At 36.7% G+C, this 506,473-nt stretch overlaps 2 protein-coding genes across 51 annotated transcripts; both read left to right on the top strand.

Annotated features, from left to right (window-relative positions):
• Positions 1 to 30,985: 30,985 nt before the first annotated feature.
• Positions 30,986 to 33,590, top strand: LOC131749853 (gamma-crystallin F-like). Its single transcript, XM_059051756.1, has 3 exons — positions 30,986 to 30,994; positions 31,075 to 31,317; positions 33,318 to 33,590. Exons 1-3 carry the CDS (start codon positions 30,986 to 30,988, stop codon positions 33,588 to 33,590), a joined length of 525 nt encoding a protein of 174 aa, XP_058907739.1.
• A 170,380-nt stretch (positions 33,591 to 203,970) lies between these two features.
• On the top strand, positions 203,971 to 487,175 carry MAP2 (microtubule associated protein 2). Of its 50 annotated transcripts, none has more exons than XM_067026724.1 (17): positions 204,018 to 204,240; positions 215,113 to 215,193; positions 338,678 to 338,746; positions 382,723 to 382,800; positions 411,052 to 411,336; positions 432,953 to 433,066; positions 435,941 to 436,018; positions 446,144 to 446,389; positions 448,102 to 451,860; positions 452,058 to 452,264; positions 452,437 to 452,571; positions 455,445 to 455,506; positions 460,016 to 460,163; positions 465,289 to 465,629; positions 479,128 to 479,209; positions 482,764 to 482,876; positions 483,314 to 487,175. In XM_067026724.1, the coding sequence occupies exons 5-17, from the start codon at positions 411,075 to 411,077 to the stop codon at positions 483,527 to 483,529; spliced, it is 5,763 nt and encodes a 1,920-aa protein (XP_066882825.1). In that variant the 5' UTR covers positions 204,018 to 204,240; positions 215,113 to 215,193; positions 338,678 to 338,746; positions 382,723 to 382,800; positions 411,052 to 411,074; the 3' UTR covers positions 483,530 to 487,175. The 50 variants fall into 50 exon arrangements, with proteins under 50 accessions (XP_066882837.1, XP_066882848.1, XP_066882847.1 ...); XM_067026772.1 differs by lacking the exons at positions 204,018 to 204,240; positions 215,113 to 215,193 and adding exons at positions 337,986 to 338,405; positions 477,072 to 477,164 and having other exon boundaries at positions 483,314 to 487,173; XM_067026736.1 differs by lacking the exon at positions 215,113 to 215,193 and having other exon boundaries at positions 203,971 to 204,240; positions 435,944 to 436,018.
• The last annotated feature ends 19,298 nt before the right edge of the window (positions 487,176 to 506,473 follow it).

Consider the following 506,473-nt stretch of genomic DNA (forward strand, 5'->3'; position numbering starts at 1 on the left):
ACAAATACCGTATGGTAGGTAACACATATGTATGGAATATAAGAAAAAAAATTTCATGAAGAGACTAGGGGTAGGACGGGAATAAAACACAGACCTACTACGGCATGGACTTGAGGATATTGGGAGGGGGAAGGGTAAGCTCTGACGAAGTGAGAGAGTGGCATGGACATATATACACTACCAAACGTAGGGTTGATAGCTAGTGGGAAGAAGCCACATGGCACAGGGATATCAGCTAGGTGCTTTGTGACCACCTAGAGGGGTGGGATAGGGAGGGTGGGAGGGAGGGAGACGCAAGAGGGAAGAGATATGGGAACATATATATATGTGTAACTGATTCACTTCGTTGTAAAGCAGAAACTAACACACCATTGTAAAGCTATTGTACTCCAATAAAGATGTTTAAAAAAAAAAAGAAATGAAATTAAAACCTAAAAGTAAAAAAGAGGTTTTAATTCAATATAAGTGAAGTCTTTCTCAATTATATTAAAATATTGAATTAAAGACTTTTTTTCATTTTATAAAATATAATTGATAATTATCAATTATTTGAACATGGTATTAAACCAAGTTAAATTATTTCTGAATGTTAGCACAAAAGCACTATGAGTTTTGGATAGAGAGAAATTTAAATTAAGCATCAAACCTGAAAAGAATATTGTTTGAAATGTTCCATCTACATTTTCCACTCCACTATTGTGAATCCCATCTCTGCTTTTGAGGAGATATCTTTTCTTATTCTTGCCCTTGAACATATGTATTCTATTTCCAAATAAATAAATAGCCATCCTTTTGAGCTAATAGAAAAAAGGAAATGCTTCTCTTGCCTCCTGTCAAATTTGTTACAGTTCAGAAAGTTTCCAATAGTAATTTAACATTTTTGAAGCAGTTTTGAAAGATGACTTCCAAATGTCATACATTTCATTTAGTTAACTTTATGAAAATTTTAATTAGTAGAAAACCTTTGAAATATGAGTTTGTTAGCAGTCCATTAGGTCATCCATATTTACACAAACCCGTGTCTATTTTCTTTCCACTAAAATTAGTTTCTTTCATCTAATTGCCTGACAATTTAGCTAATGGAAGTTCTCATAAATTATGTCAAATTACTTCCTGAAAGATAAATCGTTATTCTATTAAACTTCAGAGATTTTGTGCAAATGCTCTAGATTTGTTGATGACTTTAAACTTATGTTTTTGCCTGATTAGTGATTATTTTTTAAAGTCTCTTGAGAAGTTTACTTACTTTTATATCTGCATTCATTTGGCCATTTTATAAGGCATTTACTTGAAATAAATGTTTAAAAATTTTACCTTTCTTATTAAAATAATTCATAATCCCAAATCATCTGTAGTGGCACAAAAAAATATATAAAATTCATGACTATAAAGAAATAAACATGTTTAATATGTGCCTAGTACTATAATCCTCTGCTAAGCACTTTATGTGATTTATCTATTTGAAACTCATAATCCTTTGATCACTGATAAAGACAACTAAAATATTATATGCTATTAACATATACATGTTAATATATGCCCTTATGTGTATGTATATATATCTTCTAAATATATGTGTACATGCACATATATATATATACACGTATATTGATACATATATATTTATTGATATATACATATCTTTAATTTACATATTTATAAATGACAAGCATTTGACTATTGCTTTACTGCCTCTACAATAGAATGGCAAATACTAGCATGCATACATTTAGATATGTATGTTCTTTTTTTGTTTGTTTTGTTTTTGACAGCTTTATTGAGGTAAAATCAGCACACAATGAAATACAAATATTTAAAGTCTACGATTTGTTAAGTTTGGGCACATATATGCACCTGTAAAACCATCACCACAATCAAGATAATGAACACATCCAATAACCCCCAAATTTCTTCATGTCATTTGTGATCCTCCCACTCATCTTCACCCTCTGCTTGGTTCCACGTGACCACTGGATCTGCTGTGGTCATTGTAGATCACTTGCATTTTCTGTAATTTTATATACATGGAATCATACAGTATGTACTTTTTAAAAAAACATCTTTATTGGAGTATAATTGCTTTACAATGGTGTGTTAGTTTCTGCTTTATAACAAAATGAATCAGTTATACATATACATATGTTCCCATATCTCTTCCCTCTTGTGTCTCCCTCCCTCCCACCCCGCTTTTCCCACCCCTTTAGGTGGTCACAAAACACTGAGCTGATCTCCCTGTGCTATGCGGCTGCTTCCCACTAGTGATCCATTTTAAGTTTGGTAATGTATATATGTCCATGCCACTCTCTCACTTTGTCACAGCTTACCCTTCCCCTCCCCATATGCTCAAGTTCATTCTCTAGTAGGTCTGTGTCTTTATTCCTATCTTGCCCCTAGGTTCTTCATGACCTTTTTCTTATTTTTCTTAGACTCCATATATATGTGTTAGCATATGGTATCTGTTTTTGTCTCTGACTTATTTCACTCTGTATGACAGACTCTAGGTCCATCCACCTCACTACAAATAACTCAGTTTCATTTCTTTTTATGGCTAATATTCCATTGTATATATGTGCCACATCTTCTTTATCCATTCATCTGTTGATAGACACTTAGATTGCTTCCATGTCCTGGCTATTGTAAATAGTGCTGCAATGAACATTTTGGTACATGACTCTTTTTTGTGTGTGTGTGGTACGCGGGCCTCTCACTGTTGTGGCCTCTCCCATTGTGGAGCACAGGCTCCGGACGTGCAGTCTCAGCGGCCATGGCTCACGGGTCTGGCCGCTTTGCAGCATGTGGGATCTTCCTGGACCAGGGCACGAACCCGTGTCCCCTGCATCGGCAGGCAGACTCTCAACCACTGCACCACCAGGGAAGCCCAACTCTTTTTGAATTATGGTTTTCTCAGGGTATATGCCCAGTAGTGGTATTGCTGGCTCGTATGGTAGTTCTATTTTTAGTTTTTTAAGGAACCTCCATACTGTTCTCCATAGTGGCTGTATCAATTTACATTCCCAGCAACAGTGCAAGAGTGTTCCCTTTTCTCCACACCCTCTCCAGCATTTATGGTTTCTAGAGTTTTTGATGATGGCCATTCTGACCGGTGTGAGATATCTCATTGTAGTTTTGATTTGCATTTCTCTAATGACTAATGATGTTGAGCATTCTTTCACGTGTTTGTTGGCAATCTGTATATCTTCTTTAGAGAAATGTCTATTTAGGTCTTCTGACCATTTTTTGATTGGGTTGTTTGTTTTTTTTTGATATTGACCTGCATGAGCTGCTTGTAAATGGAGATTAACCCTTTGTCAGTTGCTTCATTTGCAAATATTTTCTCCTATTCTGAGGGTTGTCTATTGTACTGTTTATGGTTTCCTTTGCTGTACAAAAGCTTTTAAGTTTCATTAGGTCCCATTTGTTTATTTTTGTTTTTACTTCCATTTCTCTAGGAGGTGGGTCAAAAAGGATCTTGCTGTGATTTATGTCATAGAGTGTTCCACCTATGTTTTCCTCTAAGAGTTTTATGGTGTCTGGCCTTACATTTAGGTCTTTAATCCATTTTGAGTTTATTTTTGTGTATGGTGTTAGGGAATGTTCTAATTTCATTCTTTTACATGTAGCTGTCCAGTTTTCCCAGCACCACTTATTGAAGAGGCTGTCTTTTCTCCATTTTATATTCTTGCCTCCTTTATCGAAAATAAGGCGACCATAGGTGCATGGGTTTATATCTGGGCTTTCTATCCTGTTCCATTAATATATATTTCTGTTTTTGTGCCAGTACCATACTGTCTTCATTACTGTACCTTTGTAGTATAGTCTGAAGTCAGGGAGCCTGATTCCTCCAACTCCATTTTTCTTTCTCAAGATTGCTTTGGCTATTCGGGGTCTTTTGTGTTTCCATACAAATTGTGAAATTTTTTGTTCTAGTTCTGTGAAAAATGCCATTGGTAGTTTGATAGGGATTGCACTGAATCTGTAGATTGCTTTGGTAAGTATAGTAATTTTCAAAATGTTGTTTCTTCCAATCCAAGAACATGGTATATCTCTCCATCTGTTTGTATCATCTTTACCTTCTTTCATCAGTGTCTTATAGTTTTCTGCATACAGGTCTTTCGTCTCCTTAGGTAGGTTTATTTTGAGGTATTTATTCTTTTCATTGCAGTGGTAAATGGGAGTGTTTCCTTAATTTCTCTTTCAGATTTTTCATCATTAGTGTAAAAGAATGCAAGAGATTTCTGTGCATTAATTTTGTATCCTGCTACTTTACCAAATTCCTTGATTAGCTCTAGTAGTTTTCTGGTAGCATCTTTAGGATTCTCTATGTATAGTATCATGTCATCTGCAAGCAGTGACAGCTTTAGTTTTTCTTTTCTGATTTGTATTCCTTTTATTTATTTTCTTCTCTGATTGCTGTGGCTAAAACTTCCAGAACTATGTTGAATATTAGCGGTGAGAGTGGGCAAACTTGTCTTGTTCCTGATCTTAGTGGAAATGGTTTCAGTTTTCACCACTGAGAATGATGTTGGCTGTGGGTTTATCATATATAGCCTTTATTATGTTGAAAAGAGTTCCCTGTGTGCCTACATTCTGGAGGGTATTTATCATAAATGGGTGTTAAATTTTGTCGAAAGCTCTTTCTGCATCTATTAAGATGATCACATGGTTTTTATCCTTCAATTTGTTAATATGGTATATCATACTGATTGATTTGCATATATTGAAGAATCCTTGCATTCCTGGGATAAACCCCACTTCATCATGGTGTATGATCCTTTTAATGTGTTGTTGGATTCTGTCTGCTAGTATTTTGTTGAGGATTTTTGCATCTGTGTTCATCAGTGATATTGGCCTGTAGTTTTCTTTGTTTGTGACATTTTTGTCTGGTTTTGGTAGCAGGGTGATGGTGGCCTCGTAGAATGAGTTTGGGAGTGTTCCTCCCTCTGCTATATTTTGGAAGAGTTTGAGAAGGATAGGTGTTAGCTCTTCTCTAAATGTTTGATAGAATTCGCCTGTGAAGCCATCTGGTCCTGGCCTTTTGTTTGTTGGAAGATTTTTAATCACAGTTTCAATTTCAGTGCTTGTGATTGGTCTGTTCATATTTTCTATTTTTTTCTGGTTCAGTCTTGGAAGGTTATGCTTTTCCAAGAATTTGTCCATTTCTTCCAGGTTGTCCATTTTCTTGGCATAGAGTTGCTTGTAGCAATCTCTCATGATCCTTTGTATTTCTGCAGTGTCAGTTTTTACTTCTCCTTTTTCATTTCTAATTCTGTTGATTTGAGTCTTCTCCCTTTTTTCTTGAAGAGTCTAGCTAATGGTTTATCAATTTTGTTCATCTTCTCAAAGATCCTGCTTTTAGTTTTATTGATCTTTGCTATCGTTTCCTTCATTTCTTTTTCATTCATTGCTGATCTGATCTTTATGATTTCTTTCCTTCTGCTAACTTTGGGTTTTTTTTTGTTCTTCTTTCTCTAATTGCTTTAGGTGTAAGGTTAGGTTGTTTATTTGAAATATTTCTTGTATCTTGAGGTAGGATTGTGTTGCTATAAACTTCCCTCTTAGAACTGCTTTTGCTGCATCCCATAGGTTTTGTGTCATTGTGTTTTCATTGTCATTTGTTTCTAGGTATTTTCTGATTTCCTCTTTAATTACTTCAGTGATCTCTTGGTTATTTAGTAATGTATTTTTTAGTCTCCATGTGTTTGTATTTTTTACATTTTTTTCCTGTAATTGATATCTAGTCTCATAGCATTGTGGTCAGAAAAGATACTTGATATGATTTCAATTTTCTTAAATTTACCAAGGCTTGATTTGTGACCCAAATATGATCTATCCTGGAAAATATTCCATGAGCACTTGAGAAGAAAGTGTATTCTGTGGTTTTTGGATGGAGTGTCCTTCAAATATCACTTAAGTCCATCTTGTTTAATGTGTCATTTTAAGCTTTTTTTTTTTTTTTTTTTTTCATTTTCGATAATCTGTCCATTGGTGAAAGTGAGATGTTAAACACCCCTACTATTATTGTGTTACTGTCAATATCCCCTTTTATGGCTATTAGTGTTTGCTTTATGTATTGAGGTGCTCCTATGTTGGGTGCTTAAATATTAACAATTGTTATACTTCTTCTTGGATTGATCCCTGATCATTATGTAGTGTCCTTCTTTGTCACTTGTAATAGTCTTTATTTTAAAGTCTATTTTGTCTGATATGAGAATTGCTCTTCCATCTTTCCTTTGATTTCCATTTGCATGGTATATCTCCTTCTATCCCCTCATTTTCAGTCTGTTTGTGTCCCTAGGTCTGAAGTGGGTCTCTTGTAGACAGCATATATACAGGTGTTGTTTTCATATCCATTCAGCCAATCTGTCTTTTGGTTGGAGCATTTAAACCATTTATGTTGAAGATAATTATCAATATGTATGTTCCTATTACCATTTTCTTAATTGTTTTGGGTTTGTTTTTGTAGGTGTTTTCCTTCTCTTGTGTTTCCTGCCTAGAGAAGTTCCTTTAGCATTTGTTGTAAAGCTGGTTTGGTGGTGCTGAATTCTCTTAGCTTTTGCTTATCTGTACAGTTTTTAATTTTCCCATCAAATCTGAATGAGATCCTTGCTGGGTAGAGTCATCTTGGTTGTAGGTTTTTCCCTTTCATCACTTTAAATATGTCCTGCCACTCCCTTCTGGCTTGCAGAGTTTCTGCTGAAAGATCAGCTGTTAACCTTATGGGGATTCCCTTGTATGTTGTTGTTGCTTTTCCCTTGGTGCTTTTAATATTTTTTTCTTTGTATTTAATTTTTGATAGTTTGATTAATATATGTCTTGGTCTTTTTCTCCTTGGATTTTTCCTGTATGGGACTCTGTGCCCTTCCTGGACTTGATTGACTACTTCCTTTCCCATATTAGGGAAGTTTTCAACTATAATCACTTCAAATATTTTCTCAGTCCCCCCCACCTTTTTTTCCTTTGGGATCCGTATAATTCGAATGTTGGTGCGTTTAATATTGTCCCAGAGGTCTCTGAGAGTGTCCTCAATTCTTTTCATTCTTTTTTCTTTATTCTGCTCTGCAGTAGTTATTTCCACTGTTTTATCTTCCAGCTCTCTCATCCGTTCTTCTGCCTCAGTTATTCTGCTATTGATTCCTCTAGAGAATTTTTAATTTCATTTATTGTGTTGTTCATCATTGTTTGTTTGCTCTTTAGTTTTTCTAGGTCCTTGTTAAATGTTTCTTGTATTTTCTCCATTCTAGTTCCAAGATTTTGGATCATCTTTAGTATCATTACTCTGAATTCTTTTTCAGGTAGATTGCCTATTTCCTCATCATTTGTTTGTTCTGGTGGGTTTTTACTTTGCTCCTTCATCTGCTGCATATTTCTCTGTCTTATTTTGCTTAACTTACTGTGTTTGGGGTCTCCTTTTTGCAAGCTACAGGTTTGTAGTTCCCACTGTTTTTAGTGTCTGCCCCCAGTGGGTAAGGTTGGTTCAGTGGGTTGTGTACGCTTCCTAATGGAGGGGACTGGTGCCTGTGTTCTGGTGGATGAAGCTGGATCTTGTCTTTCTGGTGGGCAGGACCACGTCCGGTGGTTTGTTTTGGTTTGTCTGTTAACTTATCATGACTTAAGGCAGCTTCTCTGCTAATGGGCAGGGTTGTGTTCATGTCTTGCTAGTTGTTTGGCATGGGGTGTCCAGCACTGGAGCTTGCTGATCATTGAGTGGAGCTGGATCTTAGCATTTAGACAGAGATCTCTGCGAGAGCTCTCACTGATTGATATTACTTGAGGTGGGAGTCCTCTGGTGGTCCAATGTGTTGGACTCAGTTCTCCCACCTCAGGCCTGACACCTAGCCACCCAGCACAAAGACCCTGTCAGCCACACATCTCAGAAGGAAAGAGAGAAAGCAAAGAAAGAAATAAAAATCATAACTAATATAAAATAAAATAAAGTTATTAAAATAAAAAAATTATTAAAATAAAAAAATTAAAACACTAAAAAAAAGAGAGCAACCAAATTAATAAACAAATCCACTAATGATAACAAGTGCTAAAAACTATAGTAAGATAAACATAAAAATCAGAAACCAGTCAGTTTTAGACAGCAAACCCCAAGTCTAGAGTTGCTCCCAAAGTCCATGGCCTCAAATTTGGGATGATTTGTTGTCTCTTCAGGTATTCCATAGATGCAGGTACATCAAGTTGATTGTGGAAATTTAACCTGCTGCTCCTGAGGCCACTGGGAGAGATTTCTCTTTCTCTTCTTTTTTCACACAGCTCCTGGGGTTCAGCTTTGGATTTGGCCTTGCCTCTGCATGTAGGGCACCCACTGCTGTCTTTTCTTCACTCAGACAGGACGGGGTTAAAGGAGCAGCTGATTCAGGGGCTCTGACTCACTCAGGCCGGGGGCAGGAAGGGGTACGGATGCGGGGCGAGCCTGCAGCGGCAGAGGCCAGCGTGACATTGCAGCAGCCTGAGGCACATCGTGCGTTCTCCGGGGAAAGATGTCCCTGGATCCCGGGACCCTGGCAGTGGCGGGCTGCACAAGACTCCCTGGAGGGGCGGTGTGGATAGTGACCTGTGCTCGCACACAGGCTTCTTGGAGGTGACAGCAGCAGCATTAGCATCTCATGCCCGTCTCTGGGCTCTGCGCTGACAGCCATGGCTTGTGCCCGTTTCTGGAGCTCCTTTAGGCAGTGCTCTGAATCCCCTCTCCTCATGAACCCGAAACAATGGTCTCTTGTCTCTTTGGCAGCTCCAGACTTTTTCCTGGACTCCCTCCCGGCTAGCCGTGGTGCCCTAGCCCCCTTCAGACTGTGATCACACAGCCAACCCCAGTCCTCTCCCTGGGATCCGACCAAAGCCCGAGCCTCAGCTCCCAGCCCCCGCCCGACGGCGGGTGAGCAGACAGGCCTCTCAGGCTAGTTAGTGCCAGTCGGCACCCATCCTCTGTGCGGGAATCTCTCCGCTTTGCCCTCCGCACCCCTGTTGCTGTGCTCTCCTCCGAGGCTCCCAAGCTTGCCCCTCCGCCACCCGCAGTCTCTGTCCGCGAAGGGGCTTCTAGTGTGTGGAAACCTTTCCTCCTTCACAGCTCCCTCCCACTGGTGCAGGTCCCATCCCTATTTTGTTGTCTCTGTTATTTCTTTCTCTTTTGCCCTACCCAGGTATGTGGGGAGTTTCTTGCATTTGGGGAGGTCTGAGGTCTTCTGCCAGCGTTCAGTAGGTTTTCTGTAGGAGTTGTTCCACATGTAGATGTATTTCTGATGTATTTGTGGGGAGGAAGGTGATCTCCACGTCTTACTCCTCCGCCATCTTGAAGGTCACTCCATAATTAAGTTTTTTATAGACTTCCTAGACAACACTGAGCCCAGTGTTTTTTGTAATGAAGTTCAATAAATCCCTATTGAATGGGTGAATGGATGGGGGCATGAATGAAAGATGAAAGGGAAAAAAATTAAAATTTAAAGGAGACTACAATGAAGTACTAGGAAAGGGGGCTGATCTGAAAGGTCAGGGGGATTCATTAATTCTGATAATTCTTGTGGAAGTATCCTGCAGTAATTTGGAAATAGAGAACTGAAGTTGAAAGTTGAACTGAAGTTGAAGTTGAAGTTTCACCACAGTTGAAAAAATAGGACTAGAGTGTTTTTCACAGTCATGGTTTTTCCAGTTATAAAATTTACATACATTTATTGTAAAATATTCAAAAAATACATGAAAATGTAATGAAGCATAAAAATCCCTACTGCCTTACCTAGAGATAAAGATTATTAACATTTTCTATATCTATAATTGAAAACAAATTTTTGTAAGTCAGAGAAAAATTCGTTTTTTAAACCAAACTTGATTGTGACTCCTTTTATATTCTAAAGGATATCCCATGATTTGTATTAATGGATAATATCAGTCTGTTTCTTACAGGCACTGGTGTGACAATATGAAAATTTCAAAGCATCTTCCAGTTTATTTATTTTTTGCTGTTGCTGTTTTCCTGTGGCAGGGCATAGCAGAATCTTTTAGTATGCAATCTTGGCTTTGTAGCTGAGAAGAGATTTCAGAGCTAAATAGCCCAGTAAAATAAAGTGGGAAAGATGGTATTTGGATGAAGCCAAAGGAAGGAGGCTCTCAAAAGAGATAAGTGAAAGTCTTTAGAAAACAATGAAACATGATTATAGGATGGGCCAAAAGATATATAATGATATATTTTATCTAACATTCTCTTTACAATTGTTTCTATTGGGCATTGCCAAACACACCCATCTCCCCTAATTTTCAGCAGAGCATATATTCTGGAGTCTATGTCCATGGAAATCAAATAAAGAGATGATTTTTCCTATCTCTGGTAACATGGCATACTAGAGGGACCCTGCTCATTGGATGATGATCTAATCCATTTACTGAACTAAAATAATGAATGCTGTGGCTTGTACATGGGAAGGACCTTTAAAACAGGAACTGTTGCCTCCCCCAGAAGCTCTTTCTCCCTATGCCCTACTGCTTGTTATAATAGGTGATTACACTGTAAATTATCTAATGACCTTTTCCCTTAACAATAAAATTTATGGGAGTTCCCTACTGGCGCAGTAGTTAAGAATCCTCCTGTCAATGCAGGGGACACAGGTTTGTGCCCTGGTCTGGGAAGATCCCACATGCCACGGAGCAACTAAGCCCATGCGCCACAAGTACTGAGCCTGCACTCTAGAACCCGCAAGCCACAGCTACTGAGCCCGCCTGCCACAGCTACTGAAGCCTGTGCGCCTAGAGCCTGTGCTCTGCAACACGAGAAGCCACTGCAATGAGAAGCCTGCACACCGCAACGAAGAGTAGCCCCCGCTCACTGCAACGAGAGAAAGCCTGTGTGCAGCAATGAAGACCCAGCACAGTTAAAAATAAATAAATAAATTTATTTTTTTTAAAAAATAAATAAATTTATTTATTTTTAAAAATAGATAAATTTATTTATTTTATAAAATAAATAAATAAATTTATCTATTTTTAAAAATAAATAAATTTATTTATTTTATAAAATAAATAAAATTATCTATTTTTAAAAATAAATAAATTTATTTATTTTATAAAATAAATAAAATTATCTATTTTTAAAAATAAATAAATTTATTTATTTTATAAGATAAGTAAAATTTATTTTAAATTTCAAGAAGTAGACCTCTGTCAGTGTTTCTCAACTCTGCCTGTACATTCCAATCACCTGGGTAGATTTTAAAATATATGATGCTCAGTCCTTACCCAAAGTTCCTCGTTTATTTGCTTTGTAACTGATTTAGTCACACCTTATGGAGATGTAGATTTTGGGAAGACCAAGTCAGAACATGAAGAGAAAGCGAAACTATAGAGAGAAATACCCAGAACAAAGGAGAGAGCATTTGAAAACACCTACAGTGAGAAAACAGAAAAGGAAACAAAAATTAAAATTAGAAAAGTAAGAAACAAATCTAGGAGAGGATAGCTTATGATATAACTTCCAGATCAAGAATCAAGTAATGAGAAGGGCAAAGTTTCAGATGCTGTTGGGAGTTAACTCAAGGACAAATCCCCTGGATTTGGTTAGCAGAAGGTCACAGGTGGTTTCAGACAGAAGAAGCTATTTAGGTGTGGATGGGGAGATTCAGGGATGGCATAGGCAGGGTCTGTTAAGAAAGAGATGGCGTAGGGGGAGGGTTGACATATCAGGTAAAGAGAACATCTTCACCGAGTTATACACTTGAAGGAAAGAGGGTAGTACAGACCAGCCCAAATATAGGTGGTGGATTCAAATGAATATTTTTTTAGAAGTGAAGAGAACAGAGTATTTCAGAGCAGATGGGAAGCAGCCCTTGGAAAGAGAGCTTGAGAAATAATGTAGAGCAAAGGGCTATTTTGAGAAGTGCCAGTGCTGAGAAAGCATGAACTTTAGGGTCCCAGAGGAAAGAGTGCAAGATTCAGAATCAGATTGTTCAGTTTGACTACATTTTGTGAATGCCACATAGGATGTGATTTTCTGTGATCAAAATGTGTGATTATGATTAAATTCCCTCACTTCCCTATGTGTCAATTTTGCTTCTATAAAATGGGCATAAGAATAATATCTTAAAGGGTCATTGTGAAGAATACAAGTGTAAATACAAATAAATACTTTAAAGCAGTGTGCTGCTGTATGTTGTTATTATTACTTATATCTTTGACCCATACTAGCTTTTACCTCCATAGAAAATCACACCTAAAAAATATCCACACTATTTCTAAGAAGATTTTTCTGAAAAGGAAACTGGTGTAGCTGGAGCTCCCATAAATTGAACCTGGTTAATGAGTAAATGAGAGTCGAAGCCAGGCCAGTGGAAAATCCAAGTGCCTGTGAAAAGGGAAGAATGTCCTTCCCTTCACTGTAAAGTTGAATAGATTTTGGAATTGATGACTGCATGGAATCATTTCCTTCCTTTCATAACTACTTTGCTTCTTTTAATTCAGATTCAGTAATTATCCTATGGCTTTAATGATCTTTAAAATGCAGAGCATCTCACACGAAAGGCAGTGCAAAGGGACCTGATTTCATTAATGTTTTCAGTATAAGACAGAAAGCTGGAATTACAGAGGCCATTTCCCCTATGCTTTGATAGCAGGCTGTTAACATTATTCACCTCCCTTAATCTCACAGACGAGCCTTTCATTTTCCCTTTTTCCAAGTAATAACTTAGGGCATTAGATGTGAGTGCTATTATTTTCCCACTGTGGTGGTTCTGATATTTCACAGTCTGCTCATTACTTCTCACTTCTATTTTTTTGCTGGACCCCAGTGATGTTATTTCCCCGGTGGTCCCTCTAGTGGCCATCTCGGGGTAGCCGCCCAGGGGGCCCTAATTGTAATACATTTCTTACTCTTAGAGACTCATTCTTATTCCTGTTATTCAGTAAATAATAGACCTTTGTATTCATACAATATTTGTGATGCTTCTGAGCTCTGTACACTGTACTCTGCTTGCGTATTATTTGACTTTAAAGATTTTTATTATAATTTCGAATCCAAAAGGTCTATGGAGATGGATCTGTTTAAAGCTCCTATTTATCAAATGGTGTTGCTTTTCTAAATTATGGCTAAAGATAACTGCTACTTTAGAACAGACTAAAAGTATTTCCTTCTGCTGCCATTAAAAGCCTTCTAGGGCTTCCCTGGTGGCGCAGTGGTTGGGAGTCCGCCTGCCGATGCAGGAGACACGGGTTCGTGCCCTGGTCCGGGAGGATCCCACATGCCGCGGAGCGACTAAGCCCGTGAGCCATGGCCGCTAGGCCTGCGCGTCCGGAGCCTGTGCTCCGCAACGGGAGAGGCCACGGCAGTGAGAGGCCCGCATACCGCAAAAAAAAAAAAAAAAAAAAAAAAAAAAAAAAAAAAAAAAAAGCCTTCTAATGCTATCCTGGAGGCAGATGGATAGCCTACGGAGCCCCACGAGGTAAACAGATTTGTGTAGTAAAATTGAAATCTAATGGTGTATATATTGCAGAGGTATGTTCGATGTGGACAGGATGGCTATTGGACTGAAGCCAATGGGACAGAAGTTGCTATCTGGTCAACAGATGTAAAAAAGTAGAAAGAAGAATAACTAAGAGGTTGAACAACAGCAATGGGTTGAATAGCCTTTTTCTGGCAACCCTGGAGAGGATTCTTAAACTCTCCAGCCCAGAGAGTTATACGTGTAAAGATTTTACTGGAGGAAATTCCTATGGGAAAGAAGATAGAGAAGGTGCTGAGAAAGGACTGGGAGAGCTGTCAGACTGTGAGCAAATGTAAACCTGAGTGAAAAAAATGAAGAGGGCAGAATGGGAGGAAGTACCCCACACTAGCATGTAGCCCTCTACACGGTGCTGAAATCTAAGGAAGGTTCAACAAGGCCATCGGGGAGTCCATAAGCCAAATGCAGTCATCAGATGAGTCCCATGTCTCTATCAATGGGCCTGCTTGAGTACCCCTGCTGCTGTCAGTCATCAGAAGGTAATGATGAATTTCAGTGTAGCAGCTGGGCCCATGGTCAATGACTGTTTCAGTAGTTGGTGGTCTGCAAGGCATATTCTCATGACAGCCATAGGATTCCTATGAAGTTTACACATTGGATATTTAAGATATGTATTTTTTTGAGAATTATGCCTCATATACTTTATGGCAACAACATATTTCCTGCATTTCTGATGTTTTTCAGGAGGGAAGGAAAAGAGGAATAAGTCCCTGGCAATACTGCACTGAAGAAACTATAATAATAAAAAATTGTGTAGGGCATGTGACTAAATAATATGTCTGACTAAATAATATATCTAAATAATATATCTGCAGAGTGGCTACTCTTGTTTTCTTTTCTTTTTTTTTTTTTTTTTTTTTTTTTTTTTTTGCGGGCCTCTCACTGTTGTGGCCTCTCCCGTTGCGGAGCACAGGCTCCGGACGCGCAGGCCCAGCGGCCACGGCTCACGGGCCCAGCCGCTCCGCGGCACGTGGGATCTTCCCAGACCGGGGCACGAACCCGTGTCCCCTGCATCGGCAGGCGGATTCTCAACCACTGCGCCACCAGGGAAGCCCTTCTTTTCTTAATAGTGATATCCAAAAGGGCAGGGTTCATGCCTGAGTCTGCACAATTTGTCACAAACCAACCAAAGAGAGAATGAAATAATGTTGATCAGTATTCCTGGTTCTGTCACACATTAGCGGTGAGACAATGGAAAAGTTACATCACCTGGCCTTTGGGTTTCTCCTTAATGAAATGCTGGGGCTGGATTAGATTATCTTTGAGATATCTTTCAGCTCAAAAATGTTGAATTTTGAATGCTCTCCATTTGAATATCAAACAATAGCTCAACAGAGTAACATATGGATTAATTTTACTTATAATTTGGAGAGGCACCAAACATTTTGTTAAAATATGTGGAGGAAATTAAGCATGTTGCTTTGGTGATCCATGAAACCCACATGATTGTGTAGAGTCTGGAGAGGAAAGCAGACATAGAGATTACCTCAAATAGCTCAAATATATTCCGCTGAGTTAAGGCTGTCCCAGCCCTGAGCCACACAGCAAGGAACCACAGATTCACACCTACTGAACATCTTGCTGAATGTGTGTAGGCCACACTGTGGCCTTCAATCTCTGATTTGCTAGTTTTATTCCTAAAAATTATCTGTCTCAGCACAAGAAATATGGCCATTGACCGCATCACTAATAGAAACAGTGTTTTGTTGTTTTTAATAGAACAAATTTTTTAAATATCCCCCCACATTTGAGGATTTTTCTCTGATACATTTTGAATCGAATATGGGTAGTTGTTTCTGAGGCTATTCTGGCTTCTTCCATGGAATAACTGGCTGGGGATAGAAGAATTTCGGGTGCCAAGAAGTTTTTTGGGGTAAAGACATTTTTATAAAATCATCCTGAATCCACATTTGAAGATCTATAGCTATTTTAATTCAACAAATTTGATCAAAATGCTGTAGGCCTTGATTAACTCAAAACACATTTACAATTCTGGTTTTACATGTTAGAAATAAGCATAATGTAAATTCTCAGAGAATTAAATTCTGCAGAGGAGAACTAATGCATGAACGGTGGCAACCAGAAATAACAGACCTAAATAATGGCTAAAGCTGTACTCTTAGAAACTTTACATGCTTTGAGATCTTAGTACCTAAAAGTTTCAGGCACAAATCTCATAATATAACTTACTGATATATAGTATGGGAAATCTAGACTATATTCATGACACTAAAACACACCTTCATTATGAATTAGAGGAAGAATTAGCTCAATTAAATGGGGACAGTAAGTCATAAAGTATTTTTGATGTATCTTGCAATTCTGCAACTAATAAAGAAAATAAAGAATAACATTTAGTTAAGTCAGTTTCTGTGATAAAACGTTATTCATTAAGGCAACAAAGATAATGGGGAACATGCCTGAGATAAATTTAATACTGCTAAAAATCTTAACAGGAATTAGATTGAATAGAATTTGACTAAAAGACCACAGAAGGCTCTGAAGGCATCGCCAGAGGTCTCCTGTAACTGGCTGAAATGTCAGTGGTATGATATTTCTCTAATGAATCCAAAGCAATTACGAAAATGTTAGAACAAAACAAAAGGATATCTACCTGTTTTTCGGCATTTGCCAAAATTGTCACCTGTTTCTTATCTGTCCTGGTCCTGTTATTGATAGACCTAATATAGTTCTAATTCCAAGCAACTGGCCAGTAAGGAAGAAGGTGACCAAAAAGGAGAAGACCCAAGCCAATGACTGATTATCATAGACACTCACCGAAAGTGAGATTCTTCTTCATAGAAACAAAAGGAAGAGCAAATTTATATTCCAGTCTCTAATATCAAATAATAAACTACTCTGAGACACACGGTAACTGGGTTCTAGACCTGGTTCTCCTGGCACATGTCACTTAAGCTCTTTGGGTTCCAGCAGCGTCTATAAAAGTGAGAACCTCATGTGTGGAGCTCTCCCTTCTACCGATCACCCTATCCCTTCAGCTGCAACACTTCAAGACCATCACCATACAGTCTAGAGTACATGACCATGAACTGGTGGAACAGCTAACTGGGAAAAGCAACACTAGCTCATTTAACCTTTTAATTCTCACCATTTTTGTTGAGGAGTTTTTGCTACTCGTCCACCTTTGTGAGCCTTAGCCATTTTCTCTTGCTAGGCAGTTCCTCATTTTATTTCTAAGAAGAACTAAACATTAGAAACCTTTTTGTTGCAAACCAATGACTCTTAGGTCAACCAGCCTTCTGAGGTGTTTTATTTGGTCCTACAGACCTGCACACTGATTGAAAGGCAACGTCACTAGGCAGGTGCTTTTAGTGCAGGCAGCTGCCCACTTGATGTTTCATGCTTGACCACTGTAGACCTGAGTTTTCATCCCTTGCAGTGAGATAAGCTTTGCTTTTACAGAAGTCAGGAAAAGTAGACTGATGCACAGAATATTCTAAAAATTATTTTTAAATAATTAGTATTTTTCCTTTCTCCCACAAAACCTCAAGGAATCATAAGTGCTTAGGGAAGCCACTAAGAAGGGACACACACACACACAGACACACACACACACACGCAAGAATAATTCAACTTTGATGAAGTTATAGAGTTTTACGATTAGAAAAATCTAAAAATGAATCTCAACTTTTAGCACATATGTACGTTTTTGTTCTTTTGATGAACAAAATCGTATTTTACCTTTACATGCAAAGATGGGAATCATGGGATGGAGACTGTTAATTGGGGGAGAACAAAATCTTTCTGAAGCTTCAGAGTCACCAAAGTCACTTTCTGGCCTGGAATCGTGACATTACAGTCTTCATGGAGCAGACGTGTAGTTATGGTCCTTTTAATTGTTTCTCCCTAATTTACAACCTTCACTCCCACTTCATAATTCTCAGAGTATCCTGCTCACAGAGAACCTTATTTTATGAATTGAATTACTCCAAATTCTGTACACAAAAGAACTGCCTTAGTTCCTTTACTTGATTCCAGTTGTTCATTATAAGCTTGTATCTGTGCAGATTTCTGGATTTAGATATCTTTAGGGGTTAATTCCCTCCTCCCTGAGGAACCATTACAGAGCAGTTCAAAGGTTTCCTTGGGTTAATTAACTATTTTTGGAATCCTAGCATCTCAGAGTAGAAAGAGTTCTTAAAGGTCATGTAGTCTAACCATTCATCAGACACTTAAATCCCATCTATCCTCTCATGCTGATTGTTAAAATATAGCATGTTGATTTATCTCTACTGAAAAATAACTCACTCCCTCATAAAGTATGCCACACTGGCTCTGGGCAGGCTTGTTAAAAGTTCTACTATGAGCTAACATCACTCTCTTTGTTTTCTACTCATGTTGTCAGTTCTACACTTCAGAACATGCCTAACAGGGACATTTCTTAACACATTTCAACACAACTATGATGTCCCTGCATTGCTGTCTTTTTCTGCATCATAGAAGTTTCTAAGCCCTTCAACCATTGCTTTACCAGCCTGATGGTTCTTTAGTAAATTTGGTCCGATCAAGTTTTGCTGAAGGGTAATGCCCAGCTCAGAACAGAAGACTTTCTACAGCTTCTTTAGTTCCTGGACAGAAATTCCAGCTCAGTCCTGGGTGTACTAGTATCTAAATCAGCTTTCTGGGCAATGACCCATCCTTAACCGTTCTGTGAAACAGAAAAGTTGGCTTCATTGGGGGGATTAATGAAGCAGGACACAGCTGCTAAAAGTTTCCTTCCTGGAGAAACTTACCTGAGATTTATATCTCTTTCCCAACTCTTAAAAACTGAGCATAACTATTAACAAAAAGAAGATGAAAATTTGGTTCATTTGTGTCCCAGGTTAAGAAATGGTATCTAATGAAACTTAAAAGCTTTTGCACAGCAAAGGATACCATAAACAAGACGAAAAGACAACCCTCAGAATGGGAGAAAATATTTGCAAATGAAGCAACTGACAAAGGATTAATATCCAAAATTTATAAGCAACTCATGCAGCTCAATAACAAAAAAACAAACAACCCAATCCAAAAATGGGCAGAAGAACTAAATAGACATTTTTCCAAAGAAGATATACAGATTGCCAACAAACACATGAAAGAATGCTCAACATCATTAATCATTAGAGAAATGCAAATCAAAACTACAATGAGATATCACCTCACACCAGTCAGATTGGCCATCATCAAAAACTCTAGAAACAATAAATGCTGGAGAGGGTGTGGAGAAAAGGGAACACTCTTGCACTGCTGGTGGGAGTGTAAATTGATACAGCCACTATGGAGAACAGTATGGAGGTTCCTTAAAAAACTACAAATAGAACTACCATATGACCCCGCAATCCCATTACTAGGCATATACCCTGAGAAAACCATAATTCTAAAAGAGTCATGTACCAAAATGTTTATTGCAGCTCTATTTACGATAGCCAGGACATGGAAGCAACCTGAGTGTTCATTGACAGATGAATGGATAAAGAAGATGTGACACATATATACAATGGAATATTACTCAGCCATAAAAAGAAATGAAACTGAGTTATTTGTAATGAGGTGGATAGACCTGGAGTCTGTCATACAGAGTGAAGTAAGTCAGAAGGAGAAAAACAAACACCGTATGCTAACACATATATATGGAATCTAAGAAAAAAAAATTTCATGAAGAGAGTAGTGGTAGGACGGGAATAAAACACAGACCTACTAGAGCATGGACTTGAGGATATGGGGAGGGGGAAGGGTAAGCTGTGCCGATGTGAGAGAGTGACAGGGACATATACACACTACCAAATGTAAATTAGATAGCTAGTGGGAAGCTGCAGCATAGCACAGGGAGTTCATCTCTGTGCTTTGTGACCCCCTAGAGGGGTGGGATAGGGAAGGTGGGAGGGAGGGTGACGCAAGAGGGAAGAGATATGGGAACATATGTATAACTGATTCACTTTGTTGTAAAGGAGAAACGAACACACTATTGTAAAACAGTTATACTCAAATAAAGATGTTTAAAAAAAAAATAAATCATAAAAAAATATTTTAATTCAATTTTTTATATCTGCAATTTCTTTGTCAATATTTAATTTAGATTTGAGTAATATATTCAGTTTTCTTTGTGTGTGTTGTTGCAGATATTTATGTCTGCAGAAATGTTTTGATTATCATCATCTATTCTATTCTAGTATTTTATATGAATGTCATCTCCATTTTCTGCTCATTTTAATTCCATCCTCCAAGACTAGCCCACAGCAATTGTATGCAGAGACAGCTGACTAGGTTTTTCTAGGCTAACTTGGGTTCTTGTTCAGAGCAAAGTCTTCTGGTTCATGTCCACAGCCAGGTTGCAGTCACAACCATAAGTGTGAAGCTGGTGGAGTGCAGGGTGGGCTGCACCATGGAGATGTGGGAGAGTTCATGCTCTGCAGGTTCACACTAGGTTCACACTAGGTTCACACCACTCTAGTTAACAGATGTTAACTAGACAGTGTGGTGATCATTTGCCAATAGTATATACAAAATATACTCCTTAATTAAAAAAAACCCAGGAAACCCAGAATCCTCAGGAAGCAAAGAGAAAGCAGAGAAATCCACCCCCATATGACCTCAAACTCATCACCTTATTAATCAGGTTAGGCCCTGAAGAAATGACTTTTCCCCCCTCCCCCACCCTGCCCCCATTTCCCCCCCCCCAAACATTTCCAGAAATGCTAGTACTCCCCTTCCCCCACCAGCTCATTAGGGCCTGCCAGTCATGCTATGGGAAAGGATCTTCATCTCTGTGTCACCAATGTTGCCTTAGAAATTGCAAAAATTTAGAAATTCACACACACACACACAAAAGCCTGTGCCATCAAAAACCAAGAATTTGTCAGATTTGGATTCTGGGGGCCTTTGGTGCATCTGGAACAGGTGAGGGGGGATTAACATGTGTTCACTCCCCACAAGGCTTCTTCTATCCTGTTCACAGATTATCTCATTTCATCTTCACAAAAGACCTGCAAAGCAGTTATTGTTAGTCTCATTTTATAGATCAGGTAACTGAAGTTCAGAGAGACTAAAAAAATTACTCAGAATATTACAGCTACTAAGGTTATTAAGAATGGTGCTCTCATGGGGTGATGTTCCACCTACCTGGAAAGCTATGCTTTTTTAAAAAATTGCACTAAATTACCATGAATCCTGTTTTTCTAAGAACATGTCCTTTATATAATGAAAAATGAAGCATTATGGCATGCCCCAAGGGAAAACAAAACCAAACAAACAAACCAACAAAACACTCAGTGAAATTTCTCACCCCAGATCAGGAGTCTTCAAACTTTTTCTTTAAAGGGCCAACCCAATATTTTAGGCTTTGTGGCCACATGATCTCTGTTGCAACTATGCAACTATGCCATAGTGGGATGAAAGCAGCCAAAGGCAATATGGAAACAAATGAAAGTACCTGTAAATTTTAGTCACAAAAGCATCTTTACAAAACTTTATTTACAAAAGCAGGTCCGAAATTGACCCTATCCTGGGGGATCCATACAACCTTGAAGTACTGGGCTACCCACGAAGACCTCTCTCCTCCCAGCCTCTGTGCTACGAGGTCATGCACATTACCAGGAAGATCACCTTTTTAGGTGGGTCACGATAACTGAGAGGTCTGACCTACTTTGCACAAGTCAAGGGAAGCAAAACAGAATTAACTTCTTAAGCTATTCAATATGTGCTTTTCATAGGTGGCAGACATATTTTCCAAACTTACATGAATAATATTTTTGACAGTTTTTCAAGGAAAACAACTAAATCAAGAATGAGCATAATGTTTTCTAATCGATTTCAGCAGTACCCTACCCTAATCAGAAATTATGTGCATAACTGCAGGTAATCTGAAGGTTTACCTTCATAGTATTTTGTCCCTGTCTTTTAGTTAACTTTATTTTCCCTTATTCTTATTAGATTTTCAATTAAGCTTGACAAGGAGAAGCAACTTTGGAAGAAAACAAAAATCATGAATTCTACTTTCATACTTTCAATTTAAAAATTATAGGTTATGATCTGTATGTTTTCACCCAGAACAAATAAATTTTAAAAATAATTAATAATGGGTGAAAAGACAATGGAACAATAAGTAACTGTCATTGTGTGGGAGGTTGACATTTAAACGATTTAAGTGTAAAATTATATTTTTGAAAGGATAATATTTCTTTAATATGTTAATTGAACTACTGCCAAGGAACAGCTCAAGGAAGAGTCAAATTAAATTTATCAATATTTTCTAAAATATCCATGAATGTTATTAACTCTCTTTCCTTGTAATGGGCATAACCACACTTAGACATAAACCAGCAACTATTCAATCTTGCTCTCTCTTAACAGATCAACAATGGAGTTTAGATATCCACCCAGAAAATAAACATAGGATGACAAGTGTATATTGATTTGATAACCCACAGAAGGAGACAATTGCATAAAATCTATTTGGAGATGCTCAAATTCTACAGTAGGACATCATTCTATTACCAACCACAGTTAAAGTTCTTCCAAAATTATGTAAGTTAGAAATGCAGAATGGATTGCCATATTCTCTGTTTTCCTAGAAAACTTTTAGTGTTTGATAGCCCAGTCAAAGGAGATATTTCATGGAGGATTTTGGCAAGTGTCTATTTGAGCTTACCTGGGGCCATCTGTTGACTGTTCTGTTTTTTCTCAATCTTATCATCATAAACTTTATAAACTGATTGCTCCCACTGTTATTTTGTGATATTTTGTGCACTTACAAAGGAAATAATAATCTTTCCATGGATTTGTCTTCCAGTTTTACAAACGTTTTAATTAACCAGCATATTTAGCTTTTGATCTACTAAAGAATTTCCTGTAGCTCTTAAAGTAACTTTTTAAATTCATGAATTTGTTATTTACTTTTTAAAGAGTCAACAGAGTTAGAAATAAAAAGCTCATTGATTCCTTAGCATTCCAAAGTCATGAACTACTCCAAAATCATACTAGCTATCAGTGTATATGTTTAGTCTTACTATTTAACACATTAACATGCTTTGTAGAGTGACACACGTTTGGCCAAATTAAACAAAATATGCTTTTCATAAAGAATTGGATACTAAAAGAAAGTCTAGAATAGTTATTGTATATTAACTCTTATTGCTTTTTTTTTCATTTTCATGATAGGTCCTGTCATAAACAATATTAATTTAGAATTTGGTAAAGGAAGATTCAAAAGATACGTTTTGTGAATGGACATATATTGAAAAAACACGACATGACATGACATTCTTCTTCACTGGCTAAGGTTAGTAAGGAAGGAGGGTTGATTGTTACACTAGTAAATAGTTATTTGAAAAGGAAAAAGTAAGACTATTTCATAATGCTGAATCAAACATAGAGAAATAAATGCCAGAAAGAAGCAGGTTAAATGATTCTAGGAGCTCCCATAGGGCCAATATTAGTTCATGATCTCACCATCCAGTGTGGGAAAACCTTCTTTTTCTAGCTTTCACATGACTTATTACATTAAAATTAGAATTTAGTTATTTTGTCTACTTTTAACATCCATCTTCACTGGCTACAAGAGGGTGGGGATCTCCACCTATTTTGTGCAAGAATTACTCCAAACACCTAGGACAGTAGTACAAATGTTCAGTAAGAATAAACTTTTCTTTCCAAATCATAATAGTAAAAGGATAAAGTTTAGCTCCTCTTTTGAGGAGGGTTTTATAATCATGGCGATTTCATTCAGGTTTGGATAGATGAGGTATACTTTGTTCTGATGGAAACAATTTAATAGGAAGAAGACTGAGAAGAATTTCAGAAATTAAATATTAACTAGGGTGGGACTGTCAGAAGACTCATTCAATTATTTTAGCTGCTGCTTTATGTTCTTGTTCTCTGAGATAAGGTAATTTGATTGTCTGAGCACTAAGATGATAGGAGTCTGAAATAAATTTCTCCAAGATGCAGTAGTTCTCTGTTAAGGTAATTTGCATATGAGGGAAGAGTTAATTTATCTGTTAAACTAAATAATAATTTGACAGAGCAACAGAAAGTATAATGTACTCTTTTTTCATATCCTAATTTTCAGTTTAAAAAAAAGTATCATAAAACCTGTCTGGCTATTTTTGTACTAGCTGACACTTGTTTCCCCTTTTTTAGTGATGAATAGAATTTTATGTGATAAAGATAACCTTTAAAGCTTCTGATATCTCTAAACTGAACACCCTCATTTTGTAGAAAAAGTAAACCAGAGAGGTTTTGTGAGTTATTTACTAATGTAGAGCTAATTATAATACTAAATGTATTTTCATCATACATCATATTATTATATATCACAACTCAAATGTTTTAAAATATATTATCATATATTCTGTTTCAGTGTTTTAGTAAGCAATATTGTTTAATGTTAGAATTCAGTATTATTCTTTTCTGTTGTAGCAGCCAATTTAAAAAAAATTTTCCTATTATAAATGAAAAACTTCTGCTATTTTTTGATATCCAGGCCAATTATATTAGTATTTTTTCATTTTCTTTCTCAGAAAAAATGTAGATTTCATTTTGTCGAGGTTGATTTACATAACTATTTATTTAATAATGACATACAAAAATCTCTTAGAGAAAAAAATAAACAATTGACAAAAATTTTCTCTAGGCTATAATATGATTAGACTTTCTTATTTATATTTTGTCAAAAGGATGATGCTTTTTAGGACATGAGTGAAAACAGCACAAAGAAATGAAAGGTGAAATATGAATCATGATTTCTTTGCAATGTTTCTTGGCTTATGTTTTATTTTGCTTAGGACTTAATATTTTAAGATGACTTCTTTTTCAGAAGTCTGCTATAATTCCTGGCTTAACTGTTTGTGACTGTTTGGTAAAGAAAGATAATGGCTAAAATTTTCCAATTAAAAAATTCACCAATTTTGCTCCCTATTTTTAGTATCTTTTTGCTTGGTTTTATTAAATTATTTGACATAGGATATTTAAAATATATTCTGCTTTAATCCTTTTGGAAAAAAATAATTTAGCAATTTAACATAGAAAAAAATAATCTTACACTTTTATTTATTTTGTTTTTTTAAGGTCAGATGAATGACTTTTATTATTTTATTTTATTTTTTAACATCTTTATTGGAGTATTGTTGCTTTACAATGCTGTGTTAGTTTCTGCTTTTTAACAAAGTGAATAAGTTATACATACACATATCTCCATATCTCTTCCCTCTTGAGGCTCCCTCCCTCCCACCCCTATAGGTGGGCACAAAGCACTGAGCTGATTTCCCTGTGCCATGCAGCTGCTTCCCACTAGCTATCTATTTTACATTTGGTAGTATATATATGTCCATGCCACTCTCTCACTTTGTCCCAGCTTACTCTTCCCCCTCCCCATGTCCTCAAGCCCATTCTCTAGTAGGTCTGTGTCTTTATTCCCATCCTGCCCCTAGGATCTTCATGACTTTTTTTTTTTTTTTTTAGATTCCATATATATGTGTTAGCATACGGTATTTGTTTTTCTCTTTCAGACTTACTTCCTATGTATGACAGACTCTAGGTCCCTCCACCTCACAACAAATAACTCAATTTCATTTCTTTTTATGGCTGAGTAATATTCCATTGTATACATGAGTCACATCTTCTTTATCCATTCATCTGTCAGTGGACACTTAGGTTGCTTCCATGTCCTGGCTATCGTAAATAGAGCTGCAATAAACATTTTGGTACATGACTCTTTTAGAATTATGGTTTTCTCAGGGTATATGCCCAGTAGTGGGATTGCTGGGTTGTATGATAGTTCTATTTTTAGTTTTTTAAGGAAGCTCCATACTGTTCCAGAGTGAGTGTATGAATTTACATTCCCACCAACAGTGCAAGAGGGTTCCCTTTTCTCCACACCCTCTCCAGCAATTATTGTTTCTAGATTTTTTGATGATGGCCATTCTGACTGGTGTGAGATGATATCTCATTGTAGTTTTGATTTGCATTTCTCTAATGATTAATGATGTTGAGCATTCTTTCATGTGTTTGTTGGTAATCTGCATATCTTCTTTGGAGAAATGGTCTTCTGCCCATTTTTGAACTGGGTTGTTTGTTTTTTTGATATTGAGCTGCATGAGCTGCTTGTAAATTTTGGAGATTAATCCTTTGTCACTTGCTTCATTTGCAAATACTTTCTCCCATTCTGAGGGTTGCCTTTTCATTTTGTTTATGGTCTCCTTTGCTGTGCAAAAGCTTTTAAGTTTCATTAGGTCCCATTTGTTTATTTTTGTTTTTATTTCCATTTTTCTAGGAGGTGGGTCAAAAAGGATCTTGCTGTGATTTATGTCGTAGAGTGTTCTGCCTATGTTTTCCTCTAAGAGTCTGATAGTGTCTGGCCTAACGTTTAGGTCTTTAATCCATTTTGACTTTATTTTTGTGTATGGTGTTAGGGAGTTTTCTAATATCATTCTTTTATATGTAGCTGTCCAGTTTTCTCAGCACCACTTATTGAAGAGGCTGTCTTTCCTCCATTGTATATTCTTGTCTCCTTTATCAAAAATAAGGTGACCATATGTGCTTGGGTTTAACTCTGGGTTTTCTATCCTGTTCCATTAATGTATATTTCTGTTTTTGTGCCAGTACCATACTGTCTTGATTACTGTAGCTTTGTAGTATAGTCTGAAGTCAGGGTGCCTGATTCCTCCTGCTCCGTTTTTATTTCTCAAGATTGCTTTGGCTATTCGGGGTCTTTTGTGTTTCCATACAAATTGTGAAATTTTTTGTTCTAGTTCTGTGAAAAATGTCAGTGGCAGTCTGATAGGAATTGCATTGAGCCTGTAGATGGCTTTGGGTAGTAGAGTCATTTTCACAATGTTGATTCTTCCAATCCAAGAACATGGTATACCTCGCCATCGATTTGTATCATCTTTTATTTCTTTCATCAGTGTCTTATAGTTTTCTGCATACAGGTATTTTGTCTCCCTAGGTAGGTTTATTCCTAAATATTTTATTCTTTTTGTTGCAGTGGTAAATGGGAGTGTTTCCTTAATTTCACTTTCAGATATTTCATCATTATTGTAGAGGAATGCAAGAAATTCCTGTGCATTAATTTTGTATCCTGCTACTTTACCAAATTCCTTGATTAGCTCTAGTAGTGTTCTGGTAGCTTCTTTAGGATTCTCTATGTATAGTATCATGTCATCTGCAAACAGTGACAGCTTTACTTCTTTTCCAGTTTGGATTCCTTTTATTTCTTTTTCTTCTCTTAATCTTACACTTTAAATTTAACTTTATTTTCTCCTCTGCCATTTCGGGGTAGAATTCTTTTCCAGTATATATATATATATATATATATATCATATGAGGGAAGAGTAAATGTATCTGTTAAACTTAATAATAATATATACTATTATATATATATTTACATATATATATATATATATATATATATATATATATATATATATATATATGTAAAATTTTTGGTCAGCACCATGCAGCATGTGGGGTCTTAGTTCCCTGATCAGGGATTGAACCCATGCCCCCTACATTGGTATGTAGAGTCTTAACCACTGGACCATGGGGGAAGTTGCTCTAGTAAATATATTTTTTTTATCACAGATATATGTAGAATTTGAATAACTTAAAATCCATATGATGCAATGTACTTCTTCTTTCCTCTTCTTATTGCCTTGACATTGGAAACTTTATTTCATTTTTAGCATCTATCTTAGCATGCTGACATAAGGGCAGATATTTTATACATGTTTTTTACAGTCTGCATTTCACACCTGCTCTCACAAATTGATGAAGCATGAATTGCCTTCAATTTATTTTCTGCTCTTAGCATGAATACTATAAATTTATTCAAAGCAAATATTCTAAATGCTGGAGAGGGTGTGGAGAAAAGGGAACCCTCCTGCACTGCTCGTGGGAATGTAAATTGATACAGCCACTATGGAGAACAGTATGGAGGTTCCTTAAAAAACTAAAAATAGAACTACCATATGACCCAGCAATCCCACTACTTGGCATATACCCTGAGAAAACCATAATTCCAAAAGAATCATGTACCAAATTGTTCATTGCAGCTCTATTTAAAATAGCCAGGACATGGAAGCAACCTGAGTGTTCATTGACAGATGAATGGATAAAGAAGATGTGGCACATATATACAATGGAATATAACTCAGCCATAAAAAGAAATGGAATTGAGTTATTTGTAGTGAGGTAGATGGACCTATAGTCTGTCATACAGAGTGAAATAAGTCAGAAACAGAAAAACAAATACTGTATACTAACACATATATATGGAATCTATAAAAAATATAAAAACAGGTTCTGAAGAACCTAGGGGCAGGACAGGAATAACAACAGAGATGTAGAGAATGGACTTGAGGACACGGGGAAGTTGAAGGTTAAGCTGGGACGAAGTGAGAGAGTGGCATGCACTTATAAATACTACCAAATGTAAAGTGGATAGCTAGTGGGAAGCAGCTGCATAGCACAGGGAGATCAGGTGCTTTGTGACCACCTAGAGGGCTGGGATAGGGAGGGTAGGGGGGAGACGCAAGAGGGAGGAGATATGAGGATATATGTATAGCTTATTCACTTTGTAATAAAGCAGAAACTAACACACCATTGTAAAGCAATTATACTCCAATAAAGATTTTTTTTCAAAAGCAAATATTCTCATACTAAATATGCACCTGGTTTGTAAGGCCTTGATAGAAGACAATTGTGATGGAAAGAGTTTCCTTTGCTTCAATTGATTAATATCTCAGGCTAATAATACTTTGTATGTATATACTTAGCTCCCTTGAGAACCTTGGTACCTTTGTGTGACCATTGTTAGGGAATTGCAGCTGCTTTTGATTGAAACAAACTCAACTGCAGAACTTCATGGTATAGTATATGATTTAGAGTAAAAATATAATTTGTTGGCTTTAAGTAATAATATTTTATTCTCAGGATGCCTTAAAAATACTTCAAGAAAGAATACAATTACTAGGAAATTCATTATTTGATACAGGTATCTTGGGAAAATAAACATTGATCAAAAGGTTCAAATAATAAGTCAACTGGAAGAAAGTTTGCCACATCATTTTGGGAAAACCTTTAGAGGACAGACTCTGGTGATTCAAGTTTTTCACATTTTCTTGCCAACATACTTAGTATTATATGCTTTATTTGACAGTCCTTCAATTCCCCACTTTACCCTGCATTATTTTCTAAAAGACTGTTGTTCTTTTTCCCAAAGAGCTTTGATGAAAATCTTAAATGCCTTGGTAGCACATTTGGAGTACACAGGATAAGAACAGACTATATTCTAGCTAACCTTTGTGCCCAGTGTCTCTACACTACTTGTCTTTTTCTGTTCATACAGTACTAAAATCTTTCCCCATGATTTCCTAACTAATATAAATTGATGCTATCCATTTTCAGTCTCCCGAAAAGTTTTACTTAAGAAGAAATCTACTCAGCACTAAACTCAGCAGGTTAGAAGATTGAGGGTAATGGTGAAATTAAAAAAGGATCATGAATAACTGTACTAATCCTCAACGATCTAAAAAACAAACAAACCAATAAAACACTACGTTAATCTTCAGATGAAGATTAGAGCCCCAAACTGCAGCTTCTAGACCAGATTGTGAATTTGTTAATTTGTCAAAGCCCAGTTTTAGTGCATTTTCTTTGCCGGCTCTTCATAGCCCCGCTCCCCCAGTGCCTGTTTACAGGCTAATCTCTGGTCGTCCAGAACCTTCCATGTGATATCCATCTCATTCTTTTTCTCTTTGGCCTAGTGCCATGATCCAATGTTTCCAGACTCTATCACATCAGGATTTATCAGGGCTGTGTTTTGTTCTCTCAAGATCTTTTCACAAGAAATTAGCAAGCTGTACTGGGAAACTCATCTACACTGATCTGTAAAGGGAAACCAATTTCATTATGTACTGTGGTTAGTAGGTAAAATATCTGTATTTTGAAGGGCATTATGAGAATCACAATACCTTAAACCAATGGTCTTCAAATTTATTTTTTTAAATTATCATCATCTAGTGATAAAACCCTGTTTTCAAACAAGGTTTTATATAAAACAGGTACAAGTGAAAACGCTCTGGTTAAAGTAGGGGATAAGATAGGCACACTCCCTTTTTCCCTCCTCCTTGCTCTTTGAGTGGCCTCAGAGCATCTGTGAGGAATTTCTGCAGTTCCACAAACACAGCCTGCAAATGATCTCATTAATGCAGTGGGGTAACTGCTGGTGAGAATGCCAGGTATAGAGCCAGCACTTTTAGATCAGTGGTTTTCAACAGGGATTGATTTTGTCCCCAGTGGAGGCTTTTGGAAATATCTGAACACACTTTTGGTTGTCATAACTTGGGGAGGAAGGAAGCGGGTGCTGCTGGCATCTAGTGGGTAGTGGACAGGATGTTGTTAAATATCCTACAATGTACAGAACAGCCCCCCACAAGAGAGAGTTTTTCAGCCTGAAATGTCACAGTAGAACTGAGGTTGAGAAAGCCTGCTATAAAGAGAGGAGGGCACCAGGAGCTGCTGGGGGTGAGGGGAGGAAAGGGGGACTTTGAGGGGAGGGAGGAAGCCTGCAGCCCCTGGAGTCAGAGCCTTAACTAGTGAGTTCTCAGGGTTTTCCCAGGGCTGGGGAAGGTAGAGAAGGCAGAAGATTTGCAAAATGGTGGCATTTAAAAGTTTGTTACACCTTCAGGTTAACTTGCATTTGTCAGTAGCTAGATGCAAACAAATAAGCTTAGCACTGAGCAAAAATATTAAATAGAAATTTACCTGTGACTAACAACCACTCATGAGTCCCCTCGTGAACTCCAAAGTTGCGGTGGGCCGGAGGCAGTAGCTGAGTCTGGAGGCGGCCCTGGTCCCGTCTCCAGGGAGCAGAGCCGAGCCAGGTGCTTAAACAGGGCTGCCTCGGGGTCCAACCCCTATCACCTTTCCTCCGGTGTGTTGTCTGCTGCACCCGCTCATCAGCGGGGAGGCTGGGAGGAGGTTGTCTTAGGGGAGAGTCCCATCCTCCTTCAGACGTCCTGCGGAGAAGGCAGGTGCATCCCATGTGCCACAGCCTCACACCAAGGAAATGCTCTCCCATCTAAACGCCTCCCGCTGGAGCCCATCCTGACCTCTGACCCGCTCACTACCCGGTGTTCTTCCTCACAAAGAGATCATTTCGAAATTCAAAAAGGTTAAAAAATATTTCATTACAAGCATTAACGCGGTTAGGCGCTTTTGCTCGCTTCCAATCTCCTGAACAGGCTTCATTTAAAGGCCCCAGAGGCCCCAAGTGACAGTTTTACGCGGGTCATCAGTTGGAAAGCTCTGGAGAGTCTAAGAGAAAACACACAATAAGTCCCCCGCCCACCCCCGCCGTCATTATATAGAAGAGAGAGAGGAAATCCTCCTCACCCGGTGGCCCCTTTTGTGTCGTTCCTGCCAACGCAGCAGCCCTCCTGCTATATAGACCCGCGCGCCCGCCCCACCGCACTGAACTCGCATCCCCGCATCCAGCAGCCATGGGGAAGGTGAGCCCCGCGCCGGCGGGAGGGGCCCGCAGCCGGGCTGGAGGCCAGGCCTCTGAGCCCTGTCCTTCCCTTCCCTGCAGATCACCTTCTACGAGGACCGGGGCTTCCAGGGCCGCCACTACGAGTGCAGCAGCGACCACTCCAACCTGCAGCCCTGCTTCAGCCGCTGCAACTCCATCCGGGTGGACAGCGGCTGCTGGATGCTCTATGAGCACCCCAACTACTCGGGCTGCCAGTACTTCCTGCGGCGCGGCGACTACCCCGACTACCAGCAGTGGATGGGCCTCAACGACTCCGTCCGCTCCTGCCGCCTCATCCCCCACGTGAGTCCCGTTCCCCTGGGCCTGCCGTGCCCTCGGGTCACACCAGTGCTCCAGCAGTGGTCAGGCTGCAGGACGGTGGCCTTCTCTTGCTGGCTCTAACCGGCTTCTCTTTCCCTTTATTAATTAATATCTTTAAGGTTTCTTTCCACCGAAAAATTGAGTGATGCAATGCTCTTAATCGAAATTGTATTCTCCTTTGCTAAAATTAAACGCACCTCTACTGGGCAAAAGTGGTGCACGGTATTAGTTTAGAGCGTCTGTGCCGCCGCTGAGGGATAAGCAACAGGTGAGCTCCTCACACCCAGGTGCCCTTAGGCGAGTCACTGGGCTACCTCTCTCCTTCCTCGTCTGTAAAGCGGGGTTAATAAGGGCGCTTGGTTCATCGAGCTGCGGTGAGGTCACAAGGAGATTGCCCAGCACCTGGCAAACTACCCCCTCCTCCAAATATTAACCATTATGAATATCAAGGCTCCCTCAAGTTCTACCTTTTGATTAGGCAAAACAAATAACCCAGAATGTGATTCCAGTAGCACCTGCAAAGCCCACTGCTGCCCAAGTAAAGCCCGAGCAGCCTGGAATTCCACAGTTAGGGAGGCTTTACTTTGCCTATGACAGAGTCCAGTGGAAAATGTACCACTCTGGGGAAGTTTGAAACCCCCTCAGAGGGTTGAAAGCCTTGATAGGACCCAAACTGGCATTAGGAGCCTGGAAATCTGGGCTTTCACTTTCCAGCCCTGACTCTTCTGATTACAGTCTGAAAGCTCTAGTCATTAGTTTCTCTTAAAAGAAGAAAAGGGCTTCCCTGGTGGCACAGTGGTTGAGAGTCTTCCTGCCGATGCAGGGGACACGGGTTCGTGCCCAGGTCCGGGAAGATCCCACATGCGGCGGAGCGGCTGGGCCCGTGAGCCATGGCCACTGAGCCTGCACGTCCGAAGCCTGTGCTCCGCAACGGGAGAGGCCACAACAGTGAGAGGCCCGCACACCGCAAAAAAAAAAAAAAGAGAGAAGACTTAGAATGGTTGCTCCACATGTGTCAGGCTGTTGTGAAGATCAAATTAGATAACGCACCTGTGAGTCTTTTGCAAACCATGGAAGATACCTGATTAGCAGTTTTTTATACCTCAGAATGAACTGCTTATGAGAACCTTTCCTAAGGAGGATTTAATGGTGGAAGAAGGAAGAAGGAATTGAGTGGGTACCTGCTGGGAAGGAACAAGCAGATAAAAGAACAAGTGCTCAGGAAGAGACAGACAGGATTTGCCCAGCACTGACAGCCTGCCCTTACATTTTTCTAAAGGTTTTATAATCTATTGATCTAGACAGGCCTCCTTCATGATCTTGAGCTTCTATTTTTATTAATTACCTAAAAGTGTTTTGCTGGACCATATATTAGATGTGAGAACTGAGACCTAATCATTAATGATGACTCTTGCTTTTCAGGATTTTAGAATAGCAGGACTCAAAGCAGAAAGGAAGGGATTAAGGAGTTGCCTGGGCTGGACTGCCACCAATCTGTGCTTCACTTTGGGGAAAGCAGTTCGACTTCCTCTCTCCCCAGCCTCTTCTAATGCTATGGAGTTCCAAAATAATGCCTTTTGCCAGGGATAGATTTGCCTTTTTATTTTAATATCTAATTATTTTTATATCTGCCAAGGGGAGTTCCACTGTAAGTCTATAAAGGAGAGAGCACAAATTATATATATAAATTGTTACTTAAGAATGGTACTAAGTACTAAATATGATTCATGGAGGTTGTGGCCCTAGAAAACTATGGAGCACCATATGCATATCTTGATCTATGTGAATGGCCCCCTCTTCGGTTTTGCAGTGTGCAACCTACCCAACCATACCCAGTGGCCCTGGTGTTGGTTGTCTTTTTAATTTGTCATCTTTGATATAGAAAAGATTTTTTAAAATGCCCATTCCCCCAGCGGTGTGAGTGATTGGTTGCTAAAGGCTAGGTTTTCTGACTCTTCCCATCTGCTGATTGCTGAACCCAGACCAGCTCCCACCGGCTGAGGATCTACGAGCGAGAGGACTACCGAGGCCAGATGCTGGAGCTCACGGAAGACTGCTCCTCGCTCCGCGACCGCTTCCACTTCAATGAGATCCGCTCCCTCCACGTGCTGGAGGGCTGGTGGGTCCTCTATGAGATGCCCAACTACCGGGGGCGGCAGTACCTACTGAGGCCGGGGGACTACAGGCACTACCACGACTGGGGGGCCCTGGATGCCAGAGTGGGCTCCCTGAGGAGGGCCGTGGATTTCTACTGACGTAATTTTACTCCATCCTTTTTTCCATCTGAAAGCTAATAAAATATTTCCTGTGCGTTTGATGCAGTCACGTGGTCCTCTTTTCCTTTCAGACTCCTTGGAAGGGCTCAGCGAAAATACAACTGGGAATAATGTGGATTTTCTTACAAGTGTCAGTGGAAAGGGTGGTGTGGGGTAGCAGTTGAGAGGACAGGCTCTGGAGCCAGAATGCCTGGGTCCACATCCACTTACTAGCTTTAGGTGGTCGGCAAGTTACTTAGCATTTCTGTGCCTCAGTTTCCTAATTTGTAAAACTCGGTGTGGTAGTACTCTTCATTTCATAAGTTTGTAGTGTGGATTAAATGAGTTATTATTTTAAAGTCACTTACACATTTTAGCTTGCATATCATATAATAGTTTCTAGGCAACTGTTCTGTAAGCTTGCTGGTGAAACAGCTGGTCACCTTTTTAGTACCCTTTTCTTAGGAGAATTCCCTTTTGGAGTTTGCATTCAGTAAGATGGCTAAGTGAAATTGCAGAGGGAGACAGAGTTAGATAGAGACAGATGTGTCTGACACATCTTCAGTGTGAATACATGTGACTGCCTGAATAGATTTACTAATATATGCGTATCCAGAGCACAAGTATAAGAATCAAGTGCCACCTTAATGAACAGCCCAACGGACTCTTCCAAACATTTTTCTACTTAAGGGATGTACAAAGCATTCAGGTAGTGTGCACTTATAAAAATGAGCACGGTGCGACAGAAGTAAAGACATAAGGTACGTGATCAGGAAAATAACATACAATCATGCAAAGTTCTTAAATCTACTATTGGCTATGCTGATACTGTCACCAGACTTGGATCAATTTTTATTACCTCTCGCTCATGAATCAACATTTGATAGTAATCATAGCACCAAGAAAGAAAAAGGTAACGTGGGAACTAATCATTTAATTGAATTCAAAATTTCTTTGCAGGAAGATGAAGTTTATCAAATGAAATCTAAGTAGGTATTCTATTACCCTACTAGATTTTCTTTAATTGAAAATACTAGACTTCTCGATTTCAGATGTTTACACATAATTGAGAAAAAACAAATTACTTCCAAGCTTAGGAGTTTGACTTAATTGTGAAAATGGCAGCCTCTTGCTGAAATAAGTTCTTGGTGAGCTGAATGGCCATGATTAGGAAAGAACCACTGCAAATTATTTTCTACTTGAAAATATATACATATGTAGCAGCTAAGAAATAAGTTGTTCCTGAAATCCCAAATATTAAAGGAATAAAGTAGTCAGATTATTTAACATATTACTTCCCTAACACACATGCACATTACAAAATATTTGAAGAAGCTCTAAGGACATTTAGATTTGTGCTAATACAGTAGTCACTATCACATGATCTATTTGGCTAGACTTCGTTTGGCTAAGTCCAAATGAAGATGTGTCATAAGTGTAAAATACACACCAGATTTCAAAGACTTAGTATGAAAAGTAGAAAGCAAAATATCTGAACATTTTTCAAATTAATTTAATGTTGAACTGATAATATACTGGATATATTAGGTTTAATAAAATCTGTTATTAAAGTGGATTTTACTTGTTTCTTTTAACTATTTTAATTTGGTTACTAGAAAAATTAAGATTACATTTATGCCTCTTTTTATAATTCTATTGATCGGATCCCCAGGCTAAAAAGGTGAGTTGGAATTTGTATGCAGATACAGCTCAGTCTGAAACTTGAGTTATATGAAATCCTAAAAATTAGGAGATGGCAGAGAACGTGTTTAAGTGTTACATAGTCATTGAATATCCATTGCTTTATGAGGAGATACTCAGTGAAATTATAATTTCACCTATCACTGACTGAGGCAGTGGGGGAGTGGGTCCCCATCTTGTCTCACCATATGGGTGTTCCATTAACTACACAGAATCTGAAGTTTCAACAACACATATGAGTTACCCACCCTTCTACAGATACAAGTTCCTTCTTTCCTCAGCGAATTTTCCCTCCTCTCCCTCTCCCTTTCCAGGGATGGCCCTTCATTTATAGCATTTTCATTCTGGAAGCTGCCATGTTTCCCTCTCCAAACTTTTCAAACACTGTTGTCATTGTTATAGATTTTATGAAGAGCTTGAAAAATAACTGGCTAAAAATATTCATCTTTGACTCTTTAACTACTCTGGCCAAATCAGTACATTAACCACTGTTGAGCAAGATCACATGCTAGTATTTAGAACAACCAGATTTTTTAAGAGATGTAATGATGAGAAAAAGACAGGAAACTGCTGAAGAGATAAAAAAATGATAAATACAATGGAAAGTGAGAAAGAATAGTTGAATGTTCTGGAAGCCACTGTCATCCAATGCTGGAATGTCAAGAGGAATTACAGCTGAATACAGGCTGTACAATTCTTTTTAAAATAGGTTATGTAGGGTATTGTGTATAGAGTTCAAATTGTAAATGTTCAACAAGAGGACACCAGGTCTCATTCATACACAGGGGTTTTCTTTTCCATCTATGTGTTTACTCTACTTTTTCAACTATTGAAAAAAATCAGGTAAGATGGAGTTCAATTTGATAATCCCTGAAATTTAAAGGATGTATATATGGTCCTGGAGAAAGGATAATAAAATAAGAGGGATGCTTCCTGCCTTATTAATGGTCCTGACACATCCATGGGCTTTTGCTAGGTACAAAGAATAAATTCTTGCTCCAAATATAGGATGACAGTAAAGTCCCGAATTTCAGTTATAAAGTAATTCAAAGGGAGAGATTTTCCCTTCAGGATGCAAGCCTTGATATTTTGCAGAAACACTTGAAAATATTTGTCAAATAGCTCGATGAGAGTAGCGTTTTGTGGAATTTGAAAAATAAAGCCTAGAGAATTTGGATAATCCATGAACTATTTATTAACATGTGCAGCAGACACCTAGAGGGATGGGACAGGGAGGGGGGGAGGGAGGGTGACACAAGAGGGAAGAGATATGGGAACATATGTATATGTATAACTGATTCACTTTGTTGTAAAGCAGAAACTAACACACCATTGTAAAACAGTTATACTCCAATAAAGATGTTAAAAAAATAAAAAAATAAAAAAAACATGTGCAGCAGAAAACCTGAATATTGTATTCTGTTCTTTGTGAACAAAATGCTAATAGATTAAAGGCAAAGAAAAAGACATATCAAAAAGGGAAACTTTTTTTCTGTTTTAAATCAGGTGCTGGTTTTCAACACTCAGTTCAAGTACTTTTTTTTTTTTAACAAGATGAGGCCAATGGAAAGCTTCCAGGATGTTTGTTCTGACATGCAATTATTTTTACCCTGCCACATTTGTAGCCATAGAGAAAGATGCTGTCAGGCTGACTGACCGAAGGAGTTCTCCACAGTCAAGGAAACTAGAATTTTGATAAAAGACTAAATAATGAGGTGATAAATTGTCTATGGCACTTCAGAGGTAAAGAGTTACTTTCTCAAGAGTTACGTGTACTGATTGATTTCATGAAAAACCCTTTACCCTAGACAATAGAGGAGATGAATGTCATCCTTAATAATTAACTGGAAAAAGAGAAACTGAAATATATGATTCCTAACAAATATACATTAATAATAGCTCAACGTGACAAGCAGTGTACATTTCACACAAGAGGCTCACTTGTGATACATATGTATGGATTATGTTCACTCACAAGTTTATGTCAGACATTAGCCAAATCGATTATAATATCAAATTAGAGAGGGAAAAAGGAGCATGCAGAACTAGTAGATTTGTCAGCAAGATTCAGAGTTTATTTACTATTTTGTAGTTTATATTTCAACTTTGTGAAAAAGGAAGGCAGTGAAGCATTTTCAAAACTCCCTTTTCAGAAACTCTCAGACTACAGACATGCTGTCCTCAGAATAGCCATTAGTGGAGGAGAGGACGTCACACATCCCTCAACTGATGTGAAAAGCTATGCCTTTCCCATGTCTCTGTCTTTAATTGTGCCTATGTGTTTTATATCTGTAGGATTTTATATTTGATCCTCTAGCAGCAAAGTTGATAAAAAGATAATGTTTTCGAACAAGTGGATGTGCATAAGGTATAAGTGGCTTCCACAATGTCCTACACAGTCAGCAACAGATGTGTGAAGAGAATCCTCGTCTTTCAACCTAAGACTCGGTCTCTTAGCAACAGAATTCTTTAAGTTTCTGGTTCCAAATACTCAAGTCCAGAAAATAAAATTGTATTAAAAAACAAGGTAATGTAGTCACAGGGATGTGCTATTAAAATAAAAATGTATGGAATTTGACCCCAGACAGTACAAACAAGTCAGAGCTCATTCAAGCCAAAGTTAAATGGAAACATTTCTTACCTCAAATTGTGATTTTTAAAAGAGACTATTTTTGCTGTTGTTGTTCTTCCTTGCAAGAGTGGTTTCTCAGGGAAAAGACACAATCTGTTGGTTGACAGTCAGTTTTTTTTTTCCCTGACCTCTCACTCATTTATTTTAAAATTATAGTTAGAGCTCAGCATATTATTGGTATGAAGAAATACTGATGGAAAATAGGACAGAAAGAACAGAGTGCTCTAAAAAAGGCTAGGAGGAGTGGAAGGTTGAAGAGAGTTTTTTGGCAACGCAAACCCTCATGTCAATCAGCTCTGCCCTTTTTAATAGCTCAAACCAAATGAAGTCTTTACTGTCATCTCTGTTCCCCAGAGGAAATACAATGCTCTCCAGTTGAAAGGGACAAAGAAAGGCAAATACAATCCTAAAAGGTTTCTCTGTTTGGTCTCTCAAACCTTTAACTTTTCATTTTTTTTGTGTTCCTGTTAACATTTCTGTTATCTTCCGTAAAGGCTCTGAGCTATGTTTCAGACGTTTGGTCTCTCTGATATCTAAAGGAGTTCCCTCTTACCGAGTAGGGGCTCAAAAATGTCGCTGAGAGTGTTGGTCTTTGTTTCAGTGGGTAGTGGGTTTTATTCCCCCACTTTTACACTGTCAGCACCTAAACATCCCAACTTTCTGAGACCTACACTTTTGTCTTCCTCCTATCTCTTCACAAAATGAATTACATTTCTAGGAATGAGGATCTATGTCTAGTTTGGGACCATGGTTTGGTTTTTCTTAAAATCAACTTTAAAAGTGTAGAGGTTGCTTTGTAGCTGTTGACCTCACATGCTGACAGGAAGGAACAAAGAGATCAGCTGGGTAACCAACAGAAAGGGCAGTCACTAAGGCTTCAGAAGAAAATGCCAAACTTCCAACTCTGTTTGTCTATACGTTGTTTCAATTGGCTGTGCCTTTGTTGGGCACTCCCTTTACAACTGGGCTGATTAACAATGTCCAGGGAAGTACTGCTGGCCTCTGGTGGTGACTGGAATTAAAAGGAAGCCTTGTCCAGCCTCTTCCTAACCCCATGTCTACCATGTGGAAAGGACATAAAATCTGGCTAAACATAAAGGTTTATTAGCAAGCAGGCAAAACAAAGGAGGGGCCAATAATTGAGCTAGAGAAAGCACGTGGCAAAACTGCTCACAGCAGCAGTCTTGGGACAATTTAAGTATTTGTGGCAGAAAATTTGGTCATTACCTCCATTATTGACTATTCTTTTAAAAAACTTGATTCCTGTCTTTTCGTTGTTTTCATAGTGTCTGCTTTTTGGGTATTCACAGTTTTACTTCAATTTTAGAAGTAGAGTATAAATAAATTTAAAACCGGGTGTAGTGTGAGTTGCCATGCAGTGACAAATTGGTCCTTTAAAAAAACTGTTGTGTCCACTTAAGCTTCACCTAATGATCAATGATTTGAGCTATTTCACTTGTTGTTAACTACCTGAAATATCTTTCCCCTTTTAGGCTGCCAAATCATACTTCTCTCTCCTTCAAAATCTGGTTCTCAATTTATATCCCTCATCCTTCCTGTTACTCAAAATTTAAAAGAAATCAAAACCAACAACTCTTGGGTTATGTTTGACTATTCTTCTTTTACTATTCTATATGTAAGTCATCTTTCAGCTTTTTTTTTCAATGTATATCAAATAATCACATCATTTCTCCTTAGCTCTGATACTTGCACACAGGACTGAGCCTACCGTTGCTTCTTGTCTGGATCACTACAATAGTTTCATAATTAGGTTCTCTGCTTCTACCTTTTCCTTCTCCAGTCTATTTTCTACACAGCAGCCAGTGTGATCCTTTTTAACGTAAGTCATATGATGTTACTTTTCTGCTAAAACTCTGGCAACGTATTTCCATTCAATCAAAGTAAAAGCTTAAGTCCTTAATATGGCTTACAAGTCCCTACATAACCTGACTCTCTGTTATCTTTCTAGCCTCCTTGTCTACTATTCTCCCATTATTTTACTCTGAAACAGTTACATGGAGGAAGCCAGCACACTCTTACTTTAGAGCTTTTTCTTTAGCTGTAACTCTGGTAAGTTCTTCTCCAGATTTCTTGACTGGCAATTTTGTAACCTTCAAATCTACTCAAATATCACTTTCTGAACATCCCATTTGATACTGCAATCTGCATTTCTTACTCCAACTCACCTCCTGCCCCAGCATGACTGGTCACCATTACTTCTTTTTTTTTAACCCATAGAAATTGTCTCCCTCTAACGTATTCTAAACTGTTTATTTATTAAAGCCTGTCTTCACCCACTAAAATTAAGCTCCGTAAGGACATACACCTTGTTTTGTTCATTGATGATTCCCTTTTCTGTTGAACAGTTCCTGGTACATGAAAAATGAATCAAGGAGTCTATTTATGTTAAGATACTCAGCCACTGAAATGGAGACTTGAGTTGTACTAGTTTGGTAGAGTCAGTTTTGTTAGAATATGGGTCCTTCATGGAACCATATGGTTAGCAGGATGTTGGGTGTTGACACATATATTTACCATCCTCATTATCTTAAATAGAATGTCTAATAGAAGTTCATTTATGGACCAATGGATTTTTAAATAAAAATACCTAACTCATGACAACTGTTTGTTGTCATGTTATCTGCTAATACCTTTCTTTCACTTTCTATTCCCTGAGTCATTTCACTTTTTATAGTTTCCCCATTTCTCTCCCTTCTTTTTTCCTATAAGCCAACTATAATAAAAATGATAAAGACATTGCAAGTAAAATGAAGATATAAATAAAACAAATCAAATCAAAACGTAACAAAAGCTCTTAATGCTGTGGGTTGAATTTTATATGAAATTTTTTTTTTCACACCATTCTTTTTTGTACATATCTACAACCTAGGGATCTTTGATATTTGGACTAGAACTTATGTGTTGGTTTTATGTATGTATATATGTGTGTGTGTGTGTGTGTGTGTGTGTGTGTGTTTGAGGGTAACATTTCATTTTAATACATAGGCATTTTGATTTCAAATATCATATGTCTATTATGGAAATAGGGATAAACAAAGGGAAACATAAATAAAATATCAAAATTACAAAATCCCACCAAGAGTTAATCACTGCTTATATTTTGTTAGAGATAATCACTGTTTACATATCTGTGTCTTCAAAAATGTGTTAGTTATATCCTCCTTAATTTTTTCAAAAAATAAAATTATAGTTTTAACTAGAGTTGTTTAAGGTTTTTGAGTTTAAACTTTTTAAAATATATGATACACATATTATATAAGACTGTATAACATCAAATAATATAGAAAAGAGCAGAAGAAAAAGTCTGAAATCCTTCAATTATGAGTAATCATTTTTTAAATCATTTGTACTGTTTTCAAACAAGTATCTTTACTCTGAAAATAGGGTAGATTAATAGAAATGTTTTCTATTTGTAGTCATTTTTTTCATTCTATTTTTGTTAAAAATAAAAAATGAAAGAAAATGTTCTTGAATTTTGAATGTGGAAAAAAAAGGAACTTTTGTGCACTGTTGGTGGGAATGTAAATTGGTGAAGCCACCATGGAAAACACTACAGAGGTTCCTCAAAAAACTAAAAATAGAACTAATATACAATCCAGCAATTCCACTTCTGCATATTTATCTGAAGAAAACAAAAACACTAACTTGAAATAATATAAACACTCCTATGTTCATTGCAGCATTATTTATAATAGTCAAGATATGGAAACAACCTAAGTGTCCATCAATGGATGAATGGATATAGAAATTGTGATATATAGATATACAATGGAATATTATTCAGCCACAACAAAGAATGAAATCTTGTCATTTGTGACAACATGGGTGGACCTTGAGAACATTATGCTAAGTGAAGTAAGTCAGAGAGAGAAACACGAATACTGTATGATTTCACTTGTATATGGAATGTAAACAAAACAGAAGAAAAACAAAAGCAAAACAAAAAAACCAAGCTCATAGATACAGAGAACAAACTGGTAGTTTCCAGAGGAGGGAGATGGGGAGGTGGGAAAAATGGGTGAAAGGGGTCAAAGGTACAAACTTCCAGTTATAAAATGAATAGGTCATGGAGATGTAATGTACAGCATGGTGAATGTAGTTAATTATACTATATTGCATATTTGAAAGTTACTAAGAGAATAGATCTTAAAAGTTCTCATCCCAAGATAAAATTTTATAACTACGTAAGCTGACTGATGTTTACTAGACTTACTGTAGTGATCATTTCACAATGCATATAAATATCAAATCATTATGTTGTACATCTTTAGTGAGATTTTTCTAGATGGTTGATATGGTCAATATCTCATTTGGGACTATGGAGAATTATTTGTCCGATGCCTTCCGCTTTATCTCCAGTAATTCTTGTGATACTTTTTCTTCACTAGCCTTTGCTTCAGTTTCTTCAGAGATGTTCTTAGAGATTCCACATATTTCTTTTGACTATTTCTTTTCTTTGAATGGGAAGATTTATTTGTGAGGTGTGAGCTTGAGCAGTTGATAGTGTGGGTTTGGGTCTTAATTTTTAAAACACTTTCTTTCATCTGAGGAGCATGCTTTCTTTCAGTTTTCAGTGCTCAGGGATTTAAATGGGTCACAGAAAAAACTCTGAGGCCTCAGAGGGTCCATCAGTTGATCATTACCTCCCCTCTTCTCCACCAGATTTACCCTGCCAACTTCTCCCTCAGTCAGTTATCTAAGTAGGATGCATTAAATGCTGTGGGTCAGTATAGTTTCCCCTTCAAATCCACATTTTCTACAATATAGATGTTTCTCAAAGAACATTGCTCACTCCTCTAGTCAAATTACACCCTTAATCTTTTCACTACGTTATCTAAAATTATCTCTTTTTTAAAATTCTAGTGTTATTTACCTCACCAGAACGTAAACACCTTGAATTTTGCCAGTCTTGCTTACTGGTATTCTACAGTGTCTAAAACAGTGTCTGGCACCTAATAAATGCACAAAATTTAATAAATAATGTGTCATTAATTGACAAATTTTTGTCTCTTTTCAACGTTTAACTAATCAAAGACAAAAATAGCTTTAGTTGTTTAAAATACAAAATATTTTAAGATCAGTGGGTTTTATTTTATATATTATATTAAGGCAAATACCATATGCAAATACAGGTGTGCATAGTATAAGCACTGGAATGTGGGAGAGGATTTTAAATATCGGCCCAAGGGTAAGAAACTATTTCTCACTAACCCCATCCCTGGATTAGATGTAAAATATGCCTATGCCTATGCCTAAGCAACTTTTAATTCTACATTAAAAGCATTTTACACCTTGTTACTATAAAAAAACTTAATGAAATTAACGTAGGTCATTGGAGATGAGCTTGTTATTCAGCTCCAATACTGATCAGCAGATACTAATTGGGACTTATTGGGTTTTCTGATATTATTAGGTTCCAGAGATACATCCAGCCAGCAAATATTTATTTTACATTTACTATATGCCAGGCACTCTTGTGAGCAGTTTGGATGCATCAGCCAACAAATGGAAAAAAAATCCCTGCCTTCACCAGAGCAAGGCTGGGGCTCCAGTGAGCCTACACTGTATGAGAAGAATAATGTTGTCATTAAATGATAGAAGACTGCTCGGTTTGGGAGATGTTAGATTCAAGATGTGTATTAAACATCTAAATGGAGATGTTAAACAGTCAGTTCCTTCTCAGCATCTAGAGTTCAGGAGGGAAGTTCAGGTGAATATGAAAGAGAAGATATCTTGGACTACCTCCTTGTCTTCTCCAAGGTATAGAGGAAAGGAGATGAGAGGAAGCTGGCAAAGGAAACTGGGAAAGAGTGGAGAGAAGGGTGGGGGGAAAAGATGGAAGAAAACCATCTGGGGGTGTTGTCTTGAAAGCCAGATGAAGGAAGCATTTCAAGACTGTGTCAAATATTATTGTTATGTTGGATATGCCCAAATCATATGAAGATACCATGAACCCTATTAAAACCCAATCCCGGGACTTCCCTGGTGGCGCAGTGGTTAAGAATCTGCCTGCCAATGCAGGGGACATGGGTTCGAGCCCTGGTCCGGGAAGATCCTACATGCCGTGGAGCCACTAAGCCCGCGTGCCACAACTATTGAGCCCAAGTGCCACAGCTACTGAAGCCCGCGTGCCTAGAGTCCACGCTCCACAACAAGAGGAGCCACCGCAAAGAGAAGCTGCACACCACAACGAAGACTAGTCCCCGCTCGCCGCAACTACAGAAAGCCCCTGCACAGCAACGAAGACCCAATGCAGCCAAAAGTAAATAAATAAATAAATTTATATTTAAAAAACAAAACCCAATCCCTTTGGAAAGATGAAGAACATTGCTAAATATTACACTGTTTGCCTTAGCACTTCTTGTACTTCTTGGATTTTTAAAAGCATTTTATTTAGTACTTTATTGATACAAATATAATGATGCATGGTCCCTGATGAGATCTGCAGTCTGATGAACATCTTATGGTCTTTTACTTTCTCCATCCTACTACTTTGTAATTTGTGTGAGACCAGAGTGAGGCAGAAGGAGAGAAAACAGCGTTCATGGCAGGGCTACCGTGCTGTAAGTGTTCTAATCTTAACCAGAGAACATTCAGTGAATTATTATTGACCAATTGACTCAACAGAATTCCATTAGAGCTCAATAACACAGTAAAGTTCTAGGGATGAAATGTCAGATATTTCCAGCATTCTAGTTTTGAAAAAGGCAAGCATCCATTATAGTTGAAAATCAAATTTGTGACACAAGGATTAGAAAGAGACTCAAATACTAAATTCTAATATTGCAAAGAGTTATTTTCTGAAAAAACTGGGATTCAACATCAGGTGATTTTTTTTTTTTTTAGCTTTTAATTAAACCTTAATTTGGTCATGACATTTTGATAGATTTAAACAAGTTTCAGCCTTCCCACAGAGATTCGTCATCCTCCCCTTCTGTCAGTGAGTTCTTCCCACACAGAGAAACTCAGGTTTAAGGGGCCTCAGTTGAACAAATATAATTAATACCACACAGCCTTCAATTTCATGTTTAAATACATTTAGAAGAATTATTAATGACTTTGAAATAATGAAAGAAGTGGAAAGAAATTACTTTTCATTATGAAGAAAAAAGATCAAAATATTTCAGTCAAGTCTTCGGGAAAAGTGAAACAAGGAGAAAAGACGTAGGGGAGGAAGGAGAAGGGAGAAGAGGAAAAAAGAAGAAACTTATCCAGACAATGTTTCATGACTTTTATAGGCATCTGTTATGGGGTCCCACTTCCACACTACTCCTCTTTTTCAACCAAAGAAATAGGGAAATTTCTGATACTCTGCACATTTCTCAAAAAGCCATTTCCCTAGCCATCAGGTTTTAAGCTACTCCTAAATTATAGGCATGGTGATATGTGCAGTCTCAAAAGTGATAAATGAAATGCATAGAAGGGCAGATTAATAGATCAATTTTCACATTGTAGAATTTAAAAACAAGTCAAAGCAACAACAAAGGCATAACTATTTTTATTTTATTATTTCTCTTAAGTAGTTGTAAATAATGAGTGAAATTTCAACAGAGGACATTATTTTATTATTTTTTAAATATATTTTTATTGAAGTATAGTTGATTTACAATGTTAATTTCTGCTACAGCAAAGTGACTCAGTTATACACATATATACATTCTTTTTTATATTCTTTTCCATTATGGTTTATCCTAGGATATTGAATATAATTCCCTGTGCTATGCAGTAGGACTTTGTTGTTTATCCATTCTAAATGTAATCTTTTGCATCTACTAACCCCAAACTCCTAGTCCATCCCTCCCCCATCCCCCTCCCCCCTGGCAACCACAAGTCTGTTCTCTCCATAGAGAATATTATTTTAAATTAAGCTTGGATTAATTTACTTATTTACTCTAACAAATGATGAAAAAAACAAATGCAGGAGATAGGTTGTCATATGAAATGTTTTTATGTCAAAAACAAGCTTAAAAATTTGAGGTGGGTTATCTGTTTCAGAAACACATGTTTCTTGATGGTTAATTTTATTGCAAAAATGTATGGTGTAATTTCCAATTTTTGCTTGGGAATTTAGAGAACTAGAAAGAATATTGCTCCTTATCCTCACAACAAAGATAAATTCAGACTAATTACAAGTGCGAGTATACTTAAACCCAGCAGTGAGCTGAGGAAGCATAATACCTAACTAGCTAGAGACAGGGGCCTGCAGGGAAACACTGGACAGGCTGGGACCACCTGCTCACGTGAGGCCCAGCCAGCCAAACACGGTAAACATTCAGATAGAACTGTTGATGAATTAGTGGGGGCTGAATGCAGGCTGGGAAGAAAATGTGAAACCCTGGAGGCTCTAGATAGGGGGAGGGATTCCATCACTATTGCCAGCTTTGTCTTCTGCACTCTTCACCAGCAGTGGCACAGTTCTGGAGGAGCAGGTGCTACAGAACGATAGGAAACACTCAGAATCCTCACCTTAGTTGCTTTTATGGGCCAAAAGCATTAATCTAAGGTGGGGGGCAAGATTAGAAGAAAAAACAAACAAACCACGATAATAAAACTATAGCCCTTAAGGAACTGGTGAAAACCCATTGCTGCTGGGGGAAAGGAGCAGAAATAAACAAACATAAAAGTCCCTCTACCCCCAGGGCAGTTCCTCAGTTTTGACATTAGTGATATTTTGAGGTAGATTAACCTTTGTTGTGGTGGCTGTACTCAGTACCGAAGGATAGTTAACAGCATCTCTGACCATTGCTCACTAGATACCAGGAGCACTGCCCAGCTGTGATCAACAAAAATGTCTCCAGATACTGCCAAATGTCCCCTGCACTGAGAATAAGAGTAGTGAAAAGAAATGTCAATCACAGTGCAACTAGATTCATGTAATCTCACTCTAAATGCCTAGCAGAAAGAAAGATATGCCCATTTCCAAGCAAAACATTTACCTCACTCCACTATTCTACATGACATAGGAAAAATGCAAGAAAACTAGTTCTTTGCCAAGAGAAAATTAATCAGCAGACAAGGCACAGATGTTGGAATTATCTGAAGAATTGAAATAATTATTACGTATATGGTAAAGGTTCCAACAGAAAGGGTAGATAACATGCCAGATCAGATGGGTAATTTCAGCAAAGAGATGGAACAAAAAGAATGAATTTCTTAAAAAACTAAAAATAGAAGTTACCATATAACTCAACAATCCCACTCCTGGGCATATATCTGGAGGAAACTCTAATTAGAAAAGATACATGCACCCCAATGTTCACAGTGGCACTACTTACAATAGTTAAGACATGGTAGCAACCTGAAAGTCCATTGACAGATGAATGGATAAAGAAGATGTGGTGTATATATATATATATATATATATATATATATATATATATATACACACAATGGAATATTACTCAGCCATAAAAAGAAAGAAATAATGCCATTTGCAGCAACATGGATGGACATAGAGATTATTATACTAAGCGAAGTAAGACAGAGAAAGTTAAATACTATACAATGTCACTTTTATGTGGAATCTAAAAAAAAAAAATGATACAAATGAACTTATCTACAAAATAGAAACAGGTTCACAGACATAGAAAACAAATTTATGGTCACAAAAGAGGAAAGGGGGGGAGGGATAAATTAGGAGTTTGGGATTAACAGATACACACTACTATATATAAAATAATAAGGGAACTTATTATTTTATATATAATATATAAATATATATAAAGTATATAAATATAAACAATAAGGGAACTATAGACAATATCTTGTAATAACCTATAATGGAAAGGAATCTGAAAAAAAAATATATATGTATATAATTGAATCACTTTGCTGTATACCAAAAACTAACACAACATTATAAATCAACTATACTTCAATAAAAAGGAAAAAAAAGAATAAATCAAGTGAAGATGCTATCCATAAAACAAAAACTTAAAACAGTAAGAGAGATGAAAGATGCCTGAAATGGGCTCATCAGTAGAATCAGCAAAGCCAAGGAAAGAGTGAACTTGAAGACAGGTCAAAAGAAATAGCTCATACTCAGATACAAAGATTAAAAAAGACTGACCAAAACAGAATGAAACAATCAAGAGCTGTAGGAAAATATCAAATGTTTTAACATACATATAATTGAATTCTCAGGAGATGAGAGATAATACAGGACATATGAAATATTTGAAGAAATAATAGGTGTGAGTTGTCTGTAAATAACAACAGTCATTGAACCACACATGTAAGAAACTCAGAGAACAAAAAGTAGAGTAAATGCAAACACACACACACACACACGGGTATGTCACATTCAAGTTGCTGAAAACAAAAGACAAAAAGAAAATCCTTAATAGTTAGGCAAAAGTAGGAAATACTCTTTTTGGTATTTGAGTGTTACTGCTATTAAAGAAGAAAGTATGTTAACAAACACCTTAAAACTCCCCAAATCAATATGAAACATAAAGATCAATGTATATAAAGATCTACTGTGACCCTATCAACTAGAAATGGACAGTCAGAAATTGAAATTTTGAAAAAGCAAAATCACTCATAGGAACACCAAAAACATAAAATGCTTGGAGATAAATCTGAAAGAATATGTTCAAGGCCTGTATTATGTCTGAACACTTAAAATTGGAAACAATTGCTGAGAGAAATTAAAGAAGACCTAAATAAATGGAGAGATATACCTTGATCAGGATTGTGCCATTAAATACTTTTAAGATGTCTACTTTACTTAAATTGATCTGTAGACTCAATGCAATCTGGATCACAACCCCAGGAAGCTTTTTTGTGGAAATTAACAAACTGATTCTAAAATTCATACGCAAACTCAAAGAACCTAAATGAGCCAAAATAACTTTGAAAAAGAACTAAGTTGGAGGACTAAAACACCTAATTTCAAAAGCTACTGTAATCAAGACAGGAATGGTATTGGCATGAAGGTAGCTCAATAGAACAGATTAGAGAGTCAAAAAATAAACCCTAGTCTACAAAAAGAAAAATATTTGAGGCCTTGGGTTAGACCAAGATTTCTTAGATGCAGCACCAAAAGCAGGGTCCATAAAAGGAAAAACATTGGTAAATTGTACTTAAAATTTTAAACTAACATTTCAAAATAAAAAGTTAAACATTGCTAGCTTACTTGACTGCGGGAAGGAAAGAGAAGAAAAATCAGAAAAGAGAGCAGTGAGGCCAAGAGGGAGCATCCATTTCCAGTGAACACTAGGAACTAAACCATTTTTTACCAACTTGTGTCCTAATACCCTCCAAGGCAATTTAAACTCACATAGCATTTCTTGGTGAGGAGGTCATTTTTGCTACCTATCCCTAGAGGGATAGCAGATCTTTCTGTCTATGAGGTTTTGTTTGTTTGATTGTTTGTTTGTTTCTGGCAGCTGTCATCCACAGAATAAAGTCATTATTGAAGGTCAAAAGGCTCAATCTATGAAGGATATATTCAAGAAGTAGTACAGATCCTAATAGCAAGCTCAAGACAGATGGCTTTTATTTGATTTAGGTAGGAAGATATCAGAAATGGCTTTCAATATGTTTCCTGGAAAGAGCCTCAGATTAATATTTTCCTATTTATATACTGAATAAGGCCAGAAAAATGTCTTGTGAAAAAAATCTATAGCATATACTAGGAAAGATTCCATTACACTGAACCAAGCTCATATAGGATAATTCTTTGAAAAGCAGTGATAAAGCAACTTGATATTGCATGGTTTTGGTTTAAATCACAATCAAGTCATACTTTTCTATTCCTGATGATTTTCTTATTTGTCTAATGTTTTATTAATGCTATTTTTTCTTGGGAAAAACACAAATAGAAAACATCATGCTTTTGCTGCATATTTTGAGATCTGTATTATCATTTCATTCATGCTAAAAGCAAAGAAAAAAAAACAAGCCACGTGTAAGAATTTCTGCATTCAATTCAATTCGATGACAATAATATTGTGAAATTCATTCCAATTTGTTTTGACTTTGTTTTCCCATTAAAATAGTTTTAACATTAGAAAGAATGTTATAGTTATAGGGGAAATAGTTGAAAAATAAACCCAAAACATTAGCCTACTATTACACCAGAGTATTTAAACACATGAAGACCCTGAATATTTGTGCCTCAATTCCAGGTGGTTTAAAGATCTAAATGAGAAGGGAAAAGCTGTAAAGCTTTTAGATAATAACGTAGGTGAAAACTCTCCATGATATCCCTCTTCTCTTGAGGGAAGGAAAGAATTTATTAAACAAAACACATACAAAAAAACAATTGTAAAGAGTCTAAAATTCATATTTATAAACTTCTTTTCATCAAGACTTAAGAGTTTATTTAACAGTTAAACACACATTCACTATATGACCCAGAAATTCTAATTGTTTATCCTAGAGAATTGAATACATGTTCACACAACCTGTGCATGAATACAGGATCGTTATTTGCAATCGCCAGTAATCAGAAACAACCTAAATGTCCTTCAACTAGTGACTAGGTCAACACACTGTGATATGTCCGTACAATGGAATACTACTCAGCAATTTAAAAAAAGGAATGAACTACTGATATACACAACACTGATGAGCCTTAAATGTATTATGCCAAATAAAAAAAGTCTCAAAAAAGTGGCATATAGGATGATTCCATTTATATGACATTCTGGAAAAGCTAAAAATATAAGTACAGAAAACAGATCAGTTGTTATCAAGGGTCAGAGATGGGAGAAGAATCTGAATACAAAAGGGCAGCAAATGGGAATTCATTGGGATGTTAGAATTGTTCTGTATTGTGGTGGTAGTTATGAAAATCTACACATATTTAAAACTCATAGAACTGTATGCATAAAAAAGTGAATTCTGTTGACAACAAATTTTTAAAAAATTAAAAATAAATAAATTGAAAAGATAGTATAAGGAAATTGTACAAAAGATAGTATAAGGGCCTATCTAAAAATCGAGAAAATATAAATAAGCTTACAAATGAGGGGAAAATCTCAATAGAGAAATGGGTTATATTTGAAAAGGTTCATCACAAAATTAAAAACAAAGAAACAGGGACTTCCCTGGTGGCGCAGTGGTTAAGAATCCGCCTGCCAATGCAGGGGACACGGGTTTGAGCCCTGGTCCGCAAAGATCCCACATGCCATGGAGCAACTAAGCCCGTGCGCGACAACTACTGAGCCTGTGCTCTAGAGCCTGAGCTCCGCAAAATGAGAAGCCACCGCAATGAGAAGCCGTGCACCGCAACGAAAAGTAGTCCTTGCTCACCACAACTAGAGAAAGCCTGTACGCAGCAACGAAGACCCAACGCAGCCAAAAATAAAAATTAAAAAAAGAAACAAATGGCCATAAAGGAAATGATATGCTTGTACTCATTACTAACCAGGAAAATAAAATCATAGTAAGACAGCACCACTCACAAAACAAATAAGATAAAATGTCTTGCCTTTTATTTTCTGAAAAGGAAATTTTAACATTTTTAAATTAAAAAAATTTATATAAATAACCCAGGTTTTACTAAAGAAAAAATTACAAATTATATACAATCAAAAAACTATCCAGATATAACCACTCTTTGCATTTTGTTTTATATACTTCCTAAAATTTTAAGAACCCATAAACACAGGTTTTTACAAAAACAGGACTAAATAATGCACATTGATCTGAAATATCCTTTTTAAGTTCACCATTATATTAGGAGACTTTTTCCAACCACGCTATAATTTATCCATCTGATTTATCTGGAACTATGTCAAACATGTCTTTGGATAATTTTAAGGAGTATTCATTGTAGAAAAAGTAAATTACTGACACAGAAACATTTTCAAGTTCTCTTCATTCATACGAGGCACCTCAAAAATCAGTGCTGAAGAAGTCTTGAATTAGAACAGGAGACTATTGGTTAGACAATCTTTCAAGAAAATAATTCTGGAAATATCATCCATTATTCAAACCAGAAATCATGAGACGTGCTCTGATTTTTACCTTTACAATTCATCTAAAACATGTGTTATGTTTATGCTTTTCTCTTTAATCCTGTCAGTTCTTGGCCAGGAGGCACAAAAAGATCATCATTTTTCTTATGCATGTTATAATGATATTAGTTTTGCCTTTATTCTTTTCTCTCCCATGAAATAGCAAAAACCTACTTACTGAGCTCTGCCATTAAGTACTGCCAAAAAGTTCCAGTAATTTCACTGTCTTGACATCAGATCTATAAAAATTAATCTGTTTGGAGTGTAACTATGGAGACAGGCAGATACTGCCTTACAAAAAGACCATCTAAACAGTGTTCTCACTTATATATTTGGAGAAGCCCTAGAGCTTAGTGGGCTAAGAAGAGACCTGTTGAATCCCAGGGAACGGAAAATATCCACATATATTGGAGTGGTTTGGAGTCAGTGCAGTCTGTTTGCCTGGAAAGTTACTGCACCGTATGTCACAGAACTGACTGTGTTTACATTGCTCTCAAATTCTCTCTCACTGGAAAGTTTATACCGGTGCTCAGTTCACGGCCCACTACTTTCATCAGTCTGCATAGTCCCCTTATTTTACTGACTTGTTCACTTCTATTTCTATTTCTCAATCCTATCCAACTCTACCTACCTACCTTAAGTAGCTAGGAATAAGCCATTTGTTTTAAGATATAATTATTCTTAATGTGACTAATGCTGCCACACAGCTCTGCAGGTGGGCTGCACAGTTCATATTTCCACCAGAACTGAGTCTCTTCCAGTATCCAACGTTCAAATGCTATGTATTTTTTGATTATACATGTGCTTGACTATATATATGTCTGATTAATAATCTTTTAATTACTACCATAGACTGCCTCTGAAAATATACTGTTTTCTGTGACTTCCCCTTTCATTTGTTCTGATTCTGCATTACTCATCCTGCAGATACGCTGTGTCCTTCTGTTACCCCAGGGCCCTGTAAAGCAGTGGACTTTTAAAGCTTTTCGTCTCTGAGCATCATTGCCATGGCCTACATTTTCTCTGCCCCTTCTCTGCGACACAAATGTGACTCTTTCTGTAGCCCTTTTTCCCTTCCAGAGAAGTGGCAAAATAATGTAATGCATTAGTTCATGCTGGCAATCTTAGAGACCTTCAGTCGCTCTGGTGATCCTCTTGGCTGCCTGCAAGAGATGAGCGCTATTATCTCAGATTGGCTGTTGGTCAGTACAAATTAACTACCTATGTATTCATAGGAAGCTCTTTGGCTTTTTTGTTTGGTTTTCTTGGGTACAAATTCCATTGTTTCTTTTCTTGGTTCTCCAATTATTTTTGATGAGTATTTATTCTCTAGGACATTTAATTTGTCAAGCCTACATTTTTTTTTGTTTTGTTTTGGTTGCTGTTGTTGGTTTTTTGCTTTTTTTTTTCTTTTTCCTTCTCCACATAGTCTCTAACCAGCAAGCATTGTATCTCAAATTGCCTATAGATCACTTTTGTCCATTTTTTAACCAACACCAACAATTTGTAATAAGTCCCCAAGGCAAGCAACTTATACGTCACATATATTCTATATATATTCTTGTGTTTTGGAGGACGCTTATTATTTTTCTCACCTCCTAAACCCAACATGTGCTGGTTATTTTGTCAGTTTTACTCTTTATCTAATACACTGCTAAATACGGATTCCTCTTTCTTACTGCATTTCTCAAATATCTCCCTTACTCTTGGAATCACTGAAGTCCTGATAACCTGGGTTTCTCAACTGGGATGATTTCAATATCTTTCCCTCTAGCCTTTTCTCCAACAGTTTCTTATTTTCTTCTTTTTCAAAACAAGAAATGTGAGTGAGAAGAAAACACATTGGATTGAGAATAAGAAGTGAATTCAGCTTCCCATTTTACATTATTCGTCTGGCAAGTCTAGAGAACACCTCTTGACTTGGTTTATTTATCCCTGCATATGAAAATTGCATGCAAAAAAAAGCAAGTCTATAAGAATTACACTTCCACAATAAGTTTCTATTAGGAACATATCCTCCATTTTCCTGATCACATCACTATCTTGTAATCCTACAGAAGCTCAAGAGGAGCACAGAATCACTGGCAAGGGTCCAGTTTGGACCCACCTCTTTCTTCTTGGCCACTGAAGTGAGGCTCCTACCTTCCCACAGAGACTGGGAGATAGGGGCGCTATTGTCCTTGATCATGTTTCAAAGAGAAGGCTTCCAGGTCTTTGAGAAAGGAAGTCCTGGGTTGTAAAACTGACAAGAGGTTTTTTTTAAAAAAGATTTATATCTCAAAAGGGCAAAGAAAGAATTATGAGTTTCTTAAAGTAAATGCTCTAAGGAAAGGAAGGTCAGGACCTACAGGCAGGAAGAAGTCCATCTAAACTTTGGTCAAGCTGAGGCGAATTTTAAGGCAGTCCTGATAGGTCCATTTCATTTGTGGCAGCATCCATGAATAAGTACCCATGCAGTGAAAGGCATGTTCTCAATGGACATAACCTTAGCTTTAATTGTAATATTCTCTCAATTCATTTGCCATTATTCCCTGGGATGAGCTCATTTTCCTCCTGAATCATAACTACTTGGGTGCCTCCTGTAACACCACCTGGGCTAGGCTGGATACTCACTGCATTAAAATTCAATTCAATTCAGTCAAAGGAAAACAGCATTAACTGTACTTGCAAAACACTTCAAGTCCTGCTCAACATTATCCTAAATAGAAAACTGTAGACTCTCCTCTTTTATGAATTTCTAAATACCTCTCCAAATAAAACTTGACTTTGCTTGTTCCTACTGCCTGATACTAGTACCTAAAAACTAGGTTAAAATGGAACATCGGGACTTATGGTGTGAAAGGCTCACAGATGTACAAGTATAGGGCCAGTCTGGATCAATGTAGGGAAATAGTGAATACAGTAACTTGTTGTGTCAGGCTTTAAATATATGCATTGGTCATCGCTTGTCTACTCATTCATTGAGACAGACCTTTCTGCTGACATCACCATCCAGCTCTGGGGAACTGACTTGGTTGGCATGCATCTGGTCCCCTCTCCACACTATTTGCACACCCACCCGCATCTTGGCAACCTAGTTCTCTGAAAAGGCATGGCTGCCTGCTGAAATAACTCAGGAGTGTACTGACTGAAAACAGCCTTCTGGCTTCAGCTGGCAGGTGGCTCTGTGTTCAAGGACAAAGCCAAGAAAGCAAAGGACTCAAAAAATTTTATGCCCAGGTTTTGTTAAGAAAAGTGGTACCTCAGTACTAACTACTCCCCAAACATATGACATAGTCTCCTGACATTGTGTCTTTCCAGATTAACACCTGTTTGACCAGTAATGCAATGAATCTCTCTTGTTGTTCCGCTGAGATTTTTCCACCTGGGAAATTTCGACAGTCAATTTTGCTCAGGAATCATCACTCCTATAAAACCTCTTTGACTTCTCATGAGGTTGAATCAAACTTCACTTCCAAATTCCCATAGCACTTTGTACACACATCTCTCCTGGCCCTTACCTCATTTACTCTAATGCTCTGATTGGTGAAAGATGAATAAGGCATGTCCCACTCTCTGAAAGAACTCACAATCTAGCAGAAGAGACAGAAAACCAATCACCGTCATCAATCTGTACCTATATGCCTGATCATCATCCCAGGTGTTTCATGGTCAGGTTCCTTATAATCTTTGCTTTTCAGCTTTTTATATTCCTCCAAACTGGGGTAAACTATTTCTGAATTGCTGTAATTATTTATAAAATAATTTTATTTTTCAAAATAGTCAGAATTTTAATCCTAGAGCCACAGAGCAAATTATAAGACTTTTCTAAGCATAATGCAAACAGAAAGTTACCTTTGTTGTCATTAAAATGAAGTACAGCAGCCAAATTTTGGTGATAGAGGAAGCCCTCTCACACTCAGGACTTACCTGTGACTCACTTGTGACTTACCTAGATAAAAGATGGAATTTATAATAAATAATTTCCACACTTTCAGCCTAAAACCACAACAATTATTGTCCCAAGAATTTATAGAAATATCCCTTTTAGGACAGAAGACTCATTCCCCTAACTTTGGGGGGTACTGATGGCTAACAGCTCACAGCTGTTAGCCACGAATAGCCGGAGACGTGCTATCAGGTTTTCTTTTCCATTTATATAGAACAGCCGGATCTTACCAATTAGTGATTCCCTGACCAACTCCTAATATTTATCTAGAACTTGAAGTTTACAAAATGCTTGCAGAGATGGAGTGTTACCTGGCAACATGCAGACTCACAACCTTAGTTACAAGATAAGGATATTATCCTCATTATACTCTAACTCAGCCCGAGAAGGTACCACAGCTAATAAATGCAAGAGAAATCAGGTCTCCTAATCATTCTCAGCTTGTATTAACTTACAGTTTAAAACTGATCAATAAACAGTATTAATCTAAAACTATAGCCAAACCGATCACTATGAATCAATCAATAAACATTTCAGAGCCTACTACTACTGAACATAGTGTTTTTGACACAAACAGTTTTCCATTGAAACACACATTTTACTACTGCCCACATGGAACTCCTGGTTTTGTTGACAAGATGTTTTCATGCTCAATGATTCAGAAGAGACAGGTTTTATATACAAAAATTGGATAATACAATATAGAGATTTAATGTTAAAGTAATTTAATAGGAAAAAAGATTATGTACTAGAATATTAGATTTCAGATATATTTTAGATGCTAGAGCACTTAAAAGTCAGTTTTCCTTTCTGAACACCACAAAATTCAGATATTTCACATGTAATTTTAACTCATGAACAAGGAAAAATTTTGCTAGCAGATAATTCCATATGTATAATAGACGCACAAACATAAACTCACGTCTTAACAAAAATATGAATTGTTAAAGGCATGATGGGAAATAAAGTATGTTTTGCTTTAGAAAGTGAATGAGGACCAAGTAGTAGAGATCGAAAGGATAGAAGTGGTAATGAGGAGACTTCCAATTAACATAAGAAAAACTCTCCAATGTACAATGGGAATAATATAGATGTGCATTTCTGATCCCTGAATGTGTTAAAATAGCTAAAAGGTGAGGGTCTGTCCGTGCTATTACAAAGTCAGTGATATTATATATTTTCTACCTGGATGATTGCACTGTCAGAATCTGTCTGATATAACTCTTTTGGAACTATTTTGAAGGCTTGCAACTTCTAAAGGACAGCTCAACAGCAATGAGTAGGCATGATGTCCAGTTCTTGGTTTAAAAACATCATTATATATTTAAAAACAAACATGGATCCTTGAAAAAATAGATGACTCTACATCTTTACCAGAAAAACAACAAAATGAGCCCAGAATATTTTTTTTTTTCACCAGAAAGCAAGAACGTGCTCAAAGAAAGATGAAAACACATTAAAAGGACCGAGAAGTCAGCTTGAAAGGATCCCCACTGGCCAAACTGGGGACAGTTTGATCATCAAATGTTAGTAATACATTATAACAACTTGAATAAAATAGTACTGAATTCAAAACAAAATTACCTAACCAAACCTCAAACCCTGTAAGTCTTTTCTGACATTCTCTTTCTGAGATGCCCTATGGCTCTCTATGGTTTGTAGTCTATCTCACTGCAATTAGGCTAAAAGACATTGACAGTAAACACTAGGAATAAATAGTAGCACATAAAAAGCATAGGTGGAAGGAATCTTTAGTTCATTTAGCAGATTTATAATTTTATGATTTTATTGCATCAAAAAGTTAAGTATAATTTTAGCTATTAACTGTTCTGTAAACAATAGACCCTACAAATTCAAAATTGCTGTTATGACACAAATCATCAGGAAGGAAAACACAAGATAAAGAAAAAAATGAAACTGCTTATCTTTTTGAGGGCAGGGTCCTCAACATAAATACTTATATTTCCCATAATATTTATTTACTTAAGATAGAAATTGGGGTTTTTCTGATAGGTAATAAACTGGAATCCTTGGGCCTTCTGGTTTCTGACAAAATACGCATTATGAAAATATTCTAGTTTAATATTCTAGTTTGATGCTTGGCAATAAAGTAGTGACTGCATGATATTCTCAGGATGAATACTTTCATGTGATAGCATGCACATTGGTGTCTCTTCTAACAGCAGGGAAATTGGGTTGGTTATTACAGAGAGATTAAAATAAAAAGTAACTAAAATGAAATACACAGAGTTAACTTTCTTTAGCGTCCCTTACTACACGCTTTCTTTACACTCATTGAAAAAACTGAGTGCAAATCTTAAATTTTATTTGGTTCAACAGATGAATGGTTATTTTCATATCGGAGAGGTACCGTTGTGAAATAATCCCACACATTGTCTAAACTGATATATGTATTATATATATATATATATATATATATATATATATATATATATATATATATATATATATATATATATATATATATACTTTTTCCCTCTTACTTTACGAAACCAGCACTCTCCGCTACCATCACTAACAATTCTCCCTCTCTCCCTCCCTCCTTTCCTCTGCGTGTGTTAGTGCGTGGATATGTTAGCGAGAGCGCGCCGGCGCCAAGTCCCGGCCGGAGACTCAGAGAAACTGTGGGCCATGGTCTAGTACCTGGATTCCAGCTAAGCCTGGACCAGCCCAAGGGAGGGGCAGGGACGCTCTTCACGGAGCCCCACGGAAGCTCCACATTTGTAACTTGGCCAATGCGAAGCAAGTTTGTGAACGGGAGCGCGGTGCAGCTGGAAGGTCGGGTTTGGGGTCGTTGGCCGGGGATGCCCGGGGCCAGGCTGCCGGCGCCCCGCGCGTCTCGGGTCTCCGTCCTGCTGCGCGGCCGCTCGCGGCTTGGTCCGTACTTCCGGGGAAAGCTGTTGGCGTCCCGGCCCTGACTCGCGCCCCGCGCGGCTGCAGGAGCGGCTGGGACGCGCTCGTATTCCTCCTCCGAGTCGTTCTTCTGTAGCTCAGGGGACCCAAGAACGGCGCTTTCAGGGCACTATTGACGCCACCCCCTGCTCTCACAGTGTGTGCCTCCCTCCACTCTGTCCGAGGTTCCAACGCCCTGTCTCTAGGGGCGCCCTGGGTCTTCGGGGAGTATCCGAAAGTTCCCTCCTGTCCAGACGCGCACTGACCACTAGCCACCAAGATCTGGACAGTGTGGTTAAAGGTTTCCGAGGCCAGGCGCATTCTCCATCCAGGGCTCTGGGCTCAGCAGTCTCTACAGAGCTAAAGTTTTCTAAGTGCCTCCTTCTCAAAACAGATCAGGACTTCAGTATTTACAGAGAATGTTGTCAATTTGAGGCCTAAAATACTGAACTTGGGTGCAGATAATTTTTAATCTCATATCTATTAAAGAAGTACTTTAGCTAGATATGAAAAGTTTTTATTATGATGGTTGATGCTCCAGATATTTAATGAAATCTAAGAACAAGACGCTGATGTTTCCCTTATTGCAACATTTCACTGTGTGATCCATACTCAAATTTTATTTATTCTTCTTTTCTGAAGCAAGCTGTGCAAAATATGTTAGCAACAGTTATTAAAATTGTATAGTGTATATATGCAAATCATATGAATTATCCCCAGCTTATGAAACTACTAAAAGAAATAGATTATTTAATGATCTATTTTTTGCCAGTGCTCATTGGTTAAGTATTAGGATAGTTTTACAAAATTGTTTGAAACAAAAGAAATGCTTGGCAGATATTCAATATTCAAAGTACAGGGCTTCCCTGGTGGCGCAGTCGTTGAGAGTCTGCCTGCCTATGCAGGGGACACGGATTCGTGCCCCGGTCCGGGAGGATCCCACATGCCGCGGAGCGGCTGGGCCCGTGAGCCAGGGCCGCTGAGCCTGCGCGTCCGGAGCCTGTGCTCTGCAACGGGAGAGGCCACAACAGTGAGAGGCCCGCGTACAGCACACACACACACACAAACCAACAAAAACAAAGTACAAAAAATGTGGTGATGTAATTTATGTTTTCTCACTGCTACCACACTGCCTATGAACAAGCTAAATTCAAAGCTCCAAGGAAAGGAAAAGCTTATTTCTGACTTGGGAGATAGGTACAGGTATTTATGTTGACATTAAAACTTTCGACAATACAAATCAGTAAAAATAATTTTAAACATTTTCTAACTTGAATATGCAGAAGGTTTTAATTTTAATGAACAGCATTATGAAAATTTGCTGCAAAATCTACAAGACGAATTTGAGGAATGCTTTGTTATACATGTATAAATTTAGAGTTGTTTTTCAATTTATGCAATACTACTTTGAATTCAATATTAATAATACCACATTGACACAAGAGTTAGGAGATTGACTTAATTTGCAGGGATGAAAATGCATTTCTGATACAAATGTAATATCTAAATTGAGATGTACTATAAAAATAAATTACTGACTTTCAAAGACAGTATGAAAGTAGGAAGAATATACACTATCTCATTAATATATTTTATATCATTATTATTTGGATACATTGGGTTAAATTAAATATATTCTTAAAATTAACATTACCTACTATTCTTACTTTTTAAATTATACGTAAGGGTCATATAATATTTCTTTTGGACAGAACTGTTCTAGAGTAAACTTAAGTTATCCCACACCTTCCTCAAAGGATGTCCCTTCTCACCACTCCTTTTCTGTTTTGTACTGGAAGTCCCAGCTAATGCAATAAGACCAAAAATGGAAATAATAAGTACACAGATTGGGAAGAAAAAACTAAGTGCCTCCTTTGTTTGCACGTCATGATTGTCTACATAGAAAATCAGAAGGGAAAAAACCTTCCTGGAACTAGTAAGTAATTATAGCAGGGTTCCAGAATATAAGGTTAATACACAAAAGTCTATTGCTTTCCTATATAACATGTTTCCAATGAACATGTGGAATGTGAAATTAAAAACACACTACCATCTACATTAGTATCTAAAAAAATGAAATGCTTAGGTATAAATCTATCAAAAAATTTCTAAGATCTATATGAGGAAAACTACAACACACTGATGAAGAAATCAAAGAAGTGAATAAATGGAGAGATATTTCATGCTCATGGATAGGAAGACTCAATATTGTCATGATGTCAGTTCTTTTCAACTTAATCTCTAGATTCAATGCAATCTTAATAAAAATTTCAGCAACTTATTTTGTGGATATTGACAAACTGATTCTAGAGTTTATATGGAGAGGCAAAAGACCCAGAATAGCCAACACAGTATTGAAGGAGAAGAACAAAGTTGGAGGACCCATATTACCTGACCTCAAGGCATACTATAAAGCTATAGTAATCAAGAGTGTACAAGATGGCATTGGAGAAAGTATAGACAAATATATCAGTAGAATAGAATAGAAAGCCCAGAAATAGACCCTCATATATTTAGTCAACTGATTTTTGAAAAAGGAGCAAAGGTAATACAATGGAGCAAAGATAGTCTTTTCAATAGTGCTAGAATAACTAGGCATCCACATGCAAAAAAGGAAAAATGAATCTAGACACCTACTTTACACTCCTCATAAAAATTTATTCAAAGTGGATCACTAACTTAAATGTAAAGCCCAACACTATAAAACTCATAGAAGATAACACTAGAGAAAATCTAGATGATGTTGGCTTTGGCAATGACTTTGTAGGTGTAATATCAAAGATACAATCTGTGAAAGAAAGAATTGATAAATCGGACTTCATTAAAATTAAAAATTTTTGTTCTGTGGAAGACAAAGTCAAGAGAATGAAAAGACAAGTCACTGACTTGGAGAAAACTTTTGTAATAGATACAGACACACCTGATAGAGTATTGTTATCCAAAATATACAAAACCTCTTAAAACTCAACAATAAGAAAACAAACAACCCAACTAAGAAAATGAGCCAAAGAACTTAACATATCCCCACCAAAGAAGATATACAGATAGGCAAATAAGCATATAAGAAGATACTTTGCTTCATATGTCATCAAGGAAATACAAATTAAAACAACGAGATACCAATACACACCTAATAGAGTGGCCAAAATCCAAAACATTGACAACACCAAAAACTGGTGATGACAGAGCAACAGAAATTCTCATTCAGTGCTAGTATGGCCACTTTGGAAGACAAGTAAGCAGTTTCTTACAAAACTAAACATACTTTTATCATGCGCTCCATCAGTCACACTCCTTAGTATTTACCCAAATGAGCTGAAAATTTATGTTCACACAAAAACTTGCACACAAATGTTTACAGCAACTTTATTCATAATGCTGAAACTTGGAAGCAACAAAGATGTCCTTCAGTAGGTGAACGGACAAACTGTCGTACATTCAAATAATAGAATATTATTCAGTGCTAAAAAGAAATGAGCTATCAAGCCATGAAAAGACAAGGAGGAAACAAACATGCATATTATTAAATGAAAGAAGCCAATCTGAAAAGGTTACGTATTGTATGATTCAAACATATAACATGTTGGAAAAGGTAAAACTGTGAAGACAATAAAAATATCAGTGATTGCCAGGGGTCAGGGAGTGGGTGTGTGGATAAATAGGTGGAGTACAGAGGATTTTTTAGGGCAGAGAAATTCCTCTGTATGATACTATAATAGTGGATATATGTCATTATAAATTTATCCAAACCCATAGAATATACAACATCAAGAGTGAACCATAATGTAAGCTTTGGATTTGGGGTGATAATTATGTGTTAGTGTAGTTTCATCAATTGTAAAAAATGTACCACTCTGGTGGGGGATGGTGATAATGGCAGAGGCTGTGCATGTCTGGGGTAGAGGGATACTTCTGTACCTTTCACTCAATTTTACTCTGAACCTAAAAATTCTCTAAAAAATAAAGTCTATTTTAAAAAGATATTTCATCAAGAGTAACATATATCAAAGACCCTAGGATTGGTGTACCTGTTGATTTATTTTCTTTTGAGAAATATATTTATTTTCCTTAGAGAAAATATTTTTTTAAATTTTGCTATAGGAAAAGACAACTGTTTTTCAAATGTCACTAAAAATAAAGGTTTAATGGGTGAATCCAATTTTCCATTACTAAAGTCCACATACATAATGTACATTTATACATTTAGAGATTGATGGATAATGCAGACTTCTCGCAACCCTTTAACTGGAGTTCTTGTTAATTTATGCAGGTTTATAGACGAAGTCAGGGCAGCACATTTGGACAGTGATTTAAGAAGAATGAATTAGAAGGTAAAGGCTATGACAGACATACGACAGATATGGTCTACTTGGAAGAGTCAGATATTATAAACTGGAGTCAGTTTCCCATGAATCTATGTGTTTTGATCTTCAAAAAGTTATACCTTCCAGTTATTGGCTAATTCTGAATTACAGACTGTCAAAATATTATTTGAATATAAGGAACAATGCCCCCCTCAGAAAAAGAATTGAAGGCTTCCACTAGGTCATTATAGGTACTACCAAGATTTATTTTGCCTAGGAGATTAACAATCAAAAATTCTCAGCATTTGTTTGACATGCAATGTATTTATGATAAATAAAATGAACCCAATTTTAGATTTGTATGGGTAATACAGAAAATAGCATGTGACCTCTTTTCAGGTAAGTTCCTCTTCGTTGAAAGTGTGGTACTTCAGAACTTCAGTTTGCTGTTTATCTTGTAAAGTGAAAATACATTGATTCACTACTGAAAGCAATTTTATTTTTCTGGTTACTGAGACCAGAAAAAAATTTTTTTCCTTTATTCCTTTAGCAGAATTATTGGTTCCATCATCATATGTCATTAAATATTCAAGGCAATTACTTCATGGAAGGATATATAAGTATCACAGAAAAACAGCCACAAAGCCAAACATATTTCAAGTTTAAAGAGATGTAAACAGTTTATGCATCAACAAAACTACTTCAAAAGGTAAAATTTTATTCTGTTAATCCTTTGGCCAATTTCCTATGATGGATTTTCTTATTGATCACTGTTATGGATTCAAACATACCTAGATATAAAAGTGCTTATCTTAAGAAGGAAAAGATAAATACCAAGGAGAAAAAGGAATTGTGGACATCAATCCTGGGACATGATACCATTTCAATAAAACTTAAATATTTTTCTTATTATTTGTATTTATCTAGTGATTTTTTCTTTGATGTAAAAACAATGAGGAATGGAATATTTACAAGAATGATAGGCCACTTTTTCTTTACATTTATTCAATATTTCAGCAAAAATATATAATAACATGAGATACTTTGAAAAAACTACTTATATTATGCTTATAGTGCTTCTGAATTCTCATGAACTAGCTCTAGAGAGTAAATCTCTGTCATTCCACAACTTTGTCATCTCAAGATGCGGAAGGCTCTTAGGTTTCCTCTTGTTCTGCTCCATTGTGAACATCTCAACAATGATGTAAGGCAATGACATGATTATTTATACTTTACTTCTTTTAAAAATGAACTGAGGTAGCTTATCTGATGGTAGTAAGTAAGAATTGAACTCTGGCTTAGCACCCAAGGATAAGCACTTTACTCAAAGTCAAATGACCTACAGTTTAAACTAATAAGTACATGTCATAAGAGCAAAAATGAATACATAGCCACTATTGCACATAAAATACATTAAACATGATGTTTACTTTGGAGAATGTTTATGAAAGTTAATTTTTCACTTAACTAGGTAGGATAACTTTCTGGAGGCTCCAGCAAACATACCCTTAACCATATCTCCAGTTTATGAAGATCTTTTTCTCCCTAATCATAATCTGGATATCATAAATATCCAGAAAAAGTAGATGATTTGATTCTGATAGAAGGCCAGTATTTTTATCTCTGATTGAAGATGGAATATACTTCACATCTTGAGAGCTGACAGCACTTCAGAATAAATACCTTGAATGTTCTAAAGGATTTTTAAAAAATCTTATACGTGTAGAATTTCAGTAGACAAAATAGCAATCTGTCAGGGCAATAAGGCAATATTTTCTGTTTGATGTCAAGTTCCAACTTTCAATAACCGCTGGACAGAATCCAAAAGAGCATAGCTGAGGACATATATTTCAAAATGCATTGCAGCCTTTGCAAATATTTAAAAGTAGAAACATTTTTAATATTATTGGAGCAAATAAAAATTTCCCTTGGTAAATGTTCTTTATATATGAGACATTATTTTTTACTGAGTAAATATTTGAAAACTACTTGAGTCAAGAAAAAGAAATCTACAAACAGTGAAGCAGTCAGGATTATGGTTATGCAAAGTATTTCCATGATTTTAACCTAGCTAAATATACTAGTCCATATATTCAGGAGTTAAAAGAAAGAAGGATGAGCTTAAACATTTTTTGGCAGTAATACTTTATTGACTGTCTTCTCACTTTCCTGCATTTTAAAATTTTCTCATTGTTTTTATGAAATTCTTGAATTTAGAGTACTCCCCACTCTATAGTGAAAATGCCAGCATATTTCTAACCTTTATATATTTGTAGTGTTTTTCTTGTTTGTTTGTTTTGTTTTTGCCCAATAAAACATATGTGTAACAGAGGTAGGTGTGTGAATTAAAGTCATATTTGCAAAATGCTTTGAAATCCAGAGTGGTAGAAGGTAGGGAAAGTATACATATTGTCATAATCCCTGTATTAACCAGTTCTGTCTAAAAACAATAGAGTTCTATATCCCCTAAGTTGAATTTATAAACAAACTAAATCAAATTAAAACATCTTTCTGGCATCTTTTATAAAAAATAGATCTAGATTCTTCTAGAGCTCAAGTCAATCTTAGTTACTGAAGAAAGGTATCGGTTTTGTCTAGGAGACAAAATGTATCTGCATAATTGAATGGTTCATCTATTTTATTTTGAATTTTTGCTTCTATGTGCACAGAGATAGTACTTTTCTCAAGCCCCTGGGGTACCCTCAGGGCACTAAAAACAGTAAGTGATCATATTCTACATTCAATACATTAAAGGCATTTTCCAGGAAAGGGGATGAGAACAGGAGTATATGGTGTAGGGAAGATGGAAAAGGGAATACAATGCAGACAAAAGAACCCATATTTATTAAACTTGAATACAGTTAAGGCATTCTACTAACGTGAGCTACAGAAACTGCACACTGGATCACTGAGAATATCCACAATATATACAGATGGTTCAGATGAGGATTGTCTTTTATTACTTCTATTACTTAATTGCCTGGATGCGTTGGAATGTCAGTCCTAAAACAACTAAAACTCGGAGGCACTTTCAAAACCACTTTGCATATTCTATACGTGTTTCTGCTCAGCAATGCTTGTGGTGACATGAACTTTTAACTGCAAATAGGCTGAAGGTTTGCAAAAGCATTTGATCTTAAATTAGGCAGAGTCCATGGAAAAAATGACATATTTGTCTGCCTTAAGTTTATTCAAATTTCCAAAAAAGAATTTTTTAAAATTATACTTTAATTCAAATAATAACTATTCTAATATAATTGAGATCCTAAAATCCCTTCTTGAGATTTCCTAGTTGGTTTTCTTTGTAACAATTTTTTTAAAAAGGTCTGCTGTCACAAAGAAACCTGATATTTCAATCAATAGCATTCAACACTACTCATATGATTTTGGCAAAAACATACAATCATTGGTGACTGTACACCATTAGAAACAACATAAAGTTAAATGTTAAGAGTATGATGTGAGATTGGCTTACTGTTAGAGTGTGTGCTATAGTAGTAGCATTAATTTATTGATTTCATTTTTGTCATCGCATAAACTTTAAGATTTTTCGTCTAACAAGGAGCAGGGTATACCAGGGTCACCTGATAGAGATTTGTTACCTGAATGCCAGAAAGTAAGGAAACCCAGGAAATGTTCTGAATCTTTGAAGAATTGGAAGTCTGTAACCATTCAAGATACAATCGCATGTTAGATGAACCAAAAGAAGTGCTGGAGTTATGGGCCTCTCATCATCCCCTCAGAAGCTAGCTCTCCCTTGCTCCCCACTCTAGGCACTCCACCCTACTTACAAACTAGTTCCTTGTCAGCTTCTCCCTCAATATGCTGTGCTTATATTTACAGTTCTTACTTCTACGGCCCTCTCGATAACTCAAAATGTCCCAAGAAACAGGATCGAAATAGATTCTTTATTTTTTTATTTTTATTTTTTCAAATAGCAAATGTTTTATTATTTGCCCTTGGCATAAGAGAATCAAGAGTGAAACATGAAAAAAGTAATACGAAAACTTGTTATCCTGAGGTTAAAAAGTGTTTGCCTAATACGTCATGTTGGATTGTTCAAAATAGAATCACTTTATCAAAGTATAACTCTACCAATTTGTCATAATAAACTGTTTATACTTAGCAATTTAAAATGTATTCAGTAATTAAATTTTATAAAAATAAAACAATTCTTTCATGAAAGATGTTGACAATCTCTTTAAAATATTAATATATTCCTGTTCTTCCTGGCATAAATAATTATTTCTAAAGGATAGGTTTTGGCGGACAAAAAATGCAAATGCTAGTTTACTGACTATAATTTTAAAATAAAACCTCAAATATGCATGGAAAAGAGTTTTTTATACTTTAAATTAATGAACATTAATTACATTAGGAGGAAGAAAATGTATTCATAAAATCTCCAGAAAACTAAGCCATTTTAAGCATTTTTTTCCTGCCTCCTTCCTAGGATTAGTTCTAAACACCAAGGTTTATCAAGTCAGTGGCATCATTGGAGGCATCATTATTCCTATGTCTTGATATGTCCTGAAGTGGCTGCTAATAGGATCTTAAAGACCCCCTGTCTTTCTCAGGTATCACCATATCTCCATGTTGATAACTGTCTAAGGCCCTACTATAAGAATGGATGTCTGACTAAATGGTCAAAACAATGAAATAGATTCTTTAATCACTATGCAACACAGAACATTCTTACTGGATAAGAGTCATCTCCTAGGTTGCAGGGCTGTGGTACATCCAGCCATGCAGCTATTAATGAAAGAGTCATTCATTGTTGAACAAGTTGGAAGTTACAAGCATATATTCATGAGCACATCCACTAAGTTGAGAGTCTGGTAGGCAAAGATGGTGGCAACTCCAGGAGTGTGGTTCAGGGTGGCTTGCTCCCAGGAATGTGGTCTGTCCTGAAGATGGTGCTGCATCTGAGTATATGTGTCACTACAGCTGGTGGCCCTACAGAACATGGAACCTCATCGCCTATTCTTGCAGGCTGAATTAACTAACATGGCTAGGTCTATCCTAATTATAGTATCTATTCTGATTTGTAGCAATTCAAGGATTGATAACTTCAGTTTTAAGGAGGAAGTTGTGGTTGGATTTTTGAAAATCATTTGAAGTAATAATAGATGAAGAAATACTTTTTAGTTCCATTGGGAAAACTTGTTTCAAAAATCCAACATAAGTGCTTAACCTAGTTACAACTCTAATCCTCTAAGTGATATCTTTGGTTTGACTTTATTTTCTCTATAAACAGAACAACAAATTAATTCATTGTGTTTTGCTACTATTTGGAAAAATATATTTCTTTATTCGGTCAAAGGGCTTGCTTATTTTCACAAAGATAGATATCATTTGTTACCACAGTGGAAAACAGTGAAATTACAACTAAATTTGAAACTCTTATTTACTAGTATTCCATTCATTTTTAAATAGAATTTATTTTTTAGAGCGGTTTTAGGTTCACAGCAAAATTGAGCAGAAAGTACAGAGATTTCCCATATATACCTGCTCCCTCACATCATATTCTCCTCCATTATCAGTATCGCCCAATGGAGAGGTAAATTTTTTTATAACTGATGAACCTACATTGAAACATCAGTATCATCCATAATCCATAATTTACATTAGGGTTCACTACTGGTATTGTACAGCCTATGGGTTTGAACAAGTGTATAATGACATATATCCACCATTATAGCCTCACACAAAGTATTTTCACTGCCCTAAAGATCCTCTGTGCTCTATTTATCCCTCCTTTCTACCATCCCCTAATTTTTTTTTTTACTGTCTCCATACTTTTGCTTTTTCCAAAATGTCATATAGTTGGAATCATACAGTATATAGTCTTTTCAGATTGACTTCTTTCACTTAGTATTGTTATACATTTAAATTTATTTCAGTCATTTTTATTTGATGCTATTGATGAAGATGATGATAATGGCAATTCAACAGCAGGATGCTGCGCAATGTTATATAAGGAATACTGAGAAACAGACATTTTTGTGTTGTTAATATAAAATTTTTCACACAAGTTCTAAATAATGTCATAAATGATATCCAAGCAGGACACAATGTGGACACAAGAGAACTCTCACTGTCTTCTATAGACACAGAAAAACTTATTTGTTCAATGCTTTCAAAAATATGGAAAGTCTATCATGCAACCTAACATTATGTCACATAGTGGCTTTGATACTAATTGCTAGAAATATAATATTTTAATGATATTTATGCAAACTGACCAACCAAAAATGTATGCTATCCATGTGATTAAAAACCACAATCAATTTACTTTCTTTACATCGTTGTTTTGTAACTACAAAAGGAAAAATTAATACCCTCATGCTATAATGACAATCACCAGAACATTTTCCTACTAATGTAGATTGCTTTAGGTTTATGCTTCAATCTGCTTACATTTCCTTCTTTCCCATAATAATGATTTATGTTTATAGAGGAATAAGACCCACCACTTATAGAAATCCTATGTGAAAAAATTAAGTGATATATATGAAGGGTCTTAGAACTTAGAATAAAATAGGACATTAGTTATGAGGTGAATGGATGGTAAGTGCTATTATCTGTGACAAGTTAGTTCTGTGAAGCTTGAACTCTCCCAATTTTCATTACCAGAAGTCATAAGAACAATGTCTAAATGTCTTTCCTTCAGCTACTATAAAACGACTTGACAAGATAAAACTCTAAAACCTCACATTCCTTTCTATTTGTATGCCAAGGCAATAATACCATATAAAGTTCCTCACCATGCGAGACATCCTGATGACAAGGACTTAAGACAAAAGGAAACAAAGTATTACAGACATCCTCTATTGTGGATCTGGGAATCTGATGCTGAAAAGTAGGCTTAACTTAAGAATGTTTAATTTTTACTAACAATAGAAATTGCTGTCGTGATGTGGGATTCTTGGACTTTTTGTTTCAAACACTGGAGTAATTGAAGCAGAATGATATATACAGTCAGTCACTTTGTGACAAATGTGAAGCAGTGAGAATACTTCAACACTTCTTTAAATCATGTGGAGTTAATGTGATCTCCATATGTACAAAATAAATCTTGCTCCCTCTACTTCATTCTCTACGCAATGATTCTCAGATCTGACTGGGAAGTTTTTACAAAATAAAGATTCCTGGACCTCTATCCCAAATGAAATTCAAATTTTGGGATGTGAAGTATAGAAATAACTATATATGTATTTTTACTTTCTGTGTCATATTTTCATGAAGTTGGCACATTAGTAAGAAGAATGAATGGACTTTAGAGACAAATTTATTTTAGCACCTAGAAATTAAATCTACCTCTCACATTAATTTGAAGTAGCTATGTGTTATCTCGCTCATTTCTCTTCTCTTCTGAGCTTTCTCTTTGTTTCTGTGTGGCCATTTCTAGCCTGGAAATTCTTCTTAATAGAAAAGATGGAAAGATTGATCAATTCATTTTTTCTTCTTTTGTCTATTCAAAAGTGCCTATTGAGCAACTCCTGTGTTCCAGGCACTCATGTCCTGGGGTAAATGGGCACAGGTCTGTGAATGTTAAACAAGTACATTCTCAAATCCACAAACCACAACTGTATTACATGCTATATGGGAAAATGCAGCAAGCACTATCCTTGTTAAAGCGGTCAGAGAATGTTTCCTCTACCATTCACAGCAAACCCTCTCCATTAAGGCATGAGATAGATACGTGTCATACTTGTTGATTTTTATTTGAATTAAACAATTCCAATTAGCCTGGGTTTATTCTAAGATTAGACTTCCTGAAAATGGCAAGTTTTACTTGTTAATCTGCAGTTAAACTAAACACTAATGATTTTAAGACTTACGGGTACATGGTTTCATTATCTTAGCCTGTATTATGAAAGGTAGCTTTGGTCTTATTTATTAGTCCTTTGGAATTTGTTATTAAATTTTATGATGTTAGTGGTTAAAATACAAAAGCAAAGCATGAATATAAATCTGCAGGAATGAATCTGCAATTAATTACTTTTAGAACTTATAGTATTGAGTGTCAAATTTGGAGACCAGGGCTTTCCTAGTTTTTCTTAAACAATTCTGTAAACTTCTTGCTTCACCTATAGGTACAAAATCTTGCTAGAATATAAAGATTGCCTTAATGGTTAATTTAAAAGATATTAGAAGTACAAATATGTGTTTTCATGTAACATTTATAATTTAAACTACTGACAGCAGATCTAATCTCTCAAACAAATGTTAAGAATTGTTTTCCCCCAAATTTTAACCTGGAAGAAAATACCACTTAACATGCCATACTCTTACTTAATAAAATGCCACCAAAGAAAGGGCAATAATGCAAAGGCAAAGAATAAATTTTGAGTGAATTTGGGAAAAAGAGTGACAGTTTAATTAGATATCCTAGAATATCCCACATTCAAACCCCTGCTATTTAGTTGCTTAGAATAACTTGAAAAGGGAAATCAAGGTTTAAAATGTTGATATTTATTTCTCATTACATTTACTGTAGCATAAAAAGTAATAATATAGAAACTGAAGCCTAAATGTCTGGGTTTAAATTCTGGCTCCATCTACTCTAGCTGTGTGACTTTGGGCACGTTACTTCACCTCTGTGCCTCAGTTTCCTCATCTGTACAATGGGAACTTGACAGTACCTACCCTCATATGCTTGTTGGGAGAATTAACTGAGTGCATACATATAATAGGGTTAATTAGCATCCAGTCTGTACATAGTTAGCATCCAATAAATGTTACCTATAATTATTATTGTCCCTAGTATTATTTTCTCTAGTTCAGAAAATGGTTGGGAAGATTTTGCTTGTTTGCAAAAACAAAGTTTTTAGCTGTCATTTAATGGACTGAGGGCATTTTTTAAAATTTTGATATTATATACTGCTTATGTAACTTTTCTTTGTTATCCTGTGGTACTTTATGAACATAATCATATATGTTCATTACCTAACTTCCATTTTAAAGTAACCGCAGAAATTCATTTCTCAAAGTGACTTAATTTCTCAAAGTACTTTGGAACTAATTCTCTTAAAGTTCCTTAAAATTGTCCAGAAAAAAACAAATCAGAGTAGACTAAATCCAAACATTTCAAAAATGTCACTGTACAAGTGTATCCATGGTTTGAAGTTTAAGGCATACAAAGTCCACACTGTGAGTATACTTGCCATGTCTCACATTAGCGCTCCTGTCACAGTGAAAGCAAGACTTCTGCCTTCAACCAGAAATTTCACCAGGATATGGATTATCATAAAATGTAAGCAAGGGCCAGATATTTCAGTTTAGCTATCAACCCACTAAAGATACTATACAAATGCATGTTCCATGAGTCCATGGAACTAAACATACTTCTTTACCAAAGTACAGCAAATTAATTGAATTTAAAGAGGATATTTAAATAATCATATTTTAAATTTTAAAATCTTTTTGCAATTTAGTTATTCATTTAATTATTAAGAACATTTAAAAATGCATATACAAATGGAAGAAGAGCAAAAATCATCTGCACTCTCACAACCCAGAGATAAAAGCCAACACACACTCCCCCGCCTCACCAAGCCCAGGCATATGTTCACACAATATGAACCCACTCCCTGGCTACCAGTAATTAAATCAGGAGTCAATTAACCTGATCTTGCTTAATCACAGTCCCTTCAGCAGGAATTTGTATGGGAAGATAAGAAATTTCAGAGCATGTGTTATATCCATCTTATTTTTTTCTTTTAGTAAAATAATTTTTAATGTTTGAAATGTTTCCATCTTTTACTAAAAATTCTTATTTCTTATGTATTGAGTCATATATATTTATTATTCATAGATAATCGTGTTCTCCGTAAGAATAGTCACATTTCTGTAGTTGTTGATTTTGCCACATCTCCTAATTTGAGCTCATGATTAAAAAATGACTTTCTAGATAAATTTTTCATGTGTTATGCATTAGTTTAATTGTAGTAGAACATTTTTCTCAAATCAGTGTGAAACATAGCTTCAGTGTCATATGCCATAGAGTTCAAGTATCCAAGAATCCCCCACCCCATTTGTTAAGTGATCTCCACCAAAATACCTAGCTAGCTATTCAGTTTTTCCATTAAAAAGATGATATGATGTTCATTAATATCCAAAATTATAGATGAGTATCTAAACACTCTGGCTAAAATAAAAATCTAGATATTTACAAATATTTGATAGAATACACAAAATTTCAAAGTGTTATACAAAGAGACCGCTGTCCTTCTTCTCCCATCACCCAACCTATTTCTCTTTAGAGGATTAAAATTCTCCTTGACTTATTTAGTGAAGCTGGGAAAAGAAAGTGAGTTTTGCCTGGCTCAGATCCTTTGGTAGTTATCTGTTCCAAGAGCATGTGGGCTCTGCCCTGCTCCAACTTCTATCCAGCAATTTGAGCTGGAGAGGACCCAAGTGTTTCTTCATCAGCAAATCTGAATTCCTGTCGTTCTCTGTATGGGCTAATAGGACTAGTAGGTATGAGGTAACGCAGTAATTCCTGTCATGATTTTCCGGTAAATCTGTTCTGCAATTGAGTTTTGGATGGGATTTCTCAAAGGACACCTGTGAAGGAAGGATTAGGGGCCGGAGGGTGGCCCCAGACCCATGCCAAATTTACTTGTCTAAATAGCTCTTGGTTGATCTCAAACACAAAGAAGAAATAATACCATTATCACATCTACAAACTCCAACATAAATATTTGTAGCTAAGCAGTCTTGTCTCATATAACTACTTTTTAAAAGAATGCACTGTACTGCTCAAAATATTTACTTTAAAAACTTCAGTATCTCTTGTATAATGCCATTACACTTGAGAGTAGGACAGACTGTCAAGACATAGTTCACTGACAACTTTCATGTCATTTAATGTTGACTAACATTTCCAAGGATATGTGATTCTTAGAATTTTCTGTCCTGGTGACAATTGTGTAGATTTAAAATGCACAAAAATAAAAGGTTCACATTAGCAATATGAAACATCTTAAGAATTTGAGAGAGGAGCATATTCTAAGGCATTTGTGATGAAAGGTACAGAAATAGATACAGATATAGTTTTCCCACTCCTGGGATTCATAATACAGCTAATTGACTTCATTTAATTCATTGTTTCTTAAACTTATTTGACCATTAAACATACCAGCTCTCAATGTTTATAAACAAAAAATTAAAAGCCCTTTGAACTTTTATTTCACTAACTATCTCTGGAAAATATTTGCTGAATTGAGCCTGTATAAGAATAGTCTACTTGTTTACAGAATTTCTGTATAGATTGAAAGATCTGAAGTAGCTTTGTAGAAGTAAAAGAACTATTTAAAGCTATAAGCCCTATGGTTTCCTTTGTTCACTTTAAGGAAACATACCACTTTGACAGAGGCTTAAAGAACTTTTACACAATTATGAATCTAACTTTTCCCCACAATAATTTTATGTTCACTTTTTCTAACAGTAATTGTTCACCTTCCTGGGGAGGTGGTGAAGCAAGCTAGCAAGAAGCAGCATAGCATGCCACTCCACACTGGGCTGAGTCATGTCTTGGTTAAATGGATTTTGGGGGGAGTTATTACCTGTTAACATTTTTTCTCCTTTACTCACCAAAACCTTATCATTATAAAACATGGTATTTTATTCAAATCACAAGTCATTCTTTCTGAACAAGATGTTGCATATGATTGAAGGACAGGGAAAAAAGCACAGTACTAAAAAACATGAAAAATGTTCACCTTTGGTGAAATCAACTTGCTTTTAAAGACTGTTGGTTGAAGACGCAATCGCAAATTATTTTTGAATGACTTTTGGTGAGCACTTTTGTAACTACAAATAGAAATTATATTCAACTTTCTATCATAGCTTTGATCTTTGATCCACAATGGATTATTTAAAAAATCCTAATGATTAATCAATGTCCATTGCAAAGATGACACAATAGGGGTGAATATTTTATTTAAAGTAAAACAAAATTTAAAACATTCATGCTATAGTAATATTATTTTACCTTGAGTCTAAAATAACACATAAATATAAAACTGTTACATATGATGAACTGTATATATCTTTCAGACTACTTCAAGTTTCAGACTTCATAGTTGTGTCCAAGAAGTAATATACCTATTAAGAGTGATTTTTAATTTTATATGAATTACGTGGTCATTTATTCTTTATACTAGATATAAAATATGAATAGCATGATAAGGTAAGGAACACATATTTGTAAATCATATGAAAAAATGTATAGCACACTGCTGAATATAGAAGATGGAAATTAGAAACAGTAAGAACAGCATATGTCAAGACATGATATGTGTGTGCATGTAACTAAAATACTGATATATATTTTTAGGAAGTCTAAATGTGGATATTGAAAATCACAAACTCTACACAAGATTATTATGTTTAGTGAGCATGATTTTGGAATGTAAAATAAGAGACTTAACAGTAATTGCGGATTTAAAAAAAAAAATTATTTATTTATTTTATTTTTGGCTGCATTGGGTCTTTGCTGCGCGCGGGCTTTCTTTAGTTGCAGCGAGCGGGGGCTACTCTTCATTACAGTACGCGGGCTTCTCATTGCCGTGGCTTCTCTTGTTGCAGAGCACCGGCTCTAGGTGCGCAGGCTTCAGTAGTTGTGGCACGCGGGCTCAGTAGTTGTGGCTCATGGGCTCTAGAGCGCAGGCTCAATAGTTGTGGCAAACGGGCTTAGTTGCTCCACGGCATGTGGGATCTTCCCGGGCCAGGGCTCAAACCTGTGTCCCCTGCCTTGGCAGGTGGACTCTTAACCACTGTGCCACCAGGGAAGCCCTAATTGCGGATTTTTTAATCTCACTACATTAATATTAATGACAACGGTGTTTAAGCCCCTTTATTTGATCTTGAAATCTGTACATTTTCTGTATCAAATTTTTCATTTCTTTTCTGTTTTGAAATCAGAGTAAAAACTCTGATTTCAGGGTGATTGCCTAGAATTTCTCCTCTACACAATTGATTTGGTTGTGTCAAATCAATTCTACTTTTAATGTGGATTTTAAATATGGCATTTTATTTATTTATTTTCTTGAGTTATCCTTCATCTAACTCTTTTACATATGACTTTAAAACTGTTATTTTTAGGTAATGCATTTGTATCTTAATGAATATTTTTCCCAATCCCTCAAAACTGAAAGAAAAAGCTTAACCTTAACCATCAAAGTGCTCAGAGAAATCCCACCTTTTTATAGGATTGTGGTAAGTAGAATAATGACTCCCTCACCAAAAATAAAAATAAAAAGTTTTGTCCATGTCCTAATTCCCCAGACCTGTGAATATGTCATCTCAGGTGGCAAAGGGGACTTAGGCTGATGTGATGAAGTTGAAGATCTTGATTTATTTGCAGTTGACGACATTTTTCAATATTTTAATTTTTGTATTTTAAATCTTTGAGTATAACTATAGTACTTTTACTCTATAATAATAATATTCTAATTAAGATCTAGATAAATAAGGTAGTATGTGAGGCAACATTTAATTCAGATTTAGACACATTTCATGAACATCAAGATCATGAATACTATGCCAAACTTAGAAGTAAAAAACACATTTTGAGTAAATATGTGAATGAAATAAATGAATGAAATTTATTTCGTATGCAGAAGATAATCTTCCATTTGATACAGCTGTGAGGAAAAAAGGAAACTTTTTTCTCCATAAAATAATCAGGACCTTCTCATATGTATTCATAATAACACAGAGTGATTTCTGATCATGAGGTTAGATATATCCATATCATGAGAAAGTAGAATTCTATGTTCATAAGAATATATAGAACAATTAGATAGAAAAAATAGTGTGTGTGTTTTTAAAAATCTAAAAGAGTCTACTTTGTTACCCCAGTTTTTCTAACTTTGGCATTTGGAAGCTCTATATAGAAAAATTATGAGCAAAATATTTAATAAGGAAAAGTGCTTAATCTGAAATGTTGAAGTTTATGTAGTAAGACATTTTATCCTGACAGTTTGACAGTTATTAGATTTACTGCCATACAACTGAGTGAGACTGTTTTAAAAGAAACTAGTCCTTTCTGAGACTTTTTCCCCCCAGAGAATATGAACTGTGATCAAACTTACTTCAAATAAAAATAAAAATCCCATCTCAGGTTGACTTCCTTCATACAACAAGTATAATGTAGGAAGAAGGTGTTAATTTTAAGCATTTATGCTGAAGAATGGGGGAAAACCTAGTGAAGAAAAATAGGAAGTACTTCAGCTATCAGTTGATATATAAGAGAAAACAAATACAAGCAATTCCATGACAAGGGGATGAGAAATAAGACAAATTTAACAATTTTAGTCCCTTTGATGCTTGTCTATTTACCTTGATGAGGCTGGGTTTAATCTTCCTATTGGTTGGATTTTTTTTGTAAGGTCTTTACAAAATGACAATATTTTTAGTAGATGGAAGAATAAGGGAGTTATTTCTTTAATAATAGATAACTGGATATGAAGGAATAGCAAAAAGATTATGTTTAAGCAGTATCAGTAGGGAATTATAAAATTCAAAAAGAATTGTGTAGGATAACCTAAAGGTTACATTTATAAAATTCAGCATATCCAATTTTTTGTTTTAAATAAAAATAAAATGAGAAGATTAAAGAAGGAAGGACTTTAGATGAGTTATTTTATGTTTTGTTTGCCTTGCAGTCTTGAGAAAGGCAGAAATCACTAAAAGCAAAGAAAATTTGCCCTTAGAGCAAAGTCCAAATAATCTCTTTGGCAAAGGCTATAGTTTCATTAAATATAAGAAAACATCATGTTGGATGGTATCAAATAAGGTCTTAGGGTTGAATTAACATTTGAACTAAGGTGAGATTGATTTTGTTCCCACACATTTGTTGAAGGGATTGTTGCAATATTTTAAATGGAAAAAATAAAATAAAAGGTGTAGGGTAGCCTTAGAAGGTTTGGGAAGACAAAAATATGACTGTGGAGTAATAAAAATGAGAAATATTTTCTGAGTTTGATTTAAGAATAGCAAGACATGAGGTAAAGTTCATGTTGTATAATACCAATAATATTTGAATGGTGCTTTCCAATTCACAAAGTGCATCTTATTTAATGCTAATTGATTTTAATATTCTGAGGCACATATTAATATTACTCTTTTAAACATGAGGAAACAGAGACACAGTGCAAAAGTATTCATAATTTACAAATTTCAGGATAGATAGTATGATATGTGTTTCATTGGCTTGCAGAATAAGTCATACACATGGTATACCTGATTGCTAATAAATATTTACTGAATTAATCCTTGTAAGTATAGCAAAATTTGGACTGAACTTTCATTATTACTTCTTAGAGAGTTGGCAGTGTTGGGGAGGGAGGTTAACTAAGTACCACTCAGTTTAAACTTTTTGGCAGGTTTTTTTTCTAATACAATAGGGGAAAATGATTAAATACAAACAAACAACAGACAAACTAAATATTGAGCATGACCAAATTGGGGTAGGTTAAGGCACAATGCAGAGAATTGCAAGTGACATTTATGAGAACACACAGTGAGAGGAAGAGTTGGGATCCAAAGCCAGGATTCACCCTTGTAGTTCAACTGGATGTATCGTATCATGCCCTTTCCCAGATGCTACTGATGTAGGCTATGTCCTTTCTTATTTCCTTTCAATTGAATCATTGGTATACGGTGGAAAGACACTGCATATGAAGGAAGTTGTGTTTGAAGTTTCAGTTCTTTCATTTCACTGTAATTTTGGGAAATTCAATTATGCTTTTTGAATTTCCAGTTGTCCCATCTAATCTCTCTCTCTCCTTCACCTCTTCCTTCTTCCACATCTCCCTCCCTACTTCCTTCCCTCCCTTCTTCTCCTCCTTCCTCCCTTTCTTCCTTTACTTTTTATTAAATTGAAAGTGTTACCTTTAAGCCCACAAGAGACCAATTTTATGTATCAGTCTACAACTTTCATGTTTCACATCATATTATAAGAATTTAGCTAAGTATTTTTAACTGCTTCATAGTATTTCATAGTGTGAGTGGACTATAATTTATTCACCAATTTCACTAGCAATAGCATTTTTTCTGAAATTTTCTATACTTCTAAGGATATTGACTCTCCAACTTATTTTTCTAGGAAAGACACAAAAAATCCACTTGCTGACTCAAACAATATGTAGATTTTTAATTTCAGTAGTCATTATCGGGACTTCCCTGGTGGTCCAGTGGTTAAGACTCTGCACTTCCACTGCAGGGGCACGGGTTCAATCCTTGGTAGGGGAACTAAGATCCTGCATGCTGCTTGGCATGGCCAAAAAATAGTAATAGTCATTATCAAAAAAGGACTTGGGTTGATTTATAATCCCACTGACAGGGTATGATAGTAACTTTCCTCATGATGTCATAATAAGATGTTTATCAGCATTTGAAAATATTTAGTCTCTAAGGAAAATAGAATGTTTTGTATTTATTTGTATTATTGATTTAATATATATGTCTAAATGGCAACGAAAATCTTTATAAGCTTATTGGCTATTTATGTTTCTTCTATTTAGAAGACCCTACATTCAAATGTGATTTTGTGTTGATATTTTTTATAGTATAGTTGATTTACAATGTTGCATTCGCTTCAGGTATACAGCAAAGTGATTCAGTTATACATATACACACACATATATATATTCTTTTTCAGATTCTTTTCCATTATAGGTCATTAAAAGATATTGAATGTAGTTCCCTGTGCTTTACAGTTGGTCCTTATTGTTTATTTATTTTATATATAGTAGTGTATACATGTTAATCCCAAACTTGTAATTTCTCTGTCTGTAAATCAGACAGAAAAAGACAAATATTATATGACATCACTTATATGTGGAATCTTAAAAAAATGATATAATTTCTGTTTATTTACAAAACAGAAATAGACTCACCGACAGAAAACAAACACCTTTACCAAAGGGGGAAGGGTGGGGAGGGATAAATTAAGAGTTTGAGATTTTGTGTTTATATTAAAATTACTATGTATTCAGAATATTAATCATTTGTCTATTACATACTATGTAACTAATTTCATTTACTCTAATAATTGTCTTTTAACTTTGACCTTGGATTCTATGTGAACCAAGATTTTAATTATTTGTCATCTACGTCCATTTGAGTTCCTACTTTCTTTGTTTGTTTAACAAATATATTTTCCCACACTCATTTCTAATCAGCTTTTTCATATTTAATGCTCAAATCTATCTGAGATTTGTTTATTGAATAGTCTAACTTATTACCACTGATTGCTATGTATTACATTTCCATATGTGCATAAGTCAGCTTTTTTGTTCTTTTATTTTTTAATTCTTCATTGTTTTTCCTTTTTTCTGCATTCATAAAACAATGTCATACTTATGTAGACCTATGGAATATTTAGATATAAGTAAGCATCGTAAACTTAAAAAAATTTTATGACTATTATTGCCTTTTTCATTTGATGCATTTTAAAATAAACATCAAATTTTATAAAAATTATCTAAACATCATAAATTTAATAAAAATGCTGTTAAGTTACTCATTAGGATTGCATATTATAGACTAGTTTGAGGAAAAACAATACTCCAGTAATATCATAAATCTCAATTCATTTATTTTCTTTCATGCCTTTGAATAAAGTTTTTTTTTTTTTTTTTTTTTTGTGGTACGCGGGCCCCTTACTGTTGTGGCCTCTCCCGTTGCAGAGCACAGGCTCCGGACGCGCAGGCTCAGCAGCCATGGCTCACGGGCCCAGCCGCTCTGCGGCATGTGGGATCTTCCCGGACCGGCGCACGAACCCGTGTCCCCTGCATCGGCAGGCGGACTCCCAACCACTGCGCCACCACGGAAGCCCCTGAATAAAGTTCTTAGAAATTTCTTGTTATGCATTTTACTAAGTATTTTGTAGCCTTGCGATTTTTTTGGTTTTTCTTTTCTTTTCTTTTGTTATCGTGTGTCTCTTCCCCTTAAATTTCTAAACTGGATTTTGCAAATGTTATAAAAGCAGACTATTTTATATGTCAATATTCTATTTTATCATCTTGATGAATTTTAACATTGGTTTGAATTTTCAAGTTTTTTATTTTCTAGGGAAATGATTTTTTGGCCTGTAAAATATGGTAGTATTTTTCTTTTCAATATTTATGTCTCATATTTAATTCCCTTTGCTTATTGCATTAGTTAGGACCTCCTAACTAATTATTAGTAATAATATTGTTGATAGAATTTTTGACTTATTTTTGAATTTAACTAAACTACTTCTAAATGTTCATTTTTTTTTTTTTGTCATACATTTTTCTCAAATGCTATGGTGGATTAAAGACTGCCTCACATTCCTACATTCTCTTCCCATTAAGGGATAGGTTCTAAACCCCCTCCTGTTTAATTTGGATGGGATTTGTGAAACTTTGAATGGTAGAAAACATCAGGTTCCTTGGCCTGGACACTTATAGATTAGCAGCTTCTACCTCTTGTCTCTCGGAACTTTCACTCTTAGACCACTGAGCAGCCATGTAAGAATTGCAACTACCCGGGGATGGCCGTACTGTGAGAAACTCAAGCAAGATGAAGAGGTCATGTGTAGGCTCTCTGGGTAAAAGGCCCGGGTACCTCTCAGCCAGTCAGCATCAACTGCCAGCCTGTGAGTGAGCCATCTTGCATGACTATGAAGTTCAGTCCTTCAGCCACAAAACTCCAAGTGATAACTTTCCAACTGGTCCCAGTCAACCCAAAGTAACATGAGAGATAATAATAAATTGTTTTTAAAGCCACTAGTTTTGAGGTGGTTTGTTTAAACAAAAGTTGATTATGGAAACAGATATCCTGTATTAATTTAAGCAAGTTTTTCTTCCATTTCTAGTTTGCTAAGTTTTGGGGAAAAATACTTCTTTTAAGGTATAAATCATATGACTACATGGATGAATCTAATAAATATGTTAAAATAGCTTAATAAATGGCTATAGTGAAGACCGAAGAAAAAGACCAAGTGAACTTCTCAAGAATTTTTATGACTATAAGATAAACTATTTTATATGAATATTTTAATTTATCTGTATTTATTTTTATTCACTTCGGGCAAAAACATAAGTTAAAACTATCAACATACATAGAGCTTTTTCAAAATAGCTCCTTGTAGTTGAACATGTCAAAAGATTTTTGTGGCTTTTTAGGGGGTAAGTAGGTGAGAGAACAGATTGATTAACAGAATCTTAAGTGGAAAGTAGATGTGATTATTGGAGAAAGTCCATTAAATATGAATGACCTAATGGATCCTTATAAATTTACATGCCAATACTAAAGATTTTCTACTAATTAGAAAATGAATGAAGTTAACCCAATAAAATACGTAACATTTGAAAATAATCGTTCAAAATTGTTATGAAAATGTTAAATTGCTAGAGGGATTGTATGGAGAGGCAGGTTGAAGAATTGGCTTCAATGGTCTCATAAAAATAGGCTGCAAAAATACCTTGATTCATTTGAGATAGTCTAGATAATGGAGTAAAGATAAGAGTTCTTATTTGAACAGAAGTCATATCATCTAGGACAGGAATACAATGAATATGAAATCTATAAAAGCAGAGTGGAAGTTCTTAATAATGGGATAGCACATTTTGATGGAGGAATGGTATGGGAGATCCCACCAAACTAACACAATTTCAAAAGCTATCTTTTCTATTTGCTGTCAACCTGCAATGTGTCTCCATTGTCCAAAAAAAAAAAAAAAAAAAAAAAACCTGTAGAGCTTGTGCATTGACACTTGAGCAGAATTTCATTTGGTTTAACATCTTGCTCAAACAATCCAATAATCACATCTTTGACACAGATGAAAAACTGCTTCTGGCTTTAATGTAATCTTTCTACTGTGGTTAAGAGAAACTTCAGTGACTTTGAAGTTGTATTTCAGTTTTAGGTTTTTTTTTCTTCTCAACAGGAATGGACGATAATAAATTGATCTCAGTCAAAATACTTCATCCTTGTCAAATTATTATAATAAGGAGAAGTTTATAAAAGGTAACAGAATGACAACCTTGAAAGAGTAAGGTTTTTACTCAATAGATGTGGACAAGGGTGTTTGCTTTGCTTTGTATTTTATGTTTCAAGTTTTCTTATGCCCTTTGGAGCTGTTGTCTCATTGAAAGCTCAGAAAGTCGAGAGAATATGAATGCCGCTTTGTTGAATAAAACATCTTTTATTCCTAACGAAGGACAAGATTTTATTTACTCATCTCCCAGCTTTGACCACAGGACTCAACATTACTGGTTCAGATTCATGGACTTGGATGAACCAATCAAAGTCACACTGGACAGTCTCTAGAGTACCTCATTCAAATCACTCTTTCCATCAGCTTGGCTTAAATCTTACCATCCAGCATTTTAAAAAGAGAAAAAAGAAAACAGTGAGGAACTGGGTGAGATTTTGTGGACAAGGAAATCATACGAGTGGCACCAGGTGCGCTTTCCCCTTTTTTCACCCCCAGCCGAGGGCACTTGCCTGGCTCAGAGATCTCACTCAAGAAGAATATGGCTGCTGACTTTTGTGATATTTCTGACCCTTCCTGAATTGTGGAATAGTTGTTTTAGAGAATCACATAGGGGTCTTGTTTAGTCTCAAATTATAATTTGCATAAGCAGGATTTGCACCACAGCAGCCTCCATCCCCAGGTCAGGGCTGAGTCTTAACTCTGTTCTCTTGCCCTTCCCACCACAGTCCTGTCTGCCAGAAACATGCCTCTGAATGCTCCTACTCCCACTGTTACAGTGAAAGTGGGAGCTTGCCGTTTAAACCTCCTTTTCTCTTAATATCCAGTCAGAAAAGGACTAATGACCCAATCACTTACCTAACATGGGAAATCATATTCCTTAGCCTGGCCTCCTTATTTAAAACAAAACACACTCAACACCTAACTCTGAACATATTTGGTAAAATCATGCCCTGGAGGTATTGCAGGTTCGGTTCCAGACCACCACAATAAAGCATATATCACAATAAAGCGAGTGACACAAATATTTTAGTTTCCCAGTGCATATAAAAACTATGTTTACACTATACATTATACATTACACTATACATTAGTCTATTAAATGTACAATAGCATCCTGTCTAAGAAAATACATACCTTAACTTAAAAATACTTCATTGCTAAAAAAGGCTCACTATCATCTGAGCCTTCAGCGAGTTGTCATCTTTCTGCTGGTGGAGATGATCACAGGTAGAACTTTAAGAGATGTTCTGTGAAATACATCTTCAGAACTAATGAATTTGGAAACATACTGCACTCAGGATTAACTAGATTTCCTACATTCTGCAAAATGTTATCTGAAAATTCCTGCCATTTTCTTTTTGTGGGAAGGAAGAGAGGGTCAATCTTGTAAGTTTTTTTTTTAATTAAACTATTTCATAAAATGGTGAATAGCTAATACACACCATAATCTCTTTGGTTTGTAGATGGCCATATGTTTAGCCACGGACTATATCTGGAGATAGCATTTTTAAATAGGTAATTTAGTTAAAATGAGATCATTAGGTGAGCCCCAATCTAATTCCATATGACTGCTGTCCTTATAAAAAGAGGAAATTTGGACACAAACATACATTAAGGAGAGAAAATGTGAAGACACAGGGAGAAGATGACCATCTTCAAATCAAAGAGAGAGGCTTCAGAAGGAACCAACCCTGCTGACACCTTGAACTCAGACATTTAGCCTCCAAGACTGTGAGAAAATAAACTTCTATTGTTTAAGCCAGTCAGTTTGTGGTACTTATTTTTATGGCAGTCTTAGCAAGTTAATACATTGGTAATTTTAACAAAAGTAGCTTTGGTAAAGTGATGGAAGCAGAAAACAAATTTGATTGAGAGGAAGAACTAATAGGAAGTGAGAAAATAAGAAAAACAAGTACCTAGATCTTTTAAGTCATATTTATCCTATGAAGAACCTAAAAAGAACAGTATATTTCTTGAATCATCTCTTACACATCTAAGAACTCTATTTTAAAATGGAATATTAAATATATTATCGCCTACAAAATGCTACAGAAGATAAAAAGTACTTAATCTTGCCTTTGAAAGCTGTTTTATATCTACAGATACTCAAATATGAGAGTCTTTAGAACACAAATATTTAACGTTTCCATAAGACACTCTAATTTGGAATACATGATCATTCAGACTGAGGCTAATATGACATTCCTTTCACTTCCTATGAGGTATCTAGCAGTAGGATATGACCAAACTTAGACACTGTTTTCTAAATCAAAAGTGGGCAAACATTTTCTGCCACCTGGACTGATAACAGGACATATAGTGTAAATCAAATGATTCTGGAAAGTCTGTGCCATGTGGTTATTTCAGTCACGGTTTAGACAGAGTCATGAAGATTACAAATAGGTGAGGGCAAGAGGAAAGTAAAACATACAGGCCAATGTGAAAGCTACTGATTATGATAAAAGGGATAATTCTTTTAGAAATAGAATATGTCACCATTACCCAAAGTCAAAGTTAAGATCCAGATGTCAGACAAATGTAAAGACATAGGCAAGTTCAGACTATACCAGGGAAGCAAAAGAAAGGACATGCATAATAGCCCTAATGCATTCAATTTCCTGGGCCAATCAGGAGGGGTCCAAGGAAGCTAAAGTCTAAGTACATGGTTTAAGCTAATGATATGTGTAAAAAATATGAATGTAATTTGAACCACACTCTGGCCTCATCCTTTAATACTTGGGACATGCATCTCAAGATTCAGTATATGTGCAACTGGCCCAAGCGTTTCAATTTCAGAGAAGAAGACAGCTAAATGTGCTTTAGCAATTTTCCTGGGAGGGTAAATGGCAGTTGGCTGATGGTGATGCCTCCAAGACTACAACAGCCTTCTAAAGGCAAGAGAGGGCTGAGAAGCTGGGATTAACTAGTTAGGTGAGCAAAGAGTAATGTCTGTGGATGTATGTTCCCTCTATGCCCACTTTCTGGAGAGTTTTTTATCATAAATCATTGTTGAATTTTGTCAAAAGCTTTTTCTGCATTTACTGAAATTATCATTTGGTTTTTATTCTTCAGTTTGTTGATGTGGTATATCACACTGATTGATTTGTGGATATTGAAAAATCCTTGCATCCCTAGGATAAATCCCATTTGATCATGGTGTATGATCCTTTTAATGTGTTGTTGGATTCGGATTGCTAGTATTTTGTTGAGGATTTTTGCATCTATGTTCATCGGTGATATTGACCTTTAATTTTCTTTTTTTTTTTGTGGTATCTTTGTCTGGTTTGGGTATCAGGGTGACGGTGGCCTCATGAATGAGTGTGGGAGTATTCCTTCCCCTGCAATTTTTTGGAATAGTTTCAGAAGGATAGGTGTTAGCTCTTCTCTAAATGTTTGATAGAATTTGTCTTTGAAGTCATCAGGTCTTGGACTTTTGTTTGTTGGGAGTTTTTAAATCACAGTTTCAATTTCAGTATTATGATTGGTCTGTTCATATTTTCTATTTCTGCCTGGTTCAGTCTTGGGAGACTGTACCTTTCTAAGAATTTGTCCATTTCTTCTGGGTTGTCCATTTAATTGGCATATAGTTGCTTGTAGTAGTCTCTTATGATCCTTTGTATTTCTGTGGTGTCCATTGTAACTTCAACTTTTTCATTTATAATTTTATTGATTTGAACCCTCTCCCTTTTTTTTCTTGATGAGTCTGGTTAAAGGTTTATCAATTTTGTTTATCTTTTCAAAGAATCAGCTATTAGTTTCATTGATCTTTTCTATTGTTTTTTTGGTTTCTATATCATTTCTGCTCTGATTTATGATTATTTTCCTTCTCCTAACATTGAGTTTTGTTTGTTCTTCTTTCTCTAGTTGCTTTAGGTGTAAGGTTAGGTTGTTTATTTGTGATTTTTATTATTTCCTGAGGTAAGATTGTATTGCTATAAACTTCCATCTTAAAACTGCTTTTGCCATGTCCCATAGGCTTTGAATTGTCATGCTTTCATTTTCATTTGTCTCTAGGCATTTTTTTATTTCCTCTTTGATTTCTTCAGTGATCCATTGGTTGTTTAGTAGCATGTTGTTTAGCCTCCACGTGTTTGTGTTTTTTACAGTTTTTTTCTTGTAGTTTATTTCTATTCTCATAGTGTTGTGGTCAGAAAAAATGCTTGATATGATTTCAATTTTCTTAAATTTATGGAAGCTCACTTTGTAGCCTAGCATGTGATCAATCTCCAAACAGCCAAAGCAATCTTGAGGAAAAAAAACAGTGCTGGAGGAATCAGACTCCCTGACTTCAGACTCTGCTACAAAGCTACAGTCATCAAAACTGTATGGTACTGGCACAAAAACAGAAATATAGGTCAATGGAACAGGATAGGAAGCCCAGAAATAAACCCACATACCTATGGTCAATTAATCTGTAACAAAGGAGGTAAGACTCTACAATGGAGAAAAAGTGTCTTCAATAAATGGTGCTGGGAAAACTGGACAGTTACATGTAGAAAAATGAAATTGTAACATTCTTTAACACCATACACAAAAATAAACTCAAATGGATTAAAGACCTAAATGTAAGACCAGATACTATAAAACTCTTAGAGGAAAACATGTGCAGAACACTCTGACATAAATTGCAGCAATGTCTTTTTCGAGCCATCTCCTAGAGTAATAAAAATAAAAACAAAAATATACAAATGGGACCTAATTAAACTCAAAAGCTTTTGCACAACAAAGGAAACCATAAACAAAATGAAAAGACAACCCATAGAATGGGAAAAAAAATTTGCAAACAGACAAGGGATTAGTCTCCAAAATTTACAAACTGCTCATGCAACTGAATATCATAAAAACAACTAACCCAGCCAAAAAATGGGCAGAAGACCTAAACAGACATTTCTCCAGAGAAGACATACAGATGGCCAAGAGGCACATGAAAAGATGCTCAACACTGCTAATTATTAGAGAAATGCAAATCAAAACTACAATGAGATATCATCTCACACCAGTCATAATGGCCATCATCAAAAAGTCTACAAATGATAAATGCTGGAGAGGGTGTGGAGAAAAGGGAACCCTACTACACTGTTGGTGGGAATGTAAATTGGTACAGCCACTATGAAGAAGAGTATGGAGGTCCCTTAAAAAACTAAGAATAGAGCTACCATATGATCCAGCCACCCCACTCCTGGGCATATAACTGGAGAAAAACATGGTTTGAAAGGATACATGCAACCCAATGTTCATTGCAGTGCTGTTTAAAATAGCCAAGACATGAAAACAACCTAAATGTCCATTGACAGATGAATGGATAAAGAAGATATGGTACATATACACAGTGGAATATTAGCCATTAAAAAGAATGAAATAATGCCATTTGCAGTGACATGGATGGACCTGGAGATGATCATACTAAGTGAAGTAAATCAGACAGAGAAAGACAAATGTCATATGATATCACTTATATGTGGAATCTAAAAAAAAAATGATACAAATGAACTCATTTTCAAAACAGAAACAGACTCACAGACTTAGAGAACAAACTTATGGTTACCAGGGGTGAAGGATTGGGGGAGGGATAGATTGGGAGTTTGGGATTGACATGTACATACTGCTATATTTAAAATAGATAACCAAAATAGATATAGCACAGGGAACTCTGTATAGCCCAGGGAACTCTGCTCAATATTCTGTAATAACCTAAATGGGAAAATAATTTGAAAAAGAACAGATACATGTATATGTATAACTGATTCACTTTGCTGTACACCTGAAACTAACACAACATTGTTCATCAGCTGTACTCCAATATAAAATTTTTTTTAAAAAAGAATTATGTCTGTGTCCAAAATTACCATCCTCTAGAAGCCAACTCCTATGCACTTCATAAAGGCAGGAGAATGACAGAAGAATTTAGAAGGATCATGAACAGGAGTACAAATTCCCTGTAAATTTCCAACTTCTATCTGCAAATTTTTAAGGCAAATATGAAAAAGGAAAGAGTAATTGTAACTGGTTACAGGAACTAGAATTCTCGCAGAGAAATGTCTCATTGTTGCTAAGTGTCTCAAGTCAGTTTCATAAGAGTGATAATGACAGATGGCCAGCTCCCCCAATGAGTTCATGATGTCACTAAGTTTTAAACAAGAATAAGTAAAAAAATGATTTGTTTTAAGAAGTTATATCTAATAGGTTAGCATTTTGTTAAGCCTTAGCATATATCAGTTCAATATAACATTGAAAAAATAAGCTCACATATTTCATACATCCTTTCAGTGAACTGAATACACCCAAAATAACATCTTATGTTTTCTCAAATACTGTAGTTAAACAATGATGAAAATAATTAAATGGTTATCTAAAGATGGAGCCTTTTTTAAAGTTCCCAGTACCTGGGTAAATTTAATACTTACTTACAGTAAGATAAATTGTTGTGATATAATGCTACTTAATCTGCTAAGGCTAGTTTAAAATTTTCTTTTGAAGGGCAGTCAGGTAAATTAACTTTGCATTGTCCTCTGATGTTAAATCGTCAGTTTGTGTCTTTAGAATCTATAGCTCATTTCTTCTCATATGGTAAAATTACTTGATTGAACAAAAGAATACACCTCAAAATTCAGCACCTTTCTTTTCTTTGCAGTTTTGGCTGAACAAGCAATTATATTTTTTTTTTTTTTTTTTTTTTTTTTCTGTGGTATGCGGGCCTCACTGTTGTGGCCTCTCCCGTTGCGGAGCACAGGCTCCGGACGCGCAGGCTCAGCGGCCATGGCTCACGGGCCCAGCCGCTCCGCGGCATGTGGGATCTTCCCGGACCGGGGCATGAACTCGCGTCCCCTGCATCGGCAGGCGGACTCCCAACCACTGCGCCACCAGGGAAGCCCTGCAATTATATTTTTAAAACGTCAGTTAAATCCTTTCCTTTAAATGAGACTCTTTTCACTTGAATACGAGAATAAGAGAATACGAGAATAAGTTCCCTGTGCTATATCTATTTTGGTTATCTATTTAAAATATAGCAGTATGTACATGTCAATCCCAATAATAATAATAATAAGAGAAGAACTATCAAATTCTTCTTTTTCTCTGAAAAGACTAAATAACCTGGATTTTATCATGTACTCCCAAATCACTAATGCATTAAAAGATTTAAAAGGGCAAATTTCAGTGTGATTAGACAGAGAAAGTAGCATACTCTGCTTGTGACATGAAGTGGTTCAGAAGTGTGTGATGACTCATGTGGAGTTACAGCAAACATGTCCAGACATAGCACCTCATGAGCACTGGAATGTCAGTGCCATTTGTTCCATACTTGTCCCAGTGATTTATTCACAGGTCACTGGAACATATATCAATGTCTAAAAATATGTAAATATATTTCTTCAGTGAAGTTTCTTTCCAATATGTGCTGTATTAACCATCTGTCTCCTAATATCACCCAAACCCACACTTCTCTTTGTAAAGGACCATGATGCCATATAAATACATACTGGGTTGCAGCCATAACGGTAAACAGAACCTCCAGAAACACTCGCTCTCACCATCAGCAGCACATCAATCCCTTATAAGAATCTGTTAGCAGCTTACTGACTTGTAAGAGAATGGACAGTTCTTTCTTATGAGTAAGTTCACAAATATGAGTTTTCCTTAAGAAAAGTCTGACATAGAACTACTAGACTTCTTCAACTTTCACAGTTGCCAAAAATAAAATTTTAAGTATATCGATTAGCTTAATTCTGAGGCTTCCTAAAGTATTAGCATGAGGCCTTGCATCACTCCATCTCCTGTCAGCTGATGGCCTCAACAGTCCATCTCCGGTTACCTGTGCAGGGACACAGTTTCCATGTAATATTTTTAACTCTTTCCAATTTTCACTGTTGCATATTGTAATTATTTAATGTGGAACTAGTTGAAGGATATCTGTCATAAAAAAGGATTGTTGCAGAAAAACTACTGTCTTTTGCCACCTTCAGTTTACTGCTATTCAGTATCAAACAACACTTAAATTTTCCATAGAAAGGAGTAAGTAATAGTTTATGTCAACCAGAATAACTCAAACTTCTGAGAGGAACAGAAATTGGGATGATTTTTGACAAAGCATGAAAACCAGGTGGGAGCAAGAGGGAATTAGAAATTCCTAAGAAAAAAGTTTAGAAAAGTTTATAAAGAGATAGGAAAGTGGGAAAATGATACTGCATACTGTGGTTTTAAAAATGTTTTAAAACACAACCTAATTTTAGTTCACTGAAAAACAGTATTTTGATTCAATTAGATAGCTCAGTAAACCGGGAAAACCTGTATCTGCAGGTCCTCCAGATAATTCTAAAAATTGTTCAGTGTACATGAGACATTCATGTGCCCAAACAACAAAGCCAAATTTTTGTTTTCTATGTCAACTTAATATCAAATAAACTAGAAGTAAAAAATATTAACTGTTTTAATACTAATATATGTGGTTAAGAAAAGATTTTCAATTAAGATGTGTAATTTAGTTTCCCAATGTTAAGAGTAAAAGAAGGGAAAAACTAGATTCTGTTCTTAGTTCTCTGTCTGAGATTATCCTTTAATTCTACAGATATATTTTGGGTATCAACGAAGTTCCCAACATTATATTAGTATGAGTCATGCTCTCTGCCCTCAAAGAGTTCACTATCTAAGGGAAAGAGTAACACAGAGCCAATTAATAAACAGTAGAGTAGCTAACAGGAAGGGAAGCAGAGTGGCAAAGCATTTACGTCTGTGTGGGACTGTTAGAGGTTTCACAAAAATAATTATGCTACTTCTTATGAGAAGATTTACCTGATGAAGATCTTGAGGTGTGGTTCAGAGTGTGTTCCTCCAAAGAGAACAACCGAGCCTGGGTTAAGTAGAGGAGAATAAAGCATTCACAAGTCATCTCACTGTTTTCAGTTTAGAGCAAACCAATTTAGAGTGGTTTTTATCTCTTTCTCTCATTCAGTCCCACTTAGGATTACTTGCTTTACTGGCCCTATGAGTAAATATTGAGTTGCTTTAGGACAACCAAAGGATTATCAAAGTCAGACTATGTGTAGAGACTGAGGGACACTGAGGTATCCTAAAGATCTGAGAAAATAACATTTCAATGTGATGAGCTTATAAATAGGAATCTGCATGTGTCTTGAAAAAAGAATTAGGTCTCAAATTCTAAGATTCAAAAAATTACCTAGCCAACACTTTAACATTGTGGTCTTGCTCTTATTATTTAGAATTCAATTTTTTGTGTGTACTGAAACCACCCCATGGTAGCAAATTAGCTATGTTCTAATGATTCTTGTGGTTATTATAATACTATTTCTCAGCAGATAATGCACTGAACTGTTCATTTTAAGGATCAAAAATACTTAAGGTGCAATAGTGTGTGCCATGAGTTTCAGATTATTGTACTGTTATAAAATAAATTCTAAGAATATACCTGCTTGGAAAATTCTAATTAGTGTGATTACTATGGAACTGGAAATTATTCTTTTAAAAAAATATAAGGACTTATTTTGGAAAATAATCAATGGTAGGATAAGAAACTGCCAAATGAGTCATTCAGTACGATAAAATACCTTTCCCTTGTATTCTGCTGAATATATTACTTGTCAGGTTCAAAGACATTACACTGAAAATTACTTTGCAGAGCTTTTCTAAGAAAAACATGATGTAGGTAAGTCCAAATCAAAAGAAGAGAGAAAAAAGTCTAAGAAATACAGACAAGTGAACCAATTTAGAACCAATAAGAATTGATTTGGAATTTACTTAGAATTATATTTGCCCTAAGTCTCTGTCCTGAAGTTGTGAATACTAATAAAGAATAAAGAAAGAATGAAGGAAGAGTTACCTTATTATCAGTTATTTTAAAACCAGTAAATACTAACAAATTATTTATAGACGTGTATCAGTAAGCAGTTTCCACAAAATTGTGCATATCAAACAACCCCAAAACTCAGCAGTGTATAACAGGAAGTATTTATTTTTCATTCACAAGTTCTGAGAGCTTAGCTGCTTTCAGAGAAGATCAAGAGGGCTTGCATTCAGACTGCAGATGTCTACTCCATGTACCTTTCATTCTTCAGAGACCCACGAGTCACGCACAATATGTTTTTCTCTTGGCAATGACAGAAATGCAAGAGACCAAGCACTTTTCAATGCTCTGCTTGTATCATACCCCCTGACATCCCACTGGCCAAAAAGAAGTCATGTGAACAAGATCTACATTAATGGAATGGGAAAGGTCTACCTCATGTTTGCCATGAGGCTATGGCAAAGGTGAAGATGCCATATATGGCTATTGAGAAATAAAGAATGAAGACAGATAACTAAACCTTAACTTTCTCTTATCTCTGAGAAGGAAAAGTTTATATATATTGCTAAGAGTCTGGATTTTGAAAACAATGTTCCTAAGAATTAATATATATGGGTAGCAGTAAAATATCCAAAATTAAAAACAGAAATGCTTGGTAATCCATCCATCCATCCATATAGTATTATTATTGTCAAAGGCGTGTACAATTTGTCATCTACAGAGAAAAGGAGAAAACAATATGTCATCTTAGATGAGTTGACAAAATACAGAATTGAAAAATATTAAAATGCTTAAAACAGGAAAAAGGGATGAGATGAAATAGGACAAAACTGAGATAAGTGAGGATTATTAAAAACTAACACCAATAAAATTAACATAGGTAGTGCAAAATATCAAACCTTTGGAGCACAAAATGGAGTAGAATGTCAAGAAAAGGGGCAAATATTTTTAAAATGCCAAGTGTTAGAAATGAAGTTTAGATAGTAAAAACAAATACTAATGACTGAAACATATGAAAGTTCAGAGAAAAATAAAAAGAGGCAATAATTAAAGCTGATTGAAATATTTTCCTGGGTTGAAGAATAAAAAATATGTTTCACAACTTCATAAAGATATTTTATAAATAATTATTGCATAATTTAAACTGTCCTAATTACAAAATGGGATGCAACCTATTTCATTTTAATCAGTATAATACTGCTTTATTACTGGAAAAAAAACTGACAAAAAATGGCACCAATATTAAAATTAAAGCCAAGCTCACATTTATAGATTTAATATAGCAAAAATAAAAAAGGATAATACTGACCTTGAGGAAATTGAAGCATGTCTCAATATTTTAAAAATAGGTATTTATTTCAGATAATGACAGAATAGCTTATTTAAGTTCTGCCATCACAGAAAAAAACAATTAGAAAATATGAACAAAACATTCTTTATAAAATTATATGACACTGCTATCTTTATACTCAAAACATTTGCTGTTTCAAAAGCATGAGCTAAGAAGGCAAGCAGAGCCTTTAGAAACCTCCTGGGTATGTTTAGGACCCCTGGAGGAGGAGGATCTCTGGAAACACCTCAGGTTCTGGTGGCATCCCTGGGCCTACCATAGTTAGTTAATTGCCAGAAATAATTATAAACCTTCTCCGTAAAGAGATAACATCATCACCAGCCTCAAATTACCTCTAAAATTTTCACACATAATACCAATCATTCAATCAAAAATCTCCAGGCAAGAAAAATGACAAGAATTTAAATTGAGCAAAACCTGAGATAAAAACAGACAAGCAAAACAGACCCATGTGACATCTAGATATTGGGGTTATTACACATGGACCCAATACTAACTTTGACTAGTATTTTCAAGAATTTAAATGACAAAATGGTGAATGTGAGCACAGAGCGAGAAACTATAAAATCAAATTATAAACCACAAATCAAAACTAGAATGAGGGGCTTCCCTGGTGGCGCAGTGGTTGAGAGTCCGCCTGCCGATGCAGGGGACACGGGTTTGTGCCCCGGTCCGGGAAGATCCCACATGCCGCAGAGCGGCTGGGCCCGTGAGCCATGGCCACTGAGCCTGCGCGTCCGGAGCCTGTGCTCCGCAACGGGAGAGGCCACAGCAGTGAGAGGCCCGCGTACTGCAAGAAAAAAACAAAAACAAAAACAAAACTACAATGAGATATCACCTCACACCTGTCAGAATGGCTATCATCAAAAAGAACACAAATAACAAATGTTGGTGAGGATGTGGAGAAAAGGGAACCCTCCTACACTGTTGGTGGGGATGTAAATTGGTGCAGCCACTGTGGAAAACAGCATGAAGGTTTTCAAAAAACTAAAAATAGAACTACCATATGACCCAGTAATTCCACTCCTGGGTATATATCTGAAAGTAACAAAAACACTACTCAAAAAGATACATGCACCCCAATGTTCATAGCAGCTATTTACAATAGCCAAGGTATGGAAGCAACCTAAGTGTGCATCAACAGATGAATGGAAAAAGGAGATGTGGATATATGTATAATGGGATACTACTGAGCCATAAAAAAGAACAAAATTTTGCCATTTGTAGCAACATGGATGGACTTGGAAGGCATTATGCTAAGTGAAATAAGTCAGAGAAGGACAAATACTGTATGATATCACTTATAAGTGGAATCTAAAAAATACAACAAACTGATGAATATATCAAAAAAAGAAGCAGACTCAGATACAGAGAACAAACTAGTGGTTTCCCGTCAGGGGGTGGGGAGGGGCAATATAGGGATGAAGGAGTGGGAGGTACAAACTAGGCTACAAGGATGTATTGTACAACATGGGGGATATAGTCAATATTTTGTAATAACTATAAATGGAGTATAACATTTTAAAATTTATTAAATTTTTTTAAAATTAATTAAAAATAAAAAATAAGAAAAACAAGACAAAACAAAATCACCTTTACTGTGGTATAATTTACATACAATAAAGTCACTAATTTAAAAAATTAAGTGAAATGTCTAGAGCTAAAAGCTACAACTAATTAAAATTAAGAACTTAACACATATATTTAACAGTACATTACTTGAACTGGAAGAGAGAAAATATACAGAGTGAAGTATAGAAAGTAAAAGGTATGGAAAACACACCAAAGATCATAAGAGCATTGTAGGAAATGGTGAATAGGACTAATAGGGAAGAGAAAAAAATGAGGTAAAAGCAATATTTCATATTTCAAAGGAGGAAAGTCACAGATTCAAGAAGCACACTGAACTCCAAGCATGACAAATGCAAAGCAAGTCACATCTAAGAATATCATAGTAAAAATAAGTAAAACTACTGTAAACCAAATACAAAAGAAAATCTTTCACATTAGTTCCAAAGATGCAACAATGAGACCAAAAGATAATATCTCACTGGCATCAATGGAAGCCAAAAAATTAAATACGTAAAATAAAATGACATCTTTAAAATGCAACTAAAATAAAATAACATTCAGTTTAGAATTAGATACAGAGGAAAAAATATGCTTCAACGCAAAATAAAGATACTGTCAGAGAAACAAGATAATAGAAATCAGAAGCAGCAGGTTTTACTAAAAAGAGTTCTTCAGCCATAAAGAAAATGAATTTAGATGCTCAGATGGAAGCATAGGGATTCAGGAAAAGATGAAGAGCCAAAAAGAGTAAATGTATAATAAATACAAAGGAAATATTGCCTGTACAAAGCAACAATAATAATATTTTGACGGTTTGAAATATATGTAAAAATGTCAAAATGGTTTTCAAAAGGCAAGAGAGAGGCAAGTTAAGTTAAACTATTTTAAAGCTCTTTAATTTTGAGGGCAGCGGTAAATGGTAAATTTAATTTATATTAAATTTTAACAAGGCTAGAATGCATATTATAATATCCAAGGTAATCACTAAAAGAAGAATCAGGATGTAAAACTAAGAAGTTCATGGAGTGGAAATAACAACAAAAAAGCTAATCATAAAGAGGTGGAAGAAGGGAGAAAGAAATGTACATAGAGTGGGGGTAACAGATAGAAAACGAACAATAAGATGTAGATATAAGCTCATTATACTAGCTATAAATAGACTAAACATTTCAATTGAGAAGAAATATTTCAGGCTGGATTGAAAAGCAAACAAAGACACTGCATAAAAGAGACACACCTTACATATAAGGTTACAGAAAATTCAAAGTTAAAAAGGAGAAAGATTTATCATGATTTATTGTGTTTATAGGCCATTTAGTGTTTTTTCACATAAAATGCTATCTAAGTCAGTGTGTCTAGATGTTCATATGCAAACCCCTACCCACACACATGCCTATACATAAAGTTTCTTGATTATTCATAAGAATAATAAATGTTTGTTTTAGATAACATAGTCTGTGTTTAACCCATCTGTCAGCATTTAAGCACTTGTTCTAGTCCCTTTATAAGGCCCTTCTTAGGCGGTAACAGCTCCATCAAAGTATAACGGCAAAAATCATTTCCTCACATATGGATAAGCTGCTCTGTGAAGTGTACAATGCTGAGCTTCCTGGAAAATGATGGAAGTTGATTTCATTAATACTTCTCAGCTAAGAACTTGAAATCCCATCTAGTATTAAGTGACACAGTCCCAACATATTTGGGCCCCTTGTTGATTTCATATGTGGGGACAGAAGACAAGGAAGTATTATTGGTATTCATACAGCACTAGCATGTGATACATAAGGCCTGCAATTTTACCACCTATGGGAGGAACTTACATTTTTATCTTCTCTATGCATATCACATACAGCATACATAATAAGTTGAAAATTCTATTTCCAATTAAATATACATAACATAGTATATTTAATGCTCCTTCCTCAAATACTTCCTGATATTACTCTCACTATTATTTATTAAGAGGAAAAAATAGAATTAAAATTGAAGTAAATTGAATCTTTCAATTTTCCACTGACTTCAAGAATTCCTTCAAGAACTGACTTCAAGAGAATTCCTTCATTACTATTTCTATTCTTACCCTGCAATTATTTGAACTAAGTTGCATTCAAAGAGTATCACAAATCAATGTTTAACATTCTACTCAGTGAGGGATACATTATTCTCTGGATCAACTATTTACTATGACCTAGTTCTGGACTTGGAAATTAGTGCAAAAATCTGCATCCTTTGTATCACACACCTCTCTCTGGGTTTGGAAAGAGATTCTGGAGTGTTTCATTTACAAGGGATCTTGAGAAGCTATTGTGGGCTGATGGTCAATGGGTTTAACTCTGTAGTGTGTCAGAAGACACACTTCACCCTGGTGGTTAAGAGCACACACTCTGACTCTGGCTAGGTTCAAATCCCAATTTCCTACTTACTCTATGGCCTTGGCAAGAAACTCTTCAAAAGCAGATAACTTAATAAAATGTAGGTACATTCCTCCCATGCTTTAAGTAACTATATATGTATTTGGATCACTTTGCCACTACTACTATATTCTTGGAGTAGATTTTGTAGGAGTCTCCAGAACCTCACACCTCACTCCCTAAGTCCCACAGGTTGTAAGCTCTTTGGGTAATGGTTTCTTCTTTCCTTCCCTGTGGTTACAGAAAAAGAGATGGTTGACCGGTTGACCAATAGCATTAGGAGGAATAAAGAGCAGCTAGAAGATGACAGTAAACCTGTGGCAACTTTGAAGTTGATGAGATCTCTGTGAAAGCCTGCCTCCTTCTCTAAGTCAGTATTGACCGAAAAGTCATACTCACAACTTGAAGGATAGCACAACTTCTGAGATTCTACGGCCCCACAGTGTCTGTAGTATTAATTTGTGTTACTTTAGCACCTTAGGAGTCACGATCACACAGGAAATGCATTATGGATAGTTGTAACAATTTTAGGACTGATGAGGGTTAATTTGAGTGTAAACTCTGACTGAATTATTGAACCTCTCATTATTTTGCATAAATCCCATCACTTGTGAGATAAACTGAATCACTTGACTCATATTTAATGGAAACAAATTCTGAAACTGATTGCTCTTTGCACTTCTATTTTCCTTGAAACAATCCAGCTTAGTGATTCAATGTGAATAGATGCTACTGCTTTTGAAAAAAAATCTCCACATTCCAATTATCCAATTATGTGTAGTCATCTTTTACAGATAGTAACAGCATGATATCAAATTAACATTGCCTGATGCAGATAATGCCAGTGACTTTCTAAATTTCCATCTATGAACAGAAAAAAAAAACCAGAATAAGAAAAAATACATATATGTATGCATACCGCATTTTTGCTAGTTCGTCTATCTAGGCAATGAGTGACAAAGTTTCAGATGCTATTATTACCACAATTTAATGGAGAAGTAGCGTTTCATCATCCACTTCCATTTCCCTTACACAGGAGGTTATTATAATGCTGTTTTCTGAGGAAAAGGAAATTTGTCAATGTAGAAAGCTTGGGCCAAGGTACTACAATGTGAAGACAGCCATGGCTCTACAATGATCCACTGACGGCCATCCACTCTATCACACAGAGCTATAAAGAGCCTACCAGCTCTACGAGGAGGAAAATAAATCTCACCTCTCTTAAATGTCCTTGTCTAGAATTTGGCATTTTCTAAAACAGCTACCTTTTACTCTACTTCAAGTTTACCAAAGAAGAAAATGAAAACCAAAAGCAAAGAGCAAAAAATATATGCACAGAGTAATTGTACAATATTGGTAATGTCTTGATTCCACAGCACAAAAGAATAAGTATTTTCTTTAAATGGATGACATTGGTCAAAAACTCAAATGCCTAATATAAATCTTTCATAACTTCTGTTAAATCCAAAGAAAACACATTTCTCACTGACTCTCTGTGAGTAATAGCAGCTTAGAGATAAAAATCAGCATTTGAATTATACCCATAAGTGTGGATGTGATTTTTACAATAATGCATCAGAGTAGTTAGTATTTGCTATAAATCAGGGATTATGAAACATTTTTGCTTCTAACAGCAAAAGAATTATGGTTGCTCAAATACTGATAAAAATATATGATGGACTTTTGGAAACCACAAAGAACTATAATATGTGTAGCTTATTTTTAAAGACAAGGATAATTCTTTTTTTGAAATTCTTCAAGTAAAAAGCATCCACATTGTTTTTCTAGATAGAACATTACAGTATAAATTAGGAAACATTCTCAAATGATCATGCCAAAGATGTCAGAAAAAATTTTGTGAAGATGAGAGAATTTCCATTCTGTTCATACTTTCTATGGGGAGTGTGTAGTCACTACTTAAAGTAAGCAGCATCTGTGGCCTCAGAGCACCAGGAAATAACTCTCATTTTTAAAGGAAACATTAGGATAGATATATATACTTGACTCCTTTTTATCTATTTCCTTGTTTTGGAAGTTTTTTATTCATTGGTTTTACATGACACTGAAGTCCAGACTCCTCTGTTCTCTTATTTTTCATTTCCGAACAGTCACTAAAATTCCCAGTTTGCTCAACCAGTAGCAGTACTCTTGGAATTAGGTTAAAAATAAAACTCCTGTGACACAGTGGGCTTCACCCAGCACCGATTTCAATAACCTTTAAAAATGGTTATAGAAAGACATCAACACTACCCGCATGGCAACAACACAGCAGAAATCTCATGACTCTAAAGCACAGCTTTCCGAGTCCCAGAAAATGACACTCTGTACTTGTATGGTCATGAGAGAAGAGGTTAAATGGGTATTGATGTCTCAGGGAAGCAAATCAGCTGTGGGATCACTTCAGTTTTCAAATCTTGTGGTTTTTTTTTTTTGTTTGTTTGTTTGTTTACTCCCCTAAATTCAGCATGAGGATTAGAGAACAGAATCCTTTACCTTAATATGCATCAACATTTATACTTGCACTGCTTTCCCTGAGACCTCTTCTGTCTCTCAAAGAAGGCAACTCATTTTGAGCTAGATGCGATATTTTACTGACAATGCTTCCTTCCTTCCTTTCTACATTCCTTTTTTTGGTTTCGTTTGTTTTTGTTTTCCTTTTTTGTCTGCGTCATGGGATTCAAACTCAAAGGCTTTCAGGCATATAATAACAATGCAAAGATGCCAGTTGGATAGCACTCAAATTCTTTGAGAACATTTCACCAACGTAAAATGACAGGAACGAGATTTGGGCTATGACCTACCAAATATTGACCACTGGTTTTTTCCATGAGTCTTTTCTGTTCTCCTAAGAGTAGAGACTTTTAAAACTATAATTCTGTTTTTAAAAATCCTGTCTTCTCTGGTTTTGTTCTTTTGTCTTATGACTTCTTTAAAGCAATGCAAAAACCACAGTCAAACCAAATGAATTTTGCAAGTAGGGCAGAGATGTAAAGAAATATTTAAATATAATACATATAGATAAATATGTATATGTATAGATAAATTGGTATATGTCAAACCAAATGAATTTTGCATGTAGGGCAGAGATGTAAAGAAATATTTAAATATAAATATAATACATATAAATAAGTATGTATAGAGGTCTAGCCATCCATAGTTTTGAAAACTACGGTAGATTAGTCTTCTACAGCTGCATAACTAATAGCAAATTACAACAACACATATTATTTATCTCATAGTTTTGTGGGTCCGGAGTCTAGGCACAGCCTAAATGAGTCCTCTGCAAGACTGCAATTAAAGTGTCAGCCGTGGCTGAATTCTCCCCTAGAAGTTTGACTGGGGAAGGGTTCAATTTCAAGCTCATTTGTCCGCAGAACTCATTTTCTGTGGCTGTAGGACTAAGGGATGCAGTTTCTTACTGACTATCTGCTGGAGGTGACCCTCGGCTTCTCTCTAAGTAGACTTCCCCAATACAGCCATTTATTTATTACACCAGCAAAGAGAGTCTCTAGAGCAAGTCTACTAGCAAGATGGAGTCTTATGTAATAAAACATAAATACAGGAGTGATATCGCATCACCTTTGCAATATTCTATGGGTTAAAAGGAAGTCCCATCTTCTGCCCTCACTCAAGGGGAGGGAATCATCAAAAAGCATAAACACCAGAGGATCAGGGAGGAGCCACCCTGGAGTCTGTCCACCTCTAGAAGTACCAATTTTGTCTCAGTAAACATGGTCACTAATAAATTGTTGGGGAGCTCATCTAGAGGACATGACTGATTGTTCACCTGAGAGCTGGACCTGGGCAATCAGAGGCTCCTCACCCTCTCCCCTGTCTTTGGGATGTATATATTCTGCCCACCGTTCCCACAGTGGGAACTATTCCATGGACATAGCCTTAAGAAAGTAAGGTGCTGTTGAAACCATATGGACTGAACGCATGACTGAACCCAGTTATGCTCTCTCCATAAGACTCTGGTAGGCAGGTGAGGAGATCTGTTCATCTTGCAGCCACCCAAGACAAGCAGCCTATGTACGTTCCTTTGCTTATTAAACCTGCCACCTACCAATCTGGAGTGGTCTGCCTCTTTTTTCAGTCTCCTTGCCTTCCATATATGGGAGCCAGTTTGCTAAGCAACAAAAAAGGCGGCTCAATTTCAACTGTGATTTATATCAGGAGTTATCAAACTCCTGGTCCGTGAGCCAGCCACTTGCTTTTGTAAATAAAGTTTTTTTGGCACAGAGCCGCACACATTTGTTCATGAATTGTCTCTGGCTGCTTTTGTGCTACAATGGCATATTTGAGTAATTGCAATAGAGGCTACAATATAACCCATCCTAATATATTTATTAGCTGGCCCTTTCTGAAAGTTTGCCCACCTCTGATTTAAATAGTGGATTTTAGCATAAGTTAAGTTCTTTGTTAATTAGATTGATTATTATGTTTATTTTCTCCGATAGTTTTTGAAAAAATAGATGCAACCTAACAGATGAAATATAGGGATGATTAGCGACAAGCTTTATGAAACTGGAAATTTGAATGTTTTCTTTCTTTTTTTTTTTTTTTTTCTGTACGCGGGCCTCTCACTGTTGTGGCCTCTCCCGTTGCGGAGCACAGGCTCCGGACGCGCAGGCTCAGCGGCCATGGCTCACGGGCCCAGCCGCTCCGCGGCATGTGGGATCTTCCGAGACCGGGGCACGAACCCGTGTCCCCTGCATCGGCAGGCGGATTCTCAACCACTGCGCCACCAGGGAAGCCCTTCCTTCTGTTTTTGATGAGGCTCTGCACCAAGCTGCCCCTCAAGGCAGACAGCCTCGTATTCTTCAGTCTCTCTCTCCCTCTGTCTCTGTCTCTCTCTTTCCTTCCCCCCTCCCTACATTTCTCTGCCCTACCTAAAGCTTTAGGACTAAATTGCTCTGGAAAAATATTTAGGAATGAAAGGAAATGGAAGAAGAAAAGAAAGCACACAATTGGTTTGTTTCCACAATTCTCACAGCAACAATAACAGAGACTCAAGTGGAAGTGAAGTGTTGTAGAGGCACATGTTTATATGTAAAGGTTACTTATGTACAAATTGAGTATTTGTAAATTGGAGGACAATTAAATATGTTCCACTGAAAACCCTCCCAAAATAACTAGGACAATGCTGTCAGAAAGAATAATGTATCACAGTATTCTGAGTCCACAGGTTTCTGCAAAACCTTATCAGTCAAATCTTAAAATCAACTTTTAGCATATAAATGGTATGCACTCTCCAAAGCAAAATGTTATACTTTTTCCTAATGTGAGAAACTACGTATTTTGAGTAAAATATAAAAAGAGTATTCAATAAAGTATTTATCTTTGAAGTTTTTAAGCTGATGAAAGTTTACATATGACTTATTTCTCAATCCCATTCTTATTTCCTTTCAGTGGTAAAACATGTTCAATTCCCATCATTAGCATATGTCCAACTCTCATCTTTAGCAGTCAGTTGACTACTTACCCTTCGTCAAAACTCTAGGCAACACCGTTTTCTATTTCTACAATTGAATTGCTTCTATTATACTAAAACTCACATGTTCCATTAGATAACTATATTGGAGAAAGTTGTTTTCAGTGCTCCATCCACTTTCCTGACATCACTCACCTGAAAATCAATTCAAGAAAGGTATTGTGAGTGATGTTTAGTATTACCCATCAATTTTACTTTATTTTTTTATACTGAGGAACTTAGAATTAAGAACTAACGATGGCTGTCAGAACGTGTACTTGTCTGAAAACTTCACTGTTTTGCATTTTTTATTGCTCTTCGAAAGTGTGCCTAGTTTATCAAATGTGACTTAAATTTTACGTATTTTTGTAAACTGATTAAATATAAGTTGTATTCTGTAACTTTTTAAAGGTATATATCAGTTAAATAACGAGAAATAAAAATATTGCTAAGCTGTCTGGAAAAAATTAAAATATAAGGCAAATAGCACCATCTACTGAGAAATCCATTTATTTATAAGACAGCTTAATTTTATTTCATTGAAAATTAAAATGAAAATTACAAGAAATATGATTCTATTTATTTTGTGGCTATTCCAAAGATTTTAATTCCTAATCTATTTGTTATTGATGGTTGTTATTGATACAATGCAATAGAGAAAATAAGATCTATTTTAATACAAGTTAGCAAGAGTTATGTTTTAAGTGTGCCAGTTATCAAGTTATTGCCTCTCAGCTCCAAATCCATTCTTGATCGTCTTGCTTGTGATACTGGAGCTGAATCTTATAAATATTTCTCTCTTTCCAGCTGGCAAGATGGTAAACTTTGCCAGTAGAGGGACCCTCATGGACACAGCAGAAGGAGGAAGGGCCTTCTCTTTCTGGTTCTGGTGTGCATTATTTTTTTTCCTTCTTGCTTCTACAGTGTTCAGCTGGCAAGTGGGACACCCAGCTGAGCTCACTCCCAGTGAGTTTCCATGACACACCCATGGACATCTTCCCAGAAAGTTCTGCATGCTGCACAGCAGCTTCTCAGCAAGATCAGCAACTCCTCAGTGGGTGACTTCCAACAAGAGCAAAAAATGTGCTCTCTTGGGCTTCCCTCGTGGCGCAGTGGTTGGGAGTCCGCCTGCCGATTCAGGGGACATGGGTTCGTGTCCCGGTCCAGGAAGATCCCACGTGCGTCGGAGTGGCTGGGCCTGTGAGCCATGGCCGCTGGGCCTGTGCGTCCGGAGCCTGTGCTCAGCAATGGGAGAGGCCACAACAGTGAGAGGCCCGTGTACCACAAAAAAAAAAAAAAAAAAAAAAAAAAAGGTGCTCTCTTGAAGTGTACAAAAACTCTTACTAAAATAGATTATATTCTGTGCCATAAATAAACTCTCAGTATATTGGAAGGAAATGAAATCATGCAAAGTATTTTCTCTGACCAAAGTGGAATTAAATCACAAACCAACAAAGATATCTGCAAAATTCCCAAATGTTTACAAATTAAATAATATTTCTAAATAAACAGATGTCAAACAAGTTATAAGAAAAATTTTAAATATTTTGACCTGAATGAAAATGAAACTACAACATATTAAAAATTTGCTAAATATCACCAAGGCTGCCAGTAATTAGCTGTGCACCTATTTGAGGAAGGCATTTAAACTCTCAATGCCTTCATTTACCTGATTGTAGTTTGTTGGTTGAGTTTGGGTCTCCTCCCACTTTGAGTTTTTATCAATTTATAATGTGAAAAAGCATTAAATCTGAAAATGCAACCTCAATAAGACTGTACAGGTAATAATATTAGAGAAAAATTATAACAGATTTAGAATTTAAATTTCCTCATGAAGCATCAATTGAAAAGGAGTTTTAGCCTAGGCTTGCAGTTTTTACTTCTCAAAATTTAAAGCCCATAATGTTGGCAGACTGACAAAACCCTCATTGTCATATAACCTCAGGTACATTAGTGAAGTAACACATTGTATAATGTCCTTTGTAATTCTACAGATGAAGAAAAGTGTCCACACAGAAATATTTCACTGTTACTTATTGTCATGAATAGAAAATTATGATTTTATATGTGTAAGTTATTTTATATTTTCTCTTGGGTAAATTAGTTCAAACTTATATCTTAAGTTTTGAAAAATAAAAATGACAACTTAGAGCTATCATTAGCTCTGGCAAAAACTTAACTGCAATATGATGAAATAAAATATTGCTAAATAAATTATTCATTAAAGAGAGTTTAAAAGAGAACTATTTTTTTAAAAAATAAGAATCTCTGGTTGGAAAAGGAAAACTGAATTAGCTATAAGCTTGGTCTAATATTTTGAAATGTGCTCAGTAAAAAGCCTCCAGCTCCTCCCTGCTCTGTCTCTGAAGAGGATGAAAAGCTTAAAGTATAGCAAGCACAGGGCAAGAGTCAGGCCAACTAAAAATAAAATACCTTATTAAGCCTTTATTGACTTGAGTTAGCTAAAGGTGCCAGGTTCACGAAGTTCTAAGCAAAAACAGTCATTAGGTACCCTTAAAATCAGCTGTCATCAGGTAAGAAGAAACACATCGCCTCAGCTAGAATTGCCACTCATTCTAGGCTGATACTAACCATTATGTAATTTTAGAAAGTTTGGCAATATGAAGCAGTTTAGCTGAGTGTGAGAAATAACGGCCTGATTAATATTAATCCTAATAACGATGCCTTAACTTAAATAGCATTTTATAGAAACCTTTCAAGGTTGAATATACAGGAAAGCACATAGATAACCGGAACCAGATTGCCTAAGATGGATTTGGGTCCAACACATAAATTGTGTCAACTCTGGCAATTTATTAAAATTCTTTCTACTTTGGTTTCCTCTTTTGAAAAATGAGGAAAGTAACAGTCCCTTCGTTGGAAGATTGTTGTGAGAGTCAAATAAGTTATTATACGTGAAGAACTTATAACTATGCCCAGCATAATAAGTCTTAGGTGTTTTTATATGAATTTCATATTTAGCCTAAAAAACAAAACAAAAGCCTTAGTGGAGTTAGGATGCTGTTATTCTCCATACAACAGATAAGAGGACAAAGCTAGAGATTGTCTCTTTACCAAAGTCAGGGAGTTCCAAATTAGTCTTTTGTCAGAAAATCGTCAAGAAAAAGGTTGTAAATAAACCTAACCAATAGTTAAAGTCTGACCCTGAGCCAAGACTGCAAGTTAGGTTTCTAATTTAGAAAAAAAAGTGCATAATATTGACCTTGCATGGCTTTTCTTTTATTATACTTGAAACATGTGTTTATATTTTGTGTCCTTTCTTCTATTTTTTATACATGATGTATTTACTGAGATATATTTTCAGTGACGACTATGTAGAGCCTTCCTCCATGTTGCCTACTTTCTTCCACAACCCCCAACCCTTCCATCCTCACCCTAGCTTGCTTCTCACATAAAATTTTAAAACTTAATAGATCAAGTAATGATAAACGCCTTCAGAGGTCCTGAATGCCATGTACTTTACAGAACTTATTTAATTCTTACAATAAACCAATAAGGAAGATATTCACATATAAGAAGAGTAAAGCTCAGAGATGTTCAATACACATTCAAGGTCATGAGCCAGTGAATGAGAAAGCCGGGACAGCTCACTGTTCTCTCATTTCAGAGAGTGTTCTTTGCAATATGCCACACAGCCTCGCAAAGTCTTTAATTTACATTTTAAAGAAAAGTCTACTCTTGCCATCTCCAGCTCTGTGTCTCCACTCCCTTTTTAAAAAAACCATCATCCCGACTTAACCGAACAACTTAAATAGTTGTTATATGAGTGTTGCATTATAGTTACATAACACCTGTATGCAGGAAAAAAAATTAAAAAGCAATTGAGAGGTATTAGGAAAACATATTCTTTGAAATTTTCAATTCTCCCTATGACCACTACCATGTGAACAGCCCAGGCTAGCCTGCTGAAGGATTAGAGACATGTCATCGCCATCACCCCAGCTAATATCTAGTCAAGGAACAGCCAAAGAAGGCCACTGTAGAAGGCAATTTGACTCAACGCTTCCATTGCTAAGAGAACTTTTTAGGGCTGTAGAGCATCCATCTGTCCTGCAGAGGGCACCAGTGGCCCAGACCGCAGAATTTAGTGTTTCTCATACGACAGCCTTGGAAGGAAAACCCCCGCTTGCCCTGTGCACTGCCTAAGGATTGTGTGTGGGGGGGTGGGGGTGGGCGGGGGGTCACTGAAAGCCAGCGCTACCACTTCCTCTCCTAGAGATTTGAGTATCTTCTAAGACTTTCACGGCAGAGTTTTCAGTTTGGCCAGCAAATCATATATTTGCATAATGTAGTTATATTGAAAACTTTACAGTTTTAGATCATTACTTTTTATTTTTAGAGAAAATCAACATTTTTAGAAGAACGGGATGCATTTCAAGCTCTAAAATCATTCAGTCTCCAGTAATGTCATAATACAAAAATGCTAATAGTGAAACCTCATTAGTTCACCCTAGCCAAAAGACCTGTCTACCTGACCTAGCAAAAACCCCAAATCAAATACTTAAATACTGTTATATTGTTTTCTGTAAATACATTCCTTATTTATTAAGCTAACATCCTTTTATGCACTCAGGTTGTTTCCTAGGAAGGGTTTATTAAATGTAGGAGCAAAGCTGATGAAGCGCATGTTCTTTGGCATCAAACTGACCTGGGTCCAAATCCTATTTCTGCCACTTATTAGCTGTGTGACCATGAGAAGTCACCTTACATCTCTGAACCTCAATTCTCTCATTTGTAAATAAAAATAAAAATGCTTGCTTCACATATCACTGTGAGAATTAAACTAGATAATGTGCAGAAATGCTTAGCACAATGTTAAGTGCACAGAATAAGGGCTGAGAAAATAATGGTTATATAACTGAAGAGATATTATTGATTTGTAAGTAGTATATTAGCAGTTTTTGTGTGGTGCTTGTTGCAGGGAGGACAAAAATCTTTAATATGTGTCACTACTCTAATACTTGAACTATTTTATATGGTTTCTAGCAAAATCTTGGGCCCCAAGATTCACTTTCAAAGAAGAAAATATTCTTAGGGCAAGTGCAGAGTGTAGCTCTTTAAACATCCATTCGCAAATAAAATATAACTTCCAAAATACTAAAAAAAAAATTTATTCTCTTAAAATTCTGAAAGATTAATCCTTGTAATTTGATAAATAATTTGATGAATTTGATTAATAATTTAATAAATTTGTAATTTGGTAAATAATTTAAATGGGCTATAAAAATAATTCATTAACTAAATATAAATTTAGCTCAATTTTTGTCTGAATTATGAAAAAGTATGAATTACCAAACTTTCACCAAGTTTGGAAAAACTATTATTAAAATAAGAATGTAAGTAGGGACTTATAAGCTTGAGTTCAAGGCAACAATCCTGAACTGAGAAAAATAAAGATATTTTATAATCATAAATGAGAGCAAATCACATTAACTACCTGTCAATAATATTTATACATCAAATTACGGATCATTAAAATAAAACTGCAAGAAATGTAAATGGTAATATATAAAAACAATAGTCAGTGACACTCTCATCTCTATGGGCAAAAAAGTAGATCCAAACAGAGAATCCAAATAAAAATTAACTAAGCAGGTCTTACAGATATATATCATATTCAATAAATTGAAAATTGATTGATGCATTTTATTTTTTATAAACATCCATGAAATTTCTAAATATTGACTATTAATTCCACAATAAATTGCTAGTAAATATGAAAAAGTAGATGTTAATGTCATTATTATGTTATTGTTGATAGTAATATTAACAAAAATATAAATAACTGAGGAATAAAATTTACAATTAACATACAACACTCATACAAGGAAAAAAATGTAAAGTAATTGAGGGGCATAAGGGAAACTAACTCTTCGAAATTTTCCGTCCTCCCTGTGACCACTACCATGTGAACAGTGCTGGCTAGCCTACTAAAGATGAGAGATGTCCTCACCATCACCCCAGCTAACATCTAACCAATGACCAGACATATGAATGAAGCTATTCTAGGCAATCCAGCCAAATTGCCAGCTGACCACAGAATAATCATGTGGCTGACGCATGAAAATAACAAACATTGGCTATGTTAAGCCACTGAATTTTAGGTTGGTTTCCTATACAGCAGAATCTGATACAAGACTTAGGCAAGAACAAAGATAAGCTCACACTGTCTTTCTTCTGACATGGCCTCTATCAGGCACAGGAGAAACATACAGCTTTGCCTTGCTGAACCTGAGAGAGTAGGATGCTTCTGAAGCAACAGCAACCTCCTTCCAGCAACCAGAAAGCCAGCCCAGGGCTTATCGTTTGCATTTTCTCAGGCGTGAGTTGAACATGGCCATAGTGAAGGGAATGTGTTAGGCTCTCCATGTTCTTTCCTTGCAACTCCCCTTCTTTTTTGTCTGAAAAAAGGGAAAGCACCTCATCTTTTGCAGTTTAGAACAACCATAGAAAACACCAGAACTCTATCCAACAATTCTCTTTGAATTTCCAATCATCTATTTTCTTAGCCTATCCAAGACCTGTTAGAGGTAAGTAATCAACCAATGATGGAAACCAATATTCTGTTACAAACTTTTTTACATCTCATTATCTACTGTGGGTTGTGCATCTGTCATTATAGTGACTCAGCCAAAATTGAGTCTAAAATAGTTCCATTACAATGTCTTTTATCATGAATTTATAGAATCTTTGCATAGAGGAGCCCTTTGCCATTTGATTCGAAATGAAGATGCTTTAAAGAGAAATAATGATGTGTTATTTCTTCTTCCCACTTTAATCTGGCTATTATTCCTAGGGCTTCTCTTTTCATGATCCTAGTAACCTCCATAGTGCTAAATCCACTGTTCTATTTCAATCCTCCTATCACTCAACTTCTCAGGAGCATTATACATAGTAGAAATATTTTCCATACTTGGTTTGCAGAACACAACATGATCCTGGTTTTCCTCCTACTTTGTAAGCTGATTTTGCTCATCTTTCTTTATTGAATTTACCTCTTCTTCCTGATCTCTTAATGTTGGAGTTCCCTAGGTCTTCATCACCTCACTATCATTAAACCCTGAGTGATCTCATCCAGTAACATGACTTTAAATACCATCCATACACTAGTGGTTCTTATATTTCTATGCCCTGCTCTGCCCTGCTCATTCTAATTCCCATACTCAATTGTCTACTTGACATTTCTACTTGGCTATCTCATAGTCATTTCACATATAGTAAGTCAAACACAACTTGATCCCCTTCCATAAATCAATTCTTCATTTTTTCTTCTATATCTTAGTAAATAATCCTGCCATTCACCCAGTTTCTCAAGCCAAAACCTTTGACATCATCTGCAAGTCTCCCTTTTCTCTCTACCCCATAATTTTCTTAGTAAATTCTAATAAATTTCTACTTTCAAAGTAACCAAACACAAGTACTTCTTAACCAACTTCCTACCTACTACCTCATTAATCCAGGTCTCTATATCTCACACCCAAATTACTGCAGTAGCCTCCAATCTGGTTTTTCCACCACAGCAGTAAGAGTAGTAACTCTTAAAGTCACACCATATCACTTCCCTGCTAAAAATCTTCCAATAACTTCCCTTACTATATAGCCAAAAAGCACACTTTTCTCTAGCCTTTCAGACCATACACAATCTGATCGGTGGCTACCTATTCAATTCAATTTGCTTCTTCTTCCCATTTACTCACTCTACAAGCCACACTGGCCTTTTCTGGTTCCAGAACATATCAAACCTGTGCCTGAGTGAGGACTTTGCATTTGCTGTTCCCTCCGCCTGAAACTCTATTAACACAGGCGTTTCCATGGAGCGTTCTCTCACTTGCTTATGATATTCATTCAACTATCACCATTTTAGAGCAGCTTTCACTCCTCTCTTTCTCTACTTTGTCCTTAAAGTACTTGGCATTTCCTAGACTTAACTGACGTGATACAGTATGTCTATTTGTAAATTTCCTATCTCCTCACTAGAATGCAAATGTGAGGAATGTTTTATATAGCTATGCCACACATATATGTCTTAAATGAAATAACACTTTTGTCCATAGGCAAAAATTCAAATGCCACTAAACAAAGTCAAAAGAAAATAATACGTATAGCTGATTCACTTTGTTATACAGCAGAAACTAACACAACAATGTAAAGCAATTATACTCCAATAAAGATGTTTTTTAAAAAAAGAAAATAGACAAGCTGTGAAAAAAAAAGTTTGCATATATGTATACACATAAGGCTAATTAACAAAATAAAAAATGTATACGTCAATAAAAAACATACAGGTCAATAAGAAAAATAATCATGTAGAAAAATAAAATCAGGACATGAATAGGTAATTTACAAGAAGAGAAGTAAAGATGTCCAATAAACATTTGAAGAGGTGGAGGGGTTACTGGCATTTTACAAGCATTACCTCAGACAATCCTCATGATAACACAGTGTGGTATGTCTCCTTATGATTGTCACTATATCGACGAAAAATAATCTAAGATGAAGAGAGGTTAAGCAGTGTGTCAGATGTATGTATGTATTACTAGGTCAGATGTATATATTACATTAAAAAATCAAGTTTTATCTCTATGTGGGAAAGGTAGGGAGAGCATTTTGCAGAGTATGACTCCATTCATGAAAATGAGCATATCAAAGCTATGATGTGTACAGAGGCATGAATGTATAAATGAACAGGAAGAGTGTCTGGAAGGGTAAAGACAAAACTGATTGCAGTGGTTCCCTCTGGGGATAACACTTGTGGGGGCTGGAAAAGTCACGACATTGTAACTTAGCTTTTTATGTATCACTGATTTTTTTAACAATGAGAATATATTTACACATTACTTTTATAACTTAACACTTCGTAGTTAAAAAATAAAAATTACTTTTGAAGGAGATTAAAAAGAATATTTGCCTTCTTTAAAAATTAATGTCTGGGCTTCCCTGGTGGCGCAGTGGTTGAGAATCTGCCTGCTAATGCAGGGGACACGGGTTCGTGCCCTGGTCCGGGAAGATCCCACGTGCCGCGGAGCGGCTGGGCCCGTGAGCCATGGTCGCTGAGCCTGAGCGTCCGGAGCCTGTGCTCCGCAACGGGAGAGGCCACAACAGTGAGAGGCCCGCGTACCACACACACACACACACAAAAATAATAATAATAATAATAATGTTTAATTCTCTATTCTATGTAGGCTTCAAAGACAAAGCCTAAGGGGCTGTGCATGAGAGACTTCTGTCTTCCCATCATATTAATTTGCCTGTCTCCTTTTTGTTTAGGAAAGAAAGTTTGACTAATGTACAGAGTACACTCAGGTCTTAATAATTGATGCCACAAAATACACAGTGAAAATAGACATGTGGTATTGAATAGGTCAGTGTCATATGTCAGCAAATGACAATTAGACATGCCCATTCACAGGGTCCATCTGAATTCATTGCCATCGAAAGTTAAATGGGAAGCTAATATTCAATATTTGTCCCCTAGAAAATTCGAAAGATGCCCATACAAATACTCCCCTGTTGTTACTATCGCAACAGAAATTGATCAGGAAGATGAGGTTGAGGTCTAAAGAACTCTCAGCATCCTGAACAGCACTCTTGGAAGAGCTATCTCTACAACCTCATAGCAACATCTATTGTTGCAACCTAGGTTGCCATCTAGGCTGCAACCCAGTTGAACTGCTCTATACCTGGGCACCAGGGCACTGGAAAGGATAAGAAATCATATTTATATTTACATAAGGAAACATAAGAATACATAATATACTGATAATAGTTATTATCTGTGGGAATGAAGGTGGGAACAGGCCAATTATAACAGAAATGTGGGACTTGTTTTGAACCATATAAATATACCTGTTCAAAAATATTTTAATTATAACAGTGTACCAGAGAAAACTAAATTGGATATAATGAAGCTTGATGACAGCTTCTGAGGTCAATAAAAAAGCAGATTTGGAAACTCTTTTGCCTCTGGCAAAGTTTTGGTAAAAGAAACCATATGCCTGCTGGGTCAGTTCAGAAGAATTCACATCTTTAGGATGATTTGCCTACAGTTTATAGATTTAATTGTTTTCCTAGGTAGAATCCAGGATCAGGATCTATTTTAAAACATTCCATTAATTATCTAGGATGTTAAAAGTTCTAAGAGAGAGTCTCTTCCACTGCAGAATTGCTATTATCATATCCATTTCTCCTAATTAGCTCTTTGCTCTTTTGTCATGTTTCTCCTGGGATGAAGTGAAAGAGAAACCTATCCTATCTTCAGAATTAAAAAAAAAAAAATTACAAACGAGTTTGCTATATTTCTTAAAATTTCTAAACATACTTTCTTTATAACACTGGAAGATTGGGTTCCTCAACTCTGAAAAACAAATCGTGTTGAGGTATACCTAAACTTTATCGTTCTGTATCAGCTCCAAGAGAGAAGGCTTAAGAGTCTTTTACAGTTCATCAATTATTGTGCTAGATTGGGTTTCCCAGAAGCTGATTTTACAAAGAGGATCTGCATGCAGTAATTTATTCAGGAAGTGTTCCCCAAGAGTCAGTCATGCTAGAGATGAAGGCGGGGTCTCTAGCAAAAATCTCATCGAGGGTCGTTCCCTCTGATCCTGCAGAGGAACCCTGGAGTATTAGGCGCTCCTCAGAGCTGTCCCCAGCAGGGATGAGGGAACTGAAATATAATATTCCCACATGGAGTGCTGGGCCACATAATCTAGGCCTGAGGCAGTGGGCTGAAGGAGAGCCTTAGGTCTGGCTATTGAAAACATACTGAAAGCCAAGGAGTGAAAAGGTGTCTGCGGAAGCAGGCAGAGAAGGAAGGTACAGAAATGTACCAAGGCATTAGGGGCTGGGAATGGGGTGCCAACATTACCTGATGCAATTATCCAACAAATCTGAATCCCAGATTCAGAATGCATTTATGTATAATTTGTGTATAGATCCGTGGCTATTAATTACATTTTTTTCAGTTGTTGCCATACCTTACATGATAGAATTCACAAGGGTAATTTGACAGATAAAATTCCAATTCTAAGTAGCATAAAAGAAGCTATCTTCATACCTCCATTTTGAATATATTTAAACAACTTGGTAAATTCATTAAATTAATGAGTTACACATATATATAAATAAACATTCTTCTCTATGGTGATGTCTTTGTTTAGTATCCACAAATTAAGAAGCCTTAAGAAACTTAACCTGCTGATTAAATGTTTCTAAAAATGTCATATTTGATTAAACTATTATAGGGCTAAAATTTGTGTTATCTGGGGGTCATTTTTTAATGTGGAAGTGGAACATTTTAATAATGAATTTATGTAGAAACCGTGCCAGGCATGTCCTGGGCATTGGAAATAAAGTGGAGAACAAAACCGACAAAGTTCTTTTTCATGGAGCCTACTTTCCAGTACACATAGACCAAAAATAAGGAAAGGAATATATGACATTATTTCTGATGTTGGCGTGTCCTATAAATAATATAAAATAAAATAAAACAAAATAAAATACAAAGGTGTGATAGAAACTGATAGGAGTTTTAAACATACATGAAAATAAAAGTAAAATGCTTACAGAAGAAAATATAGATTGTTATTTTGGGAATTTTGAGGTGAAAAAGGACTTCTTACTGCCCCCAAAATATAAACCATAAGGTCAAAATAACTGGATTTTAACACATCAATATTTATTTATTTTTAATATATTTTTGGCTGCTTTGGGTCTTCGTTGCTGCGTGCGGGCTCTCTCCAGCTGCAGCGAGCAGGGGCTACTCTTTGCTGCGGTGCGTGGGCTTCTCATTGCAGTGGCCTCTCCCACTGTGGAGCACGGGCACCAGGTGCGCAGGCCTCAGCAGTTGTGGTTCACAGGCTCAGGAGCTGTGGCCCACGGGCCCAGCTGCTCCGTGGCATGTGGGATCTTCCTGGCCCAGGGATCGAACCCGTGTTCCCTGCATTGGCAGGCGGACTCTCAACCACTGTGACACCAGGGAAGTCCTCCACATCAATATTAAGAATGTCTGATCAGTGACTTAAAACATAAACAAAGTTAACTAATGACAAACTGGGAAAAGACATTTGTAACATCTAAAACTCAATGAGGATTAATACATAGAATATACAAGGAATTTCTAAAAATCAACAAGAAATGAATTGATAGAAAAAATGATCAAAGGACATTTTAGAAAGACAAAATGCGAAATTTGATTGCGAACAAGGATGTAAAGTAATACTCAGCTTCATAAGTAATTAGAGAAATGCATATTAAAATAAGATAATACTCTAAATACATCAAATCAGCATAAGTTTGAAATCAGAATATATCAAATGTTGGAAAGTATGTAGGCAAATGGAAACCATCCTGCCCAGCAGGTAGAAGTAAAACAGTTCTTTAAAGAACAATCTGGCATATTGATGATGCCAAACCCAGGCAGACTATGACTCAGTGATCCAGCTTTAGGAATGTACCCCAGAGAAAAAACTGTTCGGGCTGACCTGGGTTTGTTTTTGAGGCAACAGGGGTCAGAGACAATCTTGGTATCTGATAAGCAAATGTACAGACAAAATGGGATGATTAAGCACCATGAAATACTCTGCAATTAAATCTAATTAACACAAATACAGCAATTTGCCTGGTGTCAAATGAAAAAAATTGGGAATAATAAGCTCTATAGCAATATACCATTTATATACATTGAAAATATACAAATGCAAAAAAATTGCATATTGTATAAGGATATCTATATATCCAGGATAAATCAACAAATACTATGGCAGGACTAGGGAAAAGAACAAAGTTGAAAACAAAATTAAACTAAGAATAACCTTGCACAGAAAAATTTCTACAAGAACTAGCCTCCAATTTTATATTTAGAATCTCTTGCAAAACGTTGACTACATTTTTATTATGTTTCATATTTACCATGATACAAGAATCCATGCAGTAAATTAATTTATTTTACAAACATCTGTGAGGGTCTACTATGAGCCAGGCTTTGTGCTGAGTGTTAGGCTTAGAAAGACAAATGATACAAGGAGCATTCAGTCCACTGGAGGACAGGATACATATTTAGTAGTTTTGTGTCTACAGGTAAATTTGGACATTTTATTCTCACGTGAGGAGTGTGATAGCTATTTCATTCAATGTGAACACTTTCTCCTCTTAGATTTTGGGACACAGATTTAAAGTTTGAATGCAGTAAGAGCAGCTACCTAATCCTTTCTGATTCAGCATTCACTGTCTTTTCCCATGGATCTTGGTCTGAATTTAAAATTTTTATTTCAAGTGTTTATTTTGGATGCATATCAGTACCACCAGTTATTCCAAATCCTTTTAGAAAACAGACGAACTACAAAACATTTAAACAATTAGAAAATCATATTTAAATACACGCATTTGAGTGCTTTTTATGCTGTATTTCCCTTTGTTATCCAATGTTAGATATTGTATACCAACTCTGCAAAGTAACTCTGAACCATACATATACCACAGAATGTTTCTAGGAAACCTCAAAAGTCACAACACAAGAGTAGCTTTAAGGAAATCTAAGCATGAGCGTTTGGGTAGGAGCAATAGTGTCCACCAGTGATTAGACTAGTGAAGTACAAACAAAACTGGAGTAAGCAGCAGCTGGAGACAATCAATGTTTCAGTTGTTTTCTATGCAATACATCTCAGAAATGTAGCAAATGACATTTTACTCATGCCCTCGGGCTCCTGCTGACTAAAAGCTCATTTTCTCTGTCTGAGCCAGGAAGATGGGCAGGCCTATCCGAACTGGGCAGTCCTCAGGTAGAAGCCTGACTCAACAACCAGCTGCAGCTCCCTGTTGTCTCTTTCCTTAACCTTTGTCAATGTAGGGAACCAGTGGCTCTCCAGTTAAGTGCACTAACCACCTGCATCGAAGTGACTCTCAGGTATTTGACAACAACAACAATAACACTATGGCAAAAAGGAAATAATACCTCAACAGCCTTACCATGAAATGTAAACGTATTACTGGCAAAAGCATTTCTGGGTTTTGGTCTTGTCTTTTTTTGCCTTATATTTACATATATATATATATATATATATTTTTTTTTTAAATTGGAGTGTAGTTGCTTTACAATGTTGTATTAGTTTCTGTTGTACAGCAAAGTGAATCAGCCACTCTTATACATATATCCCCTCTTCCTTGGATTTCCTTCCCATTTAGGTCACCACACAGAACTGAGTAGAGTTCCCTGTGTTATACAGTCTGTTCTCATTAGTTATCTGTTTTATACATAGTAGTGTATATATGTCCATCCCAGTCTTACAGTCCATCCCACGCACCCCTCACTCCCCCTCTTGGTATCCATACGTTTGTTCTCTACATCTGTGTCTCTATTTCTGCTTTGCAGATAAGTTCATCTATACCGCTTTCCAAGATTCCACATATATGCATTAATATATGATATTTGTTTTGCTCTGACTTACTTCACTCTGTATGACAGTCTCTATGTCCATCCACGACTCTACAAATGACCCAATTTTGTTCCCTTTTATGGCTGAGTAATAGTCCAATGTATATATGTACCACATCTTCTTTATCCATTCCTCTGTTGATGGACATTTAGGTTGCTTTCATGTCTGCCTTATATTGATATCTAATTAACTGTGGACCTTCTAAGCATATGAACATATTTAGTCCTTGAAGCATCCCTCAGTGACAGATATAATTTTCATTTTATATTAATAGATCATTGAAGCTCTGGGATATTAATGGCTTGTACAAGATAACGTGGCATTAAAGTGAAGTTATTTATAAAGAATGTGTATTAGGCCTGCTATTTAGGTCACCCAGGATCTCAAGAAATAAAAATCCCAGCTTATCCATTATTATGTATATTTACTGCAAAGTTGATGGTGCATGAGGTAGGAGCAGAAATCAGTTTATGCAACACATTAACTCAGGTTCAATTATCCAGTTTCCATGATATAGAGGAGTCTTATTCCATGCTGTAGAGGAGTCATAAGCACACAGAAAATTTGCTTGACAATTCTCAAGACAACAACTCTGGCCACACAAACCACCCATTTTCCAAATGGAAGAGTTTGCTTGGGATGGCTTGGATATCATTTGATGTGCTGTAGTTCTATTAGGCAGTTTTAGCCAACTATCTTGGTGTGATCAGAAACCTACTGTCCTTAAACCCAGGCAAAAGGGACTTCCACACTCTATTTAGAGGGCTCCTCATATCATGCTTTTGCAAAATAATGAGTGTGTTGAAGAGGACAAGGATGTCTTCTAGAGGCAGATGATCTGTAACCTGAGCATCCTCTCTTTTGATGAACACCCTTCAAGCTCCAGAAAAAAGCTTCTCAACATCTTTTGCTCTATGCTATCAAAAGAAAAAACATGCACACAAATGCCATGAAAGTTTATGGGTTTTACTATGCTGGCTATGTTGGAAAAATATAATGCTTCAGAATGTGGGAGAAATTTGAGCAGTCTAAGCCCTTAAGTAACTGAAAAAATTAAGTAATGTGGCAACATTCTTCTCAGATATCATGTTTCTGATTCTTACGTTGTTAAATATTGTTTCCCAGGAGTAATGATGGTCCATTTTATTGCTTCCTTTTATCTCTGTTTGTAGAAATTCACAAATTGGTGGGGTATTCTCAACAGTTGCAAAAGGCTACTGAAGAATATTTTGTGACACTAAATAATATATATATTAAATAATGAGAAAGAGAGATGAAGTGTAACACTAATCTTTTCATTGGTAACTCGTAAGATACTGAACACTAGAACTCTAGATAATTATTTTCTTTATAAAAGAAAATTTTAAATGTACTTAAAATTTTAAATTTAACTTAAAAATTCTACACATCAAAATAACGCTAAGTTTCAATTTATAACTTCAAGTACTTTGGAGCTAATGGTATGTGGGCTTCCATTTGTTTTCTTGACACAGGATGCCAAATGTTAGGAACCAGCCTGCTCTGGGGTCAGGCAACAGTCAAGATAAAACTGGCTATGGCCAGGTCAGTGGCTGGTTACTTCCCCTTGGTAGCAACGGCTACCAAAATGGGGAGAGACCCAGCTAGGCCAATATTTTCCAAAAATGGCTGTGTATGTGGCAAGCACTGAGGATATTTGGACTATTCTTTCAGCTTATCTCGAACATAACAATACCTCATGGTAGATATTTTTCAAGCTTTAACTCAGAGTTCATCAATCTTTCTAGGACAGGAAACTTCTTACTTCCTCATGAGCAGCAGAGGAAGTGGGTCTAGGGTCTGCCACAGAGACAAGCATTTGATCATAGGATTGAATCATCACTCTTCCCTATAATTCTAGTGTAGATGATAGGGTGTGGATGCTTATCCAGAATCTAGTCACAGTCCAGAGGCAACTGAGAAGAGAGGTGAGCTGAAGGCCATTTTGACAATGTCCTTCCATGAAGCCTCTTAGAATCTTTTGAAAAGAGGCACAGGAAGAGATGGAGAGGTTAATCCTTAAGGCATTATTAGCTAGATTTACCCCTTAGTTAACATGATTTAAGGAGGGAAATTCAGGGTTGTAAAAATGATAAGAATAGTAGCAGTAATTACAGCTACCAGTTATTAAGCCTCAAATATGTGTCAGAGACTTGACAAACATTAATAAACACAAAACATGTGATGAACGCATTAATATGCAATATTGAAGGTATTTACTTAATCACAGTTTTATTTACTTAATCACAGTTTAGGAAAAACTGTGATTAAGTAAAGTGAAGTCAGTTATCCAGAGTCACAAAGGAACTAACTGCTGAGCCAGGATTCCAACGCAGGTTTGTCTGACTCCCAAACTCAGGAAAACATTGACCTTTTTCCAAAGCCTGTTGCCTTCCTTGCAGAAGGGAGAACTTGTAGAGAAGAGAGAGAGCCTCAAAGAAAAGTACAAATTAGGGTAACATAAAGGCCATCTAGGACAGTGCTTTTCAAACTTGACGTACACAGGAAGCATCCATAGCTCATGTTAAATACTAATTCTGTTTCAGTAGATTTGGGTGGAACCCAGTATTCTGCATTTTTAAAGCTTCTAATAACAAGCATCTGGTCCAACTCCATTAATAGTGCAGATGAATAAAGTGAGGTCCAGAGAAGTTAGGTGACTGGTTCAAAGCCAAGCAATTTGTTCAATGTAGACAGATTGCTCTGGTACTTTTTCCACTTTCCTACACAAGTTGTTCAAAATGGGCACATCCCCATTGCTAGAGCATTTCAGTCTACCCACATTATCTGTCCAGGATAAATGCTACTCCTGCATCCCTGCAACCTCATGCTATTATATATACATACATCTGACATTTCCATCTTCTCCCTTTATATCTGCTGCCATGTTAAAGATTGCCTTGCTTTATGAAGTAGATAGATTCCTAGAAATTATGTGGTAATTGATTTTTTGGTTAAATTGCAATTTAAATGCTTTGAAAATTTTCATTCTCTTTTGTTTTTTTTGGGTAGAGAATAATGTTATGGAGAAATTTTTAGAAAACCTCAAAAGTTGGAATTTTGTTTACCATGATACCTTAAATTGGAAGAACTCTAGATAATTCATGGAACTTAAAAGCAAACTTAACTTATTCTATACTCCAATTTGATGATATGGCACAGATCCATTCATTATTAATTATATTAATAATTTTTATATGTAAAATTATGTTATCTCCATTCAGAGATATTGTCTTCACAAAAAATAACAATTCAAATTTGGTTTCTATTTCTCAGAGCTCATTATTGCAATTTGGGAAAACTTCCTTCTGATCAAAGCATTATAAGTAGATTTCTCTAGGACCTACTGCAATGCAGCCTATTCTTGGCAAAAGGAAAAGTAATTCATTTTCCGATTTCAGAAATCCTTTAAAAAATAAATTAAAAATAAGAGTGATGCATCATAATTACATTTCTTATTAGAGATGGGACATACAATGGAATAAACATGTATAGGACAGAATAAATTCCTCAGGCAAACTGATTTTTACTTCTCTAAGAGTCATTCTAATTAGGAGCAAAGTATTGTTATTGAACTTGACCTATTATCACAAATAGAAATGATGTTTATGTATACTATTCTTACGCAAGTCACATATTACACTTGCTTGAGTATATTGAGTCATTTCTTGGGAGATTTTGAGCTGACTGTGTTTTAAAATCAGGTCTATCTCTTTTGCCTTCCTCTGTGTGGCTGCCAGCTCCTAAGTAGCTTTTTTTTATGCCAACCTTAGTCAGACAGAATCACAGCAACCCCAGAGATGGGGTAATGTTCTTTCACAGCACACTGCAGCTATCTAGCTCTCATTCCGTTCTGCTTCTCTCCCTTCTCCTCCCTCCCTCCTGCTGTCTGCTTTTACATAATTTTACTTCCTTGTCCTTTCACTAAAGGATTAACCTGAGAATTAAATATGATTAAATTGTACAGAGTTTATTATGGTTACTATCAGGAGGAATAATATCAGCTGCTTTTCCCTCACTCCTTTACCCTGCCTTCCTCTCCTGCACGCACAAAATTATTCCCTTAAACATTTTTAGACTGCAAATAAATCATTGAGAAAATTGTCACATCACTGCATTCTAGTTATCCTGGATCACTAGCCACCTCCTCATATAACATACAATTGCACATCTCTCTCCCTAAGCCTGGTCCATAGTGTTCCTACTAACAAGAATGTATTTGATTCACTTAGACTCCTGTTAAAATGCTATTCCTCCTTCAATATCCAGCCAAATGCCACCTCCTTGCACCAAATGGCACCTCCATCTATTTCTGCTTTGTACCTGGTCTTCCTGGCTTTACTCCCCTAAAAACCTGTAAGCTCCTTGAGGTCCTTGCCAATGTCTTATTTATCTTGCCTCTCCACAAGGACTAAATTAGTGTCTTGTTCATGATGGAACTCACTGGTAGTTTGATGGAGGTCAGAGGATAGAAAATGTCAATGATTCCATAGAGAATCAGTGCTATAAAACACACACAACTTCCCTGGAGTGCCGCCATGGATGGTACCCAGCCAGTCTCCTGGTTTCTCATAGCAGGTTTTGAAAAAATACTTGAATGGATTGATCTGTGTTGATCACTTCATAACAGTGGTTCTCAAAGGTTGGTATTCAGATTCCGATATCAGAACCAACAGGAGCTCTGCTTTAAAACAGAGACTGCTGAACCCTGTCTGAGATTTTCTGAATCAGTATCTTTAGCAATATCATCCAGGAATAAGGATTTTTTTAAAACAACCACTCTACTTGGATCTTAAGCATACAGACCTTTGAGAATCACTGATTTAGAGGAAGGACATTTCACCTTCTTTATACGCAAGGGCATTTAAGGGCTGAAGGAAAAATAATTGGCTAGTAAAGATAAACATGCAAAACGTGACTTTAGAATACATCTGACTTTGTTCTTAGGTGGATTTCTCAAAAGCAGAGAGAAGTGTAAAACAGAATCTAATATCCCTTCCAGCTATATGTTCCCCTAATTTTTGTCACAGCAGTATGAGAGCCACAATTTTTATTTACGAAATTGAAAACTTTAATTTTGAAAAACTGATTAACATGCCTAACTACAGAAAAGATGGAGAAGTAGTTAGGGAAAATTGTTCAAAATTAATCTCTTGTTCTGTTTTAAATAATATTCTGCCATTTCTCACACATTTTTCTCTTTTCTAACATATTTTCCTTATTTTTTTTAACCCAAGCAGCCTGTGATCTATGTAGAGTCTGTTGAAATGATGTATGGGAGTTTATCTTTTGCTCCAAGAGGAAGCTCTTGAAAGGGCAAAAACTGTTTTTCTATATGCTGTGCAGGGTCCTCCCTGGAAGCTGTGTGATAAATGCTCATATAATGAATGAGCGTTTTCCCTTTACCAGTCAGCTTTACATTAATTTCATCTCTTCTAATGAAGAGATGAAGGCAGACAGATTTGACAAGAGATTCCTTAATAGTTTCTAGGTTTACAGTTAGTGTTTTTACTGAAAACTGATTAGTTTTTGGATCATATAATGTTTTCCTTTTTTTCTTATAGAAACATTTACACTTCGATAAATTAAAATGCAAAATGAAACGCTTTTGGTGCCTGGTCTGGGTAATAGATGTTATTACTGCGTGTGCATGTGCAAATACTTCTCTACGAATGGAGAATTGCATCTCCCCGCCCTCTTACAGTTAGGTGTTACCACTGGACTTGCTTTGGCGACTGGAGTGGGAGTAAAAGGACATGCCATTTCTGGGGAGCAGCGCTTAGTTGCTAGTGGTTGATGCTTCTCGGGCAATCGCAGGAGCACGTGTTAGTATAAAGGTGCCTCTCCTGAGAGAAGATCTGGGAACTTGTTTTAAGGTTGCATAGCTGTGTTCTCAGCTTCTTTCATTAGGTGCCAGTTTCTCCTCAAACACTTGTTCTTAATTATCAGGCTAGATTGCCCTAGAAAACTGAGGAAGACATTGTAAAAATCTACTTCTCACTTCACAGAAATCTCCAGGATGAAATTCTACCTGACGTTATCTCATGACATTCATCCAATTCTTCTTGCGGTTCAGTCTCCTGGGTGTTTTCATTCAACGTTCTCATCTACGTGTGCCTAATCTCTTAGGGATTTCTCAAGGTCAAGGTACCTCATTAGTCTGTTGTACCAGTCTGCCACTAGCATATTTAGCTAACAAAATAGTTTCTCTTTCTAAAATTACAGAAAAACAGGTTTACAGAAACAGGTTATTTCACCAGAAATGGCAGGAAACTTAGTTTCTTGCTCCAGTATCTAGCACTTCTCTCAACCCTGTTTCTCTAGTTGCCTCTGAGACGTAGTGAACCTTAGTCCCCAAACATATTCCAAACAACATGTTTCAAAAACTAAAACCAATCTCAAATTAGACTAATAGAGCACCAGAGTTTTTGGTTATTATTTTAAATATTGGGCTTGTAAACATATACAAAATATGTATAACTTTATATAAGGCATAAAAAATAATGATGCAAAAACCCCTGCACGACTACCATCAAGCTTAAGAAGTATATTATTACAAATGTCTTTAAGTGCCACGAGTGTGCCTCTCCAATCCTGTACCTCCTTTCAGAAATAAACAGTATCCTGAATTTGGGGGTTATCATCCTCCTACTTTTATTTATAGGCTTACCACCTATATTTGTTTTATGATTTTTGTTTGAAACTATGTACCTTTGAATTTCATAAAAATGGAATTATACTACCAGCATTCATATATAAGTTGCTTTCCACTCAGTATTTTTATCATGAGATTCATTCAGGTGGCTGCAGACACCTCTCAATCATTGATTCTTCATCACTTCATCCTACTGCATATCCCAATGTATAATCCAGTGAAACATGCACATATTTATTCCAGTATTGACTGACATTTGATTTCAGTCCAGCATTCCTTTTTCACAATTGTAGGTGATGTTTATCTGAAGAGTCCTCTGCATATACTTCCAAATCAAAGGTGATTCCAATGAGCCATAAAAGCAGGTGCTATTGAACTCAGTTTGAAAAATCTGGTTTGGTTGTGGTAAGTCACTGCAGAGGCAATTTGGTGCAGAATATTTTAGGGAAGCACACTGTGTCTGAGAGTGCTGAGTGTCTCCATAAATTATCATAGTACATGGAGAAAAGTTGGGATGAGGAAGACAGGAAAATGACTTCAGCATCCCCCACAGAAAAAAACTGCACCATCTTCTTAGGACTGGAAGCAACTGGGGAACTTGAGTTCATGCAAGTACGACCTAGCCCAGATGCAGAAATAATGAGAAGCAAAGCCCTTTCCTGAACCAGTTGGAGCAGAGGCTAGAGTGGTGAATAGGTGGTGAATGGAGAAGTATCTTTCACCTTGGAGAAGAAGGTAAAAGATACTACTCCCTGTGTTAGGTAGAAAGCACCAGGCAAGAAAACTCCAAGCACAAGGAAAGGCAACAAGCCTTGAATTGGAAACAGTTTAAGAATTGCAAATATATATTTTTTTCTTTCAAGGGAGGAAGGTATAACAATGACAGATAATAATAATTGGCACCCACAACAATAAAGTCATTGCTCTGCTCTGTAGAGCACCTTGACATGTTCATGTGTGAAAACTGGCAATAGGAGCTAAACAACTAAGGCAAATAGAAGGATAGGAATTGAAAATTTGGAAGGGAGACAAAATCCAAGGAGCCTCAGAGCCATGTGGAAGGAGAAAGGAGAAAGGGTAAATTGGAGCAGGAGAGCAGTGAAAAGCAACTTTGGAAAACAGAAGTGTAAATAAGCATGTTTAGATTGTGTGGTGTATAGTCCTCCCTCACTCCCCATGTAAAGTCTTCATAAAGGTCTGCATTGCCTTCAGAGCTTTCATATGGATATTTAAGAGGGAACCTAGGGATTGTCAAGCTATATGTCTCAGCCCACCTACTACAATACGTACAGCACATAAAGATGCAGGAAGAAGCACAAAGGCCTGTGAAAGAGTAAATTCCTGGAATCTGGAGATTAGGGATTCCTTAAACCATGGAGCTGGAGTTTTATGGCAATCCTACCTAGATTTCATTGGGCATGAATGACCCAGCTAATATCTTGATAATAGTAATCTATATCCTTATAGAAGGGTTAATCAATATTTTAGCTACATAAAGGATTGCATGCATTCTTTTTCACTGTTAAAAAAAACCTAAACAGAAACTGAAAAGTAAAAAGTGAAAGTCTCTAATCAAACCTGCACCATCTTTCCCTCCTCTTGGTATCATCCTCATAGGTATTCACTGCTATTTATTTGATGGATTTTTTCTGGAGCATTTTCTCTTCATTAGCATACCTATATTCTGCAAACTTTTTTTCATATCTATGACAAGCTCTTTTTTTTTCTAATAGTATTATTTCACAAAGAGATTATAAATGTGAAGTTCTGTACTTTCTGTTTCAGAATGTTGGCTGAGTCAGAGAAGGCAGCCCTCTTAGGGATGGTGATCCTAAATTGGACTCATGGCTGTGTCTCCCAAGGATGGTAGACACTCTTTCTATATTCTGAACAGAACAATTTTTGTTAATGCCACTTAATGGAATATTGCCACAATGTAAGTCTTTTCTAATAGAATGATTGGAAACATGGGTGCAAAGAAGAGGGAACATTTTGCCCCTTTCCCCACTTGGGTGGAATCCTATTTTCAGTTGTGACTCTGGATAGAGTGGTGTGCCTCCTAATCTCCCTTGAGGCTGCTATTTATATTCTCAGAAAATAAATTAGGGAATCTGTCATTGACTCTATTTTCCTGTTTGAAATTAGGAATATTTGGAGGATGACTCCTTCATTGAAGTTTTAGAATTGCTTAACCAAATCATTCTGCCTATAATTTCCTTTTTAATGTATGCATAAGAACATGCAATAAAAATGTGTCTAAATAAATTTAAAATATTCTCCTTTTCAATAATCATAAAATAAATATTCTAAGTGAAAACATTATGTCAGAGTTTAGTGGTCAGTGTTTTGTTTTTATTAGTGGTACATAAAATAATCATGTATCTTACAATTGATAGCATCTTAGATTTAATGAATATGGTATTTCAAGCCTTCTTTGGACCTAGAGGGCAGGCATGTGGACCAGCTTCCTGCAATAAAACACTCCCATGTGAGATCTGACCTATGTGAATAAACAGGCTGCCATTTTTGGTAGCTTGAGTGGTAGCTGATGTGGCTGCTTTCTGGGCTGATTGTGCCAGACGGGGGTTCAAGAAGCATCCCAGAAACTTGATTCTAATTTGTTTTTTCAGCAACTTGATTATTCTCTGAGCTATATAACATCCTGAAACAAATTTCTTTTATGCAGAGACGAGCCCAAGTAGATTTTCTGTTTGCCTGGAGTCTCCCAAAGGAATGGAAAGGCCTCTTTGGAGGGACAATTCTCAGCACACCATTAGCTGTCAAGCTTAGCAGATCCCATGACAATTTTCAAATTCTGGTGATGGGTTCCTGGGCAACTAAGAACTTTAACCAGTATATAGATTACATTTGAGAATATAGTTCATAATAAAAGTGCCAGAGAGGGCTTCCCTGGTGGCGCAGTGGTTGAGAATCCGCCTGCCGATGCAGGGGACACGGGTTCGTGCCCCGGTCCGGGAAGATCCCACATACTGCAGAGCAGCTGGGCCCGTGAGCCATGGCCGCTGAGCCTGCGCGTCCGGAGCCTGCGCTCCGCAATGGGAGAGGCCACAGCAGTGAGAGGCCCGCGTACCACCAAAAAAAAAAAAAAAAAAAAAAAAAGTGCCAGAGAAAGGATACTCAATGCATAAATGATTCTGGGTCTTGATATTGATTTGGGAAAAAGCTATATTTGAGTCCTACCTCACACCATACATGAAATAAATTCCAAGTAAAGAAAAATTTAAATGTACAAAGTAAAATTTTTAAAAAATATAATAACAACCAGCATTTGTGAAAGTATAGCGAATCATGCCCAATTGGTGGGGATATCAAAGAACACAATTTCATTTTTGTAAACAATTTTTTATTATCTATCAAGATATTACACACAACTCTTTGTAGCAATGATTTTACTTCTAAAATTCCTACAAAAATAAAGTACAAATTTAGAAATATTTCTACACAGAAGTATTTATGACCGCATGATTTGTTAAAGGAAACAGAAAATGAATCAACCTATAGAACTGACAATAGGGAGCTGTGGAGTAAACAATGGTATGTCCCATAATGAGATGTTCTGCAGCATTGTTGAAGAATGGGCAGATCTCTACGTGATAGGCTTGATGGTTATACATGATATAGTCCATTTAACATACTTAGGAATGTACACATGTTGAGAATGTTTGCATGCACTAAAACCTTAAAAGATACCCAACAATAATCACCCCTGAGGAGGGGGAGACAGGTAGGAAGGGGATGAAGCTTGGTAACATTTTATTCTATATTGTGGGGATTTATTACAATGAACATTATTGCTTTCATAATTTGAAAAGCAATAAAGTTTGAAAAATAGAAACACCTTCTTTCAAAGCAATATAAATATTTTTTCTGCTTCTATTGAAGCAGAACAATTCTTTCTCCTGAGACTCTTAGCTATAGATTCACTGGAAGTGATTAAGATTCTATGGGACTTTTTTTCTGGGAGAATGAACACACCAGTCCAGTTCAGGTAGCTATTGTTCAGAGCACTGTTGCCAAGTCTGCTTAAAGAATTTAGAGTCTCCATCTGGACTCAAACATCGATTGGGTTGGAGCAACAAACTTACCCGTGTTTTCATAGGTTAAACCACATATTTCCTTAAAAATATACGTGTGTATAGTGGATTTGTACATATAAACAATGGGAAGCAAAACATTTTCCTCTTTCTTGTTTTTTTTTTTTTTCTTTTTTTTTTTTTTTTTGCGGTATGCGGGCCTCTCACTGTTGTGGCCTCTCCCGTTGTGGAGCACAGGCTCCGGACGCACAGGCCTAGCGGCCATGGCTCACGGGCTTAGTTGCTCCGCGGCATGTGGGATCCTCCCGGACCAGGGCACGAACCCGTGTCTCCTGCATCGGCAGGCGGATTCTCAACCACTGCGCCACCAGGGAAGCCCTCTTGTTTCATTTTTATAAACTCCATTTTAACCCACATCTGGCATTTATGAAACAAAAAGATTTGGTAAAAGCAGAAGAAATGGCCCTAGATCTATAAGATACATATTAGCTATAAATGAGGTAAGTAGTCATCGCTAGAAGCATTACCATATTTAGATATCTTCTTGTAAAGCAACAGTCAACTGCATTGCAGAACCAACCCAAGAAAAGTAAACCTACAAGTAGATAAAGCTAAAGTTTGTTTTGACACTGAGAAATCTGGCAGTTAAACCTGACAGTCATTGTAGAACAGATCAGAGAATTAAGACAAGGAGGTTGATCTGACCTCCAATTTATTCGAAGTTGTTAAAATGTATCTGTCTAAAGCTTCTGGCTGACTCTTTTCTTTTCTTTTCTGCTATTACATTAGGAAAATTTCCCAGATACCAGAAATTATATTAATCAAAATATTGGTTAAATAATTTTTTTAGGCAAATTAAATTCCCTCTTTGTTAGCTATTTAAACATTGTCAAGTGCTATTATTGCTAAAGCACAAAGTTAACCATTTCAAAGGTATTTATTTATTTACTTTATATTAATTTTGTATGATTCCAAATTATTATATTCAGGGTAATATTTACTTCCTGATTCTCTAAAACATGATTTCTCCACATTCCCCAGATGTTTAATAGAAGAATATGAAACGTATTTATTTCATTTATATCTGACATTTATCTAGCAAGAGTTCCTAATTATAAATTTAAAATAAAGACAGAAAAAAATCTCTCCTATATCTCTGTAATGCTTTTCCATGCAAAATACTTGTGGGAATTAAAGGGAACACAGCAATCAGAACAGATTACTGCCAGAAGAATAAAATTTGTCATTATGAAAGCAAATGTTATAGCTTCCCCCTAGAGAGAAATCATGATTTAATGTTTACATTTTAATCCTTGCTAAATAGTCATCCTTGTTTCAGAGTAATGGCAATATTCTTGTCCTTACCTTCACATCCCCTGACTCCTCTTCCTTTTGTGCCATCTTGGTCAAATCTTTTCTGTTGAAATAGAAAGATGAAAGAGATCTCATTAGCTCTTATGACAGATTATATTGGATCTTCCCTCCAAAGTAGTTTAAATAAACTATTAACCCAAAGGATAGATCAAATAGGGGGAATTTTAGACACCATTCTATGAGTTTCTAAAAGAGAAATATGTGCATATGTGAATAGGTGCTTTGTCTGGAAAGATTATGTCAAAAACACAAATTTGTGACTAGGAAAAGATACTAAACAGTTATTTATTAGCACATTAATATGCACTTACCATATATTATTTTGTTTTATTAATATATAGCATGTACCTAATACTCAATAACATCAACAAATATCTTTTGAGAACTTATCATGCAAGACACCTGTGTAAAGAAATAAAGACCTGATTCCTATTCTCAAAAAGCTCACAACCTAAAGAGGAAAAAGACAAAACTAGATTATAATGCAGTTATGTGTGTCATAATTGCAGGTCAATTTATTGCCTTGATAATGACTAATAGGCAATAATAATAGCAAATACTTATCTAGCAAATATTATGTGCCAGGCATCTACTCACAATAAAGAACATCCTTACCATTACATTCTCCATTGTATAGATGACAAACTTAAGGCAAAGAGGTCAGGTAATTTTTCCATTGCCCCAGAGCTAGTACATAGCAGAGCTGTGACTGGCAATGGTGCTATGGAAAGAAGGAAGCTGACTAAAGTAACTTAGTAATAGTGTTTTGACTTGATACTCTAGTTATAGAGACAAAAAACGAATTGTACAAAACACTGTACTCTAAATGGTAAGTCTGTTTCTTACAGAGGTACATGTTAGCAATCTGAAATTATTTTATATGTGTACTGGAACTAAACAAATAAGTAAGTATACTGTAAATGATGAGAGTTCCTCACTGTCAGAGAATTCTACTCAGCAATGTAAGGTTACAAATATGCACAAGGGGCATGTTAGAATGAATCCTGTGAGGGTGGCTTGGAATTGGAATATATATAACAGTTCATCTTATTTTATGGTATATATTTTAATACATATATGTATACTTAAATCTATACATATAGATAAATAGATGAATAAATAACACAGAATATAGGAAGAGAAGGATAGTGGTTTTATTGTGGAGAAATCTGACAGGGACCACCTGAACTGAAGACCAAGATTAACATCACCAGTCGTAAGACATATTGATATCACTTAGCTCTGATACAATACACTAAAAAGGGCACATCTCCTCTGTGATTTTCTTCCTCAAAATTCATATTCTCATTCTAATCATTAGAAAACACCAAATGAATCCTACTGAGGTACATTCTACACCTGACTGGAAAGTCAAGGAAAGACTGAGAAACCGTCTTAGGTTGGAGGAAACTGAGGAGACATGACAACTAAATGCAGTGCAGTGTCCTGGATTGAGTTCTGGAACACAAGAGGATATTAGTAGAAAGACTGGGGAACTTTGAACAAAGTGTCTAGTTTTGTGCCAATATTTAATTGTTAGTTTTAATAATTTTACCACTGTTATGTAAAATGTTAACATTAGGGGAATTAGAGTGAAGAGTAAATGAAAATTCTTCATACTATTGCAATTATTCTGTAAGTCTAATTTTTTTCCCCCAAAAGTTAAAATGAAATCCAAAAGCAAATACAAAATATGTTCACAGAAAGGTTTATAAACAAATGTCCACAGCAGCATTGCTCTTAATTGTATTAAAAAAACAAAACAAAACAAAACTAGAAACAACCCTAACATCCATGAATAGTTGAGTGAATAAACGTGTTGTGACATTTATACAATGGAATATTATTCACCATTGAAAACAGCTACAGCAAGGATCTGCTGAGCAAATGAGACAGTCATCAAAAAGTAACTATCAAGTAATTCTATTACTGTGAAAGTTTAGAATAAGAAAAACTAAGCTATGATGGCAGAAAGCACATAAGTGATTGCCTGGGGCTGGTGGTAGGAGTAACATATTGACTGAAAGGAGAGAGAAGGGAACTTTGGAGGATGATGAAAATATTTCATAATTTGATCTGGGGTGGCTTCCATGGATAATTACATTTTTCAAAACTTATCAAATCATACACTTAAAATGGGTTCATTTTATTGTATGTCAATTATATCTCAATAAAGTTAATTGAAAATTAAGAAAAAATGATCACCAGAAGATTTAATTTACATGCTTTGTTAATTTCTCATGGCCGCATAACATGGCCATGATTTTGGTGTATAAATGGGCTCTGGTGCCCATTTTGTCATGGCCCCACAACTATTTTCTGTGGAAAAATCCTTTGTCACCTCTTTGCTGAGATGGAGGGGCCATCTCTCCAGAACTGTTCTGATTGGCTTCTTTTTTTTTTTTTTTCGGTACGCAGGCCTCTCACTATTGTGGCCTCTCCCGTTGCGGAGCACAGGCTCCGGACGCGCAGGCTCAGCGGCCATGGCTCACGGGCCCAGCCGCTCCGCGGCATGTGGGATCTTCCCGGACCAGGGCACGAACCCGCGTCCCCTGCATCGGCAGGCGGACTCCCAACCACTGCGCCACCAGGGAAGCCCCTGATTGGCTTCTTTAGTTTCACTGAAAATTTTGATTCTGCTCCTCAATCTGGCACATTATCAAAGCCTGTGGATCTGTCCTTAGTTAGCAACACAAAATAGCTGCCTTGCAGTTCTCACCAAAAATGAAACCCTGGAGCACCTTGTTGCTTACTCTCATTAAAATTGTGACTGTGATAAATAATTTTATTTGGAGTATTGCTAGTATGAGTAGTTATTCTGTTCATCCAGAAGTATAAATTCTTTGGTCCTCTTAGATTTTCTTTTACTAAATTTTACTTTGGCATTAGATCATTGAGTTGAGAAAAGTATTAGGGAAAGCATAAAACTCAATATTGTATCTACTAATTTATTCAACTTCTTAAAACTTGATTTATGACGTGTTAACACTGAGGAATCCGTAAGAAATCCAAGTGGCTATGTAATGTAGGGAATGGAGTTTCTAAGTCTCAGGAGGTGTATTGTTTTAATTGAGAGATGATAGCCAACATATTTAACAACCTGTGAGGCATGGACACTGGCCCACCAGAAGGAACACCTCCAGAGTGCTGGAGCGGTTCTTAAAGCATCCTGCTTTGCCAAATTTCATCTCTGGTTGCTGGATGATGCGGATAAGCAGAGAATACTGAGGGATGGAGAAAAGGCGTTCAAGGCAATGTCTATTTACCAATCAGTAAGGAAGTACTTCAGCATTTTAACAACCAGCATTTAAATAACATTAGTATGGCCATACTAATGCATACTCACTGAATAGCAATCCTGAATGCAGTTGAAAATATTTATTAGTATATCAGCCAATAGCTTATTTATGAAGACTGTTGGCAGAAATTTCTTTCAGAATGATATGAAGCTATATAGTTCTTAAGCATCTGGCCTTTAAAAGATGTATCCCATGGATATTCTGAATCTCAAAATCTCTTTCTCTCTGGCTACTTAGAAGCTTAGAACTGTATTTGCAGCCAACTTTAGCTATGCTATTAAATATTTTAAAATAAGATACCTTGTATTCCTGCATTTGGCTGTGCTTTATTTTTATTCTAATTTCTTACTTATCTTTTGAATGCTTCTTCCCATAAATTTATTTGTACCATATTGTATACATTTCTTAAAAAACTTCAAAATCTGTAAAAATTTAATATATTTTCAATTTCAATATATTTCAATACACATATTATACACACACACAAGGGATAGGTTAACTTTATCTGAGTTGGAGAAGAGAGTGTTATCTGAACTGGCAATTGAAAGACAAAGGTGTTTACTTGGTAGACAGGGGGGCAAGGACATTCCAGAGAGAAGTCGCAGTACGTTTAAAGGCATACATTTGTAAGAACAGCATAGCATGTTGTTGAACTACAAGTAGTTCATTTTTTATTAGAACAAGTGGATGGGGAGAGGAGAGGTTTGCAGAGGCCAATGCACAAAATGAAAACAACGAGCAAGCCTCCCTGAATCCAAACCCAGCTCCAGCTACTACTAGCTACGTGAACATGGGCAAGTTATTTATCCACTCTGTCTCAGTTCCCCCATCTATAAAATGGGGATAAGAATAGTACCTACATCATGCATGGTTTTAAGGATTAAGCGAGTTAATGCTTGAATTCACTTAAAACAGTATTTGACTGACTATATAAGGGTTTGCTATTTTTGTTACATATGCTCTACTAGGGTAAGTCTAATTGTTACTTTGAGTGGTGAGATGCGAACTTAACTACAAGCTCAGCGATCTTTCCACAGCACCACTGACTTATTAGAAACCAAGAGAGGGGTGCAATAAAAGGATCACAGAAAAAGAGAGATAGTAAAGCCCAAACACTAGCTTCATCCCTTTGCAATTTTGCTGAAGGCTAGTGCATGCCTAGGTAGTCTGTGGCTTTCAATATTCAATAAAGCTTCATGCAACCCCTGGATCTTGCATACATAAGAGAAAAGAATACCTCAGTCTGTCATGTAAAATACCCGTTCTCAAGATGAGACCAGCTTATGTATTTGAAACTGTATTTCAAGCATGTAACAAGAAAATTTTTGTTCTTCTTGTTGCCTAGAGTAAAATTCAAATCTTCAAACAGTTTTATATGCTAATCATAATAAAGTAGTTCTAATTCCAGGCAAGAGCAGCATTCTCAGGTGACTTGGCATCACTAGTTGGTTAGATTGCTTCTTATCTGATTGGAGCTTTGTCATGAATTCTTACCTCTTACACCTGTTGGCTGAGGCAAAGCCACCTCAGCTCATTGTCTCATGGCACTGGAATGAAACCAACAATTGGTACTGAAACTAGAAGTCTTATTGATAACAATGGCATTGTAGACTCATGAACCAGAGCTATGGCTTCATGTTGACAACAAGTCGTGGCTAGAACATTTTCCTAGCAATTAATTTCCTGAGACACTTCTTTCTTGAATCAGAGCAAAAACCACATTTAAAACATGTATTTCTGAACTTCCTCTAGCCTCATCTATAAGTATAACATTATATTAAAAACATTAGAGCTGGGTATTCCAGACAAGTGTTGCAACTACTATAGGGTGTGCTTTTTAAAAAGTGAAACATCAATTATCTTAGTCTATTGTGAAGACAAAGCAACTATAGAGTAAAACAAAATCTATGGACCTAACTGTTGCCCTTGTTAAGAAGGAAAACAGTCCTGCTGCAAAGAAATGCAAGCATGTGGCAGAGAAGACTGCTAATCCTTCTTCCACCTCAAGACATAGCCATTTAACAAGTACAGCCATAAACAATCTAACACCATCTCTTTTTTGTTTGCTTGTTTGTTTGAAAGTCTTGGCAAGACACATTACTACTTTGTATTCCTTTTTTTCTTTATACATCATGAAGATGGTAGAAAATGTATTACTATCTTAAACAAATTACTTTTTAATTGATCTGACTGGTAATAAAATGTACAATAATGACAAGTACAGTATAAATTATGGACAAAAAGCAGTCATCTGGCAGACTGCGTTACTACGGAAGCATTTATGGTCTTTCTCAAAATTTTTGGAGTAGTATATGTCAAGACGGAGGGTGGTAAGGAGTGGAATGGGTGGAGATGCTCTTCATTTAGAAGAATGAGAGCTACCTGAGTCCAGGCAGATGGTTCAAAGGTTGAAGTACTTTCACAGGTGCTCACTGATTTGGACCTCTCATGTTTACACATACATGAATTAGCATCCTTACATTTAGCATCTACCCATGCAATTCTACTCACTTGAATCTGCCCCTTTGTATACTTTGTCAGACTCATAAGTCCATAAGCCACAAGGTGTGAAAGAGTCTTGGGGTTCTCCATAGGCCCTGACAGCTATGACAATAACATCAATATTGAATTAATTTTTATAGCAAATGTCACATGCAGAATGAGAAGCATACATTTTTATGGAAACATAAATAGTGCACAGTGTCTGGCACTAGTAAGCATTTAAGAAAAAAATATGTATTCACTATGGAAAAGACAGGAATAAAGACACAGACCTACTAGAGAATGGACTTGAGGATATGGACAGGGGGAAGAGTAAACTGTGACAAAGTGAGAGAGTGGCATGGACATATATACACTACCAAACGTAAAATAGATAGCTAGGGGGAAGCAGCCGCATAACACAGGGAGATCAGCTCAGTGGTTTGTGACCACCTAGAGGGGTGAGATAGTGAGGGTGGGAGGGAGAGAGACGCAAGAAGGAAGAGATATGGGAACATATGTATATGTATAACTGATTCACTTTGTTATAAAGCAGAAACTAACACACCATTGTAAAGCAATTATACCCCAATAAAGATGTTAAAAAAATATATATATATATATATATATGTATTCAGTGAATGAAAAGTTCTGGACAAAAATTCATGGAATATGGACTTAGGTATTTACAACTTAGGTATGTATGGTAACTACATATTTCAATCATTATATAAATTAATGTAAATATACATGTAAAAGGAGAGTAATTTCTTTTTTTTTTTTTTTTTTTTTGATTTCTTATGTATTTTTTTTTTTTTTTTTTTTTTTTTTTAACATCTTTATTTGAGTATAACTGTTTTACAATAGTGGGTTAGTTTCTCCTTTACAACAAAGTGAATCAGTTATACATATACATATGTTCCCATAACTCTTCCCTCTTTTGTCACCCTCCCTCCCACCCTCCCTATCCCACCCCTCTAGGTGGTCACTAAGTACAGAGGTGAACTCCCTGTGCTATGCTGTAGCTTCCCACTAGCTATCTAATTTACATTTGGTAGTGTGTATATGTCCCTGAAAGGAGAGTAATTTCTATAAAAACTGAGTTGAATGCTTTGGAAAGACTCCATAAACGTAAATCTATCAAAAATCTTTATCAATTCAGGTATATCAAGAAAACGAAAAATTTAAAGGGAAAATCATAAAATATGTCAAAGAAATTTGTACTCTACTGTCTTCACAAATATCTTTAAATTCTCCCTCCTCTTTAAGGAAACCAAATCTGAAAATTGTATATGATGAATTTTAGATGTGGATTAGGCAAGAAGATGAAATTCAAAGCAGGGAATCCAGAATAAAGGAAAAAACTTAGCACAATATAAAAATATTGACAAATTGATATTAATTTTAGAACAACTTAAATAAAAATAAAGTATGTATTATTTTTAAGCTTCCTCAATGAAATAATTTTTTTTTCAACTAACCAACCAATCATTGAACCTGATAATGTCAGAAAACAGGGCTTTATCTCAAATATATATGAAAGAACTTTACAGGTCTTCAAGCTTTATAGAAATTTTAGTTAAGTGTACCCGAGTCTGTTTTTGCCAATAATTCACAAATTCAGTAATGAAGATTTCCCTGAGCACTCATGAACTGAAGCCATGAGGATACATACTGTGACTTGAAAGGACACAGAATTCCAACGCTCATAAATTGGAAGTGTAACCCAGAGAGCCTTCCTTAACCTCAACCACAGTGGCTTTACCAGGAATAACTAACTAACTAGCTAACTAATTCTTCTCTTATTCTCTCTCCCCTCACTCTCTGCGTATGTGTGTGTATAGAATATTTAGATATATGATATGTGCATCATGATTTTGTACACCTATAGCATATATATTTGTGTACCCGTGGTATATACATATAATCTATATATGCCTATAAATACACAGTCACACATCCGTCTACAGAACTCCGAACACTCCACTTCCCCCTTAATTTTATTCTTATAAACTCAATTTCCAGCCAACAGTGTGACGTTTCAGAACCAAAATGACTTAAAAAGAAACTTCACACCTAGCTTGCACCTTCTTACAGATTTTCTGTGGCAGTGGGTTCTCAAACTTTACTCCTGACATTTAGAAAGCCTCACTGCTGATCTTAGATAATAGAACTTAACACCTAAACAATAAGTCCTACATTTTCTGAGCACTTTGAGTCTACTAATTAATCTACATAATATCCTTGCAAAGTGAATAATTATAATTTTCACAGGTGTTTTTCCATGACACAACTGAGACTTGGTTAAATAAAGTATCTAATAAAACAGGACATTCATGAAACAATACAACACTATTATTTATAGAGGGAGAATGACATAGGACAGATGAAATGATAGTTCAATAAACAGTTATTGAGCCCTTATTATGTGCATTACAAGTGAAGGAGAAAAAGAAATCATTTCTGCACTTAATGCGATTACAGTACAGGGTGATGTGTGTGAAGAGAGATTTGTTCGAAGCACAGCTGAAGCACAGGAGTAGGAACACTGACTGTTGTTTGTGGGTGGGTAGGAGTTGTTGGAAATTTCTTCCTAAAATAACTTTAATGGAGTCTCTCAAGGAGTAAGATCTCACTTAGCAGACAAACAGGAGAAAGACATTCTTATAAGAGAAACTTTACATATCAAGGTACATAATGCCTCTTTCAGACAAATAAAATCATAGCAGTGTGGTAGGTCTGAATGAACCCCAAGGTTTCAGTAGAAAATTGCAGAACATATAGAAACCACATGATGAATAGTCTTTATCCCACCTATGGAATTTTAAATCTAAAATTTAAAGCTATGGAAGTTTACATAGGGGAGTGAATGACATGATCTATTGCATTTTAGATTTTCTCTGTCAGTAAGTACTTGTTAAATTCATTAATTTGAACAATAAAGAGAATAAACTGAAGGGAAGGAAGACCAGGATTAAGTTGTTGCACTGAAAATGAAGAGATGGTGGCAGTTTCATTCTTATTTTAGAGTGGAATTAACATCTCGGTGCCTTTAAATATAATTGATGGCTTTCCTTCCTAGTGGCTTCCCAAAGTGTGCCAAGCTTTTCCTCCCCAAGTCATTCATAGATTATTTGGAGGACAAGGTAGTATAGAATAGTATATAAACCAGCTCATTGGATTGCTGCATTACCAAATGGACTAAGTATAGATTTAGAAATCACACAACTCAGTGTTTTATCTGAAGATACTCTTATCTAAAGTGACAGCAGTGCCTACCTCTTACCTTGGAGTCTAGGGCTAAGTCAAATTTACACAATCATATTTACTTCTCTTCTAAATTAAACTCAGACCAAGACTGACTGACCAATGGATCTGCAGAGGGAACTAGTCAGGTGCAGCCTATGGGTTCTCATTTCTGCCTTACTTCAGACAGAAGGGAACAGTGTGAGGAGTCAGGAAGGATATTAATTGCTCCTAAATTTGTGGTTCCATAAAAGCATCTAGAGACGCCAGTTCATCACTCCATAATTTTACAAAAGCCTTTCCATTTTTGTTTTAAATGAACAATTCTTACTCTAGGGGCAAAAATTTGGAGAAGACTAATATATAATTTTCATTTTATCTTATATAAAATAGCAGAATGTTAAAAATAAGCTACAAAATAATGAAAAAATGGAATGCTTTTAAGAAATTATGTGTCTGATCATTGAGCAAATATTCAAGCATGTGCACACAAAATGGCAACCCCCCTAAGTCTTATCAATAAATGTTAGCTTCAAAATTAGGCTTGGCCAAAGAGATACCCACCGTTATTAATGGGATCATGCCCAAACCTTATGCATCATATGGGAAGCTATTAACTCACAGATCAGCCAAATAATTTTGAAACAGTCTATTCTTAATACTCTTGTATTAAAATCCATTATGATTTGAGGTTTGATATAGAAATGTACGACAGTGATTTTTTTTTCTCCTTAGTGCTACATTAGAGTCTGAGGTAGAAGTCTTGGGGAAGAGTGATGTTCACGAAGCCATTAGATGCAACGATGATAACAGAGAGAGGAATGGCTGACTAGCATCATATGTACCTTCAATGCATGTCACATGTCTTCATAAGGGGACTTCACATTTCCCCTAGGTTTTCCATGGGGAAAATCTATGCTTATTTTCTAGTTTGATGTCTCAGAAACTTTCCATCCTTATGAGATTCTACTCAAAGTCCCCATTATAAGAATCAAAACAAGATTTTTTACCCATCCGGGAGATTCTGCAGTGTGATGTTGTAGGCAATCTGTCTAGATTGCTCACCTGTGTCAGGCATAGGGAAGCTCTTGTGTACCTCAGGTCCTGGTCTATTCTTCACCTTCTTATGCATGAGTTTGGGCATATGACTTAACCCAGCTGTGTCTCAGTTTCTCCTGTGTAAAAAGTGTGAGAATTATAATTACTTACCTCTTAGGGTTGTTATGAAACTAATTAATGCCTCAGAACTCTGTGAATAGAAATCACTTTGCACAGCTGTTAATGACTATTATTCAAAGGACAGCCATAAGGCCAGCTGCAGTAGAAGAAGGCGGTGGGCAGGTTTTGAATCTCCTTAATGAAGGCCAAATAGTAGTCAGTAGGAAAAATAGTGAAGAAAAATAAAACAATTAACAAAGGACCTAAAATGAAGGCATTACATAGCAGACCTCAAGCAACCAGGCATCTACTGAAAATGAATGTGGGGCACGTATTCCGCAACTGAAAAATCAATGGAACTTTTAACGGCCTATGGCAGGGGCCCATAACCCCCCTCCGCCAGCTGCAGACCGCTAGCAGTCAGCGGCCTGTTAGGAACCGGGCCACACAGCAGGCGGTGCATGGCAGGAGAGCCGAAGCTTCATCTGCCACTTCCCATCCCTCCCATTACCACCTGAACCATTCCCACCCTCCACCTCCCCAACCCCACCTTCCACGGAAAAACTGTCTTCCACAAAACCAGTCCCTGGTGCCAAAAAGGTTGGGGGCCGCCGGCCTATGGCAATAGTTCACCAAAGAGAAAATGCTTTGAACAACACTTGAATCCTAGTGGTATGAACAAATTTTGAGGGATATTGCTATACTCTGTATAATCAAAATGACTAGTTCACCTAAAAGGCACCATGTGAGTCCACCTGTCACCATCATTTTATTCTGTTTCATAGTTCAAGATGTGAAAACTAATAAATCGTTAGGGATTGCAGAAGGGACAATGGTCAAATTAGAGAATTCCAGAATCTCCCTTATCTGCTTTTTTATAATTGAAGATATTTTGTCTTAATGATATTTGAAAGACTGATATTTTTAAAGATATCATGGTTATTTTCTTGTGATTTCTGTAATTGTATCCTTCTGGCTTCTGCCCATGGTTCGCTATCTAGTTACCCCTGCGGAAGCTTGAGGACGACAGGTACTCAGTTCTCTCTGAAAAATCTTGCATACCATGACCTAGAAGTCTTGTAGGGTGGTTTCTGTAAGTTTTCTGGATCAAGAAGGATAGTCTGAGCAGAAAGTTAGGGAATTCTAAAGTCCTTTCCATCCTTAGATTACAGACTTCCTAGCACCCACACCTTGCAGATTATTTACTTCATATTTTGCTCTTTCTACTAAGACTTCTGCAAGATGACTTAAGCATTCCCAAGGTTACAAGCTGCTACGATAGTCTAAGGACAAATACGTCATGACAGTGCACTGTAGTTGTGGGAGCAGGGCGGTAGTTAAGCAATAAGTGGTCCAACTGAAAGGCTGGGGAATTTGCTCTTGAGGTCAGGATTGGAGAAGACCACTTGTTATCTTGTGCATCTAAACTGTAACTGACAACTGCTTAGATTTGTGGAAATCAGATTTAACGTGAATTGAATGTGTACTATATGCCAGGCTGTTTTCCCATTTCAGATTAAAAAAACAAAACAAACAAACAAAAAACAAATATAGTAGGTGCTTCATTCCATCTCTTTTCAAGGAGGAAACTGAGGTGCAGAGAAATTAAATAGCATTCTAAAATAGTTTAGCAAACTAAGATGCCTTTGGCTTCCAGTCTAGTGATCCCCCATTTATACCCTGTGGCTTCCTCTGATATCATCATTATTTAAGTATCTAAAGAGGCTCTATGAAACATGAGTATGCCACTTCTTGATGGACCCTGACCTAGGTCACAAGAATACACTTAGATACACTCAAGTTCCACTTGCAAAGAAGTAAAAGTAGTAGCCAACTTGAATGACACTAAACAGCAGTAGCAGAAAGATGAGAAAAGAGGCTAAAATTGTCTTTGTTACCAAATCACCATGGTTAGGGAAACCATGGGCTTGCTCATTTTTACAACCATAATTTATGGATAATCTATTATGTATCATCCCTACTAAGTCTAGGGATGACATGACAGTCAAGAGAGACTAGATCCTTTCCTTCAAGGACTTAACCATCTCTGAGGAAGACAGTCATAAAACAAATAAGTTCCCAAACAAACATTTAATTTCAAATGTGAGTAGTGCTAAAATGAATGTAAATATTTAGTTACCATAATGCCCAATATGTATAAAACAGCTGATAATTTTTCCAAAATAGCTGTATTATTTTTAATGTAAAAAAAAATCTAATTTCAATTAATGTTCTATACCCTTACACCCAAATGGGATTGCCTGCTGCCTTTGCCCTGGATATTTACAGTTCTAAGGGCATCCAGTGCACTTTAAGACTCTGCATTGAAGGGAGATAGAATTGTGGGTAGTGTTACCATAAGGGGATAGTAAACCAGATGTCAGGAATAAGAGAACTGTGGACCCTGCCATGTGGCCTGGCTCAATCGCCCAGGGAATTAAGAGGTCTGGTGTCAGGTCCTGGACAACCCTGACCAAGAACAAAGGGACTTCTTCTCCTGAACCTGTAGGTGAAATGAAATCTGCAGGTTGATCTCAATGGCACTGTTCTTCAAAATGGTCACTATTACCACAGGAGTCTCCTTATCACTCTCTCAGCATTTGAACTTGAATACTGGAACTGTCTTAGCATTTGTAGATAGCAAGTGTGTAGGAGCTGAGACTTCTTCATCTGTTTGTATAGGTGCCTTGATTTTTAGAATATTCTCCCTGTTAAAAGTCTGTTTAAAAAGGTTTGTTAGAGGGCTTCCCTGGTGGTGCAGTGGTTGATAATCTGTCTGCCAATGCAGAGGACATGGGTTCGTGCCCTGGTCTGTGAAGATCCCACATGCCGCGGAGCAACTAGGCCGTGTGCCACAACTACTGAGCCTGCGCGTCTGAAGCCTGTGCTCCGCAACAAGAGAGGCCGTGACAGTGAGAGGCCCGCGCACCGCGATGAAGAGTGGCCCCTGCTCGCCGCAACTAGAGAAAGCCCACGCGCATGGAAAACGAAGACCCAACACAGACAAAAATAAATAAATAAATAAATAAATAAAAATTAAAAATAAAAAAGGTCTGTTAGAGCTGTTACAGTCTCTGAATTAAGCTCTCTCTTTCTGTACTGAAGAACAGCATTATATCCAGTGCACTGCCCTGCGTCAGCTCGAATAATGGGGTACAACAGGAACATAATGGGATATTATAGCAATTCCTAACCCATTCCACACCTGACTGACCCCAGTAATGAGTCAATAAGGTCTGTAGCTCTGTAATGGGAGCTTACGCAGTGGAACATTGAGGCAGGACATTGCAAAACAAAACCTAGAAGCTGTACTAGAGCAGTTACTGTGGCTCCTAATATTTATAAAAGGCCAATTCAATCTGTAATCTGATCTCTGTGTGGTACCTGGAGCTTCTCCTGTTTCCTTTTAAGAATCACTTCTCTTTGTCAAGTTCCTTATGCCAAAATAAATGAGGCCTTCTTGCTAAAATGAGACATATAAGATTTACAACTTTGGGAATTCCCTGGCAGTCCACTGTTTAGGACTCTGTGATTCCAGTGCAGGGGTTGCAGGTTCAATCCCTGGTCAGGGAACTAAGATCCCACAAGCCATGTGGTGTGGCTGATAATAATAATAATAATAAAATAAAAGATTTACAACTTTGAGTTCTTAAAAGGAGGAAGTAGAATGAATGAAAGCAAGACTCATCACATAAAACTGAGTGTCCTCTGCTGCTGACCTCTCATTCTAAGCTCAGATTTCAAGGATGTTATCCAGAAGGGGAATATTAGTCAGGATTATGGCCTTCCCTCTTTGGTTCTACCAATACTTTTCATTATTTTAATTCTTCAACAGTTTCTGATGATACTCATCTCTTTTAATCCTAAAAATCATTTGAGGTAACTAAAAGTTGGATGCTTAGAACACCTGCCCCATGATCTCAAATTGATTAATTATGAAAAGTTCAGCAGGCACCTCTTAAAACCTAAATGATATTGTAATTGGATGGAAAATAGTATTGTTGGGAACTGAATTATGTACTCCACTCCACACTCATATGTTGAAGCCCGAACCTCCAGTGTGACTGTGTCTGGAGATGGGGCTTTTAGGAGGTAATTAAGGTTAAATGAGGTCATGAGGGTGGAGTCCTAATCTGATGAAATCTTATAAATCCACTTTATAAGAAGAGAAAGAAAGGGAGGTCTTTCTCTTTCCAAGCACACATATCAAGGAAAGGCCATGTGAGCACACAGCAAGAAGGTGGCAAGCCAGGAAGTGACCCTCACCAGAACTTGACCATACTGGCACCCCCATCTAGGACTTCTAGCCTCCAGAACTGTAACAGAATGATTTTTTATTGTTTAAGCCACCCAGTGAGCTGGCAAAAGTTAGGGTTGTGAGGATTGAGTCGGTGCACCACCACCTTCTCTCCACCCTGTCTGCTTCTCAGCCAGGTGTCCAGGATGACCAGCTGTTGACAGGTGTAAAGACCCATGGGAGTATGAAGTCCTAGTCTGTCTACCACTTTGTATGCCTAACTACAACCATCTACCTCACAAACTGTTGACGAGTATTCTTACATGACTGAGCAATTTCTTGGGGAACTAGTGATCTGGCTACTGATTCAGACTAAGTTCTCTGGGCTTCTCTCAGCTTATATGAGAAATTTAGAAATGACTGTCACTCCCAAATGGGACATGGGTATGGGCTCTGCCCTCTCTCTCTTAGAGATACCATACTAGCCCTCTTCTTTCTTTGCCCCCAAATTCTGTTATTCCACAAACTCCAGTCAAAAAATAGTCCCCAGTTCCCTAATTAAAGACTCATCCCCAAATTTCACAGGCAAATAACTTAGGCACATCCAATTGCATGAGAAGAGGAGTCAAGTACCACCAACCCCCATAACGAGGAGGTAGACTGGAGAAGTACAGTACACCTCTCCTATACCTTTCTCCAAATCTCTTCTCTCTGATGCTCTTCTCACTCTCACACCCTTTCTCACACCTCACCAGTGAAGAAACAAACCAGTTCTTCTAGCTCTTATAATCTCTTCCCCAAAGGCTTTATTCTGACACCTTGCCTTCATTGAAAGGTCTTCATGGAAATGGCAACCTTCTGTCTTTCTTCCCTTCCCATACACCCCCTTCTTCCATGGGTGCACGCGTGCACGCGTTTTGTAATTCTTATAATGTTCATGTGTCGGGAGTGGAGGAATGAGAAAAGCAATAAAACTCATTGTTCCCTTTTTCAGTGTACTGCCACAGGTAAGCACTTCACCGTTCACCCTCTTCCATGTAATTTCTATTGCCTCGCTGCAGATAAAGGAGCTTCTACAGATACCCAAGACAGCACAATTGAGTTCCTGATGAAACTTTTTCTGCTTGGCTTTGTAAATAGATTTGACAACAGCTTCCAGGAAATTGCATCTGACGTTTCAAGGCTAGACCTGGCTGTCAAGCATGCTGAGTCATAACCACTGAGTCAGAGAGTTTCATGCTGTAAGAGAACTTTTCAAAGATTAGACAACTTCCTTGCTTTGGGATAAGGAAAGCAGCAGAGTTCCCTAGCAAATGACCCTGAATAGGTAGAAAATATCTATTTTTTAATATTTCCCATTTTTAAGGGGTTGTATTATTTGTTTATTTTTTCTTCAAGGTCTTATTATTGTCTCACAAGTCAAACACAACTCTGAGCTCAACTACCTGGGAACTAGAAGCTTATAGCTCGGATTATTTTTCTCTAATAAACATAATTATGGAAGAAAGTAAGAGATGTGACATGAACAGCTTAATTAAGCTTTTTTAGGATTAAAATAAACACATAGCTAAATGCCATGAGACTAATGTTAGAGACCTCAATATTGCAAAAGTAAAACATTAGTCACAGAGCCATATTATTCTTTGCTTTAATCCTTAATGTTCAAAAATGACAAAGAATCTGCTGATTTGTTAGAAATGGTGGCCTATTTATGACAAATTCACACACAGTTAGGACCCAGAAGTTCCAAATTAATTGGAACCCACAAAACAAGGTGAGCTGGCTTTCATCTTTAGAAGATGCCATCTCTCAAGAGTTGAATATGATATTGATACTTCCACGTAGTTTAGGGTTCACAATCAAATTAAAATACATATTAAACAGAAAAATTCATTACCCTTTCTTAACTGGCAAATATCTAAGCTAAAATCATTACACTAGTGCTGATCACACTTCAGAAATTCAGGGACCTCTTGTAATAAGTCTGCAGTCTCCATAAACATTCTAGCCTTTGGGGTCCTTTGGGGAAAGGACCAAAGAACTTGCAGGCTTGTTTAAAATCACAGAGAACACTACAAATCAAATAATCAAAACACTTAGGCTCACATTCACTTTACATTCATACATTTCTCAGTATGTGATGCCAAGGTAAGGTTTTAAATTAAATCTTTTTTTTTTTGCTTTCTATTAACTGTTGAACAGAAACAAATAAAACTTGATTACATCCCAATAATATGACATCAAGAAAACAGCTTACAGACCTGTAATTTTTTCCAGTAATGTAAAAAGTTTTCCTAACAAAAGCATTACTGAATGAATGATGTGAATATAGGGTAAAATTATTGCTACTACCTTCACATTCAAGTTTTTCACTAAAATTCCATAATTAAATTTTGTTTCAATTCTACATATACACTATGCTATTCATATAGAAGATAGTAAAAGGTTTTATGAATGCTATAAAACGATTTTTATATATTTATGCTGGCTCCTAAAAAACCTATAAAACAGTTTCTTTTCCCAAATAAAATATATTTGAGGCAGAGACTAAATATAGATTGTGTTTTTAAAATACTCATTACTTATTCCTTCCTCTCCCAGTTCCTCGTTATCCATTTGAACAAGAAAGGATGTATAGAAAGAAGGGTAGAAAATTCTTTACTATTAAGGAGTAAATGAGTGACAGTCACAATAGTGATAAAATAACAGTTGCCCTAAGAGACAGAGGTAAGGGAATGTTGGTGGCTCAGCTCTACTATAAAGCATATTCCTGGGACCTGATGAAGAATTTAAGGAGTTTCAGGCAAGGTTACTGGATCCTCCAAATCTGCCCCATCACCTACCTAAGCTATTAAAATCCATTGAGACATTTTGATGACCTAGTCTTCCATTAAAGTGCACAAAACTGAACAAGAGGACATGCTTTCGTAAGAAATAGTTTTGGGGAGAAGTAAATAAAGGTGCAGTTAGATACTGGTTGAAGAGGCAGAGTGAGACAGAAAGGACTCTGTGATTGGGGAAGTGGCCCATGAAAGAGAAAGCAAGCGAGCAACAAAGCCATACTCTGACATCTAGAAGCCCTCCTGTGTATGCCATCCACTGGGTGTGATATCTTGAATTATTAGACCTGATTTTTCATGCTTCCTTATATCCACCCTCTTTTCCACATGCCATTGAAGTTCCCTTTACTAATGGCAGAGTGTCCTTTCCTGCCATTGACTTTGGGCTTCATCATGTGATTATCCCAAAGAATACTAGCAGACAGGACTCAAATATGCTTGCACATTCTATTGCCTTTCTGCAATAGCTATGAGTAGAGCGTAATCGAGATAGTGCACAGGTCCAGGGAAGATTAAAGAGCCATGTGAAGCAGAGGTGGATTCAATCCACATCCTGGAGCCAAACCCAGACTAGCCAAACCCCTGCAGACCTGTAAATGCACAGGCAGGAATAAACAATTGTCTCTTTAAGCCACTGAGTTTTGAAGTGCTTTGTTTTGTAGTCTCATTGTGGCAACAGCCAACAGACACATTGATCCAGGTGCTGAGAATAAGACAGTAAACAAGACACAACCCTTGTTTTCAAGGGATTTACAATGTTGTAGATGATACAAATTAGTAATTAGAAAAAAATTGCTGTCAAGGATACTATGAGACATCTAACTTGATTCTGGGGACTCAGGTGCCCTGGACTGAATGACATCTAAGCTCAGAACTGAAGGATGAATAAGAATGAGCAAGCTAAGAGAGCTGGAGGGGAGTTGTGATTTGACAGGGCACCACAAGCCGAGGAAATGTACAAAGATGTGCAAAGACTTGGGCATGTGAGAGAATACAAGATTTTAAAGGAATTGTATGCAATAGGGACATGGAGTTTGAGGTTCAGAACAACAGTCAAATGCTTCTAATCGAAGAGTGTACCATGTAAGGAGGACAGCAAGAATGGGTGTGAGGTTCTGGTACAATTACAGTAGAATGATTATCAGGCTACTGAGTCACAGGACCAGATTTTCACTTTATTCCTTTTCTAGCTCTGTTTCCTTGTATATATCACATCTGAGCCTCTATTATTTGGTTGTGATTCAGAAATAATCAAATCCACCTTAAAGTGTTGGGAACAGTTTTCGTAAATTATAGAAGTCTATGTAAAAGCTATTATTATGTTTGATAATAACAATGTCCATCTATAATGGACTAAAATGATATAAGATGGTATGTGAATTTCTATTTTTTAATTTTTAGTATTTTAAAAGTAATTTTAAGTGTCTATAGAGATATACATAGTTTAAAAAAAATTTTTTTAAAGCAAGAGAATATTCATAGTACTCATGTTATTCTCCCAACCAAAATGTTCCTCTCTCCTCTCCAAACATAAATGCAATGCTGGATTTTTGTGTTAATAATTCTCTCATTCTTCTTTATAACTGTGTCACTTGTGTATGCTTCCTTAAATGACCTACTGTTTAGTTGGTGAATATTTTACTTTCTTACTGCGTTTATCCTTGTATGGCTTGCTTCTTCACTCAACATTAGGTTGTGAGAATTATCCATGCTGATGTGTGTATAGAATTCTGTAAAGTCTCCAGCATTTTTGTTATTACACACAGGGATGCCAGGAACATTCTTCACTGTTCTGCTGCACACGTGCAAGGATGCCTTGAGACTCTGTTCCAAGGAGTGCAACTGCAGGGTCATCAACTATGTACATTTTCAAATCCACTAAGAATGTTAATTTTTTTCCAAAAAGGTTACCACCAGCAGTGCCTAAGAATTCACACTGGTCCCTTCCTTGTTCGCATTTGTTATTGTGCATTTCAATTTTGCAAGTCATCCTGGGCCCATCTCTTCTTTCTGTCTCTCCTTCCTTCTTTCCTCCCCCCTCTCCCTTCCTCCCTCGTGTAGTTTCTTCTTTACCCTCCATCACTGACATGGAAAAGAGATACTCATGGCTGATTTTTCTAGAGTGGAGAGTGGGGGCAAGGGACGGGGAGCTAATGATGCTTTGCATGCTTTTTAACCCAGGCTTTGCTACTTCAAGTTCTATTGCGAGACTACTTTCAGCCTGGCAATCCTTATGGTATTTTTCTCCAGACTGCTTTAGCATCATTGTTTGCAGAATGGCATTTAACATATGACGTCCTGAATCAGAGTTAATGGTCAATGTCACATGCTCTAGAAGCAAGGCTGCTGTTTTGAAAATCTGCACCAGCTAGGTACTCAAATAGATGAAATCTTTTACTAAGGACTGCAACCGCTGACTTCACTGTTTCCATGGCAACCTATCCTCGGCAACGCATTCCAAAGACTCTTTATTTAAGAAATATCAAATAGCCCCAGGGAACCACCAGTCATGTCAGACCAACATATCCACAATAGCAAAGATTATCCCTTGCCCAGCAGAAGGGCATAATTCTTTTCCAGATTTCATGACTTTCTGACACGTCTTGAGTGGAATAAAATCCCATCCCAAAGCTTTTCTCTTCATTTTGCTTTCTTAGAGCTAATTGAGTATTCAGAGTACAAAGCAGGTGGAAATGGGGGTTGGGGAATGGATTCATTCTGCCTCCAGTGGTTCTATTTATGCAAGCTGTCTGGAAATATTCAACACAAGGATTCAAAAGGCCTAGTTTTTAATCACTCTTGCCTATGGCTTGATATTAATATTTGAGTCTTGGGTTCTTCTTTAAAATGACAGGATTGAACTGGATTACTTCAAAGTATCTTCAAGTTATCAACTGAAAAATGTGATGCCATGTGCTACCTGTCATATAAGACTTCTATATAAACTTATTCCTCCCTCAGAAAATGAACAAATAAGAGCAAAGTTGAAGTCCTAAGAAACTGGTCAGTACTGTACCACAATTTTTTTGTGCATTGTATAATATTTTCATTTTGAAACAAGCTAAAAGATATGTTTTTATCCTGTACAGACCTCTCTGTTGGGATTTAGGAGGATCAGCTTTTGTAATTCATCATGTTACAAAATGTAGCTCTTTTCAGTGCTAATCACTGCATATTCATAATCTCCTTTGACAAATGTTAGAAGGTTAGAGTGCCCTGGTGCATCTTCTAACTTTATGTAGCAGGAATGACAGTAACTCTGAACTTCTGTGCTCGTTTGCTCACATCATTGACTTCACTCACCATCTGAGAAGGTGTTGCCCAGTGAGGATAGGCCTTTGGGAGTGGACAATCTGGCTTCCATTGCTGGCTCAGTCCCTTCCTGGCTCTGTGATTGCAGGCAACTTCCATACCCTCTTCAACCTCAGTCACATACATAAAATAGGAATAAAAATGGTACTTCTATCACAGAGTTGTGAGAAATAAATAAGCCAATACTTGCAAAGCACTTAACAATGCCTGACATATCATAAGCACTCAATAAATATTAGCTATTATTATTTTATCATTTCAGAACCATTCATTAGGGTACCATTCAGTGCACTAAAGTGCTCATTTAATTGCTAGTAGTGTAGTTGCACACATGTTTATTTGCCTCCAAAGTAAGCATTTCATTGCTTAATTGCCTAACACATTCTAGCCTAATAATAACAAAAGTCTATTATGGAGTTCTGTCTGAAAATCCACCACAGGTACTTGCGGCTGCTGCTGAGATCACCTTGGGTACAGGTGACACTCCTGGTTGCTCAGTGAAGCTGTTCTTCTCCGTTTGACTTGGACTTCTACCTCTGGGCCCAGGTGGAAGAGCATCGGCACAGGGGCATGCTTTTCTACTGGTGCAGGAAGGAGCACAGGAAGGAGCTTCCTACCTGAAGGACTCTGAATGAAGCTTATGATTTCTCTTCTGGTCACGGTGAGGTGAACTCAGAAGTCTCTATGGCTGTCCTGTAAGACGGCATGTCTTAAACAGTTGTTCAAGAGTGTGTCCAGAGACCTTCAAGATAGCAGAGGAGTAAAACGTGGAGATCACCTTCCTCCCCACAAATACATCAGAAATACATCTACACGTGGAACAACTCCAACAGAACACCTACTGAACACTGGCAGAAGACCTCAGACTACCCAAAAGCTGTGTGACTAACAGGGTCTTGGTTCTCTGGCTGTGTGTCAGGCCTGTGCCTCTGAGGTGGGAGAGCCGAGTTCAGGACATTGTACCGCCAGAGACCTCCTGCCCCAAGTAATATCAAATGGGAAAGACCTTCCAGAGATCTTCATCTCAATGCTAAACCCAGTTCCACTCAAGGACCAGCAAGCTACAGTGCTGGATACCCTATGCCAAACACCTAGCAAGACAGGACCACAACCACAACCCATTATCAAAGAGGCTGCCAAAAATCATAATAAGGTCACAGATACCCAAAAAAACCCGCCACCAGATGTAGTCCTGCCCACCAGAAATACAAGACCCACCCTATTCCAACAGAACACATGCACTAGTCCCCTATACCAGGAAGCCTACAAAACCCACTGAACCAACCTTACCCACTGGCAGCAGACACCAAAAACAACGGGAACTATGAACTTGCAGCCTGTGAAAAGGAAACCCCAAACACAGTAACTTAAGTAAAATGAGAAGAAAGAGAAACACACAGCAGATAAAGGAGTAAGGTAAAAACCCACCAGGCCAAACAAATGAAGAGGAAATAAGCAGTCTACCTGAAAAAGAATTCAGAGTAATGATAGTAAAGATGATCCAAAATCTTGTAAATAGAATGGAGAAAATACAAGAAATGTTTAACAAGGACAGAGAAGAACTAAAGAGCAAACAACAATGATGAACAACACAATAAATGAAATTAAAAATTCTCTAGAAGGAATCAATAGCAGAATAACTGAGGCAGAAGAACGGATAAGTGACCTGGAAGATAAAATAGTGGAAATAACTGCCGCAGAGCAGAATAAAGAAAAAAGAATGAAAAGAACTGAGGACAGTCTCAGAGACCTCTGGGACAACATTAAACACACCAACATTCAAATTATAGGAGTTCCAGATGAAGAAGAGAAAAAGAAAGGGACTGAGAAAATATTTGAAGAGATTATATTTGAAAACTTCCCTAATATGAGAAAGGAAATAGTCATCAAGTCCAGGAAGCGCAGAGTCCCATACAGGATAAATCCAAGGAGAAACACTCCAAGACACATATTAATCAAACTATCAAAAATTAAACACAAAGAAAAATACTAAAAGCAGCAAGGGAAAAACAACAAATAACATACAAGGGAATCCCCATAGCTTAACAGCTAATCTTTCAGCAGAAACTCTGCAAGCCAGGAGGGAGTGGCAAGTCATATTTAAAGTGATGAGGGGAAAAACCTACAACCAAGATTTCCTTACCCAGCAAGGATCTCATTCAGATTCGATGGAGAAATTAAAACGTTTACAGACAAGCAAAAGCTAAGAGAATTCAGCACCACCAAACCAGCTTTACAACAAATGCTAAAGGAACTTCTCTAGTCAGGAAACACGAGAAGGAAAAGACCTAAAAGAACAAACCCAAAACAATTTAAAAAATGGAAATAGGAACATACATATCGATAATTACCTTAAATGAAAATGGATTAAATGCTCCAACCAAAAGACATAGACTAGAAGAATGGATACAAAAACAGGCCCATATATATGCTGTCTACAAGAGACCCACTTCAGACCTAGGGACACATACAGACTGAAAGTGAGGGGATGGAAAAAGATACTCCATGCAAATGGAAATCAAAAGAAAGCTGGAGTGGCAATTCTCATATCAGACAAAACAGACTTTAAAATAAAGACTATTAGAAGAGACAAAGAAGGACACTACATAATGATCAAGGGAACAATCCAAGAAGAAAATATAAAAACTGTAAATATTTAATGCATCTAACAAAGGAGCACCTCAATACATAAGGTAAACACTAACAGCCATAAAAGGGGAAATTTACAGAAACACAATCGTAGTAGGGGACTTTGATGCCCCACTTTCACCAATGGACAGATCATCCAAAATGAAAATAAAGAAGGAAACACAAGCTTTAAATGATACATTAAACAAGAGGGACTTAATTGATATTTATAGGACATTCCATCCAAAAACAACAGAATACATTTTCTTCTCAAGTGCTCATGGAAACATTCTCCAAGATAGATCATATCTTGGGTCACATATCAAGCACTGGTAAGTTTAAGACATTGAAATTGTATCAAGTATTGTTTCCACCCACAAATCTATAAGACTAGATATCAATTACAGGAAAAAATCTGAAAAAAACATAAACACATGAAGCCTACTGCTAAATACTAAATACACTACTAAATAACCAAGAGATCAATGAAGAAATCAAAGAGGAAACCAAAAAATACGTAGAAGCAAATGACAATGAAAACAGGATGACCCACAACCTATGAGATGCAGCAAAAGCAGTTCTAAGAGGGAAGTTTATAGCAATACAATCCTACCTCAAGAAACAAGAAACATCTCTAAGAAACAACCTAACCTTACACCTAAAGCAATCAGAGATAGAAGAACAAAACACCTCAAAGTTAGCAGAAGGAAAGAAATCATAAAGATCAGATGAGAAATAAATGAAAAAGAAATGAAGGACACAAGAGCAAAGATCAATAAAACTAAAAGCTGGTTCTTTCAGAAGATAAACAAAATTGATAAACCATTAGCCAGACTCAGCAAGAAAAAAAGGGAGAAAACTCAAATCAATACAATCAGAAATTAAAAAGGAGAAGTAACAACTGACACTGCATACAAACAAAGGATCATGAGAGATTACTACAGGCAACTCTATGCCAATAAAATGGACAACCTGGAAGAAATGGACAAATTCTTAGAAAACCACAACCTTCTCAGACTGAACCAGAAAGAAACAGAAAATATAAAAAGACCAAACACAAGCACTGAAATTGAGATGGTGATAAAAATCTTCCCAGGACCCAACAAAAGCACAGGACCACATGACTTCACAGGCGAATTCTATCAAACATTTAGAGAAGAGCTAACACCTTTCCTTCTCAAACTCTTCCAAAATATAGCAGAGGGAGTAACACTCCCAAACTCATTCTACGAGCCCACCATCACCCTGATACCAAAACCAGACAAAGATGTCCCAAAAAAGAAAACTACAGGCCAATATCACTGAAGAACATAGATGCAAAAATCCTCAACAAAATACTAGTAAACAGAATCCAACAGCACATGTGAAGGATCATACACCATAATCAAGTGGGGTTTATCCCAGGAATGTAAGAATTATACAATATACAGAAATCAATCAGTGTGATGCATCATGTTAACAAACTGAAAGATAAAAACCATACGATCATCTCAATAGATGCAGAAAAAGCTTTCAACAAAATTCAACACCCATTTATGATAAAAACCCTGCAGAAAGTAGGCATAGAGGGAACTTACCTCAACATAATAAAACCATATATGACAAACCCACACCCACCAACGTTCTCAATGGTGAAAACTGAAACCATTTCCACTAAGATCAGAAACAAGACAAGGCTGTCCACTCTCACCACTATGATTCAACATAGTTTTGGAAGTTTTAGCCACAGCAATCAGAGAAGAAAAAGAAATAAAAGGAAGCCAAATTGGAAAAGAAGAAGTAAAGTTGTCACTGTTTACAGATGACATGATACTATACATAGAGAATCCTAAAGATGCTACCAGAAAACTACCAGAGCTAATCAATGAATTTTGTAAAGTAGCAGGATACAAAATTAATGCACAGAAGTCTCTTGCAACCCTATATATTAATGATGAAAAATCTGAAAGAGAAATTAAGGAAACACTCCCACTGACCATTGCAACAAAAAGAATAAAATACCTAGAAATAAACCTACCTAAGGAGACAAAAGACCTTATGCAGAAAACTATAAGACCCTGATGAAAGAAATTAAAGATGATATAAACAGACGGAGAGATATACCATGTTCTTGGACTGGAAGAATCAACATTGTGAAAATGACTATACTACCCAAAGCAATCTACAGATTCAATGCAATCCATATCAAGCTATCAATGGCATTTTTAACAGAACTAGAACAAAACATTTCAAAATTTGTATGGAAACAAAAAAGACCCCGAATTGCCAAAGCAATCTTGAGAAAGAAAAATGGAGCTGGAGGAATCAGTCTCCCTGACTTCAGACTATACTACAAAACTCCAGTAATCAAGACAGTATGATACTGGCACAAAAAAAGAAATAGAGATCAATGGAGCAGGAGAGGAAGCCCAGAGATAAACCTACACACATATGGTCACCTTATCTTTGATAAAGGAGGTTAGAATATACAGTGGAGAAAAGACAGCCACTTTAATAAGTGGTGCTGGGGAAACTAGACAGCTACATGTAAAAGAATGAAATTAGAACACTCCCTAACACTGTACACAAAAATAAACTCAAAATGGATTAAAGCCCTAAATATAAGGCCAGACACTCTCAAACTCTTAGAGGATATCATAGGGAGAACACTATGACATAAATCACAGCAAGATTCTTTTTGACCCACCTCCTAGAGAAACGGAAATAAAAACAAAAATAAACAAATGGGACCTCATGAAACTTAAAAGCTTTTGCACAGCAAAGAACACCATAAACAAGACAAAATGACAACCCTCAGAACGGGAGAAAAAATTTGTGAATGAAGCAACAGACAAAGGATTAACCTCCAAAATTTATAAGCAGCTCATGCAACTCAATATCAAAAAACTAAACAACCCAATACAAAAATGGGCAGAAGACCTAAACAGACATTTCTCCAAAGAAGATATACAGATTGCCAACAAACATATGAAAGAATGCTGAACATCACTAATCCTTAGAGAAATGCAAATCAAAACTACAATGAGGTATCACTTCACACCGATCAGAATGGCCATCATCAAGAAATGTACAGAGAAAAAATGCTGGAGAGGGTGTGGAAAAAAGGGAACCCTCTTGCACTGTTGGTGGAATGTAAATTGATACTGCCACTATGGAGAACAGTATGGAGGTTCCTAAAAACTAAAAACAGAACTACCATACAACCCACCAATCCCAATACTGGGCATATACCCTGAGAAAACCATAATTCAAATAGAGTCATGTACCACAATGTTCATTGCAGCTCTCTTTACAATAGCCAGGACATGGAAGCAACTTATGTGTCCATCGACAGATGAATGGATAAAGAAGATGTGGCACATATATACAATGGAATATTACTCAGCCATAAAAAGAAATGAAATTGAGTTATTTGTAGTGAGTTGGATGGACCTAGAGTCTGTCATACAGAGTGAAGTAAGTCAGAAAGAGAAAAACAAATACCATATGCTAACACACTTATATGGAATCTAAAAAAAAAAACCAAAAAACAAAAAAACTCGTTCTGTAGGACCTAGGGGCAGGACAGGAATAAAGATGCAGACATAGGGAAAGGACTTGAGGATACGGGGAGGAGGAAGGGTAAGGTGGGACATAGTGAGAGAGTGGCACGGACTTATATATACTACCAAAGGTAAAATAGATAGCTAGTGGGAAGCAGCTGCATAGCACAGGGCGATCAGCTTGGTGCTTTGTGACCACCTAGAGGGGTGGGAAGGGAGGGTGGGAGGGAGACACAAGAGGGAGGGCATATGGGGATATATATACACGTACAGCTGATTCATTTTGTTATAAAGCAGAAACTAACACACCATTGTAAAGCAATTATACTCCAATAAAGATGTTAAAAAATAAATAAATAAAAAATGTAAAATAATAAATAAAAAATAAATCCAGAAAAAATAAAATAAGAAAATTTTAAAAAGATAATATCCTAGAGGACATTGCAAAGCAATTATACTCCAATAAAGATGGTAATAAAAGAAGTCTATTATGAAGCATTGTTATTATCATGTTAGAAATTACTAGGAGAAACTAATGCATATAATGAATGTAGAAAGTTTATTAAATTTCATTCTTTGGAAATATTGGGAAACCACTGTTAACATTTATGTTGCTTAATATTTAAGAAGCAGTAAAAATAAGCCCTTTTCATGTTTTCTTTAAAGAAACTTATTTTTCAGTCTATCCAGAGTCAGTTTCTCTGTATATCTCACTGTAATTGAGCCACAAGATTTTTACATTTCAGTTCACCAGTGAATTTCAATTTTACTAGACCTTCTGGTTCCCGTCTTTTCTTCCTTCTTCCTCTCCCTCATTCCTTCCTTATTGTCCCCCCCTTCTAAAGTCTCCATTCACTAAGACTAACTAAAATGGTTCAAAAGTGACTTCAGCAATCTAGGCCTTGGGTAACTGCAAGTGTTAGGAACCCAAAGGAGAACTATATTCCATAAAACCATCAACCACAGCAATATTTGTATTTTTATTTAATCATTTTTATTATCTGTTTAATTTTGGTACTTATTTTATAAATAGTTCAAAGGTAGTATTTTGTTTAACAATAAATTTTTTATGTAAATTTTTTTTTAAAGTTTTTGCAAAGCGAATCATCAGCATCATCTTTTTTGGGGATATATATATATATATATATATATATATATATATATATATATACATAATGGATTTCTTTTAAGAGCGTCCCATCTGTATTTTTCCATCTCCAATAAGGGCACAATCAGACCAACTGCAGCAGGAAAACGGTGAGATATTTGGAAGAGGATTTCTACCTTGTTGTGGCTGGCAAACCCTGGGGTGCTTTTCCTAAGGCAGAAAGCTCCTTCTCTGAAGTTTTTAGGAACTGAATGAGTAATTTGTCTGGGAACAATGCCATCTTGAAATCTGAAGGAGAGGTCTGCATTTCCAGATCATTTAATATAGTTCTTTCTCACCACATGCTTATCAAACTTTCAATGTATTCACTGATGGCCAGCCTCATACAAAACACTGAAATCATCAACATGTGACTTGCTTGCTTTTCTCTGCAGTGCAGTGTTACTCATAGTATTACCTGAATCCTTACCGGGAAACTGGTGCTCTCATCTCCCAAAGCCTGTAAGCCATCCACTATGGGAAACATTAAGTGAATTAGCATCAACCTACATAGCCTTCTCTAGTACACAAATACTTACATAAGTACACTGAATTCTCACAAAACAACCTTTGAAGAAGATATTCTTCCTATTTTGCAACAGGGGAATAAACCAGCTTATTCAAGGCAAACCAGCTGACTCCAAATCTGTTCATCTTGCTAACAAACTAAGTTTTTCTATATTGTCCAATAACTCCCATAAATTGACCATAAAAGATGGCCAATTGGGATTTTACAGACACTACTGCAGAGCAAGGCAGGGAAATTGTTTTAGAATTGGGGGATAGGAAAAACTTCCCAGCACTCCTCTGACCGTGTCTGAGGCCAGGATTTCAGATTTCTCTGAAATATAGTAGTCTCCCCTAATCCATGGGGGATACTTTCCAAGACCCTCAGTGGATGCCTGAAACTGCAGATTGTACTGAACATTATTTATACAGTTGACCCTTGAACTCAGGGATCTGGGGCGACAACACCTGCACAATTGAAAATCCACCTTTAAACTTACAGTTGACCCTCCATATCCATGGTTCTGCATCCGTGGATTCAACCAAGCAAGGATTCCACTAACCATGTAGTACTGCAGTATATATTTATTGAAAAAAAACCCAAGTATAAGCGGATGTGCACAGTTCAAACCGGTGTTGCTGAAGGGTCAACTGTATTATGCTTTTTCCTATACATATATACCTATGATAATTTAATTTAAAAATTAGGCCAGTAAGAGATTAACAATAATAACTAATAATGAAATAGGACCATTATAGCAATATATTGTAATAAAAGTTATGTGAATGTGGTCTCTCTGTCTCAAAATATCTTATTGTACAAATTTAATGTCTTTTCTGTCTTAATTAATCACTTATCATGCACCGTCACTGTAATTTTTGCAGTCTGAGGTCAACAGCAAAACTAGTAAGAATTTCTTCTTTCCTTCTTCACAATTTCACAACTAGAAGATTCATTCTTTCTGTAGATCTTAGCAACCTCAGCATCTGATTTTTTTCTTTTTCCTTACTAAGTAGAGAACTTTCACCTTTTCACTTAAAGGAAGCACTTTGTGGCTCCTCTTGGGCATATCTGAATTGCCAGCATCACTATTCTTGTGCTTTGAGGCCATTATTAAGTAGAATAAAGGTTGGCTGAACACAAGCATGGCAGTTGATCTGAGACCTGCTAAGTGACTAATGGGGGCATATGCTGGACAAAGGGATGATTCACATACCATACAGGACAGCACCAGATTTCATCAAGCAACTCATAACGATGTGCAATTTAAAATTAATGAATTGTTCATTTCTAGAATTTTCCATTCAACATTTTCAGACTATGGTTGACCAGGGGTAACTGAAATCATGGAAAGCGAATCCACGGATAAGGAAGGACTACTGCAATGGCCTTTGTGCTAGGCGGTTCACTTGCATGGCAATCTGAATCTTGTAGAAAAACAGCAGCTATTCTAACTTCAGTAAGTTACTCTCCCCCCCACCCCCTGCCATTTTGCTCACAACCAAAACAGATCATTCCTTAAATCTCATCACTCACTTACTCCAAAAATATTAAGAAATATCAGGAAAGGAAGAGTCATACTATTCTACTTAGACTTTATAATTACTTTGAAATTTCTGCCTCAGTATCTTTGCTAGCACTTGTAAAGAAATATAAATACTTTAATGTTACAAAAGGAAATGACTGGAGTAAAGTTTCATCAACCTCTGAATCATGCTTGTGTGTTTGCCTGATGATTCAAGAACTATTATTCTGGAATGAAACTCCTTAACATTATGTATCAATATACACTTGGAAAAATTCACTGATAAAAAATTTAGCATTTGTTAAACAGTTCTGCTTAGAATTTAAATTACACTTTTAAAATAGTTCAAGTTAGTAGTCAATGTTTATTAAATGATGTGCTATTTACTAAATATCATTACTAACTGATGTCATGTTTAGTAAGTGCTTTGCCCAGGGTCTGACACAGAGTAATAGTAAAATAAGTTATCATTATTTTTTTAAGTCTAAAGAACATAATCCTATGTACTCTTTATTTTGTTAACTTTTATATTTCTGTGCTCATGGTAATTTGATCCATTACTATTTTTTGAAAAGACACTTTGCAATAGTAAAAGAACTGAAGTTAAAATCCGTATAAAGTAATATTGCAGTATTAAGACATGCTTACTATCTGTTTTACTCTTAGATCCTATCTATTGCAATTCTGTTGTAGAATCTTCATATTAATCTTGAATTTCTTTAACATTAAAAAGATTTATTTATTAATATTTCCAAAAGAACATGGGGATTAACGGATTGAGTGAAACCCTTTGCTTATTCTGTTTGAGTCACACAACAAAAATGATTTTTAAAAATAATTCTGGGGGTTTCCCTGGTGGCACAGTGGTTGGGAGTCCGCCTGCCAATGCAGGGGACACAGGTTCGTGCCCCCGTCTGGGAGGATCCCACATGCCATGGACTGGCTGGGCCCGTGAGCCATGGCTGCTGAGCCTGGGCATCTGGAGCCTGTGCTCCGCAGTGGGAGAGGCCACAGCAGTGAGACGCCCACGTACCGCAAAAAAAAAAAAAAAAAAAAAATAATAATAATAATAATTCTGATTATAATTCTGTAGATGTGTCACCAACATTAGATTATGTGCTACTGGAGGGAAAAGATTTTATTTTAGTAATTTCTACATTCATTTACTCATTTATTCATTTAACAATTATTTATTACAAAATTATCATGTGCTAGCTTCCAACTACACTGGAATCCATGCATTTATCTATGTTTTCCTCATGACCACAAGGCTCCTATTCATCAATATCTCTTGCATGGACTCTCACAACAGACTCCTAAGTGTTCTTCCTACCCACAACAAAGCTTTGGGTTAATTTATGACTATCTTTAGCAGGAGATATGTTAATAGGAGGTTGATTCATTAATTTCCTCAACCACCTTCCTTGTAAGAAATCAGTCTGTTAATTTCTTTGGATATAGCTATAGGTATATACAGATATTTATATATGGAAAGAGAGAGGTGAGAGAGACAGACAGGCAGACAAAAACACTAAGTGGAAAGAATTAAGAGAAAGTAGGACCACTAAAGTTACTTGAGTGAATAAAACATTTAACTATATTGAGGGAAGAAATATAATACAGTTCTAGGTTAATTCTCTTTTTTTTAACATCTCTATTGGAGTATAATTTCTTTACAATGTTGTGTTAGTTTCTGCTGTATAACAAAGTGAATAAACTATACGTATACATGTATCCCCATATCCCATCCCTCTTGAGTCTCCCTCGGACACACCCTATCCCACCCCTCTAGGTGGTCACAAAGCACAGAGCTGACCTTCCTGTTCTATGTGGCTGCTTCCCGCTAGCTACCTATTTTACATGTGACAGTGTATATATGTCAATGCCATTCTCTCACTTCATCCCAGCTTACCCTTTCCCCTCCCCGGGTCCTCAAGTCCATTCTCTATGTCTGCATCTTTATTCCTGTCTTGCCCTTAGGTTCTTCAGAATCTTTTATTTTTTTAGATTCCATATATATGTGTTAGCATACAGTATTTGTTTTGCTCTTTCTGACTTACTTCACTCTGTATGAAAGACTCTAGGTCCATTCACCTCACTACACAATAATTCAATTCCATTTCCTTTTATGGCTGAGTAATATTCCACTGTATATATGTGCAACATCATCTTTATCCATTCATCTGTCGATGGACATTTACGTTGTTTCCATGTCCTGGCTATTGTAAATATTGCTGCAATGAACATTGTCGTACATGATTCTTTTCGAATTATAATTTTCTCAGGGTATGTGCACAGGAATGGGTTAGCTGGGTCTATGGTAGTTCTATTTTTAGTTTTTTAAGGAACCTCCATACTGTTCTCCATAGTGGCAGTATCAATTTACATTCCACCAACAGTGCAAGAGGGTTCCCTTTTCTCCACACCCTCTCCAGCATTTTTTCTCTGTACATTTTTTGATGATGGCCATTCTGATCGGTGTGAAGTGACACCTCATTGTAGTTTTGATTTGCATTTCTCTAATGATTAGTGATGTTGAGCATCTTTTCATGTGTTTTTTGGCAATCTGTATATCTTCTTTGGAGAAATGTCTATTTAGGTCTTCTGCCCATTTTTGGATTGGGTTGTTCGGTTTTTTGATATTGAGTTGCATGAGCTGCCTGTAAATTTTGGAGGTTAATACTTTGTCATTGCTTCATTTGTAAATATTTTCTCCCATTCTGAGGGTTGTCTTTTCGTCTTGTTTATGGTTTCCTTTGCTGTGCAAAAGCTTTTAAGTTTCATTAGGTCCCATTTGTTTATTTTTGTTTTTGTTTCCATTTCTCTAGGAGGTGGGTCAAAAAGGATGTTGCTGTGATTTATGCCATAGAGTGTTCTCCCTATGATTTCCTTTAAGAGTTTGATAGTGTCGGGCCTTATATTTACGTCTTTAATCCATTTTGAGTTTATTTTTGTGTATGGTGTTAGGGAGTGTTCTAATTTCATTCTTTTGCATGTAGCTGTCTAGTTTCCCCAGCACCACTTATTAAGAGGCTGTCTTTTCTCCATTGTATATTCTTGACTTCTTTATCAAAGATAAAGTGACAATATGTGCGTGGGTTTTTCTCTGGGCTTTGTATCTGGTTCCATTGATCTCTATTTCTGTTTATGCACCAGTACCATACTGTTTTGATTACTGTAGCTTTGTAGTATAGTCTGAAGTCAGGGAGACTGATTCCTCCAGCTCCATTTTTCTTTCTCAAGATTGCTTTGGCTATTCGGGGTCTTTTGTGTTTCCATACAAATTGTGAAATTTTTTGTTCTAGGTCTGTTAAAAATGCCAGTGGTAGTTTGATAGGGATTGCATTGAATCGGTAGATTGCTTTGGGTAGTATAGTCATTTTCAAAATGTTGATTCTTCCAGTGCAAGAACATGCTATATCTCTCCGTTTGTTTATATCATCTTTAATTTCTTTCATCAGGGTCTTAAAGTTTTCTGCATACAGGTCTTTTGTCTCCTTAGGTAGGCTTATTCCCAGGTATTTTATTCTTTTTGTTGCAATGGTAAATGGGAGTGTTTCTTAATTTCTCTTGCAGATTTTTCATCATTAGTGTAAAAGAATGCAAAAGAATGCAAGAGATTTCTGTGCATTTATTTTGTATCCTGCTACTTTACCAAATTCATTGGTAAGCTCTGGTGGTTTTCTGGTAGAATCTTTATGATTCTCTTTGTATAGTATCATGTCATCTGCAAACAGTGACAGTTTGACTTCCTCTTTTCCGATTTTATTTTATTTCTTTTGCTTCTCTATTTGATATTGATAAAACTTCCAAAACTATGTTGAATAATAGTGGTGAGGGTGGGCAACCTTGTCTTGCTCCTGATCTAAGTGGAAATAGTTTCAGTTTTTCACCACTGAGAATGATGTTGACTGTTGCCTTGTCATATATGGCCTTTATTATGTTGAGGTAAGTTCCCTCTGTTCCTTCTTTCTGGAAGGTTTTTATCATAAATGGGTGTTGAACTTTGTTGAAAGCTTTTTCTGCATCTATTGAGATGATCATATGGTTTTTATCCTTCAGTTTGTTAATATGGTACGTCACACGGATTGATTTCAGTATATTGAAGAATCCTTGCATTCCTGGGATAAACCACACTTGATTATGGTGTATGATACTTTTCATGTGCTGTTGGATTCTGTTTGCTAGTATTTTTTTGAGTATTTTTGCATCTATGTTCATCAGTGATATTGGCCTGTAGTTTTCTTTTTTCGTGACATCTTTGTCTTGTTTTGGTATCAGGGTGATGGTAGGTTCGTAGAATGAGTTTGGGAGTGTTTCTCCCTCTGCTATATTTTGTAAGAGTTTGAGAAGGAAAGGTGTTAGATCTTCTCTAAATGTTTGACAGAATTCTCCTGAGAAGCCATTTACAATTGTTATATTTACAATTGTTATATTTTTTCTTGGATTGATCCCTTGATCATTATGTAGTATCCTTCTTTGTCTCTCGCAATAATCTTTATTTTAAAGTCTATTTTGTCTGATATGAGAAGTGCTACTCCAGCTTTCTTTCGATTTCCATTTTCATGGAGTATCTTTTTCTTTCATCTCACTTTCAGTCTGTATGTGTCCCTAGGTCTGAAGTGGGTCTCTTGTTGACAGCATATACAGATCTTGTCTTTGTATCCATTCAGCCAGTCTATGTGTTTTGGTTGGAGCATTTAATCCATTCATGTTTAAGGTAATTATTGATATGTATGTTCCTATGACCATTTTCTTAATTGTTTTGGGTTTGTTATTGAAGGTTTTTTCCTTCTCTTGTGCTTCCTGCATAGAGAAGTTCCTTTAGCATATGTTGTAATGCTGGTTAGGTGGTGCTGAATTCTCTTAACTTTTGTTTGTCTGTAAAGGTTTTAATTTCTCCATTGAATCTGAATGAGATCCTTGCTGGGTAGAATCATCTTGGGTGTAGGTTCTCCCTTTCATCCCTTTAAGTATGACCTGCCACTCCTTTCTGGCTTGCAGAGTTTCTTCTGAAAGATCAGCTCTTAACCTTATGGTGATTCCCTTTTATGTTATTTGTTGTTTTTCCCTTGCTGCTTTTAATATTTTTTCTTTGCATTTAATTTTTGATAGTTTGATTAATATGTGTCTTGGCGTGTTTCTCCTTGGATTTATCCTGTATGGGATTCTCTGTGCTTCCTGGACTTGAATGACTACTTCCTTTCCCACATTAGGGAAGTTTTAAACTATAATCTCTTCAAATATTTTCTCAGTCCCTTTCTTTTTCTCTTCTTCTTCTCTTCAAATATTTTCTCAGTCCCTTTCTTTTTCTCTTCTTCTTCTCTTCAAATATTTTCTCAGTCCCTTTCTTTTTCTCTTCTTCTTCTGGGAACCCTATCATTCTAATGTTGGTGAGTTTAATGTTCTCCCAGAGGTCTCAGAGACTGTCCTCAATTCTTTTCATTCTTTTTTCTTTATTCTGCTCTGCAGTAGTTATTTCCACTATTTTATCTTCCAGCTCTCTCATCTGCTCTTCTGCCTCAGTTATTCTGCTATTGATTCCTTCTAGAGAATTTCTGATATCATTTGTTGTGTTGTTCATCATTGTTTGTTTGCTCTTTAGTTCTTCTAGGTCCTTGTTAAACGTTTCTTGTATTTTCTCCATTCTGTTTCCATGATTTTGAGTCATCTTTACTATCATTACTCTGAATTCTTTATCAGGTAGACTGCCTATTTCCTCTTCATTTGTTTGTTCTGGTGGGTTTTTACTTTGCTCCTTCATCTGCTGTATGTTTCTCCTTCTTCTCATTTTACTTAACTTACTGTGTTTGGGGTCTCCTTTGCACAGGCTGCAGGTTCATAGTTCCCATTTTTTTGATGTCTGCTCCCAGTGAGTAAGGTTGGTTCAGTGGGTTGTGAAGGCTTCCTGGTGGAGAGGACTAATGCCTGTGTTCTGGTGGATGAGGCTGGATCCTGTTTTTCTAGTGGGCAGGACCGTGTCTGGTGGTGTGTTTTGGGGTGTCTGTGAAATTAGTATGACTTTAGGCAGCCTCTCTGCCAATGGGTGGGATTGTGTTCCTGTCTTGCTTGTTGTTTGGCAGGGGGTGTCCAGCACTGTAGCTTGCTGATTATTGAGTAGATCTGGGATTTAGCGCTGAGATAGAGATCTCTCTGAGAGCTCTCACTGATTGATATTATGTGGGGCCAGGAGGTCTCTGGTGGTCCAGTGTCCTGAACTCAGCTGTCCCACTGCAGAGCCTCAGGCCTGACCCCCGGCTGAAGCACCATGACCCTGTCAGCTGCGCAGCTCAGAAGACAAGGGAGAAAATAATGAAAGAAAAAAAATAAAATAAATAAACATTAAAATAAAAAAATATTAAAATAAAAGTAATTTTAAAAAATACGGAAGAGAACAACCAAACCAATAAACAAATCCACCAATAATAACAAGCGCTAAAAACTATACTAAGATGAATATAAAAATCAGAAACTAGTCAGTCACATACAGTAAACCCCAAGTCTACAGTTGTTCCCAATGTCCACCAGCTCAATGTTGGGATGATTCATTGTCTATTCAGGTATTCCATAGATGCAGGGTATCTCAAGTTGATTGTGGGGATTTAATCTGCTGCTCCTATGGCTGCACAGAGAAATTTCCCTTTCTCTTGTTTGTTCGCACAGCTCCTGGGTTTCAGTTATGGATTTGGCCTCGCCTTTGCATGTACGTTGCCTTCTGGCATCTGTTCTTCATCCAGACAGGAGGGGATTAAAGCAGAGGCTGATTAGGGGGCTTTGGCTCACTCAGGTTGGGGGGAGGGAGGGGTATGGAATACGGGGAAAGCCTGCAGCAGCAGAGGCCAGCATGACGTTGCAAAAGCCTGAGGCATGCCGTGTGTTCTTCCGGGGAAGTTGTCCCTGGATCATGGGACCCTGGCAGTGGCAGGCTGCACAGGCACCCAGGAGGGGAGGTGTGGATACTGACCTTTGCTTTCACCCAGGATCCTTGGTGGCTGCAGCAGCAGCCTTAGTGTTTCATGCCCTTCTCTGGTGTCCGCGCTGATTTCAGCAGCTCACGCCTGTCTCTGAAGCTCATTTATGTGGTGTTCTGAATCTCCTCTCCTCATACACCCCAAAACAATGGTCTCTTGACTCTTAGGCAGTTTCAAACATTTTCCCAGATTCCCTCCCGGCTAGCTGTGGTGTAGCAGTACTGTTCAGGCTGTGCTCATGCAGCCAACCCCAGTCCTCTCCCTGGGATCTGACCTCCGAAGCCCGAGCCTCAGCTCCCAGCCCCCACTCACCCTGGCAGGTGAGCAGACAAGCCTCTCAGGCTGGTGAGTGTTGGTTGGCACTGATTCTTTGTGCAGGAATCTCTCTGCTTTGTTCTCTGCACTCCTGTTGCTGCACTCTCCTCAGTGGCTCTGAAGCTTCCGCCCCGCCCATCCTTGGTTTCCACCAGTGAAAAGGCTTCCTAGTGTGTGGAAACTTTTCCTCCTTCACAGCTCCCTCCCAGAAATGCAGGTTGCATCCTTATTCTTTTGTCTCTGTTTTTGCTTTTTTCTTTTGCCCTTCCCAGGTACATGGGGAGTTCCTTGCCTTTTGGGAAGTCTGAGGTCTTCTGCCAGCATTCAGTAGGTGTTCTATAGTTGTTCCACATGTAGATGTACTGTTGATGTATTTGTGGGGAGGAAGGTGATCTCCACATCTTACTCCTCTGCCATCTTGAAGGTCCTCTATATCAGTTCTAGGTTATTTCTATTCACTTTTTAAAGAAAGATCTCAATTAAACAAATACATATAGGAATGCTCAATAAAAATATCATCATCACTTAATTGGTTAGAGTGTACCTATAAAATGTACCTGAAGGATAATTTTTGAAAAGAAAGAGCAGTTACTGAGTCCAGTTATAGTCAAGAGAAAATAACACTGGAGGATACATTTTACTTTGTTTGCTTTAAAGCAGAAAGTGTACTTGATGTATGTCCAAAGAGGTGTCTAACTGATTGTTATAAAATGTGGGACATAGTCGATACGATGATAAATATTTATAGTGTTGAACAGAAATGGAAATGGAAAACTACATTCATGGCACTGAGCCCATTGACCATATTACAAAGAATATCTGTTTTGAAAAGAATTTTAAAACATCATGACTTTAAAGAAAATAGTTAGGGGAAGTATTTTATATTTACATATAAATTTCTATTAAACAATATTTTGTGTATTTTTTTCATACTTTTAATTCAGTGTGTACTATTTTATTATACAGTAATTTATGTAATATGTGGGCATACAAAATATAAATAATTAAAATAAAAATAAAGACCCTTTTTATTGCATGAAATAAATCTTATATATCATGAATATTTTTCCCTCTATTAAAAATTCAAGACAGACTACAAGTCAAGACCCTGAGCTCTGAAGTCAGAAATTCTGGAATTAAATTCTGCTGCTTACTACTTGTATGCTCTTGCTTACTCAACTTCTCTAAGATTTAATTGCCTTATAAATATAGTGAGATAATCAAAGTACCTACCTGATAGAACTGATGTACAAACTAATGGGATTATGCATACAATACTTAGCACTGTGCCTAGTATATACTAATGCTCATTATTTTTATCATTTTAATGGCTACATATTATATCATTATATTGTTATACTGGAATTTATTTAATCAGTCAACCTGCATTGTCACTTAGGTTGCTTCCACATTTTGTTATTATTACCAAAGCTACAATGAACACTCTTATTGCAAAATATTTATCATTTTTATTTTGTATGTACTCCTATGTGTAGATGGAATTGCTGGTCAAAAGACATGTACGTTTGTAGAGTTTTTAGTCATTTATATTTGGTTCAGGAAAGAACAAACAAGAGAGAAAAAAAAGTCCCTCAGTTGTAGAAAGATATACGCCTGATAAAATTTTAACTCCAGAGACCTTCAAGATGGCAGAGGAATAAGACGTGGAGATCACCTTCCTCCCCATAAATACATCAAAAAAACATCTACTTGTGGAACAACTCCTACAGCATACCTACTGAATGCTGGCAGAAGACCTCAGACTTCCCAAAAGGCAAGGAACTGCCCATGTACCTGGGTAGGGCAAAAGAAAAAAGCAAAAACAGAGACAAAAGAATAGGGATGGGAACCTCACCTCTGGGAGGGAGCTGTGAAGGAGGAAAAGTTTCCACACACTAGGAAGGCCCTTTGCAGGTGGAGACTGCGGGTGGCAGAGGGGGGAAGCTTCAGAGCCATGGAGGAGAGTGCAGTAACAGGGTGTGGAGGGCAAAGCGGAGACATTCCTGCACAGAGGATTGGTGCCGACCAGCACTCACCAACCCGAGAGGCTGGTCTGCTCACCTGCCGGGATGGGCAGGGGCTGGGAGCTGAGGCTCGGGCTTTGGTCAGATCCCAGGGAGAGGACTGGGGTTGGCTGCATGAAGACAGCCTGAAGGAGGCTAGTGTGCTACAGCTAGCCAGGAGGGAGTCCGCAAAAAAGTCTGGACCTGCTGGAGAGGAAAGAGACCTTTGTTTTGGGGTACGTGAGGAGAGGGGATTCCTTACCAGTGTGCCCACAGAAGGCAGAGCACTGCCTAAGGAAGCTCCAGAGATGGGTTTGAGCTGCAGCTATCAGCTCAGACACCAGAGACAGACGTGAACCGCTAAAACTGTGGCTGTTGCCACCAAGAAGCCTGTGTGCAAGCACAGGTCACTATCCATGCCCCCTCAGGGAGCCTGTGCAGCCTGCTACTGCAGGGTCCTGTGATCCAGGGACAACTTCCCTGGGAGAACACATGGCGTACCTCAGGCTATTGCAAAGTCAAGCCAGCCTCTGCAACCTCAGGCTCATTCCACATTCCAATTATGACTACTGTAAATCCCCTCCCCCGCAGCCTGAGTTAGCAAGAGAGTCCTAATCAGCTGCTGCTTTAACCCCCTCCTGTCTGGATGGGGAACAGACTACTGAGGGCAGCCTACACACAGAGGTGGGGCCAAAACCAAAGCTGAACGCCAGGAGCTGTGCGAACAAAGAAGAGAAAGGGAAATTTCTCTGTGCAACCTTAAGAGCAGCAGATTAAATCCCCACAATCAACTTGATGTACCCTGCATCTGAAGAATACCTGAACAAACAACGAATGTTCCCAAATTTGAGGTAGTGGACTTTGGGAGCAACTGTAGACTTGCTTTCTGCATCCAATTTGTTTCTGATTTTATGTTTATCTTAGTTTAGTATTTAGAGCTTATTATCATAATGGATTTCTTTAGTAGTTTGGATGGTCTCTTCCTTTTTTTTCTTTAATATATATATATACACATATATATATATATTTTTTTTTTTCTTCCTTTTTCTATTTTTCCGAGTTTGTATGTGTATGCGTCTTTGTGTGTTTTTGTCTGTACAGGTTTCCTTTCACCATTTCTCCAAGGGTTCTGTCAGTTTCTTTTTAAAATTTTTAATCTTTCTTCCTTTTCTTGTGAGCCATGTGGCTGGCAGTGTCTTGGTGCACTGGCCAGGTGTTGGGCCTGAGCCTCTGAGGTGGGAGGGCCGAGAACAGGACACAGAACCACCAGAAACCTCCTGGCCCCCTGTAATATCAATCGGCAAGAGCTCTCCCAGAGATTTTCATCTCAATGCTAAGACCCAGCTCCATCCAACAGCCAGCAAGCTCCAGTGCTGGAAGCCCCATGCCAAACAACTAGCAAGACAGGAACAACCCCACCCATTAGCAGAGAGGCTGCCTAAAGTCATACTAAGTTCACAGACATGCCAAAACACATCACCGGATGTGGTCCTGCCCACCAGAAGGACAAGATACAGGCGCACCCACAAGAACACAGGCACCAGTCCCGTCCACCACGAAGCCTACACAAGCCACTGAACCAAACTCACCCACAAGGGGCAGACACCAAAGATATAGGGAACTACAAACCTGCAGCCTGCAAAAAGGAGACCCCAAACACAGTAAGTTAAACAAAATGAAAAAATAGAGAAATGTGCAGCAGATGAAGGAGCAAGGTAAAAATCCACCAGACCAAAAAAATGAAGAGGAAATAGGCAGTCTACCTGAAAAAAATTCAGAGTAATGATAGCAAAGATGATCCAAAATCTTGGAAATATACTACAAATGTTTAACAAGCACCTAAAAGAACAAAAGAGCAAACAAACAATGATAAACAACACAATAAATGAAATTAAAAATTCTCTAGAAGGAATCAATATCAGAATAACTGAGGCAGAAGAACAGATAAGTGATCTGGAATATAAAATAGTGGAAATAACTGCTGCAGAGCAGAAAAAAGAAAAAAGAATGAAAAGAATTGAGAATAGTGTCATAGACCTCTGGGACAACACTAAACGCACCAACATTCAAATTATAGGGGTCCCGGAATAAGAAGCAAAAAAGAAAGGGACTGAGAAAATATTTGAAGAGATTATAGTTTAAAACTTTCTCTAATGGGAAAGGAACTAGTCAGTGAAGTCCAGGAAGCACAGAGAGTGCCATACAGGATAAATCCAAGGAGAAAAACACCAAGACACATATTAATCAAACTATCAAAAGTTAAATTCAAAGAAAAAAATATTAAAAGCAGTAAGGGAAAAGCAACAAATAACATACAAGGGAAATCCCATAAGGTTAACAGCTGATCTTTCAGCAGAAACTCTGCAAGCCAGAAGGGAGTGGTAGGTCATATTTAAAGTGATGAAAGGGAAAAACCTACGATCAAGATTGCTCTACCCAGCAAGGATCTCAGTCAGGTTCAACAGAGAAATTAAAAGCTTTACAGACAGGCAAAAGCTAAGAGAAAATTACTAGAGCTAATCAATGAACCTGGTAAAGTAGCAGGATACAAAATTAATGCACAGAAATCTCTTGCATTCCTTTATACTAATGATGAAAAATCTGAAAGAGAAATTAAGGAAACACTCCCATTTACCACTGCAAGAAAAAGAATAAAATACCTAGGAATATACCTTCCTAAGGAGACAAAAGACCTGTATGCAGAAAACTATAAGACACTGATGAAAGAAATTTAAGATGGTACAAACAGATGGAGAGATATGGCATGTTCTTAGATTGGAAGAATCAACATAGTGAAAATGACTACACTACCCGAAGCAATCTACAGATTCAATGCAATCCCTATCAAGCTACAAATGGCATTTTTCACAGAACTAGAACAAAAATTTTTACTATTTGTGTGGAAACACAAAAGACCCCGAATAGCCAAAGCAATCTTGAGAAAGAAAAACAGAGCTGGAGGAATCAGGCTCCTGGACTTCAGACTATGCTACAAAGCTGCATTAATCAAGACAGTATGGTACTGGCACAAAAACAGAACTAAAGATCAATGGAACCGAATAGAAAGCCCAGAGATAAACCCATGCACCTTATATTTGATAAAGGAGTCAAGAATATGCAATGGAGAAAAGACAGCCTCTTTAATAAGTGGCGCTGGGAAAACTGGACAGCTACACGTAAAAGAATGAAATTAGAACAGTCTCTAACACCGTACACAAAAATAAACTCAAAATGGATTAAAGACCTAAATGTAAGGCCAGACACTATAAAAGTCTTAGAGGAAAACATAGGCAGAAACTCTATGACATAAATCACAGCAAGATCCTTTTGGATTCACCTCCTAGAGAAATGGAAATAAAAACAAAAATAAACAAATGGGACCTAATGAAACTTAAAAGCTTTTTTTTTTTTTTTTTTTTTTTTTTGCGGTATGCGGGCCTCTCACTGTGTGGCCTCTCCCGTTGAGGAGCACAGGCTCGGGACGCGCAGGCTCAGCAGCCATGGCTCACGGGCCCAGCTGCTCCACGACACGTGGGATCTTCCCGGACCAGGGCACGAACCCGTGTCTCCTGCATCGGCAGGCGGATTCTCAACCACTGCGCCACCAGGGAAGCCCGAAACTTAAAAGCTTTTGCACAGCAAAGGAAACCATAAACAAGACGAAAAGACAACCCTCAGAATGGGAGAAAATATTTGCAAATGAAGCAACTGACAAAGGATTAATCTCCAAATATACAAGCACCTCATGCAGCTCAAGATCAGAAAACAAACAACCCAATCCAGAAATGGGCAGAAGACCTAAATAGACATTTCTCCAAAGAAGATATACAGATTGCCACCAAACACTTGAAAGGCTGCTCAAAGTCACTAATCATTAGAGAAATGCAAGTCAAAACTACAATAAAGTATTACCTCACAGCAGTCAGAATGGCCATTATCAAAAAATCTACAGAGAAAAAATGCTGGAGAGGGTGTGGGGAAAAAGGAACCCTCTTGCACTGTTGGTGGGAATGTAAAGTGATACAGCCACTCTGGAGAACAGTATGGAGGTTCCTTAAAAAACTAAAAATAGAACTACCATACAACACAGCAATCCCATTACTGCGCATATACCCTGAGAAAACCATAATTCAAAAAGAGTCATGTACCACAATGCTCATTGCAGCTCTATTTACAGTAGCCAGGACATGGAAGCAACCTAAGTGTCCATCAACAGATGAATGGATAAAGAAGATGTGGCACATATATACAATGGAATATTACTCAGCCATAAAAAAGAAACGAAATTGAGTTATTTGTATTGAGGTGGATGGACCTGGAGTCTGTCATACAGAGTGAAGTAAGTCAGAAAGAGAAAAACAAATACCGTATGTTAACACATATATATGGAATCTAAAAAAAAAAATGGTTCTGATGAACCTAGGAAAAGGACAGGAATAAAGACGCAGACATAGAGAATGGACTTGAGGACATGGGGAGGGGGAAGTGTAAGCTGGGACGGGAGGAAGTGAAAAAGTAGCATTGACATATATATACTACCAAATGTAAAACAGATAGCTAGTGGGAAGCAGCTGCATAGCACAGGGAGATCAGCTTGGTGCTCTGTGACCACCTAGAGCTGTGGGATACGGAAGGTGGGAAGGAGGTGCAAGAAGGAAGGGATATGGGGACATGTGTATACATATAACTGATTCACTTTGTTATAAAGCAGAAACTAACATAACATTGTAAAGCAATTATACTCCAGTAAAGATGTTAAAAAAATTATTTTTTAACTCCACACTGAAAGTAGAATAAGGGCAGAAAAAATTAAAGTCACAACATTATGCCCTTAACTGATGTAATTTCAGTTAAGACAAATAATGTAGAATGCATGTAGGTGATTGGAATAAGACTTACAAAAGCCATGCATAGTAGGTTAAAGGCTAAGCATTTCAGAACATTCCAGTTTTGGGATTTCAGCCTGAAAAAATTAACCCTGGCACCAGTTCTTTCAATAAAACATTGACAGGCATTATCCAATGAAGAGAGAAGAAAACAGAAATATAAAACACATTAATACCAAAGGAATGGGTGTGCTGAAATCCTGTTATGTCTACATACAGAGCACAGTTATATTATTCATTTGTAACTGGAAGAAAAAAATAACACAGATTATGACATATTCTTTTTTTTTTTTTTTTTTTGTGGTACGCGGGCCTCTCACCGCTGTGGCCTCTCCCATCGTGGAGCACAGGCTCCGGACGCACAGGCTCAGCGGCCATGGCTCACGGGCCCAGCCGCATGGCTCACGGGCCCAGCCGCTCCGCGGCATGTGGGATCTTACCAGACCGGGGCATGAACCTGTGTCCCCTGCATTGGCAGGCGGATTCTCAACCACTGCGCCACCAGGGAAGCCCCTAGGGAAGCCCCTATGACATATTCTTTTAGAGGACTGATACTTCAAAACAATGGATCCACCAGTTTCTGAAGATAATAATATAAATCTAAAGTAAAATTAAATCTAATATTATTTCAGCTATGTGTAAACTCAGCAAGAGAAGAAAGAAAAGAGTTGGAGAGTTATTGAAGAAGTGTGGGCAGTCAGTAGTCAGACAGGAGTCAGGGGATTGGGGATATGTCCTCTCCATTCACACACACTCCTCCATGTTACGATGCATCTACCCCATAACTGTGAAATAATGTTACCAGGGAAAGTTCCAAGGCCCAGTGAAGTTAAGAATTATACTGTAGACAACTCATGACTGCAGAAAGCGTAACAGTACATGAAATCACCTATGCAAACGTAGGTGACATAATGCATGATTCTCTTTCTTCTAGGTCTGTGTGAAAATTGCAAAATTTTTAACAGAAGAGAAACTAAAAATAAACTAATGAAAAACCACTGCAACAGGGCTTACCTCGTGGCGCAGTGGTTGAGAGTCCTCCTGCCGATGCAGGGGACATGGGTTCGTGCCCCGGTCCGGGAAGATCCCACATGTCGCGGAGTGGCTGGGCCCGTGAGCCATGGCCACTGAGCCTGCACGTCCGAAGCCTGTGCTCCACAACGGGAGAGGCCCCACAGTGAGTGGCCCGCGTACCGAAAAAAAAAAAAAACAAACAACCAAACACCACTGCAACGAAAGATATATTTCTATATGCTTACTTTCAGATGCTGTATATAGTTTTTTTTCCTCTCTTCAGGTAAAAGATACTGAAATATAAAGTACTTAATAAAGCTAGTTTGTAGAGCTACATGAAAGGTAATGAAAAACATATACGTTTTAGGGTTTATTGAACCAACGAAGCAGGAGAAGAAAATGGGCAAAAACACTACCTTGGTTTTCTATAACGTGCTCTAATGTGGAGTTAGAAAATCAACTGTAAGTGGATGTGGACTAAATATACTCAAAATAGAGCCCTCAAATTATCCTATGTGGCTAGGAAGCCTTGTTCATTAAAGGCTACTACCTATTAAGCTCTAACTACTTGCTATATATAACATTATTTCGATGAATCTTTCCAACCACTCAGTGAGGAGAATATTATTTTCCTACTTTAGTTAAGAGAGTTTGTGTATCTTGTCCAACATCACACATCTGGTAAGAGGCAGAACCAGGATTCAAACTTAGCAATTTTCTGTGATTTCAAAGCCTGTTATTTAAAACACTCTACTATCTTAACTTTTGGTTAGAGACAGCAGCTCAATTCCAGGGTAGAGCAGACTCATAAAAACTGGCTGCCTGTTTAAATTTCAGATTTGTATCTTAGATCAAAACAGGTTATATAACCTTGATATTGGAACATCAGGCATCACCCTCATTTACCAAACTTCCACTTCAACTGGAAATTGTAAAGCCTAATAACGCAGCAAACGGAATTGTAGGAGAGATTTATCTATCTAAAGCTTAAATGACCTGATCTCTGTCTCATTTTAAACATCAGTTAATTAATTAATTACTCAATGCCATTAAAAGACTTGGATGTAGAATACGCATGAGAATGTGGACAATTAAAATGGAGGATATAAAAGCAACGATAAGGACTAGGTGAAGACTTTTCAAGGATTAATGATCAGAAATGATTAGAAAGAAAAAGTGAAATGTGATGAGTGGGAGTAAAATAGGATACTGAGAAATGTTAAGACCATGTGGTTGCCAAGGAGACACCAAATCATGCTGTGGATGACCTAGCTAGGAGAAATATTCATAACAGAGAAAATAGTTTTGAGAGAGGTATAAAGACAATCACATCCTAAAGCAGCATATGGGGAAATAAGACAAACATTTGGTTTTTGAATGCCTGGTAACAAAGAAATGTTGGGAAAAAATAGCAATAGATTTAAGAATGCCAGGGTAGAGAACTGTCTGTGTAAAGGAAGATATACCAGAGAACAATAAATGCATTTTTAGTAAAGGGCAGTGGAGGATAATTATCCAGCAGAGAATACAGAGTGACTTTGCTGGTGTCACTGAGCATCAGTAACCAAAAAAACAACCTTGGTGTTAACTTGCCTATAACCAAATTACTTTAAGTCCCGAGTAACTTACTTTCTGATTCGCAAGACCCGATTTACAGAATCAATTTATTTATACCTATCGTTTAATACATTCTGCGTTGTCAGCCACCAGGTGACTGCTGATGTTGCATTTATAAAGCACCATCCAATCACTAGGATTACTGTCACTATAGTTAAGAGAAGGTATGAGCAAAGCACATAGTACAAAGAAATGCATTTTTCTATAAAAATCTAACTGTTCATTTGGTTTATCTTTACTTATTACATGGCACCCAGCACAATGCTTTGTATATACTACTTCCTTATGAATTCCATTGAACAAAGCATTAATACTAACTACTCACTACTCATTATCAATGGTAAAGTGGGTGTACTTTTAGAGCAAGATCTAAAGAAATACAAATTTGGGGAACGGTTGGGATTTATATATATATGTACAAACTATTTGACATCGTTTATGTTTTCTCAATTTTTTAATTAAATTGGTTGATAAAACTCAATTTTTTTTTTTTTTTTTTTTTTTTTTTTTCAGTACGCAGGCCTCTCACTGTTGTGGCCTCTCCCATTGTGGAGCACAGGCTCTGGACATGCAGGCTCAGCGGCCATGGCTCACGGGCCTAGCCACTCCACGGCATGTGGGATCCTCCCAGACCAGGGCACGAACCTGTGTCCCCTGCATCGGCAGGTGGACTCTCAACCACTGCGCCACCAGAGAAGCCCAAACTCAATTTTTTTCTTTTTCCAAAACTCAATTTTTAATGGAGCAAATTTTAGCCATTCTTCTCTCTTATTATACAAATAATAAGAAGCTTTAAGCCTTTACATAGCTCAAACATTTTTTGAAAAAATGATGAAACTTTACTTGGTACAGTTTGAGACTATTTTTGACGGTATCATCTTCTACACACAAATACATTCTCACCAACTTGTTTCAACATAAGAAAGAATTGCTCTTTGCTTAATATGACTCTATTACTTGGTAAATGTGAGAAGAATGTGTACATGCTTACATACAAGGGAGTGGGTGCTCCAGTAGAGTATCCTGTACTTCTCAGAAAGAATCATAAAAAATAAACCAAATTTTCAAGGAATACATGGAAATTCAATTGATAAGAAAAGAAAATTATATTTAGTAAATATATCACTATGTTTAAAGGGAAAGAAATTTATTGAGAATGATATCTAATGTATACTTTAACAATAGCAAACTTTCACAGTTTTTCCCCAAACACCACTGTTACATATATTCTTACACTGAAAGTAGTATTGTAGCTCGTTTATTTCCATCTTTAGGAACTGCCATGGTATTCTTTGTTAAATTTGGTGCTCGAAATGCCTCATGAAAAGTGCAAGCCCTTCTGTCTTTAAGATCTTCACAAGCAAAAAGCATCCTTGCAAAAATAACCACATTTAATTCATTATAATGATGATGTTGTTTCCTTTTTTCTTCAATCTTTATTCTTAAGTAGCAGATACAATGTTCACTTTGTTTCTTAATATGAAAAACTTGGATTAAATTACATGTCAGTTAAGATAAACTTTAGTAACTGATCTTTATCAGATCAAGCTATTAACAGAAGCTGCTGTTGCATGTAATGCATTCCTCCCTTTTTGTGGCCTTGTTTTGGAGATTAATTTTCAAGTTTCTCCTCACTCATGGAATCAGCCAGCTTCACCTTAAAAAAGCATATTTCAATGAAACTGATCATTCAAAGGTATCATTCACCTACTTCATTAGCTCAATTTAGAGCAATATCAGAAATATTATTTTGACTTTCTATGAATACCTTTCTTTAAGGATAAAGTTTAAAGAACTGTATAATAAATAATGATATAAAGCATATAATAAATTTTTAAATGCAGCTCAGTCAAGATTTCAAATGTTGGTCTGAATTTTAGTTTGATCTAAATAATAAAAATTACTCCATGGTAAAATGAGTATATTTCTATTTTATTTAAAATAAAAATGAATTCCTTGAATTTTTAATTTGGCAGGTGTTCTGGATTCTTCATGTGAAAAGAGCTAAATTAAAACAAATGACATTCAAATATTTTGATTCACTATTCAAGGGACTAGTCTTGTTTTATACCTCACTGCTGTAATTTGAGAAATATCTTTAAATGTACGATATATTTTAGGTTATAGCATAGTTAACCACTTGTTTTTTCCCCTTTTCCCCAGTAATTTCACAATAAAATGGCAATAGACTGGTTGGGAGCAGCATATGTGACTAGGAGGCTTCTGAGTCTCTTCAATTTATGTCAAACTACATTTATTTCTGCATTTTTCAGTCCTATGAATTAAAAATACAAAGACTTATTCAGAGTGCCACAGCAATCACTGCAAAATTATTTGGCCTCTAGATATTTGAAGACCTTGTCTTGTGACCTTGTCAAATATAATGATTTTTGAAAAATGGCACTCAAATCGGAAATGTTTTTCTTAATTATATTGGCTACTTTCAGTTTGAGGTCATCATTTAAATACGTGTGGGTGTTTTGAGTGAGGAGTGTGTATGTATGGTTAGGTGGGCTTGCAAGGATGAGAATCTGAGAAGCCAGGAAGAAAGTATAAATAAATCATCATGCGTTAGAAAAACTGTACTTTTATTTATCATTTCTTTTACTCTCAAGTATTGCCGATATTACTTTTGTATAAGTAAAATGAATAGGCAGCTGCTGCAGTGCTGGAGTCTTTTTCTGCAGAATTGGAGATGGGTTGAAATTTCACAATGTCCAAGGTCTGAGCTCAGTAGCAATAATCAGAACTCAGGGCCACTTAAGTGCAGTGCAAAAGTACTGTTGCTTGTTGATGGAAAAATACAAAACCTCTGAATTATCCCCATCATCCTTGAAGTAAACTGACTTGTGTGTCAGAAGCAGTTCAACCCTGTGCCTTTTCCAGCACAACTGTACTCAGATTTCTGACTTCCTTTTAAACAGTAAGAACAGCTCCAAGGTGCTGCTGATTAGGATTATTAGTTGGCTTCTAAGCACCTGACAAGACCTGGAGGGGCAACCTAGCTTCTCCTGGCAGCCAGAGTTTATGGTATCTTATGCTATAATATTCATCACATACATCTTCATCGCACTGTCACTTCACAAGAATAAATATTCTCATTTTATGTTGACTAGAACATTGCCCTGCAAGGCTGAAGGTGCCGCCAAAATAACCTTGATCAGTGAGAGAGTATCATTTAGGTAGAACAGGAAAAATGTGCTATTTTGCACAAGAGGAGGTTCATTAATTCTCTGTAGCAATGTCTCATTATCAAATGGCTTCTTTTGAAATGCTGAGTTGTACAGAGCATTGAGAAGAACTATATCATAATGACTCATATTTGGAGAACAACTTGCTTACATATTAGAATTTAATCAATTTGAATATGATAACTTGGCACAGCATTTGTTTCAATCTCATTCTGCTATTGCACACTGCAGATGCTAGAACACCAAAACCTACATGTGCCCCATGCTCTTGTAGATAGGGTTCTAGCAATCAGGTTAACTACTTTCTGCCATTTTGCAAGAAGTAAGGCTGGTGATTTGGCTATTGCTGCTGACAAATGTATGTGAGGAGATGTTGGACTTTTCTGCATCTGTCACTAGCTGCATGATTGTCAAGAGGCAGTTGTGGTGTGAGCAATAGTGGTTCCCTGATAATACAACCTCATTTAGGGCACTGTTCTTAAACTTATAAGTTACAATAGCAGCAGCATGATTTTCAGTTTTCTGGTTGTGATAGAGGTAAGAGCTCTGCTGACGGACCGATCTAGAAATGGTCTTCTCATTCTTATTTGAAGACCAGGCCTAAGCCCCCTTATTCTACCTGTTCTAAAAATGCATATTTTAATTACTGTATTAAATCCCTTTCTGCCTAAAGTATTTTGAGTGGTTTTTGTTTACTGAAAGGTAATTCGGACAGAATTATTCTTGTTTTCCATAGGAAAGTTCAAGATTGGATAATGAAAGGGACTGCTAGGGATTTCAGCTTCTTTAATTATAGAATAGTTTATTGTAGGCTGATTCTCCCTCCAAGAAGAATGAGAAGAGTTGGACTAAATATAAACATATATCTGTGTGAACGTAGTTCCAAATGAATACTGATGACATGAAACAATGATAATAAGGTATTTTAGTGTTTAAAATATCCAGAGAAATAAAATGTATGACAGTTGCACATGAGTCAGGAGGGGATATAAGTGGAACTGAAGTGTTCTAAGTTTCTTGCATTTCCAGGAAATTGTAAAAGGATGTATACAGGTTGTAGTCACTAGCATAACCACAAAAAGGCCAATAAAAAATGTACAGCTAACAATCTAATAGAAGTAATATGAAATTTAAAAATAGTTGATTAATCCAGGTAAAGGAAAGAAAGAAAAGAAAAAGGAACATAAAGCAGTTTGGACAAATATAAAACAAATAATAAGATGATAGATTAAAACCTCAAAGTAAATGAATTATAGTAAATGGAAACAGACAAAACAGATCAAAACTGTCAGACTGGAAAAAGAACAAAACTCAATTCAATGTTGCATACTAATTGCTCATGACTTAACATAAAAAGAACAAAAGAAAAGAGAATGGAAAAAAGATATGCCATGTGAACACCAGCCAAAAGAAAGTTGATGGAAGTGTTCTATTATAAGACAAAGGAGGTTTTAAGACATTACCACAAAAAGAGGAATATTTCATAATTATAAAATAGCCAAATAAACCAAGAATGATGATCATTCTGAATGTCTGGCATAACCTTGAATATGTAAACCAAAAATTGGTGAAATTAAAAGAAGACTTAGATAATCACAATGGGAGACTTCAACACACAGCCCTCAGAAATTAACAGAACAAGCTAACAAAAAAATCAGTAGGAAAGAAACAATTTAAAAGCACAAATTAAAAGTTGATCTAGTAGATATATACAAAAAATAATGACTTGAACAACTGCAGACTACACATTATTTTTAAGTGTAAATGGGATATTTGGTAAAATAAAAAAGAATAGTTTCTGATCAGAGTAGAGAAATTTTTTTTAAAAAAGCCATAAGTCAATAACAAAACTATAATGTAAAAAATACTAAAATGTTTAGAAATGAAATAATACTCTACTAAATAACCTATGGTTCAAGAAGGAAATCACAATGGAAAATAGAAATAAAGACTGAGAATTAAAGTCTGACATATTATATTTATGAGATAGAGCTACAGCCATGCTTAGATAGTTATTGCCTTAAATGCATAGATTAGAAAAGAATCTCACCTTCTATATCAGGAAGATAGGGAAAGAATGCCAAATAAAACTCAAAGAAAGTAGTACAAAGTAATAGAAAAAATAATAGAAAAAAATCAATATGATAGGAAAGAATTGTTTTCTATTTCAACAAAGGCAAAAGTTGGTTTTTCAAAGTGACTTTTTTTTTTTTTTTTTTTCAGTACGCGGGCCTCTCACTGTTGTGGCCTCTCCCGTTGCAGAGCACCGGCTCCGGACGCGCAGGCTCAGTGGCCATGGCTCACAGGCCTAGCTTCTCCACGGCATGTGGGATCTTCCTGGACCGGGGCACAAACCTGTGTCCCCTGCATTGGCAGTCAGACTCTCAACCACTGTGCCATCAGGGAAGCCCTCAAAGTGACTTTAAAAATGATAGAGCCTTGCTCCTTGGTATATATCCCCCCAAAACAAAAACATTAATCTGAAAAGATACATGCACTCAATAGTCATAGCAGCATTATTTACAATTACCAAGCTATGGAAGCTAACTAAGTGTCTATCAACAGATGAATGGATAAAGAAGATGTGAAAAAAAAAAAAAATATATATATATATACATACACACAATGGAATACGGCTCAGCCATTAAAAAGAATGGAATTTTGCCACTTGCAGCAACATGGATGGACTTGAGAGGGCATTATGCTAAGTAAAATAAGTCAGACAGAGAAAGACAAATATGTATGACATCACTTACATATGGAATCTAAAACAATACAACAAATTAGAGAATATAACAAAAAAAAAGGAGATTAACAGATATAGAGAACAAACTACTGGCCACCACTGGGGAGAGGGAAGGGAGGAGGGGCAATATAGAACCTGAGGTTTAAGAGGTACAAACTATTATGTACAGAATAAGCTACAAGGATATATTGTACAACACAAGGAATATATCCAATATATTTTTTAACATCTTTATTGGAGTATAACTGTTTTACAATGGTGTGTTAGTTTCTGCTGTATAACAAAGTGAATCAGCTATACATATACATATATCCCCATATCTCCTCCCTCTTGCATCTCCCTCCCACCTTCCCTATCCCACCCCTCTAGGTGGCCACAAAGCACCGAGCGGATCTCCCTGTGCTATGTGGCTGCTTCCCACTAGATATCTATTTTACATTTGGTAGTGTATATATGTCCATGTCACTCTCTCACTTGGTCCCAGCTTACCTTTCCCCCTCCCCATGTCCTCAAGTCCATTCTCTACATCTGTGTCTTTATTCTTGTCCTGCCCCTAGGTTCTTCAGAACGATTTTTTTTTTCTTAGATTCCATATATATGTGTTAGCATACGGTACTTGTTTTTCTCTTTCTGACTTACTTCACTCTGTATGACAGACTCTATAGCCAATATTTTATAATAACTATAAATGGAGTACAACCTTAAAAAATTATGATCATTATACTGTGTACCTGTAACTTATATATTGCACATCAACTATACTTCAATAAAAAAATAAGATAAAATAATAACCAGCCCAGAGAAGCGATGTTCACTAATATTATGGGAGGTATTTATCAACAAGTATAAATTATAAACTATTATAATTATTGCTATTTAAGTTAATAAAGAAGCATTTTCCTTTTTCTCTTATACTGAGATTATAGCAGCTAGATGAAAAAAGAAAAACAGTTCTTTAGTCTATGTACAGTCAAGAAACCAAGAAGAGAATGTTGTGTGCTCTGTTTACCCAGAAAAAAGGACACCCATGATCTGTAGTATACTCACCAAAACTCTGCCTTGCTGAAGCCAAGAGAAGGCCTTTGGTATGCCACTGTAGTAGAATAATTTGGGTTCGTGTTTTGCTCTAGTCACACCTCAGTAGTTCCAAGAAGGCAGCCAAACCCTTAATATCTTAAAGGGCACAGAGTGGAAGCCTCTTGGATTCTACAGCTCTTCCTGACTCTTGTCAATGCCTACACTCACTTAAGAGGTATGCCATGTGTCCTGGAAGCAGATGGGATAGCTGGAGTACCTTCTAGGGCAACAAAAGGGAAAAGGAAAAGTTTTCTCAATATTGGAAAGAGGTCAGGATTTAGAAGGTCCAGTGAGATACAGAATCTGGTAAGACAAGGAGTGTCAGTGTGGCACACCCAGAGAGGCTGGATGCTTTGCCCCCAGTACTTTCAGAGGTTCCTGAACACCAAGCATGGACTAGAAGCAGTGGAGAAGCAAAGTCTAAAAGGACCAAGGTAGCTGGATAATGGCTTTCTCCATATTATCCAGTGAGATCCAATGATCAATGACCTGAGCTATGATCTTCACTCTGCTCTGGCACCATTTAAGATACTGAACCTTTGCACAATGCTCGGGACAGGAAAGCACTAATAAATATTTAGTTTTAATTCCTGCCAGCCCAGAAGTATGATGAGATTTTACTTAGATCTGCTGTTAATTTAAAGAAAATAAAGTTGTGCAATAGTTTTTACCAGAAAAACTTTTTTTAAAATGATAGAGCCTTGGAAAGTTGATGAAAAAGAAATATAAAAGGTACAAATTACCAATATTATGAAAGAAAATTACATGTAAAATAATTAAGATATCATAAACAACTTAATAACAATAAATCTGGAAATTTAGAAGAGCAAGACAACCATCTGGAAAAACACAACATATTAAAAACACATCTAAGTAGAAATAGAAATCTAAGTACATTTAATAAGTAAATTTCATTTCTAATTGAACAACTTGCCACAAAGAAAACACCAGGCCTAGGTGGCATCACTGGCAAATTCTTCCAGTCATTTCTGAAAGAATACCAAGCCTATGCAAATGTATCCAGAGATAGAAAAGAAGGAAACTTTCCAAACAGACTTTATAGGGCCGAATAAACTTGATACTAAAGCTTGATATGAATATTACAGTAAAGAAAAGTTATAGATCAATTCCTTTCATGAACATAGATGTTGGACAATGAATATGAAACATGAATATAAAGTATTAAACCAAGTCTAACCACACAGAACAAAGGTGATACACATCATAACATAGTTGAATTTATTCCAGGAATTCAGGATTGGAACAACATTCAAAAATAAACAAATCTCCTTACCATATTAACATCATAAAAAAGAAAAATTATACAATTATCTCATTAGATGTTGTGGCAGATAGGATAATGTTCCCCTCCCCTGAGTCTGTCCACACCCAGTCTTCAAAAACTGTAAATATGTTACTTTACATGGCAAGACAACTTTGCACATGTGATTAGGTTAAGGAACTTGAGATTGGGTGATCAACCTGGAATACCAGGTGGGTCCATTCTAATAACATGAGTCCTTAAGAGTGAAGAACCTCTCCCTGCTGTGGTCAGAGAGATGAAATGTGAGAAAGATTGAACCCCTACCCCCACCTGCCTCCACCCATACTGGATTTAAAGACTGAGGAAGGAGGCCAAAAAATGCAGCAGCATCTGGAATCTGGAAATAGCCCTCAGCTTACAACCAGCAATAAATAAATAAATAAATAAATGGGGACCTTAGTTATACAATCACAAAGAACTCAATTCTGCCAATACCTGGAATGAGCAAGGAAACGGATTCTCCCCTACAACCTCTAGTAATGAAGGCAGGTCTGTGGACACTCTGATTTTAACCCTGAAACACTCATGCCAGGCTTCTGACCTACAAAAGTGTAAAATAATAAATTTGTTTTGTTTTAAGCTACTTAATTTGGGGCAATTTGTTATGTCAGCAATAGAAAACTAATACAAAGATAAAAAAGCTTTTGACAGATTTCAGTACCCATTCATAATTTTTAATATTATTTGCAAAATAATAATATAAGTAGTCTTTTTAATCTGATGATGGGTGTCTACAAAAAAACACGTATATTTATATAAACATCATACTTAGTAGTAAAATATTGAAAGTATTCTCCCTGGGATAAGAAATGAGACAAAGTTGTATAATATCGTGACTCATATCCAACAGTGTTCTGGAGGTCCTAGCCAGTAACAGAGTTGAGCAAAAGAAGTAAAGTTTATAAGGATTGGAAATAAAGAATAAAACAGTTAAAATGATTGTGAATGCAAAATTCTAAAAGAATCTAAGGGAAATTACTGGAATTAAAAATTTAAGTTTTTCTATATTATCCATTTCACTGGATGCAAGTTCATATAAAAATTAACTGTTTTTTTTTTTTTTTTTTTTTTTGCGGTATGCGAGCCTCTCACTGTTGTGGCCTCTCCCTTTGTGGAGCACAGGCTCTGCACACGCAGGCTCAGCGACCACGGCTCACGGGCCCAGCTGCTCCGCGGCATGTGGGATCCTCCCGGACCGGGGCATGAACCCGCGTCCCCTGCATCAGCAGGCGGATTCTCAACCACTGCGCCACCAGGGAAGCCCTAAAAATTAACTGTATTTTTTTTTTTTTGTGCTGTATTTTTATATATCAGCAACAAAATATTAGAAAACAAAATTTTAAAAAATTATACCATTTACATGAGGAAAACATCAATGCCTACAAATTACCTCATGCAAGATATGCAATAGCTCTTCACATAAAACTATACAAAATTGGGCTTCCTTAGTAGCACAGTGGTTGAGAGTCCACCTGCCGATGCAGGGGACATGGGTTCGTGCCCCAGTCCGGGAAGATCCCACATGCCGCGGAGTGGCTGGGCCCGTGAGCCATGGCCACTGAGCCTGCACGTCCGGAGCCTGTGCTCTGCAATGGGAGAGGCCACAACAGTAACAGGCCCGCGTACCGCAAAAACAAACAAACAAACAAAAAACTATACAAAATTATTGAAATGTATCAAATAAGACCTAGTTGAAGTTGTTGATTTTTCCAAAAGTGATCTATAAATTCAATGTAATATATAATTTAGTTTACTAATTCCAAATTGTATATGAATATGTATAGGTTCAAGGGTAAAAAATACAATTTTAAAGAGGAACTATTTTGAGTGTACACTCTGAATTATCAAGCTTAAAATAAAGCTATAGCAATTAAGATAGTATGCTGTTGTCACAAGAATAGATAAACAGACCAACAGAATAAAACAGAGAATACAGGAACAGAATCACAGATATTAGATCCTTGAATTATGGTGAAGATACTCAGATCATTTGAAAGGGAAAGTGTTTTCAATAAATGGTGCTTAGTGAATAGGAAATTCATGGTTTAAAAAGGACTTTTATATCATACCATCAACATTAATTTTAGGTATACTGTACAGCTACATATAAAATCTAATCAAAAGACTTCTGGAAATTAACATGGAAAAATGCCTTACAACCTTATGTTGGGAACAGCCAGGATGAAGAATGTCCTTCAGAATATGCTCTCTGACTACAGTGTAAATAAATTAGAAATCAATAAACTAAGATATCTAGGATACTAAATAACACAGTATTTTGAATTTAAATGACAATTATAATCACAAAATAAATTAGAAAATACTTTAAACCTAAAGGTAATACAAATGCAACATGAAAAATGGAGAGATGCAACTAAAGCAATATTTAGAGAGGATTTCAATTTAATTGCTTATATTAGAAATAAATGTCCAGAGTGGCTAAGACTCCACACTCCCAATGCAGGGGGCACGGGTTTGATCCCTAGTTAGGGAACTAAGATCCCGCATGCTGCACGGTGCAGCCAAAAATAAAAAAATTTACTCGATAGGTTAAGAAGCAAGAAAATAGGACTTATAGCCAAGAGAAATATCACTCAAAAGTAAAGGAAAGCAGAAATAAGAGAGATGATGAAACTAGGAATGAATGGATCTTAAAAAGGCAAAAATGTTAATGTTCATATATTTAAAGGAAAATGAACACAGTGAAGAGAAAAATGTTAGAGTCAAAAACAATGGAATATCTAGATGCATCAGAAATGTAAATTATCAGTAATGTAAATGTAAATTATAATTATCAGCAATGATATTAAATATAATGAATTTTTACAATGCAGATATTGGCAAAATTAATTTTTTTATTAGCAAAATTAATTTAAAAAATTGTTTCAAATATATGCTGTCTATATGAGAAACATTTTATAGTCAGATACAGAAAGTCTGAAATATGAATATGTAAATGAAATCCTCTACAAACTTCTAACAATTCAAGTCCAAAAACATATAAAAAGGATTATACACTAGGATCATGTGATTAATCTCAGAAAATTCAGGATGGTTCAACATATAAAAATCAAGCAATATTATAATAAACCATTTTAATATGATAAAGGACAATAACCACAAGATCATATCAACTGTTGCAAAAAAAGCATTTGAAAAAACCCAATACTCTTTCATGATAAAAACACTCAACAAACCAGAAACAGATGTGAACTTCCTGAACCTGATAAAGGATATCCATGAAAAACCCACAGGTAACATCAAAGTTACTACTGAAAGACTAAAATATTTACTTCTAAAATCAGGAACATGAAAAGGATATATGCTTTCACTGATATTCATCATTGTACTGAAGTTTCTAGTCAGGGAAATCAGAAAGAAAAAATAATGGCATGCATATTAAAAAGGAAGAAGCAGAACCATATCTATCTGCAGATGACATGGTTTTAATTATAGAAAATCATAGGAATTTTAAAAAAACTATCAGAGCTAATAAATGAGTTCAGCAAGTCTGCAGAAAATAAGATCCATTATATTTCTATAAATTATCAACAAACAATCCAAAAATATAATTAAGAAAACAGTTCCATTTGTAAGAATATCAAAAAGAATACGATACTTAGAAATAAATTTAACAAAAGAAGTGTAAGGAGAAGCAAGAAGAACTACAGTCCTGCAGCCCGTGGAACAAAAACCACATTCACAGAAAGACAGACAAGATGAAAAAGCAGAGGGCTATGTACCAGAAGAAGGAACAAGATAAAACCCCAGAACAACAACTAAATGAATTGGAAATAGGCAACCTTCCAGAAAAAGAATTCAGAATAATGATAGTGAAAATGATCCAGGACCTCAGAAAAAGAATGGAGGCAAAGATCAAGAAGATGCAAGAAATGCTTAACAAAGACCTAGAAGAATTAAAGAACAAACAAACAGAGTTGAACAATACAATAACTGAAATGAAAACTACACTAGAAGGAATCAATAGCAGAATAACTGAGGCAGAAGAATGGATAAGTGACCTGGAAGACAGAATGGTGGAACTCACTGCTGCAGAACAGAATAAAGAAAAAAGATTGAAAAGAAATGAAGACAGCCTAAGAGACCTCTGGGACAACATTAAACACAACAACGTTCGCATTATAAGGGTCCCAGAAGAAGAGAGAGAGAAAGGACCAGGGAAAATATTTGAAGAGATTATAGTCGAAAACTTCCCTAACACGGGAAAGGAAATAGACACCCAAGTCCAGAAAGAACAGCAAGTCCCATACAGGATAAACCCAAGGAGAAACATGCTGAGACACATAGTAATCAAATTGGGAAAAATTAAAGACACAGAAAAAGTATTGAAAGCAGCAAGGGAAAAATGACAAATAACATACAAGGGAACTCCCATAAGGTTAACAGATGATTTCTCAGGAGAAACTCTATGAGACAGAAGGAAGTGGCATGATATACTTAAAGTGATGAAAGGGAAGAACTTACAACCAAGATTACTCTATCTGGCAAGGATCTCATTCAGATTTGATGGAGAAATCGAAAGCTTTACAGACAAGGAAAAGCTAAGAGAATTCTGCACCACCAAACAAGCTCTACAACAAATGCTAAAGGAACTTCTCTAAGTGGGAAACACAAGAGAAGAAAAGGACCTACAAAAACAAACCCAGAACAATTAAGAAAATGGTCTTAGGAACATACATATTGATAATTACCTTAAACGTGAATGGATTAAATGCTCCAACCAAAAGACACAGGCTTGCTGAATGGATACAAAAACAAGACCATATATATGATGTCACAAGAGACCAACTTCAGACCTAGGGACTAATACAGACTGAAAGTGAGGGGATGGAAAAAGATTACATGCAATGGAAATCAAAAGAAAGCTGGAGTAGCTATACTCATACCAGATAAAACAGACTTTAAAATAAAGAATGTTACAAGAGACAAGGAAGAACACTAAATAATGATCAAGGGATCAATCCAAGAAGAAGCTATAATAATTATAAATATATATGCACCCAACATAGGAACACCTCAATACATAAAGCAACCGCTAACAGCTATAAAAGAGGAAATCAACAGTAACACAATAATAGTGGGGGACTTTCACACCTCACTTACACCAATGGACTGATCATGCAAAATGAAAATAAATAAGGAAACAGAAGCTTTAAATGACACAATAGACCAGATAGACTTAATTGATATTTATAGCACATTCCATCCAAAAACAGCAGACTACACTTTCTTCTTAAGTGTTCACGGAACATTCTCCAGGATAGATCACATCTTGGGTCACAAATCAAGCCTCAGTGAATTTAAGAAAACTGAAATCATATCAAGCATCTTTTCTGACCACAACACTGAGATTAGAAATGAATTACAGGGAAAAAAACGTAAAAAACACAAACACATGGAGGCTAAACAATACGTTACTAAACAACCAACAAATCACTGAAGAAATCAAAGAGGAAATCAAAAAATACCTAGAGACGGATGACAATGAAAACACGATGATCCAAAACCTATGGGATGCAGCAAAAGCAGTCCTAAGAGGGAAGTTTATAGCTATACAAGCCTACCTCAAGAAACAAGAAAAATCTCAAGTAAACAATCTAACTTTACACCTAAAGGAACTAGAGAAAGAAGAAAAAAAAAGCCCAAAGATAGTAGAAGGAAATAAATCATAAAGATCAGAGCAAAAATAAATGAAATAGAAACAAAGAAAACAATAGCAAAGATCAATAAAACTAAAAGCTGCTTCTTTGAGAAGATAAACAAAATTGATAAACCATTAGCCAGATTAATCAAGAAAAAGAGGGAGAGGACTGAAATCAATAAAATTAGATAAGAAAAAGCAGAAGGTACAACAGACACCGCAGAAATACAAACAATCCTAAGAGACTAGTACAAGCAACTCTATTCCAATAAAATGGACAACCTGGAAGAAATGGACAAATTCTTAGAAAGGTATAACCTTCCAAGACTCAACAAGGAAGAAACAGAAAATATGAGCAGACCAAACACAAGTAATGAAATTGAAACTGTAATTAAAAAACGTCCAACAAACAAGTCAGGAGCAGATGGCTTCACAGGTGAATTCTATCAAACATTTAGGGAAGAGCTAACACCCATCCTTCTCAAACTTTTCCAAAATATTGCAGAGGAAGGAACACTCCCAAACTCATTCTATGAGGCCACCATCACCCTTATACCAAAACCAGAAAAAGATACTACAAAAAAAGAAAATTACAGACCAATATCACTGATGATTATAGATGCAAAATTCCTCAAAAAAATACTAGCAAACAGAATCCAACAACACATTAAAAGGATCATACACCATGATCAAGTGGGATTTATCCCAGGAATGCAAGCATTCTTCAATATACGCAAATCAATCAATGTGATACACCATATTAACAAATTGAAGAATAAAAACCATATGATCATCTCAATAGATGCAGAAAAAGCTTTTGACGAAATTCAACACCCATTTATGATAAAAATTCTCCAGAACGTGGGCATAGAGGGAACCTACCTCAACATAATAAAGGCCATATATGACAAACCCACAGCAAACATCATTCTCAATGGTGAAAAACTCAAAGCATTTCCTCTAAGATCAGGAACGAGACAAGGATATCCACTCTCACCACTATTTTTGGAAGTCCTAGCCATGGCAATCAGAGAAGAAAAAGAAATAATAGAAATAATACAAATTGGAAAAGAAGAAGTAAAACTGTCACTGTTTGCAGATGACATGATACTATACATAAAGAATCCTAAAAATGCCACCAGAAAACTATTAGAGCTAATCAATGAATGTGGTAAAGTTACAGGATACAAGATTAATGCACAGAAATCTGTTGCATTCCTATACATTAATGATGAAAAACCTGAAAGAGAAATTATGGAAACACTCCCATTTACCATTGTAACAAAAAGAATAAAATACCTTGGAATAAACCTACCTAGGGAGACAAACAACCTGCATGCAGAAAACTATAAGACACTGATGAAAGAAATTAAAGATGATACAAACAGATGGAGAGATATACCATGTTTTTGGATTGGAAGAATCAACATTTTGAAAATGACTATACTACCCAAAGCAATCTACAGATTCAATGCAATCCTGGAAGAATCAACATTTTGAAAATGACTATACTACCCAAAGCAATCTACAGATTCAATGCAATCCCTATCAAATTACCAATGGCATTTTTTATGGAACTAGAACAAATCATCTTAAAATTTGTATGGAGACACAAAAGACCCAGAATAGCCAAAGCAGTCATGAGGGAAAAAAACGGAGCTGGAGGAATCAGACTCCCTGACTTCAGACTATACTACAAAGCTACAGTAATTAAGACAATATGGTACTGGCACAAAAACAGAAACATAGATGAATGGAACAAGATAGAAAGCCCAGAGATAAACCCACACACCTATGGTCAACTAATCTATGACAAAGGAGGCAAAGATATACAATGGAGAAAAGACAGTCTCTTCAATAAGTGGTGCTGGGAAAGCTGGTAAAAGAATGAAATTAGAACACTCTCTAACACTGTACACAAAAATAAACTCAAAATGGATTAGAGACCTAAATGTAAGACTGGACACTATAAAAGTCTTAGGAAAACATAGGAAGCACAGTCTTTGACATAAATCACAGCAAGATCTTTTTTGATCCACCTCCTAGAGTAATGGAAATAAAACAAAAATAAACAAATGGGATCTAATGAAACTTCAAAGCTTTTGCACAGCAAAGGAAACCATAAACAAGACGAAAAGACAACCCTCAGAATTGGAGAAAATATTTGCAAAGGAAGCAACTGACAAAAGATTAATCTCCAAAATATATAAATAGCTTATGCAGCTCAATATTAAAGAAACAAACAACCCAATCCAAAAATGGGCAGAAGACCTAAATAGACATTTCTCCGAAGAAGACATACAGATGACCAAGAAGCACATGAAAAGTTGCTTAATATCACTAATTAGTAGAGAAATGCAAAGCAAAACTACAATGAGGTATCATCTCACACCAGTTAGAATGGGCATCATCAGAAAATCTACAAACAACAAATGCTGGAGAGGGTGTGAAGAAAAGGGAACCCTCTTGCACTGTTGGTGGGAATGTAAATTGATACAGCCACTATGGAGAACAGTATGAGGGTTCGTTAAAAAACTAAAAATAAATTACCATATGATCCAGCAATCCCACCACTGGGTATATACCCAGAGAAAACCCATAATTCAAGAAGACACATGCACCCCAATTTTTGTTGCAGCACTATTTACAATAGCCAGGTCATGGAAGCAACCTAAATGCCCATTGACAGACGAATGGATAAAGATGACGTGGTACATATATACAATGGAATATTACTCGGCCAAAAAAAGGAAAGAAATTGAGTTATTTGTTGAGACGTGGATGGACCTAGAGACTGTCATACAGAGTGAAGTAAGTCAGAAAGAGAAAAACAAATATCATATATTAACGCATGTATGTGGAACCTAGAAATATGGTACAGATGAACCGGTCTGCATGGCAGAAGTTGAGACACAGATGTAGAGAACAAACGTATGGACACCAAGGGGGGAAAATCATGGTGGGGTGGGGATGGTGGTGTGCTGAATTGGGCGATTGGGATTGACATGTACACCCTGATGTGTATAAAATTGATGACTAATAAGAACTTGCAGTATAAGAAAACAAACAAACAAAAAAACAACTAATACTAAACTTTCTTTGGGTTATTTGTATGGAAATGTGTTAATATAAATGTTTTAGACATTACATGAAATTTCTAAAAATCGTATATGTTTTGGTACAATTTTATGTCATAATTCTAGTTATTACTTTAAAATGTATATCTCAGAAATAACTAAATTTCTTGTCAATTGCATTATTATGAACTTTCATCAAATCTTTTGTGGTCATTTTTAAGTCTTTTGTCATTTACAGACAGTTTTGGGTGTACTCTGATGCTTTTGCAAAAATGTTCCTATAAAAGGGTTTCATCTTCAAGGAATTCATGGAAAAGACTGACAAGTACAGGATTCTTGTAACTGACTATACTGCTGAAGAGAATGAATAAGCATTTTCAGAACTCTAATGGAAAACTGATGAATTCATAAAATTGCTAACAAAAGATCAAGATGAAAAAAATTAATTACATGGGACTGAGTGAACTGATGAGGATGATTATAATTTTGTGACTTTCTGTTTGAATAAAAAAAATCCCACAAGGACTCAGAGGCAAAAAATATGCAAATAAATTTTCACTGCAAAGTAAAGGAGCTGTTACAGTGGAGGATTAGTGGACTGAATGTCAATATTATGACATAGTATGAGTGTGTTTCGTGTTTGGTAATTGCAATCGTTGTTTTTGTTGTGGTCATCCATTTACAATGCTTGGTGTCAGTTTATTTATCTCTTGTAAAAATAAAGTATAGTGTGTGTATGTGAAAGGAAAAAAAAAGGCTACTCTTCCCATCCTGCACTGAATTGTCTTGACAAAAAAAAGTGTAAGACTTGTACACTAAAAATAACACAGAAAAATTAATAAAAACCTATATAAATGTAAACATATCCTGGGTTCCTGGACTGGAAGACAATGTTGTTATAACAGCAATATTCCCAAACTAATCTATAGATTTAACATAATCTGTATCATTGAGACTCATATTTTCCAATTTCAAAAGCTATTACAAAGTGTAGTGTTTGCATAAGGATGGACATATAGATCAATGGAACAGAAGTGAGATTCCAGAAATAAACCCTCATATTTTTGGTCAATTGATTTTCAAAGGATATGCCAAAAACAATTCAATGGCAAAGAAATGATTTTCAGGAAATTGTACTGGGACAACTGGTAGGACCTGTACCACACACCATGTAAAAAATTAACTCAAAATGAAGCAGACACCTAAATGTGTCTGGCTGCTTTAACTTAGCAAAATGTCCTTGAGGTTTATCTTGATTGCTGCTTTTATCAGTATTCTGTCCCATTAATTCTGTAGTAGCATTCTAGTGGAGAACTATATCACAATTTGTCTATGCATTCACTAGTTTAGGAACATACGGATGGTTTCCAATTTTCAGCTATTATGAATTATGCTGCTATGAACATGAAGATAAACATCTTTGTGTGGACATGTTTTCATTTTTCTTGGGGAGATAGCTGAGAGTGGAATACCAAGGTTATATATAAGTGCACGTTAAATTTTTTAAAAGCTGACAAACTCTTTTTCAAAGTGGGTATACAATTTTATACTTATACCAGCACTTTTACCAGTATGAGAGTTCCAGTTTCTTCACATCCACACCAACACTTCATATTTCCAGTCTTTGTGATTATATCCTTTCCAGTGTGTATGTACTGGTATTTCATGTTTTGAATTTGCATTTTCCTAATGGTTAATATATTAAGCATCTTTTTATGTCTTAGTAGCCATTACCATATATTTTGTGGTAAAGTATCTATTCAAACTTTTAGTCTTTAGAGGGAGTAAGATAAGCTGTTTATCTTCTTATTATTGAGTTCTGAAGAGTTCTTTATAATTTTTATACACAAGAACATTTATAGGATACATAATTGTCGTTTTGTAAATCAGAGTTTCCCAGGCAAAATCTGAAATTGGCCCTTGTACATGGAGGGAGAGACTAAAAAAAGAGGCACACTACTCCAGATTGTTAGGTTTCAGGATTAATAAGCAAGGGAACTTACCTGCAAGACTTGTCTTGGGCACCTGCATGCCAGAATCTTAAAAGTTTATATAGAGGCCTTAACTGGGTTCAGTCACATATACCAACCAGATGGTCTCAACAACACATTGCTCTCTCAAGGCTTCATACTTGAAAATGGGTCCCATGGTGCAAACGGTGGGCAGAAAGTACATCTCAAGGATAGGGGTGGGGGTGAGGAGCCTCTGATTGCTTGGGTCCAGCTCAGTGGGCAATTGGCCATCAGGCCCTCTTGATGATCACCTCCAACAACAATTTAGAAGTATTTCCTCCCAGTCCTCGGCTTGTTTTTTTTGTTTGTTTTTTTTTTTTCTTAATGGAGTCTTTTCAAGAGTAAAAGCTTTTAATTTTGGTTATATCATTCTTTTTTCATTTAGTATCACAGTTTTGGTGACCTACCTAAGAATTCTTTGCCCAGTCTGAAGTCACAAAGATCTTTCTCTTGTTTCATTCTAGTTTTGTAATTTTATCTCATATTTACAATGCTGATCCATTTTGAGTCAACTTCTGATACAATTTTTAAGGGTCACATAGAATATTAACCAAGATAGACTCTATGATTAGCCATAAAACAAGCCTCAAAACGTTTAAGAGAATTAAAATCATACAAGGTATGTTTTCTACCACAATGGAATTAAATTAGAAATTGATTATCAATTAGTATCTTTCAAATCCATTTCTATATGCAAATTAGACAGTCACAATGTATTTTGAACTAAATGATAATGAAAACATAACATGTCAAAATTTGTGGAATGCAGGTAATGCTATGTCTAGAGAGAAGTTTATAGTTTTAATGCTTATTTTTGGAGACAAGAAAGCCTAGACTCATTGATATAAACTTCTATCCTAGGAAGTTAACAAAAAGTAGCAAATTAAATACAATGAAAGAAGAAGAAAGAAAATTATCAAGATAAGTGCAGAAATAAATGAAACGGAAACGAGAAAACTGATTGAGAAAAGCAGTGAAACTAAAAGATAGCTCTCTGAAAATCATTAAAATTTATAAGGCTCTATGTAGACTTATAAAGATAAAAAATAGAAGACATGTTATCAATAACAAGAATAAAAGCAGGGACATCACTAAATGATACAAAATGATCCTAACGATAAAAAAGGATAATAAACAGCTTGAATAAAATTTGACAATAATTTACATAAAATGAGAAAATTCTTCAAAGGACACAAATTATCCCTGAATCACGAAGAAACAGGAGGGGTTTCCCTGGTGGCGCAGTGATTAAGAATCCGCCTGCCAATGCAGGGGACATGGGTTCAAGCCCTGGTCTGGGAAGATTTCACATGCCACAGAGCAACGAAGCCCTTGTGCTACAACTACTGAGCTTGTGCTCTAGAGCCCATGAGCCACAACTACTGAGCCCGCGTGTCACAACTACTGATGCCGGCGCACCTAGAGCCCATGCTCCACAACAAGAAAAGCTACTGCAATGAGAAGCCTGTGCACCACAATGAAGACTAGCCCCCGCTTGCCACAGCTAGAGAAAGCCTGCGCACAGCAACGAAGACACGATGCAGCCAAAAATAAATAAATACATTTATTTATTTAAAAAAAAAAAGAATAGGAAAGTTGAATAGTACTATATCTATTAAGAAAATTGAATTTGCTATAAAAAACTTTTCCACAAAGAAAACTTCAGACTCATATCACTTCAGTGGTAAATTTTATCAAACATTTAAGGAAGAAATAACACTAATTATATATATATATATATATATATATATATATATATATATATATATATTCCCAAATATATATGAGGAGAAAAGAAAAAAATACCTCACCAATTATTTTAGAAGTCCAGCAATACCCGATTAAAATAAGCAAACATTTTACAAAAAAGAAAACTACTAACCAAGAACTCTCTTGAACACAGATGCAAAATTACTGTGAGATATATTTGCAAAACTATTCTAACATATATATAACATATATGTATATAATGACAAATCAAGATTTATGACAGGATTCTACATTTACATACAAAAATTTATGTAATTCATCATACATTTAGAATAATGGATAATAATGGAAAAAACCAATATTTTTATTTCAATAGAGATGAAACATTTAACAATATTCAAATACAAATTTATGATAAAAACTCTCATCAAAGTAGTAATAGAAGGGAACTTCCTCAATCTTTAAAAGGCAAGTAAAATAATTTATAGCTAACATGACAGGCAAAGTTTAAAATGTGAATTATGCCTCTAAGATCAGAAAAAAATGCAAAGACATCCTCTCTCATCAGTTCTGTTTAACACTGTACTGGAGGAGCTAGTCATTGCAGCAAGAAAAGAAGAAAAAAAATAGTCATACAGTTTAGAAAAAAAGTTCTTTGTAGACATCATCATGTACATAGAAAACCGTACTAAATGTACCAAACAGCTTCTTGAACTTACAAGTGAGTTTAGAAAATTCATAGAATGCAAGATTCCTCTAAAAAATTAAGTGTATTTCTATGTATAAACAAGCAATGTATACTTAGAAAGTAAAATTTTAAAAAAGTACCATTTACAATAGCTTCAGGAAACATGAGTAATTTAGAGATAATTTTAAAGACATATATGTGAAACTTTTCCACAAACACAACAAAACATTGCAGATAAATATTCAATAAGACAGCTTAACAAATTTGGAAGAGTAGACACTATAAGAATTATGCTATCAGACTACAATGGAATTAAACTAGAAATTTATAACAGATCACTCCAAACATATTTGGAAAATTTCCAAATATTTGTAGATTAAACAACAGACCAAAATAACTCATGGGTCAAAGAAAAGCCTTGGGAGAAATTTAAAAATATTTTGAAGTAAATGAAAATGAAAATACAACCTATCAAAATTTGTGGGAAACAGTTGAAGCAGTGCTTAGAGGAAAATTTATAGCATTAAATGCATATATTAATAATAAAATTATTATTAATCATAAAAACCAGTACAGAAATCAATGAAAACAGGAAAATAATTAAGAAAATCAACAAAATCAAAAGTTGTTTTTTTTTAAAGTTGGTTTTTGAAAAGTTCGATAAAATTGATAAACTCCTAGCCATACAATCATGAAAAAGAGAGGATATAAATTATAAATTATTATAATTATTATAAGAAATGAAAGAGTGCCATCACTACTGATCTCACAGACATTAGAAGGAAATAAAGGAATATTACTAACAACTCTAAGCTCACATATTGATAACAAAGATGAAATGGACCAATTCTTGGAAAGACACAGTCTATCAAAACCCACACAAAAAGAAACAATCTGAATAGGCTTAAATCTATGAAATACATTGAGTAAATAATTAATAATCTTCCAAAACATAAAGCAACAGGCTTAAAAGGTTTCACTGGTGAATTCTATCAAATATTTAAACAAAAGACACCATTTTCATTCAATCTGTTCCACAAAATAGAAGCAGAGGGAGCACTTCCTAACTCATTCTATAAGGTCAGCATAACTTTAAATACCAAAAGCAGACAAAGAAATTACAAGAACTGGAGAACTACAGCTAATATCTTTCATGAACATAGATGCAAAACTCTTCAACAAAATATTAGCAAATTAAATCCACAATATATAAAACTAATTATAAACCATGACCAAGTGGAATTTATTCCAGGTATGCAATACTGTTTTAACATTAAAAGATCAATCGATTTTACCTCTCACATCAAGAGGATAAAAAAGAAAGGTAATATGATCTTATCAATAGTTGCAGGAAAATCATTTGATAAAATCAAACTCCCATTCATGAGAAAAACTCTCAGCAAACTAAGAATAGAGGGGAACTTCCTCAACTTTATAATAAACATCTACAAATAATCTACAGCTAACATCATATTTAATGGTGAGAAATTAGATACTTTCCCCCTAAGACTGGGAACAAGGTAAAATTGTCCCTTCTCATCTCTCCTGTTCAATATCATACTGGAAGGCCTAGTTAATGCAATAAGACAATAAAAGCAAATAAAAGGTATACAGATTGGGACAGCAGAAATAAAACTCTTTTTTTGTTTGCAGGTGTAAAATTCTTTGACTGTATATGTAGAAAATTCCAAAGGATGGACTAAAAAATTTGCCTGGAGCTAATAAGAGTTTATAACTAGGTTGTAGGATACATCGTTAATATACAAAAGTTAATTTCTTTCTTATATACAGCAATGAGCAATTTACATTTGAAATTAAAAACATAGTATCATTCACGTTAGTACCAAGAAAATAAAATACTTAGGTATAAATCTAGCAAATTATGTATAAGATCTGTATAAGAAAAATTTTAAAAACTCTCATTAAGAAAATCAAAGAAGATATAAATAAATGAGTAGGAAGATTCAATATTGTCAAAATATCAGTTCTTAGCAACTTGATCTATAGATTCAATGCAATCACAAGCAAAATCCTAGCAAGTTACTTTGTGCATATGGACAAAGTTATCCAGAAGTTTATATGAAAAGGAAAGAGACCCAGAACAGCCAATATAAGTTTGAAGAACAAAGTTGGAGGACTGATATTACCTGACATCAAGGCTTATTATAAAACTACAGTAATCAAGACAGGAGAGTATTGGTGAAGGAGCAGATAGACCAATGCAACACAACAGAGAGCCCAAAAATATACTCACACAAATATATTCAACTGGTCTTTGATGAAGAAGTAAAGGCAAATCAATGGAGAAAATATAATCTTTTCAACAAAGGCTGCTAGAACAACTGGACATCCACATGCAAAAAAATGAACCTAGACACAGACCTTGTACCCCTTACAATAATTAACTCAAAATGAATCATAGACCTTGCTATAAGCTGAATATTTGTATCCCCCCCAAAATTCATACATTGAAACCTAATGCCCAATGTGATGGTACTGGGAGGTGGGGTTTGGGGAGGTGCTTAGGTCATGAGGGTGGAGTCCTCATGAATGGGATTGGTGCTTTTATAAAAGAGGCCCTAGAAAGCTCCCTTGCCCCTTTCACCATGTGAGGACACCAAAGAAGGTTCTGTTCATAAGGCTATGGGCCCTCACCAGACACTGAATCTGCTGGCACCATGCTCTTGGACTTCCCAGCCTCCAGAACTGAGAAATAAGTGTTGTTTATAAGCCACCCAGTTTATGGTATTTTTATTATAGCGGACTGAATGGACTAAGAGCTAAATGTAAAACACAAAGTTCTTAAACTCTGTAAGATAATGTAGGAGAAAATCCTAGAAATCTTGGGTTTGACAATGAGTTTTTAAATATGACACTAAAAGCATGATTCATGAAAAAAAATTGATAAGTTGGACTTCATTAAAATTAAAAAGTTTTGCTCTGTGAAAGACACATGTTCCCCTGCTAACCGAAAGTACAACGTTTCTATAAGACCTTTGGTAAGCTGAACAGCATAAAGTGAAGAAGAAATTACCTTAGGACACGGCTTGCTAATGGATGCAGAGATGCTCATAGACACAGTTCAAAGCTACGGGGGCTTGATGGAGTTGGGCAGCGTCACTCTCACTGCTCGGGTGTGTCTGCCTCTATAACAGCTGGCTGCAAAACAAACATTGAATGCTATTTTCGCTTTTTTTTTGGTTTTCTTTTTTTGTGAAAATCCTTTTTGATTTCTTTCAGTTAGTGAAAACACGTACTAATGTAGGTCTTTTGTAAAAGAGAAGTGGCATAAAGCAAACTTTTAGAAAGCAGGGGATCCCTGTAATGGGAACTCTGTACTTTCTGTTCAATTTTTTTTTTTTGAAATGTAAAACTGCTCTGAGAAATAAAACCTGTTAATAATAATTTAAAAAAAACAACAACAACCTCAAGAAGACTTAAATAAATCAAGATCTATACCATGTTCATGGATTAGAAGATAATATTATTAAGATGGCAATTCTGCAAAAATTGACCTATAAGTTCATCACAATTCCAATTAAAAACAGTATTATTTTAATAGAAATTGACAAGGCCCCAAAACTTATGTAAAAATGCAAAGTACTAGATGATTCAAAAGAATTTTGAAAAAGAAGAGTAAGACTGTAGGACCTGACAACACCCGACTTCAACACTAACAGTAAAACTAAAGTAATCAAAGAAATATTTTGGTTTGCAGACAATGAGGTCGGGCAGGATTGTGTTCAATGTTGGAACACAATATCTTTTTACTTTAAACTCAGAGTTGATGCAGACCCAGGGGAGCTCTACCTGAAATGAAGGAAGGCAGAAAGAGCAACACCACCCTAGAACTTTATTGTTTTGTCAAAATAGCACAGAACTAATAGGAGCCGAGAAATACTCAATAATAGGACTATACAGATTGAAGACATACTCTCGATGAACATCTGTAGCTGTGTGCCAGGTCAAGAATGTCAACTGCTAACACTCTAGCAGGATCCTTACTCCTTCTTTCCAACCATATCATTTCATAGTCCCCTAAGACCTCCTTCTTCTCAGTCGGGTCACTTTCTGAGGAGGAGCCCTAAATCCTCCAACCTCTCTGTTACTTGGTATGCCCTGATACTTCCAATCTCACTTCGAGCACTGGGATGTGGGATGAAACTGGACAGAGGGAAACAATACTCAGAGCGTGGGGTATGATTTTGGAGACCAGGGTTTCAGACTTTGTTCTGTTATGGTTTCTAATCTTTACAGTGTCCCATTATTAGGTCTCTTTTTCAATCTGAAAATTGAGGGAAGTGGACCAAATGTGTGAGAAATCAACTCTAATGTTCTATGGTTTTATGATTCTATGGATAATTTAAGTGACAAAACCAAATTATAGCTACTGTTGAAACTGCACAGACCATACCCCATTATCCTGGTAACCTTAAAAACACCTTGTTAGTACTCCATATAGAAGCTTGAAACAATTCTAAGTTGCATCTTACCTCTCTTACTTACAATGAAGTGATGTTCTATGATTATAAAGATTCCACGGTAAACAATCATCTGTTTTCTCAGTTGGGCACATCTCTTTCAAAAGTATTTAAGAGGTAATTCTTTTAAATGGTGACATTTCAAGGTCAACGTTTTCTGTGCTTCATATTCTTCACAGACTCTTCTTATTCATTATCTAATTATATCTTCATATTAAATATGCCATAGGGGTAGGGCTGACGTTTTTTAATCCTCATTTGACACAGTCATACATGAGATTTAGATGAAATGAATTGACTCTGGATAATACACCTGGATATCTAGAATGTAATATCCAAGAAGGCAGGGAATTTTTTGGGTGCGAGGGGCGTTCTGTTTTATTCACTGATGTTTCCATAGTGCCTAGAACAGTGCCTGACACATAACAGATTTAATATACATTTGTTGAATGAATAAATAAATGAACAAATCTGATTAGTGACGAAGGAGGTCTAGTAATTCTCTAAATCCTCAACCATTGTTCCTTTAGTACTGACAAGCTTTGTTCTCTGTCCTCACGCTCGCCCGCCCCAATTTTCCTGTCTTTTCTGGAAGCAATTGTCCGGAGGTTTGTGGAAGCAAGGCCGGTGAGCCCTCGCCACTGAGGGGTAACAGGAACCCCAGCCTCACAGTGATGGAGCAGGGAAAGGATGGGCGTCTATGAGGCACTCCTCCTTGAGAGACTAAAGCTGACGCTCCCCTGAGTTTACGAAGGACGTCGGAAAAGAAGGTTCGCTGGGTCCCTCTGTCCCGAGGATGCTGGTGTCACACGGCTTCTGGTGGAGGTGGGCGGTGAGGGTGGAGGGGTTCTCTAAAGGGGGCCCCATGGTCCCAGGCCCAAAGTGCCCCGGGTTTGGCCGGCGCGCTGAGGCTGCCACCCTCGCGGTTCCCGCCTGGCTGTTGGCTGGCAGCGGCGAAAGGCGGGGCGGTCGCTCTCCCCTCCGGGACACTGCGGCTGTGCCCGCCCCAGCCCCGCCCCCGCCGCCGACCTGGCCGCCGATCGGGAGGGGCTTGTTGGGGGCGGGAGGCGGGGCCTGCAGAGGGCGGGGTGGCCGCGCGGGGAGCCCGCGGCCAGGGCGGTGCTCAGACTGGGCCGGGCGCTCCGGCTGCGCGGGCTCTCGGGCGCCGCGGCGACAGCATCCTCCTCCTCCTCCTCCCTTTCTTTTCTTCCCCTCCGCTTCTTTCTTTTCTTTCTCCTTCTTCCCCTGCCCCGTCCCCCCCTCTGCTACTTCTCCGGAGGACGTTAGGTCCTCAGGTCCCTGAACGGTGGCAGCGACGACCGCGGGTGCATCCGGTTTCTGCGCCCAGGTAAGAGAGCCGTCCCCACCTCTGTATAGGGTGCTTCTCTTTCTCCTGCCTCGCCCACCGCGTAGAGGGAGGAGAAGGAGCCCAGGAAAGGAATGGGAATGGGGAGGGGTTGTCTCGTCCTCTGTGCCTTGCAAGCAGGCACAGGTTGGCCGAGCTGTCCCGTCTTCCAGCTGGAGGAAGCTTCAGGCCGGGCCTCTCTAGGTGTCACTACTACGCAGCAGGGGACCAGGGCTGCTACCTGGGCTCTAGATTTGTAGAAGGGTGTGTGACCTCGGTAAGTACCACTTTGAAACGCCCGGGAATTTACGTCGGGTTAGGATATCTGTCTTGAGAGATATCCTTGTAAAAGAATTTCGAGATAGAGGTTTTTTTGTTTTCTGGGGTTTTTTGTTTGTTTGGGTTTTTTGTCCATCTAACTGCAGAAAACTGCACACTGACGGATGAGTAAGTTAGAGAAGCCTTGTCAATTTGACATCATTTTCCCTGTAATTCTCCCAGAAACAGCTTGGAAAAGCAAGATTGATGAATATTTATAATTTTAGGAAAATGAAAAATTAATGTCTGGTCTTGTTGGAGGGCGGGACACGAAAAAATGAGTCTGGGTGAGCTTGAACGTCCACATAGTCTCTTTTTAAACGATGGGGGTGGGAAGCAGCATATACAGTGCATCTATTTTCTTTTTCCTCTTAAAGGGTGCTTTGGGGGCTGCAGTGCTGGATGCCTTCCTTCCCCAACCTCTTCTTTTGTTTAAGGATGGAAATTTAAAGAAGGAATGGGTGAGGGGAGCCAGGAGTGGGGATGTGTGTGTTTGGGTGTGTGTAGTGGGGAGGGGGTAGGAAAACGTATGGGGTCAGAAAGAAAATCCTTGAAAACTGGAAATGGATGTTATACTGCCTAGCATCAGGGTTTCAGGATTTTGTCAGAAAATAAAAAAAGCTTTATTAGCAACAAGCCCGTTTGTAACAATTGCTGTGTGCCGTCAGCTGTAAGCCCTTAGCATAATGCTTCCAGCACATAGACCCTTTAAAACTGACTGCATGTGAAGGGTTTTTGTTTAAATGCGCTCACACACACAAGCATGCACAGGGGTATGGTGGTACACACCACACACACACACACACACACACACACATAAACACATTTGCATATATATAATACACTATATACCTAATGTTGCAAAAGGGAGTGGATACTTAAAGACGAATCTTTAAATATTTATCCTTGAAGGTCTGCGATTATGGGGTGAATGAAATTTGTAGTGCAAAACAAATAAATATATGTTGTTGGGTGGTATATAATTTTGGATGTGAGGCAAAAGGATTAATGAATATCGGTAAGGTACGAACTTAAATGTTAAAAATATAATTTATTTAAAAATGATCAGTCTGGGAGAGGAAATGACTGCTAACTGAAATTGAGGTTTGCAGCCTCAGTGAGGCGATGGAGAACAAAGCCTTTTATGTGAGCCACATTATGCAAAATGTCCCATGCTTGAACTGCAGGTACCAGCCTAGTATAAAGCATAGCTCTGTAACCCTGTCATTTCACTGTGGGCAATTATAATTTTTCTGGCAATGAAAATAGATTAAATAAATAAAAGCTCTTGAGAATGCCCAGGAGGAAGATTATAGCCTTTCACTTGAATGTGACTCAAAACACCCATTTAACTGTGCAATTGGTGTCTACATATTTTGGTAGAAATCTTTATGAATCTGTAAAAAATCATGGGCATTTCAGTAACCCCCTTTTCATGCACAAAAGCATTTCCTTCTTAAGGAAAGGTGAAAGGCATTTTTGTCTTTCAGTAAAAAGTGTTATATTTGCGTGTGTATGTATGTGGTGTGTACCACCGTACTCCTGTGCATGCTTGTGTGTGTGATTTTACATTGCTTTCCTGGTAATATTATCTGGTTATCGTAGGTTTACATCTGGAATCACGATTTGCATGTGATCAGAACTATTGTGCCTTTAGGATCAGTGGTACATGCTGTTTATCTGTCCGTGGTTTATTTAATTTTAGTATTTCACAATATGCTATAATGTTATTTAATTTCCAAAATGTTTTTTGTTGTTTTTATTTTACCCATAAGCAGAAATTTGCTTAACATATTTCTGGAGATCTAAGCAATTTAAAATTTGAGCTTCCTTTTTAAAAAAATAATATTTTAAATACATGAATTTTCACTTTCTTTGTTTCTCTCCTCTTTTCATTTCCCTCGCCCCCATCAAGTAACCTGTTTCTTTGTGACTCTGTCAATGCTGCTTTCAGCTTCTAGTTATGTCTAGACTATCAAAAGTAGAGCCAGTGTTCTCAGGAATTTCAAATTTAGGATTTGTTAATTCTTTGTAGCAACTCTCCCAGGATGACTTGTTTACAGCACCTTCTCAGGGAGGAGAAGGAGAAAAAATGTGCAGAGAGAGCATGACCCAGTGAAACCGGCACAGCCATTACCTCATCCTAGTAGCTACTTCAGATTCATTGAGAGAGCAGGCATCTCTCAGTGGAAACCAAACACCCGGAGCACACCCATCTCAAGGCAGAAGCCTTTCTCCTCCCATAGCAGCTCTGCTGAGGTTAAAGGGATATTTTCTCTTTTATGGATTTCTTTTCAAGGATCTTGAACTTGGTCATAAGTATGCAACCAGAAATGAAACTTGGCACAGCATACCTGAAGGAATAATTTCATTCCTTTACCACTTTTGGCTTAAATCGATTTGCAAATTTTCGAAACATCAGAAGGGAGAAGGAAGAAAAATGCTTGTTGGTGTATTTTGCATGTTTTCTTATGACACCCATTTTTTTGTCGAATTTTACTAGCAACTAGATAATAGACTGGATTGTTATGCTTTTGAAAAATGGAGTTGCACTGTTGGACTTTAAAATGAAATAGTTACAACGTTTGCTTAGATGTATACATGACAATATGTGGATACTTAAAATATTCATTGATGTCCCCATAAGACTGACCATATGAAACCAACTTGGTGATTTTAGTATTCAGGTTTATCTCTTTGGTTAATGAATTCCTTTCAATGCTTAAATTCCTCTTGACAGATTAAGATAAAGAATCTGAAATAACAGTTACAGTGGATGATAACACCACCCCCAGGTCAATACCATATCCCTTAATGCTAAAAGTAGTCATTTAGGTAAGTTATTAGTAATGCATTAGTAAAAGTTATCCAAAGATAACATTCTGGAACAGTCATAAACTATTATGTCTCTGAAACCAGGTGAAGATGCTGTTACGCTCTTTGAGTCATATCTGATTCTCTCAGATATGTCTATTCTTTCTCTACTTTAGTTCTCCCTATGCCTTTCTTAATGCCATTGCCTTTATCTGCTCAATCTAGACCTTCTTATGTGTGAGCAGTATTTTGATCATTTCACTGATTTTCTTCCCTCTCTTTTCATTCCATTCTTTTAAATCTCATATTTGAATGTTAGACTTCTCTAGGCATTTTGTCTTCAATACTGTTACTCTCAATACAAATTTAGCCTTTACTTTTCATTTAGGAGAGTATTTATTCTGATTTATTTATTTATTTAATTTATTATGTATCTCAAGTTTCTATTGGATGCAGAATATTGTACTGGGGACTATGTATAGAGACACAAAAAATACTACAGGAATCCTGGCTTTAAGAAACTTATACAACAATGTAAAGCAATTACATACTCCAATAAAGATGTTAAAGAAAAAAGAAACTTACAAATAAAGTTAGAGGGATTTATTTCTTTTGTAATGGGGAATAACTAAGAAGTAACATTTAAATGAGCAGCTATTGTGTTTCAGATATGATACATAAGTGCGAGGGACTGCACTTGGGCAGGGTAATGTCCCAACACCTCAAAGACAAGCTTTTATGTATCAGTTATGTAAATGTCTTAATATACAGTGTGTACCCTGTATATCCTTCTTTTTCCATATATGTATTCTCTCTATATAATTATATAAATATTTGTATATATAAACTAGGGAATTGTAAATATAACATCTCTGACACACAATGGAAGTACTAAGTATCTCAAATGCTTCAGCCAATCAGCTGAATCAGCTGTAGAAGGTCAGATCATTAAATGCTGGACAGCACATGAAAATCTCAATTCAGATTATTCTAAGCAACTTTTGGTGTCTCAAGAAATTATCAGTCCCAGGAATTGATTCGAGGCACCAAAGCAGTTAAAGAACTACAAAGTAAGAAATGGCACACGAAGGGCCAAAATCATGGGAGAGGGTCTGTGAGAAAGTTTGGGTGAGTAGGTTGGGGTAGATAAGGAACAAAAGCAAATTCTCAGCTACGTTCCCTTTAGGCTGGATATGAGCCTTTGTCTAAGTGGGTGAAGAGGGAAAAAATCTGTTTTGTTTTTATACCTCAACATAATATTTTGTTTGAATCCCTCCCTTGCCATTACTTTGAACTAAGGCCATAGGTGTTTTCTTGTAAAATTTATACAGGATGCTTATTGGAAGCAATTCTATAGTGAATTAAACATTTTAAAACAATATGAACACAATTAGTTGACTTTTTATGAGAAACACTGTGAATGTAATCTTTGAACTTAGTCCTTCCTGTTCAAGAGAGGTAAACTCTTTGAGTGGTGATACTTTTTAACTGTGATACATTTTACATAGACATTTTAGTGAAATTCTGTGGAAGTTAAAACAGAGCTCAGGATTTCCTTTTTCAGTCAGTTGTTAAATTTATATTGTGGATTTTAAAGAAAGTTTTAAACAATTTGTTTTTCATTAATACACACCAGAGGGGACAACTCTTATGTTTTGCTTTTTGTTGTGTTAATAGGCCTTTTAGAGAAAATAATTTAACTAAGATCACACAGCTTGACTTTCCTCTTGCTTTCTTTTCTTCCTTTCTTCTCCCTCACTGTCTTTCCCTTCCTTCCTTTCTCCTTTTCTTCCTTTGCTCCTTCCTTTCAATTTGTATTGGTCAAAAAAAATCACTGATCACTAGAAAATGCAAATATAGCCTGCTACTTTTCTTGCAGTTTATTTTCCATTATATCTATATTTCTCATTTATCATGCAGTTTTATGTCAATTTCTCCTCCTTCTCAGGGCTCCATCCCTATCTTGGCCCCTTCTTTGATCTTGACTTTTATATTCTCTAGCATTGAACAATCTTTTCCTTGTATACCAGTCTTTGATCGTGCTTCCTTCCTCTAGAAGGCCTTTCTGAACCAGGAAGAAAAGTTACTACCTTGTTTCTTCCCATTATTTGTACCCAAGTTGACTCAGATTCCCTTATCTTATGGACAATTTCTTATCCTAACTGTGCCCTTTCCAGCCTTCTTCAAATTAGTTAAAAAGAGAAAAAGATGGTACACCTGTACTACAACTTATTGCCTTCAAAATGAAAAATTTGATTAGCCAACTGTATTTTGTTATTTTATTCACCTGACATCAAATAAAATGGTTTGACTGTTTTTAAAAATTTAATTGATTGATAAAGACATTATGTGTCAGGCAGTCCACTGTCTTCGTTTTATGCTAGCTAACTACACTGATGTTCACCTAAGTTGAACTACATTAATTTAATTTTAAATGAAATATTCCTAGTTACATTGCTCTGTACACTATCAGCATTAGCCATCTTGAATCCACTCAAAATGATCATAAAACACAGTACTTGAATATCCATGAGTATATTTCATTGCTTAAATATATAGCTCTCTTATATTTAAAGCTAACTTATAAGTAAATATACAAACAAGCTCTTTTAGTTTGAGATAGAATAATCATGCCAATATGAACCCTTTATACCACATTACTTTAGGTATTAATGGATTTATAGTTGGCCATTTTGTATTATAACAATTGCAACATACTGTATTATGTTGTTAATGGACAGCAGTGAAATTATATAATAAGTTGGTATGAGAAAATGTTTTCTAATTTTATTGGCTAGAAAGCAGCACAATTAAATAATGCTCAGCTTTGAAACTGTATTATTTTATTTGGATATTGTGCCTCTCAAAATTGTAATTTAGTCTTTCCTTTAGAGTATACATTTTTGAGCAGAACAGTATTTTAAACAATATGCTGCCTGTTTTTCTGGTGTTTATGAGACCACATTCCTTTGGCCCACTTTGAAAACAAACAAGCAAAAAAAAAGTTTTTAGGATTCAGTTATGCATTCTTTTTATGTTAATGTCATCTAATATAGCTAGGAAAAGATCTGATTCTGTAATTTACTACACATACTTATATTGTTCAAACAAAAATCTGCAATCTGTAGCATACAATTTCTTTGCTCAGTGGACAAGAATATGGAGTCATAACACCTATAACAAATTTTTAGTCCACCAAATGTGTCTACCTGTGTTTCACAAAGGGCTAGCATGGTGGTATTTGTGTGTGGGGTGTGTGTGTGTGTGTGTGTGTGTGTGTGTGTGTGTGTGTATAATAATCACAGAGTTAGCTTTATGTTTGTGCCATTTTCTATAGTTGATATAAATTGTTATATAATCAGTTGATTTATAGAAAATTTAAAATTATACTTTGATGTTCCATATGAGAATATTTGGTATTAAATATAATTTTATAGGAAAAACAATGACATAATTATTCATTAACGAAATCAAATCAGATGAATTTCAAACAATTACTATATTTTTCTGTTTGGAGAGATATAGTCCAAATTTTACTGCCCATTATTAAAATCAAATGATACAGCTAAATCTTGTGCTCAAAATCAAAGCATCTCCATGTTGATCAAATGTCCTGAATTGAAATACTGGTCCCTTAAATTTATCTTTTAAGAAGTGCAGGTGGCACTGCTATTGCATGGAAAATGCAGTTTATCTTCATTTAAACAGCAGAAGCCAGGATTGATGGAACTTTAGAAATTTTGCTGCTAAGAAAGCATTAAGAAAGCACTGAGAATCCTATTGGAAGCTGAATCTCTTATAAACCAACCAAGTGAGTATGATCTAGGGTTTATTTTAATGGGTTTGGCCATTGTGCCTCAAACTAAAGCTTGCCTCATTCATAGATTACATGATGAAAATTATTATAGACCATTAAGTGGTCTTTGGTGAAATTGAGGTTTTTGTGGGTTTTTTTTTTAAGTTCTTATCAGTTTCAGACCAATCACTAGTTCCATGATTTGGGGGTTTTTTGTTTTATTTTGAAAAATACCACATTAAGTGAGGGTGGTCCATGTCAAAAATTGTAAATTATGACAACTTGGTACAATCTTGGACAGTCTCACTGCCCTACTTCAGCCTCTTCCCAAAGACCATCAAGTTTTGTGATAAGAATCCAAAGTTTTCCATAAAAAAACTGATATTGAAATGAGAAAACTTATTAATGAAATATTTTCCTTTTCCTTCCTAATATATTTATAGTCCGTGTAACAGTAGCTTTTTGTAACCCTAATAATTGGTGGCTTAGAAGGAATGTGTGCTTATAAATCTGGAAACAAAATCTATTCTTCTGTGCCTCTGCCCTATGACAGAAGAGACATCAGTTCTTAAGACTTGCTAATTATATATGACTTAGATGTTTGGAGAGGAAGAGGGGCTGTTAGGAGCAAATGGTGTGAACCTCTGATGTACATATAAGTAAACTGGGACAGGGAATGGTTAAGTGACTTTCCTGAGGTTCTGAGTAGTGGAGCCAGGCCTAAGATTTAGTTATTCAGGTCAAACTCAGCCTGGTGAGGGGAGGCCAGTAAAGAACCATCTCACTCGGACTCTCTGCTTCTAATTCTGGTTATATTTTTGTTCTCTGACCTAAGGGTGGGGTGCTCTGGCAGTCATACCTGCCCCACTTTGTGACTCAACTGTGACTTTCACATGAATGTAAAAGAGGGAGGGACTCAGGCCATTCCAACCAGCTCCATGCCAGCTCCAGTGCTGAACGTGGTGAGACTAAACCTGGTCCAGGAAACACTGACAAGGCTGCTGCTCCAGGTTCATTCTTGTGGTTTGGATCTCTTAGGACAGAAGTTTAAACTCTCTGGGGATGTGTGCCCAGACTCAAGGTACTTAAAAAGCCAAGGAGCTTTCCTCTGAATTTGAACTATCCATACTGATGCCTCCAGATTGATTGAGTTTGTGTTAAAACTTGGCTCTGTGTTCAAGGGGAATCCAACAAAAATAGCCAGGTTGAAGCTTTTCTATGACCTATAACACTATGAAATTTTCTCAAAAATAGCTTTCCTCTTGCGTCTCTGCAACTTTAACATTTTTAGCTAAAAGGAAGTGAGCTAGAAAGGCTGTGGCCTCTGTGTCTGTTTCCCTCTTAACTTTTCTACTCTTGCATGTCTTCCTGTTTCTCTGCCTTCAGTGTTCCAGTCTTCTTGTTTCTTTGCTTCATCCAAGGAGACAGCAAATTAAATAAGAATTAGTTGTTTCCATGGTTACTGTGTTCAGTAGAGCTTCACCCGTACCCACACTGCTTAGGCATTATAGAGTCTTAAGCTGACAAATATATGAAAGGCATGAAGAGCATCTTGGAGGAAAGAAATTAAGCAGAAAGCATGCTTAAATATTTAAAGAGAGGTGTACTCCTAGTCACTGAAAACTGAAACTTTATACCACTATCTAGGGAGTGAAGGAATTCTAATGTCATCCTTCTGTTAAAGAATGTCATATAGTATGTCCTAATTCTCTAAATGTATGTATTTAGTCATTAATCAGAATTGGAGTTACCGTTTTATCACTGAGTTTTAAAATATTTTCCACGAACATTGGAGAAAGGATGGGCTATACATATTGGCTCCTCCTGAAGTATCTTTATTTTGAGCCATAAATATAGGGAAAAAACATCTTCATTGCACATCACGAATGTATACCTATGAAGGCAAATCTTTTAAAATAAGATATTTTATGCTTTTCTTCTTAGATGTGGTTTATTGAATTTGATAGTCTGAAAATCTAAATGATCCATAAAGGGTAAAAATTGAGTTGCTTGTAGTGAGGTGGATGGACCTAGAGTCTGTCATACAGAGTGAAGTAAGTCAGAAAGAGAAATGTAAATGACATATTCTAACACATATATATGGAATCTAAAAAAAAAAAGGTTCTGAAGAACCTAGGGGCAGGACAGGAATAAAGACGCAGATGTAGAGAATGGACTTGAGGACAGGGAGGGGGAAGGGTAAGCTCGGACGAAGTGAGAGAGTGGCGTGAGCATATATACACTACCAAATGTAAAACAGATAGCTAGTGGGAAGCAGCTGCCTAGCACAGGGAGATCAGCTTGGTGCTTTGTGACCACCTAGAGGGGTGGGATAGGGAGGGTGGAAGGGAGACGCAAGAGGGAGGAGATATGGGGATATATGTATATGTATAGCTGATTCACTTTGTTATAGAGCAGAAACTAATACACCATTGTAAAGCAATTATACCCTAGTAAAGATGTTAAAAATAATATTTTTTAGTAAATGATGTTCTTGGGAATAATTTATTTTTTAATTTTAATTTTGGATTATGAATAATATATACATGGTATTTTACAGACAATACATATTTGTATACTTGCTCATGAAAAGTTAGTATGTGTAACAGGCATATTATTAATCTCCATACTTGAAAAATGATACCCTTATCATTATCTTTCTTAAACTGCCAAATTCTCTGAAATGTAAAAAAATGTTGCACAGGTATTCTTTTGGATGAAACAAAAAGTTAAAAAAACAAAGAAACATAGTTTTGGTCTTGCAGAGTTTTAAATTTTTAAATAGGAGAAAATTTTTAAAAGACAAAAATTCACGGTCACAAAATTTTAACATTTTAAACGTAAACACTACAAGGCGAATAGATACTCTTTGTTTTTCTTCCACTTAAATATCACGCTGGTGTGCCCTAAGTACTTCTGATATCATGGTCCATAAATCATTTATTTATTTACCAAATGGTTATTAGATCCCTAATATACAGCAGGAACTTTTTTGAATATATAGGATATTGGGAGAAACCACACAAATTCCTGCCCTCATGGAGATAATATTCTAGTAGTGGAAGACAGAAATTAACATGTAAACCAAATTTCAGACATGAAAAAAATGCTACAAGAAATAGAAAACAAGAACACATAATAGAGCTTGTCTGGGATGGCATAGGCTGTTTTTGGAGACATGAGTAATGAGAAGTAGCCAGGCATATGAATATCTGGGGGAAAAGTTTTCAAGCAGAGGGAACAGAAAAAACAATAGCCTTAAAGCAGGAAGAAGCCTGGAATATTTGAGAAACAAATACAAAGCCAGTGGTCCTGGAGTCTGATGAACGTGGTAGAGGGTGATGGGACTGTAAATCAGGGCAGAAAGCAGATATCAGGCCACATAAGTTCTCTTGACCATGATAAGGGGGTTGACTTTTATTTAATTGGCAGTGTGTTCTAATTTTTAAGGTAGTAGAAGCAGAATTTTTTTTGAGAATCTCATAAGAGCTTTCAAAAATTAATTATGTCTTCCAAATCTCTGTAGATATATTTGTTAACATCTAATGCGTTAAGTCACAAGAGAGAAATCATTTAGAAAATTAGAAATCAATGATAGAGATAAGATTAGATTTTTGTTGATATAAAATGCTCTAAACATGGGTAACCCAAATTGTGTCATTTTCTTGAGATATTGGAGAATTACATATATAAGTTATTTTAACCCCTGCAGCTTTTTTGTACCTGAAACTAAGTTTTTAAAAAAATCTAAACAGAAAATTATAAATCCATGTTTGAGGAAAGTAGTCACAAAAATCACTCCAGTGTCAATATGAATGTGTTCTTTGGCTATTTCCCCACAGCAGCTTTAGTTATAAACAAGGCCACGTGCCAAGCAACAACCAATATGGTACTGAAATTTATAAATGAATTAAATAATGGAGTTACACATATTTTGCTTCTTACAGGTAATGGCCTAAATGTCCTGAAATTCAGTAAGTGAGCTGATCCAATTTCATGATGATCTTGAATCACCTTTGAGATGAATGGTTAGTTTACCTCTTCATGTATATTGCTTATGCTAAAATACTTAAATGTACTTTTCAAATATTTGTAGACCTAGTATAATGCTCTACTGAACTTAGCATTAAACACAGTTTGCCAGACTTTTGGTTGATTGTACTTTTGGCATAATTCAAGGCTGTTTACTTTTTTCCTAGGCATTTCCTCAATAGAAAACAAAACTATTAATTTTTTTTATTCTTTCATGTAGTATTATTTATAGGGCATTTTCAAAATATCACATAATTTAGGAGAAAGTAGTATTTTTATTTTATAATGAAGAATTGAATTACTGTTGATTTTTCTTCAAGTTTCTTTTCTTGACTTCCACTTTGTTTTGTTTTTAGGATTAATTAATTATATGATGTAAATTGCTTCAATGTGGAACAGTTAGGTAGGATGATATATCTATCTCCCAGACTTGCAATTACTCAAGTTAAATATTAAATATATGAATAACAAACCAACCAATAATTCAAATATATATTAAACTCTAAATAGTGTTCTTGGAATTTTATTTAAATGTAGGCCTTTTAACATTGAGATATCACTAAATATCAAATATAAACTGTTATTTCAAGGAACTGATGAAAGGCTTTAAGAAAAACAAGAAAGTGATTGAGTTTCTTCTATATGTACAACCATGCTTATGCTATGGAATGTAAAATATTCAGCATGTTGTTCTCCTCTAGTTGCCACTCACTAGAGACACAAGACATAAAACTAATATTATAAAGAATATAATGCGCAATAAGGTAAATGGTAAAAAATAGCATGTCTTGTAAGTGCTATACAAATTTAGAGGAGGGAAGTATATCACCATGCGCAGAAGCTAAAGACGTCATGTGGGAAGCAGGATGTGGAGTGGGGCTGCATAAGTGGCTTGGTTTGGAGAGCACCCAGGTAGGATAATAGCAAAAGCAAAGACACTGAGGTGACAAAGAGCAAGGTAAACCATATTGCCGGCAGTGGGGGATTCCTTTTGGAGAGGAGTTAGATGGGTAGGTGGTCTTGGATTTGTAGTGGTCCTTAAATACTGGGCTTACTTGGGGTTTTGGTTTTATCATAAGGCCATTGGAGTCAGTGAAGGATTTTGACTTGGGGAGGAGGGTGAGGTGTGTGATGTTTTAAGGTTAGCAAGAAAAATTTGAGAGGATGTAGTGGCAGGTCTAGAATTTCTACATATGATGTGGCATAGAGACACCAATCTATTTAGAGGCAGAGACTAAGGGACTTGTTTGGGAGCTATGGTTGCAGACATTTTCACAAACAGCTAAGAAAATAAATATCAATACCAAAGAATGGAGGTGGTGACACTGATAAAGATGGGGTGAGGAGTGTCAAAAAGTTCAGAAATACAGGCTTGAAATAGCCCCAAAGAGTTAGAAGCCATGTAGAACTGTAGTCAGTGAGTAATATGCTCTCCTATTGGGGTTATGTCATGTGCATGCAAAATATGTATTTTTAAAAGGACACTGGCCTTGGAAAACAAAGCAAAGAAATAAGGACAAATTTCAATTCAACTCCTCTGATTTCTAGGCCATATTGGAAATGAACTATGTGACTACACAAATTACTTTAGTAAACAATTATTGAAAATCAATGGTATGAGTGTATAAAATTAAGTAAACAGATTTTCTTGCAAAGGATTACAAACATTTTTGTTAAATATTTATTTCTGATTTTAAATAGTTGCATTCTAAAAATGTTTTTGTAAATAATATCAAATGTCAGGGTTGGCAAGCTATTCTGTAATGGGTCAGACAGAAAAATTTTTAGACTTCATGGGCCATATATAGTCTCTGTTGAAATTGCTTAGCTCTGCTGTTGTAGCAAGAAAGCAGCCATAAACAGTATATAAACAAATGGGTATTGCAGTGTTCCAATAAAGCTTTATTTATAAAAACATGACAGGTCCATTGACCAGTGGATTGTAGTTTGGCACCGCCTGACATATACTGTCTTGGTTGAACATGAATCTAGACAATGTCTTTAAAATTATAATAACCATACTTTAAAGAGGTCACAAATACATAAAGACTGTGTAAGGACAATAGTTATATATTTCCTTTTATGAAGACCCATGGCATCTTTAGATTTCTTTCAAGTCAGAGCGTGTTAAAAACTACTTGACTTTGTCTTAAACCACTGGCTTGGTTTTATCATATGGACACTAATTGTGTTACTATTTTTTTCCTTGGCCTCTAATAACCTCAGAATAAAGTTGTGTCCTACTTCAAGTAACTGGGCAGAACCTAAAGTATACATTTCACATGCTAACTATTTCATGCTTTACTTTATTAGATTTCCATTTGTAATTTTTTAAAATCCTTTTTAGAGCAAGCTAAGGTATAAATAAAGCTACATTCTACATTTTCATCAGAGATCCACTTACAATTAAAGTCTTTGACCAGAGAAGTTCTTCCTTTCCAGGAGGAAAGGTGACATGGCATTTCAATCATGTTTGCTATTCAGTTAGGACAGATTGCATTGCTCTTGTTATTCAGTTTCCACAACTGAAATCATTTTCTCAAAAATAAACTGTGACTTTTGTGTGAATATGCTATTGCAGAGCAACTATTAAACCTGTTACTCTCATACTATAAAAAAAAATGGGATTGTTGCTGCTAAACCTTTTGCTGTGTTTGTTTTACCACAAATGCTTTTCAAACAATTTCTCAACCCCCAGGACCTCAGTAGTCCTGGTAGGAAGCTACTAAGACCCGAATATATCCTCTCTTTAATGAATGCATGAACACAGAAATATTCTAGGGATTAGAAATCAGATATTTAAATACTGTTCTTTCTCTACAGAATGCTACATGAGATTTCTCACTTCAAAGTGAAATCTTGGACTCATGGTATAAGGAATGAGTTTTGACTTTTTTTTGTTTTGTTTTAAATACTCATCATGTGAAATGATACTGTTGCCTTTTATTTTTAATAATAGGTCTTTTTAATACATTGGAATTAAATAATTGGTCTAATTTTGACTGTCCTGTTCAATTAATAGTGAAATGTATTTGTTTGACTGGAAATGGTATAGTGGTCAAGAGAGCTCTTCATGTGACCATTCACCTGAAAAATATATTATCAATTAGATGTGACTTAAAAATGATTCTTAGACATAATCAGGGAAGTGTCATGGGAAATGACAATATTCTTCTTTAAAAGTTAAGAAAAAGAGAGAGAAGAATACCATATAAGAAAAAGATAAATTAGAAAGCCCCTGTTATTAGTTAGAGGTTTGTACTACTTTATTAGTACACTTGTGTTTAGGTTGTTTCACTGTAATAGTTTTCGTGGTTTAGCATCACAGAGAATTAGAAATTATAACAAGTTGCATTTCAGTTAGTCTGGAACAGAGACAGAACAGTGAGTGATGGGCCATGGATATAGTTAGAGCCAGGTTTAAAAAATATCATGGGGGCTTCCCTGCTGGTGCAGTGGTTGAGAATCCGCCTGCCCATGCAGGGGACACGGGTTCGTGCCCCGGTCCGGGAAGATCCCACATGCCGCAGAGCGGCTGGGCCCGTGAGCCATGGCCACTGAGCCTGTGTGTCCAGAGCCTGTGCTCCGCAACGGAAGAAGCCACAACAGTGAGAGGCCTGCGTACCGCAAAAAAAAAAAAAAAAAATCATGGCCTAGACACATTTATAGGGATCATAATAGGTGTGACCCTGTTCTAATTTCATTGTTAGTGAAATATACAAAGTATCTCAAACATTAGCAGGAGGGTTAGGTTAAACAGTATTAAATTAGTCATAATGAAAAAATGGCATCATGTTTTCCTAAAGCAAATTCAATTTGAATTTCTCATGCTAAAAAAAAATTACATTTTATTTTATATATCAGATGTAAATGGAGACAGTCTGTAAAGAAGGATGTAAATGGAGTATGCATATTTAACCTTTAGAACATCTATTTTATTATTTTAAAATAACTATTTCAAAGTGAAAATTGCTTAAGGTTTCTGTATTATGTGGGGTTATTTTTCACATCACAAAACATCAAAAACATGAGAGCAACCCCTGGAGATTTTTGTAACAAATGAAATAACTGTGACTTTATATCTTGTGATAAAATACATCAATAGTTTATTGTTTGAATAATTCTACTGAATTTATTCAGAATCCTTTTTCTGGAAAGAGAATGAGGAAAAGATAGTGAACAACTGCAGTTGCCTTCCCCAAATTATTATGCCCCTCAGAGGTTCTTAGATCTGTAGAGAAGGTTATGTATGTGAAGAATCTGCTCCCACCAGTGAGCCAAGGAGCCCTGGTTTAGGCCAAACCATGTGTGAAAAATGTTCCTGCTCAGAAAAGTGCTGTTGACTTAGACAGAGTGGCACTTATTCAGGCCATTTCTGAACTCAGGTTGGAGTCCTCCAGATGGAGTGAAAACTAACCTTAAAATGACACAGCTCTTTGGTGGTCAGATTTACTATTACATACCATCTTCATAAAATCTAGGGGTACATGTATCCACAGCACAAGATATAGTTAACATACAAACAGTACTTCAAATCTGGGATAACTGTGTTATATAGTTAGTTATAATATAACCTAAAAATAGAATAAAAATGGACCCCCTATTGGAAAAATCTATGCAACTCTAATAAAAATTTCATTTCATTTTATACTTAAATATAATTTACTGACTTTTATTCTGTCATCACTTAAGTTAATAAAATTGGAAAGTTAAACATTTGAAATTGTACACAAACATTATGATGACTCATCACCGAAGGTCTATAAAAGTTTCTTCTCCATTTCTGAGGACAGAGAGGATAAAATAGAGAACAGAGAGGGGAAGCATATGGCAATACTTTGTGTAACTCCAGCTTTGCTTTGCTTTGTTATTTCTGTGAGTCCACATTGATGCTCTGTTTTATTTGTCGTTTATGAGACTACACATACTTAATTACTTAGTTCCACAGCTACTCCTGATTGCTAAAGTCCACATTTATTAATACTTACAATCCTTTGAACAAGATGGTGTGTGTGTGTGTGATTTACAAAGGGCAACTACCTTTGCATGGACTCCTAAAGGAAGTACCCCCCGAAAATGTAAGTCCAAACCAAACTACAACCTCATTGGCCCTCGTTTCATTATCTTTAAAATGAGGATAGTTGCCAAACATCTCTCAAGTTTTTTGTGTTTTGTTTTGTTTTGTTTGTTTTAGATCTAAGAACCTGGAAGTCAAATTAAGGCTATCTTTTAGGACCAGGATGTATTGTCCCTCAGGAAGTAACAAAATGAACAAAATGCTTTACATGCCACAATTGTAACTCCAATGAAAAAGGCAATGTGGACAGATTTACCATACATAAGAGATGTCTAACACCTATGGGTCGGACCAGCCATTCTTGAACTAAGGGGCATAAAACTAAGCATCCATGAAATTTTAAATCAATGTTAAGTCATTCCACTAGTTGATACTGGGATAAACAACATGAATAGACATGGGCAATGCACTGAATTTATTTGGAAGAAGATGTAAATGAAAATAATATCTTACAGACCCTTATTTATTTTATTGTATGTTATAGTATACACAGTGATTTTATCATGATGAATTAAACACTATTTGTTATATTGTGTTTAGATTTATCCATCTAGATCATTGTATGTAGGCTGTGTACATTTTCATAGAGTAGGTCACTTTTTAAATATCTTTGAGAACTTCAATAATCTCATTTTTAAGGTAGAGAATATGAGACCTTAGTCACTATATAATTTTTATTTGCTTGCTTGCACAGTGCAAGATATCTCTACTGTCCCGAAAATTATGTAGATTAAGGGAGTGATCAATAAATATTTTTGAATCAATGAATGGTTTTAGAGAAATTAGTTTAGAACCCCAAAAAGTTTAACACAACCTGTTTAGTGCTATACCAAAAAGGAAATAATCACTCTTTTTTGGGGTGGTAAGATTTGAAGGAATCAACACTGTCTCTTTCTCTTAAAAGAAAAAAAACAAAACAAAGCAATTCCATATGTCTAAAACACCCAATCTTTACCTTTCTTTAAGACATATTAAACATTAGCACTCTCCCCTCTTATTGAGTCCTTGGGAAAGTCATTTGACTCTCTGGGCCTCAATTGTCTAATCTACAAAATGAGGGGATAAATCTAATTGTCTCCAAGACTGCTTCACATTCTATGGTTAATTGAAAGGACATTGCATTAGTTTCATACTTTTGCACAAATCAGTTTCTCATGTTAAATAGCTATTTGTCCAGTAAAGGTTTCAGTGATTAGAATGCTGACAGATAAGTTTTTTTATTAAGGAAAACTGAATGTCACAAAGGAAGGTTGGAATTATGTGTCTTTCAGAGGAACACAGGTATCCATTGTGAGCATCTACTTTATATTCAGCAAATGTTTATTAAGAATCTGTTATGAGCCCCTGACTGTGATGAGCCATATTAGCAGAAGGAAGAAAAACACAAGACTGCATCCGTACCCTCCAGGAGCTTGTTCTGGAGTAGAGGAATTCAGCGCTTTCAAATCCTTTGGATAACTAAACAGGGTATAAGTGAACACTTAACCACATCACATCACTAATTTACCTGTTAAAGTACTTAGGGGAGGAAACATATATGTGATAGACTTAAATAAGAGCCAGGTTATAATATGGTTATGTGCGAAAATGGGTGATACAAATAATCAGAGCTGTTGGAAAGATGAGACTAAGACAAGGCTTTAGGAAAAGATGGATGCAACACTACACACATGGCAGGTATTTGCCCTTCTCATAGCAAGTGTGGCTTTTAAAAAGAAAAGAATTGCTTTTGAAAAAAATTATTTTGCAATAGACAGGCAAAAATGTTTTATTCACTAATATGTATGATGCCATGTTTTATTTCTCGTGTAGTAAGTCTTAAAACAATCCATCAGACTTATGGAGAAAACATTTCTCATAAATCCTTTAAATTTCTTGTTAGCTCTAGATGATCTTCATATATCCATTAAATTCTCTGAGAATGTCTTCCACTTCAAATGTAAGTCCTTTGGAAGGCATGGTGCTTTGGAAAAGAAGGGAAGGAGAGGGCAGTGTGCCCAAAGGATTTGCTGTACTATTTTTCAAAGCAGAGGCCAGCTGTTTGGGAGCTAGAATTAAAATGTAAATGATCAAAGGGGAATAATTAGAGCCATTCTTTTCAGACAATGCCCAATGCAATCACAGTGAGAAAAGGGTTCAGGGAGATTTTCTACTATGCACAAGTCACAAATGAATTGAAAGGCTAGGAGGGAAGTGATTTACAAGGAACTAAGTGGACACAACCTACAGATTGTCTAATACTCTGGGCAGTTGAATTAATAGAGGAACGGTACTTCGCCTATTCTGCTGGGACTGAATCCAAATGACAAGATAACCGTGCACAGAACTGAGGAAGTTACTGCATTAGTACCATGGCAGGATTGTAAATTGAACTGTAGTGCTGGCATGAGTTACATTTCAATTCATGTGGTTTTATGAATCAAAACAGTGGTCTTTGAATACAATATAGGCAGTGCCACATGGGAACAAAATAGGACGATTATGCAAGAGCTTGGTCAAAATTTTTTATGTTCACCATAGAACAAAAGTCTATGAAAGCTTTCAAATGCAAGGATTTTCACAAATAAATTAGTTTTTATTTGTACTTTTATACAAATTTAAGTACTTCAGAAAAAGTCCAAAGGGCTACACATAACTCATAGGTATATGCTTATTTGAACTGATCTAATCCTAGTATTTGGTGTCAATCAGACATCATGGTTCTGTAATGAAAAAATCAAATATCAATGAGGAAAGAAAAGTATAAATGTATTGATTTATAATTGGGTTTTACACAAACTACGGAAGTGAAGGAATAATAGAACTGTAAAATTTTGGGGTCTGTGGGGGTTGATACACATTTTTATGAAACATTCATCCATGACTTTTGCCTTTCATATGACCATAAAGTTTATCAACAGCTAAAGACCAGGTCTCAGTTAATGCTTGAAATAGTAAGGGGTTTGATTAGCAAATGAATGTTTAATTACCAGCTCCATCACTCTTACTAGTTGATTTCTGTTTTCAAGGCTTTACAGTCACCTGTATTCTGACAACTCTCTAGTCGGTATCTCCAGTTTGGACTTCTTTCTGAGAGTTAGACCTATATACTCCACTGCCTGCCAAGTGGCTCTACTCGGTGTTCTGTAGGCACCTGAAACTCATCATGTTCGTAACGAAACTTATTTCAACGTCCATCCTACATTCCTTTTACAGTCCCTATTTTAGGTAATGGACCTACTTCAAGTCAGAAGCCAAAAGTTATCCTAGACTCCTAATGTATTTCCAAAATATAAATTTCTTTCACATTTTTCTTCTTTTCCACTCTACTCTTACTGAATTGATTCTCCAGTTAGCTTATTGATTTTCCTGCCTCCAATCTTTCCACATTATATTCAGTCTTTAGATGAACCAAAGTGATCTTTTCTAAACTGTATGTCTAACCAGATCACTATTCCATTTAAAATCCTCCCTTCAGTGTCTTTTCAACATGACCAATAAAGCCATGCAAATCTATAAGCATGCTATCTCTTCCATCTTATTTTCAGCCACTCCTTGCCTATCTTTTTGGCCTCCCTCAGAACTACCAAACTACTATCGTTTTCCCCATGCATTACTTGCTCTATCCTTCCCATTATAGATTTTTTTCCCTATGACTAATTGCTTTTCATCTTTCAAAACCAGGTCAGCTTTTGTATTTCTCTCCTACTGGATATTTATGCTTCTTGAGGGAAGGAACTATCATATTATTGTAAAGCCAGTACCTAGCAGAGGGCCTGGCACACACTACACACTCAGTAATTATTTGTTGAACTGAACAGTGCTGGTTTATGGTTCTGTTCACCTTTTGCTACTGATTGATTAAATAGGTGCTTGTCTACTACATTGAGTTTCCATCCTGGGAGTAAACTTTTGTCAAATACTTAAGTATACCAAGTAATTTCCTCATGGTTCTTGACTTATGCTTCCAGTCTCTTCTCCATCCACTCTCAAAGAGCAGTTACTTCATTTTTACACCCAACCCTGGGTAAACTAAAGGCTTCTTTACCTTAGATAATTGCTTACTCAGTGGGTTCTTGTGAGAGTTCGCTGTGATGGAGAACTTAAATGGCAATGATATTAGCATTTCATAATGTCAACAAGGATGCTAGCTAGTATGCTTGAAATCTATCTTGTTTTGCTTAGGTTAACTTAATTTAATGGCAATAAATGATTTACCAAGAAGATTAACCATTAAAACCGGTAAACTGATCAGAAGTTTAGGGTATTTGTTTCAAATCAGTGAAGGAAACTAGGGCCTCCAACTTTAAGTCTTTCTTGGGGGATAAAATATGAAATTTATATGACTTTTGCATTCAATATTTGTCTTTGCTCTAGGATTAATTATAATGTTCAGTCTCACTGAATAAGAAAATTAATAATTTATGCCTAAATAATATATAGTGAACATATTTGGAATACTAATTAATATCTTGTAATTAAAAGACTTGAATTACATCTGTGTGGCACTCTCAGGTCAAGTATAAATGTACATTCCAATTAAATCCAGCCAGTCAGTGTTATGTATGAGGAGGCAGAGCTATCTGTCTAAAATTTGAACTTGAACTGGGTTGATAATTTGAATCGAGATCTTTAGTAAGTTTTTGGTTGCAGCTTAATAAAATTACTTTAAAATAGTTTGTTAGAGGGAAAATGAAAATTATGGTATAATTTAGATCCCATCACAGTAACTTCTACAGGGGTATGTAAGTTATTTATTTAACCTGGAATTTAATTATAATGAATATTTTTCAAACAGAGCCATCATTGAGACTTAGTTTGCTATTGAAATATCCTTGGAAGAAATGTGAAGAACACTTGGATTCTTCATTAAAATTTTTAAATTGGGAGCAAGTTTTAAATAGTGCGTTTTAAAATTCAAAAAATTTTATAAAATGCCACACTTTCAAAAATATTTGGTTGTTACATTTAAAAAAGCATAAATCAAGGAGCTGTGAAGATGGATGGATTATCAGCATTACTCTGAAGAAGACATGGTTCATCATTTTAGTTTGTATACAACCTTTTGTCTGACTCTATAATTAGTAAATTTCTAAGAATTATATGGCTTTAAAGCCTTTGGAATTAAAGCATAATATTTCTGGATCATTCAGATTTGGATTTATGATCTATGAGAATATTCAGATAGTGATACCTAGTCACATAGTATCTGGTTAACTCCACTTAAAAATGGCTCCCTCTTTAAGAAATTTTAAAAATCACTAATAAGGCACTGTCCTATTCTAGCATATCTAATGGGCAATAAGGACACTAATATCATTATTGTCTTTTTGCTCTCTAGAGAGGGGTTTATGCTTACACTTCAAAAAAAAAAAACCCAACCAAATTGACTGTGGGATGAACAATGTACATTTCTGATTTGGCAAGGGAGATAGTGAATATATATGGAAGTAAAACCTACATCATAATCATTGTTCAGAATAGATTGACAAGAGTGTGGTTTCAGTGTTTGTGTTTTCTTAAAACCCTAAAGCTATGTGGCACTGGTTTTTCTGCAGAGAAATTGCAACACATTTAAAACATTTAGCCAAAAATATGGACAGAGCAAGAGAAGAGTTGGTACTCTTGTTTCTTATGGAAAAACAAAATCACTCAGAACATAAGATTCTGCTGGGCACATAGATAGTCTGCACTGAGAGAGTAAGATGTCATTTTTATGTGACATCTTAACAATGATGGCTTATAATATATGATGGAGAAAATCATGTTCTACCAACAGGACTGAACTTGGGAATAATAATCAGAAGCATTGGCAAACCATTCAGACACCCACATCTTCCAAGAAAATTACTCATAATAGCAATTTTGCATTGAGGCATTAAGCAGCATGTTTTAATAATATGTGGGTTTAAACTCAACCAGAAAAAAAAAAAGCAGTTCTTTTCTTTTTGTCTACAGACCATGAAACATACCATAAACTAAATGAACAAAAAGCCACATTTTTTTTTGATGGTCATAACCTAAGTAAGTGCTTCCTCCCTGTTATAAAATGCCATAAAAAAATTAGTTTTCCATCACAAGATGCCAAACAACCAAATGCTAGAAAATGTTTGGATTTGGGGGGTTGGTAATTGTTTGCAATTGCTCAGTTTAATGCCATACTATGGTTATAAGCTTGACACGTTTTTAGAAAAAGTGAAATTATTTTAGAAAAGTGTCACTTTTCATATACTTTCTCGCAGTTCTATTTATTGACTAACAAACAGAAGTAAAGGAAACTTTAGTAAACTGCTGAGTGTGGTCCTGGCAGACCATACCTGGTTTTCGTTAGATTCATGTCAACCTTTAGTCAACAGATTGATTGTAGTTGCATCCAAGGGTCTGCCTTGGATATTTTTCCTCCTTTGACTTACTTAGCTTTAATGTTGCAGTGTATATTTTATCCTTCTTATTGAAAAAGAAAAATCCCAAGGATAGCTTGGATATATTTACCCTCACTGCCACCATCACCAATTTCAGTTTAAAAAAAAAAAAGCTGCTACATTAAATTATTTTGAAAATGTTGGATATTTAATGAATAAAAATGAAACACACTTTAAATTTACAATGGTGGAATTTTTTTTGTGTGTTGATAGTCAACCTAGAATTACCTGGACATGAACAAGCCAAGGAAAACAATTTCATAGTAACAACAAAAGCATCTAAAATTACATGATTAAAATGAGTGGGAGGGAGAGGAGGTTCTAACTGTCCTCTCTCCGCCCAAGTGTGAATAAACACACCTTGTTTTTTTCAGATCCTGGTAATTGTTTCCTTCTTTGTGAAACTAACAGCAGAGAGAGTCAAAGAGCCTGTTCCCTCATGCCATCCTACTATTCCATTTAAGTAAATTCTGCAGAATTTAAAATCTTTGGCCTCCTATGGAAATTTAATTAGTCCATGCCAACTTCAAGGATGGAAAGCTGTATTCGTTTTCCAAGACTTCAAAGCTTTGACAGTGTCAGTTGGAAAGCAGATATTTTCCTGGATCTTACCTATCTAGGTGCTGTAGGTAGTTTAAGACTATATAGGTCCTATAAGGCCAACGATTCTTTTCTTCTGGCAGAGCTGCAGTTTGCCACTGCCTACATCTTGCTTACCCTTTCTGGAGCTAATATCTAGCTAAATAACTGGAGGAATGCAGTGAGACACCAAAGTAGCTGCCTGGCTTCTTTTCCCAGACCTGAGTTCTACATGGGCATGAGACTGTGGCCTTCCTAGTGTCTAGACTAAGACACCCTTTGTGTTCAGCTCTAAGTGATATTCCACTCAATTGATCATGAACCTTCTATTTGGTAAAAATGTGGCTTTTTAGTGGCTCACAAGCCTTCAAGTTTGATCATACACAGGAGACCACCTTCATGGAACTACCAAATCCTACCCCACCAATACACCTTGAACCACTGAGGTTTTGGTAGCCATGTCTCCTTAAACTACCTGTTGTGGCTCCTTGAGGACCTTTTCCACTTGGCTGGGACTAAAATATAACATGATACATAATGCCAAGCTACAGAAATTTCCCTTGCACTTTAGTAAAACTTCCTCATTCATATGGAGAAAGTTTTGCTAAAAATCCAAGTGGCTAGTGAAAGAAGCGATATCGTTTAGTCTAGAAAGTCTCAAGGGACACACTTGGTGTTGGAAAGGGCAGCCATGTCTGTTTTGATACTCTCGGTCGTGATTTTGCTAACTCCCAAGGGTCATGTAGCAGATGATTATTTAAGCCAATGTCAGGTTGTTTCTGACCCTCTAAATTTGAGAGACCTGTACTATCAGTGCTTCCAAATGAGACACAGAGTGCCAGTTATGTCCTGATCACTCAGACATTCCATGCCCTAGCTCAGAGAGATGCAAGCCATTCTCTTGCATGCCTGCCAAACTAGAATTCTTAATAATGCCACGGATAACTAGAATAACATCCCTGGACCACATACTTGGACTCCAGAGTCTTCACTGGTTGTATTAATTTCTTGCGGCTGCTGTAACAAATTACCATTAATTCGGTGCCTTAAAATGATAGAAATTTATTCACTCACAGTTCTGGAGGCCAGAATTCTGAAATTAAGATGTAGAGGTTCTAGGGGAGATTCCGTTCCTTGCCTCCTTCAGCTGTAGCTTGTGGGAACATCACTCTGCCTCCGTTATCACATGGCCTTCTCTTCTGTCTCTAAAATCTCCCCTGTGTGTGTGTCTCTTATAAGGACACTTGCCCTTGGATTTAGGGTCCATCCTGATAATATAGGATGATCTCTTCATCTCAATCTTTAACTTAATTACATCATCAAAGATTATTTTTCCAAATAAGGTAACATTCACAGGTTCTGGTGATTATGGTGTGGACTTATCTTCTGAGGGATCATCATTCGGCCCATTACTCTGGTTTTTCTGGAAAATGTGGTAGCCACTGCGTACCAGTGGTGCTTATGGCTGTGGTTCCTTTACTAGAGGGATATGAAGACACCGTACCTAAAGCCTGCCTTCATAATGTCATTATTAGAGTCCCACAACTAACTCTGATAGATCTTGAACCTACTTCCATTCAGTGCACTTTGATTTAATGCCTGCATTTCTAGGGGTTAGAAATGGAGCTACCCAAGTTCAGCACCTTGGCCTGAAGAGGCAACTGAAGATCTAACTCTTAGACTATAAATTCCTTGAGTCTTATTTACCGGTATATCACCTAGCACGTTGGCTGGATCATCGTAAATGCAGAGAATACATTGTCTTAAATGAAGGAAGGAACAATAGGGTCGGAAAGCTGTTTCAGGCCCAACAGATGCAAACGTTTAGCAAGGAACAAGCTATCGTGCTCCTTATCCCAGAACTACAGAAATGCTTTTGAGAAGGACAGATTAAGAAAACCAGATGTTCAGAGAAGCTTTTCCCTCTCCTCTCTATAACCAAACCCTATGTTTTCATCTCATGTCCCACTTTCTCCATCAAGCCTTCCCACCTTCATAGTCTATACCAGTGACCTCAAACTATTTTGATAGCATACCCTATTACTAAAACAGCAGTGAACATACTACCTAATGCATATTAATTTTACTATATTTTAAAAAGTTCTGTAGATTGAACTGTTATATAATTATAAATATAAAAATAGAAATGAAAAAGTGAATTAAGTGTGAAATAAGGAATGACTTTTTTCTTGAAAATCACAATGGCTTTATTAACATCTCAAAGGAAAATGTGAGTTTCATTATTAATGAATTTGGATATAAATCTATATTATAAATAACCATCTTGATGATTTCTGATTTCCTTGTCTGACTTCTTGTCAGCTGTGTATAGGCTTTCATTGTCTTTATCTGAAGAGATTTTAGATTAAAGCCTAGAGGTGTTCTGTTTTTATTGTTTTTTTTCATGTACTTTGATTCCAGTATTATCTTCTACTTTCTGTTTCTGAATAGAGACATTTTAAATTCACTTAACCATTTTGCATCAGAGTGTTTAAATAGAAACCTCACATCCACTGACCTGGGCACATGTAAACTGTTAACACATTTTATAAGCTAAGAGCACTGAACAAGTGGAAACTGCTCTCACTCCCTTTATTAGGGACCATGCAGTTATCTGCTAGATAGGTAACGTAGTCTTGGTAACATGTGGCATTTGACATATAGACCAAGTGAAGGGGTCAATGTTAACTTACATATTAAATATTAGTAACATTTCATTTCTCTCTCAAGAAAAAAATTATAAATGGAATTTCTAACATTTACTTCCTACACTGCAGTACATCCCACATATTTTTACTATATTTTGAACTATATTTTGTACTATATTTTAACTATATTTTGAATATCTAAACCTTTTTAATATTTGCCTTTGCTCAAGTATGTTTATATACGTACCCCTCAGAATATCTGTAAAGAACATGAAGGTCATATCTTACACATCAGTACCTACATGTCATCTGAAAGCACCTGTAAATAATGTTCAAAAACAGTATTTACTTAAGGTCTATAGCTAATTGGAAAACCCAATTTCTCTGATTTTTTTTGATTCATTGTAATAATTAAAAAAATTAGAATCTAATAGGAATCATCTTGATGTAGCTTATTAAGATAGGCAGTATAGTAGATGGTATGAAAAAATATTTGAATTGTCTTGCAAACTATGGGCTACTATACAGTAGTCAGCTATAATTATTAGAATTTCTAAGTTCTTTTGTGAAAGAGTTTTCTTTTTTTCAAAGCTATTAGCAAGTTTGAGTTTTACCTTTTATATCCTCTGCTGAGTAAGACAGTATCACTTGGACTGGTAACCTGAGAGATATAATCCAAATCCACATAATTTGATTCTGAACAACTGAGTTACTTATTCACTGATACTGCCATATTATACCTTTTGGTACTGAGGGTTTGTTAAAATGAAGTTGGGCCATGTTAAGGGGGAAAGAAATTTATAAAAGATTCATCACTGGGGCTTCCCTGGTGGCTCAGTGGTTAAGAATCTGCCTGCCAATGCAGGGGACACGGGTTCAAGCCCTGGTCCGGAAAGATCCCACATGCCGCGGAGCAACTAAGCCCGTGCACCACAACTGCTGAGCCTGAGCTCTAGAGCCCGCGAGCCACAACTACTGAAGCCTGCGCACCTAGAGCCCGTGCTACACAACAAAGAGAAGCCACGGCAATGAGAAGCCCGCGCACCACAATGAAGAGTAGACCCTTCTCGCCGCAACTAGAGGAAGCCTGCGTGCGACAACGAAGACCCAACGCAGCCAAAAATAAATACATAAAAACAAATTTATTTTTAAAAAAAGATTCGTCATTTACTCCTCACCTCTAGTGACTCTGTCTACCTGGTGGGGGGGGGGGGGTGGTGAGTGTAACCCTGAGGATCTGCCTCATCCAGGTTCCTGTTTTCTCTGGCTTCTTGTGGGTTCAGCTAATAGGAAGCAGGGATGGATAATCAGGTATTTATCCACCCTCCCCCACTTGCCTCTTGCTGCTAAGGATACCTGTGTCTTGCTGGTAGATAGGGCAGGCCCCTATCCATGGCTATAGCTTTTGTGGAGTCTGGTTACATTGTTCTTTCCCCTTGCTTACTACTTTTCTAGTTCCTGGTCAGGCAACATCCCTTGTTGGTTTCCTTAACTTTATCCACACCTCTGTAAGGAATCCCCTCATCAACACCCAACTTTTCTAATTGGAATATGACAGATACACATGCTGAACAAGGTTGGAGCATTTAATACAGATCTGCAGAAAATTTGCTGTCGGGTATATGTAGGCACAACTGCAGGAAGCTAAGAATAGCTCTGTCCAAAGTATCCTTTTTTTCCTCAGAATCTTTTGCAATTCTAAACTCCTTTTGGGGGGGCTCAGTAAGGACTTTATCTTTCACTTCCAGCTTTTCTCTTGCACTCTGATCCTCTCTCTACTCTCAGAAGAGCCTGATATTAGAAGTTACCCATGTTACTTGACTACACAGTATTTTGGAATTGATGAATTTTAAAGAAGCGTACTGCAGCCTTGCATTTACCTTTACAACTTTCTCTCTCTAATTTCATATAGAAAGTCTGTATTGACTGTTAATGAAATTTTAGACAGCACTAAGTTGATGTGAAACTTATTAAGGACCCAAAAGAAAATCTTGAAATCAAAATAGGTCTTTTCTGAAGCCTAGCCTTCAGAGTAAACCTGATAGTGTCTTTGAGGGTAAGAGTAGGAAGGGTATGAAGTGACAGTCTAGGTATTTTTCTCCTCTAGGGATGTACCTGTGATCTCTAGAAGCTGACAGAGTAGGGGGAGGGTTGACCTATATGCAAATGCTAAAGACCTATTTCTAGGAGCTATTTGGTTTCCCCAGCTTCTTCAAGGAGATAAAACCCACTTTCATCTAGTCCCCTGGCAGGTCGTTCTCCCTAGAAAGGCATTCTATCTGGAACTCTCCTCTCCCTTTTTGAACACAGATCAGTTTCTTTAATTTAAGGACCTCCTTATACATTTTGTATTCTCTCACACACCTAAGGAAAAAAAAAAAAAGTGGTATTTTAGTATCCTTTTATGATACCCTGGGGCGTATCCCTAGGCATCCTATTTTCTTTCTATCTTTGATAATGACATTTCTGACCAAGCACATCTTCAGAAGGAAACTGTCAGTTGGATTAGAATAAAAGCATATTAAAGGATTGACCCAAATTTTTGCATCCTCAATAGCAGTATGTTTGGTACCAGCAGCACACAGCCCCATCTGTCATGATGTACCGCCATCCTTTCAGTTCCTAGGCTGTAGACACACCTCTGTACCAGCTGAGAATTGTCAGTGTAAGTTGAAACATGGAGGGATGCAGAAAGGTATGTTTTTAATATCTTACATAAGCACCTTTGCTGCAACGTTATAGCATTATTTTTAATAATCAAAGGGGATGCACTTAGTTGGTCACCATCCTCTCTACAAACACTTGATCTTTCGTGTATATAAATAATAATTTACATCTATCCATCTTTTTCCTCTTAACTATAAAAGAAATTGAGAATATTTAGCCTTAACCTTTATTTTTTCCCTCATAATTCTTATGTTCCAGTCCTACAGTTGTTTTCTTTGTTCCTGTTTTCTCCTACTCATCTATATTTTGAAGATAGAATAGCCAAAAAATGAATTCTGAGCTTACATAAAGACACATTTTAGACAGAGTGGAAGTGTGCCTTACGGATTTTGTGTTGTATACTCTGTTATTACATCTCAGAATGACAACATAATTACAGAGATGTTACTGTTTCCTTTGTAAACTCTCTGAACCCTTGGATATTTCTTGGCTTTAATGATGCGTAATTAGCCATTATCCATCTTGTGTTTATGCTTTTGTTTAAGAAATTAATGACAGACTGGCAATGATAATAATAATTTGGCACTTTTCTTGGCACATTCTATCCTAAATTAGTCGGATTTCATATGTCAAAAAGCAAGGTTCTTCCCCCCTAAGAAATAAAATATCAGAGGGATCATTTAATATAAAAATATTTTAAAATTGAAATGTACAGTTTTTATTTTATTTTATTTATTTATTTATACTGTGTTAGGTCTTCGTTTCTGTGCGAGGGCTTTCTCTAGTTGTGGCAAGCGGGGGCCACTCTTCATCGCGGTACACAGGCCTCTCACTGTCGCAGCCTCTCTTGTTGTGGAGCACAAGCTCCAGACTCGCAGGCTCAGTAGTTGGGGCTCACAGGCCTAGTTGCTCTGCAGCATGTGGGATCTTCCCAGACCAGGACTCAAACCCATGTCCCCTGCATTGGCAGGCAGGTTCTCAACCACTGCGCCACCAGGGAAGCCCAAAATGTACAGTTTTAACAAACAACAATGCAACATAATTTAAGATGGACTGGAAGAAGGTTAGGATTACATATAAATACCTATGACTGTTACTGATTATATTTATTTTCCAGAAGAGTAAAACCTAAATCATCCCAAACATTTTTGTGTTCATCTTACACTGAAAGTCTTCCAGAGAAAGATTCCATACATTCTCGTAGTAAGCAAAATTCTTATTTAGAATTATTTTATATAAATCAATTATTTTTCCAACCAAGGGCTCCCTGGTTCTGTATTTACTCGGAGTGTCATGTCATGAAAAGTAGTGTTTCTCACATGAGTAATTGTCTTGTTGTGGGCATTAATAGTATACACAGATGGGACTAGATAGAGTCATCCTTATACTGGAATTTTTTTTTTTTAAATAGCAAATTTTAATGCCGTTAGCTCAGCCCAGCAGTGAGTGAAAAAGCTCAATCCTAAAATCAGAAGAAAGGAATTCTGTATTCTTCATGATGTGAGGCAGAATTTTGTCCATCTAAAACTAATGTGTTAGGACTTCCCTGGTGGCACAGTGGTTAAGAATCCACCCGCTGGTTCAACGGACATGGGTTCGAGCCCTGGTCTGGGAAGATCCCACATGCTGAGGAGTGATTAAGCCCGTGTGCCACAACTACTGAGCCTGCACTCCAGAGCCTGTGAGCCACAACTACTGAAGACCATGCACCTAGAGCCCATGCTCTGCAGCAAAGAAAAGCCACCGCAATGAGAAGCCTGCGCACCGCAACGAAGAGTAGCCCCTGCTCGCCACAACTAGAGAAAGCCTGCGTGCAGCAACGAAGACCTAACACAGCCAAAAATAAATAAATAAATTTATTTAAAAAAACTAATGTGTTAGAAAACCATCAGTATATTCACTGAGTGCTAAATATCTTAAAATTTGTTTAAATTTCAAATAAAGCCATGTGTTTTAAAATATGCAATGTATAATATCTAGTAGCATGTAATATGTAAATATGTGATAACAGCTAATGTTTACATACTGTATAAGGTTTAAGCAAGTGCCTTGCACTTTTTCCAGTGTGTGTGTAATCATTTACTCCTTATAAGAACCTTGTTACGTAGGTACTATTATTAACCTTATTATACAAATGATGAAGTTGAGGAGAAGGAGATGCTAAGTACTTTGTCCAAGATCACACTGGTAGTTAGTAGTAAGGTTATAGTTCTATTTCATAATCTTAACTAGAATTAACTTTCTTCTCTAAAATGAAATCATGTCTGCTCTCTTTCATGTGGGTTTGAGTTCAGGATGTCCATTTGCTCATCCTTGATTTCTTGATATAATTGTGTTAATGGATTTCTATTTTTTTGTGCTTCAAAGAAGTATTTAGATTAGGTTACCTAGGTAATGTTTTTCCTTTTATGAAATTATTCTACATTATGTCTGGTATTTAAAATGTCTTTCTCAACTATCATATTTTAAAGGTACATTAAAATATAATGGATTAACACGTAGTCTTATCTTTGAAATTGCTCGAGCTCTGTTCGCAGTTATGTGAATACAGGTCTGTACTCATGATAACGAAAGTGAAGAGCAAATTTTGTTTACCTTTATTCCATATTTACCATTCCTTGTAATGATCCCCAAATGCTTGAAATATAGATGCATCTTTAGAAAGATTTCCTGACAGAGTGCAAAAATTATTGGTGTTAAATACTCCTGTAATACGTAGTGCATTAGTAAAAATTGCTGCTTCAGATTTCTAATATATTTAGAGCTGGATGACCCTGCCATATAAATATTTTAAAGAAAACTTCCAGTAATGTTTAGAAAATCTGCTTAGAAATCCTAGGCCTGAGGAATGGTCATGGTGATTTGTGGAGAATAACTGGATTCTGATTCTTACCTGTTAATCATTCACCTGGCTCTGAACTTGACTGACATCGTCCTTGTGAGTACTACCACTCTACTGCTGCTGCTGCTACTATTACTACCACTACTACTACCACCACCACCACTACTATAAGCATTACTGTGAAGTTACTTAGATGTTGTAAGTACCAGGCATACTACTAAGCACTAGATCTACATTTCACTTCAGTCTCATAGTGATTTTGTTAGGTTAGTTTACCCTAGTTTTATTGTCAAACCTCAGCATCTTTAATCTAAAGCAGCAATAAAAAGAAGCAACTGTCACTTAAGTTCCTGGACACCTTGTCCCTCTCATGCCTCTGAGTACTCTTTGAATGGCCTCTTTCATGTCGTGAGGCACGTTTGAGATGCTAAATGGTGAATCTTCCCACTTTGACAGAGTGAGTTGAAATGGTTTATAAAACCTTCCAGTGTAGCCTAGGAATTATAGTCTCAGGCTGGGAGAATTGGTTCCCTGCTCATTGAGTTAAAGAATGGCAGGGCTGGGAAGGACTTTATTTTACTAAAGGAAATTAATCTTTGGAATAGAAAAATGGTCACGTTGCAGGAATTTTAGGAGAAGAAAATTAGTAGTTTCCCCTGTCCCAACACATACATACACGCCTGCATGCACACACACACACAGACACACACAAATGCACACGGATCAAAGAAAACAGATGGATCATTTTAATAAGAACCCCATCTCCACCAATAAGTGACAATCTTATTCACAATATTTATTTAGTGCTTCATTGTGTAAAAGTATACTTTACCTACGTTATTTCATTTAATCATTACAACCTCTTTTGAAGCGGTAGTTATTATTTTCTTGGCTTTACAGATGAGGACCTTGAGTCTTAAAGAGAATGAGTCTTAAAGAGCATGAATGGTTTGTTTATGGCAGCTGCCCAGAATAGCTTTTACATGGGTATTGGCATATCTCTTCTGCACTTTGCTGGGTCTTATAAAATACTAAATTATCCATTTTGGAGAGGTACCTGTTGACTGAATTATCTCAACTAGAGAGCAGTGAGCCAGCCAGCAGGAAATTATTGCATACATGCACAAGAGAAGCCTATGTCATCACCCATTTTTGGAAGCAAGAATGTCAAAACACAGCAAACTAATGTGGCCTACAGAAATTCTTTCAGTTTAAATTTTTTTGAATGAGTGGGCTACTTATAGTGTAATGGAAAGAGTGCTGAATTCATGGCCAAAATAGGAAGGTTTCAACTCCAGTTTTCCTGTGACTTGAACACTTAACTTCTTCTCTCCAAGCATCAATTTCTCATCCATTAAATAGGATGGGAATATCCACTCTGTAAACTTCATAGGATCCTTGAGAAGACCAAATTCAATGCAACATATGAAGGTTCTTTTAAAACTGCAGGATACTTGAGAAGTGTTCTAGGGGTGAGGGATGGAGGTGGGGGAGAGGTTAGGCCAGGATGTGTCCTAAAGATGTAGGGACCTGAGTTTCCTCACCACCTTTGCCCTTCCTTCTTGAGTTAGGATGATCCAAAGTGAGTTAATAACCATGGGCCACAATATGCCACTATCCATCTCAACCATTCAAATGACTTGTACCTGCAAAGGAAGACATCTTCAGAGCATATTTTTTCCTTGATTTTGCTATGTCTGGCAAACTTGTCTTTTTATTAACTTAAAAAATGTCACACTGTGTAACCACTAATGGTTATTAGTGTGTCTTAAGAATCAAGATAATAATACAAATTAACAGGTAAAATTTTTCTCTCTGACAGAAGTCCCTGTTGTTAAGATGCCAGGAATCCCACTTAATAAAGTAGAATTGTTATAAAGGGCTTAGCCTGACTCCCAGAACAGGAGGTTCTCCAGTGAGAGTCCACTTGTTAGCAAAGTCTTCATCTTACTGTTTGGAGTCATGGAAGAATCTACATTATCCAGAGAAAACAACACAGAAGATCTGGAGGGAAATTACTTCCCCAACACAATTCAAAGACTTTAGAGTTATACCTCTATTAGATGATAGGATATATTCCAACTATACCCTCTGTTGTTTCAAACTTTTTTAAAAAAGGGTAGAAGTAATATTGGAAGCAAAGGAAACAGGGAGACAGATATAGAGATTAATACCAACCAAAATGGTCCATACAAAATCATTCAGTAACAAGAACTCACTCACACTAAGGGGTCAGACTGCCCGTTGAGAAATGGTTGGGATTGGCTCAGGGGATGGGTGTCTGAATTAGAATAATAAAGCAAGTGGGAGTTTGGGAAAGCTGAAAGATATGCTGAATCACAGATTTCTCTCCAAGTCAGTCTTGTTTACTACCAATCACAATAATAATTCATATAAGTAGAGCTCTATAGTCCCAAACCTGGCAACTTTAGGCCCCAAATCACACAGATTATCTTTTGCACGTTGGAAGTCTTATAAAGGTATATAACAAATACAATGCACCCTCTACCTTCCTGAGAAGCAGTAGAGGGCATTGGCCAAGAGCATAGCATCTGGAGTGTCTTTGGTTTAGTTACTGAACCTTTCTATATCTTAGTTTCCTCATGTGTCAAGCAGGGGTAATAATTACACCTATCACATAGGGCTGTGGGAAGATTAGATGATTTCGCATATGTAAAACCCTTAGAATAATTAAGGGTAACATTACCTGATGAATAATTATTGAACAAGTTTGAATGACAAGCAAATTTTAAATCAATCTATTACTATTATGAAATTAATTTTACCTCCATAAGACTTTTATTTCTCTTCCAGTATTTGGGCCCTCTCATGTCCAATCTGTAGGATGTAGTGATTAAAAGCATGAGTTATGAAGTCAGTTTGCTTATGTTGAGATTGTTGCTCCACTCTTTATTAGCTGTAATCTTGAGTAAATTACTTAATCTCTTATACCTCTGTTTCTTCATCTGTGAAACAGGGATGATAAAAATCATAAAGTTGGCCTTCCCTGGTGGCGCAGTGGTTGAGAGTCCACCTGCTAATGCAGGGGACGCGGGTTCGTGCCCCGGTCCGGGAAGATCCCACATGCCGTGGAGCAGCTGGGCCCGTGAGCCATGGCCGCTGGGCCTGCGCGTCCAGAGCCTGGACTCCGCAAAGGGAGAGGCCACGACAGTGAGAGGCCCGCGTACCGCAAAAAAAAAAAAAAAAAAAAAAAATCATAAAGTTTTTCTGAGGTTAAGTAACGAGTAAGTGAGATAAGACACGGAAAGCCATAGAACCGTGTCTGGCACATGCTAGCTGCTCATTCAGTATTAAATATTGTTATCATTATTTTCCTCTGCAACTTTCTTCCTCTCTGTAACTGGGACCACTAAATACTCCCCTAGTATCTACCCTTTCCCTAATATTCAAGACAAACCTGGTCTAAATTGAAAGATACAGGTAATCTTTAAGTCATTACTCTGTGCCTCAGGATTACATCATCTTGTCCTCCAGACAAATCATGATCTTGTCTGGCTTTCCTATGTGGCTTTCTATTATGGTTCAAGCGTCTTGATTTCTACTCTAGCACTCTGCTGATACTCCTTGGACTCTCTTGCCCCTGGGGTCCTTTATTTCTGCCTTGTAGGACAGGCACATAGCTGAGATTCATTGGCAAACCTGTCTGCTACTCACAACCTGCCAGGCCACCGTGCATTTTTGAGTGTAGCAATTGAGGACTTCCAGGCCCTAGTCCTTGTGCCTACAGGATTGTGCTGCACGTGCCACAGGTCTTGAGCCCGTTATGTCTGACTATTCAAAGGAGCCTCTGTTAGTACTTGAAATCCTCCCATCTCCATGAAAAGTCTATCCAGGTCTCAGCCCCTTTTTGTCTGCCTTGCTCACTAATTATAGCCTCAATGAAAAAGCAAGACCTATTGCTAGGTTAATTCATATTCTACGACTCCAACTTCCCTTATAAAAACAAATACTTGGAGATACAAATATGTAGACCAGATTTTCTCAACTCAGCATCAAATTTTCCTTGTTAGAAATTATATTTCAGTGTTTATGAAGTGACATATTTTTACTTGTGAGTACAAGTGTGATATTTCATTGGTGTGTGTGTGTGTGTGTGTGTGCGTGTGTGCACTTGGATGTGCATAGTTTCCTCAATAAATTTTGGAATTATATCTTTAATGAAGGGAGAGATACATAGAATAGATGAGAGAAATTGGCCATCGTAATGTATGGAGATTACTAATATATGACTAATTTTGTTCTCAGTGACAGTCTACATAATGTTATACCTATCCATGGGAAAACAACATGGGTGGTTTGATAAAGAACAAACTGGTTCTTTTGGGTGTGGATTCTGGTTTCATAATGGAGACATTGGTTTGCCCCAGAAAATCATTGCAGTGCAATAAATTGATTCGGGTGCCTTAGATCTCAAGGAGAAAAAATTTTCTTAGTAGCTATGATCTGGGTAAACTGGGAAGGAATGATTTCTTTTCTTCCTTTCTTACTCTCTTTTTTCATCTTTTAAATCACTTTAAACAAATTTCATTGGTTGTGGTAAGTAGGATTGTTTAAATGGGTCATTAAAAAATGAAAAATTTAAAGATATAAACTAGTTCTACTAGGAAGTAAGAACAAAAAACTTCCATAGAACATAATAATTAAATAAATGTAATTATTACTAGAAAATCATTCATAATAATTCAAAGTAAAAGTAAAACTTTTGTTTGAAAGTCTGTGCTTCCAAAATTAACCTCAAGAGGCTACTTAAATTTGAATTAATTAAAATTAAAGGAAACTTAAAATTTAGTTCCTCAATTGCATCCTTTGTAGGTTCCATAGGGCTAGTGGCTACCATATTAGTCAGCTCAGAAAGTTCTTGGTTTTAGTAAACATAAATATATTTTAAAGAGATTACTTAAATTTTTTCTGATGCTGTTCCTCTCAACTTAGTTTTAAAATCTTCAGTTGTAGATCAGCTTACCATGGTGTCTTTCAGGAATCCAACGCCTTTCAATGATGAGGAACTTGTAATTATCTGTTTACTTGCCCGCTCCTCTGTCAACCCCCAGCACAATGACACACATGCGTGAGCACAGACAAACCCACACACACGCTCATGAACAACTTGAAGACAAGTTCTATGTTCTCAGTATCTATCTCATAATGGTTATTTGATAGATGATGAAAAGAGGAAAGGCAGGGACGGAGGGAAGAAAGGGTGAAGAAAACTGTTTTTATACTGAATCATTATATAGTCTTTCTATAACTTGGTTCTCATCACCTCAAACTTATTCTTCACTTAGTAGTATGGCCTTTTAAATTTTGTTCTGATGAGTTATGCTATGTCTAATTTGTTTTACTTTATAGAAACTAATAAAACCCAACTTCCTACCATTTCTTAACTTTTATTGTCTCACGAAACATGTCCTTTTAGCAATGCATCCTTTTAGTGCTTTAGGGCCCCCTTCTAAGTAAGGTCTGACTTCCCGAGCCAGTGGATACCTGAGAATGTTTTTCTTCTTTTTCTGATTTGTCTCTGAGGAGAAAACAGCTTTTAACTTATTCTTTTCTTTTGGATTTTTAAAAATTAAAAGACATGCTAGTTAATTAGTAATCATCATTATAACATACATAATATATATCAATGAGGTACAATAATATCACATTTAAAGTTAAAAAAAAATCATAAAAATGTATGTACCAAAAGACCAATGCCCATATTTCACATATCAGGAAACTGGAATCCAGAAATGCAAACTCAATTGCACAGGATCAGAGATAAAACTGGGGTTATATCAAAGAAACTGTAGGAAAAATCAGAAATAGATTTAGCCTCCAGTTACCCCACAGGTCACCTACTGCAACACCATTTTTTTAAACTGTTACTGAAACAAATAATTGAAATAATCTATGATAGTTGTCTAGTCCCTTTTCCATCCTTATCTCTGTAGGTACCTCTTTACTGAAGGTTTGAAAATTAGTAAAATACTGTTATTTGCATAAGTCAAATTAGAGAGTGTAGATTTACTGAAGTAAATAAAATTGTCGATATAGGGATCACTTACTTCTGAACTATCTCTTGGTCCTTAGATTTGGGTGACTTGCAAGGTTTCAGGTAGGAAAACGTCTCCACCATTCTGGAACGTCCAATTCTCAGCGCGATGAACGTTACAGGTGCTCAAATCACAGTGTTTGGGAGTGTTTAATGAATGACCAGGGCAGATGGACTATATTATTCTTTATCATGAACAGATCTGTCTACAATGTCAAGTCTGGAATTTGAGAATGTACTCTTTGCCATTACAAATTTCATGAGTGATTGAAATGGCCTACTAAAATAAATGAATCATTGCATCTCAGTACCAAAATAGGACTAGCTTTCTTCTTGTTGACGTGGCTTTAATTTTAATCTGATTTCTGAGGAGTAAATGGCATAGGTACTTCGAATGAAAATAATATAGATTTCATTAGATATTCATAACCATCTATTCACTACCCTTGAATTAATGTGTTAAAAATCCCTACATGTGATTACTTACAGTAATTTCAATGAAATGACTTAGATTATTTAAACTATGCTGTTTAAGGAAGAAAAATGATTGTGGACAGACTTTTTTTGTAATATTATCAGGCAATATTTGTTGTTTGGGGAGAGTTTGAAAAAGCTTGAAGGAGGAGACCTTATTTCTGTTTTCCTAAAAGAATGAACTGGTAAACAGATATAACTCTATAGACATTGAATTTTACACTATTGGTTGATTTCAGCAGTGATTGATGTTTTCAAATCCAGCATTCAATTGACTGTCCTATATTCAGTTACTTATACTGTATTTGTCACTAATATTTTAATAATAAAAAAGCCCAGATTAAAAAATCAGCTTATATTAAAAGTTAAAATAACATGGATTTTTAAAAACAACTTTATCTGCTAATATCATAACATAAAGTTGTTACAGACAACTAATAGAATTTTTTAAATACAGACATAAATTAAAATTGCCTGTATTATTCCCCTAACAACTGAAATAGTTTTGTAACATTTTCTATAAAAAGTGTTCTTTTTAAAATTAGGGTATGTGGCTGTGTCTATGTGTGTGTGTTTGTACACTAACACACACAGATGATTATAGTTGTGTGTGTGACTAACTGTACACTGTTCTGTACCCGACCCTGTTCATGTCATGTCATAAAATGCTACATGCATTTTATCATAAGAGTGGGCTGTAACCATTCTCTTGCTATTGGGCACTTTAGTTATTTCCAAAGGTCACGGATTAATATAATCATAGAGCTGGAAGGGGGCTTAGAGAAGATTTAATCCAGTCCCTTTCCTTGTATAATTAGATTTTATAGTTAGGACTAAGGTCTAGAAAGGTTAATTGACTTAGAGATTTTTTTTTTTCTTTAGGAAATAAATATGAGTTATGTAATTCCAGAAATACTTTTTTTCTTTAAAAAAAATAGAAGTGAAAGAAAAATAAACTTAATTGTCAAGGCACATTCAAAATAGAATTTAAAATGTGGCTGAGTAATCTCATTGGGGTGACTAATATATCATTCGCTGTAAATATTTTCTTCCCATTTTAAAGGCAAAATGCATTCATTAAACAACTTTTATAGTCTCTATCACTGTAAGAGAGGGGCACACAAAATATGGTGTTGTATGAAAATCAGAAAATGAATTTCCAGTCTACTTTCTTCAAGGTAAGTTAATTGCATGGCTATAAAGTAAGCACATGTTGAAAAGTAAACTTGGCTTTTAAAATTCTTTCCATTCTAATAATCTAAGTTATTGCAAGAACAATAATACTTTTTCCACTCTAGGATGTAACTACTTGGCATTTAACTTATATTTCATTTCCTTATAGAGTGTTGTGAACGCTAATTTATGGCTTCTTCGTCATTCTAAAGGATAGTTTAGTTGGAAAATGCCCTGAGGTTTAAGGCACATGTCAGTTCTTGAGAGTTTTGCCTTTTCTGTTCTAATGGTATCCAGAGGTGTGATTTTTTTTTTTTTTTAAGTAGATACATCAATGAGCTGTGCTTTATTTTCCAAGAGCAGTGTGATGGTGAAACCAAGCCTCTTCACTGATGAAGGCCTAGGTCTTCTAATGTCTAGACCCAACTGGACAAAGAGTCAAAAGAATCAGAAATGCTGGCAGTAATTCTAGGCTGTGGAGAACATTTCCTTGCCAAATTACTTAAGGCTATCATTTAATGTATAAATTCAAATATCATCAAACTTTGAACAGGCTGGTGCCTATAAAAATCCTATAACACTTCTGAAGAAACAGTTTTTAGTCCAAAGAATACTATCACAGATTTTGTCTAAAGTACTGGTAGAGTAAATTTTGAGAAGAAAATTAGATTCTATCAGCTATTAGTGCCTGCCTTTGCCACCAATGAAATGGAATCTCTAGTATTAGCTCCCTCTCCCCCCATCCCCTCCATCCTCCCCATCCCAATCCCTATCCCGATCCCTAACATTTCTAGCCGGCGGTTCACATTTTCCCCTGAATGTTCCACTGGTACCTCAAAACTTACTATATCCCAGCCAGAACTCATCACCTCCTCCCAACCCTGTCTGTTTTGTCATGCTTGTATTTGCACATAACGGGGTTCTGTACTTGGTTCTTGAAAGAGTGAACTTCTACCTTGAGAATAGTCCATTCTCAATAGAATTGCTCTAAGATTTCGGCCAGCCTATCTGGTTATTCATTGTGTCATATCTCTCCAAGCAAGGTCATTGAATGTTTAAGAAAACTAAAAGGAGGATTTTTTTCAGTACAGTGTTTTGTAAGCACACAAAGCCTTGGATTCAACTGATTGGGAGTTTATCCCTTCAACTTTCAACCTCACAAGTTTTATGGTTCTTGCGTCTTTGCGCAAACTATACAGATAATGGTATGGTATCCTTGCCCAAGCATTTTATGGATTCTATCCAGTTATCCCATGTAGATGTCTTTAATCTGAATACACATTACCCTTACTTATTAGGTGAGGAAACAGGAAGCAGAGGCACAGGGCAGCCAAGCAATGTGGATGGGAGTTGGAGCCATTCTGACTACTCCAGTACCCGGGGCTGCCATGTGGGAGCATTTCTCTGTTGTGCTGAGTTTCCAGGATATGTTGCTTCTTTTTTTTTTTTTTTTTTTTTTTAGCGGTACGCGGGCCTCTCACTGTTGTGGCCTCTCCCGTTGCGGAGCACAGGCTCCGGACGCGCAGGCTCAGCGGCCATGGCTCACGGGACCAGCCGCTCCGCGGTATGTGGGATCTTCCCGGACCGGGGCACGAACCCGCGTCCCCTGCATTGGCAGGCGGATTCTCAACCACTGCGCCACCAGGGAAGCCCGATATGTTGCTTCTGAAGGTTCCAGGATAACATCTGGGGATGTTACTATCAGGACCACACTGTGAGCCCCAGACCGAACCAGATCATGGAATTTGATTAATAAGAATCAGAGCGTTAGAAAAGATCTTGGATATCATCTTGTTCAGTTACTTACGCATGAATCCATTTTAAACAAATTTATGATCTGAGCTCATTCAATCCTTATTTGAATTGCTCCGGTGTTAGGGAACTCATTATCTCTTAAGTCAGCTTGCCACATTTTCCTCATTGCTAGAAAGAGCTTCATAGAGTCATGCCATAGCTCGTGTCCTTTCAGTTTTCATTCATTTGTGCAAGCTCTTCTCTTAAACTACCCACGATATGTCTCATATTCCTCCATAGGGTGGTTGTACCAGGATGAGGAGATAAATTCCATACCCCTTCTCTGAGTCCTCTTCCTTAGGCTAAATAGCCTTAGTTCTCTCAAATGTTTTTAATGTGGCACAAATTTTTATATTTCATTTTTAAAAACCTCCTTTTTTGATCATACTCAAGTAAGTGTATGCACGGTATGCTGTTTATGGTGGTGACTAATGAGCCCTACTTTCTTTTCCATTTTCTTAGGAAGAGAAAAAGCAGTGATATGCTGCTTCCTCCCTTCACACTCAATCAACCTGTTGTCGCTCCATCTCTTTCTTTCTCTGTTTCTCTATCTCCGTCTCTTACACAGACACACACATACTTCAGTGCCTTGGTTCCTGCTCAGACTAAGAATTGCTTAAACAAGTGTAGCTCATGCCTGCAGACTAGTATTATAAAAATAATCTGGCTCTCAGCTGCACACAGGAAGATTTGAATTCCAGCATTGCCACTTCCTAGCTAACTCAGTGCACTTCTCTTTCTTCATCTGCAAAATGGAAAATTGAATTCTTTTCACACTGGCAAGTGGTGACTATTAAATGAAATAGTAAATGTTGGGAGTGCCTGGCTTATAATAATAAGTGCTCAAGAACCATGAGTTTCCGTTCTACTGTGGGTCTACATTCTCAAGAGCCCACCTACCAGTTTTATTATGGTTTGCTGCATCAAACACATATGTTTGCTTTCAGAACTTAGTCATCCCATATTTTTTTAATACAGCAAATCTTCAGTGTTCAAAATTAGTATAGCATGTTTGAAGTTAAACACTTGTAATTGAAAGAAGTGAAAATCCAAACAATGCTTTGGGTGAGGCAAATGCTCTGCAGGAGGAGATGATCATTGGAACCAGCTTGTCATATAGATGAGCAATGCCCCTTGGCACTGTTTTAAAAGCAAAAAAAAAAGATTTTACTTTACATATGGCAAAGTGCTTATATATATTTATCCAGCTGGGCATATTATTAATGTGTCTTCTTTAGCAGCTTGAGCTTGTGCTATACTGTAATTACACATACTTTTTTTTCTTCCCTTTTGCAGTCTTCTCTTCTGCTCTATTTAGAAAAAAATTCATTGAACGTTTTTTTTCTTCAATAATTCCCTTTCGCCTTCTTGTGTTTGAAAAAGATAATGTCACTGAACCACAGTGGGCGATAGCAAAACCTAATCAGTAAGAGGCCTCATCTTTCTCACCAATAGTTTTTCAACATCAACCCCATCAACACCCTGGACTGTCCTGTCTCCATCTTGGCTCTGATTCACATTATGCTTTCAACTCCAAGGTTAGCTAGGGGGACTGAGTGTGGCCACGCTACCTCTCTGGTCCATCTTCTCCCCAGACTAAGACACCTGGATTCCAAAAGTGAACACCTTCCTGAGGCTCAACCACTTTCATGAGATCTTTCTCCCTTTATTCTATCTAAGGAACACAAAGTCTTGCTTTAATAACCTCTTACTAACCAGTTTCCCTGCATCTACCCTACCTGCCCTCCTACGTGTCCACCATATTGGAGTAGACTAATTTTGTAAAAACACGAATCTATCAGTTTCCATGTCCCTAAATAAAGGTCTTTAGTGGCTTCCCATTTGTCTTCTGGTATAAATACAGATTTTCCCCTGGGTTACAAGGTTCCAGACGGTCTGACTCTTGTCTGCTTCCTTAGTCTTACACCAGTCTCCACTTTGCCACAATTTACTCAAATATGCCTCCTTTCTCCTTTCTTTGGATCTATGCAATTTCTTCTAGTTCATGCTTTCACCCACTTTCCCTCTTTCTGTTTAACTCTGATTCGTCCTACATATTCAGGGAATCCTTACCCGAACCATTTCATGTTCTTTTTCCTCAGAACACCTCTTTCAGGTCTTAATTACTTTAGAACTATTTTAAATATTGATTATTTGATTATTTGATTAATACCTGTGTCCCTTATGAGATTATAAGCCTTTTGAAAGTGGAAACTGAGTCTTTTTTTGGTCACCATGATCTCCCCCGTACCTAGCATAGTCTGGTATATATTTAACATATTAATACATTATATACATATTAATATCAACAGTTACAGAGGATTAATTAATAATAGCTAAATAATAGTTACAGATAATTAATAAATAAAGGTAGGAGCTTCTATGGAAGGGAACAGATAGTAATTAGTTGTTGATCAATTGTTCTAAAATTGTCGGTAAATTTAGTAAAGGAGGTTAGTATCTTAAGATTACTTACTAAAAGTTTTTTAAAGCAGTGGGAGGATTGTATCCAAATACTTCAATAATTTGTATCGTGCTCCTGCCCTCCCCACCCATTTAATAACAGAATAAAGAGGGAAAAGAAACATATTCTACAGGAAGTCCACTTTCCTTCATTGGATATATGTTATTACCTCGAAAGTGTTTACCATTCTTTGAGAATAAGGGGTTGTTACTTTAAAAAATGCCAAATAAGGAAACATTTTAATGATAACCTTGAAAACACATAAACGTGGTCTCTAGCATTTTCTGGCTTTAAAAAGTCCTAACAGAGGCTCATGTCTCATTTGAGACATTTCATTCTCGCTGCTACAGTGAAGAGGGATAAGTCAAATTTTACAGTTAAAAGGGTTTCAAAGTCAATTGAGCTGCTGTTTACTCCCTTCCTCTTCATTGTAAAGATTTTCCACTAGGATTAATATACTAGATACGTTATAAAAAGCAGGCAAATACATATTATAGAGCAATTGATTTTTAATTTTCATTTGGAGCCCCTCTGGGATATTACTAGTGATGCTCTCAGAGCATATGTGTGTCTGGGCCATTAGCCAGGGATTTAAGTCAGCAACTAGGTCTTTTAGGGAGAAAATGGGTCCCTTAGGATTACTGCAGGTATATAGCAGCAAGCTGAAAAGTAGAGTCAGGCTTTCTGCTTCGTTTTTGGCTGGAGTTCTAACTCAGGGAGCCAGCCCTGAGTTTTGTTGGACTTGTAAAGTGACCCGCCTAAAGCTCAGGGCTAGGTGACTCTCAGGAAAAGTGAAAGCTTTCAATCCACACTTTTCATTTCCAAAAGATTGAAAGAAAAATCCATCAAATTACTAACAGACGCATCAACCTGAAATGTCTCTTCGCACTGAAAGAGAAGTTAAACACTAATTACTATTGACTGTTTGCCCCCTGAAACGGGTTTGAGAGAGGAGGAATAAAAGCAGAGGTTTGTGTAACACAGAAATGAATGGTTCGGACCACTCAAAAGAAAGTTATTGCCAATACTGAAATTGCTTTGTCATTGTTTTGCATCTAAGAACAGACAACTGTAAATTTGTATAAAATATTTACATTATTTAATAAAATCCTAGCTTTGAGTTAGAAGGGAGTTTCGAGATCTTCAAGTCTAGTCTTGTTTTATAGAAAAGAAAATTAATGGATTGGCAATGGTCAAACCAATATGAAGGGATTCCAGGTGGTTCGGATATATATTTATTGTTTTGCATTCTTCTGATTCTCCCAATATCAGACTGAGAGTTTTGATGGCTAGGATTGCGATCTGAGTTCCAGGACCAGGGTACTGCTCTCTGGCCTACCTTGGGTCGGACCTTTCTCAAGGTCACATTGTCCGCACCTCAACCATTATTGGACTTTCTACCTAGTACAGTGGTGTGTTTGGTCTGGTCTGTCTCCACCACCTAATATCATCACTGGAACTGTGTTTTGTTCTTCTGTGAATCCCACATGTTTTATACAGTGATTGGCAAGCTGTGGTGTGTAATAATTATTCTTTGCTGTGAAAATAAGTGATCAAAAACTGAATTATAGCTTTCTACTCAGTTACATTTAGAAGATTTATCTACAAGTAGAAATGATTTTTTTTCCGTCATTTTTCTGAGTATTTTTATGGAGATTAATTAGTTGATGAAAATCCATTTGTTACAGAGTTAGGGACTTGAGAGTGAAGAGGCTAGAGCAGAGCCTAGGGGGAAGTAGGAGCATATATATTTGAGGGTTTTACATTAATCAAAAATGTTTTCATCAGGGGATCTGTACAACTTTATATTATGATTTATCATTCTGAAATGTCTGAATTTTAACTTAAAATTTTGTGTTTGGGAAGAGAAATAGATATGAGATACAATAGAGATGTACAGTTGTCTACCCTTATAAGATAGTTTTGGCCTATTAAGTAAAAAGTTACAGAAATTCTTAATAGAGCCCTCCGAAGTATGTATGAGACTAGTTTATGACATATTTAATACAGAACTTAGATATGAAGCAAGTAATAATAAATTAGAACATACTGGAGAATAAAACTAAAATTATAAAATACTCTCTTAATAGCACCTTGTCAGTGACCGAACACATATTTATACCCTGGAGTATCACAGCATGTATTCTTTAAAAATAGTATCGTGTATTCCCTCTTAAGATTTCACTGGGGGAAAATATTAATGTTTCCAGCTTACTGTATTTATTTACCCCATGCAGTCCTTGCATTACTATTTTCTTTGGTTTCACCAGTTGAGGGTCTACCTCTCGGTGCTTTACTTAACATTTCACAAACCTGATTTGTGGTGTTTTCTGACATTGAACCAATCCGGGGTCAAATTTAGAAATGAGTATTCATTACCTTAGATGCACCCTATAGTGGTTAACCCAAGAAGAGCTTGAGATACGGGCATTCTGCCAGGAGGTGAACCAAAGCAGTTTTGGTTACAGCTGATTTGTGGTTTGATCTTTGAAGATGTACTTCACTTTGATCTAACTTTTAGGAAGTCATTGCAATTCAACGGAGCCAAATGTGGTAAGTGCCTGAAGACAGTGACTTTAGTGCATATGTTTTATCAGCTGGATATTTTTTCTTAGCCAGAAGGAAAATTATGAGTTCTTCATGTAATTTATTTGATAGAAGAAAGGCAATCATATAGCTTTTAAAAGAGTTAATGATTGATTATTCTATTAGCCTAGGAACAATACATAATCTATAGGAAAATTATCAGTATCGGTTTCTGACAAATGGTTTCCCATTATATTCAGTATTCCCACATTTGGAGATCAGTATTGTTATGAGAAAGAGAGAGGGGGAAGCTGTTTTTTGTGTATATTTTTACAAAGATACTGCAAATTTTGTATGTTATGTATATTACAAATTTTATGTGTTATTACAAAAATAAACATTACTACAAAAATTAAATGTGCATATAACAAATAGCAACTTCACTAAATCACAAAATAATAGGACAAAGGTATGCTGCTTGCAGTTTGAAATAGGTAATTTTCAGATAAATAAAATTAAGTTATATTTTACTACACAGTGAGTAAAATGCATGGAAATTGTTACATACACTTTAAACCTATAAATAGGCACAAAGAGAGCGCAGATCATTTTCTTAATTCAAACAACAGCATTTCTGAATACAATTTAGCTATGATTTATCCTTTCCCTCCTAACTGGTATAATTTCAAATATATTTTAAAAGAGAGACTTTTGCAAGTGATGGCTTTTCACGATGTTACCCTTCCTTGAGTAGAAAGCATATTTTCTCTACCTAATAATTCTCTATGTGTATGAAGAGGAGTGAGTTTTAGCTCTATTCTTTATATTGGTCCAGCAGACTGAAAGATTGATTTATAGTTATATATCCTTAAATGAAATCTATTATAGTGAAGCAATTTGCTTACGTAATGAAGTTTTCGTTAAGGACGTAACATCCTACTATGTAATTATACAAGTATACATATCATAGATAAATCACAAGTTAGTGAATGTAAAACAACCTCCTAATCACTTCTTAAAAATACATATTTGTAAGATTTCGTCTTTTATTTATTGCAAAATATATAAATTATGGATGGAATTTTATTCTTCCTCTTTTTTTAAAACATCTTTATTGGAGTATAACTGTTTTACAGTGGTGTGTTAGTTTCTGCTTTACAACAAAGTGAATCAGTTATACATATACATATGTTCCCATATCTCTTCTCTCTTGCGTCACCCTCCCTCCCATATTCTTCCTCTTTTTATTTAAACCACTGTATTCAGCTCAACTGAAAAGCCAAGTAAAGTGCTCCCTTTCATTCCTACCCCAATACAGTTGTCCTGAGAGCACAATCTTCTATAACATTAAGGTAAAAAAAAAATTATTTAGTAATAAATGTTTAATAGGTATATTTTTATTTTAACTGAGGATATATATAATAGGAAAAGCCTTACAAAACTTATAACCAGAAATTATGTCGAATAGTGAAGTACAGCTTAGAGGTCAAATCAATATTTCTATGTTCAAATGGGAACAACCACTTTTCTCATTTTATGCATATACATTGAAAATAATTTTTTGAACTATAGTTCTTAGCTTCTATTTATTTATCAATTCTAAATGAGTATCAGTGTTTGTGTCTATGCATTCTTCTGTTTTTTCACACATTTCATATTTTAATGTTATACAATTATCTCAACTTTGTTGACATGTATATATGCTAATTACAACAAGAGACATGAATAGAGTGGGTCATGATGTAGTATTCTAGAGCCTTCTATGAAGAGTCTCTAGGAACACTGTAAAAGAGAACTAATATGAAGTCAGTTAGTACATGCTGTTTTTAGCAAAACTTCTGTTTCGTCTCCCAGAAAAGACACTTTCAATAGTAAAATAATTTTATCCTTTTATGTTGAATGTATTATTATAGTGAGAACTTCTTGTCTTAAGAAACAAATTCTTTATCTTCCAAAATAGAGGAAAGCCTTTAGAATAAACAAACATTTAAAAAATCCTTTAAAAATTGCTATGGGGCTTCCCTGGTGGCGCAGTGGTTGGGAATCCGCCTGCCGATGCAGGGGTCACGGGTTCGTGCCCTGGTCCGGGAAGATCCCACATGCCGCGGAGCGACTGAGCCCGTGAGCCATGGCCGCTAGGCCTGCGCGTCCGGAGCCTGTGCTCCGCAACGGGAGAGGCCACAGCAGTGAGAGGCCCGCATACCACAAAAAAAAAAAAAAAAAAAAAAAAAAAAAAAATTGCTATGAATTTTAGGGACTTCCCTGGTGGTCCAGTGGTAAAGAATCTGCCTTCCAATGCAGGGGACGTGGGTTTGATCCCTGGTCAGGGTACTAAGATCCCACATGCCACGGGGGCAACTAAGCCCATGCGTCACAACTACTGAGCTCGCATGCTTCAACAAGAGAGCTTGTGTGCTGCAAACTACAGAGCCCATGCTCCCTGAAGCCCACGTGCCACAACTAGAGAGAGAAAACCCGCACGCCACAACTAGATAGAAGCCCGCACACCACAATTAGAGAGAAGCTGGTGCTTACAACGAAAGATCCTGAATGCCTCAATGAAGATCCTGCATGCCGCAACTAAGACCTGATGCAGCCCCCCCCCCAAAAAAAAGTTAAACAAAAGTTGTTATGAATTTTAAGCTAGGTCCTTCTCCGAGGACATGATTGTAGATCCTAATTTTGGAAATAAGAGTCATGTTCATCTGAAAGAGATAGCAGTGAGTTAGAAATAAGATCCATTGACTTCTAACATGAGATTGTCTCCCTTACTTTGGAATGAAACATCTCTGTAAACAGATGCTGAAGAAAGAGGTTCATCCACAGAAGGAGGTAAAATACCCAAACCTGAAGCGGTATCCCCACAATTTTTTTTTTTAATTCTGCTGTACTTACAGTGTAGGCCGTCGTTTAGGAATTACATCACTGCTTACCACTAGCTATCTTGCAAGTGAAACGTACTATTCTGGTCAAAGCCCCATTTCCCTAATGGAGATTAAAACTGGACAGAGAACCCGATGTAATAAAAACAGTCTCAGAGCTTTTCCGCTAACCGTCTGGGAAAAGCAACATTGGAGGTTTTATTTCTTGAAAAATACACATGATACCATATGATTAAATGCTCTTTAGTTTCTTTTCAACCATAGGCTGCACATCCAGGCCTTAATTGTGTCAGCTGTTCTCTTAACCCAACACCTAAATATTGCTCTTGAATGTGACCTGTCTTGATACAAAGCCTTTTAAGTTTTCTTTTTTACAATTCATCTTCCTTACATACCAAACGAAACGTCTTTTTTCATGCGAGAAAAGTGAGCTCTTGGGAGGAAAAAATACCAAAGAGTTTTTTCATTCTGTGTGTATTAAGGCAAATCCTTTTTCCTGTCTTAATTGAATTCAGTTACGCGTTCAGAAACTTCACCATGAAGATTGGCTGAACTATTTTTCTTTTTAAATGAGGCCAAGTCTTGTTGGCACCCGTGACGAGGACCATCCTGTGCGAGGGCGGGTTGCCAGCAGGTTTCCCGTTCAAGGCCAGGGTTTGACTGCATCTGTTCGGCTTCTTCAAGAGTCTGCAGTGAAGCCACCTTGCAGGCCAGGGGCATGCCTCCTGCACAAGTATTATTGTCTCTGCTTTTCAGATGGTAGATTTGGAAACAAAGAAAGAGATCCATTCACTTTTTCTCATGCAAAAAAAATGAATGAAGGAATTGCAGGATGCTGGGTGAAAAGTACACAATAACCCGGGGCCAATTTTGCAACCTCATGTGAGGCTTAAACAACTTCAAAATAGAGTCATGTTTAAAAAAAAAGGAAAACCAGAACAACTAAATGTGAAGAAACCAAACTGTAATACCTAAGTATGGCTGTATCTTTAAAAACTCAATTAAAAAAATAAGAACAGAATAAAAATAAAACAGGTTCTTTTTTTTCTTTCTTTTGGTTTAGCTACATACATATGAGGCTTACTTACTATGCCTTAAATCCTTTATAATTACACTTAGTGGGGAAAAAAAGAGCATTAGGTTATTCTTTAACCCAAGCAAAGTGGATTTTAAATGGATATTTAAGTCTGTCTCTGTCTCCATCTCTTCCCCCACCTCTCTTTTCTCCTTCTCTCCCTCTATTCTATGACAGTTCTGACAGTAAAAATATTGCTAGATTACTCTAATTCGGTTGCATTAGGACCACTCAGACCAAAGTTTTGTAGAGTCTGGTTTAGGTCAGTTAGGTATGGGGAGATGAAAGGGAAAAACAAAAAATCGTAATAAACATGTCATTATTGCTATAGTTACCTGTAAAGGAAGGACACCAGTTACAGTGGTTAGGAGCCCAGCTTCTGAAATCAAACAGCTCAGATTCAAATCCTGATCATGGCTCTTATATGTGACCTTTAGTGCTTAATATCTCATCTTTAATTTTTTTTTTTTTTTTTTTTGCGGTACGTGGGCCTCTCCCTGCTGTGGCCCCTCCCGCCGCGGAGCACCGGCTCCGGACACGCAGGCCCAGCGGCCATGGCTCACGGGCCCAGCCGCTCCGCGGCATGTGGGATCTTCCCGGACCAGGGCACGAACCCGCGTCCCCTGCATCGGCAGGCGGACACTCAACCACTGCGCCACCAGGGAAGCCCAATATCTCATCTTTAAAACGGGGGTGACCATAATATTATCTACCTCTTAAGTTTATTGAAAGGACCATGTGAATTAATATATTCAAAGTACTTAGAAGAGTGACCAACATAGAATATTCAGTGTGTATTAACATATTTAGCTAACTAAAGGCAAATATTTAGTACTGCCAAGTCTTCAGAGTGTTTCTGGATATTTGAAATACAGCTTATAAAACCTCACTTGAGAAGATCCAAGATCCTGAAATGCAAACAGTAAAAGACTGTTGTGTCCTTGACACCCAGCACATCACAGCTACTTTGACTCTCTTGTTGCACAATCCACTTTCCAAACGTATGTCAGGCAGGCACCAGTTTCTGCTGGGGTTTATCATACATTATTAAAATGTTAACTTGCAGTAGGTATCTTCAAACTGGTAACTTGACAACTGCTATTCTTCAAATCACTATAAGGTTCTACATTTTTACTTTGCTGGTATGTTTCCCATTTCTTCTCCAGTATTAATTATCTGAATATACATTTTTTAAATTGATGTTCTGGGATATTTGTCTTAAATTTTAAGGAGTTGTCTATATTTTACTGGACTTCTTCACTGTAACTAGAGATGAAATTCAATAAGGTGAATAGACTTTTCCAAGATAACTTTGTAAAGAAGTATCTAGCATTTACCCAGTCACACAGTTTTATTGACTTGCCTTCACTTAAGCAGTTTTCTTTATTGAGAAACAGTTAGCAAAGTGTTCTGGATAATGAATAAGATGAATATTAATTTCTGATGTCCTAGTATATACTGATTTATTTTCAACTTACAAAAGCAAGTGATTATTTTCCTTGAAGTAGTTTTGCAGAGGACGCACATCTCTCATTTTTATAAGGCTCTATATTTAATTAGAATTAACCAAAGAAGGAATTCTGTGGGTTTTCATTGAAATTGTCATAGGAATCTGCTGAAATAATATTGTTAATACTATAGATACTTTATATAAAACTTCATTACAGCAACTACACTGACATTTACACCACTCCATCAATGGTCAATGTAATCATATTTTAAGTCATGTTACAATTTGATTAGTGTAGTTCAACTTTATTGAACTACACTATTTATCTGTATTTTGTTTATTTATCTTTACACTAATAAAGATATTATTTGATCAGTTGTATAGGACTAGACACTCAATAAAGAAAGAGCTTAAAAATCTCATGCTCAAATGATAAGGTAGTTAGATTTGCTGGGCTGGTTCCTATCTCTTAAAGTGACAGTGCTGACTTCAGAGAGTTCTCTGAGCCAAGGGCATGGTACATGAATGAGTAATAAGAGTTTGGAGACAACAAATTACAGAAATATTCAGAGATTTTGGTATTTAAATGCAGTAGATCTGTTTCTAGCTTGAGATAGAAAACATCATAACTTTGCACTATATGAAACAATATGTTAGGTTTTTAAGGAACTTCCATACTGTTCTCTATAGTGGCTGTATCAATTTACATTCCCACCAACAGTGCAAGAGGGTTCCCTTTTCTCCACACCCTCTCCAGCATTTGTTGTTTGTAGATATTTTAGCACAGGGAGTTTAGCTCGATGTTCTGTGATGGCCTAGATGGGTGGGATGGGGGGTGGGTGGGAAGGAGGTCCACCAGGGAGGAGATATTTGTATACATATAGCTGATTCACTTTGTTGTACAGCAGAAACTTAACACAACATTGTAAAGCAATTATATTCCAATAAAAAAAGATTTAAAAAATATGTTAGTACTCAGTGTTCCATCACCAAAAAAAAGGAAGAAAAAAATGCAGCCAAATAAATTTTTACTCTGTTAATTAAATCTTTAAGAAAGACTGTCAATCATAACCTCTCAGCCTCAGCAGGTTTAATAGTTGAACATTACAACCTTTTTCAGTGTACATCAAAATAAAATTGCTTTACTGGTAGGAAGCCCAAATGATTTTTGTACTATTGAACTCATGAACTTTTTTATTACTGCTGCTGTTTCTTCTGCTTTACTTGAATAAGTCATATAAATTTAATTATGATGTGACAGTTGAAGCTGCATTTGACATGTTCCACTATTTTCCTCACCATTCCTTACTTAGTAATGTACATACTGAAATAGCTGATAGGCTTTTAGTGAAGTTTGCACATTGACTAAGAGTAGTTAATTAAAACTTAAAATAAGTAGACAATCAGTGTATCAAAGGGAAAGCATGGTGATGTTCAGCCAAAGATAAGATACTTCCTTAGGAGAAGGAACTTGGGAATATAATAATTTAGTCTTCTAGATTGGTAGACTCCATTTGGTACTATAACTAATTGGATTTATTAACTAGAATCTTTTATTCCATTTGGAGGTAAATTACTACATTCTAGTTTACACAAGGAACAAAAAGGCTATTGTATACTTTTTGTTTTTTTACATTTACTTTTGAATAGTGTTGAATTGCTGGCTGAGTCTGTGGATATGTGGCAAAATATTCAAGTATGATTATAAGCGAGTGCTGCTTTATTTGTTGTTGGAATCACATATTTTTTGCTTTAGAAAGTAACTTGCAGTCGAGATGATCTAAAACTTTCTTTTTCTTATACCTACCTTTGTTATAGTCCATTGGCAGGCATTGGACAAACATGACCCTGCTTTATGTGTCAGTCAAAACATATTATTTGAAGTTAATTATAAGATTTGATATCAGCATTTACCCCTGGTAATCATTATCTTTCATGTATAAATAGGAAAAAACTGAAATAAGTTTAAACTAAAATAAAAATATCCAGAAGTGTTACTGGTACAGGGACGGCAGGGTCCAGGTTTTCCAATGAAATCATTACATCAGTCTTGTTCTTACTCTTGCTGTCACTTTCTTGTGTTCTCTTTCTCCCTGTCCCTGTCTCTCCCTCTCTCTCTTCCTCTTGCCTTTCCTCCCTCTCTGCCTCCCCCTCTCATTCTGTCTCCGGTCCCCTCTGCTCTGTTTTATCTTGAATTACTGGGTTCCTCCTGAGGCAGTGAACCTCAGGATGGACCTGTCTGTGGTGAAAAGATAGATAACAGCAGCTTCAAGCTGCCATGATTGTAACATGGTTAACCCAGTGGTAAAGAAACTGTCTCCCTGCAGCATTCTCTGTCGGGGAAGACTCCCTTTGGCTTGTATCACAAATTACGTTTCTATGAGGCCGACTCTGAGACAGAGTTTAGCTGACAGGATATTTGTTGGGATCAATGCTAATGGAAGACAGAGAGAAACTGGAGTGGGCAGAGTTAGAAGTTGAGCTGCTGTGCTGGCCCAGTGACAGACTCCCCCAGTGAGAGAATGCTTTTCAGAGTTGCCTCCCATTGGGTGAAGGTGGCTGGGTCTTTACATCCCTGAGTGGATCCATCATTGGATGTGGGTCACCCAGGGAACGAGAGGAAATCTGAAGGGGCCCAACACTGAGCCTCTACTACTGACAGCACTTCCCACAGCTGAGACATGTCTTTTGGCAGTGCATCACAGTGGCCACCCTAGCTTGGTTGGTTCTGAATTCCCAGCCCTCAACCAATCCGTGTGTCCAAAGAATGGAGTCCATGAATTGACCTGTATTTTCCTATGGCTGGGGTGGGATTGGATGGTGTGCTGTCAGCCCCATCTAAAAGCATGTAAAATTGGTTCCCCGCATAAAAAAGGTGAATTCAACTCCAGAAGAAGGAAGAGGAGGTGTTACAACCAACATATACATGAAGATCCCTGACTTAGGTCCCTTAATTATGAAGCCAGGTTGTCTTTAGGTTTCTAAAATAAAGGGAAATATGATGATAGATTTGTATTCAGAAGATAGAATTTGGATGTTTTACTTCTAAACCTGTCCTCTCCTTTGTTATAAAGTATTTATTAACTCACAATATAAGTAAAAGGACAGTTGGCTTGCATGAACTTCTTGTTCATATAAAGTTTATGATGTTACAGTTTTTTTCTGAGTTGAAGTATATAAAAATCCTATTCATTTTTTCCCCCAAATAATGTATTCTTATGTATATGAATAAATCTTACAAGGGAACGCACATAGGAAAAGCTGAGGTTAAGTGATTTGACCAGAATCTCAAAGACAGTAGTAGAATCACCCCATCTATTCATAATAATATTTGTAGTTCCATTGTAAAGATTGATCATGTGTTTTAGTTCTTACTAAATTGTAACTCTTTGAAGATGGAGTGCTTTGCATGCCTTGTATCTCTTAGATCACATAACATCCAACCCTGCACAGTGTAGATATATAGAATATTTGCGTAGCGTGTAAGTTTATGCTGATGGAAAACAAAGAGAGTAATCATGGATAGTTAAGCCTTATATTAAGTAAAATCATTAATGTTACCATCAGAAATCCAATATCATCTTCATTGACTACAGTGTTAGTACATTTAGCCTATCAGAGTCAACCTTAGGAAAAACTAGGTCAACCCTTTGTCATTTGACATATGGGCAATATATTATTAGTGAGGATAAGTATCAGTCACAAAATGTAAGCAGACTCGCACAAGCATGTTATAGAATGAAGAAAATTTATTTACGGAGCCCCTATTATATGCCAAGCCTTCTGATTGGCTGTGAACATGTTATCTCATTTAATCCTCAAAGTACTCTGGGAAATAGGTTTTGTTATCCCCATTCTAAAAATGAGAAGACTGAGGCTCAGACGTACTTAAACACTAACTTCTAAGAAAATTGTGGGATTCAAACACATAGCCTGGGCTCTTTCCATCTCACCAGCTACCTTGAATTTTGTTTGCTTCTGGAAGATTAAAAAATATTTTGTAGTAATAACATTTGAATACTAATAAACCACATGATAGTATTCTGATTAAAATGAACTATCCACTTTTTCAGAATCATTGCCGGTTTTTAAGGAAATATTACCATCTGAAACAGGTTGTAATTGTCTTATTATTCCTGTGATTGTTATCTTGTTATTACTACACTTGCCCTAGCAATTAACTAGGAGTGGATTTTAGTATCCTTATTTTAGAACTTAGAAACAGAAGCACAAAGTTGCATGTTAACAAAGCAATGCATTTAGAAATAAAGTCATGAAGGTGCCCTTAAGACTTTTTAAAATCTAAATTATTGATATCACACTAATGACTGTCAACATGATCTGAAATTTTGTTTTTAGAATATTTTCTTAATGCAGGACTTTTGTACTGTAACAACAGAGGAAAAATATTTTATAACAAATATTTTTGCTTATATTTTTATTGCTAGATATAATGCATGTTCATTTAAAAAAAACCTTACAAATACAGAAAAGTGAGATAAATCTAAAAGAAAAAAAATCCCAGCATTGAAAAATGTACAGTGTTTTAATGTTGATTTTTTTGACTAGTACTAGTACCAAGATTCAATGGCACATTTACCCTTTGTTGAAAAAAAAGTTGTTCTTGAAATTACTTACTATGTTTTGTTGGTACATCCTACCTGTTATGGTTCCTGTTTATATATAGGAAAAAATGCGTTTTGAAAGTTGAGGTCAAAATGTCATAATTCACTGCTCAATTTGCCTTATGGCAATGCCAGACTTTGTAGTAATCATTTGAAAAATTTCCAAGTCACATCAGTGTGCTTCGCCTTCAGAGAGCAGACACCATTTACTTTTAACCATCCTTTCGTCATGGGGAAGATTAAACAGAATACATGGAGCCTGGAAAGGTGGGTGACAGCTGGGAGAGATTTTCTTAGAGACCTTAGAGCCCTTCCACAGAGCCCTTCTAGAAGATTGATTATGCAGCATTTTCTGCCAGTTCCTTTAGCTTTACCCAGGTTATCATCCCATCAGGAAACTTGGTGCTTATCATGTTTCTGACAATTTAGATGACCTTAGGACATTCCTTTAATCTTCTCAAGCTTGATTCTCTTTTTCAAAAATAAGAGTAAAGATCCTTAGACCAATCCATCTAAGGATGTTATAAAGAAAAATTCTTTTGTGTTTGGTAAAAAAATGTTTTAACTCTTATGGGTGCCATTTGTATTGACTGTTAAAAGAGTAAACTAACTTGCCCTGAATGCAGTAGGAAGCATAGGCTGCCTTCTTACAGCAGTGAACGTTTACTGATATGTGGTTGATATTTTTCATTTCTGTACCAGGAAGTCAAGGTAGTTTCTTTGATGCATCATTACACTGAATCTTATTTTTCTCAATACATTTGCTTGGGAATGAATTATTGCAAGTCAGGACATACTTATTTTGTGTTTTCACTCTTCTTTTAGCAACTTGGCCTTCTTGATTTGGGATTGGCTAGAAAATAATGCCTCCCCAGTTATTTCTTTATTTTTGCTTTTTTTTTCTTTTTAACATCTTTTATTGGAGTATAATTGCTTTACAATGGTGTGTTAGTTTCTGCTGTATAACAAAGTGAATCAGCTATACATATACATATATCCTCATATCTTCTCCCTCTTGCATCTCCATCCCACCCTCTCCTCAGTTATTTAACTGTCCCTTGTCAACTGTTAGGAATAGTTAAAAAACACATTGTGTGTGAAAGGACTTAAGTCTTCTAGCTCTGTTTCCAAAGCTCACTGGAACTGGCAGATGGAAACACAATAGCAACTGTGCAGCATGACTGAAACCCTGACACACACACAACAGAAGTTGGTAATTGAGTTCCTCATTACAGACAGGCGAGGGCCTGTTGACTTTCTCTAGTGCTAAAGAGTGTATACAGTTACTCTGCTGTGGCACTAGGGCCATCAAACACAGAGTGCTCTGAGAAGTGACAAGGTGGCCTGCTGTACAGGCTAGTGCTGGCTTTGCTCATATGAGTCACATGGGACAGCATTTTGGTGTTGCCTGACTGCTGTCAAAGCTTATTTCCTTCTCTGCTAACTGGTTGAAGATGTGTGTACCAAGAGGAATTTCATCAGTCAGGGGTATATTGTAAATGATTTTGTCCCTGGCCCAAGCAAGAAGAGTTCATCAATTCATTATGGATGGATTACAGATCCCACCTTCTGTAACCTTTTTTTTTTTTTGATTATGTCAAAGGTTTGGAAATGAAGTACATGCTATTATTTGGAAACATTTCATTTCATAAGGATATCAAACATTAGGTCATTTGTTTCCTTTTGTCTCTTGATTATTTTCTTTCCTGCATGACGCTTGACACTTTGGCAAGCGAACAATTGAAGATAACCCGTACTAGAGATTACCTTTCATTGGAAAGCAGGTGTCATGTCTGATAATGAGTTAGAGCCAACTAACTCTAGGTCAATAAAGGTACCTTAGTTTACAGGATTAAGCAAGACTATATATGTGGAAAAACTTAACGTCCTGCACACATAAGATGTTAGTTTTAGTGTTGGCACCAACACTACTAGTAAAACCCACAGTAGTTCCCAAATGGCACTTTTTGTGCACTTTCAGAATTCACATGTATTCGCTATATTTATACTTTCCAACTTAAGGACAGTTGTAGGTCAGGGATCTGCCCATTGAAATGTTTTTGTCTGAGAAAGCAGCAGGTGAGGGTCTAGCTTTCTTGCCATTTCAGCTTCTCCCTCTTTCTTGCTGCTGAAATTGGGCCCGCCACCATTCATTCACTCACTCCCTACCCTGCTTTATTTTCCTTATAGAGGTCATCATTCTCTTATGTATTTATGTTCACAAGGGAATCAAGCTCCAAAAGGACAGGAAACTTTTGATAACTTACTGCCCACCATTATATCCCAGTCCTTAGAAAAGTGCCTTCCATGAAGCAGTTATTCAAAAATCATTAGTCAAAAAAATGAATAACTAATTCCTCAGTGTACTTCATTTGCTTGGGAAAACATTCTTACAGTAAAATCATGATGAAGCTGTGTCTTGCATCACAGGCCATCAACATTTAATTTAGCTATGCAGTACTACTTCAGTTACACTAAGGTTTAAATAGACCAGATTAGGAATTTAACCACCATTTGTAATATTTTCATTATAGTTTTAAATAAATGGTTAACAGTTTATAAGTATAGGACTACCTGTCTGTGAATAATAGTGAAAACATGTTCAGTTAATTTAAGCTATTTTTATTCTACTATAATGCTTTTTGGTCCACTGTTACTTCTGGGAAAATTTGAAACTCTAACCCTTGATTAGTAGTTGAGGGATGACAGAGTCTGAGAAACTACTTAATATTTAACATGTGGTAACAGCAGATGTTTTCTACATGAATGCTTTAGACTTACAGGAAATCCTAAATTTTGTTGTAGCTGTATTTGTTCCAGACGTAGGATTTTTGATTGTAATGTATAAATTCTGACCTCATTTTTGGTTCCTTGTATATAACGTGCAATGTGACAAGAATATTAAAATTGATGAAAATGTTCTTTATAACATTCAATAAATAGTTCTGAAGTCAATCCTTTTATACCTCTTTGGGGGGGATTGACTTTTTTTATTAAATTAATTAAATTATGCTGGAAATTAGTTATAACAACAACATATGTAGGAGTTAAATACCCCTGGATTCACCCTGGAGAAAGCCTCTGACTCAGAGAAGTGGGTCCAGAAATGTGTTGTTTGGCTTCTTAGTGCCTTACTAGAGTTTTCAGGAAATTAGAGCTTTGGGGAAGAGATTCACTTTATTATTTAAGGATTGCCTATAACTGCCTATATTCCTTTGAAATTCAAGTTTAACTGAGATGACAAAATGGTCTTTTGATAATCTTAGGAGAATGTGTACTTTCTGAATTAGAAAAATAATCTAGGGCTTCCCTGGTGGCGCAGTGGTTGAGAATCCTCCTGCCGATGCAGGGGATACGGGTTCGTGCCCCGGTCCAGGAAGATCCCACATGCCGCGGAGCGGCTGGGCCCGTGAGCCATGGCCGCTGAGCCTGCGCGTCCGGAGCCTGTGCCCCGCAACGGGAGAGGCCACAACAGTGAGAGGCCCGCGTACCACAAAAAAAAAAAAAAAAAAAAAAAAAAAAAAAAAAAAAAAAAGAAAAATAATCTAGGTTGTAACATTAATCTTAAAAAAAAATCCTGATGTTAGACCCAAGGTACATACTGCCTGCTCAGTGAATGCCTCACATATATCCCACATCTTTTCAAATCTCAGTTGTAAATCCAAGTATTGATGAGAAGGTGTTCCATTAAAGATTTTGAACAAGTAGTTGATAATGCATTCACTTTACTACAAAGGCATTTCAAAGGAAACTTTAGACTTTAAAGACTAATGATCTGAGTGAGCAGATAGGTTTTCATACTGCAAAAAATAAGCTTATTGGCTTTTGCAGATTCCATCTTCACTCAACTGTACTATCTCATTACCAAACTAAATATAGCATTAGTCAGATACATTTTAGCTCTCAAATAAAACATACTTCTTACTGCAGTTTTTCATCATAAGCCTTGAATAGATCAACTTCTTAAACAATTTATGTGTCTAACATCCATAATACAAAAATTACAAAGAAGGAAAAATGAAAGGATCTGGGATAAGAATATCTTAGGCCTTTTTGCCATAGACCTTTGAGGTAGTGTCAGCAAAAAGTTTCTTTTCTGAGTTTGGAATTCTTTCTCTTTTTGATTTAATTTTTATGTTATATTAAGGTATAGTTAATTTACAATGTTGAGTTACTTTCAGGTGTACAGCAAAGTGATTCAGTTATACATATACAGCAAACATTTCTTAAAAAATAAATGCTGCCTCTTCCAAAATTTTTGTCCCACTAAAAATGCTAAGAACTACAGGAGTCTGGGTGCTTTCTACTTCAAAATTGTCATTTGTTTTCTTATAGTGTTTCCAAAGCATGCTTTCCCTTATTGTTTCTGCCTGAATTTGAATATGCCAGAATTCCTTAAGGAATTGCACAGTTAGGAAAAACCATTAGTGTCTTAACTTAAAAACAAAAAATGAAAAAAAATATATAAATATACACAGGCCATATACCAAATATATGTATATATTTAACCTTATCTCTGACTACAGTTGTCATTTTTTGCCTTATTAAATGGCATTTTTGTAAAATCAATTAATTACCAAATTTTTTAACATCTTTATTGGAGTATAATTGCTTTACAATGGTGTGTTAGTTTCTGCTTTATAACAAAGTGAATCAGTTATACATATACATATGTTCCCATATCTCTTCCCCCTTACATCTCTCTCCCTCCCACCCTCCCTATCCCACCCCTCTAGGTGGTCACAAACCACCTAGCTGATCTCCCTGTGCCATGTGACTGCTTCCCACTAGCTATCCATCCTACGTTTGGTAGTGTATATATGTCCATGCCACTCTCTCACTTTGTCACAGCTTACCCTTCCCCCTCCCCGTGTCCTCAAGTCCATGCTCTAGTAGGTCTGTGTCTTTATTCCTGTCCTACCCCTAGGTCCTTCATGACATTTTTTTCCCCTAAGTTTCCATATATATGTGTTAGCATACGGTATTTGTTTTTCTCTTTCTGACTTACTTCACTCTGTGTGACAGACTCTAGGTCCATCCACCTCACTACAAATAACTCAATTTCATTTCTTTTTATGGCTGAGTAATATTCCATTGTATATATGTGCCACATCTTCTTTATCCATTCATCTGATGATGGACACTTAGGTTGCTTCCATCTCCTGGCTATTGTAAATAGAGCTGCAATGAACATTGTGGTATGTGACTCTTTTTGAATTATGCTTTTCTCAGGGTATATGCCCAGTAGTGGGATTGCTGGGTGGTATGGTAGTTCTATTTGTAGTTTTTTTTTTTTTTTTTTCGGTATGCGGGCCTCTCACTGTTGTGGCCCCTCCCGCTGCGGAGCACAGGCTCCGGACGCACAGGCTCAGCGGCCATGGCTCACGGGCCCAGTTGCTCCGCGGCATGTGGGATCCTCCCGGACCAGGGCACGAACCCGCGTCCCCTGCGTCGGCAGGTGGACTCTCAACCACTGCGCCACCAGGGAAGCCCTATTTGTAGTTTTTTAAGGAACCTCCATACTGTTCTCCATAGTGGCTGTATCACTTTACATTCCCACCAGCAGTGCAAGAGTGTTCCCTTTTCTCCACACCCTCTCCAGCATTTATTATTTCTAGATTTTTTTGATGATGGCCATTCTGACCGGTATGAGATGATATCTCATTGTAGTTTTGATTTGCATTTCTCTAATGATTAATGATGTTGAGCATTCTTTCATGTGTTTGTTGGCAATCTGTATAATCTTCTTTGGAGAAATGTCTGTTTAGGTCTTCTGCCCATTTTTGGATTGGGTTGTTTGCTTTTTTATTATTGAGTTGCATAAGCTGCTTGTAAATTTTGTAGATTAATCCTTTGTCAGTTGCTTCATTTGCAAATATTTTCTCCCATTTTGAGGGTTGTCTTTTGGTCTTGTTTATGGTATCCTTTGCTGTGCAAAAGCTTTTAAGTTTCATTAGGTCCCATTTGTTTATTTTTGTTTTTCTTTCCATTTCTCTAGGAGGTGGGTCAAAAAGGATCTTGCTGTGATTTATGTCATAGAGTGTTCTGCCTATGTTTTCCTCTAAGAGTTTGATAGTTCCTGGCCTTACATTTAGATCTTTAATCCATTTTGAGCTTATTTTTGTGTATGGTGTTAGGGAGTGTTCTAATCTCATACTTTTACAAGTACCTGTCCAGTTTTCCCAGCACCACTTATTGAAGAGGCTGTCTTTTCTCCACTGTATATTCTTGCCTCCTTTATCAAAGATAAGATGACCATATGTGCGTGGGTTTATCTTTGGGCTTTCTATCCTGTTCCATTGATCTATATTTCAGTTGTAAAATCAATTAATTACTAATCTTAATCCACAGGTTCTAGATAGTTAATCTTTATAAGCTTAGTTTCCTCTTGGGAATAATAATGGTATCTGCTTTATTTGTTCTTGTGAGGATTAAATTAATAATGGTTGCAGCATAGTTTATACAATGCCTGGGTTGTATTAAAGATAATTTCCTATATTGTTGTTTTTGTATTAGAGATAGTACTGTAGTTTTCATAAAATAAATTCCATAATTGAAGCATTTAAAACTTCTTCAATTCAAATGCGTAGTTATTATTATTTTTAGTTGCTGCATCACCTGGTTATTTTTTTTCCTCTGTTGTGACAGTAGATGGGTGACAGAGATAGAAAATCCCAGCATAGAACTGCTCCTCTTTAGCCTTAATCTCTATTTCTAAGCATTGTCACAGCAGCTACAGTGATCATGTCAGCGTATGTGTTCAGAACATTCCATTAGGCTCTATACCTAGTGCCTCGCTTCCTATGATGTTGTTTTATGTGAATAATACCAAGTCTAGAGGTGAAATTAGTTGAAGTGCCCATGACTCAGCCTCTTTTCCTGGGGAGTGACTCATTCTGCATTTATAGATCCCGGACTTTGTGCCATACACCACTCTAAGTGCCTGAGATACAAACATGGATTTGCTGGATCGCTGACCCAGAGCCGCCCACAGTCTGGGCAGCAAGATGTGGCATTCACTACGAACAATATGGGCTTCCACACAGCCAGTGCTCTATTAATGTTATACCTGTCTGTCAAGTCGAAGTGTGATTAAATATACAGTAATGTGGGCTGGTTCTAATTATATTACCACAATGTTCATTCATTTTTGTTTTAACGTTAAGTAAATTTTCACTCTTTTGCTTATCACATAAAATCATACCTTTCATGAATAAGTTAGTTGTCTGATGCATATCTTCACTTGATTATCCTGCCAGAAACTCAAACTTAATGTGTCTAAAAAAGCCTGTCACCCTGTCCTCTTGCTCAGCAGCCTATTCTTCCTTCAGCCTTCCCTGTTTCTAAGAACGATACCATCTTTCTGGGAGTCTGTGTCTTCAACCCTCAGGATTCCCTTTGCTCCTTTTCTCTGTCACATGCCTTTCATATCCAACCAATCCCTAAGTCCCGCAGGTTATACACACTACCATGTACGGAACTTTGTCCCCTCAAACTCCATATGTTGAAGCCCTAACCCATCAACGTGACTGAATTTAGAGATAAGATTTTCAGGATGTTAATATTAAACAAGGTGACAAAGGTGACCCTAATTTGACAGTGACCATGGGAGGACATAGCGAGAGGATAGCTATCTACAAGCCAATAAGAGAGCCCTTACCAAAATCTGATCAAGCTGGCATCCTGATCTCAGACTTCCAGCATCCAAAACTGTGAGAAATACATTTCTATTGTTTCAGTCACTCAGCCTATGGTATTTTGTTATATAGCCTGAACGGTCTAAGACATTTGCCTCTGCAGTAGTTGGAGCACTCTTCCTTCTTTGCATTGACACTGATACTGCCTCTTCCCGAGCTGACTCTTCATTACCCATCACTTGGACTTCTGAAGGAGTCACCTAGATGGTCTATTCTTTAATCTCTCCTCATCTCTGATCCAGTCTACACAGCCTTGCCATTTAAATGTCCTAATTATGTCATTCTTGAATAGAAAACCTTCAGTGATTCACTTGAGCGTACAAAATTAAATGTATTAAATTCTGTATCCTCCTCAGATTGTCATTCAAGATCATTACTGCCTATACAGACCCAACCTAGCCTTTCACCCAGTTATTGCTTTTCTTGTGTATTATACTCCAGCCAGGTGGGACTGCAGGTGTTTTTCCAAATACGCCTTGGGATTTGCTTCTTTCATTACTTTTTTCTGCTGAGTCCATTGTCTGAGTCTATTGTCTGAGTTGGTCTCATTCCCATTCTGTCTCCACCTATCAAAATCCTGACGTAGAGAATGAACATATGGACACCAAGGGGGTGTGGTGGGATGGACTGGGAGATTGGGATTGACGTATGTACACTACAATGTATGGAGTACATGGCTGGTGACGGCTTACTGTACAAGGAGGAAAAAAAGGTATAATCTGTTTACAGGATATATATTAAGTTAACCTTAAAAATGCATTCCAATATACATTAGGTGCAGACAAATACTGTTTGATTCCACTTATACAAGGTACCTAGAATAGTCAAATTCATAGAGGCAGAAAGTACATTGGTAGATTCCAGGGGCCGGGGGCGGGGGGTGTGGGGAATGGGGAGTTAGTGTTTAAAGGAGACAGAGTTTCAGTTTAGGGAGGTGAAAAATTCGGGAGATGGATGATGGTGAGAGTTGCACAACAATGTGAATGTACTTAGGGCCACTGAACTGTACAGTTAAATATGGTTAAAATAGTATGTTTTATATTATGTGACTTTTACCACAATAAAAAATAAAACATTAAAAAAAAAATCCTTCGGCTCCTTCAAGGCCCAACTCAATTACACCTCCTCTGTGAATCCTTATCGATCAATATATAACAGGATTTTGTTTTTTTTCCTTCTTTGATCTCCTGTCTCCCATAGCTCTTTGTTGGTATTTCTTTGTGACAGCAGGCATGTTCTGCTTTTGGCCTTTTGTCTTTTGACTTTTCATGACCACCTCTATCCCACTAGATTCTAAGTAAGCTCTTTGATGGCAAGGAACTTTGGGTCCTTGAAATAGTAAACAATGCTATTTAAAAAAGAACTGTTCTGTATTTTAAAAATGTAAGGATTATATTTATTATTAACAAATAAAAAGCACTTAAATATGTATTTTTAAATAGAATCCATTTTAAATTTTAATTTGCAACTATAGTATTTCCTACTTGTGTATCTATAAATTGAAGCTCAAGCGCTAACTTTTCTATGACTCAAGCAGTCATAGTTTCTGTAAATTGAGACTCCTGTGTAACTTTAAGGAGGGAAAAACACAGGAAGTGTGAAAAGTGGCTTTTCAATTGACCTTGATAACCTAATATTGAAAATATGTCTGTTATTTTCAATTTTTATTCCTTGTGAGATGTAAACAGAAATACTTCAGCCTGATATAGGATTTATAATTTGATCTGACCAACACAACATTATTTGTAATAAACAGGTATAAGATTATTTCTCATTGGAAAAAGAGGGGGAAAAAATCTTTAGAAGTTAACTCTCAAGATAGCTGACATGTTCCCTACCTTTTTGGTGTGGAGAAGGAGACTTGGAGAATGAAGAAGTGGTGCTCTTAATATGCTGATAAGTTAAGCTGCCTAGAAGCAGATGCTGAATCCTATTGAAAAGAATTTCATTTGAGTTATGCGGAGAGCATTGTTCAGCAAAATACTACACAAAAAAGTCTTGACCTCTGTGTTTGAAATGGCAGATGTTCACAGTGAGGATTGAGCCTTAGGGAAACATAAATCTTCACTATTCTGTGCCTATTTGTTCACTAAATGGGTTGAGTGGGGGAAAAAAAAAAGGTTCGGAGAGGTTTTTACAAAGCAGCTGCTCTAGGCACTGCAAATGGATGTGCTCCCCTTAAGATAAGAAAAGCAAACAAGCAAACAAAAATCCTTAGACAGTGTGAGTTCACCAGGTCTAAAATGAACTCTTCTCTTCTCCTTCAGAACTGTTTCCATTACACATTTTCAATGCAGACCAGATGGGTTAAGGATGGGATTTTTTTCTTATTTCTGCCAAAAGGGGAATTTTCAACTATTTCTTTAAATTTGACAACAGCATCAGAAAAGTACAACACTAAGCACCTTCACCGAACACCTTGCTAAACCTGTGAGTTCAAATACAAGGTTCACATAACTGAAATAGTGTTAATATATTAAAGTTTGTATTTGACACATGCTGTATTGAAAAGGAAATAAAATGTTTTGGAGAAGGGGATGGGTTGGGGGACAGTGGTGGGGGCCGGTCGGAATGTCCCCCCCCCAGTCACATTATGGAACATATATAGCATCCATGTTCATGTATCATAAAGCCTGACTTTTGAAAAATTCCACAAATCTCATTTTGTTTTTACTATGACTGTATATTTGAAAGTGCCTGCAGAACAGATAAAATCCAATCTATTTAAAAGAATCTAAAGATATCAGGACATCAATCTAGCATGCCAAAGAGCTCTTAGCAAGAAGAGATTGTGATCAAACAGTAAACTGACTTAAAACTGCACACAAATTAACATGTCGTTCTATGTGGTTTTTCCTTGTCTCCAGGCAACTAGGGAACTTTTTCTTAGGGAATGATGACTGATGATCAACAAGGTTGACATGTACGCATGTACAGCATACCCACTCCTTGTTCTTTGTCTTTCATCCCCTAATGTTCATGTGTACTATTTTAGCCAGCTCTTGCACACCCAGTAGCACACATGAACATGCACACATACATGTACATGCACACACAGTCCACATGCCCAGTGTGTTGAACCACTGTCCTTCCCACTCTCCTAGTATTTTTTCTCTGATTTTAGGAAAATATTTTTCTTCCTCTCCTTTTATATCTCTCTCTCTCTACCAGTCTTTTTTTTTTTTTTTTTTTTAAATAATCTCTCCTACTTTCTCTTTTCTTTAAATTTGTGGAGCAAAATTGGAACAAAACAAAACAACTATGCTTAATAGAGAATTTCCCAGACTTTTTCAGTTTATGGCATTCTGAGTATCTCAGTAATTTTTTTCATGGCACCCCTAGGCTAAAAGTAGTACCTCACAGTTTTATTTAATTACATAAGAAGTATTTAGATTTTAACTTAGTCACCTTTTGAAAAAAAAATTACACATAAATTGAAAAGAATCTTTTTATTTTCTACTTAGAAAGTCGCAATTTTTTACTAATGGGATATGTGTGCCTGTTGGCTACTGCCCAGCCCTCAAACCTAAGAGCCAGATCGGATATTGTCATGCTTATTTCTTACTCCACATTGGTTTTCATGCAGTGTTAGTATTTGCTTTTATATCACAAACACCATCAAAACCCAAACTTTGCAAAGCTGTGGTATCATTGAAAGGAATATAGCATAATCCAATATTGAAACTGTGAACTACTCCAGGCTAGTAGTTTGTGTGGTGCCTGATGGATGTTGCTGTATTTTTTCACATATTGAAGATATTTCATCCTTCTCTGAATTTACTGTGGCATCCTGGGGTACTACGGCACATAGTTTGGGAACTGATGGTTTTATACTAAAAGAATATTTGTATCAAAGTAAAATAAAGTCAGATATTTGAAGTGGAAATAGGCATATCAACACCATTAGTCTTGAAGTCCCTCAAAATGCCTGCAAAGCCTTATTTTTTAATTTCCACAATTTTATCCAAGTTGTATGGATACAATTTCATTCTTGTGTGATAAAATTCACTTTTCTTAAGCACCTGCTCTTAAGACTAATAATCAAGAATTTCATTTTCAATCGTATTTTTACTTGTATTCCCTTTATATTATTTTTTACTAAAATTGTGTATATTTAAGGTGTACAACATAATTTGATATACAGATGCATAGTGAAATGATTACTACAATCAAGCTAATTAACATATTATCTCAAAATATATTAATATTATTATAGATGCATGATTTGGTGATTAAGACTTAGGTGTAAGAAAATAATGGGAAGATTGCTAGGTTGCCATTGGAATTGTCATACTTGACTTTTGTTGCCTTTAAACAGATTGTTGATGCTGCACTTTGAATCTGCAGACTATCTGTGGATGTTAAATCAGATTAAGGATCCAAATACATCAGTTTTATTATTATTTCTTTTTTAAAGATTTTTTTGGTGGACTATTTCTTTTATTTTTTTTGGCTGCCTTGGGTCTTCGTTGCTACTCGCAGGCTTTCTCTAGTTGCAGCAAGTGGGGGCTACTCTTCCTTATGGTGCATGGGCTTCTCATTGCAGTGGCTTCTTTTGTTGCTGAGCATGGGCTCTAGGTGTGTGGACCTCAGTAGTTGCAGCACGTGGGCTCAGTAGTTGTGGCTTGTGGGCTCTAGAGAGCAGGCTCAGTAGTTGTGGTGCATGGGCTTAGTTACTCTGTGGCATGTGGGAACTTCCTGGACCAGGGATGGAACCCGTGTCCCCTGCATTGACAGGTAGATTCTTAACCACTGTGCCACCAGGGAAATCCCTCCGTTTTATTATTTTTAATTAAACATCTTTCAAGTTAAATGGTAGTATATTCAGTACAGAATTTGTTAAAAAATACTTTTGGTTGATGTTTTAGAATATAAATATAAGAATTGTTCTACTTTAAATAAATAGAAACTGCTGAAAATAAAAACAGTATCTAATTTGGACATCTAATGTATGTTTTTAATAATTTTAAGTTTAAAGTTTTATAACTACGTAACCCCCCTTGTTGTAAATGGATTGGATATGATCAGCCAGTAAATTTTATGTGCAGGGATCCAAGTAACTTAACATCATCTTCCTCTTTAGTAATAAAAGAGTAAATCATTCCATTGATTTAAGTTATGGGATGTTTTCTGTTTATCTTTCAGATTTTATTGATCTGATCCCAGGTGTCCTGTGACTGCTAGCTGGAATTAAGTTTGGTTGTGAGTTCATATATTGATTATGAATAAACTGTGAAATAAAATAGAGGTATCATGGGCCTTTGGACAGTTGGGTCAGAGTACTTTTGCAGGTTGTGGTAGAAAGCTGAAACTTGTTGAGAACTGGATACATTTCAGACTTGGGGCACTTACAGACATGTTTTCCTGAACAGTGTTTGTTTTCGTAGTTAGTATTTCTTTGATTATCGAGTTTCATTTATTTTACCTGTCTTACTTGCTAAATCTAATTCATTCATTTAATAAACATATCAAAAGAATGATTTCTTTGTAAAGCTGACTAGCATTTTGAAGAATGATCAGCTTTCTGAATATGCAGAAAAGTACTTTTGAAGCCCACAATTGGGTAGACACATTTCCTAAGAATGGTAGAGTTGAAAAATTGCTCATCAATTGTAAATTTCAGTTAATTAGCAGAGTTTTAAGATGCAGTTACTTTTGTTCTATTTTCTTCTTAGTTGGTTTTAAGGGAGACTCAAAAACAGCTTAACTGAGTTTAGAGTAATAACACAGCCTTACAGGGCACTCACATCAGTTGGTTTAGAATTTCATTTATCCTTTCTCCTTTCTTCTCTAGAACATGTATTTATATTTTAAAACAAAATAAAAAAACTAAACCCTGAATAAAATAAGGGCTTCTGTTGCTTATAAAAGAGCAAAATGCCAGGTGCTGCTAAACTTTTTGTACAGGCTTTTGATTAATAATTAACATAAAGAAAAACATTGGCTTTTCCTTTATGCGTACATTAATCAGGCATTTAGCCTTCAAAAGCCCATATTTACCCTTCAGACTGCAGTGTCTAACACATAGCAGGCACACAGTAAATATGTACCTTTTCTGGCCTCAATTCTGACCTCGTTCTTCCACCCCCAATATCACACACACACACACAAACACACACACAACTACTATTATTTCTCCTTTTCATGTACAAACAGTGCTTTCTTTTCCTTGAAATCTGGATGGATTGAAGCAAATAGGTTATACTGGAATCATGACTACTGATAATTGGCAACTTAATAAGGAAAAAAAGGAACATGTCTATAATAGTGATAGTTAAAAGTCTCTGTAACTTGCATTGTTTCATTATGTGTTCATATAGTTTAGAGTTGAATTTATTGGAGACACTTAGGCTGGCTGACTCCCTTTTATATTCACTCCTCAGTATATTCTATATAAACTTGCACACATTTAAACATGGAATTTCTTGCAAGACTATTTTGGACTTTTTCTTACTCTTCTTTCCCTGCCAGCTTCTACCCATCTGCCAATCAAAAATTACAAGTAGAATGAGATTTTTGGCAAAGTAAAAATCTTTGAATCAGGAATATTTCCAATGCACAGGGTTAAATTTGAACTGTTATTTTAAAATTTTAATTAAAAGTAAATTGGGGCTTCCCTGGTGGCGCAGTGGTTAAGAATCCGCCTGCCAATGCAGGGGACAACGGTTCGATCCCTGGTCTGGGAAGATCCCACATGCCGCGGAGCAACTAAGCCCGTGTGCCGCAACTACTGAGCCTGCGCTCTAGAGCCCGCAAGCCACGACTACCGAGCCCACGTTCCACAGCTGTTGAAGCCTGCACGGCTAGAGCCCATGCTCCACAGTGAGAAGCCCACGCACTGCAACGAAGAGTAGCCCCCATTCGCTGCAACTAGAGAAAGCCTGTGCGCAGCAGCGAAGACCCAACACAGCCAAAAATAAATAAATAATTTTTTTAAAAAAAAGTAAATTGTATTTTGTCCTCTTCCTTTGGGATATCTGTTTTATGGTTGGTATGGTCAACATGACAACTTGAAATTTCATTTCATTTTGGCTACTTTTCAGAGAAAAAAAAAAGCTAAAAAGGAACACGTAAAAAGAAAAGAAATAAAAGATTTTGGTAAATAGAACTGTAAATAACTGTAAGAGTAATACACAAGAACTTTTCTTAATGTAATCCTCTACTCATCTTCCATATGGAGTTTCTTTTGTGAGAGTGTGAACATAATTTAAGTGTGTTTGGTCTGATTGTGAAAAGTCAGGATGACTTACATACTCCAAAATAAATATATCTATTAACATATATAAAGTGTACATAGAAATGGAAGCATGTTTAATTATCTCATATTACCAAGTCTTTTCACTGGGATATGTATGGTTCAGTACAATTTGTATTATTTCTCTTGCCAGCTGCGAATGATAAGATATTTAAATCAAATTTGGTAATCAGTTATCTAAATTACATTTTGGAAAAGCAGCTAGATTTAACAAGTCTTTTTAAAGATACATTAATTCACCAGAAATAGCCAGATTCTCAACACAAAATATGATCTATAATAGAATTGCTATTCTTTTGTCAACTAGAGCTAGGTTATTTTGCTTCAGGAAAAAAAGGGGTTTCCCTCATAGAAAATCTTCTTTTTCTATAATATTAGCTGAGCAAAATAACTTGTGTTGCTAAATAAAAGCAAGTTATAGATAGGGATATATAAAATGGGATATCAGATATATGGTTGCACTTCTGCACAGTAAAGGAAACCATCAAGAAAATGAGAAGGCAACCTCCTGGATAGGAGAAAACATTTGCAAATCATATATCTTATAAGGGTCTAATATCCAAAAAATATATATAACTCAAGAGCAGAAAAACAATCCAATTAAAAAATGGGAAGAAGATCCGGTAGATATTTTTCCAAAGAAGACGTGCAGATGGCCAACAGATACATGAAAAGATGCTCAACATCATTAATCCTCAGGGAAATGCAAATCAAAACCACAGTGAGATGTCACCTTACACCTGTTAAGATGGTTACTATCAAAGAGACAAGAAATAACTGTTGGGGAGGATGTGGAGAAAACAGAATCCTTGTGCACTGTTGGTGGGAATGTAAATTGGCCCAGCCACTACGGAAAACAGTATGGAGGGTCCTCAGAAATTTGAAAATAGAGCTACCATATGATCCAGCAATTCCACTTCTGAATATTTTTCTGAAGAAAGTGAAAACACTAATTTGAAAAGATATATGCACCCCCATGTACACTGCAGCATTATTTACAAGAGCCAAGATATGGAAACAACCTAAATGTCCATCAATGGATGAATGGATAAAGATATTGTATATATGTGAAATGGGTGAAGGGAGGCAAAATTTACAGTCTTCCAGTTATAAAATAAATTGTGGGATGTAATGTACAGCATGGAGACTACTGTTAATAATACTATGTTGCACATTTGAAAGTTGCTGAGAGACTAGATCTTAAAAGTTATCACAAAAAAAGATTGTGTAACTATAAATGGTGATAAATGTTAACTAGATTTATTGTGGTGATCATTTCACAATATATACAAATAGCGAATCATGTTGTACACCTGAAACTAATATAATGGTGTATGTCAATTGTACCTCAATAAAATTTTTTTAAATGTCCTTGCAATATTTCATCAACTCTAAGTTATACATTTTTTTACATTAAACTATGTAAAATTTAAAAAATGCCATAGTTAAATTGGCAATTTTTTTTTCTTTCTTGGTGGCAAAGTGTGCCCTACAATGGTTTCTATCTTAGATTCTATGAAATATAGTATTACTGAATTCAGATTGGAAAACAATTTAAATTTCCTCAAGTTATTACAAAAGGATATCAGAGTGAAGTCCAGAAACTAGAAAGTCAAGCTTGATATTGATTCTTAAAAACACTTTATACCACAATTTTTACCTTTTAAAAAATATGTATTGATTTTTCTGATTTTTTCTTTTTTATTATTAATACTGCTACCAGTATTTTGGCATACTTCCCTCCAGTTTTTGTCTTGCTTTGCTTTCACAAAAGTGAAGTTACACTTTGTATCCTGTGATTCCTGGTCTCTTGAAAATGTGATTTTAACAGCTGTGTAATATTTCATCCTATTCCATAATTCTTTTTACCATTTACGCACTGTTGGGCATTCAGACTATTTTCAATATCTCATTATTTCTTCCTGGACCTGGATTTCTCTCCTAATTCTAGTTTATCCCTCTGCCTTGAATTCAGCTGCTTGTAGTCACATTGTCTGACTTTATTATTTTATCTGTAAAATGGGAATAAAAATAACATACTTCATTTAAGGATTAAATGAGAATGCATATTTATGGATCTTAAATAGGGAAGATTTCAATTCATTTTTAAATTCTCTGTCAAAGGCCTTTTCTTTTCATAGTTTTTACATGAGTAATACAGTCTGGTGTTTCTCCCAAGACAGGGAATAAAACCAATGAAGATCTTTAAATTATTGTCATAAAATAAAATACATAAATGAAAAAGCTGGAATATAAATATTTTCTTTTAAACTGATCAGAAAGTTATTTCTCTGTGCTCTGCTGAGTGGTATTATATCTTTTATTAAAGATACTCTTAGCAAACTAAGCAGCGTATTGCACAATTAAGCAGATTTTCACTTAGAAAAAAAAAAAACGGTGTATAAAATGCTAATACTTTGAGGATACCCTTCAGTCTTACTAGTAAGCTGCAGTGGGTTGCTTTCCATAGTCAAGATAAACAAGTCTTTGATCAGCTACATAGTCAACCTTCAGTTACCACCTCAAGAAGAAGTTCTATTTCCCCTCTAACTTGCTTCATGTTGCTTCACACATCTCTCATAGCATTCATTCGTGCTTCTTTATGTTATATGTTATGATTATTGCCAGATATGTCTTATCTTCACTAGCAACTCAGCAACTGGGGTCTTCACTCGTCTGCTTCCTGCCCTGGTAAGGCCTCATAGGAGGGGACACCCCAAAAATGCTTATTGAATGAATTGTAAAAATTAGAAGCAACAATGAACAATTTTATTATGTATTTGTAAACTAAATATATAGCTAAATATATATGTGTGTGTGTGTGTGTGTATGTGTATATATATATATATATATATATATATATATATACTTGTGTGTATATATGTTATAATAATTTTTAATCACGTATTCTTTCCCTTGGTGATAGAAAAAAGTTGAGCAAAAAAGTAGGGACTTTAAACAGATCACCCAAAAGATATTTGAAGTAGTAATAATTACTTGGTTTAATCTGGGGAATTTTAAAAAGTAAAGTTATGAGAAGGGTGATTGTTTTGTCATTCTACTTTATTCGTACATTGAGCATACTATAATGATGGTATACTTATGGATGAAGACATATTCAGAATTCTAATTATTGGATTGACATGTGATAAAGTGACTTTGAGATTCTGGAAAGATTTGTAGACTACCTAATTATTTCTTTATCAATTTAAGGAGAGATGCAAAGCTGCTAGAACCACACTTCAAACTGAAAAGGCCAGTTAGTCCTTGGAGAATTTGTTTTCTTTTGTGCAGCTTTCTGAAATCTGAAGCATCATAAATACTTACTTTCTCCTTTTTGTAAAAAGTAATCCTTTCCCATTACAAACATGCCAATCAAGAAATAAGCCTCATGACATGATTTGGAATGGGATTGCTGGGGAGGTGGTTGGAGTGGGGGTGAGAGGCAAACGTTATCACCTCTCAATCTTCTCATATGAACCAGTGAAATACCCCAGGAATATATGTTTCCAGAATTGCTCCTTTATTTTGACAGAGTCTTAACATACTGAGGAAATAGGCTTGTTGATGCCCCAGAGGACAAATAGGAAAATACAACCCATTGGAAATATCTTAAATAACAAGTAACAGATATGTTTTCCCACATGAGAAAAAAATATTCTAGCTGATTCATTATGTCTTAACTAAATGTTTGTAGTGTCAAAAGGCTACAAGAGACAACCCCTTGGATATATTTTCATACAAACCCCATGCTTATGAAATCAATCCTATGGATTTAATTCACTGACCAGCTAATTGTTATTCTTTTCCTGAATTCATCTGAAAGAAAGAATGCCATTCCAAAGAATAGCACAGCTGATCTTTTTATATCATTTATATCATTAAAGAATACCATGACTTTAATTTGGGCCTATATCTTATTAAGGCAGTTTGGAGAATTTAAAAACATAAGAAGTGCATTTTCTTCTTGTGTAGGAAGGAGTCTGTTCATTTAGAAATCCTTTATTTCTTTTATGGCCTACTTCTTGCAAAGTAAGAACTTTATATTATTAAAATGGGATATACTTTCTTGTTCCTCAGCTTCTATAAATCTACATGAGACTTACTAAGTTTCATCAGTTATTCATCCGAGGATAGAAAATCATCAGTTGCATGGTAGAAAAAGGAATACAGCATATAATACGTATACATTAGATAGATGCATAGATATGCATGCTGATGTTCGACAGTTTTGCCAGTGAACAATACAAGGGCTTCACTTTGGGGCATACTTGATGGGCCATTCCTGTTAAAGCAGCTAAAATTATCTGCCTTTTTGGAAATCATTCCTTCTAGTTGTTTAGCAATATAAAAATGTTAGTTTAAAAACCATTTTGTGCTAATAAACCAAAGTGGATTTGGTTTCACTCCATATTATTCAGTCTTATGACCATCAACTTATGTTACTTTAGAGTCTTTGTTTACTTTTCTTTCCCCTATTTTAAATCTATTTAGAGAAGAGCTGAATTTTAAAAAGACTTAATACATTATACACATACATCTATATTTGTGTATCTACCCATGTCTCTCTCTCGTTCTTTCTCTTCTCCTCCCTCTCTCTCCTTTCTATTTTCCAGTAAAAGTTGTATGTCTGTCAAATAAAGTTTATAGTTCAAATATAGAGGAAGTCTATTAGCTAATTTTTAGAATATAAATACATATTTGGAACTTTAAATATTATCATCTTCATTTTATGAATAGAGATACCTAGTCACTAAATCAGACAAAATTTTTATAATAAACTATTCCTCTGTGAAATGTAATAGTTCTTAAAATACAGAACAGTCTTTTGGAGGATAAAAATAAGTAGAAAAATACATATTTACCCAAATGTAATTACTTGCTTATAGTATATGTGTATATACCATTCAATAATGGCTTCATTTATAAGATATTAATCTTCAGAATGATAAATGAGAGTGAGCTTGATATCGTTTGACTGAAGATGTTTTGCTTATAGAGTGGAAATACATTTTTTTAACATCTTTATTTGAGTATAACTGTTTTACAATAGTGTGTTAGTGTCTCCTTTACAACAAAGTGAATCAGTTATACATATGTATATGTTCCCATATCTCTTCCCTCTTGCATCACCCTCCCTCCTACCCTCCCTATCCCACCCCTCTAGGTGGTCACAAAGCACAGAGGTGAACTCCCTGTGCTATGCGGCAGCTTACCACTAGCTATCTAATTTACATTTGGTAGTGTGTATATGTCCCTGCCTAGAGTGGAAATACTTTTTTCAGTCTTGTCCCTAAATCTATTATCACATAGTAGTGCCTTGCCAGAAGTAGCTCTCTAGGTACAAGATGAAGGTACAAGAATGAGTTAGTCCACTTTTAAAAAATACCTATGCTGGCATCTTTAAGTGGTCTTAAGACCGTCTTAAAGAATATCAGCCCCATAAATGAGACTAAACTAGACAAAAGGGGTAGAAAACATATATGTGTTTATATGGAGGAAAGGAGGGCTTCATTTCTGAAACCATTAGGCAAAGTAAAATTACAAGAATTCCCTTCTCTAAGTGTGATTTTTATTTCCAAGTTTTTTTCATTGTTTAATAATTTTAGGTAAGTTTGGAAATATGGAAAAAGTAGGTCAATGAGTAGGATGTTTGATTTGATAGGCAACTTTATAGATCCAAACACTTTCAAATTTCACTTTGACTTTCCATTTCTTTTAGGGACTCAGAGATCTAATAGGCCATCTGACATTAATATCACATAATAATAATAATAATTACCTTTTGGGGTTTTCTACCTCTTTTAACTATTTGGAAATGACGATGTAAATCTTTTCCTATTAGTAGTATGTTTGAGGCATGTATAAGCAGCCATGTAGGCTAGGTGAAATTAACTTGAGAAATTATACTTATATATTCAGGCTAGAATATTATATAGGTGTTTCAGTGGAATGTAATCAGCTTTCCTTCTATTTCATACAAGTATTGCATAACATAGAAATCCATGTTACTTAATAATTACTTAGGTTACTTTAAAATATCTTATGGTACTTGAATAATCATGCATCAACTATAAATGGAAATCCCACCACCACCAAGGAGTTACCTAAATAGTTGTTATTCCTCTCTATCAAACATGATTCTTCTCCTCTACCATACCTGGAATTGCTGTTTTTCTTTTATATTATAGGGGCTGAATAAATATTTGTTAATTTTCTGATTTTCCATATCTGGGCAGTTTTCATAAACTTTCTTGGTTACTACTAAGGTGCTCAGTTGCAGAAGAAGAATGAGACCAAGTGGCAAAAGTTGTTTTAACTTTGAGTTTAGAAAATATAGAGGCTCTTTACCTTTACATAAATATAAAGAAGATGTAAAAGTCGATTACTTCATCATTCAACAAGGCAACATAGGAAACTTTCAGAAATGGAATATGTTTTGTCACTGCAACATATGGCAAAATGCCAGTGGGAGACATTAAACGTGTTTGAAACGTGATTTGATTTGGTTTTCCTTTCAGAAAGTTTTCTCAGGTAAATGGTTTCTCTTTGGATTAAACATCATATCTTCTGTGTCATGGTTTGATCAAAGATATTTTTACCAGTTCATTATTTATCTCATAAAGACCACACTGATAACTATTCTTGATACTTAGCTCTTTATTTCACCATTTTGACACTATCATAAATGGTGTCCCACTCAGCTAGTCAAACAGTGTACTGCTTTCTTGGATGTAGAAGTCATTAACTCCATGTGGAAGGTGCCCCATGTGGAAGTCTACCACTTCAGGGTGGGAGGATGATGAGGAGTGGGGAAAAGAAGTGTGCCCAAGGAAGAGAAGAGTTTGTATAAAAAAATCCTAGTCACAGATAAATGCCTGATAGCCAAACAAATTTTTAAAAGGAAAGAGAAAGTAAAACAGCCCAGATGATAACCTTTTTTTTTTTCTTCTGATCTAGACTTTGGGGAATCAGATTGCTTCTTTCAGTTTCATGCTTCCATGGAAATTCATAAATGATGGTATTTCTAAATCATGGGTTGCTACCAGTACTTTCATAGTAAAATCTCTGCATATATGAAGTAAGCCTACACAAGAAGATACAGTTCTAATGAAACAGAGCAGTTATTACTAAATCAAGTTTTGAGAATACACTTGTGGTTCATTTGAGTCCTAGGTTCTATGGATGCTTTAGAAGTATTAAAAATGGTTCCTTTGGTCTCCAGTAGCTTGTAGTCAAGTTAAGGGAAGGGAAAATAAATGCATATAAATAGCAACTAATACATGGAAATACAATCAAATACGAGGTACAGCTATAACTTTCTAGAGAGATCCAGAAAAGGTATAATTCATCGTGATTTACAAGGACCGCGTTAAAAATAAAAAGGAATTTCAGCTGGGTTTAAAAGTGAATAGAATTTAAATAGACATAGAATGTGAGAGCTAGAAAAAGAAGAGCATTTCTTAAAAGGGGTCTACAGAAACCTAGGCACAGAGAAAGGACTGGGAAGTTAGGAGACCTGGAACAGAGAATGCAGGACAAGTTGACTTTTGACCTGGATTTTGCCTCTTCCATCTCCTCTTCTGTCTCAACCTTCCATTCTCTCTCTTTCAGAAAATATTTGTTGAACTTTTATGTATATCTATTTTTTTAAACTATGAGCAGGAATCCAATCCATCATGAGACTTCTCCTGCTCTTTTTGTGCACAAAGAATAGTTACATAGAGAAATATTAATTTGAAGGTCTGTTCTAAGAGCTTCCATTAATAAAATTATGTTTTATGTTAGGTTTTCTTAGAAGAAAAAACAAACATCGGTATCTTGACACATGGGAGCCAAATGTTCTAACTGACATTCATGCTATCTGGATTTGTTTTATTTTGGTATTAATATTACCAAGCTTGTTCATAATTAAAGGTAAATGAAATAGTAAAATTAAATATCTCTTTAATAAATTTCACATGGGAAATTTGGAATTTCACCATCTGAATTATTTGTTAAATTTTCTAAAAGGCCTCCACTCCAGGGAGAAGGGTTAATTGGTATTGCAATTGTTGGGGAAATAAAATTAAAAACAAAAACTTCTCCCAACCCCAAAATCCTTTCCACAAAGTTAGTAAAGAAAGAAAACTCTTCTGTTGATGAATAAGCGCTAAATTAGAATGTGATAGGCATCAGAGGCAATCCACTAAGAGATTGCAAAGACCAAAAGAGATTTCACCCTTCTAAATAGCCAAGCAGATACAACCCATTACATACATGCTTTCAAGGGAAACAATAACTAGTTCTCAAGTAAGAGGACTGAATTTACTTGGCAACTGGGGTGACCATCTGTGTTAGCTAATTGGCTTTCTTTAGTGGAGGGAGAGACTTCTAGTACCTTTCCAACAGGAAGTAGTTTTACAACTTGGAGCAAGAAGCCAACCTAAATTAGGCTCTAATACTCTCCAGCAATAATTGGGAGATAGAGGAGCTATTCCCCCTCAATGTTTGAATTTCAAAAAGATGGCTCCCAGGTCTTTGAAGAAACATTTCTGAATGTGAGGGTGGCTGGAGACTTAATTAGCTATTACAAAGATTTACATGCATTTGAAAAGGAAGGTGCAAGAAATTCTAAAAGAAAAAAGAATGGGGAAAGTCTCTACCCTAATTTTCAACAGGGCGAATTAAGCCCCTTATTTTTAATTTGTATTTGCCCTTACAATGAGTAATATCATTATTTACTAAGAAAAGTCAATGAATGATTTCAGTTTTTCAAATATTCTGCTAATATACTCTAAAACAAAGAAAGAACAGAATTTAAAATGGAAAGATTTTAAGTAGAGTCATCACTCCTTCCTCACTCTTTAGTAGCCTGGTTGCTGGGTAGATTAGTGGGGTAGGACTGCTCAGATTTGGCCTTTGTAAGGAAAGGCGGGCCTCTGCGGAGAGCAGAATAGACAATATAAATAGAATTTAAACTACTCCTCTAAGTGTGTTTGGGATCAGACATTCACAGCTTTCTGGTGCATTTAACTTAAACTTGCCTTAACTAAAGGATCTCTGGTGCTCATTCAAATGTTAATATTTGGCCATCTGCTTTTTTTCTAAGCAAGACAAGCTGGAGGTCATGTGACCCTAATTACAGCAATTATGAGCTTTCTGGGAATAATCAATCATTCAGCTTGCAACCAGAGTAAGCATCTGCTGATGATAAATAGATCAGGAGATTACTAAGTCCAGGCTTCCCTGTAAGACATTCAATGATTCGTTTCTTAATACGTATACTTATACAGAGCTAAAACCCATATGCTCTAATAAGAGCATACTTTTTCCATATGGGTTACTTTTTTCTTACAATTTCTCTTTAAATTTAGTAGAAACAGTTTAAAATGCATATTTTTATGTGTGTGAATATAATTAGTATTCTAAAGAAGGACATGGAGAAAACTCTAATAATGACTACTAGTGAAGCAGCAGCCTTCACCTACACAAATTTTATTTCTCTGTGCAAAGAGAAAAGAATGTCACCAGGGCTCAATTTTTCCAGCAGAAGTATTATTTCATATTATTTTATTTTGCTTTGATTTCTTAATTTGGGGATTAAGAAAGTGCAAGAAGACCTAACTTCTAATTATAAGGATGTGTATTTAAGGGAAAATTCTTCAGATAACCTAAGGCCTCCTGAGAGTCATTCTTTAACAAGGCAAAATATTTTCCCTTTCATAAGGCCATTTACTTCTCGAGAAATTATAATTTCATAGGCTAGTTTTTAGCAGTATTGTTTACCTTGCTCCCTATTACACTTTTCAGACGCACAGTTTTAAATTTCATTGAGTGTCATTGGGTTTATTTTGAACCTGGCCCATATCACACAGAAACCTTTGAACAAAACTGCTCATGCTGACTGCACGTTGGGATATGTGACAGTATCTTGTCAATACTGTCTGGTTGCAATTATGTTGATTAATGTCAGTGCGATGAAAGATAACGCATGGCACCTTCTTTTGAAAATCACTCATTATGCCAGTCTGCCTCCAAAGTCAAGTTTAGAGCTTTTCATAATTTCCTATTTTAGTATTGAGTCTGGCTAACCTTATTTCTAGCCTGTGTAAATGGACACCTAGCAAATTATTTATTCATTAAAGAAATGCTATTGTGAGCACCACAGTGTGCCAGGAAGTGTGCTGGAAGGGAGCATGGCAGGCACAGTCTTGCCCTTTCTTTTTGAGGCGGTAACTCAAAACGGCTTTCGAAGTGCATCCATGTGCTGTACAGCACGTTTATGTGATGCACCTAAATATAATGTGCAGTTTGCTAAATGGTTTGTCCTCATCTATTAAGAATTTTTAAATGCAGCAACTGATGGCTTTTAAAAACATTTTTGTGGCAGCACCTGTCAACTTTCCCCCCCTTCCTTTTTAATCATTACTAGGAAACCACACAATTTATTCTTCAAGAATCAAGGATGTCTGATTGGATCATAACCTTTCCCTCACACCTTCATCTGTCTGTCTTTTTGCTTCCTCCTTGCTTCTTGTAAACTCTTTTATCTTCTTTTAAAAAATAAAAATGAAAAAGAGCTGCTGCAGCTGTAAGGATAGATATCTCTCCCTTCTAACTTCTCAGGAAAAAAACAGGAAAGAGAGTTTGCCATATTAGAACTCTGTCAGCTGGGACTCTGCCTTTTGTAAAGATAACATTAGAAGCACATTTATGATCCATCTGACCCTTTAAGCCAAGAAATTGGGATTTTGAGATCAATAGTTTAAGCTTCACATATTCCATTCTATAGCATATTTTTAAGGAGAAGCTTCACATGCTAAATTCAATAATTATTGTTTTCATAAGTACCAGCACCCCCCTGATATTATTATTTTCAATAAATGATAGATTACATATTTGATAATGTAGTTCAGTTGTTCAGCTTTACAAGACTTCATATAAATAAAATCATAAATCACACAAAAATCTTTTGACAGACCATATGTTTAGAGTTGGAGTTCAGAAAATATTGTCTTCATAAACATAATTCAAACAAGGAGAGTCTGTCTGCTCACCTTTAGAGAAGTAACAAAACGGTGGCGAGCTACTCACACTGAGTATAAAACCAGACAGCTCATTGCAGCATCATTTCTACCAGGGCTCTGGTACAAAGGGTGGGCCCCTTTTGTTTCACCAACTGGATCTCATCTGTGATATGACAGAATGTATTAGGAAAAGAGAGAAACTTAGACATCAAAAGAACTAATCAGAGCAGAAAGGCATGGCCATGCACATCTGAATCAAGGCAGACATCACAGCATTAGCCAGGGCAAAAATGATGGACATTTCCATTAGACAGTATTTTGAACTCTAAAAGCAGAGGAAGAAAAGTGAGCTGCAAGAAGTGTTACAGATGACTATAAATGATACTAAATCATATCACCGAAGTCGGTTGATGAATCTTAAATCTCAGATTGAGGAAAATATTGCCCCCATCCTATATGATATTTCAAGAAATGTTTGTGACAAATACTTTTCAAAATAACTTGAAAGTGTTATGACTATCAAAAGTATTTTATGATTTAGAGTCACTGATTCAGGGTTCAAATCAATACATAAAATAATTTTCAAAATTATTAATATGTATAAGAGGCTTACAGCTGTAGGTCTCTCCCATGGAGAGGGGTATAGTCTGTGACTTCAATCCACAAAATTGTCATTAGAAGAGTCATTAATTAGGGTCTTTTAAAAAGTTCTTATGTGGAAATTTTTGTCTATTTACCTTTGGTCAGATTTTAAATTTTCCTCATTTGGAGAAAGTAATAGTTGATGCTACCTTCTCAGAAATAAAAATATTCCATTCAAACATATTACAACTTATGGACAAGAAACACAGACCAGTAGATCAATGAGGCATCAGCTCAGTGCAGTCCACAATTATGGGTGATGAAATGAGAGTAGTCATGACTCTAACGCATTTACAGTTGTCTTTTCCTGTTTATCTATGGTTGCCTAAATCTGGTCTTTAGATATGACATATTAAGTGCTTCTGCATAGCCTGGTAAGGCACAAATTAAATTCTGATATTTGTATTCACCTTAAATTAGTTAGCACCTGTAAGTTAATTCTCAGCCTCATCTCTTGTCACCTCCTCCCCTTTATTCTCCATTTTTCCTGTTGAGATGCATGCTTAGTCATCAGTTTCTCAGCAGCCTTCCATCCACTGGGCTATATGTCTTGGCTCTGCACTCTGATAACACTCCAAATCTGATATGTCATGGCATTTCACTTTATTCCCATTCCTTAATCAACGTTTATTTTTCTTTCTAAATAGATTCTAAGTTCTTTGAGGCAGAGACCATATATGCCTTGTCATTGCTATCTTTCTGGAAACTTACACCCTGCCCAATACAATTTTCATAGTCGTTAAGTGTTGATTACTTTCACTGTCATTCTCATTGCTATTGTTGGATTGTTATTATTTCCAGTGCTTTGTGTACCTCTCTCTATTGCTGTCCTGAGCATCCCCTTTCTTTTTAAAAATTTTATTTATTTTTTATTATTTATTTTTTATTGGGGTATAGTTGTTTTACAGTGTTGTGTTGGTTTCTACTGTACAGCAAAGTGAAGTAGAGTTCCCTGTGCTATACAGCAGGTTCTCATTAGTTATCTATTTTATACATATTAGTGTATATATGTCAATCCCAGTCTCCCAATTCATCCCATCCCCCCCTTCTCCCCTTGGTGTCCATACATTTGTTCTCTACATTTGTGTCTCTATTTCTGGCTTGCAAACTGATCCATCTGTACCATTTCTCTAGATTCCACATATATGTATTAATATACTATATTTGTTTTTCTCTTTCTGACTTACTTCACTCTCTATGACAGTCTCTAGGTCCATCCACATCTCTACAGATGATCCAATTTCATTCCTTTTTATGGCTGAGTAATATTCCATTGTATATATGTACCACATCTTCTATATACATTTGTCTGTTGATGGATATGTAAGTTGCTTCCATGACCCGGCTATTGTAAATAGTGCTGCAATGAATATTGGGTGCATCTGTATTTTTGAATTACGCTTTTCTCTGGGTATATGCCCAGTAGTGGGATTGCTGGGCCGTATGGTAGTTCTATTTTTAGTTTTTTAAAGAACGTCCATACTGTTCTCCATAGTGGCTGTATCAATTTACATTCCCAACACTAGTGCAAGAGGGTTCCCTTATCTCCACACCCTCTCCAGCATTTATTGTTTATAGATTTTCTGATGATGGCCATTCTGACTGGTGTGAGGTGATACCTCATTGTAGTTTTGATTTGTATTTCTCTAATAATTAGGGATATTGAGCAGCTTTTCATGTGCCTCTTGACCATCTGTATGTCTTCTTTGGAGAAATGTCTATTTAGGTCTTCTGCCCATTTTTGGATTGGGTTGTTTGTTTTCTTGATATTGAGCTGCATGAGCAGTGTATATATTTTGGACTTTAATCCTTTGTCCATTGATTCATTTGCAAATATTTTCTCCCATTCTGAACGTTGTCTTTTCATCTTATGTTCTCTTTTGCCGTGCAAAATCTTTCAAGTTTCATTAAGTTCCATTTGTTTATTTTTGTTTTTATTTCCATTACTCTAGGTGGTGGGTCAAAAAAGATCTTGCTGTGATTTATGTCACAGAGTGTTCTATGTTTTCCTCTAAGAGTTTTATAGTGTCTGGTCTTACATTTAGGTCTTTAATCCATTTTGAGTTTACTTTTATGTATGGTGTTAGGAAGTGTTCCAATTTCATTCTTTTACATGTAGTTGTCCAGTTTTCCGAGCACCACTTATTGAAGAGACTTGTCTTTTTCCCATTTTATATCCTTGCCTCCTTTGTCATAGATTAGTTGAGCATAGGTGAGTGGGTTTATCTCTGGGCTGTCTATCCTGTACCATTGATATATATTTGTTTTTGTGCCAGTACCATACTGTCTTGATTACTGTAGCTTTGTAGTATAGTTTGAAGTCAGGGGGTCTGATTCCTCCAGCTCCGTTTTTTTTTTTTTTTTTCCTCAGGATTGTGTTGGCTATTCAGGGTCTTTTGTGTCTACATACAAATTTTAAGATTTTTTTGTTCTAGTTCTGTGAAAAATGCCATTGGTAATTTGATAGGGGTTGCATTGCATCTGTGGATTGCTTTGGATAGTACAGTCATTTTCACATTGTCGATTCTTCCAATCCAAGAACATGGTATATCTCTCCATCTGTATGTGTCATCTTTGATTTCTTTTATCAGTGTCTTTTAGTTTTCTGAGTACAGGCTTTTTAACCTCCTTAGGTACGTTTAAGGAAGTAAACCTTTTTGCTGCAATGGTGAATGGGAGTGTTTCCTTAATTTCTCTTTCTGATCTTTTGTTGTTAGTGTATAGGAATGCAAGAGATTTCTGTGTGTTAATTTTGTATCCTGCCACTTTACCAGCTTCATTAATTAGCACTAGTAGTTTTCTGGTGACATCTTTAGGATTTTCTATGTATAGTATTATGTCATCTGCAAACAGTGACAGTTTTACTTCTTTTCCAATTTGTGTTCCTTTTATTTCTTTTTCTTCTCTGATTACCATGGCTATGACTTCCAAAACTATGGTGAATAATAGTGTTATGAGTGGACATCCTTGTCTCGTTCCTGATCTTAGAGGAAATGCTTTTGTTTTTTCACCATTGAAAATGATGTTTGCTGTGGGTTTGTTGTATGTGGCCTTTATTATGTTGAGGTAGGTTCCCTCTACGCTCACTTTCTCAAGAGTTTTTGTCATAAATCAGTGTTGAATTTTGTCAAAAGCTTTTTCTGCATCTGTTTAGAAGATCATATGGTTTTTATTCTTCAATTTCTTGATATGGTGTATCGCATTCATTGATTTGCGTATATTGAAGAATCCTTGCATCCCTGGGATAAATCCCACTTGATCATGGTGTATGATCCCTTTAATGTGTTGTTGGATTCTGTTTGCTAGTAGTTTGTTGAGGATTTTTGCATCTATATTCATCGGTGATATTGGTCTGTGTAATTTTCTTTTTTTGTAATATCCTTGTCTGGTTTTGGTATCAGGGTGATGGTGGCCTCATAGAATGAGTTTGGGAGTGTTCTTTCCTCTGCAATTTTTTGGAAGAGTTTGAGAAGGATAGGTGTTAGCTCTTCTCTAAATGCTTGATAGAATTCACCTGTGAAGCCATCTGATCCTGGACTTCTGTTTGTTGGAATATTTTTAATCGCAGTTTCAACTTCGTTACTTGTAATTGGTCTGTTTGTATTTTCTATTTCTTCCTGGTTCAGTCTTGGAAGGTTATACCTTTCTAAAAATTTGTCCATTTCTTCCAGGTTGTCCATTTTATTGGCATATAGTTGCTTGCAGTAGTTTCTTATGATGCTTTGTATTTCTGAGGTGTCCATTGTAACTTCTCCTTTTTCATTTCTAGTTTTATTGATTTGAGTCCTCTCCCTCTTTTTCTTGATGATTCTAGCTAAAGGTTTATCAATTTTGTTTATCTTCTCAAAGAACCAGCTTTTAGTTTTATTGATCTTTGCTATTGTTTTCTTTGTTTCTATTTCATTTATTTCTGCTCTGATCTTTATGACTTCTTTCCTTCTACTAACTTTAGGTTTTGTTTGTTCTTTTTCTAGTTCCTTTAGGTGTAAGTTTTGATTGTTTATTTGAAATTTTTCTTGTTTCTTTAGGTAGGATTGTATTGCTATAAACTTCCCTCTTATAACTGCTTTTGCTGCATCTCATAGGTTTTGGATCATCATGTTTTCGTTGTCATTTGTCTCTAGGTATTTTTTATTACTTCTTTGATTTCTTCAGTGATCTGTTGGTTATTTAGTAGCATGTTGTTTAACCTCCATGTGTTTGTGTTTTTTACAGTATTTTTCCTGTAATTGATTTCTAATCTCATACCGTTGTCATTGGAAAAGATGCTTGAAATGATTTCAATTTTCTTAAATTTACCGAGGCTTGATTTGTGACCCAAGATGTGATCTATCTTGGAGAATGTTCCGTGTGCACTTGAGAATAGAGTGTAATCTGTTGCTTTTGGATGGAATGTCCTATCTGAGCATCCCTTTTCTAACCACCCAGTCTGGACTGCCATCAGCCTGAGCCTTCTGCATGTTGAATGCTAAACCTACCTGCCAGGTCCCCCTTCTCTACTTTCTTGACCTGCAGTAGTCCCTTCTTCTCCATTAGAGGCCCCTATCATACTTAACAGTCAATCAAGCCACAATATATTTGTCCTTAATGAGCTTGGTAAATAAAAAGAAATCTCTTCAAACTGCATGAGAAGATCAGCAGACCTGTTCACCTCCATGTGGTTTTTTATTTATTTATTTTTCTTTTATCAGATGGTCTGAATCGAGGATGGAAGTGCCCTAGATTTCCAGATTTGTCTTCTACAGATTCAGTGTTAAACACTTAGAGCTGTTTATATTTTAAGCATAACTTTTATAAAACTCTATTTTGAAAAGCTATGACTAACTATGGATATACATAAAAAGAAAGTTAACGGAAATAAAAAAATCTCCTTCAAATCTGTTTTTTAAGGCTCCTCTCATTTAGAAAAACAAAAGCTACATTGCGTGCCTCACCAATGACTTGTGCCAGTGCTACTTCTCCCATGTGCTAAATATTCAAAATTTAATTTGGCTTATTAAAAATAATTTTTAATGTATCAAAAGCCTACATAATGCAGTGTGAGTAAATGTTGTTGCACAGCTTGTTTTAGCATTCTAGAAAGGTTGGCATGGAAACCCAGAGAAGGCATCTTAGATGCTTGATACGTAAAGATTTTTGATTGAACATCCTGGTTATCTCTTATTTATTCCTATTTAGAATCAATTTTAATGTTTGTTTCTATGTAATTTTAGGAATAACAGTTTTTCCTTGGGCAGAAGCAACTTCTTTAGTCTAATTGTTTAAAAGAAATAAATTTTATTAGAAAATAATGAGGTAGGCAGGGTCAGGGGGATAACTTTTTAAGAGTTAAGCAATTTAATTCATTGGATACAAATAAAGACTGTGGAATCATATGGGTTCAAATGCTGGTTCCAGCACTTACTGGCTATATGACAATTGCTATGTTAATAGTCTCAAAAGATTGAGATTAAAAATTGATTTAATAGTAATCAAAGGAAATAAATGAGGTAATATATATAATGCTCTTTAGCAGAGCGTCTTGCAGAAAGTGCACCTTCATCAACTTTCATTCTTATATTTATGAAATACAAAGAGAATGAGTTAAAAAAAATATTCCACAAAATACTTTGTCTCAGAATCCTCTTCATCAGCCAAACTCTTTTCAGTCCTTAATGTGTTTTGCCTGAATATTGTGAAATGGTGACTAAAATGTCTCAAACCTTCACTAATTTATATATGAATAAGCTTCTGTGGGTTAAAACAAGGGTGTGAAAAAGGTCCATATTAATTTTTTTCAACTCATTACCTGTTGTGTTATTCTGTAACTGACTGGAGCTCTCTTACCCCATGATTATTAGTGACTATTAATATCCCTTGACATACGGAGACCTGGGTCCAATTCTTGCCAGTAAGTAGCTGTGTGACCTTGAATAATGAATTTCAACTCTTGAGACCTGTGTTTTCTTGTGTATAAATCAAGTGGAGATAAGTCATGTGGTTTCTAACATATATAGTTTTTAAATATGGTGATTGTAACAACCCAAGATATCAGGACAAGGTGTGAGTTTCTGGGCACCATTTTTTCTTGACACTACACACTAAATTCAATTATGATATTGGAGATTATGTATAGATTATTTTCCACCCTTTACAGTCCTGAATCTGCCGTCTCTGCAGATATGCCCAGAGGCTGTCACACTTTTGTAAATGCCTTTGTTAAGTAAATTAGCTAGTAATTTTTTTAAAAAAAAAACTTAGAATAACAGACTATTTGGCAAGTTTGATGATACCAGTTTTCAAAAAACCCCTAGCAAATAAATGACAATTATTTCTAAATATATTTTAACATATACAGAGGTCAATTTTCCATATCCATATTTAGAAATGGCATCTCTTAGGCATAAAACAGTTAAAACACGATTGGTATATTTTATACCAAAATAACCAAATGATATTGGTAAGCTATGATGAGAGGATAACTGGAAGAAGCAACTTTCATATTACAAAATTTGCCAGTGTGGGAATGACTGTTATTTCAAGGAAGCCTGATCTATAGGCAATGATTATTGCTGAGCTGAGGGGGAATTCAGCCAAAAGCAAGTCTCTTCCTGAATGGACTGACCCCTGAAGTGACTTGAGTTAGACACAGACAGTTATATCTTTAGAAAGGATATCATGGCATAATTATACAGACCTTACTCCTCAAAAGCTCCAACGCTTCTAATTAAAGTTTCACTAAGATATCAGAAGAATCTCAAGGAGATTAAATTTGGAAGTTCCACTCAATGAAAACTCTATTGTCCTTTCAAAAAATAAATATTCACATGGAATTCTTTGATTACATATGTAGCTTTGTCCGAACTCCTAGTTTCTACATTAATTTAAATTTTTTTTTCACCCCAAGAAAGTCTGGGGAAAAAAATCTTCACTATAGTAACTGATTAGTTCCATTTCCTGCAGTACTTCTTTTCTTGTGGTTGCTGGTTTTCAGCCAATTCTATTTTTGCATTTATTTTCTCCATTACATTCCTTTTTTTCTGAGTAGAAGAATTTTTGTGTTTTTCATTTTGTCAAAATAGAATTCTTCTCATGTCTTGTCATGATTTTGATATTTTCAAAGCTTAAAAAGCAACGCACAGGAGATATGTCTACATAATTAAACATACCATGGGCTTTTTAAAAAGATCTGATAATTCAGAAAGAATTTTAAACCATCAGTGGATTGGAAATGTCCAACCACTTTTTTCATAAGTCCTATGCTTTTGAGAGTAGCAGTCAGCTTGATGTAGCTGTGGTTTAAAAGAGGAAACTAGAAAGGAGTCTAGGAAGTGACCTCATAAGAACGCAGAAAACTAAGAGCGTAAATAATGATAATATTCAAACAGCGTATTTCACTGTCTGAGTTTAGGAGAATTCTCAAAAGTGGAGGGAAATGCAATTCAAATATGCAAACGAGTGTCCACAAAGGAGTACATGGAAAGAGGTACTCAGTAAGTGTTTGAGCGTTTTTTCAGTTGTTTTTTTTCTTCCTTTCCTTTTTTTCCCCCCTTTTTTTGGTATGTTTAGAGCTTACTAGACTTATTTGGATAAGATACATGAGCATTTGCATTTCATGACGTAAGCATTTATAAATTTAAAAAGGCTAGGACTCTGCCTGGGAGGGAATCCTCTGTCCTTCTGCCTTTGTACTATAGGATGAAAAATAACCAAGAAGTTACCTTAGAATTCATATAATTTTTCTCCTCATTGAACCATCTGTGCTAGATCCTTTCAGAAGTATTGGCTGACCTAAGTCCTGACTATTTTTTGCCATCCTGAAAGTGAAAGAAGAAACTGTTGCTATAATTAGAATTATAACTAAGTCAAACAGTATTACTGTTTTCTGATCGTGATCATTGTGTGTTGGAAGAATTTCATTTGAGACCTGAAATATGAAATATGCAAACCTCTTTTCTAAGCCTGATATACTCCACAGCACATCTGTGGATGGGATATAGTTCTGAATCTGTAAAGCTGACCGCCACAAAACCAATACATACTTTATCTTCTCTCCCAGACCGACTTAAACAAGATCTGCGAATATATGAATATAATAGACCTCTAAGCTGGAGGGCTCTCATGAAGTCTACACCCTCACTATATGGAGTTCTTTATACTAATCTTGGCATCTGGAGGATAAGTAATTAATAAAGTTACCAGTTGGAATTGTTTCAGTTTCTTGTGGCAGCTCTTAGGTCTGATATCTGGTGGGCATCCTTCCCACATCACCACATCACCTGTGTGAAAAGTGAACACTTAAATTCAACTTACCCTGCCCTGTTCTTCTCCATAGCAGTTATATATTGTAGATATATCTTACGTGTTTTATATTTATTTGTGTAACTATTTATTGTTTATTTCTCCTAGCCACAATGTTCAAGAAAGCAGGGGCATTTTCTGTTTTGATGGGACACTGATGAGTCCCTAGCCCCCAGCCCAATTTTGGGGCACAGAGTACATGCTCAATCAATATTTGTTGAAAGAATAAATCTAGTCGCTATCTTCACGCATTCACTGATGTCCACTGGTCTTTGGTCTTCCCCCTCAAACACATCACTCTGCCTCTCTTCTCTTTCTCTCCACTTCCCACAATTCCTGTCCCTTCGGTAGTGGCTTTCTTCACTACAGTGAGTTTACACAATTTATCAAGGAGCCATGTCTTCTAGATTTTTCTCAGGTGCTTAGTGTGATGCCACATGTGGCTGTGCCCTCCTAGAGATGAAGGTTGAGCTCCCTCTTTGGCTTCCTTATGTTCTTCCTCAGGTCGGACAGTGGTTCTCGAAGTGTGGTCCATAGATCAGCAACATCAGCATCACCTGGAAACTTATTAGAAATGTGAATTCTTAAAAAAAAAAAGAAATGTGAATTCTTGGGCCCTGCTCCAGACCTAGTGAATCAGAAATGTGTGGATTGCAGTACAACAAACTGTTTTATCATGCCCTCCAAGTGATTCTGATGCTAAAAATTGAGAATCAGTGATAAGATACAGGCTGCATCCCTGACTTTGTTTTTAACTTTCAAAAACCCTGTAATTTCTCAGAGTTCATTTTTTTCAAGGGATCCAATAAGGACTTATTATGCTAAGTTCTCTATGTGGGTTAATACAGGGACTTAACATTTATTTAGTAAATTGTGGGCATGCTGGACAGAACCTATTAAATTATGTGCTTCTGTAGAATTTTGCACTGTAGCCGTTATTTTTTTTTCCAGAAAACATCTAAAGTCAAGTTTCTGGAAGACTCAACTATAGTCCACGACCCCTTGTTATATGCCTGCCTCCTTCATCCTCATGGCACATGTAACTTCAACCCCAGAACCTGCTAGATGTGAGCCGTAGTCCTTCAGGGAAAACATTCAAAATAATTAATTGGGTCTAAGCCTAAAAAATAAAATATTTTAGAACAAAATATTACACAGATATTATTTTTCCCCCTGGAAATTCTATGTAATTCTGTTTTAGAGACAGTTAAGAATGAATGTCCATCTTTTAATTTTTGTGTACTAAATCTGCTTTGATTTACAAAATAACAATACAATATTGCATTTCTTTTTAAATTGAAACCATTTCTATCATTTCTGAGACGATCTTTCAGTCGCCACATTTCACTCTTAACTTGATTATAATTTGGTTAACATATTGACAGTTCAGTCTTTGCAGACATGGCTTCTAGCCCCCAGACCTTTCACTGTGGCTTAAAAGAGCACCAACATTAGGGCTCTCCTTCATAAAAGCAACTGGAAGCGTAGTGGAACCCATGTTATCTTAGGACCTGCAGAAATACCTACATTTTTCCTCAGTCATTTTTCTTTACACTTTTAAAAGCAGAATCACATCTCTAGCCTCTCTTTCTGAAGAAGACCAATAAATTATGGTTTCTTAAGAATCTTTGTATCTGAACTAAGAGTAAGGAGGTGCTGTTTGTCCTTCAGAATGGAATTTGCCTGGTTTAGATGAAAATTAATGGGGGTTGTAGCTAAGAAAATGGGATTGTGGATGAAACAGCAGCATGTGTCAAAGATGCAACATTAGAGCAACAAGGGCATTGAATATTGAAGGGAAATAAGCACATTTGGGAAGACTGGAATTCTGTTGTGTTTTTTTGTTTGTTTTATTTTTTAACATCTTTATTGGAGTATAATTCCTTTACAATGGTATGTTAATTCCTGCTGTATAACAAAGTGAATCAGCTATATGTATACATATATCCCCATATCTCCTCCCTCTTGCATCTCCCTCCCACCATCCCTATCCAACCCCTTTAGGTGGACACAAAGCATGGAGCTGATCTCCCTGTGCTATGCGGCTGCTTCCCACTAGCTGTTTTACATTTGGTAGTGTGTATATGTCCATGCTACTCTCTCACTTCATCCCAGCTTACCCTTCCCCATCCCTGAGTCCTCAACTCCATTCTCTGCATCTGTGTCTTTATTCCTGTCCTGCCCCTATGTTCTTCAGACTTTTTTTTAAAATTCCATATATATGTCTTAGCATACGGTATTTGTTTCTCTCTTTCTGACTTACTTCACTCTGTATGACAGTCTCTAGGTCCATCCACCTCACTACAAATAACTCAATTTCATTTCTTTTTCTGTATGAGTAATATTCCATTGTATATATGTGCCACATCTTCTTTATCCATTCATCTGTTGATGGACACTTAGGTTGCTTCCATATCCTGGCTACTGTAAATAGTGCTGCAATGAACATTGTGGTAAATGACTCTTTTTGAATTATGGTTTTCTCAGGGTATATGCCCAGGAGTGGGATTACTAGGTTGTATGGTAATTCTATTTTTAGTTTTTTAAGGAACCTCCATACTGTTCTCCATAGTGGCTGTATCAATTTACATTCCCACCAACAGTGCAAGAAGGTTCCCTTTTCTCCACTCCCTCTCCAGAATTTATTGTTTGTAGATTTTTTGATGATGGCCATTCTGATCGGTGTGAGGTGATACCTCATTGTACTTTTGATTTGCATTTCTCTAATGATTAGTGATGTTGAGCATCTTTTCATGTGTTTTTTGGCAATCTGTATATCTTCTTTGGAGAAATGTCTATTTACGTCTTCTGCCCATTTTTGGATTGGGTTGTTTGTTATTTTGATATTGAGCTGCATGAGCTGCTTGTATATTTTGGAGGTTAATCCTTTGTCAGATGCTTCGTTTGCAAATATTTCCTCCCATTCTGAGGGTTAACTTTTTGCCTTTCATTTGATTTCCTTTGTTGTGCAAAAGGTTTTATGTTTCATTAGGTCCCATTTGTTTATTTTTGTTTTTCTTTCTATTTCTCTAGGAGGTGGGTCAAAAAGGATCTTGCTGTGATTTATGACATAGAGTATTCTGCCTATGTTTTCCTCTAAGAGTTCTACAGTGTCTGGCCTTACATTTAGGTCTTTAATCCATTTTGAGTTTACTTTTGTGTATGGTGTTAGGGAGTGTTCTAATTTCATTCTTTTACATGTATCTGTCCAGTTTTCCCAGCACCACTTATTGAAGAGGCTGTCTTTTCTCCATTGTATATTCTTACCTCCTTTATCAAAGATAAGGTGACCATATGTGTGTGGGTTTATCTCTGGGCTTTCTATCCTGTTCCATTGATCTCTATTTCTGTTTTTATGCCAGTACCATACTGTCTTGATTACTGTAGCTTTGTAGTATAGTCTGAAGTCAGCAAGCCTGATTCCTCCAACTCCAGTTTTCTTTCTCAAGATTGCTTTGGCTATTCAGGGTCTTTTGTGTTTCCATACAAACTGTGAAAATTTTTGTTCTAGTTCTGTGAAAAATGCCATTGGTAGTTTGATAGTCCTGATCTTAGTGGAAATGGTTTCAGTTTTTCACCATTCAGAATGATGTCAGCTGTGGGTTTGTCATATATGCCTTTATTTTGTTGAGTTAAGTTCCCACTATGTTTACTTTCTGTGGGTTTTTATCATACATGGGTGCTGAATTTTGTCGAAAGCTTTTTCTGCATCTATTGAGATTATCGTATGGTTTTTATCCTTCAGTTTGATAACATGGTGTATCACATTGCTTGATTTGTGTACACTGAAGAATCCTTGCATTCCTGGGATAAACCTCACTTTATCATGGTGTATGATCCTTTTGATGTACTATTGGATTCTGTTTGCTAGTACTTTGTTGAGGATTTTTGCATCTATGTTCTTCAGTGATATTGGCCTGTAGTTTTCTTTTTGTGTGACATCTTTGTCTGGTTTTGGTATCAGGGTGATGGTGGCCTCGTTTGGGAGTGTTGCTCCCTCTGCTATCTTTTGGAAGAGTTTGAGAAGGATAGGTGTTAGCTCTTCTCTAAATGTTTGATAGAATTTGCCTGTGAAGCCATCTGGTCCTGGGCTTTTGTTTGATGGAAGATTTTTAATCCAGTTTCAATTTCAGTGAATGTTTATATTTTCTATTTCTCCTGGTTCAGTCTTGGGAGGTTGTGCTTTTCTAAGAACTTGTCCATTTCTGGGCTTCCCTGGCGCTGCAGTGGTCGAAAATCTGCCTGCCAATGCAGGGGACATGGGTTCGTGCCCCGGTCCAGGAAGATCCCACATGCTGCAGAGCGGCTGGGCCTGTGAGCCATGGCCGCTGAGCCTGCGCGTCCGGAGCCTGTGCTCCGCAATGGGAGAGGCCACAGCAGTGAGAGGCCCACGTACTGCAAAAAAAAAAAAAAAAAAAAAAAATTGTCCATTTCTTCCAGGTTGTCCATTTTATTGGCATATAGTTGCTTGTAGTAATCTCTCATGATCCTTTGTATTTCTGCAGTGTCAGTTGTTACTTCTCCTTTTTCATTTCTAATTCTGTTGATTTGAGTCTTCTCTCTATTTTTCTTGATGAGTCTGGCTAGTGGTTTATCATTTGTGTTTATCTTCTCAAAGAACCAGCTTTCAGTTTTATTGATCTTAGCTCTTGTTTCCTTCATTTCTTTTTCATTTATTTCTGATCTGATCTTTATGATTTCTTTCCTTCTGCTAACATTGGGGTTTTTTTGTTCTTTCTCTAATTGCTTTAGGTATAAGGTTAGGTTGTTTATTTGAAATGTTTCTTGTTTCTTGAGGTAGGATTGTATTACTATAAACTTCCCTCTTAGAACTGCTTTTGCTGCATCCCATAGGTTTTGGGTCATTATGTTTTCATTGTCATTTGTTTCTAGGTATTATTTGATTTCCTCTTTGATTTCTTCAGTGAACTCCTGGTTATTTGGTAGTGTATTGTTTATCCTCCATGTGTTTGTATTTTTTTTACAGATTTTTTCCTGTAATTGATATCTAGTCTCATAGCGTTGTGGTTGGAATTATGTTGCAACAGTCTGAGGCATGCCGTGTGTTTTCCCGACGAAGGTGTCCGTGGATCACGGGACCTTGGCAGTGGTGGGCTGTAGAGGCTCCCGGGAGGGGAAGTGTGGATAGTGACTTGTGCTTGCACACAGGATTCTTGGTGGCTGCAGCATCAGCCTTAGCCTTTCATGCCTGTCTCTGGGGTCCACGCTGATAACCACAGCTCGCACTCGTCTCTGGAGCTCATTTAGGCAGTGCTCTGAATCCCCTCTCCTCACGCACCCCAAAACAATGGTTTCTTGCCTCTTAGACAGGTCCAGACTTTTCCCCAGACTCCGTCCTGGCTACTTGTGGTGCCCTAGCCCCCTTCAGGCTGTGTTCACACAGCCACCCCCAGTCCTCTACCTGAGGTCTGACCTCCGAAACCCGAGCGTCTGCTCCCACCCTCCACCCACACCGGCGAGTGAGCAGACAAGCCTCTCAGGCTGGTGAGTGCTGGTTGGCACCGATTCTCTGTGCAGGAATCTCTCTGCTTTGCCCTCTGCACCCCTGTTGCTGCACTCTCCTCTGTGGCTCTGAAGCGTCCCCCACGCCACCCCCTGTGTCTGCCAGTTAAAGGGCTTCCCAGTGTCTGGTATCTTTTCCTCCTTCACAGCTCCCTCCCAGAAGGGCAGGTCCCATCCATATTTTTTTTTTTGGTTTCTTTTTTCTTCTGCCCTACCCAGGTAGGTGGGGAGTTTCTTGCCTTTTAGGAAGTCTGCGGTCTTCTGCCAGCATTCAGTAGGTGTTCTGTAGGAGTTTTTCCACATGTAGATGTATTTCTGATGTATTTGTGGGGAGGAAGGTGATCTCCACATTTTACTCCTCTTCCATCTTGAAGGTCTGGCTGGAATTCTATTGTTTTCAAGATTACATTTAGGGCTTCCCTGGTGGCGCAGTGGTTGAGAATCCGCCTGCCGATGCAGGAGACACGGGTTCGTGCCCTGGTCCGGGAAGATCCCACATGCCGCGGAGCAGCTAGGCCCGTGAGCCATGGCCGCTGAGCCTGTGCGTCCAGAGCCTGTGCTCCGCAATGGGAGAGGCCACAACAGTGAGAGGCCCGCATACCGCAAAAAAAAAAAAAAAAAAAAAAAAAGATTACATTTAATTAGTAGAGCAGTCAGTCCAAATCAACATGTAGTCAATGCATTGCATGTTGACTAAACTGAGTAAGTAAACTTCTCAGCAAACAATTGTGTGTGTGCTCTGATAATGTGATAGTAATTTGAACTCATGGGATGAGGGACATTGCCTGGTGTGAAGGAAAAAAATCATACATTTCCTTTGAAAATCATGGACATTACTGTTAAGTCCATTAAAATAGCTCCTCAGGAAGAAAATACAGGTCTGATAATCAGCAATGTTAGTATTGTATCCAGTCTTATAGTGACAAATTGTCCTCTAAAATTCCTTTTTAATTGTTTTGAAAGTAGAATTCCATTTAAAATAAGTAAAAGGTAAGCAGATTCATCAATCCCTAAAGGATATTAGCAAGATGAAAAATGCTTCAGAGAGAAGCAATAAATACTTTGAGCAAATCCGTATGTCAGTAGGTACCTATAAGCTATTTATTTCTTATTTTGACTATCAATTTTAATTATACTCGTATCTATTTTAGATCAGTCACTCACTTCTGAGCAACTGAAGTAATTTGTTAGGATTTTTCTTTTCCATTAGTAACTGTAGAAGGAAAACAAATCCAATAATTCTGTGAGTGCTGAGAGCAGAGTTTTTCTTAGGTATACTAATTTTGACTAGATCCATAGGAGAATGATGAAAAAAGCCTGAAATAACAGGAAATTTAAGCCAGTCCTAGTTTGGGATAGTGCTCCATCATCACCAAGGACCCAGATGCCCTCTATATTTTTGCCCTGCCACCCTCAACATGCACCTTCCATTTTACGTCCAAGATGGCTGCGTCAGCTCCCACTGTCTCATCACACATACATCCTGGAGAGAGGGAAGAGGAAAGAGCAGGGAAAAGGCATGATCCTACCGTTTGACCAGACACACCTCTTATTCTCAGTCCTATTGACCAGAACTTAGTTATTTGGTCATACTTTGCTATCAAGGTGAAATGGGCCTTTGTTCAGAGTAAACATGTGCCCAACTAACATTTGAAGATTCTTTTGATGAAGAGGAAGAGGAGAATGGATAACAGAAGACAGTTTGTAGCTCTACCTCGCCAGAATTAGCTCTATTTACTCTGTTAATCAGAGGAGGAAGTGCAGATTATTAGATCTGCAGTGAATGTTCACTGTTCAGGTACATGATTATAGGACAAATATAAACAGGAAATTAATATCTCCTGCAAATTGTATAATTTGAGATCTTAAAGTTGCCTATTATTTATGAGGCTGAGTATTTTTCCCAGCTTGAATTAAATCATAAATCCTAGTAATTTGTGTTGATAAGAGGTCAAACATTTATGAAGTTACATGCAGCATGCTAGGTTCCTGATATATACAAACTTTTTTTCTTTATAACCATCTAATAATACAGGTTTTTATGTTTTTTTTGTAGTTGAAGAATCTGGGCATTAGAAGAATTAACTTGCTCAAGGTCACATAGATAAGAAATGCAGTTGAATTTTAACCCATGTCTGTATGATTACAAAATGTGCCCACCCCCCATATTTTTTTGTTTCCTAGAAACTTCTCAGTGTTACTGGCACTGCATTTGATTTATTTCATCCATCTTTAGATCCTACTTGTTAAGGATAGTACCTGTAGCTACTGACTGAATAAATGACACACTGAATCTACTATTTTTGCTGATGCTATGCAATATATATTTCATTAATTTATAGACTATCCAAAGCCATATAGTACCTTTGATATGTTAATTTCTGACCAAATCCAGATAATGGCTAAAATCTTATTGAGCAAATTAGCTGACATGATAAGTGGGAAAATCCAGTTTTTTCTTCATAAAAATAACAGAGGAAAGAAAAAAACAGATTAGTAGGAAAGAAAAGACAATTTCCTTCTGTTTCTCAGTTTTTCCTGCACCTGAGTCTCCTCATGTTGTCAGCTCATTTTGTCCATGTTCTGTATCCCAAAACATCTGCTCTTCCTCTTTCAAAATGTTTTCCTCATTTCATAGCATAGCTTTTAAAGCTATTTAATTTAAGAAAGCATATCAGTGCCATTGAGTGCTTATTACATTTGAGTGCCACAGTAAAGAAAATGCAAACAGTACCTTTATGAGCCTAAAACAGACTTTATGAAATAAGTTATAAAATAATTATTTGTGCGTTTGCCAGATTTATGCATATTAGCCTTGAGAATACTGAAACGGAAGTTGAATAAAATTTGCCTTCAATACTTTTGAGATGTTTGTTGGTTGACTAATATGACTCATTTGTTAGTAGGGTTTAAACAGTTTCTAAAATTTATTTGAAGTAAGTACTGAAATTTGAATAATGAAATTTACAATATATGGATCACTGATTTAAACTATTTTTGCAGATATTTATTCTTTCTGTTTATAATGCTAAATTTAAGTGAGTTTAATTAGCCAGGAACAAACAGGTTTGGTCGTTAAACAAAATAGGGTACTCTTACTCAACCAATCGTAGGTTCCTCAGCGAATAGTCTTACTGAGAAAACGTGTCTTTAAACAATGTCATTCCTTTCTAAAATATACATGTGATCATTTCCTTCCTTTGACTAATTGGAGAATAGGAGCTCTTGATATGATTTCAACTCTCATATGATCTCGGTTTTACTTATTTCATATAAACTCTTCATCATCATAATCATTTTTTTCATCATGCCTAATTTTTAATAAGTGCTAAACCCTGACCATATGTTATTTCATTAAATCTTTCTAACAATTCTAAGAACTAGGTCATATCATTATCCCATTTTAAAGATGATGTTTAACAATTTTTCCATGGTCTCACAGCTTATAACTAGCTGGGCCTGGATTTAAGTGGAGACAGTCTGAAATCTGGAGCCGGCCCATATGACACCCATATACACTAACTCACAGATTCTTAAGTCTGGAATTGTCCACGTTTACATGACCCTGTTTTAGTGCTTTGTCACTAAATCTTCTATCTCCATTTTTAGCTGGGCCCCTGGAATTCAGGGTCACAAAATGACACCCTAGACCCTCACCCTACATCTATAGGCTTTTTGCATTTACCATTTTGACTCAAATGGTTGATCGTTTTAGTTGACTAACAAACTTGATGAATTTTTCACCAATGAACTGAGTGGTGATTTTTTTTTAACATCTTTCTTAGAGTATAATTACTTTACAACAGTGTGTTAGTTTCTGCTTTATAACAAAGTGAATCAGCTATACACATACCCCATATCTCCTCCCTCTTGCGTCTCCCTCCCTCCCACCCTCCCTATCCCACCCCTCTAGGTGGTCACAAAGCACCGAGCTGATCTCCCTGTGCTATGTGACTGCTTCCCACTAGTTATCTGTTTTACATTTGGTAGTGTATATATGTCCATGCCTGAGTGGTGATTTTTAATGTACCTTAAAAACTAGGCTTACCCTGCTCTTTGGTGAACTCATGAAATAGCTTCAGTTTGCCCACCTCTCACACGTCCCCGCACACCACTTTCCCTTTCTTTTTTCTCTCACAGAATGCACTGCATTCTGTGCTCAATGCTGCCTTTTCACCACTTCAATCCAAGTCTCGTAAAATAAGACTTTACTGACACACTATCCTTCCCTACTGCCCACACCTCCCTAGTCAAGATATGTTTTAAAATATTGGGTATTTTTTTTCTGGTTTCTGAATAGTTCTGTTTTCACTGTGAAAATTTTAGAAAGTACAGAACAGTGTAAAGAAGCAGAAAGAAACATAGAGCCCCTGACTCTACCACCCAAATGCTGCTACAGTACGCATTTTGGCTAATTTCCTTCTAGCCTTCTTTGGCTGTATGAAAAAGTTCTGAGCCATAAGGAATTATTTTAATAGGATACAGCCCTTTAAAACAAAGACTTGATTGTTAGGCTTACTTCCAGTTCAGATTAGACACAAGTTTCTGGTGGTTCTGGGGGTTCAGTGAGGAACTGAATTGGTTTGTGTTAGAGAAATTGATGTAATGCCTTCCCTCCAGGGGAGGACAGGAGAGTCTATCACAGGTCAAGACTGTTTCTGAGAGAACTGGGGTGAGACAAGGTGAGGGTAGCTGGTTCAGCTAAGAAAAGTGTTTCTAGGAATTCTTTTAACACAAGGAGGGTGGAAGCAGGGACCTGGCCCAGCTAGAGGGAATGGGAGCTGAGCATTGGCAGAAGAAACCAGGGGATCTCAAAAGACCAGAGCTCCAAAGGGCCAGCCAGCTGCCTGGCTGCCCCAAGGGTCTATTCAAATACCAAGACAACCTGCCAAAATGGGTGGAAGCTCCTCCTTAAAACATAGGCCAGCTTGATTATTTCTGAGCCCCCGTAAGTAACTTTTGTTAATTTGCCATTAATAACAGCTAACATTTCTTGAGTATGTGTCCAGCACTGGCTAATCTATTTCCTGGTGTTATCTCATTTCGCTCTTAAAAGAAGTCAGTTACTGTTAGGATCTCCATTTTACAAATAAGGAGTCAGAGGCCTTGAGAATTGATGGCTTTGCCCAAGGCCACTAGGATAAATAGAGGAATAGGAGTGGCAATCCAGGGATTGTCTCACTCCAGAGCTCTTACTGTATGTAAACTGTCTCATGGTCTATGGTTTAGTCTCTTGTCTAGGGGTTATGGTGGGATTCTAATCTGCTAGAAGAAATTGCTGTGTGGGTGTATGTGTGTGTGTGTGTGTGTGTGTGTGTGTGTGTGTTGTCGGGGAAGGTGGATTTTGTGGAGGTCCTCAAATTAATATACAAAGGTAACGTTGCTTAGCCCTTCTAAGATACTTTATGAAAACCTCATCTATAAATATATCAGGTATTCAAACTATCTCCTGACTTTGATGTATCCTGGGCTCTTGATTCTGTCAACAACTTTTTTTTTGAGCTGAACCTCAATTTTATTCAGATAGAACATAGAATTATTTAACGAGAATACTGTTCTCAATTGCCACAAATACCACAAGAGTTATAATTCAGTATTTAAGTGAATTACTGCTCTGACATAGCAGTAGTTCCAAAGGTAATCTGTAGTGACATTAAGAAATGTCCATGAGATCACAAGGTCATGTACCCTGGCTTACATTTTATTGAATAGAATAGTTGCATATTCTGTTAAATGGAATATTTGCATTTTACTTTTTAAAAATAGTTTTGGGGGGATAAAATTCACGTACCATACATTTCTCTCATTTAAAGTATACAATTTAGTGGCTTTTAGTTTATTCACAGGTTTGTGCAACTATAACCACAGACAACTTCAGAACATTTTTATCATGTCAAAAAAGAAATCTTGAATCCTTTAGCTGTTACCTCCTCAAATTGCACCCCCAATCCGTCCTAACCAACCATTAATCTACTTTCTGCCTCTATAGAGATTTCCCTATTCTAAATTTTCATATGAATAGAATCATGTAATTTGTGGGTTTTTGTGACTGACTTCTTCCACTTTACATACTATTTTCTAAGTTTGTCCAGTTCGTAACATCCACTCAATTGCTCTTTGTATTATACTTTTATCTAAGGGTTCTCACCCTTGATGGCACTAAAATGTGAGTCCATATTTATGCTTGAAAACATCACTGGATATCCATAACATTTCCAAGGAGTGTTGCCAAATGCAAGTTCATGTGCCCAATGCACAATGAGGCCAAACAAATGGATACATCAGAGTCTAGAGCAAAGAAAGGTTTATTGCAGGGCCGAGCAAGGAGAAGAGGCAGCTCATGCTTGATAGCTTTCAGGGAAGAGTTTTTATAGGCAAAATTTATGGGGAGGGCTGCAGGGTGTGTAACCCTCCTCTGGTTGATTGGTGGTGAGGTAACTGCGGGAATCTCAATCATCAGCTTCCTGGTTCCAACCAGTGCTTTTGCTCAGCCTGAAGTTACCTCTTCCACCTGGGTGGGGGGCCTTAGTTCCTATAGAAGATCTCATAGATATACTTTTATGTATATCTCTTGAGGAAGAACCAGGACCCTGCTTTATCTCTGCACTATAGGTTCTTGACTGCTCCTCCTTTGTTTCTGCATTCCCTTCCTTCCCTAATTAGTAACTGTTTGAATCTGCCCTTTGGAACACAGGGAAGGTCTAGGAGCCTGAAGCCTTTTTCTTACGAACATGAAACATGGGGCACAGAAAGACTTTTGTATCTGGGAGGGCCCCACAGGGTCCTGCTCAGTTTCAGTTCCCCGTTTTCTTTGATATTCCTCAATCTTGAGGGGAACAGCTGTTGGACAAAAAAGGGAATAACGTTTTAGATAGAGAGGTTAATCATAAACTCGGTAGGGGAACTCTGTTTTATGGGGACTCAGTTTGCGGCGCACTTAGAATGCTAAATTTTGCAGTGTTGTAGGCAGGTCTGATTCTTGCAGAGCTCCAAGAACACTCTGTACTACTTCAGAGATGGTCACGACCTCCTCAGTACCTTTTCATCCATCATAAATGTGTTTTGCAGCCATGCATGTTTGGTGCAGTGCAGTCTTTCTTTATAATCTCGTGAAGTATCTTTTACTGCAGAGGAAAACTAATCAAAGGGTTTGAATTGGAGTATAAAGAAAGCTGTGAAGCAAACAATGAAAATTGCAGAAAGGTCAATACATCTGAGGAGGCTTATAGTTTTAATCTCCATTAATAAAATTGCAAAGCCAGAGTAGAACTGCTGATAAATAATGTATTACTTTTGTATGACTTTTTAGGTTTTCTCAGTTGTACTATGCTGTTTGTGTGCTGTATGTATTACTATGTTGTATGTATTACTATGTTGTATGTATTGCTTTTTAGGTATTCTCAGCTATACCAAATTAAATATGTTTGATTAATATGGAAGCTAGTATAATTTCAAATTTTACTTATTCTTTGTTCTTCACTGTCTTTTCCATAAACTGACCTGTTACATAACAGTAACTGAACTGGGATTAAATGTTTAGATCTTTGCTCCATTCATTGTAACTTAGCAAATAATTATACAACTATTTAGTAATACATATGTAAACCTAGAATGAGGTTTATCAGCCTTAGACATCAGTTTCATCAATTACAGGAAAAAAGATATACTTCACTGACATGTGAATTAAAAGGGCTTAGTTAATGATCATGACCTTATAAAGTGCCATAGCTTTTAATTAAATTTTTAATCAAGAAAATACCCAAGAATGTATTATATAAATGCTAAACTTCAAAATATATCTTTTTTACTCTCCTTAAAATTTTCTCTAAGTTTTCTTCAAGCCAATAATCACGGAAAGTGGTTACTGCATATTTCTGGTGTCCTCTGAGCTCACTGTCAGTGACAGATTTGAGGCCAAATTTACTATACAAAAACCAACATGGCTTTTGTGTGGTTTGGGCAAGTAAACAAATATGTCTTCCTTGAGTTTGTCAAGAACAAATTTGCACTGTTCTCTCATTACTGGCATAAGAAAGCAGATTGTTATTTTAAAATTCATATTTAAATTTTTGACATTATTGTTAAATGTAAATATAATTAGACTACAATATTCATTTAAATGATATTGATAGTAAGTGAGTTCTTTTCAGAACAGTCAACAACAGTGATGAGGATCACAAAACCACAGAAAAAGAAAACCAATGAAATCTTTAGTTCTAAAATTAAGTCCCCATTTGTGGGTATTCTTTAGGGAAAAGAGTCCTTTAGGAATAGTAAGATCACAAAATTGCTTCTGTATTTAATACTCAAATGAGCATCTCAGCATAAAGGCCAATACATTGTTTTCCTTAGGTACTCAGAATTGAGAATATTTTTTCCTGCAGAAAATACTAGCTATTTTATTTTTTTTATTTTTTTATTTTTTTTTTTTTTTGCGGTATGCGGGCCTCTCACTGCTGTGGCCTCTCCCGTTGCGGAGCACAGGCTCCGGACGCACAGGCTCAGCGGCCATGGCTCACGGGCCCAGTTGCTCCGCGGCATGCGGGATCTTCCCGGACCAGGGCACGAACCCGCGTCCCCTGCATCGGCAGGCGGATTCTCAACCACTGCGCCACCAGGGAAGCCCTAGCTATTTTAAATGTCTAGTCCATATATTCTGATTCGTATCATAAATTAGGTCACAAGTGGCTGAATCATGAAGGAGTGGAGATGAATACAGAATTAATTACACTCAACAGTTTATTATATACAGAGTAGATTCAAATATATTACAGAAATGTTGTTCAGTTAATACTAAAGTTATTTACTTTGGTCTTTATGCTTGGCACTCTGTAGGAACAGAAAAAAGTCCATAAATTTTAAGGTAACCCCCAAAGGATAATGACCCTGGACAGTCATAGGAGGGGCAGGTTAAATGAACATAAGATTTAAATAAAAATTTAAGGTTTTGGTCTAGAATACCATCAGTTACCAAAATGATATTGCTTTCTCTCTTAAACATCAGGATCACATAGAAAAGATATCATTTTAATATTTTGTTGAAAACCAGTTGTACAGGTATAGTCTTGAATTAAAAGTTAATTAAGCTATTAAAATGTACTTGATTCTTACAGAAGGAAACCACTGATTATTTTTCCACAACTAACTTATTAACAACAGTGATGTTCTTTGTTAGCTTTTCTAACACATACCTATTTAGGAGTTGGTTAACTTCCTTCTCAATGAGCAAACATTAAGGTAGAGTCAACAATAACTTGATTAAATCAATGTGATCTGTGCTGGGAAAGAAATACCTGCTTGTTGTATCAGCATCCCAGTTACACAATGTGTTTTTATCAATGGCAAAGGCAGAGGGGAATAATATGGAAATTTAGTATATATTTTAATCCAAAGTATACCTACCTTTTGCATCCACGTTTTCCAATGTGTACCGCATTTTTCCACAACCAATTCATGACCAGTTCCATTTGTCCCCAAAGTCATGTGCAGAGAAAAGGACAAAAGGGTACTCTTCTGCCCTTTTGCTCTGACTCACTGATTCATCAGTTTTTTGGATAAAAAATAGCAAACATTAAGTACACTTCATTACAGTATTATTTTGCTGAAAAGGATTTGATGAACTTGAGTTCATCAAAGTGAGTCAATGATATAAAATAGCAAAAATGTCAAAGTCATGGTAGGAAATTCACTAACTCTTTGTCTTAACATCTGTCACCACAAAGGTCATGAATCCAAAATATCAACCTACTCCACTGCCTTCTTCCCTTCCTCCTCCAAATGTTACTTTCAATATGCAATTCATTTATCCCATCGTATCATAAATTTTATTAACCACCTGTAAATTATCCCACAGAGACAATATTCACAGGCACAAATCCAAAAAGTCAATGTCCCCTCAGCAAAAATTAACCAACAGGTTTGTGTGTGAGACTCAGCCAGAGATGATCTGTGTTCATGATCAAAATATTCTACACTAATGCTCGAGTGAAGTGGATCAGTTGAATCCAACAGACTGTGACCTTGAGTGAGTTACTTAGTCTTGGTGAGCCAGATACTGTTTTCCACCTGAAGATGAGAGATAAAGTCATATGCAGTGTGTTTGGCACAGGTACCAAACACTAAATTTGGTCTCTATTAACATTTCAGTGCTCATTGATGCCTCTATGAGCAGCTGAAGGGAAAGGAATTTAAGCTCATATTGGTCAGTAATGCACCTTCCTGATAAAATGCACTGAAGGCTGAATCAGAGGCAAGTGAAGGAAATAAGTAATATATTCAAGAATATTAACTAGAGAGTGTTCACAGTGAGCCCAGAGTTATATTTCAGACCTTTAAAAGGACTTGGCTTAATTACAAATTGATCAACAAATACTAATGGAATGACTACTGATTTTTCAATATGTGCTAGATAGTGATGAGGACCATAGTACTGGCCCGTAAGCAATGTCATTGCCCTCAAAGCCCTTGCAATTCAAGGAGACAAAGCTAATATACATACAGAAATCATACAGTACACACACATACACAAACCTGTGATTAGTTTCTAAAGTGCATTATCTACAAAATCATACAATTTTTCTTTTATGAAGATGGGATGAGAGTTTTTGGTTCATTTAACCATTTAATCTAAATATAGTCACAGTACAGAAATAACCAGAATTTGTTTTTCTTCATTATGCTTCTGGTTGCCTTGTTAATTTACACATGAGCCTTCTCAGGTATAAATTAATTCAAATTATGTTGAAAATTTTATTGTTTCATTCCTTTTAGTGACTCACTTTTTAGTTAAACTTGGATCTGCATTAGTGTTCAGTTTAAAATTTGGCATGGAGGAAATCTTGAAAAAAAGTTGTTTCACTTGATCATCATTTTAATTCAGAATATATTAGGGAATTTTTGAATAAAGATTTTCTGTAATTTAAGAAACTTAATTAGGGTAAGGCATACAGTAGGCAGAAATCTTTACTTTATAAAAGAAATGAAGTCTTAATTATTCATCATAAGTACCATTTATTGATTTAAATCTCTGGGCAGAAATTCTGTTGTACTTTCATAGAGAGACTCTCATTTCTTCTTCCTTATAATTCTTCAAAGTAGGTGTTATAGTTCCCCTATGAGACACTTGAAGGTCAGAGAGATAAAACAACTTGCCCAAGAACATACAGTTTACGTCATGTCCAGGATTCCTATCCAGGTTTGTGTGATTCCAATTCCTGAGGTATTTTCACTTCACCCTTCTTTAATATAATTCACTTTATTTACTGTATCTTTTACTTATAAGTGAACCTGAAACTGACAACATAGGATAGATTGGTTTAGATGGATTGTTTTTCAAGGGAATAATTTGGTATTTTCATCATGTATTTTGGACTAAAATCTCAATGTCTATAAATCATAGATATAACAAAATATATTCAGTAAAAGTAAAGATACAATGTAATATATTTATCATCACTTAATGAAATAAAACTGTAACAAGTCCTATTTGGTGGTAGATATAAACATCCTGTACATATTAATTATATAATGGGATATAGTGTTCACAAATGTCCTTAGAATACAACTCTTCTCTGTACATAATCAATGCTACCTTAACTAACATTGTGGGTAAAATAACATTTGGAAAACATTTAAAACTATTTTGCATCTGTTTCTCTATTTTAGGATTGTTTCAAGTTTCTTTAGATGTCATACATGTTTTAAAGATTTTAAGGGCAGTTTAGAATGATACTTTTTTTTCTCTCAGTACATCTCCCTGTAGAAAACAGATCATTGAAATCTTGGCTTTAAAGCTGCATGAAAATGTGGTATCAGGTTTTATTTTATAATTATTTAAAAATAATAATTGTGTCATAAATATATAAGTTCTCCTTCTCTAAGAGGTTTTGTTCTATTTAAATTATTTTAACCTTCCTTTTCTTTTTTCTTTCTTTTTCTTTTTTCCCCTCTTTTCCTTCCTTCCTTCTTTCCTTCCTTTCTTCCTGTCCTCCACCCCAACAGTATCAAGACAATCTTGAAAATGATGAGAATAACAAAATGGCAATGAGAAGAGTCATTATGGCAGTGGGGAAGGAAAAGCAACACTTTTTCACCTTTACTATGGAGGGGAGGACTATATATGGGATGATTTTATTTATAGGAGCCTAAAGACTTTAAAATAATTATTGTTTTATGTATATATTTTGAAGCTGGTTCCTTCTTCTGTCTTCCGTTGATGTCCTCTATCTTCCCATGTCACTACTTAGGTCAGCATGGGGGATGGAACCTTGAGCAAGTCATTTACCTCTGAAGCCACAGCTCTTCCTTCTTCTATAAAAGAGTAATACCCTCACCATAGATATTTTCTTTTCTGAGAATTAAAAGAGATAACCTATGTAAAGTACTAGCGCTCAATAAACACTAGTATATATTAGCTATTATTTGCTTAGAAACTGTTGAATTACTGGGTAAAGGCAGAAAAATGAAATCACAATCGTGGACTGCTCACCCTAGATTCATTTTCAAAAAATATGCTACCCAATCATATGATTTAATTCTGTGTACAGTCAGCACTGCAAACCACCAATATTTGTATAGAGATTGAAACAGATATTATATGTACATTAAAGTACAAGTGCAGCAGGTACTTGATTTTTTAGGACTGGAATAGGACTGGAATAGTATCTAGATTGTATCAGCCTTTTTTAAACAGTAATATTCTCCTGGCCATTTCACTGCTCATTATTACTATCTATTAGAACATGAGCAATGGAAAGGAAAGTAGATAAAATAAAATCCAAACTATTTTTGTCACTTTTTTTTTTTTTTTTTTTTTCCAGTACGTGGGCCTCTCACCGCTGCGGCCCCTCCCACAGCGGAGCACAGGCTCCGGATGCGCACGCCCAGCGGCCACAGCCCACGGGCCCAGCCGCTCCGCGGCACGTCCCGGACCGGGGCACGAACCCACATCCCCCGCGTTGGCAGGCAGACTCCCAACCACTGCGCCACCAGGGAAGCCCTATTTTTGTCACTTTTTAAAGAAAAACACTGCTGTTAATTTTTAAAGAAGGATTTCAGCTATGGGATACTTGTAAGACTTTTCTTTTTTGGGTGAGTGGGGGAAATCTGGCAGTGATTGCATTATTTTACACATTTTAGTTAGGTTATTTAAACTCTATCAATTACTAAACGTAGTTGTGAATTTCTTGCAGTTTGCTGCACCTTAGTTTACACTTTACCATCTGTCTATGTCTTAAGGATTTAATAGATTCTGCCCAATAGAATCCTATTGCAGATATAATCCACCTTTGGAAAGGCATGCACTTTTGTAAATTACCAAAGCTGTAATATTGGTTCTCTAAATTAGAGACACAAGTCCTAGTAAAATACAAGAGGCAAGTCATGATTACTTTTAATGCCACTTTGTTTTTTTCTTATTTTCAGAGTGTAGGGCGTTGAATAAATATTAATCAGTTGTCCTAGTGACAACAGTATTATGGTAACGGTGCAGCTGAGAGTATTGTAACATTATTATTCAAGTCACATGGCTAGTATCCTATTAACCTGAGAGTTTGTTTTCTATATAAATTAATCATGGCTTTTTTCTACAGAGATGATAAAAAAAATCAAATTAAAACTTACCTTATTGCTTGTTTATAGCACAAAAATTAGTGCATTTGTATTTTATTTTTGTTACAATTTAAACTCCTAATTAAAAAAAAGAAGTTAGGTGAAGTTCAGGGTTTTTTTGTGACATCAAAACTGCATAGTTATGTTCTATAAATTGTGGGTTGACTGTGAGAAAGTGAATGGTATTAAATTAAATCCACATATAACACTTGATGATATATTAAAACCCTAATTTAAGAAATGCAGCTTTTCATAATTTATGGTCCTGTTCGTTTCACATGTGTAAGGGTGTTTGCATATATACATACGTACTTGTATATATGTATATGCATGTAGGTACACACTATGTACATACATATATATTCAATTATGTAACTAAGTGTGTGTGTCTTTATATATGCATGTGTATCTATATGTGTGTGTTGGGAGTATCTTTAATGCTACATCTAAAAAGTCAAATGATTATGTAGTTATGTATTATCAATATTATAGAGAAAAAAGCTTTGTCTGTGGAGTCAGATAAAGCTGAATTCAGTTGTCTGCCCTTTACTTCTTACATAATTTTTTCATCTCTTTGATCCTCAATTGCCTCACCTGTAAGTTTAATGCATATAAAAAAGAATATCAGTGTAAAGTAAATGAGACAATATGAAATGTGTCAGGCACAGAACACGGCTTTCAGAGTTAGCTGACCTTCCCATAAGAGAGAAGAAATTCAAAATTTGAGTCTCAATAAGCCATTCGTTGTTAGAAATGAGATGAAGAATATAATATGCTATGGCTTCCAAAATCATGCAGTTCTGTTATGTAACAATTCTCCAAATAATCCAGATTTTAGAAGAATTAAATAACTAAAACTCTCTTTTCATTTTTTACTAGTTTTGTCTTTGAGTCAAATAGGAAGATTGAAAATATGAAATTATGGATTTAAATAGTCCAGTGGCCAAGAAAATGCTTCAAGCATGAAGCACACGTTAAATCTTTCCAGTGAATAAATAAATAGGAGAACTATTTTTTTAACTTGATACATATTAAAAAACAAAATAATTGAAACACTCACATTACCTGTTCAACTGGAAAATAATTACTCCAATTATACATATCCTAAATTTGGTTTTTATTTTAGATATTATAAACTGGCAAAAACGCATCCTCTCTAAGACACCCATGTTGGCTGGTGCAGAGGTTGTGTGGAGAGATCTGTTGCCAGAATCATGACCCTTGAGCAGCGTTGGCTTTGGAGTGACCACTTGGAAGCCTTCAGCATTCTACTGCTACCCACCCGATCCTCTCAGAAAGCCACTCCACAAAAACAGAAAACCAACAAAATATACATTTGAATTAAAAGCAGTATGTTTGCTTGGCCAATGTAAAAGTCCCCAAACCACCTTCTTCTACTCAGTCCTTAAGTTCCTATAATTTCGTAGTCATCAATACTTTCATGGTAAGTGAGCTCCAAATAATCAGACATTCAGTGACAGCAATGCTTAAAATACCAGCAGATTTTAGAGCTTGAAAGATCTAAAGAAGAAAAATGACGTTGGTGATAAAAATAGTTGTATTTCATATATTAATATCAAGGGTTCTAGAATCACATCACCTGGGTTCATATTCCTGCTATACCATTTATTTGCTGTGTGTCTTTGAACATGTTACCTAACCTCTCTGTGCCTGAGTTCCCACTATCAAGTAGGAAAAATAAAACCACTGAGCTCATAGTGGTTGTATAAATGTTATAAGAATTACATGAGAAATTCTGTCTCAATAATAAACGAAGAAATCCATGTTACTTAGTGCAGTGATGTTAAAATAAGGATTAGTTGTTGCCATAATTCCCATTATTGCTATTATTAAATATTTGTCATATTGCATAGAAGCAAAGACTGTGCTTGAATGCTAGAATTCTTTCACATTTTTAATACTAGAACATAGTCTTTTTACCAAAAATGATATTCATTGTGCAACAGTGTTTAAATGGAAGAAAGAAAAGAAATGAGAACACAAGGCTTCTCCTTTTTCCATTTTTTCCCACTCAAACAGTGAAGCTTTATATAGTGTTTTTCTCAATAAAGCACCAGAAATAAATTGACTGCTGTTCATTATCTGGACACAAAGTGTCCTGATTGCTTCAGTTCATCTAGGCATGTAAATTATTCCACACTAAATTAGGCTTTAGGATCCAAGCATCAGTAGGAAATTATTTCCTGAGTCGATTAACCAAATGTACGTTATTGTAATAAAAACTCCTAAGGCAGTCCTACAAGGAACAACGTACTCAGCTTTGATGGGGAACGTGAGGAGTTCCACAAACCTTGTATTTTTATCTAGGTACATTTAACTTGTGCTCAGAGGGACAATTAAGATGATGACCAGCCACAAATTAATTGCATTTTTTAATTTGTCCTCTTCCTGCTATTCACCAGACCTTCTATCTCCTTTCTGTATTTTTTCTTTGCTAAGCAAATAGCAGAACTTATGCTCTTGGCTGGATCCACACATGAATTTATGAATCAGTTTGGCAAATCTGGATGGAGAAGCTTTTTCAGATGTCATAGAAACTATGATACAAGTACAAAATGTCAGAAATACGTTAGTCAGAAATGAAATCAGGGCTTCCCTGGTGGCGCAGTGGTTGAGAGTCCGCCTGCCGATACAGGGGATACGGGTTCGTGCCCCGGTCCAGGAGGATCCCACATGCCGCGGAGCGGCTGGGCCCATGAGCCATGGCTGCTGGGCCTGCGTGTCCGGAGCCTGTGCTCCGCAATGGGAGAGGCCACAGCAGTGAGAGACCTGCATACCGCAAAAAACAAACAAAAAATGAAATCAATTGTTCAATGATACCATTAGCCATCTAGTGTCCTTATATCTTTTTTACATCTTTCTATATTTTTAGAAAGTTGACTTTTTCCTCAATCCTACTTTTTGCCTCATGGTCACAAGATGGCTGCGACACCTTTAAGCATCATATTTGTATTCCAGGCAGGAAAAAAAGAATGGTAAAAAGGCATTCTCTTTCCCAAAATTTATGTTTTAACTTAGGATGAAAGGCTTTCTCTAAGTGTTTCTCCCTTGTATATTATTAGCCAGAACTGGACCATTCCTCTAACCCAACCAATCACTGGCCAAGGGAATTAATTGTCTACTGAGTAGACAGTGGAGAGTGTCTGCTGCACCTCTCTTTGATTAGTGAGGAAACCAGTCTATTCCCTAGAACAGACTTACACACGTCTCAGTTAGCTGCAGAGAAGTGTTAGTTAACTCTGGTGACTTCTACCTTACAAGCTGTGTACCCCTCCATTAATCAATCAAGACTTCATTGAAATTCTCTCTAGAACTATGTTATTATTCTTGAAAGCCAATTTTAATTACCTTTAAGCAATAATTGGAAACATATATATTATAGTATATCAACATACTGAATGTCTGGAAAAAATCCTTGGTAAAGAGATATTTCTATTTCTTAGACCTTTAAAGAAAGTGATATAGATTTAAATCTGTCAGAAAACTTCTTGAAGCATATTGTTTTCTGCTCTGAAGCTACTGTATATTCTGCTGCCTGCTTATTTTCATGGTAACAATCACAAGTTGGATGCTCTTTTTAGCTATAACAGGACGATGCTGAATAGGCCAGCTGAGAGCTATTTTACAAGAAAATTTGGCAATCACTTTGTGGTAATGGATATTGGTTTGTGGCACATCCATTCCAGTTTTTGCCTTGTTAAACACTTTAAAAGCAGCTTCAGTTTACTTAGTTTCTCTTTCTAACCCTCTGGGAGCTACAGGTTTTATGCATCTTAGCAACTGGCAGTGAACAAAGCCAAGCTAATCTTAATTGCATGTTTTGCCCATTGACGTTATGTAGAGAAGGCTACCTGGACACTTTTTAGTGACGTTCGATTCTGTGCTGCTTCAAATGCTGAAAAAAATGCTGATTCTTTATAGCACAAAATTCCAACATAATCTGTTTGTAAATCTTCCCAGAATATTTTGAAAAGGGATTTTTGACTGTTTAGAGAAAGGAAGCAAACATTTGGTTAATTTCATTATTATCAATCCTGGTGGAAGCTATAGCTGTTAGTGAGCTTTTATTTTACATCAGAAACACTAAAAGTATGATTGTGGTTGGAATAAGATACTTAATAAAACGCCAGATTTTAAACAACAGCCCCTATACTCAAAACGTTAAAGCTGTTTACAGTATCTATTTGATGGAAAAAGAAATGTGCAGGGCTTCCATGTGTTTATGTTTATAGCAATAAAATACATCCTGCTTTATAAAGTAATGTTTATTCTAAATTTCAGCAGTAGGCTGTCATGAGTGCTGTATTAAAAATGTATTATTAGGTCTAGTTAGAAAAGTTAACTGAAAGATTCAAAGAAATCAGAAGTTTGTTGCATATTCTTTCAAAAAAATATTTGATCTCTCTGATACTAATTCCTATACTTGATATTTTCTCTGAACCTGAAGCAGTACTTCTGAAACACTGATGATGAATATGAAACAGACTCCTGGCTAGTATTTCTTAATTTCTAAGCCAGAGTTAACCAGACATAGCTAGAACCTTTAGGAAATGTTGCAAGGATACAATTTTTAGATGATTAATAAATAATCAAGATTAGTTATTGCAGTTAACTAAAGGGTGTAACAGTTGCAACATTCAGAAGACCCAAGAATAGAACTGGTTTTGTCAAGGATAAAATATTTCTGGAAACACTTCCTACTTGTCACAGTTCTCATAATGTACTTTTGCTTGATTTAATATAATTAAGTAATAAAACCTCACAAAGTTTAGTCATCTCAGTTCCCTCAAAATGAAGGCTAAATTGTATATATAACTTGCATCAGGGATTTTAATGTAGGTAGGATCTCCTAGTTACATTGAGGAGGTCACCCGGATCCCTTCTCATATTTTTTCTTGTTGCATACTCATTTCAGTTTTGTTTTAAACAAAACAATCAGAAGAAGATATGCGATGCTGATGCTGTCCAATTTCAAACACCATAAAAGACATCTTATAAAAGATTTCATGTTACCGTGCCACTAACTCTCTATTAGCACAGGGGATAAAGGTTTGACTGGGTACAAAGTTAAAGGGCTAGATAGAAATAAATACAATCCATGCTTTTTTATTAATGGAAAATTGAGGCCTACAAAAAAGAAAGGCTCGCTTATTATTAGATAGAAATAGATTGGGTGTAGGTATCTATTACAGAATATGTTGTCCTGGGGGTCCATGTCTTCCTCAGTCTTTTATTTTGGATCAATTACTCTTACTAGTTTTATCTATCAGTTTTCATTTTGTTCCTTTCAAAAGTAGCATACATAAAATACTGTATTTTTAAAATCATTCTTTTATATTGCATTATTAATTCTGGCACGCTGACTGTATTTACTTACTAAGGTAAATTTCATAATCATTCAAGAGTTTAGTTTTTGGGTTTTTTTTTAACATCTTTATTGGAGTATAATTGCTTTACAATGGTGTGTTAGTTTCTGCTTTATAACAAAGTGAAACAGTTATACATATGTTTCCATATCTCTTCCCTCTTGCATCTCCCTCCCTCCCACCCTCCCTATCCCACCCCTCTAGGTGGTCACAAACCACTGAGCTGATCTCCCTGTGCTATGCGGCTGCTTCCCACTAGCTATCTATTTTACATTTGGTAGTGTATATATGTCCATGCCACTTTGTCACAGCTTACCCCTCCCCCTCCCCATATCCTCAAGTCCATGCTCTAGTAGATCTGTGTCTTTATTCCCGTCTTACCCCTAGGTTCTTCATGACCTTTTTTTTGTTCTCAGATTCCATATATATGTGTTAGCATACGGTATTTGTTTTTTTCTTTCTGACTTACTTCACTCTGTATGACAGACTCTCAGTCCATCCACCTCACTACAAACAAAGAGTTTAGTTTTAAATGTGCTTATCGTGTCCTTGCATAGAGCCCAGAGAGCTCTAAAGTACCTGTTCTGTTTTAGAAAACATTTTGATAATTTCGTTGTATTCAGAGTTAATGTAGGTGAAATGCATAATGATATTAATTTTCAAGATTTTGCTTTCTGATTTAAGTAAGGATTTCCGTTTTCAAGACTGGCAGTCTGGTAGAGAAAGCACTTAGGTTTTGAGCAACTTACAGGCACTGAAAGGCTCTCTCTGTGGAAGTCAAAATTGATTTCTTTTTAGGGAAACCAGAGTATATCGTGGCCTATTAAGAAAGAAAAGGAGCTGCCTTTATTTGGAGGGTATGATGTGCTGTTACTTTGTACACATCAAATTATTTATTTCACATGATGATCTTGTGAAGTCTTTATTGAGTCTAGGCTACTTAATTTCCTCCAGGCTTTACAGCCAGCAAATAACAGAACTCAATTTTAAACTGAAGACTCCTCCCAAAGCCATGCACCACTCAGTACACCATACTGCCAGGAAGATTAGAGGACTCAAAGTGAATAAATACACTTTTTGATTTAATTAATTATTTCTCTTATGGAATGATGGCACATGAAGTTTCTGCCGAGCAGAAAGGTTGCATACGTGTTTATTGAGAGCATGTATTCTACTTTTTTTCTCTACTGTGAAAAGTGTAGATAGGAACTTTTATAAATAAAAATACCTATAATAAAATAAGGTTTAATTATAGACTCTTAGTTCTTTTCACTGTTCCTAACTCACTGTAAAATTGTCAATCCCTTGCCTGTTATGAGCAAAACCGTCTTTCCAGCCATTTGGAAACTTTGCTTAAAACGACTTCCTGCATTCATTCCATCTACTTCTATTTTTAACATTTAGAGATAGACTTAGCACAGTGCCAGGAATATAATATATTTAAATAAAGTTGAATTTATGCTCTTAATAACATCGGAGTTTAAAGTATGCAATCCTATGTCTCTAACCCTTTTTTCCACTTGTGTGTCACAGTCATTTCCTTTTCCTATATAATCTCTTCTTTTAAACGTCCTATACTTGCTTTCAAAATACCTACTTTTAACATTAACTAAAATTAAGGTTAATTACACTTGGTGGATTTTTGAGAATCTAACAAACACTATTTGAGAGAACTGTGTCATCACAAAACAGAGTTAAAAATGTTAATAAAACACATACACATTTATTTTTAAGAGGTAGAGTGGTATAGTGAGAAGAGCCCTGTACTGGGAATCATGAAACACAGGTCCTGGTATTGCCTTCTCCAGAAATCAGATGCTTGAGTTTATAAATGTATGTATGGGAATAAAACAATCCCTGGGCGCAGCACCTTTACAAGATTCTCATGGAGAATATAAGAGACAACACACAGAAAATGCTTGGTAAACAGTACATTGATGTCCAGGTGTCAATGACTGTTGCTCTTATGAATACCATCACCTTAAACTAGTGATGGCAGGACCAAAAGGTCATTTCAAGTAATTTTTTTTTCCTGTTTTTGTACCTCTCTTATTTTTGGACTGTCCCTACTGCATTTAACTAGTTGGTCCTCATCCCAAACTGAGGTATTTGGAAATGTTACCACTGCCTAAAGAAGTGTAAAAGTTATGCCAAAAGGAGGAAGAATCTCAAACTTTTGAGAGTTAGTAGTGTGCTGTTAACCTAGCTCTCAAGGGGAAGGAGGTTGAGTAGGATGAAAACAAACTCTGATTCGTAGAGTTAGCCAATTTCTGTGTGTAAATACTACCCCTAGGGCCAGTTTCAAGCCGCCATCGTAATGTCACTGACCACAGAGTTAGGAAGAGACTCACATACCTGGCTTTTGCAAGCGGGAGGGAGCCAAGTCCAGCACACACACACCGTGGTCCTGGATCAGATGGGTGTGTTCAAGGTGACGGCTTCAAGATACCTGTTCACAGAGGAACCTACTGAGAACAAAGGCATGGACAGAAATATACAGTTCTACTTCAGTTGATGATCTTTTGGGTCTTTGACTGTCACCACAATACCTATTTATGGTCTCTAATGGAGCATTTAAATTCATTCTTTTGGGTATTAATTCTAAACTCTCCCCAAGATACCCTGGCTTGGCCCAGCTTCGTAGCCTATGGTATCCAGTTGTCTCCAGGAGGAATCCTCTGCTCTTATTCTGTCCCCTCCAAATGCAGCCCACCCTTCTGGCCACAAGTGTCCTACATTCTAGCTATGTGGACCCTGTTCCTCTCCACTGTCCCTCTCCCCAAGGGTACAAGATTCAGACAAGTATAACCATGGTCTGGTCCATTGTGAGTTAATATTAAATGCTGCCACACTAGGCTGCTGAGTATTAGAGTGGAGAAGAATGAATGTCTAAAAGGTTATTCTGGGGCTAAAATTTTAGATTCATTTAAATAACAGGTAAACTGAGACCTCAGGATTTAAACAAACAGTTACTGTTTGTTATACACACACACACACACACACACACACACACACACACACACACACACACACAATCCAGAAATACATTTAATGTTTGCTTGGCACATCTTATGTAGATCAGGACCGTTTGCTTTGGATGCCCCTAGTAAATCTTATGGAGGCACTGAACTACAAAGGGGAGCCAATCTGTGTACACACACACACACACACACACACACACACACACACACACACACACACACACTTAGTAATTTATTTACTTATTTTCTGCCTTGTTTCAGAAAGGATTCAAAGCGTCAGAAAGAATTTAAGATTAGCGATTGAATGGCCAAAGAATTATACAATCTTGGTTCACAGGGCTCCTAACTAAAGAACTAGAAAATAGCAGATGATTTGTACAGGAAAACAGCAAAAGAGTACTCACTGCCCACCGAAATCATGATTATCCTTAATTTTATGATCTTATGTCTGTGTTTTTGTTTGACTCTATGTTACTGCCTAGAACCCCAGGGAGGTTCGTTTGATAGAAAATATTTGATGAACAAGGATTTAAAACTCCTATTAGATGACACAGGAGAAAATCTAGATAATCTTAGGTGTGGTGACCCTTTTTAGATACAACACCAAAGGCATGAATCATAAAAGAAATAATCGATAAGCTGGACTTCATTAAAATTAAAAACTTCTGTTCTAAAAAGGAGAATGTCAAGAGAATGAGAAGATAAGTCATAGACATGGAGAAAATATTTGCAAAAGACATATCTGATAGAGGACTAGGATACAACATATATAAAGAACACTTAAAACTCAACAATATGAAAACAAACAACCCAATTAAAAAATGCACCAAGAACCTTAAGAGACACCTCACCAGAAATGATATACAGATGGTAAATAAGCATTTGAAAAGATACTCTATGTTATATGTCATTAGAGAAATACAAATTTAAACATCAATGAGATTTCACTACACACCTGTTAGAATGGCCAAACTCTGGAACACTGACAACACCAAATGCTTGTCAGGATATGGAGGAACAGGAACTCTCATTCATTGCTGGTGTGAATGAAAAATGGTACAGCCTTTTTGGAAGGCAGTTTGGAGGTTTCTTACATAACTAAACATACTCTTACTAAATGACCCAGTAATCACACTCCTTGGTATTCATCCTAAGAATTTGAAAACTTATGTTCACACAAAAACTTACATATGGATATTTATAGTAGCTTTATTCATAATTACCAAAAGTTGGAAAGAAACAAGATGTCCTTCAGGAGGTGAATGAATAAATAAACTATGGTTTACCCAGTCAATGAAATTTTATTCCGTGCTAAAAATAAGTGAGCTATCTAGCCATGAAAGGACATAGAGAAACTTCATCTTAAATGCATATTACTAAGTGAATGAAGCCAATCTGAAAAGGCTACACACTTTGTATGATTCCAACTATATGACATTCTGGAAAAGGCAAAAAATATGGAGACAGTAAAAAAGATCAGTGGTAGCCAGGGGTTGGTGGTGGAGGCAGAGGCATATGGGAGAGATGAATAGGTAGAGCACAGAGGACTTTTAGGGCAGTGAAAATACTCTGTATGCCACTGTATTGATGGATATATGTCATTATATATTTGTCCAAACCCATAGAGTGTACAACAGTAATAGTCAAACCGTAATGTGAACTGTGGTCTTTGGATAATTATGATGGGTCAGTATAGTTCATCAGTTGTAACAAATGTACCACTCTAGTGGGAAATGAGGAATATGGATAAAGGGAAAGGCTATGCATGTGTGGAGGCAGGAAGTATGTTGGAAATCTCAGTACCTTCCCCTCAATTTGCTGTAAACCTAAAACTGCTCTAAAAAAATAAAATCTTAATTTAAAAAATTAACATAGTTAAGACATTAATAATATCTAGTAGGCTTTGAAAAATCTGCAATCTCACATTCACTATTAATTCAAGATACATTCAGTGAATTACCATTGAGGTTCATCTAAATTCTTGAATTCTATGAATTTAATTCTAATAATGAGATCAGACAACTTATGGCATCTTCTTGCTCACCCACGAAATGTGACCGTGTTGGAAGCATTAAAAGACTAAAACTTAGTCTAGAATGCTACTCTGATGGCAAAATGATGTCTGTGTTACATATCTGGTCAGAAGAGAAGACTATTGTCCAGTTCTTCACAGACAGTATAAAGGTAAATAGCAGGAAAATTATTTTCTTTCTGTTTAAACAGCCACGTTCCAACTCAGTCACAGAATATAATCATACCCAAGACTGAATCTGGTGTGAAGGCTCTTGTCCAGCATGGCTACTATACAACTCTAGTCTCAAACATCGCTGGGAGCCTCACCTACTCTTCTTCCAAGTAGGTTTACAAATACCAAAATTAGTCTGTAAGATGAGTTCCTTGTCCTGGAATCTTCAGAAATCCTGGATCCAAAGGGACCTGGGGACTGAGGAAGAATCAGGTGGTCTTCAGCTTAGGTTAGGTCTCCTTTCATTAGGCAGGTAAAGATAAGAGGTTGAAGCGATGTAGAGGTGAGGATAGAGGTGAGGAGCGGTGCAGAAGAGTAGAAGAAGCTCAGGATATGGTCTCAGGAGCCTGGAGTTAGAATCTAGCTTATCCTGCTCTGTGCTTTCCTGGTTTCCTATGAGAAACTCTATTGAAGGGCTGATGACATTGAACTCTAAACAATTTAACCTACCTTTCTCCACCACTTTATTGTGAGCCTTTTGCAACATAAACAATATCTTTATCCTCTCAACTTTTAATTTTGAGTAACTTTACAGCTATAGAAAAGTTGAAAGAATAGTACAAAGTCTATGTATTTTTCACTAGATTTACTAATTGTTAACATGTTGCCATGTTAATGTTATCCCTCTCTTACTACATATTATCTATATACTCAATTTTCTTCTCAACCATTTGAAAGTAAGTTGCAGACATTATGATACTTCACCTTTAAATATTCATTTTTTTCTTTAAAGACCCAGACATCCTCAGATCCACAATACCTTTACCAGAAACAAGAAATTTAACATATATTCAGTAATATCTTCTAGTATACAACCCATATTTAGATTTCCTGAATTGTCTCAAAAACGTCCCATATTGCTTTTTTTTTTTTCATATTGCTTTAAAAAAAAAATCCAAGTGTCAATCAAGATTGCCATGTTTCTTTAGTCTCATTTATTACAGTGGAGAGCTCCTACCTTTTATTTTTTCTTTCATGACATTAATGTTTTGGAAATTCCAGGCCAGGTGTCTTGTAGAATATTCCACATGATGGAACTTTTTATTAGCTTCCTCGTGATTAGTTTCAGAGTATATATTTTGGGGGGGGAAATTGGCAGTCTTGGAACTTTCTGGCACTTAATTTTTTAAAGCACCTTTCTCCCTCTGTAATGAAGAAGGAATCTGTGGGTGATACTTTGAGGCCATGGGAATATCTTTTCCCAACAACCTTTCACCCAGTAGCTTCAGCATACATTCATGATTCTAGCCTGTGTTCATTGTTATACTGAGGGATGCAATGGTGATTTGAAAAAATAAAAAATATATATATAATTCTACTCCTGTTAACTAGCATTCTTCTTTAAAGAAGACTTTTGCACCACTCCCCTTCTCTAGGATTCTCTCTCTCTCTTTCTTCCCTCCCTCTCACCACCTGTCTGTCCCCTCCTCCACCTCTGACAGAGTATCACTATAGACTCAAGGATTTTATTTTATTCAATGCCTTATAATTTACCGCCATCATTATTATATTTGATGCCTAAATTATCTCAAATTTGGCCACTGGGAGCCCTTCCAAGACAGCAGTGGTGTCCTTCTGACAAGCCCCATTAATCCTTCAGCACTTCCCTGTTTTGTGGGGCAACAAGATGTCCAGGGACTCTTTGTACTTTCCCTACCCCAGACCTGGGGTCACCCACTTTTTTCTAAGGAGTTCTAGTTCCTTTTAGTGATAAATGGTATTTAGAAATTAAGACTGGGATGTCATTGCTTTGGGGATAAAATGAAGTAATTGATGTGAGAGCACTTAGTAAAAAATGTAAAGTACCACACTATCATGATTGTTACTCATGTCATCAAACAAGCATTCAGTTATTTGGAGCAACGCTAAATAGTGGCCCCAGTATGAGTCTTTCTGTGTTTAGAGGATAATTAGGAGACACGGGACACATGGGAAGCAGGAGGAGAAATAAGCTAGCTTTGTCAGATGCAATGTGAATCCTTGTCTTATAGCGTTACGATAGTAAATAGAACAGAAGAAAAGACTGTTGACTGTATTCTCACCTTTTCCTGAGGTTGCTTTGTTATTTAGTTCTTCAGATAGAAAAGTATAAAGCATTTTATTTTGTGGATCAGTTGTAATCTTTTTGAAAACTGAAACATTCATCTGAAAAATGATGAGACATAAACGTGTGATTTCTTCTGCTTTTACCTTTCTTGCATTTATTTAGTAGGTTCTGAAAGAACAGTGTAGTTTAAAGAATTCTGAGATTTTTAAAAATTTGCAAATATAGAACTTCTTTTTCCCCAGTGGATGTAGTACCTATGTCATGTTTCAGTTAGTGTGGTGGCATCTTTGAGTTTCATTGTGGGCAAATAGATTGGTGAGGGTTTTGCTTTTTGTGACTTTATTACAAATAAAGAGCATGCCTACTTGTCTATAATTTCATTTTTATGATTCACACCAGAAATACCATTTGGCTCCATTTCCAGGCTTTCCTGCTTGTGCTGCATCTCTTTCTACTCTCAAATTAAACCTTTTTTATGACAGTCTCCTGTGAGATCATACATTATGATAAATTGGACAGAGGACAGAGATCGGTAAACAGGTGACACTTAGCATCTCATTAATTTCAGGGAAGGAAGGCAAAATAGCCCAGATGTCCAGGAAACAGCAATTCTTTTCTTTTTAACTTTGCCAGGACTATTTCTTTTGACAATGGTGGTAAAGGGAGGGATGAGGATGGAGTAAGGAAGACGTACACAGAGACCCAGTGGTTTTACAAGTTCTCTTTTCAGAGGAAGCCAGGCTAACGATGGCAAAGAACAAAGGAGATGTGATTGTATGGTCGATGTTGGAATGTCCTTTACTTCTGTATTTTTGGTTTTGCATAGAATTCAGATGAAGGGATGTTGAATGCCTGTGTGTTTGTTGGACAGGCTGAGCTAAGTGAGGAAAGTGATTGGATTTGGTAGTGCTCAGTTTGAACTGTTTCAAGAATTCCCCATTTCCCAATAGTGAACAGAATGGGCTTCTCCTATCAAGAATTCAAAACATAGGCAGAAAAATTTAGGCTCATGGTGAAACTCATGCTGGATCATGTGGTTCATGAAGGCTCTTCAGTTTACTAGCAGTTTGTCCTTGAGGAAGTTATCTTAACCCCTCTGTGTCTCAGCTTGCCCCCTTATAAAATGGAAGTAATAAAAGATTTTCTTTGTAAGGTCCTATTAATATGTGTGAAGTGCTTACTATAGTGGAGGCAAATACTAAGCACCCAACAAACATTAGCTCTTACTGTTATTATGTACATTTGCCTAAATAGAAATATTAAGAAAACAGTATCACTTCTCATCAACATTAGAAAATTTTAAAACAATCCAGTCAACAAATGAATCAAATAATCTTCAAACAATCCTCCTTCAGAGGCCATCTGAATCAAGTTTAGGATTAAGGACACCCCCATCCCTTGCCATCCCCCCATGCCAGCCTCCCCATCCAAACCCAGAATAGTTCTCTAGCTCATAGTGGAATCTCTTGGACTCTTTCAAACTAAATCAACAGTGGAACTCCCAAGCTCTGCAATCAGTCCCAAGCTCTACAGACCAAGTTAATAAAACATGCATATGAGCTGTGCTGTCCCCAAATCCCGGATAGAGGTTTTGGTCTTTAATCAAGATAAAACTGTGAAAGCTAAAGTAACATTGCACTCATCTGACATAAACAGGTTTTTTATTCATCTTATAGTTACTTTGTACTTGAAAGAGTAAGCTTTCTTCTGTGGCTGTCAGTTGACAAGCATCAGGAGCAAAACTTGTAGTAGGTGTAGTAGGTACCTACTTGTAGTACGTACAGCAAGAATGGTGAAGACAACGTTATAATTTTATGAGCAATATTTGCAGATGCTATTTAAACTGTATGTCATAAATCCAATCTTGGAATCCTCTTTGTATCCTCATTTGACTCTTAATAGTGTGAAATGCAAGTTAGTTCATCTTAAAATGTCCTTGATTAGAGCAATTTTTGTTTTTTCTGGATGCTACCTGGCATTACTGATTGTAGCTAGTAAAGAAGGAATAATAGGAAAGGAAACATGAATAAAAAAAAATAAAAGGAAACAGTAAAATGTCATGTTTTTTAAAAAATGAATTTTCTAATTTTAATATAATCTTTAGTTAGAAAAGAATTGTGGTAATGCACTGTGTGCTTGTTCTTGGCACAAATTCATATTCACACATAATTCGACCCTTCACCCCTCTTTTCTTGGAACTCCTGTTGGCTTCATTGGCATGAGAGACGAAATACCTTTACATTTGGTGGAAATTATCCTATTGTTTTTTCAATCCTCTGTCATGGTGTTTTTTCATAACCTTTTGTTGTTTGTTGTTGCTGGTGGCAGTGGTGGTAATGTGAACCCCAGGGGCAAAGAATTGAGTTCTTCATAGTCTTCATCTTGGGAGCACCTGATCATCAGAACATGACAGTCCCTATTCTTGCTTCACATTATTAAAATTTTTCCCTTTTATCTCTGACCTCCACTTCTATTTCCCTCTCCCCATATACCCTCATTGCAACATGCTTGATGTACGTCTATCCTTGGTACAGATGCCATTCTGCTTATGCCTTTTCCATTCAATACTGTCATACATTCACCCAGTTCAAAGCTTCCAACAGCTGTGCAGGACTCCAGGCCTCCTTCTACCACCTTTGACTTGTTCTTACCCCTCACTGTAAGCACTGCAGTGTCTTCAATGCCCGGCATCAGAAACACCGAGTTGAGGTACCTCACACAGCTTCATCACTTGACCAGTCCACTTGTAATTGGGCCTCAAGAATACTTTCACCATTTTCTTTTGTCTGTTATTAAATCCAGACTTTAAAAATTATTTTACATTGATGGTGTCCTAATAAGCTGGCTGGATAACGTATATTGGGGGGAATTGCAAACTCCATAGAAAATGTCTTTAAGTTACTCTGTAGAATGAGCTGTATGTGGTTTTCCTTTCATCAGCTATTTCCAGGCATGATTTATAAATTCTTAAAAATATCCATCACTGGTAGTACTTCCTAAACCATAGGGTTTTTTTCTTACATTTGTCATATAATTTTGTGACCTTCCTCTTTGGAGCCTTTAGCTCTTTGTTTACTAAGTTACTTAGAATGTGTAACTGGAAGTTGTAAATCCATCCTCACTAGTACAAAGCATGTGTCCTATGCTAAAGGGTATCATTTATTAATGAAATATGCACTCTTTAAACAAAGGTCAGAGTTGAAGATTGTTTTCTCCTATTATTTGCCTATGTGCAGTATCAGGGATTCTAAATCAAAATGCTATCTTTGGATCTCTCGTCTCTATGAACAGATGTTAAAAAGAAAATTATTCCGAGCAAAGATATTTTATGTAAGTAATCAAGCATTTAACCTAAAGAAGCATGCAGGCAGCCAATCAATAGTGAGGAAATGCTCTTTGTCTGTTTTTCACTCTCCCTCACTCAGAGACAGACTGTTCACCTCCAGGCCATAGGCATATTAAAGGTGACATTCTCTCTTTCCAAGATAATCCTCATGATAGGATGCACTTAATTTAAGCTGTTGATGAGACTGAACTGAACTGATTTGCATATCATCAATACATGTAAATCCTGAGTAGAGGGCCAGCCATCCAAATTAAAATATTCCCTGTCAAGGACTTGCTGTGTCTAGCAAATTCTGGAGTTAAAGCTAATTGCAGGTGGTTGGTGAATATAGATGCTGTTCAAGATTTATAAGGCTGCATTGGAGGGCACATGAAACTTAAGATTTCTTAGAACAATGTGTCTGTTTAAAACTACTCTTGTTTAGACTCAGCTGGGCATTCAGTAATGCCAGCCATTGAATGAGATCTTTCAAGTGCCTCAGCCCGCCTCACCTGTCAGACTGGCTTACTGGTTTATAATTGAAACCCTGTTTGCTTCCAAAGCTCTTGATCCTCTAACCCTTCTCTACCCTTCTCACATATTCTTACTTTTCCCCTTTTGATCTGAGCGTCTTAACTTTCCTAACACACATCATAATTTTTCATTAACTTTTTTTCTTCAGGTGATACATATAGCACTGGGTCCATCTTAGCATTTCTATGCTATTTTATCATCTTCACTTTTCCCCAATTGTAAAATAAGTTTCTCTTTCATTGCACTTGGCTTTTAATGGAATGTCCTGACTGCCAGTTTCTCAAGGTTTCCCTTTGTGCAGTCTTTGTTCATTTAACACAGCTTTCACATCCCCTTCTCTCATCAGCCAATCAATCAATCATACATTTTATTGAGCAGCTCCAAATTAACATATGAAGTAATAAGAAAATTCTAATTAGCCTTTGCTATCTAGAAAAAATGTCATTTAGGCACCTTCTGCTTTTTTCTTGTATGGCATCTATGTGCCCACAGGTGTTTCAGCAGAAGGTGTCTATAAGTTGGGCACTCTATTCCCGTTTATTTCTTTAGTTCTACCGGGTTCAAAATAAATAGATACTGTGCTGTAGTACTCTGTACAGTGATCACAATAACCACATGTTTTTCTCCCCATCTCCAATTCCATTTTTTTCTAAGTCAACATCCACAAAATGAATTAATATTATTTATTGTGCACCAATGCAGAAAGAGTCACTAGATATTATAGAAAGAAAATGATGTAAAACGCATGGAGTCTGCCCTCAACTATCTTGAAACCGCAGGACCTTGTTAGAAAGTTTGTTTAAATAATTCCTTAAATATTTTCCTGTTTCCTTGACCATGCTCCCCCTGACTTTGGGATAAAAGGAGAAGGAAGAGTTGGAAAGGGGTAGGCAAAACATAAAGAATTAGAAAGGAAGGAAGAAAAAACAATAAGAATGTGGCAGTTTAAGAAAAAAAAGTTAGGGGTCTTAGGGATGTGGAAATTTCTTTACCAGACACATTTGTTGGCCCAGATATTTACAATGGCTACCTTTGCAAACAGCATATCCACTTGAAAAATAAGTCACAATGGATGGAAAATGTCTAGGAAAAAAAATCTCAAGTTATTTTTTCTGGAGTATTAAATAAAACACTCTTATTTCTTCAATTATAGGTAGCAAAAGAGGGGAAAAAAACCAAAAACTATGGAAAAATGATAGTATAAATATAATGTAATTTCAAACCGTGCCATATAGAATCTTCCCACGTGAACTCTTTCTAGCCAACTTGATGGTACAGATGAGAAAGAGTATTCATTTATAGACATTGATCATGTATAATATTTCCTTTGAAATTAAAAGTCAGTATGTCTTTCGTAGCTTATAAATCTGATGATAGGATGAAACATAAAAGTGCCCCCACTCTACATTACAGTTCTCCTTTGTTTTCACACAGGGATTTGGTATCCATCATTGTGTTTTTTGGTTCCAGTCAATAGGAGTATTTAGGACCTTAGTGCACTTTTAGATATACCATTGAACGTATTCTAAACAGTCAGAGTGTATGTAGTTCTGACAAGCTGTTTTATTTAAACTATGTGTAACTACATACCCATATCCCTTAATTCTCTCCTCCCATCTCTAATGTACCCCTGGTACAAGGACTAGAGGAAGAGGAATGACAGGGACTAAGAAATTTCCTATGTATTTCTTGTTGGCGATCACCTTAACGTCTACTCTCTCCTAAACAGCAGAGAGAATAAGTACGGATTTCATGCATTTTCAGAATGTGGATTTTGGCTATTGACGAAATAAATTCCTGTAATATATACATTTTCAGAAATCATTTCACATATGACATTGCATTTATTAAACCATCACAGCAGACGTTTTATGATTTGAACTGAAAATACTAAACACTGCAAAAAAAATGCTGTAGGAGCTTGCAGAATTTAAACCTTTTCAGAATATTCTGGTGATGTTCAGGTTAAAGACTGCCTACCTCAATGGATTGGCACTAGCTTACCTCTCAATTACTGCTAGTTCTTCAATTCTCCGAGGTTGCTGAGTATTGAAGGAATGACAAAAATTTAGAATGTTGAGGTAACAGTCTTCAAAGCTTGGAGAGCAGTAAACAAAATAACTCCTTTTAGCAGTTTTCAAAAAGAAATCAGGATTTTAGATCTAATGTCATGCAACGCTGCATTTGATTTTGCAGCATCTGATGTTGTGTCCTTATCCAGTCTTCCATTAAAATGTAATGTTCCCACTTTGGAGACATTAGATACAATGAAGGTTCATTTCCTGCTCCCAGGAAGATCCGCCAAGCAATTCATAACTCCTGAAGATGATTCTGCTTGACTGACTGTTAAATGAAAATTTTATTAGGTGAGAATTCCTCAACACTAATTCTTATAATTTTCTTTCATGGCTTGCCCATTTCTCAGGTAAGTATGGTTTCCCCACAGGCTGGTTGTATCTCCAGTAGTGAAAGGAAGCAGTTTGTATCAACTTTTGGAAAGATGAAGATAAATATGCGAATTATAACTAAGGATTCACAAGCAAGGAAAAAAATTGCTAGAAGAATTTTTGTACAAATAAATAATAAACACATAGATAATAAATATTTTTAAACATCTGAAGTAAAAGGAGAGATGTACTCAAAATGGCTATAAATGTGCCAAAGATGAAGAGCCTAAAACTTGTATATTTGTTAACCAAGATATAAACTAAATGAAATACTTAAACCATGAGTTTTTTCTAGTGATTTCTAAAACTGAATGTACTCAACTGATGAGCTCAGAATTCAGAAACTTTAGGAGGTATTTCATGCTTTTTATATGAGTTTTAGTGTTATAAATTTAATTATTTATTCATACAGGCCTGAGCTCAATGAATATTTATTGTGTACCAGTTATGTACCAGGCCCAGTTCTAGGTACCTGGGATATGTTAGTGAACAGAACAAGCGAAGAGTTTGCCTTCATGGAGCTTACAAGTGAATGAGGAGAGAAGACAATAAAGAATAAACATAAGTAAATTATATAGTATATTAGACAATATTAAGTATTATACAATATAGGATAAAGGAGATTAAGAATGGGAACTGCATAGGGAGGGTGGGAGGGAGATGCAAGAGGGAGGAGATATGGGGATATATGTACACATATAGCTGATTTACTTTGTTATACAGCAGAAACTAACACACCATTGTAAAGCAATTATACTCCAATAAAGATGTTTTAAATTTTTTTAAAATTATAAAAATAAAAAGAATGGGAATTGCAGACTGCAGTATTAAATAGGATGGTTAGGTTAAGCATCCTTGAGAAGATAATGTTTGAGGAAAGGCTTGAGGGAGGGAATGGAGTTATTTGGATGGAAGAGAAGTGTCCACAGCCAAAATCTGACTAAATAAATTCAATTTAAATAAGACAGGCATTATATAATATGGTGTTGATATAATGTTCTCTGATGTAACCTTTAAGATTCCCCATGGTATTTGATTATTTCTAACTTGATATAATGAAATGAGGGTAGTGATTGACTAGGTGAGACAGGTATTTTATTATTATAATCTATGTTTCTTAGACATAGGTTAATTGCAGCAAGATGTTTAAAAATATACACAATAAACTCAAATTGTCAAACAATGAAGTTTTTTAAAAACACATGAGCATGTATCCCATGCATGTAGCTCTGTATACTCTGCCAAGAATAGACCAGATAGTAGTAAATAAAATTACCATGTCTTCCTCAACTATAGGAATGTTTGTGTTCACACTATACATCATTTAAATATGAACTGATGGAATTTGAAATAATCCTGAAAGTAAAAATACTTGTTTCTGCTACTATCTCTTTCATGCACACCTAGAGCAATACATAGTCTGTCTTAAGTACGTGTCCTAGAAAAATGGAAAAGTCTTAATTCTATGTTTAATTTATCTCTCCTATTCTGATACCTTACAAGTGTTAAGCTGCGTTACAACCTAATTAGCTCGGAAGTCCAGGGACTGAATTTCTGCTCCACCACTTACCAGCTGTGTGTCCTTAGCATTTAACTAAACCTAACTGGACCTGTTTCCTCAACTGTGAAAAGGAGGTTCCTAACTCTCAGAGCTGTTGAATAAAATAATGTGTTCAAAGAGGTTGGCACATTATAGGAACTTAATAATTTACATGAGAAGCATATCTTCTGCTTTTTTAATTGGTCAATACCAGAGTAACTGAGTATACATAACTGAAGACCAGCCAGAGGTCATATATAATATCAGGCATTATAGTATCACAGTGATTTTTTTTTTTTTTTTTATCATGGTGATTCAGAGGAAGGAAAGAGCTTTGTGGCACTGTGTCCTGGGAGAGTTCTGGAAGCCATTATTAAAGAGGACAGAACTTTAAATGCACTAAAAAGGAAGCGTAAGATTGGGGTTGGAGAAAAAACAGTAGACTATTGCTGAAATAAACTAGTGGTTATGGTGGGCACTAATGGGCAAGGTATGAAAGCCCTAGCTGGGAAACTGATATGACCAAAGGCTTCAAGGACGTAAGGAAGAAGTACCTCTATTATCCTCTCCTAAAGTGCTTAAGGAATTCAGACTAGTACACTTAAGGACCAAAACCAGGAGTCTTCCAGAAGAGCCACAGGGGTGAGCTAACTGAATTTGGGATCAGGGGATTCATAAAAATCAGGACCTGAGATGAAGCAGGTATACCAGAGTGGCAGAGACATCCTCATCAAAGTGAGAAAAAGAACTGTGAACTTAGATTTCTGTTTACTTCTGTGTTCCACTCAGTATAATTGAAGTTCCTTGAGGAGGAATGTTGTTCTCTTTTTTCCCATACCTAGAACCTTTCAAGTGTCTGAAATACATGTGTGTGTGCCATTAAAATTGGTTAAATGAGCCGACAAAGGGTGCTAGACTATAGTTGAGGCTCATAAGCATAAGTATAAAAAATCATGAAAGTCTCTCAAATACCTGTTATCTTGAGTACTCAGACTATAACATACTTAAAGGCAAGAATTATGTTTTACTATGGTGCTTATTCTACAACAGATAAGTTAAAGTAATAGTTCTACTAACAGAAGAAAAGAAAAAGAATATGCCTACTCATTCTTATTGATTGAACCAGGTATCTCCAAATATTAAATGACTCCCGAGGAGTATCAAATATGTTTGGAAGCTGAGCTAGTTTTTAAACTGACCAAGACCACTATGCATGCTTTATGAGATCTTGATAAAATATGATTCATGTTTCAAGAAATGACAGTCTTGTGCATCATTTTTTTATGCTCAGAAGTGAACAATAGAGAACAGCATATTAAAACAAAACATTTGCTTTGAAAAATAACCTTCATGTCCAAAATCACTGAAGAAAAAAATAGACGTTTTAATAGAAAGGTCATATTTTGAAGGATACTTTTGGGGGGAAAAGAATCCTAACCACTATGTAGGATTCACTGAAACCTGAAATCTCTTGTAATTATTACCTAGGGTAATCATATATATATTTTCTGACTGTGACTAATTTATTTTATAGATGACAACTGGGGACAGAGGGTAATAGTGGTGGCAGCAACTGTATTTTAGACATCAAAAAGGCAATATGGCTCTACTTATCAATGAGTTAACCTAAAAGCAATGAGTCATAAGAACCGAATATTGAAAGAAAATTTTATAAAGGAAATAAAAGCAGTAAAACATGAAGGTCAAAATCCTACTCACATTTTTTACTGAGTAGAACAGAAATACGCCCCCCAGTGGTTGCTTTGAGTGATTTTTTTTTTTTTTTTTTTTTTTTTTTTTAATTTTACGTGCGCTCCCAATTTTGCAGCTTCATTATTTGGGTAACCCCAGGAAAGTTCACATTGTCTATAACTAAGAAGAACCTTGGGAGGCTGATTCAATTCGATTGCCCAATTTCATGGTTGCAGAAAGAATGATGCCAGGGAGGATGGAGTGCCTAGTAAATGCTGATTAAGTTCAGGCTCTACAAGATAGGTTCACAAAAGGGTGATCATGCCAATCTGACTGCCAGACTGGAAATGAAAGAAAAGCAGTGACATAATTATCCCAGATTCTCCAGACGCCCAGTACAGTACAGCACAGCTATTAAACAAAGCTAGTCCTCGGATTGATTGCAATGCATAATTTTAAAGAGGAAGATCTCTGCTTTAACAAATAGAAGAAGGCTTACAAAATCAAAGACAAAGGATGTTCTGGAATTTGTTATGCTTGCAAACAGAATGGAAGAGAGCATATAAAGAAAGTCACTTGGTGAGAGAAGAAAAACAGGGGACCCAAACCAGGAAACTGGGATGGTGTCTCTACTGGATCTCCTGTCAGTTTTGTGACCTTGGTCAGATTCCCTGGGCCTCAGCTTTCACAACTTTGAGGCAAAGGGTGTGGACTAGGCTGAGTGGTATCCATGAATCCAGGATAGGGTCAGAGGCAAGGAGTATCAGGATCCATGTCATACAAAAGAACCAAACTTATGAAAGCAAAATTCGCTAGTGGTCCAAAAGTAGAGAAGAAAGGTGGCTAATAGAGAATGCAGATTCATCCTCATGCATTTGAAATCTAATATAAAACTGATAGACAGTTCTTTCCAGAAAGAAAAAAATGAAGCATATCATTCTGTCTCTGAATTTCCTCCACTGTAGGCTCCTTCCATCTTCTCTATCATCACCTTATTTTTTTTTCCTACTTTCTGTTTCCGGTAACCATGGTGATGCTCCCTCCCAGCAATCTTATTCACAGCCGGCCCTTTTGGTACACATGGAATTTTGCTACATACATGCAGGGAGCTAAGAATGCTGTAAAAATTAATTTATTTATTAACATTTTCCCCATCCCTTTTGTCCAGGAGATAAATGCAGGGAATTATTCCATACTTAACCTCCCTACATAAGGGGCACTGTCAAACTGGGATATTCAACTGTTACTTTCAGTTGCTAACATGAAGGGGATACTGATGATGTCAGAGATTCAATTCCCTGTCTTGGTCCTCAGGGACTGTAAAGTCTCGATACTCAAGCTGGTTGCTACCTCTCTCTTGCTTTTTTATGTGAAGGGAATAAAATAGATTGCCTCCAGAAATCACACGTCAACCCTGGTTTCCTAATCCTCTTTGTTTTTTGCTGCATTCTCCCTTGTAAGGAAACCATTGCCAAGTGCGTAATTATCACAGTTACAAGAGGATTGAATTTTCCAATAAAAAATACACATAAATATAAACATTTCTCTAATGAACACAGTTATTTATTTGGAATATAAATAAGCAATATGTGCTACTCAGTTTTAAAAAATATTGTAATTTTCTGCTAATGACAAAGCCTCAAAAATCTCTGATGCCATGAATGCAGATAATAAAAATTCCCATAAACTATTGTTTTGTCATGTCCAGTTTACGTAGCCCAACTTCTTTGTAATCCTATATGCCGGAAAATGGTTTCTCTATTTAAGCACGGTGTGTGTGTGTGTGTGTGTGTGTGTGTGTGTGTGTCTGGCATTAACACAAAGGAGAACAGATGATGACATTCATAGGCTTATAGACTCGACTCCTGGGGACACACTTGGATGGAGGCAATTAAGATGCCTGTCAGGCATTTGATACCAGAAGCCCCTATGCAAACCTCTAAATCATACGCCAGGGCTACATCTTATTGTCAGTGAATGATGGCGGAACTGGGTGGCTTGTCATCATTCTCGAAAATTCTGAGGCTAGTGAGCTCTCTCACCCTCTCCCACTCGCCTTATTTTCCTTTTCGCCACTGCGGGGACTTTTTCTAATTTGCAGCTTCCCTTTCCCCGACACACACAGACAGGAGCTGGTGGCTTGCAGACTGCGTCTGTCTGGAACTAGAGAGCCTGAGCCAGCCCGCGGAGATAATGCTAGGGGAGAAGGATTCTGCAGCAATTCTCAAAGGCTAGACTTGGGTGGTATCGCTGCATATGCTCCGGTAATGGTTTGGGTTTTTTTTACATTTTATTTTGTTTTCTTTTTAATCCGTTTTCAAAGCATCTGCTCTATGTGATCTCACAGTAAAATGCTTTTAAATTCCTTACTGGGCTTGCTAAAAATTCAAGTACTGCATTTTTTGTGCTACAGATCTCAAGACGTAGATTTATTATCTGGATATAAGAATGCGTTTGCTTGCTGGTGAGTTACAGTTTTCAATATTTAGCTAATATATCTATATATGAATTTTTTTCTTTTGTTTTGTTTCGGTAGGTTCTTCGGTTTGTTGTCTCTAACCGAGGAAACATTGATTGGAAAACTACTCATTGAGAAAAGTAAAAGGTACCATGTTTTGTTTGGGTGTTTAAATGAGGGAAAATCAGGGAGGATTTGTAATGTTTTATTTAAATTAATCTCTCTATGGTTGGTCTTTTATCCTTAAGCCTACATTGATCATTGTCTATAGCATGTATGATTTGCTATGCCGAGAATGCCATTGTCCGAGGCTATTTTGATTCTAAGATGTCTAAAGAATTATGTTTTTTATCTGTGCTGCAAGTTGTTTGCAAATATCAATATTTCTGGCTTTTGTAGGGATTTTCATCACTGTAACAGCTTTAAAAAAATATCCAAACTTCTCTCTTAATGAAAAATTAAATAATTTGAATTTAAGAGAAATATGCTAAGTAATGATTTTATCTGAGGGAATCCTGCTAGTAAGTGCTATTTTTTAAATGGCTAAATAAAATGGCTTGCCCTTCCCAGGTGGAATGAGCACTAGAGACGAAAGCCCAGGAATGACTCAGTATTGTTGGGTTTTGCGAATAAAATATTGTAACTTCTTCACTGATGCTTTAGTCTTCAGCACTGTATATATTTAAAGGTTGAGGTTGTTCGTTATTGAAAGAACCGATTTTACATATGCTTTATTTAGCATTGACAGCATAAGAAAGTAATCTTTCATCTTGCCGTGAAAGCAGTTGAATCATTGATCCTGGGCCTTATGCCTTATGTGAAAAATATTAATCTTCAAATTCAACATCAGAATATATATTGATCGGAGATGCCAATTATAGGATCCTTAATTCTTTATGATGATCTTTGACTTGAACATACGCTCATGTCAATAAAACCAATATTTGTAATTTGCCTTTTAAAAAACGGAAGACATTTTCCACCTTGCTGAGAAGATCAATACATCTTTTAAGTCTTTCCTTGGCATTCACCTCGAGTATCAATCCAAAATATTTTATGCAGTAGGGTTTGTTTTCTTAAATGTACTTTAAAAATGGCTAATGTTTAACTACTGATCTTGAAATACCAGAAGTATGCAAGTATACACCTGTGAGTGTGAATATTTGTAGCAGTTAAAGGAGATGAACGCATTGTGCTTATTTAATTTTCTCCGCAATGTGTAATTATGAGAGCCTTAATTTATTCATTCCACAAGCACTTATTAAGAGCCTTGCTGCTGTGGGTAGTTATTGTGGGAGAGAAGGAAGGGGCAGATGCCACTGTCACCCCCCCTCTTCCAGAGTGTAGGCAGCATCACATAATATTTTTTTTTTTGCACAGGAGAATGAATTCATTAAAATAAATCTGTGTGTTCTAAAAAAGGAAACTGCATTATTTCAGATATTGAACAAAATCTAATAGGCTAGTCTCAGAGATATGTGAAATAGATTGTTTTTTTCCTCAGAAATTTCTCTGTGGAACATGTATGAAATTTCCAAACAGCACTTACTATTTCCCTTGGATACTGTAAAACCCTTAGGACCATTCTCTCTTTTTAGGTTTCACTCAGAGTAAGTGAAAACATTTCATATTTGGTAAAAAAATATATATATATTTTTTGGTATTTTACCATCTAACTAAATTTCTACAGGATATATTTCAGGTGGGAAACTGTTTCCTGATCTTCAGACTCATTTAGCAACTCACTATATTAATTTTGAACTTTGGGGTATTTACGTGAATTGGAAAAGGATGAAGTTGTTATTTAACCACTAAAAAATGTATTCAGTATATTGTCAATAGGCATTAATCAGCTCTGTTACAATTTATCTGGGTATTAGAGCAGTGGCATATTACCTCATCAAAAGTTTCTTGATTTCTAAATTTTCTAGGACCATTTTAAAATTCATCTTGTGGTATGTTAATAGATTTTGTGTAATAAATCAGGGTTTATTCAAATAGTCTGTTACATTGTCAAATCAAAATAGAATTTTGCTATTGGACTCTCAGAGAGTCAGGGACCTGTATCATGGTTTTTCTAATCAATATCGTCTTGACATTAGTTAATTCCTTTACTGATTTTTTTCACTGAAATCTTCAGCATGTAGAGTAGTCCCTGGACAACAGCAGGAGTTCAATAAATATTTATTTAATTATTTGATGGATAAATGACTTTGTCGATATTTACCCCCATTACTGTTTTGTTCTTGTTTTTCATGAGATTACAGACTCTAAAACAGACATTTGGTCCATTTTTTTTTCAGTTACCCCAAATATTCATTATATGTTTCTAATTAATCAATATTAATTAGATAACTAATATCAGGTAGAACATCAGGCAAACCATGTGCCAAAATTTCTTCAGGCTATATGCAAAAGGGTTTTTTTCTGGTCTTAGGTTAAGATGGAAAGAATTTTTGAAATGTCCCCTTTCACTTTCACCAGCTAAGGGAAAGACGCCAAACTGCAGTATGAGTTTTGCTTTATGGACGCTTCCTAAGTACTACTCCCAGGCTTGGCATTGTTTACTGCTCTTCATGTCTTCAGCCAAAATTTTGCTGCAGCAGACGGGGCGGGGAGGCTGTTCTATTTCTCTCTCAATGTAATACTAGGAATGATGTCATAATCTTCTTAAACGCTTGGTTGCTTATTATGGACTACTAAGTATGACATCATTATATATATATATGCTTATATACATGTATATAATCTGTAAGGAAACTTCTAGAATCATAATAGCTTTAGGGAATGCTATTCTTTTCATTTATTTTTATTAATAAAACTATAATTTTTGTTATTAACTATGTGCTAGATAATATCCTAAGCCCTTAACATACGTTACTACATTTTAACTCTCTCTACAATCCGGGGAGATGGGTATGGTCTCCATATTATGAATGAACAGAGATTCCAATTGGACAGTCAACGCAAGTCTGGCCCAAAGTCCTTCATATTAATCACAGAATACTACATTTTTTTCTGGTAGATTTTTTGGCTCATAATCATCATTTTAATGTTTTATTATGCACATGAAATATACGTTACTGAAATAAGGTTAAAACAGTATGCTTGTAGATTCTTGTTTATATATATATAAGGTAGGAGTGAATACATCTTCAAATACTTAACTGTAATGTTCAAGCTCTGGTATATTTTATATTTTAAATAGATATTTTATATTTAACCTGTGGATTTTTATTCTTGAAAGAAGAAGGTCAGAGATAAATTAGTTTTGAAATAAGTGGATTCATAAAATATCTCCTGTGTCATTACAGTGAAGTCATATTACTGAATTGCATCATCTGTATAAGAAAATTAGCCAGAAAATTCAAGTGCTAATAAATAGTATAACTGATGCCATATCTTGCAAAGGCTTTTTTTTTTAAATTGAAATCATGGCCGAAGTTTCATACGGCCAAAATAGATAAAGAAGCAGAAAACAGTGTGAAAATGAGCATGCACCCTTAAAGTACAACTCACTAACCCAGAAAAACAACTGAGGGCACTAACAATTACACAGATATGTATTAGGATGGTCTACTTGAAAGGGAGTATATACAGGAGAACACCTTCTGAGCTCAGCTGGGTGCAGCGGATTAAAACCCGGAAGTAGCACCCAGGCTCCTTGCAGGGCAGGATTAATAACAATTGAGAAGAGACTCAACAGTGGAGGATGAGTCTTTTGAGGTGGAATTTAGGGATGAATAGAAATATTCAAGGGAGCGATAATGCCTGGAGGAGCTCTGGGAAGAACAAACGACATTAGCAAAGGATGCAAAGGAAGTGAACATGCAAGAAAAGCATAGACTGATCCCATTTATGTTCTGGAATGCAGGGCAAAAGAAGGGGATTCTTAGAAGATAAGGATGGAAATATACGTGAATACTGTTAGGTTGTACCATGCCTAATATTCCTAATATTAGGAATGCCTAATATTCTACCCTTTTTGAACTACAAAATGAAAATTTCATTCAGTTCAACCTAATACATTGAAAGAGGACTGTAAATGCCAAGTTGAGGAGATTTTTTTCAGTATTCACTGAAAAGCTATTGACTGTATTCTGGATAGGAGACCACAATTACCTACACTGTGTTTTCACGGGACTTATTTTATAGCTCTGTATATGACAGGGCTGTGTGTGAGAGCATATTGAAGAAAGAATCACTTTGGAAGCTGTCATAGGATAATCCAGGAAAAAATAAAGGCTCAAAGAGGGTGTTGACAGTGGGCATTAAGAAAGAGGTCATGGAAGTGAAAGTTGTTTCTGAACTCAAATTTATACCCTGAGATTAGCAGCCTCTTGATTGGTAGGAGGGATGAAAAGCAGGACTCAATGGTGACTCTGACATTTGAATTTGACAGCTGGAAAAGTCAGGGGAGAAAGGTAGGTAAAAGTTGCTTGAGGAAAGAGCCCCCCCTTTTATCTTTATCGTATCCCTAGTCTCTATCAGACAGCCTAGTACGTAGTAGACAGCCAATACATGCTGACTGAATGAGTGAGAGAGTGAATAAAATGAAGACGCCAGTTTAGGCCATGGTGGCTGGATGTGGGTGGACTGGTCTAGTAGATTGCAGAACATGTAGATCCAAAGCTGAGAAGAGAAATGAGGGAAATAGGAAGTGGATGACATTATCAAGAAAGATGAGAAGAGGACCAGAGAGGAAATTCTTGACAGCATTCACATCATTTAGGATGCAGAATGAGGGGCGGGTTGACAAAGTTCAAGGCAGATTTTTTTTTTTTTTTTTTTTTAAAGCAAAGAAAATAGAAGACAGTTGAAGTAACAGAAAACAAGGCTAAAATGCAAATTCTCCAGAAAAATTGAAGAATGAGAATAAATAAGAGACTGCTGGATTTATTTCAGTAATGTTTTCTGTTATAAAAACAATAAATCAACATTCTGTAAAGTTTATAAAATTTAGAAGAGTATAAGGAAGGAAATAGTAGCCATCCATAATTACACAGTCCAGAGATTATGCTTAACATTTTCTAAACCTTTTAGCTTGTTTCTTTTCCTCTATTGCATTTAAATTTACATAATCAGGATCAGAACCATACAATTTGAATTCTGCCCTTTTTTCCACTCATCTCTTACAGCGTTTTGCCACCTGCATAATGTTCTGTCATGTAGTCATTGGACAGGTTTATTCCCCATTGCTCCTAATTTTTCACTGTCATCACAATAGTGCGATGGGATACTTCGTTATGTCACTCTTATATGATATGTCAAGTGATTTCCAATAGTTATTTCCTAACAACAGAATCACTGTATATTCTATATTGTCAAGTTCCTGGTCAGATATAATTTGCTGGTTTCAAAATTAGCCTCAGCTTTCCTCCAAGACAGAGAATCTAAAATTACTTTAGCACCTGCCATGTGCCAGCCTCTGGCACTTTAATTATCACAGTGATTCCAATGTAGATTCTTATATCTCCACTTAAAAAATGAAGGACCAGGGACTGAGAGAATTGCACAAGTTTTAGGACCAGTTTTGAATCTGGGTCTGACTCAAACCAATCAAACTGTGGGGACAGAAACAAGACCTCGAGAAGTAAATAAGTAAATAAGGAGATGAAAATAATAGGAAATATTCTTAAGAAGGCCAGGGTTCTCAGGAAAGAGAATATGTAAGGCAAGGAGGGCTGTGACGTCCCCTTCTCTTACTAACATGGAGAGTCCTAAACTGAAGGGGAGGGGGCAGATAGAGATGGGCTGGGGGGGTCAGGGGGTGTGCTATGTATGGAAGCAGAAGAAGGGCACACTTAAAGAGCAAGGTCCTAATGGAAGGGAGATAAAGAGCACAGACAGGGATTTGGGCTTGGCAAGCAAAATTCATCTTCCCTACAGATAAAAGTGAAAGAAAAGAGAGTGAGATTGTCTAGTGGTAAAGATATGGGGACCTTAACATATCATCCAGACTTTATCTCAGACTGGAGGAAAATTCACTTATTCATTCAGTGAATATTTCTTGAACACCAATTCCATGCCCTTTTCCTTCCCTAATGGAACTTTCTTTCTAGTGAGGGGAAATAATCAATGGGTAAACAAAATTAAAAGATTACTGAGTCAGCTATGCAGAGAATGGGTGATAAGCTATAAGAGTAGATACTGGGAGATAAGCGTCTCAAACTTTACAGCAGAGATGAATCAAAGGCGGATCTTATTAAAATGCAGATTTGGAATCAGTGGGTCTGAGGAGGGGCCTGAGATTCTATATTTTAACAAACTCCCAGGTGATGTTGCTTTTGGACCGTGGACCGTGCTTTGATTAGCAAGAAGTTAGAAGGCAAATTTCCAGACCAAAAAAAAAAAAAAAAAAAAAAAATTCGATATGATAGGAGCTGTTGTTGTGAGCAAGTCAAATGTGAGTCCTTCTCTTCCTGCAGTAGCACTACATACTTTTAAGCGTCTTTGACGGTGAGAGAGAGATTTGTCCCTCTTTAGCTCTAAGCTTTTTCAATTCCAATCAGTTATTTAATGAAAGCCATTGAACCAGTCCTAATGAGCTACTGACATTTCATTCTTTCCACCCACGCTCAATGCTTTATCAAGCCATATAATGAATTCTTGTGGCTCAGGTTTGGGGATGTGAGTGCATATAACCCTGGGCCAGTTTCTTAACTCCGGTTCTGTTCCCTGCTTCATAATTTCGTTGGACTCCTCTCTGCCTGGATGTTCAGCACAGTCCTAGCCTGCTAAATTCTCTGGCCTGCTAGCTCTTCACATCCCTTATGTTCGTCTGTGCTTAGTAACAGAGCTTCCCAATTTTTTACATCCCATCTTCTTGCCACACACAGCCTAGTACAAGCCTTGGAGGACTGTCCTTAAAGTCACAGGAGGCTATTGAGTATAGTCTCTGATTTAAAGAATGCGGTTTTTTTCCAACAAAATCATTTCCCTTTGGAGGACTGTTTCGGTTGGTGACAGCAACCTGCATTCCTCTGAAGGAAGGATGCATGTGTTTGTAGACGATTAGAGTGTTCAGAGGGGCTAAGTGTTCACAAGAAGCCTTGACAGACTCCATCTGGAGGAGTGTTATCTTTCTGCCTCACTGCTAGGCTGTAACTCTCAATCTTCCCTTATAGCTGCAGGAACATGGGTGCCTCTACTTGGTTGATTCCTTCCACAGCACATGTTTCAGCTATGCAATATCTAAGAAAATAACAAATCAAAGAAATATGGCATACTCGTCATCAAGGAAAAACAGCTTAAGTGCATATTGAACACCTGTGATATCCTCACACTTATCAGCATTTATCCTTTGCTTAAAAGGCTGGTTCTGTCTCTAAGCCATGTCATGACCTGATCTTTAGACTTTGCCACTGTCATTTTGTAATTTGGTGTTTAACAGCCAAGTAGGCAGGGGCAGGGTCATTAGAAACTTTAAATTGAAAATTCCAGGGAAATATCAAATTCGTTTTCATATGAACAGCAGTCAACTTAAGTAGAAAAACACATTTCTTCAAGGAGAAAACTTGGGGAAAATCCTTGAGGAGAGAGACCATGTCTTAAGGCATCTTAGTACTTCTTAGTACTTCCTTGCTGACTACACAGAAAATGCCCTTAATACATATGCCAAGTTGAAGCTAAGAAAATGAGTGTGTGTGAAACTAGTTTTTCTGTAATGGACAGTGCTGGTCTTCTTTGCACAGTCAAACTGGGATTGGTAAAATTGCCAGAGTTTGAATACCATGTCTTTGCCCTTTCATCATTCATTCAATTGTTAAGAGTCTCAGAGTAGACAGGATAATCTCTGGTGTTTCTGATGCAAACTCTCCCTCTCTCAAAAAAAAAAAAAAAAAAAAAAAAAAAAAAAAAAGTCTGAAACAATCGTCATTTTTTGTGAATTCCACTTGGGTCTGCCTCAGATGGTTTGAATTAACCTTTCTTCAGATTCTCTCTGTTGTTAATGACTCTGGATTATGACCATTTAAAGCAGCGGAAGTACATTGATCCACATCTGGCAATTGTTAAAAGAAGGCTACTCCATTTAACAGATTATGACGAGCATATATTTCTTTGCATTGTGTAGGAATTTAGGAAATGATATTTCGTTTCGGGAAGATCTTATGTTTTATTTCCAAGGTGAACAATATTTGTACTTAGTTTTCTTTAAAAATATTTTCTTGCTCATTGTAGAATTTTCTCATGCTAAGAGTTCATTGTTATGTATACAGAATAACATGCATCACGTAGGCATTTAGGATTCTTCTCACATAGTGTCTAAGAGCAGCTTGTTAGCACAATTTTGGGTATAGCTGCAGGTGAATTTGTGATATTCTAGAATCTTAAAAAGCACATCTACACTGCCAATACTTTAAATAGTTGGGGACAGAAATCCCTAAAATGACTGACTTTCTAAGATTTTTATTGGTACTTGAGGAAATATTAGATCTAACAATGAAAAAAATTTTAAATCATACAAGCAGTCATGGTCCTGAGTAATTCAAATAACTCTGGTCACATTGCTACACTTTTCCTCTACAAGACGGTGGATAGTCCAGTAAATCACAGGGACATAATGAATGTAATGTATAGCTTAATATGTGCATGCATTTTTAGTTCTACTCTGTACGTTATGCTCACAAAAAGACCCAGGATGTAGACTTTGGAATATAAAATTGTTAAAATAATGTGAACAGCTAAGAAGTAGCATTTAGATTTTAAGAAAAAAAAAAATCAGTACCTCTTTTTAAGTGATACAAAGCATTTTGTAATACATGACATCACAAAGCTCACAACAATCTCTGGAATGGGAACGGCAGATCTTGTTATATTTATTACAGATGAGAAAACTGAAGTGTAAAGAATGCAGTGACCTACCCAAGTCACTCCACTGGAAGATAGTTAACCTGGGCTTGTATACTTGTTCTGGCCCTGAAACCTTTACTTTCTACTGCCATGCAGCCAAAACAGATAAATGAGTATATTGTCCTAAATCTAGACTGTTTTAATAATGCACTGACTTGACTGCTAAAATAGCCCATTCCAAGGTAACTGTGACCTCCACTGAATGGATTTCCCTGCTCTCCCAAAAGACTTCTGCTCTTTAGAATCCTGGATGAGCATATGGCGTGGAGCTCAGTAAATACTAGTAAAAAATATCAGTTTTTTACTGAAATGGTTTTAAACTTTTCAGTATGAAAAGGAGCGAAGTCTACATGTATCACAGAACATGTCATCTTACTGATGTAAAAAGCATTTGATGGAGGGATAGATTAATAAGAAATCGTTATTGAGTTCTAAGTTTCACAGAATTTTAGTCAAGTGGTAGACAGCTCAGCAAGAACCCAGGATCACAAAGAAAATGATCAAAGCTTCAGAAAATCAGATCTATGGAAAAACATTTTCAAAAGCAGGCATTGTATTTTGCCTAATATTAGGATAATTATAAGAGCTTATGAAGAATTTTGAGCTGGAAGCTGTGGATCTCAGTTCTGACCTCAGGGTAGCACATGTAAAGAAAAACGATAACCTCAGGGGCCACTGAGTAGGGTCAGAGCTGAGGTCAGTGTCTCAAGGCAGCACCAATAGGAATGAATCCACTGAGGACATCCTCATTGCAGTGGCCCACCTCTTGCCCGAATTCTCTGTCCACCCCCTCATCCAGGCTTTCCATGCTTTCAATGCCGAAATGTTTTTATCTGCTCTCCCTGCCCTGAACACCATCACCCCATTCATCTCACAGACAAACTGTAATATAAGCTCTTCTTTGTGTTCCCATGTTTTTCCTTCCAGTGGTTCTTGTTTGCTCTCTTGAGCTGTGCTGGTTAATGTGGTAGCAGCTAGCCATAGGCAGCTCCTTAAATTTAAATTAATTAAAACAAAAAATAATTAAGGTTTACTTCCTTAGTCATACTAACCACATTTCAAGTGCTCCATAGCCAACTTATTTTTATAGAACATTACATATCATAGTACAAGTCCGTCACCACAGTGCTTCTTTGGCGAGAGCATAACCAAACCCTCACCCAAATATCCAAGGCCTACAGTGACTCCTCTGCATCCCTCACTACCCTTGCAAACACTCCACTCCACACACTTCTCTCCTCCTCTTCCTCATCCTCATTGCTACAATTATAATTAAATAATAATAGGTCTTGTTTATTTAATGTGTATTATGGGCCAAGGGCATACATTTTCAGAAGAAAAAGAAGAAGAAAAGGAAGAGGAAGAGGAGGAAGGGGAGGAAGAAGGAAAAGAAGAAGCAGCAGGAGAAGCCACCCGCACAGTCGTTTCTTTATCCACAGTTCACAGAAGAGGAGAATGAGGTTTAATGAAGTTCAGTATATTTCCCAAGGATAAATAGCTAATAATTAGTGGAGGATGAAGTAAGACCCAGGTCTGCTGTCTCCAGAGCCAGACCTTTTACCCTGTACCAGTGGTTCTTAAGCAAAGACAATTTGTCCCCCTGCCAGGGCTCATTTGGAAATGTCCAGAGACGTTTTTGATTGTCATAACTGGACAAGAGCTATTGATATCTAAAAGGTAGAGGCCAGAGACACTGCTAAGTATCCTTAGCAATGGATGAGGGTGGATGAACTCCTTACAATCAAGAATTATCTGGCTCAAAATGTCAATAATAATGCCAAGATTGATTGTATGTTTTCTATCTCCCCCCCACAAACGAATTTAAATTCTAAAAGTATGGGGACTTTGCTTTGTCCACTGCTATTTCCCCAGTGCATTGACAACTACTTACTGTAGAGTAGGCATGCAATGTATATTTTTGAATGAGTGCTGAATTTATTATTTTTGAATTAATCAAATACCTGCACTTGTTAAAAAAAAAATCAAGCCAAACAAAGGGACCAAAATAAAATTAGAGTCTTCTTCCCTAAACCCATCCTCAACCTCATATCTCAGTGAAAGCCAGGTTAATAATTGCTATACTCTAAGAATTCTTCTGATTCTGATTCAGTGACTTTAATCTCTTGCAACCAAATTTCTTTCTTGTAGACTTAGGGTCAGCACACTTTTTCTATAAAGGGGCAGATAGTAAAGACTCTTAGTTTTTGAGGGCTATACAGTCTCCATTATAGCTAATCATACAGCCACAGTGTGCTCTGCCATTGTAGCCCAAAGGAAACATAGATAGTAAGTAAATGAATAGGCATGGATGTGTTCCAGTAAAACGTAATTTACAAAAACAGGTGGTGGCTGTATTTGGCCCATGGGTCATAATTTTCCAACCCTTCTTCTAGGCTATATTCCTCTCTCCCTGTACTTTCTATCTCATGTTATCTTTTGTTATATTCCATTTCTGTTTTATTGGAGCTTCTTCTAAAAGCATTTAGAAGAAATGCATTTATATATATATGCCATATATATGAATATATATGGCAGGTTATTGATAAATTTGAGTCCTTACATGTCTCAAACCATGTCTTCATATAGTACTCATACTTGATTGGTAATTTGGCTAGATCTGCAGTTTTGCTCTATTATATTTTAGCATCCAGTGTTATTGATAAGAATTCTGATATCAGTCAGATTCTCATTCTTCTGTGAATAACCTTGATTTTCTTTTTATTTATAGTAAGTTTTAGGAGTTTTGTGCAATTTCAAAAGGATGTGTCTATATGTAGGTCTTTTAATATTTATCTCATTTGGCAATAAGATTATTTAAAATTAGTTATTAGGTTAAATTATTTAAATCTTTTAAAGTAACAGACACTTTCCTCTCTTCTTTTTCCGGTTATCTCTGCCTCTGTCCTGTATTTAGAGGATTCCTATTTATAAATGCTGGACTTACTGGATTGATTTGTTTCATCTCCTTTTTCACATATTTTTAAAATCCCTTTTTCACTTTTTCTACATTCAAGGAGTTTTTTTCTTCTTCTAATCAGCTGAGTTATTATTTGTCTTTAGTCCTGCCAATTCTATTTTTTAAATTATATATTTTAAATCATGTTAATTTACAGGAATTTTTTTCTTATTCTCTGATAATTTTCTGTAATTCATTTTTGGAAGGAAGTTTATTTTTAAAGTATGCAATATTCTTTCACATGCCTCTGAGAAAGACACCTATAATTGTAAGTTTTCTTCTGTTCCCTGAATCATCTCTATTTCTCCAGGAGTCATTTTTTTTTAATAGATCATTATTGGAGTATAATTGCTTCACAATACTGTGTTAGTCTCTGTTGTACACCAAAGTGAATCAGCCATATGCATACATATGTCCCCATATCCCGTCCCTCTTGAGCCTCCCTCCCATCCTTCCTATCCCACCCCTCTAGGTCATTGCTAAGCACCGAGCTGATCTCCCTGTGCTATGCTGCTGCTTCCCACCAGCTATCTATTTTACATTCAGTAGTGTACATATGTCGATGCTACCCTCACTTCGCCCCAGAAAAGACAACGCTCAGAATGGGACAAAATATTTCCAGGAGTCATTTTTAAAAGTATTTTTCTATTCATGCCTCTGGTTTTTCTCAAATGCCTTGATTTGAAGGGTTTTTGTTTGTTTGTTTGTTTTAATGAATGAAGAACTAGGCTGAGGATCATAGGTAGCTATTGTAAGTTTCCTCACCGTTAAGGCTGACTGCAAGTTCTGGGTAAATGAGCTGACTTCATCAGGAGCAGGCATCCCAGAAGGAGCATGGAGGTGGAACTAGCAAGTGAGCAGGTTAGGGTCCCTACAATTCTGCAATGTGTTTCAGTTCTGCATGGGTTTATCCGTACCAGAACTGTTTCCAAAACTGATAACCCGCTTTCATTAAAGACTAGTTTTTATTTTTACTGTTGGGGGCAAAAGCTTCTTCCGTCAGCTAAAAATGTAATAGCAAAGGAGAAGAAGAGAAAGGATCTCAATTGTTCTGAATACGTTTCTTAGTGAATTGCCATGATATTGGTCTTACAGCCCCCTCGGACTCTGTATTTGAAGACTTTCAGCTTGGAGTTTCTCCAGGTTTCCTTGGGATGGACCTGCTGAAACTCCTAGCAGCAGTTTCCCTGGTGTTTTTTTCTCTATCTCAGCCTATCTGCATTCTGACTTCTAGAATATCTTCAAAATTTTTCTTAGAGTTACATTATTTTCAACACTTTTATCATTTTCATAGCATCCATATATGTTTACACTGAACTTTTTTGTGCTAGTTACCTTGTTCTACCTTACTATTTACCAGCTAATGGAAAAATTATTTCCCTTTTCTGGGCCTTTTTTTCCTATAAAATAATGATGGTATCTGATTTTGAGGGCTGAGATGGAACATATGAATGCATGTTGAAAGTTGTAAAGTAGAAAACAAATATAAGCTATCTTTATATAGAAGACTTTGTCAAGGATCCAGCGTAACCAGTAAATCCAAACCTGGAGATTAGCCGCAGTTACAGGAAAACCCCTTCCCTACCCCGTAGAAATTGCAAGGTGATGCCAAGTTGATATTAGAACTAAAATGCTATATGCAATGCAAAAGAACCAGAAATTATATATTAGTAGCAATACTAAAATAAGCAGTTGTTCATGGATATATTTTTTTACCTAATGGAAAGATGAAGATAAAAGCAGATCAAGAATGTAGTTGAAATACTATAGTTAAATTAAACAAATGTGAATTTTAGGTTTAGCATAGAATGTACAACTTAATTTTGTGTGATCCTTTTGCTTGACAAAATTAAGAATGTGAATATTTAGGTAATAATGAGTATAATGTAGTGCTGTTAATTAGCTATCAAAAATATTATTTCATATGGCTTCAGTTCATTGAAAGTTTCTTCTCTCTCAATGAAGTTGGGACTTGAAGCACCCAGGAAAAGGAAAACATTTTAAATGGAAGTAACAGTAGAGTGGCTTAATTGTAAAAGCTGAAAAAAATGTTAAGAAAAAATTAAACGTAGAAAGAAAGTTAAGAGTCACAGCAGTCTTTGACTTCAGCATACTGGGAACCATTTGTGGATAATTGATAAAAGCACTATTTTTCCTAAATTCTTAAAACCCAGCATCTTATTGATAGCCTTTATTATTAGAAACAAACTGAGAACACATCAAACAGACAAAACATGAAATAAATCAATGTGAATGTATGCTGAGTGATACATATACGATGTGCTATCTGACTGCTATTAATCCTCATTTTCTGCCTGCAGTTATTATTCCAAAGTTGAATGTCTGTAGAGGATAAATCACCAGCCATAGTTAAATGTTAGTGGATCCAGTGACATAATTTAAATTCAAGGCCTCATTCAAAGGAATGTGAATAAAATGCATTTGGTTGGCTTTTTATGGCCACTATTAAAAGTAAAGGAAATGAAACCATAAACAACTATATTCAAATATTGGCATAGCTGAGTCTGCTTTGTGGCAGTACAAAAACCATATTTATTGATGGGGAAGCTCTGTTTAACGTACCCAGCCCATCTATATTGTAATCGAGGTTTAAAAATGTACTTGGCAATTTAGGCAAAATGCATAGTGCTAATTCAAAGTGAGTTCATTTTGATGTGGTGTAATTTTCTGTTGTTTTAAAAGCCTGGTACAATTTATAAGTTTTATTTTTTTTTCTAATCCATGCCTAAGACCTTAGCTCATAATTAAGGTGGTACAGATTACTTTTGCCCCCAATATCAATTATCTCTTTCTTCTTCAGTAATAATAGGACCCCAACTTTTTGGAGGATTCATGATCACATGGCCATTCAGAATAAGACCCAGAATCCCAGCCTCCCTTGTATATAGGTGTAACCATATGACTAATTTCTGGCCAGTAATATATGAACAAAAGTTGTGTGTGAAACTTAGCTCAACTGCTTAAAAAGGAGTGTGCTATTCATCACTCCTTCCTCCTTTCTGCTGGTGGGAATTCATACGTAATGGCTAGAGCTTCAGCAACCATTCTGAATATGAAATAATCTTGTAATGAATTTACACTTCGTTTAAGCCACTGTTATTTGGAGTTTTCCCGTTACTTACAGCCTACCCTAGTCATCATTTGTATACCAACTTTGCAACCTTATATTTACTTTCAAAGACTCTGAAATGTCATTTTAGCAAGTATTATTGTTGACTATATAAATAAGGTTTATATTAAAGTTGCTACCTAAAATATACCTGTCCAGTCAGTTACTAAGTCCCATCAGTCCCATTTCCTGAACACTTTTCAAATCCATCCATTTCTCTATCCCCAAAGACTGTGTTAGTCTGTCTCCCGTCATCTCTGATCTTAACAACCGTGACAGATTCCTGCATGGACACTTGCTCCATACAAGCCATTATACATGTAGTAGCTGGACGTATCTTTTAAAAATACAACATAATAGGGGCTTCCCTGGTGGCGCAGTGGTTGAGAGTCCGCCTGCCGATGCAGGGGACGCGGGTTCGTGCCCCGGTCCGGGAAGATCCCACATGCCACAAAGTGGCTAGGCCCGTGAGCCATGGCCGCTGAGGCTGCACGTCCGGAGCCTGTGCTCCGCAATGGGAGAGGCCACAACAGCGAGAGGCCCGTGTACCGAAAAAAACAAAACAAAACAAAACAAAACAAAAAAACCCAATATAATCATGCTATGCCTGTATTGAAAACCATAGTATTCATAATAAAGTCAGGAATCTATAAACTGTGCTACAAGGGCATCCATGATGTGGCCTCTGCCTGACTCTCCAGCCCATCCTGAGTTTACTGCCTTGGGGTTATTGCACTTATTTTCCTCTTTGCCTGGAGCACTCTCTCTACTCTCCTCACCTCCCATTCCACTCCTGTTTCTTCTGTCTCTCTACTTACTAAGTCCTGTTCATTAGTTAGGTCTCAGATTTCATGGTTAAGCCTTAAGCCATCTCCCAGCCTCTGGTCTAATATAGGCCTGTGTATCACGTGCTCTCATAGCACTCTGCATTTCTCTCACTTATATTTATCAGTTTAATGCCTGTATGTCCCACAAGACTAGAATGTCCATTGAGTGTCTGTCCCATTCCTGACCATAACCCCAGAACCCGCTGAAAGAACTGGGACAGAATAGGTGCTCAAAGAACAATGTTGACTGACTGACAGACTGATCCTTTATTTTCTTCTTTTTCCCTAAAAAGCATAGCTAACTGACATCTCAGCCAGAGTTCCACTTATCAAAATCCCATGCATTCCCTGGGTCATCCAAACCATGCATGTGCTCTCACCTTTTTTTTTTGTTCTCACCTTGTAATTAGATATTTATTTTACTTTTTCTGCCCCCACCCATTTTTTTAAAGACTTCATTTTTTTTTTTAGAGCAGTTTTAGGTTTACAACAAAATTGAAAGGGAGGTACAGAGATTTCCCCTATACCTCCTGCCACCACACATGCTCCCCCATTATCAGCATCACTTACTAAAAAGTGGTACATTTTTCACCAAGGGTGAACATTGACACATCATAATCACCAAAGTCCGTAGTTTTTACCTTAAGGTTCACTCTTGGTCTTGTACATTCAGTGGGTTTGACAAATATATAATGATATATGTGCATCATTGTATCATACAGAGTACTGTCACTGCCCTAAAAAATCCTCTGTGCTCCACCTATTCATCTCTCCCTCCTACCAATAATTACTTTTCTTGAGATCATATACTAGACTTGAATTACTATTTGGGAACACATTCTAGAAAATATGAAGTCTTTAAAAAAGTTTATTTTTTAATAATAACAGCCTCTATTTAAAAAGCTGTTTATTCTAATTGCCTTCATCCCAACAGAACAGAAACTTCTGGAGGCTATGACTATTATTGCCTTTTGCAAGCAGAATGTCTGGCACATAAAAGACATTTAACAAATGCTGGGTTATAATGCAGTGAAATAAGTACAGATTTTGAAGTTAGATACCCTTGGGTTCAAATCCGGTATCTGGCCCATCATCAGCTATGAGAAATTGGGAACTTATCCAGACTAGGTTGTATAAAACAGGAATGATAATAACAACCTCGTTAGGATATTGCAGGAATTAATGAAGATAATTTACATAGCAGAAGCTCTATATTTGGTAGTGATTATTATGACTTTCCAAGTTTATATTTCTCCACCCCCTTCTTAACAGACAAGGTGGATGCTCAGTTCTTTATGTTGTTTTGATGCTGAGTGATATAAAATTGATAAAGGTAAAACCTAACACTAAATTAAAAAAGTAAGACTTATAAAAGAAGTGTGGAAGGTACTGCACAGTTCTGTTTACTGTGCCCCTTTCCTTTCTGCCCACCCCACCCCACCAAAACCAGAAAGACAATGACAGGTGAAAAGCAGCAAGACAAAAGGTAGAATTGTGTTAAATCACCCAAGATCACCAGAAAAGCCTGAAAATTATATACATTCTAAATTACACCACCTGAGGCCACTCCACTCTTAGGAGAGAAGCTGGCTTGGGGAGGTGTTAAAGAGTTTCAGCTGTCTCCCTTGAGGCTTATCTGCAATGCAGATTTTTCTGAGCCTTTCCTAGCTATTTCAGCCTCCAGACCGACCAGCTGCTCTCACTCCTCCCAGCTGGCTTAATAGGATTTATCTTCTCTACAACATGCTTCCTGGGTCATCCACCACCAGCACCTATTCTGGATAGATGTTTGTCCCCTCCGAATTTGTAACAAAATCCCTACCACTCCCCAGCGTTTCAAGGGTCCATTATTGCCTGACTCAAAGAAAGGTGAATTATTGAGTAATTATTTTCCACTCTCTGCCTTTGGCCTCATAGATGTGATCTTTTGCAGGAGCTCTCCATCAGCCCCTGTTGCAGAATCAAAAGTGACACATCTCCTTGTAGAGCTGATGGAGCTGAGACACCATGGGTAGCTCGGAGGCCACTGCCTAGAATTTGCAGCCCTCCTTAGGTGTTATTGCTACTTGGGGCCAACTGATTTCAAATGCTCTGCTGTTGCTTCTCTGCAGGACTCCATCAGTTAAGCCAGGATTGTGACTATGCAACCCTTCCTGCACGTTCAGGTTATGCTTAATTTGCATGCATAGATTCATGCTCAGTTTTTTATGACTAGCAAGCATATTGTTGAGAGGCTAATAGCTCATGTCAGTTCAGGTTTAAGCGTCTCCCGTGGACAGGTGTGTGCTCTTGGCCAGTGACTCTGGGGGGATAGATTTCTCACCAGTAAATTTCAATCATACTTGCCTCAGAGTTGTTGTGAGGAATAAATGTCACGTTGATTGTGAAGTACCTAGCAAGACTGTGAAGTACTTTACAAATTTTAATTTTTGAAGGCTTAGACTTTTTATCTATAAATTAAAATTAGGTTATAAAACAGACTCTCTACTTAACGACGTTTCTACTACAAATTAGTATGTACTTAGAGATGGTCAATAAATGGAGGCTGGTATTCCAATTATTTTATTTGTATTTATTTATGTTTAGTGACATACACTAATGTATGATGAACTAGTTATAGTTCGTCAATTAATCTTTTCCAGTTCTCCCTCTTTTGTTTTCTTTTATTTTTTAGTCAAAATAATGTAGGATTTTATTTTTGGAACATTTTCATGAAGAATTATTCCTTATTCTTTTTTAGGCTTAACTCTGACCATGTTTCATACTTCAGGAAAATAAATTTTTGAATCTAGAGGGAAAATCCTATTGATTTTCATAAGATATTTCATAATCTTTGACATGGAAAACATCACTTTAAAAAAAGGTAAATAGCTATTCATTATTTATAAAGAAAACTTTAATGAATTATGACCAAAATAACAGTGAGCTTGGAAATCAGTATGCTATAGAGGTCTGTTCCTGGGAGTTTGATTATTTTAGTGTCTTTTCCCCCTTTTGTTGCGAATGACTTACCAAGTATGTAAATGAGAAAAATACTGATTGATTCTGGGTTCCATCAATAATGGTTTTAAGTTTACTGCCAATCAGTTCTGGAAGGTTAAGTCATATTTGACTGGCAATATATTTTTCTGTTAGGACCTGCAGATAACAAAGGATAAGGGATATTCAGCATCTTAGTCCCCTTTGAAGGAATACTACTTATATTTTTAAAGATAAATCTTAATTTTCAAAGACACCTTGTATCTACAAACTAAAATTAAATTGTAAAACAGACTTTCCACTTAATGGCATTTAAAGAAAGGCCATTTGTTTACTTATGTGACATGCATAAACTCTTCCAAGCTTTAAGTTTCATCTTATAAGGAAAATTCCTCTTTTCACAGACATTTTGTGTGAAAAATCTCCCAAACTAATTTATACAACATCTGACTCAAGCATATAATGTTGTCATTGTTGCTTTTCTAAACTACCTGTTCATCTTTAAAATTTTATCTAGTCTGAAAGGAAATTGCCTGATATGCCTAAGCTTCAGTTTTCAGCTCAAATGAAGGTCAACCGTTTATTTGCTTTTTATATTCTCCCCCAAAATGAAACAAATCAAATCTCAGTTAAAAAGAAAAAGTTGGCAGATCGCATTTACTACGGAGGTTAAAAATGTCGTTGGCAGTGGCTGAGAATCTGCCTGCCAATGCAGGGGACACAGGTTCGAGCCCTGGTCTGGGAAGATCCCACATGCCGCGGAGCAACTGGGCCCGTGAGCCACAACTACTGAGCCTGTGCGTCTGGAGCCTGTGCTGCGCAACAAGAGAAGCCACGACAGTGAGAGGCCCGCGCACCGCAATGAAGAGTGGCCCCCGCTCGCCGCAACTAGAGAAAGCCCTCGCACAGAAACGAAGACCCCAACACAGCCAAAAATAAATAAATAAATTTATTTTTAAAAAATATCGTTGGCTTTTAAAACAAATATAAAACTACTAAGATTTTTTATCTTAAAATTCATTTTGGTAGAATTAGCACATATGCCAAGAGGCAGTAGGCTACCCATTCGGTGATAAACTAAATGCTGATGAAAACACTGCGTTTGATTTCACATGCTCCCCTTCAGCTGGCTTGGAGTCACCTTGGCCTCCCTGAGCTGTCAGAAGATTGAGCCTTTTGTAAGCTCTCTGGATCAGAATCCCAGCACTGTGAAGAGCTACTGTAAATAGGAAGATGAATACGGAAATAAATCCTAAACCTCTTTTACTAGTATTGATAATTAATACCTACTACCGATAAAAGTACATATCTATACTGGCGATCTCTTTTTTTGCGCTACGCGGGCCTCTCACTATTGTGGCCTCTCCGTTGCAGAGCACAGGCTCCGGACGCGCAGGCTCAGCGGCCATGGCTCACGGGCCCAGCCGCTCCGCGGCATGTGGGATCCTCCCAGACCGAGGCACGAACCCGTGTCCCCCGGTTGAGGCGGGCTCTCAACCACTGTGCCACCAAGGAAGCCCGTGGCGATCTCTTTTAATAAGCTCGCAGAACAGGAACCAGCTCTCCTGATGACTGAAAGAGACCAAGAAGACTCAGGTTATTGTAAGAACCTTAGTAGATGCTGAGCATGCCAAAACTGGACTAACTCTGTTACCAAACTCAGGTTCGGCTGCTCACTGCTCAAAAGCCAGTAATTTGAGAGGCAAGTGTCAGTAGAAAGGAAAAGTGCTTTAATCAGAAAAGCGGGCAATCTGGGGAGATAGTGGACTCGTGTTCAGAGACCAACTTGGAAGATTTTGCTCAGCCAGGACAGTTTTTAAAGGAAAAGATCGGGGAAGAAAGTGAATCATCAAGGCAGGAGGTTGGGTTCTGCATCATTCTCCGTTGCATGCAGACTGGCTGACTCTCTCTTCAGATGTTATCTTGCTGGAGTGATCTGCCTGCAGGACTTCTTAGGGGGCTGTTGCTTGTAGATAGCTAATCATTCTTTAACTACTTCATTCTTCATTCTTACTTCTTTTTATCTAGGAAAAGAATCGGCAGGTTAGGCAGGGCATGGTGTGCATTCCAAAAAGCATAAATCAGGAGTTAGTTTCAACTGCTTAGTGATCTCATTCCTATAATTAGGGTTGTAAGGTTACAGGGGGACAGAAATGGGTAAATGAGAAAGGGGCAAAAGAGCTGCTTTCATCTCCACTCCATTGGGGTTTTCATAAAAGTGAAGAGCTACCTATGGTACTTGGGGCCACTTCGCTGAAGTAAATATTGCACATGGGAAATTTACTACCAAATCTTAAAATGGCTTCACAACTTGCCCCATTTTCTGGAAATAGGAGGCAAAGTGTCAAGAGATGCTTTGGCGACCACACGTCACTGGCATCCCTAGGAGGGAGGCTAATGATTCAGGCAGACATCTCAAGTTCAAAAATCAGTAGCTTGAACTGAGACCATCTACAAAAGAAACTGCTTAACCTCAGATATCAAAGAAAGATAAGACATCCTTGACAAAGAGGACTACTGGCTGTGCACTGTCATTCTTTCATTCAACTCCACCAGGAGTCCAACTGGCTTCAATCATGGGGACAATAATAGTTAGTTGAATAGGATTGCCTGTTCAGACCTTGGCTTCAGACCTGGTCTGAATAAGAAGTTTCTGGGAAAAATAAACCCCTGCATTGATTTAAGGCGAAAGTACAATATGGCATGGCTATTATTATTTTTTCTACCTAGCATGTTGCTCTTGACAGATGCCCAAGTACTAATCAATAATCAACAGAAAGAACTTTATCACCTCCAATGTGCCTTCATAGTTATTGTCTCATTTGATGTAGAAACTGAAAGAAAGTGGGGCTTAGCACAGACCATTGACCTTGTTGGATGTGTAGAAGAGGGCAACAGGGCACAGAGTAATTTAAGGGCACATAGTCAAAGCTTTTCTGCTTGATGGTGGGCAGCTCCTTTTACTCCATGTTAACAGCTAAGTGGGGAGAGGAATTACCCACACTCTTTTATCCCTCTATAACTGTGTCTCCTCTCTTTGTATCATCCTTTTTTGACCACATAACAGAGAAGCCACAGTTTTGCACATTTTTGACAGAATCTCTCTCAATTTTTGAAGTAAATATAATACTATAAGAGAACATTTCTCGTTAGTAACCATCCCAGTCTTTTCATCTGTGGAACAACCCACAATTACTAGTACTGGTTTCAAAATTGATCTAGCAATCTTAGGGCTATGTATGCTCAGGTGGCAAAAAAAGAGATTTGGAAAAGCTTGTATAACGCCACAGTAAAACCACAGATGTCCCGCTTTTGCTGGAGAGAGGAATGTGCAGTCGCCTGGGGGGACATGTTACACATTCCGGTGAGCTAAGGGCTCTGCCTTGCTGAGCTTTGGCAGGTCCCATGGTATGCTGGAGGATTTTGTTTTGCATGCCATGTGCATTCACTAGTTTACACCAGTTTGTACTACTTTACCTCGAGATCCACTGGATCTTTCCCTCTCCTTAAGGAGAGGTACCAAAAAGAGGCTATAGATCAGGGTAGGGACTAAGACGGATGAACAGACTTGTAATCTTAGGATCATTGCATTTGTTTAATCCTAACTCCAATTTAGTATTCCTAGCAGATACTGAGGTATTCATTAAGTCTGTGCCCAACGCCGTTGAGATGAGAATTCTGCACAAATCCCTGTCTTAATCTGCCCTGATCCAGATGAGCTAATTAGGTCGTTTGACCCTTGAGTTAACTAAAATGACTGTCACACAGGGAGTTCAGTACCCTAGCTACATAATCATAAATTCTAGCAAAAAGAATTTTGCTCCTGGCCTTAAGAATCTTACCAGCATTCATTTTGTTGATACGTTCTCTTGTAGGAACATCAGCAGTTAAAAGATAATTGGAACTAAGAAAAGGGAGATCTTCTTAAATGTAACTATCTTGCTTTCTCTTGGAAGTTTTTTGTCAAGGATTTCCATAAAATTGTCTGGTATTTCACGGGAGTGACTTACAATGGCAGTCAGCTTTATGGAGAGCAGTTGGGATCTTTCCATATTGTGCAGGCAGGCAAGGCTATAACCCTTTGCACGTGAGTCTTGTTTGTGGGGAGAACACTGTTAGGTTCTTTTATTGCTTAAGCAAAAATAACAAATAATTATCCGCTATAGAAGAAAATACTGATAATTATAGTTTGCCAGGCATGTTGTAGAAGGGGGCAGGAAAGACAAAGTGCTAGTGTCGGCAAATCCCAAAACAGAATACTTTTGCTACTGAAATAAACTCCCACATCTAATGGCCTCCCCACAGAAATGCTGAGAACTTCAGGGGCTGTTGACAAGACTGTAGAGTTATGGTATATTATGCACAACCAAAGAGATGGAGATTTTAAACATAATCAGGAATTTCCCACTATATTTTAGTTAGTGCAGCAGAAATATTCTGAGAGAGAGAGAGACTGCAAACATGAATGCTGATTCTAAGAAAAAGGAATGAATCAAGTGTTTGGTTTTGGTCAGAATCATTTCCCTACAAATTTTAGTATAGTACAGTTCAACATCCTTCATGTCTCATTTGACCTTTTCAGTGTCTCCTTAGAAAAGCTGTTTTTATAAAAATTTCAAGAGCTTAATCAATATTCCCTAGTTTCTTTATAATTACTGTGACATACAAATAATTATCTGCTAAAGTGAATATTATGTCCTCATCCTTGTGGATTTTCTGTTCTTCCTTGGGGAACTGATCTAACCATATCAGATCTTTAGTTTTCCATGATTTGTCTGGTACTTGAGCATTTCTCCAACGTTGCCTTCATGCTCTTCAAGAAATCCTGCATCTTTTGCATGACTTGCAATTTCAACTTGCAATTGATGGTATCAAATTCAGGTAGCATTGTCAGATATTAACAACTTCAGACAGTCATCTGGGAATCAACTAAAGAGCAAGACCTTGACCTTTTGAGAAGGGATTGAGGCTAGTGTTAAACAGAGAACAGATGGCTGTTCGTGTGCATACTCATTTTATAAATGGTCAGTTCATTAGTCCGTGACCTATGTTCATGCTATGATGAAAGAATCAAGTTCAAAAGAAATTTTCCAAATTTGGAAAATAGGCTTCCTCACTTAAAATCATATATCAAGGCGTTTCTTTGAGAAAGTATCCATTTGCTTAACACCACAACAGAGGGCCATTGGTAATGTTATTCAGTCTTGCTGATTTCTGGCTTTTTCAGAAAACTTACTTGAAAACTGTTTCTTAAATATATGTCCAAGGGTTAAAAAAGAAAAAAAAAAAAAAAAAAAAAAGAGAGAGAGAAAGAAAGAAACAGAGTTGCCAGCCATGACTACACACATATTTTGTTTTCAGGCACAGTTAAAGGGCAGGTTTCCTCTTTGTAGTAACATGTGAAGAAAGAATAAGGAAATGGAAAAGGTGTTAAAAAATATAGATTCACTTTGTGGACCCACTGTAATCAGAAACTAATTAGCATCCATCTCTATTAAGTTGGGCTTATAGGGAAGCTTTAGAAAAATCTGTACAAATCATTCTTTTGTTTTGATGACATCATTTTGAATCTAATAAATAATTGACATTTGATAGTTGAGATCATGTCTATGAGTCATTTATTTTTGCATCTATGAGGCTCCTTTTTGAAGCTGAGTAACCCTATAATTAAATTGTCATTTAAAGAAACAATAACCACAGCAGGTAGTCAAATGCTCAAGAGACTCAAATGACATGTGGTAAAGCAGGACTGATATTTTTATTTTAAGAGGACTCCACAGTTAACTTATAGCATTAATGACATTAAATGTATCATTTGCTGTTGTGTTCCTGTTAAACTCCAGCAGAAATATGTTAACCTTAAATGTATTTTGAAGTTGTTCTATTTTTAATGATCAGAAAAACTAATAGCATCTGCCAGTTAGTATAATGAAATGATAACAAAACTCATCTAATCTCCAACACTTTCTTTGTTATAGTATACATATTCAAAATACATTTCCAGTAGGTGGCATTCCACTTTCCAATAGAGTTGGGAACTGTATAAACATTGGATACAATTTAACATTTAAAATGTTTTCAAAAGTTGAGGGATATCTGAATATTTAATTTGTTTCCTTCCACTGTCCTAAGAGATATAGTTAAATACAAGGAGAAACAACTGTACCATTGACTAAGATGAATTAATGAAGAGAAGATATAAAATTTGATATCAGGGTCAGTAGTCCATATCAAACAGATTTTGGAAATAAGGTAAATTATTCCTTCCCTTTCAGTGGTCTTCAATGTAATATCTGGCTGCCTTACTCCTGTGAGTGTGCTCCATTGCTGGATCCTGACTAGTCTGGTACCTTTTTACTCCAGAATCCTTATTCTGAAAATCCCAGACTAAAAACATACTGCTTAAACCTGCTAATATTTCTAGCTACCGTCTTACTCCCTTTGCTATCCAAACTCCTGTAAGATGGCCACTCCATTTGCTGCCTCATTTATCTGTCCCATTCTCTTCTTAGCGTTTTGCTAAATGGTTCTTTTTCTCACCCTACTGCTTGGTGAAACACTTTTTGAGAGGTCCCCTGAATCTTATTAAAATACTGAACGGTTGCCTCTTAGCCTTTATGCTGAAGGACTTCTCTTTCTCACAGCAATGATACCACAAAAAGAATACTGAAAACTTGATTTCAGTCTTGACTGTGCCACCCACAACTGACGGTGAGACCTCAGACAGGTTATAATACATCAGAAGACTGTTAAAGATTAAATACTGTACAGGTACATAAAATATATTATTCATGGCTATCCATTTCTCCTTGAAATCTTTTTTTCATTAGATTCTGCAATGTTGATTTGTCTTGTTCCTTCATTATTGTCTTTACTAGCTTTCCTCACCCTGCCACCCTACCATTGGTCTATCCCAAGACTGTTGGTCCATCCCAAGACACTCATTCCACACATAGTTGATGAACTCATCCATTTCAATTCAAGATTAATCTTCCTAAAACACAACTAATGTATGATATTTTACCTAAAACCTCCAGTTAAAACCTTATTACTACAGAATGGATATACTGTCTTCCAACTAGGATTCCAAGCTCCCTGTCATATGGCCCCAGCCTGTATTTCCCATTCTATCTCCCCAAATTCCTTGTGTCACCAATCACTTGTAGTTCTAATGAGAACTACTTTCCTCATTCTCTTCTGCTTCTATTCTTTTGATTCTGCTATTTTCTCAGTTTCTTCCTCTTCTATCCCTCATCCTCTGCTTGCCCAAATCATATGTAACTCTATAAAGCTCATCTGAAATACCAGGCTCTCCTGAATAATTGGAATTCAGTATAATCTTTCCTTTGGCTCAGCATAATCCCTGATTTATACTTTTTCTTCTGTACAAAACTCTCAACCCAGTGTTTTGTGTTACAGGTAATTACCATCCCAGATATGATTATATAAGCTCCTTGAAATCAGTGAGGGTGTTTCATGCATTTTTTGATAATGTCTAAGTAGAAGGGCTATAATTCAGTGTCTAATATATAGTAACAAATGAAGAAATATTCAGAATGGATATTCTGAATGTTTTGTTCTATTATGGGAAGATAGGCTTAACTTTGAAAACAAATGTTTTACAAAAATAATATTTACTGAATTATTTTAGATTTTAATATTAAAGCTATGAATTAGTGTAGCCACTGGGTCATTGTTTTTTAATAATAGCTATATTCAGACATAATTCACATATAAAATCAGCTTTTAAATACACAATTCAGTGATTTTAGTATATTCAGAGTTATGTAATCATCTCTACTATCTAATTTTAGAACATTTTCATCATCCCCATAGAAACCCCATACCTATCAGCAGTCACTCCCCATTTCTACCTCCCATGTACTCTTGGCAATTGCTAATCTAGTTTCTGTCTCTGTGGATTTGCCTCTTCTTCTGGACATCTCATATAAATAAAGTAATACAGTATAGTCTTTTGTGAGAGGCTTCTTTTACTCAGCATAATATTTCCAGGGGTCTTTCATGATGTAGCAAGTATCAGTACTTATTGCTTTTCCTGATTGAATAATATTCCACCAAATGGATAGTTCATCAGCTGATGAACATTTGGTTGTTAAATCACTGATTTTTTTTTGCTATTTATATTTTAATCTAATCATACACTTTTTGTCACAATCTGTCAATGCAGTCTTCTCTTTGTATCTATTTTTCTTTTTATATCTTTATTGGAGTATAATTGCTTTATAATGGTGTGTTAGTTTCTGCTTTACAACAAAGTGAATCAGTTATACATATACATATGTTCCCATATCTCTTCCCCCTTACATCTCTCTCCCTCCCCACCCTCCCTATCCCACCCCTCTAGGTGGTCACAAACCACCTAGCTGATCTCCCTGTGCCATGTGACTGCTTCACACTAGCTATCCATCCTACATTTGGTAGTGTATATATGTCCATGACACTCTCTCACTTTGTCACAGCTTCCCCTTCCCCTTCCCCGTATCCTCAAGTCCATGTTCTAGTAGGCCTGTGTCTTTATTCCTGTCCTACCCCTAGGTCCTTCATGACATTTTTTTCCCTAAGTTTCCATATATATGTGTTAGCATACGGTATTTGTTTTTCTCTTTCTGACTTACTTCACTCTGTATGACAGACTCCAGGTCCATGCACCTCACTACAAATAACTCAGTTTTGTTTCTTTTTATAGCTGAGTAATATTCCATTGTATATATGTGCCACATCTTCTTTATCCATTCATCTGTTGATGGACACTTAGGTTGCTTCCATGTCCTGGCTATTGTAAACAGAGCTGCAATGAACATTTTGGTACATGACTCTTTTTGAATTATGGTTTTCTCAGAGTATATGGCCAGTAGTGGGATTGCTGAGTCATATGGTAATTCTATTTTTAGTTTTTTAAGGAACCTCCATACTGTTCTCCATAGTGGCTGTATCAGTTTACACTCCCACCAACAGTGCAAGAGGATTCCCTTTTCTCCACACCTTCTGCAGCATTTATTGTTTCTAGATTTTTTGATGATGGCCATTCTGACTGGTGTGAGATGATATCTCATTGTAGGTTTGTTTTTTTTTTTTTTTTTTTTTTTTTTTTTTTTCAGTACACAGGCCTCTCACTGTTGTGGCCTCTCCCATTGCGAAGCACAGGCTCCGGACGCGCGGGCTCAGCGGCCACGGCTCACGGGCCCAGCCGCTCCGCGGCATGTGGGATCTTCCCCAACCGGGGCATGAACCCATGTCCCCTGCATCAGCAGGCGGACTCTCAACCACTGCACCACCAGGGAAGCCCTCATTGTAGTTTTGATTTGCATTTCTCTAATGATTAATGATGTTGAGCATTCTTTCATGTGTTTGTTGGCAATCTGTATATCTTCTTTGGAGAAATGTCTATTTACATCTTCTGCCCATTTTTGGATTGGGTTGTTTGTTTTTTTGATATTGAGCTGCATGAGCTGCTTTTAAATTTTGGAGATGAATCCTTTGTTAGTTGTTTCATTTGCAACTATCTTCTCCCATTCTGAGGGTTGTCTTTTGGTCTTGTTTATGGTATCCTTTGCTGTGCAAAAGCTTTTAAGTTTCATTAGGTCCCATTTGTTTATTTTTGTTTTTCTTTCCATTTCTCTAGGAGGTGGGTCAAAAAGGATCTTGTTGTGATTTACATCATAGAGTGTTCTGCCTGTGTTTTCCTCTAAGAGTTTTATAGTGTCTGGCCTTACATTTAGGTCTTTAAACCATTTTGAATTTATTTTTGTGTATGGTGTTAGGGAGTGTTCTAATCTCATACTTTTACATGTACCTGTCCAGTTTTCCCAGCACCACTTATTGAAGAGGCTGTCTTTTCTCCACTGTATATTCTTGCCTCCTTTATCAAAGATAAGGTGACCATATGTGTGTGTGTTTATCTCTGGGCTTTCTATCCTTTTCCATTGATCTCTATTTCTGTTTTTGTGCCAGTACCATACTGTCTTGATTACTGTAGCTTTATAGTATAGTCTGAAGTCAGGAAGCCTGATTCTTGCAGCTCCATTTTCTGTTCTCAAGATTGCTTTGGCTATTCGGGGTCTTTTGTGTTTCCATACAAATTGTGAAGTTGTTTGTTCTAGTTCTGTAAAAAATGCCATTGGTAGTTTGATAGGGATTGTATTGAATCTGTAGATTGCTTTGGATAGTAGTCATTTTCACAATGTTGATTCTTCCAATCCAAGAACATGGTATATCTCTCCATCTATTTGTATTATCTTTAATTTCTTTCATCAGTGTCTTATAGTTTTCTGCATACAGGTCTTTTGTCTCCTTAGGTAGACTTATTCCTAGATATTTTATTCTTTTTGTTGCAGTGGTAAATGGGAGTGTTTTCTTAATTTCACTTTCAGATTTTTCATCATTAGTGTATAAGAATGCCAGAGATTTCTGTGCATTAATTTTGTATCCTGCTACTTTAACAAATTCATTGATTAGCTCTAGTAGTTTTCTGGTAGCATCTTTAGGATTCTCTATGTATAGTATCATGTCATCTGCGAACAGTGACAGCTTTACTTCTTCTTTTCCGATTTGGATTCCTTTTATTTCTTTTTCTTCTCTGATTGCTGTGGCTAAATCTTCCAAAACGATGTTGAATAAGAGTGGTGAGAGTAGGCATCCACTCTTGTCTTGTTCCTGATCTTAGTGGAAATGCTTTTAGTTTTTCACCATTGAGGACGATGTTGGCTATGGGTTTGTCCTATATGGCCTTTATTATGTTGAGGAAAGTTCCCTCTAAAATCACTGATTTTTAAAACTGAAAAGGAACCCAGTGATTATTTACTCAAATGCTCTCCTTTTATGCATGTGAAACTAAAGCTCAAAGAGGTACTCCTAGACCTTTATCTAGATACTTATTGTTTCTTAGAATTTTAGAGGCTAGGTTGATACAATATGATGCAAGCATTCATTCATTCTTTTATTCATTCTTCCATATAGTTAATAGTCTGAGAGCACCAAGTCCTTACAGTCTGGGTAGCAAAAACAGTTATGGTCCTTGTCCTTATGAAGCTTACAGTCTAGTGGGGAATAAGCTTATAATCAAATAGTCATAAATAAATGCAAATTAGAAATATGATGAGGGCTGTGTTGGAGAGATTCATGAATTGACCGTGTCAGGGAGGATAATTTATCTGTGATCTTTGAGTAAGTGATAATTAAGTAGGCAAAGAGGGCAGAAAAGAGCATTCCAAGTGGAGCAAAAGTACATGCAAAGGCCCTGTGGCTATAGGTACATGGCATATAAGGAGGGGATGCCAGGAGGCCAGTGTAACAGGAGAACTGAGGGGAAGGGGAGCATGGTATAAAATGAGGCTGGAGCAATAAATAAAGCCAGGTATTCCAAGACAAGGAAATGGTTTTGGTCTTTTTCCTAACAGCACTGGACCATTGAAGTATTTTAATCCCCCGGGTAATGCTAGCAAAAAGAAACTGGGAGTTGCCTACATTTCTCTCCTAGGGCTTAGTTGCATTACAAACTATCAAACTTGCTGGGTAATACATATCTGGTTTGCCAAAACTTGTGGTAGAATTTAATATGGTAGCATTTAAAGTTTGCTTTTACCAAATTCCGTGTTATCCAAAGTAGAAACTTGTGTTCTTTTCACAGAATGAACAGCCTCCTTATTAGAATTTTCCAATTCAATTTTGTAAAGAACTATTCTTTCCAATCCTCCTACAGGATAAGCAATCAAAGCTATTTGAGAAGGAATAAATAGATGTTTAAAGGTCACATTTATTTTTCCATTGCACAATAACCATGTTTTAGACCTATAAAATCTAAAGAGTACAGAAATAGTTCTCCAAACAGCAAATGGTTAATACCAAATTCTTTAACCTAAATACTTTTAACTTGGGGTCCATTGTCTCCCAGGAAGTATATGAATGGGGCCCAGGAAGCCTTTATACAAATAAAGGTCATGCCTACATGGGTGTGAATCCAAAGCTTTCATTAAATTTTAGAGTCTATCATGCACAAAAAGCTAAAAATCAGGCTTTTTAACAAGAGAAACAATCCATAAATTATTAGGAAAAAATATTGGGGCTTATTTTGTATCACTTATAGAAGTTAAAGACTGTACAGTTAAAAAACAACAATAACAACAACATTTAAACTAAGCTAAAATCTTGAGAACAAGATTCTTATTTTTTAAAAACTGATACAGTGACAGTCAAAATAATCATGATTATACCAATAGGATTAATTCTCTATTATATAGCAGTTATTCTCACATTGTGATCCCCAGATCACCCTCCCAGGGATCGTATTGAGCACTTGTGAGGGGGTATAGATTCCTGGACCCCCTCCAGACCTCTGGAGTCAGAAACCCTAGAATGGAAGCCAAGAGTCTGAATTTTTAACCAGGACCCCAGGTGACTGTGATGTCTACCCATGTTTGTAAAGTGCTAAAAAACATAGTAGGTAGCAATACCCTTTCTCTGTTCAGTGTTCTGTTTTTTTTTTTTTCGGTATGCGGGCCTCTCACTGTTGTGTCCTCTCCCGTTGCGGGGCACAGGCTCCAGATGCGCAGGCTCAGCGGTCATGGCTCACAGGCCCAGCCGCTCTGCGGCATGTGGGATCTTCCCGGACCGGGGCTCGAACCCACGTCCCCTGTATCGGCAGGTGGACCCTCAACCACTGTGCCACCAGGGAAGCCCTGTTCAGTGTTTTGATAAACCAGCCTTACCCAATTCATTAGTTATAGTAGTAATGGTACTGGTACCCAATACTACTACCATGTAACAAACACTGAATATGTATCAGAAACTTCCCCTAACCTACCCCTAGTTCTTAAAACCATTCTGCAGGAAAGTAGATATTATTATCCACAATATATAGATTAAGAAATTAAATAACTTGCTACATAGGGGTCTTGCTGGCTCCAAAGCCTTTTTTACCACTCTGTCAAGTAGCCTCTTGCTGTAACTGCTATACAAGTGACCCACTGCAAGAAGTATCCAGAAAAAAAGAAAATGAATGGAGTTATATATGAGTCTCACAACCCCAGTCAACATCCACTGAACTCCACGGTCATCAACAAAATTGCAGATTTGTAATAAACAAAGTGTAACACATGAGCCTCTTTTGCTAAGTACAACTGGCTGACACATGTCTAAAAGAAGCTTCCAGAGGTAACACTTTATAGGCTGGAATAATGTGAGTATAAGAAAATTGCTTCCAGTTGTAACAATTTAACAAGCAGAAAATATACAGGAATACCAAGCCTATAAAGTGATGTCAAGTAAAGTGACCTTAAAATCTACCAGCATGTATCACCATCGAACAACAACAACAAAAAAACAGGAAGAAAGCTCTGTGTAACCCAGTAAAGGTGCTGGAAGAGAGGTCTGTGGGGCTTCTTTAAAACATGAGCTTTTATCAGATTTTTGCCTAAGGTTGATCAATCAGTGAGTGATATGTGTGTGCTGTATCCCCTGAATTATGCTTTATTTCATTCAACACCTTCATTGGGCATTAATAATTAAATTACTCCAATTTTTAAAATCCTCACAATCATCTATTTTATAGGCTTTTACTTGAGAAGAGTTCAAATCTCTTTGCTAATATAATAAATATAATTTAATCAATTCTTGAAATTTTGAGAGTGACAAAAAACAAATGTTCTAATTATTATTTCAGTTGTAATTTTTAAAATGTTGGCATTTCAGTTATGAAATCATCAGATTAAAAAATTTAATTTGGGGCTTCCCTGGTGGCACAGTGGTTGAGAGTCCGCCTGCCAATGCAGGGGATACGGGTTCGTGACCCGGTCGGGGAAGATCCCACATGCTGCGGAGCGGCTGGGCCGGTGAGCCATGGCCGCGGAGCCTGCGCCTCTGGAGCCTGTGCTCTGCAACGGGAGAGGCCACAACAGTGAGAGGCCCGCGTACTGCAAAAAAAAAAAAATTAATTTGACTTTTAAGGAGGTTTTCTTACAATGACAACGATTTGTTTGAAGATACCTTCACAGACTATTTCTTTGGGGTGCAAAGAATTTTAATTATTTAAGAGAAATGATTGTTGGTTTGTATAATGTTCAAAACAGATTCTCTGGGAAACTGGAAACCAGAAATTTCACCTGGGTCTGTTATGACTGGGCTTATCACCAGCCATATAATGGCATAAATGCTATTCCTTATGGTCCCCACTGGAAACTTTGCTGTTCAGTAGCCACCTACAGCAAGTAGTTAAATGAATGAGAGAACTGTTAAATACACATTTATATTTACACTGAAACTTTAGAAACTGTTAGGTGATGCTACAATCAGTCAATATAAGATTCAAGAACATGGTGAGAAGTGAAGGGCCTTTTGTGATTGTGCATGGGCTACTTTAAGGCATAAAATCATATTAGAACAAGTTTCCAAGGGAATCTTGAGGACAGTGAAGCTTATAACTTCCTTCTGACACTTAAAGTTCTGTATCTTTTGTTCCTGCAGTGGAGGTATATGTATTTTCTTACAAACAATTTAGTAGAAATCTGTATTCCAGATTTCAGTATTATTTTAAAGTTTTATCTGGATCTAATGAGTCCACACTCCTTCATGTCTGTGCTCCACTAACATGGCTTTCAGTGAATTTCTGGAGGCTGTTGGTAAGATTACCTTCCATTAGATCAGGGCCTAATCCCCCTCTATGGTCACTAGGAAATCTCCACAGAACCAGTGGAGAACTTGGAGCAGACTTGCTGTGCCTGGCAAAAATTTCAAGTTCAGGGCTTCCCTGGTGGCGCAGTGGTTGAGAATCCGCCTGCCGATGCAGGAGACACGGGTTCGTGCCCTGGTCCGGGAAGATCCCACATGCCGCAGAGCAACTAAGCCCGTGAGCCATGGCCGCTGCGCCTGCGCGTCCGGAGCCTGCGCTCCGCAACGGGAGAGGCCACAACAGTGAGAGGCCCGCGTACCACAAAAAAAAAAAAAAAAAAAAAAATTTCAAGTTCATGCTAACCAGATAGAGCATCCAAAACGTGAGGCAAAGAGAAGGTCACAATTGGCTTCCAGTCTCTTTTTTAATGTTTTTATTTTTTTGATGTTTTTCTTTAGCTGCATGAGTTTTCTTTTAGCTGAATAACTTTCAGCTTGGCATTGCATTAAAAATAGGATGGATGTGAGACGGGAAAAGTAAAATCATTAATAAATTAAACAAACAAAACCACTGTCCTGTAGGCTCTGGGCTCCTTCACTAAGAAGGTACTTCTAAAGTCTTTGAAGTCAAGCCTCTGCTAAAGATGACATAATGCCAGTCACTAGGTGCAGGAGGTACTCACAGGACAGGCTGCTGGACTTCACTGTGTTAGGAAGATCCTGAGAGATGGGGTTTGTCGGTGGGATTGCGGGGAGAGTAGAATGGCACGTTGAGTTAGGCCATCCTAAGACTCCAAGGCTTTTTAGTGTACTTATGGGTAGCCACAATTTTAAAAAGATAATACATTAAAAAATTTTTTATTTTATGTTGGGGTATAGTTGATTAACAGTGTTGTGTTAGTTTCAGGTATACAGCAAAGTGATCCAGTTATACACCTTTAAAGTTGCAATAATTTTGTTTAAAGACTGTTGCCTCTTCATTGGCCTAGAGTAACTCTAAAAACCACTCCCAGAGTGTGAGGGTAAAACCTTACCTCTGAAGCAAACTTCTGTGCCTGCAAATACCAAAGGTGGCTGATATGGTCCCAGGGAACCCAAGCAAGGCATCAGCAGCCCTCACGTTTCATTTGGAACAACAGTAATTAGAGCAGCTGGGATATTTGCAATCTCATTGGCTCACTTGCTTTTTTTTTTTTAATGCTTAGAATTTAATCTTATTTTCATATGTTTCTGTATAAATCAGACACATATGGCTTGATTATAGATGATAAGTGGCCACTAGGAGCTTTAGATAAAAGCCTTTCACTACATGCAGTGCTTGGGTTCTCTGGTATCTGGCTCCAGTCCTGCAGTCCCTATCTCTCTGTGCTCCTCCTCCTGTGTTGATTTCGTCTCTCCTCTTCCCTCCATTCTGACGGCCCTTCAACTCACTGGTGTCTATTTATTTACTTAAATCTAAGCCAGTTAAATAAAGCATAATAATAGAACACCCTCCTGAAAAGAGCAGAAAGCAGGGAAAATTACATGGCCACCGACAGAATAATAGAAGAGGGAGAGAAAACGCTTTAAAGAGCTCGCCAGCAGATGATCTGCCTCCTCCTTTGCCTCCTATTTATAGGGAGGCAAACTTTTTTTTTAAAATTAATTTATTTATTTTTGTCTGCATTGGGTCTTCGTTGCTGCGTGCGGGCTTTCTCTAGCTGCAGCGAGCGGGGGCTCCTCTTCTTTGCGGTGCGCGGGCTTCTCATTGCAGTGGCTTCTCTTGTTGCAGAGCACAGGCTCTAGGCGCGTGGGCTTTGGTAGTTTTGGCCCGCGGGCTCCAGAGCACAGGCTCAGTAGTTGGGTCACACGGGCTTCGTTGCTCCGTGGCATGTGGGATCTTCCCGGACCAGGGCTTGAACCCATGTCTCCTGCATTGACAGGAGGATTCCTAACCACTGCGCCACCAGGGAAGCCCCAAAACTCTTTTTTTTTTAATAGCATCTCCATGCCAAGTCCTCCCCTTTTGTTTGGTGAAATCTTAATGATTTATCCTTGTGTGTTTTAATATTTTTAAGATTTTTGATGGGACATATCATGCATGCATAAATATTGTTATAGAATTTCTAGAACACCTTGGAGTGCTAATATAGCAGATTCAGATACCTTTCAAGGCTAGCTTTTATTTTGATGCATTCTCTCAGCAAGCAAGTAATATTCTCACTCCATTAAGAAATCTTCACTTTTTAAAATAGGTCATTACTGGCAATTTCTTTAGTAATAAAATGTTGGCTGCCACTGTTAAGAAAATAACTTGAGGAGGAAAAGAAGATATTTCAAATTAGCATTACAGAAGGGGGAGGGGTGCTGTACTCATTAAGTTATCACAGGTTGCCTCTTGAACAATGTACAGCAAAAGATGAAGGACCTGAATCAGCTGGAGATCACCCTTAATTGTAAACTCCTCCCCAACACTCCAGTAAGTTGATGAAATCCCTCTGCTTCCAGAGCTTTCAGCTCTTCGGATGAAAAGTAGATTTGCCAGAATTTTATTTTTCTGGTCAGATGACTATAGCACAGCATGTATTTTCCTCTCTCTGGTGGAGTCTTCTTTTCTAAATGCATGCCTTTTTTTTTTTTTTTTTTTTTTTTTTTGCGGTACACGGGCCTCTCACTGTCGTGACCTCTCCCGTTGCGGAGCACAGGCTCCGGACGCGCAGGCTCAGTGGCCATGGCTCACGGGCCCAGCCGCTCCGCAGCATCTGGGATCTTCCCGGACCCGGGCACGAACCCGTGTCCCCTGCAACGGCAGGCGGACTCTCAACCACTGCGCCACCAGGGAAGCCCCATAAATGCATGCCTTTTAAAATGATAACAGCAGTCAAGAATGTCATCCTCAGAGAGTGCAGAAGCTCAGGCAAAGAACATTGTCATTGGGCTGAATTCTTATTTCTTTAGGCCACAGCTGGACTTTGAGTGCTCACTGTGACCTCAAAAATAGCCTGGCGCTCTGTCACCCGGGTTCAGCCAAATGCCTTCCTGGTGAAATCTCTATACGCTGCTGCAGGTTGACAGATGGCTCCCAGCAGGTGAGCTTGGGGCTGTTAGTGAATGAGATTCTTTCTTTATCTGACACAGTCTTTCCCAAAGACATCCTGTGTCCTAAGAACTTACAAAAGGGATTTGGCAGCTAAGCAAAAGTAAAGAGAAGAGGGCTTCCCTGGTGGCGCAGTGGTTGAGAGTCCGCCTACCGATACAGGGAACACGGGTTCGTGCCCTGGTCCGGGAAGATCCCCACGTGCCGCGGAGCGGCTGGGCCCGTGAGCCATGGCCGCTGAGCCTGCGCGTCCGGAGCCTGTGCTCTGCAACGGGAGAGGCCACAACAGAGAGAGGCCCGCGTACCGCAAAAAAAAAAATAAAAGTAAAGAGAAGAGTTGAAGGTAAGAAATCTTGTATTTGGCATGAAGTTTGCTCAAGTTAATACATAATCTCTTCGCAAGTGTATGTAGTTGTGCTAAATGATGAAGAAATACTATTTGAAGACTGATTGACAAATCACAATTGTCAGAACACTTTTCTACAGATGGTTTTATTTAATTCTTGTAGCAGCTCTGTAAGGGAAATAGCATTGATAATCTCTATTTTACTGATGATAAAACTGAAGATCCAAAAAGTCAGAAGTTCTGCCCAGTATTCCACAGCCAGTAGGTGATAGGCCAGGGTTCCAGAACAGCTTCCATATCTAAAGTTTGTGTTATTTTTATTTCAAAGATCTAATATAACCAAATTCTAACCAGAATGTTTAGGGAAATAAACTGCTATCATTCTTTCATTCATTGAACCCACTTTCAAATCAGGGAAACAGTAAGCCAGGTAGATAAGGAGATTTCATTTCTTGAAACAGAGGAGTTCATATACTCACAATTAAAGTATCAGCATACTTTTCCATTTTGGGAGTACATACTTCAATTTTTCATTCATTTGATGAATAGTTATTAAGTACTTGCTCCCAGCCAGGGAGTACAGTAATACAAAAGAGAGTACATACAAAAGAAAATGGCCCCTGGCCATCTAGAGCTTACAGATTAGTTGAGGTGAGGTGGGGCAGACATTAAACAAATTAATAGTACACAGTGCTGCTGATGGTGTAAGGAAAAGAAGTGTAAATTGCTAATACCTCTTGAGACAATTTAATAATATGGCAGACTTACTTGAAGTGCATTGTGTATTCTTATATGGCTTAATATTTTTTGCCCTTCATTTGTATTTGCTTTGAACTCAAAATACTATGAAAAAAAGAATTCATATATTTGATAGAAACCAATGACTTGTAGAATTGAAATAAAGCAGAAAAAAAGGGTGGGGATGTGAACTTGTTTCCATTTCCATAAGCTTAAGTAACAACACAAAGTAGTTCATATGACTGCCAAATAAGTGGTAAAAACAAGAACCAGGCAGCAGTGGGCATTCTTGGAGGTGAGCAGGGAGAGATCTTAGAGAAGAGGGCTTCAGTTCCACAAGGTGTTGCCAAACCTAGAGGGCGTAAGGAAGGGAGAGAAGAGAGGGATGCCGGGAGGCAAGAAGACACGGAAAAGAGAAAGAAGAGGACTTTGCAGAAGGGAAGAAGAAAAATATGAAGCTACAATGAAAAGGGCAATTAATAGGTCTACAAAATAACTAGTCTAAGAAGCTGTGAGCGCTTGTGATGGTAGAAAGTTGGGGATAAACTAGAAAAAGTAGAGTATAGTCACAGTATGGAAGCCCTTGAGGCCAGGCCAAGAAACTTAGTTTTTATCACTTTGACAGAAAAGTTTTGAACATTAGAGTAAAATCATTATGTGACATCTGGCGCCATAAGTTTTGTGGCAGCCTTGTTTCCTTTGTGCCCCTCCCCACCCAGTCCCTTCCCTTACACCTCATGAACCTGAGCATCTGCATTAACTTATTCTACCATTTTTTAAATGGTTAGTGTTTGTATAAAAACTAGAAACAAATGAACAGATGGCTTTCTGTCAAGCAAAGAAGTGTTAGTCCTTCAGCTGTATCTGATTCTGAGCAGAACACATCAGTGCAATACATCAGCAAGTGAAAACACTGACACAGGTGCCCTCTTGCTCCCCAAGCTTCTCTATATTGCAGTGCCAATTCATGTTAAGAAAATAAAATATTTATTTATACACACACACACACACACACAGAGTCAGCATGTGTTAATTTAGCAAAACAAGTTTTTAGCTGATATCACTGAGCATTATTTCTTCAACACTTCTCAACAAGGAAGTAATCTGAACAGGGCCCTAAAACAGCCCCTGGGCATCTCATCATGCCTTTTTCCCTCGTGCAATGGAGACTCGTACTGCTCAGCAAACCTCCATGTGTCTTCCCTGTTTCTCAGTGCCTTGCACTGAGGCAGAGCTGTGTCGTTGGTTCAGTCCAGGAGGCTGTGAGAGGCAGTGAGGTATGTCACTTCCATGTTAAAGCACAGAGGAACCAATGCACGGCCCTCCAGATGGCTTCCTCTCCTGCTGCAGCCATCTTGAGGCCATGAGTTACCCTACTCACATCAGGATTTGTATGAACAGTATATGAACCTTTATTTTGTGAAGACTCAGAAACTTGACTGACTTTTCTGACTAATCCAGTCCTTTACCCTTCACCTATTTGTAGCGTATTTTTACTGCCTTGAATTATGTTGAGATTCTCTGGACAAGACTAGATAATTTCTATTGTCACCTTCATGCAGTCAGCTAGTCCTTGGCAATAGCCTGGAGTAGCAGGTTTGGAGATTAAAAGGGGAAATTCTTATTGTCTGTCTTACCTAGATTCTCTGGTCAACTGGAGACCATATTTTCTGAATAGGACTTGTGTTAATAACTGTCCTTAGTTCTTTCCAGTGTATATTTTTAAGCATGTTTCCTTTGCAAGAAACATAATGTTCTCCTAAAAAAAACTTTGGCAAAAGCACTAAGAAAGGGAGATCTTTTCTCTGATCTGTCCAACTATCAGTGAGTTTGGTTCACCATGACTTTCAGCTACTCACAAATAACCAGTGCTAATGAACTGCTTCTGAACCTTTAGGGAATAGAAATGGTTTAGTAGTATGTTCGACTAAATGGTTTATGTTGGTAGCTGCTCTCCTGTTTAAAGACTGCTTGGATTGTGGATATTTTCCCAGCTGTATTGGCAATTTAGTTGAAAGCTTGTTATCCTGGACAAGTGCACTGAATTACGTGAACTGTACAAAACCTCATAAAGCAGATTGATAGAGGTGGAGAACGATGTTAATATTGTTTATTTGAGAGCTAACCGAGTAGGCTAATGCTAGCCAATGAGGTTAAGCTTAGCCGGCAGAAATGCTATTCAGAATTCCAGCAACTTCAAGCATCTCAGCGTTTAAGTTACCTAACAAAGACTGTCAAAATGTGAAAAATAACCAAATGATACTTAATTCTAGAATGTATTTCACAGGTTAATGAAAAGTATATCCTGGTCTGGCAATCCAGGAAAGGTTTCATCATTACTTTGTTGCTTAATGAAACTTGGGTTCTTATATCAGTTGGGAAAACCACGCCTTGGCAATATTTTCTTCATGAGATTCTGCAAGTCTGCATGAATTTATCACTCTAACGTCAACCCTATAGGTGTCACATAACTTGCATGTAAATATACCACAGACAAACATGTACTATATGCAGCCAAAGTGCATTGACTGCACGTCCTATTTATCTGAGTAACCAGCTGATAAAAGCTGATTTTGTTTATAGCTGAGCAAGTGTTTGTCTTGGGTTCCTCCTTAAATGTGATTCACACATCTTACTTTGTGATGCCAGTGCACATCCTGTTCTCTATCATGGGTAGGCAGCCCTTAAATATCACTGTCAACCAGTTGATCTTGTCAGGTGTCAGTCATGATTGTCGACAATTTTCAGACCCAGCTCTAAGAAGTTCTGGAAAGTGGCATAAGCAAACCTGATAGAAATAATGGAGCAGCTGAGTAAATTTCAATTTGTTCAAGAAGCTGAATATACTGAATAATAGATCTGCTAATAAGTATTTCCAGTAAACTGCAATTTTCCATTGGTGAAATACCACTTCTCAGAGAAGCCACAAAACCTTTATGTCTGAACTTGTCATTAACCAGAGTTGAAGATCTAAAACCAACTCTCAGGGTCTATAAAGGCTGAAAGACTTGACTACTTTCTAGCTGTGTCATGCTGGGAAGGGCATTTAACGTCTCTTGACCTCAGTTTTCTCATCTGTAAAATGGGGATAATAAGTTGCCTCCTTAGAGGGTGATTGTGAGGAATAAGTGAATTAATGTATATGAAGTGCTTGGAACATTGTCTGACACATAATAAGTGCTGTGTAAGTGTTTGCTAATATTATTTTAGGGGTGTTGCAGCCTGTCTATATAATATATCAAATACTAAAACTGTGCCAAATAATATTCTTAACAAAAACTGTGTTAATTTAAGCCTTTTAGTATGGAACAAAAATGATCACCTCTAACTGCACTGTGTTAATTTAAAATGACTATTCGATTTTATGTGCCTTATGGAATAGGCCATAAGTTGCTTTTTAAAAATAATTCCCAGGGACTTCCCTGGTGGTGCAGTGGTCAAGAATCCGCCTGCCAATGCAGGGGACACGGGTTCAAGCCCTGGTCCGCGAAGATCTCACATGCTGCGGAACAACTAAGTCTGTGTGCCACAACTACTGAGCCTGTGCTCCAGAGCCCGTGAGCCACAACTACTGAGCCCGTGTGCCACAACTACTGAAGCCCGCGTGCCTAGAGCCCATGCTCCGCAACAGGAGAAGCCACCACAATGAGAAGCCCGCACACTGCAACGAAGAGTAGCCCCTGCTCGACAAAATCAGAGAAAGCCTGTGCACAGCAACGAAGACCCAAAATAGCCCAAAATAAAACAAATAAAAAATTAACTAAAAAAAAAATAATAATAATAATAATTCCCAGATGGCATTTATCTTTTTCTCATAAAATGAAGCCTAGAAAAAAGATAGTCATTTTAATTTCATAACAAACAAAAAACCCACACAAAAGTCTGGATGATGGGTAAATGGGGCATTATTTTTTTTTTTTTTTTTTTTTTTTTTTGCGGTACGCGGGCCTCTCACTGCTGTGGCCTCTCGCGTTGTGGAGCACAGGCTCCGGACACTCAGGCTCAGCGGCCATGGCTCACGGGCCCAGCCGCTCTGCGGCATGTGGGGATCTTCCCGGACCAGGGCACGAACCCGTGTCCCCTGCATCGGCAGGCGGATTCTCAACCACTGCGCCACCAGGGAAGCCCCGGGGCATTATTTTTATGACTGATAAGTACTGAGCTCAGTGAACTTTCAAATAATCATCTCATCCTTTGGCCAATAATTCTCCAATTCTGTTGGAATGAAATTGGTTTTTAAGTGTTTAAGGCTGGAGTTTCTCTCATTCATATATAACTATTGAGTTAATTTTTGGAAAAACTTTTAAAAGACAGGGGATTATTTTTCAATATTGTTTTTAGTGTTACTCAAATGATGAACATGTTCCTTGATAGCAGGTGTAAACAAACATTTTCTGTAAAGGACCAGGTAGTAAAGATTTGGGGTGATACATAAATATATAAAGGACCACATGGTCTCTGTCACAACTACTCCACTGGCAGTGGAGCATGAATGCAGCCATACACAACAAGGAAATGAATGGACGTGGCTGTGTGCCCAGAACACTATATTTGGAAAAACAGGCAGCATCAGGATGGACTGGGTCCATGGGCCATAGTTAGCTGACCCCTGTTCTTAGAGAATTCCTATTTTTCTTATTTTTACTAGAGTAAAATATACATGCACACATATATAATTTTGTACTTGCACACATATATGTGTGTGCACATTAATTTGAAAATCATGACGATGAAGTGAAAAAACTATGCATATTAAAGAATTTAAGGAAAAGAAGGAACTTAAAGAAGAAATAAAGGATGATATTTTATTCAGTATTCGTTGATTAATTACCCAAAAACTCTTTCTTTCTGAACAAGGTCCAGAGCTGATTTACCATTTTCTTTTTGTTCTAAAATCAACCTGTGAAGTTTAATTTGCTTTTGGTCAAAACTACCCTACCCTTAAAAGTTCTTTAGTCTTACTATATGTATAGCATTCTCCAACTTGCTGTTTTCACTTTACATTCTGTTTAAACATTTGTTTTATATTTTGGTTATCTTTTCATACCAGTACTCATAACGCTAGTTGATACTGTTTAAAAGCTGCAAAATATTCTAGTCTTCAAATGTATTGTCATTTATTTAACTAATTTATTGATGTTGTTTCCAATTATTGAAATCATTAACCATTCAATAGAAGTTATTGAGCATTTGCAAAAAAAAAAAAGTTCTTTAGTCTTGTTATTGTGCATAGAGCTCTATATTATAGAGTCTTGTTATTGTGCATAATACTCTGTAATATGTTAAATATTTTCCAAATTTGAGAACCACTGAACTGGACTAAAGGAAAAAATAGCTGTGTACAGAGGTCTGGGTAGTCAATTTTTTTTTGTCCTAAAATATCTATCAAGTTATTTGAGGGAATGGAAAATTCTACTGTGTTTCTTCTTGCCTGCATAATTTAAAAAATTTTTTTAAATGTTAAGCCTTTCTATCTTTAATATGCGTTAATAAATTTGTTTGCTACTGTACATTGTATGTGAATGCTCACAGATTAAGTGATGTAATACATGTAAAAGCACTTAATACAGGTCCTGGCCCAGTCAGTGTTTGTCACTTTTGAATAGAAACTTTGTCTGCTCATATCCATATACACATTTTTCTTTGAAGGATCACAGAGAAGAACTGAGGCACCTGCTTTATGTCTTTCCAAGTTTACCTTTCCTTCTGGGTCTTGAAGAAGAATTAACAGCTCTCAGTTTAACTCTTAGGGCTCCTTAATAGTAGAGTAACATCTTCCTTGAGAACATGATGGGGTCTGTTTTACCAGATGCGAAAATCGCACAGGCCTTGGAGGAGACACATAGTGCTGCGTAGATTTAGACATCTGTTGTAAAAGAGCGGGACTTAAAAATGAGCCTCAGCTCTGCCCCTTGCATTTAAGGACACTCATGTATTGAGGGCGAGTCCACCTGAATGGCCTATAAGGTACAGAACAAAGCTAGTGCCTTCTAGTAATTGTGTTTATTTCAGTAAGAAATACTTTGTATTGTTCTAGTGGAATTTCTAAGCAGAACTACTAATCCAGAATGACTTTTAGGATTCTGAGTGTCAAAATAAGTTTAGTACTCTAGACAGAAAATGTAATTAGTTGTTAAAAAATTCCCTTCCATCCTGTGCTGTAGAGAATCAGTGCAGACTGGGCTAGAGGCCCAGTCCTTTAAAGCTTACTGGATGTAACAATTTACCAGGACAAATATATTCTCTTGGGAGAGAATACAATTGCCTCCTATTTATTAGCTGAAAACAATTTAAGCAATTTAAAATATTATTTTTTCTTTATAAAAGCTTCACTGGAGTGAAGCTAAAAAGCAAGAAAAAGTCTGCAACAGTTAGCATTTTCACTTGTCTATTCGAAACACTCAGAAAAGGACCTAGCTGTTTGTAAATGCTCAGTGCATGACTATAAGGAACCATCATGAAATTCATCTCATAGTCTCAGTTACCCAATATAAGAATAAAGCCATGAGTTGAATTTAGTATTAACCTACATGATATAATTGATATACATGGATCAGAGATTAAATTATTAATTTCCTAACTTCTTTTTTTTACAGAAAGAAACCAGAACATATTATCAACCCTTTGAGAACACAATATAACAAACTTTACCATTTTACCACTTCTTTGAATAGGTAAGACCCTATCCTCTCTACAATAAAAGTTTACCCACAATTGTGGAAACTAAACCTTTGTTAACCACATTTTTAAAAAAATATTTATTAAATAAGTATCAATCCATTTTGATAAGGGAAAAATATACATGCATTCTACAGCTAATAGATTTTGGATTATTAAAATAGCATTTCATAATATTTTGAATGATTTCGTAGTAAATGAATGAAAAAATCTTTCTCTGAAATGAGGATCGAACTAAGCCTGTCTCTCCTGCTATGGTTAACAATACCAATAGTGTCTTCTCAACACTTACTATGTGCCATTTGTGGTCCTACATGACTTAACTTCACATAAACTAAACCATTTATTCTGTATAACAACCCTGTGAGTAGATATAAGGGTGCTCCTTTTATAGATTAGGGGCATGAGGCAGAGAGAGAGGAGGTAGGTAGGTATAGAAGTTCACCCAAGGTTGTATCCTGGGATCTGGGATCAAGGCACTGGAAAGAACGTCAGCCCAGCGATTATTGTGAGGCTAGTTGTGGTAGAAATGCCTAGTCATCAGATTCTTGTTTGTGTTGAGTTGGTTCTCTCTGATTAAGGAAGAAAAAAAGACAATGCACTTACCCAAAGAGATGGCAGGGAAACATTTATTTTAGGTTTGTACTTGTTACTTTACAGTTGTTGCATGAGTAAATAAAGGAGTGTGTACACTTTAGCTCAGTTTACAAGCAGAAAGAATATTTTCCTTCATGTTACGTCTTTGAACTCAAAATTCCTCTGATAAAAGCAGAATAATATTACAGAAAGAGTACACATGAATGATTTCTTATTCTAGGAAATGAAGGCTGCATTTTCATGTAATCTATTGTTACTGGAAGTACTGAATATCCAGTCTTAAATCCGCTGTAGCAGTATGCACTTCTCTCTTTTCATTATTTCTTTTTTTTTTTTTTTGCGGTACGCGGGCCTCTCCCTGTCGCGGCCTCTCCCGTTGCGGAGCACAGGCTCCGGACGCGCAGGCTCAGCGGCCATGGCTCACGGGCCCAGCCGCTCTGCGGCATGTGGGATCCTCCCGGACCGGGACACGAACCCGCGTCCCCCGCATCGGCAGGCAGACGCTCAACCACTGCGCCACCAGGGAAGCCCCATTATTTCTTTATTACTTTATTTTTAATCAAGAAAGCTTACAAAGTTTCCAAAGTGAAATATGGGAAATATTATAAGAAATACCTGAGTATCAGCCACATGAATTTGAAAAAAAATGCTAACATTCAGCTTTGTTGAAATCTTTTCTAAAGAAATAAACCTTTCCCTTCTTCCTAAAATGTGTCATAATCCTGAAGATGATATAACCTTCCTATGTTTAATGATGTCCTAAATTTAATGACATATGTATGAAACAATATCCCATATAATCATTTACATTTTGCAAGTTTGTATAAATGGCATCATACTGCAGATATTCTTTTGCACCTTGCCTTCACCCAACATTAGAGATTCATCCATATTGATACATAAAGATCTGGTTGACTCACTCTGGTAAATTTGACTCATTGTAATGTTTCAATCATCTGGTGCTCAGTATTATTAACTATTATTTCTAAATAACTTTCAGCATTTTGAAGGTTTAATGCTAAACTGGTTTAAGTATGGCTTTCAGAGCATCTCCCAGATTTCTATATAAGAGATCCAAATATCTTAATATGTGATATGCCAATTCTGTTTGTTTCATTTTTTCCCATTAGAAAAGATTTTTTGTTGTTGTTTTGTTTTTTTGGCTGTAAGGATCTTGCTAACTAATGGTACTCATATTTTTTACTGCTTTTGCCATAACACAATATTGAAATTTGTTTTATTTCCCCATAGGTGAAATGCTGACTATTCCCAAACACAATGTAAATACTACCCTTCAAATTTGAAAGATACATAAAAGAAAAACACTCTTGTTTGGCCCATGGTAGCTGTTCATATGCCCTTCAAAAATCATGAGAGAGGGCTTCCCTGGTGGCACAGTGGTTGAGAGTCCTCCTGCTGATGCAGGGGACACGGGTTCCTGCCCCGGTCCAGGCAGATCCGACATGCCACGAAGCAGCTAGGCCCATGAGCCATGGCCACTGAGCCTGCGCTTCCGGAGCCTGTGCTCCGCAACGGTAAAGGCCGCAACGGTGAGAGGCCCACATACCGCAAAAAAAAAAAAAAAAAAAAAAAAAATCATGAGATAAACTTTTTAAACAGGATTTTTTTCTGATTTTCTCTATCACTATATTTAATTTTACAATTTATTTAAGGTAAAAGAAATATCAATATATAATAATATTTATAGACATAGAATATTTCATAACCATTTTATTTTCTGAAGGGAGTAAATTACTACTCTGACGGAGTTGGGAGAGAAAGAAGAGATTAACTAACCCTTGCTGAGCAAATATGAGTACATGTAAGATTTGATGCAAGCCTTGCATCAAATCAAAAAAGTACAATGCAATTTTGCAGATGGCAAATCCAGGCCAACATACGTTGGGTAACTTACTAATATCATATAGTGATTTCAGAGCCCAGATTCAAATTCATCTCTCTCAGACTTCAAAACTATACTCCTACCAGAAAAAGAATGGGGAAAACTTAACCTGTTTGATACCTAAATTGTATTCATTTATTCTACCAATATTATTAGGATTCATTTATGAGAGTTGAGGGGACTGGTGTTAGAAAAGTAAGGAAGGCACAATGTCTACCCAAAGAGAGAAAACAAGCTATTCAACATCATTCTCAATGGTGAAAAACTGAAACCATTTCCACTAAGATCAGGAACAAGACAAGGTTGCCCACTCTCACCACTATTATTCAACATTATTAGCCACAGCAATCAGAGAAGAAAAAGAAATAAAAGGAATCCAAATCGGAAAAGAAGAAGTAAAACTGTCACTGTTTGCAGATGACATGATACTATACATAGAGAATCCTAAAGATGCTACCAGAAAACTACTAGAGCTAATCAATGAGTTTGGTAAAGTAGCAGAATACAAAATTAATGCACAGAAATCTCTTGCATGCCTATATACTAATGATGAAAAATCTGAAAGAAAAATTAAAGAAGCACTCCCATCTACCACTGCAACAAAAAGAATAAAATACTTAGGAATAAACCTACCTAAGAAGAAAAAAGACCTGTATTCAGAAAACTATAAGACACTGATGAAAGAAATTAAAGATGATACAAAGTGATGGAGAGATATGCCATGTTCTTGGATTGGAAGAATCAACATTGTGAAAATGACTCTTAATACCCAAAGCAATCTACAGGTTCAGTGCAATCCCTATCAAACTACCACTGGCATTTTTCACAGAACTAGAACAAAAAATTTCACAATTTGTGTGGAAACACAAAAGACCCTGAATAGCCCAAGCAATCTTGAGAAAGAAAAACGGAGCTGGAGGAATCAGGCTCCCTGACTTCAGACTATACTACAAAGCTACAGTAACCAAGACAGTATGGTACTGGCACAAAAACAGAAATATAGATCAATGGAACAGGATAGAAAGCCCAGAGATAAACCCACACACACCTTATCTTTGATGAAGGAGGCAAGACTATACAATAGAGAAAAGATAGCATCTTCAATAAGTGGTGCTGGGAAAACTGGACAGCTACATTTAAAAGAATGAAATTAGAACACTCCCTAACACCATACACAAAAGTAAACTCAAAATGGATGAAAGACCTAAATGTAAGGCCAGACCCTATAAAACTCTTACAGGAAATCATAGGCAGAACACTCTATGATTTAAACCACAGCAAGATCCTTTTTGACCCACCTCCTAGAGAAATGGAAATAAAAACAAGAATAAACAAATGGGACCTAATGAAACTTAAAAGCTTTTGCACAGCAAAGGATACCATAAACAAGACCAAAAGACAACCCTCAGAATGGGAAAAAATATTTGCAAATGAAGCAACTAACAAAGGATTAATCTTCAAAATTTAAAAGCAGCTCATGCAGCTCAATATCAAAAAAACAAACAACCCAATCCAAAAATGGGCAGAAGACCTAAATAGACATTTCTCCAAAGAAGATATACAGATTGCCAACAAACACATGAAAGGATGCTCAACATCACTAATTATTAGAGAAATGCAAATCAGAACTATAATGAGGTATCACCTTATACCAGTCAGAATGGCCATCATCAAAAAATCTACAAACAATAAATGCTGCAGAGGGTGGAGAAAAGGGAAACCTCTTGCACTGTTGGAGTGTAAATTGATACAGCCACTATGGAGAACAGTATGGAGGTTCCTTAAAAAACTAAAATTAGAACTACCATATGACCCAGCAGTCCAACTACTGGGCATATACCCTGAGAAAACCATAATTCAAAAAGAGTCATATACCACAATGTTCATTGCAGCTCTATTTACAATAGTCAGGACATGGAAGCAACCTAAGTGTCCATCGACAGATGAATGGATAAAGAAGATGTGGAACGTATACAGAATGGAATATTACTCAGCCCTAAAAAGAAATGAAACTGAGTTATTTGTAGCAAGGTGGATGGACCTAGAGACTGTCAAACAGAGTGAAGTAAGTCAGAAAGAGAAAAACAAATACCATATGCTAACACATATATATGGAATCTAAAAAAAAAATGCTTCTGAAGAACCTAGCGTCAGAACGGGAATAAAGATGCAGACATAGAGAATGGACTTGAGTACACGGGGAGGGGGAAGGGTAAGCTGGGACGAAGTGAGAGAGTGGCATGGACTTATTTATACACTACAAAATGTAAAATAGATAGCTAGTGGGAAGCAGCCGCATAGCACAGGGAGATCAGCTTGGTTCTTTGTGTCCAGCTAGAAAGGTGGGATAGAGAGGGTGGGAGGGAGATGCAAGAGGGAGGAGATATGGGGATATATGTATACATATAGCTGATCCACTTTGTTATACAGCAGAAACTAACACACCATTGTAAAGCAATTATACTCCAATAAAGATGTTAATAAAAGAAAACAAACTATTGAGAATGGCAAAGATTCCTTCTGTCAACTTAAAAAATGCACAACTTGAGAGTTGCAAGTTAAGTTTTATTTGGGGCAAGATGAGGACTGCAGCCCTGGAGACAGCATTTCAGATAGCTCTGAGAAACCGCTCCAAGGAGGCAGGGGGGAAGGTCAGTATATATGTGATTTTGGTGAAGGGGGAATACATGCAATCAAGCACATATTTTTCTACAGAAGGTTTCTGCTAGTCTCGTGCAGGTTACTGCTAGTCACGGGAAGCAGAAGTCACAGCGAAGGATTTTACTGCTTTTCTAGATCTGAGGAGGTATAAGAATTGGGCTCATAAAATCGGCTCCTGAGAATATCTAACTATCTGAAGACCTGTTCTGCCTGTTTACGCCACCCCTGTCCCCGGAGCACAGAGTGCCTCATTTCTGCTGTCCACCCTGAACTCCTTTCGGGGGTGTTGAAAATCAGCAGCTGCAGTACCTGATCTAATCCTTGTAGAGGTAGATAACAAATGCCAATGGCAAGTGCCAATTTGTAGTTGACACTTCAGTGATATCATAAATGTGACTATTAGATATCTCTATTTTGCTATGCTAACATTGAATGGGATAATAGGAGTGAAAATGCTTTGTAAATGACAAAATCTTTATAATCATGTGCTAATATTACTAATTCTGTAAAATTTAGAATTGAATTTTTCAAACCTAATACGTGTAGTTCTTAGTATAAAGGTTGATATATCTCTCTAACATTTAAGTCTGACTACTTCATATAATATCAGCATCTTTTTGACACAAAAGTCCCATGTAGACATTTAAAGCATAGTAAACGACTCTGACGATTGCTTTATTTCTGGCCTCCACGACCTATTAGAGGCATATTATTTAACCTTCTTAAGCCTCATTTCAGATAATAACAGTAACAAGCTCATCTCTGTCCAGAATCTAATCATTTCTCATTGTCTTTACCTGTATCATTGGAATCTACTCTCTCTCATTTTAGCGAATGCAGTAGCCTCCTGTGCTCAATATTGCTCTTGTATAATGCATTGTTCGCATAGTCTGATCTTTTATAAATCAATTGATATGAATCTTTTGTTCAGAATCCACCAATGACTGCCCTTAATAGAAGAAAACCCACACTCCTGCTGTGGCCAGGAAGGTGCTATATAAGCTGACATCTTCTACCTCCCTGATGTAATCTCAACATCCTCTCTTTCCCCACTGAGGGCAGAGACTATGTGATGTTCTGAGCTGTGTCTAGAATGGCATCTCTATCTTGGTGGACCCTCACTTTTTGAAGGACTAGAGAGGTGTGCAAAGGTTACTTTGGAATACACATGCTATCTTTCACGCACACCAGTGATGGTTGGTGCCCTTTTCAGGATTCTTTCAGTTTGTCTTAATAGAGTCCCTTGCTTCTGGAATGCTGAGGAGCTTTCCTGCATCTTTTAGACACATGATTTTATAGCATTATGACAAAATTTTATTCTACTGATATGTAATCTTTAATCTTAATTTATAGCACCAGAAACACAGAAAAATTAGCTGAGTGGAAATGAGAAAATGAAAGCAGAACATATTTATTTTCCTATTCCACACCATCTTTTGTCTACATAATAATGACTTGCCACAACCTGACATTGCTTAGATTTTGCTTTATCTTCAGAATAGATTTACATCTTTTCATCATACATCGATGGGTGAAGTTTATCCTTTAAGACAATGTTCTGTAAAATAGGCTGATTTTTTTGTTTCATTTTTACAGTATTCCTTAGGAGTAGCACTTGATGAATGTTTACACTGTTGAGAACATTTGCCAAGAGAAAGACAAACAGTAGGACCACAATACCCCAAGAGTTAAGGGAAAGAGAAAGAAGCTCTGGTATTTTCACCATCCTTTCTGAAAATAAGTACCTTGACTTGTGCTGATTACTGTCTCATCAGCATTCAGCTCTGGTCTGTGGCAGTCTGTGTGAATAATTTTAAAGGCAGATTAAACATTCTAAAAATAAAATTCTATTGGTAAATTAGGATATCAGATGTTCCCTTTATGAAAGACGTTTCTAATCTGCACTATCAGCTGGCAGTCATACCCAGACCCCAAACTGTTCTGGCTCTAACTGAGCAAGAACCTATTCTGGGGTGAGGTTTTGAAGAGGGATGTCTCTTGGTTAACTCAAGACAGAAAGAGGGAGAATTGCCCACATACTCTGGCAGGAGTTAAAATAACAATAACAGTCCTCCTACTTAACAGGCTGAGTCATAAGCACATTCTACTGAGTTCTCTGCAATTCCAAGCAGATTGTTTGGGCTGCAATTCTGTAGGCAGAGGTGGGCACCACCTGCTGCTGCAAAAGGCTCTAGTTCTTGTTCACGAGGGTGCTGTTATTAAGTCTTGCCTTTTAACAGTTTGGCCAGATGGAGATAGGAAAAGACAAAAATTGGGTGCTGATGAGCACTTTTTCTAATGCTTAGAATAAGTAATAGTTATTATGCATTTAGCATTTAGTTCTTTTATTTGGCCATGACTACAAGTCAGTTAATAAGGGAGGCTTACTGTGGGAGGTCTTAAAAGCCAAATCTTGTTGGATGTTTGCCTTTAGAAAATTCTGTAGACCTGTTGCAGTAGCCTTTTCTCAGTCAATTTGGGGAAGGAGTCAAAGTCAATAAGTCTACTTTTTGCTTAAGTAGAAGAGGGAAAATTATTTTATGGTCACTGAGGTACTTCATAATGCAAGTGCCAGGCACCCTTAACCCTCAGTATGGGCCTCCGGTACATTACCTGAAGCTTTCAATGGCCTTTGATGAGCTTCCCTCTTCCTGACTCTTGTATAATCTGTCTCTCCATCATGTGACTTTTTCATATAGATCATATCACTTCTTTTCCCTATTTAAAACTTTTCTATAATATAAAGGTCCAAACTCACTAAAGACCCTCCAAACTAGGGCTCTAAGTAGCCACTTCTAGACAATCTCCAATCCCTGTCTCTTAGTTGCCTTTCCTTCATTCTAACCAGAACAGACTACCTGTCGTTTCTTCAACTTAATTATTTCTTTGTACACCATGTTTTTCTCATATTACTTATTGCCTTTGTTATTTCTGCAACTCCTGCCTAAATACTCTTTTTCCTCTTGTCTGGCTTACAAAAGCTTATGCCTTTTCAATTCAAATGTCATTCCTTCTATGAAGCTTTCTTCTCCAGCCTGAAAAGTAGCATTAATTGTAGCTTTTGAGGGAGGAGGCACTTTCATAGCCCTTTAAGTGTATCTAGACTACAGAAAAATCATCTTGCTGTGTAATTATTTTCATCTGTCTTTCTCCCCGGCTCTGTGAAGTCCTCAAAGTCAAAAGTTTTTGTCTTCATCATATTTGTGCCTCCAGAAATGTGTTATTCTATGTGAAACAAATTAATATTTAATAAATTGTTAATAGCTAATAACAACAATAAATAATGAGTAAATAATGCTTGAAAGAGTGAGTAGGTGGTATATAAATGAGGGGTTAAAGAGGTGAAAAACAAATGAGCTCTAGCCCAAGGTAGCAGATTTACAAAATAGGTTTTATGATGGCAGTTGTTTTTTAATAGTCATTTCTCTTGTGTGTGTGATTGTTTGTTTGTTTGTTGTGGATAAGAAAAAAAGAGTATGTTTATAGTAAGAAGGAAGGAGGAAGCTGACACTGTGATTCCCAAAGGGAATATTTAAGGAAACAAAGCTTTGGAGGAGGCAGGAAAAGATCTGCTAAAGAACAAGTGGAGATATTAATATTAACAAAAGCAGGGGCCACCTGTTCTAAGATAAAGTGAAGACAATAAGGGAGGATGAAGAAGAACTGTGGAGACAGGAAATAGACCAGGTGTAAAGTCTTCTATCATCTCAGGAAAGGCAGTGCTTTCGCTTTCACTTTGTCCTTGGCAAACATCAAACTGTCCTAAGATTCTCTGAAAATGATTGCAAATTCTGTCTCCACCTTGGCCTCAAGGCAGGCATTAGAATAGGACCAACCTGAAGGCTGGGCTCTTTGCACCATCCATACCAGAAAAAGTAAGGGGTATGAAGAAGGTAATTTAGGAAGAGCAGCAGGAAATGCTCTTGCCTCAAGTTGACTCTCTCCCTTCTCCCACTCCAACACCCATGGACTGTCCTGGTGCTGTCGGGATTTGCTGTGTAGGCAACAAATGGAGCATAGTTACTGAAATTTGTTTCATTTAACCCTGTTGCTTCTATTAGTCTCATCCTTTTTTTTTCCTAATCTCATTATATAGTTCTTCAAACTTTTCTCCAAGTATATTAGTTAGGATTGGCTAGTTGCTAAAACAAGTAGATTCAGAAGTGTGTTATCACTTTATTTCTTGCTCATTTAACAGTCCTAGATTAGTGTTTGGGTTGGGAAGCTGTCTTCCCTCTTCATAGTCAACTAGGTATCCAGACTCCTTTTATTTGTGGCTTTGTTATTGTCTCTATCCAGCTGGTAGAAGGGCAAAGACCAAGGAGGAGCACATGGAAATGTGTATGACTGAAACCTAGCAGTGAACATATGATATCTTCTCACATTCCATTAAAGCTGGGTCATGTGACCACATCTAACTGCAAGGGAGGTTAGGAGATGTAACCCTGCTGTGTGCTGAGGAAAAAGAAGACAGAGATTTTGATAACCTGCTAGCAGTCTCTGTTATACCCAAAGAAAATCTGTCTATGGAATTAATATATTTGAACATATGGATCAAATAGTTCAAGCCCTGACAAGAATAGATGCCATTCATACCATAGAGATAAAACTATGAATCATAATCTCAGTATCATGTTAAAATAGTAAATATATTAGATACTTCAGTTTATCAAAGTTAATTCATGCAGTAGTACACAAATAAGATATTTTTTAAAACACTCCTTATAAAAATAAATGTTGTATCCAAAAGGATAATGGCTCAAAAAGCATAGTGCCTGGTATTGCTCTTGGTTTTCTTCAATAACTGCTTGCTAAAAGAATCAAATTATTAATTGATAAATGTAGAAAGCATCATTCTAGAACAAAATAAATATTTATACTCTGATGAGTTTCTAAAATGCATTATAAAAAGACATGAGTTGGGATGGTAAAATAAAAACTCATTTTGAACTGAAAAAAGGTGCCCTTTTAAAGAAAAATAAGCAAAGGTAAAATATTGAGGAAAAAACCCACAGTTTGTACTTATGCAAAAAATTTTAAAGAATTTTGATTTTTGGATGAACTCACAAATAATATAGGCCCCATATTATATTTTTTATTTGTTTTATCAGTACCATTTATTTGGTGAGTAGTAAATATTGCTGTTTATATGGAGGGTAGCTGTGCATATAATTTTATGTGGCCAGAATATTGTGTTACAGTGTTGTTTAAAAGCCATTCAATCAGGTAAACATTCTGCAAAATCAACTTACCTGCTAATAATTCTGTAACAAAGCTTCAGGTTCCTGTGACTGTGGAACACTTGGGTTTTTGTGAGCATATTTCATTGCAGTAAGTGTATGATCACTGTTTTTTCTTTGAAGATTAAAACTCCTTTTCCCTTTAAGAATGGGTAGCAATTTAATCAAGTTCTCGTGGCATCAGAGAGCATTTTAAAATGAAGGAACCCTAATAAAAATGGCCCTTCCTGCAAGTATATAAGGAAAAATGGTTTAGTGCATCAGCCTGTGTAAGAAGAATGAGAAGTGATAAGCAAAACTCAAACTTGGCTGAACCTGGAGGCTGATTCCTTCTGAGTGTCTCTGTCAGATCTTTCTTCCTAAGCACTATAGCGATTTACTTAAGCATGCTAATTTCTTGTGATTAATTTTTCTTACTCTTTTTTTTCCTCACCCACCCCCTGCACTTTTTTTAATGAATGTCAAGGACTCCCGTTGTACCATGTGCTCAGTAATTACTACAGAAGGCAGTTTGATTCCGAGACAGTTGTAGTCTCTGTAAGAGAAATTTAGAATTCACTAAAGCAAATACTTTAGTGAGGGGGTGCCAAAGCTTGAGTCATTTAAAACCATTGTGAACAGCTCCCTAGGAAAGATCCGGTAGTAATCAATCTTGAATAAAGAGCAAAGGAGCAAAACAATCAAAAAGACCTTTTTCCAAGACAGACTGCTGTGGTACTAGAAAGTTCTTGCTACTGGGAAGCAGTGTGTAAGCCTCTTTGTTTCAGGCTTGTGTATTCCTTTTTGGCATATGTTTACAACTGGAGCGGGTCTTGCTTTTGAAACCTAAGAATTCTAAAGGAAACTTTGTTTTAAAAGGAAGAGGAATTGAAAAATAGAGTAATTTAAGATAATGTAACATAACATACATGTACACTTAACTATAATATATAGACAAATATCTACAGATCATTTAAATATACACTACAAGAGTGTTATTTGAATGGAGCACAAGGGCAGGGAAGTTCTTCAATGAAGCTCTGTAGGGAAGTAACATAACTTTTATATAATTTTCTCATTACAGACCTGAGTAACTATATTACGTAATTTAGATCCCATTTGTTTGTTTTTGCTTTTATTTACTTTAGGAGACGGATCCAAAACAATATTGCTGCAATTTATGTCAGAGTGTTCTGCCTATTTTCCTCTAGGAGTTTTATAGTATCTGGTCTTACATTTTGGTCTTTAATCCACTTTGGGTTTACTTTTGTATCTGGTGTTAGAGAATGTTCTGATTTCATTTTTTTACATGTAGCTGTCCAATTTTCCCAGCACCACTTATTGAAGAGACTATCTTTTCTCCATTGTATATTCTTGCGTCCTTTGTCATGGATTGATTGACCATAAGTGTGTGGGTTTATTTCTGGCTTCTCTATTCTGTTCCACTGATCTGTGTCTGTTTTTGTGCCAGTATTATACTATTTTGACTACTGTACCTTTGTAGTATAGTCTGAAATCAGGGAGTGTGAGTCCTCCAGCTCTGTTCTTCTTTCTCAAGATTATTTTGGCTATTTCATATATGAAATGAAAGATTTAATAATTTAATATAAATATTTAATCATGAAATTTAATATTTTAATTAGGTGTTTGGTAACTATACTATTACCTCATTAAAATGTAACTTTCATGAGGATGGGAATTTTGCATGACCTGTCGGGCACTGAGTGACCTACCTGTGTTTCAAAATAAATATCTTATATCCTTCCCCCATCTCCAATCCCACCAGGACTACTTTAATTCAAATTCTTATATGCACTCTCATTGATTATCACATTATTGACCATCTATCTACTTTTCCTGTTTCTGATCATAACCTTCTATAACCCTTCCTATGGCTCATTTTCTCATTCATCATTGGCTTAAAGTTTCTCAGTGATGTACTGTTAATGCTTAAATTTATCCTACACAGGCTGACAATATGCTTCATCATCTGGACACTTGCTTCTCTGAAGCACATCCACTCTCCTATTTCTGGCATTCTGAAACATCCTTGATGTTTTCTAGCATGTTGCCTGTTGTCTTCTACCCCCATGTCTTAGTGTTGCTGATTTTGTGATTAGAATTACACCCTTGTCCACCATGAATGCCCTTCAAGACTGAAAGCACATTTTGCCATTATGAAGTCTCCCACAAACTTTTTGATTTCATAGGAACTTCCACAGAATCCCTGTATACCTCTATTAAAACACTTATCATATCATCACTTAACTGTATGATGTCATATTGATTTCTCTCAATAGCTTAAGACCAAAAGCTGAGTCTTGCTAGTACTTACATATCCTGAGCATCTAGAAACATGCCTGTGACATAATAGGTGCTTAATAAATATTGTTAAATTTCACCAGAACATTTTCTAACCAGATATGTCTCTCTTCTACTGCTCATAATTAAGGCACTTGTGTCACTTTTTTTTCTTTTAGTTAAGAATGAGTGAGGCAGTCTCTTATTTACAAATTATTTCTGAAAAGACTTTTATTTTTTCCTAAGAAATTTTGGTTTCCTTTACATTTGAGGTCTGTGGTTCCTCAAAGGAGATATATCTGTGCATCATAATTTGCATTATCCTGACCTTACTAAGAAAATATTTATGTTTAACTGAAATTTCTGTTTCCCTTGGCCTCTACAATTTAAATGCCAGACATGGAATATAGTTTTAGTTTTAAAATCTAAACTATTCATTCTAATTTTTTAAAGATAAAACAGAGAGAAAAAGGTAACAAAGATAAAATTAAATCTTGCTGCTTAGAAATTCTCAACCAAAATGCCTACTGGAAATATGGATCTCATGTGAAACTAAATGACAATTGTTTATGGCCATTTTCTTGGAGTAATGCAGTTACCTTATTTCACTGGATTTCTTGATCCCATCCTGAGTTCTCATTTTTTACATAGCTTAATGCTGACTTTCTAACCTAAATTTGGAGTATTTCCTCGCCTTAGTTTACGTCCTAGTTTAAAGTAAAAGATTTTAAAAAAATAAAAGAAGCAAATTCTTTTGATCCCATACTTCAGTGGGTGAGGGTAGTGCTTTTTCCATCTATTTCTGTCTGACACTTTTTAATAGTCTCATCTAGTGTCAAGAAAACTGCCAAGTGGATATGAGTGGTCTATTAGTACTTGGTTTGACCAAATGGAGACCCATGAGCCATGCTCTGAAAGTCCCGTTACCCATGTCTTCTAATCTGATGCCACAGTCTGATATTTCTCTTTTATAATAGTACATCACTTTCTTTATAGGCTTCCAGAAATAATAAAAAAAATTTTCTCATTGTAATGATCAATGTCTAAGGGTTTTGAGAAACTGAAGTAGAACTTTTGTGAACTTTTCTTCATTTTGAAAAAAAAACCTATTGTACTGAAACAATAGGTTCTAATACAATAGGTTCTAAGCATTTAAAAAGAAGACAATGTAGAAATAATTCATATGCTTGCTTCTTGCTGAGAAGCCAATTCTTAATCTATAGATTTATTTGTGGTACCCAAGTTCTTCAGCATGGAATTGAAAAGAATTTCAAAAAATGTTTTAGAGATTAACGGTGGCAGAGACAGAAAGATTCTCCAGATTTGCCTATTTATTGCTTCTATAAGAACACTAAGGTGAATTCTTGGATGTGTAGATTAGAAATCTAAAAATCAAAGAGTGCCAACCAAAAGCTCAGACACAACCTACCTGAATGAAGCAGGTTTACTGCTACTGTGTTCCTCTTGCCTCAGGTCATCTGCAGTCCCAGGCAGAGGAGGCACAGTCCACAGCAGCCCTTTTTCTCTTTCCTTTTCAGAGATGTTATCACCAGCAACACCTCTAACGTGCCCAGAGGTTTATCATCAGCCTTATCTGTCCCCTTTTCTCCCCTTCTCCTACTGCCATTAAAAAAGCATAAAGTTCCTATCCTTTAACAATGCAATGGTTATAATGAAGTGTTAAAAACGTATTGGGTTTAATTTAAAAAGTAAGCACTGCCCAAAGAATATATTTTAAAAATTAACGTGCTTCCTCAAAATTCTTGTGACTTTCATAGAAATGTGTTTCATTTAAAAATTAATTTAGCATTTTTTACATTCCAAACCATGTTTTTATTTGCTCTTGGCCAGGTCCTATTTGCTTTAATTGCCTAAGATGGGTCTGTTTTTATATCAAAATGTTTTTATCTGTGACCTCACCATATAATTTTGCCACATCAATGCCTATATATACATTGACTTCTACGTGTAAGATTGGAATATTTGTCTTTGTAGAAAAATTAATTATTGTGAATATTTCTTTACTTGAATACTTTTTTCAGCTCAATTTTTAATCATCTCATAAACATAGTCTAATTACATATATTTCAGGCCTGGAGGATTTAGCAAATTTATGTCACATCATATCACTCCAGAAGGTTAGCAGAATACAAGCCACAAGCCATAAAAGTTGAACTGATTTCTAGAATTCACTCCAGGGTACATAAAGATATGTCAGCTCAAAGAAATATCTCAAACAGTATATGAGGACTGACTGACCCACGTGGATCAGACATGAGTTGTGAGGGAATTCCAAATGATAAGGATTCTGTGACGTGTTTGTTGTTGTTTTTTTTTGGCCCAACTCAGCTGATGGAGTGAACAAGGCTACTTTCAGCTTAACTCAGAATTCTCCTGAGTCACAATTGCAGACACACTGTACAACATGGCACACAGCCTGACCCAAATCCGAAAAGAAAGAAAATAGAAAAAAGTTGATCTGCTTTATATGACTCATACTTTACTTTTATATGACTCATATTTTACCTTTCCCTAGAAGAAAATTAGTATTTATTATAATTAACTAGGTTTTGGACTCTCCCTGGATGCAGTAGTTTAGTATATTTAAAAATGGATGTTATACAAATATTTTGCATCTATCCATTTTTCTTTCCAAATATATATGAGTTAGAAGGCCTATATTCATGTAGCACCTGTGATGGCCTCTGTCATTGCATTAACTGTGTTATCTTGTAACATAAGTATTTCAAACACATCTGACCTCTTCAGTATAGTGTGAGCTGTTCGTGGCCAGAATCCATAATTTAATCGTCATTGTATTCCTAGTGCCTAAAAGCTTGGTATGAAGCTGGTATTTCATAAGTGTTTATTGAATAAGATTCTAGAAAACACAATAAATAAATTGATAATTGATGACAATCTGAAAGTTAAATGAAGGCTCAATACGTGCTTTGTTAAAGCAATTTATAAATAGTGCCTCTTAAGGAAAAGTCCAGTTCTTCAGTCTGTTCAGGCTCTCTTTTTCTTAGCGTTCTCCATTTTCTTGCTTCAGTGTCTCATCAGATGAATCCAGATCTGACCGGGCTCATGCGTCTCTGTAACCCACTATCACATTTCAAATAACAACAAAGTAAATAAAATTTTAAAAGTGGTGTCTAAAAGAACCTCATGAGACTCACACTGAACAAAAACAAACCAAAAAAAAAAAAAAAGAATTCCATCTTACAGTGTTCATCAAAAAATCAAGCAAAATATTCCCTAACACTATGTAGTTTAATGAAAGAGCACTCTTCAGAACATGGTATGTGACTCAACTTAAGAAATCTGAACTTGAGTTACAAACTGACCTCAAGAAAATAATAAAGTAAATGCCTGTCAAAATAGTATAAAACATGATACTTCTCACAACAAACAGATCGGTAATAAGGTTTGTAAATAGGTAGATGATAGATAGGTAGATAGATGGATAGGTAGAATAGAGAAACTTTAATTTATAAGCAGTCTGGTAAAAGAAGACAGGTTTTATTTTAATTAAGTTTTCGAACATGGAACCTAGCCTCTCATTTCAATCCTGATCTCATCACCAAGTCCAGGTCTATGTGCTCCTTTTCTAAAGTAGCTTTCTTTAAGAGTTGCTTCCATCTTTAATCATGCATCCTTCCAATTCACTTTTAATACCATTGCTGGATCAATCATTCTAAAAAATAAACCTGATTATGTCACATCTTTTGCGGGTGCCCTCTGGCCTTCAGGAGAGTCTTAAGTATGGCTTACTATACCCCTTTATGATTCCACCCTTGCCTGCCTGTCAGCCTCCTTTCCCCATGTCCCACTTCACTTCTGGACCACAGTGAACAATCCTGTGCTCTACACATGTTCCTCATTCATTTGTGTAGTAAACATATGTTGTTGAACTTACTCTGTGTGACACACTGTACTAGGTGCAGGTGATGCAGATATGAAATCCTCCCCCTCCAAGAGCTCACAGCTTCTTGAGGAAGACAGAATAGGGAGGAACATCTAACATAGAGTGAAAACTGGAGTTAAGGATGCCAAAATAGTGCTCATTATGGTATCTTCCTGGAAGGTGTTGCCTAGCCCAAGTCAAAAATAGCATAGGATGTGGTCACCCAGACTCTTTCTTCCTAGAAAGCTTCCCCTCCTTTCTTTGGCTAACTCCTACTTGTCCTTTAAACTCAACTCGATGTTACCTCCTCCGGAAAGTATTGACTTCCCAGTGTGGTAAGAACTGCCTGTGTGCCTTCACAATTTCCTGTCCTTATCTGCGTCACAGCATGGACCACATGACTTTTTGTTGTTGGTTTGTCTGTGAACTCCTCCAGCATAAGTGCTATATATTTTTTCTTGTATCCCCAGTGCATTCCCTATGATACATAGAGCTTTTCCATTAATGTTTGGGAGACATTTCTCAAACAATTAATTGCTTAATGAATTAAGATTTGTAACCTCAGTTGCAAGGCATTTTAGAAGTCATATAGGCCAACATCCCCTTGATACTATAACGTTCATGACAGGATGGGCGTTCAACTTATGCTTGAACACATCCACTGACAAGGAGTGCATTAAGTTCAAAGAAGTGCAGAAAACAAATGCGGCAACTGATTATCCTAGAAGTCCATATACACTTACTATATTTAGAACAAGATTTTAATCTGAACATGTTCAGAGGCAGAGCTTCAGTCGCATGGCTTGTGTTTTTGAAAGAGGAATTGTTCATCAAAAGATAAGGGACTGAGCAGATCAGATAAAGTGGCAGAAAAGAGTACAAGTGGCATCTTGTTTATAACTTCCCAGGACTTCATCCTTTCTTGTCTTAAATAGCTAAAAGCAGATCCTATTCATGGAAAACCATAAAGTATTTCGTTTTTAAATAAATCCTTCACTGCCAACTCTCCATCCTTTTTTTTTTCTTTTCATAACTCCTATTTTCTTCTCCAACTTTTCACGTTTTGGTTTTTTTTTGTTTGTCTTTGATTCTAGCATCTTATTTTGTGATATATAACACAGGCTCCAAGTTTACCTGGCTCATGACCCTGCTCCCATCTCCTGTAAAGAAATCTCTGAAGCATCTTGTCCTCAAGCACTGATTGCTGTTTTTACATCGTAACCCCTTTAACACCCAACCAGTTCCCTATAAGGTGGTTCTCAGGTGTCTGGAACTAAAGGATGTTCATTTGATGGCGGTGCCAGTAAATACTTAGGACATACTTTTTTTTTTGGAAAACCTATAATTCTATAGAATAGGCCTTAGGTTTGTACCCAAAGGAGATTTATTTTTACAGTGCTTTATTATGTGACACTGGACAAAGTCTGACAAATCTGGAATCAGATTTCAAACTGGAAAAAGTTTAAGGCAAAATGATTAATTGTCAAAATCCAAATGACAATTTCCCTCCTATCCTTTTTATCCTTTTTATTTATGCTTAAAGAAAATTGTATTAAAATTATTATGATTGAATTTCTCTTTATATGGCAAAAGAAAAGTCAAAAGGTCAAAATTTATCCATTCAGTAGTTCCCTTGTTTATGAAACTGACACTCAGGTTTTGTTCATGTCTAAGTTTGTATACCTTGTACACCTAGTAAATGGGAGAACCAGTATTCAACCCTAATTTTCTTGTTAGAAATCTATTACTTATTACACTATATCTCCAGGTCCTTAGTGAACTATCATCAGTAGAGGCTAAAGCTTTAGAGCATTTAAATATTATTTATTTCTGATATGTATACTGTATTTATTAGTTCTCTTATATAATATGAAAAAGGGCCAGAAATAATATACAACTGTGAAGTACAGGTTGTATGCCATGGTCACATAAAGCTCCTTACCCAGTTTAATGTGATAGACTGTTATCAGTGGAATGGGTGTATGAAGTTAGTGTCCTTATCTGGACTGGATTCTCCTAGTTCCTACCCCATTCCACCAACACCTTGGCGAAAGAGCAAGCAATGGAATGGATATATTAGTAGATTTGGCTTCTCATTCCAGATCTCCCTGGAAGTGTCTAACTTTGTCAAATAATTTACTCTCTCTGGCCTCAGTTTTTCAATATGTGGCAAACCATACATTGAATCCTATTGCTAAAAATGTTCAAATAAAAGCCACAAATTAATAACAAATAATAGGTAACATTTATTGAGCACTTCCAACTTGCCTGGAATTATGCTTGCTTTATTTGTATTACCCTGTCTAATTCTATCAATAACATAGCATTGGCTCGTTGTATACTCTGTGTCCATTATCATTAGAAATAATGATGCACTCAACAACTCTCTTGATGTGAATTGTTTATTAGTCATGGTGTGTGGTGAAGAATGAATCATCCTTATCGGTATTTTACAATCAGCCTGAAAAGACATGAAACAAAAAGACATGAAACAAATATCTGGATTTTCAAATTCTCATGTCGTCAAGAACTTTTCCTCAGTTTTGTATAGAGACAAAGAGAAAATATGTAGGGTTGTAATTTGTTAGTCAACAGCTATTGAAGCTTGGAACTCCTCAGCATTTGTTAGGAAAGATACAGATTCTGCATAAATTTCTTATATTGTTAGGGACCAAAACAAAAGTTTCTGTTTTGTAGTACTGATATGGATAGTTAGTAGTATAAAGCATAATTGAGCCTACATGGAAAAGGGAATCAATATTCATATGCTTAATTGTATTATATAACTTGTTGCATTCTTTTGTTCATCCTTGGTTATGTATCAGTACAAAATTAGAATCCCAGTGTTTTTATTGAACTGGCACATTACATGATGACAGGGCAGAGCACATCACAGAAAACATTCTAGAATTGCTAATGCCAACTGCATTATAAAAATGGAGACATGCTTATCTAGCACACAGTGTGTTTTTCCTTTAGATTTTCCAAGCTTGCATTGTTTCTCCTTTTGCCAATTTTTGAGAGTATTTAATGTTGCCTGGTAATAACTATAATCAGTGACTCTTTCTGTGCTTTGTGATCTTTCTAATGTTGTAATCCAAAGAAAAACAGTGAGGTTTGTGGTTTTATGGGAATCCCGAGAGAAAAAAGTTCTTCTTGACTAAATGACATTTTCGGCACACATCTCAACTATCTAGATATTAAATCCTTCAGTTACTCCTTTGAGGGCTTTGCTAGTTCAGAATATCACATATTCACACCATGCCTATTACCTCACATCCATCTCCAAAGTGATCTAACAGATAAAGAAGATTATAACTGGATTTGAGGTATTTTAGGCAAAGTGTATTTTTGTCCTAAACTGTTAACGAGTGCCAAGAAGTATCTGAAATAAATATTCTAAAGACATCTTGAAGATGTTGTTAAACTGACCAAGGACTAGTCACTGTTTTCACAGTGTGCAGTAGGTTTTTTACCACAGAAAATGGGTAACTTTAAACATTCTTCTGAGACATTTCTGCTTCCCTCAAGTAGGATTAGACACAACAAAGAACTGGCGTGTTCCCAGGACACTGACTGAAAGCAGTGATTGGACTCCATCCCGTCATCATAAATGTCCTGGACTAAGGCAGTGAAAGATTCAGCTTCTATTTTTGAGAATGACTGCCTGACCTATCAGGATAATTGCCTTAACCCCTTACTCCAGTTATTCTACAGGGATATTTCATGTGTGCATTTCTATCACTCCCCATTCTTTCCTGAGGTCCTGTGCAACAGGCTTGCCTGAAAGCACCAATCTTCAAACTTCAGTGTTTCAGAGTCATCTGTTAAACCTGTTAAAATACTAATTTCCAAGCCCTGTACCCAGAAATTCTCATTTATTGGATGCATGTTGGAGGTGATTGGCTGAAGACACTTTAAGTTACATTAGAATGGATAATCCCCAAAGAGCATTTTAGTTTCATGTTTTAAAGCCTTTTTCTGAGAGGGATGAAACTGTTTTATCTTAAAGATATTTCTAAACCTGTATGTTGCATGGTCACTGCTATGTATGCTAGGTCATATTCAGGTCTAGAAGTTTGTTCGACTAAGCATTATTTTTCATATGCTCTCAGTGGAGTTAGAACTTGAGTCTCACTTCTTCTACCATGCCTGAAAATTAGGTTTCAAAACCATTCTTCTCTCACTGATTGAGCTAATGTTGGCCAAATATCTATAGCTGACAGAACCTTTTTCCCTGTGTTTATCTGGATGTATTAATTAATTCAATATTCAACAAATTCTTGAAGCCCAGCTATGACTAAATGGCCCTTTGGTAGGTTTGAATATTACTGTCATGGTTTGCTTGTGTGCTTCTTACTTTTACATAACCCTTTTCATACTTTGAAGGAAAAATATGAAAAGCTCCAACTAAGTAGGCAGAAAATTAGAGAATGGTTTCTTTTTTAGTAAAAATGTAGCTCTGATTTGCATTCTTAGTCCTGGATTTGCCCTGAGAAATGAAATTCATTGGTAGCTCAGACAGCAGAGCTGTCAGGGACATTTTCTTCTGAGTGTTTCTGTTTAGTTCTTATTTCTTCTCTTTATAGTGGAGGAAGTGTGACAGATGTACCTTATTTTATTTTATTTCTTTGTATCTGCAAGCCCTTGGGACATATATGCTCAGGAACTACTGTTTGGTTCACTTATTATTCACCACTTGCTTTAAAGAACAAAAAATACAGGAACTATCAAAGCATGTCAAATTTTTTTTAATGTACAATATGCAGGCAGTTCAATGATAGATCAAGGTCCAGATGAAAATTCTTCTTTTTTTAAACTAGCCTTTAAACACATTAAGTTTTAATGTACACATATGGTTTTGTAACCTTTAGGGAGAACCAAAAAAACTGTATTATTTGGCCACCTTCAAAATAATAAATACTTTGTCATTCTAAAGTTATCATTCACTTATTAGCAACATTTGCTTGGATGGTAATTAAAAGAGTATTCTAGGGAAAATGAATAAAGGAGAGATACTTTTTTAAAAAGCCAAGTAATGTTATTTTTTCTAAGAAATTATGTTTTCATTAGAATTTAACTTATAACCTGTCTGAAAGATCTAGAATATTAAGTGAAGTTTTATAAAACATGTTGTATGAAAAAGATCGATGTCTGTTTTGTATTTTATTCACTTTATATACATGAAGGATAATATCAGAGCTATTGTGTGCTAAATAATATTATGTAATTTGCTCAAAAGAATGATACCCTAAAATAAAATGTCAGAAGGCAACAGATACAGTTATTATTTATTTATAATATATATCCTGCCTGACTTGAGGAAAGATATGATGTTTTACAACTAAATTATATATAAATTATATTTATATATAATTTATTTCTATAAACAGACACAGTACCGAAGACTTAGAATGAGGTAAATACTGCAGTTAAGCATTAAAAGAGTTCCTGGTAATTAAGGGGAAATGTGGGAACAGATATATTACCTGACTAAGAAATATCAGAAATCAGCAAAATACACATTATCTCATCTTATTTCTAAATTCTAATATAAATTAACTTATTGGATATATCCTTATGCAAGGAACAATCATATCACAAAAGACTGTTTTCAAGAGTGATTTTACAGATTTGGAGGCAGACTTTTAGGTTGCTTGTGGGCAAATCCAATTTTTTCTTACACACACAAAAATATGAATTTATTTAAGTATCTGGACAGGTACTCAAGTAAAGTCTTGGAGTTTTGAAACATAGAACATTATAGTCTTAGGCCTGGAAAATTTTTAAAGCAGATGCATTTAAATATAAGTGATTCTCAATATAGTAGAAATCTCATTATTGATGTTGTAGTCAATATTCTAGAAATCTAAGTAATAGCAGTACTGACTGACAGACCTACCCATAAGCTACAAAATGGGTCTCCAAGAAACTACATTAATTATCATATAAGATAAAAATTTTCTATTAAGTAATTGAAAGTTAGAATATGTCTATCCCAAACCATGAATTGAGTTTTGCCATCATAGCCTGTTTTATGTTGAGCTGGATATTTCCTTTTTTTTTCCTGTTCTTCCTTTTGCTCTTTGTTGTTGTTCCTTCCACTCTTTTATTTGCTTTTTCTCTCTCTCTCAGTATTTCTTAATTAGAATTATCTAAGGGCCTTGGCTAATTGTTAGGCTCCTGATCCATAGAAATAAAAACTTTCTAATCAACATGTGGGAAGGTACTTATTTTTTACTCTGCAACATTAAACATGTATGCATTAAATCTACCTAAAAACAAAACTGATGAATTTTACATATATTAAATAGACAAATTAGTTTGTATACCGTTTCAACTTAGAAATTACTCTGTAGAAAGACTGTTTTCATTCAGGTTATAGCAGTTTTATTATCATGATATAAGAGGATACAGGTTGAATCTTCAGCAAGTTAGAAATCTGATCAATGCCATGTCATAATGTCTGGCTCATGTCACTGAAATCAAAGGATAATGACAGGTTGCCAAACACTAAAGAATCTTACATAATTTTTCATAATTATCCATCAGTGATATGAATCAGAGTGTAGCCATGATTAGTGGGTTCAACAGCTGGTGTGAAAAAACACCTGCATGCTCTTACCAAGGAGCACTAGATCGAGAGAGCCAGGTCTAAGGCTTATTAAGGGAAAAATTGGAAGAACTGGAATTTTAAAAGCTGGGATTTTGATGAAAGAAGAAATGTCTGTCCTTAGAGAACTTTCAAATATCAAAAGGAAATTGTTTAATAACAAATGGTGGCAAAGATTGAAGATCACCACTCAAGTCTATAACTAACATTTGTGGTGGCACAAGACCTTCTCTTAGCTTTTCTTTCCAACTGTATATCTTAATTGGGAAGAAGACTGGGGCCCTGTTTTATGTAGCATAATAGCCATGATGTGATAGAGTTAAGTGAAATATCTCATTCTCAAATCAAATAAATAGAAATGTGAACTTCTTAGATTTCTTTTAAAAATCCATATTATAGGTATCTGTGTCCTCATTCATACTGGCATTTGTGTTTAGCCCTAACAGCTAAGATTCCATTGCAACTTATTATGAATAATAGGTCAATGTCTTGGACTTAGTACCTTTTTTTTAAAACTCAGGAATTTCCTTGCTCACATTATCAAGCTAGGCTCTTGGGAAGAGGAGAAGGAGAAGAGTGTAGGTAGCTTCTCAGCTTGCTTTATCCCTCCAGAAGATTGTATGGCAGATGCCCAGCTGTTCAGCAATTAGGATCAAGAGGATATGTGATGTTTTGCAATATGGAGAGAGGAGTCTTTTCCATTACACAGTAGGAATGGGATGTTACAATTCCTGGTACCTCACAAGTTTTCTTTAATAGAGTTGGAGAGAATTTGCCTTTATCTCAGTTTTCTTATCTTCTTTAATTCCACAAGCACAATTTTCAGAGAGATTCAGGTAAAAGTAATATTATACATCAGGAAGAAGAAATTAAAGGACAGTGTGATCACTTTTAACTATGTTTTAACACCATTTTGAAGAGTAGAGATAATCTGTGACACCAAAACATTGTTTGGGAGTTTAAGTGAAATTTACCATGAATGGGTGGTATTTTAATAATACCATGTTGTGATTTTAATTGAGAGAAGCTAAATAGTGTCTCCTCTGTTTCCAGCTGCTTTTCAGTAAAACCTAAGGAAATCTTTCCAAATCATGTTTTCTGTCAAAGTAGTTTTGTCAGCAATGCCAGTTCTAGCTTGAAATCTAAAATGATTGTCACTTAATAGAGAGTTAGACTATGTACATTTCAAAAGCCCAACAAATTAGAAAGTGATATCTGACTGATCAGTATACATTTTAAGGAGTATTATCTGAGTAGTCTTATCAGGAAGCCAGATGATGCATTTAGATAATAAATTCACTTTATTTGTGCCTCTGATAGTAAGTGAAATCAGTGTAGCCAGCCTGCCCTTTCTTCTTCCAGCATTAGTTTTTTATTGATTACTTAAAAAGAAAGAATTTAAAACTCTAAAGTGTTAAACACTAAGGAATTCACTTTTTGAATGCCTGGGTTCTTGAAAACAAATTATCATAACATTTTTAAATGGATGATTACCATTTCCATGTTGGATTTTTAGGTTCAAAATGAAGATTTTTAGTCATTGAAAAATCTTTTCCAGATAGCCCTAGGGGAAGAATTGCCAATTTTAGCTGGGAGTTACGGGTGCTCATATTATTTTTTTTTCCTTTGAATATCTATGGCTAGAATGCCCAGAGTTAAACATGGGCTAAAGTGCAAACCTAAGTATTTTCCAAATCCTTTTGGAGATGTTAATAAACATGGCATCAGATGAAGGTTCTATATTCAATTGCTTGAGATGCTTTGCACACCACTTGCCTTCCCTGAGATTCCCATGTGGAGGAGAATAGCAAAAGCTCTCAGAAAGCTTGTGTTATACATGCCCGTGTAACTCAGCATCTCTCAAGCTTATTTGTTCACTTTATTGCTGGTGATCTTCCTCCCCAAAACACATAATCAAAGACTATTCATGAAAAAATATCAGACAAATTTCAGTAGAGGGGCATCTATAATTTACCGGACCAGTATTTCTCAAGGTCATTAAAAACAAGGAAAGTCGGAGAACCTCTCAGCCAAGAAGAACCTGAGGAGACAGGAAAACTAAATGTAATGTAAAATCCTGGATGGGGGTTCTAGAAGCAAGAGGACATTAGGAAAAAACTAAGATAATCTAAATAAACTACAGACTTTAGTTAATAATAATGCATCAGTATTGTTTCACTAATTATAACAAATGTATCATACTAATGTAAGATATTAATAACAGAAAATTGCCTGCAGGAGATACATAGGAAATCTCTGTACTGTCTGTTCAATTTTTCTGTAAATCTAAAACTGTTCTAAAAATATAAATTTTTTTAAAAACAGTATTAGCCAGGCATGTACTTTTTTGTGGAAAACTTTTTCTATTTACAGGTGTTCACCCTGCACAAAAAATAGTTTGGACCGTATAAGAATATGGAAATTTTATTTAAGCTGTTCTGGTAAAGGAAAAGTAAAGAAATCAAGGCATGCAAAGATAAGGATGCTGAGCCAACAGTCTCGCTAGCAGTAAAATATTGTGATCAAAGTCACGCTTTGAATGTAAATAATTTATTCAGCCCATTAGATATATGAAGATGCCAAAACAAGATTATGTTTCTCAGAAGAAACATAATCTTCAGACTCCCAATTTAGGTCCTTTGATAGTTGACTAGAAGACAGTGGCAGAGTGGAGTCTAGAACACTGCAGAACTGTCTTTATAAAAGATGTAGCTGGGCTTCCCTGGTGGCGCAGTGGTTGAGAGTCCGCCTGCCAATGTAGGAAACACGGGTTCGTGCCCCGGTCCGGGAAGATCCCACATGCCGCGGAGCTGCTGGGCCCATGAGCCATGGCCGCTGAGCCTGCGCGTCCGGGGCCTGTGCTCCGCAACGGGAGAGGCCACAACAGTGAGAGGCCCGCGTACCACAAAAAAAAAAAAAAAAAAAAAGATGTAGCTAAGTTTTCAGGTGTACATATGGAGTGGTTAGTTCTGAGGACACACTCCTCCCATCAGGCTCTCATGTCCCAGACACTTGCCATGTCTGTCTTGGAACGTTCATTCAGTTCTCTGTGATATCTGGGAGCAGATTTGCAAGTAACTCTTTATTATTGGACGTACCAAGTTTTCAGGCTCTTCTTCCTATGCCAGCAATTCCAGAAAAACTACTGAAAATATTTTATATGTAATGACTGGTGGTATGATGACTGTTAGTATAATAATAATAACAAAGGTAGTAACTACTATTTATTGAGCTTGCCAGGGACTTGTGCTGAGCCCTTTATTTTATTCTGTTTAAACTTTGCAACAAACCAATAAACTAGGCATCCTTGTCCTCATTTTACATAGGAGGAAACTCTTCTGTGCATACAGTTCTTTGTACATCATCAGTGCTGTGTGGAGGCTCTTTAGTTTATTCACAAGGCCTTCAATCAATGTTTTAAAAGTTAAACTTCTTGGGCTTCCCTGGTGGCGCAGTGGTTGAGAATCCGCCTGCCGATGCGGGAGACACGGGTTCGTGCCCTGGTCCGGGAAGATCCCACATGCCGCGGAGCAACTGAGCCCGTGAGCCATGGCCGCTAGGCCTGCGCGTCCGGAGCCTGTGCTCCGCAACGGGAGAGGCCACAACAGTGAGAGGCCCGCATACCGCAAAAAAAAAAAAAAAAAAAAAAAAGTTAAACTTCTTAACTTCTTATCTCCTATTTTAATATGCTCATAGAGACAATAAACAGAATCCTTATGGGAAACAATTGCTGGGGTTAGGGGTGTGTTATCATCAAATTCGTTTAAATGAGTTGATTCATCTAGTTCTTCCTGGTATGAACAGAAAATTAGAATAGGGACCTGAGAATAGATTGAAATTCAGTAAAAAACAGACAGATCCTAACTAGGAATCTGATAGGAAGCTTACTTTCTTTACAGCTTAATTTATTTTTGATGTCTCTAAACAGAGCTTGGTAGCCAAAAGTAGATTTGTTTTAATACAGTTTTTGTTTCCTTGTTTGGAGGGTTTTGCTTGAGTTACTGTTTTTGAAAGAAACAGTTCTTAGTTTCCATCAGAGACTCTCACTGTCCATGTCACCGTGAGTGTGGGGACAATAGACCATCAACAAAGCCACATTGCTGGCAACAGCTTTTCAAAACTGAGTGATTTATCACCTCTCATCAACTACATCTCTACATTTAGTGGCATTGGCATATAAGTGAAGGCTGTGCAGTATCTGCCGTTTGCTTAACGCGTACAGAACACCTACTCCACGACTTATTCAAACTTTACTATAATTTATGGCCACCTAATATATGTTAGTGGATTTAACTTAATTGACTTAATTGTGAAATAAAACTGTAAGTTATGACATAGGCCTGATATTATAATTTTTATTCTCTATGTAAGATTTACACTGAGAAAATTTCATTCCCTTGTAATCTATACATAGGGCTTAGAAAAATTTAGAAAACTTAGAAAAGTTTGCTGAAAAATTGTCAAAACTATCTTTCTCTTAATACACAGTATCCAGAAAAACATATCTACCTGGTTTGAATTGATCATCTTTGAAACTTAAAGGGCTAATATATTGGCCATTGTCTTTTGTAGGTTTCACAGAGAGTTGTGGTTTAAAAGAGTATTTGGGAGAATTTTCCATAATACAGCATTTCCCTTCAGCCATTCTTTTCCCCACTCTTTTCTATCCAGTTTTGTCACCCTACAGATTTTCCCTATACTAAAGAACTCCTTTACTGTACAATGTCACATGTCAATGAAAGTTAGCTCAGGTATGTCTTTAAATGCCAAGCACTAGTTTAAAAAAAAAAAAAAAACAACAACAAAAAAGAGTATATGTAAACTGATGGTAATCTTATATTAAAAGAATAGATATTCCAGAAAAGATCTGTAAAAACCAAGGTGTTAACAATAGCTACCTCTTGATATTAAAAGTGGGTTGTCGAATATGTTTTTTGACCATAGCTAACTAGTGAGTTTGCTATAAATTTTCCCTATCTTAGTACTACTAATATCAGATAAGCTTTCTCCAAAGTCATGGCTGCCGTTTTTCTCTTCCAATCACAGGAGAAGTCACAGGACGTTGAAGAATGGCAGATGATCGGAAAGATGAAGCAAAGGCGCCTCACTGGACCTCAGCTCAACTAACAGAGGCATCCGCCCACCCACATCCACCTGAGATCAAGGATCAAGGTGGGGCAGGGGAAGGACTTGTCAGAAGCGCCAATGGATTCCCGTACCGGGAAGATGAAGAGGGCGCCTTTGGAGAACATGAGTCACAGGACACCTACTCAAATACCAAAGAGAATGGGATCAATGGAGAGCTGACCTCAGCTGACAGAGAAACAGCAGGTAACTAACAGCTCTTCTGTCACCAGGGCGTGCTTTGTGCTTTGAAGTCTGTTTAGGCTGAAAGTGAATTAATTTACAGCACTGATCTTCTTTCACTAGTGCTAGGACTGAAATTCCAGTCGGTCAGGGGAAATAGACACCAAAAGGAGAGAAACGTCATGGGAACTAGCCTGACATTTCCCCCAAATTAGTTGTATGCTCAATCTCCTCTCCCTATTTAGTTTTTACCACATTAATTTTAGTAGACAAATGGCTTGATGTATGCATGTTTTGCTAGTAACTGTCAGCACTGTAACTTACTGAAAGAAAACTTGACGAATAGTTTCTTATTGATACTCTTGAACGATACTGGACTTAAATCGATTAATTGATAAGAAGCATATTTACTTTTTAGGGCAGAAAGGAATGTAGAGTCTATCTCCCAGCCTTTAGAAAATAAAAGAGAAAAAGCAAGGAAAACAAACACACACATACATACACAGGAACCGTTTAATAGTTCCTCAGATAGCTTTTTAAGAACTAATATACAGATGCTTAAAGGAGAACATTATATAATTTAATCTTTAGTACTTCCTTTCAAATTGTAATTTCTACCAATAGCCCACTTTACTATTGATGATATTCTCAATAATGGCTTAGAGAAACACTAGCCTGCCCTATAATATTCTACACCATTATTTCCCTTTTTTTCCGTAATTCAGAATTTAATGCATTTGAACACAGCAACTTGCTGATATGCTACTCCAAAGAGAGTAAGTAAACTACTAGTAAGGAAGGCTATACCCCCTTCAAAATCATCCCTTACTTATTCAAAGATTGGTTTTCTACACTCAATTAGTTAGCAACACGTGCACTGTACACTCAGTTCAAAAAATATATTTAAATTTTAATGGGCAAGTATGAAAGGCATTTCGAATATAGTATAATTTTTTTTTAATCCACTCATTCAACAAACTACTCTTGGGCATTTTCTACATACAAGTTGTGCCAGGGCGTGTGCAAGGAATGGACTCTGAACTTCACAGAGCAGATGATCTAGTAGCAGACATTAGACATGTGCGTAAAATTAATTCAGATACAGAACACGGTGTGTTAAGTATCAAATAAGCAGTATAGGAGGACAAAGCTAAAGAGGGGTTGTTTCCAAACAAAATTCCCAAATTGTGCACCTAAGCATCTTGAGGTGCCACAGCAAAGGCACAAGAGTATGGCAGAGTGTTGTAAATACTCAGAAGAAACACTGTGATACTCAATGGCTTTCAAATACTACATGAACTATTAGTTCAAGATAGTTCCATTTCACTATCAGATCACACCACATTCCTTTTCAATATGCCTTGTCTTTGTGAAGCTGCATTTTGGCAGTTGCTGTGATAAAAAACAAATACCCTGCAGAGATGTATGTGGAATGGAAAAAGAGGGTGGCAGTGTCCAGTCTAATTCAAAGATTTGAAAAGCTGTGCAATGCCCTATAGGCACAAATGTCCCATTAGTAAGAAATTGTGGTTAAGAATGAAATAAAAATATTATTTTTACTTTTCATGGTTACAAGGAGGATTGAAAGAGATAGTAGAGTATATAAATGACTCAAGAAATAGTCTATTAATTACCATTATTATTATTATGATTATCAGTGGTGGTAGTTGTATCTATATGGACAACAGGGCACTCTGGGTCTAGGAATATTTTTCTACAGCTGAGTGTAATTCAACTTGAAGAGGGTGGGACTTGGGTGTCAGGAGCACTAACTGGGAAACTTTTGAAGGGATTGAGGCATGAAGAGTTGAGGACATGTTAGAACAAAATGGTTGTGGGAAGGAAGGAGATAACGTTGAGACCAAGATTTTTCTCATCATCGTCCCCTGCAGCACTTGACTTTATACCTCGAGGACTCAATAAATGTGTGTTGAGTGAGTGGTTGAATGAATGATGCAAAAAGAAGCAAGTCCTTTTCAAATTAATGGTGAAAACTATTGGAAAGTCTTATTTTATCTCTTGAACTCTCCCTAGTTGACTCTCACTGACTATTATGGAGGCTTATTACATACTCAAGTAAAAAATCACTGTAGCATGCTTGGTCAAGCAGTAGAGAACCAACATCATTCACTATTTCATTTTTTCAATGGTCTTAATTAAGTATTTAAGAGCATCAGAAAAATTTATTTTCCAGGTCAGTGCGTCCTTGCCAGCTTCTTTGAGAAAATAATATAAATGAAAAAGAGACTAACAGATGTTTCTTTAAATTGTGGGTTCAGGACCATCCAGAGACAATTTTGAATTCAGCTTAATATATATCAAATGAATATTACATTACCTTTGGGAGACTAATTATGTAAGTTTTATATGTATATTCAAAGTGACAGAGGTTGTGTAAACAGCCTGCTCTAGGTTACCAGAGTGATGTTTCAATCCAAATTATGATGTGATTTTAAATCAATGTCCCTCCAGAAAGAACAGGCCAAGTATTGAATCCATCAATTATCCACATGTGGAAAGCAGTAGGAGAGGAAAAGGTGTAAAATATTATCTTCTCATACTACAGAGGATTTCCCAGTGATAAGTTAATGTGCAATTAAATTTCTCTCCAAACTTTAGCTTAATAAAAGAATAAATTATATTATTGATGGTTTATATATAACTGTTTCACAAATCACAAAGAAAAATTATCCCCAGTAAAAAGAAATGTTCTCAAATATTAGATATGTTATTTAAAAATGCTATCCTTTGATGATAGAGACCATTGATACGAGCTGGCATTATATCAATATTTTGAGGTGATTATTTGAAAGAGGACCAGGCTATATATTAGCCCACTCTTTTATCATTCCATATAATGTATTGGTATATTGCAATTTCCCCTGTAATGGATATTTCTCAGGACATTGTGAACATGAAACATTTCCCAGTGACATCCTCAGCTATGTGCTGTAGTGTCCAGACCATTCCTGGTTAAAGCCGAAGATCTTTCTTCTACTTTCCTTCTTTGCTGTAGCCTTCTCTTCATTCTTAGAAATAAATCTTTTCCTCAACATTGTTTATTTTTATTTATCTCTATAAGCAAGATCACATAACAAATGAATTGTAATCATCAGTTCCCCCTCCTTCTTCCTTCCTTTATCAGAGTGGGCTTACTTCACCCAAAGGTCAACCTCATTGTCTCTCATCTACCCTTTTCAATGTACACCTTCATTTCTGGGCCATAATAACTTTTAATTTTTAAAGGTTCAAGGCCATAGTCAGCTTATCTTTGATCTTATGCCCTGAGGTGGTGGGGGAGGCAGCAGGAGGGTAGGAGTTGCACAGGAAAAGCTGGAAGGAAATGATACTTTACATTATATTTCTTTACAGCTTACCCTTCTAGATTTTTGTCTCTTTCCTTCCAATTTAAAGCTAATCCATAGAAAGGTAGATAGTGTTAAATGCTCACCTATTACTTTAAGAATTTTTCTTACATCTGTTTATTGATGTGTCCTTTTTAGAAGCCATGCCACAGAAGCCTAACAAAAGAAGTGAGAAAACATTGAGAATCAGGCCATTTAGTAAAGTTATTATTATTGATAAGTGAATAAAACATGTGACGAAAGCAGTCATTTTTAAATTGTTTTCCCTACATGAATAATAAGAGTAAATTCTTGTAATAAACCCCTCCTCTCTTTTCCACTTTATCTTCATTGAAGAAAGCAAGCAGAATGCATTTTGGTCCCTATAGAGTTTGAACTCTGAGTGAAAATTAGGAGCCTCGTCTTTAAGCTTCTTATTCGTGGGTGGGGCCCAGACTCATATGAGAATTTATATCATGGTAACATCGAGATAACTGGATGTTAGCTTGTAAGATGACCTTTCACACTCCTCTTTATGGGTTTAGCAACCCATCCAAGATCACATGGCTACAGCCAACATGCAGGTCTCCTGCTTTATAGGCAAGTGATCTTTCCACTGACCCACGCAGCCTGATTCAGAGCCACACGCCCAGCTGCGGCTGTTACCAGTCATAGCCAAAGAAGGCAATTCTTCTTCCATTGCAGAACGGTCACATCCATGTACCTTGAAGCGTGACAGAAAATGAGACCTTTATTCCCAGTTTTCAGCGTGAATGGAGAAAGAAAGGAGGCAATTCTGAGAAGTTTACAGATACCAAAATGTGAAGTATTTAAAATCATGCTTTCGTGATTTTGACTGTTTTAAGGTACAATGCTTTGAATACTAGTAAAAACACCAGTCACAGTATAAAGTGCCTTCGCGATCATCAAAAGCCAGCATCAGGTATCTCTTTGAGTAAATTTAAAGATTAAAGGGTGTAACTGCCCCTTTATTTCCCAGGGCTGCTGTGTTTCCCCAACATTTCCTGGGATTCTTTCCGGGTCTACTCCCTGTCAAAGCAGTGAGATCTGTAAAAGCTCTTCTGGGTTATCCATGGTCAGTTTTTCTAGAGCTTTCCAATGGAGATGCGCCTTCTAAAGCCTGGCCTGCCCTTTCACATCTGCATGACTCAAGCAGCCAGGTCATGAACATAATCGGGTATCTAAGTTTATTGTTGCTGAAATTATAAATTTAAGCTTGAAAATGCACAGTGGAGAAAAATGTTGTCATCACTCACAAGCAAAACTCTGAATATACCTTTAAACTTCTCTCTTTCCCTTTTCGATCTTGGAAAATTCAGCCTTTTCTTACCTCCCCATTCTCCCCTCCTCCATCCCCAGATTTGAGAGTGACTGATAGGAGTCACCATCCCATTTAAACTGTGGCATATGGTATATAATATATATTAATGTAGGCAACGCGAAATAGTACGGGACCATTTCTCCTGTGAAACGACTGAAGCCATCCGCAGGACCCCTAAGGCAAATAAACAAGCTGGCCTAACAATACAAGAGGTTGCAGATTTGCCTTTCCTTGTTGCCATGCCAACCACTCATTGCTCTGGCTGCCATTTCCCCGAGCTCCACAGAGAGGAGTGTGCTGAGCAGTTATTTAGCATTCAGGGCGGATCTGCAGAAAAGCACACAGCCTCACTCCATAGTGTCTGGGCCTGGCGGCGCCGATGGATGAGGACAGAAAATGGGGATCTTTTCAATGTTTCCCTTCGAAAGGTTAGGCATCGGGGGCTAGAAAGAGTGAGAAAGACAAGGATTGATAGAAAAGACATGAGGTTTGTATTTGTCACGTTTGCTTTGTCCTATGTGGTCTCTATACTATTTGAAGGCAGGTTTGGAGAATCGGCTTCAATCATATGTGACTTGTCTTGTTGGTAAATTAGAAGGATCTGAACCTAACTGGGGGCTAGCTTGCATGGACATTGTAATAAAGAACTGCCTCTCTTAATCTTGGTAAAGTATGAGCTTGTTTGTAGCAGGTATTGCTAACTAGAGCTTATAATGTTTTACAAATTAGAAAAAAAGACAGGTACCAGATACAGTTGTTTATTTAAATGTGCAGTTAGAGGGTAGTTCTTCCTATAAAAAATTACCTTATATCTTTCTTTGCTCTTAAGCCGAAGTCTTAGAGTAGAATGTGATTGTCTTAAGCCGGTAATTATGAATCAAAATTTAAGGAAACCTTGGTTTCTCTAGACTCCTTTTAACTAAACCCAATAATACAACAAATAAAACATGATTTTATTCCTTGGAATTTTAATTGCCTACAAACACTTTGAGTTGTGAAGAGCAAGGCTCTATGTAACACAATATAATATGATATTTTAAAATTAAGATTAATTTGCATATGCATTTACTCCCATGTATGGCCCTCCAGAAAATTCCTCCCATGCACTTGTGGAAATCATTCTCTTCTCTTTATTGTCTTGTTTTGTGTTAAATGTCAGAACCACGTCACAAACACTTAAAAAAACCTATTTTATCATTTTGTTTGGTCCACTGACACTTTGAAAAATTGTGTTGAATTTGAATCTTAATCAATGCAACAGATTTGAGCTAAGAATAATTCAGAACTACTTGTAAAAATTATTGTCTCACTTGTTTCTAGATGTAAATATAATTTAATACCATTGTAGTTTTTACTTGAGCCTTTCTCCTAATCCTGTATTTTTCAGACCTTATCAAATTTTCTCCTAATTTGCTGTCATGGTGGGTCATCATATTTTTCTTTTAATATATTCCAATTATTTGAGGTTTTTAAAATCTCCACTAAGAGAAGATCTCTAAGCAGTTCCTAAAATCTTTTTTATTTGTAGTGAGTAGATGACAGTAATCAGTCATGGAAACAAGTTTTCCTTGATTCATTTTTCAACCCTCTAAGCCCGTGTTTTGGTTAGGATTATGCACAGCCTTTATCTGTCCCTTGTTCAATTTCTAAGCGTTCTCTCCTCACAAAAGAGAAAAGACAAAAAAAAAAAAGATGAGAAAAACTTTAATACTAATTTGGAACAAATAAATTTCCCTAATATCTGGGGAATATATTCATCATCAATCAATAATGTGTTTTTTGAAAAGTATGATGTATATATAAATTGATTACATTGCTTGTATATACCTGAGAAAAATATCTGTCTCTGTATACCAAATACCCTTTTGAGGGTTGGCTTCAGGTTTGATCTTACTGCTGTTGGGAGGTTAGTAGGCCGGGAAGTACCTAACCGTCATCACACCTCCGTCTTTTCTCCCCAAGCTACTTGAGATGAACTGACTTTCTGCTTCAGTATATCAAGCCCTGTTGCTCCCTCACACTTCACTGCACCTTAGCACGTTACGTAAAACACTGCTTTGACTGCCTGGGGAGCCTGGAAATTCATACCAGGAGCAGATGAACAGAACAACTGGTGCTGCATTGCAGACCTGGTAGTTTAAGCATGATCTGACTTGGCATCATGAGTCCCTGGGGGAAAAGGACATGGAACGCTCGCTGCCCTCTCACTGTGTTACTCGCCTCACAGAATGAGTCACCGTTCAACAACCCTCAGAGAAAATACAGTTCTAAAACCAACCAAGCTGATAAACAGAGAAAGAGGAAAGCATATGTCCTAGGCTCTCATGGCAACTTTTAACAAATATGCAAATGGTAGGTGGTTATTAGAACACAGAAATAGGAGTTAAATATCCGCTTTTACAGTTGATTTCAGCAAAACTCAAACTTCAGAAGATATTCGGCAAAATGGATACCAAGGGAGGAATCAAGGTTCAGAGAAAAAAATCATGTATAATAGAGATGATTCAGCCTCAGTAGCCTGAAAATTAGACTCAATATTTTCAGTCCAGATTTTGTGTTTGGAAACCTAGGTCAAAGTGGTGCTGGGAGCTGAGCACCTCTGATTCTTGCATAAGTGACTCTAGCATGAATGGTCAGTCCTTTGATTGAACTGACAATCTTCTCTTTTGCAAACAAAGATAATTTGCCCAAGCAATCTGTTATGGTTTCATTCGTGTGCAGCATCGTGAAACAAGTGATGGAAAAATATTTTGAAAGGGTACATACAACAGAAGAGATTACCAGAAGTCCATGATCCAAGATCCAGAGCTGATTCATTTTATTCTCTCAAATGAATCTCTTCTTCTTTCAAACATCCCCATGTACCACGTTTATCTCTTGCTAATAATAGCATTGATCATATCAAAACATTTTACTGAGGTTACTTGTTACTGGTTTTAATCCCCATCACTAGGTTCTAAGTGTTTTGAGGTAGAAGCTGTGCTTCATTCATCTTCCTCTTCCTTCTGGTATATAATGCAATGCTTATAAACATTTTTTGAAGTGAGATAAAGAAAGAGAGCATTAGTATCCATGTTCAGTTTTGAGAATGGAAATCGCATCAACAAAATGGGGCTACGAAAATTACACCACGGTGTAAGCAATACATTTGTGGGAAAGATGATGTTACAAAGGAATACTGGAACTAAGGAGGCAGATGGAGGAACAACGAGAGGAGGCTAGATTCAAAGTAAAGACTATAGAACTTGATTAAGACAATCAAGTAGGAACTCTGAAATATGGTTATAAAGGGAATGTCATGGAGGGATATAGCAGAAGACTTGATATGTTCTGAAAATAGGAGTGAAGGTTTGAAGCAAAGAAAGAAAATATATTTTTGACTTAAGATAGCAGTAAGACATTTGATTAGCAATATTGTCTTGATGATGAAAACAGCTGAACTGGGAAGAATATGAAAAAAACAGGATAAATGACCTTTCTAAGAGACATCAATAATCTAACAGCTAAGACGTATACAGATATTGAACAACTTTTCTCGTTCATTCCTGCAAAACTGAGCCTCATGTAATAGAGTTGGCCTTGATAGAAAATGATACTGATATATCTTGCAAACAAAACTAAAATGCACGTCTTTCTTGATCCTATCCTCTGGCTGTAAGGTAAGGATTGCCTCACTGCTATAGATCAGGAGGTCACATAAATTTCATTTCTGACAAATGGACAAACTGAATCTTAAAGCAAACTGCTGTTCTAAATCATAGACTTAATTATACTTCTGTAAAGGAATATACCAGTATTTTCTTCAAGAGATGTTATGTATCCTGCTTTTGAAGGTTAACCTGAATAAAATATCACCAATGTTCTTTTTTACTCTACTTCATCTGTGAGTCTATAAAATTATTTGAAAATGATAAGTTCTAAGGCAATAAAGAGCATTTCTCTATTGAATAACAGGGATATTTATTCACTAACTTTAGGGAAAATGTTTCAGTTTCAATTAGATATACTTCTCTAGTTTTGTTATTTTAAAAAATGATAAAAGCTGTTCGTAATCGATAATTTTTTCTTTTTGACATATTAAAATGAAAGATGCTCCCATTTACATTTTCTAATTCTAATCATTAATTTTTTCAGTATTTAAAGGACTTTCTTTTTCTCCAAGGAGGAAAATAATAAAATGACAAGAAAAACAACTACTAATACTTTTATAAGCAATTTTTGAAATGAATCAATTCATTGGATACTTTTTCTCCTTGTTGCATTTTGCATGTTGTTATTCTTTATCTTAAAGCCAAATTATATTTTTCTCTTTCTTTAAAAATTATCTATTGGCTGTTTTTCTCATCAGCTTTAAAAACCAAGGTTTGTGACTAATGCACTGAAAAGATTGGAATAAACCTACTCCCCTGAGAGCTTTATCAGAATTGCCTTTTCTCAAAAAAAAATTGCAATAATTTGGCCTAAGTCACAAAGCATGTAAGATAGTTCCTCCAGGCCAGTTCTCACCCAATTCTTATGTCTTGATCGTAGTAAAACAGGAAACAGAGAAATGGGTTTGAAGCAAATACAGATGCCACTTTCAAAAGTCACGTTTTACGAGAGGAAGTTCATTTAATCAAGATAACAGTGATTTCTGACCTCGTGAAAATATCTGTTCTCCGACCTAAGAAAAATTTACTACTTGAAATGCTTTTGGACCACAGTGAACTTGAACATATGATCTGAATGCTGTATTGAAAACACTTCTCAAGGATTTGGCTGTTTTGGTGACACATGTTTCTTTTCTAGTTGGACTTCACTGTTTATGAGTGAATTGAAGCTACCCTAGCTGAGAGTTTAGCATCTTAGGACTGGAATCACCAGAGAATGTTGATTTATTTTTTTTTTAAGTGAAGGAATAAAAACCTCCCAAATTATGTTTAACTTTTTTAAAGTAAATTTTAAAATAATGAGCAGGGCTTCCCTGGTGGCGCAGTGGTTGAGAATCCGTCTGCTGATGCAGGGGACACGGGTTCGTGCCCCGGTCCGGGAGGATCCCACATGCCGCGGAGCGGCTGGGCCCGTGAGCCATGGCCGCTGAGCCTGCGCGTCCGGAGCCTGTGCTCCGCAATGGGAGAGGCCACAACAGTGAGAGGCCCGCGTACCACCAAAATAATAATAATAATAATTAAAAAAATAAAATAAAATAATGAGCATTTCTTCAATTCTAACTAGAAACGCTTGAGTCTCCTATGCTCAAATAATGGTGTTTCAACTCTCCCTTATGTTCTCTGATGCAAATGGGTGTGAAAAAAACTATAAATACAAAATGCCTTTCTTCGTTAGGTCTGTGGAAAATGTTAGAAAGTATTTTTAATATCTATTTGATTAAAATGTCAAGGTGTTTCTTTTCATTTTTTCTATAAAATTTTAATTATAATGCTTCAAATAATATAATGATTGCATTAAAACTGCACTTCTGTTCCCATAGCTTTTGATCACCTTGTTACTGTCAGACCAAGTCAGCCCTGCTTCTGCATTTCATGTTGCATTTCAGAATTATCCAAGAAAAAAAAGAACAGAAACCACAAAGTTCCCTGGTTTCATAAGAGTTCTTATACAACAAACTTCTCTTTAGGAAATCAGACCCAAATACAAGCTCAAATAAAACATTTTTGAAGGGTGGAGGACCTCTGTAAAAGTTGGGAAGGAGTGACTGATAATGCAGCAGGGGAATGAAAATGAATCAGAGAAACCAAGCTATTTTTGGTCATATTCTTAGAACCAAAACTTGGTCAGCCTCTTCATAATCAGGGCTATTGTATATGAAATATTGAAATTGTAATTTCATTTTGAAAAAATACAAGTACTGATTTAGAAATTTTTTTTATGTCAGGAAGAAAATTATAGATATTTTCATAGTAAATTGAATTTTCATTGCCATATTTTACTAAGAAAAATTCAGGACCTTTTTAGGAAAGGTGAATTTTCATATCATCAGGAAGCCCCTTATAACTCTTCCCTAGGACTGTGTTTTTTATGCCAAATGAAGCTCTGTGTTTTTTGACTTTGCATAGCATATGATTACAGTAGCATCTGCCAATCCAAAGCTAAATTATGAAGTAAATAGAACTTGCCTTGAGCACCTTTCCATTTGCTTCCTGAATCCTATTTCTTCATTTTCTTCAGGTTGTCAGCAGTCACCTGTAGATACCACCTATGCCCAGGATCCCACTCTCAATGCTATTTGCAAAGCACAGTTGCCTTGTCCCATGTTAGGCTACCTACCTAGCTAGCATTACATTCTTGCATTTTTCTCAACACTGCCACTCCATCAAAATTGATCTACCTTTCTCTTTCTGCTGCATTTCTACAGTAGAACAACCAGAGCTATTGCCATAAGGAGTTACAATTTTATGCTTCCTAGATATCATTTGCTTTCTGATATAAAGCATCAGTGTCTTCAAATAAAGAATGAATATTTTGACAGTTTTAAGTGCAATATATCACCCTTGGCACCCACAATTGGCAAGTATTTCTAGAGGTGTGCTTGGTAACAATGAGACCCACTACACAGAGAAGAGGTATAGACTGAAATAAGTAAACAACATTGAAGGAAAATCATCAATGTAAAATTTTATTTCAACAGATCCCTAAGGGACATTTTCTAAGGTAGGATTTGTATGTTATTTTAAAATTTCTGAAGATAACTTTGAAATTACTATTATTGTTCTTATTTGTCTTAACATAATGAACTTTTGTATCCCATGATTGGAGAGAAATTCATTTAATAGTATTTTCCATGGGATGTATTAATCCAGAATACAAAAGAAAATTTTATTCTAGAATAATTTTTGGCATAAAGAAATTTTAAAATTATATTAAAGTCTTTGCTTTTTAAATACTATCGTAATAGTACAAATATAACATTGGACCTAACACTTATTTTCTTACTTTAAAAAATTATTTTCTCACTTGCAAAGTCTATTGATTTTGCTACTCAGAGACCGTGGAAAGAAGTCTTTAACTATCAGCAGTTTTGCTTGTTTGGAATTTTTCCAGAGAAACGGTCCTCCTTCTCTCAGGTTGTGACTGAGCTTAATTTAACAAACATCAGTAAAGGATAAAAGAAGAATGACTCAAAATTATCTTTCTTCTCATTTTTTTAAATTTTCTTTTTCACCATAGCATTTTAGTTTTCAGAATTTCACAATGTAATTAATTCCATTGTCCCTTTACCCACAGTATAATTGAAACATTGTTCTCAGGTTATATATATATTCAGTTATAATTGGAAAATTATAAAGAATTACCATGTGCACTTAGTGACTTAAAGTCTGCCAAGTCCTTTTAGGACTGATATAAAGAGAATATTTGTGGACAATATTTTATATAGCTCAAATGGCAAAAATAAAATAGGCAGTTGTAGAAGATGGAGAATCACTTATTTAAAATATTTACAGGGCTTCCCTGGTGGCGCAGTGGTTGCGAGTCCACCTGCCTATGCAGGGGACATGGGTTCGTGCCCCGGTCCGGGAATATCCCAAGTGCCGCGGAGCGGCTGGGCCCGTGAACCATGGCCGCGGGGCCTGCGCGTCTGGAGCCTGTGCTCCGCAACGGGAGAGGCCACAACAGTGAGAGGCCCGCATACCACAAAAAAAAAAAAAAAAAAAAAAAATTTACAGTTCACGAGAGACTGGCTAAGAAGAAAGCACATAAGGTAGATGCTGTTATGTTGCTATTTGCATGTTCATTCTCAGAATGATGTTAGGACTAGAGGCTTAAGCAAACTGTAATTACACAGAAGTCATGTTGGTTTATCTGTTTGCTGATTGAATGTACCCTGTGATGTATTGTGAACAAAGTGATTTTCTCATCACATACTTCCTAAATTCCGTATGCTTCTAGGTCACAAGGCCTCCAAAGATTTACTTAAGTTATTATGCTGGGGATGAGTTAGAAGGAGCAAACAAAAGGTAGCTAAGCCAGTGATTTTCACCATTTTATTGTAACAGTTTTTCCCTAGATGAAATATTTAAATTAATAGAGGTAACTAGTAAAGACTCTTCCTGGTGTATGGAGCACTTATACTTTAAAAGTCCACTCCAGTGACTTTTTTTGGAATCTAGAATGTTTTTCCATTTTTCCATTGTATCCTCTGCCTCAGACACTCCTAGGTTTTGCAACTGTAGAAGCAATGATTTCCCCATATGAAATCTTAGACTTGTGCCTGGTGCCCAAGTCCTTTGAGGTACCCAAATACAGATGAAGCTTTGAAGACATGGAGAGACACTTATGTGCATGAATGATGGCACATACGTAAATTCACACACACACATATATGCAAAATTCACACACACACACTCACATAAGCACACGTGTGCACAAGTGCTGTTCTGCACGCACAGCACATTTTGTATTGTTTATCCCACAGTTACTCTAAGGATGAATTTTTTCAAGCTCTCTTAGTTTTATTGATATTTCACCTTTTCATTAATGTTATTAATAATGTCTCATGCTACATTCCTTCAAGAGTGTGATGTGTTCAAGACAATGCAGAAGATAATCCAAATTCTCAAAGTCTACAAGAAGTAGTACATTTGTAATGGTTTTGACAAAATGCAAAACTGAGCGTTTCAAAGCTCTAAAAGCATTTTATCAATTCCCTTAGTGCCTTAATTATTGTATTCAATTTATTAATATTAAGCTATTTGAAATTTTCAGAGGGGCATATTCCCCAAGACATTTCTTTCTCAAATTAATTTAAGAGCAATAAAATATTACAAGCTGATTTAATTAGTAAATGTTTAATATATGAAGTACAAACAACAATATAAATATACACACATTACCATATTGGATCTCCCCAATACCAACAACAGCACAAATCTTTAACTAGAATATATAAGTATAAAGCTAGACCATATTTGCTTACTATATTTCTTCTGCTGTACCCTTAAAATTACAAGTAAAATTTTCCAGTAGGTACTGTTTTTGATCCATGCTTTGCTTTTCTAATTACTTTTGATTCCATACTATAATATCCTTAACCTGCAGTATCCTTTCACTGATAACCATCTTAATTTACTAAGCCTTTCCCTTTGACTAAATTTAAATGTGAGGCCAATTCTATCCAAGTTCTAAAAATTTCATTTGAGTAAATTAAATTGTCAGTCTAAACAAGATTAAGGATTTAATAAGCACACAGGTTGAAATAGGAAAAAAGAGAGAGCGAAAGAGGGAAAATTCTCCTATAATCATACACCGTACTCCTAATCCTAGCCCAAATGCATTTCAGAAGAGGACCATATGAGTGACTATGGTGAGATCAGCTAAAATCTGTGGCCATTACTAGAAAAATCTTAAAAAACAAAGCCATGCCCTTCAATGAGATTGACCTGCTTTGAAGCACAATTTAAATGTAGGAACATCATGTCTTACTCATGTTTGTAGACCCCGTAATGACTAAGCATAGTTCCATCATCTATAGTGGATGCGATATAAATTCTCTTAAATTTAAGTACCTATCAGAATGAACTTTGTGCAATCATGATCATGTATCTTAAATGCATTTATCTCCATAGACTAACTTTACTGCAAAAGCATTTCCCCCCATCGATTAAACTTATCCTGGTTTTAGTCAGTAAATCTTAGGAAGAACTCTTTGAAAAAGCTGGTATGCAGAAATCTACAGCTGTAGTGTTGGCCAGGGTGACCCTTTGGAATCAATGGGAGTCTGACTAGCGAGGGATATGCCAACACTGGCCTCTTTAATAAGTGCTAAGGTGCCAGAGAAACAACCAAAACAACAACAACAACAAAAATCCCATCTGCTTTTTTAATTTCCTTCATCACCAGTTGATTACAGGAAATAGCTTCAGAGAGAATATTTACTCTCCAAATTAAGCAAGGAGTAGAAGCAAGGAACTTTCCTTCTTTCCCTGTTTTTATGAATTTATCTAAGGTATTTGTTTGGCAAAGCACTTGGAACACAGTGCTTTCCTTGTTGACTAGTTTCCATCAGCAGCAGCAATTAGCATCGGTTTCCTAGGCAACCATTCTGTACCCTACTGAGAAAAATCTTTTCTTGACAGGAGCGTTCTAAAATTGTTTTGTTTTCCTTCTTTCACAAGTGTACGGTAGGCTTACTTGTCATTTCTTTTAACACAGCACTATTACGCTCATTATTCTTAAAAGCAGAAACACTTGCTGGCTTTTATATTCCATGTGGTTGAATTTATTGTCAATATCTCTTACTTTTCTCTTAAACAACCTGAAAGAAATCAACAAAAATATGTTCTCAGCCATATGCCAACTTGCTTGGATTTTTTGTTCACAGTCTAATTGATGAGGCTTTACATGTTCAAGTAATCACAGCTGGTTCTGATGAAAACCCAAAAGGTACACATTCAAAATCAGACTTCTGTGCATACCAACAATGTCCTATGTTACTCAGGACAAAGTTGGAATTGTCAGGACCGCTGAGAAAGTTTCAACTCCATTATTTTTTGTTATAAATCAATGAAAATATTGATAGATTAATATAACAAAATAACTAAATTAAAAATAGGTGCTAAAAACTGGTTCTGAGACTGGCAACAAAATTTGACGTGATAAAATAATGTGACCAGCAGAGCATAGCAGTGCTGTAGCATGAATCAGCGTCATGGAAGAAAACAGAGGGCTGCAACCCAACTGTATATGCTGAATAGTATGGTACAAGGGTAGAGTAAAATTTACTTTATCATTTTAGTTTAAATGATAAGTGGCAGGAACCTGATAGAGTCTGTTAGACAGTGACCCAAAATTCAGGCAAGAAGGTACTCACTGGGAAAAATGAGAGAATCGTCCTCATGTATATAACAAAAACTCTCAGGGCTTTACCTACATTTTGCAATCAAATGATGACAGTAGACTTGGTGATAACAAGACTGTAAAAGTGATTAAAACAGTAATATGTAATTTAAATAGGACTTGATATATAAATTTCATTTAATTGTCACAACATACCAAAAGATGAGTATCACTTCTAATTCCCCTTCACAGATGGGGAAACTGAAGGTTAGAGAGATTGTCACATACTTGCAGACAGTAAGAGATAAAGAGAGAATTTTATTCCAGATTTTCTGACACCAGAATCTACTATGATATAAAATATTTGTAGGGCACTGACGAAAATCAAAGTGATATTCAAATGAGACAGTAAATTGCCTTTATCCAGTATTTTGCCAGTTTTCCAACCTGGAAAATGTGTTGCTGTGTGGATTAAATAATATTGACAGGAAATAAAAGTGCCTAGTGTAGCAACTTGTTTAATAACCTTGTATTGCAGTATGATGCTTATTCATTATTTATGATAATGTATCTTAGCATCATATCTTTGAGGTATTATCAAGTAGGTTTCTGTGGATGAGAGCATGTTTCAATTAGTTGCTTCTTTTTGATATATATATAAATTTATTTATTTATTTTTGGCTGCATTGGGTCTTCGTTGCTGCGCACAGACTTTCTCTAGTTGCAGCGAGAGGGGGCTACTCTTCGTTGCAGTGCGCTGACTTCTCATTGCTGTGGCTTCTGTTGTTGCGGAGCACAGGCTCTAGGCACGCAGGCTCAGTAGTTGTGGCTCACGGACTCTAGAGCGGAGGCTCAGTAATTGTGGCGCACGGGCTTAGTCGCTACACAGCATGTGGGATCTTCCCGGACCAGGGCTCGAACCCTATGCAGGGGATTCTTAACCACTGACTCAACAGGGAAGTCCCTCAATTAGTTTCTTATACCTGTTTACTCCTATTGGTGTATATGTTTACACCAATATATTTATCCAATAACAAGAAAAAACATTCTTCTTTCCAGAATTCAGTTCAGTCTACTGAGGACTGCTTTGATCTTCTTGTGAATACTGACCCCATATCTGTTATCCAGAATACATTTACAAAACAGACTTCACTTCTTACCTGTAGCTGTTTATCTATATAGTGATGTGATATCACCTGTTGTTCTATTCCCTGGGCTGTGTCTTTAAATCCCTTGTTTTATATCAGCCGATAATCAGTAACATTATTTAGAGGTTATAAGATGAATTTGTTTTTAAAGAATGAGGCTTTTAATGTTTTTATTACAGCTGATTTACAGGGAGATCATTTTTCAGATCAATTCCAAGTTATTCATTTGCTTAGGCATGATGTGACTTTACAGCCACATCATGAGCCATTTTTGTATTATTTATAAAAACTGTCTCATTACGATAATGACACTGCTAATAAAATAACACCAAGTTAATACTCAAATACTGGTTGTAAGGTTTTCACTGAAATTCGAAATCCTTGACATTAACAAAAGCTCCTTAACTAAGACAATTTCTAACATAGACTAAAAATGTCCACTTCCAGAAAATTTTAGATGTCCAAAAGAAACATAACCGAGCCTTTCAAAATTTCAGATTACAGTAAGATGTGTCATGTTTTCAGCTGTGAAGATCAATGCTAACTTTCAATGAAGTATAATGAATAGTACTTTTTCAATTTATGCATAATCTGTGTTCATCCTTAATCTTCTGAACAGCTAAGTCCTATTCAAAATTTTATATGTATAATGTTTGGAAGAAAAAATAACAACAAAGAATTAGACTAGAAAGTAGGAAAGGCAATAGGAGGTAGAACAAGTGGGCAATGAAAAATTAAAATGTCTAATCTCTTAATCACAAAAAGAATGTTTCATGTTGCTAATTGTCCTCAGCAGTAGATAGGGGTTATCATGCCTTTAGGAACACTGTCTAGAAGACAGTCCTAAATTGGGACTTACTGGCTGGAATCTAGAGCAGATGGTAGACCAGAACCTACACAGCCAAAGAAGTGGGTATAAAGCCAGAGAATAAATAATAACATCCCTCTAGCTTTGTCTAGAAAAAAACAAAAAAACCCAAAAAACTGCCCCTAGCCATCAACGTAGATGATTGCAGACTAACCATATTATCTGATATTCATCATAATGATAGCCTAGTTGGGCTGGACCCTTAGGGCATATCACTGTTGCTCTTTCTTTAAAGTAGAAATATAAAGGTAGAAGACTCAGAACAATATATGGCTGAGAGAAAATAAAAACATCTTGGTAAAGAACTAGTGGGAGATCTTCTTTTTAGAGTTCCTTGATGTGCCAGGCCTGTTATATATTTTTGTAATTGAGTTCCTCACAAAAACCTGTGAGATGGGTACTATTATCATTTCCATTTTTTTGATTGAAGAATTGAAACTCAGTGAGTTTGAGTAAAATTCCTAGGATGAAGTAACTAGAAAGTAGCAATGCTGGAGTTTATACCCACATTTCTCTGAATTAAAGTCCATGTGACTTTGTCTAATGCACGCTATAAAAGACAGTAATCCCCTAGATAGAAAGATACGATAGATGGGTGGATGGATAGATGGAGGGTTTAATAAATACTTGTAGAATGAATAAAGAAATTATATATATAATTATAAAATTAAGTACATATATGGGCTTCCCTGGTGGCGCAGTGGTTGAGAGCCCACCTGCCGATGCAGGGGACACAGGTTCGTGCCCTGGTCTGGGAAGATCCCACATGCCGTGGAGCGCCTGGGCCCGTGAGCCATGGCCGCTGAGCCTGTGCTCCGCAACGGGAGAGGCCACAGCAGTGAGAGGCCCCCATACCGCCAAAAAAAAAAAAAATTAAGTACATATAATTATATATATATATATATATACACATATATAATCACACACACATTGTTACTCTTACATTATCATTTTTATAGGTCTGAATTTGTGACTGCCTTCCTTTATCTTTTGTATATGTTTGACACGTTTACCATTAATCTTCCCTGAACTTTACCTGAACCCTGGGTGAATTTGCTCCTGTTCCACGAGCAAGGCTGTAACGGTGAGCCTCACTCAGGAGATCTGCTGATTAGGCCTCCATTGAGAAAAGGCCATCCTCCGTGGAGGAAGCTACCATCTCTGCACTGATGACAGCCCTTTCTTAGAGGAAGATTTTTGAATTGACTGGACCAATTGAAACCCCCAGAGCAATCCTATACTCATGTTTTCCTAAATACACTATGAAATTAATATTAGAAAATAGTTATTTTTCTATTTTTAAAGTTTTAACAGTATTATTTTTCCCCCAAACGGAAGATAACATGTCATGAACTTGACTCCCGTACAGCCCGTTTGATTATTCTAAAGTAACATTTCTTATAATCTGTTAAATTCTTTTAAAGAAAAAAAATGATCAATTATCCCAAGAATGGACTAAATTATTTTCTTACTAGTTTTGATTAAATACATACAAATATAAAATCAGCTTATTCAACTATGAAACTCAAACACATTTATAAATTAATGTTCTCTGAAACAACAAAACCAATAAAATTCAAATGTCCTGCCTCTTCCCATATAAATAAATAATAGTGTTTTGCTAAGACTAAATTATCACTCACAAGATATGTGGTACCAGCTGATACAGTGCATTTTATTTAGGTTGGACATGTCTATACTGACTGGAGATAAGTAATGATTCAATTTTCCCTTTACTTATCTCTGTTTAGAATATTTTGAAAGTCTGTACAGTGCCTAATGATGTCATTTTGGCCTACACCTCATGCGAATGCCTTCTTTATTAAGTTCACCTCTGTCCTCATTAGCCAACAACATATAAACTAATTCTCCACGGTTTCAAAATTATTCTAAATACAATCTCAAACAAAAAGACTGGAATAATGTAGTATAGCTCAGTTGTAATTTGTTCACATAAACTAGTAGATACTTATTTTTATTGGATTATTTTCCCAATTTAAACAAACTTAATTTATGTTAACTACTCTCAGATCCTGGAAAATTCTTCAGTAGGTACAGAAGAATTGGGAACCCCCATTTAAGAAGTAGTATTCTAAAATGCATCAAAAACTTAAACAAGAATACAATAAATGATATAAATTGGAGGGGTTAAGTTAGTAAATATAGTAACAAGCACAGATTATTTCTGAATTTGTGTAAGCATCATAAACAAGCCTTTCATGTTAATTTTTCATCCTTTCAAAAACTTGTGTTAAGCATTCAATCTGGGTAAAGTTCCATGAGAGAAGCTTCGAGAATTGCAGCAATGACAGAGAGAAAGTCCTTGACTTGGGAAACTTTACATAGTAGTGGAGATAAGGCTTGTGTACTGACACAATTCCATGCAAGATGTATTTACTAAATGCCATAGAGAGATACTAAATTTTGCATACGTGCCAACGAGGAGATGCAGGAATGATCCAGAAGACGCATGGGTTCTATATATGTCCCATTTTCTGCAATTCTTGCTCCACCTCTCCATTATATCCAGTTTTCCATAAAACACCTGTATGCTAGACGTCCTCTGTTTCCTCATCTGAAAGATGGGAGTAATAATAGTAAATAATACATTAGAATGATGAGAGCAACCACCTTAGCAAAGTGTTTGGCATGTAGTGAGCACTATAATATTTATAATATTTTAAAAATACTGCTTCTCCTGCTATTATTGCTACTGGCTTTAGATAAGAGTGTTTACAGTGCATCCCTTAAGACTTTATACATAGGGTATAGTGTCTAGTGGCTATTTAAAAAATCAGAAAGTTAAACGTTTAGAGGCAAATGTATTCAATCAGGTATTCCAGCTTTTAAAATTCAGATAAATGTTGTCCAAGTGGATTGCTTACCCAGAAGCCTGCTTCTCAAGCACTACGGTCTCTGTCATCCTGGGTGGGGTGACGAAGCCTTTCTAGAGGAGGCTGTGTCTAAATGAACCAGCCAGGTAAAAACAGGCAGATCTCCCCCAAGCTGCTTGTGAATGTGTAAATTCCAATCAGGAGCCATAATTTCAATGAAATATTTATTCTAAAATCTTGATTAAAATTAAAATTAAAATTATGAGAACAAATCCCTACCCATCCCCATATCCGGGACAACTTGTTTCTATTAAGGCTGTAAGTGGGTTTATTTCCTAGTATGGTACATGTTTTTATATAAAGGTGATGAAAAGTTAAATTCTGTAGAATGTATTTCTAATTTAGAAAATATTTTTAATCTCAAAAGGCTTTTTTCCTTTTTAGTTGATTATATATGGAACATCATTTCCTGAATTATTTTTGACTAGGTTATATGAAGTTAGCATTGTTAATGGTTCAGCAGATGCCATTTCAGGCCAAAAACTAGTTATCAGGCATCTCACAGACTGATCATTTTAATGATGACCCTCCCTCCCACCCTGGCTTTTTTTAAATGAAACCATTGCACTGGCTAGGTTGAATATATATCATATAGCCTTAAAGATCTTTAAACCATCCACTGTCTAGAAAAGTAGTAGCTCTTTAGAAAGAGACCATCTGATATATCATTTCCATGTATTTCACTCAGATTTTATCTTCCCAGATTTTTCTTAATCTCTCGTGTTCAAACTAATCCCAGATAGTGCTGTTTAATCACAAATTCACATTTTGAAGCATCTTTCGATTTTAAATCATGGTATTTCTGCAAATTAGCATAGAAGATTACTTGAATATACTTTTCTATAAAACTGTAAGAAAACTATAAAACAGTATTTTAAGTTAAATCTAAAATGAATCCTCTCTTCTCTTAGAATTTGTTTTACTAGGTATAAAATATTACATTGTTTCTGTTTGTATAAACAGTTTTTAAAATTTAAGCTGTCATACAGGTTAATTATTTTTCTTTAGTTCTGTGTTAATTTTGCTTAGCTCCCAGAATGACAACTCCTTTTATTTTCTCTCTCTCTCATTTTTTGTTTTGTTTTGTTTGTGTGTGTGTGTGTGTGTGTGTGTGTATTTATCTGCAATTTAATAAATTCTGTTGTACTTCTTTGGGAGAAAGACAGTGAAAATAAAATCCTAATTGACTATATTGTTTGATTATTTTTCCTCGTTGCTACCTGTTTTGGATGGCTCATCATTTTATTTTCTTTTGTTACTATTTATTACAGAGGAGGTGTCTGCAAGGATAGTTCAAGTAGTCACGGCGGAAGCTGTAGCAGTTCTGAAAGGTGAACAAGAGAAAGAAGCTCAGCATAAAGATCAGCCTGCAGCTCTGCCTTTAGGTAAATGAGAAAGAGCCTCAGGTCAGGGGCTGTGTCTGCTGCACCCTGATCACAGGATCAAGTCTTCGAGTTCAAAGATAGGCCATATCTCATACTTCATCCCTAACTGTGACATTCATCAAACATCTCTGTTGGGATGCACTGGGATCTATTTTCACCTTTCTCAACAGACTCATGGTGTTTCGGTAGTCTTTAGGACAGTCAACTTATAATTAGACTTTGCCCCTAAATTGCCCTTAATTTTCCTTTTCCAGACCACTGGAGATAGTTATTATAAAAATAAAGCCAGTGCATTTTGATGTCATGGCCCCTACTCATAAGGAAAATGTTCTAATGCTTTAATTAGTGATGATTTTTTCCCTTTATGAGTTTTCGTTAATTATTGTCTATACTACAGTCTCTTTTTGGTCTCCCTGAACAGGCTACACAAAACCTATAGCCAGAGATTGTTAGAATCATCTGTGACATTGTATCTCATATATGGTACTGGTCTTCACTTCGTTCATTTAAGGAAAATGAGATAGCATTTGCCCTCTCACTCCGTCACAAGTCAAATGCCCTGCAGGGCCAAACAGGTAATATAATGGTGCTCACCGAGGAAAACACTCTCAGCCAAAGGCTCCCTGTCCCTACTCTGGATAGGCAGACAGACAGATAGATAGATAGATAGATAGATGCTAAATATAGATGTGTGTACACACAAAGACGCATAAAAGGAAATTCTCTTATGTTCAACATATATGTTTATTTCACAGGTGCATATAACTAACACATTGAAAGGTACGGTTTTTAAAGCCTAAAAATAGTACATATCTATTTTGCTGTCAAATACTAAGGATACATTAGATTGTAATATATCCTTAATATTTGATTTTCTGATTAGCACTCCATTGTCTATTAAAAATTAGACAATAAAAATTTCTCCTCTCCCAGAATAATAATTAAAAATAATCTCATAGTCAATAAAATGTTCTTTGATTATCAAGGATTATTTTCTTCTAAAACAGAGAGGGAAAGACTTATCTAAAACATTAACCTTCTTTCTGTGGTTTACTTGTATTCTTTCAAATAAGACAAAACTCCTCTTTTAAAATTTTTTTTAATTTTTAATTTTTTATACAGTTAAAAGGTTACTTTCCATTTACAGTTATTACAAAATATGGGCTATATTCCTTGAACTGTCCAATACATCCTTGAGCCTATCTTACACCCAGTAGTTTATAGCTCCCACATCATCACCCCTATGTTGCCCCTTCCCCCTCCTCACTGGTAACCACCAGTTTGTTCTCTGTATCTGTGAGTCGCTTCTTTACATTCACTAGTTTGCTATATTTTTTAGATTCCACATGTAAGTGATATACACTATTTGTCTTTCTCTGACTTCTTTCACTTAGCATAATGCCCTCCAAGTCCACCCATGGTGCTACAAATGACAAAATTTCATTCTTTTTTAAAGAAAAATCTCCCTTTTTAAAAAAAGATTGAGGGCTTCCCTGGTGGCGCAGTGGTTAAGAATCGACGTGCCAATGCAGGGGGCACGGGTTCCAGCCCTGGTCTGGGAAGACCCCACATGCCTCGGAGCAACTAAGCCCGTGCGCCACAACTACTGAGCCTGTGCTCTACAGCCCGCGAGCCACAACTACTGATCACGCATGCCACAACTACTAAGCCTGCGTGCCTAGAGCCCATGTTCTGCAACAAGAGAAGCCACTGCAATGAGAAACGCGCACACCGCAAAGAAGAGAAGCCCCCGCTTGCCTCAACTAGAGAAAGACTGCGCGCAGCAATGAAGACCCAACGCAGCCAAAAATAAATAAATAATTTTTTTTTTAAAATTGAAACTTTAAAATATGCCTTAGAAGCCCACAGGGCTTATTTAAAATAAATTTTACCACTGGCCTTGACTGATAAATATTTCCTTTTAAAATCCCTTACCTTCATATGAGTGGTCATAAAGAAGGTAAGGGTCTTGAAGAGGAAAACTTGGAGTTAAATGTGAATGAATTCCATCTTTTAGAACCTTTCTCTTTTTGGTCCTTCTTCATGTGTAGTGCCAAGACTAGAATATTTCTCAGCCCCCACTAGTACATGTTTCTCTCTAAGGTTGCCTCAAGCTGTGACAGCTTCATTTTTCTTTTCTAAGAATACATACAGAGGACGGGTTTCAACATTATCATCAGTGGACAAAATGTTGTTTAAAAAATACATCTACTTGGGCTTCCCTGGTGGCACAGTGGTTGAGAATCCGCCTGCCGATGCAGGGGACACGGGTTCGTGCCCCGGTCCGGGAAGATCCCACATGCCGCGGAGTGGCTGGGCCTGTGAGCCATGGCCGCTAAGCCTGCGCGTCCGGAGCCTGTGCTCCACAACGGGAGAGGCCACAGCAGTGAGAAGCCCACGTACCACAAAAAAAATACATCTCCTAAAATAACTGTGATTAGTTTCCAGATCAAAATGAACAATAATAGAAAGCTCTAACATTTTTTTAATCAGTCAAGCCAAATCCGAACTAAAATGCTTGCCTGGGTAGGTTTGAATATAGTAAATTGGGAACAGAATGAAATATTTTATTAATTGAACAAGCAGACACAAATTAATGGGATTAATGATAGAATTTTAGCAGCTATCTCTAATCCATTTTTATGGAGAGGACAAAATGATTTTTTTTAATATTAAATGCTCTTTTCTTTTTAGGTTTTCAAAAATATGTGAACCAGGTAATGGGGCTAAAAATAAGTCAAATGCAGGTTGCTATTGAGTCTTTCCCTGAATTTAATAAAGAGTCCTTTTTACAGATAGCAGAACTGCCTACACATCTACTGGCCTAATAGGATTAATTGTTGTATCTCATGTTTTCGTTTGTTTGCTCTTCAGCAGCTGAAGAGACAGCTAATCTGCCTCCTTCTCCACCCCCATCACCAGCCTCAGAACAGACTGTCACAGTGGAGGAAGGTAAGGCTTGCTGGACTCTTTGAGGTTTGTCTTCTAATAAGGGTAAATAAACCTCAACCCGTAAGTGCTGGACTTCTGTATGGGTTAGTATGTGACCCAGTTTGGGAGCTGTCTGTTTCAAACAGTCAAGAAGAAACAAAGACTTTAATTAAATGTATTATCATTTCTCTATACAAAAATCAAAAGTAGATGAATATGGTAAAATAAAAAAGGAAAAATCTGCTTGATAAAAGAAAAGATAACTTTGTGTTTAAATTGCTAACTAGAATAACTACAGAGAACCAGTTTACTTCATGTAGAATGTTTTGACAGAGAAGATACAATTTAATTTTATAAGTGACTGAACCAAAATACATTTATTGATGAAATCAACACATTTTTATGGAAGGGTTGGCAGGAACTGTCTCTGTTGTGCTCACTATTGTATTGCCAAGGGCTTCCCCAGGGCATGGCCTGTAGCAAACTCTCAATAAATATTAATGAATAAATGAAGAAGTCAGTGAATGAATCTGATATTGAGAGTAGTGAACTGGAAACTGAGATCATGGCTTCTTTCCTGCTGAGACCTGTTATTGTCCATGAATTTTTTAATGCATTTACTCAACATGGAATGCCATGTCAGCTTTTCAGTTCTCAGTGATGAAGCAGACAGACGCCTTTGAAGAATATTCATTTAGAATCTGAGATGAAAGGCACTATTTAAAAGCAAACTATTATTGGTTCTCTGACTTAGATCAAGTAACTTTTGTGTATTTGAGAGTTACAGGAGAAGGCAGAAGAGAGCTTTTAAAATGTATTGAAAGCTTACTTGTTTCAAAATAATTTAGTTTTTGTATACTAAAATCAGAATGTTGGTACTTCTCCATTTTATTCATTTATTTCTTCACTTATTTTTCCTTTTGTTGTCCCTTTTGGAGCTCATTTTGTTGTGCTAAAAATGGAATAATGTCACAAAAGACCCACTCTCTTTTTATAATCTGTAATTAGGTTTGTTTAAAATACTTTTTGAATTCCTAAATGGAGATTATTCTAAATTACTGAACTATAAACTATCAATAAATGTAATTTATTTTTGTCACAGATTTATAAAACTTAAACCTTTTTTAGCCAAGTCTTTTTTTTCTTAAATTGAGGCCTTATTTTCTAATTTTGCTGCCTGATATAATGTTAAACTAAATTAGTCTAAGGAATAAAAGAAAATTTGAGGACTATAAGCAGTGCATATAATCAGTGTCATTATAGCCACTGATTATTAGTTAACTCCCTGAAAATGTGACTGGATCTTTTAATTCATAGATTTGAAAGATCCTTCGTGGCCTTGTGTTCTTCTGTTCATTCGGCACATACCTATGAAGCCCAACGTTCCTTGCACTGTTCAAATTCTAGGTATACACTAGTGAACAAAACAGACATGATCCCTGCTTATAAGAAGCATGCAGTCTGGTGGAGAACAGATATCCAATAAATAAGCTTAGCACTAGGAAGGAAAACAACAGGGAGCTTTAAGATAGAAGAGTAATCTTAGTTTATTGGAGGGGGAGAAGACAACTTGGAAGCTGATCTCAGAAGCCTGAGGAGGTGTTGGCCAAGCAAAGAAGGAGGAAAGGGGCATTTTGGGCAGAGGGTCCAGGATGTGCAAGGGCTCTCAAGTGGGCAAGTGCATGAAGTGCTCTAGGAACTGAAGGAGTCCTGTGACTAATGTGTGAGAAAGGGTAGAGGATTGAAGGAGCTTGGGAGTAAGCAGCAGCCGACTTGGTTCAGGGACCTGGATTTTACTCTGAATGCAGTAGAAAGCCTTCCGTGACAGCTGTGCTTCCCTCAGGTCACTGCAAATGTTTCTGAACCCGTACTTCAAACCTTCCAAGTGTCAGAGAATCCTCGTAGCCCAGAGAAGGGTATGATGTTGACTCCAAAGTCAGCTAGAGGTCACGTGATTTATTCTTCTTACTCTTTTATGGGAGTTGGAGCCGAAAGCGCAGCAGGGTCCTCCCATCCATGCGAGATTCACCCAGTCTGTTCCTGGAGGGTGGTACAGTGGATATAATGAAAATATAAATAAAATATAGAATCACTTTCACATTTTGGTAACTTAGGGGTCACTTTCCAAAGTAACTGTTCCTTCACATTTCGGGATTGTTTTCTTCGAGCTGTTTCAGTATATTTAGGGAAAATGTCAACTTACTTCCTACTGAAAGTAATTGGAAGATATTTTATTTTTAACATTTTTCAAACCAAACCTGTATTTTTATTGAATTATTATTTTTTAGTTTTTTCAAACGAAAGCATTAACCTCTACGAAGGCCTAATGATTTGCTTTTAAAAGGATAACCATATTTTAGAGTTATATAGAAAAATAATATGTATTTTACAAACTCTACCTCATTCATTTAAAAGATCAGATATTCTCACCTTAAATATATGAAAGATATGTGATCTAGGCAATCAAACTAGTCCCTCTCTTTTATTTTAAACCGCTCTTAAATTACGTATAACAACTTATTTGTTTTGTTTTAGCAGAAAAAATTAGTGAAAAACCTCAAGACAGGATTCAGCTTTTCAATTATTCAGACCAGTCGGTTTGTAAAGACCAAGCCAAAATTCCATTGATATACTGCTCATAGTACGCTGGGTGGAAAGAAAGCACGTGGATTTTTTTTCATCTAGGAGATTTTTTACCCTCCTCAAAACACTCTTAAAGCAACTTTAATCTAAAGGCACAGTGAATGTCACAATTCAATCCTTTTATGCAAACGTAAAAGAGTTCTTAAATTGAGTAATTCAATGATTTTGAGGATATACTTACTTTTTATTAATTATCAAACATTTTAAAAGCTGTTCTTTCCCAAAGGGGAAGCATGAAAGCTCTCACTAAAAATAATTTGAGATGTTAATTACTGTCATTTATGAATATCCATTTATTATAACTGATTTAATATTCATAATTCCCAGAATTTGTGCTTATTCTGGGAAACAAAGGGATTTTAATGAAAAAATTAAATAAGTAGCACACTTAGAAAAGAAACCCAGGTACAGTGAACCAATACTGTACTATTTATGATATTTTCAAATTAATCTCCTTTTTCTTTTTGGCCTAACCATAATAGTTGTCATTTGGACTGAACTGTTAGAATTTGGAAGCCCGTGCACGAACAGTGGAAACATCTGAAAACAGAACCAGGAATCCTTCTGTCCTCTTAGGTTTGCTCCAAATCCTAGGGGGATGATTTCCTGTGTCAATGATTTGGCCACATTATAACTGCTGATCTGAAGCAGTTTCCCTCCATAACATTCTGGGGCAGCAGACACAGCGGGCCAACTAAGGAGTCCTCATCAAAAGCTTGTAGAATGGAAAAGGCTTAGAGATGGTAGGAAACAGTATAAGTGGAGCCAGCTGCCCCAGGGCATGGGGCAGAAGCTGTGATGCCAGGACAGGCAAAATCACTGAGTCACTGATACCCCAAGAGATTCAGTCTCTCATAAAAGTGACTACTCGTATGTACCGAAGGGGACTGACATACCAAGACTGAATTTTGTGTGGCAACCTTTACCCAATATAAATTTTCAAATGCTTTAAAAAAAAAAAGGTTTGTGTGAAAGCCAATTAGGGAAAATGTATTCTTCCACTGAAACCAGGTAAACTTCATTTTTAAAGATTATCATTATGCAAAGAAATTTATGTAAAAGTCCAAGGTTCATAAGGCTACCCTGTCCTTTAAAATGTCACATTATTAAATGAAACAGACTCTTTTGTGGCAGAAGCATAAACTCCACAAGCAAGTGTACTTATAGTAAAAGGAGACATTCAATCCTGGCCTTAAAGAACAAAACTGTTATGAATTCATTTTTCATAAATCTCTCAAGTCTAGCTTTGATGTGTCAAATGAAAGTAAAGAGCAAAGGTACATGACAACTTGTCTGATATAATGAAGACAGAGATGCTAATGTATATGGAATTGAGCATGATACTCGGTGCTTTCTCAAATACCTTCCCATTTAATCCTCCAAGCAACCCACACAGATAATACTCACTTCCACTCTTGCCCAGGATGTCATGGCTAGTAAGTGGCTTATCCAGAATTTAAATCCAACTCTAACTCCCTACAAACACAGCCTCACTGCATCCCTAAAGTTGTATGTTATTTAGGCTTTTACTGTGGGACAATGAAAGTGAAGTGATCTTTAATGAGAGTTTATTGGTTACAAGCCACTGGACTGGTTTCCTTTTTATCCAAACCACTCCCATGTAAATAATTCATTCATCTATAATGTATTTATTTATAATTATTATGTATTTATAATTCACTCACTTACAGTTTGTTTATTATGTGTCCCACCTCTATTTGGGTATGACCTGAGACCACCTGCCATACACAGTTCTGTAGCAAATGAGGATCTCTTGTCTTCTAGCATTATCATTGGAAGCCCATGCACTGGTACACTGTCTGAACTTAGCCAGCCATGATCCTCTAAGTGTCACTTGCCTGGCACATCTCTGGGACTTGTAATGTAGATGGACTGCAGGCTCATAGGTCCTAAACCGAGACTTGGAGTGCATACAGCTCGCAGTACCCAGACGGGACTGGGCTTTGCCAGACATTCTTTTTGGCGTTGCCTGGCTAAGGGCCAGACAAATACTACAGAGAAGCTACTTTTCCACTGAAGCACTTAAAGTTTTTGTTGTTTTTGTTGTTCTCTGATTAGTCAAAGTTTTCAGAATAGAAAGTACTGTTTCTTTGAAATATTATAGATCAGAAGCGAGACTCTGGGCTGTTTTCACATTTGGGCAACTTGCAAAAACGAGCAACTAGCAACAAGAAAGAGGAAGCCAAAATCTTCAAAAGGTTAAAACATCCACGATGTATTGCCTTTAAACTCTCAGCTCTCAGCTTTAAATTCTTTAGTTTTGAACTGTAGTCTGCTCTACTTCCCAGAACATGTTGAAAAGCAGAGAGGCAAATATGTCATTTTCACTAATTGATTGTCCATGCAATCTGTTGAAAGTATTAGAAGTTTTAGGAGGAACTTGTGTCCATAGGGAGTCTACAGCCTCAGGAGTCACTAGAGGAAATATGAATGGCTGGGACTTGTGACAAGCCCAGGACTTAGGATTCAGCCAGCATCGTAGGCCACATCTCAGCCAGTTGTCTGCTCAGCTGAGAAATCATGCTGAGTCGAACTAAGAATATCAAATGTAATTTTAGGTTTCTTCCATCCCGTGTTATAATAAGCATTCTGGCTGAGAAAGTTCTGAGCACCCATCCAGAAACAACTTCCATGGAACAATCAGTAAATAATGTGCTCAAAAGATTAAAAGTATTCTCCTTTCAAAATGTTATTTTAGCATCCTTATGATTTCAGGTTCATTTTCAGCTGTCAGCACTCAGTTTGCTGAAAATAAGTTGTTGCCCTAAAAATACAGTGCATTTTCAATGTATTGCTGTAATTTTGTCAACTTAAATTTTGATAGAAATAAAAATTATATAGGTAGTGCAAATTTTGAAACTTACAAAATTTTAAAATTATTTCTCTATATAAGTAAATAAATAGTGATTAGCAAAGTTAGTAACCTGCCATGTAGGCCTGAGGTGTAGTGTCTGCACTATATCAGCAGCCAAATATGGTTCTTTGTCATCATCCTTAAGGCTCATTGAAATATGCAAGAATCCAAATGCTAAGCAGACTGATTGATCTACACTCATGTAACTAAGGAAGTATATTTAAATAATTCAGATTTCTAAGCCAAGACACAGGAAAGGAGAGAAATGAGAGCAGTTCCTTTGGCATTTCAATGAGAAATATGCAATGAGGTGTTTGAGATATAAAAACAGTCAGAAGCCAGTAGTGCAAGTGAAACTGCATTGAATAAAATACTGATGAATCGGAAGCCAACTCAATAGAAATTCTCAGCTAATTGTAATCTCTATTAAGCTTTCAGAAGAGAAGCAGAACACAGGAAAACAACTGTATATTGCTAGGTACTTTCTAACACTCTAATATTTTCGCAGTTATGCAGATGAGGACCAGGGTTTAAAAAGATGCCCAGGAGTTTGCATCCAAAGAAAAAGCTGTGCCAACTGTGCTCCCCTAAGCAAGACAGGAAAGAAAGATAATGCATTGTAGATTTTTCTTAACAGGATTGAAATTAAAAATTACTTTCTGGTTGAAGTCATTAACTAAAAATTAAATCAACCAAAATGCTAACCATGTGAGCATACTAGATAATTAAGGTTGTACTTCAACAGGACTGATTTCCCCCATAATTATGCAGGCATCACATCCTAACAGCTTTCCTCTTTTTTAACTTATAAATATATTGATAAAAGGATGAGGAAAATGTATGTACTTGAAAGAATTTCTTCTAACAAACGTATTTGTTTGATAGTGCTTTGTTTCTATTCCAGTGTCCTGTTGTTGTTGTAACTTGTTTGAGGGGGATGTAAAGATAATTTCTGTTAGGCAGTGGGGGTGTCAGAGCATTTGATTCATTTAGATCAATGGCAAGATTACTGAAGGGATAGCTGAAATGCAGCGGCTACTGAAGCAGGAGACTTCACTGTCTCCCATCCTCCATCAGCTTGCTCTTACTTATTCTCCTCCATCCTGCTCTGCTGCTTCCATGGCCCCATGTCCTCCTGCAGCTGTCTGTCTCATCTGTCTGATCTTGTGTCTGTCTCGTCCAGTTCTCCCTGCCGTTTCTTCCTGTGTGTCTGTTTGTAGACGAAGGGGCTGAGGATCAAGTGGGTCCTCTGCACAGGTTCCCCAGCCACGAACCTGCCACCAGTGGGGAGAGGCGTAGACTCCTAGCCCCCTGCATCTCGGTGTCCGTGCCTCATGATGACCCGTCCAATTCCCACGAGGAGTACTGTGAGCATCCTTTGTTCAGTTCACAGCGGGCTGCCTCTAGCGTTCTCCCCAGTGTGCCAGCGCAGAGTGCAGAGGCCCACGCAGACCAGGAGAAAGGCGAACCAAGCATGGTCCCCTTTTGCTCCTCCTCCCCTGCCTGCAGCTTTGACCACATGCATCACACGAGGTGTGCCTTCATGTGTGGAGTGGGAGGGACAGGAGCCTGTTTTTTCCATATGAATGTGAAGTCCCTATATAGCTCATGTCCATCCAAATGCCTCAACAGTTTATGTCTAAGAAGCCTTACTTGAGACATGAGAGTACTTCCTTTTTTTTTTCACGGCTTCTGAGAAGGAAGCAAAAACAGTTCACATGAAGTATGACTTCTTTCTGCCCCTTGCAAATAAATCAGTGGGGGAAGAATATATTCTCTTACCCAAACCAAAGAAGATGAACTTTAATATAATTTTATCCTCTAGGATATGTAATATTACTAGGACCAGACTTAAATAGAGTTAGGCTTCTTTTTAGTGCTATGTTAATGTGATAGCTCTTTAAAAGAGAAAGGTCTGTTTAGGGTAGAATAAATGTTACGGAATGAATTTATTTCTCCACATCACTTAATCATCTACATAAACTACAGAGGCTTCCCCAGGTGACCTAAATCTTGCTTCAAATAAGTAGAAGTGGGCTAAAATGAGGGAAATGCTCCAAAGCTTTTGTCATTCCAGTCTCATGAAGGTGGAGAGCCTATGTATAGTTGGCTCTGGTGAGGATAAAATGAGCGGGCAATGGGCTGCAATTTGTCCCATTCTAACAAGGTAGTTTTATAAGGAAAAAAAATAGAGCTCAGGCTTCCCTGGTGGTGCAGTGGTTGAGAGTCCGCCTGCAGATGCAGGGGACACGGGTTCGTGCCCCGGTCCGGGAAGATCCCACATGCCGGGGAGCGGCTGGGCCCGTGAGCCATGGCCTCTGAGCCTGTGCGTCCGGAGCCTGTGCTCCGCAACAGGAGAGGCCACAGCAGTGAGAGGCCCGCGTACCGCAAAAAAAAAAAAAAAAAAACAGTGCTCAATGTTTTTTTTTTTGCTTAGGTGAAGAAGTTATTTTCAAATGAGGAAAAATAACTTACTTAAATGAAGAGTTTATTTTTATATGGCACAATATTTCATGTAAAGGCAGATAGTTCCAAGGCAAGAGCACCAGTGGCTCAGACACTCTGGTGGAGAAATATAACCCATGTTGAGTACAACTAAGTGAACTTAAAACAATTCAGAAAACGATGTGAATTTTTGAATAAAGAACAGGTGTGGAAATAAACAGGTTTAGACAACATGAGAAAATGGAAAGCTAAAACATTACATGGATTTGGAAAACATGTAAATTAAATTGATAAGATTTCATCCAATAAGGTGCTATATTAAAGCAGCTATATTAAAAGTCTCTTAGCTTTAAAAAAAAAAAAAAAGTCTCTTAGCTTTAATGAAAACTTCTAATTCTATGGCATTATAAAAATTGCCTTAATAATGAGTTAGAATCTGAATGCTTAAAATGTTACTGACATAATTAAAATTACAACCATGGAAGTTTCTGAGTGCTAAATGTGAGAAAATAGAAGTAGTCCTCTTTTTCTCCTCCCTCTAAGGATTTTAATATTTCTCAAAAAATGTCTTTCCTTTCCATCTGTAGTCTTTCTCACAGGTCCATTTAAACATATAATTGTTTCATAGGAATTTCATAAGAGTCATTCATTTGCAGAACTAGAAAACAGCTTATATATATTTCCCTCTAATTTCTTTTCTTTATATATATAAATTTATTTATTTATTATTTTTGGCTGCATTGGGTCTCCGTTGCCGCGTGTAGGCTTTTTCTTGTTGTGGCGAGCGGGGACTACTCTTCTATGCGGTGTATGGGCTTCTCATTGTGGTGGCTTCTCTTGTGAAAAATGGGCTCTAGGGTGTGCAGGCTTCAGTAGTTGTGGCCCACGGGCTCAGTAGTTGTGGCCCACGGGCTCTAGAGAGCCTCTTGGCTTGGTAGTTGTGGCTCGCGGGTTCTAGAGAGCAGGCTCAGTAGTTGTGCATGGGCTTAGTTGCTCCGCGGCATGTGGGATCTTCCCGGACCAGGGCTCGAAACCGTGTCCCCTGCATTGGCAGGCGGATTCTTAACCACTGCGCCACCAGGGAAGTCCCTCCCTCTAATTTCTTAAGCAAAAAAATGGGATTTATTTTACTGACATTTGAAGTGTAAATGAGAAACAAATGAACACGATAATTCATGGCCTTCATAAATTTGTTTTTTACGTTTTAATTGTTAACATTTTTCTGCGTTATATACATCTTTGGGGAGGATATTTTGGCAGTTTTGTTGCCACTCAATTATCTTTCCTTGGTGGTTTTGTTTTGAATTGCAGAAATGAGGCTTTATAATATGCACATTTTCTTTCTTCAGTGTCAAAGAGAACTATACAAGAACTATATTACTGATATTTCAGTGGTTTGAACAATCTGATAACAGTCGTGTCCCAGAGGTAGACTTTTCTAAATAGTAGTGAAATTAACTCTTACCTGGACCTTGTTTTTCAAAATATTTTACTTACTTCTTGAAAATTTTTACATTTTCCAATCATATAATACAATGAAGGTAAAATTAAGTTTGGTAGTCTTTGGCCTTAAAAATACTAAATAAATTATATTTTAAAGAGTTTTGATGGATTTCATGATAAAGCTGATAATAAGGTAGTTGATTGGATATTATTTTGAGACCAGGCTTTTTATTCCCAAAGATTTCTTTAGCGAAGTTTGTGTGTTTTAAATTAAGTAATCAGAAATTCGTATGTAGGGGCTTCCTGCACTGGAGAAAACAGCACATGTCTAACAAATTTAAAGGTTTGTTTCAGCACATCAATACTTCTATCTTTTCACAACCATCTGTTATCTGGCAATACCATCTCTTATTTCCAGCCAGCTTTCCACATTGTGTACAACTTACTGCCATTTCCACTGAGGGTAATAGAGCAATAAAACCCTTTCAGCTCTCAAGTTTTAAAATAAAGAGCCTTTTCATGAGACTGTAAAAGGCATCATGATTTGCAGATTATGCATAATAATTTTCCAAGCAATACATAATGTCCATTGCATTAGGATATTAATTTGCTCATCCAAATGGTAAAAGAGGTTCTTGTGAGGTCAGTATAATCGAGCTGAAAGTGTTCCTTGAATAATATTTCTGTTGTTTCATGTATGTTTCTGTGGTCATGATGTCAACATCTTTTTCCTCCCTAAGAAGAAGAAACGCTAGCGAGTCCAATGGCTGAGGAAGAGAAACCTGCCACTCTTCCTGGGAAACAGTATGAGGCTGCCAAGGCCTCAGACCAGCCCAAGGGCCTCAGTGAGGGCCAAGTGGAGTCTAGTGCGGAGGCCCAAATAGCTCCTGAAGAGAGAGCCCCAGCAGGGACCCCACAGGAGAAAAGTATAAAAGAGGTCGTGGAGGTGTCTCCAGAAGTAAAAACCCCTTCCTCTGCCGGGGAAGGTGTGTCTTTCTTAGGATTTGCATGTGTTTTGTTGCAAAAGATAGATCTCTCCAGCAGCTTACCAACCTGATGCCTTTCCAATGCTATTCCATCGCTGGGTCTTCTCATGATCCCACAACCACTGTTTGAGACTTAATGAGCAGAGAGTGTGGCTTGTGCAGGTGCTGTGTGGCAGCTTGATTTTCCACTGCTGCAGCTGATTCCTGGTTTTACTTTGCCATGATACAATACGCTTTGCAGCCAGGCTGATGACACTATGTGAGCTTTTTTCCGCCCCCGCTCTTCATCTCAAATGTTTGCCAGTCACATTGCTAATACATGTATATTTTTACTTTTATTTTGGGGGACAGCAATTCATATGCTTTTCTCTCAAACTGTAGAGATGGATTTTGGCACATACAGGCTTAAACGGTAGAATCGTTTTCGTTTGCAACCGCAGTGTGCTATATTTTTTTATGCTTCAGTGAATACTGGTTTGGTTTCCTTAAAAGCGCCTGCTGATGCTTCTCATATCATTTCCTTTCCATGGCAGCCAACCCCTTTGATAATCGCCATATCTCTTGAGTTTTCATTCATCTAACCTTTATTAGAAAGCCCGTAAAGTATTTCTTTTCTATTGTGACAACAAGACACACAAGTATATAAGGTAATAATGATCCATACACCCGCTCTTCAGGAGATGACTGAGTTTTATTTTCCAGATAATTACACTTAGCCCTATTGACCACAGTGAAATAACTTTGACCTTAAAATACAATTGAGACTCTGAAACCTTTTGGATTGGTGAACAAATAAAAATTAAAGAGTCATTTAACCTCTGTGAAGCATCACTAAAGCCAATACTGGTCAGTGCTTGGCCAGTTGGTCACATCCCGGAGAATGAGGTCATGACCAAGGAGAGAAAGAATTTTAATAGTTGACTCTTTAAAATTTTGTGAGTCACATGACTTCCCAGTATTATCAGTATATTTCAGATTTTCTTACATCTACCATACAGAGTAAGTAATGATTAGGACTTAAGAATTTTGATATGTGGTAGAAATTGACTTGTCAATATTTAGGTTATATCATATAAAGTCAGTAGTCATCATTTATTTGTATTACCAAAATTTAATCTCAGATGACTTCTAAAAATTTATTCTAGTAACCTTTCAGTGCCCCCAAAATTGGTCCTGGAACTTGTCAATCCAGTTAACTGAGTTTATTTAACACATATAACTATAACTTAGTTGACCTTCTGCCCATGGCCTGCCAATTCACTTAGAAAACAAAAGAAAAAGGTCAGTAGAAATCAATATTCTTTCCCATATTTAGATTACTACATAGATTCTTTTGTACCTTAATGTTACTTATTCAATATTTTTAATTTGTAATTTTTTCTGTAGAAGTCACATGACATTTTTTTTCTACTGCAGTACACATCACATACTGTTTAGAGAGACCAAACAAAGGAAAAAAGAGTATTCAAAATATACTCTTATTACAATTTCTGTACACATTAATTCACAATGGGAGTTCATTTTAGCAATTGTACAAATATATCTCAGTCCTGACATTTTCATATTGATTTTTAAGTGAGTAGCATGCTTGCATGTTTCATAGTTTTTCTTTATACCCTACCATTCATTTGCCATTTCAAAATATAATTTTAAGCTTACTGCCTGAAAGCACTTGCCTATTATTTGTTTAAAAACCAACCCAATTACTTCAGGTTTGCTTACAGCCTCGAAGATGGAGTTTCATGATCAACAGGAATTGACTCCCTCTCCAGCCGAGCCATTAGGCAAGAAGGAAGAGGAGTCAGAGAAAGAAAGTAAGCCTGGTGAAGACCTTAAACATGCTGCCTTAGTTTCTCAGCCTGAGACAACTAAAACGTCCCCTGATAAAAAGGACATGCAAGACACAGAAGAAGAAAAAGTACCTCCCACTCTGTTTGGGCATACTCTGGGTGCCAGCCTAGAAGACACAAAACAGAAGACAGAACCGAGCCTAGTGGTCCCTGATATTGGCCTTCCCACAGAGCCCTCAGCTGCAAAAGAGCAAAGGGACTGGTTCATCCAAATGCCCATGGAAGCAAAAAAGGATGAGTGGGGTTTAGTTGCTCCAGTATCTCCTGGCCCCCTAACACCCATGAAGGAAAAAGACGTACTTGAGGACATCCCCAAATGGGAAGGGAGACAATTTGATTCTCCCATGCCAAGTCCCTTTCAGGGTGGAAGCTTCACTCTTCCTTTAGATGTCACAAAGAATGACATTGTTGCAGCAGCGTCGCCCTTTGCCCCTGCCCTGTTACAGCCAGATGACAAAAAATCTTTGGAAGAAACTGGTAGCCCAGCGACTGCCGAAGATAGTTCTAAAGTTGAAGAGCCCCGTAAGGATCAACCTGACAAAATGGCAGAAGCACCAGCCTCAGAGGCAGTTACATCACCCAAAGATGCTCACATTGAGATTGTAGAAGAGTATGTTCCAGAGAAAGGCTTAGGAGAAGAGAAAGGGGCAATAAAGCAAGAGAGTGTGCAGATAAAAGAGACTCCCACCTTCAGTGAACAGGAATCTATGCTTACTGAAAAGGAACCTCACCTAAAGCTTGAAGAACAAACAACCATTTCTGACGAAGAAGCTGTGTCAAAAGAGAGCGAAGCCCCAAAATTGACAGATGAAGAAACAGGTGTAATTCAGCCCTCCACAGAGCACACCTACTCCAAAGAAGAACCGAAAGGCCAGGAGCTTCCCACAGATATATTAAAACGGGACTCATTCCCTGTAAGTTTGGAGCAAGCAGTTACCGATTCAGCCATGACCTCTAAGACACCGGAAAAAGTCATGACTGAACCAGCTGCACTAAGTGAAACGAGTGCCACCCAGGAGCTTTTTGAAGAAAAAGTTGCTGACGAAGATAATAAGGTTGAAGGAGTTGGAGCTGTAACATCAGCTGAGCTTGACATGCCATTTTATGAAGATAAGTCAGGAATGTCCAAGTACTTTGAAACATCTGCCTTGAAAGAAGAAGTGACAAAAAGTATCCAGCCAGGCAGTGATTACTATGAACTGAGTGACACAAGAGAAAGTCCCCAAGAGTCTTTCGATACCGTATCTTCCATGTATAAAAACGGCGACAAGGCACTTCCGGCGGAGAAGGACTCCCAGCCCAGTGCTCCAGCACAAGAAGCAGGGTATAGCACCCTCACACAGAGTTATCCATCTGACTTACCTGAAGAACCCAGTTCTCCTCAAGAAAGAATGTTCACTATTGATCCAAAAGTGTATAGGGAGAAAAGGGATCTCCACAGTAAGAATAAGGATGACTTGACACTAAGCAGGAGTTTAGGACTTGGTGGTAGGTCTGCAATAGAGCAAAGAAGCATGTCAATCAATTTGCCCATGTCTTGCCTGGATTCCATAGCCCTTGGATTTAACTTTGGTCGGGGGCATGATCTTTCTCCCCTTGCTTCTGATATTCTAACCAACACTAGTGGAAGTATGGACGAAGGAGATGATTACCTTCCAGCCACAACACCTGCAGTGGACAAAGCCCCTTGCTTCCCAACAGAAAGCAAAGAAGAAAAAGAACAGATAAAGGGGGAAAAAGCTACTGGAGAGGAAAACACCCAAGTCGAAACATCGTGTGAGTCACCTTTCCTAGCCAAAGATTATTACAAAAATGGTACTGTCATGGCACCTGACCTGCCTGAGATGCTAGACCTGGCAGGCACAAGGTCACGATTAGCTTCCGTGAGTGCAGATGCTGAGGTTGCCCGGAGAAAATCAATCCCATCAGAGACTGTGGTGGAGGAGAGTAGTACTGGCTTCCCCCCTGTCACTGATGAAAACCACGTCATTGTTAAAACTGACAGTCAGCTCGAAGACCTGGGCTACTGTGTGTTCAATAAATACACAGTCCCACTCCCATCACCTGTTCAAGACAGTGAGAATTTATCTGGGGAGAGTGGTTCCTTTTATGAAGGCACTAATGATAAAGCACGAAGAGATTTGGTCACGGATCTTTCATTGATTGAAGTCAAACTGGCAGCTGCTGGAAGAGTCAAAGATGAACTCAGTGCTGAGAAAGAAGCATCCGCGCCTATCTCTGGTGACAAATCAGGACTGAGTAGGGAGTTTGATCAGGAGAAGAAAGCGAATGATAAGCTGGATACTTTACTAGAAAAAAGTGAAGAACATGCTGATTCAAAAGAACATGCCAAGGAAACAGAAGAGGCTGGTGAGAAAGTTGAAACGTTTGGATTAGGAGTAACCCATGAGCAAGCTTCAGCCAAAGAACTGACAGTCTCAAAGGATGCATCACCTCTCATGGCTGAGAAAGCAGAGAAAGGTCTTAGTTCCGTGCCAGAGGTAGCTGAAGTAGAACCATCCCAAAAAGCTGAACCAGAACTGGATTTTGCTGCGAAGAAAGCTGACCAGGGTCAGTTAGATGTTAAAATCAGTGACTTTGGACAGATAGCCTCAGGGCTACACATAGATGATGGAAAGGCAACAGAGCTTAAACTCAAGGCTACCCAGGACCTCGCCCCCTCATCCACAGCACCTCAGGAGGCAGATGCGTTTATGGATGTTGAGTCTGGCCACGTGAAAGAAGGCACAAAAGTTAGTGAAACAGAAGTCAAGGAGAAGGTGGCCAAGCCTGACCTGGTGCACCAGGAGGCTGTAGACAAAGAGGAGTCCTATGAGTCCAGCGGTGAGCATGAAAGCCTCACCATGGAGTCCTTGAAAGCTGATGAGGGCAAGAAGGAAATTTCCCCGGAATCTTCTCTAATTCAAGACGAGATTGCCATCAAATTGTCTGTGGAAATACCCTGTGCACCTGCTGTTTCAGAGGCTGACTTAGCCGCAGATGAGAGAGCTGATGTCCAGATGGAATTTATCCAGCTGCCAAAAGAAGAAAACAAGGAGACCCCAGATATATCTATCACGCCCTCTGATGTTACAGAACCATTGGCTGAAGCCACTGGAGCTGAACCAGCAGAGGCTGAAAATGAGGAAGAAGAGATAGAAGCCCGGGGAGATTATGATAAACTGCTCTTCCGCTCAGACACCCTTCAGATTACTGACCTGGGTGTCCCAGGTGTCAGGGAGGAATTGGTGGAGACCTGCCCTGGTGAACACAAGGGAGTGATTGAGTCCATTGTAACCATCGAGGATGATTTCATCACTGTCGTGCAAACCACAACTGATGAAGGGGAGTCGGGTTCCCACAGTGTGCGTTTTGCAGCCTTAGAGCAGCCTGAGGTAGAAAGGAGACCATCCCCCCGTGCTGAAGAAGAGCTTGAAGTAGAAGAGGCAGCTGAAGCCCAGGCTGAACCCAAGGATGGCTCCCCAGACGCTCCGGCTTCCCCTGAGAGAGAAGAGGTTGGACTCTCAGAATATAAGACAGAAACCTATGATGATTACAAAGACGAGACCACCATTGATGACTCCATCATGGATGCTGACAGCCTCTGGGTGGACACTCAAGGTGTGCATTATTTTTTTAAATTTTCTACTCCCAAATAAAATCCAGTAACCTAGTGGAATTTTTTTTTTTCACTTTAAACATTTTAAAATGACCCTTTATCTCTTGATTTTGCATTTTTTTAAATAGATGAAGGATTTTGTACATTTGTTACTAATGTTTTCATTGTTGTTGTTGTCATGGTTTGCTTTGATCCGCAGATGATGATAGGAGCATCATGACAGAACAGTTAGAAACTATTCCTAAAGAGGAGAAAGCTGAAAAGGAAGCTCGGAGACCATCTCTTGAGAAACATAGAAAAGAAAAGCCTTTTAAAACCGGGAGAGGCAGAATTTCCACTCCTGAAAGAAAAATAGCTAAAAAGGAACCTAGCACAGTCTCCAGAGATGAAGTGAGAAGGAAAAAAGGTTCATTTAACAATCACTTCTTTAAAAATGTTTTTGAAGTAATTCATTATTACTCTTTTGTAGAAGCAACTGCCTAACCATGGTAACTAATTATTGATGAAATTTCATTCGGTTTTGCTCCAAGTGTTTATTTTTTCCTGATGGTATGCTTTTTGTGTTTTCTTATTCATAGCAGTTTATAAGAAGGCTGAACTTGCTAAAAAAACAGAAGTTCAGGCCCACTCTCCCTCCAGGAAATTCATTTTAAAACCTGCTATCAAATATACTAGACCAACTCATCTCTCCTGTGTTAAGCGGAAAACGACAGGTGACTGTTCAATTCTGCAATGTGGCTGGCAAACATGGACATGTATTTTTTTTATCTCATTACTGTAGCAGCTTCGTTTTGTTTTTCTTCCAAGAATCTCAGCAGTCATGAACAATTTCGCTATTAAGTGTCTTGTATCATTATTCTTTTTTTTTTTTTTCCCTCCCTGCAGAAGAGGTCATGACCATCTGTTTCTTTGTCATGCTCAGACTTAACAGTGATTGTATCTTGGCATTGTGCTCTAGTGTCACGTTCTGGGGATTCCTATTTTCATTCTGTGTTTTTGGTTAGACGATGGCGATGAATATAACCGTGGTATGCATTCTCATTATTTTGCTTATTTATCTCCCTCATGCTTAAAAACCCATATGTATTTGTCCTATTTTCTATATTGTTATTGCCAAATCTGTTACTGATGTTGATGAATTTACTGAGAACCACCAAGAATGCATAGTGATTGTGAGATGGAAAATGAAAAGCAAATCTGGGGTGAAATTGTGGTTGAAAAATTACTTTGCTTTTGGATGAAAGAAAAAAAGGAAAAGGAAATTGTCTGGTAATCCCATCAGATTTTATTTTTCATATCCAAAATTAGCCAGGCTTTCTGGTCATACTACATCTCTTAGCTGACATTTTGTCCTTGGGATTTTCTTAAATGTATTGGATCCAAACTGCTAAATTCCCCTACATAATGTAGCATTCAAAAATTTAATAAATTTAAAATTTAATAAACCCCTTCCCTCCCAATATCTTAGAACTTAGGTTTATTTCTATTTTCCTACCTTCTTATTGTTCTGTCTTCTTTTACTGTTTAAAAAAGTAGTGGAATGAAGGAGTGAAACATGTTACAAATCATCACATAAGACCATACATAATATCTATAATGTAAACTCTATTCCTAAATTTCAGTGCAAAGTATTTATTTTAAATGTATAATTATATTAGGATACTCTTCATTTAGAATATATTTTATTTTAGCATTGATTAAATGGCACACTTGCAGTCTACAAAAGAAGGCATCAGAGTTCGTAAGTCAGAAAGGAATATTTCCCAATCCATTATACATTAGAAGTGCCTTTTTATGAATCTTTGGATGGCTTTAAAGGGTTAGGAGCAGCATTAACCCTTGTGAGAAAAAAAATCAACATTGATGGTTTCATGATAGCCACTAAAAATTTCAAGTATTTTAAATTTGTGTTCTTCATATAGGAAATATCTCATGAGCATCCTTCAAGAACTAGTATGTAAGGCAGGATTTGAAAGTAGAAGACATAATTATACACACACCTTGATGATGAAGGTTTAGAATGAGGGGTTCCTCTAAGTTAAGAGTTAGGAATTAACACGACATCTCTAAATCTTATAGTGCATCTTACTTAGTACATTTTCATTAAACTTGGAATTTTTCTTCTAGTTAGAAAAATGCTTGCACAGGCAGAATCTCTTGGTTGGGGCATAAAAGCCCTATATGCCACCTAAAAAGATGAAAAATATATTAGGATCGTACAATTTCAGAGGAAATGTCAAATGGTTTGGTGAAGTACCTGCATGTCATTAGTATTCAATATGCCACACTGAGAATAACTTGCCTCTTTATTTCATTCATTAAAGGAAATTTAAGATCTTTGGACTACTTTAGGATCTTCCTTTTTTATTCAAATATTAAGATACCCAAACAGAAAGCGTATACCAAACATGAGTTTCATTAACTTAAAGCAAAGTATATATGTCGCAGAAAAAATGAGCTATATTGTAGAAATAGTAAAGAGGTATAATTTGCGCTGCTTCTTTTAGAAACAAAATTAGTTTCAGAGTCTGCGAGTAATCTTACTAGCCAGTCCTAAATAGCATAGAACATATTGTAGACCGTTACTATTTTTGTATTAGAACTGCACATGGCATAAGAAACCTTTTTGAAACTCATTTGGAGCGCTTATAAGGATAAGTATTTTTTTTCCAGAGGATTTCTCTCTTGTGAAAGAAAATTAAGGTGGAAGTAAACACACAAGTTTATGCCTTTTATTTTCTTAGCCCAATTGTTAAATAGGGACAGTTTCCCCAAACACAAAGGGTTGTGTTCAATCATGAAAGATATTTAAGTCAAGTCAGGTAAGTCATCAGCAGAAATTATGCTAGAGAAGATGGGGTTTAAAATTGAAACCAGAAGTATAAAACAGCAGCAAGAGAAACAACAGTAACAGATGTGGTAATAATTTCATACAGGAAGTGCATGTGTAGAACATGGTCTATTTTACTTAACTTAAAATTCCCCTCATGTTTTGTCTTCTTGACAAGCCATTTTTCTTCCCTTCCCTTCTCTTGTGGTCCGTTTCACGTCAAACACGTGTGTCATTCATATTGTGAAATGAAGGGGTGCAGAGGGAAAGGGGTTGGCGGACCATGACAGTTTAAAATATAAAATGCAGAAATATCTGTAGATATGACAGTGGCTACATAAAGAAGGTTTGGGAATCTCTGTGAATATTCTTATGTGACGCCCACCCTAGAAACCAGTCACTCCCCTTTTCCTTAAATTCTGCAGCATTCGGATTACTGTCCTATGATTTCCATCCTGAAGGATCAATAGTAATTTAAGGGTACATTGGTAACAGATAGAAAATTACTTGGTGTGCTTACCTGTGCTTTGGTAAATACTGGGTTATAGTAATTAGCACACTCTATAGTGAGAGCCACATGCTATCATGTTCTTATTATTCGGGTTTCTTCAGTTACTGAATCTGAGTCTCAATATAAACAAAACTCGCTTTGCATTAGTCTGTTGACACAGCTGAATATCCAAAAGGCATTAAAAATGCATTTATGTGGTCTTTAGCCACTAAGTGTGGGGTTGTTTTTGTCTCCTCTCTCAACAGCAGCAGGTGCTGAATCAGCTCAGGCTCCAAGTGTATTTAAACAGGCAAAGGACAAAGTGTCTGTGAGTAAAATAACTTTTTCCTTGTTCTTCATTCAATATTCCCTTTGGTATTAGTGGCAGTATTTTAATAATTTTAGATAAAATTTAGACTTTAGATGTTTACTCTTTTAAAATATTTTAGATCACTCACCCAGATTGATTCTCGATGGCATTCAGCATGTCCGAATGTCTTCTGGAATGTGATGGTAGCTGGTGAGGGCAGAGCTGGGATTTAGGCTGTCTCTTTGTTAGTAAGACAAAAACATGTGAAACACCGTAATGATCTGGCAAAAGTGGGGGAGCCCAATTTATTTACTTTTCATAGAATCAAGATAAACCATTATAATCTACACTAAACTGTATTTTGCAACACATTTTCATTGTTGTTTTACAAAATAAGAATATGAGCAAATTAATGTAGATGAGAAAAATAAGTAAAAATATATTATCTCCTTATCTAAAGATAACTGCAGTTACCATTTTGACATAAAATCTTAATTTTTTTTACACATTTATAGGTTTAATAACAAAGATGGAAACACCACATATCGGTTTTTTAATTAAACAATAAACAGATTTCCATGTCATTAAACATTCTTGTACATCATTTTATTGACTACATAATATTGCATTTTATATTTTTACAGTGATGTACTTAATCAATTTCCCATTACTTGACATTCAAACTAGTTTGCTGTTATTTTAGCAGTATTACTGTAGAAATATTTTTGGCTACATCTATGAATGTATCAATATGCATTTCCTTAGGATAATTTTCTAGTAGCAAAATCATTGTTTCAGAAAGAAAGTACACATTTAAACTTTTTGCTGCATATTGTCAAATTGTCCTCCAGAAAGGTTCTACAGCTTATATGTGCTCCAGCTGTATATGAACATGCTTGTATTTGTTATTACTAGATATCTCTATACTTTTTCTATATTTACCAAGTTATGGAGATGAAATATTTTGTTGTTTTAATTTGGTTGTATTAATGATGTTTAGCTTCTTCTATGTTTATAAATCTTTTATATTTCTTATTTTGCAAATTTTATTTTTATATTATTAATCGTGTTTTTTAAACTTTCAAAAGACCAAAACCAACACCAAGTATTTTACTTCTTTCTCACTGAAAGAAAAAAGTTAAAAGATTTATCATGGAATCCTAAAATTACAACAAATAATTTGAGTGATGATAATTAGTAATGTCTCACAGTGTTCTGGGTCTTAGCCATCATGTATGATATGTAAATCACAATTCTTTGTTTAGCTTTCTAAAAACTAATAAAATTTTAGACTTCTTTTTATTTATTGTGAAAAATAGGAATTCATTTTCAATGACAGCCAAACCTTGTATATCATATTGAAGCCAAGGGACTTTATGTTGATTAAAAAATATATGTATATTTGATTATTATATAAATGTTTTCAGACATATTCCTGAACTTATGGCAAGCAATAGAATCCATTTATCGCTTTGGTAATTTTAGTCCTTATTTTGACCACACTGCTACTTCAAGACTTGTATCTCTTTACCTTCTGTTTCTGATGGGGAACTAGTGGGTTGTGTTGGTTAAGAGCAGGGCCATGAAACAGGCCAGATCCAAGTTTTGAACGTTTATTAACTATATGTTCTTTTTCTTCCTGTGTCTTAATTTTCCAAAAATAAGGGGAGGAGTAAAAATTCCAATATCATAAGTGAGCTGTAAACACTAAGTACAGTAATTTTATGAAATAGTACATTCTATAGTGCTTAGAACATAGTATTTATTCAATAAACAGCAATAGTTATTATTATTATTATTATTTTAAAAGTGGAAGTCTTTAGGAGCAGATACAGAAAGTAAATCTGAGCTTTCTCTTGGTAGGAAAATAATTTTTAAGATTACATTGTTTGCAAAATCTTTCAGAAATTTTCAAGTCCGTTGGTCTTCAAGTAACTCAACAAGAATTAGCATTCAATGCTTACACTTGGACAGAGACCATATACATCTGACACAAAAACTAACCTTTTTCCTTGTAAATGCCCATCTCATCCTTCTGAAGAAGAGAGATTAGACAACCATTCTTTCTAACTTTTTCTCATTTAAAATCCTCCTTTTTCCTTGTAACCTCATCCTCTTCCTATGTTTCCTAAAACCTCAAGATTAACTCAGTACATCCATCAGAACAGTTCTCTCCGATTTTTCAATTGATCTTTATTGTGAACCTAACCTATAATCTTTCATTTCATTTGAGTTTTTTTTGTTTGTTCATTTTATTTTGGTTTTGTTTTTAGCAGGAGATTAGTAGATGTCTTTCATAATTTGAGGCAATCCAATTACTCCATTTTTCTTTCCTATTCCACACTTTTGAAATTCACTAATTTGTGGGTAGCATCAGTCAAAAAAGAATGACTTGTGCTGACCCAGTTATACTTCCCACTCAAGGTGCTGGGTCTGTAAAACAAGAAGTGATTCGTGCGATCTGTGAATACTTATGCCTCTTTCAAGTGTCTACGGAGGTTACAACTTGAGATAAAAATCTTAGTTTCAACTGCTGTTTTTGTATCGGCTAAATCATATTAATTATTTGAAGATAAAAATCTCCTCGGCTTTGTCATACTTGTCTATATTTTTAACAGTCTCCCCTGAGACATGTGGCATGCCAGCGTAGCTTTCTCCAAAAGCTGTATATATATGTCCAACCCACTTACACTTGCTCTTGCCGACAATCTTCCCAGGGATTGTCAACACCTGTGAAATAAGTCTTGTGATTTTTATGGGCAATCTAGTCAGTGTTGACTTTCATTTTTAGAATTTATAGCACATCATACAAACTGTGGTCTCTGCATAAAAATGTTATTAATTCTATGGTATAACTTGGTCCCTGGTATGCATTTGACTCATAAAATGAACTCATTATATATAAAATCTACAATTTTCTGATGAAATCAGTGTAGATAATCTGAAAATACATTTTCTCAACTTAGAAAAGAACTATTTTCCATTATTAGGCCTTAAATATACTTTGTTCTAAAGTTCTTGAAATGTGATCAAAATTGTGATTATATATACCATTTAAGGGCTGTGTTTATTAAAGGAACAATTCCAACAGACTCTCAAGATATTTTCCAAATATGGTATCATTATAAGGTTTATGGCTTAATCAGAGACCTTATACATAGAATTTATAAATAATATTTTCATCTATATTCTCATTATATATATATTCTTAAGTTAGTTCCAGTTAAAAAGATGTATTCAATGAAAATCTGTTGTTCTCACATAATATACATCTCTATCATTGATTATAACCATTTATCATGTGTTCTTATTTAAAGCAGACATTTAATTTCTTATATGTTTACATGTTTTTTTTTAATTTTTCCTTTACTTCATAGTTTGGTTTATTTTGTGCTTTTGTTTGTTTTCTTTCATGGCTAGAATTCTACCTTGTCAAAGATTCCTGCCTTACAGGGTAGCACAAAGTCCCCACGATGCAGCTCAGCCTGCCCTAGTACGACTAAAAGGGCTACATTTTCTGACAGTTTATTCATACAGCCCACCTCAGCGGGCTCCACAGACCGTTTACCATACTCAGAATCAGGGAACAAGGTAAGGCAGCAAGCCAATCAAAGGTGCAGAAAGGAACATAATTTGGGAGAAGGACACAATTCAGTAAATGTATGAAAGCAAAGACTTTCAGTTCTGAAGTGTTTGACATATAAACAATAGACCTTATTAAAAACAAGTACAAATTAAGTGTTTCAATAGTTACAGTCTAATCGTTAAAAAATAGATGTCTTTTTGTAAGATATACAGTGCATAATTAATTTATTATTTATTTGATATTTAATAAAATTTCAAATACAAAATATACTATATATGATGTTACATATGGCATATTATATATAATATTGTACAAAATTGTATTATATATAATATAATAGACAGTTTGGGCTTAATATCAGATACATCAAGATTTAATACTAACTCTGCTACCTCTCAACTCAGTGATTTTTGAAAAAAATTACATAAACTGATGAAAGCTGTTTCCTCAGCTCTAAAATGCATATAACATTTTTTGTAAAAATTAAATCATAAAAGTACTTAGCATTCCTGTCACGTAAGTGCACAGTATATGGTGGTGATCGTTGCTAAATACTGTGCATATGCAGTGCTTTTCTCCCAGTCCTTTCTGATTAATACATTATCATGCTGATGAAGACTTCTCAGTTAAAGTTATTAATTACCTGGACACTACTTGAGCACATTATTTTTATCCATGTTATCATTTAGAATTTGAATTTCATAATCAATTTTTAGCACTAACTCCAAAATAATATATTTTTATAAAACCTCTAGGCAAATCTGAATTCTTTCTAAGTTTTGAAGCAGAAATGCTTATAAGTATATAAAAGTCAGTAGTGTGGATTAAAAGAAATTCATCTATCAGCACAGGAGGAAAATTAGCCAGAGCAGTGTAATTACTTTGTATAATCAAAACGAAGATTCACAGGAACCCAACGTCGTTTTATTTTCCCCAATCAGGATGGAGTAACCAAGAGCCCAGAAAAGCGCTCTTCTCTGCCGAGACCGTCCTCCATTCTCCCTCCTCGCCGAGGCGTATCAGGAGACAGAGATGAGAACTCCTTCTCTCTCAACAGTTCTATCTCCTCTTCTGCACGGCGGACCACTAGTAGGTTTATTTTGCTTTGGCTTCGTTTTCATTCGTTTTTTAAAAATCCCTTAAGTGGAGTAGCTTATAATGTACTTACATTTTACATTTGCAAATAAAATATGCATTAAAATCAGATTATATTTGTCCTAAGAATCAGAGATCCAGGCTATCAATGGGTCCAAAACAATTTGAGTCAAAACAACTGATGGAGGAAATGAGTACATACTACCTCATTATCCATTAAATAGGATTGAAATAAAGTCATTTTCAGAATATATTTTCTCTCTTCAAGTTTAAAGTAAAAAAGAAAATTCGAAAGAACTAATTAGTAGAGAAAACCAATAGTCAGGGATTTTTTTTTTCTTTTTTTTTGGCCACACCGCACGGCCTACCGAATTTCCCCTACCAGGGATGGAACCCACACCTTCTGCAGTGGAAGCTCCTAGTCTTAACCACTGGACCACCAGGGAAGTCCAGGGACTTTTTAAATATAAAAGCTTAACCTTTATTAGAATTCCAGGTCCTAAAATCTAACCAGAAAATCAACAATCAAAATGAAGGATCCCGGGCTTCCCTGGTGGCGCAATGGTTGAGAGTCCACCTGCCGATGCAGAGGACACGGGTTCGTGCCCCGGTCCGGGAAGATCCCACATGCCGCAGAGCGGCTAGGCCCGTGAGCCATGGCTGCTGAGCCTGTGCATCCGGATCCTGTGCTCCACAACGGGAGAGGCCACAACAGTGAGAGGCCTGTGTACCGCAAAAAAAAAAAAAAAAAAAAAAAATGAAGGATCCTGCTCAATTTGGTAGGAATTTGCAGTCCAATGAGGCTGTAAACATAGCATGTTCTGTGCAATAGCTTCAATTTCTTTTGATTTCATAATGTAATGGTCAGCAATTATCACAGTTTAAGAATATAAAAAGTTCCAATCATTACCCACTTATGTGCTGTGTTGCTACCAAGACTATCTAGTAATTTAAATTATTTTCATAAATGTGTTTCTATTACCACAAAAATACTACCATTTAATCACATATATGTGCTAAAATCTTAAGACACATTTTTCAATCCGTTTAATTAACAATGCTGATGGTTAGGTATTAATAACCTCATTAAATCTACTGATGAGAAAACTGACCTTTTAAAGACAGTAACTTGTTCAATACTACACAGCTAGTAAATGGTTGAATTTGGTTTTCAGCCCACTGATAAGTTCACAACCTGTCCTCTTAATGTCTTCTCTATATTTGTTTAGAAGAAATAGTATTAGGGAACTGTTCTGTAGAGTCACTCGGAGAATAGTATCCCTGTCATTTAAAAACTATTACAAAATGGTGGAAACATTTGGAGAATAGCATCTCTGTCATTTAAAATCCATTACAAAAGTGTTGGAAATTGCTACTACTATCACATTATAGTTGATTTCACCACTTATTTTCTAAGTATTTAATAATAATTGCCCCACTTCAAATGTGACTATTTTGTATGACACTTAAACAGTGTTTTTTGCTTACAGTGAAAGTGTTTATTATAATTAAAGCCATTGTGTCCCACACCGTTTGGATTCATGAAGCATTAACATCCTTTGAAATACACGCTAGGAACACTTTGAAATCACTAAAACTCTTTTTCACCTTAACACATGTAAAGTGTGCAAATGAACTAGCAAAGAAGCCGTTTAAGAGTTAGTAATCTCCAGAGAAGAGAATTTAACTCCAAAAACGTGGAGTTGGAATTGGGCATCAGCAATTACCCCAAGGATGTTGAGCCAACACAAAGGCACTGAGTGCTTCCCAAAGGCACACCTTGAATTATGCTTGTATTTGTTGCTATGGAAGCAAAATGACACGTTCTTACATAAATCCACATCTTTGAGCCACTGTACTCTGCCTTTTAAAATGTATCTGTAGGGCTTCCCTGGTGGCGCAGTGGTTGAGAATCCGCCTGCCGATGCAGGGGACGCGGGTTCGTGCCCGGGTCCGGGAAGATCCCACATTCCGCGGAGCGGCTGGGTCCGTGAGCCATGGCCGCTGAGCCTGTGCGTCCGGAGCCTGTGCTCCACAACGGGAAAGGCCACAACAGTGAGAGGCCCGCGTACCACAAAAAAAATAATAAAATGTATCTGTATACAAATTGCTTTTTATGTTCTGAGCCAATTCTATTTTGACTTTTTACCTTTACTTATGCTCATAAGCATACGACATTGTATTATTTGGTAATGAACATAACGGATACTCTGTAATCTAGGACATAGGGTCTATTTTAGCTCTACATAGCAATAGCTAAAAGGCATAGGGACAATTAGCAGAACAAGCAGTTTGCCTCCTCCCATTTGCCCATTATCTCCTTAACTGCACACAGGAATATTCTAGCCTTTTGTACAGCTATTGAAAAGATTTGAAAGAAAGTGCTATGCAGGAAGTTCATTCAGCCCAAGAGGAGGGAAAGACATTGTCATTGAAGAGTTGACAAGATAAATAAGAACATAGTGTCATAGAGTAACTCATAAATATTTTTTAAATCGTTTTAGTCATTTAGATTTAATCTTTTCTATTTCAGAACTAATAAGAAACCTCAAATTTGTCATTTTTGATGACTAGAACATAATTTATTGCAATAAAAATTGATCATATCTATTGAACAGCAGCATTAAGAGCTTCTTGATACTTGTGTTTTTTTCTCATTCTCCAGATATAACACACAGAACCTTCCTCCTTTAACTTTTTCAAAACTTAAAGCCATTTTCTAGGGGTATAGAAATAACTCTTACTTTTACACAATGTTTCTTTTAGTAAATATTGTTATGCACATCCAGATTATTGCTTTAACTCAGTCTCCATGAAGTGAAAAATACCTCAGCACACTTGGATAAATTCTGAATCAAATTCATTCCATTAAAAAAATATATATGTTGGGCTTCCCTGGTGGCGCAGTGGTTGAGAGTCCGCCTGACGATGCAGGGGACATGGGTTCGTGCCCCGGTCCGGGAAGATCCCACGTGCCGCGGAGCGGCTGGGCCCGTGAGCCATGGCCGCTGGGCCTGTGCATCCGGAGCCTGTGCTCCGCAACAGGAGAGGCCACAGCAGTGAGAGGCCCGCATACCGCAAAAAAAAAAAAAAAAAAAATTGAGCTCCTGCTGTGTTCAGGCCCCATAAAAGACATCAGTGTTAGGTAGAGCGGCACATAATACAGAGATGATCCCTCTCCCCAAAAGACCTGAGCTATTTAAAAGTGAGGACGTGATGGAGAATACATTTGAGGAAGAAATAAGTTTCTGAAGAGATTTTTCAGGACATAGTGACTGACTCAAACCAACATCAAAACCTTGCCATAAACAAATGTTATAGCCAGGAATCTACAAAAAGACAAGTTGAATGTGGTTGTATTATTGAAATGTCATATTTGTGGAAAGCAATAAAAATCACTAATTTATCACTTTACTCTTCTCAAATCCCATTTCATATTGCCAGCTGAATAGTCTACCCATGTCTTGCCCTTCTCCTAAAAGACCAAAAGGACACAGGGCAACTTAGCCTTGATATGTGAAAACTGTTCACTGAGAGAGGAAGTAAAATTATTCTGGTTATTCAGGAGCCTGAGTCTAGACCAATGGGTAGATTTACTTTGTCTGCAGACTACAATGATCTCAGAAACGCTCTTGAGCTCACTCCTTGTAAATATTTAAGCAAAGATTAATTGTCTCCTTTCTCAGGAAGAACTTTCTGCCCTGATGATGAATTACATCAGATGACTCTATGATCCCTTTTACTTCATTGATTTTAAAATTAATGAGTTATATCTTTATCCTCTACAAAATTTCCAGAAGATTCATTGCTTTTACAAAGTTACATACTCAGTAGTAAAAAATAAAAATCATGCCCTTCTGTAAAATATTTTAAAAAGTGAAAGAATTTGTATAATAAATGTAAACAAGGTAAATCAGTGTTCTATTATTGGAATCAATGTATTATTTCAGATGAAAGATTTTTAGAGTTAAGAGAAAGTTCAACAAATATTAAGAAGCTAAATATCATATCTGGCTTAGCATTTAGTATCATCTGGGTAAATGAACCTCAGTGTCTTTACTGTTAAATTAGACATAATAAGAACTGCCTCTACTGCATGTGTGTATGTTTTGTTATCAAATGTTTGGTATTCACAAAAGTGCTTTGAAATCTGTTAAGGTGTATACTCATTTATATCATTATTCTTTCAAAAAAGCATTTGAAATGGCATTTAAACCCACGTTAAAAAAATAATGTGAGAAACATAACATAGGAAGATGAGGGGAAATGAGTTAAATGATAAAATGAGGTTAACATCAAGTTGAGGCAAAGAAATACACCTCACAATATCTTTATTATTAACAGACAGTGAAGGATTATTGATTTGACTCCAAACTGCAAACTAGTAATGAAAGTATGGGAGAAAACACAATGTGGTACAAGATTCACTGTGAACACATTGCTACAACACCCTACTTTTCTAAGGAAAGAAATTGTTGTTGTTGTTTTTCTAATAAGAGCTAAGATGTATTTCCTTATAAAGGAAATATTTGCAAACACAATCAGGTACAAGATTCACTGTGAATAAATTTTTATAACATCCCACTTTTCTAAGGAGAGATCTAGATTTTTTTTTTATTTAGAGTTAAATAATTTTCTATGCAGGCCAAAAGCATGTGAACTAAATGTACAATTTTATGTTGTGTATCCACCTGGATCTCGGAATAAAGTTACTACACAAAAGAACGAGTGCTCTGCATGTCATTCAAGGACTCTTCAGTAAATATGAGCCCACAAAGAATGTTAAGTGCAGACTCTTTTTCCAACTAAAGGCAGATCCATATGCCTAAATGATCACACAAGAAGAAAATACTTTTGACACATTCATAATGAGAATTAAGAATAAATCAGGAAAACCCAAGTATTATCTTCACATTGATAGAATCAAAAGAATGTCACCAGTTTATGGGCCTAAAAATAGGAGGTTCTCACCTTTTTGAGCATTGTTGTAATTCATAAATATTCTAAACCCTTTAGAAATTTAATGAATTATGAGTTCTCACAATGGATGGGAAGGGAGGTGTCTCCTGGAGAACTTGCTGACACTGTGGTTTGGGTTCTGTTTTGTTTGTTAATATAGGGTCAGAGCCAATTCGCAGAGCAGGAAAAAGTGGCACTTCAACCCCCACTACCCCCGGATCAACCGCCATCACTCCTGGTACCCCACCAAGCTATTCTTCACGCACACCAGGCACTCCTGGAACCCCTAGCTACCCCAGGACCCCTCACACACCAGGAACCCCCAAGTCTGCCATCTTGGTGCCCAGTGAGAAGAAAGTTGCCATTATACGTACGCCTCCAAAATCTCCTGCTACTCCCAAGCAACTTCGGCTTATCAACCAACCACTGCCAGACCTGAAGAATGTCAAATCCAAAATTGGATCGACAGACAACATCAAATACCAGCCTAAAGGGGGGCAGGTAAGAATCACATGAACACACGTATTTACTGCCAAATGAAAATCCCGTTACTTATTATGTTGTCATCCTCATATTATAGGCTAATGGTTCTTAAAACAAAAGGGAGATGGAGGTTTTAAAGTGTTACAGGTTATGATTTATTGCTGAGAGTATGGATCTTATCTGAGAAAGGGAGCTTATGAAATATGATGGAAATCATATGGCATGTCCATTCCTTGTGCTTATTACTAGATAAAAATTGAATTAACCATATAAGAGAATCTTTTAGTTGACTACCTAACAGATCTTTTCTAAATGTTTCTCTATTGCCTTGTGGATTTTAACTTAAGAGATTAAAGTTACATTTCTGATATGAATTTGAGGGATCTATTTTAGATCCTGACTGTGAGTTCCTTTGACCATCTTTCAGTAATTCCACTTTTATCTCCTTCCTTCTCCCCAAGGATTTCCTATGACACCTTCTACAGTTTTCCCATGTTCATTCCAAATCAGAGCATGGTTCCCCAAGTTTCTTCTCTGGCTGCTATTGCCTAAACATTGCAAAGAGCAAATATTCATGTTGATAATTAATAGATGGTTCTATTGGAAAATCTATTTCAGATGAATTGTATTGAAGAGGGTTCTTAGTAAATTCTACCTACTAACTCTTAACTTCAGCTTCAGAGCAAACATTCACATTTTTTTCCAACCAGAGGGCTTTGAGTTCTACCTTTACCTGAACCTTGCTTTTACACTATGTGTTTGGACAAAGCAATTAGCCTGGATAGGAGATAATACAAATATCATTTAATATTTCCCTTGTGATACTGATATACCCATAGTTAGACTTTTATTGTCAATGAAGAGATAAAACATCCATCCATTAGTGAAAGAAGAGAGAAAGCAATAATTTCCTTTATACCTTAGCAAACTTGTAATGCCCTTTCAATATACCAAAAAAGCTTTTCTTTTTAACCTCAATATTATTTTCTTCCACTCTTTTTCTTATCTCTTATATTTCCTGCCACTGATTTCTGGTATCCCTCTCTCATGCCAAACAAAATGTATTTTCAGCAGGTTTAGAAGAAATGTCTTGCCAAAACGTGATGCTGTCGAAGACTCCTACTCAGTGTTGAAACAAAAATTTAATATTGCTTCTTCCTTTAGCAACAGACTTCTTTGCTTTCTCGTTGTGATTCTGTTCAAGAACGTCCAAAGAGTTAAGCAAAAATCAACCAAAGAAGGGACGAAGGACTCAGTATGCCCTTTTCAGAACAACTATAACATTCTATAATAATATAGTCACAGAAAGATGCTTTTTCATAGAAAAATATTATTAAAATATGAGCTACAAGAAACCCTGTTTAAGCATAAAACAAAAATAGTTCTACCAAGTTTAAGCCTGTAATTCGAAAAATCTCATACTCTTGCCTTTATCGTAGTTTTGCACATCCAAGAGAAGGAAATATTTTGAGACTTTTGGAAATATCCAAATGTCGTATTATTTTTATATTTATACATAAATAATTGAAAAGAGTAAGTTGAATAGATTAAATTTAGTACCAATTTGCAAGTTTATTATTTTAGCTCTTTTGAGCTACCCCCTGAAGTAGAGTAATTATCATGTGTATTTAAAATCAATTCTCTTTTTATAAATATCCCAGTGTCCTGGTGTTCATCTTAACTAAATGCGAAGTTTACTTGCTTATTTTCTGGAAAATATTGATACTTAAAAGAACCTGTTTCTTCTTAGAATCACAAGGGAATATTAAGTACCTCAAAGATATTTTATTGAAACTAAAAGGAAAATCTAATAAAAAGGGAATAATTATTGATATAATTTGACAATAAATGATTTTATTCAAAGGACTTTTCAAGATAGACAAAAAGTTGTTTTGGCCTCAGCTTTGCTAGAATCATTAAGTTAAACGAAGCCCAAAATATGAAGACTTATGTATTTTCTCTTTCTACTTCATTATGATATCTGGCTGTGAATATTTCTATGTCTAATTTTAATTGAATTCTACTATATTTGTTAATTGATAAAATTGATATAAAGATGTCTCACTAGTTTGAGCTGAACTAATGCTGCCCTAGAGATTATGGTAATTAAGGGTTAGTAAAGATATATGACACAAAAAATTACAGAAGGAACAAAAATAGCCTCAAATCATCATGTCATTTGAAGAAAATCTCTTCTGCCATGAGGCAAGTAGTAACCTGATGCAAAATTATCCTACTGCATCTTCAGATGACTTGGAAAAAATCTACAACAGTGAAGTTTTAAAGTGACTTTTGTTGGAGAAGCAGGAGGTATTTCCTCACCAAGATAAGAAATAGATGGAGGGAACATATTTGCCTTCTATTTTGTGATAGATGGCATCAATGCATTTAAATTGGACAGGAAAATGAATTGGGAAATTGAGATGCACTACAGTTGAACTGTTTTTGTAGGAAAAGTATTTCACTCAACATTTTAACACTATCCCCCTAAAAGCCTCCTTATAGTGTATGATCTTCTCAAATACAGGGAGTGAGGGAGGAAAGGGTCTTTTTATGTACGTGTTAAACTGGGGATTTCGATTGGATTTTAAAGGTTCAACTTTATAAAATGACTAAGAGAAATTTTTATGTTAAAGCTTCTTAGAAATTGTCAAGATGATATACTAAAGACCCTTGTTATCTGACAGAGAATCCATAAATGCACCCTGTTGGGGAAATTAAAGCCAGTGGCATGTTGTCCCCAATAGTAATTGTATATACTAGGATATTTGAATGGATGGTGACCAACCCAGAATCACTGAAGAGGATCAAGACAATATTGATACCTTCTGTAGGAGCCCAGTTTTGTAATAGACATATGTCATCTATAATTATTGAGAAAAAAAGTCACACAACTCTTATTGGTGAAGATGGGAGTAAATTGGTAGATGTAACCTTAATTTATTTAATTCAAACCATCTGCACAGACTCTATTGTCATAAAATTCAGAGTGGTTTAATTGTATGTAAATAATTTAATTTTAAAAGCTTTATTATTGTTGTTTTAAAGTTTGTGCAATCACTACTATTAGGGAGAGGAAATGTATAATGAAAGATATAGTGTCTTAGGAATTCAACAACTTTCCAAGTTGTTGGAAAGTTTGTCCCATTTTGACCATTATTGCTCTTCCATATGTATAAGTTTTGTGTTTATGGCTATTATCTCTTCTGTTGAAGTCCAATTTTCTATTGGCAAAGAGGCTCAGCTCAGGGCTCAGTTCAGTGAGGCAAATCAATGCCTAATGGAATAGATAAGCTAGCTGAAGATATGAGGAGCTTTACAGAAAGCAATAAAGTTAATCTTTTCAGCTAAAATATAAATTCATTCTACTGTAAAGAACATATGCCATCTCGGATTCACTACAGATAGTAAGCTTGGTTGATTTAACTCAAGGCATAGGTAAAGCTATCTTAGTCAGTATATTAATTTAAAACTATCTCAATGTACCTAGCTGCCTAATCTACATTAAATCTAAGCCTAAATTTTAGAATAAATAGTGTTAGCTTTTTAAGGACTAGGCTGCTTGGTTTAAACAAAGATAAGAAAATAAACAATTTCTCTAAATGTGTGGCATAAAAAATTTAAGCAACAACTCAATGAATGGTACTTTTTCTATCTGTGGATCAGATTTTTTTATAGGCACTTTGATTTATATGGAATACTCCTACATGTTTTGACAGGTTTCTTGTTTTTTTCTCCATCAGCTTTATGAAGATCAGTATACAAAGAACCTTGTGATAGTTGAAAGTTACTAATGAGGTGGTTTCACAAATCAGAACAAAGAGTTTTCTTTTCATCTCCCTTTCCTTCATTCCATATCCTGGCCATCTTTAGGTGCAATGATTTTGTGCCCCAAACAGCACTTATTCTACTCATTTCTTTGAGTCCACTCTCCACCACCCTAGCACAGGATATGTTATCTCTTGTTGATATCACTGCAATAGTTGCTAACTAGTCTCCCTTCATCTGTTCTTTTCTCTCTTTTTAAAAATTTTTATTTTATAGTGGAGTATAGTTGATTTACAATGTTGTCTTAGTAGCAGGTGTACAGCAAGGTGATTCAGTTATACATATACATATATCCATTTTTTTCAGATTCTTTTCCCATATAGGTTATTACAGAATATTGAGTAGAATATTTCTGTTCTTTTCTCTATCTGATATACTCTCGATACTGTAGCCAGGGCTTCTCACCATATTTATACATTCCATTGTATAATTGATTATTTAATGTCTATCTTGTCTCACCTACTAGACCATAAGCTCCGTAAAATCAGGGATGAGGTCTGTTTTGTCCTCAGTGTTCAGTATATGGTAGGTATTTGGCATATTTGTTGAGTGAAAGTTGAATGAATGTAGTATACTATATGCATCGAGAGATGCATTCTTTCTAGTGACTTGTTGAATGAGTGTGACTGCCTAAAGCTGTTACAGTTATTACCCAAAGAAACACCCCACGCTGGGACCACAGTGAATTTTGGCTGAGAGAATATTGGATCAGAATGTAAGAGCTGAGTTCTTGGTCCAGCTTTTTTTTTTTTTTTTTTTTTTTTGCGGTATGCGGGCCTCTCACTGTTGTGGCCTCTCCCGTTGCGGAGCACAGGCTCCGGACGCACAGGCTCAGCGGCCATGGCTCACGGGCCCAGCCACTCCACGGCATGTGGGATCTTCCCGGACCAGGGCACGAACCCGTGTCTCCTGCATCGGCAGGCGGATTCTCAACCACTGCGCCACCAGGGAAGCCCTTGGTCCAACTTTTTTGCTAAATTATTGTGTGACCTTAGGTACTGACCTCTCTAGTCCTCGACTTTTTTTTTAATAGCATATTATTATTTTAAAAAATTATTTATTTTTGGCTGCGTTGGTTCCTCGTTGCTGTGCATGGGCTTTCTCTAGTTGCAGTGCACAGGCTTCTCATTGCGGTGGCTTCTCTTGTCGTGGAGCACGGGCTCTAGGCGCGCGAGCTTCAGTAGTTGTGGCTCGTGGGCTCTAGAGCGCACGCAGGCTCAGTAGTTGTGGTGCACGGGTTTAGTTGCACCGCGGCATGTGGGATCTTCCCGGACCAGGGCTCGAACCCGTGTCCCCTGCGTTGGCAGGCGGATTCTTAACCACTGCGCCACCAGGGAAGCCCTAGACTTTCTTATTTGTGGGATAGAATCAACAAAATAATACTTGTTTCTGTATATAGCACCACCTCATTTAAATAGACTATGTGGATACTTTAAGCTCTCAGATCCATGGTTCTACAGTGTTTTTGCATTGCAGCTCATCAAAAAACATTCATTTAGGTACTCTAACAGACTCCATAAACATTTGTGCCACAAAGGGCCAGCTGAAGTTGAGTGAAAAAGCAGTGTTTCTGAAATAGGGGTGTAATTGAGGAAGGGGGAGCAATGGGAAAGAGGAAGGAGAGAATGAAATGTGTGAAATGTAGAGTGGAATCTTTTTTATATTTTCTTATAAAGTTTTAGGCATTATCTTGAGACTTTTTTGGCCTTTCACATGCTAACTTGAATGAGTTGCTTTCAATTTGATATTCAAATGAAAAAATGTAATTAATTCTGGAGGCAACTGATAAGTTATAGTAAACCAGGATTTTTTTCTCATTATATAAAATGATGGTCACCACTGTGAAGGTCTACTGAGTGCTATTAATATATAGGCAAATTTACAAATTATAAATTTTATTTAAAAAAGAGAAAGACTGAAGCTTATTTAGATCTTTTTTCTCATTTGTGTATTTATTCTTTCATCATTTACAAAGACTATGCTGGGCACTATACGATAAAAGGGGAATGGATGACAATAACATCCACTGGCCTCTACGATCCAGGCGGAAGGAAAGTGTTGGTTTGTTTGTTTGTTTGTTTTTTCTTGTCCTCCCCTAGTGCCCTGCCTTTATTTAATTTTAAGTTTTTTCCAAGCCATTCTTTCCATCTCCTTAGGCCTCCAAATAAATGCTAAATAAGAAGTGTAATAAAATACCCCATTAACTGTAAAATACAACCCAGCATAAAGAAAAACTGTTCACCAAAATACATTACAAGGCATTTTTTTTGCTATCAAATTCATCATTATCTCAAAATGAAAGCTCCTTGAGATCAGGGACCCTGTCTTTATGCAATAGAATTTTATAACTGTAATTCAAGTATCTTTTCTAAGGTAATCAAAAGTTATTGAGGTAAGCTTCATAAATATTAATTATTAAAAACTATGGAAAAATGATTACTTTGGGTTTACAAAGTTGCAGCCTGTAGAGTCTCTCTTTGTTTGCTGTTCATTTACAAACCAAGCAAGAACATGGGAACAGCATTGAATCTCAGGTTGTTTTCAAACAACCGAACAGACCCTCAAAAAGTTACTTTCTTACCAACTTGGTCCAGTATTCCTTAAAATATCTTAAAATTTTAAACTAAAGAAAAAAATGTAATGTCAAGATTTTGGCATATGAACTTGGTAAGGCTCATTATCTGTTAATTTTCATGAGTCACAATGACTGCTATATTCATAACTTTCCTTCCAATGCCCATGGACAGACCACTTAAAATATTTAACAGTGGTTCTAATGGCTAAACTCAATGTCTGTTTCACCAAAAAGTTCTTTCCAAATTTTTCAGCATTACGCATTCACCCCAAGGTTTCTCAACAAGGTTTTACCTGCTGTGCTTTTTGACAGTCTGCACAGGAAAATTGGGCTGATGCCTTAATAGGCCCTCTTCCATATTCTTTTCCTTAGAGATCTGTGAAATTGTATGTTTTGACATAAACTATTATTTCTATTTAAATGTGTATTGAAATATACTTATTGTTTATATTTATATACTTAGTTTTGAAGAAGTTATTGATCAGTGTTGGTAGAGTTAATTAAAATTCAGAATGGACTATAATGTTTGTATACCTGTATGCATTTTGACGAGAGAACAGGTTTGTTAACAGATGAATATTTGATGAACATAATCTGTTCCAGAGAACTTTCAATCTTCGGGAATATATGATATAATAATATTTTTGTTTTAATATATGATACCTCTGGACTCTATAGAGGCTAAATAGTTTTCATTAAAATTGAATGTTATGGAATAGGAAATACTTTTGAGAAAGTCAGAAAAGTGTTTTTGTAATGCAGGTATAAAGAAAAGCTTCATAAGCATTCCTGAGAAATGATGCAAACCCAAAGGAAAAGCTTAACCCCCTATAAAGTTGAAGGGAAGTCAGTTGAGTGTCACTGTCCACTACCTTTCAAAAAAAAAATTTCTTTCTAAGACAACCTTGGATGGAGAAAGAAAGAAATTTCTTGTAATTGAGGTTCATACCTAGAAGATACCTGAAAGACCTAGTACCAGATTGTAAAGGAGCTGAGAACAGAATCCAAACTTTTGGACTCCCAGTTACTTTCCATATCTTGCTATCTTGAGCTGACATGGGGACATTTTTACTTAAATAAGCAGCAGCAGAGAGTGTCAAAAAAATCAAGTTTCTGTTGCTCAAGAAATCCAGGTTGACACTGTGATTAATGCCTCTGGTTTATAAACTGTTTTACTAAAAACTATGTTAAGATTGTATTTTCTTTCATTTTTCATGTTTCATATTTCCAACTAATCTCTAGTAAGAGAGATCTTTTCCTGTCTACAGGCATAGCCTGCATTTTGTATTCCTGCCCTTTCTTAGAGTAACCCCATATTGGGGGGGGAAACAAAAAGCTCATTTCTCTAAAGGAGCAATTAAACTTATATGCAGAGAGAGTACAGTGGCAGATCACTTCAGTTGAACCATTATGGTAAAATTCAACTAGAGTCACATCAAGAGTATCCAGAAGGCTTCCCTGGGCTTCCCTGGTGGCGCAGTGGTTGGGAGTCCGCCTGCTAATGCAGGGGACACGGGTTCGTGTCCCGGTCCGGGAAGATCCCACATGCCGCGGAGCGGCTGGGCCCGTGAGCCATGGCCGCTGAGCCTGCGCGTCCGGAGCCTGTGCTCCGCAACGGGAGAGGCCACAACTGTGAGAGGCCCGCGTACCGCAAAAAAAACAACACACAACAAAAAAAGAATATCCAGAAAGTAATTATTCTGTTATTTCCTAGCATTGTGGAGGAATACATAGAATTAATTTAAATTAAAATTAAATAACTCTGATTATTCAATTACATTAACCTATTCTTTATAACTCTTCATGCTTATAAGACCCTTATATGAATGAAAAATCAGTGGTGTGTGCACACAAGTAATCAATGTATGCCCATGAGAATAAAATCCTTTTTTTGCCAGCCTCCCACTTCGAGAGACTCATTTGGCTGAGCCTTGAAGGATGATCTGTTACAGACTAAACTTGGAAAGAGGGCATTCTGTCAAGAGATAATAACATGAAGAAAGCATGGGGGTGAACCTGAAAATGTAACAAGGCCCTTAATATGGACTAGAATATAGTCTGGATGAAATGTAAAGTATTAAGAGAGGACTCAAAAATCAGAATTGCTACAAACCCTGGTTGCCTGGCTAAAAGTTTTGTTGCCTTTAATAGTAAATAGGGAGTTTGGTAGAATTTTGAATAAGGCAGAGTTTTAGGAGGATGATCCAGTTGATTGATACAATAATACATTTCACTTCCACTGTGAAGTATGCAGAAGGAAAGGTTGTCATATTCTTTGTATTAATAGAGCAAGTAAAAATTTTGATTGAAAAACATTAACAAAGATTAAAGTGTGATTTAGAGTTAATGTTGGATAATGATTATTCAAATAATTTTTCCTTCATATCATTTAAATATGAAATTCGTTCATTTGTAAAATAGAAGTTCATTATATTTTTTCTAGGCAGTCTCTAAGATGTTAAAATAATTTTTCTTGACATAGGCTTTAGGAAAACAAAAGTCCAATGAAAATTTCTTCCCAGAGAAAGTAGCTTTTATTTCAATCTATCCACAGAGAACAGAAAGTTAAACTCAGCTCTCTGATAAAAAAACCAATCTGAAATAAACCCTTATCCTTCACAGCTGTCATCTATTTTTCTATTTTATGGGATGGTTTCTAAGGACTGCCTGTATTTGTGGAATTAACTCTCTAAGGTGTTATTTGCCAATGATCCTAGAGATACTTGGCATGAAGTATTTTGTAATTTTGCTAAGGCATAAATGTGAGTCACATGGATCAGATACAAGTTGTCAAGCTAGAGTGTAAAACTTACTGAACATCAAACATTCACTGCCCAGAGTGGTTTTATTTGTGTCCACTCAACCATTAAGCAAAATGAATGTCATACTTTGCCTCATTTTAGACAAAAGCAATATACCATGAAGTTTTTGCAATTATGGTAATATGTAAAGAATGTGCTATTAATGCATGTCAAATTGAGCAAACGTGGGTTAATATAGTCTACCATCAAAAAAGGCCAGCTAGTTTTTTCACTAGAAAATCTATGATTCTCGGGAAAATCAACTTTGAAGTTGGCCTTGAAGTTTTAGAATTTAAGATTTGAGTCATCTCTAAATAACTCAGGCAATGTGTCCCCTTTGGGTTTGAATCATTTGTTTTGGAAATCATAAAAATTGTCAAACAATTGATTAAAAGTTAGAGTCAAACAAATTTATGTAACTGAATTTGAAATTTCCATTTTTGCAACAAATGAGTCAGATTTAACATTTGGCCTTTGATCACTTGGTAATGAGTCACTTGATTGGTACCCTTATGATCTCTAAATTAAAATTTATAAATGAAATATGAGACTCTGTATATCCCCAAGGATTAGAAAAATGGCTTAGATGAATTCTATTTCATTGTCAAAATAAATAGATCCCTATGGAGAATAATTTAAAGTATTATTATTAGAAATAATAAATCAAAATTATTTGCTTTCTAAAAATAACTTACCTGTGAGGTTTGAAATGTAGTGGCCCTTATTGACTTCATTATCTGCATCTACAATTTATGTGAAACTCTTACAGTGCAACTACACATATGGTTAGATACAGACTCTGTGATAGCCCCCCTTTTTTTAATAGGAATTTTTATTATGCCCTAGAGAGTGGCTCAATCATCATGTCTTCTGAATTCAGATTTTGACGAGAGGTCCTTCCCTTGGGCTCCCGATGAGAGCTGTCAATGATACTTCCCTATAAGGAACAAGCTATCTTGTCAATGTTAGGCAGAGGCTGCAATTTAAGCTTTGTCTAGTTAAAAATAGTCAGGATTCAACGTGCTCTTGAATTTTTTACTCTTTTTTTCAAATACCAAGAGATGTGATACCATTCTTAGAGACAGCTGTATATCTAGGGTAATTTTATTAAGCTTTTTTTTTCATATATAAGAGGATAAATTTTTCCCTAAAGCACTAAATACGTGATTTCCCTTTAGCTATTGGGGGTGGGTAGTTGTAGACAAAGTAAAATAAAACAAACAAAAATAAACCTTTCCTTCCATTCTTACATTGCTTGTTGGCCCTCCAAAACATGCACAATTCAAAAACACATGAAAGAAGCTACAAGAGTTATTACTTTGCACTTTACATTACACCAGAGTAATATGTTTCCAGATCTGGAGTTGCTATTACCTGGATTTGCTATTGCCTTCAAGGTGAGTACTGGACTTCCTGAAAATAGAAATAGAACACCTAACCTCAAATCTGTTGGGCCCAAGCAAGGCCTGGACTACCTGTTCATGACTCAGTACAAGTCAGCTAGCTAATGGTCCTTGGTTTTCTCCCCTCTTAAAACGGAAATAATGCTTTCACGCCAAATCCAAGAATAATGGCAATTTATGAGCAGTTGTCAGAGAGAGGCCTTGCAAAAGGCTACCAAGCCAAACCAGCAAGGGAATCATAAATCCTTTCAGCAGAAGAGGCCCAGAGCCTCCTTGTTGACCGTCTTGGGAAACCAGGGCTTCTTCCCCTGGATGAATGAGAACCCTCACCTGTAGCATTAGCCAGACCAATGTGAACCTCACCTGTTCTACGTGGACCAATCATAGTCAAGTCAAGTGTACCAGGTGATTCACAATTGTGATGGGTGACACTTTAGGGATTAATGGGGAGGAGGGGGCATTGGTGTATCCTTCAGGATCCTGGGCTGATCTACACTATTGGACCTTCCATAGAGTGGACCTGAGTCCCAGCATTGCCCACAATATCAGAAGCCTCCTCCTCACAGATAATTCAAGTTTTATTTTTCTTTTCCTATATTGTTTCCGGATTATAGCGGCCTATAGCTGGGATACCTAAGGCTCTCGGGCATTTGGCCCTTGGGGGTGCAGGAGAAAAGGGGCTCATATTCATATGATAGACCTGCTCTTCAGTTTCGGTGTTAGTCTTTTCTCTCAAATGATGACGTAGGTGGAAGGGAGTTTGGAGCCTCTTTGGTGCTACCCATTTTTGGTTCCCTATACCCAGCCTATTGAAAGAAGAATGTACAGTGAAGTTACTTCCAATTCCTTTTAGGTTAGGATTTTAAACAAGAAGATTGATTTTAGCAAGGTTCAGTCCAGATGTGGTTCCAAGGATAACATCAAACATTCTGCTGGGGGCGGACATGTAAGTAGAAGCTTCTGTCAGGAGCCGTCCTGATTGTGTGGAGCCATCTGCACAGCAGGCACTTTGTCTCCTTTCCTGCCTCCCTCCCAACATACTCCCCCCTTCTTGTTGCTGCTCCACACGTCTCCCTGGTTTGGGAGCTTCTCAGCCTTGCATTTTTGGTGATGGCCTTCCCATCCTTCCCTCTAAGCTCACTGGCAAATTTCTTGCTTTTGTAATGGGGTACACCATGGTTTTTGGGGAGATGGAAAACCCACTTCACTTGCCAATCTGTTTGCTGGCCTTTGGCTTCAAGGTATTTTCTCATGCTGTCTCTACTCCCCTGCAAAAGTCAGCTGTGCACACACTTTTCTAGCTCCATTTAAGTTACTCTTGAGGCAAAGACTGATGTACTTGAAAGTACCCGAAATGTATAATGTCAATAGTTTGTGCTTCATTATTCATGAGAGTTGGGATATCATTTGGAATAATACAAAACTGGTGAAGCATGGCTCATCTGTAATTCAGTGAAAAGATTCAAGTCCCAGTATACTCTGTCTTGATGGATTTTTCTCCTGTCTCTTAAACTGAGTGAAAATAATATCCTATGAGAGAAAGGGAAAGATGAATCCATGTTTCTCAAATGTAGTTGAGGAAGAGTTGAAACAGGCAAACTCAAGCTAAAGAAAGCATGGTTCTTTGTAAAATTAGAATAACAAAAAAGGCGAACTGGGTGACTCTCTATACTACAGATCCTGTCACCTAAACTTCAGATTCTGGCCATCTGTGACTCAAGTAATTTATAGATTATCAAATCCAGAATTCTCACCTATCTAATAACTCTTGGTTCCTTGCTCCTCAACTGGGCAGAGATGGAGTCAAGCAGTGAAAGGAGAGGCAAGCAAGTGCCTTCTAGCAGGAGCTGTCACCTGATGTTCAAAGTAGCTCCACTGGGCATGAAAATATGCCATGTGGGAGGACCACAGCAAGGTTTTCTGGGCTCTTTCCAGGGTGCAGGGCTAAGCCTCAGGCTCAGCATTTACACTGACAATGTTGCCCTCCTTCCTGTTGCCCTGACTGTAAGCGCACACCATGTGGTACTCTCACAGAAGCAATCTTGGTCCTAGTAAATAATTTGAGGGTATCAGAGGGTAGACCCAGCTGCCCTCTACTACGGGTGCTGCCGGTCAAAACACCTACATGGAAAAGGATAAATTGAGATAACTAATGATCTCTAAAGTAAGTAGGGGAGCGTCCAACCTCCAAAACAGTAGTCTGAAATTTTCCCCTAGAGAAGAATCACTTGTTCAAATGTGCATATTCCCTGGTGCCATTTCCAGTGTTCAATTAAGTAATTCCCATGTATTTCTGATGCAAATGGACCAGGAACCACACTTGGAAAGCACTGTTTCAAATATTGGGAGATGAAATAATTTCAATAAGACACAAAGAAGAAAAAATGCTATCATTTTATATTGATAATTTGGTGTGCAATAAAAATTCCATTTAGCCAAGACATGACAATAGTATTTTAGAAAAGCATGTTTAGAGCTTTCTTCTTCTTGTTATCTTAAAGCAGTGTTGGGCTTCTTGTTTCTATGAGCAAAGTTGGTCATTTTTATGTAAGAATCACTTTTGAAAGAATAATTTCTCTCTTCACTTGGCTCTTTGCTTATGGAAAGGTTTGACACGATGTGGCTTCGTTCTCTGGGTGGAAGCTTGCCTTATGAATCCAGGTGTTTCTATCCCCTTGTGGCATGATCTGTTTTCTGCTAATATAATCTTCTATTCTAGGATTTTCCTTCACTTTGGTTTTTCTTTCCAACCGAACATGTGGGAGGATCTATGGAAGATTGTGTTTTCCCATTTGTGTGTATATGTTGTTGTATGTTGTGAGTTTGGATATGTTTCTAGATTTGACATATGATCTTGGGGGTTGTTTATGTCTAAACTATTTTAAGCACATTTTATGTGGTTCACACAGGTACAGATTGTCACCAAGAAGATAGACCTAAGCCACGTGACATCCAAATGCGGCTCTCTGAAAAACATCCGCCACAGGCCAGGTAAATCAGTACTTTTTAGTAGTCTGAGAGATATTAGATTGGATTCAAGAAATTGACAAGCAAAATTTGTGTTGCTGTGAAATATCTAATTGGAAGGACTTTTCCAAATCCCGATACTTCATGCTTTTATTAATAGAAATTTAAATTAGAAATTTCAAGGCATCTTCACTTGGACAAGTAAACTTAGTTACCACAAACAGGCCACATATCATAGGACGTGTTAAAAATTAAAAGGTCCAAAAAAAAAAAAAGAGAGAAAAAGACAAATAAATAAAAATAAATAAATAAAAAGGTACATGAGATGCGTTTATCTCTGTGTGCTCAGCATGCATATTGGAGCTCGTTTGAAATATATAGTCTATAAAATACATTGGGCCATATATTTATACATAATACATGCACTGAAAGAAGCATTTCCAAAGATTTTTCAAGAAATTGTTTTTCTATATTATGTGAAAAAAGGATTGTGCTTAAGTAAAGCTGAAAAAATTAACTTTTCTGCTGAATTTCTCAGATCCAGGTCAATAAGTATTGTGAATCCTCAGAATGCAATGTTTCCCCCAAATTATTTGACCATGGACTTTTTTTTTTAGAACATCTCATAAGACTGATGCTCTAAGGTAGAATTTCTACTCATCTTGCTGGGGATTTTTCCCTCTTTAATTCCCTCTAATGTATTATGAGTCACTTTTTCTGAGTATCATGTATTATGTTTTTGCTAAATACCACCTCCATGCATATGTAAATAATGGACAACTGTCAAATTTGTAAATTTTCTTGAGAATACTTTGACACAATTTATATATGCCATTGAAGGACAAGAGGAAGCAATTGGTTTTAACCATCTATGCTTGGCATCTTAATTAAACCAGGTAATAGGTTATTCCCATTAATCATTGTCTCAAATGTTATCAAGACAAGGTATAAGAACAATTGAGCCCAGTGAGATTTCTGACCAGGAGATTATTAAGAAGAATTTATTAGTTGAAAAACAAAGGTAGATAGGATATGTTTCAAAGTAGGTAAATGAATTGGAAACATATCTAGAAATCGGGCTTCTCTTTGGCAAAGGGTGTTCATAAAGGCAAGTCAAGGAGTTAGAAACTATGAGTAAGGAATCTCCATTCCTGGTTTCAGAATTGCTACCCTGGAATTAGCTCTCTGTCATTTAGGAAACAGCAGGGATATGTTCCCATGTGGGTATCTTCACAAACCCCCATCTATGATTTAAGTCTACAAACATTTAGTTGACTTTGTACTGTGTCAACAGTATGATAGAAGTATTTGGCTACACTGACTACTTTCTTCCAGAATACAAGAGACAATATTGGATTCTTTCATTCCAGACAGTAAGTATACATTTAGTTAAATTCACCTGGGGTCTTGATGCACAGAAAAATCTTATATAGATAAGAAAATATTCTGTGTATGTTTTACTGGTCATAAAAGGCTATTTTTATGGACTCACTCCCACCTTTTCCTAAATCTATTTCTTACTGTGTAATAAATGAACCAGATGACTAAGTTCATAAAGATGTATTAGCACAATGATCCTTGACAATAGCAAGCTTTTCACAAAGTTACTTTGGATTGTAGAATATCTAAGGAGAAAATAAAGGAAACAATTTGACACCTGGAGCCACAAATTGAAATATCCGGGCTTGTGGACTTCACTTTGGGACATATGAAGCTTGATGGGGATTATAGTCTTCTGCAGTTACTGCTCCTGATGGGGCCAGAATTTTTCAGAACCAAAAGCAGAGATGTCTGAATTCAAATGGGCTTCTCTAAGCGTTACATAAAAATACCTAGTAGGACTTCAACAGAAATAGACTTCTCAGTCTTCCTTTTCTGAATATATTTTGGGTCAATGTTACATTGTTATTTTTTTCTCTCTCTCTCAAAATACAGTTCAAAAAATTTTAACAAGGTTATATAGATACAATATATATAACCATGAAAGAAAACTTGAAAAGACAATTTCTATCAGAGGCCACCAAAAAATAGAAAAGTAAGATCCTAAGAAAGTTGATCTCATGTAGCTGAAAGCTCAACATCTTCTGGACTCCAACCAATATAATTATGTTTTATGAATCACACTAATCCTGTAACAACCAACAAGTGAGACCCATGGGGCCAAGTAAAATGTTGGAAGGATAACACTCCTGCAGTTATGCATCTTTTGAGGGAAGGACAACTACATGTCTTCTGTAAACATGAGTTAAATAACATCATGCACATCCTAAGGCTTCAGGAGGAGAATGAATGAATCTTCAAAGTTTAATCCAGTAACACCATACAATTTCAAGGGACCCCTGGTCAGGTAATTGGATGTTAATATAAATGTCCAGGTATCACATGAGAAAAACACCACAGGCCTAAGAGACCTGTAAAGTTTTAACAGACCTTTCTCTTGTCTACAGAGATAAATAAGCAGTAAGAGTCCAAAATTGAAAAATCTTTCCCATGTTTCCATAGAGTCCCTCAGGTATTTTTCCCAAATCAAAATCCCAAGAGAGATGCAATGATAGTAGTGGGTCACATGGCTTACCACTGGCCTTCCAAAACAATGCATAGAGCCAAAACCAAGTTAATAATGCAAGTCAAAGCTAATCTCTTAGGTGGAGACAGGTAAAGGTGTCTAATCCACCTTCCTTCCAGGTCAAAGACATCAGCAGACAGGCTCAAGAACAGGCTAAAGGACAACAGATACCTACTCAATGTAGAACTCCTTACATTCATAAGCCTGAGAAAGGTGTGCAGAAATGGGGAATGCCACAGAAGGGGGGCTCATGGTGCTCTCATCTATCAGCAGATCCTCGAGTTTCAGACTCATTACCATTTAAGGAAATGGCATGGTCAAAACTCCTTCTCAGTATTATCAGATCAAAGTCAGAGTCACATTGGTCCTTTGGCATCTGGAAAAGAATGGGATCTCCTAAGAGTCTCTTCCTATCCCTCCATCTGCTAATTAAAATAGAAACTCTTAAGCAACTTAGCCCCTGACTCCAGTTTCATCAGTCAAGCTCTCAATGCTGAAAATTGACAAATGGTAATATTACCCACATGCACTCCATTGCTAGCCTAATAGTTCTTTGAACAAGTGACCTATTACCATTAAGAAAAATAAAGAAGAGCTTCATTGCAATTTAATTTGCTCCCTTAGAAATAAGAGACTAAATGTGTCAAGTTTGAGAAAGGATACATATGATACTTTCATTGTGTTATTTTTAGAGTTTTTATCACACAGACAAGAAAAACCCTTCTGATATTTTAGGTTAGACCTGAGTAGAGGAGAAAGGAATTAACATGTAGAGCAGTCCACGTAATGGTACAAAAAGGATGTCACTACCGTAGATGGTGTGGGGAAAATGGTATAGACTAGAAATTCTAAAAGAGTCCTTTCACATCCATGGTCGGAGAGATAGTAGAGTTCATTAAGTTTGTCGTTTGCCATGGTCTACCTACTATAATCATTTTGGGGAACTAGTCACCACAAATATAAGATTTAATTTTAGCAAGGCATTTAAAAGCCTTTCTCCTCTCCTACGTAGGTGGTGGGCGTGTGAAAATTGAGAGTGTGAAACTGGATTTCAAAGAAAAGGCCCAAGCTAAAGTTGGTTCACTCGACAATGCTCACCACGTACCTGGAGGTGGTAATGTCAAGGTAAGAGACAAGATCATGAGCCGATCTTGCCTTTTAAAACAAAATCCTTCTGAAATACTCTTCATCAAAATGGGTCCCAAATTGAAGGCCTGGACATCTAGAAGTAGGGATGGTAGAGCTGAATAGAACTGACATGAACATCAGCTCTGGGATATAGAGAAAGAGCTAAGCGACAGTTAAGATGCTTGAGTTGGGCTTCCCTGGTGGTGCAGTGGTTGCGAGTCCGCCTGCCGATGCAGGGGACAGGGGTTCGTGCCCCGGTCCGGGAAGATCCCACATGCCGCGGAGCGGCTGGGCCCGTGAGCCATGGCCGCTGAGCCTGCGCGTCCGGAACCTGTGCTCCGCAACGGGAGAGGCCACAACAGTGAGAGGCCCGCGTACCACACACACAAAAAAAGATGCTTGAGTTAACGAGGACTGATGCTTGTCTTAAACAGATTGACAGCCAAAAGTTGAACTTCAGAGAGCATGCTAAGGCTCGTGTGGACCACGGGGCTGAGATCATTACGCAGTCCCCAGGCAGATCCAGTGTGGCATCCCCACGACGACTCAGCAACGTCTCCTCTTCTGGAAGCATCAACCTGCTCGAATCCCCCCAGCTTGCCACCCTGGCCGAGGATGTCACTGCAGCACTCGCTAAGCAGGGCTTGTGAATATTTCTCGTTTAGCATTGAAGTAATACTATTTAGGCATGAGCTCTTGGCAGGAGTGGGCTCTGAGCAGGTGTTATATTCATTCTTTACAAACCATAAAATAAATAATCTCATTCCCGAACTGTAGTAATTGTTACAATTTTATATTTAAAAAAAAAGAATAGTATATGCAGAACTTGACTTGATTTCCATTTGTAACAGGAAGATACTGGCTTTACATGAGTACAATTGGACAATTATTTTTGCTCTGCTCTGTTTTGCATGGAGTATTATTATTTTAAAAATTGCATTTCTACCTTTCATGTGCCTGAAGGCTATCCACTACATCCTGAAAGGCCTTGTTAAAATCCAAGCTGCTCATTTCACTATTTTGTTGCTGGGTGAAAAGATAAAAAGCTGCCCATTGTAACTTATTACAGGTTAAATTAAATCAAGGAGTCTGATTGCAGGAAGGGAAGAGCATGTAAGAAATAAGTTTTTTTTAAAGCGTTATTTTGTATAAATGGGAAGAAAGATTCAATTAAGTTATTAACATTTGGGACCTGGATAATTATATCAGAGTATAAGTCAATCCAATAAATTATTTAACTAATTAAGAAATAGTTATGAAGCATTTGAGCTGTGGTTGAGGAAGTGGTATAAAGTGCATCTCTTAGGAATGAAGCACTTTCATTAGGGTGGACTCGTGTCTGATTAGAACGTCGGTTGATCAGCTAGATTTGTGTACACACTACCAGTTTCATAGCCCCTTTCCATCTGTTTGATACAGTATTATAGATATAAATATATATATATTTCTCTGTGGCCATTTGTGATACTTCCTCATATACTTGAATATTATACTTCCTTATTCACAGCATCTGTGTCTCCTGCACCCTTTGGTGTTGCAGTTTTAGGTGTGTGAAAGTAGGTGTTAGCAGGGTTCTTTCCCTATTAAAAAAAAAGTTTAAAAAGACAAAAAGTTTTAGCATGAAGTTGCTTTCTGTAACAACTCAAAGCTGTAACCCTGTTTTAGTGCCAGATACAAGTCTCTCCCGTGATGCTAGAAAAAATTTGTTTTTCTTTGCTTTCACCAACATGGAGTTTGTGGGGGTGGGTCCAGTTATACATAAAAGGGTTTACAGATTGTTGGTGTAAGATTATGGATTTATCTTATTTTGAATCACAGGATAGTTTGGGTTTTATTCCTGTAATCATTCATGAAACAGACTTCTGAAGATTTCTTTTTCTTTTTTTTTTTCCATTTGCTAAAGTTGAAACTAACAGTGGGATTTGGGGGCATGTTATCCCATTCTTCCAAATAGTACCTGTTTATTAAATTATCTGATAGAAAATGTCTGACCTCCATACCCAAAGATCCCTTGATCAGAAGGGGAAAATACGGTATTTTGAGAAGCTATAGCTATAAAACACTGGAGATGCAGATATCTAAATCAGTTTTTTCATAACTACAACATTGTACTCTGTAAAGGAACACTATTATTTATCAGTAGATAATACCATTCTGACTTTAGATACGGTCTAGAAATCACAAATCTATTAATTCACTTTACAAATCATTCATCTTAGATTTATGAATAAGCAATGAAATAGTCAATAGCCTGAATAAGGCAGTGGGTTACCAGGCTAGATGGATGCTTTTTAGTATTTTATCTGTTCTTTTTCTTGCTCATGGACGGTAGGCTGGATCTGAACAGTAAAAGGCAAATGGTCCAGTAGGCGTTTGATTCCTTTGAGCCAAATCAGTTCTCGAATACAAAGGAGGAAATGATGAACATGGACTGAGGCAACGAGCTAGTATCGTAGCATCTAAGAAAGAAGCCAAGGGATGCAAAGACAGAGACGCGGGTGCCATTTTATGGCCCGTTGGAAATTACAACCAATGCGACTTCCATAAAAGAAACTCTAGGAGCAAAAGTGCACCATTCATTCTCAACTAAGAGGTTTTACATAGGCAAACATTTCTGAAACTATCTATAGATCAGTTATTTTGTAGGACAAAGATTTAGAAATGACTGATTAGGACTGTGGATGTGTCTGTTTTCTGCCTAATTATTGCTGTGAGGTTTGATTTGTCCCATCTGGGCATTTTATTCATCAGCTTCCCTTGAAATGCACCAGAAAATAGAAGAAAGAATAGGAGTGTGGAGACTTAACAGTATTTTCTTATGTGTTTGGTAGTGTTAGATAGTGATTAAAGCTGAAGTTAACAGCTGGTTAGAACAGTTTTAACCTGTGAAACAAGTATTATTTTTCAACCTGGTTTAAACTTTTTATAAGCATTATGAATAAGTAAACATGATCTACATATTAAAATTGTTTCTTACAAATACATGTCTAAAATAAAGATCATATAAAGTACCAAGTTATTAGATTTGACATTAAAACAAATGTTTACTTCAAATCACAGCAAAATTATAATGAATACATGCCCTTGCTTTGTATGGAAATAGAATTCTTTATAAAAAGTTGACAAAATGAACCTGATAATTTGTACAAGTAAAAGAAAGAAACACAGGCTAAATGTCTTCTTATGGGGATAAGGGGTGGAACCCATCTTGCCTTTACACTCAAGATTAACGACACAAATTAAGCTTTTTGAACACCACTCTTGTGGGGACATCCATACGCTGATCTAGAAACTAAGGCTTCATAGTTCCAATTCTAGATCTATCAATGCCAGTTTCTCTCTGGCTTTAGCCTTTGAGAACCTGTTTAAGGAAACATAAGTAATCCAGAGCTGTGAAGAGTTAAAAGGCCCACTCACTCTCTCTGGGTCACCTGCAACCAATAATTGGGTACGTTACAGTGATGCAGGAGAGATCCGAGTTCATGATGAGTCTCAAAGGCCATGTTCATTTAGGAACCAACTCTCTCTGGATTCTCCTGCTGAGTTCCAGCAGGGTGATGGGCTAAAATCCCACCCACAAGCAAGACACCTGTGTAACACTAACTAGGTATAGCTGAAGAAGGCTGAAGAGAGAACTTGGTTAAATGGAAAAATGTACTGACGGTAGCTGACCTTCTCCACACACTCATATAGTTATAGAGCAGGAAATGGGGTCATCGGCCAAAATATAATATCATGTCAATATTATTAAAGAAATAATCTCAATGTGGTTGATTCTGACATAGTGCTAGTATTTTCTCCTATTTTTCTTGCCACAGAAAGGAGGAAAATAAACTATTCATGGTCTAAGTGGCCAGAAAAGATAGATCCATGGCTTGGAAAGGCAAATTCTAGACATTCCTTCAAAGACTGATGTGCTAAAATCAGCATTGATGTTTGTTTTTTAACACCTAGGATTTTTAGCCTGGGTATGTAGGTTGAGGCCAAGTCCCTAGCAGGAAAGAGCTTATTTTTAGACTCCTAAAATGTCAATCATGAAGATCTACTTCAACTTTAGCAAAAAGAAAAAAAAATCAACAAAAAGTATACTCTGTATGCTGGGATTCCAAGGTTCCAACATGCCGCTACAAATCTGTGGGGGGTTTCTTTCTTCTGATAATTCTAGAGCCTGTTACCATAGAAAGGCATTTCTTCAATGGCTGGTTGTAGTTAGTTCATGTTTTTCAAGCAAAATTTGCAAATGTATTTGTTGCTGTATAGTGATTGTTTTGCAAAATAAAGTTGCTTGTCACCTAACTGATAGTTTCAGACTGTTTCTTCTTCTCTGGAAAAAACCATAATATATAATATATGATCTAATCTAATCTAATATAAATTGCTCAATCCAACCAAAGAAAAATTATGAAGAGAAGGCTACAGATATCTGCTGAATGCCTACTATGTGTCAGGCCCTATCACTACTGTATTAGCAGGGTGCTATCTGTTGCAAGTGACAGAAACTCGAATTGACCTAAGCATAAAAGCAAATTTATTGGCTCAAGTATCCAACTAGACAGGAGTATCTGCCTCAGGCAAGGATGTATCCAGGCACTCAAAAAATGTCATTTAGACTCTTTCTTGGGGCTTCCCTGGTGGCACAGTGGTTGGGAGCCCACCTGCCAATGCAGGGGACATGGGTTTGAGCCTTAGTCCGGAAAGATCCCGTGTGCCGTGGAGCAGCTGGGACCCTGCGCCACTACTACTGACCCTGCGCTCTGGAGCCCACGAGCCACAGCACTGAGCCAGAGTGCTAAGACTGCTGAAGCCGGCGCACCTGGAGCCTGTGCTCTGCGGCGGGAGAGGCCACTGCTCACGGCAGCTGGAGGGGGCCTGTGCGCAGCAATGAAGACCCAATGCAGCCAAAAATAAATAAATAAATGAATTTTTAAAAAATTATAAAATAAAAGACTCTTTTTTCAACTCTGGATCTAGGCTCTCAAAAGATGTCATCAGGACTTTTTCTTTTTCCAAATTTTAGTTCTGCTTCCTCTATGTTGTCTTCATCCTCAGGCAGGCACCCCTCTCCTGATGATCCCTGGGAGCTCCAGGTTTCACAGCCTCCCAAAGAAAACCTCTTTCCCAACAGAACTAGCCAAAATCCAGGGTCTGAAAAATCATTGCATTACATGGGTCACCTGCTCACTTGTGCTGATTGGCAAGGGTGGGTCACAGACCTAACTCTATCGCAGGTGGTTGGGGTAGGTGGAGAGTAAAGGGAGAAGTGGCCTCGTCTGAACTCCATAAACTAACCATGGAGAGAAACTATTTCCTCCAAAGTCAAGTCAGGCTGCTACTGCCAGAAGAGAGAGAAATCAGTGCTGTGCAGGCCGTGAAAACAGACATGCTGGACACCCACAAGCCCTACTCTCTATCTTTATTCATCCTTTAGCTCCTTGCTGCTTAGATGGTGCCCAGCTTCACCTGGGAGCTTGTTCAAAATGCAAATCCTTAGGCTCCACCCAGGCCAATTTACAACATTCCCCTAGGGGATTTCATCTGCACGTTAAAGCTTGAGAAGCGTTAGCTCGTCCAGTCGCTGCTAACGTGTTTAAGGAGAAAGAGCTCCGTGGCGGACCACTTACAGGTAAAAATCACCCCTAAAACTGTTTAGACAACGTCACCAACTCCGATGTCGAAGAGGTTAGTTTTCAAGTGGTAGAAACGTGTGACTGGTGGAAGAATTACTTTTGTACTGAAGGTTTTCCAGACTCATATTCTCACTTGACTGAAACCTACTTCTACCAATAGTGTTATCACCTTCTATTTACTCTTCCTTTGGTAATAATACAGATTTGGAGCAATATAGCTGAAAGCTAGAGTTTTTCTTTATTAATTTTTTAAGATTAGCATCTGTGTTATACTTCCTAAAGGAAGTCTTTAAAACACAAGGGATTAAGACATCTGTCTGGTAGCAGGAATCACGATAAAAGTCTTTTTTTTTTTTTTTTTGCTAATTGAAGTAGATGTGCACTATTGTGTTTCAGGTGTACAGTATAATGATTAAGTATTTTTGCAGATTATATTCCATTATAGGTTATTATAAAATATTGGGTATAATTTCCTGTGCCATACAGTAAATCCTTGTTGCTTATCTATTTTAGGTATAGTAGTTCGTATCTGTTAAGACTGTAGTTCTAATTTGTCCCTCCCCACCTCCTTCTCCCCTTTGGTAACCATAAGTTTGTTTTCTATGTCTATGAGTCTTTTGCTGTCTTGTAAATACATTCATTTGTATCATATTTTAGATTCCACATATAAGTGATATCATATAGTATTTGTCTTTCTCTGTCCAACTTATTCCACTAAGCATAGAACTCTAGGTCCAATCATGTTGCTGCAAATGGCAATATCTTGTTCTTTTTATTGCTGAGTAATATTCCATTGTATATATACCACAGCTTCTTAATCCAGTCACCTGTTGATAGGCATTTGGGATTTCTTCCATGTCTTGGCTATTATAAATAGTGCTGCTATGAACATTTGGGGTGCGTGTATCTTTTTGAATTAGTGTTCTCAATTTTTTCAGATATATACCCAGGAGTGGAATTGCTAGGTCGTATGGTGGTTCTATTTTTAGTTTTTTAAGGAACCTCCATACTGTCTTTCAGAGTGGCTGCACCAATTTACATTCCCACCAACAGTGTACAAGGGTTCCCTTTTCTCCACATTCTCTCCAATGTTTGCTGTTTGTACTTTTTTTTTTGTTAGGACTACATTTATATATTTATTTCACTTAATTTGCTTCACAAATTTATTCCTTTTAATATAGGCACAGGAGTAATACATATTAAAAACCTCAGAAAACTCTTTCAATACCTATTCAGTACAGGTTCAATATAAGAAAACATTGTGTTATAGTTTTAATTGCAGGTTTTTTTTCTTTTTGGTGGGGGGGATATCAGGATAATTTTTATTAGCTTCATTTACTGCTTTGATTGATATGCTTAGTAATGTCTTCAAGTTATATCCTTACAGCCATTTGTTTGTAGACTTTTTAATGATGGCCATTCTGACAGGTGTGAGGTGATACCTCATTGAGGTTTTGATTTGCATTTCTCTAATAATTAGCTATGTGACACAATGAAAGTCTTTTTTTTATTAACAAGGCAAAGAAGAGACAAATTAACTCAGATATAATGTAGGAGGGCAGGATAACCTTCTATGTAGCTTGGGGGTGGGGGAATGTTCCTCTTTTGTGATGTGGCACTTACTTGTAGAGCTATGACCCAAATAATTCAAGGCTAGAATGTTGTCCCTGTCAAAAGTACTCTTTCCAGCAACCTAAAATTGTTTCAAAATACTGTCCTTCGCTACGTTTTCTTAAGTACCTTGAAGAAACATCACAGACACACCCTTAAAGTCGCCTTTTTTCCTCTCATGCCCTTTCCATCACAAACACCACAGCTGTTCCCACTTCATCCTCAAATTCCATTAAAATCTCCTAGGGCCTTGTTGAGGTAATAGACCTGTGGCCTCCAGCTGTGCTTTGTTTGGTTTGCACGGTGTTTTCAAACTCAAGAAGGTTCACACACACACATACACAAAGTCCCAGATTTGAATCTTGGAAAAGTTAGAAGATTTGGCAACAGTAGACCCGCATTCATGGTAATTAACTGGAGCTGGTCCATGAACGATGAGATAAAATCGGGCGGCCTCCACTGGGCCACAGCACCCATATGTGCCTATTTTTCCTCCCAGCCCACATTATTCCCTTTCACTTATTACTGTGGGATTTAGAGTTTGTAACCTCTGGCCTAAGCTCACTTGTTTCTCCCTCCCAATTTCTTCCTCATTCTGTGAAACAAAAACCCAAAAGCATAAGCCCCAATCGTAGAGTGGGAGAAGCAAAAGGTCAGGTGGGGTAGAGTCAGATCAGAATCTTCAGGGAGACTGGGAGCCTGAGAAATCAATATTTAATGGATTTTGCCCTGTCTCAAGAAAAAGGAAAAAAAACACCCTTTTAACTAGTATGTTTATTTGATGGTAACTAATTGGTAATTAGTTACCATCAAATAAACTGGTAATTTCATGTTTGTAATAAACACATTTAATGTTCTGCTCCCACCTTTATCATAAAGCAGAGAAAAAAGAAGAATGCAGTAGAGTATATTTCCTTGTTTCCCCACCCTATGATAAATAAAAATCTCCTTGTCAAGTGAGAGGTGGCAAAAACTATCATCTTACTTAGTAGGCCTGAACTTATTGGGATACTTGCCTATTACTTTTAGAAGTAGAAGAAAGGCATAGCGGAAAGATGTTCTAACCTAGTCAAGCGAGTGACATGTTCTTAAACCCAGGGCTGATCTTCAGTCAATATACACCTTATTCAGTTGAATAAGTTGTTATGATATTACAAGACTTGCTTTCCAAGCCTCCTCCTTATCAGTGCCTGCCCTTTGCCACCCAGGCCTATTCCCACAGGTGTCATAGACACCTCCAGTTCCTAGCCTCTATGAGGTTAATGCTTGGTACAGCAGAGAGCTTCCAAGATCCTGTTCCAGTGCCCCCAAAAGTCCTGCCTTCCAGGCATCACCAGTTGATGTGATCCCCTCAGGGGCTCTGGATGACTGGCCTGTGCACGCCAGTTCAAGGACGTCCAGATTGTCTACGCTGGCTTCTAGCAACCTGCTGGCCGCCAGCCAGCCTGCCACAGCTTCTTCTCAACTACTGCTACGCATGCATTGTCCTCCAAGTCAGAAGAAGACTGGAACCCTACAGGGGAGACAGCACTTTGGGGCATCCTGGTAGGCGAGTACCTGGTGCTCATATAACCATACTTTGGCGGTGGCCAGCTGGTACCAGTCTTCATTTTTCCCCAGACTCCTCTCCTACAGTTGCCTGTAGGAACTGCAGTCACCACAAGACTTTGAACTCTCACTGGAGTATGGGGATGGGCAACAGGCACTGAGGAGGTAATGGGGGCTCCTGAGGCCAACAACAGGAGGTTGTGAGCAACACATAGGCCTCATGGGACCATGCAGGGTTAACAGTGCCTTAGGGAAAGCCTTTTATGGTCCCTGTTGAAATTCATCTCCATCTGAAACCCACCAAAAGCCCCAATGGAGTGGGCCTCGACATTAATTTTATACTTACTGAGTGATTTGCCTCTTATAGGCATCCTTATAAACATATGTTAACTCCTATGAGTACTGTAATTATCAGCGTCCCCATTTAACAGATGAGAAAACTAGAGAGGTTGTTTAAAAGTTAATGGGCAAAGCTGGAATTTGAACCTAAGCAGCCCAAGATGTCTCATCTGGTCTGATGCATTAGGTTTGATCCAATTAAATATTCTAAAAAACAATTTTGCTGACAATGATAAAGATACCAAATAGATATTATGTAAAAATCTCAGCATTATGAGGGCTAGAAAAATGTTCGTATTTTGCTGTTAATTCCGCAAACAATGACAGAGGACTTGTGGATCCTAAACAATATCACGTATGTAAAGAGAAATGTTCTTTTTAAAAAAAAATAAATGCAAGTCATTCAATGACAATTAAATGGAAACTATTGGAACAATTTTCTGCCCTCCTCTGTGTCAAGTCATGGCTCATACAAAGGCATCATTTAGTGAGTGACTCCTATGTCAAGCAAAGTTCAACCAGACATTTCTGAAAGTCACCAATATGTTTGGAAATTATTAGGAAAATTGGATGAACTATTTGTGCCAAAACACATCACTCGACAAGCAATTTCATAATTTATATTGTTTAGAGAATAAAAGAATTTTTTTCGATTGCATATATTAATTTATGATGATGTGCCAGTTGCTAAATACTGTTGGCTCTCCGTTTCCATGTGTCCTGCATCCCTGGATTCAACCAACCACAGAACCCGCAGATGCAGAATCTGCAGATGCAGAGGGCCGACTGTACCAGACCATTTTACATAGAGGATTTAAGCATCCCCAGATTTGGGTATCTGCAGGGAGGCCAGTCCTGGAACCAGTCCCCAGCAGATACTGAGGGATGACTGTATTTTAACATTACTCTTGCTTCCAGCGCCATGCAGCTTTCTTAAAAGGCTGTTTTTCTTTCTCTCTTATGACACCAATAACTAAATTAAATTAAAAAGCAAGAATTAAATTTCTTGCTTTCATTACAAGCATGGCATGTCATTTAGATTTTTCTTATAAAACAAGTACCTACAATTCATAGCATAAAATGTAAGAATGCCTGATCAAGCTTTAGATGTGGAATACACACTTAATGATAGTCTGACTTTTAATATTAGTAAACAAAAAAAATGATTTTCATTAACATCAGAAAACTAAGACACAAATAGATACCAAGAGGAACTCCTCAGCCATTTTTTTTGCTTCTACTGTAGAAAAATCAGAAAGCACTCATTATGTGGACACCCAAGTATTAATATTTTGTCTTTTCCTATGTAACCAATGTGTTGAACAAGCATGACTCATTTAAGTTGTGATCAAGACACAAATTTAGTTTTGTCTCTCGCCGTTCCTTTAAACATTATGCAGTGAAAGAAATCTTCCCCTGCCTCAAGCTGAAGACTTGGACAGACTCAGGACTTTTTAGTCACTCTCAGATAATAACATTCTTCTGGCTATAAAAAGAATCTCAATTATTAAAAAGTCTCAATTCAGAAATTAAAATACACAGCCCATGGAATAGTCAAAACTCCGAAGCTGATGTTATAAGATTTATAGCACAGATTTGCCTCGGGCATCAAGCCTGCTTTCTTCTCTGTGGACTCGCTTTCTCTTCTTGCTGACAAAGCTGCTTTTGCTCCCTCTAGGGATAAAGCTGGGGGAATAAGGAAAAATATGGGAATAGGAGATGTCTTACTTGATTGGAGACTGGGCATCCCATGACAGGCAGGTGGTTTAGCGGACTTTTTTCTCTTTCTCTGTGGGCTTCCAGTGGTGTACCTCCAGCCTCTTTCTGCTGAGGCTTCTCTCCCATCCAGGGAGCCTTACTAGACAGGACCTAAGACAACTTTCTCCAGCCCGCTCTCCCGCCTGGCCCTTGCCTGGACCTCTTGTATTACCAACCCTCCTTACTCTGGGAGTCGAGGCAAATCCCAACTCAGAAGCGCTTCTAGGGAATTCCCTGGTTGTCCAGTGGTTAGGACTCCATGCTTTCACTGCCCAGGACCCAGGTTCAATCCCTGGTCCGGGAACTAGGATCCCACAGACCATGACGTGGGATCGCATAGGGTAGATGTTGCATAGGGTTAAAAAATTTAAGAAGTGCTGAAGGGTACCAGAACCAGAGCCATCAGCCCTTCTCTGGCTGCTGGATTTCTCCGGCCTGTAGAAATCTAGTGTCTCCCAACATCGGGGAACACATTTCAGCGATCTCCAAGCATTTAAATCCTCTTTTTATTAAACAAGGTTAGAAGGCAACAGCTCCCCAGACCTCCCCCAAAAGTGTGACAGACAGCATGGCATCTCTGTCCAAAGAAATCCCCTCATCAGCCTCCTCTATCCAATCCATCTCTCTATCCCCTTTTTGTGTCCTTAATCAGACAGAAACAAAGTCCTGGAGACCATTTCCTTTATAAATCTGCACATGGACAGGGACAGTTTTTCACTCTCACTTTTGTGTCCTGCTGTCTGTCAGTCAGGCCAGACTCGCAGTAGATTCTCAGGCCAAAAAAAAAAAAAAAATCCAATTCTAACATTCTTCTGTGTTTTCTGTACTTTTGGCTAGAGTAGTCTCAAAATGTGTATACCTTTTAAAATCGGAAATGAATAAATGCCACAAACACTTAGTGAATGCTACATCCTCATCTGGTCCAATGGCCTCAAGGCATTGAGAGTCAAGTGAGGGAGGCAGATCATATAGGACACACCACAGCCCAGGAATAAGTGGTAGAAACTCAAGTTTACACAAAACCTATGGGGAAAAAGGAGTCCAGCAGGGGCAGGGAATAGAAGGGGATTTCTAAAGCAATGCATAAAGGCATGAGTGGAGGACACATTCTGAGAACATGAAACTGGTGTACCTGGAGCATAGGTGGGTCAGAGGAAATGAGGCCAAGAAAAAAAAAAAAAGAAGCTTGGAGATAGATATTGGGTCTTCTATCATATTCACAAGCTTGAGGATTCTATTGTGTAAGCTAGAGCAGTCATTAAAGGTGAGGAGGAGAAATGATGTGATCAGATCTGAGTTTTAGAAGAGTAATTTTGGCAGCAGTGTGGAGATTGGACTGGAAAGAAGGGGCTAGAGCTGGGAAAACCAGGGAGAGGTGACTAAGAGCCTGAGCTAGGAGAGCAGCAGCGAAGCTCTAGAGGAAGAAAGATGCTTAAGACCCTCAACATAAAAGGGACAGAACTTGGAGACCACAGGATGTGAACTTATAACTTGGGTAACCAAGTGGATGATAATGCCATTAACAAAAATGAAGTAGGCAGGTAGAGAAGACGTGGTGTCAGTGGAGTATTCATTAGGAAATCTCAGAAATTTGTCAATTCATATCTGGATCTTAGAAGTAGAATCATGACCAAAGATGGGTATATGAGTACCACCCCAGATTCTAGATGGTTCCAAGCCAGGGGGAGTAAATAAGAGGATGGGGGTGGCTTGCCCCAATCATTTCTAACCCGACCGTACTGCTCAATAATGAGCAATGCTCTCGCCATTCATCCCAGAGTGTGGTTCTCTCTGAGTTCAGGCATCATCCCTTAGGATGAATGAATTTAGTTGACATGAATGCAGTGTTGGTGACCACCCTAGGTCCACAGCTTCCCTGTTGTAAATCTCTGCAGATGTTCCTAGTTTTAAGGAAAGTTAGAGACGCTAAGTTTCAAAACATCATGAGTCGGTAGGATGCAGGCTGCAACAGCCCCTCCTTGGTTCAGTGATTTTATACTTAACTCTTCCTATGTCATCATCAATGCTAATTCTTAATTTGTCCATTGCTCCTAAGACTGTTTGATCTTAAGCAGGGAAAAGGTCTTTTTTTCCACTTTTTTATTTGTTCTTGACATCCACTCATTAAACATCAGTTACCTTGGCTCCATTTATTTTGTTTAGGGATGAAACATCAAGTCATCTAGAAATAACATTCTTCATGTCAGCAAGGACCAGTACAGTGTTATTAATTTTGCTGTGTTCCCATAATACTTGACATTTGTTCTCCTTTCCTCATAATCTGAAACAGGGCTTTGAAAAACTCCGAACATACGAATGATGATATTAGTCCCGGAGAATGGATGAGCTCATGTAGGTTGGGCTCACAAAAGAGAGGAGTTTAAAAGTCCAAAATGAAACAGTGTAATTCCTATACTTAAGGGACAAGCAGAGAAGGAAAAAAAAGGGGGTAATCATAAAAACTGAGGACCAGCCATTTGAGGGATGGGACTAAGAGAAAATGTCACAGAAACCACAGGAGTAGATGTTGCATAGGGTTAAAATCTGGAGGAACTCTCCCAAACGTGAGAAATGAGAAGCTGTTGAATTCTAGAATAGATCAGTGACTGCAGAACAACGGTGGATGCTGAAGATAGAACAGGCTTCTTGGGCTGTACTTCTTCATTTCACTTACATATGACCTGGGGCAAATTACATAACTGAGCCATTGGCAAAGAAATATCTTGTCCAGCTCGGAAAGGGCAATCTGCAATGCATTTCCCACTCATAGCTTGGGGCACTTTGAATATAAATGTTTTCTTCTGGAAACGCCCTTCATCCAGGGCACACAGTATTTGTCAGCATTGTCAAGGGTGAAAAGGCAACCTCTCTTCACTTTGGCAACTCACCCTATCAGTTCCGATGACTATTTTTGAAAACTAGTTTGTATTTCCCCTGATTTGCAAACCCTTGCATTTCCTATCTTGCTGGCACGTGACTGCTCACTCTATACTGGCTTCTAAATGAATAGAAGTAGATTTATTTCTTATATAATAGCATGAATAAAATTTTTAAAAAGAGTAAACAGACTTTGTAAGTATATGAAGCACCTCAATAGGATCTCAGGGGTTAAAAGGAAGAGATTAATGTCTGTTTCATAACTGCTTCATTTGTTGGTCTTAGATTAAATCTTTTAACCAAACCTTTCAGCCACAAAACGAAGGTAATAATTCTTCTTTATGTCCTTGTGTTTTAGCCAGTTAGATTTGCAGAGTGATTTGTGATTCTCAAATGAAGATTACTGAGTTTTCTCATTTAAACATTAGAATTATAGATGATGAGTTGATGAATTTAAAAACCTCTGCCTTCAGGGCCAGTCTGGAAAACCACACTAGATTAATTTTGGCTATGTAATTTATTGTGATTTCTTCTCTAGATAGACTTGACTGCATTATACAATCATGAAATCATTTGTACATAATCGCCTTTGAATTCCATTGATATTTTGATCTCATTCCTGGTTTTGTACATACATGCATGTGAGAACACTTTAAATATTCTATGACATGCCCATTCTAAAATTAAGTTAGTTTTCAATTTCTTGGGAAATGAGAAGAATTTCTGATGACTCTGGAATATAAAGGGGGCTCAGTCTGCAACCAGTTCTTACAGCAGTGTCGTAGTTCTTCCCAATTATGTTGCCTGTGCTTTCTTTCATTCCTGATGTTGGAGAAATCATCTGGATCAAGCACCATGGTGCTTAATTGGAGAAGCACATTAGCAACAACACAACTTACTTCAAGAAAAATCCAAGAGGAGATGGGGCATTTACCTATGCTTTGTAAGGAAAATTTTTACCAATAAAAAATGAAATCATATTAAATATCACAGCATAAATGGGCCTTCCACTCATTATGGAACATGGATTAAACATAAGTGAGGAAGTAGAATACTTCCTCCTGAATTTCACAGCCACATCCAATGTCATTCCATTTTTATAGCGAAATTTCTCACCAATTTTCTACAGAGACATCAAAGTTTCACAGAATCAATTCCATACACTGGAAAGGAAGATTCTAGGTGTGATATCATTAAAAGAAGTAAACATCAAGAGAAGTCTGTTTGGCTTGTTTTTAAAAATGCTAGAAAAATAGAGATGAAAATTACCAGATGTGGCACAGCACAAATCCTGGAACAAGATGAAACTCCCTTGTTGTTTTAAAGGTGTATCAATCACAGGTGCCACTTTTCCCTATTCAAGACCCTTGACTGAATCTGTTTTCTTGTGTTTGAACCAATGGCTAGGACTGTACTCAGCTATTTCGGTACCCCAGCCATGACACCTACAAGAGGATCCCATAGCAACCATTCCTCGATTTTTGGTATTTTTCTAACTTGCTAAGTTGTAGTCCTAATACTATCATAAAGGAAATTTCCCAAGTCATTCTTTTGAAGAATTAGATATTTTTCTTGCCAGCTAACATATTTTTTTTTAGCAGACAGATGTCATTCTTAGGCATGCTAAGTAATATCTCTAGATGTAAAGTGTGCTTGTCTGTAATGGAAGGCCTGTATAAATTTTACATCAAGGACTCAGAGAATGATTGCTATGTCTGTGATAAGTCAGTCTCTTCCTTTAGCATCATTTCCTTCAAAAAGACAAACTAATGATTTCCAAATTAGTAGCTCGAAACTGATGACAACCAGTCTTAAGGTGCAAAATTAAATTACATGGTCACTGCTTAGTATTTTAGAAATCCATATGTAGACACACCGGGGTAAATTATAGTACTCATTATTTATTACATTCTCTTTTTTTTTCGGTATGTGGGCCTCTCTCTGTTGTGGCCTCTCCCGTTGCGGAGCACAGGCTCCGGACGCGCTGGCTCAGCGGCCATGGCTCACGGGCCCAGCCGCTCCGCGGCATGTGGGATCCTCCCGGCCCGGGGCGCGAACCTATGTCCTCTGCATCGGCAGGCGGACTCCCAACCACTGCACCACCAGGGAAGCCCCTTACATGCTTTTTTAATGTACTTTTTTTTTTTTTACGTGCTTATATTGCTTCTTTTAATCTTCACAATAACTCTGTGAGATAAATATCATTATGTCCATTTTATTTTAAGGAAAGAAGAACTCATAAGGCTAAATAACTCATCCAGTATCACACAGACAGTAAATGGTTAAGCAGTGAATTACATGGATCTCTCTGATTGGAATTCCCAGTTTTCCCATGAAACTTTGCTGTTATCTCAGGAAGGGCCTCAGCCATTTATAGTAAAAGAACATTCTAAAGTTTACTGTTTGTTTTTTATTAAAATAAAATATTCAACCTGATCCCTGAAAGGAAACTGTGGTGTAAGAACATGAGCTTTCTAATCCTGGCCTTACTGCTTACTGGTTATGTAACTTTGGGCAATTAATTTTTTGTGCCTCAGTTTCAACACTCATAAAATGGAGACAATTTTAAGTACATGAAAAATATAATTAAAAATGAGTGAATAGCTTACAGGATTGTTGGGAATTTTAAATGAAATAATGTTTAGGTTTGTCTAATAGAGTACTTAAAACTCAGTAAGTGCTATATTTTCTGCTGTTCCACATTTTATATTTTTAAAAATCACATTTAATGAAATACCACAACATATAATTTTACTAAAAGAACATACTATACATGTTCTTGTGTACCATGATGTTTTCCCCTAAACATGTATTATGCACATGTTTCAACTTAGTAAATGTAGGCTTGCATTATTCTTTTTAATGACTATTAGATTCCATTTGATGGATATATTATACGTTACTTAGCTAATTATAAATGTTTGGACACTTGGTCTGTTTATAAATTTTCACTATTATAAACGATTCTCCTTTCCTACATCTCTGTACAGATATCTATTTCCTTAGCAAAATTTTATAGAAATGGAATTATGGAGTCAAAGGGTATCCAGATTTATAGGAACTTTTTGCACATATAGCAAAATAGTCTCCAGAAATCATGTGCTACTTTTTATTCCCACAATGGAGGGATTTTCCTCAGTGTAATTTTTTTATCTTTGTCAATTTGTTGTACATCCATTAGTTTTTCACTTTAAATGCTTTTGATAACAATTGATGAGACACTATTTTCTTATTAATAAGAAAACAAATGAGAAGCAACCAGTAATTGAGATCAGGAGTCTGTAAACTTGTTCTGTAAAGAGACAGATAATAAATATTTTAGGTTTTTGCAAGCCATACCTTCTCTGTCTCCTCAACTCTTCTTGGTAATGTGAAAACAGCCACGAACAACATGTAAACAAATGATCAACATGGAAATTTGAATTTCATATAATTTTCACTTCTCATAATTTTATTCTTATTTCAATTTTCTTTTCATTTAAAAATGTAAAAACTATTATTAGCCCACACAGAGGACTGGATTTGGCCTAGACTGTCGTTTGCAGACCCCAATTTGAATTGATGTAATGTGATTACATGGGATTCATGCTGCCTGATTTTCATGTAACAAAGGCAAGGGAGGAGACAACATAGACAGGAGGCCAACTGGTTGAAGAGACTGGTGCCCTTTAGTCTTAAGGAAAGAGCTGCACCCTCCCACAGTCCAAAATGACTTCAAATCCTGCTCTGTAATTTACCACCAGTGTGGACTTAAGCACCTTAGCCTCTCTGAACGTCAGCTTTTCCTCACTTATAATGAAGCTGGAATCATCCACATCATGCCCTTAATTCATGTGAAAGCAGTTAAGTAATGGCCAGTATTCATTCTTCAGTGTTTTGGAAAATTCACACATGAGGCATTACATTAATATATTGGATACATGAGTTAAAATAGACAGCCAAGCTGATATTTATTCAAAAGCCATCGCCTTGCATTGCCTTCCTTACAGTAGTAATTAACCTGACATTCTGGTCCATTGAAGTAATTATTCCTTTGCATTTGTCTGATGCTTTCAGATTTACGAAGCATTTTCAACCTTTTATTTACTTAATCCTTAAATCAATCCTGTGGGGTACATATTCTTGCCACATTTTCTGTAGTGAAAACTGACATGAAGTAATGTTGCAAGATTATACAGAAGACAGCTCGTTAATGAAAGAGCTATGGTTGAACCCAGGTCTTCTAAGCCCAAGTCCAGGCTTCTCTTTTTCACATCCAGATGGATCCTCTCATATTTGGAAAGACTAGGCAGCTGCCTTTTCTGCTGTCCCCTTATCCTGAAGCTGTCACTCATGGCCTGACTTTCACAGAGATTCAAAGAGGGTCTGCTCCTCTGCTCCCATTTCCTGCTGTCTGAGTCACAGTTTAGAACATGACCTTTCTCCTCCCGACTCCACCACAGTTTATGGAACCACTAAGGACACTGAGTCAGAGACAGCTAAACCCTGGCAAAGGGGCGGGGAGGAGCAGGCCCACAGAGCATAGCCAAGTCTCACTAACTAGGGAGCCATAGCCTGAACTGATGGTCTGGTCCTTGTCCCATCCTCGTCCCCACCTAGTTCCCCTCTCAGTGAGGCTTAAGTGCAACTTCTGTGTCTGTGAGAATTCCCTCCTGATAATATCCTCCTCTGTTTAAGCTAGTCTGAATAGGTCTCTTTATTCCAATCAAATAAACTCAAAAAAAACCACACTGATTTGTCCATGGTGCATTTTTATTTAAAGACCTACATAAATCCATGGGATTTTCCATCAAAACCCACATTAAAAGCTACATATCTATGTAATGTTGGGCACGTTTAAAAAATATGATCAAAGCAGGCAAACTGGGTTTTGAATTATTTCTCGTGGGAGGTAAAGAACATTTATTATTGCTAACCATGAAATTTATTTTGGATGAGGCCTATTGCATGAACAAATGTTGATCAAAGGTTGAAGGTAGAAGTTAGAGGATTGTGTTTCCTTTTATGGTATTTGTTTCTGCTTTTCCTGGTGATCAAAACACTACTTTCTTGGTTAATCCTATTCGTACAACAATTGGAGTTGTTTACTTCTGTTTTTCAGTTTTTTGTGTAGTCAGTCACCTTTTCTATATTAAAATAATAAAAGTTAAATAATTGTTATCTGTGCCTTGAATGTATTCAGTTTTCCCTTCTGGCCTGAGCTACTTACCTGCTTTTTCTAATATATGTGTATTTTTTTAAATTTATTTTTTCAAGTATAGTTGATTTATCAATACAGTGTAGTGTTAATCTCTGCTGCACGGCAAAGTGATTCAGTTAAATATATATATATATATATATACATTCTTTTTTATATTCGATTCCATTATAGTTTATCACAGGATATTGAATATAGTTCCCTATGCTATACAGTAGGACCTTGTTGTTTATCCATTCTATATATAAGAGCTTCCACCTGCTAACCCCAAACTCCCAATCCATCCCTCCCCCATCCTCCTCCCCCTTGGCAACCACAAGTCTGTTCTCTATGTCTGTGAGTCTGTTTCTGTTTCATAGATAAGTTCATTTGTGTCATATTTTAGATTCCATATATAAGTGGTATCACATGGTATTTGTCTTTTTCTTTCTGACTCAGTTCACTTAGTATGACAATCTCTAGGTCCATCCATGTTGCTATAAATGGCATTATTTCTCTCTTTTTTTTTTTTTTTTTTTTTTGCGGTATGCGGGCCTCTCACTGTTGTGGCCTCTCCTGTTGCGGAGCACAGGCTCTGGACGTGCAGGCTCAGCAGCCATGGCTCACAGATCTAGTCGCTCCACGGCATGTGGGATCTTCCCGGACTGGGGCACAAACCCATGTCGCCTGCATCAGCAGGCGGACTCTCAACCACTGTGCCACCAGGGAAGCCCTCGTTCTTTTTTATGGCTGAGTAATATTCCATTGTATACATGTACCACATCTTCTTTATCCATTCATCTGTCGATGGACATTTAGGTTGTTTCCATGTCTTGGCTATTGTAAATAATTTTGCTATGAACATAGGGGTGCATGTATCTTTTTGAATTATAGTTTGTCTGGATATATGCCCAGAAGAAGGATGGCTGGATCATATGGCTACTCTATTTTTAGTTTTTTGAGGAACCTCTGTAATGTTTTCGATAGTGGCTTCACCAACTTACGTTCCCACCAACAATGTAGGAGGGTTACCTTTTCCCCACACCCTCTCCGGCTTTTGTTATTTGTAGACTTTTTAATGATAGCCATTCTGATTGGTGTAAAGTGGTACCTCATTGTAGTTTTGATGTTGAGCATCTTTTCACATGACTGATGGCCATCTGTATGTCTTCTTTGGAGAAATGTCTATTTAGGTCTTCTGCCCATTTTCCAATTGGGTTGTTTGGCCTTTTGTTATTGAGTTGTATGAGCCGGTTGTATATTTTGGAAATTAAGCCCTTGGCAGTTGAATCATTTGCAAGTATTTTCTCCCAGTCTATAGGTTGTCTTTCCCTTTTGTTTATGGTTGCCTTTGCTGTACAAAAGCTTGCAAGTTTGATTAGGTCCCATTTGTTTATTTTTGCTTTTATTTCTATTGTCTTGGGAGACTGACCTAAGAAAACATTGGTACAATTTATGTCAGAGAATGTTTTGCCTACGTTCTCTTCTAGGAGTTTTAATGTGTCATGTCTTTTATTTAAGTCTTTAAGCCATTTTGAGTTTATTTTTGTGTGTGGTCTAATATATGTGTATTTTGACTTTAGCCAGATTAGAGCACAGTTGTTCTTCATCCCGTTTGCACTTTAGAGTTATCTGCAAAGCTCTGTAAAAATATTCAGAAGCTTTTCTGTCTCCAATGATTCTGATTTAATTGATCAGGGATGGAACCGAGATATTAATATTTTTTAAGATCCTCTGATAAGATTCTAATCACCAAGATTGAAAACAAGTGGTTTCAAGAAATCTATCAACCTCTTCTAGGATCCATCAGGCAGCACTAGGGTTGATAAATGTGTAGTTTAAGATGCACAACACTTTGGATCAGAAAACAAGAAGAGGTGAGTTTTGCTACGCCTGTAGCTCAGAAGTACAGTGTGAAATAAATCCCCAAGAGGGTCTTGGGCAGGCTTGCTTGATCTTGGTTCCATCGATAAGAATGATTATGCTGAAAATAAAAGTTATTTGATCAGCGGTTATTGCTTGCCTTTTTAAAAGAGAAAACTATGAGCTGTCAGAGTTTGGTCATATTTTAAATCAAATTACAAGTGTTTCTGCATATCAAATTCCCTTCCTCTGGGGAGGAAGTGCTGCCCAAGGTCGCACTGCTGGCTTCTCTGCAAGCAGACTCCCAGATGCAGTTGGTGTGCAAGAAATAGTTGTATTCACTGTGGAACAGGGAAAGCTCTCTCTGCATGGGCAGGTCAGGGTCTGGGGTTTGCGCTGCTGCTACATGACTGAGTCATGGACAGACTCCCACCCTACATGCACTAGAGAACAGAAGGAAGGAGGAGTAAAAGCAGCGACACAGCAGCAGGGAGAAGTGTTAACAGTGAGACTGTTCCTCCCTGGTTATTTCCTAAGGAGCCCAGCATCACCAGGTCTCCTCTCACACCAATGCTCATTATTACATACTGCATTATTACATTGCATATTGCATACCAGTATTACAGTATTTTTGAAATTTCGGCCAGTTACACACCAACAAACCTTTCATTAATAAGAAATGTCAATAGAATATTAAGTGTAGATATTGCATTTTCCACGTTTTAAAAGGACACACTTTCTAAAATAAACAATTTTAGTTTTTGTAAATTGGCCCCTGTGCAAAAATAGTTTAGACTCTAGGGAAACATGAGTCTCTATATTCTTTTAATAGTGCTGATATAAAAGAAGATTTTTTTTTAAATCTTTTTTTTCCTATACTTCAGAAGAAAAATTAAATTGAAAGATAGTTTTCTAAGGGGCTGCTCAGCATTTCCACCTTAATAAAATAAATCTTCTTTGATTACAACATTACAGCATGATATAAAGTGGAACTGTATACATCTTCCTCATCATAATATGACAAACTGTGCATAATAATGAAGACTGAGAATTTAAAATATTTCAAATATTCAATATACCAATGTTAAATGAAAATAAATACAGTGACTCAACAAATATGGCTTCCAGCATCAGGAAGCTTTCCTACTCTTTCAACCAAAATACATGTGATTGTTTATAAAACTAGAAACAAACAAAAATAGGCTTTATGATATTGAAGTCTACCTGAAGTAGAGTATACCTATTTCTTCCTGTCTTCTTAAATCTATAGAAGGAAAAGTTTTTTTTACTCCAGAAACAGAGCTGTTGGACAATTGATAGGAATCAGAACTGGCATTAATTAAAGTTAACAGATCTGACCTCTTAAGGGACTGACCATTCATGTGTCATGATTTTAAACAAGTGGATACTAAAGTGATGTCAGGAGCTAGCATCCACCCCCATCCTCTGCAGGCATCAGCAAGCGACAATGTGTCATTTCACCCTGTGCTTCAGGGATGTGTTGACTAACAAACCCTAACAAGATACCAAGTGGCAAAGAAAAATTAAATGAAAATGCTCTAGCCATCTTCTCCATATAACTGCAAGGTTTATATAACATCAGCTCTGAGAATTACCAGAACTGTTGTCCATCTTCCTCAGTGTCACTCCATAAAGAAACATGGATTGTAACATCAAGACAAAATAAAAATGACTAAGCTACAGAAGAGTTCACGTAAAAGGCTAAAAGGCTATGGCATCACGTCCAAAGAATAGTACTAATGATAGAGTAGAACAGGTACTGTTCCACGTGCTTTACCTATAGTGTGGTTATTTTAAAAGATGTCTGCTTGGGCTTCCCTGGTGGCGCAGTTGTTGAGTCCGCCTGCCGATGCAGGGGACACGGGTTCGTGCCCCGGTCCGGGAAGATCCCACATGCCGCGGAGAGGCTGGGCCCGTGAGCCGTGGCCGCTGAGCCTGCGCGTCCGGAGCCTGCGCTCCGCAGCGGGAGAGGCCAATGTCTGCAAATTCTTTGACAATCCTCCCATTGAGAGGTGGAATCTATGTTGCTACCTCTTGACTCTGAAGGAACCTTAGTGACTTACTTATAACCAGTAGACTGCAGCAGAAGTGCTGCTACATGGCTTTTGAGGCTAGATCAGAAAAGACTAGGCAGCTTCTACCTAGTTCTCTTGGGATGCTCTCTGGGTGAAATGAGCTGTAAAAAAAAAAAAAAAAAAAAATCCAACTACCCAGAGACTGACACTCAGGAGAAGCTGGTGTATACTTGCTGCAGTTGACAGCCTGAGCTGAACTCCCAGCTGTCAGGCAGTATCAACTGTCAGCAATGTAAGTGAGCCGTCTTTGGCATACAGACCATTCAAGTCTTCAAATAACTACAGTCCCAACTCACGACTAACTGTAACTGCATGAGAGACTATAAATGAGAACTACCCTGCTGATACTTCCCAAATTCCTGACTCACGAGTCATAAGCCCAATAAAATGGTTGTTTAATGCCACAAAGATTTAGGCTAATCATTGTTATACAACAGTTGGAACCAGAAAATATATTGATTCACTTAATCCCCACAACAGCCTTACAAAATAGCTACGCTTGTTATTCTCATTTTTCAGATGAAGATACTGACTCCCAGAGATGTGAAGTGGCATTTTCAATGTTACATGGCTTGTGAGCCACAATGCTGGTGTTTAAACCCAGGAAGGACCCGGGTTCCAGGGTCTTTGTTTTTTCAGGATGAATGGTGGTTATCATATTTGACCTTCTTATGTGCCATTTCAAATCCTCTTGGCCTC

This window comes from Kogia breviceps, chromosome 2 (assembly GCF_026419965.1).
Source record: "Kogia breviceps isolate mKogBre1 chromosome 2, mKogBre1 haplotype 1, whole genome shotgun sequence".
NCBI classification, from domain to species: Eukaryota; Metazoa; Chordata; class Mammalia; order Artiodactyla; family Physeteridae; genus Kogia; species Kogia breviceps.

Coding starts and splice junctions, on each gene's coding strand:
- LOC131749853 (XM_059051756.1), top strand. Junction 31,318..33,317: donor CCTGCCGCCTCATCCCCCAC/GTGAGTCCCGTT, acceptor TGCTGAACCCAG/ACCAGCTCCCACCGGCTGAG.
- MAP2 (XM_067026772.1), top strand. CDS start 411,075: ATGGCAGATGATCGGAAAGATGAAGCAAAGGCGCCTCACTGGACCTCA. Junction 433,067..435,940: donor GCCTGCAGCTCTGCCTTTAG/GTAAATGAGAAA, acceptor TTTGCTCTTCAG/CAGCTGAAGAGACAGCTAAT. Junction 452,572..455,444: donor TGTTAAGCGGAAAACGACAG/GTGACTGTTCAA, acceptor CTCTCTCAACAG/CAGCAGGTGCTGAATCAGCT.